We start from the raw sequence: 433,087 nt of genomic DNA on the forward strand, positions 1-433,087 counted from the left end.
TTCGACCGTCATTCTCTTTAGAATGAAACTGCCTTTCAGACGGTATGACTCACGTGTCTCCATCATGTATCTAAGGCGGGAAAATGAGGAAAAACAGGATTTTTTGGGTAAAAATATCCCTTTTTTCAACCCTTTGCCCCTCTGGATCCCCCCTGTTTTAACGCAGAAATCTGAAAAAAAATCTGGTAAATACTACTCGGTGGACTGAATGTTTGTGCAAAATTTCAATTTTCTACGTGCAAAAATAAGCCCACCAAAAAATCATGAACATAGGCTTCATAAGAGAAAAAATATATTTTAAAATTATGACGTCATCACCTCCTATGTCTAGACGCAGGAAGGTGTGAAACCATATGTAATGTCTTCTGCAATGTCTCTGGACTTGAAAAAAAAAACCGGACGAAAAACCTCAAATAGAAGAGTTATAACGCAATGTACCATGAAACACCTGTATGGTACAAATTGTACCATAGGATCCCTAAAGGGTTAAGCAGGGATGGGAAAAGCCGAGATTGTGATCCTGATGCTGAAAAGATAGCAAAAATCATCTTCACAGTATTTTTTTTTTTTCAACGAAGTGGCGATTCCTTTAAATGACAGATTGAACTATAATTTTAATTAGGGCGAGAACTATGGCCGGGGGTTAGAATCTTAGAATATCCCTAGTTACACCGCATCTCATCCTAGAATACATATTTTCCACTGTGGTAAAAGGAAGAATCCATTTATTCAAAATACCTAAAATTGCAGTTTTAGAAGAGCCAATTTCCAGAATTATCTGGGAAAGGGTCCTTCTATAAGCCTGAGTATATTTTAGAAAAGCATTTTTATAAGTTTTTTACCGATTACTTTTGAAATATTATCAGAGTAGATGACAAATAACCTTGATAGCACTCATTAATATATTTCTCAGTCAATAGCTCATTTTTTTTTAATAATCAGTTAAGTAGGAATAGAGGGAATATATCTCCTTTTTAATGAACTTTTTCCTAATTAAGGATTAATTAAGCCATATTTACTGGCCCGTATGGCCATATTTTGGTACTAAACGAAAGGGTTAACCCGGAATATAAGGATATTTTTGCATATTAATTAGGTAAAACTAGGTCATTTTAATATTTTTGCATATTAATTAGGTAAAACTAGATCATTTTAATGATATGCATGAAAACTAGAGCATTTTAAGTGGGCGTGGCATTTTGATATCATTTTTAATTGGAGCATAAATTTTTAATTATTCACAGCATGCTAATGTATGCAAATTTACCTGAATCGCGATTAATATTAATTTTTGTTAACCCTTTAACTATTTTATGGCTTACACTATGTCTGTTGCAAATTTATTTCTGATGTTGGATCTTATACCTATGCTTACTTTATTTACTTATTTTTGTTTGAGTACATTTGACATTTTATTTAATCACTGAATTTTTCTATGGATTTTAATATTATATAATAAACTGAGAAGTAAAATATTCCGTAATTATTCTTTATTTGACCGAAATATATTATATAAAAGGCTAAAAAGAACAGTACTACCATCTATTTTTAAAAGAAGGAAATATTTGCTTGTTAAAACTAGATGTTTTCATTTTATGTTGCGTAAAACTTACCGAAACCAAAGATTTTTGCCGTCGGAGAGTGAAAAGGTTGAGGATGACAGGCCCTCTTTCGGCGTTTTTTTGAATTACATGAAATCGTGAATGGGAACACTTTTTTGTGTGTGGACGAGAGGATAAAGGGTATGCCGACAACCTTGGAAAATAATGGAACCATGTTATTGATTGACACTTGTGCGGATATAGGGAGACCTTTAGAGGGGGGAACGGTGTTCTTAGAACTTAATGTAGCTTCATAAAGTCAGGTAGCATCAGGTCTACTTGACCGCTGAAGAACAGAAAGCTTATTTCTGCTTGTTTTGACAAATCCGTGAGAGAGAGGGAGTACACAGATTAAATTCCAAGTATTGGAACATATGTGACATGTATTTGATGAAAATAAATTCTTGTTTTATGATTTGGAACCGTGTAGCTGCGAAAGAATTTTGAAGAATTTGATTGTTTGACAATGAGGCGCGATAGGAACACACATTTTTATTTTTATTTTAAGACTCACTAGAGTTTTGATTGGAGAATGGAAAACACTTGCATTGTTTGAGAAACATTTTAGAAAATGCGAAGAATTTCTTTTACCTTTTTAGCGAGTCCTTGAAGAAATAATTGCGAATACCGTTTGACGTAAATCTCGTAATGTGTTATTTTTTAGTGTTGAATGGACATAGCAATTTGAAGTTATTTTGCTCATCTGGAGAAAGTGGATATTATCTTAGGTATTATTGGTAGGCAATATATTTTTAAGTAAAGTTTAACGGGAATTCCAACATTCAGGATTCCTGTTTTTTGTGTACTGTGAGAAAAGGCAGCTTAGGGACGCTGCATTTTTTACTGATATGAGACCCTTCCATTGAAGAAATATGACTTCTTTGATAAACTAAGGTTACACATTGCCTCTTTTACGATTTTTTTTTTTTTGTACGCATATGAGTCATAAAGAAATTTTACTCGTCCCTTTTGTTTTGGGAAACGTTCTCTCAAAGAAGAAAGAGAGAGAGAAGAGGTGGGAATAAAAAAAAGTTGGATAATAACTCACCTCAAGTTACCTTGGAAACGAAATAACGCATTGTGAATCACTTTCGGAAAAATGACTGGCGGGAATTAAGGTAGCTGTTGGACCCTGTTGTAAACCTTTGGATCATTAAGGGACGATTAGAAGAAAAGTTATATTTTAAGTATTGTTTGTTGTCCCTATTTTTTTCTCAGCTTTTTTAGTTGGAAGCATGTTTTATTGTTGCTCACTTTAAGGAAGAACAGGATTTTTTACCTTTTGCGCACCCACTTTTTTCTTTTTAGTGGGACTTTCATTTTTTTTTATTTTTTTGTATTGCATTATTAACTTGCCATGCCTTGTTTTGTCAAGAAAGGCAGGGGGTTGTGTTAAATTGATGTTTTGAAGTTGAGACTGGAACAAGTTGTATACTCCCTTTGTTTCTTTGAAGAACGGTATAGGATTTTTTTTCTTTACGTTTCCTTATATAAGATTGGATTGTGAAAGTCAGAAGATTATTTCTGTTTATGTGTGCGTGTGAAGTTGTGTTTCTGCTGTTTGTAAATACTTGTATTCCACGACTGAAGTTTGGACCAGTAAGGTAAGTAATTATTATTTTTATTAATTTAGTTAAGTTTCAATGTTAGGATATTGCAGAATTAAGATTCCACATTGACTTAAATATACTACGATTTAGATACAGTCTTTATGTATATGGAGAAAGGCGGATTGTTGAATATAGTATTTGAGGAGGGAAGAAATGATTATGGAACTGACCTGGGACCATCCCAACATTTGCGTAGTGTAAATACAAGAAGACTGAAATATTTTTTATAGTTTTGGTTGATTTTCGGGATTGGAATTTGTGACTGCTTACACTGAGAACTACAATAGAAATAATGTTGGAAAATATATTTAGCATAGCAGTTATTTGTATCAGTAAGAATTAATTTTTGACATCAAATAGACGGACGTTAAGAGTTGCGCAATACGTAAGATAGGCCTATATGAAACGTGGACCTATATTTACAAACTTATATTACATATCTTGAGATTTGAACTATTGTTGGGAATGCTGCTATGTTTGTGCACAATAAGTGTTATTTGATTTAATTTTAGTTTATCTTAACGTTTAGCAGCTAAGCTATATGAGACCTGGGCCTGTATTGTATTTATATATGAGGACCATAGCACATAGTATTTAGCTGATGTTGTGTTACTTAAAGAAACACCAGCTTTTTAGAATTGTTCCCTCAAAAGCCGCCACTGCTGGAAACTTTAGCTTGTTATACATAGGTCTAAAATTTTTTAGTGCTTACTCTTGAAACTAATTGGAGACAGGAGTAATGCCTCTTTTTTAGCAACAATATACGATTTACGAGAGGAAACAGAAGTGAAAATTTTAGATTTCTTATATTTGTAATTGAATTTTCAAAATCTGAGGGGAAGGTGTTTATTTATGTTTGTACATTTCTTGCCCTTACTTATATTGTTGAAAGCGAGAACATGCTATAGAATGTAATTCAGATAGAGTAATTTGGAACTGTGGAACTGTGTCAGATACTTTTTTTTTTTTTTTTTTTTTTTTTGGAGAATCACACTGTAAGAACACTATTATAACGGATACACATAGTATATTTTACTCGTGTCATCTGTAGTAAATGCTGATTGTTGTAGCGGTGTAGAAAATCGTTAAGCGTAATAGAGAAATTGAATTGTGGCCTGCTTTATATGAGAAGAATAATTGGAAAGAGAAAAGCGTAGTAGACATTATTGCGTGTCATTTGAAAATCAATCAAAAATGATATGCTTAAAAAATGTGATCCTACAATTAGGAACAGAACCAGGCTCCGGACTCCAAGACTCCAGGGACACCCCAGATATTTTTAATACTAACTAATCAAGTATTATAGGTTTTAGACAGATGGTATTTTTTTCCGCTTGTGGTATTACTATAGCTAAGTCCTTTTTACTAGCGATACTTTTGTTTGCGGTGGGGTGTTTGTATTTGGCATTTGCGTGTTACACTATATACATGCACTTAACTGTTAATAATGAATGTAATTATTGTAATCTCGGAGCATATTAAAATATTATAGTATAGTTTTGATATGCCTATGAAACAACAAAGAAAATTTACGCACTGGAATTATACGTAAGATTGGGGGGGGGGGCCTCAAAATGATAATCCGCCTACTTGTTTACAATGAATGAGACAAAGAGAGAAAACAGGAAGTCAGAAACTTATTGCTAATATCTGTAGTATTATTTTCCATTTTAATATGATTTGGTAGGATGTGAAATATTATATATATATATATATATATATATATATATATATATATATATATATATATATTTTAAAGTAATATGCCGTGAAAATGTATTTTAGGCTACGTACTGTATCAGCACAACGCTGCATTGCAAAGTTTTAATGTCATAATTTCGGGTTTTCTAAAAAATAATATTGTTTTCTATTATTACTGACTAAATTATTTAGATGCGGAACATTTTGTATAGCTTGGCTACATGATTTAGAAGAGATATTGAGGTTGGGATGAAAATTTGAATAATATCAACTAAAGCAATTTGTTAGAAATTTTTGTTGAGAGGGGGGTTCCTTCTTTGTTTTTTTGTATGGAGAGTAAAGGTAATGTATAACAGGAGTAGGAATTGTAGGATTATCTTACTTGTTTGGCAAGAAGAATATTGTGTTATTTGGATATTACACCGTCCTTCATTAAATCCTGAATAATAAATGTATTTCTTTTGAGACGATGATAGATTAGTCAAGCTAACTAAAACTGAATTTCTGTACATTTTTCTTTGGAAGATCGGGAGGAGAACGAATGGATAAAAGTTTTCTATTCTGTATAGTAACTAAGCTGAACTAATTAGAACAAGTATTAATACTATTATAGCTACGTTGCTATATTATGAAAGAAACATAGGAAGTTTGACTTGAAAAGTATTTACACTTTTGAGTGTATCAAAGGCAGGAGGACGGAGAAGAAGAGACGGATTTTATAAAGTAAAAATCAATTAAATTATTGTGTGCAAGTAGTGTACGTATATACTCCTTTAAGCAATGCTAAGGAGGGAAAAAATTCACGAGAAGAAAAAACGGACACTTGCTTGCAATGGAAATTAATTCAATATTGCATTTCGGGAGCTATTATTTGTTTGCGGTATACGTAAGCAGTAGCGTAGCCAGGATGTGTGTGTTTTGGGGGGCCCAAGTACTGTTATAGTTACATATAGTAACATTACAAACAAAAAATATATATAAACATAAAAATATATAAAAAATTACAATCGTCAAAGTACCAAAGTACGCTGTCGGACCTCTTTGGGGAGGCAGCCGGCCCCTCTGCCCTCCTTCCCTATCCCACTGCACGTAAGAGGTTTGGTAATTCCTCAGAGACCCGCGATAGTTTGCATTGAACTGAATTATTAAGTAATAGTTAGAGCAGGGAATTAACAGAGTTTTTACACATATGAGATGGAAATACGGGCTAGCGATATTTTGACGGAGGCCTGTATATTGGAAAGTAATTCATTTCTTTGATAAAGAGATGTATTGAACATGAAATAAGGATTGATTTTAAAAATGTAGGAATCCCAAATTAAAGATAGCAAGATCTAATTTAGTAATTGTCAGATTTATGCGTTCTTCTAGGGGGAGATACATGGTAATTACTGGATATAAGACAAATCTTTCAAATGTGGGTGTGGAGAATATAGGTGTATGGTGCGGGACAAATGTATGTAGAGATCAAAACGAAGAGATTTTTATTTTTAATTTAACTATTGACCTAGCGCCGCGAGAGGAAACGTATATTATTTAATGCACCATACATATTGTAAAATGTGGGTATGGAGAATAACAAATATATTTTTCACGAGCTTTGCTCTTTTTGCTGACTGCATCTAGATATTATTTATTGGTCTTCTTTTATTGGTTTACCTTATCCTCTTTTAGCATGGTAGTACATATTATTTTATTTTCGGGCGCCCATGAAGCTTTTATTGATTGCTAAAAATCTTAAGAAATTGTTTATGAATAACACACTTTATTGACTTACGGCCGAGAAATTTCTAATTAGCACCAGTCAAACGTTTGCTTGGCTTTTTTTCAGAAGTTTCTGTGACTGGTTGTTCATGATTAAAAAGTAGGATGCTATCAGTACTATGAATCTTTTTAAAGATTTTTTTCACTATATAGCGAGTTAAAAGTATGACGCGCTTTATACTTATTTTGACTGCTTTTGGTTTGTAATGGTAACCAGCCTAATCGCAATAGGTATTCTTAGTATAAAGAAAGAATACTAGATTTAGGGGCGAAAACACTATGGGGAGGGAGTTAACAAATGATATCCATGTTCGTATAGTACATAGAATGGTATAGCAGTTGTATCAATGATTCAGTTTGTGTTGCAACGAATTTTACGAAATGTGAGTATGGAGAAAATAAATTAGTTTGAATATAAGGAAATGTTACGAAATGTTGGATTCTTGTTTTAGTATAGCAACCAAATGAGAATTTGATGATAAGGACACATAAAATTAAGACACAAATGAAGAAGCATAACAAGGGAAATATATTTGTAATATCGATAAACGTAAAGAGGTGACGGTGACTTACACTAATTATTGAATATGTCAGAATAAGCATATGGCTGGTACGACATGGTATCCAACTATTGTTTTCTATGAATTTGAATTTTTCCTCTTGGTATTACATGTACCCTTTGTCTTACTTTGACATTACTATTTTTTGACTTCTAACTAAACTTTACCTAACTTATGTCCTGATTTGATGTACGTAATTGCTGTCCTTTCAACTAGGCTTTTAGATAGTTTATTTTTCCTTTTGTTTAAATTAGTAGTGTATGTTTAACTGATTTTTAACTTATTTTCCTAATTTAACATAACCTAATCAGCTTATCTTTACTTGTTGAGTAATATAATTCTCCTTCATTGTCGCACATGGTGATAAATATTTTCCTTATATGATTTCATGCCTATAAATCTTCATTTTCTGTTATCCACTATTGTTCCTGATTTTATTTCCAAACGCGAACTAAATTTAATTTATATTATTCCCGGTTTGCTTTTCATAGTAATTGATCCTCAACTGAAACATCACTTGACGCTGCTATACAACACTTATTTTTCTCACTTCCAACTCTGAACGAAAACTTAATTTAACGAATTTCCACTTGGATTTGTTAGTCATTGGTTGGTATCCAATACTGCTTGACGGTAATAAATATAAAATAATTTACATTTTCTAAGATTTAGGCTTTCCTAATGTAATTGACTTAACATATGTCGAATGACCTACTTTCTTCCTTTGTAATGCGCACCTTTTGCTTGCATGCCTAAGCAAAATTTCTCCCTCTCTGCTTGTTTTTATTTTCTGTTACTGTGTATCTAATTGCTTGAGTATCTATCTCTCTCTATCCCTCTTTTCTCTCTCTCCCTCTTTACATATATCTGTAGTTTGTATGTTGGCTTCCTTTCTGATTGTTTTTGAGTATCTCCTCTCTCTCTCTCTTCCTTTTTTCTCTTTCTCCCTCTTTACATATATCTGTAGTTTGTATGTCTTCCTTCCTGCTTGCTTTTACTTTCTGTTACTGTGTATCTGATTGTTTGAGTATCTGTATATCTCTCTCCTGCCTCTCTACTTGTTTTACTCTCTGTATGCATGTCTATTGACTATCGCTCTACTTCTTTTGAGTATCTGTAGTTGTCTCAGTGCACAGCTTTGCTTGCATGCCTAAACAAAATTTGCCCCCTCTTTGCCTGTTTGTACTTTCGCTATGTAATTCTACGTATTTGAGTATCTGCTTGCTTGAGTATCTATCTCTCTCCCTCTCTTCCTTTTTTCTCTTTCTCCCTCTTTACATATGGGGGCCGCGGTGGCTCAGTGGTAGAGCGTTCACCTCTGGTGCTTGGGGGTTCCGGGTTCGATCCCCGCCCCCGCCAAGTGAACTTTGTGGTGGACAAACACCGTGTGCGTGGGTTTTCTCGGGGTTCTCCCGTTTCCTCCCACTTTCTTTATTCCACCATTTCATTCATTACTCATCATCACCGTCTCCTTTAGCCTAACCGGCATAACCGTGGGACGTAAAACTCAAAGATTTCATTTCATTTTTTTCCCTCTTTACATATATCTGTAGTTTGTATGTCTTCCTTCCTGCTTGCTTTTACTTTCTGTTACTGTGTATCTGATTGCTTGAGTATGTGTATATCTCTCTCCTGCCTCTTTTCTCTTTCTCCCTCTTTACATATATCTGTAGTTTGTATGTCTTCCTTTCTGATTGTTTTGAGTCTCTCTCTCTCTCCCTGATTTGAGTATCTGTAGTTTGTATTTTGGCTTCCTTTCTGCTTGTTTTGAGTTTCTCTCTCTCTCTCTCTCTTCCTCTTTTCTCTCTCTCTCTCTCTCCCTCTTTACATATATCTGTAGTTTATATTTTGACTTCCTTTTCTACTTGTTTTGGGTATCTCTCTCTATCTCTCTCTTCCTCTTTTCTCTCTCTCTCTCTCTCTCTTTACACATATATATAGCTGTAGTTTGTATGTTATCTTCCTTTTCTACTTGTTTTGAGTCTCTCTCTCTCCTTGTTTTGAGTATCTGTATGTTTCTCTCTTTACGTATCCGCTATTTGTTTTCACTTTTATGTATGTATTTCTTTCTATAGAATGAAGAGTTTCACAGAAGTTGAGTTTCACAACTTCATTGAACCTTAAGCTACTACAATTTAATCTACCCTAATTTTGACACTTGGCCTTCTAAATAATCTTTATCTACATTTTCAGTTAACATTTCCTGATTCTCTTTTTTTTTTGTTAGTAGTATGCCTTTACATTGGTTTTCAAGATGCTCTAACTTATTTCTGTGCTTGGTATTATTAGTCTCTCGTCATTCGTAGTTCTTGGTAATTTTTTTGCTTGTTTTCCTTAGTGATCTCATGTTGAATTCTTTGATTCGTATTTGATGCTTTTGGTATGATCTAACCTAGATGACCTGAATAATTTATTTTGAATTAATTTAAGGTTTTGATAATAGTGTCCTTGATTGTACGTTTTATTCTTCTTAATGCAACTTATTACTTTTTAGTTGTGCTTGCTACCCAATATATTCTTTGTGCCTTTTTCTGCTTGTTTTTTCTTATAAATGCAACTAAGTAAAGTTTCTAGGCTTTGTTATTTGTTAATTAGCCAAATGAACCTCATACTTGATTTTTTTTGGAATGTTCTTATCCTGAACTAGTCTTAATCTATTTGAAAAGCTTTTTGCCCCTTATTTGCTATTCTATGTCTGTTATCAATCCTATTATTAGATACCTTTATCTCATATTAACTACTACTACTACTACTACTACTACTACTACTTGGCTGAATCCCTAACCAATTTACTACTGGTATTTCTTAACATGCATGAATGCTATTTTATTCTGTTCTTTAACCTAACCCAAGCTATTTCTTATCGCCTATTTTCTTTGTCAGGCTATCCTATGTCTTCTATGTTTCTATCTGTGCTTGTAACTTTTCTTGTTTTTTTTCTGTTTTTGTGTCTAACTCAAGTTTCTTTCTTAGGTTTTGTCATCTGTCTTTATGCATGCTTTTGTTTCTGTGTATAACTCAAGTTTTCTCCTTATGTCTTCCTTTCTAACTTCTCTCTTAGTATTCTTTGTACTCTAACTAAGTATTCGTAAAAATTTTATAATGGTTTCATTTAGGTCTCTCATTAGAACACTCGGAACTTACATAAAATTTCAATGACATCACCTGTGCCTACTGACATATACTCCGATTGCTTGGCTCCTCCCCTACTGTTTTCTGTTAGCTTCGTATTCTGTAATACTCCTATTTGAAACTATCATTGATATAAAACTACTAAAACAACTAGTTCATTCTAATCTCATCTTATATAAAAACCAAATGTAAGCTATGTTCTTATAACCACTTCAGAAATATATCTTTAGATCCAGTTAATAAAATGTTACTGATCACAGCATTCTTTCAATTTATATATACGCATTAGGCATATTGTATATTTCAACAATATCCACATGACAACATATTGTATACTAGTATATAAGATAGTGTATAGTATAAATATAGATATTATATACGTACGTAGTAAGGTATAAGATTATATACTATAATGTATACTACATAGATATTCTTAGTACTACATATGTTCTAACACATGTTATGTTATATTTTAGGTTACCCTTTGCAAAACTAGTATAACTGACCATCAGAAGTATTAGAGGAACAGGATATCTTTCTGCTACCAAAGGTATGTTTCTTATCATCTGAGCTTCCTATGGAAGCGAATTACTATTTACAAGTTCTCAAATGAAATTTGCTCTTTAAAATTTAAAAAAAAACGAGTTTGTGTAACAGACGAGAGAATAAAAGATACGACCCAATAAATAAATAAATAAATAAATAGAGTTTACGTAGTAAAACGAACTATCTAAAATTCCTATGAAAGCGAATTATTTACAAGTTCTCAAATGAAATTTGCTCTTTAAAATTTTAAAAAACGAGTTTGTGTAACAGACGAGAGAATAAAAGATACGATCCAATAAAAAAATAAGGAGATTTCACTGAAAACGATCCGTCAAAGTTATGAAAGGAACATTGAAAGACCAAGTAGAAATAATCAAACATATAAGAAAGAACATTGAAAGAACAAGTAGAAATAATCAAACATCTAAGAAAGAACATTGAAAGACCAAATAGAAATAATCAAACATCTAAGAAGGAACATTGAAAGAACAAGTAGAAATAGAAATAAAGGTTAGCTTAAGCTAGGTTAAGTTAGCTTCATTGAACATTTGAATATTCACAGTGTATCTGCTCTACGGAGTATGTGTTATTTGAAATAACACGCAAGAAAAATAAGACGAGTTTTCTTTGAAAACAATCCAATAAGTAAAGAGTTTAGGACAGAAAACGAACGAAGAAAAAAATCGTGAGCATGTTGCTGCAAGAGTATTATTGAAAATAATACGAAATAATAAAAATAAGAAACGAAAGAAAACAAGCAACAGTAGAAAACGAACCTGATAATAATACGCGAAAATGAAAGATAAGCGATTTATAAAAATGATTAGTAAAATAAATTACAAGTAATAAATTACAAGTGTTACTTAGTAATGTTTCTTTTGTTTCAGGGCAACGAATTGGAGATTGAAAACAACTACTAACTAGAAGTTGGAACGAAATTCAGAATTCCAAAGTATCAAAGTTCACAGAAGTAAAGTAAGTATCATTGACGACTTAATAAAGTTTCTGCTTAAGAAATTTTTTCACATGCAATATTTTTGTAACAAAGTTTGTAACATGCAGATTACTTTCAAATTATTTTTATTAGCGTCAGTTATTTTTAAGATCATGCATTTGTTTTGCGCAACGTAAACTTTGTAACATGATTCCATTTACAACATACAGTTTTTGTCATGAAATTTGTTTCGTGCTTGTATTTTTAATGTATAAATCTTTCTTTGAATTTATTTTTGTTTACAATATACATTTAAGTTTATTCAGCATACAGCTGTTAACAGCAGTTTAATTTTTTGTTCTGCTTTGAAATTTTGTCATCAATAACTTTCAGCATACAATTGTTAACAGCAGTTTAAATTTTTATTTCTGATTTGAAGTTTTGTCATGTTTAAATATTTTTCAACATGCATTCCTTTAAAAATTGTAGCATGCAACATAGTTAAATGATCGCATCATATACTTTCATTACATGCAAAGTAATTTTAAATATACAATTACAAGAAAAATATTTTCATTATATGTTACGTGTAAGTTAAACGCATACCAAAAATTTCGACAGCATGCATTTAATGTTTGAAATACTTTCATTACATACAAATTATCTTCCAAACATAAAGTTTAGTAATACAGATTTTCAAAATTTACATTCTGAAATATAATTTTCATGTAAAGTAATATTGTTTCTTTATTATTACAGCATTCACGTGTTTGATCAACTGAATTTACCACACTCGGGTAACACCATCTAAGAACATTTAGATAAGGTTTTTCCTGTTTGCCCAGCGGCGGTAAGTGTTCATACATATTTTTTGTCAAACTTTAAAAGTTGTTAATAAACAGAAAATATTTTGTTACATAGATGAATTAATAAAAAACATCAAGATTTTAACCTAATGAAAAAACAAATATAAAGAATATATAAAAGGTTTAAGTACACAAAATAACATAATTATGAAGAATTGAATTTTACAATTAACATAGTTTGATGAACGTGTGCAGAAAAATTTTTTCAAAGCATTTTTATTTTTCAAAGTTACACTTTTAATTTCGCAAATTGAATTTTTAAGTTTCCATTATGCATTTTGTTTTGAAAATGCATTTTCCCTTTTAACTTTTATTTTTAATTTTCAAAATTTGCATTTTCATTTTCGTGAATTGTATTTTTAATTTGAAAATTAGATTTTCATTTTACTAACTCACCTTTTTTAGTTTACATTTCTGCATTTTTAATTTTATGTTTTTGCATTTTGGTTTTAAAAATTGCATCTTCGTTTTTTAAACTTGTATTTTTTAATTTAGTATAATGTAAATACATTCTTTATACGTATAACAATTTCAAAGTATCGCCACAAGTAAATTAGAAATTTGTAAAGTTTAATACTACAAGACATTCTTAATTTTATCAGTTAGAATATAAATGGGTATCAAAGTAGAAGATAAAAAATATCATTAACAGTTACTTAATGAAAACTAACATTACAAGTTATTAACTTTTTTAGTAATAAATAAATCATGTATTACAAAATATATTAAAACAGAATTTAAAATTGTATCATAAAAACTACATTATCACAAAAATATTTAATGTGTGTTACCTTTGTTTGCTTATACATTTCATCTTCCTTTTTACAATTTTAATTGGTACGATTCCTATGGAAGCTCTGAACAATCTATGATTGTGAATATATTAAAAATTCTTTCAGAAACTCTGTTTATGTATTCTATCGTTTGTTACACAAACTTGTTCATAAAATGTTGGGATCCAATAAAATTATACAGCGTGATCCAATAAATATTTCACTTGCTTTGCAAATTCAGAACACTCTTTGAGTGTGAACTGACAAATAATTTCTTTTAAAGGAATTATATTTTTCTAAGCTTTTTATTTTGGTTTTAAGTTCATTTAATCTCTGCTATTTTTTCTATACTATTCCTATTAATTCTTTTTGTTATATTTTTTTTGTTATTTTCTTTAAGTGATTTGTAATAATTGACGATCTTGGTTCTATTTTCTTTTCTTTTATTTTTCTTTTTTCTCTTGTCTCTGTTTGGTAGTAATTCTTTTCTATGCTATTGATATTTTAACTAACTAGATAACTAACCTGATTTTATTTTCGTTCTTCTGTTTGTGTTTGGTAGTAATTCTTTTCTATGCTATTTATATTGTAACTAACTAGATAACTAACCTGATTTTATTTTCTTTCTTTCTTCTTTTGTTTGTGTTTACTACTATTTGTATTTTCTTTTTATATTTTAACTAACTAGATAACTAACTTAATTTTATTTTCGTTCTTCTGTTTGTGTTTGGTAGTAATTCTTTTCTATGCTATTTATATTGTAACTAACTAGATAACTAACCTGATTTTATTTTCTTTCTTTCTTCTGTTTCTGTTTGCTACTATTTGTATTTTCTTTTATATTGTAACTAACTAGATAACTAACCTGATTCTATTTTCTTTCTTTCTTCTGTTTGTGTTTGGTAGTAATTCTTTTCTATGCTATTTATGTTTTAACTAACTAGATAACTAACCTGATTTTATTTTCTTTCATTCTCTCGCTTGCTTTGAAAATTCAAAACACTCTTTGAGTGTGAACTGTTTAATAATTTGATGATATTTTTCTTTGTTATACTTTTGTTGTTAGTTATACGCTTGAAAAAAACTTTTATTTTGTGAAATTAATATTTGATTACCGTTTAACTTACAAATTATAATAATTATTAATTCAACATGTGATAAACACACAATTCTAATGGGTCTGGGTACGAGATTACAAACTGAATGCACCTGGGTGCGAGATTACGTTTTACGCCTATATAAAGCGTGCGAAATTGGCGCGGCCTCACTTTAGAAGAAGGACTGCTAGGGTGAAGACGTTCCTGTTTGTACGTTGTGTGCTGCAATTCCAAAACAGATAAATATTACAGGATTTTGTCATTTAGTGTTATCGGAAACTGTGAGTGGATAAACATTTAATCATCAATAAGCAGTGTTAGTATAGGATTGCTATTTTAGAAAATATCGGGAATCTTCGGCAATCTTCGGCAAACTTCGTGTTGAATTCTTGGAATTGGGTAGAATTCTTGGAATTTGTAATAACTAAGTCTATATAACGGCGGGAAAATTACGCGGCGGTCAGTATAGCAGAAGAATTTGTACGGTAAAGACGTCTCTGATTGCAGTCTCCGTGTTGTGATCAACAGTTTATTACGGGATATTGTATATTGTTTTGGCGGAAAGTAGTGAACGATTTACCGTTAAACTTTGAAGTATATCTTCGGTAAACACATTGCGGATCATATCATAAAATTCTAGTTACCAAACTTCAAGAAGAATTATCAGTAAGCTGATTTTCGAACACCTTGACAATCTTCGTGAAACTTCGTGTGGAATTCTTGGAATTTGTAATAGTCTGCATGTATATAAGAGAGGTCGAATTGCGCAGGCAGTCAATATTGAAGAATCAGCGAAACAGTGAAGACGTTTCTGGTTGTACGTTGCGTGGATCAATTAACTTGAAGAAAATTTTATTACATTAGATTATAAATTACATTTACTGGAAAGTAGTGGAGGATTTGCCGATAAACTTAGAAGAATTTCTACGGTAAAGTGCAAAAGTCACGGGAGCTATATCATTATAGTTATCGGGAAGTATTAGTGCAATTGCCGATAAACTTTCAACTGGATCGTCGGTAGACTATAAAAGTTACGAGATAATATCATTTACAAGAGGAATTATTAACTTTATCTTTGGAGTACAGTGTACTGAATATCAATATATAGTGTTAATCTAATATTATTTTACAAATATATTGGTGTAACTTTGGAAGATAGTATTTTATATATATTCTTATAGAGGAATATAATATTGTGGTTACAGATGGTGCGCATACAAAATCTTCATGAACTCAATGATATGTTGGCCATTCAGGACCGTTGTGGATATGACGCTCCAGATGCTACATATTATACATGGAAACGTGTAGTTGAAAAATATCATTCTATGGGGGTGCGTGTACGTAGTGTGCAATATGATCGACTGTTGCAAGCATTATTTAAGCACTACGGAATTGCTCAGCAACTTATTTTGGCGGGGTGTGAAACTGCTGCCGATATTACCGATCTTTATTGTACAGGCTTCTTTCGCGTGGGTGATATAAAAAATCAGGCTTGCGGAAAGCTCAAACAGTTGATTTCATCAGGTAAAACTACCGGCGTATCTGCGGAAATCGCTGGCGAGCTATTAGGTGAACCTGTGAACTTGGCTGGCCCGAGTTTTGATGAATCACCTATGACAATATATGGTACGGGTGTGTCAAAGTTTCAAGTTGTGAAGAGTGCATTCCGTAATTATGCGTACTTTGGAATTAAGGGAAAGGAAGTAAGCATTAAGTGTATGGGTAATAATGGAATCGAAGACCCGGAAAAACATGTACGAGATCTGTTTGATTTCGTATTGGCCCATACATTAAAGGATGTTGATCAGAACACCTTTGTAGGAATGACTATCGAGAGCACTGCCTCGAAGTTAAATAAGCCTATCTATTTGCCTTGGCGCAAAAAATCGCAATTGAACCCGGAGGCTCTCCTCTCCGTAGTAGAAAACACCCTCAACAGTAATGAGGAGTTCCTAATTGGAGGTGATGTTACGTTTAAGGTGCATAGTGTGCATCTCCGAAAGGGAAGAGGTAAAAGACGGAATCGAACCATTGTAAAATACGCACCACTGGGTGAATTTTTAGAAGATAAATTGGTTACTATGGAGAAGGATGTGTATTGTCTCCCAAAAAGTGTAATTCTTGGGATGGCAAGAGCTGATCGAAAACATAAGCAATTGTATAAGTTGAAAAAGAATCCTCAACGTTTATTAAGGAAAGCAATAAAATTATGCATAAAATTAGGAATTGAAGCTAGTGCCCAAAACGGATGTACTCTCGAAGACGTAAAGAAAATTCAAAACCACCTCACATCCAAGTACCAAATTATTGTCTTTGAAAGGAAGCTTAATAGTCGGGAGTTTCATGTGTTATATCCGGGTGTAAAGGGTGGAAAGCAAATATATATTTTATATGAGGACAAGCATTATCAACTCATTGGAAGCGTTCGTAAGCTTTTGGGAACAGAAGGTTTTTGCGTACATTGTTTGCAGGGGTATAATAACTCTGGTATTTATCACAAATGTGAATTCAAGTGCACGTATTGTGATAAGTATCATGAATTATCTACCTCTGACATTAAACGCGAATGTAGTGATTGCAATAGATTGTTTTCATCCGATGAGTGTTTCAGCAATCATAAAGATGTATCAAAACGTGGCAAGAGTGTATGTAACTTAGTCAAGGTTTGTAACGATTGTGGCGTATTGTTTGATTTAAGGCGTCGCAAATCTGAGCACAAGTGTGGTGAGCGGTTGTGTAAACCATGCAATATGCATGTAGATCGAAACCATACTTGTTATGTTCAGAATCAAAGCCTTACCCGGGTTGAAAAGTATTTGTATATAATATTCGACGTAGAGACTATGCTACTGGATATGAATGCTAATGGGGAACAAGAGCATGAGGTAAATCTTGTGTGTGCACAGGTAATTTGTCACTCGTGCAAGGATAACACATTGGATGAGTTATGTCAAACATGCGGGGATGAAAATGGAAATCGTGAGTTTTCTTTTAAAACTCTAGATGGGTTTGTTAAGTTTGTGCTAACACCTCGTCGAGAGTTTGAGAAGGTCATTGTGTTATCACATAATGGGAGTCGTTATGACATCCATTTTGTAGCTAAATATCTTATAGAGACCGAGCATGTTTCTGTAAATCTAACAATGACGGGGCAAAAGATTACTGAGTTGAAAGTCGGGAACGGTCATATTGTGTTTCGAGATAGTTATCTTTACATGGGAGTTAGGTTATCAAAACTCCCGAATACTTTAGGCTTGCGCGGTAATTTAAGGAAGGGATCTTTTCCATATTTATTTAATACACCCGCTAATCAAAATTACATAGGCAAAATTCCGGATCTTAAGTATTTTGATCCCGACAGTTTGTCCCCCGAAGAAAAAAGACAGTTAATCGCCTGGCACCAAGAACGTGCTGCAAGTGGCGAGGAGTATGATCTCCAAAAAGAGATGCTCGCGTACTGTCGTAATGACGTAAGAATTTTAGCTGAGGGTGTCATAAAATTCTCAGACCTGATCGAAGAGAAAACTGGCGGTATCCAGTGTTTCCTTTCTTCAAGCACAATAGCCAGTCTTGCTATGCATGTCTATTGTACCCTATATTTACCTAAAGATTCAATTGGTGTGATTCCACCTCTTGGATTTGATTATCGCGATCAGCAAAGTGTGAAAGCACTTCAATGGTTGCGGTATTTAAAGAAAACAAGAGGTACTGAAATTCAGTCTGCGGAAAATGGCACCGAAAGAAGATTTGGGAAATATAAGGTCGATGGATATGAACCATCTAGTAAGACTGTCTTTGAGTTCATGGGATGTTACTGGCACTCGTGTAAATCATGTTATCCTGAATTACGTCACGAACAACTTGACGAATCCTCGTCTCATCATGCAATTATGCAACAACGTTATGAGGCAACCATCATTAAATTAAATTACCTACGTAGCCGAGGACTTAATGTCATTGAAATGTGGGAATGCCAATGGGATGATCAGGTGAAGAAAGACAAGTCCATTCAAGAGTTCATTCGAACTCAATGTAGGGATATTGTCGATCATTTGATCCCCAAGCATGCATTTAATGGTGGTCGCACAGAATGTTTCAACGCGTTGTATGAATGCACTGATGAGGAAAGCATTCAATATCTGGATGTTACAAGTCTCTACCCGTGGGTAATGGCTCGTAAGCCGCTGCCAGTAGGTATGCCAAAAATACACAGGGGGCCAGACTTTCCAGACGTGGAAAGTATCCATGGGTTAGTCAAATGCACCATCATGCCTCCAAATGATTTGTATTTTCCGATTCTTCCATATGTGGGTGGCGGACGATTACTTTTCGGACTGTGCCAGACATGTATGGAGGAGGAAAATGTCAACAATTGCATGCACTGCGATAAGGACAGGAGTATTACTGGTACATTCTGCACCCCAGAACTTCACAAAGCAATACAAGCCGGATACAAAATACTGCAAATTATAGAAATTTGGGAATTTAACCTGGTTGGCGGCGAGGAGGATAATTCAAATAGTCTGTTTAAAGACTACGTGAATTCCTTCCTAAAAATGAAGCAAGAAGCATCAGGTTTTCCTGCTCACTGTCAAAGTAAAGGAGACCAGCAAAAATATATTGCAGACTATTATGCCCATGAAGGCATACAGTTAACAGAAGAAAACATTGAATCGAACACGGGATTGAGATATATTGCTAAGATATTCCTCAATTCGCTGTATGGAAAATGGGGTCAGAGAACAGACTTACCGCAGACAAAAATTGTTGACAATCCAGAAACATTTTTTACATACCTATTGTCGCCGCAATATGAAGTGCAAACTGTAACGCCCCTTGGTGACGAACACTTGATTGTCACATACAAGGACATCGAGAACGAAAACAAACCGTGGAAGTTCTCGAATGTCGTACTTGCCGCGTTTATTACATCATGGGCAAGGCTTCGGCTTCATGACCTATTGACGGCAGCAGGACCAAACAATGTTTTATATTGTGACACGGACAGCATTATGTATGTCCAAAGACGTGATGCTAAGCCCAAGCTTACAACCGGATCCTACTTGGGAGAGCTAACTAATAAAGTTCCAGAAGGGTGGGAAATTGACATGTTCATTGGCTTAGGGGCTAAAAATTACGCGTACCGTTTAAAAGAAATTGGGACGGGGAATTTTGATTATGTATATAAAATTAGGGGAATCACTTTGGACAGTAGAACGCGGGAAGAAATTAATTTTGAACATTTTTATGATTTAGTTCGCGATGACATTGAGAAAAAAGAGTTAAACTTCCCAGGGAGGATTGTGCGTAAAACTGGGTTTAGCATTGTATCACGACCTGAGACAAAAACTCACCGTAAAGTAAATAACAAGAGACAGCGTTTAAACCCTGACAGTATTACCGACTATCGTACTATCCCTTATGGTTATCGAAGCCAAAGTCCTGTCCTGTAATGCGTTGTGTGAGTGTGTGTGCGTTTGTATATAATTATTTATTTAGCACATGTAAATATTAGTGTGAATGGTATGAAAACATCTAGGGTAATCACACATTTTCGTTATCTCAACCTGGATATAGCATATAAATATTCTAAACTATAAGATTCCTTTTACGCTCGCAAGTACTGATCATCCCTATATCACCTACGCTGTACCGCACCCACTTTTGTAAACAATATAGTATTTTGCAAATAAGATTTTCACCTAATTTTTATATATTGCAAATAGATTTTCACGTATTATTCTGATATTAAAGTGTATATTGTAAATAGTGTTTTGTAAATATTGTAAATATGTAAATTGTAAATATGTAAATTGTAAATATGTAAATGAAAACATTAATATTGAAAATATAGAATTGAAAATATCAATATTGTAAATACGCAAATAAAAACAACAATTATAGGAAATATACAAATAAAAGTACCACCGTTGCAAATGCATAAAAAAACTACAATTAATGAAAAGTAATTCATGTAAATATATGTTTGAAAATATAAATAATGTAAAAATATACTAATGAAAAACTAAAATTATTGATTTTTTGTTGTTGAAAATTTCAATATTGTATTTAAACAATGAACAACACAATAAATAGTATCAATTTTAATAATGTGTTTTATTCCCATACATCCAATAATAGATATCATATCAATAAGTATGTGTATTCTATATAAGATAAAGGAAGAATACATATACTGCGTCATATCAAGTATTCAACGATCATACATATACGTTTTACATGCTTTAATAATACTTTATGTGACGCTCTTTCATTTTAATTAAGTATTATGCATATATGTTCATTAAACATCAAATAAGTATGTGTATTCAATATAAGATAAAGGAAGAATACATATACTATATCATATCAAATATTTGACAATAGTACATATACTTTTACCTCTTTTAATAATACTTAATGTGCTAGTCTTATAAATTTCTCTACAATAAATATTTCGGAATCGTAAATCCGGTTCCGGTATCACCGTTCTTCGTAAAGAATCGGAGCAGTTCGTTCAATGTGATTCTCCAAAGGATGTGGTGACGTCATCGGTAAGTAAATATTATATTTATTTATTTATACATGTATTATAGTATATAATACCCCGGTCAATAAAATAGTTAAAGGGTTAACAAAAATTAATATTAATCGCGATTCAGGTAAATTTGCATACATTAGCATGCTGTGAATAATTAAAAATTTATGCTCCAATTAAAAATGATATCAAAATGCCACGCCCACTTAAAATGCTCTAGTTTTCATGCATATCATTAAAATGATCTAGTTTTACCTAATTAATATGCAAAAATATTAAAATGACCTAGTTTTACCTAATTAATATGCAAAAATATCCTTATATTCCGGGTTAACCCTTTCGTTTAGTACCAAAATATGGCCATACGGGCCAGTAAATATGGCTTAATTAATCCTTAATTAGGAAAAAGTTCATTAAAAAGGAGATATATTCCCTCTATTCCTACTCAGTTATTCTCGTTCGAAGAACGTGAAATAAAAAGAGTGAAAATCAGTGTCACAAAGTATTTCCGAGAAAGCTCTAGAAAAAATGTCTCCCAGATAATAATACAATTATTCAAATACAAAACGTAGAACTAACTTCATTCTCTACGCTTCTTTTGTGATAAATTTCTAAAGTGACCATACAACGGAAATAATAATCATTTTAACGAAAATATCTTGAAAAAAAGAAAGAAGAAGAAAACGAAGCATGATCGATCCGAACGAAGAAGAAGTTGCAATTTTGCTTTTCCGTAGAAGAAGAAGAGGATTTGGTTTCGAGAGTTGAATGGATATTCCAAACTTCTTAAACACGTCTGGTCTTGTGGTTAGAAGTTAAACAAACAAAAACATGAGGTGTTGATGATAAATAATAACCATAATGATCATCCTAGCAACCTGTTGCGGAAAAATATAGCAGACAGATGATAGCTGAATTCTATATACAGTATATAAAGTTTGGTTGGTTTGGAAAACTAATATAGCATGTAGTTGTATTCTGTGGATCGGGAAGAAGGGAAATTAGTTGGTTATGGTTTCTTTGTAGAAGAAAGAAACAAATTCTTTTCCTTTAATTCATAGACTTTTTAATACCTCCCATTCTCATTCTCGAGTCCTGTGCAGTGTTGCCAACAACCTCTGAAGAAAATAGGCTACATGGCCTTCAGAAAAAAGCTTTTTGATGCAAAAAAAAAAAAGGCTAGATTTTGAACTGCTAAACTATAACCCATATTGTAGATTTTAAGCCCCTTTTTTGTATGTAGGATTATAAGTGAGTTATAGTAAAATTTGAAATGTTGAATTTTATTCGCTGAAGACTAACAAGCAACATACATGACTTTAAATTACAATAAACTCCATCAACAACTCATCTGATGTGTGAAAGTCAACAATCATATTATTAGTTGAATTAAAATAAGTCATCATCGATGATGCCCCAGCTGACCGAGGCACTGGAACTGGATGCACCATCGTTGGATTGTGGATTTGTTGTGTTTGTGTAAACTGCCATTGTCCCAATTTTCAGTAGTACTTCTTTCGGCAGGTCTAGCTCTTACAAACAGTTTTTATTTCTCCGCACACTCATATGAATCATCATGATTGTATTGATAGATTTCAAGCTAATTAGATATCCTATTTGTTTCTTTCAACAAACAAAAACAATCTATGTGGTTTGAAGAACCGAACAGTTTACTAAATTTGTATTAGAAAACTTTCATTCTCGAGATGATATGCGAAAACTAAAATAATTAAAAAGTAACAAACGAGGCTGTTACGGAAGCGACATTAAAATTCTTTCTGAATTGATAAGTATTGTTAAGTAGTTGTAAATCTGTAGGTGGGGAGAGAGAGAGAAGAAGAAGAATGAAAAACAAACGCCTGTTGCGTAATAAAACACCCTGGGCCTTATGCAGAGTCGTTTTGACGTGTGATTAGTGACATGCTAAAGAGTTCGACTAACATGTTTTCTGCAGTAGTCAGGCTTTTAGTATGACACTAATCATATGTCAAAACGGCGGCATATGTTTACAGAAATCAATACGATAATGTATAATGACAAATGAGCTAATTTTTAAAAATTACACTTTATTTTCGAAGCGGCTAATAAAAGAAGTCAAAACTGGCGAAAGAGTTTCATAAAAGAAGCTATATTTAATTCTATAAGCATTTCGTAGATTTGAATGGCTAAATGCCTCTCCAAATAGGCTCGATTTAGCCAAAAATAGGCTAAATTGGCATCACTGGTCCTGTGCTACATTCCCTCCTTTCTTCTTATTTATTTAGTTTCTTTTTCAAGCTTTCGTTTCTTCTTCGCCTTTTTTCAGCAAAACAACACAAAACTCAAGACTTTGTGGTTTCTTCGTTATTTCGATAAGTGTTTCAGATAGAGACTTCGCTCTATCTCCTCCATAGTTATTATCAGCACCACAAACACACTTGTAATTTTGTGCTGCGCCCACGTCGTTGCTATAGTATATAGAATAGTAAAGCAGGCAAAATTGTCTGTCTTGGGAGTGCTCGAAACAACTTAGCACGCCCTCTAAATGGTAATTTGTTGCATACCTTGATTGTTTTGAATCTTCTTCTGGTTCTGTGGAATGTAGTTTTCTATAGCTACTACTTCTTGTTCCTCGCAGCTTTCTTTGTTCGCTTTCTTTCTTTTTTTTTTTAAAAAAAAAAACTCTCATTCTTTCGAGTTTTATTCACCGCTTCTATAAAAATGTGGTTCAGAAACATTTTCGGCTTTGATAAAATATTACAGTAAGCCCATGGCTAATGCAATGAAGCAAAAAGTTAGTTTAAATGATTTGTAATATGATGATACAACTACACACACAGTGAATAGTATTTAGGTAAGAAGATCAAGCAAAATATAATTTCAAATCATATTGTTTAAAAATACACAAGAGCATAAATCTCGAAAGAGAAATGTAGTAGTTGATCAAATGGCAAATTTCCTGGCTTCAAAAAAGCTTCCATCCATATCCATAACCATTTCTATTCGAGAATGGTAAAACATGTTATCTATATTTTTACACGCAAGCAAATTTCAAGCTATAACGCCTGTATACAGTATATGTTGATATGGACAACAGTCCTTAACGTATGATAGCATTTTCTTCTATCGCAAGACTTGAACATTTCATTAGTTAACTATTGTGGCCAGACGTGTATAAACATGTTTATCTATGCAGTTCTGATAATACAAAATCAAGCCATTAGTGGTGGATGTATTTTCAATTACAATTAAAAATTGGAATTTTGTGAAAAATAAAAAAAAAGGTAAATGCAGAAAATCTTCGGAAAATACATCAGTTTAAATATATTTTATATTGAGTGTTATCAAACATTTAGTGAGCAAACTACGTTTTAATTAGTTTCAGAAATTCTAATATAACGAACTTACAATATATAGATGTTATGAATCTTATGAATTAAATTTAAATTTCTTTCAGTTCAGTGGTGAAAACTAACTAGGGACTTTATAATCAAGCCATTATCAATTTTTTCCGGGATATAGATGTCACTGTGACCAACTACTAATCATGCCTGTTCTGCTATACGGTTTGCGAAACATGATCGCTTACTCTGAGGGAAGAACATGGACTAAAAGTATTTGAGAACAAGATTCTGAGACGAATATTCGGAGCCAAGAGGAACGGGAATGGGGAATGGCGGAAACTTCATAACGTGGAACTACATAATTTATACTGTTTATCAAACATTGCTAGGAGCATCAAATCTAGGAGGCTCAGATGGGTAGATCATGTAGCCAGGATGGAAGAAAGTAGGAACGCTTTCAAAATCTTATCTGGAAGACCGATCGGAAAATGACCATTAGGAAGACCAAGGTGCAGATGGGAGAACAATATTAAGATGGATCTCGCAGAAATAGGAATACAAAGAAGAAACTGGATTCAGTTGGCTAAGGATAGAAATTAATGGAAAGCTTTGGTGAATGCGGCAATAAACTTCCGGGTTCCATAGGGTATAGATTTTGTTTTACAAATATACGTATCATGTTTTGCCATTTTCGTATATAATTCATATTATAAGGTAATTTTGTTTCTACTTCTAAGCTTTGGCATTAATATTACTTACTTCATAGAAGTTCATACCACGGGAATCAAGATTTTTCATACATTTTCCTCAATCATACCCAGAGATAGTCGGAATTGTAAGGAATTCCGACTGTTTTTTATTCTCTGCTCTCTATAACCAAAGAATTAACACGTTTAAGATATGATAGGCAATACTAACAAAATGTGAATAAAACCATAATATATGTATCGGGATTTATTTGCCCAAAGTATTGAATCTTATTTTAGACAATGCAATTTTATTTTCATTTAGATTAGAGCGATCTGAAGCTACTTAGGTAGATTTTAATAGTAAATATTAACACATTACATAATTTCAAACTTGCCACCGTTTCAACCACTAAGTATGTATTACTAAGATGATCTCATAACTAACTAACCCTATGACCTATGGAACCTGGAAGCTCAATGTCGCGTTCATAAAAGCTCTCCATTGACTTCTGTCTTTAACTAATTGGATCCAGTTTCTACCTATTTCTGCGAGATCCATCTTAATATTATACTCCCATCTACACTTAGGTCTTTCTAATGGACGTTTACCAATTGGGTTTCCAGTAAACACTCCGAAATCATTCGTACTTTCTTCCATCCTGGCTACATGACCTACCCACCTGAGCCTCCTAGATTTGATTACCCTAACAATGTTTGGTAAACGGTGTAAAATATGCAATTCCTAGTTATGAAGTTTCCGTCATTTCCCCATCCCTGATCCAATTGGATCCGAATATTCGGCTGAGGACTTTATTCTCAAATGCTCCCATAAGGTCGAAATAAGAATGGAAATGAATGAATTTTGGCGTGGATTACGTTTATGAATAAATTATTAAACTATAATAAAACTACTAATATTAGCTAACTTTGATACACCTAATTTACTTCTCAGAAATAACTATTATACTAAACAACTTGATTTCAATTCAATACGATCGAGATGGCTAAACAACAGATCCAACAGGAAACTGCTTTATTATGGACTGTTCGCTAATTGCGTATCGTATGACAATAACACTTTTACAAAGACAATGATATTGCTTCCATATATAAACAAATTCTTTCATAAAATAAAAATAAATTCATTATTTAAATTTATGTGCCTCTGTCTCTAATTTGATTATAACACATTAAAAACTAATAGATGGTTTCAAACTAAAAACTAAATCCAAACATAGCACTTCCATAAAAGCCTATAACCTGATTGTATGAGCCACTATTTTTCTTTTTTCTTTTTTTTTTTTTTTTAAATAGAATAAACTGATGACTCGGCATTTAAAGTATATGAGTGTGTGATGGTTATTGTGCAATATTTAAGTGTTGGCAGTTGTCAGGTAGTAATTTATGTTATAGTCTATAACATTTTTTTTCCTTTTCTACTAACAGTTATGAAGAAAAGATCAAGGGGCGGGATATATATATATATATATATATATATATATATATATATATAGGGAACATTAAAAACCGTGCCACTTTATTCTATATGCCACTTAGATAAAACAAGATCTCTTTCTTGAAACAAAGAAAATGAAGTAAATCTCAAAAGAAGTTCGAAGAGCGTAGAAGCCTGCAACAGAGAGGTGACGTACCTAACGAACCATGTCAGAGAGTGTAAATTCAACATGACGGCAAGTGGAGATTGACTGAAAAAGAAGTTTAAAATAAAAAAAAGTACATTTCAAAATGGCGGCATTGATGGAGCCTTTCATAATGCGGTCTTCAGATAATTACAAAGTGTCCATCTCGCAATGTGCAGGGGGGCTTTTGTAAAGTTAACTCTTCCAAAGAAAATAAAAGCAAAATAATAAATAAAAAAATAGTACAAAAAAAAGAGATTCCCCTGTACTAATTACAAACTTTACTTTAATTACCACTGTTGAAATGAAAGATGTAGTAAGTGCAGATGTTGTCACGAGCGCTGCCTACGGCATGTTCTCACCGGGCTTTTTATTATATTATTTTCTGCACTCTTTCATTCCGTATAAATTTTTACCTTGTTTGATTGTTTGCAGCATAAATCTGTGACTAGATGGCTCTCTAAAGATACTTTTTTTTTTTTAATTCTTATTTCCATATTTCAGAGTGCAATCACGATTCGATAAATAGTCCCCTCGTGGCTAAATAGTTAGCGGGTCAGAATTTTTGTCTTTCATTCAAAAGGTCCGAGTTAGATACTCTGGGATAGAGTTTATAAAAAGGGAGCAGGCACGTAGCCAGGATTTCGTAATGAGTTTGGCCCATGACATGAAATACTATCGCTAGCACACCGAGGGCTCGATCAATCTAAACTATTTTACTGGCAACGTATATTGGTTCTTTTAGTCAAGATTTCGTGATGGGGGGGGACGTGACATGAACTACTGTGGTTATCACACCAGGGCATTAATCAATCTAAACTATTTTACTGACATATATTTGTTTGTTAGGACAAGAAAATGAGGATATGTTAGTAGGTATTTTAGTAAGAAACTATGAAGAAATCTCGCGTAAAAGAATTTAAAAAGTATTGAAAAAGATTTTACAATATCTACGTTCCTTAATAGGTTCATTCAAATATAATAATTTTCCTTCCGTTATGATCTCAACTATTATAAATAGTACATATCCAATAATGTCTTCAAAATATTTTATAATAACAACATTCCGTTCTCTGTTGAATTAAATGTTAACAGAACTTTCTTTCCACGTAACTTGTCATTATTGTGTTTCCATATAAGAATAATATCCATTTTAACTTGACTCCTTCCCCCCCCCCCCCTCGTTTCCTTCACACAAAGCTCCACATAAGAAAGAGTAACCCAACACTTGCTGCAGCTTTTTATTCTTAATGCTGACTCTTCTTTTCCTCGTTGCTTTTTGCTTCATCCTTCGTTAATTTTTTCATTTCTGGTTTGGAAGGGGAGTCCGGCCCCCCCTTTTTTACGTGCCTGAAGGAGGTCGTCATTTAGGTGTTGAGTCTCATATATAAAAATCAGCATTTTTATTTTTTATCGCATCGCAGTTTGCTATGTAAAATTATGTAAATGCAATGCAAACGCAAAAGTTGTATCACAAAATGCGATGCATGCATCTGTGATCATGCCTGTTAGACTAAGGGAGACGGACGATTACGGCAAGTGAATGATGAAGATGGAAGAATTGGTGGAATGAGAAAGTGAAAGGAGACGGGAGTACTCTGAGAAAACCCACGGACACGATGTTGTCCACCAGAAAGGTACGGTGTCTCAGTGGGTAGAGTGTTCACCTCTAGTGCAAGAGGTCAGGGGTTAGATCCCACTTTGTGTTAGTACGTAATGGACAACTTCGTGTCCACGGGTGTTCTTGAGACTTCCTGCTTACTTCCATAAATTATCTCATAGTCGTTCTCTTTTGTTACTCATCCATCTCTTTAATTGAACAGAACATAAACATGGCATGTAAAACTAGTAAAATTCATTTCATTGCCACAATTCTTATAAACGAAAAATTAAACACTTGACATCAAAGTAACTTACACGCAATAAAACAAGGAACAAAGTTTGCAGTTAGCTCAGGTTGACTGGTCTGGCTTATATGATCACAAAACGCCAAGTGCAATTTAAAGTTACTTCCAGTGGCAAATCAGAGCACGGGGCGAGAGTATACAACGGCGCCCCTGTACGTATGAGTGAGGTCGCCAGACCAGCCGCGAAGCGCCACCGTAGTTGGCCTGAAGCCAAAGGAAATTTTCAAAAATAAACCCTGCTTTTCCTTGATTTTGAGCACTTTTTATTACTTTTTCCTTCATTATATATATATATATATATATATATATATATATATATATATATATATATATATATATATATATAAAAGAAAAAAGAATGTATATATATATATATATATATATATATATATATATATTCTTCCCGAATTTTGCGCTCCTTATTTCGGCGCCCGGAGCCGTCACCCCACTCGCCCCCTTCCTCACGGCACAGTACTGGTCACTTCCATTTATTTTAAAATTCTTCACAGCTTTTTTAAAAATTTTATTTGATCGCTGAGTTTGTGAGGACTTTTCACTTTGTTTTGTTTTGGGTAAACAAATGTTCAAAAGTGATCCAAAGTGCGTAACTGTTGTTTAAGTATTAATGTAATTTGTAGTATTTTAGTTAGACTAGTGTTTGGACTACTATGTTCTAGGGATGGCCGGATCCGGATCTGGCCGGATCCGGATCTCGGATCTGGATCCGGACCTCGAATCTCGGATCTGGGTCCGGATCTCGGATTTCGGATCTAGATCCGGATCTCGAATCTCGGATCTGGATCCGGATCTCGGATTTCGGATCTGGATCCGGATCTCGGATTTCGGATCTGGATCCGGATCTCGAATCTCGGATCTGGATCCGGATCTCGGATCTGGGTCCGGATCTCGGATCTGGATCCGGATCTCGGATTTCGGATCTAGATCCGGATCTCGGATCTGGGTTCGAAATTCGGATCTGCATCCGAAATCCGCATCTCAGATCTTGATTCTTATCCAAACCCACATTCCACCCAAATTGTGATAAACTTAAACATCAAAAATTCGCCGAAAGTAATTTCACGAAGTCCTGACAGTGAAGAAGAAAACAGAAAATTAAGACGAATATTGACAAGTCTATTTGTCTCCTTCATTCTACACTAAAGATCAAATGCTTGCCTTACTAAAAAATAATCTGATTTGACGCGGATGAGAGTTCGAATGTCGAATCTAGGTCCGCCCGGTTGCAGGACCGAGATGAAATACACACATATTTATATTTGAAACCGGAATACAAAACTCGAATATTTAAAATTCCTAAATACACCTATTTCATTGACAGTTAAGAAAACAAACAGTTAAGACAAGTATTGTCTAGTTTTTACGTATATTTATCTTGCTCAGTCTGCTCAAAATATCAAATGTATACCTTACAATTAGATTTAATAATGATTTAGTAAATCACAATATGAGCACCGAGAATAAACTATGAATTTTGGTGCCCCTTATCTAGATTTGAAATTTCGGATTCATACATAGAATCAGGCTGAAAGATAAATATTTGAGATCCGGACACCGAAACAAGTGCTAGTACCAAGATCGTAGCCGTTTTACCTTGGTAATGCGAGCGGAAGGCACTTGCACTAATTCCGCATGTACCGGTACTTTGGGGAACACGAGAAACTAAAAACAGATAAATATTCTTTTATTTAGGGGCAAGTCGCGCTTTAACATGACTTTTCATGAGTGTGGTGTTCAAATTGGAAAACTGTAATGGCGACTTGTTTGAAATAAATGTCTTTTCTTTTTTAGCAATAAAGTTAGGTACTTTCACATTGAATAAAAATTAGCAAAGCACATTTCATTGATTAGAGTGCTGGTTCTTATGGAAACTTTCATACTGAACCGAAGATTTCCTCATGTGGGTATCGGATTGCCACAATTCACCTTGCTGAAAGACGTGGTTTATTAGGAGGTCGGCCAAGATTCTTTTGGACTTAGCCTGTAGACTGCTTCTGGTCTCAATTATTCCCATATAACAAGACTAACCATATATAAAGTTGGTTCGAAATGATTTAAAAGTTTGCGTGTTACTTGCCACGGTGTTACTTGCCACTGTTGGAATTTCGTGTTACTTGCCATTTTTACCTTATCGCATATTTATCTGTCTATTACAGCGTGTCCGTTGCCACGCACCTGCATCTAGATTTGACTTTGAGGGGGTGGGAGTATTTTCCCAAGCAATTTTCAAAGCAAGGCAATCACCTGAAACACAAGAAACAAACCAAATTTCTGATTTAAGAAATAGGAACCTTGTTACATTTATGCGTGTCACAAAACTCTCACGAAATACAAGAAACAAAACAAGATTCTGATGAAAGGAGTATTCTTGCAAATCTACACAAACAATTGAAGTTCTTCAGTAATTCGAGCGCTCATTTTGCCGCCTGAAAGCATGGAAGAAACGCAATTATTTATATATTACATCACATTCGATTCATACTCCTAGGTGGTTTCAATAGGAACCTTGTCACTTGCGTGTCGCACGTCATAATGATTATGATTATAAACGTTAATTATTTACAAAATCCAACAGCATATCCCTTTTCTTCTTTATCAATTATTCCAACTTTTGTACGTAACTCAAACATCTGATACATTTTTTAAAATCACAGCCGCTTCTCAGATTCTCGAGAATTCGTTGTATTCTCTCGTCAAGCTTTATGGAAGATACTTAATCCTTCTCTTTTGCGGTATACCTTGCACTTGGTGTCTCGTAAAAGCATGGAAACTAAATTTAGCGTCTTCCCTCAGTACCTTTACCAAAGTAAGTATGTGCGGCGAACGTTTAGATATTGTAGCGTTCAGTTTGTGGTTCCATCCTTTCACTACGTTTTTGGTTCTCTGTCTCTCAGCACTGCAGTTCCAAGTACTTCGTTTAATGACAGGATTTTCTAGCCACTGTCCGACAAAATAATCATTAAACGCTTCAACCTTGGTCCCAGGTAGCCAGTCCTCCATAATAAGTAGCCAGCTATCATCAATATACTCTAGGGGTATTAGGGCCAATGCAGCACACATCCGGATATGTCGACGCACCTCCTCGTTTTAGTGTAGTCTTCTACAAGGTCAAGACTTTGCACTTTTCTCCATATCCTCTGGGCGAAGTGGAAGTTACAACCTGATATTTCAGCGTGTGGAAATGTAGCGTGAAGTACATTCATTGCTGCAGTTTCAAAATCTAATTTGCACACTTTTGGGTACTTCTCTCCAACCCAAACTTTAAGAAAAGAGAACAGTTGATTGTAGGTGACCTCCATTTTGTCTGGCAGCAAAGCATATAGAACAGGTACAACTGACGTAGTCTCACGTACGCTCCCGATGTCTGCATGTACCGTGTACAGCTGCGCAGTGTTTGGGGCAACTCTTAAAAGTTCCATCGAAAAACCACTGCTCATTGTTCCCCAGTGCTTCCCGGAGACTCTCGTATGTAAAACAAAGAATTCGTTACCAGTCTCCCAACTTGTCATACTGCAAAAACGAAGTGCCATCTTCAAACAGAAGAAAATCATCTGAAAAACACATGTTGCTTGGTGTAGGTGTGCCCTGACTAATACCCAAAGAGTCCCTTCTCGTTTTGTTTAGATTATCTTTTCTATTGCTGTACAAAGGAATTGCAGTTACCAGATCCAATCCCTGATTTATTGGTACAGCCATTTCCTCTTGGAAGATCATACACACAGGCGTTAGGATTTCTTCCCGTGCCCTCTTGCTAGGCGCTTTCGTATCTTGCAAGCCGCCACGTCCGGAATGCATGTGTGGTCATGCTGCACTGTAGCAATTTCACCTACTGTCCTTTGTCCATTTGCACATTTTTGTGTGCGTTGTGTACTAATTTTTATTTAATAATATATTTCACTTCTGATTACAGTGGTGTAGCGAGCCTCCCCTCCATCCCCCGCAAAGTAAAGAGAAGGGATCCTGGTTGTAAAGTCTATGGTTATGACGACAATGATAAAAAAAATACCTTTCGGCCAAGCCTACAGGCGGATTTAATCAAGTGTATCAAAGTATCAAATACCTTTAGTAACCATCAATAAGAAGTTCAAACGATCAAAAAGCAACTCAATAGACGCTGCCATAATTTTAAAAAAAACGAGCAATTAATATCAAGTTCTTCTGCTACTAAATTTGAACTTGTTTAAAATAGCCGAGAAAATGCGAACAATACTAAAACAGCCAATTTAATTGTCTAAAATAATCGAAGTATTCGGCAACTATACGTGCGATTCGCAGAGCATGTATATAAAATACAACCTGGCAAACTGGCGTCCAGGAGTTGAAAAAGGCCGGCATGCAAAAAGTGAAAGCCAGTGAACTGTACAAAGAGAAAACACACTAAAATAATATTATATATGCATACCCATGTTATCTATTCAATGTTCTTTCTCTGCAAGTCGTACTGAAATCCTTCGTGCAGTAAAAGGGGTTTGCCCTTTGACGTAGTTGAAAACTCCATTATGCTCACAAGAAATTAATCCACACTGGGTAACCACAAAACTAATGTTATATTTAAGCACAAACCTTAGCTTTTAGGCCTACCGCTCACTGGTGACAAAACCGTTGCGCAACTATCTTGTTGCTGTCGCCTACAGTCAGCAATTTCATTGCGACAAAACTTTTTTTTTTCTTTTTTTGCCACATTCTCGCTCACTGGCGATGGCAACAGAAAAGTTGCCGGGCATTTGATATCACAATTTGGCGGGATTGGACACAGTACGATGGACTTCGAAAAATGTGCTATTGTTTGTGCGCTAATGTTGAATTTAAGAAGGAAGAAAAGAAGAAAACAAGAAATACTGGGTACATTCTATATATGCAGTGAGAGATTGCTGAAGGAAAACGTTTACACGCTATGTTGTGATTTACGCAATTATCCCTCGAAGTTCTTTAGCTACTGTAGAATGAATGTGATTACCAGGGCCCGGATCTTGTTGACAAGTCAACTTTTTTCTGTTACGCATAGGACAAGGCAAGTTCAAATAAAACCGTTATCTATCAACTCTAGGTTCTAAAAATATAGTTTTTTAGGGTCAACTTTTGGTCACTTTTTGCCGTTTTGAAATTTCAGGTCATTTTTTAATATTTTAAGGTAACTTTTAGGTCACTTATGGTCTTTTTATTCTTTTTCTTCTACATAAGGAAATCTTTAAATGAACACGGTTTACGAATGTGGAAAAGACGAAGTTGAATAATCTCTTTCCTTGCTTCCTGACTATTGGGGTGGAAAAACTGCGTTCTTAACAAGCTAATGAAAACTAAGCTGTAGCTGGTTAACGAAAGGTGGAGGTTGGTAAGTGGCCAAACAAATAGTTTTGGGTTGTTGACCACAAAGGATGTCATCACGTGAATAACTAAAAATGGATTAGAAAGCGTACAAGGATTTTAAACATGTTTCTATCTATTATTTTCATGTAGTCTACACTTGCGAACTTTTATTGTTTAAGAGTGCTTCCTAGCTTTAACTCGGGAGTGAATTGACACTTTCATTACTTACAATGCCGCACAACGGACTGATCAATAGAAATAAATGATCAATGGACTGCAACTAAGTGAAACAATATTTTTTGAATATGAGTTAGAAATGTTAACTAAAAATCCAATGCATATTTAAAAATGTCAATGTTTAACGAAATAAACGTTTAAGAAAACGCAAGTTTTAAGGTCAATTTTTGTGGTTTTTAGGGTCATTTTACAGGAATTGTAGTGTCATTTTATAGGTCACTTTTTAGAAAATTTTAGGTCAACAACATCCGAGCTCTGGTGATTACCTTTGATGAACTGTTGTCTCTAGTAGCACCAGCAATAACAAAGATAAACACAAACTTCAGGCTAGCTGTACCACCTGAAGAAAGGCTAATAGTGACATTAAGGTAAGCATGTACTATGTGTGTATTAGAATGATTTACCTGTAATATAAGCGTTAATAATAATTAGACCGCCTAATGACATTGGTCCATTTAGTTGTACTGTGGTATCAGATTCAAAATCTAATAGGTTTCGGTGGTAAAGCGTTCACTTCTGGTGTATAGGATCCCTGGTTCGATCACAGCTCGTGCTAAGTGGGGTTTCTGGTGGACAAACACCGTGTGGATGGGTTTTCCCATTTCCTCCCACTTTCTTCATCTTGCCATTTCATTCATTCTCATCTCCGTCTCCTTTAGCCTACCCGGCATAACCGTGGAACAAAACTCCAAGGTTTCATTTCATTTTCATTTCAAAATTTAATGGACTCCTGTGTAAATACCTGTGTTATTTTTTCTTGGCTGGGAAGTTCATTCCAGTTTCTTACAATAGCGAAACACACTTTCACCCACAATTTCTTCTTTCAATTTATATCTGAATATTCTTGCAACCTTTTTTTTTTATATATATATATATAACTGGGTGTTTCTCTATTTCCTCAATTTTTCATTGTCTTTACCACTAATTAAAGACATACATGTATTAGCTTCCATTGCGAACACTTCTTTTCATACTCTACACACGGAGCGAACTGTTATGTGAAAAAAAAAACTTGTAGAAAACATCTATTTTTTATCTCACTGCTTGGATGTACCTCGGCAACATTTCTGTCGCCGTCGCCGCAGTGAGCGGACTCCCATAAGACTCAATGCATTTTTAGATGTGGCCCAACTGTTTCGTCGCCAAGCTGTTGCCTTAGGCCTACCACTCACTGGCAACATTTTGTCGGGCAAGTATCTTGTTGCTCTGGCTAAATGCAGTGAGTCTTATGAAAGTCCGCTCACTGAGACGACGGCGAGAGAAAAGTTGCCGAGGTATTGCTAAGCAGGGTGACAGCAGGGCGACAGCTCGGCGACGGAACAGTTGCGCAGCATCTAAAAATGCATTGAATCTTATGGGAGTTCGCTCACTGAGGCGACGGCAACAGAAAAGTTGCCGAGATATCTCCAAGTAGAAAGGTAAAAAATAAATGTTTTCTACAAGTTTTTTCACGTAACAATATGTTCCGTGTGTAGCGCGTGAAAAGAAGTGTTCGCAATGGAAACTAATACATTCTTTGATTAGTGACTATCGTGTCTTTAATTAGTGATAAAGACTATGAAAAATTAATTGAGGAAATAGAGAAACGCCCAGCATTAAAGAAGAAATATGTATAAAGAAGAAATTGTGGAAGGAAGTGTGTTTAGCTGTTATAAGAAACTAGAATGAGCTTACAACCCAAGATAAAACAACACAGGGAAATTATTCCTACCCCCTCAAGGTTAAATCTAGATGCAGGTGCGTGGCAACGGGCACGCTGCCATAGATAGATAAATATGCGATAAGGTAACCGTGGCAAGTAACACGAAATTCCAATAGTGGCAAGTAACACCGTGGCAAGTAACACGCAACGGATTTAAAATATCACTAATTACCTTAAGGGGATAATCGCGATTTAAATATTCGTAAATCAGAAGAGATGTAAAAGTTAAGCGTTAAAATAAATCCGATAATTCCTAATGCAACCTAATGATAGCAATAAAACTCCTTATGTAACATTTTCAAAGCTAAGATTAACAGTTTTGTTCCTGAAGAGGGTTTATGGCAACATAAAATATTATAAATTCAATTATCATAAGTAGTACCTCTGACAGCCCCGCATTTCACCATCACCCTTCATCCTGACAAGTGGGCAATTCACTTACCCACAATGACTTTCCAGGCATTTCAGTGACATCAATATTTCTGTTTGGGTTTGGGATCATGCTTCGGTGTACCTTGACTATCACCATCAGCAGCTATTAGAGAATCAGAACTTATTTCTGTATTAGACAATGTGGGTAACTATAGCTTTTCGTCTATAGAAGACAGAGAGCGTGCCTTCGGTGCCCGTGGTCATGGGTTCAATTCCCGGAGAGGCACTCAACAATTTCTATGTTGACCCAGCATCGTGAGGACAATTGGGGAGTTATCTTAAGTAAGAGGTAGCGGACTCCAGTCTAGAAAGCCGGCATTAGGGAATTCGGGTGTCGATGCGTTGACTACACATCCCCACTTTCAACGTAAGCCCGCTGGTAGGAACCAAAGGACTGTCGTGCCAAGAATTTAGTTTGTTTTAATTAACATAAATGCCTTCTTTATTATTAAATATTATCCAATATTTTCTTTTCAACTAGTTTGCGGAACTCAGATCTAGCTACTTGTTTTCTTTTTAATTCATGTTCATAGTTAGCACAACTAATCACTAAGGAAAAACAGTCTTTTCAATAAAATTCGCCTAGCGTCTTTATAGTGCGTCCAGTAAGAGAACGTCTCTGACAGCTCGCAGTGACATTGCCACTACTCGCGTGTCAAGGTTTTTTTCGGTGCAATTGTAGTGGCAATTTAATTAATGGTATAAGACAGAGTGATCGTGGTTGGTAACACTGGTATCAAAGTAGGGGCTGCAATGTCCCACCGCATGAGGTAAGGAACGTCAGAGACCATCTCTTGTTGGCCGTGCTATAGTAGCTCTAAGTTTAGTTATTTTTATTTTTATTTATTTTATTTTATTTTTTTTAAGTTGAAGGGCGGTTTATCATTTTCCCCTCGCTTTCCCTATTCTTTTTTCTAGTTTTACCCATGTTTCTTTGCACGGACATTGCGCCTATACGCACGTGCTTAGTGTGTTCGTTTACAAAGGCGGGCCATTTTCCTGCCACTATACAAAGTAAGAGTGCACTGTATCAAAGAAATATATCTATGACGAAGTCATAATTACTCAGTTTTTGCATCGTACATAGTTTCCTCATCCTTATTAATCTCTTCACCCCCGCTTCCTGAGTTCCAGTTCTAGTATTCTTTCTTGATGGGGAACTGATGTCTCATGTTGGCTTATTAACTATAACATCAGCAATAAAGAAAGTACGGTTTAATTTGCACTAATTTTAAAACATTACGTTAATTAAATAATAATAATAATACGGAGCCAGCTCAGGCTACTTGTTAGGATTCTTGCTTCGCAATTGGATAATACCGGGTTCGAATTCGGAGACCAGCCATCCTGACTGAGGATTTTCCAGGGTTGTTCCTCAGTTATACTGGGCAAATGCTAGGTTAGTACCTTGATCTAAGGCTCTGGAGACCTTCCTTTCACTCCTTTTCCAATGTTTTCATCTGCTGATTACTACAGTGTAAACTGACCTCTGAGGATGTATCTGGTAGCTTATAGTAAATAAACAATAACGACGTAATATATCTTCACTAAACGTGTGGGTTAATTTAACTACAGCCTTACAGTCCCAATAGATAGCTAAAGTTTTAATATCAATTTCCTGACTTTTATATACTATTTTCATATTGTTTCAGCTTTCAGTTTTCTCATGTATGTTCCCACCGAGAATTGAACCTGAGATCACATGAACAAATGCGAATATGTTAAATATTTTTGAACACTTTAATATACAAAACACAAAACGCTTCAATGATACGATGCATGGATATGTTTTGGTTACGTCCTGCAATGCATGATTAAAGAAGCCAGGAGGGTAAAGAAAAAATAACAGAAATCTCTTTTATATTTACTCCTTCAACAAACTCCCGACCTCAGAAGGGCAAGCCATAAGTCAGGTAATAATGTCATATCGCTCTCCTGAAATTCTCGTGTGTATGTTTAAAAATCTACTGTTGTTCCACGCCAACTAGTCTATATTTTTTGTTGTATATACCTTCGAAGTGAAAGATATTCATTATTACATTTGTTGGTGGTTGAACTCGTGAGTCAGAAACCACTATTAATAAAGAGTTTGTTTTGTCTACTATCCCTGCGATTAGAAGGGCCTTATCTAAAAGATATTTCATTTGTATATGAGAAAAGAAGAAAGTTTATTTTCTAAGAATAAAATAAATATTTTCAATGTGAAGCTAACATTAAGTTTCGAAGAGGAGCTAAACAGAAGAATTTGTTACCATTTACATCAGTTTTCAGACAGTTCACTATACTCTGAAATGGGAAGAAATCAAACTTGGAAGCATTTTACTAAAAAGACTTCGAGAGAAAGTGCAACATGTAAATATTGCAAGGTTAAAATAAAATAAAGAACAAAGGTAACACAAACGTGTTATGGAAACATTTAAAAGCACAGCAACCTACTATATCAGCGAATTCTAAAAATGTTTTAACGAATTTTAGATATTCAATTTTATCATCACAATTTTAGATGTAGGTTTGGATACGAATCAAGATCTGAGATTCGAATTTCGGATCCAGATCCGAGATCCGGATCTGAGATTCGGATCCGGCAAGATCCGGATCCGGATCTCACTGGATCCGGGATATCCGGATCCGAAAATTTTTGGCCATCCCTACTATGTTCTAGATATTTTCGCTTTCCGTTTAGCATTAGAGGTACTTTCCTTATAACTTTTAACAGTACTCTTCACGTTAAATTTTTAAAAATTATTTCAACCCTTTTTTTTTTTTTAGTTACAATGAAATGAAATGTTTGTTTAACATCCGGCGATTATGCTCTTTACGTTAAGGGAGACGGATAATTAAGGCAAGTGAATGATGATGGAAAAATTGGTGGAATGGGAATGTGGGAGGAAAGCGCTCTACAACTGAGTCACCGTGCCTCCCCACATACTATAAATTAAATGTTTCATTAATTATTGCTGCTATTTATTATGTGATTGCTCGCGTTTCTTTGTAGGTTAGTGTGGAATCAATACGAAAATACGGAATACAGGACGACGAACAAAGCAGAAGAGTAGTCTTATCAACAATAGCATCCTATCTATACACAGCAAAGATTTGTCTGGATGCCTCTGCTGTACTAGAACCTTTGTTGAACGCGTACAGAAGAAGACGTTCAAGGTGACCCTTCTTTTCAACTTGACATTCCATACTTCAGATTCTCATAAGGAAAACTTGATAAGAGCCAACACAGCCACAAGATAATGGTGTTACACATTACAGACAATATAGCTACAATTTGGTATAATCAACAGCTCTGCCATCAGCACCGGTGTCTGGCAAATGAATGGGACAAATTAGTGAATCAATTTAATAATATGACAGTTAGATTTAGAAAATTAAAGAACTAATCTTATCATCTACTGTCTAAGCTTATATTTCGTAAGTGGTCTTGCATGTGCCACAAGGATCTTTTTCTGTACTCGTATCACCGTGAACAAACAACGAATTTGAATTACGTATACCACTAAACATTCATTTTATGGCATAAAAGTTGTGTATACAGATGGTATCTTTGTTATCTATCAATTGTGCAACCAGGCTCCAGTAATATCCTGCGTAGTCCGTAGTGGATCTTCAGAATCCAAAAATGGATCCCAATGAACATTTTAGATTTTCGAAGAGGCACTACTCGCTGAACTTCAACTAAATGTGAAATCAAGAGATTTATTCTGCGATGAAGGAAAGGCAAAGTTGATTTCTTTGTTTTTCGGGGGAAAAAAGTGAAAATTCCATAACAAATTATGATCGTAAATGTATCGAATTTTGTTACCGATTTTTGATGTTGATAGTAATTTTATGATTTTGTCTACTAAACTATGATGTGATACCTCTTAAAATTCCTGATATCTAAACAGATTTCAGATTGAAATTGATATTTACTTTATTCATTTATTGAATGATTTTTTTAAAAAAATATTTTGTTTGATAGAAAAAGTTTGTATAAAGGAAAAGAGATCATGAATTTGTCTGATTTTATCCATTCATCTAATCAGTTTATTCTTTCAGGGGGGGAAGTATTTTTTTTTAAGAAGTTACTAGGAAAGAGGAACGGGTATTGCGTAGTAGAATGTTGCCGCTCTCTAATACGTCCTCTCATATGCACTAATGTGTACTCTGGAAGACACTCACACTCCACCAAAATCCACACACACACACACACACATACATACGTACATACAGACTAAACGAAAGAAGGTCGGGGCCAACGCACTGTTAACAGCGAAACGGTTGCCTTCCCATCCTACGAAGAACTTCGTTCATTGATGGGTTTTGTTGTTCAGTCAGCCCAAACAGACAGCGCGGGTTTTTCATTCAACACAGGTGGGAGATTCAAGATTCTTCCTTTCTTTCGTGGTCTTTCACGATTCGGCCGGCAGAGGGCTCTCCACTCAATGCTTACTCTTTGCAAATGAATACCCCATCCTAATATCTAATATCTTTGGTTTTCATTTCTTTTCACTGTGGATCTGAAGTTATCATCATGGACTAGTTAGATAGTTGCTACAAATTAAGAAACATTTATTTGTAATGGTTGGGGAGAGGACGGAAGGAGGGAGGTATTTACTTAATACGTAATTGGACAAAAGGCAGCAGAAATATCGTATTAGAATGATCTGTGGAAATTTTCTAATTTCACGTACTAAAGAAATATATTTTTTACAGGCACGTAGCCAAGGGGGGGGGGTCCAGAGCTCCGGACCCCGTTTCGAAACGAGAAATGAAAAAATAAGGAAGAATGAAACAAAAATAAACGAGAGAAAGAAGAATCAGCGTTAAAAATAAAAGGCCACATCAAACTTTTGATTAATCTTTCTTATGAGGGGATTACTTGCAATACATGGTGGCGAGGTGAGCGAGATATTCTGGAAAAGTCAGGGAATTTGAAATTTCTAGAAAAATTTACAGAATTTTTGCTACTAGTCAGGGAAATTTCAAGCTTTCGAAAACATAGTGCCGTTCTATAACAGCGTGGGAATTTTTCATCATAATTTTTCCCTTGTCGCTCTTTTTGCAGTATCAAACATGTTATTTCAGAAAAAGTTTTCTACTGCTCCTTTAACTTGTCATTTGGAACAGATTGTAGTTGAAATAATGAAAACAAAGAAGTTACGTGGAAAGAAAGTTCTGTTAACATTTGATTCAGCAGAGAAAGGAACGTAGATATTGTAAAATATTTTACAAGACATTATTGAATAAGTACTTTTTATAATGGTGAATATATACGTTTTATAATAGTTGAGGTCACAATGAAAGGAAAATTGTTATAGGCCTATTTGAATGAACATAGGAAGGAACGTAAATATTATGGAATCATTTTCAATACTTTTTAAAATCTTTTACTCGAGATTTCTTCATAGTTTGTCATTAAAATTTACTAACACATCCTCATTTTTTGTCCTAACAAACCAATATATTTTGCCAGTAAAGTAGTTTAGATTGATCGAGCTCCTGGGCCTTCAGTATTTCATGTCACGCCCCTCCCCCCGATTACGAAATTCTGGCTCAACGAACCAATATATGTTGCAGTACAATAATTTAGAATGATCGATCCCTGGTGTGATGACCACAGTATTTCATGTCATGGACCCTCTCCCCCCTCTTTCACGAAATCCTGGCTACGTGCCTGATTTTTTTGTATGGAGTTTACATGAAATATAGAAAATTTCCTACTCGTAGCTCAAAATAGAACCCAACAATAGTTTAGAAAGAATTTTAGAAGGAAAAGGACCAATTTTTAGCACATGGTGGAGCTGTTATATGTATATGATACAAAAACATGTTAGTCTGCAGTGTTGCCAAAAAGTTGACACAAAAAGCCGCTAAATGAGAGATGAAATTACTTCAATTTTGGGTAAAAGGTCGCAATGAATTTATTTATTTATTTATTCACTAAGTTTCATGCAGCACAAGGCCATGTGACTCAAACTGAATAACATCAACATTGAAAAAAAAAAAAAAAAAAACACACACACACACACACACACGTATATATATATATATATATATATATATATATATATATATATATATACGGTATATAAAATTAATTAAGTATACTGCCTTTCGGCAGGTCCTGGAACTGATGAGATTTCTCTTTTTTATTATTATTAAGAATTGAGGCTGGAAATGTTCCTTCCACTTTTCTCGATCTTTAGCTTCCTCTTTTAACTCCCAATATTTTCTCCTATCTTCCAAATCATTAATCAGCTGTATTCTTCCTGTTCCTCGCTTCCCTTCCATCTTTCCTTCTATAGCGGAGTGAAGAAGACAATTTCTTCGCAAGATATGTCCAATGCAATTGGTCTTCCTACGAAGGATGCTAGATAGAAATGTCCTCTTCTCTCCTATCTGTTTTAAAACATCTTCGTTTGTTGCTCTCTCTCTGTCCATTTTATTTTGTCCATTTTCCTCCAACACCACATTTCGAAGCTCTCTAAATATTTCCTCTCTAACCTCCTAATATCCAAATGTCCGAACCATACAGTTCAATTCTCCATTAATAGCACTTGTTCTTAAGTCCGATATGGAGCCTGCTAGTTAAGAGTGATCTTTTCTTGTTGAATGCTTCTTTAGCTATGATAATTCTTGACCTGATGTCTTTGGTGCAGTAAGCGCCACAGAAACTTCACCTCCACATTTACAATATGCTCATCAATTGATTTCTAAAGTTTCGTTCAGTATCAGCGGCGAAAATCTGTCTTCAACATTTGGGGAGGGGGGGGGGGAAGAAACGAGTAATTAATTGAAATGAAATCTTTTAGTTTATCGTCCCAAGATTATGCCCTTTAGGCTAAGGGAGGCAAATGATTAAGGCAAGTGAATGATGATGGAGGAATTGGTGGAATGAAATGTGGGAGGAAACGAGAGTTCTCTGAGAAATCCATCGAAAGGATGTTGTCCACCACAAACTTATTTGGTCGGGGATCAAACCTGGGATCCCTAGCACCAAAGGTAAGTGCTCTACCACTGAGCTACCTTGCCTCCCCACACTTATTAATTAAGTGCTATTTGCAAGCCTAAGTGCAACTTCACTCATTTAATATTAACTGCTTCCTGCTTGTAAATAAAAGACATAAAAATACAATGAATATTATTCCTTTTTTGCGATATAAACTGCGGCTTTCAGTGTTTTGTTTTTGACATAGTCAGGGTTATGGCTGCCCCCACTTTTTACCTTCAAGATTCGCCACTGTTTGAAAGGATTGTTTTGTGGATCCTTCCAAAATAAGGCAATATGTTATATGACTGAAATGTTGGATGAAAGAGGTAATATTAACAACGACAAGATATTGAAAACGACAGTGCACTCAAGACATACAAATGCTTCATCTTCAACCAAATACAGAAGGTTACAAAAGTGTCATTGGGTATTGTTGCGACTGTGCAAATGGATTGTAAAGAGTTGACTCTTGCTCTCATGTTTCAGCCATTATTTATTACCTTAGTTATGGAAGATATCCTGAGGTCGAGGATCCCAAAACCAGCACAAATTTTGAGCAAAATATTAGATTACGACATTTGTGGGTCATAATTGAAAACAGTGACAAGGACTGAAGTATGTACTGCAATGTTCCTTTCATCCTTACTTGTTTTACACATGGAAATATTTTGGATGAAATACCTTTTATTCAAATGTTTCAGTTTTCTACTACTTTACTTTTTATCCCCATCCCCCCTCTCAGGACCTGTGGGAGACACTACAACAAAAGTTGCATTACATTATGGTGTTGTTGGTGGTTATTCTCTTTCCATCTAAGGTTATTTCACTTTGATTGGACACTGTAGATATAGGTAACATGGATTTTTTTATATGAACACTCACACTGAAACTTCAGGCATCCTCAAATGGGATATTTACGGGGATCTAATGGCAATTGATTCATATGAAATAAACACCAATATCAACAGTTTCAGTTTCGCTCAAAATGGGGATGGGGACGTCACAGACTATCAAATGGGGCCTCAGTGAGTTTGGTGCTTTTCAGGTGTGATTTCTCATTCATTCACGTAGCAAATATGCTAAAGTTACATCAATAGCTGTTCGTTTTGAAACTGCCCCCTTTTAGGTGTGGTATGGTTGTTTTTTTTTTTTCTAATTTTGACCATGGAATACCCGTGATACAATTTTTTTAAAAAAAATATATGTGATTGTAGGGTTAAAGCACTATCTAAATTTTTTTTTTCATAAATGTGCTTGCAAACAATCATAAGTCAAAAGGGGCTCAAAATATTGAATAGAATTTTTTCAAGGAGGAAAATGGTCGGGGGGAGCTGTTAATTTTTTCAGACAAAGCCCTTGCGTACACCTATATATACATCCAAGTTTGAACAAAATCGTCATGCCATTCTTGAGAAATAAATTAATCCCACTTTTTCGATTTTGTGTCATTTCTCATGAGAGTTGAGGTTTGAAACGTATCTTGGGGGCTACCTATATACTACCCACTTGTCGACCCAAGATTCATCTGGGGCCATTTCACTATACTTATCCACCCACGCCTTTTAGACTTAATTATCGTTCATTATACATTTACTTAAACAACATTTTAAAACGACACTTTTCTGAGTTTCTTTAAAATAATTTATGATAATGCCAAATAAGAGAGATATTGCCCACTGACATAGGAGCTTCACGTTTTCATTAGTATATTAATATACATTTTTTTTAAAAAAATGATACTCAAACTAAGGAAGGACAATTGGCCCGTTGCCTTCCCCCAAATAACGCCCCTGATTTAAAATTAATTATACAAGTCAGTCTCAGGTTCGAGCTCCGCTTAGTGTATGTTTTTTTTATCACCATAAATCATTAATGCTATCTTACCTTTTACTCGGAGGCGCATTCACTAGGTCCGCCTTTCTGGACCCCCTGTACTATTACTTTTCTGAAAACAACAACAACAACAATTTAATTTTATCATGTTTCGTAAGAATATGGGTCTCAGTAATCAAAAATTACCTTTTTTTCGGCTGTAGAATAACACCCGTTCGATACTACATAAACATATTATTGGACCCCTCAAACTTTGGAATCATCTCAACAAAAATTTCTGGGTGCACACCTGCTTCCTCTACTGCATAGGCCACAACAGTGCGCGATAGATTTTAGAGATAAAATACTCTCTCTCTCTCTCTCTCTCGCTATAGCCCCCTCTTGACGCCAGGTATACACTGGATAAAATGGGCTTCAATCCTGCTTTACACTGGATAAAGGTGCAAACTATGGTTCAGTCCCTTCCATTGATCATATCCTGGATCCGCCACTATATATATCTAAATACGTCCCCCTCTAAATACGCCACTGTATATATATATATATATATATATATATATATATATATATATATATATATGTAGTATGAAGAATTACACTATATAAATGGAATATATAAAGATATGTCTATGTAATAAAGCTACTTTCTGAGAAGGACTGCAAGGGAAAAATAGTTACTTGCTTAAGAATAAATAAAATAAATAAATAAAGCATACACACTGCTCGTACGTAAAGTCCATTAGGACTACAGTTTTGTGAATGAAAGAAGGCAGACAAAAAGAAGAAAAGAAAAAGAAACTGTTAGTAATCGAAATAACAGATCGTCTGAGGAAGGGCGGATTTATAAAGCATGCCAGGTAACATGGCGGGACTTTTAATCGAAGTTGATGTTGAAGCCTTTAGCAGATAGCCTCATAAATCAAACGGCACAGGTGTGTGTGTATACTGTATATGTGTGTGTGAGAGTTAGTAATGCTGAGTTAGGTTGGGAGGTTTGGTAAGAATAAGTACCCTGGGGGAGAGATAGTGCCGTGACCCGCGACGTATCAAGAATATTCCGGCATTATTTTTTTCCCCTTTTCTTTCTTCCCGAAAGAACACTTGGCTCTGTTTAAAAGAAATTCCCAAAAAGAAACCGTACAGCGAATAAAAAACAAAAAAATATTTACGCTGTCAAGATGTTCGTTCATTCAAGAGATTGGAAAACCAAACCTCATGGTTTCTCCTTGTTCCCTCTCCTTGCTTCGATCTTGTTCATGGCGTGTTCACTGGGCGTGATTGTGTTCCACGATCGAGATATATGTTCAATTATATGTATCTCGCACCAAAAATACTTGTCCGGAATATTCTTCGGAGAGTTCAAGACACTTTATTACCAGGATCACTGCTATTTGTGTCAGCTTGTAATGTCCGGAAAATTAATTTTAAACGGATAATACTTCTGGGAAGCAAGAGGACGAGAAGACGCAAAATTTTCAGGTGGCGTAGATTTAAACGTGTTGCTTCTCAGACGTTTTCCAGTTGTCATCGAGTTCCAGGTAGAATAAATAAAAAACGGAGTTCCAGCGGCAGTTTTTGAACATTGTTGTTTTTTTGATAGATTATCCTATTGAACTTCACAACAATTATACGGAAGTAGATTTGCGAAGAACAATAAAGGATAAAATATTGGCGAACTATGTTTTCTTTATATTTTCTAACAAGGCTTGTGACAAGAATATTGAAACACATTTGGCCTTTACTTTCGATAGAACATTATAGTCATACATATACTAAATTAACCGCTACTTGCACTGTTTTCTTCTTTGTTTCCAAATACGCAGACGACATAATTATTTAGTAGCGAGGTTATATAAAGCTATTTATTCTTCAGATGAGAATAATTGCGAAATCCCTACGTAGCTAGTTATTCCTTACAAAAAAATATACCCCTGAATGTCCAATACATTGACAAATTTCGTATCGTGAGACGGTATTCCTTTGGTAACGATGTGATTCTGGTGAGAACTATTTGTTGACGACTCCAGGTCGTATGACGTTATGGTCAACAACGTAGTGTGTTTTATTCCACTTCTTCCGTTTTCTTCGACTTAATCTATTTCACTATTTCTTCCGTTACTATACGCTTGCATTCAGTGGCGTACACAAAGGAGGTTCGGGATTTTATGTGTGTGTGTACAAGAACCACGTTCCTCCTGAGAAATGAGATTGTGTGCTTGAAGCAATAAAATCTGCGTACGCTGTAATGCGCCGCTATTATATATCTGAATAGTAGCGTTATATGATAGTCTATATGAAAGATGGTGAGACTCATACCTGTCTGCATCAAATGATCTTAAAATTAAATCTGAAAACGAAATGAAAACGTTTTCGGAGCAAAATTAATAAACCAACTATTAAGAAGAAAAGTGTTTCAGTTAGTCAAATATAGAGAATATGTTTGTGATTTCGATTGCTACTATAGACTGGAAAATATGCATCTGTAAATAAGTAAAACCTCGCATCAAATGTCTTATGCTAAAACCCAACTGTATTTGCGTATGTATTCGTATTTTAAAAAATTCTAAATCAGATTAGGGTTGATATTTAGTATCTCCGCCAATTTTGCACATATAAGATCTCCAGTGTTACTTCCCAAAATATAGCTGAACGAGCGCCAGCGAGCGAAGGGGGTTAAAAGCCCCGCAGCTTTCTTTTTACCTTTATCACAATTTAGACAAGAAAAAAAAAAAAAGCACTCGGTTCTGGAGCCATGAAACTAGTTGAGGGAGAATATCAAGAAAAGGATTTCAGATTCTGCTTAATGAGGCATACGTAATGTGCATATGAATTAAACAATTGAGATTAGATCGATCTGTCACAATTATATCAATATTTTTGTCTACAATATGCAGTTTTCCAGAAAATAGTGAGCAATTATTAATTTATAATTTGATTATAAATATATTCAGCATTTAATTCTATTTTTTTAAGCAGCCCTCGACGGAAACTAATGTTAATAATATGATGAAATATGAATGATTTTAAGATAATAAATGTATCCTACGATTACTGAGTTATGAAGAATATTCGGAAATAATAATACGTAAGTGCAATATGTAATTTTATTAAAGGCTATTAAAGAGTTTTTAGAATTGATCTCGATTAAATGTCATATAAATATTTAAATGTTGATCTTCAGATATTAGTACTGCATAATCTAGTTGATATCTCACGTAATTTCACGTGTATCACGTAATTTCACGTAATCATCTCTGTATGTATGTTACCAGTGGTGCTATTCTAATATTTTAACAACCGGTTGTCAACAATTGTCGATCCATTGCTGGATGAAGGTATTTCCAATATTCCAATACGTTTGACAACCATCTATCTTGAAAATTTATTTCAGAGATATTGCACTGTTACATAATTTCGTCCCATCACTTTGTATTAGAATCCTGTGTGTTCGTCATTTGTCACTTGTGGTACCAAATAAAAAATCTGCTTTTGTATGGTTTGTTTCCTAAGGGAATTACACCTATATATCTACTTATTCATCTATCTATTCTTATCTCTCATATTATGTATATTTGGACGTACAGTCATGCCCAAAATGATTGTCGCATATCTATAACTGTCTTGTTATGACTGTTACTACGTGTATAATCGATAAATGTTTATTTGTGGTAAATTGCATAAGAAAAATTATAAATACGAAAAGTAGAATAGGTCAAACAAGACATTGCTAAACGGACAAGAAAGCTTTTTCGTTACATTGTTCTTATTTACTGCCCTTTTGACGTGAAATTTAGCACATACAGGTCTTTGCCGATTATACACATACTAACATTATAAGAAATACCAGTCGAAATCGTTATCAAATTATATTCTTACAACAACATATTTATAGACATGCGACAATCATTCTGGACATGACTGTAAGTTCATGATTGTTTATTAACAGAATGGCATTATTATTATTATTATTATTATTATTATTATTATTATTATTATTATTATTATTATTATTATTTAACTCATGCATACGCATCAGCCAGTTCTAAGTAATCTGGCGCTGTGAAAATAGAAAGGAAGAAGAAGATTCAGCACGCTAAGTGTGCTGCTTGCGTTTACAACGCGTTAATGAAAACAAGGCTTAATTGTCAAACTATTAACATATATAAAAAATAAATGAAATTGATTTTCAACGGTGTAATGGGTAAAGTGTAATAGTACACCACAATAATGGAACGGGTAGTATAGTGGGATTAGAGTTATAGTGTATTGCCTGTCACATGGAGACCATTACCCAAATGATCCATGACATTTCATTCAGATGTGACAGATAGTAAAATAAAAGAGATTGAATAAAAATAATAAGAAGAATGCATAATGTAATTAATTAATATTCAGAATAAAAGAAACAATTACACATAAGTCAAATGCACAAATATATTACGGTACTAAAAAAAGAAGCATACAATAACTACAAAAACATGCAAATTGCTAATAAATATTTTTGACTTGTCATATTATACCATACTTTAGTTATACTTTCTTTCTGAGTTTATACTTAATGTCCTGACGACAGCTACTCAGAGACTTCATGTCGAAGCTCTGAACGGAACGAAGTGAATCCGAAATGGTGGATTCCGAATGAATGATTCCAAAAGAATGTATGCTTGGTTTATAAAATCTGTCTTTTTATACTCGTAAATGTTCTTGTTTGTCACAACTAGTTGGCACTATATTTTTGAATCTTAGACCAGTCAAAAAATAGTTTCCTAATAAATATTATTGTTATGTATACAAATATAAAGGTTATTTTTGTTTTTCCGTTCAGTTTTGGAAAATCCGTGTATTTGTCCACCAGAACATCACCAGATATTGTGTTTTTAACTTTTCCTGCAAACAATTGTGAGATCACCGATGCACCTATCGAGGTCAGCTAGGTGTTACGCTATAGCTTGTTATGGGAAAGTTTATTTTCCAGTTCACACAACCTTGGCCTCAGGTTATTCTTATTTTTGGATGCTTTGACTATTTGCACTGAAAAATATTATTTTAATTGTCCATTTTGTTCTATATTAATAAAAAAAACTTTATGCACTAGTAAGTGATAATTCACTTATTATATGACACTATGGACTGAAATAAAAATATTAAGATTACATATTATTGTGAAATCGCTTAAATAAGTAAATCTGCTATTACATCGGATATTGCTACAATAACGCTGTGCAGCAACTACAGAAAGTTGATTTTAGCCGTACGACCAGGTCGAAGTGAAAACTGAACTTTAGCTAGCACAAAGACATATAAAACGTTTACCCTTCAGAAAGGACTTAAGTTTATGCTATCCCTTTCCTTGTTTTTATCTTCGTACTTCACAAGTATAATAACATTATTTAGATGCCAGAAACTGGCTATTTGTTTTACTATCTTCTCTCCAATAGCTATAGCCAACTCAGTTAGGTTGCTCCAATTACCATTGCTTTTAGGTTTTAGTATTTATGTTCAAAAAATAAAAAAAATAAATAAATAAATAACAACATGTTAGCTTGAAAGACATTCAAATCATTCTCCTGGAAACTAGAAATAAGTTGAGGAATGTTTGATTGTTGACGCCTTCTATTAATTACATCTAAAAAATACCTACATATTTTTGACAGTAGAAATATGACATGACATTTCCTAAACTTCCTACTTCTCGACCAAGATAACGGAAGAGTATGTTTGGGTTATAAAATGCATGTAGAGTCATTTCAGTTGTAAAGATTAATATAGTTGTCAAATCAAGTTATCCAGAGAAATATAATCCAGCTACACAAAAATTTGGTTCGCTGTTAACTTACTCTGCTCCACGAAACAGGATACGTACTTGTTCGGTTCTGTTGATCTGGAACATAAAATCTTTAACCTGTTAGTGAATGTAAATACCAGGCGATGTTTCTTTTCGGAATCAGATTTTTATTACCTAGATCACCAATTTCCATACCCAATGTTAAATTTAAATATAACAACACTATAGACACATAAAACTGTATAAATTCAACACTGACAAACATAACCTGCTTACTAGATATGTTAGTATACTAAGGACATAGGAAACCTGCTGTCTCATGCGTGAATTAAGATGGTGCGTAACCGATTTTTCAACAAATGGTTTGGAGGTAACAGGTACATGTGTAAGAAGGTGTGTAAAGAGCTGTAAAAAGGTGCAATAGCTTCAATTGATTGCCTTGCTCTGACATATCATTAACAAACTTCTTAATATTGGTTTCATTTGCCATATCCTTTTCGTAAGTAAGCCCCCTGGCCAGTTTTCGAAACTTTTGATGCTATTTTTAGCTCAGTAAAACAGAATTTATTACATCTTAACGCAAGTACATAGATCCTATGTTGCTTCATGGTATTCTAAGACTGAAAATCCTATGTTCGCACTGCTACTCGACCCAATTTACAAGAAAATGTCCCAGTCTCGACGTAGATCTGTCGAGACTTTAAAATTTCAGCATTTCCATGTTTACTGATGAAATAGGTGCCATTGTTAATATTATTAAAATTTAGTTTTCACATTATTATACAAAGCCTCCAAAACAAGAGGAAACCTCCAGAAGCGGTAGGCAGGCTGGCAGGTACGTAACATATATGTCTACACATGGACTACATACTATTTAAATTGGTCATAAATAGAGACCGGATGTTAGGCAAAATGCCTATTCTTTAATATTAAAGATATGATCAAAAATAACGTTTTAAAGTTTATATGGGGGGTTATAGTTTCGATTTAAGCCAATTTTATTTTGCCTATTTTGCCTATTTCGACATTTACTGCCTAAATAATTGCTTTAGTGCCTAATATTGCCTATTCTATGTCTTTTCTTCAAAATAAACCTTCATTGGGAAAATATATAATTTACGTAACATAATACACATATATTTACTTATATTATGTGTTTGTAAACACAAGCTCGTGGTACGTTACAATATATATATATATATACAGGATGAACTTCAAAGATGTTCACATACTTCAGGAGGTGATTCGTGACATGAAAAGAAGATAAAAGTCCTCTTGAATTTCACGAATCATCATCTGAAGTATGTGTGCACCTTTATGTCCCGTTCCAATTGTCAGGATTCGATTTCGATTCCAATTTGGCACCCCTGTCACTCGAACACGACGCAGAATTCGACAACATGCAACAGCACTTTTTGTCTTTTTTTCATGTCACGAATCACCTCCCAAAGTATGTGCACATCTTTCAGATTCACCCAATATGTGCAATGCATAACATGCCTCGTTTTTGTATATACAGTAAAAGAAGATATTATTTAACAAACAAGTATGTTTCTATATTCTTTGAACATTATCTATGACTTGAATCTATTTTTTAATGGTATTGAGTATTTATCTTCATTATTTCGAGTTACATTTTACTGCCTATTTTTTAAATTTTAAGTGCCTATTTTACTGCCTATTTTTTACATTTTAAGTGCCTATTTGCCTGCCTATTTTCCAGGTTTTTAGTGCCTAAACATCCGGTCTCTAGTCATAAATTTTCTATATATTTTATGTCCCATATGATTTAAGTGGTCTCATCTCTCTTTTATCAATTAAACAAATATGATTGGATCTTCACTAGAAAAAAATAAATGGCGAAAAAAATAAATGTTGGCACATTTCTCTGTCCCTTTTCGCTCATTAGCTGCCTGACTTCTCTGTCTGAAAAGGTGGCAACCCTAACAGAAAATCGAACTTTGGAAAACTTGCGAATAATCAATACTACAAATTCAAACACGTAACAGTGTTAAACCAATTCTTTGGAGTTTAACATTCGTTTTTCAGCATTAGAGATCATATAACACGGAATTTACTGCTTCAAATGGAGTCCAAACCACTACTCAGTTTCTATGCTTAGGAATTTAATGGGGCGGGGAGAGGGGCGAACCGGGGACCGTAAGTACAGAAAGTAGTTGCATTAATAACTGGATCTCAAAAGGGGTACAATAGTATTCGTGATGACATGATTTCTTCCAACTGTGACACACAGTGATATGCATATTCCTAACAGTGACAATGACTTCTTACAGTGACACAAGCTCCTACTATAATACACATAGATACTCCTACGAGTGATACTCGTACCCCCAACAGTGATACCTATTGCTAACAGTGAGACATATGCCTCTAACAGTAACGTATATTCTTAACAATACCACATAGGGTCTATATTCATAACAGTGACACTCCTAATAGTGACACAATGTCCCTAACAGTTAGTGTGCCTTCACACTACGATCTTGTGAGCAGCTCATGTGAACCAGTAGTGTGAAGGCATTGAATACTTCTGGGCTGCTCAAAAGATCGTGATATCAAAATGGCAGCCATGCCAGAGTCAGAAGAAGCTACAGCTTTAATCTTGGCGATAAATTGCAAGAAAAAAAGGAAAAGAAGATTACAATAATATGGATTCATCCTATAAATCGATCAGAAGATGAACGAAAATTTTTCAGTTACTTCAGGATGTGTATATCCTCGTTTGACGAACTATATAATAGTACAAAATGTGCATTTCATTAGAGTTACACCAAAATGACAAAATTTTCAACATCAAATATTTGTACACTTTTTTCATTCCAACTGACAAGTAAAGGGTCCAAATGGAGAAATCGAGTTGCATGATGAGACATAGTGGATAGAGGATATGTGTATGTGCAAAGTTGTGGCAGCTGAGCACCATAAGGGAAGGAGGGGGAGGGAGTCAAAGTTGGTGGGAGAATGGCTATGCTGTGTTATAGAAATACAACAAATAAACTGTTGAATCGTAAAAATAGCAAAAGATAGACAACACAAACGGTGGTAGTTTCACATATTGGCAAAAGAAGAATGGGCAGAGTAGATCACAAATCTCCGCCGCCATCTTGAAATCCGCTATTTTGAAACCTATGTTTTTTTTTGTTTTTTTTTAATGGAATGGTACCCATGCGACACATTCTTAAGACTGAGCTTTGATTAGGAATGCAATACTGCTGTTCATTTTGCCATATCGCTAACTGTTGAGGAATTATGGCCTGGTTTTCTCTTTGAGTACCATCGCAACACATGCTCACATCCCCTGTTTAACACTGATGTGTGCCACACGCCTCTTCCGTTCCTCATGCACAGGGAGCAATGTCTTTGGACGCACAGAAGCGATCTTGACGGGGTATACGATGGACTGAAGGTGCTCCCCCCGGGTAGAAATCGAGATCCGGAGAGCATGGTAGCAACTCCATCGGTCCCCGGCGCCCGTTCCACCTCCCAGGGAAATGTTCAGCATACGAGTATCAGTCTCCTAGGTTTTTCGTAAATAACTATAAAGGTGATCCTAAATCTTCCAAATAAGAACAGATAACGATCACTAAAGTTCATAATTGACTTTTGGAGATATGCTGGCACTAATTGATAATATATCACATGACTACCTTTCCATTTCAAACAATATCATAGATTTCAAAATGGCGGTAGAGGTTTGTGATCTACTCTGCCTATTCTTTTTGCAAATATGTGAATCTACCACCTATTGCATTGTCCATCTTTCACTATTTTTACGATTCAACAGTTTATTTTAAGTGTTTGTATAACTGCTCTTCTCCCATCAACTTTGACCCCCCTCTCCCTCCTTTTCTAATGGCGCTCAGCCGCTATAATTTTGCACATACAAATATTTTCACATTCTCTATCAGGCACACATTGTCTCATCACGCAATTCGATCCATCCACTTGGACCTTTTACTTGTGAGCTCACGTTCACGTGTCAAGGGCTCTCATAAGACTGCATGTTATTTTCTTCTCCGCTAGCAGTCCGCTCGAGCCAGCTACGGGCGGGGTGATCTTCATAGCAGCTTAGAACCGCTGCTCACTTGCACCCAAGCGCATGTGTGAAGGAGTACATTTAAAACAATGTAAAGCTAGCAACTGCATCTCACGCGAGCGGCTCACAGGATCCTAGTGTGAAAGCTGTCTTATACACATAGGTTAACAGTGACACTTTTCCTAATAGTGACACACATACTTCTAACAGTGATGCACTATTTATAATAACATAAATTTTGGAAATTCAATGAAGCAAAACTTCCACATCCCATCCTATGAAGTGTGGATGGAAGGACAGAATGTAGCGAATACTTTCTTACCAAATAGCTGTTAAACTCTTTCAAATACATACCGTATATTCTTAACTTATTAACATACACTTCAAGTTTGTCCACTATAGACAAGCATACGAGATAGCTAAAACCCGTATAAATAAGTGAACCGTAGCTTCCACGTAGATTTATAAGCGAGATAGCTATTTCACCGCCTTCCTGCATCCACGTTGCAAATCACCTCCCACCAGTAGTTCCGGTTTTACGCTATCGGGTGGGTTCTATTGGCACCTGGAACCAAGCATTAATTCGTTTGCAAGTGATCGACCCACCAGCCACGCTGTAGGTGTAGAAACATGTAATTAAGCGTTATTATAGATCACATCACCCTACACTTATTATGTCCACAGCTAACGAGATATGAACACTAGAGCGTAAACGAGATATGAACACTAACGAGATATGAACGCCTGATGAGGAGTTATGACCTAATTATTAAAGAATATTGCGTTCATTTGTTTTTCTTTCTTTGTTTTTAAAAATAATAAATAAGATCTCCGTCTTTTTCCTCATGTTTAATAATCTGTTTTTATATCAGTGGCGTAAGCAGCGGGAACTGGAAGGATTAAGCCCCTGTCCTTAGTATAGTGATACCGAAAATGGATTCTGCTTGTTTCTTTTGTCATCTTATTGTTTTCTTTACAATTTATTATTATTATTATTACTATTATTATTATTATTATTATTATTATTATTATTATTATTATTATTATTATTATTATTATTATTATTATTATTATTATTATTATTATTATTATTAAATATTCTGCCTTTCGGCAGGTTCTGGAACTAATGAGGATTTTTTTTTTTCAATTTTAGATTTGGACCTCGAAATGTTTCTTCCACTTTTCTCGATCTTTAGCTTCCTCTTTTAACTCCCAATATTTTCTCCTATCTTTCAAATCATCGATCACCTGTTCTTCTTCTTCCTATTCCGCGTTTCCCTTTCATCTTTCCTTCTATGGCGGTGTGAAGAAGACAATTTCTCCGCAAAATGTGTACAATCCAATTGGCCTTTCTACGAAGGATGGTGGCTAGATGTGTCCTCTTCTCTCCTATCCGTTTTAAAAAAATCTTCTTTTGTTGCTCTCTCTGTCCGTTTTATCTTCTCCATCTTCCTCCAACACCACATTTCGAAGTTCTCTAAATATTTCTTCTGTAACTTCCGTAATGTCCAAGTCTCTGAACCATACAGTCCAATGCTCCATATATAGCACTTGACCAACTTCTTCTTAAGTACAATATTGAGCCTGATAGTTAAGAGTGATCTTTTCTTGTTGAATGCTTCTTTAGCTATGACAATTCTGGACCTGATCTTTATGGTGCAGTAAGTGTCTCTAGTCAAAATTCTTCCCAGATACTTGAAATAATCGACCCCTTTAAGTTCTCTTTGTTCTACTCTGATCAGTAATGGCACTTTTCCACGGGATAATCTCATGACTTTCGACTTTTCGATGTCAATTTCCATTCCATGTAGTTTTCCAGTGTCAACTATTTTATCAATCATCTGCTGTAGTTCTCTTTCTGTTACTGGACAGGTTTGAGAAAAGCGTTCGGGTCTCATACTAAACGAAAGGAAAATCCCAACCTACACCTCCTCGCGGGAAAAAGCAGGCAACGTTTGTGGCGGCTAACGTAGGTGGGGACCGGCCAAGGATGTTATAAAATAGAAGATCTGCCCTGAACTCAATGAAACCAAAAAACAACCGAGCATCGTCTGAGCCGACACGTCTGATTGGCTACTCTCGTTTCCGCCATGATTGTTGGCTCGAAACGTTGCTATCTTAGTGGCGCGGAGTGGGCAGAGTAGGTGTGGCGAAGCTGTGACATATGGCTTGACGATTTTGTTGTATGGTCAGATCCTCTATTTTATAACATCCTTGGGACCGACTAACTCCCGGGATAAAGAGTCAGCTTCTATCAAGTGCCAACGGCCTTCTCGGAGGGCGGATGAGCGGGTGGAGGTCAGGGCACCTTCTTGTCCTAAGGAAGGGAATCTGCCCTAAAAGGCGGATGAACCAAAAAGGAGTCAACGGTATGGAGATGTGGAAAGAAAATGGGAATACTGCAACATTATCTTTTTTCCAAGAAGGGACGAAGGAGAAGAATAAATAAATATGATGACTCTTCCTGAGGTAAAAAAAAAAAAAAAAAAAACAATTTATAAGAAAAAACGTATTGCACAGTCATGATAAAAAAAAAAAAAAAAAAAAAACTTGCTTCCCTTGCTTTATCTTTAATCCTACATAAAATTTCAACTAATTACTTTCTCACCTTTTCCTTGTTAGCATATACGAGGGTAAGTCAAAATTTACCCGCAATTTTGACATAACTTTTCTTATATTGTTCATACTGCCTTTTGTCCTTTTTTTTTTATTATTGTTATGCTGTTGTGGTCATGCCATGAAAGTTCGATGCTAATTTCTTCATTTGCTTTACGTTTGTTGCAGATAGATCATGGCCGCTCCATTAGAAGTTTGCACCAAAGAGGAACAACGAGCAATGGTCCGGGTTTTGTGGTCGAAAAGTGTATCAGGGGACCGCAATCCAATCAAGGATTCTCTGCGTAATACGGGAACAGTGTCTTGCTGCAACAGTGTGTCTACAAATGAATTGAAAATTTCAAAAAATGATTGCACATCATTTTTGAGGCAGGAGGACCGAGGAACGAGGCAGACAACCATCAACGGCCACAAATAATGACAATATTGAGTGTGCACGCGACATTGTTCCATTAGACAGAGAAGTGACTATTGATGAAGTAGCACATTTTCTGGAAATTAGCCATGGTTCCTGATACACCTTCCGACCACAAAAGCGGATCATTGCTCGTTCTTCTTCTTTGGTGTAAACTTCTAATGGAGCGGCCATGATCTATCTGCAACAAAAGGAAGGCATAGGGAGGAATTAGTATCAAACTTTCATAGCATAATCATAACAGCATAATAATAAAATAAACGAGGACAGAGGTCTATATGAACAAAGTAAAAGAGTTATAGCTACACTGCGGACTTACCCTCGCACATCAAAATTTACTATTTGAGAGTGGAAATAGAAAACATTACGAAAGAAGGCAGATGTTTAAGTTTTTTTTTCTTGTTACATACTGTTCAGTTCCTGCTTACATGAATTGCTGGAGTGTGTGGGATCCCTGGTTCTTTTCCTCATAGGAGAACGAATATTTTCCGGCGTTGAATCGTCATAGGGGGCGAATAAGCAGCTACCCAGATTGTGGAATGGCGGGAGCCAACTAACTAAGTAAGTCTAACTCCATGGCCTATGGAATCCGAAGGTTCAATGCCGCGTTCACAAAGTTCTCCATTGACTTCTGCCCTTAGCCAACTGGACCCAGTTTCTACTTTGTATTTGTAACATATAATCCATAGATTTTATGGATTTTATGTCACTGGTTATTAAATATTTATTGAAAAGGTGTCTCTAGGAGTAATTTATATTATATTATTTTGTACCGAAAAAGCTTTTTCGTTTTTGCCTATTCTTTTGTTTTTGTTGGTTATGCCCTCTGGTGGGACGTACTAGCACGACGGATGAGCTATCTCTATAGGTGGCCATAGCTGTGCTGGAACGTCCGAGGGAGGAAGTGTAATGGTTGTTTCGCTACTATTATCATAATTTGTGATCGAGTTATTGTATCAAAAGTTATACTATATACATAATCTACGAGTGATATTCGAAGTATAATTCTGTTAAAGTTTAAAATTCGAATATAATCATGAAGTTTAAAGTGGAGTGCTGTAACCTCATGTCGGCTATTTGTTCTATTCGATAGCACGGATTGGCTTAATAAGGCAGCGAGGTACGTAAGTTTCATGCTTTTCCTTCCTTCATTATATTATTCTTGCATTTAAAGGGCCGTTTGCCATTTTGTTAGTTTTAGGCACTTTGCCTATAACTTTTTTCCCTTTTTTCTATATTGAATTAGATTCCTGCATTATTACCAATCGGCGTGACTAATTAGAACAAGTTAGCTGGTACTGAGGCAAATAGTTTACGTTGCTAATTGGATAATAGTCTAAGATTGAATCTATTGAAATTCTCTTTCCACTATTACGAAGACCATAATGAAATACTGATTGTTGAATTGTTAAATATATGTTGATTATTGGGTTCTTGAAAGTTTAAATATAGCTACTGTTTGAATTTCTAAAGGAGATCGGTTGTACGAGTATTATTTTATGAACTCAAATCCTCCTACTACTATTCAGAGATTTATTTTCATAGTATTGCTTGTTAGTAGCGATAATAGATTACGTATCCTTTCTATATTTCAGTGTGGAATTGCGAAACCACTAAAATTAATATCGGGGGAACCGATCGATGTGTTCTCCTCTCCCACCCATACGTACGCTAATTTTCGAATCTCAGGTTATATATAATTTAATTGAAAATACTAAGATACCGAAATTAGCGTAATATATGTATGGTTACACATTATTCCAGCACAACTATCCTTAATTTTCTGTATATGGAAGGGGTGGTAATCGTGCAATATCACTCGTAGATATACCAAAGAAAAAGTTCAGTATTGCATAATTTATGGTGTATAAGAATTTCAGTATTGCTCGCAATGAAAGAGTAAAGTATACGGGGTGTGAGATTGACACTAGAGGTCTCGGGTTCGATCCAAGTGTTGCTTTTGGATTTTCTCATTTGTAAAAGCTTATCCGTTGATATATTACATGGACTGTGCTATCCTTATTAAATCGGAGTTTATTTCCTTATTTGAACATAACATGAATCAGTCTAAAGACGAAAAAACTGGTGGTAAACAAAAACATATAATAGTGGACGACGAGATTAGTCTTATGAATGTCGCCGGACCTATTAGAGGTGACCGGAGTGTTCCTTTCTCCGATAGTGATAAGGACCTTGAACTAATTACCCAGAACACAGAGTCAATAACGTTAGAAGCCCCAATGGATTTGTCAAAACCAAAACTGTGTGAAATTGTTTATAAAAGTGGAAATGATAAGATGAGGCAAAGGATTTTAAATCCTGTAGTTATCAACCGTCATAGTGAATCGAGTATGCCACACCTGCAGGCCAAGGCACGCGACCTTCAAACAGGTTTTTCTTTATCTCACTCATTGCCTCGAGGCTATCAACCTACTGAACAATATAAAAACTTTTCTTTAGGGCATGGTTTTCAAAACAAATCTGTTGTTATTCCTTTTAAATCTGATAAACTAATGAACTCAATAGCCATAATACCTTTTGAACGAATGATTGCGAATTTGCCCTTTTGTGATGGACACAATGAAGTGTTATTATTCGAGTTGCTGCTAGGTTTATATCAAATTGTAAAGACAATGTTGTATTCTTTTGACATCGTATTAATTGCTTCACTTTCTAGAACAGGAGGCACTTTAAAACAAATTCTTTTAGAGTGCGTTACTAATAATTGTGAGTGGCATGGGGTTACAACTCGTATACGAGAAGCTTTAATTTCAGAAACCGGATTACGTGTAATAAAACAGCATTATTTAGAACGCTTGCAAGACAGGGATGAAAATATAATGGAATATTTTGATCACGTGTCTGACTGTTATTATATATTATTTGGTGAATATGATTCAATTCCCATATTGTATTACATATTGGGAGGTATGAATCCCCGATTGCGTTATGAACTTTTCCGGTATTCTGAACCAGGAAGTCTTGAGGAACTAAAAGATAGGTTACAAACTTATAATTTACAGCAACAATCAGTGTTAACTTATGAACGTAAGCTTCTAGAAATCCCTCGACAAGTGCGAATTAAGTGTCATCTTTGTCACGGAAACCATAAACTAGTAAATTGTCCCCATAGACTGCAACCTATTCACAATAAAGGTATTGGTCAAGAGAAAAGAACTTACAATAACATCAGTAATTTTAAGAAAGGAAGTGTACGGACATTTAATGATAAAATGGTGCATCGCCCCCTTGCAGTGTTTGTTAAAGCAATTATATATGAAAACCATGTTGAAGGTGCAATTGATACTTGTTCGACAGTTAGTTTGATTGACAATGCATTAGTAAAATTGTTGGAGAATAATAAACAAATAAAAAGGAAAAAAGAAAGTTTTGTTGGTTCGGGAATAGACGGGAGAACAGTGACTATTAATGAATCTGTGGAAATACCTATCCGGATTGACTCTGTTACTATGAATATCAAATTTTTGATTCGCCCTTTTTTGTCTCCAAAATTTATATTGGGTATTGATGCCGTTAAAGCTAATCATATGGTCATCGATACGGTGAACGACGTAGTGATATTGAAGGGTGGACAAGTGCGTACCCCTATATTTTATAAACGTTATATACCATCAAGTTCAAGCATTAATGAGTCTTCTAAGTCTTTTGTTAGTGGACCAGTCCAGCGGAACCGGAGGGGGAGGATTGAGTTGTTTTGGCCCACATCTAATCCGAAAAGGCGGCTCCAGAGGGAGGTCACTAATGGAATCCAGGGAGATGTAGGAAATTGTGGTGTGATGCTGAGAAAAGATGGTCCAGTGGTTCATGCCTTGGTTGATAGTACGAGTTCGGCGAGTCGGTCCCCGGTCGCAGGATCGAGCCAGCAGTCCAGTCTTCAGAGGATAGTAACTGAAGAGTCGTTTTCGTCTACTGATGGTACCCAGGCCTCCACAAAAGGAGAGCCACCTGCTGTAGATCCTCAATTGGATATTCCGGAGGGAGAGCTTCAACGTTATGTAGAGCAGTTATATGCTTTGTACTCCGATGTTTTTACTGAAAAGGTAGGCACAGTACATAACTATACTTTAGATATTCATGTAAGCGATGAATCACCAATACGGTTAAAACCTTATCCTTTGCCCCGCCAAGACCAGAAAGAGCTTGATAAAATTTTGGATAATTTATTAAAAGATAACATAATAGAAAAATCAACGAGCCCATGGGCATTTCCTGCCTTCTTGGTGGATAAAAAGACGGGAAATAAGAGACTTGTGATCGATTACTCTAAATTGAATAAAAGGTTAAATATTGTTTCTCAGCCTTCTCCCATTATGGAGGACGTTCTTTCGGCTTTGAGCAAAGGAAAAGTGTTTTCCGTGGTCGATATGTCTTCAGCGTATTCACAATTATTATTGTCAGAACGTTCCAAAAAATATACTTCTTTTGTAACTCATCGCGGTAGTTATATGTACCGAAAGTTACCTTTTGGATTAACAATGGGTAGTTATGCTTTAATGGAAGTACTTAATAAGTTATTGTATGAGTTGAAGGATGAAGGAATTGAATATTACTGTGATTATATAATTATTTTTAGTAAAAATGTAGAACAACATAAAGTCTTGCTAGAGAAGGTACTTACTATTTTCCGTAATAATGGGATTACAATATCACCAACTAAAAGTCTATTGTTTCAAACTAAGATAAATTATTTAGGATTTGTGATTTCAAATGGAAACTTGGAAATGGACCCTAAAAGAATTGATGTTATACGAAATTTACCCCCACCAAAAAATCGAAAAGCTTTAATATCTTTGGCAGCATTTCTCCAGTTTTATGGGAAGTTTGTTGAAGGATTTAATGAAATCATGTATCCTATACATAAGTTGCGCAGTATACGGACAAAATTTGCTTGGAAATCAGAGCAGCAGGCCGCTTTAGACAAAATAAAGGAGTTGTTTGAAACTCAGATTGTGTTAAAGTTACCAGAATTAGACCGGAAGTTCATAGTGCGGACGGATGCAAGCACCCGGGCCCTTAGCGGGGTCGTCGAACAAATGGATAGGTCCGGGAATATTAGGCCTGTGAGTTTCTATTCGCGAACTCTTAAGCCAGCGGACTTTCATAAGAGTGTGTATCATCTTGAGTTGCAGGCAGTGGTAGAAACTCTTGAACGATATAAATTGTATTTACGTAATCGATTTGATCTTTTGATAGATAACCAAGCATTGACGTACGCCTTGAGTAATGTAAGGCGGATGAAAAAGTATGGCAGCTTATTGTATAGGTTAGCATGCTTTAATTTTGATGTTAAACATTTGTCATCAGTCCAAAATATCGGTGCAGACTTGATTTCACGGATTTATGATCCTTTCAATTTTGATATTTATGATACCACTTTAGGTGAGGAAGAAATTAAGAAAAATTTGTTAAATATAAATTTCTGGAATAATCCCAATTCTTCTATTTCCATAAAGGAACATCAGTTGCGGGACCCTGAATGTTTACAGATTATTGAACAATTGCAGCAAGGTAAGGAAGTTAAATCGTTCAAATTAGTTAATGGGATTCTTTGCAAGAAAACCAAGGCTCATATTCGTCCGTTTAAAATATATGTTCCGAACGCTCTTAGGCCTATGATTATGGATTTGTACCATAATGACCCACTATTGGGGTCACACCTAGGGGTTTATAAATCAATCAATAGAATCGCCATGAGATACACGTGGGATCGGATTTTTACGGACGTTCATGATTATATTACTTCGTGTGAATTATGCCAACGCGCGAAAGCGAGTAATGTTACCCCGCGGGGAGAGTTAATCTCTGAAGTAAGCAAAATTATTAATTCCCATTGGGACATTGATACCCTAGGTCCTCTACCAAGAAGTAGGGCTGGGCGATACATATTGATAATCGTTGATAGATGCAGTAAATTTTTAATGTTAGAGCCTCTCAGGGAATTGAAAAGTTCTCTTGTTATTAGGATATTACGTAAGTTGATGAACCGACACGGTTATATACATATTCTTTCCCATGACAACGCGTCAATTTTTACATCACAAATTTTTCGTGATTTTCTTGCGGGATTGGGGATTAGAGATTGTCGGGTATCACATTATTTTCCAGCGGCAAATTCAGCGGAACGTCCGATAAGAGTAATCAAAGATATTTTGAAAACATATGTTCATGATAAACAGGAACATTGGGATAAGATGTTGGGAGAAATAGAATTCTCTTTGAATAATTCTATCCACGAGGAGACACGTGTTTCTCCCATGGAGATGAAATATAATTATAACGTCAATGATCCGTTAGACGTGAAATGGAGAATCGATATTTTATTTCAGAATAAACCAGATCGCGATACTTTGCAATGTGCTATTCAAAATATGGAGAGAGCGTGGCAACGTCGTAAACGGTTATATGACCAAAATAGGGTCCCCACTGATTACCAGGTGGGGCAGAAAGTTCTTTTAAAATCCCAACTGAAATCTTCATTGACAGATAAGATTAATAAAGGATTATCTATGAGATGGTCTGAACCGTTCGAGATCGTTAAGCTGTTGACGAACAACACATTACTCGTTCGGAATGTTGAAAATCCGAGAGATGTGAGAAGAACGCATGTGGCGTTAGTAAAGAGATTTCGTGAGAGGAGGTCTGTACCGTGAATTATTGGTACTGTACTGTTACCAATATAGAGAGAGACCTGTGAGTGATGATATGAGAGTAATATTGAAATTTTCAGCAAACTGTAAATAATTATATTTATATGTATGTAAATTGTTTTTGGTGTTTTCGTACTGTTTGTCTTTTTTCTATTTATGTAGGGTGGCCACCTGCTAATCTAGTCATGTTTGTTCGGCTTCTTGTTTTGTATTTCGTCTCCATTTGTTGTGAACGTAATGGGAACCCATGATTTTTTGGTATGCTTATGGATTGCCGGAAGGAGGATATGAAATGAAATTTGAAGGTCGGATACATGTATTTGTATTCATGTTATTTTCATCAGGTATTGTGTTATGTTATGAGAATCGGTTTGGAGATTATAACTACATCAGAATTTATTTTGCACTTAAAAAGAAATAATTATATATTGAAAGTAATTTTTTCCATAGGAATTGATATTATTTATTAACATATTATTTGGATGTTACGATTCTATTAAGTGTTTGGTTATAATGATAATTAATGTTTTCTGAAACTTTTGCAAATAGTTTTACTAATTGGATCCACGGTGAATTCAGATGGAAGTATGTGGATTGATATTTTTTCTCTTTTTCTAGACTTTTTCCCTGTATGAGTGATTTTGTATGGTTGATCTAGGGGGATTTTTTTTTAATTCTTAGTATGATTGTTTGGATGAGTGTTTGTTCTTTTCTTTCTTATACTAACATTTTTCTAATATCGTCCACAATATGTTCTTATCTGTAATTCTCTTTATTTCTCGATTCGCTCGCTTTCAAAAAAAATTTTTTTTGCTTGCGAGTGGGCCGGGGCGAGGGTGTAACATATAATCCATAGATTTTATGGATTTTATGTCACTGGTTATTAAATATTTATTGAAAAGGTGTCTCTAGGAGTAATTTATATTATATTATTTTGTACCGAAAAAGCTTTTTCGTTTTTGCCTATTCTTTTGTTTTTGTTGGTTATGCCCTCTGGTGGGACGTACTAGCACGACGGATGAGCTATCTCTATAGGTGGCCATAGCTGTGCTGGAACGTCCGAGGGAGGAAGTATAATGGTTGTTTCGCTACTATTATCATAATTTGTGATCGAGTTATTGTATCAAAAGTTATACTATATACATAATCTACGAGTGATATTCGAAGTATAATTCTGTTAAAGTTTAAAATTCGAATATAATCATGAAGTTTAAAGTGGAGTGCTGTAACCTCATGTCGGCTATTTGTTCTATTCGATAGCACAGATTGGCTTAATAAGGCAGCGAGGTACGTAAGTTTCATGCTTTTCCTTCCTTCATTATATTATTCTTGCATTTAAAGGGCCGTTTGCCATTTTGTTAGTTTTAGGCACTTTGCCTATAACTTTTTTCCCTTTTTTCTATATTGAATTAGATTCCTGCATTATTACCAATCGGCGTGACTAATTAGAACAAGTTAGCTGGTACTGAGGCAAATAGTTTACGTTGCTAATTGGATAATAGTCTAAGATTGAATCTATTGAAATTCTCTTTCCACTATTACGAAGACCATAATGAAATACTGATTGTTGAATTGTTAAATATATGTTGATTATTGGGTTCTTGAAAGTTTAAATATAGCTACTGTTTGAATTTCTAAAGGAGATCGGTTGTACGAGTATTATTTTATGAACTCAAATCCTCCTACTACTATTCAGAGATTTATTTTCATAGTATTGCTTGTTAGTAGCGATAATAGATTACGTATCCTTTCTATATTTCAGTGTGGAATTGCGAAACCACTAAAATTAATATCGGGGGAACCGATCGATGTGTTCTCCTCTCCCACCCATACGTACGCTAATTTTCGAATCTCAGGTTATATATAATTTAATTGAAAATACTAAGATACCGAAATTAGCGTAATATATGTATGGTTACATATTCCTATTTCTGCGAGATCCATCTTAATATTGCCCTCCCATCTGCGCCTAGGTCTTCCTAATGGTCGTTTTCCGATTGGACTTCCAGTTAAGACTTTGAAGCGTTGACCGGCCCACCTGAGAGTCCTAGCTTTGATGACCTTAACAATGTTTGGTAAACGTTATAAATTATGTAGTTCCTCGTTACGAAGCTTCCACTACAGTTTTGTATTCTCCATTCCCGTTCCTCCTGGACCCGAATATTCGTCTCAGGATTTTATTTCCGGAATACTTTCAGTCTGCGTTCTTCCCTCAGAGTAAGGGACAATGTTACGCAACCAAGCAGCACAACAGGCATGATGATCGTTTTACATATTTTAACTCCAGTCCAAAAAGCCAGAAATAATATCGCCTGGGAAAGGGGAACGATGTGCTAATCACATTCCGTCCAGCTGAAACTGTGCCATCTGGCTGGCTAGAAGTTTAGTACTTCTAATATATTTGTTTACTAATTTCGTATTTCAATACTAATACCAAGTAATACTAAAGAAAACACGAAAGAATATGACCTTTGTATTATGTTTTCCTGCATTGTGTACTATACTATGCTTTGTGTTGCGAGAACACTAACCGACTGCATGGTGCATACTTTAGCTCCTGACGCGTAGTTAGCGCAACCGCGTGATTCAAATCAATGGGAATGGTTGAAACTTTACAACGAGGAACTGCATACAATTTACCAAACATTGTTAATGTTATCTAGTCTAAGAGGATCAGGTGGCAGGTGGCCAGATCATGTAGCCAGAACGGAAGATTGTCGGAAAGCTTTCAAAGTTTTAACTGAAAGTCCAATCGAAAAACGTCCATTAGGAAGGCCTAGGTGCAAATCGGAGGACAATATTAAGATGAATTTCGCAGAAATAAGAATACAAAGTAGAAACTGGATCCAGTTAGCTAAGGACAAATCTATGAAGAGTTTTTGGAACGCAGCATTGAACCTCTGCGTTCCATAGCCCATAGAGTTAGTTAGTTAATAGTTGAAACATTGTTTTGAATTTGGCGTGTAAATATTTGGATAGGCTTAGCGGCTCCTGGTTATTCGTGGTGATGATTCTGGACACATATAATCGCTGTGCCGAAACATTACTACACATATGTTTTGTCTGGACCAAGGATGTAACTCAGGGGAGTCCATCCGACCCTGACTTTTGGCTTTGTCTCCCCTTCCCAACAAAAAATTCTGGATGCACGCTCGATAGTGTATGTGGAAGTTGTGGAAATGTCGCTTTCCCTAAGAACACAGAATAATGCAGTAATGTAAATAATGTAATAATCATTTAAGAATAACGCAGATTTTTTAGAGCAATACGTGAAAAATATCTTGCTCTAAATACAAAGTATAACAAAATACTTTGGATAGATTGGATAGATTAATAATTACCTGTACCTTGGGCAGAAAGTGCTCATACATGTGCACTATACTTAATAGAATGTTAATTTAATAATAACAAAAGAAGAATGTTTTTCAAGATATGTAAAATATTATTATGGGATAGTTGTGGCTATGTAAATGTTTTATGGATACCTAGTCAGCAAGTTTGTGTGCTTGACAGTTTGAAGGAAAATATATTATAAAGTATATCAGCTAATAAACCATTTTAGCAACGTTCATCGACGTTATCATTCTAATAGAAAAGGTGAGAATAATGGTATATAATTATTAAAGATAATTTTTACATGCAAACAAAATACTACCACTTAAGATTTATATATCTTACTAAGCCGAACCAGGTTGACGACTACCCTTGGTGAGTCGTTATAAAAATTTTGGTGCCTTCACACCGGGATTGTAAAAATTTTGGTTTACCTCACCCGGGATTTGTTGTAAATTCATATCCCGAAGCAGAGTAAGGTTGAATTTACTTTTGTCATAAAGTTAATGAATACAAATTTGACCATATTGAGAAGTGGTAGAATAATCATAAGGAAAATGGACACTGAAATAATGGAGAATGAATCCACCAATAGTGACAACGGTGAACCTAGTGTAACATCAAGAATGACATCGGAAGACCGAATCTTGCTAGTCTTACAGCGGCAATTGAGTCAGATGTCTACCGAATTAAAGCAGACGATAGAACAGAAGTCTGATGAATCCAACAAGCAATACGAAGAATTAAAGCAGACGATAGAACAGAAGTCTGATGAATCCAACAAGCAATACGAAGAATTAAAGCAGACGATAGAACAGAAGATGGAACAGAAGTCTGATGAAACGAAACAATTAATTATTCAGACGATGAGCGATATTACCTCGCAATTCGAGGAAAAGTTAAAAGGAATATCGGAGGAATGCCAGGGTAATCACAACCACCTGAGCCAAGAAATCAGTGATATAAAAAAGGATTTAGAAGTAACCGAATCTTCTGTTCAACAACAAAAGATCCAGGTCATCAATAATGCTAACAACATACGAGCAAATACGCAGTCGATAGCTACGTTACAGGAAGAAATTAGAATGCTACAGGTTAAGGACAACACATACCGTAATAACATGTGTAGTGATCGCTTGGAGTTTCCCCACTCACCAGAGATGAACTCGCCTTCGCCGGTGTCTGATGAGGATATTATATTGGAAGAAATACATCCGAAGAGTACAGATGGGCGAAACATAGATGGTGTAACGACACATCACGTCATGGATAGGAACTATCACCCAATAAGTACACGGAATGATAAAAGGAAGGTAAAATTAAGTGTTAAGATGAGTGAAATTCGAGCTATGAGCAAATTCAGTGGTAAGTGTAACGAGAATGCTACTTCTTTCTTAGAGAAATTCCAGGACGAATGCAATATTATGTGTATAGATAGATCACAATATATGAAATTAATTCCTCATATATTACTCCCACCTTGTTCATTATGGTTTAAAGCAGTACGTGATCACATCAATACATATGATGAATTCAAAGCGGCACTGATCGCAAATTATGAAAATGACTTTTTGCTTGCGAATAGAGATGCCACCATTAGAAATCAACATTTCAATCCTCGATTGCATAAATCTATTGTAGAGTTTGTTGTAAATACCTACAACGAATTAAAGGTCGTTAATCCATTGCAATCGGAATCGAGAATAATAGCATCGATTCGAAATTTGCTTCCATTTAAATTACAACAGATCTTATTTTCCACACAGTGTATGAGTTTCAACCATTTATTAATGCTTGTCCAATGCTATGAAACTCAATACCATGCCATGAATCAACAAGCAGGAATGGGTAAAAATAAGAATAATTCAGATCATTTGGTGCCTGTTCGGAATTTAAATATCCGAAGTGTGAATAATACAGAACATAACCTAAGCCGAGTAAATTCTAGCAGTCAAAACGAGCAAAATAGACAAAGTTATGTAGGGAATCCGCCTAACCTAATTAATCGTAGCAATTCATATGTTAGACCATATAATCAAAATAGGTTTAAAAATAGACGGAATGTATGGCGAAATTCCAGCAATACAGCGAACTACGTGGATAGACATAAGTGGAGATCAAGAGATGGCACTTCACATCCGGATCCAGGTATTGAAGTAATTCCTGTACAGAACAGTAATAGGGGACATAATAATGATTGTGCAGTACAATGTACTTTATTAAATCCATATGCAAGTATGAATGTAACCTGATTACCGTTAATGAAATTAAGTTAAATTCATATCAGTTATAGATTTTCATGAACATTTATTTTATTTTTATTCAATTTAATTCTCTTTAATTCTCATTAATCAATGATAATTCTCAAATGTTTTTAATATCTGTAAGAATTATAATTCGATTCATAAATGATTAAAAGCAAAGGTTATTTATATTAGATTGATTTGTGTAAAAAAACTTAACTGTCAAAGATTATGTTAAGAAGAAGATCTATTCTATAAAACTAAATATTCGACAACTATCTTGAATGAGATTCTTCTATGTTGTGATGCCTTATTAATCTAATGTTTATTTTAAAATATCACCTAAAATGATTATCATATAATGCGCCCTGACTATTTGTAACTCATGTTTGTCCCTTACGATTTTTGAATTCGCACCCTTCAACGATTAAATAAATGAGCGACGATATTTTTAATAAGAAAATATAATAATAATATAATGAATGTAATTAAAAATAAGTATTGATGAAGTGTAATATTTGTTATAAATATATATATATATATGAAATGTAATAAAGATATATATATGAGGTGCGATCAAAATGTGATGGACATATGCAATATAAAGAACATATGTAATGTAAGAGCACTATTGTAAACGGACCAGTGGTTCTTGAAGATAAAAGCTAAACTCGTTTATGACTTTTATATTCAGTCCCATCGTCGGGCGACATTTTTATATAACAAAATACTTTGGATAGATTGGATAGATTAATAATTACCTGTACCTTGGGCAGAAAGTGCTCATACATGTGCACTATACTTAATAGAATGTTAATTTAATAATAACAAAAGAAGAATGTTTTTCAAGATATGTAAAATATTATTATGGGATAGTTGTGGCTATGTAAATGTTTTATGGATACCTAGTCAGCAAGTTTGTGTGCTTGACAGTTTGAAGGAAAATATATTATAAAGTATATCAGCTAATAAACCATTTTAGCAACGTTCATCGACGTTATCATTCTAATAGAAAAGGTGAGAATAATGGTATATAATTATTAAAGATAATTTTTACATGCAAACAAAATACTACCACTTAAGATTTATATATCTTACTAAGCCGAACCAGGTTGACGACTACCCTTGGTGAGTCGTTATAAAAGCCACGCTACGCCGCTGAATATCTAAAATTTCATCTGAACGCTACATGAATCAGGTGTACAAAAGTTCATACTGAATTAGACAATGATTTGTCATTTTTTGTGATACGTTTGTGGAGAGGAAGCAGATTCTACTACAAAAAGGGGGAAAATGAGAGAAATAAAAAGAAATATTTAGAAAACAAACGAATGGCAATATAAAAACCCATGCACAATGATTAAACATGGTGTCATAGCAACTTAGACCACCTGAGATGATCACGCGAATTTCATTTTTTCCTTCTTTTTCTTTTAAAAAAGAACCCCTGAAAGAATTTTATTCAATGCGTGCGCTAAAAACAAGTTTTCCTGTTTCTTATGACATTTTCCAGCGAATCACAGGTGTTTTCACATAAAATATCTTCTCTCTCTCACACTCTTAGTTCGTTTCGTCTGGGAATATATGTATCTAAATTGCTCTCATATTTCTGTTACCTTCCCCCATTTTCTTTGACTCCAGTCTTCTGTTTTAGTGCGTGTTATATTATAGTGGCGGAACATTTCAAAAAGCGAGCACACACATACACACAAATGTTTTGTATCTTATATATATATTTTTTCTCCCTTTTTTATTTTGCTGTTTAACGGTCACGGTAAAACATAATATGAGCATTATAATGATGACAGGAACATTATCAAATTAAACAAAAGAAACAAAATAGCAATAACTTGTGTAGTAAAAATGTTTCACAAATCAGACGAAGGTCTGTTTGCTGGTGTCTTAGCATGTTCTGAGTATTTGCTGTTATACATTTAATGATTTCATCGTTTGAGGCTATCTTTTTTTTTTAACAATTTCTTTCTAACTTTCCTGTTCGTTTGTTTGTTTGTGCTAAATATTATATCGGGAATCAATTTTTCACTCATTTCCCCGTCATGGATTTATACAACATGTAGCGGTGTCACGTGTACATCCCGTGAAGGAGTTTGATTTATATGATGTGATATTTTCTTAATTGAAACCGGAAGTGGTGCTAGATTTCTATCAGTACCGGTTTTAGTATAGAGATAAGAGTATAGAAGCATTTACTTGATTGATGAAACAGTTTCTTGCTTTATAGTAAGGTTTTTGCTCTACAGTGATCAACGTTAAAACCTGAGGTTCACGGTGGCTTGGTGGTAGAGCGCTTCTATATTTATGCCGATTAAGCTCTACTAAAGTGAATCTGTACCCAGGAATGAAACTTCTCTACAAGAAATAATTCATACGAGTGCTTTGCTAATAAATGAAGCACACTTTATATGGATTTATATATGTTTTTGTAAACTAGGATATGACTTTTTTTTCTATTCTGGAGATTTTATAAACTTAAACAGATTTTCAATCAACGTAGACTACTTTAGTTTTATGATAATAAATATAATGTAATAGCTGGCTAATTAGTAAAAATTTAAAGAGCAGAAAGTGAACATAATGTGAACACTAAACATAAAATTAATGTACAATAATAAATAAGAGATTTTTAACAAACAAAAAAATTTGACGATGACACGTTACACAGAGTGCATAAAACCTCTGATTAAGGAGTGTATTTTCTTGTCTTTATCACCTTTAACAGTGCTATATAGGTGCACCGGACATGGAGTTCCTGTGTGCTAAAAATGTGTTTATTTGAATTACGTATTTATGTGAGAAATGTGAATATATTGCAAATGGTGGTCGACGCCATTTTCAAGAATGTTACTTGAAGCAGTGGCGTAACTACAATGGAGCAAGTGAAGAAATTGCTCCAGGGCGCACAGTAAACGGGCACAAGGGCGAAAAAATAAATACGGAAAACTGTTCCTTATGCAAAGACCCTTTGAAAACATTTGAAAAGGTGCGCGATGACTATTAGTAGTTAATTGGAGACAGTCGAAACCGAGGGCGGATCCAGGAATTTATGAGGGGGGCGCAGGTATGAAAAATAAACTTGAGACATTTTTCTATATCTGCTTCGCTAACTAAAAATGCGGACTGCAGTGTTTAATAATACGTATTTATCTCCGCTCTTCTGGAGACGGCATTTAGGAAAGCCATGTTATTCAACACGAGAGAATCCAGGATTACCATGAACTGGAAACACATCTATTATCTGCAATGAGTGGAGAGAAATTGTATAACTTTTTTCACCCACAGCCTTTGAAGAAGCGCTTCATTAGGGACTAATTTACTACTCATGGAGGGGCACGCGAGCCCCGTGCCCCCTTTCTGGATTCCCACTGGGCGATACCCGGACAATCGTCACTGCAATGTTTGTCTAGCTAGCTGCCTAGTGAAAGTTTTGCATAATGAGTCATTGCAATCAGTGGGCCTCGCCCTCTCCTGGGTTCCACCCCCACCCTGAAATGAAACGAAAGTTGGGCCTGTTTGAAACCTAGTTGGCACATAATACTATCCTGTACTCCCAACTTATATTAAAAATTAATAAGCAATGGTATCATTCTACCTTTAAAGTATTAAAGTAGCTGTTTGGATTAAGTACTGTGAACCGTTTTCAATTTAATTTCCTATACACATAATTCATATTAAATATGTAGTGATAACTTAGGAAAAAGATAAGTAAAATCTTTAGGTTTCTTAATAAAAATAACTTTATATACTGTTAGTATATATAACGCAGCAGCTGAAATGCTTGGGGCAGGGGGCGGGTATGAGTAAATCGATGATCGATCTATCTAGGGCGCAGTAAAACTAGTTACGCCATTGACTTGAAGAATAACACCCTCGGTGTTGAAAAGAGACTTTAGAAACCCAAATTAACCAAGTACAAACAAACAATGTACTAGAGAAGGATTTTATTTATGTATTTTGCTTGTTACAATTCAACTCCAATAAATCATTTTTTCTTTGAACTTTGTATAATTTAGAAAGTAATTTGACGTGTGAACTCAGCAGTGATGATGCTAGAGGTGGGTAAGAATGACGGGTACCTCCCCGGTGGCTACCACTGTCTCCCTCCTCTCCCCCTGATATATTGTGTTGCAATGTAGGACAAGTAATTTTAAAAATATCCTTTTTGATAGACAAAAATAACTGTTCCTTCAAAAATTTCTCTGTCTTTTTGTCATCCCCCAAAGAAAAATCAAAACTGGCGTCGTCACTGGTACTCAGACCTATGTGAATACGTAAATTGAACTACGAAAAGAAAACACTTACTGTCTTATTAGTAATAAACAATCTATAATTTAATACAATGCTCAATGAACTGTATCTATGAATAAAATATGTCTATATGAGTTTGAATTTACTATTTCATTACATATTGAAACTGTTTCATACGTATTCCACTGGGAAACATGATATTCCCAGATTGCAAGATATAACAGCCATTTCGACTTAAACATATGAGTGTATGTTTATATATAGGTGTGTTATGTATTCAGATAGCCTGAAGAAACCAAAGCAAGGGTCATAGGGCTGACGTATGGAGGTGAAGGAAGATAGATAAAAGAAGAAGAAGAAGAAGAAGAAGAAGAAGAAGAAAAGCACGGAAGAGCCATTGAATTGAAAAAAGCAGCTGGTTTTCGCCCGTGGGCTGTTGTGCTGATTAAAGAGCTCCTTTCTCCTTCTGCTCAATGTATTCTCTGACTGCCTTTTAGGCAAATATTAACCCTGTGATGAGGGGCCATGACCCCTCTTCTTCTATAAAAAGAAACTTAAAAAAAAAAGATTTCCCTGTGAATTTCACAGACGAAAAGAACTAAGTATGGAAAAATGAGCAAGGCAGCAAAGATATTCAGCGCCATCTAGAGAACAATTAATTTACATGTGCTTCTTTCTTTACAAAAAGTGTATAGCTCTTAAGAAAAAAGAAGAAAAAAAAACAATGTGTCTGCAGCAAGAACAAGCTAGCAGCATGCCTATGTAAGCTAATGAACGTTGTGATTCAAACTAGATGAGCGAGAATATCTCAGATATCCGACCAGTGTATATTAAGATAATTCTTTCAATCTTAGATACGCAACAACCTTAAACTTATAGTTTGGAGTAATGACTAAACACTGGTGTCTGGAGGGGTCGGATAAATCAAAATCAAAATTCTCTTTCCGACAAAAGTTACATATGCAAAGTAGTAAAGTTTCTTTAAATATATTTGACTAAAATCTGGGGGGACGCGTTATCCCGACCCACGGTAACGATGTCCATGGACTAAACCACAACAAGCAACCATAATATGAGTCGTCCAGTTTCTATAATTCTTCTCCATTTACAGAAAATCCCAGAAAACCGAGAAAAACTGTAGAATCGATGCGTTTTGTAGAACTGGAAATATTTGAAGACGTTTAAGTTTCTTTTATATGAACACACTGAAGTATTCCCAGTTCTACAAAACATGCAGATCCTACATTCATTTTTTGTCTAAGTTTTCTGGAATTTTCTGTAAATGGACAAGAGCCGTTTTGAAACTGGACGACTTATATCTAAGCGTGCAGATTTACTTTTGGCATATCACTCGAAATAGTCGTTAAAAAATTATAATTCTTTCACGAATTTCCTTCTTATTGTTCTCCAAAAGATTAGTGCTGGGCGACATGACATTATCCTATTTAGCATAGATAAAATTCAAGGGGGCCACCAGAAGTAATAATTGAAAAATTACAGTTCTTCAACGATTTGGGTATAAATACGGGGCCTTATGCAGAGTCGTTTTGACGTCTGATTAATGCCTTACTACGAATTTGACTAACGGATGGTTATCAAAAGTGTATTCAGAGTCAGTAATTAGGACGTAGTAGTTGACGAAGTTAATCACATGTGACTAATAAATCTTAAGCACAGGGTCATCTTTTAGCCATGGTTTAGCTTGTGCAACACACCAATTCGGATTTCGGATTTCATGTGTTTTCGTTTTTACAGACTACGCATGCGCACATCTACTTTTCCGTAGTTGCCACATTTATTTTTTTCACCCGATGCATTGGGGTATAATAGTTAATCGTACCCAAATCAACTTTCTAGTTGAACTCAAAGTAGACTCTTAATGCCAAAAGGTACATCTTGCTTAGTAAAGAGCTAATATATTTCTAACTAGTCTGTGACTAAACCTTGATTAACGAATTCTCTCTGAATACCGCCCACGGTGTTCAGATGTATGCCATAAAAACTATAGTGTAAAACACAAACCAACCTGTGCTAAGTAGCCACTAAAAACACGAATGCTAACTAACCGAGTCAGGGCAGGCCGAAGCTTGTTGCAATAGCGCAGGTTACATCCAGAGGGAGTATGCGCATCAGCTATGGTGAGTATAAGGGTAAGCGAGTGGAGTGAAGACAAGTACGTTTTGCCAATGATAGGAGCTTCAATTACAATTATCATGATTTCACACTAGTAAAGCTTCACTTGTAAACATAAATTACACTTCCGTATACTGCGTAGAAATACACGCCGGTAGAAAATAGTATCTAATACTGTCATCTTTCATACGTTCTTACTTATTTTAGTCATAGTAAAGCACTTGTAACGATTTTACACTAGTAACACTACACTTGTAAACGGAAATTACAGCTGTATTACTTTGTATTTATTTCTGTCGCTTGCTGAAATGTGTTCCTTTTAAATATGTCCTTTCGTACAAAGTATTGAACTTCACCTGTAAATGGAGCAAAATGTAGTGTGCCAAAACTACACAGCGCCGTAAATATGATTAATGTTTAGGAGAACAGCATGATCAGAATTAAAGAATTCGCTGGGGTGAAGCACAATAGTCCTGTATTAACTTCCAACAGAACAACATTTGTCTGCACATAGCACATATTGCTATAAATTACGTGCATCATATTAAGATACTTCACTGGCCAGCAAAATCTCTCGATCTATACCCGTTAGAACATGTGTGGAACCAGCTTGGACGTAAAATCCGCTCCAGTGAAAATACGGAGGATATTGAGGCCTAATTACCACAATCGTGGGAAAATTTATCTCAGGAGAGGATACAGTACCGGTATAACACCCTTCCCAACCGAATCTGTGATGACCCTAACCAGAGAGAGGGTGGGACTGAAATAAAAGTTACATAAACACGTGATAACAGCACTAATGCACTCGGTCACAGATAATTGCAATTCTAATCATTTACATATCCACCGACAGTATTGACGTCGACATCAAACTATTTCATCCAGATTGCTTAAATCTACTGTCAGTATGTGTAATAATAATAATAATAATAATAATAATAATAATAATAATAATAATAATAATAATAATAATAATAATAATAATAATAATAATAATAATAACAATCGATTTATAAGTTTATGTGTTCACAAAAAACTTCTGCATACCATTATAGTGGAGCATTCTTTTTACCAGGTTAGTTCTTGATGAAGCAACAGTTCTTACTCAATAATTGTTTTGCGTTTGTATGGTATTTGACGCCTCTTTGCTACAACATTTGTAATACAGTATTTGCAAAGTAGCCACAAGAAAGAGAGTAATTAAATATAAATTCTTGACTCCTTGTAAATCAGTTATAAATGTTATGGGCTGTATTTAGAGGATTCATTAATCAAACATTAGTCATGCGATTAGTTAGTCATATTCGATCGGTACTAAGGAGGGTGTACTTTTTGGCATTCAAAATCTGTTCGGACTTCAGCTAATAAGTTAATTTGGGTATGATTAACAAATAGAACCCCAATACTTCGCGTGAGAAAAATTTGGCAACTACGGAAATCTAGACGTGTTAATATGACAATTTGCAAGAAAATATAGTCTTGTATGTGAAACACCAAATTCGAAATGTTTTCTTTGTGGTGTGACATCACAACAACTTATAAATAATAACGAAATCAAATTATAATTAACGTATTCATTCCTGAGGGATGTATTTACAGGGGGAATATGTAGAAGTCAGTTAATATTAGCGACAATAGAAGAATTATGTTCTAATTAAGAGGGAAGATCATTTATCAATCAGTTAGTTGCATGTACCTCTCAGAAAGCTAGAAGTTTCCTACTTATCTCTCACTGTTCATTTTAAGGGACAGTCCTGTTATTGTACAGGACTCGTCTTAATAACTGCCTCATACTTAATTCACCCGATAAGTAGTGGCACATTTTTTCGTACTAAGAATTTGAAAATCTCGCGTTTTGTCGCATTTTCCAAATAAAGTCTCGCATTTTGTAGTTCTTGTGGAAAAGAATTCCCTGAAATTTTTACAGTTGTTCCTTTTATTCATACATCACTATAAAAATAAACCATTAATTACCTAAAAGCAAAATACACTGAATATTTTACTTGACAATGTCAATTTCGTTTATAGAAAATTATATTTTTCAGATCAAACTGTGAAAAATCAGTAACTGAACTTACTATGAATAGGAAAGGTTTACTGTCTTCTGAAAACACATAGGCACAACTTGCATTTAAGCATTAAATATGAACATGTTACATATTTCCACATTTTCCTCCTTCATTGTTTGTCATTTATCATCAGTCCATACTTGGAAAAAATCTCTCACAATTGGCATTGCTTGTTGGAAGCCACACATATGTAAGTGCATTTACAACAAACTTCAAACGAGCAATTCTTCGGAACTGCCCATCCAGCTGCGATGGTGATAGCTAATGGGCAACATGTTCCCTATAGTTATGTCCTAATCACTCAAAATGCACAGTTCATGCCACGTTTTACCGTTCCGTCAGCGGAAAACTAGCGTTTTTAAAGTAATGAAAACGTATTTTAAAATTTCGTGTTATATCGCGTATTGTTACAAATTTCGCGCAAAACTACCAAATTCTCGTTTTATCGCACAACGGAAACCAATGAAAATACACCAAGCGTTATATCATAAAACGTCAAGAAACTGAAAATTATTTAATTCTGACGCATTTCGTTTTATGGAGCATTGCGAAAAACTCTACCGATGAGGTGAAAAGGTAAGAAAGAAGGAAGCCATTTTTATATGTCTTTCTTTAATATTTCGAATAACACTACCAACTCTTCCGACAGTAGTAAGCTATTGTTAACCAAAAGTTTAAAAAGAAGAGTTACGACTGATATATCCAGAGAGAAGTATTTAGTAATCAAACATATACTTCCAAGTTCCATGTAGTTCCTAACACCAAGACAAGGCAAAATGTATAGACCAACCTGGGTGCAGAAATGCGTCGTTTTAGAGTCATAGGCTGCCGAAAACATGAAAAAAAAAAGAACTTTGAAGGTCCATAGCTCAAAAACTATGGAACCTACCGTAGTCGGGTCAAGACTTCACTTAGGATCTAGTATGTGCTCTATCCAAATATCCATGTTTCAGAATCTATAAAAATTGTTGTGGAAGTACCGCAGGATTCTGAAACTTGGATATTTGGTTAGGGCACATAGTAGTTCCTAAGTGAAGTCTTGACCCGATTACGGAAGGTCCCACAGTTTTTGAGCTATGGACCTTCAAAGTTCGTTTTTTCATGTTTTCGGTAGCCTATAACTCCGAAGGGAAGCACTTGTGCACCGAGGTTGGTCTATACTTTTTGTCTCATCTTGGTGTCAGGAATCACTTCCGAAATGTTGTCGGTGTTGCTTTGAAACACTGTATATAGTCTGCTAAATCTGAATTGTAATTGGTCAAGTGATGTTTCATTCATAATTTCATGGTTTATTTATGTCAGCAGCTCGGATTCCCCTTGATCGCTCTTCACGTCCCCTAGTTTGGGAACCATTGTCTTAGAACAATTAATAATCAATTAATAATGTATTGCAGACCATGACAAAATGGAACCATACTGAAGGATCATTTCCCATTTTGCTTACCCCGCTGATGCAACGGTTTACTGAATGTGTGTATGTCAGTAATATATTTTCTGAATTTTTGTTCTTGTTTTCTGTCCGTATGTGTATGTCAGTATGTCCTGTCTGTCCGTGTGTATGTCAGTAATATATTTTCTGAATTTTAGGCTATTAGGTCCTAAATCACCAACATTTGAAAGTAACTCTTTGAAATTGCATTTATTTTAAAAAGCAACCCGGTACCAATATGCGGTACCTTGTAGGATGGGCTTGATAACATAAAAGTTAAAGAAAATACATTCACAATTAAATCAATTATCGATCGATTCAGTTACATTATGACGATCCTGTTGTGCAGAGTCTAAAAAAGAATAAATCATACATTTCTTTTTGAGTGTACGATGAAACCTACACCGTGTTTCAAAAAAAGAATGACCTGATTTCTAACGGTAATAATTACAGAACATGGGACATGCCGGCAAGGAAATGAGTGTTGTTTGAATAGACGTGGCCTAGAGTTTGAGAAAATTGCCGTTAGATGTCAGTCAACGCGTCTTCTCAGTTTGCAATCAGAAGTAAGATGGCATCCGTTCAACAGAAGGCGTTTTGTGCTGCAGTTTGCAAAAACTGAGTCAGTGATTTCGGTACAGTGTGGTTTTCGTCGGCGTTTTGGCATTGATCTGCCTGCTACCAAAAGCACTCGTCGAGAGACTGGATGCTTGTGCAAAGATTACTACTGTAAACCCAGCTACATTGTGCAAAGTTTATGACGAATTTAGCTATCGTCTAGATCAGGGGTGTGCAACTTGGAACAGTGGGCGGGCCAATCACAGAGCACTAAATGGCGTCGCGGGCCTCACTGTAGGTATATCATTTTTACAACAATTGAATAGTATAGTATTAAATGATGGAACATGTTCATCGTAATTTACATCACAATAACACGAAACAACTGTTATACTGGTAACCAAAATATTTACTCACTAAAGAGAAGCAGAATAATGTATTTAGAACTTTGTCGGTACATCTAGCAATCCTTATACTGAGGGAAATTACACCCAAGTACCTGCGCTTGCCAAGTGCTTGTCTTCAGGGCGTTACCACGTTTCGCACTGTGTGATCGATGGAAAATTTGGAGTTCACTCTTAACAGGTTTTGTAAAAAAAGGAAAATTATAATAATTATTGTTCTCAATAACTGACCAGCGGCTGTTGCATACGGCTGGTCTAGATGTTCGTGCTGCTGGTGGTGGACATGTGGAGCATTTGTAATAGTATAGCTAAAACTTGAAGATTTTGTGAGTATTTTGCAATTTTCTCATCTTTGTAATATGTTTTTATCAATACATATGGACTTTTTAAAATCAAGTCATCTTTTTGAAACACTCTGTATTTGCGGACCGAATTCAGACCCGCGGGGCGTCATTTGGACATCCTTGTTTTGGAATATTTCAAAATAAATTTTAAAAGAATTTGTATTTATTAAAAAAAAAAAAAAACCTTTTATTATTAAGCATTACATAGTAATGTTGAACACATGTCACACAATGCACTGAAACCCCATATTTCTTCCTATTTGTCGACCTCTCCCAACGCTCAAGCATAGAGCGACGTACGCAAAAGCATCATCCATTGGATAGCGCTGTTTGGCGTTACTTTCCCCAAGAAAAAAACTATCCTCAAATTTTATGCTATTCACCGCCTTCTCCTCCTTCACCACCTTCACCCGCACCGACATCTTGGTACTGGATGTATTCGTCTATCGTATCATTTAAGGTCTTCTCAGCTTCTGTAAACTCTCCTTCTTCCAAACCTTCACCTACGTACCAGTGGACGAATGCCTTCCTCCTAAACATGGCTGAAAACTGCTCCGATATCCTCTTCAGACATTCTGTGATGGCTGTAGAATTACCAATAAATGTGGACGACATTTTCAGTCCTCGAGGTGGAATATCACACACGGCAGTTTTAATACTATTTGGAATCCATTCGGCAAAGTAACTACTGTTCTTGTCATGAACGTTCAACATTTGTTCTTCTACCTCCTTCATGGACATTCTTCCTCGGAAGATGGCAGCAGCTGTTAAATATTTACCATGCCGTGGATCGCAAGCAGCCATCATGTTTTTGGCATCAAACATTTGCTGAGTTAGTTCAGGAACTGTTGTAGCCCGGTATTGTTGACCGCCACGAGATGTCAAGGGTGCAAACCCTGTTATAAATACATGAAGACGTGGAAATGGTACGAGATTCACAGCCAACTTCCGAAGATCTGAGTTTAACTGACCTGGAAATCTCAGGCAAGTTGTGACACCTGATAAAACTGCAGATACTAAATGGTTTAAGTCACCTAACGTTGGTGTAGTTAACTTTAGGGTTCTAAAACATATGTCGTATAGAGCTTCATTATCAATGCAATACGTCATATCAGTGTTGTCGATAAGCTTAGAGAATGCTAATGTTGCATTGTACGGTTCTACTACTACATCCGATACTTTCGGAGAAGGAAGGACACTATACGTACAGACTATCCTGTCAGGGTACTCTTCTTTAATCTTGACCATTAACAAGGACCCCATTCCAGACCCTGATCCGCCTCCTAGAGAATGCGTTAGCTGAAATCCCTGAAGGCAATCACAGCTCTCAGTTTCCTTGCGAACGACGTCCATTACAGAATCAGCCAGCTCTGCACCTTCTGTGAGATGACCTTTAGCCCAGTTGTTTCCAGCACCACTCTGACCAAACACAAAATTATCTGGTCGAAAAATTTGACCAAAAGGTCCTGACCTAATAGAATCCATAGTTCCGGCTTCCAAGTCTACCATAATACCTCTAGGAACATATTTACCTCTTTGTGCTTCGTTATAATAAACGTTTATACGTTCCAGCTGCAAGTCAGAGTCGCCGTGGTAATAACCCGCGGGGTCAATTCCGTGTTCGTCAGACACTACTTCCCAAAATTTTCCACCAATCTGATTTCCACACTGACCACACTGAAGATGTAGTATCTCTCTCATCTTACGGTGTTACATTTACTTAACGATTGGCAGGCAATCTCAAGCAAAGTTTTAAATAATTAATTACAAAATATTCACCTTTATTCTCGTGCAAAATTTGAGGATCCCTCTTTTTTCTTTCTTTTAACCTTCTTCAACCAGCCTTTGCTGAAGCTACAGGATTATTGTCTTGGTAATAATTGTTTTCTTTTGTTTAAGTACAAATGAACATAAAACATTATTGATTGTTCAGATTGATCTTTCCTTGGAATTGTATTATGTTTTATGTATTTATTTTTTTTTAAGTATATTAAATCTTTATGATCTGGGTAATTACAATAGTTATGATCTGGATAATTACAGTTAGACTTATCTCAGGACGAACCAGGCCCGTATCCAGGGGTGGTCTAGGGGGACCGGGCCCCCCTAAATTTTTGCTGACCCCCTATAAAATTTTCACGGTAGGCTTGCAAATGAACTATAATATGGTGATTAACTATAATATTGTTGGATCGCCCCCCTAACTTCAGCCGCCCCCCCCCTAAATTTTTGGACTGGCTACCGGCCTGGGACGAACAATGATGCTACGCGTGAATTATCCAGATATAACTATTTTGCGAGTTGGCTCAAATCACGTCACAGATTCAAAGATTCAAACATGGTCTTTACATTTAATGCTATTAGTCGACGTTTATATACTGTCTCGAGAGTTACTAGAAGACATAGAATTACTCCCCGTCTCGTTTTTGTCGGGACAGCCCCAATTTCGGACAGAGTGTCTCGCGTCCCGACGTTATTCTATTCGGATTTTAACATGCTCCGACTTTCATACCTAACCCCTTACCGCATGCCGTGCCATATATGGCACATACCCCTTTTTCACTTTCGCTGTTTTGTGATTTATCAAAGGCATCAAATGACTGTTTTGTCTGCTGTGTGAGATATTCACGTGTATGAATAAGAGATTTTGGTGTCATCTGGCATGTTCTTTGTGAGTTGTAAGTGTGTCATATATGGCACTTACTTATTTCTCGTCGAAATTAAGTGAAAAATCTAAAATTCAAGTTTTAATTCATTTTTCAAGTTCCCATATGAGGATTTCCAATACCGATTATGTTTTTCGCTAAAAGAAAAAAGATCATACAGAAAAGGGGTTAATTATGAACTTAGTAAGTATTTTTATAATTGTTATTATTAGAATTTAGTTTCAATATTATTACATAAAGGCTTCAAAATTAGAAGAAATTTCATATCAGTGAAATATATATATATATAAACTTGTTACCTTATACATCGTATAATGTAACATGGCCCGGAAGTTTTGGGCAACCAGTATATATATGAATTTAATATTTATTAAAATTTTATTTTTAATATATAATTAATCAATGACTCGATTTGAAGTAGATCGCAAAATTTGCGTTAAGTTCCTTGAACTAATGATTTTAGTATATTTAGAGGGAAATATATGGTAATATTTTTACATTGAACAATTATTTGTATATTTAGCTAAAATATAATATTATTTTAAGAAATAAGGTAATATCTGGTCGTTTTTAATCCTTTCCAGTCAATTTTCAATCATATTTTTGGCTTAGGGGATCTTCAAAAGAATTCAAAATTTTTATTTCAAAAATCTTCTTTAAAATTTTACATTTGTAAAGTCAGCCATAGTAGCTTCTTGAAGCATCTCTTTGTTTAATCTAAATTATCTGTGATTGGATCTTCCGCAATCACAGGTGTGGTTGAGATTTTTCGGTTTCTTTGATCTTGAGAGATACACCTATCATCGTATAGTTACGTCACAATGAACCTCCAATTAGGGATCGTCTTCCCATTGTCTTTGTCTTTTACCAGAAGCGGTGTTAAGTGATGGACGTACGATTATCTCCGTCCATAAAAAACGTGGAAAATAGAAGTATTTAAAAGTAACAACACAAAATAATTGATACCTTTGATGTCTTTGGACAGTCTATGGATGCAGAGTGTGTTTGCTGTGCTCAATGGACGATGAAGTTAAAGTTGTGAGAGCAAATTCATACGTCAGGGTGTGAGTGGTTGACGTAAGCCATTGTGTTGGTGCAGCTGAGTCGCCAGGATTCGAAGCAGAATTCCAATATATTTTTAGAACACCGTGAAACTGCTCAGCCAGAGCAGTGGTGTAGGATATTTCTTCGAGAAAACCAAACCAGGACTGAGAAGGTAGGAGAGTAACTAGTATTCTATTTTTCCATGGAGGATATCAACAAATAAGTGTGTAAGGAGTAAAATTCAAGTTGTTGTTTTCGGCCGAACTAACCTGCTAAATTCCTATATCATCGGATTTCGTTATGGCTTATTCTTTTGGTGTTGTGATGCCTTATATAATGTGCTAAACGCTGCGTAGTTTTCCCTAAGTTATACAATATATAGACTTTAAGATGTGGCATAAACCACTCGTTCAATGGAGGGAATTGTTCTTTTGGAGTTTCAGTGTGGACGTTTGTTACCAACAGTCCATGAAATGTGTGTGCTTTCGAGTACATACATTTCACCCCAAAATCGTATTTTGAATATGTAATTTCGTATATTTTTTTTTGTTATTTATTATTTTTCCGTACTGCTATATCACAGAATTAAATCCATTCTCTGGTTTGTGCTTACCTTCACTTTAGTTTGAATACGATGAGACAAAATGTATACAAAGTTTCGGCTCACATTAATAACAAGGGTGTTAGTACAACTATTGGCAATGGGAGATGTTCGTCAGCAATGACACGTTCGTTCTGTATTTTGAATTCCTTTCACCAGAAACAGAAACTCGAATTTTAAGAACATATTTCAGGACTTTTTTTTTATTTTAACAATATACAAAATGAAAGCTGAATGGTAAACGTCCCATATGTCCTCGGTAAGAGGCGGTGTGTGTGTGCTATATTACGAACTTGTTGAATAAAAGTGATTTTTATATGTCTTAGGTTAAGTTAGTTAGATAGTTAGGCTAGGGACTTAGGTTAAGTATACTTTCTTTTCATGTGGATTTATTAAGCGTATGCATTGTCTCGATAGAAATGGTTTGTTGTGGGAATCAAAGTGGATAGGTCTGAGCTCATACAAGGGAGGTCACCCTATTAGTATAAATCCTCCGCGCTGGCCCCACTTGCACAACGGTATCTAAATAGAGAAAATACGAAGGAAAGAAAATAAAGTATGTAGCACACAGCCGTAATAAGTAGTACATGTGTAGTACAAGGCTTATGTGATTATTGTAGTAAATGTCCTTATTTTTAATTTTTTTTTAAACGACTAAACTAAACACATGTAGAACTTGTTCATGAGATGTGAAGAGAATATGTAATTCAATGATAACCTTATCCATTCAGCTATGTAAAGCATTCAATTCGTATTGAATAACCTTTGCGACTCTTGTTATCTGTTTCGTTTGGCTTGTTTCATATCTTACAGGAAGTTAGTGTAAATAAAGTATGCGAGTCGAAACAAAATCTTTCATTAACCAGTGCAGAGCTAACTACTGAAAACTATGTAGTAAATTAACTTTAGTAGTATTGTTAGTATTCAGAAAGTAGAGTTTTGAAAAGCAGTACGTGAATAATGTAACGAAAGTAAATTATAGCGTCTTGAAGACACACAGAATGGATTTCACTTAGTGTGACCGGGGTTGGAATCACAGACCTGCCAGGAAATTTCACTTCGTTAATAGGATCAACAAAATTCATTTTAGGCATTTAGTTTTCTTCGCAAAATTCCATCCCGTTGCGCGTTTTAGATTTGATTTGAGATTATTTTTTATATATATATTTTATCTGGGTTAGTAACTACAAACATTTAGATTTTCGAAGCACTCACCGTCAGTTTCACTCTTGGGTCAGTGTCTTGTTCTGTCGGATTGTGGTTTGTAACCTTATCTCGCGATGGGATGCAGGCTACAACCTGCGGATTGGGATACTGGACTGCGAGCGAGAATGAAGGAGGCTTAGAAATCTTCATATTTTGGGTCAACTTGAGTTCTATTTTCCGGAGATGATTGGTGTAGTGGATGGGTCAGTGAGTGTTGATAGCTTACCCGTCTGGGCCCGGTGGTTTCGCGTTCAGCAATCAGTGACACATTCACGCAATCATATCTTGAGGAAAGGGAACATCATACAGAAACACATCAGTATCAACATCATCATCATTTTTTTAATTTATTTTTATCTTTATTTTATTTTATTTATTTTTTTTTAGTAAAAACTATACAATTTCAATTATTTATGTATGGTAAATTGCTTCACTTTCCTTTTTCAATTAGATAAATATAATCCGCTCTTCGCTACAAATACATTTTACTATTAAGGATAAAAGTTCGCTTGGTATATGAACTTCTTCTTCTTCTTTTTTTATTGTCATTAGTTACAGGAAGAATCCCTATATTTTGCTTCGGAAAGATGGCAACCCTAAGAAGACATGAGTTAATATTTTCATCTCGTATATAATCCTTGTAAAATTACGTAGGGACCTAAAAATTAGAGTATGGGATCGTAGTACCAGGAAATGAGAGTTCTTTGCGAGATAATGTTCACTCTCTTTTCATGTTTCACAAATAAGTTTGCCGACTATACCAAGGATTGTGGCTGTCGATTCGGATAAGAAGTGAACGTGACGTCTCTAAAAATATATCAGATCCTAATGAAAGAGCTCTGAGTAGTATTGAAGTGACTTGAGCAAAGGCGCTCATCAGGGGGGTAAGGTGGGGCGCTCGCCCCCTCTAGAGAAAATTGTACTTCGGAAGATCGAAAACCCAATACCTTTTAAGAATAGTCACCGCAAAATTTGAGACTACATTTGAAATGTCGCTTATACTTGCCCCCCTTGGAAACCACAACATGGGCGTCCTTGGACTTGAGGAAACTTATGTTCCTTTGGTCTCTGGCTCAGCAGCAACTGTCCCTGGCCCAGATCAATGACTTAGAGGTATCTAGGACCATCCCCTAAATTTTGGCAGGGGTACCTTGGCTCACCCCGTAAATTTTAGAACCACTACCCTTAAATTTTAGAAATTGCAAAATTTAAATATGTGGTATGCTAGTATAGGATCGTGCTTTCTGAGCCTAAGTTCATAGATTCAATCTCCAATGGGTTCGCAAATTCAAGCCTTGGATAAGAGCTGAGGGGTGATCAAAGTTCCACTGTAAGCGATAGATTTTGTCTCATATAGCCCTGATATACAATTAAACTCTAGCCATTAACTTCAGCACTATATTTATTACTGTCCTGCTGAATCAGTGTTATTCAATACCACATACCAGACAATGCACTAGATCCGTAATTTCACTATAATAAATATTAGGATTACATGGACTGTTTGGATCTTTAGTGACCTATCTCCAAAAATAAAAAAAGTGAACTAATGTTTTCATTCACTTCTAAAGATGAGTACCTTTTCTTTTTTTAAAAAAAAAATGTAAACAGTAAATTATAAAATCATAAACTACATAGTTCTGGTTTTTATAGCCTCCATAACAGAAATATGAATTGTTCATGATATATAGGGTGTCTCAAAAGTCCCCTGACTTAGGGTAACTCTGTTATCAGTGTTACAACAAAATGCAAGAGGGAAAACTGTCCCCAAATATGATGTTTTTAATCTAAAGTCGATCTTTTTAATCGAACAAGCCGTTTGGGCTGTACACTCCTTTTGCGCCCAATGCGGGGGGGGGGAGTGTACTGTTTGAAATGGGGACTGGCCATCGACATGTTAATATGAAAGACAATAACTTCATCCACTTACGTTGTAGGTCCAGGTAAATGGCAACGTTGCATGTTCATTTAACGTTGGGCGCATGAAGAGTGTACAGCCCAAATGGCTTGTCCGACTTTAAAAATTCCTTCACTTTAGATTGAAAACATCATATTTGGAGGCGGTTTTTTTCTTGTATTTTGTTGTAACTCAGATAATAATAGAACTACCCTATGTGAGAGGACTTTTGAGACACCTGTATTGAACTTCAAACTTCACTCCTGGAAATGTCAATTTTGGAGCCAGGTCACTTGGTATGCAAGTGGTCCATATTTCAAACTACACGCCGTGTAGAGATAAAAAAAAAGGAGAAATTGTTTGATTTTTTAAAAAAGAAAAAGAAACATTAATATACGGGAGCAGGTCAAAACTCTCACACTCAGAAAATGTCAAAACGCCCACATAATCGGTTATAACTCCCACAAAAATGGACAAATCTCTCAAATGCACGAACGATCATAATCCCCACAGCCAAAACTCCCACACGGGTAAGCGGTCATAATCCCCAACGGTCATAACTCCTACACAAATGGATAAAACTCCCACACATAGCAACGGTCACAATGGAGAAACCTGCCACGCAAATGGACAAAACTCCCATACTCAAGAAATGTCAAAACGCCCACACAATTGGTCATAATTCCCACACAAATGGACAAATCTCCCAAATGCACGAACGATCAAAACTCCCTTGGACTTCTTTTTATTATTTTCAGCGTGTGAAACTTACAAGACGTGCAACCAATACATTTCAAAGTGTGGGATATTTGTCTGATTGTGTGGGAGTTCTGTCCATTTGTGTGGTGGTTGTGACAATTTCTGCGTGTGGGAGTTTTGTCCATTTATATGGGGATTGTGACCGTTGCTATGTGTGGGTGTTTTGTCCATTTGTGTGGGGGTTATGAACGATTATGTGGACGTTTTGACATTTCTTGACTGCGGGAGTTTTGGTTGTGAGAATTATGACCGATGGTGTGGGCATTTTGACATTTCTTGAGTGTAGGAGTTTTGACCGTTCGTGCATTTAGGAGATTTGTCCATTTGTGTGGGAATTATGACCGATCGTGTTGGCGTTTTGGCATTTCTTGAGTGTGGGAGTTTTGGCTGTGAGAGTTATGACAGATTGTGTGGCCGTTTTGACATTTCTTGACTGTGGTAGTTTTGGCTGTGAGAGTTATGACATTATGTGGGCGTTTTGACATTTCTTGAATGTGGGAATTTTGACCTAGACCCTAATATACACTTTGTTATAATTTTTAATCTTAAGTGCTGGTTGATAATTGTTTCTAACCAAATCTCAGGTTTAATTTGATTCTCTTTCTCTTTCCCTTCCATGACCTCTTATCCTATTTCGAAATTTCCAATCCAACGCTATAACAATCTAATTATTTTACACTGTTTCAAGGAAAAGTGGGTATCATTACTTATACGAGAGGAGGTTGTAAAACAACGAGAAATTTTAAACGTATCCTTCCTGGACAATCCCTGAACTGTGTGGAAAAAATAATGTTGGGAACTTACAATATTGTGTGTTTCTTTTACAAAATTATGTTTCCAAATATGTTGGCAACACGCTCTCTGAGTAAGTAAAATGACCAGAAAAAGAATAAAACATATTGAGGCTTATCAAGAGTCGTTTTGACTTATGATTAGCATTATACTAAAGGCCTCACTACTGCAGGAAACATATGTTAGTCGAACTTTTTAGTATGGCACTAATCACGCGTCAGAACGACTCTGCATAAAAGCCATTGAATCCCAACTTAACACTGTGTACTGTTCAAAGCACTTCAGATAAGTACTATATGATCACAGGGATTATTTGACCTTATTTCTCACGTGTATACCACTGGCGTCTCTGGCATGTAAAATTTGAGGGGGACATCAGAGAAAGTGATTTAAGTGGTACTACCTAACTCAACCTGTTTATTAACTTCGATTGCATTTGTTACCTTTCTGCTTACCTTCACGGACCCCCTAAGGTATATCAAGAACTTGATTACAATCGTTTCACAGCCTGAATATTATATTGCAAATAAATATAATAATTATTATTTATATGATATTCTGTCGTTAGTAAATAAATTAAATTAGAATAAAATATTGAATATTTTGTACATCAAAATATTGGGGGACGCGTCACCCTCGACCCCTCCGCCAGAGACACCTATGACATCACCTACCTTGCGCACAGCTTTGTCATGTCCAAATTTTCAGTCCATATACGAGGTACAGCAGTTTTTAAAATGCCTATCATATCTGCTAGCACGCGCACTTTCAGTCTACCGTCATCCAGTACCATTTCTTCACTATATTTGACATGGTTTCTTCATTTGGTTGACCACTGCGATGCTCCTATGGCCTCATTTAAACTCTGCCACCAATTCTTTTACTGTTGTAAACAAAGAAGCAGACTCTCCCAGAATAGAATCTAGCTCGGCTTTGATATTGATAGGACTGAGAGACGTTTCAAATGAAAGTATTACCGTATATCACATAAAAATGACCTTTGTTTTTTAACATGTTTATACATTCACTGAGAGCGTTCACTATTGATGGCTGCTAAACAAATACTGAAGAACGTAACGTCTTCAAACTTAAAACTTAAGCTTTATAAGGTCTGTACTTTCGACTATGGCAGACATGTATAAATTGGAACAGAGAGTGAGCCAACCACAGAGACTTACTAACGTTGAGGGCCGTACGAGACTACGTACATTTTCACTTATTGAATAGTCATATTCAATTAATAAAATCGCTCGTGGTACACTGATACACAGGAACATAAAAACTATTATAATGGCAACCAAAATATTTACTTACTAAGGAAAAGCATAAAAATCTGTTTATTTACTATTTTAGTGGAACACTTGACCAGTTTGTTAATGTCCGATGGAACACTCTACATTGGATGTTCCAACGCGGAGGATATTTTCAAGGTGGACATCAGTTATCCGAAGAAAAGCCTTCGGCTCAGTTTAAGAGATTATGTAAGAAATGCATTTTCAATAACGCGTCAGGCAGACCGGATTAAATTGCTGTGGGCCGGGCTGGCAGAAGGGCCGACTGTTGCACATCAGGCCCGTAGCCAGCCCAAAAAATGTAGAGGGGGCCCGGTAGAAGTTAGGGGGGGGGCGAGCCAAACATATTATAGTTTATCAAATAGTAACATCAGCAATTCATCATATCTGCTCTTGAATGCTTAAGTATTTTGCTTCAACTTAATTCTATGATCCCCGTCTACACACACACACACATTAAGTTAACATTCTGTAATCTACATAAAAAAAAAACGTGAATTTTATTAAATGGGTAATACTAACTACAGAATTAGAATTAAAATATAAATGTTTTAATAGTCCCATTGTAATATTAACATTAAGATCAAGAACGAGAGATGATCTACTGTGAAATAAGGAAATTCAACTTTACTTACGCTCTTGTTTAGGGTTAACTTGCGAAGTTGACTTTCCATTTTTATCAAAATTGTGAAAATTTACCTGGAAGAAATTGATAATTTGATTGTTTGTGTGCTTGATGACATGTTAATGAAGCGTAACTTATGTGTAATACCTTTTGATAACCGTTTATAAAGACGGGACTAATTCGCAAGTAGAGGAAACTACTTTTCTCTAGGTTCAGGACGGTTGGATTGTGGATTATTTTCGAGTAAACATGCCTGCAAGTGTACAGGGTCTTTGCGCTGGATGTGAATTGACAGTAGTAACATTTGTAAAACATGATGTTATAATGAGGTTAATCTTTTGAATATTCATGGCTTAATGAATGAAAGAACAAAGACCACCAACAATCGTTCACGAGTTTCTGCTTGAGATAGGAGAGCTCTACAAACCTAAGTAGGCTACGTACTAAGATAAGTGCGAAGTAGACATAACCTAACCTAAGTAACCTAGTAGTGCATTATCCCACCTTACTTCGGCTTCTCGCTTCGCTCGTTCTACCCTCTCAACTCCGCACTCCCCATTAACTAAACACAACCGTGCTCCGCGCGGCCCGTCAGTCTCCCCTTTAGGTTAATAATGGATTTCCATATGCAGTTGTGGTTCCTCCCCCGTACTCACAACCTCGAGGTAACGTAACAGAACATTACAATTACATTGCATTTTTTAAAAAAATATTTGTACTAAGTTCTTGTTTAAAATCTTAAATTAAACTCGTTTAATATAAATGAACCACCTGCACACTACACTGCAAGAAGATACATACCAAAACAGCTTAAAAAAAAAAAAAAAGATACTATATTGTTATTCAAAACTACACTGAAAAAAAAAACGTATGCGGCATACGTAATATCGTAGGTTACATTTGTAAATCCTGTAGTTTTTGGACAACGTACAGCAAGCGTATAACTGAAAACGCATGTTTTATAATACTTTCTGTATAAGTGTTCTATCTATACATACTTTCCGTATGAAACAAAATAGGCGATCAGGATCTTACATACGAATGGAGATATACAAGGTCCGTCGACCCTTCCGCGCTTTTACAGGTCCCTTCATAACTCCTGTTTCTGCGTAGCCACTTTCTCCAGCTGTAGTGTGACGTCACCGCGGTGAATATCGTGTGCTAAGCCTATGTTCCGCCGTAGCGATTTGTAGAGGAAAACAAATTTTTAAATGCAATAAAAATAAAGACTACATACAGATACAATATGTACTCACTATAGCATTGAGTAGCACTTGAAAAATAGCTTTGCATCCACTATCTTAAAGAACATTCCTCCTGCGGAGTTCCTGTGTTTTTCTATTCAAAAACCGAATTCTGAAGTATGTCTTAGCCTTGTCGAATAGTTTCAAGAGCGAATTGTCTTTCTTAGGACATAAAACGGTCGGCCAATCACATTCTTTTTCTTTTCTTCGATTCACAGTTTTTTTGAAATGTTCGAAATATAACTTTATACTATTTTATTGCTTCCATCCACCTGGAAGAAGGTGAAACGAGACCACCACATAGCCTCATATTGCCACCATTGAACTTCGAAAGAATCTTGAATCCTGAGACTTCAACTTTCGATATGATTTCGAAGAGTAATTTTTTACTTTTCATAGTTTTATCGAAATAATAATGTACTGGCTGTTTCCACACATCTATTAAGCCTCGAATCATTGCCACCTGACATTTCTGTGGGGTCCTAAAAATAAATAAACCTCTTGGTCATAGCATACGCCCCTATTAACATTCAATTCATCAAATATAAGCACCGAAAATTTTTCCACACTCTTTAAGTAGCGCCCTTGCTAAGTCAAAATTTTCAAAACTGGGGTAAGAATACCAGGAAAAGAAAACGGTAATTTTTGCATACAACTTCGAAATGTTGACACATTGGGTACGGGGATTCGAACTTGTAACCACAGATGATTGTATAATTTATCAATGAGGCGTGTTGTGTTAATGCACGAATGATATCTTAATCAATCCATCTTAGTTTTTTCTTGCCATTTATTAGCATGTTTACTTGGCCTAGTGTAAAACTTTTTCGTAATATATCATCACCCGGTTATTAACCACTTTATTGAAACGATCACAATATTATATTTTAGAACCGGCCTTTGAAATTAATTCTTTATTATATTTGCTTTCCAATTCTTTTAACTTCGTTTGTAAACATATTATTTTGGCTGTGTACACACTGTTAGACTTCAGTTTTTCGTTCTCTTTACGTAAAAAGAAGAGCTCTTCTTTTGGTTTATGCCCCTCACTCTCCACAGAACAAACGGAAAATAACATAAACAAAGAGTTATTTTTTGTTTCAGTCACAATAGTTATTTCATCTGACTGAACGCCAATGTCTGATTTGTTTTTTCTTTAAACACCTAACTTCCGTACATTTAATTCTTTCATTATTTACATCAACACGGTTCCGTATGGTAATGGTAAGTTTAGTGAAGGCACATCTTGTTTAAACTTTTTCTTGGGTACAATATTTAGAAGTTCACGTTTTAAATTATGTCCATAAGCTTCGAGAATAAAATGATCGGAATAGACGCTGGCGTTTTCAACTTTAAAGACGTCTTTCCGACAGCATTTCTTTTGCCAAACTTTCCGTAAAGGATCCGAGGGAAATACATGATAAATAACTTTGGAACCCGTAGTACTTCTACTATAATTGTGACAAGTACTTAGTGTACAATTCGACATGCTTATAGGCTAACACGAGCACTACAGTAATTAATGTTTTCTTAACACAGGAAAGCAAGAATCACTCACTTTCCTGCAAAAATCAAAGAAATAAGCAAGGGTGAATGACAAGGACCTTGAGCGAAAGCTGTTTCTGCTCCCGCTGTGACGTCACAATTTTACTGCATCTTCGGTTTTCAAAGAAGGGTAGTTATGACGCGACTTTAAGGGGATGTTATACCTTTTGCCACTGGTTTCTCAGTCCCCATAAGATAACATGTAAACTTTACTTCATGAATATCTAACGAAATATGGTACGTAACAACTTAAAATTTTTCATATGTATACAGAAAAGCAATAGAAATGAAATGATTGTTTCAATTTCACGCTTAATGACGTAGATCAAGAGTAATGAACTTTTTAAAGTAACATTGTAATGGACTATATATTGAAGGTTGTGTGTTCCAATGTGATCTTCGCGAACAGATTTCCTGCTGACAGGCAGGTATTTCCCTCCCCCTCTTAAGTCCTTTTCCAATGAGTGTGGTAGAACGCCGCAGGGTGCCACCCTCATCCCATTTCTTTCCTCCGTTTCTGCAGTGCGGATAGATTTTCTGTAAATGTTACAAAGAAAGAATATTTGCTTCCAAGACAATTTGAAATATTTGCTTCTTGCGGTTTCATGCTGTATGATGTATACTGCGAAAGCAAAGATCAGGTAGAGAACGCCAATTTCTTCATTACTAGTAACTCTAGTTAGATAATTATTGCTAACCACTAATTTCATATTAGTACGTTCCAACTCTTTGTAATAACACTGCCTCAACAGTAGAAAATAGGGGAGAGTATATACTTTGAAGAGAAGAATCAACAATTTGATACAGAACGTGGTTGAAATTTAGCTTTCCTTTGCAACACTAAGTTTGTATGAGACGTTTGCATGGATACAAACTACAGAATTCCCTCTAGTAACTGGGATTTTAAATTCGTGACAGGTAGTTACTTCTACTTTCTGGCAACATTAGCTATTCAACACATATTTTTCTGGATGTAATAAAAAAAATCAACTTTACTTCAAGCTAAATTCAACAGATTGAAACGATGGATTGAACCCGATGAACCAACTTTCCCGTGAATAAACATACATAGGTAACATTCTAAAAAATACAATAACCCTGTGTACCTGTATACTAAAAACTAGTTGACTTCCGATCTCGGTCGCCGAGAAGTCTTCAGGAGGCAAGGCCATTGTTCACGAGGATCTGGGTTTGAGTTCCGGAGAAGCAAGTATTTAGGCTCGAGCCAAAAATTGTTAAAAGTTATAGGGCGCCGGTCAAACATGTTCAAAACTGCTCGGCTCGGGTCTAGGGTTGTCAGTGGCTCGAGCGGCTTGGTTCATAGCTCATTCACTATCGAGCCGAACCAAGAAGTGAGCCAAGCCAACAGCTCACCCAACCGAGCCAACTCGAGCAATCGGCTCAGTTGAGCCGAGTGGAACCGAGGCGATGAACTCGTTTCAACGGAGCTGGCTCGAGCCGATGGCTCATCTCAGCTGAGTTGGTGACTCATCTGAGCCGAGTCGGTAGCTCATCCCAACCGAACAAGCTCGGGCCAAAAGCTCAATTGTACCAGTCGACGGCTCGTCTCAACCGAGATTGGGCCGAGCCAATGGCTCCTCTGAACCAAGCCGGCTCGAGTTGTTCACTCAGTTGAACCGAGTGCCGAGCCGATTGACATCACCACTCGGGTTGGGCTTCTGCTGAGCTCAAAAATTTGACCGTGCAGATCTCAGCTTTGATAGTAAGAGCTACAGTATATACTTATATTGATGCTCATGACACTTGAAGCTGTCTCGTTATAAAAAATTATTGTCGTCTCGTTATCGAGACGAGACGAGATTCGAGTAATGTTCCTTGTCGTGAGCAACACTAAAAGTATTCCACACTACTGCTTACATTTCTCATGGCTTTCGCTTTCCAGTCTAATCAGACCATTATTTCAAAACAAGTTAAAACGAGCTGAACGAGCGAGCCATTTATCAAACTCGACTCACTCGAAACTCGACGTCAAAAACAGTGACTCGGCTCGGAACTCCACTCGAGAAAATTACCTTTGACTCGACTCTAAACTTGACTCGAGTTTCGAGTCGAGTCGAGTTTTAGCTCGACTGGTGCTAAAATTATCCAAAATTATCCAAAGATCCAAAATTATTTTCCTATTGAATTTCATAGAATTTGTTTGTGTATGTTAAGCAAACAATTGATTTAAACCAATAAAATAATATAAATGGTTCAGAACCAGAGTGAACTCAATTGATTCATATCTTTATTCACTTCTTATATTTATATGCAAATTAAATTAGGTCGCTAAATTTTTGACTCTGTGAACTAACTTGGAGGAATAAAGTATATCTTCTGTACTTTGTACTGATTTCACTTGTGCAGTTTTTTTTTCTTCTTGTAAAGTGATTCTTAAAATATTCACAAGTACAGTATTACATGCAAGATCAGTACAATATATCTTTACCAGGTGTTCTCCGTGGATAAGTCTGTAGAACTGTCACTTTTGTAATCAGGCAGGGGTCCCACGTTTGAGCCCAGCTAGAGGACAATTTCTCTCCGATTCAAACCGAGTAATGGTTTGTAACCCACTTTAAACTGTAGGTCCCGTCCTTCATAACCCCCCTGTTACATAAGAACGGGCTAGAAAAAACTTATTTCTATCCATATGTAATCTAAATAAAGTAAAAGTTTTGTAGTCATGGCCCCTTCTTTAAAAAAAAAAATGAATAACTGCAACTTGAGGGTGCTAATTCGACTGATCTCGGTCTCTATCTTAAGAAGTGACCGCAAACCGGTCTAACTCGAGGTCAAAGGTCAATTAGCTGTTTTCGCTCAGAATCAAGACTTTCATTACAAAAATGTGTTTTATACTTCCCGCTTTATCCCAACTTAGGCTCTAGCCCAATCTATCTTATTCTCTTATCAATTTTAACTGTAACTGTGTGAACCAAATAACCTCTCAGATGTTTAAGATTTCTTATCCCTTATTACAAATCTAAAGTAGGTTTTATTCATGCAAATAATCTTATGTATTAGCTTCCCTAACTCACTCCTTTGTTCAGACACGCTACTCGGTTTGGCTTATTCAATCTTGAACAGTAATGAATGGGCAGACTAGTAAATAATTTGTGCTCTACTGGTAAATCATTTGTAAAACTAGTTTACATATGACCTCGAGTTTCACTTATTTTATTATTTAAAAAATAGAGGCCATGATTATCCACAAGATAAAGAAAACGGTTCAAAAACAAGTAGCAGTGCCACGTGTACATCACGCAATGGAGTTTGGTGTCTGTGGTACGATATTTTCACAATTAATATTGAAACTGTAAATTGTAGTAGATTTCTACCACTTCCGGTTTTAGTAGAGAGATTAGACTAGAGACGAAATATATTCTTGGAACGCCTAATTAATTGCAGAAAACCGCTTCTTATCTATTACAGTTTTTATTCTATAGCCTTCAAAGTTAAAATCGGAAGTAGTTGATTTCCACATCTTTTGGAAGACAGAATATAGTAGTTATTTTTAGAAAGCTGAATAGAAAACAAAAACCCGCTTCATTCTTATTCTATGGAGATCGCTATTGAAACCGAGCTTTCAATTGAAGATCACAAGAGGAGATGAAAGTACACTTGAGACGCTTGAGAGCTGCTCGATTGGAAGAAACCGTTTTCATCTATTTTTTTAACCGTTTTTGCTATATATAGATCAATATTTATTGAAAACAGAAATTATAGCTGATTTGAACCATTGTAGGTTGTAGTAGAGTTAATAATAGATATTAAATATATTCTTACGAAGCAGAAAACCGAATCTCACTAGATATTGCCGTTTTCGATCTATGGTAATCAAAGGTCAAACCAGAAATGATTTATTTAAATCACTTCCCGTTTGGGTAGGTGGTTTTAATGACAAATAAAATTCCTTACTCTTGACTATACTTTGACCAAATTTGGTGATGATCCATCAAGCAGTTCTTTAGTTTTTTCGTTTACTTTTTCTTTCTTTTTTTTCACACACGTGCACACACGGGTATGGAAAATATATAAAGGAGTAGGTAAACCAAATTCTAGTTATTCAAAAACCAAACAAGGAAAATTGGTTTTTGCCACCCCTGCATACAATTAGTCCATTCTAACCGCAGAAGCGTCGCACTGTCTGTTTTCTATGATAAATAATATAAAATGAAATGAAACCTATCCTTCCAGAAAACAAAAGATAGGTAAATAAGAAACATTTAGACTTTTCTTCGTTGTATAGTTTTGAGTGGCAGAGAGGTGAAAGCTACTGCTTGGAAGAAGAATCCATCCGTTTCAAGAAAGAAAAAAAAAAAAAAGATGTAGAAAAGCAATCGGAAACATATGTTCGATACTGAGGTTTCAAAGATCATTATCTTTGTTCTACCAAGTATTTTGTTGACACTTGAGTCACTCCAGTTTCCATCGAAAAGGCAAATTCAGGTAGTTGCCGTCTGGGGCGGGGAGTGGTGAGGGAAACTGCTCAAGGCGTAAATGATCATGAAAATGGAGGGATAGACATGAGTTTCGCTGTTCAAATTGCCAGAATGCATCCTTCCCCAGCATGTCTTCTTCAAAGAATGCCACCTGTAGTAATTTGTGAAGTATGAAAGTGGTCTTTTGATCCTTTACCTGCAATAGTGATCACCTCATTACGGAAGTAATTATTACAATTAATCTAAGTCATTAAGTTTAAAATTGAGATAACCACCTCCTTTGTATTGCTCTTTGGTATTCGTATAGAAAATTGCAAGTTTCTAAGTGCAGTATTTTGTAAGATATTTACGAATTAAAGTTTACATGTTACCTTATGGAGATTCTGAAGCCTCTGATGATGGGTAGACACCCCCTTAAAAGAGGAAAGGAACAGTAGGGTCGACGGACCTTGGGAGATATATATATAACATATAGCTGACGAGGGTTCCGGGTTCGATCCCAGCCCCGCCAAGTGGACTTTGTGGTGGACAAACACCGTGTGCGTGGGTTTTCTCGGGGTTCTCCCGTTTCCTCCCACTTTCTTCATTCCACTATTTCATTCATTACTCATCATCACCGTCTCCTTTCACCTAACCGGCATAACCGTGAGATGTAAAACTCAAAGATTTCATTTCATTTTTCATATAGCTGACGAAGGTAACATATTTGTATATATGTATGTATGTATGTAATATAAGGAACACTGTTAGACATAAGACATCCTGCAACGTCATGATGTAACACCTAAGGGCAGTGCCTATGTAGCACACGGATAACGTATAGTCCGTTCTGATTTTTGTAGTAAGCAAGAGGATTCCGTATATTTGTATATAAAATATACCACTGTCCAGAGAACGGATTTTTCTCAATGTAAGTAAAACGCTACACCCATCTAGAATCGAGTAAAAGCATCACTGCTTCTTTCATGTTGAATTACAACATTATTACGCGTACGCGACTAAGAAATAGTTCCAATTTACAACGTTTTTATATGAAAACTAGCTACTTCCACGGGATCCCCCACCCGAAGTTCAATACAAAACATGTTGCTACTTAATTTCTCCTCTAAATCTTTTTACTGGTCCTGGCTCCACAACCCGGAATTTAATCCTTAAACTTAAACGTTAAATATGTTCACTTGCTCAGTTACTCATCTAATTGGGTAATTTAGCTTAACTTTATTCTTCTACGAGAACAAACATATGAAAGTCTTTGCAACCATTACTTTTTCGGTGAATGTTCCACCACAGTTCTTGTTTTACATATCACACCACAATAATTTGAACCATACTAGAATCAATCGCCTTTAACGTAACTCGGAGCTCTTAATTCAATTCACAACTAATTGTTCCACACTTAATCTAAGGTTTGCTGTTGACGAGGATTTTGCAATGCATGTATGTACTACAACTACACAATAGAATAACAATAACCTACCGCCATTACTGCAATCGACAAAAGATAAACGCTTTGTTCCTGCTCCTGTTTTTATGATTTGGCTTGCAGCAAGCACTTCACACTTCGTCTCATACCCCCCCAGATTGCTTTTACAACTGTGGCATGAAATATTATGAACATGAACTTGCAACTAGGAAATGTACAGTTGTCATTATTGGCATTATACAGATGGGATAAAAATGAAAACAACAAAGAAGGATTATAAATTAGCGTTAAATCAAACAAAAAAATTATATAATATAGCAAAAATTGAGGCAGCGTCCAATAAATGTAAAGAGGCTTGGAAATTAATTAACGAGGTAGCTAAAGTTGGTAATAGGGATAGTATACCCATTTCCCCTGATGAACTTAACACATTCTTTATTAAATCGATTGAGGAAATACGTAAAAATACAAATGTAGATCTCCGACATAACTGAACCGCATTCTAATAAATGGGTGCAGAATAATTTAGTTTTTACCGGGGTAACAACCGCAGTAGTTTTAGATATTGTTAAAAGAATGAAGTCCTCGGATAGTGTTGATATTTATGATTTATCAACAACTCTAATTCAAAAAGTAATTGATTGCATTGTAAGTCCACTTACATATTGCATAAATAGATGTATAAATGAAGGTACTTTCCCTGACGTACTAAAGCTGTCTAGGGTTGTTCCAATTTATAAAAAGGGAGACAAACATTGTACAGCTAGCTATCGTCCTGTTTCGCTGGTCCCTATCTTTTCAAAAATTATCGAATACATTATAAAAATGCAGTTATGTGATCATCATGGAACAACTTCACAGTTTGGATTTAGGGCAGGAAAGTCCACGGTTGATGCTGTAGAGTCATTAGTAAGCAAGGTTTTAGGGGTTTTGCAAGGGCCACATTCTGTGACCTGAGCAAGGCTTTCGACTGTGTTGACCATAATCTATTATTAAATAAACTGGCGTATTATGGTGTAGGAAATACTGGTCTAAATTTATTCAGGACTTACCTTAAGGATCGTAGGCAAGTGGTATGTGTGGGAAGGGAAAAGTCACAAGTTGTACAGGTTGTATATGGTGTACCGCAAGGCTCAGTACTTGGGCCTTTGCTTTTTACTATAATGGTTAATGATTTACCAAATTGTATAACTAGTCACTCAATTTTATATGCAGATGACACAACATTTGTCAGTGTTAGCCACAACTTGGAAAAATTAGAAGAAATCACAGAAAGAACATTATCTGAAGCTGGATCGTAGTTTAAGACGAATGGTTTTTGCCTTAATGAAGGTAAAACGAAACATTTAAACTTCAGTTTAAGAGGTATGGCAACGGAGAACAATTTGGACAGTGTAAAATTTTTGGGCATTATTATTGATAACAAATTATCATGGGACTCTCATATTCAATATATTACAGGAAGACTTTCAAGAGTTATATATTTGATAAAAATTTTGAGGAATCAGGTACCACAAAACTATGTAAGATCCGCATATTTTGTGTTTTCTCAAAGTATCTTACTATATGGTATACTGTTATGGGGAAATGGTAGCCATGTGCAGGACGTACTGTTGTTACAAAAAAAAGTTGTGAGAATAATGATGAATGCAGAGAACACGTGTCATTGTAAACCATTATTCATAAGATTAAAAATAATGACGGTAATCAATTTATATATATACAATGTGTTGATGTACATAAGGGGCAAAACGTCAGAAATACACTATAGGTATGACATACACTCATACAACACTAGAAATAACAGACGTGTCAACGTACCATATTTAAGATTAACAAAATCACAAAATAGCTATGAAGCCATGAGTGTGAGGTTGTATAATAAATTACCTATAGAACTGACACAACTACCTATGGGTAGCTTCAAAAATAGATTATATTCTTGGTTAGTGAAAACACCATTTTATTCAATAGATGAGTTTTTTGAATACGATAATATTTAATTTTTGAAAGGTAATAATATTTAAGATATGTTATTGTGGTGAACTTTAGTACTTTAGCACTTATTGTAGATAATAAACAATCACTATTACTGTACATTATTGTAGTAAGTATTAATTTGACGTTGTCTATGGCTATGTAGCTGATTCGACAATAAAATTTATTATTATTATTATTATTATTATTATTATTATTATTATTATTATTATTATTATTATTATTATTCCTTCTTTTCGTAAAAAAAAAAAAAATGCTTCAATATGTATTGTGTCATTTCATATCGAGATTCGAGAAGACTGATAAACTTTACTTTAACTCCTTTAAAATATGTTTAGAAGTGTTCGTCAAATAGTTAAAATGGAAAAATTCTTGGTATAATCTCTTTTATATTGCATTTTATTCTTAGTGTTTACACATAGAATGAATCGAGATTTTTGCAAGCCTTCCATGAAAATTTTAGGGGGGCCAACAAAAATTTAGGGGGGCGGACCCCTGTTGCCCCCCGTGGATACGGACCTGTTGCAATAGCTGATCTACAGTAATGTTTTACCAAAAAAAAAAAAAAAATCTATACGTCAGGCCGAGTACTTTTGGGACTACTCACGTATCTTGTTAACCGTATTACCTATTGTCATAATGAAGAACATACTAAGGATATATTTTAATATCAGTTACGTCTTAATAAGCGGTAGCAGGGGCGAACCAAGGCAAAATTTTCACCCAGGCAAAGTGACTTTTGGCGTCCCCCCTAGTTCTAGCCTCTATTTTACATTTTATTACAGTGATTTTAATATTTTAAACCATTTTCGAAAAAGAAAAATTAATACTCAAATACCTGATATAGGTATATTTAGTACTTAAAATTATACACACGATATGGTATCCCCTAGTACTATGAAGCTCTCTTCTTCCATGGTAGAATGGAAAAAGATAATGTAATTGGAACTACTTTACAAGAATGTAAACCAAAAGAAAAAAAGAATCACTAGAAAACACGTTATAAAACTTATTTTTTGAGGCTCGTTTTGGTGCCCCGTGCAGTCGCTCGGGTTGCCCGGCCCTTGGTCCGACCCTGAGTGGCAGGGTTCTCGTATAGCATCAATTGTTAGGTTTACAAATTATTTCTTTTTCCTCCATTTGGACAATGTTTAACAGAAGGGGTCCAGTTATTTTTTCTAAAAAAAAAAAAAAAAAAAAAAAAAAAAATGTCGGTAGTCTCTCTTCACATTAGGTTAGTTTAGGTTTGTTCAGGTTAGTTTATGTCACTTTATGTTAGATTATATTAGCGTAGGGGTCCGGCATAAGTTACGAAAAAGTTATAGAATTTCGTTTATTTCTATTAATATCAGGTTAGTTTAGGTTAGTTTAAGTTAGGTTATGTTAGGTCAAAGTACTTGCATCTTCCATTTATCCCGTAAATTTTGTATTTTTTTAGGTACTTCTGGACCCCGTCTGCGAAACATTTAACCTCTATTTTTTTTTTTAACGAAAACTACGCGTAAATTCTACATTCATCTACATCATATTATTGAGATCAATAAAAATCCCTTAATTTGGAATATGTCTCACCTTTGGACAATTGCTCTTTTCATTATTATTATTATTAAATGCTAATATTATTTGAAGAACTGACATTAACGGAGGAAATACTGTTGAAACAAATAAGAATTTTAAATATCGTTTGACCTGTGTGGTTGATATACGTGTAAAGGCGACGCTACGTCTGAAATGAAATGTGAGAAGGCGGCTAGTCTCACAAAACATGAGGATTCACCTGTTTTTTCTCTGAATGAACGCCTTCGATGAGTTTTCCCTCAGGTAAATAACGTAACCGTACTAGTTTCAGAGAAATACCTGCTTCTTTCACTGGTCAACATTAAAATGTTGCCAACCCCTGTGAAATCGATTCATATGATAATTGTTTACATTTCTGAGAACATATATTTTTTGTATTCACATTAAGGATTACAATACAATATATAAATACATGGGTGCAGATTTGCTGTACGGATCAACATATTTGTAACAGAACAAATTTGAAATAATATTTTAATATACTAGTGAGTAAATAATCAAAATAGTTGTTTTCTTCCTGTGAGATGCATATATACGTAAAAATGCATTAATGAAAATCGAACCTGTTATGCACGGGTTCGCCCACAAGGTAGCTAGAAACTACCGTACACGAAGTGAAGTGAAGTGAAGTATCTGAACTTAATGTGATAACTCATGACGCACAAATATAGAAATGTAAGAGAGTTAAGCGATCCACATAATTGTGAAATTTACGTTAGTAACGTCTTATTACTTTGGAACACAAATATGCAAGCAATGACATGTCTGGATATTACCTATAACGATTTTAGTAACACACAAATAAATAATTCAACACATAAAGTAATTTTATGCCATATACAATGTTTTACGCTATCCGCGTTTATATGTATACCCACCTTCGCTACTCCCTACGGACTCATTCTGTCACTAATGCTGAGTCCTCCCTGCTGTACTCCTACCCTGACATTCGTGCTTTTTAGTGGCAACGTGTAGCACAAGTTGGTTAGTGTATTTTGCACAATAGCTCTTATTATTACGTGTATTGAAGCCCCACTAAAGTAAATCTGTATCCAGACCCTAGAAACGATTGTTTAAGATACAAAAAATCGATTTACCGAAAAAGAAGTGTGTGTATATATACAATGAATGTATATATGGATCCGTGTAATAAATCTGCACTAATAATTGTTCCACATATAAATAAATAAGAATTTCTTCCAGCAAAATGAAAACAGAATCATTATTCGTAATGAACGGTAACCTTATGGCACTACAAAAGTTCGTTATTTTTTGATTTTTCGAAAATTGCGCATGGGAATTTAACATTGAGCATTTCATTTTGTTCGTCTCATTGTGATCTATCAGCTAATACATAGCTAATACAGCTAATCAGTTAAATAAAAATCAAAATGTAAGAGTTAAGGGTAATTTTAGACTATATCTATTTAAGAAAAACTTCGTTTTGGAGTAAAAAAGAAAGTAAACTAAAACAAGGTACGGAGCACCGCACTAAACTTTCTGGCTCCCAGTTCATAAGTCATTTGATTACGTATGTTTTAACCAGTACCATGATCAAAATTACATAATAATACGTATTTTCCGAAAATTTGCACCAAAGACAACTGACCCAAAGAGTAAACTAGTTGTTTTTTTCTTTTTTGTATTGTAGGACTGTTTATGGAATGTGAACAAAATTAGGTAAGTTGTTTTAGGAGAAAATCGTCCAAAAATCCTCTCTCATTAGAGTAAATATTTAGATAGAAAGTGCTTTGAAACTAAGCGAACAAGCAGAAATGTAGATGTTAACGTGTAGGTCGAGTTTAGGAACACCAATTGAAATGATTGTTGAAAATTACATTTCTGTTCAACAATTTTCTTCTTGTCTTTCGAAAGATTTGCGCTTGGCGACATGACAAAGTCTCATTTAGCGTAGATATAATTGTTTTAAAATTCCAATTTTCTCACGATTTGCGTGTAAACAGCGTCCGAACATATGTCATAAAAATTGCAAAAGACACGAAACCAATCTTTGCTAGTTTGGACATAAAAAGCCGAATAATATCTTAAAATCAGAGTATGGCGAAGCTGTTGGGCTCGTATGGTAGGGTACGTTCAAAGCGAGCAGGCGCATCAGGGATGGTTCGTATGCACGTAAGCCAAACAATGTAAAAGCACGCGGGTTTCTGTAATGATACTAGTTTCTATGGCACTATAATTATTTTTACACTACTAACATTGCATTTGTAAACATAAAATACAGCTTTTGCACACTATGCAAAAATATTCTGCGGGCGTAAAATAATATCTAATATAGTCACGGGTGCCCAAAGGGGAGGACAGGGTGGGGCCCGAGCCCCACTAGCTCACGAAAATGTATTAAATTCCTTAAGATTTTCTTAATACAAATAAAAAAATATCAAACGTAATATAGCAACCAGGAATTAGAGCCCTCCCTAGAAAATTATCTTCGTGCGCCCATAAATACAATCACCTTTTATATGTATTCACTTATTTTAACTGTTGTAAAGCACAAGTAATTATTTTACACCAGTAATTCTACAGTTATAAACATAATATATAGTTGTATTACTTACTATTTAATTCTGCCTTCAGCAGAAATTTGCTCCTTATGAACATGCCTTTCCATACAAAGTGTTAAAAGTTACCTGTACATTTTGCAAGACTGTTGTGTACGTAAATTTGAACAGCACCGGGAAAAAAAATGGTTTTTAAACAGTGAATGAAGATAAAATAAAATACAAGCTTAACCTGGATTACTTGGGTCTGGGTGAAATGTTCGGAAGAGCTACTGACGAGTAAATTATTTTTGAAGGATATAGGTCTACATGACTTTACAAATTTACTTTCATTAAATCATAAGTGATCACGAACTCATTTATTTATCCATCATCTTTATTTGTAAAAATAATAGGTTCACCGGACAAGTGACGTACAAATGTGAAGTAGTGTTATGTTTTGAATAGTTTTATACATGTAATTGATCTGCGGAATAATAGTGACAGCAGTGATTACAGCTCTTTATATTGTCCATAATTATAAATTGTTATAAGTTAGTATTGAATTACTAATTTTCATTATAGTCTTTCTGTAATCTTTTGTAATGAAGTATATAGTCCGCCGCCATTTGTATTAGACAGTTCACAAACTTGTATTGAGTCTAAGAATGTATTATCACGTTATTTATATTGATTGCATTAAGTATTGACACGAACAAAATGTCGTATTGAGTGAATTACTAACAAATATGAAAATAATATTAAAATGAATTGATAATAAATTATTTGAATTAGTTTGTACCAAGGACGTTATAAATATAGGATCTGCGCATATGTATCTTCATCCTATTAAATCGGTGAAGGCAAAAAGCAACCGAGCATCTGCACATCTGATTGGCTACTCTCGTTTCTACTATCGTCTGATTGGCTACTTTCGCTTCCGCCATGATTGTTGGCTCAAAACATTGCGATCCTATTGGGCGGAGTGGGCAGAGTAGGGGTGGCGAAACTGTGACGTATGGCTTCAAGATTTTGTTGTAAGGGCAGATCCTGTATTTTATAAGATCCTTGGTTTTTACATTATTTACAGTGATTGTCATTTGTTATCAAGATATATTATATTCATATATTATTTACACTTTAGACATTTTTTGACGATTGTTGCACAGGAAGCGAATTTATGTATTGGGGTATGTTTAGTACAAGGGGTCCAAGAGTACGCAAAAAACACAAAATTTACAGGAGAAATGAGTGATGCAAGTACTTAGACGTAAGATAACGTAATCAAATCTAACCTAACCTAACAAACTAACGTAAGCTAACCTGAACTAACGTAATATTAGTAGAAATAAGCGAAATTCTATCTTTTTTTTTTTTTTTTTTTTTGGAAAATTATACGGGACTCCTACACTAATATAACATAAACTAAACTAATCTAACGTAACCTAAACTAGCCTAACCTAACTTACACTAACCAACTCTACCCTAAACTAACTGAATGTGAACAGAAATTACCAAAATAGTAACATTTTTTAGAGAAAAGAGCTGGACCCCTTCTGCTAAACATAGGCCTATGTATTTTTTAACCCGAGGAATTAGTTACAGAACTATAAAAACCTGTAAAGACCTAAAAAAAAAAAAAATGCACAATAATCCCGTTCACACTGATCACCCTGATGCACCACTCCTATATACCTAATTGAAATTCAAATCATTCTATCGAAACAAAAGTGATATCGGCGACACTAGAGTTGTAATAATGGCATCGTCTGCTACTGGCAGCAGCTAATTGTAATCACTGGCTAATTCTATCAGACTCACGCGCTCTAAATGATTTGATTCGTTCTTATTTTCAACAGTTCGTGCTACCCAACTGCTTTGGGTGGCGGCGCCACAATCTCCATTCACGTAATTTAGTTTCAGTGGGAAGAGCAGCTGAAACCTCATATACCAAATCCTTACTCTAGGGCTGTTCACATGAACGCCATCTCAAACCATCACAAAATCTTACAGAAAAATAATCAAATATAAACCTTGAATGATTTATTTTAATAACACTCATGAATATTAGTAGCGACCAAAGTAAGTGACAGTCTACAAACTTATTATACAATGTAAGTTTAATTTATTATGCTATGCAATATATAAGTAAATAATAAATTTACTGTACAGTTAATGGTATAGCTTCGATTGTATGAATGCTAAAAGTTTATCTTAACATTACTGGAAAGTTAACTTCTTTTCAACTTCTCTATTTTCATATTTTTCAAACCAGTTTTAAATAATGAAATTTAAAACGGTGAATTACCCAGGGGGGCTATGACACAAACTGCGTCATTGAAATATTTGTGGGGATTAAAGATCTATATAAATATGTTTGAGAGGGTGTAAAAATTAATCGAATTTTTTTTTCATGGAAGAACACCTAGGGATAGACAATTGGGGGTGTGTGTCATGGACATAAGGGGGGTGGACACCACTGAATTACCCATTATGAAATTTTAAAAGATAAAAGTGGCATATCATATTGTAGCGTTTTTAATTAAATATATATTTGTGAAACTAGGTAACTAGGTAAAAAGAATTACTTGACTCATTTTTAAGAAAATCATTCAAAAAGAATATCATGCTGAAAAAATAAATTACCCATTTTGAATTTTTTTCATGTGAATTACCCCCTATTAATGAAATTTTTATTTATGTAACGGATATTGAAAGAAAGAAAAACGACCCTCGTATTTGCTTGGACCCACGGAACCAACAGGTATTTAGGCTAGTCAGCAATATTTTACCAATTTTTTTTTATTATTTAAAAAGCGTAATTTCCAGTGATTTCCCGAATTTGTGAAAAAAAATCATTCCATAATTTGTAGACAATACACTTCCGCCTATATCATACTTTTTTTTAAAACTAGGTTACCATAACGGTCTAGTGATATATACAGGGCGGTGTAGACAGGACTTGTTTCTAGAGAAAAGTCATTACCTTTTCAGAGACAGAAAGCTTTTATATGCTAAAAGAAAACCAGAAGTCTTCCTTCAGAATTTGATGACGTACGACCAAGATCTGCAGATGGCTCTATCACAGTAAGAAGAAAGTTCGGGATGAGCGGCCCATTCTGTGCCCGGCAAGTATGAAGGTTGGAACTATCAATGCGCAGTAATAATGCTAGACATTGATAAGACTGGGTTAGCCTTTGACATCTGACCTTCTCCTTTCTTACGACAATACTACTGTCCCCTTCAGAGGAGAATACAAGTGCGGGGTGAGGAAGCGGGGAGCAGAGGGTATAGTTGTTGCCCTCTGAAAAGTTTTACGATAGTTTATTATTCTCCAAAAGCAAACTTTTTTTCAGAGTTGCCAGGTATATGGTGAATGCCATGTTTGTGTAGAAATCCAAAGAAATGTTCCCTTCTGATCATTTGGAGGGAGGAGATGCTATAAATCAAGCTTCAGTGACACCTGACACATAGCTAGCCAGCAGTTCAAGAGCAGAGAAATTCCGTCTTCCTGTTAGTTTTTAAAATGAAGGAGAAAAAAAGCGTTTGAAAAACATCAATGAATATATTGTATTTGAGATTAAATATGCTACTCATTTCGCTAGTTTAATTTATTAGAGTACAGGGAGAGTCTGGAGAGAGTGTTTGAAAAAATAAATACAAATTATTTGACACTTTTTTCAGTCTCGATACTTCCATAGTTTCGATACAATATTACGAGACCACATTCAGTGGCGGCAACGCAAACCATTTAGTCACCTTCGGTTAGGAGCGCGTTTCCCATCCATCGTACAGTTCCATCTTGCTCCCAGCAACTGCCACCTCTTCCGGAATTGAGGAAGGTCTCAGAAGAAGACACTTTGAAACTAATGACCAAGACAACCGTGCAAGGCACGTATTTTTCCAAAAGAATGTTTTAAACCTTGTAAAGCAGCATGATAAATGGTCGACGTCTTTGGTTCTTATGTAAAAGAATAAAGTAAGCCTTGTTCTGTATTTTCGAATGATATTATCTCTTGTATAAGCAGTTCTGTTCATAGCAGTCAGCAGAAACTTACTTTCCGATTTAACCTCGCATATAGTTTATTTTCTTTCTTTTTTTATTTTTGGTAATAGGATTGGAATCACATACTATTAGAGCAGTGTTGTCAAACGACGAAATGTTTCAAATTCAGTTGAAGTTGATATAACATCATGTTTTAACTGATACCTCAATTTTCTTAATTATTTTCACGGGTTGAAGTGGTTATTTTTTTAAAGTGTTTTTCTTTCATATTCTGTTATAAATATTCTCAATTAAGCATTAAGCATGCATGATAAACACATAACAGGCGATATCAGTTTGGGGAGAACAGGGAGTTTCGGGGGTCGAGCACAAGCCCCTGAATACATACAAAATAGCATAAAACTCAGTTTTATTTTTTTTTTAAAAAAAAAAAAAAAGAGAGAAATAGAAACTAATCGAATATAAAAAAATACAAGCAGAGAATTTTTCGATATAATTCCTGTTGGGCTGGTTGACAACACTGACTGTACGTAAGCTAGTCCGCAGTAGAGTCCGAAAGTGCTTATTTTATCATAGTACTTGTTTTAAAACAAGCTTGAGAAAAAGCAGGTGTGATCGCCGTCGGAAATCTAGCAACAGATCTACTATCACACCTCGTACTACGTAGCAATTACACATACTACGACTTAAAAGTTGAGCTTTTGTATCTTCCACCTAATTGGCGTCGTATCTACAGGCATTAAGGGGTCATTCTTTCATTCCTTATTTCCTCTGACTTTCTTTCCCATGCTTTTCTTTCTGTTACAAGGAAGGAACTCTTAAGCGTTTACATTTATGTATACACACTTAAATGGCCATAATTTATTTTTCGTTTTCAATCTTACGGAATGTAGTCTATGTCCTGAAAAAGAAAACGTCTCTCTTTGCCACTCCCACATAATAACAAAAGCATTTCATTTCAAGTTTTATCAGTTTCAACGATCTTTGTGGTAAAATAACATGCTGACCTCACATTTCAATTTAAAAAAAAAATATATAAAAAATTGGAGAAAGAGAAGAAGAAGAAGAAGAAGAAATGAATTATGTGCTTCATTGAACTTATTTAATTAATTCTGGAACATTTTTTCTTTTTTCCTTTTAGATTTAATAATTTTTGAGTATTAATATCACTTTTGTTTATACATACGCAAAGGCATATCAAAAAGTAAGGTGAATTTTCGATAACGAGAAGAGATAAATATCTGAAACTGTATCATGTTTTCGACACATGATATCACACTAACATTCGACATAGCAGCCATTACGCTTTAAATGCAACAGCACAATTACATAGCAGGCATATGCCTATCATGTTCTCTCAGGTACATGGGAATGTGTCCAGCATGTGATTTATGTACCTCTGAGAGAGAAATCACTTGGATGGCAAGTGATAGTCACAGTCTATATACCCCCCTAGGCACATGCCTGACATGTACCTGGGGAACGTGTATAGTATTTTCTAGGTATGTTCCCCATATCGTAAGCGTCAATGAACCCCAAAATTACTCCCCCAAAATCTGTTAAATGGCCTATATGCGTAATGTGTTTACATTAAGGTGAGTCCAAAAAACACTTTAAACAGGTTTTTTTTTAATGTACTCCAGGGTGGGCGCGAATCATCAACCTTTAGATTACTAACCTCGTGCTCTTCCGACTTGGCCACGGAGGTGATGAAGAGAACGTCGCTTGTAGTGGGATAAATTGTTGAGGTCTTTTGAATTTGACCGTTTAACAGCGATAACCCTTTGTGATCAGATAAAATATGCTTGCCATGTAATTTTATCCCGAGTAAAATGACGAGTGTCTATTTGCTTTCTTCCATATTCACTTACAAATGATCGGCGAAAGTTGCCATCTAATAAAGTTGATGTGTTTGTTGCTTACACAATCGCTTAGAAGAAGAAGGAACAAATGCACCAAATGTTGGAGATGAATTTAGAACAACTAAATGGTGCATGCCTAGCACATCTTGTGCTGTTAGGGTATCTGAAACAGTACGTACCTAAACGACAAATCTAGAACATGACAGGTGTATATCCCAAGTGACGTCATAAAAACAAATGACTGTTAGAGTGCAAAACTGAGCCAGGTATATAAATGCTATATTTGTGGTACATTGTTGCAAATATCAATTAGGTGTAACAAGTACCTAAAACTAGGTAGCTGAAGTACATACTTAGCACATGACTATCATATGTGCCAAGTGTCGGGTACCTAAAAAGTAGATGAGACATCTAAATGGCACATGCTTAGCACATCTTGTGCGGTCAGGGTCCATGTCTTTTCCGAAGAAATATTGCTCGTAGTTCCGTAACCACGTAACCATAGCTTGTTCTGCCTCTTCCAGTGTATCAAAACACCGCCGACGGAGGATTTCTTTAAGGGTTCAAACAAATGGGAGTCGGAAGGGTTCAATCAGGGCAATACGGAGGATGTTCAAGAGCTTCCAAGTTGAAACTCATGATGTGTATACGGATCCTTTGGGCTGCATGTAGTTGTGCGTTATCGTGCAGTAATCGTAAACCAAAAGGTCTTTTCAAAATTAGGGATGATAAAATGAATAGAAGAGTTGTAAGGAAAAATTTACTTATGTCATTAATATACACGGAAATTAACACGCTTCTCACACCAGAAAAATAGTATAGAGCGTACATGAGAGTGTTTATGCAATAAACAACAAAGCATCAAAAATTGTGACAAACAAAGGATAATTGTGAAGCAATTAAGATTACAAATGTAGAATAAGGTGAGAATGTAACGAATGTGTGTTACAGTGCTTCCGGTTATTTCATTCCACCTTTCATCATTTTAAATGGAATACAAATAAAATAGATGTTCAAAAAAGGGTCACTCCCAGATTCTATAGTAGAAAAGACAGACTGTATCTCCATAAATGAAGATTTCTCTTTTACTATGGCTTCAACATTTCTAAAGAAACCTCATGCAGAGATGGTGTTCCTTGAAAATAGATGGGCATGAATTACATTGTTCATTGCAATGTGTAAGCTTTTGTATAAAACACTACATACACTGCTCTGCCTCTAACCGGACACTACATATACCTTACTGTTAGATAGAACAGTTTTTAAACCAATGAAATAGTTTTACCATAACGCTGCAACAGAATATATTCGCAACCAAGCTAAAACTACAATCAACAAAATCTTTACAACCTCTTCAAACAAATGCTACCGAATGATCCCATGCAGAAGGATATTCCCTTATAATCCAAACGTCATCTCCCACGACAAGTTTTTGCCATCGGTAAACTTCAACGAAAATTTAAGTGTACAACCACAACGTAATGATAGACCTGGGTCTAAGTCTGTCTCTTCTACTGCAGCATCTTCTTTCTCCTTTCAGAAACCCTACAAATTCACCAAGTATATAGTAAAGAAGAAACTGAGCAAACAACAGAAAACTGAGAACGTCGGTAACAATGGTGACAATATCTCTTGCGGCTTTTGCGGTCAGTTGTTCTGCTTCATACTGTCAAAGGAAACTGGATAAATTGTCAACAATGCAAAACTTGTTTTCATGTAATACGTGTCGGAGCTTTTGGTAAGAAACAATTAATTATTTGTAGAAAATGTATCTAGACAAATGATTTTTCAAGTGATCAGACTAGCCCCGTCAATGATCAGAATTACCCCGAAGTTTTGGAAAATCTTGTAATGTGTAGTGTTTCAGTTTTTCCATCTTTAAATTATTAGAAATATATAGTTCTTAATTTTCCAATTTTATAGTCAAAAGAGTGGTGTTTCAGAATAATATGGCAGTTTTGGGGAGAAAAGTATGGTATACATATATATAGCTACAGGGTGCGGCACGTAAAACCGGCCCGTAAAGTGAACACATAAAATGAAATGTAATGTATTGAATATGATTAACTACAACACATAAATGAAATGTAATGTATTGAATATGACTACTCACCTTCACAGCAGCCTTCACAGCAGGTGCTGAAAGTGTCCTCTGCCCACTTCAACACACATGTGAGCACGATTGAGGAGATTCATATATACCCTTGTCAGTTCTTGTGTTGTAATGCTATTGGTGACATCCTGAATGGTGCTTTTTGCTGGCACAGAACGTCCTGGAAATTTCTCCCGAAACAAATTCTTTGTTTTCACAAAAGATCCAGTGAGAATGAACCCTTCAACAATGGCAACACGCTCGGGTATCGAATACGGCATTATCACACACTGATACTCACCCGGCTTAACACAACGAGGCCTTTTTCTCAACTGGTTTCGACAAGTTTCACTGGCTGCGGCTGCACGTGACTGCTGCAGGTCACGTAAGTCGATCCGACCTCGACACGCCATCTCTTGGTAGGAAGGTAGATTATTTAAGTGTTGCCAAAAACACAATATACCAGAATATTACGACGGGCCGGTTTTACGTGCCGCACCCTGTATATAGATAGATAGATATAGATATAGATATAGATATAAAAGGATTAGATATAGATATAGATATGATTTCTTTCAATCTTGTTACAATTTGCATAAACAAAGTATACGTATCATGTCTCACAGTATTCATATCACACAGCTTTATTTAGCTCTGTTTGTTCGTATTTAGCTCTACTTTCAGGTGTGATTCGGGTGAAAAAAAAAAGCAATCACCGACGGTTGGACTGCGGAATGGTTGTTGACAATATTTGTTTCATAGGCCCAAGCTAGAAGTAGTCGTTTAAGAGAAGGTGCCAACACTTATTTTCATCAGGGGAGTACAGTGGCGCAATGATAGAGTGGGGGTCCCTTATTCGATCCATGGCTAAGAAAGTTTGTGGTGGACAACATCGTGTCCGTGGTTTTCTCGGGTCCTCCCACTTTCTCATTTGACCAATTCTTCCAACATCATTCACTTGCCTTGATCATCCGTCTCTCTTAGCCTAACAGGCATAATTGTGGGACGTTAAATTGAAGGAAAGGTTTTTTTTTTTTTCACCATCCAGTGGTTCGGGTTATAGGTAATTGCTGAATAAGGAGTTCCAAATACATTAACTTTACGAGATTCCAAATTGGTTTGTGTATCTAAAAATTTTATAAATAGCGGTTCTCGCAAGAAAAAATGGCTATTAAGAGAAAATGATCGTTAATAAGGGTGATCGCTATTAGGGATGCGCACGAGACAAGATTTGAGGCTGTCTCGTCTCGAAAATGTGCTGTAAAAACGATGTCTCGACTCGAAAAATGCATATTTTTCTATTGGAAGAGCTGTGTCTCGACTCGAATTTTGTCAGGAAAATCCTGTCTCAACTCGTCTCGTGCGCATCCCTAATCGCTATAAGAGGTTTTGCTTTACTGTAATATTCTTTGTTTCTTTTGGTGATAAGGGGCCGCATTGGCTCAGTGGTAGATCGTTCACCACTGGTGCATGGGGTCCCTGGTTCAAACCCGGCTCGGGCCAGGTTGAGCTTTGTGGTGGACAAACACCGTGTGCGTGGGTTTTCTCGGGGTTCTCCCGTTTCCTTCCACTTTCTTCATTCCACCATTTCACTCATTTTTCATGATTACTGTCTCCGTTAGCCTAGCCGGCATAACCATGGGACGTAAAATTCAGTTTTTTTTTTTTTTTGGTGTAGAATTACATGCCGAACATTGTTATAGAAATTTTGTAACTGCGTTCAGTAGGCTATTACACAAGCTCGTACTTTTGACAAGTTTTAAGGCCGAAATTAAACCATGCATATAAACGGTTTTGTATTCAAACTGAAACTAAGATTAAAGAAAGAATTTATGACTGAAAATACTCTTACGCATGTCACTTGATATGAACTGAACGGCACACAATGGTCTCTTTTGTTACATCCGAATTGTAACTCCAGTTTGCAACAAACACAAAAGCGCAATTGAGATAAAACTGGTGGTCCGAAACAGCATACAACAACTGGGTATAATTGGTACCGGTTTCGTGTTTTCTCCCCTGCCCCCTCTTGGTCCTCAAACATGTTTATTACCCATGTGTGCACTTCTTACGATGGGTGTTCTTTACGTCAAATGAGGTACAAAGAGACTTCAGAACTTTATTTCTTTTCCTTTAAAAAAAAAAAAAAATCTTGTATAACATTGTATGAAAGATAATCTGTTGGAAACTAAAACTGGTTTTCGAAGGGAATGTAATGTTATATTTTTAATTTTTATGAATAGAGTCATTTTGAGCTCAAAAAAATAGATGGAAGAATTTTTCCTAGCTCCATATCCTTCTTATAAAGCAAAAACATATCCCTCTGTGAGTAATATTAATATGCACACTTCTAAGCATTTAAGAGATACTGGTTGCATAAACATCTAGGCGAAATATTGATATTTAAAATGCTTATTATAATATAAACACTCGACGCATGTTAGTCAATCACGCTAATTGCCAATAGTTCACAGTCAGGTTAAGAATCTTCATCCCGGCGAAATTAAAATACCGCTGATTTTACAGTAATTATGTGATATCTTCAAATAGATAAAAGATAATTGAAATATGGAACAAGAGGGCCCTAGACAATATTATTTTGCGTGAGGTACCGTTATCACAAGTCACCTAGCGGCTTTCCGTTTTCAGCTGTTTAGAAACGCGAAAATAAATGCCGATAATCAAAGTGGCTCGAAATCGAAAGCAGATAAGTAAGTCGTGATAACGGTATCTCATGTAAAATGATATTGTCTATGACGCTCTTGTTCCACATTTCGATTATCTTTTATCTATTTGAAGATATCACATAATTACTGTAAAATTAGCGGTATTTTAATTTTGCCGGGATGAAGACTCTTAACAGTTGTCGCTAAAAGCGCTGGGCTCGTGCTCGACACCAGATCTCGCTAGCGTGCAGACGATCCGAGGACTTGAAGCTTGAAGGAGAATAACTATTGCACTTTATTTACTAATTGATGTTTCCAGCGTGATGCAGTGTTAGGACACCTAACAATACGAGTTGAAACACAAATTATACTCCGCGTCACCCGAATTAGCGAATGGCGTCAGCCAATAAGCTCGAGGTGCGCTGTTATCAAACCATTAGTGACCAATCTAATCATTCATAATCATCCACAAATATGAAAAAAAAAATCAATTGAGGGGTAAATTTGGATAAGGGAGTAACTAGCAATTCTTCAATTTTTCAAGACAGCAAAAAAAAAAAAAAAAAAAAAAAAAAAAAAAAAAGCCCTTAACCAATTAACAAACGTATTCACACACTATTTTTGGAGACAGGCGTTCGCTACGGAGCAGAGATAATACTTTAACACCACTTAGACATATACGAACATGCTCAAACTTGCAGAAAATATGTATATCTCATTTTAACGGAAATAGGTCGATACGCCCTTATCCAAATTACCCCTTCAATTACGAATGTTTAGATTCGTTACTAATGGTTTGATAACAGCACACCTCGAGCTTATTGGCTGACGCCATATGCCAATTCAGGTGATGCGAAGTATAGAAGAAATTATCTTAGGCCCAGTGGCGTATTTACGATTTTGTTCGGGAGGGGCTTTGCTAACTTTCAGGGGGGGCTTTGCCTGAAAATGTGAAAATTCTGCAAGATATTTCATATACTTTACTATAGTAAGTAAGATTTCGGGGGGGAGCTTAAGCCCGGAAGCCCCCCTAAATACGCCACTGCTTAGGCCTATTTACACTACCTGAAATGACCGTTCTTCGAACGTGAAGAATAGGTTTATATGAAATATTTTAACGATTTATTTGAACAACTTTCTCCCTTACCTTTAGAGTCCTTACTTGAGTCGAAAAAAAATTTTGAAAACTCCAAGGTCGACCCAATTGCCAACTACATTCAAAAATTCATCTCAAAGGTGCAGAAAGTTTCCTTCTCTTGTCAAAAATTACTAAAAAGAGATTACACTACTTCCCTTATCATGCTGACTTCCTGGGTGACCAGCGCCGTCATTTAAGATTTTCCTTGGGAGAGGGGCGGCAAAACACTAGTTGTCAGTAGATTTTCAGTGTTTTTTTTTCATTGATATATTATTATCTTATGGATTAAAATGTATACAATGTCAAACTCAAGGAGAAAATTGTCCCTCCCTAGAACCCCAAATGATGCTCCTGTGGGTGACCTTCAACATACCCTATTTCTTCTTCTTCTTCTTCTTCTTCTTCTTCTTATTATTATTATTATTATTATTATTATTATTATTATTATTATTATTATTATTATTATTATTATTATTATTATTATTATTATTATTATTATTATTTGATTACACCTAGGGTATTGACAGGACAAATGTGAGATTTCTCAATACCTGTTTTTCCATAAGGGTTTCCTAGGTGTCTCCCTTAACGCTAGGAAAGATTTATAAACTTGAGCCTATTACTACATCGTGAAAATTAAATCTTGGTTATATAATTATAATTTTTAATAAATAAATTTAACTTGCGTAACATTGAAATTATAAGTAATGCAAAGTCATTTTGAGAAAAAAGCAAAGAGCATTTGAATGGACTTGAAGAAGAAATCTGTAAAATTACATCATTAAAATTGCAGTTCATCCTACGGGCAGAGTACCTCAAGGTTCTGTTTTGTCACCACTACTATACATCTTATAATTAGAGGAAAGGATACAAATATGGAATACCATTTATTAATTAAGTAAAACCATAACCAAAACTGAAAATGTCAACAAAATATACTTCAGAAGGTAAAGTAGAATGTTTACTACACCACTGAGTTGTTATAACCGTCACATGAATAAGATTAAGATAAATATTAATGATATATTGATAACATGCGATTTTTTCTGTTTAAGTAAATGGGTCTAAATATGGAATACTTGTAATAATTTATTTACAAAAGTCACAAATATAACAACATCCTCGTTCATATCCAAAACATTCTACATGGCACCATAATTCACACATAAGACACATCACCCATTTGCTCTCCATGAATATCTTGTGAGAATTTTCCACCACAAAAGAGACATTCTGCATCAGGACTATTGGGATACTTAATCGTCTGGCTGAGAAGTCTAAAGAAGAGTCTTCGAAATTGATATCACATTCTTTTGGTGAATTAGAAGAGCTATCTCTGTGTCGTTTTAAACGTTTGTGACTTCGTTCACGATATCTTGAGGTAGCTGTGAGTTCATTTGTACTTTCTTATCCTATACGTGCATTGTTTATTATCTGGGTTATCTGTTTGTTGTCTGTTGGGTTCCTTTTCTTCTGCTGCTCAAGAGCATTCTTATATGATGATGTCAAAACTGCAGCTGTTTCTATTTTTCTTTCCCTTAAGCCTAACTGCTTACTAGGATTTCGAACTGGTATTATTTCCTCAGGGCGAATCAGATTTTTAGTTTTAGATATCTTCTGCCATATTCTTCGCGTCAGTCTTCGTCCATCTTTTTTCCATTACCAATAAATATTCCACTAATTTTCATTAGCGGATTTTTCAACTCTGAAGGTAATACAATTTTGCGTCCAAGTATTGTTTTGACAGCTTCCTGAAGTATAACGTGCGGATTTTTATTTGTAAGCCTAAATAGAGTAGATCTGGAAACATAATATTATAATATTTGGCCTCTTTTAGGTATGCCATTTTCTTACTTCTGACCTGGAAGATGGCTGTTTGTCCATTTTTTCCGACGGCAGTCTTTCTTTCTGGATGAAGGTATGTCTGTATGATACAAAATAAAAGAAAATCGTGAGAGATACAGTTATGGAATACTATTCCACATTTATCACCCCATTGGTATTCCATATATGTATCCTCGCCACCTTGGAATGTCACATGTAGCAATGTACAAAACACTTCAACTCTTTTCTACTTTATACGAAAATGATCGTTGGCATTTGCCGAAATTCAGAAAGCAAAATGACAACAATTGAATTTAATTAAGAATAAAATTTACTCCACTGAAAATTTACCTACAGAAGACTCAGGAACCAGAAAAAACTATCATCAGCTGTATCACTCTGGTTCTTTCGTGTAACACTTTCTACTCAGGTGTGGCGTAATATCCGTAGCTCTATAACAGTCTGCATCTCTCACCCCTTCGCAGCAGCATTATATATCCGCTATAGGTCGGTATTCCATATTAGTAGTACTATTCCATATTTGTATCCTTTCCTCTATGTTGCTTATATGCCAATACCAGAACCACCAATTTATGCGCTTTAATTTGTTGATGATACGTCATATCTCGCTTAATGTTCTTCAATAGATAAAATAAACGCAGCATTGCAACCAGCAATTGATAAACTTGTCAGTTGGTGTCTCAAATGGAAACTTAAGTTAAAACACAAATGACGTTATTTGGACTTAAACACAAGTACTGCTTAACACGAAATCCGGAACGTTTACATCTTAAATTACTAGGCTCGCCAATACTATTACAAAATAGCGTGAAGTGCTTTGGTGTCATTTTAGACAAATAGCTCTATTGGGACGTCCACATTTCCCATTTACAAGCTAATATTCACCGTTGGATCAACTTGTTACGTAAGTTGAAAAGCACAAATTGAGGTTTTAACGCCAAACTCATTTTTTATGCATATAAAGTTTTTGTTCGTCTTGCTCTTAAACATGGAAACGTAGTCTGGTTATCAGCTCCAGAAAAGTGTTGTGACAAGTTACAGGTCTTGGCACGTCATGTCTTACGCCTTGCTTATTCATTGCCGTCACGCACTCCGACTCACGAGATCTACCGCCACTAGGCATGGGCGCGAGACCAAACGAGACGAGAACTGAAACAAGTCTCGTCTCGTCTCGCAAAATCAAAACCTGTTCTCGTCTCGCGTCTCGTCTCGTCTCGCAGATAGGCATGGGCGCGAGACCAAACGAGACGAGAACTGAAACAAGTCTCGTCTCGTCTCGCAAAATCAAAACCTGTTCTCGTCTCGTCTCGTCTCGCAGACCTAAGTTCTCGTCTCGCGTCTCGCAAAATTTTGGAAGTCTCGTCTCGCGGTCTCGCGCGAGACTTCTCGCGTTGGTCTCGCGGTCTCGCAAATCAATACTGCAATAATGTAGTCTTCATTCGACCCTTTTAAAATAATGTATACTCAAAGTTTACATAGTTTTGTTTCACAGTTGCATTGTTACACAATGCTTATCCACTCATTCCGATTCACAATGCTTGATTTTACACCCCACATTCCCGGTATTAAAAAATGCCAGTTTTCTGTAGTCTCTGTCTATGTAAAGTATGAATGAAATCGGCGTGTTACATTTGAGTAATTTTACTTGCAAGATAAAAGCTTTCAAATAACTTGGTAAGAACGGTAACTCAAATAGCCGTATTTATAGTAAACATGCAGCGTTAGTAATATATATTTCACAACTTAAATGCACTTTCATCTAAACGTTTTCTTAGCAATTAAGAGTTGAGAGATTAATCTTTAATAACTACAAGAAAGACTACAATGAGCTTAAATAAAAATTTATTATTATTATTATTATTATTATTATTATTATTATTATTATTATTATTATTATTATTATTATTATTATTATTATTCTGAAATAATATTTAAACTGTTTGCAATCTGAAACACTAGTTTTTTTCCTCAAAATCAAAACAAAACCATAAAAAAAGTAGTGGAGTACCGACAGCATTTTTCTCCCCCTCCCTTTCTGAGGAATAAAAGCTAAGCAGATATCAGTTCTGGTTTTGGTGAGAGGATCCGTCTTGCAGCCATAAATCCATTTATCCTAAATTTATGTTTACGGAAAGAAACAACTGCTTTATTTTGACTAAAAAATTTTCCTTCTTAAACAAGTCAATAGGCCCTTTTTCTGCCTTCATAAAACAAGTTACCGTAAGAAAACAATTTGGTGGGCAGGGGGAACAAATCTGTTCTAAACCCAGAGGCTTTACATCACATTGGAACTAAACACGGGTCTTTTTCCCTCATATATATATATATATATATATATATATATATATATATATATATATATATATATATATATATATATATATATATATATATATATATACACAATGAATTGAAAATAGGAAGAAGAAAGTCAGAGTGTCAGAGTGTCAGAGACAGACAGAAACAGAGAGAGAGAGAGAAGATATGATATCCTGACCGACGCCTCGAATTTCTGCACTGAAGGAAAAATCAAAGCGAGCCGTATATATTTGAACTAGGATATTTTTACCGAGGGTGCAATAACAGAAGACCGGAAACCGCAGCCGCGAATATGCAATGTTACCTAAGTTCATTGTTTCCGTCTACAAAATTTTCCGAAAAGACAGCTTCCAAATATGTCCTCAATAAAGAAATAAATAAAAAAAATGTATTGTACTGGTGTTTGCTATCCTGCTTTTATGATTTGTCAAGATGTTGTCTCAGGAGGAGGGTGGATACACAAGACAAAACATGTCGTTTTTCCCCCCTATTTGCCTCCCCCTCCTCAAGAACTTTATGACCAAAGATCTTGGCTCACGGCCCCAAAGAGAAAATAAAGAAAACAGTGTAGACAATGGAAGAATCTATTTTGTTACATTTTGGGAAAGTAGTGATAAAGAAAAACTATCACAATCTTTATTTCTTGAATCTTTTGTCATGAGGAAATCTCCTAAAATAACTAGATTTTGATTAACCTTGTTAACTTAAACCTATCTTGAAATCAGTAATTGTGACAACCTGACCAAACCATTTCAAGAAACAAGAACAGCTAACTAAGCAACTATCAGTGTTGCCGAAAAGTCACAACACTTACCCCGTTAACTAGATACTTTGAAACTACCAAAATAACAGTAAAACATAAAAAATCAATACAAATTTCATAATACAAAGGAGCATTGTATTTTTTTTTTTATTATTTCCACTAGTCGACATAATTTATAGTAAATGTTCAAATAAATGCTAGCCCAGAAGTTTAGAAATAAACTATTAGTTACTGACTTGCCTTCATCTGCGATTGTCTCTACGATTTCAGGTGATGATGTGTGGAAGGGATGTTTCGATGAGAACCATGCACTTCTAAGGTATCAATTTTGTAGAACATTAACATCTTTGGATAGTTCATAATTATGACAGCATTGTTCCTTACTGCAAAGTATAGCACGAACGCACAATATTGATTTACCTTTTCTGGACCTATTCTGTTCGAGGGTTGGGGACGAGCAAGTTCAAACAAATTTTCTTTAAATTTGGCTTCACTCGAAATAAAAATATTTTATATCCACTCGAGAACTCGGTTCAAAAAATCTCCAATTCGACTCGATATTTGCTCAGGTTTCGAGTAGTGTCGGGTCCAAAGGAGTTTAATTCTATAGTATTAGTAGTTTTTATATTAACTAGTGATGCTCACGAGATGCGACAAGAGGAAAAGTTAGTCTATCTTGAGATGTCGTTAATGTATTATCTCGAAACAAATGTGAACTGTTTCTTGAATATCACCAGTCCTGGTCACGAGGCGAGACAGATTTGATTTTGTCTCGCCAAGTCTCTATCTCTCGTCTCAAAAACAAGATTAAACAAAATAAAATACGGAAATTTAGTTGTTTGTTTAGGCAAATAGTAAACATTTTCAATTTCGGTATGACCAGGCCTGAATTCAATTCATTTTTGGTGTTTATTTAGCGTGGTAATGATACAAGAGGAGTTATATAAAGAATAAACACGCGAAATCAGTGGACAATTTACTGAAGATATTTTCAGCGAAACAATGTTGTTATTCTCCTTCTTTTGCGAAAACTTCATCCTCAACCATATAAGTGTCTACACGTTCAGCCGAATCTTTATCGAATTCATCGTCTGAATTCTTGTCAGCTTGTCAGAATTTCTCTCGAAACTGTTTTCGTATTGAAAACATGGATGATAAGTTCCGAAGGCTTTTGGCAACAACAGATCATTTCATTTCTTCTTTGGGCAAATCATTTCATAAGAAAATAAAGAATTTGTCATCTGAAGCTGTAAACCTTTTAATTATTTCCAACACGGAAGCTGACAAAAATTTAGACAACTCAAACGAAGGTGATGAAGGGAATAACTTCCATGGAGATTCGGCTGAACATGTAGACAATACCTATAGAGTTATTCCATGTGGAAACGACAAATTATGCCAAAATCTTCGTGCGGTCGCATTTGAGATTTGAGTGTTTGTCTGAACACTTATCAATATGTGATAGGAAGGAAAATGGAATGGTTTGTAATGCACGCCATTCATGTTGATGATACGGCCATAGTTGAATCTTAAGTTATGTTCATTTTCTTGGAGCTCTATCGAAAATGAAAAAAAATAAATAAATAAATAAATAAAATAAATAAATAAATAAATTGAAAATTGCACTATAGATATGTGGACAGTCCTTTTTTTTTTTTACCACGTAGTACTGACGCAAATACACATTTTGGGTTACGAAATATTTGGATCTTTTTAGTCCAAGTCGATGAATTAAACCAAAATTATATTTTCGGAAGAAATATTGAAAAATTTGTTGTCAAAAGGAACGTAATTTTGAGAGAATAATAAGCGAATTTTGAGAGAATAATTTTGAGAGAATTTTAAGAGAATCTGTACTTTCTAAAGAAAGGAAAATCATCTTTTGTGTTTCTAATTCCTATTAGTGCTAGTGGTATAAAGTATATAGTGCATAGAGAACAGATGCTGAGCTATGCCCCGGAAATGACTAAAACGCTCAAATTTGTGTTTCTGAGCCTCACTAAAGTATCTGTTTTCTTGTTGTCACTTTATATTGTTGTTGTTGCTCCAAAATTCAAAGAAGAAGAAGAAGAAGAAGAAAGAAAGAAAGAATAAAAGAAAGCAATACATATCAATCTCCAAAACAGATGTGACCATTACAGCCTTCTGAAGCTCCAACGCTACATCAAGATTGTTGTGTTGTCTGCATTCCAGGGTCTGAAACCGCTACAAACAAAATCAAATTTTGCAAGCAATTACAAACAATCGTAAACTAAGTCTACTAAAAGGAGTGAAAACAGAAAAACTCGACTCTCGTTTGTGATTGCATTCCTTTTTACACCCGGACTTTGTTTACAAGAATGTTTTTGTGGAATTTTACAGCTGCTAAGGAACGTGAAGCAGCAAGGAACGTGCAGCCACGTAAACACATGCTGGGACAGAAGTAAGTCGAAATACAAATTAAAATTTTCACCACTTGTGGAGGAAGCATATTTCTTGCTGGAATCAAAATATTGTTAGTATTCCACTGTGCCTTTTTGTTCCACACGGTTTAGAACTTTATATATATTTCTGGTTATTATCATTCACATAATCGACAGTCTTGCTCGATTTTTCGCTTTCAAGTGGGATGACTCTATATGGTTGAGGACTAAGCTTTCGAAAAATAAGGGGGAGAAGAACAATTGTTTAACTGAAAAATTAAAATGACTTCATTAAGTTATATTTTAATTAATAAATGACTGGTAGATTGACTCTGTCCTAGCTATTGAAGTAGACAAAGTATCTTTCCCTCTCGAATCTCAAACTTTTTCAGACGCAGTCCGCTATATGGATCCGCCATTTTGAATTTTTAAATTTGAATGTCAAATTAGTAAGTTTGTAATCAACAAAGTCAAATGCACCAATGTACAAAGTCCAGTTCGCCAATTTTACTTTTTCAAATTTGGTCCTCCATTTTTTTTATTTGATGTCAAATTGATAATTAACAAGATCAAAAACCTCATTATAGCAATTTTTTGTCCATTTTTACTGATTTTGAATTATGAGCACGTTTCAAGCATTTGATCCCTAGTTTATCGATCTCTGTGCGTCACCCTTTTGAACCGTCGCTCTCCTGGCTGTCGCTTTCTTTGTGCGTCGCCTTTTGACCCGTCGATCTCTTGGCTAACGCTCTCCTGGTAGTCGCTCTTTTGCCATCATTCTCTTTGCTGGCGCTCTACTGTCTGTACACCCATGTATATTACAATACTCGATCCTGACATTATTAACTATCTTCTCTTCAATATGTATGATGGTACTTGCAAAAGAATACCGTATCAATATCACAAATGTAAACTATGCGAGACCGCGAGAAGTCTCGCGAGACTTCTCGCGCGAGACTTGCTGAAGTCTCGTCTCGCGTTCTCGTCTCGCAAAAGATATCAGGTCTCATCTCGCGTTCTCGTCTCGCAAAATATTATAAGTCTCGTCTCGCGTTCTCGTCTCGTTTGCGAGACGAGACGAGACGAGACTTCTCGCGTTCTCGCGTCTCGCGCCCATGCCTAACCGCCACACAACAATAAAATCACCAATACTCTTACGTCATCTGTAAATTCTCCTTTATTGCTACATTCAACGCCTCATATCACACGCTTATCCGATTCTTCATGAGCTCTTACGTCAGACATCATCTTTATCACGTTATGCTTATTCACCAATAAATAATTTTCTCGCCATCCACGAACGTAATCAGGCCGCTGCTCTCTATTAGGGATGGCCAGAACCGGTTCCTCGTGGAACTGGTTTTCGGTTCTGAACGGATCCGGTTCTAGAAGATCAGGTTCCGGAACCGGTTTTTCGGGTCTAGGTCTGGAACCGGTTCTTCGGATCCAAGTCTGGAACCGGTTCCCAAGATCCGGTTCTGGAACTGGGTTTTCAGATCCACATCTGGAACCGGTTCCTAAGATCCGGTTCTGGAACCGGGTTTTCGGATCTAGGTCCGGAACCGGTTCTGAAAACCGGATCTCTGCCGGAACCGGAACTTTGTGGCCATCCCTACTCTCTATAACCCCGTCGTCATATTTATTATCGCCATCCCTTCATCCAGTGCATGTAACTTCATCAATGCACCCTTCTGTCGTTAACTAACACGCAGTACTGGATCTAGAAATTTCGGGCCCTCACGCAAGAAAATTTCAAAGGACCCCTTCTATATTCAATACTTTTTTTTTTAAATAGTGCATTTCAATTAAATATTCCTTGTGTTCTACTTGCTATGGAATAGAGATTTAAATACTTAATGTTTTACAAGAAATTCTTCCTCTTTGACTTTATCTTCCTAAACTCCCGTGTGGGATCTCTGTTTTCAATGGTGGAAGCCTCTCGTGGTTGATTGCCAACATTCCCAAGTCACTCATTCTCTCCTGTGTCATTCAACACCTTAAATAGCTCTTGATCGTCTTTAAGACTTGAGAATGACCTTTCAGGGGCAGGGGCGGCTTTAGGATTTAAATTTTGGGTAGGCCCGATCCCTCGCTTATGGATACAAATACACATTTGATTGATTAATGACAGGAGAAAATTACTTTTACAATAGTGGTTACTACTATTTGTAAATATACCATTAATATAAACAGTGGAAAATGTAATTACTCTTTATTGTATCTTTTAGCGTTTATATATTTTTCAAAATTTTTGGATAGGCCCGTACCTACCCAGCCTACCCGCTAAAACCGCCACTGCTCAGCGGAAGCCGTACTCACGAATAAAGTCGAAAATAAAGCAAGGCAATAGTACTCAAAACTTCAGGATAACTTGGGGCAATATTGTTAAACTCGATGTATAGTAATACCGCCAATTCAAGAACAGTGTTGATCTTTGAAATAAGGCTATTAAGTCCAGTGCAAAGGGAAATTAATTCCAATGGTAGCAACGGGCTAATGTCTTGCTTGTACTTCTTTTGTAGTTTTCAGTCAGTCTTAACTAAAAGTTCTTTGTCTGAAAGGTTCACAGGTACTTTCGGTAATATGATTGGAAATTCACCAAGAATTGTCTATAATGATGTAAAACAGCTCTCCATTGTACGCGATATTGTAAATTTTAACCCTGAATCAAGCCTCTGTGTCTGAAAACCGATGATCTACCAGTTCATCGATTTTCTTTCTTTCTTTTGGTTAGCTCTTTTCTGCGAAGACGGTTGACTTTCCGCTTCGCAGTAACAATTGTGGCCTCTTGTTTTATTTGATGGTGTTCTTCTCTCATTTTCTTCAGTTCCTCTAGGCTCTCTTCAAGAGTGCGTAAAACTTTCTCAACGTCAATTTGTTTACTTTGGGGAAGTTCCGATGCGATGTTCAGTTGTGAAAATATTTTTGAGTGCACCACAGTCAGAGACACAAAATCGAAGGAATCCAAGGCTTTCGCCAATCATTCTGCTTTTGATATCTCGTTAGCCTTCTTACTTGTCAGTGAAAGTTTTCCGAGAGTTTTCATTACATCAGCACGCCTAACTTGATAGCTACAATGGACTGATACCGTGAGGAATGAGCTGATTGGATTGAGCTTTTTCAAAATGGCATCTGATTCTCTTGTTAATGATGACATAATATCCCACCTATTTATACTTGGGGATATTCTCTCATCGTTCCGTCGTTGTCAGTTCTGATAGCTCATTACTTGGTTCAAGTAATTAAACTATTGTAAAAATAGGGGGCGCGGTGGCTGAGTGGTAGAGCGTTCACCTTCGGTGCTTGGGGTCTCTGGTTCGATCCCAGCTCGCGCAATGTGGACTTTGTGGTGGACAAACACCGTGATCGTAGGTTTTCTTGGGTTCTCCCGTTTCCTCCTACTTTCTTCATTCCACCATTTCACTCATCTCTCATCAATACCGCCTCCTTTAGCCTAACCGGCATAACCGTAGGACGTAAAACTTAAGGATTTCATTTCATTTCTTTTTATTGTGAAAATATCATTCTTTTTCAAGTGTTTTAAAGAGTAGTGTTTACAGGCTAGGTGCAGGGAGATCTTTAAAAGCCCTTGGGCCCCTTAGGGTCCGGGCCCCTCCGCACTGCGGTGTGTTGCGGTTTATAAACGGCATGACAAACATTTTGGCATTTGAAGGCGGCGCTGCAAGTTCCCTTTAAATGCTGCTAGCAAATGAGAGTCCAGCGGTATTGTCACGTTTATTTTATACACACCCACGTCTATCCTCTGCCACCTGATTGTGTTGTAGTTTGTCTGCTTAGCCATAGCCACTCCTCTTAGCACTCGGCAACATCGCGTCAAAGCTTGCGTTTTATTCGTTTAGCTGAAATGCCAAGATGTTTGTCACAGGCTTTAGATCCGGCACAGCTAACAGGGTTCCAAGTGTCTAAACCCGCTCTGAGTAGCCCTAAAGCAGAAGATTAACACCCTCGTCACAACTAACATCCCAAAAGCTTGGATCCCTCCCATCAGAAAAATTTGGGTGCATCCTGGGTTACACGCACAACATACTCTCCTTGGTACCTTATAAAGATGGTGCTAGGAATCAATAGCGTTAATTCAAGTAACTCTCCAAATTCCATGCTATGATCAGGAATTATACTTGAGACCCCACGCATTAATGAAACATGAAGGCCCTACAAACTATTTCGCTGTTAATTACAACATACGAGATAGATAGGTAACTATAGATACCTGATGACATTGAATATGCTTCTACAATCTTTCGATTTTGGCTAACATTTCTAAACATGAGAAGTATTAGTACCACCATCACTTCATTCTGGCACTGTTCGTCCAAGCAGTGGATCACATAGATTCCAAATGAGACGATTCGTATTCATCACCAAACGCCAATAAAGGAGACAAACCCGTCACTTCCAACAGAAGAACGTGCAGAATTGTTTAGGTGTTCCCTTTCTGACTTGAATACAACAAAGTGTGCTTAATCGTTACTTGAATAATTTCTGTCGTCGTGACCTCTGATCTAGACATGTGATCCATTTCTAGACACATTTTACAGTTCATCTTTATGGTATCAAGGTTAAAGTTTATTAACACAATTCTCCTTACTTTTTTTTTTTTTTCTTCCTTGGTCAAATCTTAACCAATTCATATGTCACCTGCTTGCTGAATAGTGACTGGCATACTAAAATCAATAAATTGCGTGTCGTTATTAGGTTTCCATAAGGTGGTGCTAATCATGACTACACCCATGGGTGGGTCCATTGGGTCCGGACCCTGCCCCGCAAAACTTCCTAATTCAACATACACTTGTACACTTTCTCAATAAAACTATAGATAGTTGTTTAACAGGGAAATAATTCATATAGCATGAAAATTTGATCTTACATTTCATTCGTACCCTTTCTCGTTCTATCATTTTTTTTTCTGAAAATATAGGTGGAAGTATTTTACAATTACTTATTGTCTTTTTCTGGTGCACAATAATATCTGTTCGATACTCCATAAACGTAGTAACTTGTAATATTGGACCTTCTCCCCAAAACTTGGACCCCCCCCCAACAACAACAAAAAAAAAATATATATATATATATATGGGTGTATGCCTTGTGCTAATCATGGGCGCCAATCATAAGGGCCAAGGGATCATGTTCCCTAAAGTTTCCTTGGGGACCCAAGATTTGGATATCATTGCTGGACATCTAATAACGGGCACCAAAATGTTATACAGAAATTGGTGCCGCTGGTGCTAATAGAAACCATTCCTTCCACTAAGGATATGCTCCAAACAAGTATTCATAGGCTTACATCCATTAATATTTGACCATTCAATCAGCATGTTCTTGTGCGTAAAATAACCATTCTTATGCTTATATCTATTAGTATGTGACCATTCCATTAACATGTTCTTGTGCTTTAAACAACTATTCATAGTCCTATATTCATTAATATGGACCATTCCATTAGCATGTTCTTGTGTAGTGAAGTGGGATAACAAATTGTTAACAGCCTTTAACAATTAGTTCAGTACTTTCTATAGTATTCTAATTAATAATGGGTTGGGTTGTTTCACCTTCCATTTTCAGCATCTAAGCTATATGAGAGGTGAACCTACAGATTCACGTGGGATCCGAACCCCATGAACTTCAACTGTGAATCGAACATGCATTCCTGTGCCTCCGATTAGCAGTTTAGGAACGCATTAGAGGTTTTGTTTACATGCCACGTTCGTCTCGAAAATTTAAATAATGTTTGAATATAACTAACTTTTTCTGTGGAGTAATTCAACTGGGGCTATGAAGTCATGCACATTATTTAAAGTTACATCAAAGATGTGTTATCAGTTCATAAAAAAATAATTTTGTTTGTAATCTAACGTCAAATTTCATCACCGAAATATCAAATGTATTGTATAAGCGATAATACCATGAAATATTTGAGTGGTATCCAGCGGTTTGGCATGGCATCTGTGTTAGTCGTTGTTAGAGGTATTAAGAAATATCAAATGACCTTGAAATATTTTTTTTTAATATTTTACTTTTACAAAGTTTTCAAGTACAAAATAGATTACAATTGTTTATGATAATTTATATCATATAAGAATGATAAAATATATTTTGGAAACAAAACATACATAAAATATATATATTAAATATAATGTACTGTATTCTACAAGAACAACAGTTGGTAACTTAAATATGGAAGATTTAATGTAAATAATAAAACACACAGAAAGAATACGTTGAATTATAATAGACGTATATCTATAAATGCATAAATATAACAATTTCTTTTTATAACATAAATAAACGTATATTTAGCCTCTTACTGACATATTATTTGTTAACCCATTCAGTAAATGAGAAATACCATAATATTTATTATTACAATCCACCATTAATTTACATTTTTTTAAACTACGATTATTAATTAAATGAATACTGATCCTCATATATTGCATAAACAGCTTATCCTCAAAGCAAGCCAGTTAAAAAATGTTTGTCGATTTTTTTTTTTTGGCTAATAGTTCATAAATAAAGCTAAATTACCAAATTCCTGTTCTAATTTGAAATTTTATTCTTACATTTGTACCATGAAATATTATTATAGTGCTTTCTAAGTTTTTAGTCCATTTTTTAATCAAAGTTTTTATACACTAATCGGACCACATTAATTTTATACACTAATCGAACCATATTAATTTTGTTTGATACTTAGAATTTACTGTTTCTCTGTTTTCATAATGAAATATAGTTTTAGAAGTGCAAGTACACTTATTCTTCTGTTTGACAGACCTCGGTTTAACGGATCTCAAAAAAAGAGGATAAAATCTGAAACAGCTCATTCAGTTTGAAATTCCTGGTTTTAAACCAAAAATGGTGAATTTACTGAGTTTATATTTACAGTGCACAGGTATTTACACTGTCTGATTGGGTAGTATACTTGATTAAAAATACAGTCTTGTTAAAAAAAAAAAACTGGCCATCCATTTCCCTGTGAAAAGCCAGTACTGTAACTCACAGTCGGTATTGAATCAAACAAATGTAAATATTCTGTGGCCAACCGAGATGTTTATTTAGAGCCAAAATGTTAGAATTTCTTATTTACGGTTGCCAGAATATGTTCTTATATATTTAGGATGTTTCTTTCGTATTTTTTAATGTGAATATGAGCCACTGCATACTTAGTATCGAAAGTTATGGACAATCGATAGTATTGGTTTACTGCTACCTACTGTTAGTCCGTTAAAACGAGGAATAAGTGTTACCTGCAATTAAAGTTCAACTTTGTTGCTCAAATTACTGGTGAATTCAGGTAAGAACTGAAGATCATTTTTTTACGAACTAAAACTCTCATTATATTTCCATAAATGTCATGGGTTCTACAAATTTTGGGTTAACATATAGCAAAAACAAACAAAAAAAATATTCCCAAGAAAAGACGTATACGTACTGATTGATAGGTGTTATTGAGCTGAACAAAAATGAAAAAACCTCATGCGTAGTTTTCGAGTAAATCGAATTCCGATGGAGCTAGAAAGTACTTCTCTGGTTGCCAACAATAATGAACAGATTCATTATTTATTTATTTATTTAGTGCATGTGTAAACAAAAAATGCACTGTTATGTAGCAAATTATATTTGCTATTGTTTCCGTTTTCCCCCTAGAAATGATGCCCTTACTTCTAACAGTATCACTTGTATTACTTGTAAGTTTAGGAGGAAATAAACATAAAACACAGTTTACTAATAATTTTATTTTATGTCATAATGTCAAAATAAATAATAAAAAAATAAACTAGTTTGAGGATGGTCATGTATGAAACCCAGCAATGTTTCGCAGAAAAATGAAGCAGCAAAAAAAAAAAAAAAAAAATAGTCAATTTTGAACATGGTACTAAACTAATTTTTAAACAAATAAAGAAATTATCCTACAAAATGTTAACAATGAGAATGGATATACAGTCAAATGATGACATAATTAATGTAGTAATCCATATTGCTATTATTGAAATTGGTTAAAACAATCTCGTAAGAACTTACGCCAAAATCTTTGCAAAACTTGAAGTAATATGTATCCATTGGATTAATCACGTCATTAACTTGTAGACAAGTTCAATATGAATATCTCTATTGCAACATTTTGTAGAAATTAACATTATTTTGTTATCAACAACAATAACAACAACTACTAAGTAGTTCACAATTAAGCTGCAATGCTAAAAATTGACACATGCTGATAATTTTTTCTGAAGCATTGCTGATTTGAGTCGTCTAGTTCCAAAATGGCTCTTCTCCATTTACAGCAAATCCCAGAAAACTTAGAAAAAAATGTATAATCTGCAAGTTTTTTTGTAAAACTAGGAATACTTCAGTGTGTTCATGTGAAAAACTAGAACATCCTCAAATATTTCCAGTTCTACAAAACGCATAGATCCTACAGTTTTTTTTCGGTTTTCTGGGATTTGTTATAAATGGACAAGAGCCATTTTCGAATTGGGCGACTCATTTATAAAATGACTACATTCGTTACATATAAAAATAATAAAATATACTATTTATGGATATTTTCGTTTTGTCTCAAAACTGTTTAGTTCTCTATTACATCTTTCTATTTTAATTTTCTTGTTCTAAAATCAATTCTATATATATATTCCTCATTTAAGATGAAATTAATATTATACACTGTAAAAATTTGAGTAAAATTACGAGGAATAATCCGGTAATTGTTCAGAAATTATATTTTTTATTAAATCACACAGGAACGTAGAAGAAGGAATGTAATTTTAATTGTATTTACAGCGTGCGTTTATTACCAGAAGTTATATCATATTATAATTTATTGAAGACTGGAAACATTTCCTCAAAATTGGATTATTGAAACAAATTATTATTTGAATTAAAATTTTGTTCCATTTTTAAAGTAATCACAACAATAAGCTGAGCAACAAAGGTTTGTTCTAAAACAATTATCATCCAGAAAACTTGTTTGTCTTAATTTAAGATTCGTTCAATGAAAGAGTAAGTTACCAATTACTTTATTGTTTTTTTAAAATGTACAACTATTTCTTTTTAAACTTTTAGTATGCAATGTGCTTAAAGATGGCTGCTTAGAATAATAATACTATTACAAATATTAAACAATCCCAGAATTCTAAAAACCTTATCATTTTACCCTATAAAAATCCCCCTGCGTCCATTTTATAACCTTTTACTCCCCGATATTTGCATTCATGCTACCGTTATCATTCACTCAAATACGTAATTAAATCTAATAAAAATGTATAAAAAGAGATTGTTATTTTCCAGGAAGGCAACTGTTATAATCAACAATTACGTTATTTGTAATAGCTTTAGAACAGCTTTAGTGTGTTATTTTAAATTAAATGGAAAACTATATTAACACAATCTGTAATACTATTTTCTAGAAATTCACAATAGTATATGTAGGAAGATTTTTTTAAAAAATCAAGACAATTATGTGTTACTTTTACCACAATATCGCTCGTTACCTAGAACGGTAAGAAGGTACTGTGAGTTTTTTAAATGTATTCTTTCAACTAGTTTAGTTAACTATATTTATTTTTTTTTAACACTTTCAACATATCAGAATGACTAACGCTTTCTCCATTGATTCCATCAGCAGAGAAATGTAATTTGACAAACTCAAGAAATATCAAAAATTAAATTTTGTAGAAATTATAAAAGATTTTCAGTTTATCATTTGGAATTTGCAATTTTCCCGGGTTATGGAGACCTAAGTATAAAACTTTGACATGTTTAGCATTTACTGCTAGCATTAACGATAACATGTAGAACGTTTTGATAAGAAATAAAAAAAAAAAGTTCTCAACATTGTTTCCAGTATACAGTACACAGTTGAAATGTCACTGTAATGATCACCTTGAGAAAAATCCGTTATCCGGACAGCGGTATATTGTACAAACATACGGAATCCTTATAGTTACTACAGAAATCGGTACGGAGCGTATGTTCTCTACATGCTATATGTACTGTTATTTTTCCCGCTTAGATGTTACAGCACGCCGTTGCAGGATGTCTTACATCTAACAGTCCTCCGTATATTGCATACGTATACGTATGTTATATACGTCAACTATATGTTACATACGTCCATCTGTATGTGAGATTCTGACCGCCTATATACAATTTTTTCGTTCATGTGAAAAGTACGCTTATTCGGAACACTTATACGGAAAGTACGCATAAAATATACATTTCCAGTTATACATTTGCTGTACGTTAAGTCCAAAAACTAGAGGATTTACAAATGTAACCTACGTTTTTACGTACGACACGGCATTGGGAATAATTGTAAAACTTTTAAATCACAAAGTGTCATTTGTGATAGATTGTTATTATGTGATCATTTCAATACACAAAGAGAGAAAATTGTGATTGGGTTTTCGAGAAGTTTACTGAACCGAACCTAAAGTTAAAATTTTGTACCAAGTACTGTATACCTTAGAATACAATTAAATCTCTGATGTTAATTCTATTAGATAAAATCATGTGTTTAGTTATGCAAAAAAAAAAAAAAAAAAAGACAAGTTATAATTAAGTTAATGAATTATGATTCAAGTTATTCCCCAATCACGTTTTAAAACCATCTTTGTGAATCATGGGTAAAATACGCGCATAAAAGATTGAGTAAAGAAGATTTGGAAATAGTCAATGTAGTAACTGGAGTAATTAATGAAATAATCATTAATATTATACGTTAGTACATATTATTAAATATTTTAAATATTTAAAATATTCCTTAAGTTTTTAACTTTAAGTAATCTATTCTTTAAATATTTTTTAAGTATTTAAAATATTCCTTAAGTTTTTAACTTTAAGTAATCTATTCTTTTAATCATTCAAAACTTGATAAAGTAATATTTTAGTTTTGTTTGTTATTATTGACTCTTTACTAATCATTGTAATATTTCATACCTTTTAAAATGAAAAAAAAATATATATATATATAGGTAATGTTCAAATGAAAGGACCTATCCGGTTGAAATTATATGAACAGACTTTGGGTTAGATGGCTAAAATTCAGCTCAAATGTAGCAGTGAGTATATAGATTATATATTCCCAAAGCAAATTGTCCTTTAAAAAATGGATGGAACATAGTAAAAACAACCGTGAAACATTGGAGTCAATGAAAAATCAATGAAAAAACTGAAGTCGTCCAAATATATCAAAAACTATAATAAAGAGATGGTTAATTGAAAGCTTATTCCAAAGACATACTGAAGAGCTTAAAAACGATATATTGCACGTCAGGTAAATATGGATAGAATATTGTCCAAAGTCGAGTTGTTTGAGTAAAATCAAAAATGATGATAAATTATATGCGTCGTCTTCGAATTACCCAGGGCGCCCCACGCGGATGTTATGTGCTTAAATAATATCTCACATCTGGATTTGGAATTTCCAGACTCGATTGAGAATGAAACGTGACTTTTGACCAGATCACGTGACAAAGTCTGGTCCTTATTGCAAATCGGGTAGGCCCTTTGATGAGCTCCCAATATTGATTGAAGTTATTTAAAGTTTTAAAAAAGTGACAGAATTATTAAAGTCAACAACCTTTTTTCTTCCATCAAGCAATACTGTAGACCAAAATATAGTGTTTTTCTCTTAATTTTATACTTCCTTATGAATAATGTAGAAGTTATTCACAGAAGAGAACCAAAATGGGAATAAAACATATACATATTATATTAAATACAACATCGTAACAATACAAGACTTGTGTAAATAAATGTTTGGATTAATTACCTTCCTGGAAAATACATAGTAGGAATATCTACAATTAAAGAATCATATTGGATCTATAAAGATTCTAGTAGCTATAGTACTAGGCACTATCCATTGTCTTTTTAAATAGTATTGTTTTCTAGTGAGGTAGACAGTGAAAAATGTTACATTATTGTACAAAACTGGTAACAATAATGACTGGAACTTTTCGTTATTGTGGTGAAATCATTTTTAAATATATTGGCAATTATCTAAGTATATTGCAACAAAATTTTGTCTGTTTTTACTACTTGTCAAAAATCCCAAATCACTCAATTGTGATGTAATTTTACCCGTTTGCCGTAATGTCCAGCTTGCCAATAATTCGTCGGCCAATAATAAATAAGTAGGCTCACACATTTCATTCCGAGTGTATGGAAGTGAAATTTCTTGTACAGTATACTTTGTAATAAATAAATATTTATATACATACTGATAACGAATGTTTTACATAATTTGAAATCTTGTATGGGTTAAGTTTAGAGTTGACCCTCTGTTTTTTTTTTAAATAAAAATTAGAACAATTTACAGGAGAAATGAAGTAAGAAATGATAATTTGGAGTTTTTATGTGATATTTAGGTGTGAAAGTTTGGGAGTAAATGGGTACTATTTGCAACATGCGAAAGGTTTCGATGATTCAGCAGCATGTTAGTCGTATAGGATATATTGATATTTCCGAATTGAGTTTTATAGAATTATGTAAGAATAATGTAAGAATCTAATTATGTAAGACTCTATTTAATTTTTATGAGAACCACGGATTACTGAATTTAAGTGATAATTGAAGCTTCTATGAGAACCGTTTCCAGTCACTGTTCTAATCTAATTGAACTCTTACCGGGTAACTTAACCTAACCTAATGTAAATTTTCTTAATGTCTTAACTGCTTTTGTGTAGGTGTGAAACTGGAGGGGAACCCCTAAACTAAAGCCCTTGTATGAAATAGATTCTTTATACTGTTAATTGTACTCCTCTAGATAAAGTTAGGTTAGGTTCGTTTCAATAGCTTGTGTCGGTAAAAATATATGGATTTTAGTATCTATCAGCATTCTAACTATGCATTAACAACGTCTTGTTGTACGGCTAAGAACAACTCTAAACACATAAGTGTACATTAAAACATTAAACTTGTATCTTAAAGAAAAAAGACAATGGACAGTCCCTAATAAAGACAAAAATGTCAGTAGGTTATTTTAACTTGAAAATACTTAGGTACCGGTAATCTAAACAATGAATAAATGGTTCTGAAGTTTTTTACTACCTAATCACTCCGTAACCCTACTACAATTTAAAATTTCGTCTCATTCATTGTACCTCTTGCTTTCCAAACTTCGAAACAAGAAACCATATTCGATTGTCACACACGCATACATTTTTTTCACCCTCTACCCTAGCCAACTGTTTTAAATTCGTCACAAGGAAGCGGGTGAGGTTAGATTTACACCGAAGTTGCATCACCCGAGTGCACCGTAATGTCACGTGGTATTGCCATGGAGGTCAAGGAGGAACTAAACGAACCCTGCAGGGCTTCTAACCCCCTTCGCTCGCTGACGCTCAGCAATGTTTCGTAACGTAAGTACACCACTTTTTATGCATTATATATTACGTATAAGGGCAAAAGGAGTATCATTTTTATCTTATTTTAAATGATAAAAGTGTTATGAAAATTGAAAAGTACTTTCCTTGGGCCAGGTTTGAACCCATGCCAAAAGCGATTTTTATGCCATGCCTGTGCGCCAGCATGCTCGGCTACGAGAACTGACAGCCGCTGGTGTTTGATTTGTGCGTGGCGAGAAATTGATAACTTCTACCAATCAGAACCGTGTATTTAGCTCCTATAGCTAGGATCAAGCGTGATTAAAAATATATGCGTCACACACAGAAGTTAAATATGACATATAAATGAAGAAATGCAAACTTAATTCTAACACAGAAAATACACTGTTAATCTGATATGACATAGGGTACATACGTATATACTTATATTTTGTTAAATAAATATGTATCTATAGATTGCACACATAATTCCCATTCTGTCACAAAAATTGTCCATCTATGTACACTTCAGTCATTTCGTCAATAAATTAAATTATTGCACAATAATTCGAAGATGTTCAACATTATCGTTAAGTGTGATTGGAAACGAAAGCTTCTATCGATAAGCCATATTTTTAAAATATTGTATTTTAACATAAATCGTTTCACATGTATTTTTTTTTTTTTTTTTTACATGTCGCTAATATATCTTTTACGTTCTTTTAGTCGTAGTTACAGGATAATCTAGATGAACCAAGTTTCTCAAATGTAAAGCTATAATGTCAACCATGTTGTTCAGAACAATATATTTTTCTAACTTAGTTAATGGACCGGAACAGTATTAAGAACTCCCATGAGACTATCGGCATAGATTTAACCCTCCAACACTGTCTTCCAATATGTAGAATCTATATGGGAAAACTGCCAATTCTAAACTTAAATCCCTGATAATGCTAAACTATTGTTACTGCCCTAAGAAGTAATTTCGTAATTTCGCGTAAAAAAAAAAAAAAAAAAAAAAGTTCTTTTAACTTATTGGTATGTTTAAAGTTACTCTTTTACCGTATGAACATCTTCTGTCTTATAATTCAGTATTGTCAAATTGTAATATGTTTTATTGTCTATATATTTCGAAGTCTTACACACATTAGAAACAACTTGTATATATACTGTACCGTATATTAAAAAATAACAAATGTCCTAAGTCAATGTACGTAACCGTATAAAAATAAGAAAAATGAACACATTTAAACCTCACTTGCACAAACACTCATCACTGTAATTTTGCCCTCTTAAAAAAATTAACTATTTTTTTTAAAAAAATATCTTCATAAGGCACTTTCAACTGTTTCTATTTCTTGTGTTTAAAGCTAACATTCGTTTTATCAACGCTTTTTTATTATTTAATGTACTCTGAAGTATGTGGAAATATAGCACCTTGTTGAATAAATATTCTATCTTCTTCATACTTTTGGCAACCTATTTGAACGTAACTTTGTTAATTGGCTATAATACTCGAACGGATTGCTAACATCTCCTTTAGAAGATGCCCGTTTGTTGAAGAATACCGGTCGAATTCCCGATGACAGCGTGTATTGTCGAGCAAGATTTTCCATGAGATGTGTATTAGGGCCTCGAGGGTTCCAATTCATCAATTCGTCCATTGATTTGTGTTTTGTCAGCTTCCATCTGTTGGGGCTTTCCAGTGGACGTTTAAGACCATAAGGTCTTCTAGAAGACCTTTGGATTGGTGGAACAGTGGGAGTAGTTGTCATCGGCGTTGTTTTATCAATGTTACTTTGTGTCTCTAGATTATCAACATTCGTTCTTTCGTCATCTTCGCGTTCATTGTCTTTTTGCCTCTCCGTTTCATCCTGAGGACCTGCGGAGGAAGACGAGTATGGTAGCGTGTTCTCTTTTACGTCATTCTTTGTCGCCGTGTTATCATTCGATTCTTCTTCCTCTAGTTCTTCTTCGTTATCTTGTACTTCTTCTTGTTCGGTTTCGTCAATGACAAGTCCCCTTCCTCCGCGTTCTTCGGGTCTCTTTGATCCTCGCCGTTGTTGTGTTGTTGGAATTTCGTTGCCTGTCACACCAGTTGATGGATCATTGTTGACTGGAATACCGTAAAATCTTTTGGAATTATTGGCACCGTACGTTTTCACCTTAGAATGGCCCTCAATGATCAGATACAAAGGACCTCTAATGGGCGATGTTGGCTGTTTGTAGTGCGAAAAGATTGGATCTGTTGTGAGAGACATTGACGTAGTTGTTGGGATGACAGTTGTTGTTGCTGTGCTAGTGGAAGTTGTGGGAGGAGGTGTTACTTGGGTGGGGCTTATGTGATGGGCTTGTTGAGGAGGAAACATCAAAGTAGTCCATTGATTATCAGATATAAAATTAGGAATCTTGTGCGGACGCAACTTCGATGATAAGCTTCCGAAAGGAGGTGGCTTTAATTCTACGCTAGCCACAATTTCAACATTAGGCGACGACGATGTTTTTGTCAATTCATTTGTAGAAAATGACGGAGCTGAGAATGGTTTTGCCTTCTTGTGTAGGGTATTGAAATCGAATCCCGCTGCTGTCCACATTGATGTTGTTGATGGTAATTCCGTAGTAGTTGTTGTTGAAAATAATTGGTATGTAGCTGTTTTGTTCTCGTTAACATCTGTTATACGTTGAATTGGGTTATCTGTTGTACCGTTCGATGGTACTAGCGTAGGGGGCAGTGGTGGTGGTATAAGTATAGTATACGGTGGACGTACAAGATCATTATTTAACATTGAGCCTCCCAGAGGGTCTTGCTTTGCTGATTGGATATTAGATGACGCAGCTGGTACAAGATCAGAGCCTATAGTCACCGGGTACAAAAATGGGTACGGCGGTGCATGTTGCGCCTGTTGTTGGGAGGGTTGTGGGTACTGGAATGGTCTTACAGAAAAGTGAGGAGGTCGCATGCTTCCTGGACGAGATGGGAATCGCTGAACATGATACGGAGGCCTACGAACCATATGATGGTGATGCTGTTGCTGTTGCTTAAATGGTGCAGATTGAGGTGATGGGGGGATATTGTTAGGATTAAATTTCGGTCCATCCACAAACGTCATAAAAGGATTGGTATCTCTTCGAGAATTTGCAGTATATGCCACTTGTTGGTAATAATTACTGCTGCTGCTTGATATGTCTTCAGGTGATCTTGATGGCGAAACAGATGTCGATTTCTGTTGTTGTGGTTGTTTATTTCTAGCACTAGTACTACCACTACTAAGTGACGCAGGAAGAGGGTTTCGTGACGTTGTTTCAATCCAGTAATGCACTCTATCGAGTACTGGAGGAACGTAGTCGTATGTGGGATCGTTTTTCAAAGGATCTCCTCGTCCCAGGGGTGTCCATTCGTTATATTCAACCCGTGGTGAGAAGAGTCCTCGATTCTGTCTCTCACTGGTGGCATCACCTGGAATTAAAAAGACAAATAACAATATAAATATAAGAAAAGACTAATGTTAAGGTTATTCTTACAAAGAAGCATTTTAAATTTTAAAAAATATATATATTCAGCAAAATTTGAAACCGAAAGTCCTAAACATCTTTGTCCGTCCATTCAAACATAATAATTCCATTGCTATTTATATTAAAAAAAATAAATAAACATGACGCTTATAATCCTTTAACTATGAAATATGTATGTGAAGAAAACTTCTAAGGATCTACATTTTTGTCATTTATGGAAAGAAAAAAGTTATTTTTCTATGAAATTAGAGTTCTTTCTATTTTCTAAAGGTACTTTCAAACATGTTCTTAAAGTTGGGATGAACGCACCATGTCATTCTGACTGATGTCAAACAGAAGTAATATGCCTCATGGAGAAGCCGCAAAGAAACTAGACGCAATGCATTATGAAAATAGGGTAAGTGAGGCAAGGTATGGTTAGATTAAAAAAAAAAAAAAAAAAGATTACATGAATTGACTCCCTTCCTTCTGCATACTTTCAATCCCAAACAATAGGAATAAATTTCAAGTCTCCAACACGACATACACTGGATATATCATTTAATCGGAAAAAGAGGGTGAGTAAATTTACTTCCTCATTCTTGTCCGATTTGTACCTCAAACAGTAGGTATGATTGGCAAGTTTCAGAGAGGATGTAACAAAAGTAGTCACTCACGAGATGAGAAAATTCCCGTCTTGCCTCGAAAACCAGACAACAGTCCAGACGAGAAATAAGTTATGAAACTTTCGAGACAAGATGAAAAACGTTAAAATTATCGTCTTATTTTCGAGACGAGTCTGGAAATTTCACGAGTTTCGTAAGCAAAACCGGTTTATCCGTGTTAGACCTCAAGCACTAAGGTTTAGTGTTATATGATTCATAGCAAGGGCGCCCATGTTGTGGTTTCCAAGGGGGTCAAGTATAAGCGACGTTTCAAAAATAGTTCCAAATTTTGCTGTAACATGTAAAAAAAATCTATTGGATTTTCTATATTCTGAAGTACAATTTTCTCTAGGAGGGGGGCCGAGCGCCCCACCTTGCCCCCTAATGGGCGCCCTTGTATTATAAAACTATAAATTGATAGAATGACTGTACGAACACAATGAAGAGTATTTATCAACGTTTAAAATACACTAGTTATTACACATTATACTCCAATAGTTAATACGATAGTGTTGTAAAGTGTTGTTATATCATACCCTTCATGGACCTTTTATGACGCGGGAGAATTCTAAAAATTTCTAGATAAAAGTAAAAATAAGAAAAAATCAGGGCCTCCTCCCTGGCCCGGATCATAGAGAGAAACGACTTGCTTTGATAGATAATTTCCTAAACACTATTGTTCAAAAGAAAGTTCAAAAGCATTGGTTATTAGTCACTACATAAGTGTTTCCCATGAGACAATAAATAAGGTTTCCTTGTCTGGAAATGTCTTTTTCAATAAATACTCATCTCGTCTCGATTGGATTGTTAAAAATAATTTTTCTCGTCTCAACCCAGATTTTTCTGGTTTCGTTTTCTAGATTTAGGTACAAAACTTACATCCTGATTAAAAAAAAAAAAAAATGATCTAGAAGTTGTCGAGAACCATTCCATGTCACGAGAGATCCACGAAAGGGTGATATATAACAACATTTACACCACATTTGTTATTGCAGTATATTTTGTAAGAAATGTTGATAAATGATCTTCATTGTCTTTGTAAAATCACTTTATCGTGAATAAAATGAATTGCGTTAGTACATTCACCGCCATTAAAATGCTCAAGGTGACTTAATCCCAACAAAATACGCCAACAGCTTTTTTTTTTTTTTTTAATTTAGGAAAGGAGGAGAAAGAGACCGCCATACAAGCGCAGTCGCATCTATCTAAGCTTTGAATCACGAGTGCACCCTAATTTTTAACATTAAACAACAGTTACTGTGTTTATGCACATTATTAACCACAGTAAATACACTAATACTACACTATTTAATTTAAATATATTAAATACAACAGTATATGAGTGCCCAAATCCAATACTCTTTGACGTGTATTTCGAAAACGGAACACCCTTCGAAAACAGGGTTGCCACTAAAATTACCGGCATTCCCTCAAAATTCCCCATGAAGTGTGAAGTATCTCTGCTTGGGCCCATCCATGGGAAGGGAATGTACTATGTCGGACAAAAGTGCATTAGCACCTGTATTTTGCATATCCTTACTGCATGCACTAATAAGCTTAATAGATACATTGTGCCAAAAACGAGAAACTGAAGTCAGTATTGATCATTTTATTGTATTTACCAGTAACTGTCATTTTTTTACAATTATTATCGAATCATAAATAAAAGTATGTTAATCCTTAGGTGACAATTTTGGATATACAAATGAAATTTACTCTTTTAACTTGTGCTTCAACTACAGGAAATTGATATATGAAGTTATTAGGAAGGAAGCAAGGGCGCCGATCCTGCCCCCCCCCCCCCAAAGCTCATGTGGGTACCCCTATTGTATTTATGAATATACAATATTTGTCATAATTTGAATTCAATTTGTCTTAAAATCCTCATATACAGAGCGTTCAAAAGTCTCTATACACCTGAATCGTCGCAAGTCAAAGTTTGGAGGCTCATGGGGGACATTTCCAACATTTGCTGTGAAAATGTGTGTTAAAATGTGTGTGTATATGCTACGCCCTGTACATAGTGCTTTTATGCCATAAAATATAATAAATTTTGAGTAAAATAACTTTCTCGTTGCTTTGAATATGAGACAATTCAGGTGTATAGAGACTTTTTGAACGCTCTGTATATACCTTATGCATGTGAATGGACCCCCCCCTTCCAAATTTACTGAGAAATCGGCGCCCTTGGAAGGAAGTTGGATGTTTAAGGAAAGTTATCATATGCAGCAGCTAGGGACGTGAAACTAAACAATACAACAAGAACATTGTACTGACGAAGTGCCTAAGAGTTATTTGCCAACAATCAATAGACGATTTTAATTTATCGCTATATTTATGGCACACAATATGACAAATTATACACTTCTGTTTCAATTGTTGAAAATTGTGTTTCACAATAAACTCTAATTGCTATCAAATTTCGTATGTTAAATATATGGAAAAACTGCCATATACATACATTGGCGTATTTAGGATTTTGTTTTGGTGGAGGCTATACACAACACGTGAACAAGCACTTATATTGTTCGTTTTGGGTGCCGAGAAATTTTAACAGAGTTCATTTTCCTTCCTAAACTAATATATTTCGGGGGGCTTAAGCCCGATAGCCCACCCCTAAATACGCCATTGTATATATATCGCTTAATGTATAATACAACGGAAATTTGTATTTGTAAAGCCCCCATTCCACGTAAATATGAGCCTAAGGACAGAAAATTGTTTTAAATATATTTTGCACGTTATTTCTATAGAAATGACCAGAAAGATTCAAAATTTACTATGCAGATCGATTTCTTGTTAAAAAGTTTTAGTTTCCGACTTTTTTAGCGATTGAAGTTCCATGCTGCACGAAGCCACCGAAGGAAGAATTTAGTAGCAATGTTGAACACCCTTGATTACCAAGTGATAAGCATTTGACTCAGTTGCACTGCGGTGTAGACAACCACGTACTGTACCGGTACATCTTTGGAACTAAAGATCAGGAGTTTTAAAGCTATAGGTATATTAAGTAGTCTACTATTTGATTACTTTTGGTACCAATGTAATTATGTAACACCCGTTACAGGTACAGATATGTTTTTTGCTATACAACTTGTACGAAAAGTCAGAAGTAGTCTATCTTTTGCAAAGGTAAAATTGAGCACATGGGCAATAGAACATGGAAGTAAATTTTTCTAATTTAATAGGCAAAGACTGTATAACGGATGTTACATTGCCAGTGTAATAGGTGTTACATGTGAATAGTTAGCTTGGTTTGACACTAGTATTTTATACACTTAGGCTAGCTCTAAGACTCTAAAAAGGGAATTTGAAGTTAGTAAAGTTATAGAGGTATATATATTATTGTCAGGCACGTAGCCAGGACTTCGTGAAGGGGGGGGGGGTCCGTCACATGAAATACTGTGGTCATGACACCAGGGGCTCGATCATTGTAAACTATTTTACTGGAACATATATTGGTTCGTTTAGCCAAGATTTCGTAAGGGGGGGGGGGGCATGAAATTCTGAATGCCCAGGACCTCGATCAATCTAAACTACTTTACTATCAACATATATTCGTTTGTTAGGACGATAAAATGAAGATAAGTTGGTAAGTATTTTAATAATAAACTATGATGAAATCTCGAGTAAAATAATAAAAAAAACATGCTGAAAAAGATATTACAATATTTACGTCCTTATCTGTTCATTCAAATATAACAATTTTCCTTTCATTATGACCTCAACTATTATAGAAAGTACATATTCACTATTATAAGAAAGTACATACTCAATAATGTCTTGTAAAATATTTTACAATATATGCGTTCCTTTCTCTGTTGAATCAATTGTTAACAGACCTTTCTTTCCACATAATTTTTTGTTTTTATTATTCCGTCAACTACTGTCTGTTCCAAATGACAGGTTAAAGGAGCAGTAGAAAATTGTTTTTGAAATAACATGTTTGATACTGCGAGGATGCGATAACGAAAAATTATGATAAAAATTGTCCACACTGTTACACAACGGTACTATACTTTCAGAAGCTTGAAATCTCCCTGATTAATAGAAGGAATTCTGAGAATTCCGTAACTTTTCTAGAAATTCTGAGAATTCCGTATTTTTTTTTTTTAAAGAAATTTCAAATTCCCTGACTATTCCAGGGTATCTCGCTTACCTCACCACCATGTATTGCAAGTATTAGAAATCTCCTCATAAGAAAGAGTAACCAAAAGCCTCCTGAACGGTTTTTTTTTTAAATTTTTAACGTGATCCTTTCTTTTCTCATTACATTTTGTTTCTTCCTTCCTTAATTTTTTCATTTCTGGTCTCAAAGGGGGGGGGGGTCCGGAACCCCCCCCTGGCTACGTGCCTGTTATTGTCCGAAATGACCCTTCATGTTCCGAACAAGAAAATGTGCTCGCCGCTACAAACATTTCATGAACCACCCCAGCGTACTAACGCATTAAATATATCGCCTATTAGGAGAATGTGCACAATATATAATAGTGTCCAAATGAAGTGCCCTACAATAGACATATTTGATATACATATAAAAAAAATACTTTGACTACATAGTTTAGCATGTAGAACAGGTATTATGTAATGTATTCATTTATGTATTCTACTGAACACTGTCAATGGATATAGACCCTATACCTGTTGTATTCAATATATAATAAATAAAAGAAAGAAACGAGAAAAACCCTACACTACAATGACGCAGGGGCGGATCGCCTCCCCCCCCAGAAAAGGAAACTTTCTTATTTTATATATATAAATAAAACCCATCCCAAAGTTTGGAGCCCTTAAAATTAACAGTATGACAACCCGACCCTTCCCCCAGAAGTCGGTCCTGGATCCGCCCTTGCAATGACGTGTATATAGACTCCGAAGATAAAATACACTCGAAAAATGAAGTTGTGATAAGCCTTTTGTGGAAAGATGTTTTTTGTTGGAATGTTAATGTCACTGAAGCATAAGAATTGACTTTTGTTGATGATCAGTATATGAACAAACCTATGTGTTTAATGCTGAGACTTCCTACATTCTTATGATTTATATGTTTATTATTATTATTATTATTTTTCATTTCCTACACTGTACTACATGTGTAATCTATTAACATTGTGATATTTTGTTCTTTACATAATATGTTCATTAAAAGTGAAGTTGGTTTAAGTTCATTCGCACTGTGTAACACCCGTTACAATTTGTGTAACACCCGTTACAGTATTGAACATTAAAAAAAAAGCCTTTTACACTTACGAAATTTATGTTTGCAATATTTACAGCATCATACTTTCAGAAAAGTATACACACAATTGAAAATAAATTTTGAGCTGGATGTTCGCAGAATTTGGCTTAACTTTACATGAATCTGAAAGTGTATGTTCAATTACTGTAACGTCCGTTACGCCACATTTTTTGTCATCACTGAGTTGTGGTGTCATGTATATGTAACGAATTTAGCGTTTACTAAAATATATAGACAAAGGATTATGTTTCGAGGCAGTTTGATATATCTTGACCCAGTAAGTACATTACTATAACAATTTTTATTTGTCCAAATGTAACACCTGTTACGATGGAATGGCCGAAAGGCATTGTTCAAGAATTTCGATGGATGTTTTATTCTGGATAACGAATTTTAAAGTGCCGGTCATAAAGGAGCTGGTAAAAAGTTTGTACCGGTCACTGGCCTTAATCAAAATCACAGTGATATTTCCGGGTTAGCTGGTGAAATACCGGCCAGTTGGCAACCATATTCGAAAATCCTGCAGAGGGGAACTGCCCCTGCCTTTGCCCTGCCCTCCGGACAGCCATTATGTATTCCAATTCACAACTACTTTCATGACTGCATTAAAATTTAGCTGATCTGAAGTGAAAACGTGAAAAAATTAAGTCAACGCTGGAGATTTTAAGAGTGAATCCTTAAATCGATTAACTAAGGGATACGTTAAGTCAGGCCCGTATCCACGGGGGGAGCTAGGGGGCCGGGCCCCCTAAACTTTGGCTGGCCCCCTAAAAGTTTCACGATAGGCTTGCAAATGAACTATAATATGGTGATTAAGTATAGTATGATTGGGTCGGCCCGCCCTAACTTCTACCGGGCCCCCCCTAAATTTTTGGGCTGGCTACGGGCCTGCGTTAAGTACTTTATAAAAGCTAATTAAAGATATAATCATTAATTCCAGATATAATCATTATTTTGACTTCATCAGTATGCACGCTATCCGTCAAATGAAACACAAACAAATATCATTCTTTCACAAATGGAAACTAAGAACATAGTACGTAAAATGCATTTGAACTGGAAGTGAACATTAAGCTTCTTAGCACAGTTCGGCTCACTTGTCGCAGGAGATAAAGTTTCAAAATCACCAAGCAAGTTTAAGTCGCGAAAGAGAGAAAAAGAAAGAAAGAAACATGCTGAAACAAAACAATGATAATAAGCAAAAGAAGAAACATTCAAAAGATTTTTTAAAAAAAATGATTGGTCCTTATTTCTCCTTGTAGGATGGGATTGTTTTTCGTTTCTTCCCACAGCGACATGTTAGAACAAGCGATCATTATCAACAAGACATTTCGAATTGATTGAACACCGAGTTACAACTAGAAGTTTCTTTTCCCTTCTAGTTTTCTTCTCAGATCGCTGCCAATGATATTTTTCTCTCTTAACAGATAATTGGCTTCCTTCAATCTTCTCGGAACAAAATTTGCCAGCAAATAAATTTAGCTACGTCATTCTCCCGATGTTATACTTATGATCACAAATGTATATTTTTTCCTTTCCTTTAGAGCTCGTTAGTTAGTATCATTTAGTTTTTATTTCAACTATTTGATTGTTAGTTTTTATTCTGTTTCGTTTGCACAAACGTAGTAGCAGCAAACAGTCACACGCAGCACTTTTAAATAACATGCTGTGTCGATATGACCAAGAAAGGACCACCCATAAATAAAAGATAAACATTCTTCATTTGTACGTGGAAAATGTACGTTTATTGGAAGAATGAATTGTGTGTTAAGGAGTGTGCTGTTTCAATAAAGTACAAATCGCATAGGAGAAGGTATTCTTTATCTTATGTTTAAAAGTGTGCTGTTTCAGTAAAGTATACATAAATCGCATACGAAAAGGTATTCTTTATCTTATGTTTTAATATGTTCTGTTTCAATAAAGTACAAATCATACAGGAGAAGGCATTCTTTATCTTATGTTTTAATGTGTGCTGTTTCAATCAAGTACAGTGAAACCTCTCTAGAGCGGACAGCCGTGGAGAATAAAAAATTGTCCGCTATAGAGAGGTGTCCGCCTTAGAGAGGTTTCAATATTTTCTTACGTAAATTAATAAACAAGGTAATATGCAATTAGAAAAAAGTATTTTTGCATGAATCACGTGTTTTATGAATATTACCAAAATGTTACTGTTCCTGCATTATTTTGCGTCATCCAATTCCCTATGTTCGAGGCACAACATGGGAATAAGATGTTATAGTTCTCTTCACTTTACACCTATCGCTACTTACTACGTTTTCGGTGTGTTGCTTTAATTTGTGAGTTAATTGCAGTCCAGTAATGACTTTTTTAAAGACAATATGCCTACCCGTGGTCAAAAATACCAAACTTGTCTTCTGCTTCGTTAGAGATTCCAGCGGGATAGTAGAATGATGTGTCATCCCTAACAGTGGGCAACTGTCAATCACTTTTGTTTCTGAAACATGTTGTGTGGGAGTGGAATGCAAGCAAAGGACATAAAAGTGTTGTGAAACAGGGTACCTTCCTCTGGGTTGCTAAAGAGACAGTTGAGGAGGCAAAATGTTGTCACACCTTCATGTTCTTCCTTGATGACATATGTATGAATTACTAAAAGTGTATTTTTACTGTACTTTTCAACTTGTTTCTAGAGAAAGTGTCCGTAATACGGAGGTAAATAATACCTATAAAATACAGAAAAGACTGTCCGTGTCCGTACTAGAGAGTGTCCGCTTTAGAGAGGTTTACCAATATGTTTTTTTCCTATTACAGTGTTTGGGGATTACAAAATATGTCCGTTATGGGAGGTGTCCGCTTTATAGAGGTGTCCGTTAGTAGAGGTTTCACTGTACAAATCACATAGAAGACGTTCTTTATCTTATGTTTTAATAGTGCTGTTTCAATAAAGTACAAATCATACAGGAGAAGGCATTCTTTATCTTATGTTTTAATGTGTGCTGTTTCAATAAAGTACAAATCATACAGGAGAAGGCATTCTTTATCTTATGTTTTAATGTGTGCTGTTTCAATAAAGTACAAGTCGCATAAGAGAAGGCGTTCTTGTTTTAATATGTGCTGTTTTAATCAAGTACAAATCACATAGAAGACGTTCTTTATCTAGTGTTTTAATATGTGCTGTTTCAATAAAGTACAAATCGCATAGGAGAAAGCGTGCTTTATCTTATGTTTTAACTAACTGTACAGTTATAATTAATTTGACTATTTCATTATGTACTGTATTTACTGCTTGGTAACACTGTGTGCTTGGATTATCTCCGATTTATCTCCCATTTACTCCCATTTTATTCATTCCACCAGTATCATCCATCTCATTATGACTGTCTCTCTTAGGTTCGGAGCATAATAAGGGGACGCTGATACATTTTTGAAAAAATATCGCTCCACGAACTAAGAGCTAAGTATATCACGAGATGAGGATATTCAATATTTAATATTTATGGGTAGAATTAGATGTTTAGAATACAGTGTTAGCAAATGAAACAAAAATGGATGTAATAAGTTTGTGTGATAATAATTTTAAGTGAAGAAGAGGAACTAATTCCAAGTGGAATTACATAATTGGTACGTAAGTTTGTATCATAGCGTCACGAGCAACATACGTAAACAATTCTTATGTTCTACTTTAGTTTGAATATTGTTATGGCAGCGCGTCACGACAACTTGGTGAGCAATAAAGGATGGAAAGGTAAAATTGAAGAAAGAAAAAAAAAAAAAAAAAAAGGTCCCGAAATGAAATAACGTTCAACGTTAGTAAATCAAATGCTGGATAATATGGTGCTTCCACACTGAGAAAAGAAAATTGTATGTTGCGTACGTAAAATCGTACCGGTATGTTACATTTGTAATTCATGTAGTTTTTGGACTTAACACACAGCAAACGTATAACTGAAAACGCATGTTTTATAATACTTTTCGTATAAGTGTTCCATCTGTATGTACTTTCCGTATGAAACAATATAGGATCAGGAATCTAGGATCTCATCAGGGTCTCACATAGAAATGGACGTATATAATATATACCTGACTAAGGTAACGTACATATATGTATGTAATATAAGGAAGACTGTTAGATATCAGACATCCTGCAACGAAATGATGTAACATCTAAGGACAGTTCCTATGTAGCATATGATAACGTATGCTCCGTATTGATTTCTGTAGTAAGCAAGAGAATTCCGATATTTGTACAACAGCGGGATAGGACAAAATCTCGCCAGGCCGAAACATCGCGGACTAAAATCTCGCCGGGCCAAAACCTCACGTGGACAAAACCTTGCCGCCCAAAATCTCGGGTGTCCAATACCTCGCCGCCCAAAACCCCGTGAGCCAAAATCTCACCTCGTCAAAACCTCGCTGTCTAAAACCTCGCGAACCAAAATTTCGCTTGGCCAAAAATTTGCGGAATGAAACCTTTCTTTAAAATTTACCAAATGAGTTTCCTAATATGCAATTCCATATTACAAATAATAATAATAATAATAATAATAATAATAATAATAATAATAATAATAATAATAATAATAATAATAATAATAATAATAATAATAATAATAATATACAAAACATGGGGGTTTTCTTGGGATATTCCCGTTTTTACTCGCTTTCTTCATTCCATCATTTCCTTCATCCTGATCATCTACGTCTCCTTTTACCTACAGGACATCATTGAGGGACGTAAAAACTCACATATTATTTGATACTTTCATAAATATTATTCGATTTTGTTAGAATTTCCTAAGGTCACCGTCAAAGTGAAATAGAAAAACATTCCAGGCTCAAACTCCTTCTATGTTGAAAATTTGATCGAGATCGGTCGGGTGGCACAAGAGGTATGATGTCACAAACATAGTAATTTTCATTTTTATATATACAGATTTCCAAAGCACGCGTTAGAATATTTTCTTGTCATTATTTTAATGCAGTTATATGTTATTACAAAATATATACATATAGCAATATATAGAGCATTCTACATCGAAGAAATCGTCGTGACGAGGTTTTATACTGACGACATTTCTTCCCAGACAAGATCACATCCCGCGTAGTTTAGACCAGGCGAGAATCTGTGTCCAGAGATCAGGACCGCGAAGTTTTGGCAGGCGAGATTTTGGGACGCGAGGTTTCGGCAAGGCGAGATTTTGGACCGCGAGGTTTTGGACAGGCGAGGTTTTGGCCCGGCGAGATTTTGACCCGCGAGGTTTTGGGCGGCGAGGTTTCGGCCCGGCGAGACTTTGGGCGGCGAGGTTTTGGCCAGGCGAGGTTTAGGTCTGCGAGGTTTTGTACCCAAACCATATACCGCTGTTCGGAGAACGGATTTTTTTTTTTTTTTTTTTAAGTGCAGTTACCTTTATAAATGTTCCATATTTGTTGTGTCTAAGAGTAGCTATCATTCGATGACGCGTAATGTATAAGGTTCCCAGGTTTTCAGACTAAAAAACTGGGACATGCTATAAAAATTTCCAGTAGTCATAGTTATGAACTTATTTTTTCTCTGAAATATCAGAATGATTTAGGTCAACACTCATCAAACGGAAGTGGCAGGATAGATTTTTCTACTAATTGAGAATCGATACTAACAAGGTCTTTAAAAACCGCGCGATTAATATTAAGATATGTTTTGAAGTAAAACACTGCAATTTGGAGTTCTGAACAGTTTTAGGGAAGTTATAGATTATGTAAATCCGGGACTATTTCGGCTAAACCGAAACGTGTAGAAGCCCCAGTAACGTACATAATATTTATTTTATATTCAGTTGTTATTTGAAATCAGATATTAATTGAACCTAGCTAAAATAACTATACTTTTGCAAAATTTCAATTGTCGAATAAGAACATCTAATGAACGCGATAGATGAGCACTATTTTCATGACCTTGCGTAATAGGGCCATTATATAATAAATTAAATCGCAAACAGGATATAACTCAACAGTAAATAACACCTACCAAACTTGAGTGAAATAAAATCTTTTGTTATGATTGTGCCCTCTCTTATGGTGTTAATAACCATTCCTAACATAGTACTGACCATGTGATTCTTTTGTGCACTGAGAAAAATCCGTTCTCCGGACAGCGGTACATAGTACAAATATACGGAATCCTCTTGCTCCTACAGAAATCAGTACGGAGCATACGTTATCCGTATGCTACATAGGCACTGCTCTTAGATGTTAAATCATGCCGTTGCAGGATGTCTGACATCTAACAGTTTTCCATATATCACATGCTTATACTTATGTTACCTTCGTCAGCTGTATGTTATATACGTCCATTTGTATGTGAGATCCTGGCTGCCTATATTGTTTCATACGGGAAGCACGTATAGATGAAACACATACGGAAAGTATTATAAAACATGCGTTTTCAGTTATACGTCTGCTGTACATTAAGTCCAAAAACTACAAAAATTATGCATGCAACCTACCTTTTTTTTTCTCAGTGTGAGAGGACACGGTTGCTCAATGGCAGGGCGCTTATCTCTGATGCACGGAGTCCTTGGTTTGATTCCAAGCCAAGTAAGTTTGTGGAAGATAAGACCGTATCCGTTGGATTTTCTCGAGGTACACCTTCCACATTCTCATTCCACCAATTCTTCCATCATCATTAATTTGCCTTAATTGTCATTTCCCTTAACCTAAAGGACATAGTCGTTGGACGTTAAATTAGAAGATTTCATTTCATTTTATTTCTATCTTTATAAATATTTCTTACAAAGTATAATTTTCCGTGCTTTGTTGCGTAGTCTGCGAGTGTCGAAGGTCTGATTCTGAGGTCCGGACTCCCCCCTCCCCAAAATCCCAACTCTTTTGTAAATTTATTGTAATTTTAAGGGTGATTTTACAAATGTTTAATATAATTTATCCTTATATATGAATTTGGGTCCCCTGAAAAACTTTGGACCCACCCCGAAATAAATTTCTGCGTACGTGCCTAGTAACCAGAATTTGTTCTATATACAGAAATAAGTAAGATATTCCCCATTTATGTTGATCGCTTGATCTTTCTCTAAGAAACTGGATCATTAAAGTAGGTTTAAAAAAAAAAAAACTTTCGACAGATGGTATAATACGTATATTGCCGTGTATGCCTTCGAGATTCTTACATCTTTCTACAGCCAAACATCAATCATTGTACTCATTTGCCTATAGCTGTTATCAATAATTTTGAGTTAAGCTTCTTCAACACTGGTAAATTCGACTCGGCTGTCGATAACCGTCAAATACAATGGTTTTGCATAATAACTGAAAGCAGCTATAGATCTGTTTCGCTTTTTTTTTTTTTTTTTTTTTTTTTAGTTCTCTGATTACCTAAATAAGATCAAAGGCACTAATATGATAGAATTGTGGCTACAGAAGGTTGATCGGTTTATATCCGATCGACGTGAGTCTTTGTTCAAAACTGTCTGGGTGTGTCATGTGGAAGCTCCGATCAGAATTGTTATTGGGAAGGGTACACCATGTATCTTTTCCACGCACGAATAGTGAAACATTATTGGTAAAACATTTAACCATAGTAGAGACCACCGCTTAAGATATCGGGACCAGATAATGGGTGTCATGCAGAAACATTCACCACTAAAAGTGTAAGCTAAGATGTTCCGTAGAATTCGTCGACTAGCAGGCCAGGAGAATCCAACTTCCCAACGTGACATGGTCCAGAGATTAAATCTGACACAATCCCATGCAACCACGCCATTTGTCAACGTATTAGCCTGCGGTGCATATTGCAATAACCTACATTTGGTTTATATTCGTAAACACCAACACGTGCTTTTCATAAATAAAACGACGAGATCTTCTATCATAATTACTACAAACAAGCAGACGAGAGGCATCCTCGTCGTCATGTGACAGAAGAGGAACACCAGAGCTACCGCTGTCCAGAAGAAGGTATGAAACACCATGGAACCTCTCCATCGAGATCAGTTTCGGCTGGTAAAATCCCTCTCTTAGCTTGCTTGGAGCTCTGAGAGTTCTAACGTAATTCAAGCCTCTTAGCTTGCCTGGAGCTCCGAGGTTTCTTATCCATTTAACTTGTTTGAAGGTCTGTAGGAACACAACTCCTCTCTTAGCTTGCCTTCTGAGAGTTCTAACTTAACCAAAGCCTTTTAGCTTTCCTGGAGCTCTGAAATCTACTGCACATTTAGCTTGCTTCGAGCTTTGTGAGAACTCCACCACTATCTTAGATTACCTGAAATCCTGAGAGAATTTTAAACGCAACCACCTAACTTGCCTGCTTTCCTGGAGCTCCACGAGACACCAACCTCTCTTAGCTTGCTTGGAGCTCTGAGAGTTCTAACGTAATTCAAGCCTCTTAGCTTGCCTGGAGCTCTGAGGTTTCTTATCCATTTAACTTGTTTGAAGGTCTGTAGGAACACAACTCCTCTCTTAGCTTGCCTTCTGAGAGTTCTAACTTAACCAAAGCCTTTTAGCTTTCCTGGAGCTCTAAAATCTACTGCACATTTAGCTTGCTTCGAGCTTTGTGAGAACTCCACCACTATCTTAGATTACCTGAAATCCTGAGAGAATTTTAAACGCAACCACCTAACTTGCCTGCTTTCCTGGAGCTCCACGAGACACCAACCTCTCTTAGCTTGCTTGGAGCTCTGAGAGTTCTAACGTAATTCAAGCCTCTTAGCTTGCCTGGAGCTCTGAGGTTTCTTATCCATTTAACTTGTTTGAAGGTCTGTAGGAACACAACTCCTCTCTTAGCTTGCCTTCTGAGAGTTCTAACTTAACCAAAGCCTTTTAGCTTTCCTGGAGCTCTAAAATCTCCTGCACATTTAGCTTGCTTCGAGCTTTGTGAGAACTCCACCACTATCTTAGATTACCTGAAATCCTGAGAGAATTCTAAACGCAACCACCTAACTTGCCTGCTTTCCTGGAGCTCCGCGAGACACCAACCTCTCTTTGCTTGCCTGGAGCACAGTATTCGTAAACCACCTCCAATTAGCTTGCCTAGAGCTCCGTGGCAATTCTTTCCTTGGCTTCCTGGGTCTTGGGGCACTTATTTGATTTTGATCTTAGTTGAATTTGAATGTAGCGTCCCTTTCAGAAGCGAGGCTATATGAGACATGGACCTACTGATTAACATGGAATCCAAACCACATGAGTTCCTGCCGGGAATCGAACCCTGATCTCCCACTCCAAAGGCCCGTATGCTAACAGCTTAGCCGACAAGGAGCTCCTAACTACATAGTGAGCTTTATATTGGTCTTAGAACCACACTTATAGTGAACCACACTTATATTGTGTTATAATGCAAATGGGAGGAATTTTATAACAAAAAGCTCGTGGGAGAAAACCAAATTCCGTGTACTATATTGCTCTATCTACCATCTTATCAGGGTAATTTTACAATATATAAGGGCAGGGTTCACCTCTTCCCCCGCCACATTGTTCATCGTAAGAATAATTGCCACAGAGAATACTTCTCATCTCAAGTTAGCAATATCTCGATTAGTTTGATGCACTTTTCCTTTCTTCCGTTTCCTGGGCCAGACTTTTCATTTCTTTAGCTTTTCTTCTCTAAATCTTGTATTATTTGGTCGTATATTTGAATCGTTGCCGCCTCTAGGTAATGATCCGGACGACCCAGAGGTAGCAGGCCCATGACCAAGCAGACACGGTGATGCGGAGTGACCCTGACAGATCTCATGACCCAGTCTGACCCAAAGTCACTCAATCTGATCCGGACAAACCCATGATTCGTAGTGACCCTGACAGATCTTATTACTCTTTCTCACACATGATCCGAAGTGACTCAATCTGATCCGTACAAGTCCATGATCCGGAGTGACCTTGTCAGATATCATGACCCAGTCTGACCCATAACCCAAAGTGACTCAATCTGATCCAGACAAACCCATGATCCACAGCGACCCAAATAGATCCATGACCCCGAGAGAACCAATGATCCTGTTGGACTCGAAAACAGAACGTCTTCATACACATGGAAATTATGTGTGAAGCTACTAATGCAATTTTCTAATAAACATGATTCCCTCCTCTCTTATTGTTTTTCACTTTTATTGTTAGCATTTGTGTATATGTCAAGCATTGCATTGAAATATAACTACAAGGTTTATAAGAAATAAAACGTGTAGAACCACAGAAAAGATAAGCTACACGTTTCTGTTATATAAAGAATTGTCAAAGTTTAATCGACCTGTAATACTTGTTGTTTATAATATACAAGATACTGCTGAGCCCAAATAGTATGTATTTAATTCTTTCTTATAAGCTATGTTCAAAAACTAAAGATGAATAAACACGAAGTTTTATTTGAAATATTCAAAACGTGGTATCTTGATTAAGGAATGAGACACCGAATCTCAAACAATTGAATGTTTGAGCTTGATGAGTGAATATCTTAATTAACTATAAAATTCTGCCGTAATGACGCAGAGATATTTCGGCTGCTTTTGGATCGATAGTTATGTTCGGGTCACAGCATCTGTCTGAGTCTGTCTGTCTGTCTCTCTCTCTCTCTCTCTCTCGCTCCAGTGGAAAATTCTGGATCACTGGGTCTATCTGAGCTACCGGATCTGTCTGGAATTCAACATCTGTCCGGATCAGACCGCGTATGAGACACGGATGACCCGGATAAAAATCGTGATATAAGTGATTCATGACACATTACATAATTGCATGCAATTCTGTTCATAATATGATTTCATGTCTTTGAGAGACACTTCGCGGAGTCAATATAGAAGACAGTTGTCACACTGGATGACGCCTACATTTATTCCATGCGTAATGGTAACATTCGGTCAGTTACGAATCGTGATACCTTTTATCGAAAGTGCCGAAGAAGTTTCCCGAAGGGAGTCATGATTTTTACTGGCTACGGTTACAAGGAAAGGTTAAAGATACGTAAGGTAAACTAAAACATGAAGGTGAATGCTGCCTACTTCCAGGAATCCATCGTTACCCAAATTTATCGGAAAGACTCACATCGTTTGTATGGAGCCAATAAAAACCAAGTGGATCCACATAGATCATACCATAGGATCATCCCTCCGGTTTTATCACGACACAAGCAGAAAAACTGAATTCGTTTTTCATCCTCCTAGGACTGAAATAGAATTCATATTCCTGTATTCGTTACAGTGGGAATTGTGATGTCGAGCAATAGTTCATAGTGCTGTTGGTTTTATAGAACATAGACGATAGTTGCTTCTCGGGTTCTCTTAGAATAAATACACTTTGCACATTGATCGGATGATAACACGGTTAATCTTTTGCATTTATAAAAGAGAAAAATAAAGTGAAAAGTAAAGCGTGGGACAAACTTGATGGCGTCTGGTCTAAGCGAATGAAACTAAGACTGTGACGCGACGCTGTCATGTTCTTTCGGGTATAAACTGACGTCAAAATGTACAAGGACTTAGCAACACCGCAGTCCTGTCATTCGCTAACAGCGTTAATAGGGTATTCGAAGCGCCACCTTCAAACACCATTAAGTTTCTCTCACGCTTTAGAAATAACTTGAAATATTAAATTGCAATTGTGTCAATAAATAGAGATAGGGAGCATAGGAATATTGTCTCACCAAATTTTCCGATTTATGTGGAAACAAAAGGATTTAGGATTTAGATTTCTGGGCTTTCGGCATTTATGGCCATTTAGCCATTCACGTATGAGGGATTGCGTCCCTCGGCGAGTATACTATCCGCGGAAAGGGAAGGAAAGAAGCGGCCTGGGACCTATATGTTAGGTACCACCCCGGCACCTATCTGATGTGAATGGGCAAAACCAGGAAAACCTTATTCAGAATGACTGGCCTGAGAAAGCTTACACTTTTTCGACCGAGTGCCCCCACAGGGAATCGAACCCTGGACCGGTCGCACCAAAGTTGGGAATAAAATAATTTGAGTTTTTGTATATTAAGTTCTTATGGAACACTAAAATTACAAAGGTCTGGGTCTACTATTAATACGAACTCCAAACTACAACTGAGGATTGATTTTGGCGCAGTTAGCGAAATCAATCCTCACACTTTGGGTCGTTCTCACCACACTATCTTCAGGAGAGCTAGATTACAGGACCACGCCACAACCTGGAATGGAAACAACAGAAATTGCTTTATTTTTATCCTGTCCCTCTCCCCTCTCGACTTGTTTAGTTAACTCCGCCCATGTTCATACTACTACTACTATCTGTTTACCCTCAAGTAAATCCACAACACATATACGAAGTACAAACATTAATTTTGTTGTGTAGTTAACTTAATTACCGAGGTTGTCTTGTAACGAAACAAGTTGCTTGTAAGTTTTACGGACTTCCTTGATAACTAACATATGCTTTGTAATATGTAGGCACTTTTCACACAGGAGATCAATTAATAGCATGGCCCTCAGAGGGAGTAATTAATGATAGACTTGTTTGCACCTCGGTTACCTTCCTTCGACGAACGCACACACGTTAGCAATCATCCTGCTTTTTAATCTTGCTCTCGAAGCCATTTGCCCAATCCTTTTCTCCATTAATTTCGCCATGATCTTTGGTAATCGATTAGAAGGTTATGGTCAATGAATTTGTAGAACAAAATAATTAACAAGGTTTACTTTTGTGTTATATATACATATACACTTTAGCATAATAACAGGTATTAAAAAATAATATAGAGAAACTAGTTAATGCTTCATAAATGTTTAACAAAATATTAAAAACTTGGGAAGAAACTACAACAGAAAATAATCCAATGAGCTGTTACACACTAGATTTTATTATTATGCAGTAGCGTAGCGTGGTATTCCGAAATGGGGATGCCAAAGTTAGTCACTTGTCTGATATAATGCAATACAATGCAATGCATGTTGAATGTGTATTTTCCTTAACAAGTGAAAAGATTCACTATGCAGCAAATGTTGTTTCGATGACTCATGTTTTAGAGCTTTCTTCATGAAATTACCCAAATCAGAAATACCGTTTGAACACCACTCCGACTCCTTTGCCCCAAACATAATGCAGACGCAACATAACATTTTATTCCCTACAGAACACCCAGAAAGCCAAGAAAACCTATCATCATACCACGAAGACTGAAATATTTGCGACTAATTGCTAGTTGTCGTTTTTATGAAAAGCTTTGGGGTAGGTCGTATCCCTTTCAGAGAGCAGCTGCTCGTAAGTCAACCGAGATATGGTAGTTGATAACAAAAAAATAAATTAAATTTATGTCTGGTACTGTTATCGTAGTCATCATTTGCTAAAAGTTAGTAAGGTACTATACCTTGTAGCAGCCGAACACTTTCCACAGCTTTGTCTCTTAGTTATAAATGTAATTTTCTTCATACTACAGTAAAAAAAAAAAATAAAACAAATATTCATTTCAAATCACAACGCAAAAAAAAAAAAAAAATTATACCGCCAATTTTTCTTGACCACCAACGATCAATGTTGCTAATCAAAAGCATAAATCTAGTACAGAACGCAAGGGCATAGCCAAGGAGAGGTGAGCCAATAATTTATCACAAGAAAGGAGTGTAAAGCCATGTTCATTAAACAACTTGCAGAAGCTTTATATTTAGCACGGCATAATTTGCAACCATCACATACTTTTACACAACACAAATAGAAGATTAACATGCTGAGTCTGCTCATTAAGGCCCGCAACCAGCCATTAAAGTTTAGGAGAGAGGCACAAATATGCTAGGGGGTCCAATCGTCACAATTCTGGATCTCTTTTATCAATAACTACTCTTAATAATTAGGAGGCCAAAACATTTAGGGGCCCAGGCACCCGTAATTGCACGCCTGGTGGGACATACAGTAGCAAATGCGTAGATTACGTTAGACGCCAATAAGCAATTGTCTCAGCTCCTTTTCTGCCACTAGCATTGTGACGAGAAAAACCGGCTCCACTTTTGTATAAATATTGTTTTCAATATAATTCCCTTTATTTCTTTCACGTGGCTAGCTTCTTTCTCCGCATACCATACTTCAATCTCGGTTTTTCTTTTTTAATGTAACCCCTAGAAATTTGTCATCTTGGGTCCGGACCTCAGGTGCCCGTTCGTGAATATGGGCCTGAGTGTTTATATCATTTGAAGATACAAATAGAAAGCACTTAAAGCAACTCTGGTGGCCTATTTCTGTGTATCTACTTCATTGTCAGATATCCAGATACGGAAGAGCACAAGTAAAGTTTGTGAGAGGCAGAGGGTGGCCTACCGGATCGGTGACCGTGATTCTACAGAATGCATTATTGTTATGCTTGTGTATGTGAGTCCTCTCAAAGAATATCTGGCTACATTCTGGGACATGATATGTGTTTATGATGTGGATTATTAGTTTGCCTTTAATTACTATTACAATTACGATGCATTTAATTACGATTAAAGCATAACTATTTTTATACTATCACTTACATAAGCGACATGCTTCATAATGGCGTTGAACTAACTATTTATGTTTTGTTCTATTTCCTTGACAGCGATCGTACGTTCTATACAGAAACCATAGCTTAGTTCAAAATATATAGAGTTGGCAATACTTGAGCATACGCCAGCTTATATCTAAAGCAGATGTTGGGTTGCAAAGGGATGGCGGGGAGTAGTTGGGCATGCGCATTCGACAGAAAGCAGACGAAAACAGCGATGCTTGCAGTAGGCCTGGATGCCCGAGGAACATAGCGTCCAACAAGAGGAAAGACAGAAAATGTGCATCTGAGTGATGCGCATGCGTAGGTTCCGCTTGCCAAAGTAAAGCGAGAGAGCGCATCCACAAGATTGCAGTGGAAATAATTGTGATAATTATAAGCAAACAATTTATAAATATAATGAAACACGTACTTTTTTCTTATTAACAGGGGATGCCGGGCATACAGGCGTTCCCTTACGCTACGCCGCTGTTATTATTATTATTATTATTATTATTATTATTATTATTATTATTATTATTATTATTATTACTATTATTATTATTATTATTATTATTATTATTATTATTATTATTATTATTATTATTATTATTATTATTATTATTGTTGTTGTTGTTAAACACGGATTATTTTCAATAAAATTTTACAAAACAAGTACAGTGAAACCTCCCTTAACGGACACCTCTATAATACGGACAGATTTTTTTGTCCCGGCAAAAATATATGTTCTCTTACGGAACAAAACCCTCCCTTTTACGGACACTCTCAGATACGGACGCGGACAGTCCTTTTTCCCAAACGTTTCAATAACCTCTTCATAACGGACAGGAATTGTTCTCGGTTCTGCGATATATTACAGTCTTTTCTCTATAAGTGTATCTCTCATGAGTGAATCATCAAACGAACAGCTGAACTTGCATTTTTTTTTCCCCGCAATAAACTGCTTTCTGGCGGAAATCCTAGAAAATTTTGAATAAGCAATAACACTCATGTAGGATTAGTCGTAAGGTCAGGAATTCTACGCTAAAGATCTTTCCTTCCCTAACAAATTTAATCCTTTTCGTCTGGACCTTGCATCTTTACCGACAGTTTCATAGATAACAAAACAAACATTGTTTGTGAGCAATGTTTCCTCTCTTACGTTTTCTGAAAAGAAACGTTTTTCTTTTACTCATGATACTGGAACAAGTGTGGGTTGGAGTTTTCCCGGCTTCCTTTTTCATTTTCTCTAAAAGGATATTCTTTGTGATTGAGCCTGGGTCAATAAACATATGCACCCCCAATAGCTTGCCTTTTCATCCATTCTGTCAACGAAGATGCCGGGCCAGTACACAAACGCACACTCACATCTTTCTTCTGGAATCGTACTGAGGATTTTTAGAGGACACTTGCTAATGAGTTTTATTACCGTTGTAGGAGAAAAAGCATGCCTTTTTCGTTACACATTGCCCAGCAATAATATGATTTAACATAAATAAATTTCACCTTCATACCTCCCAGTAATTCAAATGTGTACTAAATAAGAGTATTTTCATATTGAATTTTACGTATTTACGCTAATACAAAATGTATTTACTATATATTACAGCATACAATAACCGTTATGAGAAATTAAACTTCTGTAACCTCTCTATAACGGACACCTCTCAGTAACGGACAAAAGTTCATGTCCCATTGGTGTCCGCTATTGAGAGGTTTCACTGTATATTCCACATATTTATCAAATAACATAGTAAATCAATTATTTTACATGTTTACGTATAGATTAAGAATGCGGGGACACCATTTTACCTATATTCCATTCCATTTCAGCCTCCTGTAGGACGCCGTCATCATAGGCTCGAACGATAAGTTCTTGTAGCCTTCCATTGCTGTAGAAACCCTTCAATTGTTATGGAAACGCTTCATATATATATATATATATATATATATATATATATATATATACAGTACCTGTATATAAAAATAAAATTCATATTTCTTCGTGGAAATATCATAATCATATGGGATAAAGAAATATATCCTTATCCCTTTCATACTTTTCATTGTATATGCATGCCGACATCACGCTTGGAACAGGTAAAATTGAGGAGCGCTATACGAAATAATTACTCAAAAATTAAAACTCTTTCATTAATTACAGAGCTCTCGGTTTAGCCAGGACAGTTCTGAAGTATAGAGAGGTTTATATCAGTGTTGCCACAGTCCTGGCTCTGGAGTGGACTGTAAAATAGTACCAAATTGAAACAAAAAGGGCTGAATTCATTATTTTATACCAGTGTAATACATGGCTCTATAACATGAAACTAAAAGAGGGTATGTTCTAAAGCATCCCTCCTCCCCCCGTCTCCTGAGTCCAAATCAAGAAAGTGCTCTTTTAAAAATAACTTTCTAAAAACATCCAAATAGGAGGCCCCCGAACAACCGTGGAAGTAGATGAAACTTTTCTCGCACGAAGGGAGTATAACAAAGGCCGCAAATTAAAAGGAAAAACAGTTATCATTTTCGGTATGTATTGTAAGGAAACCAAATGCGCCTCTATTTCAAACTGGCCAATAAACCAAAACAGTATTATGGCCATATATGAAAAAAATATATAAAACAAGGAGCAAATCAATCATCTCCGAGTTCGTGTGTAAACAGTACGTTATAATGAAATATTAAAATCTAAATTATTGCATTTTAATCTCGCTTATTTCACGACCGAAGGAGGATATCTAATAACTATAAGAAGAATATTGTGCTACTTTTTATTTTCAAGATTTCAAGCTAAAATTTCCACCACACTGCTTTTTCTTCGTCTCCTTCATGTGCGGCGCGGATACGCCCATGTAGCGTGATTTGTTTCTTGACATAGTTTGAATTACGAATTATCCATATAAAATTCGTAGCGTTATGCAGTGTAATGCCGCAGAATGAATGTTCAACAGGGTTTTTTTTTTTTAAGAGTCCAACACACAGGATGAGTAACGTGAGATGTAAGAAAAATCTTACTGACACTTTTAAAAGTATTTATTAAATGGGGCTGAATTGTATAGAATTGTACCAACTTTTTCACAAAAGGGGCTGAAAATGCCAGCGTGGTACCAAGAGGCCAATGAGGGACAAAAAGGGCTGAATTTGGTACAATTGTACCAAGTGTGGCAACACTGGTTTATATCGTCTATCCGCCAGGCATTGTTCGGGACTCCAAGTGTTTCGGTTTTCCTTCAAAATATAAGTTACTACCATTCGCACGGTATTTTTTTTTTAAAATCAGTTTTTGTTTATTATTGATCGATAATTATCAACTGATACAAATAATCTGTTTTCTATTATTTACTTTCTTTAAGTGTTGACCAAGTGATTATTCTAATATTTCAGCAACAAGCAAGCGTATATCTGTTAAAAATATTGTAAATTTTGAAACAGTGTCCCAGTTTTTAGTGTAGAAATATGGGAGCCCTTCCAGACTTACACTGAGAAAAATCCGTTATCCGGACAGCGGTATGTTGTACAAATATATGGAATCCTTACGTTTAGTACGGAAATCTGTATGGAGCATACGTTATCCATATACTACATAACTACTGCCTTTTTCTCACTTAGATATTACATCATGTCGCTGCAGGATGTCTGACATCGAACAAACTTCCGTATATTACATATGTATATGTATATTATATACGTCAGCTATATATTTCATACATCCATCTGTATGTGAGATTCTGATCGTCCATGGACAGTTCTTTCTTTCATCATGAGTGACGTCATTGAACAAAGAACAACTGTCGTTTTCTTGCGAGTCGGTTTATGTATATCGTGTCAGGGTGTGGAGGTCGTAACACCCCTCATTTTATATCTTCTACCTTATACTTTTAATACTTTACTACGTAACACGATCTTATTAATTTATTATACGCTTCATATATTTACTAACTATCCAAAGATATTTGTTGCCTCGGGCATTAAATTGGTGAAGAAGAACAAGAAGAAGAAGAAGAGTCATTTACTGAACGAGATTTGTTTACAGGTAAAAAGAACAAAGGAAGGAAACAAGAGCCTGAGTAAGTACAATAGTTAAGTATAACATTACTTAAATATTACTTTAATTACCGATTACTTTAGTATAACTCGCTTTAAACTTAATAAATTACTAACATGTTAACGTGACTTCTGGTTGCAAATCTTCCTATTGTAACCCGTTAGTTAAGAAGAAAGGAATGGGCGAATCTGAATTTTTAGAATTCTTTGAACATTGGCGCGTATAAACTTTTTCTACATTTCAAGGTGCACAAAGTAAATGTTGTGTTTATTTATTTCTTTTTAGACGGTCCCTTCCTCGGAGGAGATTTACTATAACATAACACAGTAAATCTCATAACTTCATAACATGTTTGCTTAGAAACCGCTTTCAGCGCGAATAGCGACTTCGTGTAGTCTAAAAGACTGTTAGCCATTTTTGCTAGAATATTTTCACAAAAGCTTTTTTTTAACGTCCTGCGATTATCCACCAAGGTGATGATGAGATAGGTGATATTGGTTGCAAAAAGAAAGTGGGATGGAACGGGAGAATCTTAAAGAGTAATCACGCACACAGTGTTTGCCCACCATAAGCTCACTTGACAGTAGCTGGAATCGACCCATGGACCCTACGCGTCAGAGGTGAGAACTCTACCGAGTCCAAGATTTGTTTCGTGAAACACTGGGAAGAGAGAGAATCAATTTGTGAAAACAGGCGAGTAGCACAGAGAGTTAAAGCACCAAATGTGATGGGGCGGAAATTATTATCAGTCAACTTTACTTAGTTTTACTATGCATGCAAATTTGCTAGCTTATCTGACCTACTTTTAAGCGCGTAACATTCCAGTTTTGGACGTTTCAAATCTGAAAATATTATGTTGATAGGTTTTCGTCATAAATACTTTCAATATAGAAAAGTAATTCACGTGAAATATATTTACGACGTTAGAAGGTCCGTGGCATTATTCACAACTCATGGTTTATAAAAGGTATAAATAATACAATGTATATATGTACTGTATGCTGTACACTTATAACATGAATAAAGGTTTGCAATTTTATTAATAGAGGCCATGATGGGTTAGTGGTAGGGCGTTTACCTCTGGTGCATGGGGTCTTTGGTTCGATCCCAACTCGCGCAAAGTGAGCTTTGTGGTGGACAAATGTGTTCATGTTTTTTCTCGAAGATCTCCCGTTTCCACCCACTTTCTTCATTCCACCATTTCACTCATCTCTCATCATCACTGTCTCCTTTAGCCTAGCCAGCATAATCGTGGGATGTAAAACTTAGAGATTTCATTTAATTTCATTTTTGGAGTAGTGACTTCGACTTTATTCAGCGGGGGGGGGGGGGGGGCTCAGTGGTAGAGTGTTCACCTCCGGTGCTTGGGGACTCTGGTTCGATCTCAGCTCGCGCCGTGTGGACTTTGTGGTGGACAAACACCGTGCTCTTGGGTTTTCTCGTTGTTCTCCCGTTTCCTCCCACTTTCTTCATTTCACTCATTTCTCATTATTACCGTCTCCTTTAGCCTAACCGGCATATCCGTGGGGCGTTAAACTTAAAGATTTCATTTTATTCAGCGGAAAGTCAAAGTTTGGTTTGGAAAAAATCATCGAAATTTATTTTATTTCTTCGGAAAATTCGATTACGTCATTTTAGCGTTTTAGTTCTTCTAATGTCCTTTTAACACGCAACCACCGAGCTATGTCACTGCTTGTGAAGTATTGCTTAAATTGGAGCTTTTCTATGGGGCAACTGTAGTTGCTTCCTCTAAAACAGTCGCCGCCACCGTTAGCTTTGGAACAACTGTCTCGAACAACTCTTAGTACCCGGCACTCGTGAAGAAGCATTGTGTTAAATGGAAGGATTCGTACGGGGACACGGCAGTTGACGCCATCGTACCAATGTATCTTTTTTTCTTTAAAAAAAATCTTAGTTGGAGTACTGATCACAGGCGAAAAAAGCGGAATTTTTTATCACTTTATTTTACGTCACATACTGGTGTTCTCCGATGCCTCAAACCAACTATAGACTATTCCTATATTCCATGTATATTACAATGCAGTATCATCCCTGTGATGAACGCATAAGATACCAGGCTTACATTGTTGCCTTCTTCTTTATATTTATACCATCTTCCAAATTACGTTTATAATATTGATCCTTCTGTAACGTACAACGTGCCCATGGAAGCTAACTAGTCATCTATTAGGTTTTGTTTTATGCACATGAAGCATACATATTAATCATCCGATTTGCAGCCACCGTTAAAGCATTTCTGGATGTATGTTATTACTATTATTGAGTTGAGTTGATTTTGAGTTCAACGTCCCTTTCAGCAGCGAGACTATATGAGACGGGACCTACTGATTATCGTGGAATCCGAACCACATGAGCTCCCGGCAGGAATCGAATCCGGGTCTCTCACGCCAAAGGCGCGTACGCTAACCGCTTAACCACGAAGGAACTCATTATTATTATTATTATTATTATTATTATTATTATTATTATTATTATTATTATTATTATTATTATTATTCAACCACTAAAGGAAGAAGTAAAGGAGGAAAATATGTTGTTGACCAAACCAAACATACATCGATGGGATTCCTCGTGGCCAAGTAGTTAGAACTTCGCTGCCTATGCAGAGGACCAGGTTTGATTCTCGATGGTAGGTACTGTGGTTTGAAAAATGAAATGAAATGAATTGAAATGAAATCTTTCAGTTTAACGTCCCGTACTTATGTCCGCTAAGGTAAGGGAGACGATGAACAAAGCAAGTGAATGATGGATGGGAAGAATTGATGGAATGAGAATGTTGGAGGAAAAGGAGTACCCCGAGAAAACCCACGCACACGATGTTGCCCACCCCAAACTTACTTGGTCGAGGATCGAACAAGGGACCTCACGCCACAGAGACAAGCGATCTACCACTAAGCCACCGTGCTCTCTAATGTGGTTTGAATTAAAGCTACGGATCTACGTCTAATGTAGCCTCGGTGTTGTATCTTTCCATGTATATCTTGTGTACTGACAACCCAGTCCCACTACAGAAAAAATACGTGGGTATTGAAAGGTTTAAAAAAAAACAACAGAAAAAACAAATAATATATCAGTGTCTGCTATCAGTTGCTTGACGTAAAAAGCATTTTTTTTTATTTCCATTGCCCAATAGTAAAATTGCCCGTAGGGGTTACTAACTGGTGGATCTTTTTCATTGGTAGCATTAGCGGGCGGGTTGTCATTATGTTTGTATTACCCAGAATTCAGTAGCATAGAAGTGACTTAGCTTCGTCTTGGCTTGACATTTGATGTGCAAAATTAGTATAAGAAGGAGAGTGGAAGCGTTTTTGATCGTGGTCACTCACCTAGGATTTCAAGTAGGTTGGTTTTCCTGCACTAGAAGATCTACTATTTTACATTTCAATTAGTTTTGTTTTACTTTCACCTCAGTGCTGCGAGATTCCGTAAGCTCGTTTGTTTTTTTATTTACGTAAATGTATGAAGGTATGTTTGTAGAAGTAGCAGTTTGTGTAGACTATGTTAATCTTTCATTAAAAAAAAAAAAAAAAAAAAGTTTAATGGGTAATAGTATACATGAGAACCCCCTTATCTGCGTTTCTTCTGTGTTCTATTACCACTTCTACATGAAATATCATAAATTTTCTTCGTAGTGCAATAGTGAGAAGTATCCATGTGCGCAAGACATACGATATGCGTTAAACGCCCCCCCCCCCACACACACACATAGTCATAGATAAAGTATAAGGGCACTACACATGCAGATATAAAGTACAGGTACGTTCATTTTTATTTTCGTATCAGTCGATAAGTAAATAAAAGTCGCTTTGTTACCCCCTTTGTGAGTTCGTACATAATGAATAATCCCTAAAAGTATGAGCGTCCTGCTCCTTCGGGAACTGATGCAGCTTCATGTATACTATATCCGTTTAATGTCCCACGATTATGCACTGGGGCTGAGGGAGACTGATTATGAAATGAATGATTATGATGGAATAACGAAAGTGGGAGGAAACGAGAGAACTCGGAGGAAAAAAGGGGCATGGTGTTTGTTCATCACAAAGCACTTGGGAATAGTGTATTTATTCCGTTAAGCCCCAACAGCTTTTCAACTTTGACAGTAATTACGGGGAAGGTTCTAGAATGCTGGTCCGCACATATAAGTAACGAGAGTTGGTACCCAGGATGGTTACTTTCTTTATCAAAGCTCAATATTCGAATTCACATAGTAATGCCAAGTGAGCGATAGCGAGTCAAGATTAGTTAGTAGTAGCCAGGGTGATTATTTTATTACGATTCAGTGGTTCTATTAAAAAGGAAAAAAAACTGGCATAATTACGTATAAATATATTTTGGTTAGGTTTGCTTAATTTTCGTTCACTGGTAAGAGTGCACTTTGAGCAGAACAAGTGATTTTGGGTATCTTTTAGTTTCTCCCCCAATCCTGCAAATATAAGATCTCCAGTGTTACTAAGCAAAATATAACTAAGCGAGTGACAGCAAGCGAACGGGGTTACACACCCCGCAGGGCTTTGTTTAGTATTGGTTCCAATGTATGTTCTGTTTAAAGTGCATTTTTGCCCGTTCACTTACATAGTAGGTCTGGACCGACGGAGTTTATGGAACTTAACCTTGGAACAAGGATTGAACAGGGAGGAATCCCTGACGTCAGAAGTGACCACTCTACCACTGAGTCACCGTGGTCCGAGCTCTCATTTCATAACTTCTTGGATTAAGTCATTTGAAATCTTGGAGCATTTTGAAATTACTGAAAGGTGTATATAGGTTGCATAAAATATTTTTTCTTTACGTAAGTAATCGAAAAAAATGTCCTATGTTAGAGGAACGTATCTTCACATAGAGTAGTATAACACGGTCATGTCCGTAGCTAAGATGTAGGCCAGGGGGGAGGGCTTGAGAACCCTTTTCGACCATCTTCAGGCCTTCTTGAAACTTTTAGCTTATTGGTATGTATATATGAAAGTAAAGTGAGCTCAAATTAGCTTCCACAAAAATTAACTCATTCCCTTGTCTTAGTGGTTTGAAATACTAGAAATTAGTAATATAATTTTGAATAGTTAGTGATGTGCGATGGTTCTAGCTTATGACGAACTGGTTCCTTGAAATCTCTGGTTAGTTCATATTTGGTCTAGAAAACGTAATTTTCAAAATTAAAACATGTTTTCATCATTTTGGATACATAAATTTGGAATTTAGGTATACATTCCTCCCTTCCCATCTGCGTTAACTTGATATGGAGAGTTGGCGTGTTTGCGATTTGTATTTGTCTTCGCACTTGATTTGATTATTAAACCATAGTTGAAAGCCATGGGTATGCACGCAAGCCGCCACGAGAGTCTGCAACGGACATTAAAACAAATGCCTGACGTGGGTTCGAATGCCAGGCAGTTTTGATTTCACCTTTCACAGTGAGACTTGTAGGATTGGACTGGGTTCATATTCTGTGGCTGGTAAAAACTTAAAACAACTGAATTTTAACTTGGACAGATGCTATAGATGTTATGAGACAGAGTATGTTACATTCAGTTATTATCGATAAGTAATAGTAAAGATATAATGTGGTTACTAACAGCAACGTGAAGACCACATAGTAGTTGGTAACTGTATTTTCGTTGTTTTACGAGTGGTGGTTCACGGTATAACCAGATCTGATCAATCAACTACTTGTATTATTACATTTTATTACGTTACAAGCAGTGGCGGATCTAGCCCGGGGCATCCCCCCAGTTTTTACCTTCTAGAACACTCTGGTTACAAGCGGGACGTAAAACTGAAAGGTGTTTTACTTTGTTTCCATGTTTTTTCTTTATAGCTGTGCCCAACCTGGGCTAATGCGCCTGCCTGCATTCCCTAATGTCACGAAGATAATTGGGTCTAATTCTCTAGTTGGTATAGTTTAAGGGCACTGTCATAAAAATCGTTCCGTGATATTGGTGTGTACAGCTCACCATTTCAGATGAACTGCGTTAAATAGCATACTAATTATATACCCTGTTGGCATTTAGAATAATATTCCTTCTCAATTCTTTACACTAATTTGATTTCTACTTTACATTAAATATATTGTTACATTGTATTTTAGTAGTCTTCCCCGCTGGTCTAGTGATTTCCGTGTGGCCTTGGGGAACGTGGCCCCTCGTTCGATTCTCGGTGGGAGGGTGGAAACAAATTAAGTTACTTCCACAAACGCGTTTACTTCTATCAATCATCAGTCTCTTTTGGCCTAAGGTCGTAGCTGTGCGACATGAAAAAAGAAAACTAATTTTTAATTCCCTAGTTTGGCTTTTGTATAGGGCTACTTGCTGGAGATGAGAACTTCAACGGAACAGTAAGTTATAGAATTTATAACTAGTTTAATCAGTCGGAAATTATTCCGGTTCCTTGAGATTCATTCGGTTATTATTTTTTCTTCATAGTTTTGTTTCACTATTTCTAGAAGGAATTAGGTATTAACAAAGCAACTAATATGCAAAAACTCGCTATGCTAAGATTTGATTCACTTGAATTATTTCTCCTATTCCGTTTAATGTTTTGATCCCCAGTTGCGCACATTCTAGTGTTTTGTTTTTAGACCAGGCCCGCAACTAGAGGGGGGCTAGCGGGCAACTGGCCCCCTAAACTTTTCGTGGCCCCTCCAGACCTCAATACGGAAAACACAATTTAGATATTTGTAAGAGAAGTTTTGATGACTTACCCCCCCCCCCCCCATATATTCATGGTCCCTCCAAACATATTTGGCTGGTTTCGGGCCTGCTTGAGACTGTACGTTTACCTGCTGTACCCAGGTGGGAAGTGCAGTAACTCGAAGGGTTCAAATGAAGCTTCTTACGAGAGGGTGACTTTTCTAGATATACAATCAAAGCTATTTATATCTGATGCAATACGAGGGTTGCACTGAAAGTTTCGGGAAAATGATAGAACGCAAGAACATCAAAGTGCAATTTTTTTTTTTTTTTTTTTTTGTTTATGAAAGTATTCCCCCTGAGTAGCAGTGCATTTTTATGCAATAAAACCAAATCTTGAAAGAGGTATGCCACTCCGAGGTTGGTATCTGTGAAACCTGCAGTTTGTATGCCTCGATGGCTTCTTCTGGAGGTGCAAAAGCGCTTCTCACGCAACATGTTCTTTATTGTTGGGAACAAAACGAAATCACTGGGAACTAAATCAGGGAAATAAGCCGGATGTCATGACTTCGCTTTCCTGGTCCAGAAAATCACTTGTGGTAGCTGCTGTGTGCGAGCTGGTATAGTCGTGATGCAGAATGATACGGCGGTTGAACTGTTTGCTCACATTCAGTACTTCTGATAGGCATATGGTTGTGTACCATTCTGCATTGACTGTTCTGCGATTCTCCAGTGGGACAGTTGCGATATGCCCTGATTTATCAGAAATTTATGCAATCGTTTGTTTGGAGGCACAGTGTGCTTGAACAAGTTTGATTGGTTTAGGTTCTCGCGGAACACCCACACAGCTTTGTTTCCGGTTCTTACGTATAAATCCAAGTTTCATCACCTACTCCAATGTTAAACACCGAGATGATCCAGACTTGAACCGTTTCGTTATAACTTTGCACCACTTCACACGGGCGTCTTTTGTGCGCGACTTAAATTGTGTGGAATCCAACGAGTGCAAAGTTTTTTCACACGTAAATAATAGTGCAATATTATTTATATTTGGCTCATAACAATGCCTAAGATTTCCTGAATTTCGCGATAAGTCACATGCCGATCAGTGTTCATAATTTCACGAACAGCAGCAACGTTTTTTGGCACAATGACCTGCACAATCCCGATCAGTCAGGCTGAGCTGGCCACACGTGAATTCCTGAAACCACCTGTAAATTGTCTGAGATGGGGCTTCATCAGGAAAAGTAGCAGTTATCTGACGAACACATTGTTGCTGTGTTTACCCTTGCCGAATATCGTAATAAATCATAATACGAAAATGCTCTATCAGGTCAATTTTTGTTCAGGATCATCTCACTTCAAACTAGTACCCTGTAACGGCAAAGATTGAGAGTTGTATACGGTTTATCTTTAGAGTGAACAATATTAAATTACTTGGAGAGGGGAAATCTTCCTCATCCCTCTCCGTTCATTCGGATCTTGTGGAAGCTCATGTGATGCGTATTCCACGTTAAAGCTCTAGAACCAAGTCTCAGATAGCCTCGGACCTGAATTGGACGCTAAACTTACTACTAACAACGCTTGTGTAATGACTTGTGGTTTATTAATTGCGAAAGATTGGTAATGTAATGTAATTATAATGTACACTATATGTATTTTGTTAAATCATTTTTATCTTAATGTCCCAGCATTATGCACTTTAGACTAAAGGTGACGGATGATTAATGAAAGTGAGTGATTGTGAAAGTGATCGAAGCAGGGATCACGTGCAACGTCACATGTGCTACCCATTAGGTCATCTGGGAAGGTTGCGTTTTCTCTGTGATGACGCTAGTATAAATCATTCCCTTATATTTCATTTAAGGTTATGTTACGAGCATAGTTTTCTCTTTTTTATGCCACAAAGTAGTAGAAGAATTTTCTGAATTTATTTAGTTTAGCGTCCGTTCTAGCAGCGAGGCTATATGAAATATGGACCTACAGTTTTAACATGAAATCTGAATCACATTTGTTCCCACCAGAAAGCGAACCCCGATCTCCCTCGCCAACTTACCTTATATATTTACAGAATTGAGTTTTTAATATTTACGTATTTTAGTTTTAAAAGGCAGATTAAAAATATTTTTTTTGAATATTGAGATAATGGAGTATAAAGTATGTTTTGTAGGAGATCGTTGAAATGAAATCGTAATCAGTGACGCAATGCTAAAAATTTTTTAGTAGGTATACACTCCACCCTGAGTGTGAGATTCATTACGTCCCTGAATGTGAGGGATTACATCATCAAGATGCAACAATCTTGTGTATTTATTTACTTCGCGACTTTGAGATTTTTTTCTTTCAGTTTTTAATTTTGATTATTTTCGTTCCGAAATCTAATTAATTCGTCACCGTGTCCTATTCCCACAACCGATTACAAGTTTTGCTTACTTAAGGTAATGGTTCGCAACCTTCTTGACTAAACTCCAACGACATCACGATATATTTGTTTTTAGGTTAATTTCCGATAAGCCCAGTCTCATCAAACCAAGGTAGGCATACTAAGTAAACTAAACCAAACCAAACTTGAACTAACCTAACCTATCCGTAATTCATTGTCAGAAACACGGCACGGAGTTAACGGAATAAATGCATATTTTGTATTAATAATATAGACTATATTAGTGTAAGCCTATAAGTTTCTATAAAGTACCGACTATGTAGTACTAAAATCTTAAGTGTTGATGCTTCTGGAGGCGTTAACTGGTAATGTCTCCAAATAGATTTTAACTAAATGCTTCGTGATGTCTAAAGTTTCGGGACACACTGGTTAAAACCACTGACTTAACGAACTATGCCAATTAAGGAAGTTCACATGTGCAGTAGACTCATAAGTATCCGGCTCACGACTATTCGACTTCCGTACTATCCAGCCTAGTTTTCTTGTATCGTAATTGAGGAAGGCAAGGCGTTGCATTGGCAACATTGCCAAGGCATTGGAAGCAGGCGTTTGCTACGATCCTCCTACGTGTCATGTGCAAAATACAAGTTGTGACAGGAAAAGACCAGCGTTCTGCTCCTTGTTCATTGTTTCGTCAATGTGTAACGGACCTCAATACAGTACGCTTCAGTTATACCTGCTTATAACTGTACGGTACTGTATACGTCAATTGTTCTTGGGGTATGCTTCATGTAGACTGTACTCCGGCCTATTCGGCTTTTTTTGTTATCCGGCCTGCCCTTCCGCCACATTAGCCCGGATATTCTCGAGTCTACTGTATTCCGTTTGCAATATGTGTGTAGATGAAGCTGAGGGGAGGCATGCGAGATATGACTATAAAATTTTCTCAGCATAAATCACCACTTAATGTCTTAAATCTTACTAATTAGTAACCTCTCACTAAATAGTAGGTATGTTGGGATGAGGATTAGCTTAGTTACTCTTCGGTCATTGTAGGGAGCGAAGGCAGAAAATTAGCTCGTGGAGTTTGCGCCTACGGCGCAGGAGTGTGCACTTTCCGAAATCTTAATGGATGCGTCAAGTAATTTCATCGCTTCCACTCTCAACCTAATTGCATGGATATGAAATCCACATTTTTGGTTCTGAACAATACCTACGCTAGATAAAGCATAGGTCGGTGTATGTTTCACTTTTCATGTAACTAAGATTCTCTCTTATCTTTATTTGCTCTTTGAGTTTCCCTTTTCAACAACTTAATCATATATTCCGATCCTTTCTGATTATAATATTTATAAATCAAATGAAATACACCTATTTGTAAGTCCTATATCAGCTCATGACTTCGAAAACCAGCGAAAACAAATGAACAGTGAATATTGGTGGGTCGGTAAGGGAATATGAATTGCTAATTACATTAAGATTGTACATGATCTACAGTAAATCAGTGTCATTACTTTTTTTAGCACTACAATATACAGATGGTGATCAGAAAAATGGAAACACCTGAACGAAATTGCAACTTACCAGATTAATATGGTGTCGGGCCACCTTTCACCTTCAGAACAGCCTTGATGCGACGTGGGATGGAGGCAGAGGTCGTGAATGATAGCAAGTGGAATTTTACACCATTCCTCGTCGGCGGCGGCCAGTTCTGTGAGAGGAGATGGAGGTGGAAATCGTCGCCGGAGTCGTGTTTCAAAGACGGACCACAGATGTTCAATTATGTTGAGATCTGGGGATTGGGCGGGCCAGGGGAGGCGTTGAACTTCATCCCGATGTTCCTCAAACCACGCTGCAACAACTCCAGCTGTGTGAATGGGTGCATTATCATCCTGGAAGATGGCGTCATTGTCCGGGAACAACATCCGGACCATAGGATGCAAGTGGTCTCCTAAAATTGCGACATGATAGTTGGCAGTGATTCGTCCGCTAAGTGTGACCAGTGGCCCAATGAAAACCATGATATGGCGGCCCACAGCATCACCGAGCCGCCGCCATGTTTCACAGTTGGGCGGAGACACTCCAGATCATAAGCTTCTTTGGGCGTTCTCCACACACAAACACGGCCCATGGTTGGGAATAGGGTGAAGGATGACTCATCCGACTATATCACACGTTTGCAGTCCTCAACGGTCCAAGTTGCATAGTCACTGCACCATTTGCGACGTCCGAAAGCGTTGTGGTCCCCGATGAGCGGTTTGACCCGTGCAACACGACCCCGTAAGTTCATGTCATGTAATTCGCCGCGGACTGGGATTGTCGAAACAGGGTGGGGGAGGTGCTGATTGAGTTCCTCCGTCACTTGCTCCGCAGTCACAAGACAGTTCTGCGTGACAATGCGCTTTAATACCCGGCGTGACCTGTCACTCATGATTTTCTTCCGCCCACTGTTCCGCTTCCCCGATGTGGTTTTTCCGTGTTGTGTAGGCCGTTATCACCTTCGACACTGTCCCACGCGACACACCTAACACAGTAGCCACTGCCGTCACACTCGCTCCACATAACCGCGCACCAACAATTTGCCCTCTTTGAAAATCTGAGAGGTCTCCCATTTTACACTACCTCCGTCTGCTGCAGCCACTGGACACTGCTGTTCCACTGCGGCTGACGTGTTGCCAACTACAGGTGTTTCCATTTTTCTGATCACCATCTGTATATATATATATATATATATATATATATATATATATATATAATAAAATGGTTTCTACGTACACTGCAAAGTGATAAAAAATTACTCTTAACTATTTTAATGACGGTATCATACAAAATTTAAGATATAATATGCAAAATGTAACTAAATTTAACCTTGTGTGTGTAATTTACATTATTGCTATTTCTTTTACTTTTATGTTTAGCCTATATATAAAGATCTGTCCACTTCAGATGCATTATAATACAGTGCTAAATGTATGTAAAAAGGAAGAAAATACAATACCATGCTTCTTGCTTAACTTGCCCATTGTTGCGCCCTAAAGTGAAAATACACATGTTTTAATTCACGCTCAAATTCATTCCAACATAGCTATCTAATTTATAGTTAGCCAGGCTATTCGCCTGTCAAGTTTACCAATACCCTGTTTGAAAATAGAAATTTTCTTATACGAGTATTAAGGCGTTCGAAGACTGACAGAACTCGTTGGTGCGTGGTAAGAATGGCTCGATCCAGAGATTGTGTGCGTCAATGAAAAGTTGACCCACCACCCATCGTGACCCACTCTGATCAACCACTCACCAAAACCCATTGTCATCAACTCTGCCTCATAATCCACAGTCTCGTTTCCATAGACTTTACTAAGATTACACTTGTAATAAAATAAGCCTTTGAAATTCACTAATCGAAGTTTGAATTTCTACGAGTTTGTTTGGTCAATCGTTGAAGTATCGCTCTGTTACAATACCGATGGACCGGACCTTTATGATATAAAATTGTGAAGTGTTGGTCATACGGTGAATTTCAATTTATCATATACAATTATTTCTTTGTTGAATTAGATACTTTTCAGTGCAAAATAGAATGAAAGTTGTCTTAAATCAAGGTAAAGTAAACCAACGTAAAGGAAAATACGAAACAGAGTAAAATTTTCCATATAATTAAGCATGCCGTACAAATTTAAAATTTCCATGTAATTAAGCTTAAAGTAAAAAAATTGTCAAGTTTTCTCAATTTTATGGTTCGATTGCCTAGTGCTCTGAACGCTCAATATAATAAACATAAGCTTCAGCAATTAGTATAATAGAAAGCAATGGATATCGATTGCGGAGCGCTGCAGTTTTTGTTTTTCAATAGTTTCTCAATTTATTTCTCAACTAATATCGATCGTTTTCGATTATTTTTACATATCAACCCACTACGAATTTCCTACCTATAGTAGCCGATCCCCATTAAAAGAGAATTTCAATAGATGCTAGGACACGCTCTGTTTAATAGTTAATATACTGAATTTCAGCTCTCAGTAAGTTCAACGGCTCCTGAGATGTTCAATTTGTATATAATTCATATATTACAGGTGATTAAAAATATATTTAAATATTTATTCCAATAGTCAGCTCTTCTAAAATCGCACAGCTAGTCTCGAATGTCAAGTAGTAAGTCCTATTGCTATTATTACAATTACAAATATCAATATCCAAACGTGGCTGAAGTTCATTTTCACTTATACTTACCTCAGGTAATAAATAGAAACTAATGAAAAAGGAAGATAATGGTGGGTCACGGTGGGTGGTGGGTCACAGTGGGTCACGTCCTGATGACCCACGACCTACTAATCTACTCACAAATCTTCACCCACTTGACCGACGACTCACTGACCCACTCCACCTATGGCTCGATCCAGCCTCGTGTAAAGATGGCGTTTAATAGACCATTTCCGTTATTCAAAATGAACTGTAAATCACTGCGGATATGCATCTGAGGCTTTGGTACCTCACATAGCACTATCTACTGGTTTAACGGTTATTGCGCCCGCGTATGTACACTTGGTGACAGCTTTGATTCTCGCTGGTAGAGTATACATAAAATTGTGATTCGGGTTCTATCATTCCTAGGTTCAGGTCTCATATACCCTTGCTACTGAAGAAGATACTAAACTTTAAAAAGTGAAGTGTCCTTCTCAGAAGGACCAATTAGGTTTACTTCGAAACATCGAACCATATGACGTGTTTTTGACTTTACTATTGATAGAACTATTTTGTATAATATACAGGATGTATTAAAAGTTTACCATCCTTTTTAAAATCTATAAGGATATAATTTCATTGAATGTGGAATGGGCGATACACATTAAGTCCAGGGGAACACTTTTAGAAGTATGTCATGCGGACGGCCGCGGCCGCTATCTTGTTCCGCTATCCAGATTTCAAAAGTGTTATTATTAACAATAGGTGGATAATGTGATACTGTACATGACCATGAGTTAGAATTGTGTATGGATTGTCAAGTATGCAATCAAATTTCATATAACTGAATTTGGTGAAAAGTTATTGACAACTGAAAGATATGTTTACCTGTTCCACATGTCCACGCTGAGCAATTGCTGGGACACGAAGCAGAATATCGAGTAAAATTTGCGATACGTTGTTCCAGATGACAAAGATTGCAAATGTCTACAGCACAAACCATAGACTTAACATATCCCCAAAGGTAGAAATGAAGTGGCGTTAGGTCTGATAATTGGGCAGGCCATTCAACTGGCCTACGTTGATCAATTCATGTTCTAGGGAATTCAAGTAGCGAATCCAAGATGGCGATCGTCTGCATGATATACAGGGCGAGACATAAGGCGGTAACACCGCTGTAGCACACGAACGGTTGGCGTTCACACTTGGTTCATGGTATACGTTGTTCGGGTGGGTAATTGACCATATTGCATGACATTGTTGCCCTGGCGGCCATCTTGTAAGCCACCATCTTGGATCCAATTTTGGATTTTTAAATGGGAAGGGGGCATGTGGGGTATCATTTGATACGAGCTCGATCTCAGGAAAACAGTGGTGTAGTTTATTTTCACCTATCGTTCTTGAAGTTATTGCGTCACAAAGGGGGAAAATTTGGCATTACAACATGTGCTCTATGTGCTGTCCTTCTTGAGCAAGGCACTGCAAGACGCATCTGCCAATCCTTATTGACTCGCAACAGCATGTCCCGATCGACGGTTTCACAACATTACAGAAGGCGCTGCATCACATAGTGGATATCACGGATGGGTTCTTGATAAACCAGGTTCTTCAGATGGTCCCAAAGGAAGAAGTCTAGCGGCGCAAGATCTGGAGATCGTGGTGGCCGCTCTATCGGTTCCCGTCGCCCTATCCAATGTCCCGAAAATTGTCTATCGAGCAATTGGCGTGAACATAACGCATAGCGAGGTGTAGCCCCGTCTTGCTGGGAAAAGGAGGGGAAATCAATCCTCCTTCAAGAGAGCAGGGAAAACCTCATTCTCGGGCAGATCACGATATTTCTCACTAGTCAGGGTGTCGTGGATGAAGTACGGTCCAATAATGCGTCCCCCAGATTCCACATCACACCATAGCCATTTCCCCACCAATCTCTTTGCTGTCTTGGTGTCAATCTGGGTCACTCTAGTATCTATGCTTTTGTTCATTGACCTCTTCTTGAACGAAAAATAATGCATCACTGAAAAGAACACGTTGTGGGAACATGGGGTCCTCATCATACCTTTCTGTGGCCCATTCAGCAAACGGCATCAGTCTGTTCGGATCCCTCTGTTAACCGCTGCTGGAATTGTTGCTTGTATGGGTGCCACTTGTTCACACGCAGCAATCGTAGCACGGATCACTGATTCCTGTTATAGATGCCATACGACGATCCTTGTCGATCAGAGCCCGTCTCATGGAACTTAAACAACTTGAATACTGTTACGTATGAGATGTTCTCCCCTTTCGGTGGGATGCATTAAACTCAGCCACATTAACCCTGGCAGATCGTCCACAACTCTTCTCCACGGTCTCGATTCGTTCTGGAATTGTTAGCGACATCTTCCATCGCCTGGAACAACAGATAAAAATATGCTGTAATGCCAAATTGTCACCCTTTGTGACGCAATAACTTCTTAATCAATAACGGTAAGTGAAAATGGACTGCACCACTGTTTCGCTGAGATTGAGATCGTGCCAATACCCATGTCCCCTTTCCCATTTAAAAATCCAGTTGGATCCAAGATAGCGGCTTTCAAGATGGCCGCCAGGGCAACATGTCGTGCACTATGGTCCATTTCCCACACGAACAATACCATGAATCAAGTGTGAACGCCAAGTCGTTCCTGTGCTACAGGGGTGTTAAGACTTATGCCTCACCCTGTACTCTCAAGTATTTCACTGGGTCTAGAGTGTATCGCCCAACTCACATTCAATAAACCTTCATCCATGTAGGTTAGAGTGGTAGAGGGCTTCTGATACACCCTGTATATATTTTTAAAATGTACAGATGGATTTCTCTAATTCCACAGTTATACCCCTATCCCCCTATATATACTTTTACTGAACTCGTTATCTTATGACATATTTGATGTCACTATTACTGTAGTATAATGTAGTTCGTTTAAATTTACCATTTAATACAAGCAAATTCTGACTTACGGGATTTTCGATGCAACTTTGTCTGTAACTAATGAATTCTATTTTATTCAATTTAATATTTAATACAAATTCTTTTATCTTCATGATTAACTTAGTGGGTTTGTATTATACTGCAACTGATTATTATAATCCCATTATTGCTTGAGAAGAAAGAGATGGACAAATCTTCCTGTGGAGAAATCAAAGCTCTATTGGAAAGCTGGGGATTACAATCGTTACTTTCCACGTTTCAAGGTACGCAAATTAGATATTTTTTTTATTAATTACTATCATTATTTATTACTATTGTGTTTAAAATCAATCCCTAATCTCATGATTTTGTACACTATGAAAATTAGCACAGAATATTAAGAAACATAGCTATGTCATTTGGGTAAGGAATACCATTGTAGAATTAACTTCCTGCTGGTAAGACAGTCGGTGCAGAATAATAATACAGCTACTAATATAAAAGTTGTTCATACACCTTCGCACAAAATCGAATGTTATTACTTTCGAACATTGTACTGTACATGCGACAGTCCATTCCTCGGAGTTTTAGTACAGGACTTCCTTACCATCCTAGCTACGAAAGTGGGGAAATTCTGTATGAAATTCGTTTCGTATATTCTAGAAAACTGATAGCTACTTTTACCAGAATATTTGCCCGAGAATATTGTTTTTAATTATTTGCAGGGAGTTTGATATCCTGCGATTAGGATCGATGTTAAAGAATGAATGGTGAGATGGATAATAGGGGAATAATGAAGGGAGAGGAAACGGGAGTTACCTCAAGAAAAACAACGCAGCCTTTCTTTGATCACTATAAAGGCTTATTTATAATTCACTAGCTTATCTTACCTATTTAGTGGTAGTGCTTTTATCTCTGTTGCGAGTGATTCTGGTTCTATCCAACGTCACGAGTTTGTTGTGGACAATATTGTCCGTGGAGTTCCTCGAGGTTTTCATTAATCATTTGTGAACTTCAGCCTACATAGAATAGCAGTACGTAAAACAATTTTCTTTTTGTTTCCATGAAATTTCTCTGTAGTTATAAAATAAGTTCGTAGATCTGTATGCTGCTTACCTGCTTTCGTGCTCAGCCGCCTACACTTCGAACATGTGGACAAAGCAAGCCTAATTTGTAATTGGGATGGTTTTGGAGGGATGTGAAATAAGTAGTTCCATGATATGTGTGAATTTCATTAGTGTAGATAATTAGTAAATAGACTAGCAGTTACTCTAAGTAAATGTACTGTCCTGTGTATTAAGTTGTTTTGGGTGCCGCGGAGCTGTAGTAGAGCGCTCTCTGACGCTTGGATTCTTGGCTTGATCCCAGCTCACGTCAAGTGGGCTTTGTGTTGGACAAACATCATTTGAGTAGGTTTTCTCAGTTTCCTCCCACTTTCTTTTTCACTATTGCATTTGTTGTCAGCGTCAGTTTTCTTTAGCCTACCTGGTATAACTGTGAGACGTAAAACTGATAATCTTACGTTTTATTAGTCTCTTTTGTGAACTTACTCTTGTGAAGATATTCAACATTAATTAGTTATGGTGTTAATAAATGATAGTTTAAGCAGTCTGAAACCACAATGGTTCTTTGTGTTCTATTACTTTGAGTTTTGTTTCTTTATAACTTTGTTCCAGATGTCTCGAAGAAATATACAACTAACAAATCAGAAACGGCCAGAAAACTCTTTGCCCTGCTTTACATAATATATTTGTATTATTTCTTCTGCTCCCCTAAACATTTGATCTTCAGATAGCGCATACTTACAGTACGGCTGGTTTTGATTGGTATTGTAGAGTTAACACGCTTGTGTATAACTTCCTCGTCACCATACTATTAGTGCCCGCACCTTAGCTGTAGAAGACCTGAGTTCAATTGTCGGTGGAAAGTCTTATGGTTAGGATCTGACGTTAAGCAGTTAAGTTCGTCTCATATGCCGTCTGTGCTGAAAGGGATGCTAAACTGCAAACTAACCTATCTTGTGTAATGAGATTTTTTTATTGCAGTTGATTGACGTAATATTAATGTATGATACGTGTTTTCTGTGGTGGTGGCGTAAGCATAAACCACTCACGTACACCTCATTTGTCATTGCTTCAGAGCATTTTCAGTGCGCATGTGTAGCATGAGGGTTTTCCGGATTTATGTAGAGTATTGTGAGTTTTTGATTTTTGTTTAATTTTTAACGTGTAAATTAGAAGTAGAGATGGTACCTTATATATTTGTTTTAAAATTGTTGAAAGTGTGGTGTGAAGAATTTCAGGATTCCCATGTTACGTCATAGAGCGTTAGTTTCGTTTACTCCGACTTGGATTAACCTTTTTTTGCCTTTCCGCTTTTAATATTTGGCTATTTTCTTTCTGAAATAGAATGCATCATTGTATCCTATTAACATAAATGTTCATACATTTTACTTTAAGGACTACGCCAATGAAGTTAAACAATCAAATCGTTGCATGCAGACACCCTAATAAAAGTGATACGCTTTATATGAGTTCCGGGACAATTGTTGTGCACAAAACGCTGTATTCGTAGGAATAATGTCAAATACTGAGGAATTCGTAGGAATAATGTCAATATTCACTGAGCCACACCCCCCGTTCTGGTCTACTGGCCAGTGCGTTTCCCTTTAGTGTACGTGGGCAATGTAGAATCTATTTTTGTTGGGAAAGCAAATAATTTGATTTCACAATAATTCACTCCTTGATCATTCACTACTTTGACTTTACAATTAATCATCCGCCTCCTTTAGTCTAAAGAGCACAATCTTGGAACGTTATACCAAAAAAAAAAAAAAAAAAAAAAAAAAAAAAAAAAAAAAAAACTAATTTTCTGCTCACTGGTACCTTGCTTCCAGTTTTCTATTCGTCCTTTATATTGGTTATTTTTGTGATTAAATGAACAGGATTAATTTTGCTGCTTGTGAATATATTACTAAACATGTTCTGCGCTATTAACTTGTAGGTAATATCTAAAGATAAATTACAAATTGTTTTGAACTTGCAGGAAACAAACTGAATGTTCAAACAAGTGAAATAGCAATAACAGTATAGAAAGAAGGTTATATATATATATGTATATGTATATATATATATATATATATATATATATATATATATATATGTATATATATATATATATGTATATGTATATATGTATATATGTATATATATATATATATATGTATATGTATATATATATATGTATATATATATATATGTATATATATGTGTATATATATGCATGTAATATAAGATCTCGGGTGTTCTAAACATGGCGCCAACGGACCACAGATCACTCTCCTACAGATCAAAATAAAGCGAAAATGTTGTATGATGAAATGCCCTGCGGGGCCTCCTTCAGCCGCTATGGGGATCAAAATTTCACAATGTGGCAACGTCGCAGATTAACTTGGAGCCATTAGCATTACACTATGAATACAAGCAGTTGAATCGATTACTACACTAATAAGTGATACTAGTGTCAATATCGACTTTAGCTGCCATCTGGAAAGAATCGATATAACTATTTGATAGATTGGTAGATCCAGGGACGGATCCAGGACCGACTTCTGAGGGGGGCGGTGGATTGTCATACTGCTACTTTTAAGGGCTCCAAACTTTGGGATGATTTTTATTTATATATATAAAATAAGAAATTTTCCTCTTCTGGGGGGGCGATCGCCCCCTGGATCCGCCCCTGGATAGATCTAATTAGTTTTTGTTTATTTGCGACGTTGGCACATAGTGCAATGTGTGACTCCAGACGATAACTCCAAAAGTATACAAATATATATATATTGTGCTTTATTTTGACTTGTAGAATAATGCTCTGTGTTCCGTGGGCGCTATTTTTAGAACACCCGATATATATATATATATATATATATATATATATATATATATATATATATATATATATATATAATATAATATAATATAAAAGATAAATAGATGTGTGTGTGTGTGTGTACTTTAGTTTGTTTTGATTGTATGTATGACTAAATGTAAATTTAATTTCATTTTTTTAAATAGAAAATCTCGTCGATGTACCCGCTTTGCGGCTGTTAACAGAAAGTGATTTGAATCAGTTGATACCCCTTGTTGGATTGAGAGCTAAGTTTCGGGAGAAGTGGAAGGCGTGGGTTAACCCATCGAATGCTACTGATAACTCTTCGGTGGGAAGTGTATGTATTTTGAATAAGTGATTGAAAAACTTTAGCAATTTTACTTGAAAAGAGGACCTAACACTTTAAATAACATAATTTCTTAACAGCCATTTAGACTTAGTTTAAGCTTTCTCAAACTTTTGCACAGTGGAGCCATTCAAATAGTTTAACAACCGGATCTATGGTCAGTATACTAAGTTGACGTAATATTAGTACTATATAATTATAATTTCAATGATACTAACAATAGTAATTAGGATTAAATCTTATACCATCTTTAGATTTATATTTTGTATATTGTAAGGTGCGTTGCAAAATGACACGATCCGTAGAAGATATCGTCATATTATATGATCATAAAGGAAACTGAAAATGAGAGGTATAATAAGTGACACTGTTGTATTTGTTACACGAAAACAGGTATTGCAGGAATAGATACGTATAGACGACAGGGGGAAACGAAAATGAATAATAGCCCAAGAGAAATGTTGTAAAATGATACGAACGCAGACATGTTTAGCATATCACGTAGTTTGGTCGCTGCTACGGAACATAGAGGGCGTTGGACGAGAATGCGAGATGTTTAGCAAACGAGTGATAGAAGTTAAGGTAGTGAGTGCTACGACGAGGACGCTTGTGTGAGGTGGCGAGTAAGAAGCGTAATGGACCGTAACAAAGTATTGTCTGAGTGCGAAAAGGGGCAAATAGTGGCATATAAAGAAGGTATGTTAATGAAATTGCATGTCGAAGTGGACGGACTGCTTGTGTCGTGAACAATTTTCTTAAACTTGGGATGCGGTATGGAGTAAGGAACTCATCAGGAAGGCCGCATACACTAACTCCACAACAGGAAAGACAAGTTGTTTGAAAGCTAAGTTGTGGTGGAATATCTCTTACACAGTTGGCAAGAGACCCTAACATTCATGTACATAAATCTGCCCTATCAAGAGCTGTGAAATGCTGCAATCATCTCTGATATAAGAAACACAAGCGTCAGCCACGACCCACGGTGCATCACAAGGAGCGACTGCTGGTCTGGACCAAAACACATGTGACCTGGAAGCAGAATTGGCGTCGTGTCATCTTCAGTGACAAAAATAAATGTAATTTGGGTTGTTCCGATGGCTGACTGTACTACTGCGGAAGGAGGAACAAGTGTTCTCTAAGCGACAGTACGGATGAGTCTGTAATATGGGAGGATTTTGGTTATTATGGTACTACAAACTTCGCATATTCTAAAATTCTGACATCAACCACGTACCAAACAGTACTTGCAGACAATTTGTTGCCATTTGTCGCGCGAATTGCTGGTCCCGAGTGGATCTTCCAACAGGACAATGCTACTGCCCACGTTGCTGGAACCACCAGGGATTGGTTTCGTGAGAAAGACGTGATTGTCCTTGCTTGGCCTTCCAATTCCACAGACATAAAAGCGATGGATAACCTATGGGAAATGTGTCGCTCAGTATACGCCAACGGTACCCAGTACAACAGTGTTTGCGAATTGCAGGATGCCATCATCGCTGCATGAAATCAAATTGATGTAACGCTGCAGTAAACGCTGCTAGACAGCATGTTTGATCGGGTGTTCAAGATGGTGTTACGCAATTGCTCATAGAACTGGCATTTGTATTGCGTTCGTTTCATTTTGCTATAGTCATTATCGTATTTTGGCTGTTTTTTTCAGTTTGCCTAGCCGTGAAATGAGTGAACTATCTGTGTATATATATTCTCCTTGTCCATCTCTACATATCATGTATTCCATCCATGACATAAGTTTTCTAAAGTTACATAACATGTTTGCATCTTCTGCATAATTTTGCAACATACCTTACATTTGTATAATTTCCTTAAACGGCATCTAGATTTTTCATATACGTCATTTACACTTCGCTCTGGGTGGACAGTTATTAACATCCCTATTATCCACCATCAGTAGGATTGTCCACACCGCCATGCAAGACAATAAAAGAAAAATAAAGATAGTCATTTGACTGCTATTTTCATCAATGAAAGCCGTAGGAAATAGTTTTGTTCTGTTTTTCTGTGCACACTGACGATGTAACGACAGGAGCGCACGTGGTTCAGATTCCATGTTAAGATGTAGGTCCACATCTCATATAACCTCGCTGCTGAAAGAGACGCTAAACTGGAAACAAAATCAAATTAAACTAAACCATACAAATTAATGGATAAGTAATCAGAGGCGATAGGTAACTGGGGCAGTCACAGCAGCTTCCCGGATCTCAGAAATAAAGGGGGCGCGGTGGCTCAGTGGTAGAGCGTTCACCTCCGGTGCTTGAGGACCCTGGTTCGATCCCAGCTCGCGCCGTGTGGACTTTGTCGTGGACAAACATCGTGCTCGTGTGTTTTCTCGGGGTTCTATAGTTTCCTCCCAACTTCTTCATTCCACCATTTCACTCATCTCTCATCACAGTCTCCTTTAGTCTAGCCGGCATAATCGAGGGACGTAAAACTTAATTTCATTTCATTTTCGGAAATAAAGGGAAACTTTAATTCCAGACGACACTAAGAGGTTTCTCGTCTTGTTACTGGTCACAGCAGCTTCAGGCAGCGTATTGTGAACTGAGGCCCACATCTAAGGGTTTTGTATAGGTAATGTTAGGTTGCTTGTATGTTAAGATCAGAGTTGAAGTTGTGTGTACCTGAAGTATAATCAATAATAAATGAAATCTTTTCATTAACGTAGATCTGTTATTGAACATGGAAATGTTTAATTTCCTTAAGGTTTCTGTTCATTCCTATAATGATGGAGACTGCTTAGTGGATATATCTGATGCTGTTCTAAGAGCTACAGGAGCTAAAAGTGCAACAGACAACGACCTTGTAGAAAGACTACAAATTGAAGATACTTACGAAGCAGAAGGACATAACGAGGGTGTAAATAAAGCCCCCTCCAATTTAGATGGAAGTCAATCCCAGATATATGGAAATTGTTGGAAGCCTTTTGACCCTTTATATGTAAGTATCAATACCATCGATATTTCCCTTACTATTTTGCTTATTGTTGCTATATTTATCATAGTAAATAGGATTGGATAAACAAAAAATCTGTTACAAGTTTCAAAAGTAAATGGATATTGGGATACACATTTTAATTCATACTTTTACTAATGGTAATTAAATTCTTTATGCTTTTCATTTATATTATGTAAGTTTATGGTGTGTCCCTCCACATTCTTCACTCATATTATGTTCACTTTAGTTACATTATCCTATCAAAGGTTTGTCTTTGTATACTATTATTTACCCTCACTCTACACTTATAAATTACACTTACCAATGCCGAGCATTTAACTTTTATTTATTTTTTAAATGTACAGTTTTCATATCTAGGACATTTTCTGAGACTTGCTTCCTCCCTTCATATACATATTCTTGATATCTGGGGTTTGTTTCAGGTAACGTAATGAGTTTACAAGTGAATGTTACGACTCATAGTTCATTTCATTCATACTTCTCCCCAATGGCATCACTCAATTGGTGCAACATATGACCACGATCAGTAGAAAAATTGAGAGTAGCAACCATGTAACTTAGCAGTGCACCATCTTGCCATGTTCTGTCGTCTTAAAATACAGAAAAAACAGAGGAAGGATGTCAAGACATTCCTTCTGTGCAAATGTTGCTTCACCATTTGAAGGGAAAAAGACGATACATTGCTAAAAACAAAATAATAATAATAATAATAATAATAATAATAATAATAATAATAATAATAATAATAATAATAATAATAATAATAATAATAAGTGCTAGAAAGGTCTGTGGTCTTGAGATTAGGAAGGAACAGGACGACCTTCCTGTTCTCATACTGTATATGAAGAAATGAACATATTGTCTATTTAATCTCAAATACTTTGTTTCCTTAAGCACATCCAGTGAGTGCACACTGAAAATGTTTTCGGATCTTTTGTTTCAGGTCTTTAATGTTCTGAACGAAACACTTGATGGAAAGGCAATAATAAATTCATCAACACAAAACAATGGATTGTTGCGCGGAAGTCAACGAAAGAAGTAGGACGGCTTTTGATTAAGCACATCCTTTTTGAAAACCCATACAGAAAAATCCAGATGTTTGACTTCACAACCTTGGCAAAGCAAATTGTAGACCTATTTCCTAAGGAAGCTGCATCTCTTTATTATACAGCGTCGCTACCTGCAACACGATATCAGACGAAGAGAAATGCTAGCGGAATATTATACGAAGCTTACATTACACGGAGAAGGAAACTTCGGGAGTTAAAAGATCCCACCTCACCTCAGAGTTGTCCATCAAGGCGTTCTACGTCTTCGAATTTATCTTCAGTACTAACAGTAGAGGAAGAAAATGAAGGTATATAGATCTTACATTAACTAGCTTTCGTTTCATGCTAGTATGTAGTTTAGATAGTATGTAAAGTAATTTGTTACATGAAAGCAAGTATATAATGACAAATAATAATTAGTCCTGGAAAGGGCTCATACAGAGCTTGTAGTTTAAAAGGGCATGGGTTTTGGGTACTAGATTTACATATTAATACTCTTATTTTCTGTCAACGAATACATACTGAACGAAATGACTAAGCTATTATCTTCCCATGGTAACAAGACATTAGAAACGCGAACTTATTCTAAATGTTATTAAATTGCATGCAGTGAGTACTTAATGATATTACACCAATCATTAAAATATTAAAGAATAAATGACTTCCATGATAAATCATAGAACGTGCAAACCAGGTATAGTTGGAGCTTTTTGGTTTTATTTTAGTTTAGCGTACCGTTCAGCAGCGGGGCTATATGAGACTTGGACCTACAGTTTAAAGTAGGATCCGAACTTCCGCCAGAAATCGAACCCGGATTTCCCACGCCAGAGGCACGTACGCAAACTTCTTACCCACGGGTACTGTACAGTATTACTGGTTTTTATACCGTGAAGCCTACTCAGGTGAATTATTGCATAAACTACTTTTACTGGCGTATCTAAACTAATGATGTACGATCAAATTAGTTTTAAAACTTCGTATTATCTACAGGTGTAGGGAAATATGTTTTATTAAAATTCAGCTCTAATCAGTGATTGATAAACTTGTAATAGCAATGTCAGGTGGATTTGGCATCTAACTTTGCATGTCACTCTACCTGAAAATATGACTAGATATGGATCACTCGATCAATAAATAGTTACTGGATTTCGCTTTACACTTTTAACTAATCACTACTAATCAATTACAGGAAAAACAATATTTTTCGAAAGTAAGAAATGGTGTTTTTTTAGCATAACAGCACACAAAATAAACATTGTGTTAATGACTAAAATCATTTTTATAATTTAAATGGCAGGATTTAGAACGTAGTTAGTAGTATCGATTAGTTCTTCACTTGTGCTATAGGTTTTTCCCTGTTCAATGTTTAGAGGTACAACATAATATACCGCTGGGCTTTGCGGCATACCTGATAGAAAACATGTTAACTTCAGTACTTTTCTGTAAACTTGACATAACTGATATAAACGTCTGCTTAATTAGTAGTACTAAGATGTTTAATGAGGCTTTTCGGATGGTTGAGAGAATTCGTTGTTCAGCTCAGTTTTTGGCTGCAATCTTCAAAACAGAAATATTTTTTTTACGTTCCACAGTTGTCATAGGCTGAGAGAGACTGCACTAATAAGAATGAATGAAATGAAGTGAAGAAAGTGGCAGGAAGCTGGAGAACTCTTCAGTGTTTGTTCAACACAAAGCCCACTAGGCGCGAGCTTGGTTGAACTTGGGACTCACGCACAGAAGATGAATGCTCTACCCCTGAGCCACTGCGGCCTCTTCAGTTTTCGAGCTACAGTATACAGGGTGTTAACTGATACTTGCAATACTGGAAAGCAACTGGAAATTTATATCGATAACGAAAATACTGAAAATATATTGAAAATTGTGTAATATTGGAAAATTCCTCTTGAGACGCTTCAAGATGGCAGCCCCTTCATCTGGGTGTAGGTAGTGATAGAGATAACTGGTAACCTAATCAGAAACCTAGCTAGTTCGAGAAAGCAAATAGTTATTTTATATATAGTTACGTTCATGTAATATGTTTGCAGTATCAAGACAGTAGCACACCTAAATGTGAACATTAAACACGTTACTCTGATATTTGTAATTAGTTGGTCTTGACTGTTTCTGTACAAATGTAATGAGACTGTAAAAATATGTAATACGGTGAACTAGCTGAGAAAAGTTTGCTGTGAGGAGTGGAGGACCAACACACCAAAAAAGTGGATTGAAAGGCATTCTGAGTGAAAAAAAGTTCCAGAAAACTCTTCTGGTTGTTGTTTTAGTCCACTAGTTTGATTTTTCTATTAGCATACAGAAGACTGCTTGTGTAACATTTTACAGGCCATTCAATACCATAGCATACAGTCGTATGTGGCACTCACGTTGTTTTGGTTCACCATAGTTTTCTAAACATTTTTCGGTCAGAATACTGGAAATATTTGAAATACCAAAGTCAACTCCAGTAGACCGTACAGTTCCTTATCTCTATATTTTAGTCATTTATACTGTGTATTTTCTTTTCTAGATGAGCCGATTGTGGATGAAAAAGTTCAGTGGCTTCAGAACAGTATCGATCCATGGGCACTAGTTGAAATAAATTGGAACGACACAGTCCTCAATCGCATGCGGGAAGTCGAAGATGGTGCAGGAACTGTCGTGGACTATTTTAACAAATATCCTGCTCTAAAACAACCTCAAGGATTTCAATTAGTAAGTGTTGTACGTTTATATATGAGAAATTAATCAATATTGGGTGTCCTCAACTCTCAGCATTTAAGATGTTTATCAAAATACGATGATTATACGATTCTAAATTCTTCTAGAGCAGTGTTCAGCAACTAGTGTGTCGCGGCACACCAATGTGCCTTGTCAAGGTGAAAGCTGTCACGTAAACGTTTACCTATTGTAAGACATTATTGAACTCTTTATCCCTGTTTCTGCGTGCCGAGGGGGTGTCAAAGTTCTCAGGAGAACTGCAATCACCTAATCACCTAAAAGAAATCCACTTAGGAGAACTGCAACAAGGATGGTATTAGTACCTTTCTACATAGTCACTGTGCCTAGCGACACATTTTTGCCAGCGGTTCTGCACTTTCCGTAAGCCTGTTTTGTAAAAGTCTGCAGTTTGGCTTTGAAACCATAGTTCCTCAGAAATAACGTCTTTCCTACTGTCAAAATAACATTCTCTGAGTGGATGCTTCATTTGTGAGAAGAGAAAGGTCACTTTGGTGGGTCAACCTTTCATATCCTAATTCCACTGCCTTCATGGACACGAGCTGGTACATTGTCTGCCAACAGTAGAACCCCTTGTGTGGCCACTCCACGACGTATCTTCAATTCCTCTCGTGACTTAGTCAGGAGATGAGAATAATAGGTAATAGTTAGTTCCTGTCGTATGTAATCTTCGTGATGACCCCTTCAGTCTCAGAAAACTAAAAGCATCACTTTGGCGGCCGACTTCTGTGTTGTCTTTTTAAGGGTTGGAAGGAGGGGTGTTTCCATTGTTTGCTCATTTCCTTTGCTTGTGGATCATAAAGATAAACCTAGCGTTCGTCAGTTGTCATTAGTCTGCCTAGAAGGTCCTCTTCATCTCACAGCGATGCAACATTTCTTTGCAGCGTCGTCGCGATCCCTTCTGGAATGAGCAGTCGTGGCACTCATCGTATTGACACTTCCTGAAAATGCAGCTGGTTGTGAGTATTATTTCAGGTAGACCCATATCCATATCTATGCACACAGAACATTTTCAATGGTAATCCTCCTGTCTTCCATTATCTCAACTTTCTCTATCAAGGCGACATCATTCATGAAAGATTGTCTTCCAGATCTACAGACGTCCACAGTGGCCATTTGTAAGTTTGGAATTGGTTTCCACTTGGATCCTTTCATAGGATGGGGTTTCATCCTCAGACTTCTCTTCATGAATCTACTTTCGTGATTTCCCCTGCAGATGGAGGAATTTAATGACGCTTCATGCTTCAAGCTTGCCAATCATCGCACATTCAGAGGTTTATCTGGAAAAAGTTGTAACTAGTCCATGTTCATGGTTCACATACGTGGACCTAACTATAAAATGCATGTCCAAGGGGGGTTGTAGTTCGTCATTCTAGGTGATTGTACGAACTTGTTGATGCTTCCTCATATACTTGTACAGTATTTAATTTCCTGTAATTTTTTTTCGAAAGTTGTTGGATTAAAACAACTTGCATGACTGTAATACTATGTCTTTCGCAAAGTGTTCCGGAATTTAGTGATAAGGTAGTCAAATTATCACAGAGGCCAAGAACCCATTTACAATATCCGTAACGTTGCTAATGCTTCCTGCAAGGATATTATGAAAATAACCTCTCTCAGCTATTAGTGAAATTTGAAACATTCTTCTCTACTGAAATTACTTAGAGTTCATTTCCAATTCCATTGTATTTGTGAGAGTTGTAGTTTTAGACGTAGCCTGAAATTAAAGCGTCTAAAAAGGAGACTTCAACCATTCAATGAAGAAATGACTTGCATTAACAACTATTCCTCCACGAACCAGTGAAACAGACACAAATGTCACATTGGAGGTATAACTAGAATTATTTATTAACTTATTATAACAAAAGTATATTTATTTTATGTGTTCTGAAGTATAACTTCATACACACAGAACTAAAATCCATGTACTTGTGCCATAATATATTTTAATAAATTTTAATTGACATAAATAATTTATAAATGTGTGACTCAATTTGTTTAATAATAATAATAATAATAATAATCTTTAATAACGTGCTTAGAACTAAAATCAATAATACAACTCTTGGTCGTGTAATTCAATGATACGAATATAAACCTATAGAATACAATAAAACCATAAAACGATAGAAAATATTATGCTAATTACATATGAAATAAGTGAATTAAACCATAGTCAGTGCATTAAGTCATTGCAAATCAAGGTAAATAAAATAGTTTTAAGATGTTCAATGATTGTAATGCTTTACAGGTCTTGAGACTAAAACTTGTTTTGTTGCTAGGTTAGGTGGCTCAGTAGTACTTAACTCTCGTGCATGGGTTCTTAGTTTGATCCCCGGGTAAGTTTGTGGCTTACAACATTGCACCTGTGGGTGGATTTCTTACAGTATTAATTTCTTGCAAAATATTACCTTCAATCTCATATTGATTAACAATAATAAACAAAAATATTTGTGAAATAGCTGCAAAAATTAATCGTAAGACTGTCCAACTGGTACGTGTATGTATCGCTGTTGGTTGAACATATGTACTTTTTTTTTGCTCCATTGGTGTTTTAATGTTTACAATTTTCTTTTCAGCTGTTACACGATTTTTCGTACCTCTATCCAGAGAAGGACAACTGTTTCTTCAGTACTATAGTGGCAGTACGAGATAGAATAATCAATATCGCTGAAGAACGCATAAAGACTTCCAGGGATCCAGAATTAAAGCATCAAATTTCAAATTACATAGGACAAATTAGAGGTAATGCAAATTCAATTTTAATTTGAATTTTGAAGTATCTCTGAAAGTTGCGTTTCGAGCATAGACAATCATGTTACCTGGACCCACTCTGTCCTAACACTACATATTTCTAATACAGCTTAAGTGGGTCATATCACAAGTAGGTAGTATTTTGTATTTTTTATTTTTATTTATTTTTATTTATTTATTTTTGTTCAAAGGCTTCCATGAAAGGCTCCCTAAGCACGAAATATATTTGTTTCTGGGTACTTTACAAGAGTTTAAAAATTATTCCTCTCTTAGACAGAGTGGGTAAGGTACTGGTAGGCCCACAGCGGTATAAACTAGTTTTCCAACTAGACCAGTAACTATCATTCTTTGAAAAGGAATGAAGTTTCATCTTAAAACAAAATGCGAAAGTTATTATTCCTTATCATGTACACTTATCATGTTTCTGCTCCATATTTGTATGGCATTTGTTTAATCGTTCTGTTGTATTACGGAACTTATATTGAATTCGTTGTCACATTATTTCTATTCTAAGGAAGGCTTTGGATGCCAGATGAAATTTCGTTGATTGAAGCAGTACTGTTGATATTGGCTTCGACGTTATGCACCAAGGCTAAAGGAGACTGTGCTAGTGGTGGTGAACAAAATGGTAAAATTGTTTGAGAAGTCGAGAAAACCCACGCACACTGTTTGTTCACCACAAAGCCATTTGGCGAGAGCCTCTCCGTTGATCTAGTGACTAGTGTGTGCGTCTTTGATGCACGTGGCCTCGAGTTCAATTCCCAGTGAGAGCACACAAAAAAGTTTAGTTTAACATTCACTTTAGTTTACCGTCGTTCTGTCTTTTACCCTAATGAACATTACCGTGTAACATTAAACAAAAATGTAAATAAAACATATATGAAAACTTACGATCATGATCAGCAGAGTAGAAAATAAGGACAATTATATATATTTAGAAAGTACTAACTTGGATATTGAATGGATTTTAGAAGCTAAAACTAGGGATGACATATGTTCATAATGAGCTATTTAGCATGTGCTGAATTCGTAATGCAATCAAGAGACTGAGAACTGAAATTAAACAGAAAACTTAGTGAACCTTCACTTTTACAATAAAATAGCTTAGTTTCACATACATGTTCATAGACTAAGGAATATTGTCAAATAATACTAGGATTTAGTTCGACCTAAACAATACACTGGTATATATTTTGAAGCTAGTTGTTAATTAAGTGTTAAGATAACTCATTGGAACTCTTGGCTTGAAATCATTGAATAATAAAACCATATTAGTCATAGTAGGTAAAAAATAGAATGAGAAAATGTTTCGACATCCAACCATAATAGCGTGTAATTTTTCTTTACTATGACTGGTGTTATCAGTAAATATCAGCTGGTCGCTTATCTTCGTATTTCTGAAATTATTCTTCGCATCATTCAATAGTGATTTTATTTAATTCTTTCAATTAGTTCCCTCTTAGTTATCACCAATGTTTGTCAGTTACCGGTAACTGAAATACTCAGAAGTGTCGATTATAATTTAGCTCTAGTTTACTTTCACACTGAACGACCCGATTATAACTACTGTTGTTCTTTTCAGATCAAGATCCTGACTCAAGGAGTCTAGTGGCCCTTTTGTTAATTCCTTACATAATTGGAATTCCGCCCTGCAGACGGAAGAGAGGATTTACAACATGGAAACCATCGCGCTCAGAAATAAGAGATGGATTCATAACTCAAGTTGCATCAGGAGATGACGTACAGGTGTGCGTTGAATCCCGAAGGAACAAACTCCAACGTCTTGGACGGTCTTTCCAGCCCCTTGTGTTATTTGTTGGTGACAATCTTACGGAAGTGAAGGGAGTGTATGTTGTAGTGGATCACACATATTATTCCATGCACAGTGTAATCCAAGCTGTAGATGTTGCTTTCAAAATTTTTCAGTCCGTTGATGCTCAATACCCAGAAGAAGCATCAGATATTTGGCTCGTCATACAGAGAGGATTTTACAACATAGAAACAAAATTCTATCGTATAAATCAAGCAGTGAGGAACTTACTAGCGGATCTTTGCCTCTTAACTATTACATAAAATGTATACGTGTTACGGATGTGCGAAGAAATTCCCTGTAGTATCTAACTTAATAAAGCACATGAGAATTTACTGCAGGAAGTTAACTACTGGTACGAGGGATTTCCGTTGCGGCGAAAGAAGGTGCTTTCGCCTCTTTTCATCGGGAGTTACTCTTAAAAGACACTTAGTTAGTCCATTCAACATGTACTTCGTCCCCATCAGTCATTGATTCCCAATCAAACCTAAATATTGTACTTTCTGATACCCCTTCTACACCCACGCAAGATTTTGTTCATGAAATAACCAAAGAAAACGCTATAGCACAATTTGTATCATCACTGCATGCAATGCCACTTATTCCTCGTTCTACAATTCAGTTCATTGTGGAAAACTTGAATAATTTTTTACATGCCTCAAAAAAATTCTTGAAACCGAATTTTATAATATGGTTGGTAGAGATAATGTTCCAAGATACATTCAAGAATGCTTCGAAAAAGTGTTGTCATCACATGCTGCATGTGTAACGGATCTTCGTTCAGAATATAAAAGTCTTCAATTCTTTGAACGTTTGGAAACGTACATTGCTCCCATAGAAATTACAATTGGGCAACGTATGGAGTCCAAACGTTCAGGAGATGGTGTCGGTTTTGTATCTATACCTTGTACAATGCAGCTTATACCTATCAATGTTGTTCTTCAATTTTTTTTCAATTAATAGTCTTATTTGAAACCTTACAATATTTAAAGTATTTAGAAAATTATGCAATCTGTTTAGAAGTAAATTTTGCAGGCGAAAATTTGGAAAGATGTACTGAACACAAGTGAAGGAAATTACCTTCACCTTCCCATGATACTGTATTTCGACGATTTTGAGATTGGGAATCCTCTTGGTAGTCATGCTACTATTCATAAATTAGGTGCAATTTACTTGTCGTTGCCCTGTCTCCCCACTCACTACGCTTCCCTTTTGAATCACATTTTCCTTCTCGCATTGTTCCATTCATCTGACAGGAACAAATTTGGAAACAACATGGTTTTCCAAAAAATAATTGAAATACTCAATGAATTAAACCATACGGGTGTATCAGTGGCCACCGATGTTTTCAGCGGAGCTATTAAGTTTCATGTTGTGTGTTTATGTGGCGATAATTTAGCCTTAAATGGCATATTGGGTTTTGTGGAGAACTTTGTGGCAAATTATTACTGTAGAATCTGTACTTGTAGCAAACAGCAGATGCAAAGTATGTTGTATGAAGATAAAACGTCATTGAGGAGCATGGAAAATTATGAGCAACATTTACTCTTAAATGATACGTCGAGAACAGGTATCAAGGAGAAATGTGTTTTCCTTAATTTAAATGGATTTAAACTTTTTGATAATGTAGGAGTAGATATTTTACATGACTACTTAGAAGGTTGTTGTCGTTACGTAATGAATTTTGTTATTACTTATTTAGTTCAAGAGACGAAACTAGTTCCATTGAATATTGTACAAGCTCGATTGTTTAATTTTGATTACGGTCCGGATTCTTCGTCCAAACCTGTGAATGCATTAACAGTGGAAGGATCCAACTTGAAACTTAGAACGTCTGCTTCTGAAATGGTTACATTAGTTAGGTATTTTGGTTTACTTTTTGGCTATTATGTTCCAAGAAAAAATGAAGTGTGGAATTTGTATACAGCGTTACGTAGAATTTTGGATAGATTGTTAAATAAGAGGGTTTATAATGATACGTCTGAGCAACTGACATATTTAATAGCAGATCTTAATGAGACATATTGCAACCTTACTAAAAGTTCGCTAAAACCAAAATTCCATTTTCTTTTACACTATCCTAGTATGCTTCTTAAGTTTGGACCTTTGACCCAAGTGTGGACAATGAGATTTGAGGCCAAACATAAAATTTCTAAAATTGCTGCCAGGGCGTCTTCGAGCCGTGTGAACATATGCAAAACAATTGCAATGAAAAACCAACTAATATTGAACGACATGATTTTAAAAAATAAACCTGTGTGCTCTTTCATTTGTGGAAAAAAGCGAAAAGTGGGAACTATCATCACTAGTTTGCTGAAACAAAAGTTTTTTCTGACATCGAATCCTGTGATATATTCTGTAGCCTGGGTAAGAATTAAAGGTGTTAAATTAGATGTTTCTTCTGTTGTTACTGTTGATCTGTGCACTGAAAACTGTTTACCTATATTTGCCCAAATAACGGATATATGGGTTACTGACGATGAAAGAATATTTTTATTATGTTCTTTGTTCGAAACTAATGATTTTGACCTACACTTCTTTGCATATAAAGTTTCAAAAAAGAATGAATCTGTTTGGCTTCGTTATAGTGATCTGATGACGTACATACCAAACACATTTACAGTTATGTCCGATCATAGTCTCTATGTAACTGTTAGATCGCCTATAAACTAGTTTACATACCATAATGAACAAAACGAATAAAGTTACCGTTCATTTTTAAGTAACTAATAGGAACGATGGTACTTGGAATAGACCGCACTTAAGATGGAATCCAAAACACACGATATTAGGAAAACTATTGAAAAAAGAAATAACAAGGTAGTGAAACATATCTACTTGTAGAAGTTATAGGGCACATATGTAAGAAAAGTGGCTTACCTTGTCTGCATATTACTTTAGTTAAATATATTCTTCCTCTAGATATGTAGTCAGCACCATTTTTATTACGGTTACCGAATTCTTACTTTAACATCTATTAAGTTTTGCATTATTTAGAGAACAATTGCTGCAAATTATTCAGTGATTTAATTTAGTTTTTTGATTCCTTTTAATCATTGTTCCTGTATTTTCTGCCTATTAAAAAAAAACTTTGTTCACAGTACTGATTATTGTGGAAATAAACAATTTCTTTAATTTGTTCTTTACCTGGTTATCTTTTTTGTAAACTCTTTTGCAGGTATAATACTTGAATTTTAGGACAAGGATATTTGAAAATGTATTTTGGCTTGTGTAGTTTGTCAATGTCTAAGTTATTTTTGTTTTGTTGGCACCAGATGTGAATTATTTTCGAATTCCAGGTAGGGGCAATGTTCAGATCTAATTTTTGAAGTAATGTAAATGTCCCAAGGAAACGAGATTTTGTTAGATTCTTTGTAAAATTGGTAATAATCTTAACGGTAAAGTTGTGTAAACTGGAAAGATTTGTAACAAAATGTATAATACAATATAAATAAATAATAAAGAATTATCGTTTACTTTCTGAACAAATCAACATCCAGAATTATCCTTTATCCAAGTCATGGGAATGGGGTACTTTGCACATCGCTATACTTTGTATCAGGTGTTCCATGTTCGTTTCATAACTTTGTAACTTTTCTAGTGCTGCCATCATCGCAGGTCAGTAGGAGCGTTTAAGGATTTCTCATGCAGCCTGATGACTAACGTGCGTTCTGTTATGCATGGTACTTGGCATTAAACAAGTGCGAAAAACGACACGAAATGAGATACAATTGTCTGTCATAGGCAGTATCCACAACGAACAATGCTGAGTGTGCATGAGTTTTCTATTTATCATTTGGCTATTTATCATTTGGCTGAATTCAATGTTGCATTTACTGCTGAAATCTGTACTTTATTTCGTACTTTGAAGATGCAGTTTGATGTAAGTTTTAAATTCTTGCGTATATATGCTGTACACTTGTATCTTACACGTAACTTTAAGAATCATCACTCTTTAAGGATGTATGAGAAAGTTACTGTTCTCCATTAAAAGTGCAACACTAAGACGACATCGTTGGAAGTCCAAATTTACAGTGCGTGGAGCATGGAAGGTTACAGTTCATTAGTGTAAGTGCCACGAAGAAGTGCCAGTTATGTCATATAGTGACAGCAAGTGAAAACCAGTCAGTCATATTTAAATGGTAAGCGAAAGGTGGTGTGGCGTGAGTGATTACAGAGCGTAGGTATGGGATACTAGAATGGAGTTGATTATGAAGAGATTGGATATTTTCTTTCCAAAAGAATCCTGCTTCTGTATGCAGTATCACAATGGCCGCATTCACTTCTCTCGCCCGTGGCACTAAGCTGGACGACGCCTGTATTTTGCTTCGCCACGTTGAACAGGCGCACAGTGTTAAGGTGTGGGATGTCGTTATGTGCCTGTTTATGGCTCCTACGCATTGTCGGACATTGGACAAGTCAACGGAACATTAACAAGGTGTTGGATTCTATTGTAGTCCCTTTATTTCAGGTCCTGCCGGATATTTCATTTCTGCAGGAAACTCCCTACACTACCTCACTGGATATACTACACTTGCTCTGCTTTCTTGTTCAGCGCGATCCTCCCACCTCTCGCCGCTTAAACATGTCAGATCGATGATTCCATAATGTTTCTCATACCTGCAAACTTCTCGAGCTACAGTTGATGAGTTGTGGCATCGGATCGAAGATGCATGGCTTACCATACTACAAGAGAAACTATTCTCGATGCCTTGCCGTGTTGCAGCCGTTCTGGCTATCAATGTTGGGCTCCAGTTCTGCTCCGCTGTCACCACGTTGCCACACAGCGAATACAGCGGTAAATTTAAGCATATTCTACACTTACTATTAGGTATCGGAATGGGAACTTTGGCGCAGCTACCCTGTATCCTTCTTGGTGTTGCATTTTTAATGGCGAGTACTGTGTAGGAATCATGTGAGCGAATAAGTTTTAGGCTCTCATATTTTTAATTATATCTATATTTAAAAAAATAACTTATCTGTTAAAATGTACAGTGAAGTTTTCTGAAAAATTCTATTCAGGCCTCTTGTGGCAATAACTTCTGTATTTTGGAAGATACTATTATGGAAAAGAAGATATGGAAGTCGTCTCTATATAGTACAAGCAATGGATAACAGCAGCTTAATAAATGATTGTGCGTAAATCTTGTTTGAGTTTGAATATAGAATTGTACAGCGGGGGACACTTCTAAATGGTACACCTTAGCCGTAAATCTCCATATGGCTGTACCATTTAGAAGTATCCCCCGCTGTACATTGTTGTGAATTTTGCATTATTATTGAAGTGGTGCAACTAACTTACTGCAAAACGTATGATAATTTTTTACAGTAATATTGTCACATATTGATTTACTCTGTATGAAAACTAAAATAGTTTAACATGGTTAACCGCCTTTCTGCGAATATTTCTAAAATTAACGCTCGTCACTTTTCAACACTTGGCTTCGCAGTAGCTTTCCAACGAATTAGCAGGAAGTCCATACTTATAGGACACCCTGCAGGCAAATACATTTCTTTGGACAGTTTCACTGCTCCAAACTAAAATTTGAAAAGTGTAGTATTGTTAATTTTATTATTATTGGCACAAAGGAGATCAACCATATTTTAAGCTATTTTTGTTTTCATGCAGTGTGAAACAATATTTGACAACATTACAGTAAGAATGTATCATGCATTTTGCAGTATGTTGCAGCTCTTTAATAATGGTGCACTATACGCACAATCTAGATCCTAAAAATGTCCAATCCATATATTACAAGAAGGCAATACGTATGCGATACAGGTAAAATCCGTATATTTCATATAGACAACCAATTAGCTACATACATCCAATCCATACATAACATATGGCCAACCTGTACGCGACATAAGTATAATCTATATGCTGCATGCAAACAGTCTGTAAGCTACATATGAGCACTCTGTATGGTGCATACGGATAAGCTGTGTGCGACATAAGGAAAATCTGTATAATACATACGTACAATACGTATACTGTATCTAGTCATGCGTACGGGGCATAAGTACAATATAGATGCTGTCTCGGGGTTGAACGCAAGAAACATACGTATAATCTATATACTGCATACGTCCAATCCGTATATTACAAAAAGGCAATACGTATGCGACATACGTAAAATCCATATACTTCATACAAACAACCTATAAGCTACATACACCCAATCCATACATTACATATGGCCAACCTGTACGCGACGTACGTATCATTTATATGCTGCATGCAGACAGTCTGTAAGCTACATATGTGCACTCTGTATGGTGCATACGGATATTCTGTATGATGTATCTGGACAAGCTGTGTGCGACATAAGGAAAATCTGTATAATACATACGTATAATACGTATACTGTATCTAGTCGTACGTATGGGGCATAAGTACAATATAGATGCTGTCTCGGGGTTGAACGCAAGAAACATAGGTACACAGCGTATAATACATACTTCTTGAAATTATGCTTCGTCCTGAGAGTCAGTGTGTGTCATCATTGTTAACTAATATGCTGTATATGGTCCTGACGTCACAAAGCTAGATATCACCTCCGTATATACTTGTTACTGCAGATGACGTCACACGAATGACGTCATTGCACTTATGCAGACAGTACGTATAATACATACTTTTTCAGCTATACGTTTGCTGCAGGATGTTATATATGGTTGTACGTTAAGTCCAGAAACTACAGGAATTACGAATGTAACCTACGTTTTTAAGTATGCCACCTACATTTTTTTTTCTCAGTGTAGCGCCTGTCCATCAGCTGTGTCTACAATGCCGGCAAATCTATATACCAGTAAAGGGCATTTATTCCGAAGTTGGTCTCTGCCGTCCGCTGATTTTCGACAAAAAACGTAATATCAGCTACCAAAATATAATTATCACCAATTTCAAGGACAGCTTTAAAAGGGTATAATAGAGTAGGGTAGGTTAAAGTAGAGTAAGGTAGGGATAAGTAGAGTAGGGTAGGATCGGGTTAGCGTAGGCTTAGGGAAGCTTTGACCCATTTTGTTAAAATTAATACTGTAATTTCTCGTCTCTGCGTAAGAATACCAATGGAAAATGCAGAATACCTGTGCATCTGTAGCCATGTTCAGAATACAAATGCTCCTTACTTTCCCATAATCCAATCGTGCGATAACCTTGCGCGACGTAGTTCCTACCGCTTGCCAAATAGTTCCATGTTTATAATCTCCTCCCTGGCCCGGATCATAGAGAAACACGACTTGCTCTGATAGATAATTTCCTAAACACTATTCTGTCAAAAGAAAGTTCAAAAGCATTGGTTATTAATCACTACATAAATGTTCCCCATGAAACGATAAATAAGGTTTCCTTGTTTGGAAATTTCTTTTTGAATAAAAACTCATCTCGTCTCGATTGGATTCTTAAAATAATTTTTCTCGTCTCAACTCAGATTTTTCTTGTCTCGTTTTGTAGATTTATTTACAAAATTTGCATCCTGATTTTAAAAAATATCTAGAAGTTATCGAGAACCCTTCCATGCCACGAGAGATCCACGTTAAGGTGATATATAACAACATTTACACCACATTTGTTATTGCAGTATATTTTGTAATAAATGTTTATAAATGATCTTTATTGTGTTCGTAAAATGAATTGCGTTAGTACATTCACCGCCATTAAAATGCTCAAGGTTACTTAACCCCAACAAGGTTACTTATATATAAACACAATTTTCGCTCTCCTTACGTATTATTCAGAACACAAACGAGCAAATTATCTATTTCTTCCCTGTAAATTTTCAAAATTTTGATAGAAACGGACGACCAACTTTGGAACTTGACTCCAGTAAAGCGATTGCACCTGAGAAAAACACGTACCAACTTGAGGTAAGTGGTCATTACAAACTAACATTGCATAGCCCTATATCACGGTTCAGGGCAGGCGAAGCTGGAGGATTTTTTCTTTTAGGTTAACGTCCCACGATTATGTGAAATAAAGTGAAACCTTTCAGTTTTCATCCCATGATTATGCTATGTAGACTAAAGGAGATGGTGATGAAAAATGACTGAAATGGTAAAACAAAGAAAGTGGGAGGAAACAGAATACTAAGAAAACCCATGCGCATGGTGTTTGTCAGCCACAAACCCCACTTGGTGCGAGCGTGGCCTGGGACCTCACTTGCAGAGTTCTGCATCGGGGTGCGTCCGTAGGGAGTAGAAGAGTTAGTGTATAAAGAAATGTAAGTAGGAATAACACTCAACAACCTGTGCTAGGTGTTTAATGCAAGCAAATTTTGCATTAAAATTTCACAATAAGTAGGCCATCAATTGAACTTTTGAACGTTCTTTCTACTTATGTTCACAGATGAGTTACACGTTAATGTGAGTAGGGCTACCCCAAACATTATTCTTCCTTTCTGAATTAAGAGATTTTACCTGTAATAAATTTTTAGTTTAACGTCACACGATTATGCCCTTTAGGTTAAAGGGGCGGATGATTAATGAAAATGGAATTTTTTGTTCTCTCCGAGAATCGAACCCGGGACCATATACACCAAATACAGAGTGTAGGACAAAATTCAAGCGGGCAAAATCCAAGCGGACAAAATCCAAGCTAAATTCTGGTAAGGCGGACAAAATCCAAGCGGATAAAATCCAAGGAGCAGTATCATGTGCATAGCTGTGGTATGTGCCTGTGAACACCCTAATTAAACTGTATGTTTGTTTCTTTCTTCAATTTATTGAAATAATATTTCATTTGCATTTAAAGAACTGAAAATCCAATAAAATATGTAAGATTGACAGTCACTGCTAGGACATGCCCAGGTGAATCCAATTTAGGGTGATCAGAAATATTTTGACTAAAAAGAGTATACTCACATAAATTAACCAGAAAATGAAAGCACTGACTTGCTATATCAGAGATAACAAATAACAGCAAAGCAGCCGTCTTAAAAAGAGTACACTTAATTCTATTATATTTATTGAGAATTAAAGTAAAAATAAAATGAAAAAGATATAATTTAGATAAAAAAAAATACTTCTCTACCCTCAAAGTATTTACATCAGTTATACTTGACAAAATAACCAATAATATATACATTTTCATTTAGTTTGTCTAGATACATTTTCACATTTCGATTTTCTAAATAACACTTTTACATTATTTAATTCACACACATTATTACATTATTAAAAATACACACTACATATTTCACATTTTGATCATTTCTCACGAAAATTTGATTAGTATATCATAATTATTTGTTTCAAAATATACATAAAACACTACCAACAAACAAATCAAGACTTCTGTATAAGAATGGAATTAAAATACACCAATGATTGGTCTCACAATAATATGCTGAGTGTCTTAAATGTATGATACTGTACATAATAAAATTGAGAAGAAAATACTTTTACAATGTATTTGTACACACATAATATTTTTACATACTTTCATATGGATGTGTAAGTAATTAAAGCTCATCTGCACTCTTACTGTGACAATCTTACATGTTTTATTGGATTTTCAGTTCTTTAAAAGTAAATGAAATGTTATTTCAATAAATTGAAGAATATACAGATAAAACTTTAGAATGTATGACAATTGAAGAAAGAAACAAACATACAATTTAATTAGAGTGTTCACAGGCACATATCACAGCTGTGAGCATGATACTGTTCCTTGGATTTTATCCGCTTGGATTTTGTCCGTCTTGTCAGAATTTAGCTTGGATTTTGTCAGCGCCCCCCCCCCCCAAATACACACGTGGTAGTCACTAGACCAGCCGAAAGGACACAGTTTAATATTTTTTAAAAATGCAAACTTTTATGGAAATGAAGTGGGGAAAACAAGTTGATTAACTACGCCGTTATCTGGTAGATAATTTGAAAAGGTGTGTGCTTATTGTGATATTTTGTAGAATATATTTTCTTTTATTTTTATTAAAAAGAAAGAAAAATATAATATCTGGGTTACTACAGGGTGTCCCATTTAAAACACAAGTTGGAATCAGGTATAGGCTAACGGAATGAGGTATACGTATAAACGATACACTAATTTTTTAGCTTGTGACATGTAAAAGTAATCCAAAATCACCGACATTAGTGTCAAATTCATAGTTTTCGCGGTCGCTGAAATGAATGGTGATATTCCCACAGGCGTTGACTTGCTAATACAGCCCCCATGCAAAGAATGGGTATATTCAGCTAGTTGTTGATATTTCCGGCATACCGCTATTTGGAAATCTTTCTTGAAACAATGCTATCAAATTAGCACATGACTTTATTTTTTTTTATTTTTTATTTATTTTTTTTTTTTAATGTTCAACTATAAACACCTTCTCCTCTGTGGAGTACCGTATCTCATAGTAAGAAACAAACCTCTCACTACAACAACACGAAACACCACACCAAGTAAGACAATCAAGCAGTGTTTGTAGGTTTCCTGAAGAAAATTTCCTTCGACTGACACAAACATTTTCCTTCTCTCATCATCAAATTTTCCCTAGTTCGTTGTTCGTCCAGTTCCTATGCGACAAGTTATGTGATAAGAGTAATTTAGCTACATTAAAGGAAGCGCCGTTTGTTTTATTTATTTGGGTTTTGCTTTTTTCCTTCACTTATTTTTAACAAGGGATTGCGGTGGCTCAGTGGTAGAACGTTCACCTCTGGTGCGTGAGGTCCCTGGGTTCAATCCCAAATTGCACCAAGTGGACTTTGTGGTGGACAAACAGTATTCGTGGGTTTTCATGGGGTTCGTTCTGTAATTTCCTCCCACTTTGTTCATTCCACCATTGCATTCATTCCTCATTATCACCGTCTCGTTCAGCCTAGACGCATAAGCATGGAACTGAAAGATTTTTAACCAAAAAAATACACCCAGCCAACAATGTCGGACAATTATGCTACTTTGAACACAAACTCACACAAACTATTGCTATTGTATTGGTTAATTTCAGAAGAACAAAGAAAAATTAAAGAATTTACATTGGTTAATCAGTTAGCACCAGAATTTCTCTTAATTTTTCACGTTTTATCGAAAAATTCCCTTTTTGCTAAATGTAGCTACCAAATTTCCCTAGATTAGGGAACTTTCCCTCAAACTACGAACACTGCAATGGACTGCCCACTACCTGTTTACTCCTCCCTTTGCATATATTTAGCCTATTCTTACAGGGTTGCAGGGTGCATGTAAGTTACGCTATTTTTCCTACTTTTTCCAATGTTTTTATTTAGTGTTCTCAATGATTCCATGTGATAAACAGTACCTAACCACTGTTATATAGTTGATTTTTATTGATATATATAATTGATTGATATATATAATTGATTTTTGAGTTTAATGTCCCGTTCAGCAGCGAGGCTATATGAGACGTAGACCTACTGATTAAAGTGGAATCCGAACCACATGAGCTCCTGCCGGGAATCGAACCCGGGTCTACCACGCATATATATACTTGGAACTGAAGAATAGGGTTGTCACTTACGCAAAAGCCTGTGTAGAGGTCTATATCATTCATATTATCACCAACTGGGGAATATCCCATTTCTCATGCATCACGAACTGACGAATATCCCATTTTCCATGCATCACAAACTGGCGAATATCCCATTTCCCATGCATCACAAACTGGTGAATACTTCATTTTCCATGCATCACAAACTGACGAATATACCATTTCCATGCATCACTAACTGGCGAATATCCCATTTCCCATGCATCACAAACTGACGAATATCCATTTTCCATGCATCACAAACTGGCTAATATACCATTTCCCATGCATCACAAACTGACGAATATCCCATTTTCCATGCATCACAAACTGGCGAATACTTCATTTTCCATGCATCACAAACTGACGAATATACCATTTCCATGCATCACTAACTGGCGAATATCCCATTTCCCATGCATCACAAACTGACGAATATCCCATTTTCCATGCATCACAAACTGGCTAATATACCATTTCCCATGCATCACAAACTGACGAATATCCCATTTTCCATGCATCACAAACTGGCGAATACTTCATTTTCCATGCATCACAAACTGACGAATATACCATTTCCATGCATCACTAACTGGCGAATATCCCATTTCCCATGCATCACAAACTGACGAATATCCCATTTTCCATGCATCACAAACTGGCTAATATACCATTTCCCATGCATCACAAACTGACGAATATCCCATTTTCCATGCATCACAAACTGGCGAATACTTCATTTTCCATGCATCACAAACTGACGAATATACCATTTCCATGCATCACTAACTGGCGAATATCCCATTTCCCATGCATCACAAACTGACGAATATCCCATTTTCCATGCATCACAAACTGGCTAATATACCATTTCCCATGCATCACAAACTGACGAATATCCCATTTTCCATGCATCACAAACTGGCGAATACTTCATTTTCCATGCATCACAAACTGACGAATATACCATTTCCATGCATCACAAACTGGCGAATATCCCATTTCCCATGCATCACAAACTGACGAATATCCCATTTTCCATGCATCACAAACTGGCTAATATACCATTTCCCATGCATCACAAACTGACGAATATCCCATTTTCCATGCATCACAAACTGGCGAATACTTCATTTTCCATGCATCACAAACTGGCTAATATACCATTTCCATGCATCACAAACTGGCGAATATCCCATTTCCCATGCATCACAAACTGGCGAATACTTCATTTTCCATGCATCACAAACTGACGAATATACCATTTCCATGCATCACTAACTGGCGAATATCCCATTTCCCATGCATCACAAACTGACGAATATCCCATTTTCCATGCATCACAAACTGGCTAATATACCATTTCCCATGCATCACAAACTGACGAATATCCCATTTTCCATGCATCACAAACTGGCGAATACTTCATTTTCCATGCATCACAAACTGACGAATATACCATTTCCATGCATCACTAACTGGCGAATATCCCATTTCCCATGCATCACAAACTGACGAATATCCCATTTTCCATGCATCACAAACTGGCTAATATACCATTTCCCATGCATCACAAACTGACGAATATCCCATTTTCCATGCATCACAAACTGGCGAATACTTCATTTTCCATGCATCACAAACTGACGAATATACCATTTCCATGAATCACAAACTGGCGAATATCCCATTTCCCATGCATCACAAACTGACGAATATCCCATTTTCCATGCATCACAAACTGGCTAATATACCATTTCCCATGCATCACAAACTGACGAATATCCCATTTTCCATGCATCACAAACTGGCGAATACTTCATTTTCCATGCATCACTAACTGGCGAATATCCCATTTCCCATGCATCACAAACTGACGAATATCCCATTTTCCATGCACCACAAACTGGCTAATATACCATTTTCCATGCATCACAAACTGACGAATATCCCATTTTCCATGCATCACAAACTGGCGAATACTTCATTTTCCATGCATCACAAACTGACGAATATACCATTTCCATGCATCACTAACTGGCGAATATCCCATTTCCCATGCATCACAAACTGACGAATATCCCATTTTCCATGCATCACAAACTGGCTAATATACCATTTGCCATGCATCACAAACTGACGAATATCCCATTTCTCATGCATCACAAAATAGCGAATATCCCATTTCCCATGCATCACTAGCAGACAAATGTGCAAACGTTGACATACGTTGTTTTGTGTCGCTCTTTATATTTGTATTTTGTTCTGACAAAGTTCGAAGCTTCTGTTAAAATTGATTCGAGTTTATTTTTTTAGTTAGCAAGTAACGCAGAATTACAATTTTCAACATCATTTTCTCGAAATCAAGATTTTGCACGTTTACTGTTTCGTGATGCATAGGAAATGAGATATTCGTCAGTTCGTGATGCATGAGGAATGGGATGTTCGCCAGTTAGTGATTCATGTGAAATGGAACATTCACCAGTTCGTGATACATGTTAGATGGGATGTTCGCCAGTTAATGATTCATGTAAAATGGTACATTCGCCAGTTCGTGATACATGGGAAATGGGATGTTCGCCAGTTAATGATTCATGTGGAATGGGACATTCGCCAGTTCGTGATACATGTGAAATGGGATATTCGCCATTTCTTGGAAACATTGACGACGGTATATTACGTACACCTAAATACATGTAAAGTTTAAAAAGATAGAAGTAGTAGCGCTTCCTAATACTTCAATACAATAATAATGAAAGTCGGGACATTTTAAGGTTCCGACAGAGCCACGTCCGGACGCGGGACATTTTCTCCGAAATCGAAACGAGTAATAACCTTGTTTGATTCGATTCAGCCCTGGTTTCATGTGCTTTCTTCGGAAATATGTCAGTGCTTGAGAATCTTGGTACCAAAAACATCACTAATTCCATCGGAATCTGGTATCTGTTTTAAGCAACCAGAATTTCTTGCTAAGCTATCGTTTGCAATAACAATTAAGAAGATACAAGGTTAAACATTAGAAGTCATTCGACGAACAAAAATTACTTAAAATTACTAAATATACTTTATGTTTGCCCAACAAAGTGGAGGGGCAAAACTATTAAATAAATAAAACAATCATTTGTATAGCTCGTATTTATGCACAGACCGCAGGGGGTCAGGGCGGTAAATTTCCAGGGACGGCGTATTTTAAAAATTGAGATTGAAGTATAAGGGGGTAAGAGTTGTCCATGACAGAGAAATTTAAGGGTAATCTGTAGTCAACAATTGATACCAAAGAGCGACTGAGTTTTTCTCGTTACTAATTAACTGTACAGTAGAAACTCGATTAACTGTCACCCTCGGGACCGGGACCATGACGGTTAAGCGAATAGACGGATAACAGAAATATCGTTATAAACCTCTACAGTAAGTAGATTTAAAGGGTTCTGCAAGAAATAAATAACCTTATACAAGTGAATAATACAAGTTTATACTGTATTTAAATTACATACGTCAATTAAATTAATGACGCTGTAATTACGGCGTCAATTACGGCACATTTAAAGTACAGTACTGTCCGAAGCAGTGACGGATAACAGAGAGTGACGGTTAATCGAGTTTCTACTGTATTTGGAAACTTATTTACAACACTGTGTTGTATTTAGAAGTTTTAGTAATTTTGTGAAGGAATTTGATTTACCGAAATGTTTCCACATAATGAATCAAACAATTAGACGGACCCAAAATTTTTATTGGACCCAGGGGGCGTAAAATACCTATATACAGGTCTAGTATAGATAAAGGTAGAAATACGTGCTTACCAGTAGTTTCGTCTTGCTCAGCAGTAGTTTCGGTTCTCTCGTTGTCGCAACCAATACCAGAGAAAATTAGAAGCCAACAGGAAGTCAAAAGCAGCAAAATTTCTTCTTTCTTCATTTTTCACTCTTGCTCTTCACTTCCAGTTCTGTTAAAAAAAAAAAAAAAAAAAAAGCATGTTTATTTTATGCCATTATTCACATTTAGTTATCACTAATCCACATTACTCTTTAATTTGCATACGTAAAGGTGCGTGTGTGTGTGTGTATGCATTAAGAAGTTTGTGTACGTAAAGGAGTGTTTGTGCACGTAAAGGATGTGTGCGTAAAGGAATTTGTGAACGTAAAAGAGTTTTTGTGCGTAAAGAAATTTGTGTAGGTCTGCGTAAAGAAGTCTGTGTAACATGAAGAAGTGTTATGCGTAAATGAGTTTGTGTACATAAAAGGATCTTTTTGCGTAGTGTACGCAAAGGAGTGTATGTGTGTAATTTGTATACGTAAAAGAAAAAATGAAATGAAATATTTAAGTTTTACGTCCCACGGTTATGCCGGGTATGTATACGTAAAAGAGTGTGCGTAAAGGAATGTGTGTACGTAAAGAAATGTTTATGCGTTAATGAACCCTTTAAAGGTGAAATTTTTATTTTCTCAAATGATTACATATACAATTTCTAATTACGTATTCGTAGAGCGTAATTCGAAGGAATGGAAATTCGGAGACAAATATAAATATGTAACATTTTTAGAAGATTGAATTAATAACTCAGTCATGTAGGATTTTTAAAATTCATTACCAGTAAAAACCCAGCTGTCTCCCCATTCCCTTGATGATTCGCAATATTATGCTCTGTACATTTAACAACCCTACATACATTTTCAATATCCTACACACACACTTATGTATTAAAAAAGCCCAATTTATTACATCTAAAACTAATAAGAGAAATTTAATTTTTCCATAAAAGCGTTTTCTTTCATTCATTTTTATATTAAATATATATATAATTTTTTTATTATTAAAATATGGACATTATACACTTGCCCGGCAAGTTTCATTTGCAAAACTTGATTCCTTTTGCTCCAGATGGTATGTCAAAGCAGAACTTTTAAAGCTGAGTAGAGGAACTCTGTTTTTAGATAGATTTTTGTTTGCTGACAACCTACGATTTAATATAGCTACATTTAGAACTACTGGAGGATAGCTTACCACTGGCTAACGCAAGAGAAAGTTTCGGGGTTTTAACTTCCGGCAGTGTTGTCAGAACTGAAGATTAGAAAGTAGCGAGGTTGTGCTCCGAAAGTAGCGGATTTGGAAAAAATGAAATCTTTGAGTTTAACGTCCCACAATTATGTCTGTTAGGCTAAGGGAGACGATGATTAAAGCAAGTGAATGATGATGGAAGAATTGGTGGAATGAGAATGTGGGGGAAACGGGAGTATCCCGAGAAAAGCAATGGGCACGATGTTGTTCGCCACAAACTTACTTCGCCGGGGATCGAACCAAGGGCCCCATGCACCAGAGGTAAGCGCTCTACCATTGAACCATTATGCCGTCAATAGCAGATTTGTAACGCAAACAAAAACGTCAGATGCCTGGGTTGGCAATAGTCGGGCGGCGACTACAGCTCCAAATTTTTTTGCGGTATTGTGTTAGGACAAACGCCATATTACATCAGTTGCAGTAGAAGTGTAGTGTGCAATTAATTGGGCAGGCAGTGATAATATAAAATAGGCGACTTTTCTGATTTTCAATGAGACATGTTTACTTAAGTCAGTTTTGTGGGCTCTGAAATACACTGTACAACGTTTACAGTATGTTTATTCACTGTTATTCCTGACTTATTTAATTCAATTGCTAAATTCTTTATGTGAGAGCCATGAATTTAAAAAGATTTATTGTAAACTCCACTTACGCGTTATGTATATGAACAATTTTTGAACATAATTAAATTTTTGATGTTCAGATTTACACAGCTTCCCATAACTATTACGACTGGACATTAAATGAGCAACTCGGTCAGTGATATTGCAACTGCGCAAACTTAACAAAAGTCTAGTATTGTCAGATCTAGAGCTTAAAAAGCACTAAACCAAGAATTGAACTAGTATCGAACGTGTTAGTTTTAGTAAAAGTATTGTTCATTGATCATTGTGAATAAAATACTCAACGAACAAAACTCTTATTGTATTATATGATTCGTGATTTCATATATAAAAATTTTAAAATAACGTATTTTTAAGAGTTATAGGCTGTTGATAATTGAAAGTATCAAAAGAAGTAACGTATTGCCCAATTTGAAATTTTGATAGCGAAAGCACTTTTTTTAAAAAATCGCCCAATCTGGTAACACTATCCCCCTTGAGTAATAAGGTAACTGCAGGTATACACGCCAGTGCAGCCAAATACGCCAAGTGTTCAGTGCTGGGACGTTTCTGACGAAATCCGCTAGATTGCACCTCCAATAAGTGCCACGAGTTTGGACAAGTCGATTTGATTAATACTCCGGGAGATAGCGCTGAGACAGCCAACGCCGTGCAGTGTTGTTTGCTTCCCGAGTATTCCGTGGAAGGGCGTTATTATTTCAATAGGGGTAAAAATCCGCTATTAGTACCGTGCTAAATCAGAACATTGCCGATTGTTTACAGCAATGTACGCCTTATTTCGTGTCCTTCTAGGAACACTGTTTTGTAAGCGTAACTTCAGTATTTGTGATTCCATGGCTACTAAATCAACACCAAGCATGGTGCAGCTAAATACGCCAGGGCTTGTGCAGGACTGACTGCAAAAGACAAACATGTTTTCATTTGTCCCACATGTTCCATGTAATATCGGATATTTTTTTAACTTACAGTACTGTTTATCTTCTTAGGATTTAGGATTTCGATTTTTGGACTTTCGGCATTTAAGACCATTTAGCCCTTCACGATTTGAGGGATGAAGTCCCTCGGCGAGCACTCAATTGGGGGAAAGGGAAGGAAGAAAGGATTGGTGAAGGAAGGAAGCAGCCTGGGACCTATAAGTTAGGTACCATCCCGGTATTTGCCTAGTGAGAATGAGGAAAACCCAGGAAAACCTCATTCAGAGTGGCTGGCCTGAAAAAAAGTGTTACACTTTTTCGACCGAGTGACCCCACCGGGAATCGAATATGGACTAAAACTTTCAGTTTGGAACTCCATTTCAACTTGGGAGATTATCGTTTTTACATTTTATATATCTTCATCTAGAACTTTGGTTATTTTTTTTATTTATTTATTTATTTATTTATTTTTATTTTATTTTATTTTTTTTTTTTGGGTATCAGCCATGTTGTGTAGTAATATTTGAGTTTGTATAATATTCACGATGTAAGCAGTTGCAAGATTTATTACAGGTATCTAGTAGTATCCTAAACTTGGCGTAATTACCTGCACGTGTTGGTAAATACGCCACTTTTAACCCTTTTTCCTTTTACCTTGAGTACAAAACATAAGTGAATCGCATTATTGCCACATTTTTTTCTACACGCGGAAAACACTACTCTGCAATGCACATGTGTTGTTCTTTGTTTTTCTTGAAAACTAAGGCCTCAAAAAATCCAACACCTTTAACATGGTGTATTTACCTACACCTACCTTAGGCCTATATTATACAAAATTAAACATTTATCATACATACATATATACCGAAAACATTTCAATTAAATTTGTGTGCTTTTCACGTATAAGGAAATAGGGATATATCCGAAATTTGAGAACTACAAAGATCTTCGAAACAAATATTAATTACAATCACTTGAACGTAGGAGAACTCACTTCATTTTACCTTTCTCACATAAAATAATTCATAGTACCATACATTCAGAATATTTGTTATCAGAAATCAAACTTCACGTCCCACATAGAACAACGAGACCCCATAATGGCATATCCCATCTCTCAGCGCATAGGATTAATGCATTGGAGGTATTGCATGTCAGAAAAATGTGTTTATTGTATAATAAAATGTCACAAGAGTATCCAGAAATATAGGTCTTTAGTTATAAACAAAATTTTCATTCTAAATAAATTAGCTGTATATCGTGGTATGTGTATTTAATCGTATAAAATATATACTTGGCTATCATATTATTATTATGTTATTTTATATGTATTTTAAAGTGCATTACCATACAATGATGGAAAACTGTAATTAGGCATTTGCCTGTTGTTTTTCCCAAATAAATAAATACATAAAGATTTACAATTTGGCAACCAATAATGACAGAATATTGATGATGATTATGATGACAGTAAATACTTAACATGGATATAAAATCATGTGTTGTACATGATTTCTATGAATCTTCAACTTTCTAGAAACCGAAAAACCACGACATTTAAATTGTTGAAATGGGACACTGAAGTGGAACCATTCTTAGATCTAGGCTAATGGATAAAGTTCTAGATAACACAGTGAGCTACACAGCACCGCTGAACAATCACAAAGTAGAAAAATGGACGTTAATAACACTTCATTCAACGTACACAATATTCAGATAAACAGATTCTGATCATTCTAACAAAAGAGGGGGGGATACTCTGAGAAGAACAAAGAATACGAAAAGAAGGTTGTGTGTGTTTACTTGGAAAGAGAAGAAGAAGAAGAAGAATTAGTGAAGACAAAAGAAAGACATAGTCCGAATAAGTAGTTATTAATGCTCATCATAGAGGGCTCTGTCTTTTGTTGCAAAATGAGTGGAAAACTGTTGGAAGGGAGCTCAAACCTTTCTCCTCAAGTTCCTTCCAGTAGACAACAACCCAAAAGATTACCCACCGTGCACTTCTATAGAAGATAATTTATAGTGAAGATTAGATAAGCCTGTTTTCGTGCTCTCGTCGAATTAAAAAAAAAGTCTAACAAAGAATGGATTACAGGCAAAAAAAGAGAAAAAAGAAAATACTAAAAAAAAGAAAACAACAATGATGACGAAATAATAATAAAACCCGATGAAACAGATAAGAAGCAACATGAATGACCACAATTTGTAAAGACAAGTTTCAACAGATTGCTTATCTGTTTCAAGACCGCCATTGTAAAAAGAGAATAGTAGAAGCATTGCTTGACCAAAATGGACAACATCTGTCACTTGATTGCCATGATTAGGACGAAGATGTTTTGAATCAATTTTTCATTATCAAATTCATCCTCTTTTAGCGTGGGTTTTCCCCTTTCATTCTTTTATGTTTTTCCCTACTTTTGCGGTCTCCACGACTGGTAGCGAATCTGCTTTCCAACAAGTTTGTACGGAATGGAAAGAGCGAAGATGAATCAAGAAAAAGAAAGAAAATACTTCAACACGAACGAAAAAATAAGAGTCAAAATAGAAGTGATAATGAAATTCTGAGTTTCAGTTCCTTAATACAACATCGAGGTTATCAAGGAGACGGGACCTACTACTGGAAATGGCTCCAAACTTACTAGTAGAATTGGCTCTGGACTTACTATCAGAAATGGCTCCGGACCTACTGCTAAAAATTATTCCACTCTACTATTAGAAATGGCTCCGAACCTATTTATACTATTACAAATTCACCGAATCTACTATTAGAAATGTCACCAAACCTATTAGAAATGACTCCGGACCTACTATCAGAAATGACCAGATCTATCATTAGAAATGACTCCGAATCTACTGTTAGAAATAGCTCCGGCTCTATTATTAGAACTGGTTCCGAACCTACTATTCGAAATGACTCCAGACCTACTATTATTAATGACTCCAAACCTACTATTAGAAATGTCTCCGAACCTACTATTAGAAATGGCTCCGTGCCTACTATTATAAATGGCTCCGTGTCTACTATTAGAAATGGCTCCGGACCTCCTATTAGGAATGTCTCCAGACTTACTATTAGGAATGGGTCCAAACCTGCTATTAGAAATGGCTCTGAACCTACTATTAGAAATGGCTCCGGATCTACTATTAGAAATGGCTCTGAATCTACTATTAGAAATGGCTCCAGACTGACTATTAGAAATGGCTCCGGACTTGCTATTAGAAATGGCTCCGAATCTACTATTAGAAACGGCTTCGAACCTATTAGAAATAGCTCCAGACACTATTAGAAATAGCTCCGACCCTACTATTAGAAATGCCTCCGAATCATGACAAGGGTTTAGCTTCGATGCACTTGGTGGATGTAGAGATTATCACGCAAGATCAATCCTAACAGATCGGGAAATTCCCCATCAAACTATCTCGCATCCAAGAGAGATAGATTATAAGATCACGCCCGGGTCTAACAAAATAGAAAACGAAATAACAGAAGGCAATGGAAGTGGAACTGAAATTCTACAAAAGTATTCTATTACATTTCATGAAATACATTCAATATACAAGGTATTTTAGATAAAACGTCCAGTGTTTATAAATCACAAACGGTTGAAGATAGAAGGATGAAACAAAAAGATAAAAATGGGAAAATATCATAGGACACATCGACCAGAGCATTTTGTTTGTTCCACTTGACCACCTTTCATAGGATCCCGGGATAATCCGAAAATTTTAAATAGCAAAGTATGTAATATTTTATGGCATGATGACTTCAATGGAATAAGTAGGTAGTTCTCTTTCGGTACGTCTTAATCGCCGTTTTTTTTTTTTTTTTTTTTTTCCCTAAACGCAACCCCTGATGTGGTCTTGGCTGGAATGGAAGATCCAATGGAACATTTTTCTAAGTCAATGTAATGTATTTTCAATCAGCCGATTTTCTTGTATTCCTACAAATATCTAAGATCATTTGTTAACAAGCGTTAATATATATATACAGAACTCTTGAACTTGAAAGGTTTATTGTGTAAGCCATAGAAAAAGTTATAAAAATAATGAATAAGCACAATAGAGAATACGAATGCAATATGGAGTACGAGAAAGGATCAGAAACTAAGGTTACAAAACCAATATTTCTGGAGTTTCGTCTGTTATAGAAAATGAGGAGTGGATGGTAATTTTACTACATGGAGTTGGCAACTGTTCAGAGTTTCAGCCACCCGCCACCTATGGCGCTAGTGGTAGGTAAACACAAATGGCGACTCGTGTGGAAAACTGGTCTCGCGAAGAAGTCCGCTCAGTTATTCGATTTCTGTGGACGTAACATATAGCTGCGGCTGAAATTCACCGTCTGATAGTAGAGTTTTATGGAGACGCTGTATATCTCGTCACCATGTTGCAGAATGGTGTCGAAAGTTTGCGGCTGGTAGAGAAAACGTCACCAACGAGGAGCTCACTGGCCGACCCAGCACAACATCAACAGATTTGAACACAATTCGCGTGGAGGAGGTGATTCAGGACAACAGATGGATCACGTTACGCACCTTCCGCACTTGAAGGTGTACCTAGGAGGCCGTCGCTTCGATTAAGACGAGGAGGAGAAACACTTCGTGGCAACGTGACTGAACATGCAAGGACAGGACTTTTACCGGAAGGGAATCTTCAAACTTATCCCATAATACGATAAGTGCCTCAACCAATATGGAAACTATGTCGATAAATAACTATGGTTGTATGAAATAATACGAGGGAGGATCAAAAAGTAATGCCTTCCTCATTATATATATTTTTTTCTATTATAGCTACTGACTTATCTATGCATGACGTTATAGAGGTAGCATTCCTCCACTAATGTAGTTTTTTCTTTTTCAGATTGAGTTATTAGAACCATGGATCTGGAGCTAAAAGAAAGAGTAGTCATTGAATTTTTGGCGAAAGAAGGTTGTCCAACTAAGGAAATCCATATGCGCTTGAAGAATGTTTATGGGGATGCGGTGATGGACATTAGCAATGTACGGCGTTGGATGAAGAAGTTTAGCAACGGAGAAACGGAAATTACTGATAAACCAAGAAGCGGCCGGCCGACAACATCGATCACAGATACAAATCGAGAACGTGCTGAAGAATTGATTCGAGGAGACAGGCGCATTACAGTTCAGAGTGTTGGTGATGCATTGAACATCTCGTATGACTCTGCCCAAGGAATAATTGCTGACTTGGGATATCACAAAGTGAGTGTATGCTAAGTGGGTATCTAAGCAGTTGACTGTTGATAATCGGAGGAGGCGAGTGGACATTTGTCAAGAGCTCCTGGACGCATTTGCAGTTGAAAATCAATTCTTCAAAAATGTGGTCACTGGAGATGAGACGTGGGCATACCTGTATGACCCTGAGAGATCACTTTTATCTGTTTGCCTCTTTAAAAGAACGCCTACGTGGTCCGATTCAATGATTTGGATGAAGTTAAAATAGCTGTAAAATTGTGGGTCAAAAAGCAACCTCCTGAATTTTTCCAAAAAGGTTTTGACGCCTGAGTTCAAAGATGGAGTAAATGTGTTCAAATTCATGGAGACTATGTTGAACGGTAGGATTCTGTAGAGGACAGTTCAGGCTATCTCTGCAATAGCTTGTCTTTCCTATGTTCATTAATATATTTTTTGTGACACAGGAGGCATTACTTTTTGATCCCCTCTCGTATATATAACATTTTACTGCAGACTTTGTAACCTTACTTTCTGGTCACCCCTCGTATTACTGGAAACTATGTATATATTTTCACCGGCATACAGCCAAGTAGTATGAAATATCAGGTAATCGAAAAAGTACTGAGCCTTTTACTCAAAAGATAGCGTTAGTGTTCTAAATCCCAGGGTATATACGTCGCAGTCTGTCAGGTGTAACGTCACTTAACAGGCGGTTGTGAAGCTAGTGGATGTGCAATAATAGTTGGAATTCTTATTGTCAGACGCAAGGTAGAGACCTGCACGGGCCGAATTTTTCGGCCCGAGCCCAATCCAGCCTGAATGTACCTAGGCCCGGCCCAGCCCGGGCCCAAAAAATTTTTGGGAGATTTTTAGCCCGAGCCCGGCCCGGCCCGATAAGTTTTTTTTAATTCTTGGCCCAAGCCTGGCCCGGACCCGATAAATTTTAAAAGTTTCATTTTGTAACATTTTTCGCGGGCACACTTCTTCAACGTTTGCCTTTATTCTAATTATAGTTTAACGAAACGTTTAACGAATTATTAAAGAATTGCAATTAATCGGACCCAGCCCGGCCCGGCCCAAAGAAATAACAGAATAGGTCCGCTCAAGCCTGACCCGCGGGCCGGCCCGAGCCCGGCCCGTGCAGGTCTCTAACGCAAGGTTTTGTTTCGTAAGGATGAGTCAACATCCCACTAAACTCCGCTATATTTTACCATTTTATATCGATTAAGGTGCAAATGCTGAGAAGGCCTTACTTATTATGGTGAAGAAATTTGTGATGTTTATGGGTAAGATACGTTATCAATAGCAACAACAATAACAAACAAACAAACAAAAAAAAAGGTTCAATGGCTTTCGTTCTCGAAATTTGGATGTCCTAGATGCTCTCGCAGTGAACAACCAATCACAGCAAAAGTAGGCAAAAGTCGAGCAAGACTAGCATGTAAGGAGTCATGATATCAATGACCTAAATATCCATCATCAAACAATGTTAAATCATTTGGAGAAAACTAGGGAGAAAAAAATGGACGTTTTGGTGTCACATGATCGGACTAAAAAAACATTCATTCGATCGAACTTCTATCTGTGAATCACAACTGAAACGACGAGCCATTTCAGAAGTATTTAGTCACGAGTTAGGGATTGCATGAAACAAGATTTGAGGCTGTCTCGTCTCGAAAATGTGGATGTGAAAGTGATGCCTCGACTCGAAAAATTAAATTTCACTATTGGCAGAGCTGTGTCTCGCCTCGAATTTTGTCAGCAACATTCTGTCTCGTCTCGTCTCTTGTGAATCCCTATCAGGAATGATGAAAAGTGGATAACCTAAAACAAGAATAAGTGAGGAAGTTCCACAGTCTGTGGCAAAGCCATTGACGTCCATAAAGACTATAATAACACTATCCATGGCTTTGGATTGGATATTGTAACAACAGAAATACTGACCAAAAATTCAACACACACTGTATTTTAAACTATAATGTGTTAAAGAACTGGACAGGGAGCTTACCTATTAATGAATAGGTATGGAAGAGAATTTTGGATAGCATGGACAGGAAGATGGAATTGAAAGAAAAGAAGCTCTTATAAGGAACAAAAATGGCGGCACATGATTTCTTGGAAAATGGAAACGGGGACCTACAGGATTGGCTGAAGACTTCAGCCAATAGAATTAGACTTTTTCATAAGAATTATTATATATGTCTGTATCCTCATTTATGTTCTATTGTTTATATGTCTGATGAAAGATATGGTTGATATCCGAAACTGTAACATATTATAGTTCAAAACACAGTGTGTGTTACTTTTTTGTTACGATAAAGATGACGTTGTGTGTTAGGTGGGATTGGAAGACGATCATGTATTACAAGCTGTTGCCACCGGCAAGGGCGGCGATTTCTCCATAAATTGGGGGGGGGGGGCACTCAGACGCAGAGAGTATATATATGAGGATGTTAACGTAAGACAAATTGCATTCAAATTATGCCAAATATTGTATATTCATAAATACACTAGGGGGACCCACACGAGCTTTGGGGTGGCCCGGGCCCCCCGGCCCCCCAGGATCGTCGCCCTTGGCCACCGGGCAGAATGAGAGACTTTGATATATATATATATATATATACTATCGGGAATTAGCGGAAGTGCACCTATCAATGAAAAAGATACGGTCGGAACTGGTCAACAGAAAGTGTGTCATATACCACGCTGACAACGTCAAAACGCACACATTTTTAACAACACGTCAGAGATTACGAGGACTAGGGACAACTGACGAAGCGGTTACCAGGCGGCAGCACGTAGGACCAGAAGCGGATCCAGAGGGGGATCAGGGCGATCCCCCCAGAAGAGAAAAAATTCTTATTTTATATATATATATAAAAAACATCCCAAAGTTTGGATCCCTTAAAAGTAGCAGTATGAACCCCCCCCCCAATCAAAAGTGTAATGCATTCGGTTATATTTTGTTGGATTACATTAAGTTTTGTAAGATTGCGTTACATTGGGCATGCAGTATTACTTTAATACGGATCCATAGTATAAGTATTAGTAGTAGTAAAAGCAGGAGTAAGAGTAGTAATAATAGTAGTAGGAACGGGTTAGAAGCCCGGCAGGGGTTGGTTGGGTTCTGTTCTCGACATGAAATGGGCAAATTAAAGACTGCCCAATTTTTTTTCTGTACATTTTACAATTTATGGATCCGTATAGTAAAACAAGTGCGCCTCTCCGCGAAATAGTCCATCCGCCTCCACATACAGTGCCGCTAACATCAAAAACAATCAACAAATACAATAACTTTCTTAACTTTTATTATTCCCCTTACCTCCCTTGTACTCATTCTTTCTCACAAACTTAAATAAATTCTCCAATTGACCCGGTAAATTTCCTCGGTGATACGGCACTTACCCCAGAATTCTTCCGCCTCACGAGAAATCCACGAAGAGTATGACATAAGAACATGTAAACCACTTTTGTTATTGGATTGTACTGTGTAATGACTTGTGTATCTTTAAACATTGATAAAAGCTGATCATTGTGTTCGTACAATCACTTTAGCAATTTATAGTTACACTATGAATCATGTAACACAAGTGTTCCTTTCAGACATGTTTCTTTTGAGGGGAAAACAGTGTGCCCCATGGAGCTCTGAGAGTGTCCCCAGGAGGAGATAAAATTAATGGGATACGGACAAAATCTCGCGGCCGAAACCTCGCGGGACAAAATCTCGCCGGGCCAAAACCTCGCGTGGCCAAAACCTCGCCGCCCAAAACCTCGCGGGCCAAAATCTCGCGTGGCCAAAACCTCGCCGCCCAAAACCTCGCGGGACAAAATCTCGCCGGGCCGAAACCTCGCGTTGCCAAAACCTCGCCGCCCAAAATCTCGCCACCCAAAACATCGCGTGGCCAAAACCTCGCCGCGAATGAAACTTTTCTTTAAAATTTACCCAATGAATTTCTTAATATGCAATTCCACAATACAAATAATAATAATAATAATAATAATAATAATAATAATAATAATAATAATAATAATAATAATAATAATAATAATAATATACAAAACATCGTGTGCGTGGACTTTCTCGGGTTATTCCCGTTTCCTCCTACTTTCTTTATTCGATCATTTACTTCATCCTGGTCATCTACGTCTCCTTTAACCTACAGGACATAATCAAGGGACGTCGTAAAAACTCATATATTATTTCATACTTTCATAAATGTTATTAGATTTTTGTTAAAATTTTAAGTTTTTGGATGTTCCAAAGGTCACGAAACTAACCCCGTTAGTTGTCATTACTTTCCTTATGCAGTCTTTCTTTCCCTATAACCAGTTTAAAAACATCCTGTTGCCCTATCTTCACATTGAAATCCTCTAATACAGAAATAGAATTTTCATATGGTATCGCAGGACTTGGTCAAATACCCGTGATACTTCTGAAACAGCGTCTTTTATACCGTCATCCTTATCATCTGTTGGAACATTTACATTTTGGTCAAGCGAGATTTTGGGTATGGCGATATTTTGTGGCGCGAGGTTTTGGAAGACGAGGTTTTGGCAAGGCGAGGTTTTGGCCCGGCGAGATTTTGTCCCGCGAGGTTTTGGCCAGACGAGGTTTTGGCCCCGCGACGTTTTGGGCGGCGAGGTTTTGGCCAGGCGAGATTTTGTCCCGCGAGGTTTTGGGCGGCGAGGTTTTGCTCAGGCGAGGTTTCGGCTCGGCGAGATTTTGGGCCGCGAGGTTTTGGGAGGCGAGGTTTTGGCCAGGCGAGGTTGTCGCCGCGAGGTTTTGTACCCAAACCAAAATTAATACATACTAGAATGCAATGGAAGATAGCTAGTTTCAGAATACAATAAATGCATAATCATTTTATGCTACCTTACAAGTATTCTAAAGCTCTTGCTGAAGCTGTTTTTTTTTTTTTTTTTTTTTTTTTCATATTTAGAGATTAGGTGGTATTTTGTGTCTATAACTGCCAACCTTGAACAAATAAGTGACAATTAAAAGTCTATTGCGCGTACTTCAGAAAAAAACGTAAGACAAATAGCTGTAGGCTTTGTTAATGCGTAGTTTTAGAGTGCCCTCCGGTACATTTCTGAAAGAAGAAACACTGCGTAGAAGCAGTGTTTGACATGTAAAACTTGGGTGAATTAGTGTTGCTCATAAGACTCAAGAAATTTCTCATCTTGTCCAGATTTTCGTTTAGAAAACGATAGGAGAATTGTCATATTTTTTGTCGTCTCAAATTTGGGAATATATTTCTAATCTGAGTTCTCGTCTCATTTTCGAGAAAAGACAAGGAATTTATCTTCTGATGGATAACAATATTCAGTTTTGAAATTTTAATTTAACGTCCCACAGCAATGCCTTTTCACCTAAAGTAGAGGGATGATTAGCGAAAATGAATGATAATGAAAAATGGTGGAATGAGAAAGTAGGAGAAAATTGAGGAACCTGGGAAAAACCCACGAGCAAGATGGTGTCCATCACAAACTTACTTGTCCATGTAGTGAACCAGGGACACCACGTACCAGAAGTAAGCACTCTACCATTGATCCACCGTGCCCTCATACACTAAGAAAAGTATACAAAGAAAAAAGCAAGAAGGCTTTACACGAGAATTGAACCCGGATAGGCTCAATTATTGCAATTTTAAGTTCACACTAGAGTTATTCCAATTCCGGCAATACAAATACAAGATGTAAGCAGAGATCTCCCGGAAAACGTTAAGTATCACACATGTCCACATATGTACTAACAATAAAAAGAAAAAGAAAAAATGAAAAATGAAAGACAAGTAATAACTTATAAGAATTACTAGTCAGAACAGTGTATCATGAGTTGCAGGTTCCACGGCCTGAACCATTGATGCGTGTGAAAGACACAACAGACAAATTGGTATCCCGTCTTCCATCGCCAGTGGATAGATGGCTCTGTCAACAGTTGCATCAATGAATGAACCAACGAATAGATGAATGAAAGGCTATATCAGAAAAAAAAGAGAATCGTGAGGATTAAGAAAGAAAAAAAAAGTTTTCTGTTACCTAGTTAAGGACTTAATGTTAAAATCGCGTGAGAAACAACTGGGCTTTACTTCTGATAAATAATGACACCTTTCATGGAATCTTTTTCCGCCAATCCACTCACCAACAATGCAAGACATACCTTTTTTTCTCTTTAAAAAAAATGAAGCAATATGCCCTTCGGGCTATTTTCTTTCCCTTCTGGACAGGAGGCGGAGGAGTACAAGCGTTGAAAAGGATAAATACGGTATTTGATTGTAAGTTTATTAAGATTCCTAAATACTATACACAAAAGACATAGAAAAAATATTAGCAGTACTTGCTGGGATTTTATTAAAAGAAAGAGCATAAACTTGATTTATGCCTGCGATGTAAGCATAATTGGAAACACACTTCTTTCTCCATAATAAAATATGGAAAACAGATCCCAATTTTGAGGTTATTTTTCACGTGATCTCATGGACAAATATGTTTCAAAACAATTCTATTGGATTCAGCTTTCTCAAATGAGTACGACATGTGTAATTAGAAGTGAATCTACGCGTGGGCACTTGCATCATTGGCATAAATAATACTGCAGATTTCAAAGGGTCTTTTCTAGTAAGATAGTAAAATGGGGCCTTGATTCAAATTGAGTCGTTATTGACCCAAAATGTTAGTTTCGGCGACCCCTCATCTCTACCCCTTACCGAATTATCGTATCATACACGCTCAAAATTTAATATTTTTTGAAAAACTCTGATGGGGGTGGTCCAAATAATTTGAAAGTTTCACAGATTGTAGACACAATGTAGGTGTAAATATGAACACTTTTTTATAAGTATTTTCTTGTTTTTATTTTTTGCGTGTTCAAAATTTTTAAAAAATCGTAAAAAAAATTGGGGAGTGACGTCCGTGATTTTTTTGTTAACAATATTGTATTACCCTTAGGTACAACATTTTTTTAAGGTCTGAATATGATGGCAACATTGTCAAAAAATAAAACTGAATACAAACGTATTTTTTCAGTTTTTTTTAACCATTTTAGGACCCTAAAGGTGAAAACTTCGAAAATTTCTTTGCCAGAGTTCATGATTTTCCTTTCTCATTCGTCACTTATTTATTTAAAATAGCTCTAAAGTTGAAAATATTTCAATCAAGGAAGACAGCGACGAAGATTGAATGAATTGTCGCAAATTATATGGTGTTTCGCATTTGATTTGTTCTTATTTTAGAGAGTGTACCTTATTGATATGTATGTTAAAATAAATTAATATGTGTAGCAAATCAGTTTACTCAAACGGGCATATTTAAAATGAAAACGCATTGATATAGCTGTAATCCAAATATCGTTTTCTCCAGGCGCGTATCCACGGGGAGGCTAGGGTGAGTCGGGCCACCCCCTAAATTTTCACTGCCCCCCCTAAAATTTTCACGGTAGGCTTGCAAATGAACTATAATATGGTTGGGTCGGCCCCCCTTAACTTCTACCGCCCCTCTACATTTTTGGGCTGGCTACCAGTCTGGTTTTCTCTTAAATTAAATGTGTTTTCGTTTTTGTTTTTCAACTTTCAAACTTTTTGTACATTAAAACTTTTGAAGATATAAGATTCAATTGCATCCAAAATTGCGAATTGCAAGAAAACAACTGCAATTGTGTATCAAATATATTTCAATTTTTTTTTGGGGGGGGGGGGCTAAAAGAAACATAATAAATAATAGGCTGTAATAAATAACAGGCAAACTTGGGGAGGATTGCTAAACGAGGTTCGGTGCCCAAAAATATGCTACAAGAAGCGTTTAAAGTACTATTTTTAAATATTAAGTTTGATTCAAAGTTTTGACAGAGAGAGTCCTAAAATGGTCAAAAAACTATGAAAAAAAAAACAAGATTTTCTTCAGTTCTAATTATTTTGACAACGTTGGCATCACTTTCAGACTCTGAAAATATATATGTTACACCAAAGGATATTGAACAAAAAAAAATCAGCGACATACCTCATTCAAATTTTTTAATGATTTTTTAGATTGAGAACGGTGATTTTCTTTTTCAAAATTATATAGCCTAAAACCCTTAGGTGCAACATATATTTTTTTCAGTGTCTGAAAGTACTGGTAAAATTGTCAAAACAACTAAAACTTAAAAAAAAAATGTCTTCTCCTTGTCGAAAGTATGATTTGATACTTGGACGCATTCATAATTTGCAGTATTACAATCCTGGCGAATTTCCTTGTATTTAGTGTTCTCTACATTTACTTCTAAACCCATGTCTTTGATAGGGTTGAATAAAACTTCTGCATTTCTTTATATTATTCTCCTATCATCCCCTATTAAATTTACATCATCAGCATACCCCAGAACCTGGTGAACACCATTCAACTCTAGGCCCTGCTTACTATCTTTGATTTTCCTTATAGGGTACTCCAGAACAAAGATAAATAATAATGGCGACAACACATCTTGTTTTTAGGCCATTCTGAAAGCCTGTGGACAACTTTTTTCATTGAAATTGTAAAAGAAAAGTAATGTTCGCTTTAGAACGTTGGAAAACTAGAGTACAATAACAAACTGGACCTCAGTAGCACTTATAAGGGAAGAGAGGGAGATTATATATCGAAGTGGAAGATGGTTTATACACCAATCGAAAGCACTAATGTCACCTATTACGAAACTGTAATAAAAAATTTCCAATTGCATATACTGTGCGAGTTATATTAATATACAGGGTGTCTAGAAAATCCGTTGCCACCCCTAGAAATTGCAAATGATACGACAGATGCCTAGGCGGGATCCAACACAAAATTTGCAAATGGTGACGAGATCAACTAGCGTATCGTTGGAAAGCTGTTGGGAAATGAACGAAGACGAAACAAGTCTCTACTTTCTAAAATTACCATGTGCAAAATGGTAGCCGGTCAAAATGTCAGCAAAAACGTCATTGTAAAGTCTATGGCCACTCTCATAAACCTGAAATGGTGCGACAGATGTCAAAACAGGAAAACACGTGAGTCATCATTTGGAAAGTAGAATGATTGAAAGTAAAAATATTTTTCCCGGGGTCCTCCACAGTGTTCCAGGCGGGGACTCCCAACTGAAAACTTTCAAATTTCAAGGAGGGTGAAGTAGCATACTGTTTGAAAACTGTTGTTAAATGAAAGTAGATGGAAGAAGTCTGGACATTCTACGATAACTCTGTGCAAACATCTTACGTTTTAGTTATTTTTTCTGTAGTCGGGTGTTCGTTTGTTTTCACTTTAATTCGTGTACGGAACGTAAAGAAAGGAAATGCGCCTACTATGAGATTCTGCTCTTCGGGGCCCATTAATGTGTAAAGGAACAAAGAACGAAAGAAAGAAAAAGAAGAGATTCAAGAACAAAAAAAACGGAAAGGAAGGGAGATTATTATATTGAAGTGGAAGATGGCTTATACACTAATCGAAATCACTAACTATGCTCATTAAGAAACTATATTATTATTGGTTTGAATGCATGTACGGTGCGAGTCATATGCATGTTTAATTGTAAGTTTTCCCATTTTCACCGAATATTGTATCAGATAGCATAGGAAATGGTTTGAATAAAGTCTGAAACTGATTTTCTAGATATTTGTGTTTGACAAAAGTGCTACATCGTAGTTCATTTTACATGCACAGTGAATAATTACTTCCATACACATGTAGTTGTTTCATTCAACAACAGCTTTCAAACAATATTCTATTTAACCTCCCTTGAAATTTGAAAATTTTGAGTAGGACCCCGCCTGGGACACTGGAACAAATATTTTTACTTTCAATCATACTACAGTGAAACCTGCCTTTAGCGGAATCGAGCGGGACTTGCAAAAATTTCCGTTAAAGTCAGGTTTCCGCTTAGTGGAGGTAGACCTTTCCTTTCTTTCTTTTTTTTTAATACATGCTTATAAAGGGACATACTAAGAAAATATATTGCTGTACGTACATTGTTCGATTACAGTACTTCTTTCTTCTATAAATAAATACACACACACACACACAAACTAAAATGAATACAAAATATACTATGCACATGTTATCTTTATTTTTCTAATAGCCAAGCAGGGTTTTCTGTGTACATTGCTGCTTGACTTTCCGCATACACTTTAGTGTGAGAAATTATACTAAGTGAAGCAGATTCATTTTCCATAAGGTAAATTTTTGCAGTTCCCTTAAACTTCTGAGAGCATTTTGATATGTATTTATTCTACACTCTTCTTGGAACTCGGTATCGTATTCCTCTTCTTCCTCTATCTCGTTTTCTTCTTTCCGACATTCCTTATGATTCTTGATTAAGTTGCGGGGATTAAGGACAATTTGTGGGGGTGAATATGAGTTGTGGTTGGGGAAGGTCAACACTGTCCAGAAATATTTAACAAAAGAGCGACATTTTATCGCAAACAGTGTAATGTATATGTCTCACAGAATGTCTAAACATCTAAACGCTGTAGTTCGGAACTCAGAATTTTCCGTTAAATGTTTGTTTTTCTTTCCGTTGTCCGCGTAACACAGTTTCCGCTTAATGAAGGGACTTTTACACATTTTGTTCTCCAGAATTCATGGGACCGTGAAATATTTCCGTTTAAGACAGTTTTCCGTTTAATAAAGGGTCCGTTGAAGACAGGTTTTACTGTATTTTTGAAATGATGACTCACGTATTTTCCTGTTTTGACATCTGTCGCACCATTTCAGATTTATGAGGATGGTCATTGACTTTTCAATGGTAGTTTTGCTGACATTTTGACCGGGTACCATTTTGCACATGGTAATTTTAGAGAGTAGAGACTTGTTTCGTCTTCGTTCATTTCCCAACAGCTTTCCAACGGTACGCTACTTGATATCGTCACCATTTGCAAATTTTGAGTTGGACCCCGCATGGGACCCTGTGGGTGGCCCTGGGACAATTTTTGCTTTGATACATTGTAATTTTAAAATGATCAAACACGTCTTTTCCAGTTTTGGCATCTGTCGTATCGTTTGCGATTTCTAGGGGTGGCAACGGATTTTCTAGACACCCTGTATATTCATATAACACGCACAGTATATGCATTCGGAAAATTTTTATTACAGTTTCGTAATAGGTGACATTAGTGCTTTCGATTGGTGTATAAACTATCTTCCACTTCGATATATAATCTCCCTCTCTTCAATTGTTAGCTACAATACCAGTTAGGAAATATACTTGTACAATTTAGTTTCTGGGTTTTGTCATAAAAAATGTAGATTCGCTTCTTGGCTTGCCTTTTGCCAACCCCTGTTTGTTAATGACATTTATGGACTTAGTAGTTAAAAATCTTCCTATGGCCAGACTCAAAATCAACAGTTTAGACCAGCGTTTCCCAACCTTTTTCAACTTGCGGCACACTACAGGTGTAACTTGAATTCTCGCGGCACACCCATATATATATATATATATATATATATATATATATATATATATATATATATATATATATATATATATATATATAATTACTATTATTATTTGTAAATATAAAATACCATGGTATTTTAATGTGATTACTGATCTCCTTCTTACAGAGAAGAAAGCTCGATCACTGATTTTCCCCCGTGGTAAATCATTATGTTTATTTTTTATTCCAATTTTAAAATAGAAAAAAAAAAAACAATTGCAGTGAAATATAGGACTCGGGTTTTTAAAAATCCACTTTCTCTTTCGAAAACTGTATCTAACCTTTAACTAAAAGGGAAGATCGCTATATAACGAACAAATAAACAAATCTCCTATACTTTTAAAACACAAATGTAGGTAATGTGTATGCATGTTTGCTTTGTTGAATTTATTGAATATGTTAAAATTTCAAGTTACGAAATAGTCTGCAACAATAAAGAAGCAATAATGGTCATGACAATGATAAATACGTTTTTCAACATTAAAAATGCACAGAAAAGTAGTACAGTATGAAACTTAAAATTGTAGATTTATAGTAGAGGTTCATAGTAATGTGAAATACAAATATATATTTTCCCCTATGTCTTGCAATTTGGTTCCTATAGAATTAATAATTTGTTTCGATTTCCTCGCGGCACACCAGCGGCCCATTCGCGGCACACCAATGTGCCGCGGCACACCGGTTGGGAAACGCTGGTTTAGACAATCTCTAGAGCAGGGGCGGATCCAAGACGGACTTCCTGGGTTGCGTTGAGTTGTAATACCGCTACTTAAAGCTACTTTTAAGAGCTCCAAATTCTGGGATGGGTTTTATTTATATATAAAATAAGAAAGTTTCCCCTCCTGGATTCGCCCCTGCTCTAGAGGGAAAATGTTAGTACTCTCTTAAGAGTTTTCATCCCGGCGAAATTAAAATACCGCTAATTTTACAGTAATTATGTGATATCTTCAAATAGATAAAAAGATAATTGAAATATAGAACAAGAACGCCCTAGACAATATTATTTTGCGTGAGGTACCGTTATCACAAGTCACCTAGTGGCTTTCCGTTTTCAGCTCTTTAGAAACGCGAAAATAAATGCCGATTTTCAAAATGGCTCGAAATCGAAAGCAGATAAGTGAGTCATGATAACGGTTTCTTATGTAAAATAATATTGTCTAGGGCGCTCTTGTTCCACATTTCGATTATTTTTTATCTATTTGAAGATATCACATAATTATTGTAAAATTAGTGGTATTTTAATTTCGCCGGGATGAAGACTCTTAAGATCTAAACAAATACTGTGTAATTGTCATTATTTTTTCTCTATGCCATATTTTTCACCCATTATTTCTATCTCCTGACTATGTTGCAAGAGAAACTGAAGAAAAAACTTCGTGACCAAAAGGGGTGTTGCTGTGGCCAGACAATGCACCAGCTCATTCTGCCCATGCATCCATGATGGGATATGAAATATTGTACCGGACCTAGCACAAAGTGATTTCTTTCTCTTCCCAGAAATGAAGTATCCACTCAATAGAGGACGCCATTTTGGCAGTAGGGATGACATCGTTTCTGAGGTTGAACTGTAGTTTCAAAGCCAAACTGCAGACTTTTACAAAACAGAGACTTACGGAAACGTGAAGAACCGTTGGGAAAAATGTATCGCTAGGCACGGTGACTACATACCTTAGTCTAGTACCTTGGTGTCAGAGTTCTCCAGAGTTGATTTCTTCTACGTGATTGCACGAACTTCTTGATATCTCCTCGTATTGTAGTAAGTCACATAAAGAACTCTGCAAACATAACATATTTGTTAAAATTCTGCCAGTTTAGATGTTTTTTTTCGAAATTGAAACAATAATTTTAGTATGAGGCCTTCATGATTCATTACACTTCTTGTTTTGTGAAGACTAGAATTAATAAGTTTATCAACAAACATTCGTATAATATGGTTCATGAAACGCCTAATACGTACTAAAATTATTGCAAGTTCAATAAGAGAGTCTAAACTGACAGCATGTCAACAACCGTGCTTTATTTGCGGAGTTCTTTATGTGACTTGCTATAATATGTTTCATATGCATCTTATAGAGGTGTGTCGTTTAATGCTTCAACTTTATATCCATACGATATACTGGCTTTTATCAATTCTTCTACTTTTTATGAGTATCAATTCAGTGGCGGATCCAGCCCGGAGCCGGGGGTCCTAGGCTCTCTATTTGCTTGAGAGACAAAAATAATTAAAACTATTATTTATATATTTTTGAAAGTTTATAATAAACGTTGTCTTGTATTCTTTATTGGAAAATTTTGGAAGTATTAGATATAGCTTCAGTTGCAGCTTTTCTGCTATACAATGTGTAAAACAATGCTTGAGGTTCATAATGCCAACCTAGCCATAATATCCATTGGAAGAGAGTTAAGTTTAAAACTTCTGCAAGATCCATTAAAACTCATGATATACCTATCATAGTCTGGGTTCTGGCTCCCCCCCCCCGTTTTTAACCTTCTAGATCCGCCACTGACTATCATATTGGATAATAACTAACTAACTAACTCTATGGCCTATGGAACCCGGAGGTTCAGTGCCGCATTCACAAAAGCTCTCCACTGACTTCTATCCTTAGCCAATTGGGTCCAGTTTCTACTTTGTATTCCTATCTCTGCGAGATCCATCTTAATATTGTCCTCCCATCTGCGCCTAGGTCTTCCTAATGGTCGTTTTCCTATGGGTCTACCAGTCAAGACTTTGAAAGCGTTTCTACTTTCTTCCATTCTAGCTACATGACCTGCCCACCTAAGCCTCCTAGACTTGACGACCCTAACAATGTTGGGTAACCGTATAAACTATGTAGTTCCTCGTTATGAAGCTTCCGCCATTCCCCATTCTCGTTCCTCTTGGGTCCGAATATTCTTCTCAGGATCCTGTTCTCAAATACTTTCAGTCTATGTTCTTCCCTCAGAGTAAGCGACCATGTTTCACAACCATACAGAACAACAGGCATGATTATCGTTTTATATATTTTAAGCTTCAAATTCCTCGACAGAATTCGCGACGACAAGAGATTTTGAACCGAATAGTAACACGAATTCCCTGCTTTTAGTCGACATTTAATTTCATCGTGAATATTATTTTCGTCTGTTAATATTGATCCTAAATATTTGAAAGTATCCACTTTATCAAAAGTATTATTTAATATTTTAACGCCTCCACAATTTGCCGTATTACGGTCCCGACGCACTTCCATGTATTTAGTTTTCTCTGCATTTACTTCTAAACCCATGTCCATTCATATTGGATAATGGCTGATCTTTATCCTTCTTTAAATTTGTTCAGCATTTTGGTTAGCACAATACACAATATAAATCAATACTGAAACATGTATACAGCTCACAGATGACGAGAAGAACCCTAAAACAGGGATAGCGCGAAAAGCTCAACGACACGGTCAAGTCCATTTTCGGTTTTTGAGATGTGGTCTATACTTAGATGTCGTCTGCCACTCCGGGTAAAGTTATATGTGTGCTATTCCGTGGTGTCATTTGAAACCCCTGTGCGAAAAGTGGACGAGCCCATACCTACGTCACACTACTTCTGCTAGGGTTCTTCTCGTCATCTGTGAGCTGTACATTCATCTTAATTTTAGCTTCGGAAGACACAGTAGTTCAGTGGTACAGCGTTTATCTCTGATGTATAGGTTCACTGGTTCGATCCCCGGTCAAATAAGTTTGGGGTTGACAACACAGTGTTTATGAGTTTTCTCGGGGTATTCTCGTTACGTCCCACATTCGCATTCCACCGCAATTATTCCATTATCATTCACTTGCCTTAATCATCCGTCACCCTTAGCCTAAAGGGCATAATCGTGGGACGTTAAACTAAAAGATGTCATTTTTTCACCACAGTTCGGCAGAAAGAGGAGGAAACAGTGTTTTGTTTAGCATTAACCGATTCTAATCAAATTTAGAATATCATTAACAAAATTAGATTAGCTAAGTCTAACACTTCCTTTAATCACGAATACGGTTGGAACTACTAGTTTTCTGGTCTGCTTGTTTTATTTTTATTTTTATTTATTTATTTATTTATTTTTTTTTTTAATTTTCGATCGTTTTGGTTAATTTCCGCTGTTTGCCACACAATAAAATTGACTCCATAATTCAGGAACTGGCTTGGTGTTTTGCTCACCTGTTGATGGGGTCTGGAAGGAGCTGCTGATGCTATGAAATTAATTCCAAAGAGTTGTCTAATTCGCCTGCGGGGGTCGCGCTTCACAGAACATAACGGCGAGACTCACGTGACGAGCTCGGATCATGTATAGCAGTGTTGCAGTCTACTATATCGTTTCTCTATTATAATTCTATTCTTTTACGACTGCCACGACTTCTAAATAATAATAATCTCTAGGCTTGTTCAACTCGCTTCGATGGGATCAGCAAAACGAAACAAATTCTAAAACGTGTATTTACAAAAAAGACGATGAGATAACGAAATGAACATTAAAAAAATTAACAACTAAGACGAAGTAAAAAGAATAGAAAATATAATAGGCTAAAACGAAACAATGATAAATTAGAACAGAGTGCATGACCTAATAGCTGTCTCTTACAGCGGGAAATTTCGCATCTCGTACACGAGACAAGAGTCGGAACCAGAATTTTAAATTCGAGAAGAGACTAGGTGACTGGGATTCTTGGTTGGATCCCAGCTCGCGCCAAGTGAGCTTTGTGGCGGACAAACACCGTGTGCGTGGATTTTCTCGGGGTTCTCCCGTTTCCTCCCACTTTTTTAATTCCACCATTTCATTAATTTCTCAACATCAACGTCTCCTTTAGTCTAGCCGGCATAAACGTGGAACGTAAAACTGAAAAGATTTCACTTCATTTCGAGACGAGACTAGAAACATGATAATGCTTGTCTCGTATACGAGACGAGAAATTTCGCGAGTCTCCTATGCGACACTAGTTTACCCAAATCTTAGATCTCAAAAACTGTTTTAGAGTTCTCTGATGCATAGTATAAAAATCTATAAATCGATAAAGTGATTATATGAACATAATAAATCATTTTGTAACCTTTAAAGACACACAAGACATTACACAATATACTCCATTAATAAATATGATTTAATGTTGTTATATCACACCTTTCGTGGACCTCTCGTGACGCAGAGAGCGGTGGGTTATAATACTGCTACCTAGGGCTACTTTTAAGAGCTTCAAACTCTGGGATGGGTTTAATTTATATATAAAATTAAAAAACTTTCCTCTTCTGTGGGGGAAGCAATCGCCCCCCCCCCTGGTTCCGCCACTGGCAGAAGGATTCTGATAACTTCTAGATGAAATTAAGAAACAAAATCTGAGCATAAATTTTGTACATAAGCTTACAAAATGAAACTATAAATTTTCAGAGACGTAAAGGCAACACGAGAAAGAATCCTTCGGAAATCAACACGAGAAAAGAAAGCCTCTTTTGCGTGTGTATCGCTACTTACAAAGTTGGTGCAAATTGTATGGGATTTACAATCAGTATACATGCGCAGTAACAAGCCTCAACTTAAAATCAGAGGTGCAGAAGAGAAAAAGTTTGTAGGCTTTCTTATCTCGATAATGTATCGTGGTGGACAACATCGTGACCGTGAGTTTTCTTGGGGTACTCTCGTTTCCTTCCACATTCTCATTCTACCAATTATTTCATCATTCTTCACTTGCCTTAATCATCCGTCTCCCTTAGCCTAAAGGGCATAATCGTGTGAACTTAAACTGAAACTCTTCATTTCATTTCATTTCATTTTTTTTTTTTTTTTTTTTTTTTTTTTTTTTTTTTTAAGTTTGAACAATTCTGTCTTGTCTCTAAATCTCGTCACGAAAATTGTGTCTCATCTCGTACGCAATCCTAGTTTCAATACTCTTCTTCGTATTGAAATACCAATACATACTTGTTTGTACTGTACACATATATCGTGCCAACGTACCACACCTTAATGCCACACTTCTTGGTATGCACTCTGGGTTTGCGAATAGTGACTCACAACTTACCTCATTATTTTTTTAGCAGTGAACTCTTAACCTCAGACCTGTTCTCACCTATTAACCGACACACTTTTATGAACATATTAATCCAAACAATATCAATCAGCGATTCTACCCGCTGTTGGCAGCAGACAGTCTTATTCAAGGATTAGGATTTGGAATTAGATTTCTGGGCTTTCCTCATCTATGGCCATGTTAGCCCATCACTAGGATTAGGATTAGGAATTAGATTTCTGGGCTTTCGGCATCTATGGCCATGTTATCCCGTTACTAGGATTAGGATTAGGAATTAGATTTCTGGGCTTTCGGAATCTATGCCCATGTTATCCCGTTACTATGATTAGGATTAGGAATTAGATTCTGGGCTTTCGGCATCTATGGCCATGTTATCCCGTTACTAGGATTAGGATTAGGAATTAGATTTCTGGGCTTTCGGCATCTATGGCCATGTTATCCCGTTACTAGGATTAGGATTAGGAATTAGATTCTGGGCTTTCGGCATCTATGGCAATGTTAGCCTGTTATGCGGGATGACGTCTCTCGGCGATCACACTATCCGAGGAAAGGAAAAGGAAGCGGCCTGGGACCCATGTGTTAGGTACCATCCTGGCATTTTCCTCGTGTAATTGGGGAAAATCCAATAAATCCTCGCTCAGGATGACTAGTCTGAAAAAGCTTTTAGAATTTTTTTTGACCGAGTCCACCCACTGGGAATCGAACCTGGGGCCGCTGACATTAAAGGCGAGAGTGTTAGCGACTACACTACACGGGATCACTCAAGTCATATTCAAACGTAACTTAATATGATCAGGGGGATCCAGACGGAATCTTGAGGGTGGTGGTGAAAGATTCTCAGTTTCTTTTCTCGGAGTATTTTTGCAGCACTGGTGTCTATGCCGCTGGGAAGAGGGAGGAGACGAACAAATGTTCACCCCTTGGAGCCAATTACAAATATGATAAAAGATGTTAAGATAAATAGGAATAGGAGTTAAAGAAGGGAAAAATATATAAGGTTAATATAAATAAAGAGGTAATAAATAAATAAATAAATAAATAAATAAATAAATAAATAAATAAATAAAAGTAAATTGAGTATCGAATAATTCCACAAAATTATTATCCTTGAATGAAAAGATGTCCAAAGATGATATAGATCTCATTGGCTGAACAAAATAATATAGATGAGTGTACGACCTCATGCGTAGTTTTTGAGAAAATCAAGAAAAACGAATTTGTTTCTAAAACCCAAAAATTAACGTTATACGATAATCATGCAACTTAATAAGCTGAAAATAATTGAAATGAAATCTTTTGAGTTTAACGTCCCACAATTATGTCCTTTAGGCTAACGAGGGAACCTATCCAAGTGTAACTCTGACTTCGAGTCGAGACTATGGCCGTTGGATACCTTGTCCCTAAAGAACATAACATGAAAAGGGATACATCCTCGATCGCAACCGTTGAGGAAATATAAGCTTGAAAAGTTAGAAATTGAGCTCCATACTATACATTACAAAGTCAGATTCCGGGTCAGATTTTTCGGAAACGGTCGAATAAGGAAACTCAGCGAATACATATCAAATTAGTGTGGGGAGCACAGCACCTTTTGAATGAAAAATTTGTGTCTCCGGGGCACTAGCAGAATCCCAGGCGGGGTCCAACTTAAAATTTGCTAATTGAACCGAGGGTCAAGTAGCATATTGTATGAACGCTATTGTTAAATAAAAGAAGATAGGACAAATCTCAACTCTCTACAATAATCCTGTGCAAACGGGCAACTGGTCAAAATGTCAATAAAACCTACATCAGAAAATCTATGTCCACGCTTCTAAATCCGTTAAGTTGCGACAATAACAAAACAGAAAACACGTTTAAAAGTGCAAGGTATTGAAATAAAGCAAATTGCTGCAGTTTCTCTCACAGAGTCGCACAACGGACCTTATCCAAATATAAGTGTGACTTCGAATGACCAATGGACCATAGAATAACCATGACCATTGGATTTCGTGTTCTAGAAGAGAAAGGATACATTGTCAATCGAAATCGTCGTGGAGGGTGAGGTCAAAGGCAACGGTATATGTTTCACGCATCGGGACCCCAAATTCACAGATTGCACTGTGAAATTTCTAACGGGGGATTCGCTAAACGAGAAACATGATGGTAAAGACGAAAAGGAGTAACCTTGAAACTGTGAGGCAACTTGGAGAGGAGTGGGGTTGGAGAAAACTGGAATAATGGTGCAGAAATAAAATATATCGGAGGGTGCTTTTGAGAGAGCGACTCTGCAGTAATTTGTTTTACTTCAATACCTTGCACTTTCAAACGTGTTTTTCTGTTTTGTTATTGTCGCAAGTGAACGGATTTAGAAGCATGCCCATAGATTTTCTGATGTGGGTTGTATTGACATTTTGACCAGTTGCCTGTTTGCACAGGGTTATTGTAGAGAGTTGAGATTTGTTCTATCTTCTTTTATTTAACAATAGCTTTCATACAATATGCTACTTGACCCCCGTTTCCATTTGCAAATTTTGAGTTGGACCCCGCCTGGGACCCTGCTAGTGCCCCGGAGACAAATTTTTCATTCAAAAGGTGCTGTGCTCCCCACACTAATTTGATATGTATTCGCTGAGTTTCCTTACTCGACCGTTTCCGAAACATTTGACCCGGAATCTGACTTTGTAATGTATAGTATGGAGCTCAATTCCTAACATTTCAAGCTTATATTTCCTCAACGGTTGCGATCGAGGATGTATCCCTTTTCGTGTTATGTTCTTTTGGGACAAGGTATCCAACGGCCATAGTCTCGACTCAAAGTCAGAGTTACACTTCGATAGGTTCCCTCGTAAGAGAGACGGATGACAAAGGTAAGTAAATGGTGATTCAAGAATTTGTGGGAGGAAACAGGAGTAACCCAAGAACAATCCACGGATACGATGTTGTCCACCATAAATTTACTTGGACGGGAATCGAACCAGGAACTATTTTTATGCCCTGCTTAAGTACATTGTGTCTGATGGGAGAGTGTACACTGCGGCCGACGGAGACAGAAAAGTTGCCGAGGTGTCTCCAAGCAGGAAAACAGGTAAGAAACAGTTCAGAGACGAAATAGTTGTGCTACAGCTTTAAAATGCATGGAAGCAAATGGCAATCTGCTCACCGGCAACAAGAAACTGCTGAGAGCAGTGTTTCTTCCAGACATGTTTTTGGGACATTGCCCCCCCCCCCTCCCGAAGCTCTGAGAGTGCCCCCGGAGGAGACCAAAATTATACGTATATAATATAATAATAAACAGAACAGTACCATCAGTGCCCCGCCGAGAATACTGAGTGTGCCCCCCCCCCCCAGGAACATTGTTTCTGAAAGAAACACTGGCTGAGAACTAACTCTCTGTGCACTGAGTTTTTTTTTTTTTTTTTTTTTTTTTTAAAAAAAAGATCTGCGTAATGAAAACCAGCATATCTTAAATTAATGATGAAGGCAATGGAAAACCAATTAACGAAAGAGATAAACGTCCATCATTACATACAAAAATGTTTCGAAGAATATTCTGATGTAAGTTTAAAAAAGAAATTGTGAGAGGAATTGTGTTTCGCTATTGTAAGAAACTTTCCCAGCAAAAAAAGAAAAAGAAAGAAACAAAAATAAAAAAAAAGTAGGTACGTTCAGAGCTATAATTTGGAGAGGATAGTGGATAATTGACCTCCCCTGAATGTGGGAATTAATAAATTGTGTACTAATACACTACCCCTTCCCCCGGGCAAAATACGAAATGACGCTTCTGGGAACATAATTTGATATTTTCATATCACTGCGGTGCAATGACATTGCGCAATTTTTTTCTAAGGATTAGATTGTTGATCTCTGTAATCTATGACTTATTAACGAAGACCAGAAAGTGTTGAAATTGCGCAAATTTCCACAGCGACGTTGTCAATAACAGGATTCAGGAAATTGTGTGAAAGTTTGCACAGAAATAAAATGTATAAATGCCTTCCTTTGGGAGGCACACTTGTATTGCATTCTAATATTTACAAACCAATATACAGGGTGTTAATGAATTATACCGACAAACTGTAAGAGCTGATACCTCACATTAAAATAAGAGGAAAAATTCATATGGACCTATGGCGGAAAGTCCATAGTTTCAGAGCTAGGGCTGTCGAAAATTGCGAAAAAGGCAAATTTCAACAGGCCCTATTTCGAATTCCAGAAACTGTGGGTGGTGGTTCTTATCAGCGTAAAGGAAGCCACGCATACAGAATCCAAAAGTGCGTATGTCGTCAATTTTCAATAGGTGTACAGGGTATTTCCTATAGGGTGTTATACCCAGATATGCTCTCAATAGAGTTTTCAGATATACTCTGATTTCAAGGAGGGTCCAAATTAGGCAGGAGGTAAGCCTTGATAACACTGGACATGCAATGCTTCGGAGGGAAGTCGGAAGTGTTAAAATCCGACAGCTCCATGTTTTTTTTTTCTTTTGTGTGCGGAATAACGTGTGATAATATGTAATTCGTCACAGTAATTTCACTCTTGAGTACGAGAGACAGTGCTGCTGACGATCCTTAACACTTCCGACATATCGTGTCAAATTATTCCGTGTTCACTGCTATGAAAGCTTATCGTTTGCCTACTTTGGACCAATCATAAAGTCAGAGCATATCTCAAAATTCGGTTGATGGCATGTCTGGGTCACCCTGCATGGAATACTCTGTACACCCATTGAACATTAATAAAATATGCGTATGCGTAACTCCATTGAATATTTTTGGATTGCGTATGCGTGACTTCCTTTACGCTGATAAGGACCACCATCCACAGTTTGTCGAATTCAAAATAGTGCCCCTTGAAATTTGGCTTTTTCGCGATTTTGGACAACCTTAGCTCTGAAACTAACAAACTATACACTTTTCCCCACAGGTCCATATGAGCTTTTTCTCTTATTTAGATGTGAGGAATCACCTCTTACAGTTTGTCGGTATAGTTCATTAACACCCTGTATATATTGTATATCCCTGTGTATTTTGAATCCGTGGAATTTAAATCCTACAGCTTAAAAAATGTAATACGTGCCTTCTCAAGCTTTATCTGTGAATTTCTAAACTCATGTCAATGTATTTCCTCATGACGAACTCGTTCCTTTTAATCTCTGCTTGCATTTGGACCTTTGAAATTCCTTTTACTATCAATGTCATTTTCATGGCAGTTTCCATTTGGATCTCTAACAAAACAGAAATCACCAATTCCTTCCTGTTTTGCCTATTCCTGTTTCACCTATTAGCCTACCAGCAATATTTATCAATATTCCTACTTAATCACGATTGTAGGCAAAACAGGAATTACTGTTTCGCCTATAATCTTAATTAAGTAGGAATATTGATAAATATTGCTGGGAGGCTAGTAGGCGGAACAGGAATAGGCAAAACAGGAAGACATCAAATCACCGTATGAGCACCAGGGTTGACCATTGTAGTGTCTATGAAACCCTGGAAAATGTAAAACTGGCCAAAACTGGAAAATGTAAACAAATCCTTATCTCTGATTGGTCGAACGCCTGTCCACGATATTTAAAGAGAGCTTCTAGAAATTTGTTTATTTTATATAAGTTTGTTTTCCTTACTGTTTCTCAATAACTATTTTCTTGCAGTTTTAATCTTACGGGCAATTTTACAGTTAGATACAGAAAATTATCGACTGCGACATGTTCCCCCGTCCCCGCTCTCTAACGACGCCCGTGCACATATAATAGCGATAACTGAAAATACTGTTGCCATCCATTACTTTGTATATTTTTTCCCTAAAACAATTTGTATTTTGGTGGCTGCTTTTATTAGCCGAAATGCTTATGGTAGCGATGGCAACGTTGCACATTTTTTGCACAATTCCAAATTTTGTAGCCTGCTCATTAAGGTTTTATCTGTGTCAATAGATATGGGAGTGAAAGTTTGCGCAATTTCAGTGCACCTATATCACTGTCATATTACACCCTACTTTTTGCATTTATTGATTGTATGAAACAGCTAGAAGAAATACAAATAAAACTCTCATTTTTAATTTTCTTTCTTTCTTAAGGTGGATCACCACCCGGAAGTCAGTACATATTTTAGATTATTCCCTTAACTACTGCGCAATGAAATATTACATATTATAAATATCGTACTATAAGATAGAGTAATGTTTCAGCTACAGTACAAGATACTGATTGATTTTGTTGTGTCTCCTGATATCGAAAAATGAAACAAAAAAAGTTGATTCGTTTTACAATGAGGACACAAGATGGCACTTATTGTTAGATCTTACTAGAAGTGTTCCGTTTTATGAAATTTTGATTTGTGTGTGTAAAGTACTTTAAAGTAACGATCTTATTTCGAAATAGATACATTGTTTGACCGTGTCTCGTGTTATGTTTCATATTTTATTTAAATATTAATTTACATTTAAGGAAATAGATTTCGAGACGAAACTTGCGCAGAACGCCATAATGCGTTGTTGCCAAATTTGTACGTTTACTGTAATAGTCACAATAAGAAAATTTATGGATTCTAGCGTTGCAGTTCGAGAAGCGAGATTGCGGTAAGGGTCGAAAACTAATTTCTCTAGTAAGTATCCAAACAGAATTCCATGATTACTCCCTTTATTATCTGACATCAATAAACACTCGACACTATCTGGCAACGCCGCACTATTCAAGCAGCATTTAGTATAGCACCGAGAACACCTATGACTGCTTCAAAAAGTAAAGAGTACTCAGCAAGAACGAAGAAATCCTATTTTTATTAATTGCATTAATGCCATTCCTGTTTTATTAATTGCTAATTCGTACTTCATGTCTAATTGTAACTGGCGAAAGCAATTATTTATTTTTATTCCTAGTTTCTGTTAACGAAGTGTGTAAACGGACTTAAAATTAAAATGATTTGCGTAAACTCATGATATACTTATCATCGTTTGGGTTCTAGCTGGTCCCTCTAGAACAGTGGTTCTCAAACTTTCCGATAACGTGGACCCCTTGTGCATTCGGAAAGTGATCCGCGGACACCCTGCTCATTCGGAAAGTGATCCGCGGACCCCTTTGCAATGCTATCTCAAATTCCACATGGTATTAAAAACTATACTGATTAGAATTACCACTGACAAGAAAAAGATCAAGAAAAATATTGCAATAAGTAATTTATTCTAAAGATACATGATTGTTTCCTGGTGAACGAAATTTCAATTGAAAATACAATACCTTTCAAGACTGAAAAATCAATGTACTTTTTTAAAAAGGAAATTCACTTGATAAACAATGTTCTCAAATGTGGGGTCACTAATATGAGGAATGAAATTTTTTCTGTTTTTTCCATAATTTCACTGAAATACGGAATAAGTTTCGTCACTATTAATCTTAGGTCCGATTCCAAATTAAAACGATTTCGCTTTTCCATTCAGGCTTTAATACTGCAAAGAGCAGAAAAGGTCTGTTCACATAAGTATAGTAAAATCGCTCGAACCATCCCCAGGCGGCTACAAAGGAAGCGGAACACAATTGAAGGAAACCGCGTGTTTCTTTGTTACATGGGAGGGATAATTGAACATGTCTTTCCAGTTGAGGGTGGCCTGCCAGTTGACCTGCTGAAAAAGAAAGCGATGTTGCAATTTTCACCCTCTTGCTTACTGATTCTTCAGTAGTCTTCGCAGAAAGACAGATTTATCTACGTTTTTTCGTTACTTTTGTTTTCATTGCATCCTCCTCCTTCCGTCTCCTTTAGCTTGAAGGCCACATTTGAGGGACGTTAAAGTGAAATATTTCATTTAATTTGAATTCAATTTTGATATGTTGTAATGAAGAGAAAAAAGAAATCAATCATTAGTTTCATGATATGGACTTATATTACTCTTAAATATAGCATATTGTTAATATTATGTAACTTCCATAACGATAACGCTTTACGAACCAAACATGTTAAGTAGTTCGCCCCTGTCCTCGCCCCCCCCCCCCGCAAGGCAGTGCCGCAAAAGCCTGATGAGAAAAAAATACAATCTTTATTTGCCGCTCCCAGAAATCCGTCCTTGACCGCCCATGTCCATACTATTATACTGAATTCCTTTGATGATTGTTGAGTTTTATTATTATTATTATTATTATTATTATTATTATTATTATTATTATTATTATTATATAATGTATCCATCAATAATAAAAATTTAGCGATGGCAACAACGTATTACTTCGACACCGAACACGTGCCGTTTATGGCTTATTTGGAGTGTTATTTATGAGGGCGGTTAGGGCAAATTTTCCGCTCGAGTTCAAAGGAAGCCGGTTGGGGACCAATAGAACGTCTCGACTATAAGTGGTAGGGAAAGGCATCAAATGTTGCAATGCCTTTTTAGACAACTCTTCATACTCAGAGGGTAGAAATTTAGTAAAATAGGAAAATATTTAAAATTTACAAACATAAGTATAATTTCTAATTGCTTTCTTTTTAGTAACTGAGAAGAATACTTCTTGCCTAACAGCTGTGAGTTTCATTTTATTATAACACATTTCAATTTTTAGGCGTCGCGGACCTCCTGACTACGTCCCACGGACCCGCAGAGGTCCGCGAACCCTACTTTGAGAACCACTGCGCTAGAACAACGTTGTATAGTGTATATTTTTCGTTCGCAATCAGGGCAACAATGCTCGAGTATCTTGTAGAAAAAGAAAGAAATAATGTAAGCAATATCGGTCGATTCATCTGATATATATATATATATATATATATATATATATATATATATATATATATATATATATATATATATATATATATATATATATATATATGTTTGTACGTTGCTATAACCAGTACCGTGCCGTGAGGGGAGTGAGCGGAGAGACGGCCCCGGGCGCAAAATTCGGGAGACCAAAGGAAAAATTACATGGAATATATGTATGGGGGCGCCGTGGTATACTTTTGCCCCGGGCGCTGATTTTCCATGACACAGCACTGGCTATAGTGATGAAAACGGTTGTCAAAGAGATGTTATAATATAGTTGGGAGAATCGCCATGACAGTTAAAATTTAACTGTACGATTTTTGAACTGTGATATAAAATAGGTAACTTCTCATAAAATATAGTGATTTAGAAGTTGAGATTGGTGTATATTTCAGTGTAACTATCTATATATATAAAAGAGAACGCACAAATCCTTTGTTACCTCATCACGCTAATACGGCTGAACCAATTTCTTTTATTTTTGGGGGGTTATTAGGATTTGGACGCTAGATGGTTTTTATCATATCACTTTAATTTTTAATTACCAGTGTCTTGAGATAATTGACCATTCAAGTGTCCATAACGTACAAATTCTTTGTTAGTTCATCATAGGTAAAAATAAACGTATTTATATGCAACCCGCATGACCGTGTCACTCGGCGGGTTAACATAAATGGCAGGCGATATAATGTTAACATTTACTGCAATCTACTATGGTTTTTATCATATCACTTGAAAGCGAAAACTTCCGGGGTGACCGCAGCGAAGCGGGGCGGGTTAACATAAATGACAGGCGATATAATGTTAACATTTAATGCAATCTTCTATGGTTTTTATCATATCACTTGAAAGCGAAAAAGTAAAAATTATCTAAGTAACAAAGTTTATTGCGTTCCGGGGTGACCGCAGCGAAGCGGGGTGAACGCTGCTAGTTTCTCATATACGTAATAATTAACATACATGAACAACAAAATATACGAACTATGGCAATATATAATAAGTGGTTATACTCCTAGTTTTTACTTTCTAAATCCGCCACTGCCGCAGTCTCTCAAATTATTAGAAATTTATGACAAATTCTTAGAATTTACAGCAAATAGACGTAACGAAATATACGTTCTTGGCCATTGCTTGTTTAATATGAGATTGCAAAGTTATTGAACCAAAAGAAACATTTACATTACCTTGAATTAATCTCTTCGAGCTCAAAAAATTCTCATTCCCACATGCATACAAGCTGTAATGGATGAACTTACGTAAACTGAGATAAGCAACTGAACAAAACATGAACATTGAACCTTGAACTTATCTTCTTCTTTTTCTGTCTGGACATTTGAAACTTTTTTTTTTTTTTTTTTATGATCTCTTGTTCTTTCTGCCGTCTGAGAGAAGTAGTAAGTTTTTTGTTTTCCCGCCCTGGGGCATCATCCGCTTTGTCTGTCTACTGGCCTACCAATGAATCAAAATACCTCTTGTATCAGTCTCCGCTTCTATCGTATCTCCTCCAGTCCGGTTTGTGTACCTAACACAATCCGTCGTCCCTTTTTATTAACGTCTCGGTGGAATGTACAAGTCCGGAATTGTATGTAAAACGAATTGTACTTTGAAAAACCTATATCTTTGCTACACTCACCCCACTTTTTAAAAATTTTTAATATAATTTAAAGATAATTAAGAAATATAAAACAAACAACAAGTTATGTGTTCAGCAATGAACGAGTTCGGCTTTTATAGTGTGGTATTTTCTCAATTAATATAGAAACCGGAAGCAGGCCCGTATTTAGGTAAGTGCTATTCTGTGCTCAACCACAGGGCAGCAGAATTTAGGGGGCGGCAAAATTTTGGATTTTTTAAAAAGATTCAGAATAAAGTAATATTTAAAACTAGCAACTCGCAGAGTCCCGTGCAAGCGCGAGAAAATGTTAATGTATTTAATTCATTCTAATTACAGTAGTTACTAACTAGATGGCTTGTCTGATTACTTTTGAAAAGTCATCTTCTCTCAACCCCACCCCTAGGGGGTGATGATGAACTTGAACATCGTGTAAACTGATACCGTTAAACTCACCGACCTCGAAAACTATTAATTCAACACTAATATCTGTCGTTTCCGATTACTTTTAAAATCTCGCCCCCCTTCCTGGGAAGTGGAATATGACCTTGAAGTTGAATTGGATTAAAACTGTCACTATTCATTTCAGCGACTCCAAAAACTATGTCGTTTTCGGTTATTTTTTAAATGCCCCCATGTTAATCTTTAGGTGGTATGTTTGTAAAATCACGTCTTGTTTCCTTGTATGAGACATAAGTCCTTGTTTGAGACATAAGTACTTCTTGAGAATTTGTATCTTTCGGACGGACATACGGTAAATATATACGCTAAATATATACGAGATAGTATGAAAAAGTTCCTAGACTAGTTCTGTAACACGCCAACAGATGTCAGCGCATGGCTGCACGCATAGACAAAGGGCCTTCATAAGTCCTTCACACCGACCTTCATAAGTCAGTGTGCCAAAAGGTATCGTCATGTGTACATCGAGAGCTGTGCAGCTGATGCTATTCTGACCTCGTCGTGCATTACCAAATCTGCGATGTCATCATGGACGACAGCAAGTTAGAACAACGAGCGAACGTGAAATTATGTAGGCAAATTCTCCACAGAGATGCTTGATTAATTTATGAATATCGGTGCGCCCTGTAACTGTGCATGCAGCCTTGCGCTGCCATCTGTTGTTGTGTTACAGAACTAGTCTCGAAACTTTTGATACCACCTCGCATAAAGGAGTTTTGGTATATATATATATATATATATATATATATATATATATATATATATATATATATATATATATATATATATATATATATATATAAGAATAAACTTCTTTATGAATGAGATTATGCCCCCAAAGTGCTATTAAATATACTAATGTTTTCTTTTTTCTTTTCTGCTAGAAATCTCAGTGTGAGCGGTTTATGACGTTATGTGTTTGCACCTAAATTTCTGAACTAAACAGTACAAAAGGTTTAAAAACGAACAATTACTACATTAATTAGCATTTTGTGGATACGATCTGGCTCGCTTGTTAGAATTTTTATATTCTTCATTAAGTTATTGACTAAAATTTCAAAAAGAAGTTTGAGTAAGTTTAGCACAGAGTTTAGCGGTATTTCTTTATTCAGCCCCAAATAAACTTTGGAAAATTACTATGCGCTAAAAAAATATCCGAGATATCATATAACTATAAACGATGAGATATGGACAGAAATTATGTGTACAATCTAACTAATTCTATGGCCTATGGAAACTGAAGGTTCAATCCCACATTCACAACTCTCCATTGACTTCTGTCCTTAGCGAATTGGATCTAGTTTCCACTTTGTATTCCTATTTTTGCGAGATATATGTTAATATTGCCGTCCACTCTGCGTCTAGGTCTACCTAATGGTCTTTTTCCAATGGATTTGTTAAAATTTTTCGAAGTTTCGATTTTCTTCCGTTCTAACTACATGATCTGCCCACCTGAGCCTCCTAGACTTAACGACCCTAACATCATTAGGTAAAGGGTACAAGTTATGCAGTTTCTCCTTATGAAGTTTCCACGACTCGTCATTCCCGTCTCTCTATGGTCGGAATATTCGTCTCAGGTTTTTCTTTTCAATTAATATGGTTTGCATTCTTCCCTCAAAGTAAGCGACCATGTTTCGCAACCATAGAGTTCAACAGTCATAATTATCGTTTTATATGTGTACAATTAATTCAATTGAAGACTGCATACAACTACAAGACCTACAGCGAGTTCAAACATGGTGCGATGACAACAAATTAGTAATAAATGTGTCCAAGTGTAAGTCACTTTCTTTTACGAGAAAAAGAAATCCCATCACCTTTGACTATACACTGAAAGAAATTAAATTGTCTAAATCAAGTACTGTCAAAAATTTAGGCGTTATTTTTGATTCTGAACTAAATTTCAATTAACACATAGATATGATAACAAACAGCGCATATAGAAACTTATGTTTAATTTACAGAATAGGGCAAGACTTCTTCAGTGAGACGTTTCCATACTTTATTTTACATATGTTAGATCAAAATTAGAATATTGTTCTACTATATGGACCCCCAATAATAATAATAATAAAAAAAATACTCTCAAGAAATAGAAAACATCCAAACGAAATTCTTGAAAACGCTTACATACAAAAAAAAAAAAAAAAAAATATTATCCCAAATATTTTTCCTACAATGACCTAGTAAACAACTTTAATTCTCAAACTCTAGAAAAAAGAAGATGGATGTTGGACTTGCTATTCTTATATAAGTTATTAAATACAGTAATAAGATTGATTGTATGGAGTTGATCTCGAAAATATTATTGCGGATTCCCACTTGCAAAACCAGAGTAGAGAATACAGGGACATTTTATTGTGCGAAAGCCAGAAGCAATAGGCCTATATTATATATATTCCCTACTTGGAGGCTGGGTAAATTATACAATGATATTGTAAATAAGCTTGATAAAGTGGATGTAGGAGTCTTTCAGAAAACAGGTTCAGATCATATGTGAAACAAGAAATTTTCTGTAGAAATAATTAAGAAATTTATATATGTAACATTTACTGTATGTACACAACACTGTAATTGGGCATTAAGCCTGTTGTGTTGTATATTAAATAAATAAATAAATCGGTCTTAATAGAACGAGAACGACTGTTGGACTGATTTTATCAAATAAATCGATCTTAATAGAACGAGAACGACTGTTGGACTGATTTTATTAAATAAATCAATCTTAATAGAAGGAGAAAGATTGTTGGACTGATTTTATTAAATAAATCAATCTTAATAGAACGAGAACGATTGTTGGACTGATTTTGTTTTCTTCTAGGTTTATTATTCGCTTTATATTCTGTTTTAGGCTTATGAATTATGTCAGCTACTTTGGTTGAAGTGTCAATCAAACAGTTTACCATTAATTAGATCAGTCATTCTCCATCGAATCTCTGTAACGTCACCGCTTCCTGCTGCTATTCTCAGGAAAGCGCACAGAAAGAACAAAGAGCAGATAGAATGCCGTTGATCAAACCCAGTGGTAACAGGCAAATAAGAACATCAGTGGAGTTCCTCACATTTCTCTTCATAATCTTCAAATCATTCATAGGAAAATGAATCTTTGAGTTTTACGTCCCATGTTATGCCCTATTAGGCTAAAGGAGACGATAATTAAGGCAAATGAAGATGATGGAAAAATTGGTGGAATGAAAATGTGGAAGGAAATGAGCTGCCGAAGAAATTGATGGACACGATGTTGTCCACCACAAACTTATTTGTCCGGGAATCAAACAGGGACCCAACGCACCAAAGATAAGCGCTCTACCATTGAACCACCGCACTCCCAATCATTAATAGGGCTTAGTATTAAAAACATTTTGTAAAATGAACCACTGTTGTGTTAAGTAAATTATACTGGTCCGCGTAAAGTTTTCTTTCTCCATTGGCCCTTCTCCTAAAAGGTTTGTCCATCACTGGGCTAAGGTAAGGGAGATGAATACTAATGGAAATGGTTGCTTACGCAAGAATTAGTGGAATAAGAATAAGGGAGCAAACGCGAGAATCTGACACGATATTGTTCAGATCAAACTTACGCGCACTAGAGTCACACCGGGAACTACCAATAACGTTTTAGCATTTTAAGTTCGGCTTAACCTGGATTCTTCCTACTTCGTTGGCTTTAGTTCTATATTCTACGTAGCACAATCGGACAGGAACACAATCACACAAACTTCGAGGGCAGTTAAGTACATCCATGCTCTTCAATAGGAATCGATAGACTGCCTTGTGGCCTACAACCGAATGCCTCAGACTACTAGACTAAAGCCGTCAGCAACACTGATCCATGTTGGTCGTCAGCAGTAAGCTTTCTTCAAATAAATAAATAAAAGAATTTTAAAAAAAACATCTGAGAGGAGGCAAAATAAAATGTAAAGACACTGCACTGGGATATTATTTGCTAAAGGAGTAGTTGGCCATTCCCGCAGTGCCTTGCCTCTGCATCCCCCTTGAAGTATACGTGGAAGAAATACTGCCTTAGAGGCTGATTCGAATATGGGAAATAAGAGTTGATTTTGAGTTTAACGTCCCTTTCAGCAGCAAGGCTATATGAGACGGGACCTACTGATTATCCTGGAATCCGAACCACAAAAGCTCCCGACGAAAATCGAACCCGGGTCTCTTATGCCAATATGGGGAATAGAGTACGGTAAGTTTTAGCCGTTTCGGCCCTGACGGTAACATAAGTCTACATCATATTTTAAGACAATTATAATTACTCTGGAGGATTCAAAATGGCTGGGTTTTCATGTCAGTATTCTTTGAACTTGTCTAAATCACGCTATTTCTCTGGTGCCAGCCATTTTGAATCCTCCAGAGAAATTATATTAATCTTAAAGTTTGATGTACACATATGTTACCGTCAAGGCCGAAAGGGTTAGAGATGAACGGGCAACGCCTTTTTTAAGTGAAATGTTTCAACCTAATAACTAGGCGCTCGTGGAACGAGGATGGCGAGGTCACTCTGATAGATTCAAACCCCATTAAAATCATAGCAGCAGGTATGAATGTAGTTTTAAAAAATCGCATTTTCAGAAATGAAACACGTAAATATTAAAGATAATCAAGCAACTAATTCACAAGTTGTATCACAGAGCAAGACCTAGAGTACCTGTCCCTCAACTAAGTGAGCTCTTATACAAACATAGATGGCAATACAACGCAATAGATTGAGTAATGTATTGTGTCCTTTTCGCAAGTATTTTGGCTACTGGGCGCGAAATACCTTTCTCACTAAATGATACCAGATGTATCAGTATCGTCTCCAAATAATGACACAAATTTGTAGTGGTACGATACAATTTTTAGCGTGATGCTTTTATATTCCTTCCCTACTCTTCAATGTGACCCATGGGTGTTTGTATTTTGTGGAGGTAAGTGTGCGTCATCTGTTTACACTTATCCTTTTTAAGGTCACTGTAACGTATAAGATTTTAGATTTTAGAAAATTTTTCAGTAATTTGACCTCATGACCTTGAGAGTGACCTTAGATGGCTTGTTCGGTTATTAGATCTCGGCAGTAGCGTAGCCAGGATGTGTGTTTGGGGGGGGGGGCAAGTGCTGTTTCAGATACATATAGAAAAATTACAAACAAAAAAATATATAAACATAAAATTATATAAGAAATTACAAACATCAAAGTACCAAAGTACATTGTCGGACCTTTTTTTTGGGGGGGGGCCTCCGGGCCACCCCCTTCCCTACGCCACTGGATCTCGGTATTGACCTAAAGTACCTATATACCAAATTTGAGCCCCCTAGCTGTTATAGATAAAAAGTTATCTTGTTTACAGAGAAACATATTTCACCCCATTTGCGAATTTGTATAGCTCGTACCTCGCCATATAATTGCAACAATTGTAAAACTTGGGTAAAATGAGCAGGTGAAGCTTCAAATCTCCCCCTCCAGCGACGCTGGCATCAATGCTGGAAAACCTGGTGAGAAAAAAAAATGAAAATCTTTCACCGCGCTCCATCAGGAGCAAATCTTGGATCCGCCCTTGTTCAAAATGCCCAAAAGAGGGTTTGACTCCCTTGTGTACTGAACAATCCATATAATACTAAACCATGACAGGCAAAAAAATTGCAAACTGCTGTGAAATAAGCACAATTGAATTCCTTATATTCAAAGGTATGATGGAACATGGACTACAAATAAAAAAGAAATGTAAAAATGTATAATGTAATTAGTGTGTCAGTAGGTTTTCATACCCTAGGATATAGACAATTCGAACTAATGGAAACATATAACAGGAGAAATAATAATTTAAAAAAAGAAACAGATAATTATTTTACTCATGCATTTTTTTAAACTATTTTCTAAATATAAAACTTTTCGAATGCCAAGGACTCAGCAAACAGCCCCTCTTGCAACAATATGGATGCCCATGTGTAGAGATTTATGTATTAAGAGTGCATCTGAAGCACACGAATATATTAAAGGGTAGTATTCTGTGCGAGTATTCACAAAAATTGCGCTGCTTATAGCCACGCAAAACTTGCAGAAAAAATTATATCTGCTATGACTTATTATCGCAAATAAAACGTAGATTTTGTGTTGCGTAGACGCAAACCGTTACGGAATGTACCCGAAAATCCCAATACAAAATAGAATTTTAATGTAAAAATTATTATAATCAACTCTTCCGAAAGGAGGGAAATGAAAAGAAGTTGCAATAGACTCAAAACGAAAGCAAAGTATATCTGCGTGTCACAAAGCGTTAAGGAGAGCAGATCAAAATAAAATGAAGAAGAAGAAGAAGGAATTTGTTGTCTTGGGGCGGGAGATTTACATTCCAGCGGGCAGCGTCATCATGTTGCCATTAATACTATGATTTGGAAAAGTTTCTCCTACATTAAAACATACACATACTCTTCGCATGACGTCACTCTGCGAATCAAAACTAGTGTTTATGCACCTGTCATCACCAACAGTGATAAATTGATGCCTCATTCAACATTTGCTACTATTCGCTTTCTTTCACTTTTTTTAAAGCGTTTCTTTCCAAGATCAAAACGTGGATGCATAATTACTGACTAAAGTAAAGCCACTGTTTCCAATTCTTTCGTTTTACTTCTTTTTACGTAAATTATACAGTAAAACGTGTTACTTTGACCATTTTTTAAAAAACTTGGTCAAATATTACTTTGCAAGTTTGCCACTTTCAAGTTGGATGTTTTTTGTGAAACCAAGAGTGGCCAACTTAGATTTTACTGAACCAGAATAAAATATGAATCAGGATTTTTCAAAAATAGGACGTGTTGACTCTGTGAAGAATGTACCTCCCACAGCCACAAGGAACAATAACGGTTTAAGACATTACTATTATTGTTATTGTTAGGATCACGTCAGTCGATCATATAAGATTGTAACATTAGTAAATCCGTCCGTCCGTTACTCCACAAGGTAACTCTTGAACGAAAACTATTTTTTTGAATTCTGTTTTCTGCAATAAACGATTATCGTCCAAGTTCGTTAATAAAGTTAATCAATTAACATCTTAACAGGTAACGGTTGCTGTTCATATCCCGTTTATAATCCATAAAATTCCCTAGCTTCCATGCAATCTGCACAGTAGCAAACAAAGTTGGTTGCCTAGAATAAAAGGATAAATAGTTTTTCTTATTAGAATTATCTCGGCCAAATTTCTTAATGGAGTCAACCCGTTAATATCTTCACGGGTAACGGTGACTATTCATATCCCGTTTAAAATCAATAACATTCCCTACTTTTTATGCAACCTGCTCAACATCAAATAAATATTGGTTGCCTATAATACAAGGATAAGTAGCTTTTCTTATTGCAATTATCTCGACCGAGTTCATTAATGGAGTGAATCCGTTAATGTCTTCACGGGTAACGGTGGCTAATCATATCCCGTTTAAAATCCATAACATTCCCTAGCTTTTATGGAACCTGCACAGCAGCAAAGAAATGTTGGTTGCCTATAATAAAAGTATAAATAGCTTTTCTTATTAGAATTATCTCGGCCGAATTCCTTAATGGAGTCAACCCGTTAACATCTTCACGGGTAACGGTGGCTATTCATATCCCGTTTAAAATCCATAACATTCCCTAGCCTGTATGCAACCTACACAGTAGCAAAGAAATGTTGGTTGCCTATAATACAAGGATAAGTAGCTTTTCTTATTGAAATTGTCTCGGCCGAGTTCGTTAATGGAGTCAATCCGTTAACCACTGTTGCCAACTCTGAAGATTAAAAGGTAGCGAGGTTGTGATCTAAAAGTAGCGGATCTGAACTATTTGCAGCCCAAATACAAATACATGAATTATTTTGCACTTTGATTTCTGGATTGGCAACGGTCAATTTAGGAAAACGCATTTCTTTGTAAATCTAAATCTAAAGATTGATGCTAAGGTGTACTGTGGCTCAGTGGTAGAGAGCTTACTTGTAGTGAGTGGGGTTCCTGGTTCGATGTCCGTCCAAGAAAGTTTGTGGTTAACAACATCGTGTCCGTGTGTTTTGCTTCCGTTTTCTCCCACATTCTCACTCTGCCAATTCTTCCATCATCATTCGCCTCTCTTCGCATAAAAATGGCATAATCATGGGACGTTAAAACTAACATATTTCATTTCCATTTTCATAGAAATGGATGCTGTATGGGTACTATGCCATTCCGAATTGAACAAAATGAAAGGGGGCGCGGTGGCTCAGTGGTAGAGCGTTCACCTCCGGTGCTTGCGGTCCTTGGTTCGATCCCAGCTTGTGCCGTGTGGACTTTGTGGTGGACACACACCGTGCTCGTGGGTTTTCCCGGGGTTCTCCCGTTTCCTCCCACTTTCTTCATTCCACCATTTCATTCATTTCTCATCATCACCGTCTCGTTTAGCCTAACCGGCATAACCGTGGGACGTAAAACTTAAAGATTTCATTTCATTTTTTAAAACAAAATGAATTGCTTTATTACTAAAGTTGTGTGCGATTTATGCCCAATGCTATCTAAAAGTATTTCATCCTACCTAGATAAGAAATATGATTAATGTGATGTGAGTGTGATGTTCGATTGGTGTTTCAACTGTGAGGTCGAGTGAGGAAAGTTAGATAAACGTTGATATGAGCGTAAAATAATGTGAATGTGATATTCGATCGATATTGTGAGCGTGCTGTCGTACTGGGTAATATAAACATAAGGCTGAGTGAACATAACATTCGAAATATTTAATGATGTGAACGTGGTCTGAGGTTCGTGTTGATTTGAATGTGAGATCGAGTAAGAGTGGTGTCTGATTTTGTGAGTGTGATATCGAAACGGTGGTGTGAGACAATATTTTATTTATTTATTTATTTATTTATTTATGAACATAATTCCAGATACAGCTCAACGTCAGTTTACACTGAACTATCTAATAAATCTAAGAGATTATAACATAAGGCGGCAATAATAATAATAATAATAATAATAATAATAATAATAATAATAATAATAATAATAATAATAATAATAATAATAATAATAATAATAATAATATCTAAGTAATAACAAGATAGGTTGACAATAGATTACTAGAATTTACCCATTAAAATGGCGTCGTAGGGTACAGTTATATGCAGCTTCAGAATTTAAAAAATCTACGGGTGTATATGACATTTCATTGTATAACATACATAGAAAGCCTGTAGCTCAGATAGCGTTGAACTTCTAACAGTCTAGGTCGGACCGTATGAAAAAGATATGTGTTACTTGTCTGTGGGATGTGTGTTACATGTGTAATGGAATTCGGAAACACAATTCTGAACGTAGCGTTTCGGACTTAGAGTTGGCCCTGTATGAGTTTGTACAGATATTTGAGATCATTGATTTTATGTCGAGTGTCAGGTAGTTGAATACAGGGTGGCCCAAAAGTAGGTATGCAGTCCCATACTGATCAACTGATTGCTTTTCATATCATTTCTTATTGCTATCCATCAGGTAGACTTAGTTTCTTTATCATTATTGTTCTTAGGAGTCTTCATCCCGGCGAAATTAAAATACCGCTAACTTTACAGTAATTCTGTGATATCTTCAAATAGATAAAAGATAATCGAAACGTGGAACAAGAGCGCCCTAAGCAATATTATTTTACATAAGAAACCGTTATCACGACTCACTTATTTGCTTTCGATTTCGAGCCATTTTGAAAATCGGCATTTATTTTCGCGTTTCTAAACAGCTGAAAACGGAAAGCCACTAGGTGACTTGTGGTAACGGTACCTCACGCAAAATAATATTGTCTAGGGCGCTCTTGTTCCATATTTCAATTATCTTTTATCTATTTGAAGATATCACATAATTACAGTAAAATTAGCGGTATTTTAATTTCGCCGGGATGGAGACTTAATGTCTTTATACTTATGCTTAAGCTCGGAAAAGCCGAAGCAAATAAACCTATAAGCTAGAATGTTATACTTGATCAACGCAGGAGTGTGTACCTACTTTTGGACCACCCTGTATTTAATGTTCGTTAACAGTTCGTGTTTTGTCATCGCACGTATGTGAGGTATTCTGAAACGTACTATTGCTAGGAAAAAAAATTAGAACTGCGTTTAGACCGAATAGGTTTGTAGGAGCTACCATTGTCCAGATAGGTGAACAATATTCCAATTTAGGAGAAATTATTGCCTTGTAGAACGTATAGACAGGGACTTATGCAGGAATTTATTTCGAGGGCGTCCAAAGATTTTCAGAGAAGTCCAAATTCCATATGAGGATAAATTATACTAAAATTTGTAAAACTACTCCTAAAATTAGACTACATTTACAGAGAAGTCGGAATTTCGGGAGGGTCCGAAACCCCAGGACCCACTCCTTGATATAGAAATGATTGTATAAGTGTGAGCTTGAGTGAGCTTAGAGAAACGTTACAAGAGGAAGACGAAAATGGGGAATCTTGGTTGAAATCTGGAATTCTGGGAAACAGAGCTTCAAAATTTTTAAACAGAGAATATAAAGCCCAAATCACTGATACAAATTTCTAATTAGGCTTTTTGTGTACTTAAATGATTTATTAATTGTTATTCCGTGTCCTTGTACGGTATTAAGCTGGTTTATTGATTGTAATTTCAGTTTTCCTGTTAAGATGTCCAATAAATAAGGCATTTAATATGATTGATAACATCACAACTGAAACATCGTATATTGAGCGTAAAATTAAACTTCTAAATTAAATTTCATGCTATGAAGATGACATACACACAAATGAATATTATCTGTAAGTGCATATCTGTTGTTTTCAAATAAACATACCAGAGCTACTTAAGTCGTACCATTTTGTAGATTAAGTTAGAAAAAAGTTAAACAGTGTTAGATGTTAGATGTTTATTTTCCTATTATTATTACTATTATTATTACTTCTAAATATATAGTGTTTTCCAGTGTCGAGGCTATATCAGACGTAATCGTACGTTTTAAGCAGGAATCCAAATCACGTGCACTCCGACGGAGAATCGACTCAGGGTCTCTCGAACGAATTAGCTTGGAAGTAGTTCAACCACTTACTCTCTCTTAAGCCTAAATTATTATTTTTGTTATTATTTAGTATTATTCTGCTGGAATAGATTATTTATTGTGCTGTAATATTTTTTTGTTGTTCTGCTGGAATAGATTTTTTATTCTGCTGGAACATTTCTTATTCTGCTGGAAACGATTATTTAATCTGCTGGAATATTTTTATTCTGCTGGAATATTTATTTATTGTGCTAGAATAGATTATTAATTCTGCTGGGATAGATTATTTAATCTGTTGGAATACTTTTATTCTTCTGGAATAGATTTAATCTACAGGAATATTTTTATTCTGCTAGAATAGATTATTAATTCTGCTGGAATAGATTGTTTAATCTGCTTGAATATTTTTATTCTACTGGAATAGATTATTTAATCTGCTGGAATATTTTTTATTCTGCTGGAATAATTTATTTAATTTTATTCTGTTTGGATGGGTTTTTATTTATTTATTTATTACTATATATACATAAGTAAGTATCAGATTGTGGCTATTTCTAATTCATTTCTCCTAACAGTGACACCCAAACTCATTTACAGACACATAGTACTTGTAAATCATTTACATGCTTTGAAAAAAGCAGAACTGTACAGTTTGCCCAAAAACCTGGACTAACTGTAAGAAGCTGAATCTTTAGCTTTAATACTGAATTAGGCCTTTATAGTACATATTTTCATATATTTAATTTTTTTCAGCACAAGATATCAATAATAACCGGGTTATTTTAACTCTTAGAAAAGACGAGAACAAAAAATTCCATGGCTGAAGAAGAGAACATATAAATATTACTGCTTTTTTTAAGTTTGTAGAAACGGAAGCCGGTTTTTTCCGCATCAGTGGATTCTGCTGCGTCGGCCACCCAGGGTCCCGCCCAACACATGATAACGACGATTCTTATTAGCTCTTAACTGCCTTCTTTTTTCTTGATGCATTTTTTTTTTTTTTTTTTTTTTTGCTTTTTTAATCTTTTTTTCTTGCTATGGAGAATGAAAAATGAGAAAAAAACATTTCCTTTTGATTCAAGAGAAGAGAATTATTTGATACATTATATTGTTTTGAAGTGCTACAGTAAATATTACGAAACAGCTATTTTTTAATTTTTATTTTTAATTATAAACAGAGTTTCCTCTTGCCTTTATTTCAAAGACAATTTTAGAACATTTATTGTCTTTCTAATTTGCAATTTCTATTTATAGAATGTAGAATAGGCGGAACAGGTTTTTTGGGAACTTTATGTCTTATATTTGACTCTGAGTGTTTCCCTTGAAGGTTTCTTCCAGCATACTTCCGGAGATAGAAGTTCCCCCGGAAGTTATCAACCTTCCTTTCTAAGAGCTAAAATAAATTAAATTGGGATTACATACCACTCTTGGATTGCATTAAGATATATAAAATAGCAGGTAGCCCCAGTTCGCGTTTAGAGTTCTGATTGGCTCCCTGTCCGTGACGTCATATGGAGGGACTTTTGCCCGTCTTGAAACATTATACCAACTAGCGTAATTGCGTATGCAGTACTTCACTTGTTTTCTTGAACGATACCTCGCGATACACAAGGGTGTTATAAAATAGAGGATCTGCCCATAGGTATCTTCATCCTATTGACTGAATGAAGTCAAAAAGCAACCATCTTCATATGTAGACATATAGTGTCTGTCGTTTATTTTTATTTTTTTTATTTAAGTCATTGCTTCAGATTTATATTATACAATGGTTACATGCTGCACGTATGGGTATACAAATAGGAGTGAAAAGAAATTACCCGAAATAACCTCTCACAGATAAGAAAATCACCAATCATAGGATACGTATGGCTGTGACGTATGGCTTCACGATTTTGTAGTATGGATAGAACCTCTATTTTATAACAACCTTGGCGATACCTCAATGTGACGTCACCGTCCGCAAGAAGTATCCTGGGAAAAAGCTGAATTGAGGGTCCCCTGGGACGGCACATCCTTTAGCAAACGGGGTCCCAGTGCATCCTCCTTACATTTTGATTTTGCTTCGTCCTCAGTCAAAATATTCTGGAAGAAAGCCTAGAAGGAAAACGTTTGGGTGTTCACTTGTACAAAATAGTTTGAAGCAACTAAACTACAACGGAGGTAGCAAAGATGATTTCAGGGGTGACCTTGGGAGATTTATTTCCTACAGCCACGAAATCCTCCGAGAAATATTTCCTATCACGCTGTACGTGGATTACCAATATTTTTGCTATACTATTTTTACCCTCTGTGTAATGAAAGTTTTTCTCCACGGAGAAATCTGAAATCACCTTTGGTAGGGTCATCTGCAGGGCCGGTTCTACCATAAGTGCAACAAGTGCATTTGCACGGGGCAGCAAAATCTGTCATAACTATATTATTTAAAATAAATATTTGTTGATGGAAACAGACTTCACGATGATGGTAGTTAAATTTACTAAGCTGACCTTCCATTTGAATACTACATTCATAAATCATGTTTACGTCGCATTAGTTTAAGGTTGAATGGACAGCGCTAGAGCAGGAAATGGTCAAACAAATCCCAGCAAGAATTGCTTTATTGTTGTCAAATACAAGAACTCAATCCTCGAACAGTAGCGAACATCTGTTCCATTTAGTTAGTTATCATAGTTTCGATATAAAAAGTAGTCTTCTTTTTTGACACAAACAAGTTCCTTATCATTGAAGGTGGAAGCAAGCTTCTTTTTTCCTTTTTAATGTTTTTTAACAGAATTAGAAGGAAAATAAAGAAATAAAAGAGCTAGTTGCACTGGAATTGCAAATTGACATATTGAGATTGAACCTCGATATTGAAGGTGAGTTCGCTTTACTTTTCACTAACATAATAGGTTATTATTTAAAGAAAAAAATAGACACGAGATTGCATTTAGATCTTTCTGAATGCGAGTGCTATTTCCCTCCCCTTCGTTGTTCATGATGAGGTAGCATACTTAAACTCGTGGCTTTTTAAAGATTTGTTCTTCCTTGAGAAAGGAGGGTGGCAAATTATACTATTGCAGGGGATGGCAAATTGCCTAGGGCCGGCCCTGAGTACATCCCTTAGGATACAGTTCCTTCTCAGCCAATATCTCACCCAGTTTCTTTACCTCTTTTGAATTACATCCAATATTGTTATTTTGCCACCTACTATTCTCAGCACTTTCCCATTGGTTATCTGTTCAATCCAGTTTATTTTCTCAATACTTCTCTACATCCACAGTTCAAAAGCCTCCAATCTTCTTCATAACTTTTTTTTTCATGTTTCTTTCTCGTAAAGTGTAATAATCCACATGAAACATTTTATAGATATCTCTGTTAACTCTTTATTCAAAGAACCACAAACTATCCTTTTCTTCTTTTTAAATCCTATCCTTGGTCTTATATCACGACCTACTTAATTTCATCATTAACAATACAACCGTGGTATCTAGAACTAGTCACTTGTTTCACTTTGTTCTCTCCTACTTTTATGTTGACAGAAACAGGTTGATTCTTCATCCCGGCGAAATTAAAATACCGCTAATTTTACATTAATTATGTGATATCTTCAAATAGATAAAAGATAATCGAAATGTGGAACAAGAGCGCCCTAGACAATATTATTTCACATAAGAAACCGTTATCACGACTCACTTATCTGCTTTCGATTTCGAGCCATTTTGAAAATCGGCATTTATTTTCGCGTTTCTAAACAGCTGCAAACGGAAAGCCATTAGGTGACTTGTGATAACGGTACCTCACGCAAAATAATATTGTCTAGGGTGCTCTTGTTCCATATTTCAATTATCTTTTATTTATTTGAAGATATCACATAATTACTGTAAAATTAGTGGTATTTTAATTTCGCCGGAATGGTGGTTCCGTGGTAGAGCACTTACTTCTGATGTGTGGGATCCCTAGTTCGATTCCAGGCCAAGGAAGCTTGTGGCGAACAACATCGTGTTCGTGGGTTTTCTTTCGGGGTATTCCCGTTTCCTTCCACATTCTCATACCACCAAATCTCCCTTCTTCATTCACGAAGAGATGGTTTCTCTAAATTTAGTTTCCTCCTTCATAATTTTCCCTCCAACCAACTGCATCAATTCTTCAAAGTCGATTGGGGCGAGACAGTTAAAATTCCTGAACCACGTAATATCATCAATTTTAAGTATTTAGAGAAGACAGTTTCCAAATCGGGGGCTAGTACAAAAAAGTTGCCGCCCCACCAACGTTTGCGAATACACTTTTTTTGTTTGTTTCATTCAAAATAATTACGGTACAAGCCGCTATTCTTATCGTGGCTAAGTCATTTACAATCAAAAGTGCCCACTTTGGACTATCCCCACTCAAACTCACGCTCACAACACCGTCTCGACATCACACTCACATATTTTCGACCTCACGCTCCATCATTAAAATATCACACTCACTCGAATTCAGGCTCACATTTTTTTTTTTTTTCGACATCATGTTCACTCGATCTCAGACTCATGATATCCTTTCGACATCACGCACACTTGATCCCATGCTCACATCGTCAACCCGACATCATGCTCACAGCATCGTTTCGACATCACGCTCATGAGCACCGACCTCATGAGTTCGGGCACCTTTGCTTTATAACGTTTTCCGAGAGCGAAATTTAATATGGACGTCGCGACTTAAGAAGGGATTTTCCGCTCTACTAATCACTGGAGTTATCCTAAAAGTCGAGCGAGTTTTATCGCCTAGTGTGGACAGGCCATTAGAAGGAATGTTTTCACAGGTTTTGCGTCTTATTTTAGACGTGAATGTCCAAATCGTATCTTTTAAATGAAGAATCCAGAAACCTATTTATTCTACAATGACCATTTCCAAGTGGTCAATGTACGGTGTAGAAGAATGTTTCTAGAATAGACAAGAAGGAGAGGGAACGGATAAAAGAAAAAGGGTTGGCAGTGTTCTCTTACACATGGGTCCCTGTGTAGTATCCCTGAAAAACAATCGACGTTCTCAATGTTTCTTATTGACGCCAGTTTTCCTTCGTTTTACTTTTCCTCTCTCTCTCTCTCTTTTTACTAAAAAGAGGAGCAGAAAACTACGAGGATGATTCAGAAAGTAAAGCCTCCAAGCCAACTACCTGTCCAAGAGTACTGCAAAACTTTGAACTGTTAATCATTAATGCACTGATGTTTAAGCTATAGAATGTCACTTGTTTCGCCTTCCTATCTCTCCTCGTGCCAGAATAATGGAGCAATCCATGGCATTCAGTGGTGACGTCCGGTTGAAACAGCGAGCTGTCTTTGAATTTCTGAGTAGGTTGTGCGCCCAGGAACATTCATCGCCGGCGACGAGTCGTGGATACACCATTACGATCCGGAAACGAAGCGTCAGGCGATGGAGTACTCCCACACGTTCTCCCTTCGCCAAAATGTTTCAAGGTAGTACCATCTGCTGGTAAAGTGTTATTTCCTATAGTCCGGATCTTGCGCCCTACGACTTTTGGATCTTCCTCAAACTTAAGGCCAACGCTATAGTTGTGACGTGGACGTGAAAGCAGCAATTCGGCAATGGTGTCGCCAGCAGCCACCACAGTTCTTCGCCGACGGCATGAAAAACCTTGTTTCGCGTTGGCGCAAATGTGTTGCCCGTAATGTGGACTATGTTGGAAAATGATGCTGCCATTTGTATAATAGCTGACATTTCAAACTTTCCACTGATACGTGTATCAGTGCTATCTGACAAACACAAATAACGTTATTACCTTGGGGGCATTACTTTTTGAATCACCCTCGTATAATTCTGAGTCACAGAGCAATCAGTTAGAAATTACCATTCTAGAGTGTTCAGAACATGTCTTTTTTTTAAAAATAAAAATAAAAGTTTTATTTGCAAGAAACGCATGTTTTATGAACTAATTCTAGAATGTTATAAGCATTTAACGAAAACAATGCCCAAAGGTAAACATTTAGATTACGGTGAGTAGAACAAAATTACATGCGTAGTTTTAGAGGAAATCAACATCAAATTATTTTGTAAATCAAATATATAGTGCTGAACGAAAACCAACATCACCTTCTAAGATGAAATCTTTCAATTTAATGTCCCACGATAATGTCCATTAGGCTAAGGGAGATGGATGATTAAGGTAAGTGAATGATGATGGAAAGATTTGGTAGAATGAGAAAGTGGGAGAAAACGGCAGTACCCCGAGAAAACCCATGGACACGATATTGTCCACCGCAAACTTACTTGGTCACAGAATCAAACCAGGGACACCACGCATTAGAGGTAAGCCCTCTGCCACTGAACCACCATGCTCCCCAACTTATTACGGTAACGCTGACACTGAGGTATACCCAAGGGCGCCGATCCTGGGGAGCCGGGGGCCCGGTCCCCCAAAGCTGATGTGGGCCCCCTATTGTATTTATGAATATACAATATTTGGAATAATTTGAATGCAATTTGTCTTAAAATCCTCATATACACCTTCTGCATCTGAATGGGCCCCCCAAATTTACAGAGAAATCGGCGCCCTTGGGTATATCCTTGATTAAGTTCCTCATAACGACACTGGAAAGACGACGGTACATAGGTTATGAGATGTAACCCTAACTTGTCTTCAACATTAATTTCTATCAAATTAAAACATCATTCAAAGATAAGACATATATTACTTGATAGTTCACATCGAGCTCAACAAAATAACGGGATTAGTTCTGATGCGTAGTTTCCGAGAAATTACAAAAAACGAACTTTTATGGTACTAAAAAGGTATGTTGTACATTGTCAATAATAGCTGTTAGTTCTGCTGCAACAGATTGATTATAGCTTGTGGAGGGTCTCACCCACGTGGAGGGTCTGGCGAATACAGAACCCGCCTCCCCAAACTTCGTAGCTCAATATATATTTGTATCCATTCTTTTTAAAAAAAATTACTTGTTTAGCAGCGAAATAGTTCATGTACCCTGAAGATTTGATGTTACAGCCCATCTGTATTTCTTATTTTCTTACACAATAATCTAATGCTATCATTTCTTCTGAGAATGTAGATAGCATTGCTTACTAATTAGTAATTACTTATCTTCTTTTCAAATGTAGGATAATATCGGCTTAATACTAAATACTCGTAGTGTCCAGAGATGGTGTGGGTCAACGGCCCCGACTTTTCAAAATTTATGTGGGTGCTATCATTGGCGGGGCGTGTTAGCCTGTATGTTCTCAAGGAAGTCTCGATATTTGATTGATTCATTTTTAGTTAAACTTTTTTTTTGAACACTGTTATAATGGACTGTGCTGTGATAAAGTAGAATATATCGGTACTATAAGGGATAAGTTGGGGCTGGCCTAGCTCAGTCGGCAAGACTGACAAACTCAAGAGAAACGAGTTCAAACCGGGTCCAAACTAAAAATCTTGTGGGTGCACCGCACCCACAAGGTTATTTGTGTGGGTGTCGGAGCTCCGGGGCACACACGTAGTCGGCGCGCATGGTGTGGGTCAATGAAAACTTGACCTATGACCCATCACCGACTATGACACACTCTGACCCACCACCCATCAAAATCGATCGCCATCAACTTTGGCCCATGATCCACGCCCTCCTCTTCACTGACTAAAGAGTGTACACTTGTAATATAACAAGGTTGTAAAATTTTCTCACTAATCGGAGTATGAATTTCTACGGTCAATCGCTCAAGCCCACTCTGTCAGAGTTGGTCATGGTGGGTCGGTGTTTCAGAGTGGGTTGTAATGGCTCACATCCTATTGACTCACGACCCAATGACTCACTTACAAATTTTGACCCACTTGACCCATGACCCACTGTTCCACTCCATCTCTGGTAGTGTCTTGCAGTATTGGACCTCCCTAAACTTTGGACCCCTCCAAACAAAAACTCCTCGGTGCGCGCCTGATATAATGTATAGATAGAAAAATAAATCTGTTAAGTATAAGGTCTTGTACTAACAGGACACAGTGGGTTTGAAACACATACTCCTAACAGTTCTGAAAATATAAGTAGCAACACTTGGTAATGTTAATTTCATTTTCACTAATGTTCGCGTATCATTTCCCAAACTTGAAACCATGGATAAAAATTTATAGAGTAATCAAAATTTCGTAATATAGATAGTTCTAGATATATTATAGAATTCTATAATATCCACTATATATTATAAACATGATAAAAGAAATGCATAATCAGTGTACCCAAAGTAATAAATCATTATAACTACCTCCAGAATAACACAATTGAACAGAAACAGATACAATGTACGGAATATATACACTTAAAATGGCATTAAGAAGTAAGAATAACATATCGTTTGGAAGAAAGCATCTCAGGATGAAAGCTTCTGTAACGGAGCTGGCCATTACACATGGAATATTGTCTTTCTTCCCTGATAAACAATAACAAGAATTACTAAAAGTAAGAATTTTATGAAAAAGTAAGAAATTATGGCAAGTAAATGATGATGGAAGAATTGATGGAATGAGTATGTGGGAGGAAACTAGTATCCTGAGGAAACACATGAACAAAATGTTGTCCACCACATACTTACTTGGCAGGGAATCGAACCAAGGACCTCACCCACCAAGGATAAGCGCTTTACTACTGAGCCACCGTGATTATCGAACAGCATACATTTTCAGATTTCCAAAAAAAAAAAAATAGGTTTTACCGATTTTTTCGAAAACTACGCATGGCTATTAACTCTAACTCATATCATTTTGTGCAGATTATGTTTCATTTTTGGACATTTTTTCTTTCTTTCCGTTAAGAGTGGACTGGAGCTTTACGAGGATGTCGTGAAAAATTAGACAAATTTAACATGGGATTATTTTTTCAATTTTGCGTGATATCACGTCCTACACTGCTCATTTGGAGAAAATCGTAAAGTAAGTTTATACATTTAACCATATTATTCAAATTCATGAAGTATTCCTAAAGTATGTGTGTGTAATTTGCACAAAATTAGTAATATTTTTTTAAAATTTCCCATAAGGAAATCAAGATTTACCACTAAACTCCACTCCGCTTTTTAAAGATAGTAATGAGAATTAACAATTGAGGTGCATACCTTTATAATCTTTGATTCGTCTTTATTCAACCTATAATTTTATTATTTCTTATTAATTATTATCTACAGAGAAAATGCTAATTAAATTAAACAGTGCATATTCTCGTAGTAATTAATGTTTAAAAAGTTCAACATTTTCCCGTTAGGCGACTCTGTTCAAAACATGCAGACGGAGAAAGCAAGGTTGTTTCCCGTGACTGGGTAACCTCAGAGCTCAGGGCTATCTAATAATGCAGAATATTTAGTACTAACTGTGCAATGGTTTAATGAATTTGAGATTCTCCTTTGCCTTTAAATGCACCAGACAGTTAGGAATCTTAAGCTGCACTTGATTACAATCCAGAAAATACACTTGCTTTTTAGAAACTTACCTCATCAATCAGAATCTAAAAATAAAATCACATTTCTCCAGTATACCTCAGCAACTAAAATGATCGAAAAAAATAAGCTGTAAAGCTTTTAATCATCCATATCTCTTCACCTAAAAAGGCATAATCGTGGGGACGTTAAACTGAAAGTGTTGATTTTCATTTTTGCTCAATAATCATGCCACTTTATTAAGATGAAATTGATTCTGATCAATGGAATTATAAAGACGACAGTATACAGTGTGATTAACAGTGGCGGATCTTGAAGGTAAAAACTTGGGGTTAACTAGAATCCAGATTATTATAGGTATATCACGAATTTACTATAAACTTCCAAAAAAATATATAAATAATAGCTTAAATTATTTTTGTCACTCAAAATACTGTGAGGTGTAGGCCTCCGGAACTGGACTATACCCGCCACTGATGGTTAATGCGATATAGTCCAAAAATTGTGATTAACAATTTTAAATTTTGTTTGATTATAATGTTGTCCGAAAAATAAGACATCTAACAATCAATAAAGTACATCGAGATGAATAAAATTACATGAATGAAGGTGAATTATCATGCGTCCTTTTTGACAAAACCGATAGAAATAAAGTTTTATGCTTTTTAAAATGTTCGTTCGTTACAAATATAACGCATTTGATAGTTTCTGCTCTGCTAGCATAGATTTATTATTGAGTTGAGTTGATTTTGAGTTTAACGTCCCGTTCGGCAGCGAGGCTATATGAGATGTGGACCTACTAATTAACGTGGAATCCGAACCACATGAGCTCCCGCTCGGAATATATTATTATTATTATTATTATTATTATTATTATTATTATTATTATTATTATTATTATTATTATTATTATTATTATTGTTATTATTATTATTATTATTATTGTTTGTACACTGTGTAAGAAAAATATGAACCGTTAAGTAGCAGATTATATTTATTTTTTATTTCTCTAACAATTACACACATACTAATTGTAATAACAATGAAAATGAAACGGAAGAATCTATTTTTTTTTTTTTTTACATCCCACCATTCTGCCCTTCAGGATAAGTAATGAAGGTGAATGACAATGAGAGATGAGAGTGTGGTAGGAAACAGAACAACCTCGAGTAAACCCACGGGTCCTGATCTTGACCATCAGGAACTCACTTGGTCTGAGGTCAAATCAGGAAACCCCACGCGCCAAAATTGGCCACAATCGAATAGCTCAGTTGTAAAATGCTCATTTCTGTTGCGTGAGGTGGACCCTGGTTATATCTTCAAGTGGTCTTTGTGGTGGACAAACACCGTGTGCGTGAGTTTTCTCGGGGTTCTCCCGTTTCTTCCCACTTTCTTCGTCCCACCATTACCCTCATTTCTTATCACCACCCTCTCCTTTGACCTAGCCGGCATAACTGTGGGACGTAAAAGTTAAAAATTTCTTTTCATTTTTTCAACCAGAAAAATCAAAAAATTTTTTACCTTCCCGCCAATTCTTCCGGAGTCGAAAATCGAAAAACAGAACGACTTCATACTCGATTTGATCTGAAGAAGACCGATTTGTGTACGATGAAGATTAAAGATCGATCAATCGAAAAATTTAATCTCTTTAGCGATTCATTTCTATGCAAAAAGCTTATGAAAGGCACACACATAGACACACTTTATTATTATTATTATTATTATTATTATTATTATTATTATTATTATTATTATTATTAATAATAATAATAATAATAATAATAATAATAATAATAATAATAATAATAATAATAATAATAATAATAATAATAATATATGCAGATGTTCCCAGAGAGTCTGATATCCTCGGACGGAAGAAGGGAAAAAGATGACGTTCAAGAATAGCGCAGGCTAAACAAGCACTTAATAGGAAAAGAGGATTATTAACATCAAGAAATATGTCCTTGGACATTCGAAAACGATTTATTGAGACTCTGGTATGGAGCGTGGCGCTTTACGGATCAGAGACGTGGACATTGGGAAAAGCTGAAATATCAAAGCTGGAAGCATTTGAAATGTGGTGTTGGCGCAGAATACTACGCATATCATGGATCGAAGGAAAAAGGAATGAAGACGTACTAAAGGAAGCTAACGAAGGATGACAGATCATGAAGATAATAGGAAAAAGAAGAAACAGCATGCTTGGCCATCTTATTCGGCACTCCGGTTGGATCACCGTGTTGACATAGGGAAAGGTAGAAGGAAGACCAAGAAAAGGAATACCAAGGATAGAATATTTAAATGCAGTTGCGAAGAAGAAACCTTATCAAAGTATAAAATAGCTCTCCCAAGGAAGAGAAAGATTTTAAAATTTCCATGTTGCCCACCAATCTATGGCTGAGGTGAGGAAGAAGAAGATATACAAATGACATTACGCTCTTTAGAGTATTTAATAACGAGTATGATAATTACCTGTTGCAGAGAGATTTAGACGCAACTAATTATTGGTGCGAAAATAATTTATTAATGATCAACTCTGAAAGAACGAAATTGCCGACATTCACTAATTAAACTCAATATTTTGTCAGCAAATATAAAATTAATGGAGTAATAATAAACGAAGTGGAACAAATTAAAGATCTCGGTATTATATATGACAGATAATTGCAATTTGGTTATCATATAAATGATATAGTGCAATCAACGAGAAAAACAATGGACAGAGTTGTTTTGAAGCGTGATTAGTGCCATACTAAAGAATTCGACTAACATATGTTTTCTGCAGTAGTCAGGCCTTTAGTATGACGCTAACCATACGTCAAAAAGACTCTCCGTAAGGCGAAATGGGCCTTATGCAGAATCGTTCTGACGCGTGATTAGTGTAATACTAAAGAGTTCGACTAACATATGTTTCCTGCAGTAGTCAGGCCTTTAGTATGACGCTAATCATACGTCAAAAAGATTCTGCATAAGGCGGAATAAGTTTTATGTTTAATCAATGGCCTGATTTTATATATATGGTTGTTCTTATGTGTAAGACACATGTTAGATCCAAACTTGAATTTGGTTCAGTCGTTTGGAACAGTTTGTCTAATATAGTTACTTGTTAAAATCGAAGCTGTACAGAAATGTTTTATACGGCTATGTTATAAAATGAGAAACAGATTACTACTCACATGAGTATGAATATTAGTTAACTTTTTTGGGTACTTCAATCTGTATCGGAAAGAAGGAAATTTATTGATAAATATTTTATTCAATTGGTATTGGATAACAAATATAGTAGCCAGGGCCGGATTTAGGAGGGCTGCAAAGGTGCACGTGCACCCCCTTCGCTGTAAATATACACTACCTAAAGTGAGAAGCTGGCAGTGAGTTTAAGTCAATTTCCTGAAGGTTCAAGGAAAAGAATTCATCGAGAGCAGACACTTTGCATTTCCAAATGAATTCCTCATTCACATCACAGATGCCTAAAAGCATTTATATTAAAAAAAAAAAAAAAAAAAAAACTCAATTATAATTCAAATGTACTGGTAGTTATTGGTGCACACACATACCCCTCAGAGAATCCTCGATTCGGCCCTGATAGTAGCGATTATTGTTTGGAAAATATAGAATAAAAGTGGCGAGTTATAGTGTAAGAAGTCAATCGACACTGGCAGCACTAAATTCAAAACGCGAAATATTAGAAAGAGTGGCAATGTCTTACATTAATTTACAATGAACATATGTTGAGGATAAATAATAGTGCATTTTTTATTTTATTTTATTTTATTATTTTTTTATTTTTTTTTACAAAAATTATACTGTTCTAACTTTGTGAGAAGGGATCTAACTGCCAATATTTATTTTATTTTTATTATGTATCTTCAGAATATTTTCAGTTATAATCTTGTATTCAAAGATTCAATCTTTTATGTTGAAATCTGATAATAAGTGATCAGGACCTTTTGAATGCCGGATATGCAATTTTAGGCGAGATTGACTCATTCTTTCAAATGATAGTTAAATGAAGCTGTACTTTGCATAGTTTTGTAAATGGTATTTTATGAAATTGGCTCTTTTTTTAAAAAAAAAATTATTCTTACTTTATAAATCCATTAGAACCTTGGAATTTGTATATATTAACCTTCTGACAAGGGCTTTAATCTGCTCTAATATTCATTCAATGTATAGTTACAATGAATTTTCTGGTCTGTTTGAAATGATTACATAATGCTTTTAACACAGTGCTGCATTTTGGCCTATGAGCTGTTCATAGCACTTAAAATAGTGATTATTATTATTATTATTATTATTGTTATTATTATTATTATTATTATTATTATTATTATTATTATTATTATTAGTATTAGTATTAGTATTATTGATTCCCGTCTTGAGAAGCCCCATCAATGCGAAATTAAAATACCGCCAATTTTACAGTAATTATGTCGGTATCTTCAAATAGATAAAAGATAATCGAAATGTGGAACAAGAGCGCTCTAGACAATATCATTTTACATGAGGTACCGTTATCACAATTCACTTATCTGCTTTCGATTTCGAGCCATTTTGAAAATCGGCATTTATTTTCGCGTTTCTAAACAGCTGAAAACGGAAAGCCACTAGGTGACAGTGATAACGGTACCTCATGCTAAATAATATTGTCTAGCGCGCTCTTGTTCCACATTTCGATTATATTTTATCTATTTGAAGATATCACATAATTACTGTAAAATTAGCGATATTTTAATTTCGCAGTGATAAGACCTCTTAAACAAAACATGTTTTCCTATACGCCACTGCATCCGCTATAATCTTGAAAACACGTGTACTCGTATTCTTAAGAGCAACCTATATAAGCTGAAGTTAATTTTCACACAAACTTGAAAAAAAAAAATAAACTATAAAAATAAATGATAATTCTAGTGAATAATAAAAATAAATCTTCAAAACTTTATACTTAAAAATGGTTATAACTCCTCTGAGAAAAAGAAAAGTATATTTTTCTTTCTCTATAGTAAAGGCCATGGTCTTCCTTGACATAGTTTGACCAGTTTGTTCATAGATTCAAATGTTTGAAACATGTGGAAGTAATTAGTTCCTTGTTGAGAATTGTGAACAATTTTTTTTTTAAATATATATATTATTATTTTAAAATGTGGAGCAAATGTAAGTAAAATCCAACAACAGGGAAAAAATGGTAAAAATTGTGAGATGAAATTACGAAAATATTTTCAAACAAAACAAGAAGGAACAAGATTTAAAATCAAAACCAGAAAGAAAGAAAACAGGAGGAAATGTAATTTACAAACAAAGTAAAAGCATGTAATGATGATGTTTATTTTTCGTCTTTTTCTTATTTTGTTTATTTAAAAAAAAAAACAAAGAAAGAAATATGTTACATGTTTATCACGCGGAACATGCTTTCAGCATATAATAAAAGCATGCGGCTTGTTAATTTCTGTTAAGTTATTTAACAACATGCTTGTTATTTGTAAATCAACATATGTTTTCTCTCATGCTCTTTTCTCGTTTTCAGTTTTTATCCTCATAAACTGCAATATTTACTAGCAATTATGCTCTCCAATGCTTTGGTTTTCCCATTGTCATAAGAATACTTTTTGTCTAATAACTAAATACGTTGTAGAACTTTGGTTACATGTTTTTTCTTTCTTTCTGTACTGCTGCTGAAGTAAATTTAATTTATATATATAATGTTAAAAGTAAATATGTTATAATTATAATGTAATAATACGAGAGTGGCTTGAAAATTTCGTAGCCTGACCTACAAAATTAGACTGAGATACATTTACGCCACTTCTCTGGTAACGCTTCTATGCCACTTTTAAAAGAAACGATTCCTCGAGCCCTGCAAAATATCCCAGGCCAGGACTTTTCACCTCTGCATCCGAATAAAATCGCTGATCCGTAAAATACTTTTTCAGATTTCTAAACAAGTGAAGTCCGAGAGGGCTATATCAGGCGAATAGGACGAGTGCGGCAACAGTTCGAACCCACAGGAATGAATTTCATGTCATGATTGCAAGGGACGTGTGAACACGCGCATTGTTCTAGTCAAATAATGTGCACACAAATTTCCGTCATTTCTGCTAACTTGGAGTCATATAAACTCCTTCCCTGAAACAATAGAAAAATGTGACAGTAACTACCAACACAGTGACTACCAACGTAGCTAATGTATACAAACGTAAAATAATTGCTTCCTTCCTAGTCAGGCCACGAACTTTACAATCCTTCCTCCTATATAAGTACTATATCTTTTTTTTTTTTTTTTTTTTAGTGATCTGTAACCAAGTAGCTAGCACACGAACTTTTATGTATTTATGGTCATTGGTTTGACACCCAGTGAGAATATTTGTCACCAATACAAATCCAAATAATATCCCATTTCAAGCAATAGGCGGTGCTCTGAATCCCAGCGGGAAAGCCTTCAAATTTGAACACATTGTAGTGATTCTGACTTTACCCCCCCTTTTTTTTTCAAAAAAAGGTGATTTTTAGTCTAGAAAATTCGGAGATGCGAAATTGAGCATGGTTCTGTATCACACACAACATTTTCTGTACCAGGCTACGTATATACTGTATAGATCTGTTGCTTAGCCAAGACTAATGTCTACAGCCGCCAATAGACGGAAATCATGTGTGCCCTCTGTTGACCTGTGAAGAATATAGAAAATTATGTTTATACATTCTGAGTAACATTATCTACTCGTATATGAACACTACACAGTTCTATTTTTATGTGCGATCTAGATTTTAACTTCTGGTCGGAAATAAAGTAGAAAACATGTACGGAACCTATGGGGAACAGAATTAAGTACGTAGCAGCATCTAGAAAATCTACGATACTGAATCTATGGGAAAAAGAATTGAGTAAGTAGTAGTATACAGAAAGTCTGTACGGAATCTATGAGGAAAAGAATTGAGTAAGTAACAGTATCTAGAAAGTCTGTACGGAATATATGGGGAAAAGAATTGAGTAAGTAGCAGTATACAGAAAGTCTGTACGGAATCTATGAGGAAAAGAATTGAGTAAGTAACAGTATCTAGAAAGTCTGTACAGAACCTATTGGGAACAAAATTGAGTATGTAGCAGCATTTAGAAAATCTGTATGGAAGCTATGGGGAAAAGAATTGGGTACGTAGCAGAATTTAGAACATCTTTGTGGAATGTATGGGGAAAAGGACAGTACGTATTCGCATCTAGAAAATCTATACGAATCTATGCTGAAAAGAATTGAATACATAGCAGTATCTAGAAAATTTGTACGGAATTAATGGAGAAAAGAACTGATCATGTAGCAGCATCTAGAAAATCTGTACGGAATATATGGGGAAAAGAATTGAGTAAGTAGCAGTATACAGAAAGTCTGTACGGAATCTATGAGGAAAAGAATTGAGTAAGTAACAGTATCTAGAAAGTCTGTACGGAACCTATTGGAAACAGAATTGAGTATGTAGCAGCATTTAGAAAATCTGTATGGAATCTATGGGGAAAAGAATTGGATACGTAGCAGAATTTAGAACATCTTTATGGAATGTATGGGGAAAAGGACAGTACGTATTCGCATCTAGAAAATCTATACGAATCTATGCTGAAAAGAATTGAATACATAGCAGTATCTAGAAAACTTGTACGGAATTAATGGGAAAAAGAACTGATCATGTAGCAGCATCTAGAAGATCTGTACGGAATATATGGGGAAAAGTATTGAGTAAGTAGCAGTATACAGAAAGTCTGTACGGAATCTATGAGGAAAAGAATTGAGTAAGTAACAGTATCTAGAAAGTCTGTACGGAACCTATTGGGAACAGAATTGAGTATGTAGCAGCATTTAGAAAATCTGTATGGAATCTATGGGGAAAAGAATTGGGTACGTAGCAGAATTTAGAACATCTTTATGGAATGTATGGGGAAAAGGACAGTACGTATTCGCATCTAGAAAATCTATACGAATCTATGCTGAAAAGAATTGAATACATAGCAGTATCTAGAAAATTTGTACGGAATTAATGGAGAAAAGAACTGATCATGTAGCAGCATCTAGAAAATCTGTACGGAATATATGGGGAAAAGAATTGAGTAAGTAGCAGTATACAGAAAGTCTGTACGGAATCTATGAGGAAAAGAATTGAGTAAGTAACAGTATCTAGAAAGTCTGTACGGAACCTATTGGGAACAGAATTGAGTATGTAGCAGCATTTAGAAAATCTGTATGGAATCTATGGGGAAAAGAATTGGGTACGTAGCAGAATTTAGAACATCTTTGTGTAATGTATGGGGAAAAGGACAGTACGTATTCGCATCTAGAAAATCTATACGAATCTATGCTGAAAAGAATTGAATACATAGCAGTATCTAGAAAATTTCTACGGAATTAATGGGGAAAAGAACTGATCATGTAGCAGCATCTAGAAAATCTGTACGGAATATATGGGGAAAAGAATTGAGTAAGTAGTAGTATACAGAAAGTCTGTACGGAATCTATGAGGAAAAGAATTGAGTAAGTAACAGTATCTAGAAAGTCTGTACGGAACCTATTGGGAACAGAATTGAGTATGTAGCAGCATTTAGAAAATCTGTATGGAATCTATGGGGAAAAGAATTGGGTACGTAGCAGAATTTAGAACATCTTTATGGAATGTATGGGGAAAAGGACAGTACGTATTCGCATCTAGAAAATCTATACGAATCTATGCTGAAAAGAATTGAATACATAGCAGTATCTAGAAAATCTGTACGGAATTAATGGAGAAAAGAACTGATCATGTAGCAGCATCTAGAAAATCTGTACGGAATATATGGGGAAAAGAATTAAGTAAGTAGCAGTATACAGAAAGTCTGTACGGAATCTATGAGGAAAAGAATTGAGTACGTAACAGTATCTAGAAAATCTGTACGGAACCTATTGGGAACAGAATTGAGTATGTAGCAGCATTTAGAAAATCTGTGTGGAATCTATGGGGAAAAGAATTGGGTACGTAGCAGAATTTAGAACATCTTTATGGAATGTATGGGGAAAGGGACAGTACGTATTCGCATCTAGAAAATCTATACGAATCTATGCTGAAAAGAATTGAATACATAGCAGTATCTAGAAAATTTGTACGGAATTAATGGGGAAAAGAACTGATCATGTAGCAGCATCTAGAAAATCTGTACGGAATATATGGGGAAAAGAATTGAGTAAGTAGTAGTATCTAGAAAGTCTGTACGGAATCTATGGGGAAAAGAATTGAGTAAATAGCAGTATATAGAAAGTCTGTACAAAAACTATTTGGAAGAAATTGAGTACGTAACAGAATCTAGAAGATCTGTACGAAGCATACGTAAGGAGTATGTAAGCACTATGTAGCCTGATCTGGCTCTACGCCTTCCAATGCAATAAAGAAAATCTGCATAACCTACATATCTCCTTTAGTCAAAAGGGCATAAATGTAGGACATTGTTGTTATATAAAATAGCTTATCGATGTTTTTGTTACTCAATTATTCATTCTAGTGCACATTCATTAGCAGCCCTATATATTCAAAGTATGCTGAATAAATAATAAAAATACAACTTGGACAAAATTATTAAGCAAAAGTAAGAAGTCCAATCCATGTTAGACATTGTTTAGTACAATAGAGTCCCCAAAACCCGGCAGTTTCACAAACTCGGCCATCCTTCGCTCCATATTAGGTCGAGTTTTTGGTACTCTACTGTATTTTAAGAGTGATCAATGAATTCATTACTAATATAGTCTAAGATGGTGTAATGATCTTTAATGTCATTTTAGCGTCATGTGCTGGTCACACCAACCTAAATCCGGACCCATTTAGATTTCTTGTACCAAATTACTTCATATTCTGAATATGCATTTCAATATATATATATATATTATATATATATATATATATATATATATATATATATATATATATATATATATATATATATATATATATATATATATATATATATATATATATACGCACTCGTTTTTTTTTATTCATGTATTACGAGTAGGCTGTCACTGATGGCCTGTGGTCACATACGGCCTGTGCTTCCGCGTCGGCTGGTGGTCCTTTGCTTCACTCGTTCCCTCAGCCTCCTGAGAGAGGCGTAACGGAATCCCTAGCATTGCGTGATATGGCGGCACCTTTTATCATATCAAAGAAAACTCTTCCCCTACTGACAGACTCTGTTCGCAACTGGATGTAATTTTTGCTTTCTTCGCTTGCTATCCGATGGGATGAGCTACAATCATAGCTATGTATGTATATGTATGTGTGTGTGAAAAAATATGTAGCGTGTATTTCCCTTCCAGTTACTAAAATTTCCCCTTCTTGTCTTAAATGTTATATATCTATCCAATGAAAGAAGATTAATGAAAGAAATCATAAGGTAAGGCGGGGAAATTAAAACGTAGGAACTCCCCTCTAAAAAAATCATTTCTTTTTTACTCATAATAATTATCATCATTGTTATCATATTACATATTAAGTAGTATTACACACGAGACAAGAATAAGATTTTCTCGTTTCGTCTCAAATTTTGTACACTAATTGTCTCGTCTCGATTCTCGGAAACCTTTCGAGTCTTGTCTAATTTTGCAAATTCATGTATAACAATCTATGCAATGATTTTAGACTTCCAAACTATGTTAGGTATAAGTGTCGGATGTCTTATAGAACGATTATGTCTGTCCAGTGGCGTATTTAGAGGGGAGCTTTTGGGCTTACGCCCCCCTGAAATCTTTCTTACTATAGTAAAGTATGTGAAATATCTTGCAGAATTTTCACATTTTCAGGCAAAGCCTCCCCCACGAAAGTTAGCAAAGCCCCCCGAAACAAAATCGTAAATACGCCACTGTGTCTGTCCGTCTGTTTGTCTATGTCAACAGGCATCAGAGCAAAAATGATAAGAGATATTGAGAAAAGGTTTCCTGCAATTAATTATGCGTCCCAAGGATGAGTTCCGCCTTCATCATTAGCTGTCTATTCAAACCGGAATTGGTTCAAATTAGCCATTTCCGATTTCGAAGTTTATTGCCATAGATCAAAACGGTAACGGACAGCGTGATTTTTTTGTTTTGCAAATCATTCAGTGTCTCAAGGCAACGTAACGTGACCATCCCGAATACTCTACCAAAACCGGAAATAGTTTACATTTGCTACTACTTCCGGTTTCAGTACTGATTTTAATAGAGCAGAAATGGTGAGAGCCGTCGAGATACAGTTTTTTGCGAATGATTCAGCATTCCAAAAATGGGTTCCATCTTTCTCGTTAACTCTCTATTCAAACCGAAAGTGGTTGACATAATCCATTTCCGGTTTCATCATTTATCTCCATTGATAAAATGGTATTAGATAGCGAAATACGGTTTCTTGCAATTGATTTAACTGTCCAAGAATAGGTTCGTCCGGTTCGGCCTTCTCCGTTAATCATTTAACCATCAAACCGGAAGTGGTTTAAATTAACAATTTTCGGTTTCAACCCTTATTGCCATAGAACAAAAATGATAATAGATAGCGACAAGTGGTTTTTCTGTAATCGATTCAGGGTGTCAAGATAAACATACCCGGTCACAATCGGTAACACGCTACCAAAACCGGAAGTGGTTGTAATTTACTACTATTTTCGATTTCAATACTGATTTCCGTAGAACAAAAATGGTAAGAGATATTGAGATCCAGTATTCTTGCAATCCATTCACCTTCCCAACAATAGATTCTATCACCTACCGTAACCATCTATTAAAACTGGAAGTGGTTCGAATTAACAATTTCCAGTTTTAACCTTTATCACTATAGAACAAAAACGGTAAAGTATACAGAGTAATGGCTTTCTGATTTAGATTCAGCGTCCGAGGAAAAGGTTCTATCTTTGATCTTACATATTCATCTACTGCAGCTAGTAGTTATAGATGTACTACTTGGAGTGTGAGTATTGAATTTTCATAGTTCGGAACTATCGAAGATGATAGTTTACAATATGGTTTCAGAAAGGGCAAATCTACGGAAGATGCCTTAAATGTATTTGGGTATCAAGTTAAGGAAAGTAGCATGGAAAGAAAATATGCACTGGCCCTGTTTTTTGACATAGAGGGAGCGTTTGATAACTTATGGACGCCATCTCTCATTGAAAGGTTAATAGAGCTAAATGTATCACAATATTTAGTAAACATAGTTAGGGATTACTTCTTGAATAGACAGATCATCATCCATGAAAACCTGGGAAATATCAAAGTTACTGCACAAAAGGGATGTCCGCAAGGCTCGATCTTAGGACCATTGATGTGGGATTTGGAATTCCAGACGTGTTTAGAAAGACTAAACCAATTAGAGGAAACTGAACGAGTAATTGCTTTTACTGATGATTTGGCTGTAATAATCTCAGCAAACTCTAGAATAGAATTGGAAAGAAAATTAGCACGAATTATAAACGAATTACTTGATTGGTGTGGAAAGTCTAAGCTAAAAATCTCTGAGAGGAAAACGAAATACATGATTTTTGGAAGTAAATTATTAAGAGGACCAATAATTAAAATAGGCAACAGTAAGATCGAGAGGGTATCAGTATTTAAATATTTAGGGATTATGATAGACGATAAACTGAATTTTGGAGAGGTTATGTTACTCAAAAGAGTCATAATGTAACTAATAAACTCATTTCATTGGCTCAAACAAATTATAGGCTACCGAGAAAATTAATTAAGACTTATCAGGAGGTAATCCTAAGCGCGTCGATGAACTATGCTTCCAGCGTATGGGCACATCGATTATTAGAGAATAGCTCTTTAAAAGCAAAATAAATCGCCCACAAAGAAACCTTTTAATTCGGCTCGGTGGTGCCTTCAGCACGACACCGCACAGCGCATTGTGTATTTTGATGGGTTTCAAACCAATGTATTTAACAGTAATCCAGAGAGCGGCAACATATTGGTATAAAAAAGGAAATTTAAATAAGACGAAAGAACTTTTAGGGACCAAAGCACAAAAACTCGATAAATAGAAAGACAAATTCAACAAAAATGAATACAGGACTGGCAAGTAGATAAAACATCAAGAAGATTATTCACGTTTATTCCAGACGTTGGAACGCGACTCAAATGGAATTATTTCAATCCCAACAAAGGACTAATTCATTTCCTAACAGGACATGGTCCCTTTCCAACCCATCTTTATAGAATAAACAAAAAAGAACATGATAGCTGTGAATGTGGAGAACAAGGGAACCTGAACACAGTGTTCTGTGGTGCCCGTTACTGGAGGAGTACTTGTGAATTCGTGACCCAATTAGACAGAAAGATATTAAAGCTATCTTGGAAGATGAAGATGAAGAGGATTATAGAATCCTGGCACATGTAGTAGAGGAATACTCAGAACTATGCAGAAAAATATTTTACAGAGAAAACACAAACTAAATGGACATAAAATATGGAAAATAGAATCAATGAGGATTCCTCCCTCCTGGACCGAAGAAAACTTCAGGATGCGTTGGATCTCCGCGCCCCCAGGAAGGAGGTTGAGTGATGGTGTGTGAGTGCCTAGAGCATTCTCGGTCTTTGACTGGTAAGGAATTCCGGATGCTCTGGGAGCGTATGTGTGATGCGATGGTGACGGAATGAGTGTTAAATCTAGAGCCGTGGGAATAAATATACACTAATATGTAATAGAAACAATCATATAAAATAATATCCCAAATTGTGACATGAAGACTCGGAAATACAGCATCATCTCGAAGCCGCTTCGCGATTCGGTTACGATAGCGTGCGACTTTCGGTCCGTGTGTACGCGGCGGCGGGACACAACTGACCAGGGCCCGCACTAAGTGCTCCGAGTGGGTCCTGGGCCTCATATCGATACTCACGGTCCGTTTCTGATGTGTAGGATGAACCGAGATCAATGAATAATACAGCTACATTAACAAATAGAGCCATAATCAATTTTTTTAAAAAATCAGTGAACCAACTTTATCGATATGACACTTAAATGCATTATAGAAAAGTGGTGTGTTAGTGAAGTGATGTGTAGTGTAGTGTAGTGTTTAATGAAGTGATGTGTATATAGTGATTATTAACCACACAGGGGAAACCGTGGCACAGGAGAGGAAAGCACATACAGGTGAAAATCATTTAGGTGAGAAACCAAGATTAGGAAGAGAATCAAGCAGTAAGCAGACACCGAAATTATCAGAATGGGATAACAGGAAATTTTTCGTTATTTAATAAACTCTTAAAATCAATAAGACGAAAATAGAAAATGTAGGTTTTGGAAATATTAAACAATTGTCAATTTACTATATATGACAATTTAGTAGTAGCTAGATAGCAATCAAATTTGTTACATAATACGATAATAAAATTAGGTAGGAATTAGATAGTAATTTAATTCTTTTTTAGTTAGTTAATATTGATTAGATAGCTCAAGTCCTTTTGTTTTTCTTTTCGTTTTTTTTTTTTTTTTTTTGTTTTTGACATTTTGTTTTGTTTTGTTTGTTTGTTCATTGTTGTTGGATGTTGAGTGTCGTGGTCTCGTTCTTCCCACCCTTTCCTTGTTCCCTCTCTTCTTTCCAATTATTGCGAATAAAGGATGATGAAAAAGGCTAAAGAAAAATAAAACGTGATGATGATAGCCCGTTTCGGTTAAAGTCTTCAGATGCCGAAACTGAAGAGGCGGATCTGAGTATTAAAAGTTCGGAAGTCTATCGTAGTTTCACACTGTGAAACAAAATTCACTTGTTTTCTTAATATTATGTAGAGATAGAATTCTTCCGTGACACGAGAGCCAAAGAAGTGATATAACAACATTTAAGTCATAATTATTTAAACGGTTAGCGTACGTGCCTTTCATATGGAAGCCCCGGGTTCGATTCCCGGTGGGAGCTCATGTGGTTCGGATTCCACGTTAATCAGTAGGCCCACGTCTCATATAGCCTCGCTGCTGAACGGGACGTTAAACTCAAAATCAATTCAGCTCATAATAATTATTGGAGTATATTGTGTAATAACTTAATCAAGTCTTACCATTATGTTTATATAATCACTTGGGTCAATTAATAGATTTTATACTATGATTTATGTAGCACTAAAGCAGTGTTCGATATCTAACACTTGGGTAAACTGGTGAAGTGTTTTGTCTGGAAAGATCATGCTTCTAGTCTTGTCTCGAAATTAAAAAGATACTTCTCACCTCTATTCTCGTTCATTTCTCGTTCATAGTGACAACGCTAATATTCTGTAATCATTGACAGGTGATTCGTCCCAAATTAAGAATCCGCCATTCATATGACGCGAGTGCAGTGACTCTATAGCCTATGGAACCCGGAGGTTCAATACCGCGTTCATAAAAGATCTCCATTGACATCCGTCCTTAACTAACTCAACACAGTTTCTACTTTGTACCACGATTTGTGCGAGATTTATCTTAAAATTATCCTCCCATCTGCGCCTACGTCTTCCTATAATGGACATTATCTGCTTGAATTTCCGATAAATACTTTGAAAGCGTTCGACGCGTGTGATCAACGCTAGTTCATTACTTGCATGTTGCTCAGAAAGAAGCACGCTCCTGCGGGTTTGAAATTCTTCCCCAGCCTCTGTACTATCCTGATTTGGTACCACCTGACTTTCATATTCCTAACCATAAAGTCATTTTTGAAGAGAAAGCATTTCAAAGTCTATGAGATGTTTGCAAGTCATTGCATCTTCAACACTTGTACGGACTTTTAAAAAACAAGGTATCCACAAGTTCATAAAGCGGCGTGAAAAGTGTATGACCATTGGAGGTTCCTATGTAGAGAAGGACTTATTCCTGTACCAAATTTCGTTTATATCAGTCAATGTTAAGTGTGTCAGGGGAAAGTCTTTAATGAACACTCCCACATAAGCTCACACTCCATTGATTGTGCCCGATGCTTTAATATCTGTCGATAGATGAACATAGACTTCTTATGGTTATGCATAGCATAGTTCGGAAGTAAATAATCTTTTTCTTCTATTTATAACCTGCAAAACATACTTAAATTTTCATGTTTCAATTTATCAGAAGCACCAAAATACTAGATCAACAGATGTCTCATTTCACTGTAAAGTGTAATTAAATCCGTTCTTTGTCTCAAAAAAAACGGAGACATTTATCAATTTAGTGTTATTCACAAAATGAAATTGGATCAAAACAGTGAATACAGCTTTATGATCATAATAATGATAAATGCTAGCTCTATATTAAAATTTTCAACGCCAAAGTTGAATTATGGAAGAAAAAGTTTATTTTCCTAGAAATAACTTGGAGGATTCAAGGCTATCGAGATACTAAAAATTTCTCAGGACAAGGAAACACGTACGTTTGAAGACAAGAGCTCCTCCGTGGCTAAACGGTTAGCGTACGCGTCTTTGGCGTGGGAGGCCCGGGTTCGATTCCCGGCGGGAGCTCATGTGGTTCGGATTCCACGTTAATCAGTAGGTCCACGTCTCATATAGCCTCGTTGCTGAAAAGGGACGTTAAACTCAAACTCAACTCAACCCACTTGAAGACAAAAGTACTAATAAGGCAAAGTTCAAGTTACTGGAGAGGTACTAAAATTAGGATATATATCCAATCTAACAAGATTTTTCATAAGAATATATTCAATATACTACGAAATGTTTCCGTTTAACGTTCCACGTTCCCCTTTAGACTAAGAGAGACACATGATTAAGGCAAGTGAATGGTAATGGAAGAATCAATGGAAAGAGAGTGTGAGAGTACCCCGAGAGAACCCACGGTCACGATGTTGTCCACCACAAACTCACTTGGCCAGGAATTGATTCAAGTACTCCACACAGCAGAGGTAAGCGCTCTGCCATTAAGCTACCGTGCCCCATTATTGGTTAGTAAACCGATTTTTTTTTAAAGAAATACAGTTTGTTACACGTTTTTAATGTGAAGTCCTAGCTACCATCTTGATAACACTAACTAATTCTCTAGTGTAATCTTATGGTTTTCGTCTTTCAATGATCCAGCCTACCTTATTTTGGAATATGTTCGTCCAAATCAAAATTATGCCTTCAGTTTCAAAGAGAGTCAATATTGTTACTTATACGAATAGTTGAAGGAATTTTTAAACATGTCCTTCTCTGGAGGATTTATAAACTATGTGGAAAAAGTAATGATGCAAAGTTTAGCTTTATGTGTAAGTTTTCCGCCCCTGCAGAGGCTGTTTTGAGCGTGACCGTTGGGTTGCATACTACCAAGGGATAATTCCTCTTCAATAACTTCCTATAGCAGTAATAGACAAAAAAGTAAAATTCTTTAGGCGGGACAACATAATTTATTAAAAACGACAAATTACAAATATTTTGAAATATTAATTCCTAGTAGTGGTTGAAATATTTCATTGTATTGTTCAAATTGGAACCCACGGTTACTTAGACGTTAAATTAGAAATGTTCCTCTGCCAGCTCGTTTCTAATTCAATTGTTTCAACGTAACTGTATTCCCCTTTTCATTCGTAGGAATTTTAGGAATTTTCAGGCAGTCACATCTGGCGCGAGGGTCTTGTTCGTCCATCACTGCCTTATAGGATTACGAGAGGGGCCATCGATTTCTAACTTTTGACTCTCTACATATCACCCCGCGTAGCGTAGTCACTAATGCTCTGGTCTTTGGTGCAAGCGGTCCCGGGTTCGATTCCCAGTTGGAACATTCATTCGAAAAAGTGGAAAAGCTTTTCCAGACTAGTCATCCCGAGCGAGGTTTTCCTGAGTTTTCCTCATTCACACTAGACAAATGCCGGGATGGTACCTAACATTCAGGTCCCGGCCGCTTCCTTCTTTCCTGAATCCTTTCTTCCCTTTTCTTTCCTCAGATAGTGTGATTGCCAAAGGACGTCATCCCTCATACGCATCGGACTAACATGGCTACAGACGCCGAAACCCGAGAAATTTAATTCCTAATCGCTCTCTACATCCTATCAAAAATTGATTGAGATTCATCAAATAGGTCTTCAGATTATTGTCTCTCGGACGGATAGAGTAATAATATAAAGAAATTTTAATTTATAAACCAACTCCTTAAAAATGGACAGTGACGTATTTAGGATTTTGTTTCGGGGGGGAAGGGGCTATGCACAACACGGGGAAGCAGGAGGACGATTGCCCACCTGGGTTTGAGAATTAAATCTATTTAAATCGATTGTCTACTAATATACTAAGAAAAAAACGTGAAACTCATATGTCGCTGGAGGACCTCATTCCCCTCAGGCAAATCTGAAATGACGCTCCTGCAAACAAACGTTGAATATTTGTTATCTCATTTCAACTTAACTGATTTCAATTTAGAAAAAAGAAAATGGATATATTCAGTTTTATTTGTGCACGTTTTTACCTGAAAGAAAATGTTCAGACAAGTTAAAGCTGAAATATGCTGATTGCAGTTGTAATGGAAAGAATTGCATACTGGTGATATAATACACACACAAATTTAGTAGTGAATCTAACCTTTTATTCTATTCATAGAAGAAAAAGGAAGCATTCTCTTGACCTACCTAATTTCCCGGGCTACTTATCCCCCCGCCTCTTGATTTTCTTTCATTCAAACATTTACCTTTCTTTATAACTAAACGATGTTAATGCTCCTTTGCTATGATAACAAAAGTTCCGTTATGTTGATATCCATGCAAGTTGGTGTGGAACACCAGTTTCGCTTATCAGCTCCTCTTAGTTTTGGTGTTACTGATGACGGCCGACTTGAATCACAACTAACAACGGTCGAAAGTACGATAGGAGAAACGAAAGAAAGTAACATCTATGAAAAGAAACAAGAGTAGAATGGACGAAAGGAAGAAAAAAAGAACGCAGTTCTTACATGGAATGAAATTTGACAAATACAATATTATTTCTGAACAAGCAGCATAAGAAAATGGAAAGTCAATGAAATTCTTAGAAATGGTAAGAAGGATTATTGCTGTACGTGAAATGCAAAAAACTAACCAATTTATTTTTCCGGGGGCCGCAGTGGCTCAGTGGTAAAGCGTTCATCTCTGGTGCATTGGGACTCTGGTTCGATCCCAGCTACGCGCCAAGTGAACTTTGTGATGGACAATCACCGTGTGCGTGGGTTTCCTCGGGGTTCTCTCGTTTCCTCCCACTTTCTTTACTCCACCATTTCATTCACCGTCTCCTTTAGCCCAGCCGGCATAAGCGTGAGACGTAAGAATCAAAAATTTCATTTTTTTAATTTTCTGGGGGGTTGAGCCCGATAGCCTCCCCCTAAATACGCCACTGAAAATGGAGGATCTTTGTCTTTAGTTATATTATAAAAGGGTAGTTTGTAACCAAAGAAAGAAAACTGGGATTTTCTTTCAGAATCATAAAGCACGAAGAAACTGCGAAGTAACCTCTTTGAAAAAATCATAGGAAAAATAAAAGAACTGTGCCTCCAAGTAAAACACCTGAAGTTTTCGCAGATGAGCACAGGAGTTAAGTTATATAGTGGTCGTCGTGGGTAAAAGTCCACTTTTTTATTTTTATTTTTATTTTTTTCCAAACATACAGTTTATAATATATGAAATTGCTGTACGAGAAATGGGATATGGTGGACTCACGGCACACCAACACAACATGACATGCTGAGCGAATTTGTAGATACAACTAATAATGTTTACACCTGCTATGCTGTCTGCTTACAATGGGTGGAAAAATAAATAAATACCAGGTCGCACACACACACATATATATATATAAACGTATTCACAACTTTTTAAGTCAGTTTTCCCAGACGGTAACGGCCCACATTTGGAAGAAAGTGTAAACACATGAAGTCAATAAAGAAAGAAGCAAAATGTAAGCATACAAAGCAAGATGAAAAAGGAAAAAGAAAAAGAAAAATCGCCTCTGACATTGCACACAAGAAAAACCAATACTTTTGTGGACATTTCCTGGAAATTTATCTTTTTTAATTTTTTTATGGTTCCAAGCAGCAAGGGCATCTCTCACAGTTGTATTTGTAAGGTGATTGGTGGCCTAGAGCTTTTGGATAAAACGAGCGTTCCGAAATGTTGAACACGGTGATAATTAGGCTTAAACCAGGCCACAGACGCTGGAGGTAAGAACTACCAGACAGCCTGGCGCTGTTCTCAGTGTTGCCAATCATGTAAGTTAAATTCGTTTTAAAGATCGTTACCTAAACATCACGCAAAGAGAAATTTTTGTTTGAAGGAAATAGCAAATTATTCATTAACATCCTCTTTTAAAATCAGGAAGTACAATCGAAGCAATACAAAATGGCACCTTGCTATCAAACAATTTCTACCATTTTCAAAAGATTCATCCATGCATAGTATTCACGAGACGAGACAAAACAAGAAATAAATTTCTCTTTCGTCTCCTCTCTTAAACTTTGTAAGTCTCGTTCCGTAGATTCGCGTCTTGTCTCATAGATTCTCTAAAGAATTATTTATTGTCTCGTCTTGTAGATTCTCTAATGAATTCTTTCTTGTATCGTCTCGTAGATTCTCTGAAAACATCTTTCTCGTCTCGTCTCTTAGATTTCCTAAAGAGTTATTTCTCGTCTCGTCTCATAGATTCTGTAAAGAATTTTTTCTCGTTGTGTCTCATCTCGAAGGCACTCTGAAGAATTTTTTCTCGTCTCATCTTGTAGATTGTCTGAAGAATTCTTTCTCGTCTCGTTTCGTAGGTTCTCTGAAGAATTATTCCTTGTCTCGTAGATTTTCTGAAGAATTCTTTCTTGTATCGTCTCGTAGATTCTCTGAAGAATTCTTTTATGTGTCGTCTCGTAGATTCTCTAAAGATTTTTCTCATCTCGTCTCGTAGATTCTCTAAAGAATTATTTGTCGTCTCAATTCTTGGCAACTTTTTCTCGTCTTATCTAGTTCCTAATTTCTTGTAGACGTTCTCAGAGTTCTTTAACGTCACGAGAAGTTCACGAAGGGTGTGACCTAACAACATTCAAACTATACGTATTATTGAGATATATTGTGTAATGGCTTAATGTATCATAAAACGTTGTTTATAAATGTTCTTTAATTGTATTTGCATCCCCTTTATCAATATTTAGTTTTATAGTACTGGTATGAATCATATAATGCTAAAACAGTGTTTGAGAGTTCAGACTTGGATTAACTACTGTTGCCCAGAAGACTCGAGAAATTTGTCATCTTGTCTCAAAAACAAAACAAAATATCTGTCTTGTTTCTCATATTATTATTATTATTATTATTATTATTATTATTATTATTATTATTATTATTATTATTATTATTATTATTATTATTATTATTATTAAATGTTCTGCTTTTTGGCTTTTTTTTTAAAGAGTTGGGTCTAAAAATGTTTCTTCCACGTTTCTCTATCTCCAGTCTCCTCTTTTAACTCCTAATATTTTCTTCTATTTTTTAAATCATCAATCAGTTCTGTTCTTCTTATTATTATTCCTTGCTTTCTTTCCATCTTTCCTTCTATGGATAATATGAAGAAGACAATTTCTTCGCAAGATGTGTCCAATCAAATTGACCTGCCTACGAAGGTTGTTGGCTAGAAGTGTCCTCTTCTATCCTATCCGTTTTAAAGCATCGTTTGTTGTTCTCTCTGTTTATTTTATCTTCTTTCCTGTTTTCCTGCAACACCACATTTCGAATATTTCTAACAATATTGTAAAAGTTTAATGCAAGGCGGGAATTATCCGGTCTGCAGGTCGCCATTAGCAATCAAATATCTTAATTCGGTGGTAAACATTTGGTCTTCTGTTTCTTAGCCAAATGCTAAAAGACGACCAAACTTTCTGATCTGTCTACAGGATTCAGACCTGAAATTTCGTGTGTAATTTTAATGCATTATTTCGTTTACTCAGGAGAAGTTACGTTTCTACAGCTTTCATGGTCGCTACAGTGTCCACAGGTCAAGGTTGTATTTACGGATAGGCCAACAGGACCCAGGAGAGCAAATCTCGGATCAGTTCTTTTTCTATACTCCAGTTCTGGACACTGCAGAAATTCGAAGTAACTTCGGATGAGGGGGGAGAGCATTTTCTAATGAACTAACTAACTAACTAACTCTATGGTCTATGGAACCCGGAGGTTCAATGCCGCGTTCACAAAAGCTCTCCACTGACTTCTATCCTTAGCTAACTGCATCCAGTTTCTACTCTGTATTCCAATCTCTGCGAGATCCATCTTAATATTGTCCTCCCATCTGCGCCTAGGTCTTCCTAATGGTCATTTTTCGATTGGTCTTCCAGTTAAGACTTTGATAGCGTTTCTACTTTCTTCCGTTCTAGCTACATGACCTGCCCACCTAAGCCTCCTAGACTTGACGACCCTAACAATGTTGGGTAAACCGTATAAATTATGTAGTTCCTCGTTATGAAGCTTGCGCCATTCCCCATTCCCGTTTCTCTTGGGTCCGAATATTCGTCTCAGGATCTTGTTCTCAAATACTTTCAGTTTATGTTCTTTCTAATGACCTGTAGGAATTGTTAAAATGTTAAATACAGCCATGCCATGAATACTATACCAAATGTATAATGGTATTTTATATTTTCAAATATGATGTCTGCACGGAAAAACGTCTATAAGAAAGAGTAGTCTAACTCAATGTTTACTTTTGAATTAAGTACTTCTGAGTTGTAGGAAAATGAACTTCCGTTTAGTGAGATACTTAGTGAGATGTTAGCATTGTCTTTTGTTACGTATAGAAAAAGGCGAGAGAGAGAGAGAGAGAGAGAGAGAGAGAGAGAGAATGGAACAAAGAACAAAGACGAGAATGAACCAAGGAATTAAAACGTAAAGAAAAACATTAAAGCAGAGTTTATATTTTCAGTGTTGCCAGGTTAAACTTTGGTCGGAACGGTAAGAAATGCAAGGAAGAAAAGAAAGAAAGAAAAAAGAAAGAAAGAAAGAAAAGCAGAAACAGAGCAAAGAAAGCTGTTTTCACCAAAATAGTGAGAAAATAAAATCATTCAAAAAGTACGATAAGTGTTGTTTTTTTACTTGGAAAGCTCGTGTGGAGTGTAAAAGATTCTATGATATTCTTCGGCCAAACCTCTAAATGGGGATAAACACAATTTTAAATTAATAATAATAATAATAATAATAATAATAATAATAATAATAATAATAATAATAATAATAATAATAATAATAATAATAATAATAATATGTTGCTAGGCAGCAAAAGCCAGATGTTTATTACACAGCCAGAGGTGCGTCCAGTCAGCAGGTACATAACACACGCAACCATACATATACAACAAAGCATTAGAATACATTTGACAGCAGGCAAATCATACCAGTAACACAAGCTGCACATGCAGTCGTTATCGTTAATAATAATAATAATAATAATAATAATAATAATAATAATAATAACATACGAAAAACTTTTTAAACGATTACATTATGGAACAAAATATCACATATAAATAAAAACTCATAAATAAATAACATGAGAACATGCAGTATCCGATAATGCAAAAAAAAAAAAAAAAATGGAAGAGGAAAAAGTTGAAAAGAAAAAAGAGAAAAGAAGAGAGATTGTTAAAACTAAGAGTTAACAACACTTACAAGGAAACACTCTCAAATGGCACAACACTAAATTAAATAAGTAACATTAAAGATTCTTTAAAAAACTTAATAAGTACTGAACGAACATTAACAAATTTAGTTTTGGAAAATATGTAGAACAGAATAAAATTTATTTGTAGTATCAGTAGTTTTATAAATGGAAGATTTCAGAGTAAAAGCTTTAGACACAAAAGGAACAACATTTCTAGCGTTACGGTAAGGAGTTCTTATGGAAACTAAACCATATAAAAGGAACTTCCATGAAGTATATTATGACAAAATTTAAGATCAAAACTATATCGTCTATCGACTAAAGACCAGTGGCGTCGCGTGACAATTTTTCGGCAGTTCACAGCTGTTAGAAAATTCTATAATTTTTCAGTATTCTAAATAAGAAAAACGATAAATATCAATGAAAATAACTATATATATATATATATATATATATATATATATATATATATATATATATATATATATATATATATATATATATATATATATATATATATATATATATATATATATATAAGAATTACCCATTCATAAACAAATGCTCCATGTCATTCGTATATGAAATCACTTATGGTATTCTTCTGGGCAATCAACTTCTCAGTAACTCTTCTGGAGTTTAGTTTTTACATCTTTTCTCTGTTGATATTATAGCTAATGCACTGAGACTATTTTGAGCTACGGCACTCCTTTAAATGCTTTTGTATTCTTTAATATGACAAAAACAACTTTCAGTTTCTGAAGTCAACATCGGATTATTTTCTACAATTTTCATTAATTTTGCTGTATGCCATTCTCTTTCTACCTAGGTACAGCCTCACCTATTTCACAATATACTAAATAGAATCTCCATTTACAGTCCAAACGTCTGCTAACTTGTATATTTGAATTGCCAGGTATACTTTTTTTGTGTATGTGTGAACTGTTAACAGTATACAAGAAACATGCAATGTACCTAATTATTATGATAGTTGCAGAGAGGCTTTTATGACGAACGCTTTGTCCATGCACTTATGCATTGTAAAAGTTCAAAACTGACTTCATTGACTTCATGACTGCTTATTTTGTATTTAAGTTCTCTGTTAGAGGATAGGCTATATAAGACGAGATTTACAGTTTAAAAAGGAGATTACTGTAATGTGTTTGATGCTCTCTCACCTGGAATTGAACCCAGCGCTTTGCCACCAAAGACATACACTAGTTACTATAGAAATGAGGAGGACAGGACACTTCAAGAAGTCAATCAAACCACGAGAAACACCAGAGCTACTAGAATCTTCGGACTCTTAATGGAGACATACAACATATTCAAACACCTCAAAATCTGATGCAATCAATCAAAAGTGAACGAATGTGACTTCCTTTTGTACAAGATCATTATGAGCCTTCATAGAAATGATCATGCGAACGAATAGTGATATAATGTTTTCCGTACTTACCAGGCGCGAACCCAGAAAATTTTGTTGGATGAATCCAAAGTTTGGGATAGGGGTCCAATACTATATCAGGGTGTCTACTAAAATTCCGAAATGATATTTTGTGACATTTTCGTGACCTTTTCTTTACCAAATCATAAAATTTCCTAATATTTTCAAGAGCGAAATTGGGTGCGAATTAGACCGAATTTTCATCCATGCGATAGAAACATACTTTACTTGCGATTTGGTAAGCCACATCTAAAGCCGACCATAGACATTTTTGGTGGTGAACTTTGACGTTTTATAGAACAAAATTTTCCAATCTGTACTTACATTTGAACAGTTAAAAAAAATCGTGACCCAAAAGCTAAATTTCGTGACTTTTTCGTGACTTTCATGACCATTTTCTGATTTCGTGACTTTTTCGTGACATTCGTGACTTTCGTGACCGATAGACACCCTGTATATGACACTTCACCTATGTACGATTGATCCGATGTAATTCTACACCCGAGAAACGATATGTAATTGTTAAGTTCTGCCATTTACAGTATATTCTAAGGGAAAATATAGAATTAGATTATTTTAAGAAAAGAATGATAAATTGTAACATCAAACCTTTAGACTACATTAGTCATTTCTCAACTAAACAATTGTAGTTTTATTATGAAAGTGTACAAATGTATGTCGCGTTAAGAAGTTTTGAGGGGAGGGTCCGACCCCGGTGGATTCTCCGTGTGGGTGCGTCCTTTGTGTTCACACTAGTTAAATTCAACATACTTTTAATATGTTTATTACAGTTCTCAAACTTCTTTACTTTTTTCAATCAGATGTCCCAAATTTATTACATAATTCAGGTCCACTGCTAAGACGCGACAAAAGCAAAATAATGATAATTTCATTTTATAATCTGTCAGCCATTTATTGTTTTAAATAAACTTTGAAATTTCGACACAGTATAGTTTCGACCTCACGATGATAGCTAACTTTGGTCGACTATGTTCTAACTTCTTTCTAAACTTTCACAATTTATCAGCGCACTTAAAGGTATAGAGTAGTTTGCAATTGCTCAACAGCATCCTCTACAAAATAGGGTAGTAATAAGATTTTTTCATACAAGAAATCATGCGAAAAATGCTTCCGTACCGAACAAGCCTTAGATTCACCAGTACTGAGGAAGTATTTTAAGAAAACCTGATATTACAAACCTATCGAGGAAGTAGAAATGAAACGACAATATAATAATATTCTAAATATTATTAAATATCTTAAGAAACAACAAACAGCGCACGATATTTGGTGGATCACGTGCTCTTGCGAACCACATAAGGCGACGCCATTGCTAAGGACAAAAGATAGAGTTCATTCGATATCCAAGAGAAACTCATATCTTTGAAATCTTTTAACTTCCATCGTAACAAGGCTAGTAAATTATTCTGAAACAGATACAATAGTATTTACAAAATATTTAGTATTTCATTGTTCCAAGTCACTGTAATGTATTCCAAATGAGAACGCACATTACACATGTAGAGAAGTTTGCAAGTATTAATACTTGAAAATTTACGGTATTATTATTATTATTATTATTATTATTATTATATTATTATTATTATTATTATTATTATTAATAATAATAATAATAATAATAATAATAATAATAATAATAATAATAATAATAATAATAATAATATGATCAAGAATTTTACGATGAGGAACTAGTGATTTACAGACGATTTTTTAAAACACATTAGAACAAAAAATCATAAAAAGAAAGAGCTGGAGAATTAAAATGAAACTAAGTAAAGCATATTTGTCGTTCCACGAACTGCATCTCGTTTAGCTATCGCCTGCTAATAAATCAACTGATTAGAACTTTTTAATAACAAGAACAATTAGCATAGCACGAGAGCTCTAGTTAAGCCTTCCTATTAACTTACGCGTGCAAATTATTTAAGCAAAAAGAAAAGTTCTTTTTTTTTATTTTATTACTCCTTTGGTAAAATGTCTCAATATTTAGAAACAGGTCAGTGGTAGTTTTATTCACTGAACATTTTTTTTTATCTAGTGTTAGTTGACCATATATTAAAACTAATTAACTAAGATATCTCAAATAACCTTGTCGACGCATTTATTTTTCATAAACTTGTACGGCAATCTAATTCTTTCTTTCAATATATGTATATATAAACAAGAATTTTAGAAACCTAAAAGAAATGGATCAAAGGATTACAATCTTGGCCAATAATTAGTTTTCTGGATTAGAGGCCATAAAAGTTTTGAACGGCTCCTAAATCCAGTTTTCGTATTTTCTAGGGTCAAGGGCCAAAACATTTTTGAACAGCCCCTAAATCGAGTTTCCGTATTTTCTAGGGAATAAGCACATCATACTAAGTTAAACCGATGCGATAGTTTGGTTTTGGCTACAGTATATGTAGTTCTCCAGATATAAGGCCTACAAGAATTTTTTTTTTTATTGAAATACCGGTATACTTTACCTTTTGATCCAAAAAGAATATATATATATATATTTTTTTTTTAATACACTAGCCATATCTTAGAATTTGTTAGCTTTCTGTCCTTGGCATCTGTGAGCTTTCAGTGATTATATATATATTATTATACTTATTTTCAAGATATTTTGTTAAACTCTACATAATTAGGGAGTTTCACAAGACAAGACGCGCATTGTGGAATTCGAGAGGAGATGGTTTGTAAAACGTCTTTTCCGATCTTGGATGTTTCGAAAAAGTTCAGTCTCGTTTCTAAAATTTCTAAAATTCTACGTGTAATTTCGAAGAATCACGAAGTGTTCACTCCGAGTGCTATCTGCCTTGGAACCAATACCACCATTTATTTATTCCTTTGAAAGGGAAAAAGTAGTGTTGCCAGTAAGACGAGACGAAATACAAGACGTGACAGCACTTTTTCAGGACATCATTTTCAGACGAGACAACCTCAAATCTCGTTTCGTGGGTAATAATTGGATAGAGAATACCTAATCTTACTTAGATCGTCATCAACGCCAATAAAATCGTCATTGAATTGGAAACCAATTCTTTTAGAGTGAGAAAAATGTAGATAAACTATTTCACTAAACAATATTTTCTAAGTACTAGATAACTACCTACATAAATTTTAAGATTTTTTTTGTTATTATTATTACTTTCGCAATATTTTGAAAAATGTGGAAAAGTAGGTGCGCAACTGATGAGCATCAAAACATCAAAATTTCAGAAGGCATAAAAAATATTGTTGGTCACTAAGTCTGACAGAGTCCAGAAAGGGAGAAGAATACTGTCTCATCAACTGTCCCTGTTGTCCAATTGTCAGGTGCCTCCGTCACAACTTGTGCGACTTGCTGAGTGTTGATCATAGTGTTGTAAATTTTCCCATATTTCAAAATTTTTATTAAGTATTTGACCTCGTATTATTTTTGTATCGTTTCATCTTATTTACACCCGGATCTTCAAGTCTCGCCTATTCAAAATTCGCCTAACAGCTATGCAAACGTCAATTAAAGTGATGACAAAGTTTATTTTCTTATTAGGTGAAAGTTGATTTTCTTTTAAAACTTGGTTTAGTTCGCATATGTTGGTAATCCTGCACCTCATTAATAGTTAACGTTTCCTCTTGAAACTATTTTCGCGCTCTTATTAAATAGCCAGTATGTAGGGGAAAATTTTTGACAAACTCAGCAAAAACTGTGGCGTAATGAAACTTGCAGGATAGTTTCCTTTCATAAAGTATAGTAATATTCTAAAAGGAAGTTTCCGAACAACCCTCTTGAGCTTCATCCAATATGGCTGCCATATTCAATATGGCTGCAACCATCAATAAAACAATGATGTTTCCCTTGACTTACTTTAGGTTTAATTCTACGATCTTGGAACTTATAACAAAATATTTTGTAAATAAAATTTCCTTCGCTTGGTATGTAATTCATCTCTGTAAGCCTGGTAAATATAAAATTACAAATGATAGCGTAGGTTTGTATCGCTTAAACTTGTACCTGTGTTTCTTTCAAGTGTATTTTTCTGATTTCCTTGTTTTTTCTTTCTTTCTTTTTCTTTTTCTTTTTTCTTTTTGTACTCCTGGGGTTATTAGACGAATCTTGAATATAGAAATGAAACGAAATCTTTAAGTTGTACGTCCCACGGTTATTCCGGTTAGGCTAAAGGACACGGTGATGATGAGAGATGAATGAAATGGTGGAATGAAGAAAGTGGGAGGAAACGGGAGAACCCCGAGAAAACCGTCGAGCACGGTGTTTGTCCACCACAAAGTGCTTACAAATCGAACCGATCGCCCCCTGGATCCGCCATTGTTTAGACTGTGATATGAACCACGAATAATAATAATAAAAACAATAATCCTAAAATATAATATTGGTCTTACATATTGTGTTAAGAAGATACTTCTGAAGATTCATTGAGAAGTGGTTACATCACAGCGATTAACAATGTACTAACATGCTGAGGAGGAACTTTATTGCTTTTCTGCGCACAAAACTGTGGTTTTCTAATTTATGTACTCTACTGTATAACCACAATCATAATAATGAAACTTTTAATACTGAATGGAAGTCCGTTATTGCTTACTTATATGTTGTACTCTATCATATGTACAACATGTGCATTTGCACGGGGCGGTATCGTTGGGTGGCAAAATCTGTCATAACTATATTACGTATTTTAAAATATTTCTTGTTGGAAACAGATTTCATGATGACGGTAGTTAAATTTACTAAGCTGACCTTCAATTTGAATACTACATTCATAAATCATGTTTAGGTTGCATTAACTTAAGGTCACACAGACGGTGCTAAAGCAAATGGTCAAAAAAAATCCCAGCATGAATTGCTTGAATGTTGTCAAATACAGGATCTCAATTCTCGAACAGTAGCGAACACCTGTTCCATTTAGTTAATTATCACAGTTTTGATATAAAAACTAGTCTTGTCTTCGTCACAAATAAGTTCATTATCATTGAAGGTGGAAAGTAATATTTTTTTTTATTTTTTTTAACAGATGTAGAAGGAAAATCGAGAAATAAAGATAAAAGAGCTAGTTGCATTGGAATTGTAAACTGATACATTGAGATTGAAGCTCGATATTAAATTCTATAAAATGGATTACCATCTTTCTTCTGCAGGTGTGTATGCTTTATCTTTCACTAATATAATATATTATTATATAAAGAAAAACACATAACGAGATTATATTTGCAGATTTTAGGCCTTCTGAGTGTAAGTGCACTTCCTTCCCCTTAGTTGTTCATGATACGGTATCATACTGTGTTCTTTCTATAGAAAGGAGAGGGCGGAAAAAGAGGCCATCGCACGGGGCTGCAAATTGCCTAGGGCCGGCCTTGCGTACTTACTCCTTACATTTCAATACATAATGTTCATATTCTATTTTTTTTCAGCATAAAAAAATAGTACGTGTGTGGAAAACACTTTCTACATTTCAAACATTCTACGTTGCTGGCATTTTAGACTACTTGTTTAATATCAACTAATTAAAAAAATCATTTAATCATTTAATAAAGTCATTCAGAAAGAAGAAGGTAAGTGAACTTCTGTATGTACAAATATAATACGTATAGTCAGTGGCGTATTTTTTTGTTTCGGGGGGGAGGCTATGCAGAACATGTGATTAAGCACTTTTATTTTTGTTTCCTTTTGGGTGCCGACAAATTTTAATGAAGTTTTCCATATAACAAATTTATTTCCGGGGTGGGGCTTGAGCCCGATAGCCATCCCCTAAATACGCCACTGCGTATAGTTGTGTGTCATATCACCTACTAAGAAAATAAATTGTACTTTTCTTAACAATAATTATTGTTATTAAAGAATATTATGTTTCCTTCTTACCATTAAAACTTACAGTAGGATGAATAGAATACTATAATTATCTCATTCGAAACGCGTTTTCCTCAAAAAATTACAAATAAAATACCACATATAGATTCTTTCTTTTCTTTGAAAAAGTAGCATAACAGATGAAGCTTTGTATAATAATTATTTTGTTCTTTACATTTTCAAATTAGAAGAAGAAGAAGAAGAGAAACAATGCTGTGGTTAAGTCGTGGTAGTATGCTATAGTGTCGGAGGTCTTCCGTGCATTGTTTCGTCCAAATTGCATGAGTAAGCTTGTGTCTAATTGCTTTTGTAGAAGCCAATTTGCGGTCGTCGGGGTTTGTCTTCCATGATTAGATTGGACTTCTTAGGTTGTTTTCCCAAGTTGGAAACAAGAGAAGTTCTTCGCATTGTTCCCCACTTAAAAAAAAAAAAAAAAAAAAAAAAAAAAAAAAGTTTTGCATTTAACAACTTTTTTTTTTTTTTTTCTTAACTTGAAACAGAATGGTTTACCTACCTACATACCATTCCTACCTCGCGATTTTGCTCCTTTAGTTCTGGTTGTGGCGTTCAGGTGCAAGGGTTATACGCTATCATTCCAATACGATGGAAACAAAAACAAGAAATATGCGGATTCCACTATCACCACCTTATGGCATATATACCCATTTTCTTTAGGCATGCCACAAAGAACAAAAATCGTTCGGTGAGTAAAACGAATCAGCAAATAAGATACAAAAAAATCTAATTTCAATATCTAAGTAGCCTATATTATTATTATTATTATTATTATTATTATTATTATTATTATTATTATTATTATTATTATTATTATTATTATTATTCAAAAATTATGCTTGATTGCTACTTGAAAAATATAGGGACAAGAGTGCCGATTTATAGTGTAAAAATCAATCGACATTGGTAACACTAAATTCAAAACGCGAAATATTGACAAGAGTGGCAATGTCTTTATAAGAATTTAAAATGAACATCATCAAAACTGTATAAAGAATGGCATACCTCAAGGATCTCCTTTGGGGCTCCTTCTTTTTCCTTATTTATTAATGATCTGCCTGAAAAAATAAATATTCAAATGTCCTGTTATATACCGATGATTTAAAATTATTTATAGTAAATAATGAGTATAATAACTATTTACTCAAAAAATTGAATATTGTTAGTACAGGGTGTGAAAACAACTTATTAAAAATAAATTGTGAGGAAAAATTTACCAGGGGAATCAAACTTTTTGGATTTCAGGCTCCCCTCAACTACCAAAGTCTAAACGTTCCCCCCTGTCCAAAATGACATGTGTCCCTAAAAGAAAGACTATCAATACGATAAAATATGTTTCATTTATTAATCACTAATGGGAATATATCATTAACACAGGTGATCTACATTTCACACACTGACTACATCTTTTAATCTTATTAGCCGGTGTTAATAATTTTGAATTGTGGTAAGACAGATATTTATGTTAAAATTGAAAAATACGAGCGGAGAGGGAATTTAAATAATTAAAAACGGCATATTTCAATGTTGAATAAAGTCAATGGGGTGTATGACCTTGTTTGGGTCACACAGTTTATTAAATCTCGGCACATATTTTGAAATGGCAAGACGCAAGACGGCTTCTACTAATGAAAATAAAACAAATAAGACTATTTGTGAATGACAGTTGTACTTACAAAAGATTAAAACTCATGAATCGTTCCAAAAATAATAACAGAAAATTAAGAGAAAGAAAATTTCAGCTCTCATGGCGTCGCGCGAATTTCCAGAGACATTTAAGAAGGCAGAGATAAAGTAGAAGACATCTTCTACAGAGATAAAGTAGAAGATCCTTATTGGCCATCTAACAAACATTATACAGGTTTAAGCCAAAGATGAAAGTGTCATCCCTGATCATATGTGGAAGAGAGGTGATACAAAGACTTAGTCCACTGCAGACTTAAGTAAGCGTGTAGCATAATATATATGTTCCTTTGTAGGATCTTTTTTTAAAAAAATCTTCGCGCCTTTCCTGACAGCCTTCGGCGCCTCCCCAGGGCGGCACGCAGCACAATTTGAAAACCCCTGAAATATACAGTGCGGGGAATCGAAGCCGTGACCAAAGGAAATGCACATATTACGACATCAGGGGCTACAATAATGTTCAAAAATTGTAATAAATTAATAAAAACCTTTATTATTTCAATAATTTTGTATCTTACATAATATGTCTAAAGATGTTTTAGAGTATATGATCATTCGAAACGTTTTTATTATTTTTTTTTTCAAAGAAATCTTGCTCTACCTTGCACATGTAACGAGCGGTTACATGCGTCATTTAGCAAAAAATTAAAACCCGCACGGCAACGCGGACGTGTTCTTTGCTGCTGGCGAGATAATGATGGAAGGTATGCGCGAAAAGGAAGATATGCGAAAAACACGAACTAACCTATGCTAGGTGCTCACTACAAGGCAGAACTGTATCAAATCATCATACTAATGAACTACAATTTTCAGCGCGTTTCTGTGTCCTTCAGACGATTTACATGTTTGGCACCTACGTAAATAAGTTCCTTAAATACAACTCTTTTTTTTACGAATTAACAGATTTTATTTTTATTTTTTTTTAAAAAAAAACAGCTTCTGTATTCTTAATCTGCACCTAGATAATTGCAAAACGAAAATCCGATTTTTAGTAAACGTCACATATGTTTTCCTTAAAACTTAAGAAGAATAATCTGTATTGAGATGGTGTCAGCTTTGCCACCTTTCCTTAAGAAAAAATCGTGACAGAACAATCAGTGTTGGAGAACTCTTCCCCACCCCCCACCCCGGAGACGACTACACGTATGGCGAGTCGTTGAAAACAACGTAAAGAATCAGATGAATAACAGGGACATGAGTGAATGCGGTATCTTATTATTATTATTATTATTATTATTATTATTATTATTATTATTATTATTATTATTATTATTATTATTATTATTATTATTATCATTAATTTTCCCACCCATCACTACTTATAAGTAATAGCACTAGGTATAATGTATATGCAACAAATTCAAACCAAAACAACTGTAATTTATTTAATATAAACACAAAGTTTAGAGAGAAAACTATATAGATTTTATTATCACAAATGAGTGCATAATATTGTTAAGGAATTAAGTATTACTAAAATCAAGTCATTCTTTGGCTATCATCATACAAAGTCTTTTTCCCAGTAAAACATAATTAACTTTGAAAATCGATAAATTGGGACAATGTACGTCCTGACGAGTGGTCGGGACGCAGGACAAGTAAGTCAGAAATTGGTACAATCCCGACAGAATCGCGATGGTTGGCAACTCTGGTTAGGGTTGAAATCGATCAAAAAATAATTCAATCCTAATAATAATAATAATAATAATGATAATAATAATAATAATAATAATAATAATAATAATAATAATAATAATAATAATAATAATAATAATAAATTCTATGCTACACCAATAAAATTTCAATAGTTCTAGGAACAGCATTAATAATGAGTCTTCATTGAATGCTTTAAACTGTTCCAGGAATATTGAGTACTAATAAAAGAATATCTCTAGAATAATGCCGTAGTAATATATAGTGCCGTATGGATAACATAAAAACTAAATTTAGAATACAAAGATTTAAAAATAGTTTAGGTCATAAAAAATAAGTAGGTAAAATTTACTTTGCACTAAATAAAGATAAAACTACTTCCTTTAGAAAATAAACTATCATTATTGAAACTCAACCAAAGTTTTCAAGAGTGGCAGATAAAAATATATACATATACTGCAATATTTAATTGTTAGCTGTCTATGATGCATTTTAAAACCCATCTTCTTCTTCTTTTTTTAAAAAAATTAAACCCGCACTAAAACTTTTACGACTCACAGAAGCGAAGAAGAAGAAGAAGAAGACTGAACGATGTACTATGCAATTTTTGTTTCCTTTTTCAAAATACATTGATCGCATCTTCTTGCTCGAATATACTATAAGATGGGCCCAATTTAGCCTCTTTACATAACCTCTTCCCTGAACATGCAACTAGACACGAAAAATAAAACTAGCGATTCTCTTTGTTTTGTTTTACTTTAAAAAAAACGTAAAAGAAGAAAACAATTGACTATCTGTATGATGCAAGTGATGATTGGCAACTAAAGACAACGTGTTCAGCCATTTTTTTAAAGTTTTTTTTCTTTAATCCATTCAGGTGCTTTTCCGTAAGCCATAAAGATTTTCTTCGCTTTGCTGTTCGCTTACACTGTTCGAAATAAAAACTAAACAAAACAAAAGCAACGTGATTCTGCACTTCCTTGCAAAGCAAGCGTTTCGAGTTGTAAAGAAAGAAAAAAAAAAGTATTTTTTTAATACGATCTTGACCGACTTCTATCACAAGTAAAGAAAAGTATATAAATATCAGGAAAGTAGCAACCACTTAAAACCATGTTGCACAAAACGAGCTTGCCTGGAAGTAAATGTTGCCAACTTCATTCGTAATAGTTTATTGCAAGACTTTTTTTTTGAATGTTCTTTGTTTTTGTTTGATCAAATTTTGTCATACATTTTAAACATTTTCCCACAATTCAATTTATTGTAAATATTCATGACTGCTTACTACGGATGATAATATAATCAATAATCAATTAGAATTTAGACTTTACAGTCATTATCATAAGTAAGGGGGTCCTCTTTCCTCAATGACATCTGATTGTTCTTCCCGAATACAGGTTCCAGCCCACTTACTATTAACTAAGGTTTCCAATCTTTTTTCACTGGCTACACAGTTTATAGAATGTTCACAACATCCTGAGATACTTATTAGATTTTTACTTTACTATAAATTATAATATTATACAAATAATAATAGTAATATAAATTATAATAAGATTATAAGTTTCTACATATTATAATCTAAGAATCGGCAAATGGAGTTCAGCATAGATTCTGACGTTGACTGGTAAAATCTGCCTCAAAATTTATTTAACTTATTATTACTTCATCCTAAAATGAAAAATGTCATATGGATGTAATTAAATTTACATTGAAATTGCACCATCCGGTCGTGACGTAATGTCACGTGGTAATTAGTCCACTTTGCACACACAACTTTATTGATTTATAACAAAAGTGATTTACTTATGTCACAAAATATAGCTGAGCAAGCGTCAGCAAGCGAAGGAGGTTTGAAGCCCCGCAGGGTTCGTTTTATTCCATCTTCACCCCCATGACAATACCACGTGACATTACATCACACTCGAGTGATGCAACTTCGATTTAAATTTAACTTCACCTGTGCCATATAATCTAGAACAGTCCTTCCCGACTAACAGTCCGCGGACTCCTAGGAGTCCATGGAATTAATCTATGAGATCTTTGGCATTACCTACATTTCATAATTTATAAAGGACATTAATAATGACATGGGCTTTCTGCATGTATGTAGTGTATGATGTACGCTTATAAGTAAAGTTTAGTAAATTACTTGTTAATACTGCTACCTGCTCCTCAACTATTATTACTGACGCATTTAGCAACATTTAAGGTGTAAGATGCGTATCTTGCCTTAAAAATGAAAGGGAGTCCGTAACTTTGAAGTAACTGGGAACTATTAATCTAGACGCATTGCCCCTCCAGCAGACAAAAGGTCTGCCCCCTCAGGAGACAATTCCTAACTCCGCCCATGTTTATAGGCCGTCTGAATGCGGTTTTAAATTTTAAAATCTCGTAGTATACTACATGAAGCTGCGCGACACATCAGTATGTCACGATACACCGGTTGGGAAAATCTATCCTAAAGTGTATATACAATTATTACTCCAGTATAACGTAAATAGGATGGCCAGTTACTTTCCTCTGTGGTTCAGAAAGGTTAATGGTAAATCCACCCCCCCCCCAAAAAAAAAATATTAAAACTGGCATTGTCACTGCTGAATCCATAAAAAGAAAATATTACTCCTTATCTTTTATCGCTATTGCCCCATAGGAAGGGACACAACCAATCTTAATCCGGAAGTAATCAAATCTGTCACTTGTTTGAAATAGATCGATAACCGTAGAGATGGCAACTATTCCTCGGACTCTGAATATAAACAAAAGGAAAAAAGACGCTTCTCGCTATATTTTACCACTTAGATTCTACAGCAGTGGTGACCAAATGGCGGCCCGCGAGTATGTTTTCTCTGGCCCGCGAATCACCATGAGTTTTTTTTTTTTTTAACTGCACCGAGGATAAGTGTAGCTGGCCATCATAATTATTTGTGTTGATATTGCGTTATGAGAATTAATATTGAATCCGGAAGTGTAGTACCTTCTTCCACTTCTGGCTTAAATATAGGAATAAGATCGTATCTCCATTCCGATTACAGTAACTCTGAGATCTTAATGACGACGTTGTGATGCCATCACTTTAGTCAATCTAGCTGTTTTTGAACTATTGAGGACACATACATAGACAACTATACATTTCTTGGTCTTATACGAGAGTCGTTTCAAAAGTAATGCACTTTATTTCTTACCGGTTTATTTATGGTTCTCAATAATCACATCTCAACGTTTCCCAGATCTGCTACTCCTCGCACTACTTTCGTTTAATTCTCTGACGACTTAGGTAACCACTGAAGAAAGTCCTTTTTCAATTATGAAATCCGAGATTTTTTTCAGTTTGGGCAAGAAATCGAAGTCTGGGGACTCTTATCTTGACTGTACAGTGAGCATGGTAGCACATTTCATTTGTATTTTGTTTGCGAATAGCCTTCAATCTGTTTCAGGTACGGGCTTATTGTATTATTGCGCGAAATGAACGAATGGTTTTAAAGGAACTCAGATCTGATTTGGCGCATTTTTTGGTTGGACGGTTGAATTGGTGTTTAGCGTCCCTTTCAGAGCCGGGGCTAAGTGATTTGTGGACCTACAAAACATCTAAATTACAACAGCTCCCACAAGTATGGGAAAGCTTTTCTTATGGAAACTTATGAAGAAGTCATACTTACATTATGTAATTTCTATCTTATTACTACAGTTAATACTTGCATAATGAGTTCCTCAGGCACAATTATATTTATTTATTTATTTATTTTTGTAAAGTAATAAATTTTGCCCCTACAAGTTCCACTTCTGTGCTAGGTTATTCTGAATCTGCAATGATTTATCTACGATACTCTTTATTCGGTGGGGGCACAGTGGCTCAGTGGGGGACCGCTTGCCACTGGAGCATGAGGTCCCTCGTTCCATCCTTGGCCAAGTAAGTTTGTGGTGGACAACATCGTGTTCGAGGGTTTTCTCGGGATATTCCCGTTTCCTCCAACATTGGCATTCCACCATTTTTTCATCATCATTTATTTGTCTTTATCATCGTCTTCTTTAGTCTAGAAGGCATAATCGTGAGCCGTTAAACTCAAAAATGTCAATTTTTCTTTATTCTGACTTTGTCCTTTCAAAAACAAACAAACAAAATAGTTTGTGACGCTGATGGAACTAATGTAGGGTGACCAACCGTCCCGTAAAAACGGGATTGTCCCGTTTTTTCACTACCTTTCCCGGTGTCCCGAAAAATTCTCCCGGGACGCGAAAAGGTCCCGTATTTACGTACATTGGGTTGAAAAAAACCTTTCGAATCGCTAAAATTTCCTAATGTATATTATTATTTCCTAAGCTATGTGATTATATTGGAATATGTCTAATTACTGAGCAACGTCATTATGACATTTGGGGTATTGGATGTGATGGTTCCATTGATTTTCCTCTTAGGCCTCCCCACTCCGCAGACGACAGTGCAAGGGGCTGAAAGTCTTATGAAAAACAAATGTAACCTGTTTTTACTCTCTGTTTCGTACGGTGGAAGATTGAGGCGCTGTCATCAGAACAGTACACCCCGTGATTTGACTAACTATAAGTATATAGTTTGACTAACTATATAGTAAGATGTAACACCCTACGAAAGGGGAACAAAGGTACAGAACTGTGAAAGTAAAAAGAAAACTATAATAGTTGTAAGTGGAATAAATAATGTTTAAAAGTAAGAAAATGCAAATAAAATAAGTTGGAATCCGATGCTATGAGTAATTATAAATCCTGTCGGCGACAGATTTGAGCGCTCATATATATTTTTAGTACTGTTTTCAAATATTTCATTTTTTGTTGGCTGCTGATATTTACTTGTTATCTAATTAATTCCACAACCTTTTCAATAGTTTTTAAAACGAAAAAGTGTACATTTGCCCATTTTAGTGAGAGATACAAAAAAAAAAAAAAAAAAAAAAAAAAAGAGAGAGAACGAAGAGGCTAAAAATATATATTTAGGGGAGCAACCTATCCAGAAATAAAAGATGTCCCGTTTTTTCTAGTTGACGATTTGGTCACCCTAAACTAATGCCTACCCATCAACGTGTGTAGAAGCTAAACTGTTCTGTTTTCTTTTTTAAATTTATCATGATTACAGATATCTTCGATTAAGTAAAAGCGGTTGGCAACATTGCATCACAATAAATCAAAACAGTTGACAATCTCCGTTCTGCGAAGAGTATTTCAGAATAAGATTTAGTGTTGTTATTGAAGGGTTCCCAACAGAGATCTCATCAAGTGATTATTTCGTTGTATGTGCGTGCATTGAGAAGGAGTGATTTGTAATCCATGACTGGTGCATCGGACACTAATGAAACTTCGCATGGCGGGCTATTTTGGGCAGTATTAGAAGGCGGCACTCGGCCGCACAAAAGATTTCTTTTTCTCAAGAAAGAAATAAATGCTACAAGTAAAATGACAAATGGTTGTATATTATCATAATAATATTTGTGGGGATTTATTGCTATGTTGGACAACAAAGATATCGGGGATTGCAATTTCCTTTGGTTTAATAGTGTGTGCATTTAAAACTTCCTGACCTGGTTGCCCTATTTGTGATACCAGTATTTACGCTTGCAACTCTTGATCCACAAACGAGAAGATATAAGCTCTTTGGTCTTTACCTTAATCAGCAGGGTGTGGTACGGTAGTGATTCTGGAATCACAAATGCCTTTAGGTAAAAATAGCGCGGAGGAGAGGGGGAATCAGGGCAGTTTAGTGATCAATTCTAGCACGAAGGGTCATAAAGTTGATCCTAGGTCATACGAATTCGTAGTGAATATTCTCGAGGATCTTCTGATTCCTCTCTTCCTCTTCATCCAATCAGATTCTTTATTCATTCTCTTTATTACCTCCCCCCTCTTTTAACTTACAAAACATATGCATAAGACAAAACCAAGCCCGTAGCTAGAGAATGAGGGTGGCAAGGCAGATAATTTCCCTGCGACCAGTTGCAAGCAAAAAAGGAAAAAAAAAAGTTTTGATTGGTTGTAGGGTGCAATAAAGAACCCAACTTAAATTGTTTCGGAATTTCCAATCTCGCAAGGGAAGGCAACATGTTCCTTTTCTGATTTTTTTTTTTTTTTTTTTTAATTTTATTCTTTTTCAATTGATCATTTTGTTTACGTGAAGGTTTCTGTTCTTATTGATTTGATAATTATTCCTTGCATCGCTGAAGGCGGAATGAATCCAGTCACTTCTTATTTTCAGAAACCCAAAGTGTTTTGTTGGAACCAGGATTTTCATTGTTTTTGTGCTGATATGAGTGCTTTAGTAGGCCCTATTTCCATTTTTCTATTCACAAAAGTTTCAAAGAGCAACGCATTTGCAAGTTTAGCTTTTTTTCCGGAGGGAAGGGCGGGAAGAAGACTCTCCATATAAGTAGAATTTTACATTTTTAATTACTATATTACATATTTATACAGGGTGTTTCAAACCAACATTGACAACGTTTGGGAGGTGATTCCTGACATCAAGATAAGACAGAAAATATAGGCCATCCTGGGTGCACAAATCCTTTCTTTCGGAGTTATAGCCTGCCGAAAACATGAAAAAATGAACTTTAAACGTTCATAGCTCCAAAACTATGGGACCTGGAATCTGGTCGCAGGCCTTTAGGCGTCTTCTACGGTATTATATCAATGTCCTTTCAACGCACTTTTCATCCTCGAAAATATGAGGAAGTCACAACGAGATAGTTTAAATCTATATGGTGACTGGGGAAACGTGGTTATGCCTTTTCCGGTTAAAATATCCCTAGCACCTAGCTTTCAAATGCTTAGTTACAAATGTTTAGCTACAATTTCATGAACTTACGTTTTCGGAATTCCTAACCTCCTGTAATCATGCGGACATTTGAATACTGATCAGTCTATAATAAACCACACACACAATTAACATTAACGACCGTAACCGTCGTTGACGGGTTCCTGGACCGTTCCTCACCGTGGATGTTTGATTGGATATCTATAAAGGCTTTGTGTCATTTGAACACTCGCGATCGGCACAATGCATCATTGTCATATGCTATCTTGATCATGTGAAATGTCTTGGTAGGGAACTTTCTCAGGTTAACGCAAAAGTTCACCGCGTATTACTGTTCAACGTTCGCTCCACTGTTGCTGTAACGCAGCGACGAACGACGAAGCAAGGGCAACTTCTCGAACCTGTGCACTAGAGGTCTGCAAGGGCCGGCCAGAACTTTTAACCTGGCCCAGCCCGTGAATTTATAATGTCAGGCCCGACCCGAGTCCGAAATATGTTTTAGCATTTAAGGCCAAACCCGGCCCGAGCTCGTAAGATAATCAAATGAGTCCGAATTACAGAAACTTAATAATAAACGCAAAATTGTATTTCTATTTACAGCAATTAGTGGTTTATTTTTGCATTTATGTTTTAAACGTTCTCCAGAAAGAACAGTGCAATAAACATCGTTTACAAATTTATGACGTGAGCCCTGCCCGGGCCCGAAGTGATATGTGCTTTGTAGCCTCGAGTCCGGCCGGCGGGGCGGGTCGGGTCGGGCTTAAGCCTGCGGGCTCTGCCCGAGCCTGTGCAGACCTCAACTGTGCACTTGCTTCGACTGTTAGTATCCTACTGAGCTCTGTTGCGTCGTAAAGCTGTAAGTTTGCCTGCTTTTCCGCGTCACCAGTTTTGTGATCAATTGCACGTGTACGCAACGCCATAACTTTTCTGCTTACTTTCAGGACATACCTTCTATTACTAGGTTGAATGGGATGTCTTCTAATCTGCACTTATCTGTCGATTGAATATCTATTAATTTTGAGGCACTCACATTTTTACATTCTGACATCTACGTACGCAGTTCAATACCCATATACAGTAGCGTACGCAGGAATTTATTTCGGGTGGGGTTGTCCAAACTCAATATGAGGGTATTTTATATTAAAATTCCTAAAATTACCCCTAAAATTAGACTAAATTTACACAAAAGTCGAAATTTCAGGGGGGTCCGGACCTCCAGGACCCACCACCTGCATAGATACGTCTCTGCCCATATGTATCTTTCGTCTTTTTCGTACAATGTTATCGTTTGAGGTACAGAATTGTAAGTCTTTATTTGCCAGTATAATAAATTATTCATTTTGGTAATTATGAATGAAACTTTGAATACAATTATAAACATAATACTCGTAATAAGAGACGAATAATTATTTAGAAATAAATGACTCAAATAAGTTATTTATTTCTAATGCAATCACTTAAGATGATACGGTATTACACCTTCATGTCTTGTCATCCAATGTTAATAAATGGAACAGCATAGAGAAAACGTAAGTGCAAATTTCCTCATGACATTCGAGTGGCATCTTTCTTTCTGGGGCTACGGTGGCTCAGTGGTAGAGCGTTCACCTCTGGTGCATGGGGTCCCGGGTTCAAACCCTGCTCCCGCCAATTGAAACTTTGTGGTGGACAAACACCGTGTGCGTGGGTTTTCTCGGGGTTCTCCCGTTTCCTCCCACTTTCTTCATTCCACCATTTCATTCATTTCTCATCATCACCGTCTCCTTTAGCCTAACCGGCATAATCGTGGGACGTAAAACTCAAAGATTTCATTTCATCTTTCTTTGTTTTCTATCGATAGAGTGAAGTTTAAGCCGAACCGTATTACTGCAAATTATGGATACTTAATAAAACAGCAAGAAATGCCTTCGACAACGTGGATACTTTTAAACATCTAGGATCAACATTAACAGACAAAACCATATCCACGAAGAACCTAGATGTCAATTAAAAGCAGGAAATTCGTGTTATTATTCGATTTGAGTTGATTTTCAGTATAGCTTCCCTTTCAGCAGCAAGGCTATATGAGACATGGATCAACAGTTTAACGTGAGATTCTAACCACATGAGCTACCACCGGAAATCGAAGCCGGGTCTCCAACGCCAAAGGCGCGCACGCTAACCGTTTAGTCAAGAGGAGGCTCGTGTTATTGTTCGATAAATGACAGTTGCGACCAGCGACAATTGCGGTTTTGTGAAAAGCTAAGACAATTACAATCCCTCTATTTCAAAGGTAATTTCAAAGTTGCGGTGTCAAATTTAGGATTAATATTTTATATCAAGGCTAAAAACTAGTCGAGGACTATTGAGTGAGAAAGCATAAGGCTCGTTTCCCATAGACCATGTCCCCAGCAAATAATTCAGTTATTATATACAGGGTGGTCCAAAACTAGGTATACACCCCTACATTGATCAACTATAACATTCTAGCTTACAGGTTTATTTGCTTCGGCTGTTCCGAGCTTAAGATATAAGAAAAAAGGCATTAAGAACAAATAATAAAGAAACTAACTCTACCTGACAAGAAATGATATAAAAAGCAATGAGTTCATCACTACGGGACTGTATACCTACTTTTGGGCCACCATGTATATTACAGTATGTCCTGAGTTAATACGAAAAGCCACATTATTTTTTGTAAAGGTCAAACAGAGGCCCGAAAATTGAGTTTGGGATTAACATTATCTTCTGTGAGAAAAATACAAAATTAGGCATAACTTTTTATTAAAATCACGATGCTTGGGTTTTTGTTATATGTTTCAATAATATTTAAGTAGTGTGACAAATATCTTGGCATCTCAGCTAAACGAATAAAACACAATCTCTGACGCGACGTTGCCGAGTGCTAAGGGGTGTGGCTATGGCTAAGCAGACGAACTACAGCGCGATCAGGTGGCAGAGGATAGACATGGATGTGTACAAAATAAACGTGGCAATACCGCTGGCCTCTCATTTGCTAGCAGCATTTAAAGGGAACTTGGAGCGCCGCTTTCAAACGCCAAGATGTTTGTCGCGCCGTGTAGTAAGACTCGTCTTGGGGAAATGTACGATTGGCGAGCTATGGTCAATCAAAGTTGGACCAAATTGATATTTTAAATATAAAAGCCTAATAAGATGTCGCTTATCACATAAAACAGGTAGTCGAGTTTTTCGTATTACCTCAAGTAGTACTTTAGCATATACAAGTTTCACTGGACATAGCCTATGGGAAGTGAGCTTCATCCTTACATAAAGGTATATGTCACAGTGATAAATAGCTAAGAGGATTACGAGAGCATATTTGTTGTGTTTTGCTTACAAAACCGAACGATTGAATCAAAAAATAGGAAGAATATATACAGACTGATGAGAGGATCGAGAAAATCATCCAGAAATATGAAGTTACTGATGGCTCCAGAAAATGCCTCAGAGTCTTGGTTCATGTATAGAAGCTGACCACCCAGGGGTGCCCGAAGAAAATTTTCTAGAGGGAGCCCCATCTCCTAGGTCTGCCATTTCTCCTATTTAATATACGTGGCCCATTTATATTGCGTATATATTTTCTTGTGTCAGGTGGCCCGGACCCCACCCTGTCCTCCCCTCTGGGCGCATATGCTGACACCTCATTGCACATAAATAGATATACTAACATTATTAGATAAGCAAGTGTGGTAATTAAAAGAAGACGAATTATATTTGAACATTGCTTTTTAACGCGTCAAAATACTTGCGTATTCGCTCTAGGTTCCGAATATTTACTAGTCCCAAGCCTTGACTTTTGAGAGAAATTGGTACTTTATCATTAATGTTGCTGTGATTATATAATAACAATAATATTTTTTCATAAATTATGAGATTTCAATAATTAATATTTTGACGTTTCCAGTTGATTGCAATTGTCTCTAGAGCCTCTAGACCAAGATAGATTGCCTCCTTGATGATCGCAATGGTCGCAGATCGCAACTGTCACCTATTCTTCAGTCTAAGATCTTTTGTCTTTCGGGCATTCTTCAAAGAGTCTCAAACTCAAAAAATATGTAAAACTATAATTATGTATTTCGTTCAATATGGTTGCGAAACATGGTCGCTTACTTTGAGGGAAGAACGCAGACAGAAAGTACTTGAAAATGAAACCCTACGGCGAATATTCGAACCGAAGAAAGACGGGAATGGGGAATATCGGAAATTCCATAACGAGGAACTGCATAATTTACACCGTTTACCTAACATTGCTAAGGTTTAAGTCTAGGAGATTCAGATGGGGACTTCATGTAGCCAGGATGGAAGAAACTAAGAACGTTGTTAAAACTCTAACAGAAAACCCAATCGAAAAGTGGCGATTAAGAAGACCTAGGCGCAGATAGGAGGACAATATTAAGATGGATCTCGCAGAAATAGGAATACAGAGTAGAAATTGCATCTAGTTGACTACGGACTGAAATCAGGGGCGGGGGGCTTTTATGAATGGCGCATTATATCATAGAGGTTCTCTAGGCCTTAGAGTTAGCTAGTAGTTATATTGAACATTCCTTACTGAATATATGGTTAATGGAAAAGTTTTATCCTTATGAAATTTCGATTAGACGAAATTTCATCCTATGAAGTTTCGGTCGGCTACATTTTGGCCAGTGACAAGAAGTTTTGGGCGGCGAAGTTTTACTTCTTTTTTTTTCACTGTCACAGCAGACTTACATTTAATAAATTCCAATCCCGATAAATAAATCCACCACCAATTCTAATCCACCGTAAGTTTAAATTACTTGGATCGAGAGAATACAGAAAGCCGTAAAAATTTAATTCTAACTAAAAATAAATTTATAGATTTTGATAAATAACAAGAAATGACATACTCTGTCTTTAACTTTGTGAATATAGTATTTTGGGAACTGACAGCTAATATTGATGTGAAATCTTTAGCTTAAATTCTCACGATTATTTCCTGTATTGGTAAAATGATAAAGTGGGAGAACACGGAAGAGCACCCCAAAATTCAAGCTCATGTGGTTCGGATTCCATGTTAATCAATAGATCCCGTCTCATGTAGCCTTGCTGCTGAAAGGGACATTAAACTCGAAATCGACTCAATTCCTATTAAAATAAAAGATTGGACATAAGTTGTCCGAAGCCTCGAACTATACGACAAGGGGAAAGATATCTGTGAAATCCCATACTTGAAGTACAAATCTGTGAAATCCTAAGAAACATATCAGTTAATTTCTTCATATAGAAAGAATATCATAAGTATATTAACTGTATACGATTAATGAACATAAAAAAAAAGTCATTAACTTAGTCAATTCGTGGTTTCTGAAGCAATGAAAAATTAGTGCCCTTTATAATTAACACAATTACTAAGGCACGAAAGAATAATCACAGTAAAATAAGTTCATTAAAAAACAATTCAGTGTTTCTGTGTTGATAAGGTCGGAGAAACCACATCATTATCGGCTTTTAGAGGGAAATTTACCTCTGTTCATAGAAAGGACCATTAAAAACGAAAAATGGGCTATAATTGTTCCATATTCACAAACACAAACGCACACACACAAAGAGACCGAGTTCTACGAGGGACCAAGGGCGCCGGGCCTCCCAAAGCTCATATGGCCCCCTATTGCATTTATGAATATACAATACTTGACATAATTTGAATGCAATTTGTCTTAAAATCCTCATGTATATATACCTTCTGCATCTAAATCCCCCCCCCCCCCAAATTTACAGAGAAATCGGCGACCTTGCGAGGGGGTCCACCGGGTATGAACCCCCTCAAAACTTCCTAACTCAACATACATTTGTACATTTTCTCAATAAAACTGTCATTGTTTAACAGGGAAATGATTGATGAAGCATGAAAATTCGATTTTACACTTTATCTGTACTCTTTCTCTTATAGGGTTGCCGTGGCTCAGTGGTAGAGCGTTCACCTCTGGTGCATGGGGTACCGACTTCAAACCCTGCTCCCACCAATGGAACTTTGTGGTGGACAAACACCGTATGTGTGGGTTTCCTCGAAGTTCTCCCGTTTCCTCCCACTTTCTTCATTCCACTATTTCATTCATTTTTCATCATCATCGTCTCCTTTAGCCTAGCCGCATAAACATGGGACGTAAAACTCAAAAATTTCTTTCTCTTATAAAAACGAAGAATGTTATAAATAGAGGATCTGCCCATATGTCTCTTCATCCTATTAAATCGATGAAGCCAAAAAGCAACCGAGTGCACCTCTGATTGGCTACTCTCGTTTTTACCATGATTGTTGGCTCAAAACATTGCGATCCTATTGGGCAGAGTAGGGGTGGCGAAACTGTGACGTATGGCTTCAAGATTTTGTTGTAAGGGCAGATCCTGTATTTTATAAGATCCTTGATCTCTCGTTCTACCTTTTTCTTCTGAAAATATATACCTGGAAGTATTTTTCGGGTGCAGAAAAATATTCATTCAGTCTACATAGATGTGGTGGCTTGGAGTATTGGAGTCCCCCCTCAAAAACTTGGGCCTCTCCTAACACAATTTCTGGGTGCGTGCCTGGTTCCTGCCCAGTGATAATTGGATCCACATAGAGAGTGGCTGGAGTTGGGACATTCGGAAAAGCATTACCTCCAGACACAACATGAAAAGGCCAAAGCAAGTACCAGATTCACACTGCTTTTCCTTCCATTCCTTTGGCCTTAGATTTCAATGAAGTAGTAGCTGCTATTCCTTGCTTGAACATCCACAACATCCATTTATGTCCCACATACCCATGCTTAACGACCCGCTCGGGAGAGTAATACTCCAGGAAGTACGTTTTTCCGCGCGCTACTCTAGCCAGCTGTTTTACGCGCTATCCTAGCCAGTTGTTTTAAGTTCGTCACAAAATTTATATCATGAAGTACAAGGGGAACAAAACGAGCCCTATACCACGGAGTACAAGGGCATAAGTAGGGGGTCTACTACAACTACTTATCTGCACAAAAATAAATAAATCACTTTTTTAAGTATTATTTTCAAATTATTTTAATTTAATATTATAAAAATGTAAAAAAAAAACTTTCCTCGGGCCGGGTTTGAACTCGCGCCAAAAGAGACCATTATTACTAGCATATAGCGCTAGCCCACTCTGCCACGAAGGCCGACAGCAGCATGTGTTTGATTTCTGCTATTTTAATGCAACGTGGCAAGAAGTGGATAACGCCAACCAATCAGAACTGTGTTTCTCGTTTCTACTTGCGGGAGCATTACTCTCCCGAGCTAGTCCTCATGCTTACCTGACTGGACATTATGTGGACATCGAATGGATGTCAGGTGCTACGGAAATTAGATGAAGATTGTTTGAAGCATGGCCACAGTCAACTGTACCAGTGGTGGCACGATCACAAATAAAATCAAACTTTCCCTACAAATTATTTGAAATACTGTTCCAAAATACCTATTTATCTATTTATCTTCTATATAAATCAAGATGAAGGTGACTACGTTTGTGACTTAATAACTCTTGAACCACCCGACCGATCTTAACCAAGTTTTCAACACAGATGAGGTTCGGGCCTGGGATGATTTTTATCATTTAACTTGATACATCTTAGGTACATCTTAGGAAAGGTGGATATATATATATCATTGAGCTAAACGAAGTGACATGGGGCATTGGGGCATCCGAATACTCATACGTAGCCTCCAGAAAAACTATTTGTTATAAATTCATAGTCGAACCCTATCGTATCACATGGAGTAAGAATTTTACCTTGCAATGAGCTTTCTTCGAATAGCAGCAAACTTGAATGGAAGAAATGGAGGAGCACTTGGCCCTCCGGCATTGCATATTATTCAAAACCGCGTACACTGAGAAAAATCTGTTATCTGGACAGCCGTACAAATGTACGGTGTCCATATGTTTACTACAGAAATCAGTACGGAGCATACGTTATCCATATACTACATAAATACTGCCCTTTTTCGCATTTAGATGTTACATCATGTCGTTGAAGGATGTCTGACATCTAACGGTCTCTCATCTATTACATACGTATACGTTATGTTACATACTTTGATCTGTATGTGAGATCCTGACCACCTGTCAGGCCCGTAGCTAGCCCAAAAATGAAGGGGGGGGGCGGTGGAAGTTAGGGAGGCCCGATCCAACCATATTATAGTTCATCATCATATTATAGTTCATTTGCAAGCCTATACCGTGAAAATTTTATGTGGGGCTATAGCCTCCCTAGCTCCCTAGCCTCCATACCGGCCTGCCACCTACTGAAAGTACGTTTATTCCGAACACTTATACGGAAAGTACGTACAAAATGTACGTTTTCAGTTATACGTTTGTTGTACGTTAAGTCCAAAACCTACAGGATTTACGCATGTAACCTACGTTTTACGTACACCACATACGAGTATTTCTCAGTGTAATAGAAAGTATACCTGTATTCAGTGATGTATTTAAGGGTGCTTCCGGGATTAAGCTCTCTGAAATTTTATTTACTATTTTAAAGTAAAAGAAATATCTTCCAGAATTTTCATATTTCCAGGAATAAAGTTAGCAAAGCCCCTGCCGAAAGAAAATCGTAAATACGCCACTGTTTGTATTGATATTTGTGATCAAGTTTCTACTTGCATACAATTATGCATGTAATGCAGTCTATACCCTATTTGATAAGGTTTTAAAACGAAACACAATAGTAATCAATGCTGGCAACAGTGCGTAGAAAGTAACGGAAGAAAGTTCCTTTCATTTGTTACATTACAATGATTTCACACTCATCAATACATTTAATATTCTAACTTCCTTTTCTTCTTCTTCTTCTTCTTCTTCTGGAAAGAAATAAAATTAGAGGAGGGAATTTTCTTAAAATAATAATTACAGCATTCACTCACAAAGGAAGAAAGCGAGTAATGATTGTAATAACACGCTGTTTAAGAGATTCTTTTTTTCCCTTTTTTCTTGGCGGCAGTGCGTGTGCCTTCTATTTTGAATAATTAAAAGTGCATGTAACAAATTATCAGTCGTTGACATGTATAATTATTTTTAAGGTGTTAATTATCATTCTTGCGAATATTCTGACCATGTCTTTCGTATATTTACTTTTGCCTTCTCTTTACATAGAGTAAAAGTAGATCCTTCACGTTATATTTTGCTTTACTTGATTTGTTTCTTTTTAGACTTCCATCCTATAACAATGATCAAATTAGAACAGCATAGCACACCGGCAGTGGCGTATTTACGATTTTCTTTCGGGAGGGGCTTTGCTAACTTTCGGGAAGGGGGCTTTGCCTGAAAATGTGAAAATTCTGCTAGATATTTCATATACTTTACTATAGTAAGATTTCGGGGGGCTTAAGCCCGGAAGCCCCCCTAAATACGCCACTGCACACCGGTAATAAATTAAGATTACAAAAGTCATACCGACTGTAAAACAGTTTTAAAAATAAGTTCTATTATAACGATATCTTTTAGATTAATGTCCCGTGATTATCTTTGAAGATTCAGGGAGTCAGTGATAATTATATTGAATGAGGAAAGTGGGAGGAAACGGGACAAATCCAAGAAAACTACTCATACAGTATTTATCAATCGTATTGCCTACTTGACGAAAGCTGAGATCGAACCAGAAACCCCACGCACTAGATGTGAGCGCTGAACCTCTAAGCCACCAAAGTCCCACTACTGTATTGAAATATATATATAAGGTAGGTCCATGCATTCACCATATCGGTAGTAATTTATTTCCAACTGAATTATGTAATGGATAAGTATGGAAAGACCTTAGGTGGACATATATGTGGGAAGTATGGAAAGTATTTACTATGTTATGGATAAGCATTGGAAGTCTTTAGATGGATATGTATGGGAAATACGGATAACTATGAACTATGTTCTGGATTATTATGGAAAGTATAGATATGTATGAACTGTGTTCATGGATGAGTATGGTTAGCCTTTAGATGAATGTGTGAGAAGTATGAATAAGTATGAACTATGTTATTGATACGTATGGTAAGTCTTTGGATGGATATTATGGGAAATATGAATGAGTATTAACTGTTATGGATAAGTATGGGAAGTCTTTGGGTGGACATGTATGGGAAGTATGCATTAGTATGAACTATGTTCTGGATGATTATGGGGAGTATAGATATGTATGAATTATGTTCTGGATAAGTGTGGTAAGTTTTGGATGGATATATGTGGAAAGTATGAATAAGTATTTACTATGTTATGGATAAGTATGGGAAGTCTTTGGATGGACATGTATGGGAATTATAGGTAAGTATGAACAATCTTATGTATAAATATGTTAAGTTTTTGGATGAATATGCGTGAGAAGTATGAATAAGTATGAACTATGTCGTGGATAAGTATGAGAAGTCTTTGGATGGATATGTATGGGAAATATGGATAAGTATGAACTATGTTATGGATACGTATGGTAAGTCTTTGGATGGATATTATGGGAAATATGAATGAGTATTAACTATGTTATGGATAAGTAAGTCTCTGGCTGGATATGTATGAAAAGTATGGATAAATATGAAGTGTGTTATGGATAAATAAGTCTTTGGATGGGTATTGTGGAAAATATGAATAAAAATAAACTATGTTATGAAAAAATATGGTAAACCTTTGGATAGATACGTATGGGAAGTATGAACAAGTATGGACTACGTTGTGGGTATCTATGCGATGGAAAAGAATGGTCCGAATCTCTCTGACGGTTCGTTCATCTGTTTATCAACAGCTATTAGAGCAAAATGTTAAAAAAAAAAAAAAAATAGCGAGAAATGTTTTTTTGGTCACGATTATCCCTTTGTTGTACTAGTTCCGGTTTTAGCACTGGATCCCCGAATCCTAGCTTCACAATATGAAAGTGAACTTACTTGTTGAGTTTGAAACTGAAATTATATCTTCTAGTTTTACGTTCCATGGTTATGTCCTGCAGGATAGGGATGCGCACGAGTCGAGTCGAGACAGAATTTTCCTGACAAAATTCGAGTCGAGACAGGTATTCCAATAGAGAAATATAAATTTTTCGAGCCGAGACATCGCTTTTACAGCACATTTTCGAGACGAGACAGAAAACCGCTCCTTTGCTACATATTAGCAGCTTTACTCTATAGTGATCAATGTTAAAATCATAAGTAGTCGATATCTACCCAGGCGCACACCTTTTTTTTTTTTTTTTTTTTTTTTTTTTTGAGGAGTGCAAGCTTTGGGTGGAGATCAATACTACAAACCACAATATTTATGTAATATTGAACAGGTATTATTCTGAACCCGAAGAGACAATAAGCAATTGTAAAAAAATATTTCCACCTATATTTTCAGAAAAAAAATGATAGATTGTTTCTTTTTTTAAATAAGAGAGTCAAAATAAGTGTAAGATCAATTTTTCATGCTCCTTCAATCATTTGCCTGTTTAAAATAGTTTTATTGAGAAATTATACAAGTATATGTTGAGTTAGGAGTTTTGGGTGAAATCCGGACTCGATAGACCTCCATGGGTGCACCCCTCTCTATACCAGTTAAATAAGAAGTTAAGATAGAAGATAGTACTAATCCCTCTCCCCCCAAAAAACACCAAGGGCGCTGACTCCTCTGTAATTTGGGGGGGCTTCAGATTTGTATTTGGTTGCAGAAGGCATATATGAGGATTTTAACACAAATTGAATTCAAATTATGCCAAATATTGTATATATTGTATAGCTATATTGTATATATATATATATATATATCGGATATTCAAAAATACAATACGGGGGCCCACATGAGCTTTGGGGGCCGGGTCCCCCTGGCCCCCAGAATTGGCGCCCTTGCTTCTATCGTTTTGGATTTCTGTAAATCAATATTGAAACGGGAACTCTATGTTTTCTATGTCTTTTAGTTTTAGTAGAAAGTTAAGGATGAAGACGAAATGCAGTCTTGAGACGTTAATCGAATGCAGGAAACCGGTTCTCACTATCCATTAACGTTTTTACACTCTCGCCTTTGGTGCGAGCGGTCCTGTTTTCGATTCCCAGTGGGGACACTCGGTCGAAAAAGTGTAAAAGCTTTTTCAGGCCGCCATTCTGAATGAGGTTTTCCTGGGTTTTCTTCTTTCACACCAGGCAAATGCCGGGATGGTATCTAACATATAGGTCTCACACCGGTTCCTTCCTTGCCTAATCCTCTCTTCCTTCCCCTTCCGCGGTTAGTGTGATCGCCGAGGGACCTCATCGCTCATGCGTAGCGGGTTACTATGGCCATAGATGCCGAAAGCTCAAAAATCTAATTCCTAATTCTAGTCCTAGTGAAGGGTTAACATGGTCATAGATGCCGAAAGCCCAGAAATCTAATTACTAATCCTAATCCTACTGACGGGTTAACACGGTCATAGATGCCGAAATCCCAGAAATCTAATTCCTAATCCTAATTCTACTGACGGGCTAACATGACCATAGGCGCCAAAAGCCCAGAAATCTAATTCCTAATCCTAATCCTAGTGATGGGCTAACATGGCCATAGATGCCGAAACCCCAGAAATCTAATTCCTAATCCTAATTCTACTGACGGGCTAACATGACCATAGGCGCCAAAAGCCCAGAAATCTAATTCCTAATCCTAATCCTAGTGATGGGCTAACATGGCCATAGATGCCGAAAGCCTAGAAATCTAATTCCTAATCCTAGTGACGGGCTAACATGGTCATAGATGCCGTAAGCCCAGAAATCTAATTCCTAATCCTAATCCTAGTGAAGGGGTAACATGGTCATAGATGCCGAAAGCCCAGAAATCTAATTCCTAATCCTAATCCTACTGACGGGTTAACACGGTCATAGATGCCGAAATCCCAGAAATCTAATTCCTAATCCTAATTCTACTGACGGGCTAACATGACCATAGGCGCCAAAAGCCCAGAAATCTAATTCCTAATCCTAATCCTAGTGATGGGCTAACATGGCCATAGATGCCGAAACCCCAGAAATCTAATTCCTAATCCTAATTCTACTGACGGGCTAACATGACCATAGGCGCCAAAAGCCCAGAAATCTAATTCCTAATCCTAATCCTAGTGATGGGCTAACATGGCCATAGATGCCGAAAGCCTAGAAATCTAATTCCTAATCCTAGTGACGGGCTAACATGGTCATAGATGCCGTAAGCCCAGAAATCTAATTCCTAATCCTAATCCTAGTGAAGGGGTAACATGGTCATAGATGCCGAAAGCCCAGAAATCTAATTCCTAATCCTAATCCTAGTGAAGGAGTAACATGGTCATAGATGCCGAAAGCCCAGAAATGAAATTCCTAATCCTAATCCTAGTGAAGAGGTAACATGGCCATAGATACCGAAAACCCGGAAATCTAATTCCTAATCATAATCCTAGTGACGGGCTAACATGGCCATAGATGCCGAAAGCCCAGAAATCAAATTCCTAATTCTAGTAATAGTGAAGGGCTAACATGGTCATAGATGCCGAAAGCCCAGAAATCTAATTACTAATCCTAATCCTAGTGACGGGCTAACATGGCCATAGATGCCGAAAGCCCAGAAATCTAATTCCTAATCCTAATCGTAGTGACGGGCTAACATGGCCATAGATGCCGAAAGCCCAGAAATCTAATTCCGAATCCTAATCCTAGTGAAAGGCTAACATGGCCATAGATGCCGAAGGCCTAGAAATCTAATTCCTAATCCTAATCCTAGTGACGGGATAACATGGTCATAGATGCCGAAAGCCCAGAAATCTAATTCCTAATCCTAATCCTAGTGACGGACTAACATGACCATAGATGCCGAAAGCCTAAAAATCTAATTCCTAATCCTAATCCTAGTGACGGGCTAACATGGCCATAGATGCCGAAAGCCCAGAAATCAAATTCCTAATCCTAATCCTAGTGAAGGGGTAACATGGTCATAGATGCCGAAAGCCCAGAAATATATTCCTAATCCTAATCCTAGTGACGGGCTAACATGGCCATAGATGCCGAAAGCCCAGAAATCAAATTCCTAATTCTAGTAATAGTGAAGGGCTAACATGGTCATAGATGCCGAAAGCCCAGAAATCTAATTCCTAATCCTAATCCTAGTGACGTGCTAACATACCCATAGATGCCCGAAAGCCCAGAAATATAATTCCTAATCCTAATCCTAGGGACGGGCTAACATGACCATAGACGCCGAAAGCCTAAACATCTAATTCCTAATCCTAGTGACGGGCTAACATGGCCATAGATGCCGAAAGCCCAGAAATCTAATTCCTAATCCTAATCCTAGTGACGGAATAACATGGCTATAGATGCCCGAAAGCCCAGAAATATAATTCCTAATCCTAATCCTAGGGACGGGCTAACATGACCATAGACGCCGAAAGCCTAAACATCTAATTCCTAATCCTAGTGACGGGCTAACATGGCCATAGATGCCGAAAGCCCAGAAATCTAATTCCTAATCCTAATCCTAGTGACGGAATAACATGGCTATAGATGCCGAAAGCCCAGAAATTCAATTCCTAATCCTAATCCTAGTGACGGACTAACATGACCATAGATGCCGAAAGCCCAGAAATCTAATTAGTAATCCTAATCCTAGTGACGGGCTAACATGGTCATAGATACCGAAAGCCCAGAAATCAAATTCCTAATCCTAATCCTAGTGACGGATTAACATGGTCATAGATGCCGAAAGCCCAGTAATCAAATTCCTAATCCTAATTCTAGTGAAGGGGTAGCATGGTCATAGATGCCGAAAGCCCAAAAATCTAATTCCTAATCCTAGTCCTGATGATGGGCTAACATGGCCATAGATGCCGAAAGCCCAAAAATCTAATTTCTAATCCTAATCCTATTGCCGTGTTTTCCTCAATAGTGAACATGAATAAAATCAGAATGTTTGATTTCTATTCTACCACTTTCAATTTGGAAACTACCTCCATGAATGAACTAGATTCTCTAATTTTTGACTTTCTACATTCTGGCCAAAATTTATGGTGCTCCGTCGTAGTTCTTAAGATTTCTTTCTCTCCCGGACGGACAAAGACAGCCTAAATATTAAAGAAGTTTTTGTAAGCGAAACTCTTTAAAAAAAAAAAATAACTAGATTATGCTGCAATTCTCTGAAATATTGCTATCTCTTAAGATGTAGCCGTATTTTTTATGAACTGCAGGCATATTGTTTTAAACGGTAATGCTGATAATAAACGCATTAATAAAATCAAGTAATGGTAATAATAATAATAAATATGATGAAAAAATAAAGCAACAGTAGGTACAGTAATTTTTTTTTAAAAAAATAATTGATTTTAACGATAGTAAAGAAAAGTAACCGTTTCAATAAGAGATTTCAACGCTCGAATCAAAGGTATCTCCTGGTAGTTAGAAAAATGGAACCCAAATTGATAAGTTTTCCTTTTAGTGGAAGACATAAAACATAGGACATCAAATGAAAGAGCAACTCAAACAGTTTTGTATGCACGCATGCGCATGCACTGTTTCCTCTATTCGCCGTTAGAAAGCGCTAGTGGCAAATATGGCGTCTAGTGAGCAGAAAGATTTTTGTGTTTTACATTTTGCAAAGACTGAACCTGTAGTTACAGTGCAGTCGTCTGTGTGGAGAATTTTAAAGAGACACTTATAACTACGTTCTTATCGTTTGTAGTTGCTACAGGCTCTACAGGCTACAAATTATGCTTTACGTGCCAACTTTGCAAATGAAATGTTTCTGCATGACGATAAAGATTTTCTGGATCGTGTCGTCTTCAATGATGAATCGACATCTCACCTAAGTGGCGATGTAAACACTCATAATGTTCGCATCTGGGGGGTCAGCAAATCCTCATGGGATGGTACAGTTGCAACGAGACTCCCCTAAATTGAATATGTTTTGTGTCATATCCCGGCGGAAAGTTTAATGGCCTTTCTCGCCTATCGACTCGATTGTGTCATGTGACGAATGATGCTCACATTGAACACTTGTAGGAGAAAGTGTTTGAGTTGCTCTTTCATTTGATGTATTTGATGTATTTCTTTGTATTATTTATAATTGTATGTTAAATGTAATAAATGTTACAAAGCCTTAAAACCCCTAAATTCATTTTAAAACATCCTTTATGTATTTTCTTTTTCAATTGTCTCTAGGAAATTTAAATTTAAATACTTCGAACTGAAACAAGAATCTCAATTAATGAATATTTGGATATTTATAATATTAATAATAAAGTACAGAAGAAAACCAAGTGAACTGCTTTCTTTCCAGGACTTACTTTATAAAATTCATTACCTTCTCAATAAAATATTCATGATAGCTTTCAATTAATAAAAAGATATTCAGCACCAACATAAAATTACGGGATTTTTAGTTAATACTGTCTTACACGCTGCTTGGTTAATACTGCCTTACACACTGGAATTTTAGTTAATAAGCACACTGGTATTAACATATATGCTCAATTAAAAAAGAAAATGCTTCCAACAAGGAGGACAAGAGTAGAGTAGTCCTTAAAACATTCTGACAACTGAAAGTGGTTCCCTCTTGAAAAAAAAAAAAAAAAAAAAAAAACTTTGAGAAACGTTTCTCTACGGAATTAAAATTAAAACTACTTAGGTAAGAGTGGTATATTTTTATCACTTGCAGTTTGAATAGAATATTTTCTTGGAAGCCGCTAACTGCAGTATTGTTCATGATGTTACAAAATGTGAATTCACAGCCAATTTCTTTGGCCCACAATTATACATAGCTATCGCTGTACAGACAAATACGTAGCAGTTCAGCATAGGAAAACTTCTACCGGCTATAGACACCCTGTTCATTAGGCATAGATAACTTCCATCACTTGGTTTTCCAGATCGAAGTAATCTGGTTCTTAATTCGACTGTCTCACCAATTAGCTCTCAATGTAATTCAGCATCATTCAATTTTGGGCTTCCAGTGAGAGTCGAATTGGAATTGCAATCTCCAGATCATTGTTTTACGTCCCACGTTTATGCCGGCTAGGATAAAGGAGATGGTATTAATGAGAAACGAATGCAATGATGGAATGAAGAAAGTTGTAGGAAAAGGGAGAACCCCGAAAAACCCACGTACACGGTGTTTATCCACCTCAAAACAGGCCGGTAGCCAACCCCGAAAAGTGTAGAGGGAGGCCCGATAGAAGTTAGGGGGACCGATCCAACCATATTATATTGTAGTTCATATGCAAGCTTACCGTGAAAATTTTAGAGGGCCCTTAAAAATTTAGGGGAGCCTTGACCCCTAGACCCCCCTTGAATACGGCCTGCCTCAAAGTCCACTTGGCGCGAGCTGGGATCCTGATCATTCATAATAGCCAGTTGGGTATACTGTGGGGACACTTTATACTTGATAATGAACGCAGACATATATATACGATCCCACTTTGAAGAATTAAGTTATGAGTATAGATTGGCAAACAAGTACTTCAGTTTTAGTACTCTGAGGTTTAACACACAGAAAATAATAATAGTAATTTGTTCCCTATATGTCAGAATTTGATGTTTGAAGGCTACCTCCTTTCAACATCACCTATCAGCGTTTACATTGAATTTACTATGATGTAAAATAGTATTAATATATTATTAGTAGTAAAATACTATTAGTATTAAAGTATTAAGACAATTACATAATGATATAAGCAAATGGGATTCAGGTCTGCACCTGAAGATGTAAAACATGAATTGCAGTTATAAAATACAGTGATTTACGTTTTGATGAGGTTATGTTATCCTGTTTTAAAAAGACGAAATTACAATATGTGCCTTCGTAGTGAATATGTTATCAGATAATCTAGAACTTGGTAACCAGTGGCAGAATACCACCTTATGTAAATACCACCTTATGTGTCAATTTATAAGTCATTCTCATCCATATAGAAAATTTCAACTTTTTCTCCTCAAATGAATTATACACACCTTTCCATTTTCCAAATCCTGATGTATTTAGTGGGTTTGATGATTACTTTCGAAAGTAAGATATTTATTGAGGAAAATAACATTGGATAACGATCGTGTCAGTACTAATTAATACTTCTTTTTTTTAAAAAAAAAAAAAAAAACTTGGTGTTCCTCAGGGAAGAATCTTTATATCTCTCCAAACTTGTTACACTCCGCTTTGATGCTCATATGTGATTACATATATATGTACACTTGTTAATACTATGTATGAACATACTGTATACACTATATACCTACTGGTACTGCTCAAGAAACCAGTCGCTGTTTATTGTTTTTTTTTCTTCTTGTGTATGTACTCTACTCGCCAGATCATTAGCAGTTTCTTTTCTCTCGGATGTTGAGGTTTTTGCCTCAAAAACTATCCTGTCCTCCACTTCCAACTGCCAGCCAATAACATCTTTCAAAAAAGAGACCTTCCAGTAATAGACATAACGGTATGTTGTCTGGCATATATCCTTTCTATTTTTCCATATCTATGTTTATAATATGGAAATTTTTAAAAAGGTATTACAATTATCATTATGACAAATTATGTATTCGTCTTCCTATTCGAATCATATTCCCTTACATTTAAACTGATGTTAGAATACTTGAGGAAAAGATGTCAAGAATATGAGAAAAATAAACGTTAGAAAGACATTATTATTATTATTATTATTATTATTATTATTATTATTATTATTATTATTATTATTATTATTATTACGAAGTAGTTGGTATTAAATATAGGAGTAAGAGAGGAGAAAATAGAACAGGTGATTAGTTTTCGGTAGCTAGAGCTTTTCTGTTTCAAGTGTGACCTCGTAAAATATGTGAAACATACTTCGAGTCCAACACCGCCGCCCTCTTCCGGAGGAAACCCTCCTTTTGCTTTAGGGAAAGAAGTTAATGACCTCGGCTGTGTTTCCAATTTCTCATTCAGTCGTGTGGTCTAGCCGAGTGAAAAATTGTACACTACTTATAATAGCTAACAAGACAGTGTACAGCGAAGTCCGTGAAATAATTCATTGTGGCAACGTTTCCGCATCCAACTATTGAAACATCTTGGCCACATCAACTTGTCCCTCCTCTTTCGAGGGAAGTACGGGAAAACACACATCGACAACAGCGCCGGCAGAGGCACACTTGAAATAGAGAGGAAATGAATAGCGAATGTGAAATAAAATTGAGCAGTGACACCACAGGAAGGACTTTGCCACCGCCCGCTGGAGTCACTCCTCTCACTAGCGGGCGGTGGACTTAGCTTTATCGCGATGTACACTCATGTCCAAAATTATTGTTGCATATCTATAACTGTCTTCTTGTAAGAATATAATTTGATAACGATCTTGCAGGGTACTATACTATGATACTATGATACTATGTGTATAATCCGGAAATGTATATTTGTGGTAAATTTCATAGGAAAAGAATTATACATACGAAAATTATAATGATTAAAATAAAATGTTGCTAAATGGACAAGAAAAGTTTGTTTTCTTTTTATTGTGCTTATTTACTGCTCTTTTGACATCAAATTTTCCACATAGATGTCTTTGTTGATTATACACATGCTAACATTATAAGAAATACCGGGCGAATTCGTTATCAAATTATATTCCAGAACAACATATTTGCAGACATGCGACAATAATTTTGGACATGAGTGTACATACCATAAAGATTGAAGTTTGACTTTTTTAACAATTCAACAATGGAAGTTCCTTTTCCGCCATCTGGCCATCAACATTTCTTCACATTTCTTCCTGCCCATCACTCCTCACATAAAAACAACTGTGATGTACCAGAGTTCGTAGTTTGGGGGAAATTTCCATAAGCTAGGAAAATTTCGGAGGTAAATTTACCACAAAGGGATTTCTTTCGATAAAACGTTGAAATCCAGGAAAATTCTAATGCTGACTGATTGACCAAAATAAATTCTTAATTTTAATTTGTTCTTCAGAAATAAAGCAAGTATAATATTAGTAATGTGGGTATATTTGTTCAAAGTAAGGGCCGCGGTAGCTCAGTGGTAGAGCGCTTACCTCCAAGGGCGCCTATTTCTCTGTAAATTTTGGGGGGGGGTCCATTCAGATGCAGAAGGTATATATACGGTATATATGATTTTAAGACAAATTACACTCAAATTATGCCAAATATTGTACACTCATAAATACAATAGGGAGGCCCACATGAGCTTTGGGGGGCCTGGGCCCCCTCGCCCCCCAGGATCGGCGCCCTTGCTTACCTCTGATGCCTGAGGTCCTTGGTTCAATCCCAGCTCGAACAAAGTGAGCTTTCTACTGTACAAACACCGTGTGTGTGCGTTTTCTTGGAGTTCTCCCGTTTCCTCCCACTTTTTTCATACCATTATTTCATTCATTTCTTATAATCACTGTCTTCTTTAGCCTAGCTGGCATAATCATGGGACGTAAAACTTAAAGATTTCACTTCAAAGTAGCATAATTTGCACCCCTTGTTGAATGGGTGTATTTTTTTTTTGTTTGTTTGTTTGTTTGTTTTAAGAAATGTGGAGGAAGAAGTTAAACATAGAAACAAAAAACAAATGTAGTTGACACTACCTTCAATAAAGCTAAATTAATCTTATCACATCAATTCCTATGACAGAAGTTGACACTCAACAATCTAGGGAATTTTTTTTTTTTTAAAAAGGAAAATTTTGTGTCAGTCGAGGGAAGATTTTCTTAAGGAAAGCTACGAACACTGTGATGTACTTGAGAGAAATCTGGAGAAGGCAGCACAAATTAAAAATTCACTGTCTGCAGTGTTCTCTTAACAACATATTTTTAAAATATTTCGATTGGTTTCATTTTCGAAAGAAATCATTGTAATCGCTGTGCTATGCCATTGGACTTACATATCGGGGGCTGTAATGGCTCAGTGGTAGTGCGTTCATCTCTGGTGTCTGAGGTGCCTAGTTCGATCCCCGCTTGCTCGCGGCAAGTGAACTTTGTGGTGGACAAACATCGTGTGTGGGGATGTTTTCAGGGGGTTCTCCCGTTTCCTCCCACTTTCATCATTCCACCGTTCCATTCCTTCCTCATCATCACCGTCTTCTTTGGCGTAATCGTGGGACGTAAAACTGAATGATTTCATTTATGCAGTTATTATTTGATTATTTGTTCTTGTTTTCGCATATATTTTACATTAAGCTCTTCATAGATGAGTGATGACACCCCTCTGCAAGCACACTATTAGGGGAAAAGGGAAGGAATAAAAGGGGTAGGGAAGGAAGAAAGCGACCTGGATGTTAGGCACCATGCCGGCATTTGATTGGTGTAAATTAGGAAAAAACCTCTCTGAGGATAGCTGACCTGAAGAAGCTATTGCACCTTTTCGACCAAGTGTCCTCACTGGGAATCGAACCCGGGACCTAGGGAATCATATATGTAACACCTATGGAATCGTGTCAACAAAACTCAAGCTGAATATTACCTGAATATAATCCATTTCGATTGAAAACCAATTACGCTAAGTAAAATACAATAAAAATCAGTTGAGAATTCTCCAAGAGTATTGCTAGAATGAACTTAAAAAGAATTATTTTTCTTGTTAGTTTTTACAGGCTTTATACCAATTGTTCTATGTGCTTTATTATTATAACTCATTAAACAATTCTAGTAATATATCTATCAATTTATAATTTCCTTGAGTATTAAATTTTTTCCACATGTTTTGTTTAAGAGTTCTGTTAAAACGTTCTACGATATGTTCTTTTGCGAAGACGCGTGCTCAAAATGAAGGACTCAAAATTGAAAAATTCGCAAAATATCATCTCTATACGACTTACGGTTCCCAAGATATGGCTCCTTAAATCTCCCGAAATCGGGACACTTTTGGCCAATATCTCGGGAACGGTAAGAGTGACGAGAAAAATTCCATCACATTCTCAGAGAGTTTTTGACGTTCTATCGAATGGAGGGCTCACAATCAGTATTTTTTCCAGACATGTTTTTTGGAGGGCAGTGCCTCCCAAGAGCTCTGAGAGTGCCCCACAGGAGGAGACGAAAATAATACGTCTATAATATAATAATAAATAGAATAGTACCAGCAGTGCGCCCCTAGAATAATAAGTGTCCCCCCGCCCTCCGAAACATTGTTTCCGAAAGAAGCATTGCTCACAATTGAAAAATTCCTAAGTTCCAGACACAGACATAGAGAATTCAGTAACGAACTTCTTTTAAAACGAACTTTTTTTAAAAAAAAATTCGTTGATCATGCCATCTAAAATTACGAAATTATTGGATAAAATACTTCTCAGTACTCAGATGTCTACCAAGAAATCTGTCAAGTAGTTAATATCATATTTGTGAAACAATTTCAGAGCACATCGCTCATTTATATTTCGCGAGATTCACATCGCTCATTCATTGTTATATCATAAGAAATAAAACTGTTGAGAACATAAAGTGAAAGGAGGTATCATAAAGGTTCCTGAGAAAAAAATAAACTCCATCGAAGAAATTAACAGGAAATCATATTAAAGACTTCAGCTTTTATAGAAATTTGAAAGCAAAGACAAATCCATTGAAATAACATTTTGCTCTGACTGTTTCTGTTCGACAAGGGTAATCACACGTTAATATATGACATCAATAACTAATAAGAATGAACACAAGAATTCTTGTCTGGTCAGGAAATAAGCAATTTTACTCACTATCTATATATATAAAAAAAAAGAAGAATAAAAATGAAAATAAAATAAAATAAAATAAAAAATAAAATATATCTGTATCTGTGAAAATCTCTAGTAATAATTATCTCTAGAAATAGCTATAATTTTTCACTAGTTAAGGAATCTTCCAATTCATTTCCTTTTAAAAAAGGAACAGAAAACTTTAAAAAAAGGTGACTAGTTTTCGATCCTGGGTATAGTATTGTAAGTGGGGATATAAAGTGCGAACGTGAAATAAAAGCAAGGATGGAAATGACGGAAGAAGCCTTTAGGAAGAAGAAAAGGGTATCTTAAATAAAGAGTTGAAGAAAAGACTTATAAAATGCTTCGTGTGGAGTATTGCACTGTATGGACAGAAACACGAACATTACGCAAAAATAATAATAATAATAAAAAAGACTGGAAACTTTCGAAATGTGAGTACGGAGAAAAATGAAGACTTTTAGTTGAGTCGAGCAGAAAACCATCTTTGTTCTATGGCGATCAAAGTTAAAACCGGAAATGGTTAAATTCTACCTCTTCCGGTTTGAAAAGAAGCTTAGCGGATGAGATGCACTGAGAAAAATCCGTTATCGGGACAGCGGTATATTGTACAGCCAGAAACAAAATTAAGTATAGGTTGGAGCTATCATTTCTTATAGGACCGACTTATTTAATATTGTTTTTATTGTATAAAATATAAGGAATTCATATGTTTACTACGGAAATCTGTATGGAGCATACGTTATCCATATGCTACATATGTTCTGCTCTTTTCCCGCTCTCATCATGCAGTTGCAGGATGTCTGACATCTAACAGTCTTCCTTATATTACATACGTATACGTATGTTACATACGTCTGTTATATACGTCCATGTGTATGTAAGATCCTGGTTCCTATATACAGTTCCTTCTTTCGTACGGAGAGTATGTGTATACAGTGTAACGGTCCAGGATTATCTAAAATGTAACGTATATAGGAACCACCATTTAAAATATAACGATTATAACCTATTATTTTTCACGTTACATTCCAGCCCACAGTCCGTGTAATTTTTAGTTACATCAACACAGTCAAAATACATTAAATGAGACACGACAATTTGTATCACTATTACCTTTATTCTCCAAAATCCATTAATTATACTTTTCTTTTTTCGGTTGTCATAGCAACGTTTAAATAAACAACTACCTAATGTTACGGTAACTAAGAGTATCGATCATACATATATATTCAACATATATCTTCAGCTACTACTAATAAGATTAAATCCAAGGATGTTATAAATAGAGGATCTGCCCTTACAACAAAATCTTAAAGCCATACGTCACAGTTTCGTCACACCGACTCTGCCCACTCCGCCCAATAGGATCGCAATGTTTTGAGCCAACAATTATGGCGGAAACGAAAGTAGCCAATCAGACGATGGTAGAAACGAGAGTAGCCAATAAAACGTGCCGATGTTCGGTTGCTTTTTGGCTTCACCGATTTAATAGGATGAAGATACATATGGGCAGATCCTCTATTTATAACATCCCAGATTAAATCTTATTTCTTTATATTTAGCAAGGATGTTATAAAATAGAGGATCTGCCCATATGTACCTTCATCCTATTAAATCAATGAAGCCAAAAAAACAACCGAGCATCGGCACGTATGATTGGCTACTCTCGTTTCCGTCATCGTCCGATTGGCTATTTTCGTTTCCCCCATGATTGTTGGCTCAAAACATTGCGATCTTATTGGGTGGAGTGGGCAAAGTAGGGGTGGCGAAAGTGTGACGTATGGCTTCAAGATTTTGTTGTAAGGGCAGATCCTCTATTTTATAAGGTCCTTGATATTTAGAACCAACCACATCTAAATTCTTTTCTTCTTCTTCTTCTTCTTTACGACAGATTGTGTACTTTTAAGCACCGTTGCCCAAAACCAAGATATAAAAATAGAAGAAACTACAAAATAGATATACAATATCGTTGTAACAGAAGGTACTATAAAACATACGGTTTCAGTTATATGCTTGCTGCAGAATGCTACATACGGTTTGCACGTTAAGAGACCATATCACTGCGAAATTAAAATACCGCTAATTTTACAGTACTTATGTGATATCTTAAAATAGATAAAAGATAATCGAAATGTGAAACAAGAACGTTCTAGACAATATTATTTTGCATGAGGTACCGTTATTACGAGTCACCTAGTAGTTTCCCCATTTGCATCCCTTTAGAAACGCGAAAATAAATTACGATTTTCAAAACGGCTGGAATTCGAAAGCAGGTAAGTGAGCCGTGATAACGGTATCTCATGTAAAATGATATTGTCTAGGGCGCTCTTGTTCCACATTTCGATTATCTTTTATCTATTTGAAGATATCACATAATTACTGTAAAATTAGCGATATTTTAATTTTGCCGTGATAGGGTCCAAAAACTACAGGATTTAAGCATGAAACCTACGTTTTTACGTGCGCCACATACGTTCTTTTTTTTTTTTTTTTTTTTTTTTTTTTTTTTTTTTTTTTTAGTGTGAAACCTATCGTTGAACTCTGAATCGATACTTGATATCTCTTACCGTTTTCGCTTTCATACCTGTCTACAGACAGACGGACTCAAGGACGGACATAATTGTTCTACTAGGCTTCCAACACTTATGCATAGCATATTTTGGAAGTCAGAAATAAAATTGTCCATTGTCCCAATATTCAGCTGTCAGTGGCAGGTCACTTGTTCATATTGAAATCCTTTCATGTTCCATGGTCCTCATTTAACATCTTCAACTTAACGTAGCAGTTACCCGTTCTGAAGCTATCTATTAACTGTAATCTTCTTCGTCTTTATTTTTTCCACCTTTCACCTGCCCTTATTTGTTTCTTTTTTCTCTTTCCAATCACATCCAATATTGTTCCTTTCGTGTCTTCTATTTTTTCTGTTTTCTCCTTTGCTTTTCTGCTCCATCCACCTGATCGTCTATCCTCTTCTGCACACGCATAGTTCAAAATGCCTCTAGTCTTCTTTCGCTTTGCCGTGTGTGCTGGTTGACAATTTTGAATTGATCTTTTGCTCCTAGGTTAAAGTACATCTTGTTTTTGCCCACAAAGTACAATACTCTACATGAGACATTTTATGATGCGTTCTCCTCATTTTTTTAAAATTTAAAGACTCATAAAATATACTTCTTTTCCTCCTAAATGTTTCTTTCACCGTCGCTATCCTCGCTTTAATGTCACGTTTGCACTTCGTATCTTCACTATTCACTTCATAACTACCTGGTATACTGCTCATCTGATCTATTTTCTCTTCTTCTCATTCCAAATGTCTACAGGGTGGCCCAAAAGTAGATATACACCCCTGCATTAATCAAGTATAACATTCTAGTTTATGGATTTATTTGCTTCGACTGTTCCGGGCTTAAGTTATAAGTAAAAAGACGTTAAGAACAAATAATAAAGAAACTAGCTCTACCTGTTTTATAACAATAAGAAATGATATAAAATACAGGACGGGACTGTATACCTACTTTTGGGCCACCCTGTATATTTGAAATATACATCTTCCTTCTAAGTATCATTCCTTTTGATGTTCTAAAGTTTATTTCCATTCCACATTCTTCATAGCTTCATCTCAAGTTTTCTAACATTCTACTTGTGGTAATTTTAGATTTAAATTCCATAAATAAACTATGGATTAAGTAATATAATAAACCTACGAAGCATCACAGAAATCTACAATTGGTTCGAATGTGTAAAGGATATGATACCATACCACAGAAATTATTGTCTTTAAATTTCAGTATGTCATTTCAAACCTACTGTCAATTATTGCGACAGAATGTTCTATAATTTTTCTATAAAGTATACAGGTACTAACATCTTTATTGATAACAGTATCATTAACGGGAAAATGTTTGTCCAAAGATGAGAAATACATATTTAGGTTCGTAGGTAGAGAGTGGCCCCCTTGTCACCACCTTCAACTCCCAATGGAACGTTCAGTTGGTTCCTGGTATATATAGGGTGTTTCAAAACAACGCCGACAACATTTGGGAGGTAATTCCTGACAGCAAGATAAGACAAAAAGTATAGACCAACCTGGGTGCACAAATGCTTCCTTTCGGAGTTATAGGCTGCCGAAAACATAAAAAAAAATTAAATGTCTATAGCTCCAAAACTATGGAACTATATGTAGTCGGGTCAAGACTTCACTTAGGAACTAATAGTGCACTATCCAAAAATACACGTTCAGAGTCCTCCAGTGCTTCCGTAACAATTTTTATAGAGGGAGTTTTTATACGGGCATAAAATTTGAAGTACTCACCAACTAACTTCATAAAAGTTGTTGCGGAAGTACCACAGGATTCTGAAACATTGTATTTGGATAGCGCACATATTAGTTCATAAGTGAAGTCTTCACCCGACTACGGTAGGTCCCATAGTTTTGGAACTATGGACCTTGGAAGTTCATATTTTCAGGTTTCCGGCAGCCTATAACTCCGAAAGGAAGCATTTGTGCATCCAGGTTGGTCTATACTTTTTGATTTATCTTGCTGTCTGGAATCACCTCCTAAACGTTTTGAAACACCCTGTATATGTATAAGGTAAACTCTACTCAGTCCCTCTGAAAACGATTTTGCCTCCCCCCTCTTGTCTGAGTGTTCTAACAACGGACCTGCATATATTTATCGGTAGACCTTCTTGGCGTGAACAAGATAATATGAAAGAGTGTATATCCTTATGTGTAGTTTTTGAGAAAATCCAGATAAACTGATGTTTTCGTACACTTAAAATTTTATGTTTTATATGATAACCATGCCATATACAAAGATCAAACTGGTACTAAAGTGTACTAAAGTGTATACTAAACAAATCGTTCATTAGTAACACTAGTAAAGATGAATACACAATTTTAGGAAAATTCCTAACGGTAGTCAGTGGATGGAAAATTAATCGTAAAACTTGTCCCAATCAGACAAAGGAACAGAGAAGACAACTTAAATTACGGGATCGTATTTTAAGACTCTCCGACGAAGAATTATGAATATCTTATCAGTTATTTTATTATATACTGTATGAGACAGAATTAGACACTAGGAAACCGAATATTTAAAAGTGTCCTTTTATGAATTTGGACAAGTAAACAGCGAATCACGGAAGCGAGGGTTGGAAAAATTCAAAATAATATCTTTTATGTAAGTTAAAGTAGAACTATCATACATTGGATTTTGAGAATCTTCCTGCTCTTGAAGTGAATGACGCCATTAATGCTCCTCACAGAGGACTTAGTCTTCAGGTACAAAGAGACTTCCGATTGACAGTAAAAAAAGAAAACATTTATTAAATAATAAAATGGGTTTTATTCATAGTAGTAATGAAAAGTAATATTGTGTGGTCACATTAAATAGGTTTAACATTCTATTTTTTAAAGAAATGTTAATTGAAAGTACTAAGATTTTTTTAAAAAAAAGTTTTATCTATAAAACGTTCAATGTTTCGTTCTCAGATAACCATAATAGAGAAGAAAATTTTCCTAAGTTATAGTTCGGATAGAAGTGGGAATTTAATAATAATAATAATAATAATAATAATAATAATAATAATAATAATAATAATAATAATAATAATAATAATAATAATAATAATAATAATAATAATTAGAGAGTGGATTTTAAGGTGCAGCACCTTTTCTAAAAATGCAGTTGTCATAATAACCAAAGTTCAAAATATGTATTTCGGGGCATAAAACGAACTGAAATGAACGCACTTTGTTGCACCTTTTTCGTCAATGATGCACCTTTTTCGTTAATGATGCACCTTTTTTGCAAGATTAATAAAATTTTCCTTTTTTTTTTTTTTTTTACTTCTTTTAACTTTCAGCACCTTTAATGCCAGTTTATTCTATCATTCTTTTAATGGACGGAACAATATGTTTTATTTTCAATCTGGTTTACACATAATATTCCATGAATTTAGACTCAATCTTGACGGATTTGCTAGGGACAAATTTGAACTAAATTTGCAAAACAATCCGGACGTAGAAACCTTTGCAACGTCAACTGAATTTCCTTTCCAGATTTCAAACACTGTTTTAGTTTTACATGATCCATAGTATAAAAACTATAAATTGATATAGGGTTTTATGATTATGCTTTATAAGTTGTTATATAGTAGGAGGATATGAAGGACAGAATCCCTTTAGTTTAGACCAAGAAACGAGAGATATCACGAGTCTTATGGACAACATTAGTTCACTCAAGTCTCAGTCTCAGATAATAACAGATTGTCTCAATTAACGAACCCGTTCGAGATCATTGCAATAAGAAAAGCTACTTATCCTTGTATTATAGGCAACCAACAGTTCTTTGCTACTGTACAGGTTGCATAGAAGCTAGGTAATGTTATAGATTTTAAACGAGATATGGATAGCCACCGTTACCCGTGAAGATATTAACGGATTGACTCCATTAACGAACTCGGCCGAGATATTTGCAAAAAGAAATGCTACTTATCCTTGTCTTATATGCAACCAACAATTCTTTGCTAGTGTGCAGGTTTCATACAAGCTAACGAATGTTATGGATTTTAAACAAGATATGGATAGCCACCGTTACCGTGAACATATTAATGGAATGACTCCATTAACGAACTCGGCAGAGATAATTACAAAAAGATACATATCCTTGTATTATAGACAACCAACATGTCTTTGCTACTGTGCAGGTTGCATAGAAGCTAGGGAATGTTATGGATTTTAAACTAGATATAGATATTCACTGTTACGCGTGAAGATATTAACGGATTGATTCCATTAACGAACTCGGCATTGCTAATGGCAATAAGAAAAGCTACTTATCCTTGTGTTATAGGCAACTAACATTTCTTTGCTACTGTGCAGGTTGCATAGAAGCTAGGGAATACTATGAATTTCAAACAAGACAAGGATAACCACCGTTACTGGTAAAGGTATTTAACGGATTTACCGAATTAATGAACTCTTCCGAGATAATTTCTCTAGTTATCTATCGTTAAAACTCGAACTGAAAAATTTGCTTTCGTTCGAGCTATGGTGTGGAGTAACGGACATACGACCGTACTAATATTACAATCTTATAAGACTCGAATGATGGTAGTATACTACGATGTTAGAATAATTCTTACACAGAAACGAAACAATTAGACCTAAGGAGAAACGTTGTGAATGAACACTTCAATTTACATCAAATGAGCAATGGTAGAAAATTTACAATGATGATGGCCGTTCCATGCATGTTAATTAAGCTTTGAAGAAAGAAAAAAAGGAAAATTATTAAATCATATCAACATGAAATTAAGGTAAAGTGTCTTACTATGATGAACTTTAGTACAAGTGCCCACATGTATATGGATGTCATGACGCAAAACTATTCATTGAAACTTTAGGGAAGCTAACGGAACACAATCAATTTAGCAGCTACGAAAATATATTTAAATAATAATAATTTATAGAACCACACTTAATCGAGGCCGCTCCATAAGAAGGGGACGATGAAAGGTCACTGGAAGATCAGAACGACTGAGAGGGTGTAAAATTATATATTGCTTTTGTGCAGAAATGTATTACAAGGGCGTCATCCACCTTTGGGGAGTGGACATCCATCATTTTCGGCTTCTCCGAAACCAACATCGTCAAGCAATCGACTACTTCAAAGATGGATTGGAATTGGATTCAAAGATGTCAAATGTCAGTTTAGAAACCTCGAAATAACGAAGCGAATATGTTCTGATAAGAGATTCTCCAACTAAGACCCGACTGGTCGGTCATAGCGAGCTCGATTTCACGTTCCTAAATTAACGAAAACATAATCAAACTTATGATTTCAGCAATTTTCTCTGTTGGTCAGATTGTTCAAAAATTAATAACATAAGATACAAGACTGAATACTATTTTGAACATAACTGTACATCTATTCGACTGCATAGAATATGACTAGGCTTAGCATTTTTTTTAAAATGATAGCCTATACAAATATCAAAATGTGCACTTTGTAAAGAGAGGAAGCGGAAATATGAAAAACTTCAAACATACATCAGAAAGAAAGAAAAAAAGGACTAGTTTGTTAGTCTGTAAATAACGAGGCAATAATACAAGATCAAATGAAAGATTGATTTGGATGAGGGAAGGGATGCGCCCACGGGGGAAGGGGTCCACTGGGTCCAAACCACCCAAATTTCGTAACTTGACTAAAGATTGTACACTTTTCTTAACAGAACTATACTTATTTAACAGAGAAATGATTGATGTAGGGTAAAGATTTGATTTTACACTTCATCTGTACTCTTTCTTATGAAAATTATCTACTTCTATGATTTTTTGGATCAAAAGATTCAATATATTTCAGGCAAGAATTTCCTTTTACGCCTTATATCTAGAGAACTTCATATAGTGTAGCCAAACACGAACTATCACTTAACTCAGGATGGTGTGCCTATTCCGTAGAAAATACGAAACTTCGATTAGGGGCCGTTCAAAAATTTTGTGGGCCCTGATCCAAATGGATCAAAAGATCCAATATATGTCAATCAAAAATTTTCTTGTACACCTTATATCTGGAGAACTGCATATAGTGTAGGCAAACCGAAACTTCGAAAATACCGAAAATACCGAAAATACGAAACTTCGATTAGGGGCCGTTCAAAAATTTTGTGGCTCCTGATCCAAAAACTAATTATTGGCCAAAATCCCAATCTTTTTACCCATTTTTTGGGATCATTCCTAAAATTCTTTGCCAAGATAACAATTTTTTATCTTTTTTTTATGATTCCTCACAATTTCTTATTGACTTTTCGGGTGCAGAATAAGACATATTCAATATTACATAGATAAACGTATTGTACTCTCCAAAAACACTTTGGACACCTCTCAGCAAAAATTTCTGGGTGTGCGCCCGGATAAGGGCTTATTGTACCATACTCTTTAGTATGTGATGTATTAGGTGGGTGACTATGTTTGGAAGTCAACTCATATGTACACATGATGCTTATCAAAGCAATGTATTTTGTATACTGTACAATAAGTGTAAGCCAAGTTTATGTGCATACAAACTAAGTATCACAACAAAAGATGTAAAAGATCAGATGAAACCAAATAATAATAACAACAATAATAAAACTTCTTGTGTAAAAGTTCAAATTTGTTACAATATGAGCCCTTATCTAAGTCAAACGTTCAAATGTTTCCTGTGTGTCTCTTGAAGGTAGAAACATGGACATCACATTTAAAAAAGGACAAACATAACCCGAGACTTTTGCAATGTAGATATGGAGAAGAAATGAAAATTAGCTGGGTCAAACGAAAAGCCACTAAAGAAGTTCTAAGAATAATAAAGGAGAAAAATAATATTGAAGTTAGTTAGAAAGATTTCTTCTACTACTACTAGTACTAGTACTACTACTACTACAACTATTACTACTACTACTACTACTACTACTACTACTACTACTACTAATAATAATAATAATAATAATAATAATAATAATAATAATAATAATAATAATAATAATAATAATAGCACGTAGGAGATAACCTCAATGGAAAGTATTTTAAACAAATACAATTTTCTGAGTTCTTGTTTACGCGAAGTACAATGGGCTTCTGGAAATTCCCTCACCCTAAAATCGTCCCCCAATGTAGTTATGTGTAACAAAGCCTCCCACTCACCCTCCGATCGCTATATTGAGTTCATGTTAAGTAAATTATATGTTTGTATTACCTGAAGCCAGAAGTCCTCATATACCAAACTTTGTATCCAACGGTTCAAGACAAACATGATTTATAAGTAAAATTTTCCATATAAAGATACAGTAATAGGTCTTCATAGCGACTAGTTATAGTATCAGAATATACACATCTTTGTCGTGAAAGACTCCGGGTTTGATATTTACGTCTTAAAAGGGAATATAAACTCTAAACTAAACAATGGAATGAGACATTTTTCGCAACCCTTACACCACATACTATTGACTAGTTTCAGGATGCCAAAGTGTGATAACTATACTATTGACTAGTTTCAGGATGCCAAAGTGTGATAACTATACTATTGACTAGTTTCAGGATGCCAAAGTGTGATAACTATACTATTGACTAGTTTCAGGATGCCAAAGTGTGATAACTATACTATTGACTAGTTTCAGGATGCCAAAGTGTGATAACTATACTATTGACTAGTTTCAGGATGCCAAAGTGTGATAACTATACTATTGACTAGTTTCAGGATGCCAAAGTGTGATAACTATACTATTGACTAGTTTCAGGATGCCAAAGTGTGATAACTATACTATTGACTAGTTTCAGGATGCCAAAGTGTGATAACTATTGACTAGTTTCAGGATGCCAAAGTGTGATAACCAAAGTGTGATAACCAAAGTGTGATAACCAAAGTGTGATAACTATTGACTAGTTTCAGGATGCCAAAGTGTGATAACTATTGACTAGTTTCAGGATGCCAAAGTGTGATAACCAAAGTGTGATAACCAAAGTGTGATAACCAAAGTGTGATAACCAAAGTGTGATAACTATTGACTAGTTTCAGGATGCCAAAGTGTGATAACTATTGACTAGTTTCAGGATGCCAAAGTGTGATAACCAAAGTGTGATAACCAAAGTGTGATAACCAAAGTGTGATAACTATTGACTAGTTTCAGGATGCCAAAGTGTGATAACTATTGACTAGTTTCAGGATGCCAAAGTGTGATAACCAAAGTGTGATAACCAAAGTGTGATAACCAAAGTGTGATAACCAAAGTGTGATAACTATTGACTAGTTTCAGGATGCCAAAGTGTGATAACTATTGACTAGTTTCAGGATGCCAAAGTGTGATAACCAAAGTGTGATAACCAAAGTGTGATAACCAAAGTGTGATAACCAAAGTGTGATAACTATTGACTAGTTTCAGGATGCCAAAGTGTGATAACTATACTATTGACTAGTTTCAGGATGCCAAAGTGTGATAACAGAATACATTCTAAAATCTTTTTTGGATCAAAAGGCCCAATATATTTCAACTAAAAATTTTCTTCTAGGTCTTATATCTGGAGGACTACACATAGTGTAGCCGAACGTAAACTATTACTTAACTCAGTATGATGTGCTTATTCCGTAAAAAATACGAAAACTCGATTTAGGGACCGTTCAAAAATTTTGTGGCCCTTGATCTAATTGGCCCAAAAGATCCAATACTTTTCAATCAACAATTTTTTTTTTGTATATTTTATATCTGGAGAACTACAAATAGTGTAGCCGAACGCAAACTATCACTTAACTCAGTATGATGTGCTTATTCCGTAAAAAAATACGAAAACTCGATTTAGGGGCCGCTCAAAAATTTTGTGCCCACTGATACAAAAACTAATTATTGGCCAAGATTGCAATCTTTTGGTCCTTTTTTTTCTCTAAAATTCTTGTTTGAAGACTTTGCTGAAATATGGAGCTATATATAGCCAGGGGTAAAAGTGAGAGAGAACACGAGCGTACCTCGTCCACCTACTTCAAAAAATATCTATGCGTAACCCCACTTTCAAGTAAAATTCCAATGGGCAAAGATAGGCACGGGGGCGGCGTGACGTAAAGCGTCCCCTTACCTTTTCAGATCCACTTTTACCCCTGCATATAGTACATTCATACATATGTCTCCGTTGGAGTTTTATCATCATCATCATCATTAATAATAATAATAATAATAATAATAATAATAATAATAATAATAATAATAATAATAATAATAATGCGTTTAGAAACTGAATCTTTAACTGCTACACAACATAAACCGGAAATGGTTCTTAGTTAATCTTACACCTCTAACCATGACCTAACACAAGCGCTTCTTCCAGCCATACTTCCGGGTAGTCTTCGCTCCCCGGAGGAGATAAACTTTTCGCCCCCATACCCCCTGAATGTAAAATTAATTATATTGCGATTACATACTACTGTTGTACAGGGTACTTTAAGTCCTTTAACAACTAATGCATCTAGCTTACATTTTGATTTTGCCTCCCCTGAGATTTAAAAAAAAAATCGAAGCAATGGCATACGCAGAATTTCATCGGGTAGAGGTTTATGGAATTAATCTAATACACTTTTAGGACAAGCATGATTTTTGTATAGGCTATATATATATATATATATATATATATATATATATATATATATATATATATTAATATAGTTAAATGCTAATTTTGCCAAAACATTTTGCTCCATAGGAGTTAAACCCAGAAAACCCCCTTTGCGTACGCCCCTGTATGGAAGAAAGAAAGCCTATTCATTAACATTCTCAATGTAAACTCTTGGCCAGGATACTATTATTCTGTGAATACCATAAAATTTAGCGGTCGATATATATATATATATATATATATATATATATATATATATATATATATATATATATATATATATATATATATTATACGACTATATTGCTATAGGTAAGCTATGCGTAAAACTAGACATTGTCTAGTATCTACCCATAAAGATAATACTTGGAACTTAATACATACACTTTAAATTTCCTTCTCATGTTCAGAAAGAAACAAAGCGATGCCATTAGTGAGAGATAACATAAAAATCAATGTAGGTAAAAACGAAGAAAGCTATTAACATTACCTTAAGAATGTTATATCCTCCTGTTTATTGAAGCAGCTGCACCAATTTAAAAACTCTCCTTCCTGATTTTCACTTTAACACAATATCTTCGAAAAAACAAAATGGGTAGCGGCTGTTAACAAAATAACACTTGGAACACCAAGTCACATTAGCACAATCAACTGTGTCTTCAGTTATCAACGCATCCGCATTCGGTACAAGAAAATTAATTGCATGTAGCTGCCTTTTGTTCAACAGTAAATTTAGGGCACTTGCAGCAAGGAAAAAACAACGGAAAAATAGTTTGAATATTAACGCAATATTTTTGTTATGTTCTTCCGAAAAGAATGAAACGAAATATTGTCACTGTCACTGTTATTTTATGACAATTCGCTTATTAATTCTTCTTCTTCTTCCGCTGAAGCAAAAAACAACATCCATGTTTTATTTTTTATTATTAATTCAAGACTTAAAACGTCGATTTTTTTTTTGGTTAAAATATTCACATGTGAACAAAGAGAGTTAAGAAATTAATATTCACAACTTATTTTCTATTGGTTAATTTTATATTATCACTTTTTGTTTAACGGTAACAAAAACGAATCGCTTACCGAATTCAGGTTTCGTAGATTTATCAGTTCGACAGAGAAGATACTGATAAGACTGTATTGTGGGCGATATGTATTGCAGACTGGGTGGACTTTCCAACTATTTGGAACAAGTTCTTTACGACAGAATTGTTAATAAATTACGCAATTAATTTAAACTAATAATAAATAAGAACATAAGAAAATATAAAATGGTGGTTATTAAAAGTACAGGTACAAGAAATGAAAATTTTGTTGAAGATTTCCTTTTTTAAAAAAAGAAAAGAAAAAAGAGAAAAAATAGATACGGTAGTCAATGAAAAACGCTATTTGCCGCGGCAGCAAGCGAATAAGTCGCGGACGCACATCACAGTATATAATAAACAACAAACACCGCTTTAACAACGAGAACAACCGAGTCAGTCGCCAGTCCCGACTATATCTGAGCTGACCCACTGCTTTCAAATGGGGGTCACCAGTCGCGGAGGAGAGAGAGAGAGAGAGATTTTCCAGACTTGCCCCCTCCTTTTCTCCCTTCCCCTCCTACCTGGTTGGTACCGTCTTCCCCTATAGTCCAATGCTCCGCCTTAGACAACCTTACGTCATTCTCACGTCATACGAAAATTTACTCCTTTTTCTGCTGTCTTTTGTTAAATTTCTTGATAAAATTAAACAGGCATAGTGTATAGACTAACTCGCATACACACACATACGTATGTCTTCAAAACATATGCATGTAGTATATAAAATGTATAAAGAGACGCACGCACACCAGTTACATTCAGTATTCAGATGTACGTACACACGCTCGGCCACTTTGTATTAAACATACATGTTTAAAAAAAAAGTCGACTCAAGTGCGTGTTTGTGAAGATAATATAATCATTAGGCTCGTGTGTGAAAAATTTTTGCACAACATTAACAAGGTGTTAACAACTGTACTTCTTATATTGTTATTAGTAGTATTAGTATTGCGTATTTCTTTTCTTTTTTTTTTTTTTTTGTTTGTCGTGCGTGTAATTAGTAATATGAAAAAGGGAAATATTTTATTCTAATATGATAATTTTTAATTTTTCTTATGTAAGAACGTTTTTGCTACTGAAAACCTGAAAAACCACAATATTCTCAAGAGAATTACTGAAGACTTGCTTTAATCAAAGTGCAGAGCCGTAGCTAGAGATTTCAGTGCCCGGGGCGAAGTAGAATCCGACGCCCCTATACTCACTTTAACAGTTTTTCCTTCCCTTTTTTATACCTTCCTATACATATAAGAGAAGCAGATTTTGTTGTTATGATACGCTGAATTTTTATCAAGCTGCTTGGACAGACTATTGCAACAGCCAATAGCGATCATTATTTATTGTTACGAATAAGATTGCTTTCAAGAGGCTTATTTTGTACTTTTTGTTAAACTTGACGAAACTACCTTTGGTTGGTATACAGATCCACTTAGAGAAGAGTAATGGACATTTACAACGTTTCATACTATTGATAAGAAATGGAATTTCAATACATTAGAAAGTAGGTGTTAAAATGTTCGAAATTGGTAACAGCATCAGTTTCCACGCCGAAAACGTATTTCAAACTCTAAACTTCTCTGACTTTGAAAACACTCCTGTGTACACTATGAGTCATTACTCGGCACTTTGTATATCACATCTTCAGTAACAAATCAAATGTAATTCTTTTCTTTAATTAATAAGAAAAGACTTAATGTAACTCTTATTGAAACGTTTGGGTTGCGAGCGGAGTGAGCAAAAAATATTTCAATGTAAATCTATTTCTTTGCAAACCGTCAACAATATTGATTTAATAGGGCTCCAATACTTCTACGGCGCGCCGAGTCATTTACTCTTTTTTATTTTTTTTTATTTCTTCTCGCTCGTTCGGCGCCCTCTTGTTATCAGCGCCCGCGGCGACGGCCCCGCTTGCCCTTCTGTAGCTACGGGTCATCAAAACACTCGAGCGCTTGTCCTAGTTAGGATGGTCAAGAAGAGGGAATTTTGAAAAAATTACAGTGTTCTTATTTAAGACAGAAGATACGAACGAACTGGACTAATTATTGAGAAATAGTGATGCCAACGAGACGGACGAGACGAGAAATAAGGTTTTCTCGTCTCGCCTTGTCTGGTAAATTTATGTACACTAGGGATGCGCACGAGACAAGATTTGTGGCTGTCTCGTCTCGAAAATGTGCTGTAAAAGTGATGTCTCGACTCGAAAAATGTGTATTTTTCTATTGGAAGAGCCGTGTCTCGACTCGAATTTTGTCAGGAAAATCCTGTCTCGACTCGTCTCGTGCGCATCCCTAATGTACACAATATGTGCCCTGATTGGTTACTTAATTTCATCTAGAAGTTATCACAATTCTTCCGCGTCACAGGAGGTCTATGAAGAGTGTTTTATAACAAAATGTAAATCATATTTCTTGTTGGAGTATCTTGTATAAGGATTTTCATATCTTTAAACGTTGATAAATGCTCTTTATTGTGTTCCCATAATCACTTTATCAATCTATAGTTTTTATACTATGAATCATTTACTACAATTATCGTCTTGTCTCGAATTTAAAAACTTACTTCTTGTCTTGACTCTCGTCTGTGAGCGACAATGTTGAGAAATATCCCTATTATCAACATGCTCCCAAAGGTATTTCTCGCTTTTGTAGTACGACTAACCCTCTAGATCAGCGCTTCTCAAACTGTGGTCTGCGGACCAGAATGGTTCTTGAGGTCTATCATTGTAGTCCTCTTATGCTCCAGAAAATACAGAAAAAAATAAAACTGAAGTGAATTTTGTATCACATACACTATAAAAAAGAATCTGAAATATAATTTAATACAGTTTTAAAAAATGAAATCTTTAAGTTTTACGTCCCACGGTTATGCCGGTCATGCTAAAGGAGACGGTGATGAAGAGAAATGAACGAAATGGTGAAATGAAAAAATGTGAGGAAACGGGAGAACCCCGAGAAAACCCACGCAAACGGTGTTTGTCCACCACAAAATCCACTTGGCGCGAGTTGGGCTCGAACCAAAGACCCCCATGCACCACAGGTGAACGCTCTACCACAAAGCCACCGCGGCCCCAAGTTGAATAAAGTAAACAATGGAAATTCTAATAAATTATGTAAGATGTATTGTTATAAAATATTTAGTAAAAATATTAACTAGAAAATAATGAATTTTTAGAGAAAGTCATGTCAATTATAACAAAGGAGAATTTTACAGAAAATTGTATTTGAATTAACCTCAAAACATTTACATTTTCAAAAGAGAATCTTATGTGTATTAATGAGAAACTTTTTTTTCTTTTTTAGAGAAAAGTACTACGTAAAGTAACGAGAAAATAACGGAAAATTTTAGAGAAAATCGTATGAAAATTAACCAAAAAATTATAATAATAATAAAACTTTTAGATCAAATAACATATGAATGAACCAGAAATTACCCAATTTTGGGCCTTGGTAATACTAGGGAACAGAATTTCCACATATAGTAGAGAATGCCAAACAATCTCTCAAGTGAAAATACATGAAAATTATTATTATTTTTCTACCCAGCATTCGTATATCTTGAACTAAATACAAGATTAGTCTAAAATATGTCGTGCATTATACCAAAACAAACGCTACAGAAAATACACACAAATTAAAGTTATTGGCCTTCAAAATAATGCCATCTGCTACAACACACTTTGGACAATGTTCATAAAGCTTCTGGGAACCGTCAGCAAAGGTCTCTTGAAGAATCAATCACAGTCAATGTTCTTGGTTAATGACTTGTATATACATAAACCGTGCGGCTTTCATGGCTTTCTTCATTTGGGGAAACAGAAAGATCTGCTAGACCAGAGATGTACGGTGGATATTCAAGAACAGGTACGCCGCACTGAGTCAAGAATTCGTGCTAACGGATTACACACAGTGCGTAGTCGTGAGCACTATGCAGCCCTAACAAATATGCCAGATACGTTGCAGCAACATTTTTCAAAATTTTCTCGAAGAAAAAGAAGTTCACGGTTTCAACCTCAGGAACGAATTCCTTGTGTAGATGATACCATCATTGACAGGGAAGGTGATCAACATTGTCTTAACATTGGACTTTCACAGATGACTCTTGGATCGCGAGGAAAGCGTAAACACCATTCCAACGTTCAAGTCTGAATGTCCGCTTGAATTATGGATGAAACTGACACCATCAAGTGACGGTGGTTAGAATCCTCTTCACACATGGTTATAAAATCTCAAGCGGTTTTCATCCGTTTTGGTTTACGCTCGTGTATGTCAGCTTATGCAGCACAAACGGGGAACAGATCTGCTTACAGACATTTTCGCCGAAGACGGCGCGCACCACGTCCTTCCTAATGTACAATTCTTCTACAGCAACCGTTGAATCAGTAACTGGCCTCGTGATAGCAGGTGTCGCACTCGACAAATCATACCTAAGATTCAGCTTATCGGCGATTGGTCATAACGTGGCTCAATCAATCGGCCTATCGGCGTTGGTCAATCGTTTCTTTCCCATCACGAAAACATTTCATCGTCGGGTAAATACATATTTGCTCCTGTCTCGTATACTTGCACTAACATTTCACGCGTCTCTGCTTCCCTAAGTTGTAGAAGGACTTCATGTTAACTCGTTGCTCCACTGCACTGTGACTATCTTTCGCACTGACTACGTTCCACTCAGTGGCGTAACTAAAGGCTTGGGGGGCCTCACCGCAGACAACGTGGAGTGAGACCCCTTTTCCACGTCCCATTTCACGATTTTGGGGCTCCTGATGGCTTGAGGTTCCCCTGCAATGCGGGGTCTGGGGGGCCCTTATTTACGCCCCTGGTTCGACTCCCTCTCACAGACATAGAAAAACCTTCTACAACGTAGAATGGAATCTAGTATTCGAAGCACTGTACTACTGAAACGTTGACTAGACGCATTTGTGTGTAATCTATGAAAGTGAACGGCAAGGGCTTCGATTGAGACATGAACTCCTAGTCTCATAATCTAACGAAAAACTTGAACTCCTAGTAGGGATCGAAATCAGACTTTCCCTCGTGAAACGCATAATTCTAATCATATAGTCAGGGACAAAGGTGTCCAAACTCATGAGGTCGGCGCTCATCACGAGTTCGGAACTGACGCTCACTTGACCTCAACCTCACGAAGTTAGCGTGAGGTTGAGTGAGCGTGAGGTCAGGCTAGTTATGTGAGCGTGAGGTCAGACTGGTGGTGTGAGCGTGAGGTCAGACCGGTGAGGTGAGCGTGAGGTCAGACTGGTAGTGTGTGCGTGAGGTCCAAATGAGTTTGTGACCGTGAGGTCGAGTGAGATTAGATCAAAGTGGTCACCTCTGGTCAGGTAATTTAAGTGAAGCCTAAAGAGTTAAGAGCCATCAATGTATTGTTGCATACCCCAACATCTTCCTTCAATGTAAACTTAAAACTTTCATTGTCAATACTTTAGCTACTTGATTTCTAACCTCTCTACCTCAATACTTACTTAGATGTGGTGTTAGTTAACTTCCTTTCGCGTCAATCAATTAATTACAATAAAATGTTATCAAATCTAAACCAAATTTTGGTGAGCAAGTGGCCCATTGTCTAGGAAATCATCATCACCATCATCATAGGTATTCTGCCATTATTGACAGATCACTTGCTGCAACTGAGAAACTTCCATGCTTCACAGTCTTTCGCTAACCTCTTCGTCATCACGTACGATTTTTCTGCTTTGATATAGTCCATTAATTGTAGTCTCCTTCACCCTTTCCCTCTCTTTCCTGCCACCATATCCTCTAGCAAGTCCCTCATGATACAGTTCCTTCTTAGCCAATGTCCCAACCAGTTTCTCTTCCTCTTCTTAATAATATCTAAAATTGTTCTTTTCTCCCCGACTACTTCTAACACCCTTCCATTCGTTTTCCGCTCGACCCAGCAAATTCATCCCATTCTTCTCCATGGGGGCGGGGTGGCTCAGTGATAGAGCGTTCACCTCCGGTGCTTTGGATCCCTGGTTCGATCCCAGCTCGCGCTGTGTGGACTTTGTGGTGGACAAACACCGTGCTCGTGGGTTTTCTCGGGGTTCTCCCGTTTCCTCCCACTTTCTTCATTCCACCATTTCACTCATCTCTCATCATCACCGTTTCCTTTAGTCTAACCGGAGCTCCTCCGTAGCTAAGCGGTTAGCGTACGCGCCTTTGGCGCGGGAGACCCGGGTTTGATTCCCGGCGGGAGCTCATGTGGTTCGGAATCCACGTTAATCAGTAGGTCCACGTCTCATATAGCCTCGCTGCTGAACGGGACGATAAACTCAAAATCAACTCAACTCAACTCCTTTAATCTAACCTGCATAAGAGTAGGACGAAAAAGATTTCATTTCATTATCATTCTTCTCCATACCCACATTTCGAAATCTTCCAGTTGTTTTTCGGCACTTTTGCGTAATGTTCATGTTCCTACTCTATCCAGTGCAATATCTCACATGAATAAATTTATGACTCTTTTTCTCAACTCTTTATTCAAGGCCTTACAAGACTGATTTTTCTTCCTCCTAAAGGCTTCTTTCGCCATTGCTGTCCTTGCTATTCTAGGAAATAAAGATCGCTTATATTCGGTGGCTGAGCTTGGCTAAGCTCGGCTTTTATGTGGTGTTTTATTTCTCAGTAACTACTGGCCGGAGTTAAACGAAATTTGGAGGGCAAGTAACCATGGGCTCCCGAAGAGGGGGCAGAGTGGCACTCGGCTTCTCCCCTATCTCACGAAAAGAACTTAAATTTCTTAAGATTTTCTTAATACAAATAGAAAATACCAAACGTAGTATAGTAACGAGGGAGATGGCCTCCTTAGAAAATTTTCTTCGGGCGCCCATGCAAGCCGTCTAAGGAATAAAGATCACTGTATTTGGTAGCCATGCTTGGCTAGGGATATACTCCGCTTGGTTTGTACGTGATATTTATTTACCCTTTCTATAGCTGTTAGTATTTAAATGGTTATAAGGCGTAACAGAGGCTGTGTTCGACAGTATCGCGCGCTGGGAGCTTTCGAGTTGGATTCATCAAACATCTTTACCCTTCTTTCTTTCATTGACTTGATTTTTCTAATTCCAACAGTAAGGTGAGAAATCAAGGGTGGCCAGATGTGTTTTTAGCCGGACAGTCCGACTTTTGGAGGTCTTGTCCCGTGTCCGACTTAGTAGTCGAGCCGGACGCCCATTTGTCCTGCTTTCCTGTTGACTCATTATAAATGTTTAACTTTCTGCTGGCTCCAATCTCAGACATTTCAGAATTTGCAAATTATCTAAATTGCTAACTGTAGTCTTTACTACCTGCAGTAGATTGACTAACGAAATCGTGCCAGGCTTTGAGTAGTTACTTTCGGTCACTTGGGGAAGAACAATGTTCAACTGTATTATGGAACTTTTGGGTAGTACGAAAGTAACAAAAGTGAAATACCTGAAATTTACTGCTTTTCCTTAAGTCATGCTCTTGAATGGTTTTCTCCTGTCATCGAAACTCTCGAAAGTAATAGTTGTACTGTTACAACACTTTATTTGATGTTGAAAGATCTAGATAATAAGCTTACAAATGCACCAAATAAATTCTTTGGATATGTTGTTTATTCTAAGATGAAACTGTTAGTTTCTTGTTATAAAACAAAGTGTGAATCTGATTTTCTGAATTTTTATAAACGGGCTCGTCAATACGTTTGCGAGCGATATGATTTCAGTGAAAAAAATTTTTGTAAGAGACTGTCGTTGCTTTCGCTTGGAAATCCCGAGTGTTCTTTTGAAGATTTTGTTAGTTCTGTTGAGGCGTTTAATATTAAATCCATTGACATGGATGTACTTTACGAAGAATTCAAGGTGTTTCAAGAAGTAGCAGCCTCAGATATGTTTAAGAGGCCTTATCCTGCGAAATTAAAATACCGCTAATTTTACAGTAATTCTGAGATGTCTTCAAATAGATAAAAGATAATCGAAATGTGAAACAAGAGCGCCCTAGACAATATTATTTTACATGATGTACCGTTACCACGAGTCACCTAGTAGCTTTCCGTTTGCAGCCATTTAGAAACGCGAAAATAAATGCCAGGTTTCTAAATGGCTTGAAATCGAAAATAGATAAGTGAGTGGTGATAACGGTATTTCAAGTAAAATAGTATTGTTTAGGGAGGTCTTGTTCCACTTTTTGATTATCTTTTATCTATTTGAAGATATCACAGAATTACTGTAAAATTAGCGGTATTTTCATTTTACTGTGATGACGCCTCTTAAGACAGGGATGCAAATAGCCACTCGCCCACTTGCCAGGGGTGAGTGGTTCATCGGTGCGGGCGAGTATTTAATATCATACTGAAGGTAAGTAAATGATTTCTATTGTGGGATGTGGGTTAGTAATTTTTTTCTTGGGCGAGTAAAATTTTGTTGCTTGTTTGCATCCCTGGTTTAAGAACTGTACAACTGTTGAAGGAAGGTATTTGAAATTTTTCGAACTTGCGAAAACATCAAGCAAAAAAGATTTTGAGAATTTGAAGAAAATCGGTTCATATATTCTTTCCATACAAAGTAGTAATGCTTACTACAAAAGTGATGAATGCTGCTTGGACGAAACAACGCAACCGACTTAATACCTCCACAGTTAAGTCCGAACTTCAAGTTTGTTTTAACTTTGAAGGAAATGATGAGAATGGAACGTGCAGTGACATATTTAAATAATTCTTCACTTAAGACTTACTATCAGTGTAATATTTGGGGAAAATAAAAATGAGAGTTAGCAACACTTGACGTACAAAAGTTGCTCCATCGCTGCCTATCCTATTATATTGACAAGAGAGGTTAGATGATGCATTAGATCTGGAAGTTCCATGCATCACATACGAGCGGGACCTTTGTTATAACGCCACATACGGTTTCAATAATAGCTCCTGAATTTGCATAATATTGCTCCCCCTCCTCTTGCTTACAATGCCAAGCAACAAATGAATATTATTCGTTCTTTATAAGAACCACAACAAGACAACTTCCCTGGGATGTAATTGTAAACGCCATGGGAGCGATAGAAACTGGCCATTTCTCTTATTATTATTAGTATTTCTTGCTGTGACTACAAAAAAGGGCCGCGGGTCAAAGGAGTGCACAACCATCACGCGAAAAGGAGAATCGGTTCTGTTTGGTCTTCAACCATTGGTGGACGTCACATATTTCATTTTCTTGACTCGTCCGTAATGCTAATGGAATTATGAAATGTTTCTCTGCCTTGCCTTTTCGTTCAACGCACTGGATGCATAGAGATTGGTTAATTTTCCGCTCTGGACCATTCATCAATATACAAGGACTGCTAAGGCCATATAATGCAAAATTTGAGTATTAGCCATTTGCCCCGTTATCTCCACACGTTTCATACTTCCAGCTCTTTTCTTCTTAACAGATACCAATAATTCCAGATGAAATGCAACAGAAAAGGGATGTTCGTCTTTATAGACATTCAAAATATCGCTGCGCACTAGGACAGAAATCCTTGTGGCACGATTAAGAGTCTTCATCCCGGCGAAATTAAAATACCGCTAATTTTACAGTAATTATGTGATATCTTCAAATAGATCAAAGATAATCGAAATGTGGAACAAGAGCGCCCTAGACAATATAATTTTACATAAGAAACCGTTATCACGACTCACTTATCTGCTTTCGATTTCGAGCCGTTTTGAAAATCGGCATTTATTTTCGCGTTTCTAAACAGCTGAAAACGGAAAGCCACTAGGTGACTTGGGATAACGGTACCTTACGCAAAATAATATTGTCTAGGGCGCTCTTGTTCCATATTTCAATTATCTTTTATCTATTTGAAGATGTCACATAATTACTGTAAAATTAGCGGTATTTTAATTTCGCTGGGATGAAGACTCTTAAGTCAGTGTCGTATGTTGGTTTGATGGCTTCGGCTACCGCTAATCTTTATAACATCTGTACATTATTATTATTATTATTATTATTATTATTATTATTATTATTATTATTATTATTATTATTATTATTATTATTATTATTATTATTATTATTATTATTATTATTATTGGAGTTTAGATTCAACATTATTATACAGTCTTGAAAATAAGAGAAAACCTTACAACATATTTTCCTTTTATCAAATAGATAAATATGATTTGCTCTTCATTAGAAAGATTTATCTTATTAGTTACTATTGTATATTTCAACCTTCATTTGTTGCATGAAGTATCTGTACATTTTGCTTGGAATAAGTTGTAACCCTACTCACCAGAGTAAATGGAAGTAATAAAGAACGCTGAAATGGGCGATTAGCCAACAAAGGAGCCTCAGTCTGTAAGAGCCTTCGCAACATAACGCAAATAATACAACAGGTAATTATAACAGCTATGACGACTATCACAACATATTGTTAAAACAAAATTTGCTTGCGTTGACGCAATCTGCTATGGAAAAAGGCTCAAGATGTCCGAGACAATTCCCAGCGGCCCCCAAAATGCTCTGTCATTACTCGTATACCTTCCCTTTACCCTTCGCGCACACCAAAGAAACCAATTACTCTAGATACAGCTGGTGTTACCTGGCACAGCCAGTTCGTACACTGTAGTTGGAGGTGAAGCGAAGGAGATGCGCTGACTACAGGGTTCTTGCTGCAGTAGAGTAGCTAGAGAAGTGATTTCTGCAACGTTGCTATATCGAAGATCTCTTAAGGAAGCGAGACACACTGCGTGCAAAGAAGCTAGTGGGTGCTCCTAAATACATAAAGTTCTCACAAACGTGTACCATTGAAAGAAGATACCAAAGTATAAAATTATCAATATAAATTAGTTTTTATTATAATGAATTTATTTTGTAATAGTGTATGGCTACCACCGGTAGGATCGGTAGCCCACAAAATACGCCACTAGATTAAGTCAGTGCGTCTATTTACCGATAGGTATCAGAGAAAAAAAACTGTACTAAACAGCGAAAAACAGGTTTCTGATATGGACTGAGTATCCCATGAATAAGTTCTATGTTCTTCCTTAACTCTCAATTGAAACCGGAAGTGATAGAAATTAACCATTTCTAGTTTCAGTTTTGATCACTATAGAGCGAAAACAGTGATAGATAGCGAGAAACGCTTTTCTGATATGGCGTCAGCATCCCAAGAATAAGTTCTATCTTCACGCTTATCTTCGTACTAAAACCGGAAGTGGTAGAATTCTACTGTCACTTCCGGTTTCGATATTGATCTCCGTATAGCAAAAACGATAAGACACAGAGAGCGAGAAATGGCTTTATGATATTGGTTCAGTATTCCAAGATAAAAGATTTTATTTCCATCCTCATGATTCTATTCAAACCGGAAGTGGTGGAAATATGCGAGGTGTGTTCAAAAAGAAACCGGATTTTGAAATAACTGGCAATACAACGTTCCCAAACGTTTATTTCATTTTCGAAAAGTATCCTGGAACGCTTTTTCTGGGATGGTGTGCAGGTCTATTGTTACTTTGTCCTGAATCTTTTCTATGGTTTAAAAACGACATCCTTTCAAAATGATTTTACATTTGGGGAAACAAGAAAAAGACTGGTAGGGTTAGGTCCGGAGAATATGGTGGAGGGAACACAACAGGAGTCTGATGATTTGCCAGATAACTGCGGATGAGGAGCGAAGTATGAGTAGGCGAATGGACACGGTTCGCTCTCCTAGTCTGGTTTCCCGCAATTCAGTCCTCTTCTTACACACAACGTTCCTCAACAGCGCTAAAAATAACCTGGTAAAATTGTTTACCACCTGACCACGTGATACAAATTCATGGACAATGCCTTTCCAATAAAAAGAATACAAACTACAAATGACAAATTGTAATTTCATCCTCCACATGTACAATGCTCCGCACTATTGTGCTAATGTTGTGACTTTATTTTGGGGTGACCACGGTATTGAACTTATGCCACACCCATCCTACTCACCAGATTTATCCCTAAATGATTTCTGGTTGTTGCCAAACCTTCTTCGTGAATTCCATTTTGCCAGTAGATCATTTCTGAGAAGTGCTATTCTCCAGTATCTGAAATATATATCCCCAAAGATGACTACACCACATGCTACACAAAATTGACGGAGAGGTGGGAACTGTATTAATAAAGAGGGAGAGTTTGTTGAGGAAACACATAGATTTGCTCCTTGTATATCCTTGCTTTTGGAAACTAGAATGACACGATACGTACTTTTGGTGTGCACCTCTTACAACCAAGGGCGTCCATCAGGGGGGGGGCAAGGTGGGGCGCTCGCCCCCCCTAGAGAAAATTATACTTCGGAAGATCGAAAACCCAATAGAATTTTTAGAATAGTTACAGCAAAATTTGAAACTATATTTGAAATATCGGTTATGCTTGCCCCCCCCCCTCTGGAAACCACAACATGGGCGCCCTTGCTTACAACACTTGAATTATTATTTTGTTGTTTTCATGTTTCCAGTGTTCTTAGCGATTTGTTTAATAGCATAATTCCGTCTCATGCGTATGTAAGAGGAAAAAAAGAATCGTTTAGCAGGAAAGGTAATGAATGTGCAAATAGGAATATAATCTTATTGTGATGTAGGGTTGCCAACTTTTGAACATGGAAATACCGGACACCCTCCTGGAGTATGTAAACTCTTAAGGTTGTGACATGATCGCTCGTCAAAAATGTTAACAACTTCAAACTGGTTCCTTCACATAAAATTCAGAAATTTTAAGTTCCAATTTAATAATAACTATAGTTACTTTTAAAGCATTTATTGAGCTTACTTCCAGTTTTGGTTGAGTCGGCACATGTAATTTTTGTAGTCTACCATCAACAGGTACGTACGCAGGAATTTATTTCGGGAGGGGTCTAAAGCGTTTCGGGGGGAGGGTCCAAATACAATTTGAGGCTAAATTATATGAAAATTTCTAAAATTGCCCCTAAAAGTAGACTACATTTACAAAAAAGTCGGGATTTCGGGGGGGGGGTCCGGATCCCCAGGATCCGCCCCTTGCGTACGCCTCTGACCATCAACAATTCATCGTATTTAAAAACAGAAAAGCAAATATAATTTTATATATATATATATATATATATATATATATATATATATATATATATATATATATATATATATATATATATATATATATATATATATATATATATATATATATATATATATACTTGAAAAATGTCTTGCTTTGCTGGGGCTGGATTTGGATTCGAATGCATTATTTATTTGGAAGCAGTGCTAGTTTCGCTCTTGAAAATGTACTTTTGTTGTTTTGATAAGTCCAGTAAAATTTCCTGTCTTCAATTCTTCAGCAAATTCCGCACACAACAGGTCGATATCAAAGCAAATTGCAAACGATAGCATCACTGATACGAAACAACAAATTCGTTGCGGAATGGAATTGCGCTATGGCCGTGATCAGCCGGTTGTCAAATGTGATTCATTTTAGAATCCAGATTCAACTAATTCTACTTTCCACGGGGTTTAAAAAAAAAAATCTGAATAGAACAGAAAATAGAACTAGTAAGAGAAAAAAAATTACCGGACATTTAACGTCTGGTTTTGAGGTCGTACCGGAAATCGGACAAGGAGGTCTAAAACCGAGCTGTTCGGTAAAATACCGGACAGTTGGCAACCCTATTGCAACGGGTTGGCAACATTGCTGCTTTCTGTGGTTCCCAGGATTGTATAAGAAGCAGGTTGAAGACCAGATATAACAATGTAAATATTATAATGTAATTAAATATTTTAATATATAACAATGTATATTCAATAAGGAATATTGATTTAAAAAACAACAGAAAAGTTACTTAATATAACGTCAATGGAGAATGTTGCAACTGTTACGAAGTAGAATAAAATACATAATATTTCATAAATAAACCAATTAAGTCTACACAGCATAAATCCATCACGAAATGCAATATCACTTTTTAAAATCTTGCTTTTAGAACAAAGAAGTGCTCTTGAACCTAACTCACAGCAACTTCATTCAACAGATTAACGCTAAAAGCCAGATCGTTCATTAAGTTTTTAGCAAAACAATGAAAGTAAAAATGTTACGAGAGAATTGTACGACATCTGTTAATCGAGCCGTGAAGTTCATATTTTGTATTAACTTGCTTTTATTTCCCTCGAACCATTTTTACTTTCCCTGTTTCTTCCTCATATATTCTTTTCAAAAGCAATTATTCAAATTGGTTCAAACAATGCTTAGAATATATAGATTTTTCTTATTCTGGCTTTCTTTGTACTGTGTAATGTATAAAATACTGTATAATATTGTTTTTATGTGTGTCATTGAACTCAAATAAATAGAACCGGTTCCGAATTTACACAGTGACATAACTAAGGGGAGCAAACGGGGTTTGTACAAACGGGGGCGCCGTATTTGGAGGTGGGCTCAAAACTGGGCAAATGTTTATTTTAACTATAAGGCAAGGAAAGGAGTTTTAGCAAACTAAAGATCATTTAAAAAATTATCTCAGAATCTCAACAGCACAACAACGACTCACCAACCATAGAATCACATCCTTAGAGCACAAGTTAGCTTCAAAGCTATTTTTTGAGGACATTCTAAAAACCATTGCAGCCAAAAGAGCACGCAAAGATCAAGGTGACCAGAATTTTCACTTGCGAAAACGGGACGCATACGAATCGGCTACGGAAGTGGGGGGGGGGTATCTGACTTTCAGATTTCATTTTGGGACTGAGCAATGTTCTCAATTTACAAAATGCACAAGTAAGAGTGATAACACACCGATTCTAACTTTACGTGTACCACACAACAAATAATGGTTCCCGATTGCAAGTTCTACCCAACATTTCTTTTAACTAGTTGAACACTCAGAATTCCCACTCAAGTCCCACTTGAACCACGAACACTCAATTCCTATTTGAAAATTCAGAAGTTCTAGACACGGCTGAGCCTTGGCAACGAGTGTTGGTACGGAAGAGAGTAGAATTTGCATTGACGATTTATATTTTAAATAATAATTACGGGACACCTAGGTCATTTTTACTTAAAAACGGGACATTTAGGCGTCCCGTTCGAGAATCAGAAAAAACGGGACAACGGTTGGGAAAAAAGGGACTGTCCCGGCTAAAACGGGACGTCTGGTCACCTTGCGAAAAGTTAAATTTTAATTCCAGCTTTTTAGGTTTTCATTTAACTCACATCGATTTAAGAGATTCGTAAAATGCCGAGTATAAAACTCGAAACAACAGCTTGACTGTTTATCAGAATTAAACAGTTTGTGTTCTGTTTTAAAGCAACAGACTATTGATCAATTCTTCAGATATGCACCTCCCGATATAATTCCAAAAACATTGTAATTTCCAGTTATTATGATAAGACTATAAGAATATGTCCAATATGCTACTTTCAGATTATTTGACAATCAAATACTAATTAGTTTGGAGTTTTATTTTGTACTAAAAGTTAAGTTATGTACTGCAATTTTGAAAGCAAGCTTTACCACTTGAAGGAAATATGGAATAGGGGAATGACTGTATGATACCAATATCAGGCGTAGTCGGGGAGCGTTTTGGTTCTGTTGGTCAGGGAAGGGCGGTGAGTTCTTGACCCGGACAACAAATAGCCTAGTTGCGTTGCTGAATTTACATATAAGCTAAGAGTCAACCCCGTGCAATGGCATCATTTGCCCCCTTTCTCCAGAAAGAACAAATCTTAAAAGCCACGATTTTAAGTATGTTACCCCAGCATGAACAACGAAGGGGAGGGAAAGTGCACTCGCACTCGGAAAGACTTAAACACTACGAATACAATCTCATTGTGTGTTTTTTTCTTTAAATAACAGTGTATTATATGAAAGAGAAAGTAAACACATCTGCAGAAGAAAAATGATAATCCCTTTCATAGAATTCAATATCGAGCTTCAGTCTCAATATGTCAGTTTGCAATTTCAGTGCAACTAATCCTTTTATTATCTTTATTTCTCGATTTTCCTTCTACATCTGTTAAATTAAAAAAAAAAGAATTGTTTCAACCTTAAATGGTAAGGAACTTGTTTGTGACAAAGACAAGACTAGTTTTCATATCAAAACTGTGATAACTAACTAAATGGAACAGGTGTTCGCTACTGTTCGAGAATTGAGTTCTTGTAATTGACAACAATCAAGCACTTCATGTTGGAATTTGTTTGGTCCATGTGGCCTTAAACTAATGACCTAAACATGATATATGAATGTAATATTCAAATAGAAGGTCAGCTTCGTATATTTAACTATCACTATCATGAAGTCTGTTTCCAACAAGGAATATTTATTTTAAACCATATAATTATGACAAATTTTGAAATGCACTTGTTTCACATATGGTAGTGCCGGCTCTGCTTAGAGCCATTCTTTCCCTCTCGGAGGTCCCAAAAAATGTAAAGAAAAAAACCGGATGTACATTTCTAAAATATAAGATAAATGCAATTAATGTTACAATAAAATCTACCCAGTCTTACAGCAACAGTGTTTTATAATCTGTAAACTCCTATAATGTAAATCATTGGGGCCCCTCTTGCTAGCCTTGTTTCCTCATCTCTGTATATGGCTGGTTCCAGTGAATAAACGGTAAGTCCAGAAAAGTAAATTTTACAGAAGAGCAGTTTAAAATTAAATTTTGCAACAGTTACAATGGTAATTTTGACATAACAACATGCTGTAACTTCCTCAATTTTATGAATTTGCCTTAGCCGCTTCTACACAATGTAGAACTCACCAAAAGAAGCTTATACCTGTAAAATCTCAATTTTCAAAAATAAGTTGACTTAGCCGGTTATCACTGGAACCAGCATATATATATATATATATATATATATATATATATATATATATATATATATATATATATATATATATATATATCAGATATCAGTTTAAAGTCCCACGTTTATGTCCTTCAGGCTATAATTATGGCCTAAAGGTATTAATGTCAGAAGGCAGCTGGTAGATCCTGGCTCCTTAAGGGTCTTCACTACTGCGAAATTAAACTACCGCTAATTTTAGAGGCTTTCTGTAATATCTTCAAAACAAATAAAAAATATTCGAAAATCAGAAACATAGTGAACTAGACAATATTATTTAGTATGTGATACCTTTACCACAATTCACCTGTCTGCTTTTGGTATGCCGCTATTTTCAGAACGCGCAAAAAAATGCTGAATCTATCTACAGTTGCAAATCGAAAGCAGACAGATGAGTTGTGAAAACGGTATCACATGCAAAATAGTACTGTCTAGTTTACTACGTTTCTGCTTTTCGAATATTCTTATTTGTTTTGAAGATATTACAGAAAAACTCTAAAATTAGCGGTAGTTTAATTTCGCTGTAGTGAAAATTCTTAAAAGCTGTTTGATCAGAAGTTTAGTATCAAACATGTCTCCAATACGTTACATTAGCTTAGGTTGACTCCGAACTGCAAGAACAGAACTTTTTTTTTTTTTCGAAAACATCAACTGAATAACTTCTGGTTCCAAAGCTATTCTCGTTGGTCTAGTGGCACGCTTTTCATGGTCCCGGGTTCAATTCCCGTTGGGAGATCCTTAAAATTTGAACGCATTACAATTGTTTTTAAGTTCCACCCAGAGCCAGCTCTATCATATGAGGAACACGTGCATATGTACTGGACGACAAGTTTCGAGGAGCGGCAAAATCTGTCATAACTACAGTACATTATTTAAAATAATTATTTTTTGTTGGAAACAGACTTCATGATGATGGTCAAACAAATCACCATGAATTGCTGAATTGTTGTCAAATACAAGAACTCAATTCTCGAACAGTAGCGAATATCTGTTCCATTTAGTTAGTTATCACAGTTTTGATATGAAGGCTAGTCTAGTCTTTGTCACAAACAAATTCCTTATCATTAAAGGTGGGAACTATTTCTTTTAGCTTTTTTAACAGATGCAGAAGGCAAATCAAGAAATAAAGATAAAAGATTTAGTTGCGCTGGAATTGCAAACTTATATATTGAGATTGAAGCTCGATATTGAATTCTATAAAAAGGAGTAGGCTACCATTTTTCCTCTGCAGGTGTGTTTGCTATACTTTTCACTATCATAATAGATTATTATTTAAATTTTTAAAAAAAACAGATACAACTAGATTGTATTTGCAGTGTTTAGGCCCAGGAGCGTCATTTCAGATTTTACTTAGGGGGGTGGCAAGACCCCATGATATAAGTAAAATTTCGCGTTTTTCAGTGACTTTCTACTACTGTATTGATAAAAATCTATATAAATCTGAAACGCAGGGGGGCAATTGCCCCTCCCTGCCCCCCTAAATGACGCCCCTGTTCAGGCCTTTCTGAGTGCAAGAGCACTTTTCCTCTTTTTCGTTGTTCATAATAGGGTAGCATACTTAAAATCGTGGTATTTAAGATTTGTTCTTTCTGGCGAAAGAGATTGCAAATGATGCTATTGCACGGGGTGGCAAACTGCCTAGTGCCCGCCGCGGTTCCACCAGTGTTTCTTTCAGAAACAATGTTTCGTGACGGCACACTTAGTATTCCGGGTGGCACTTCTGGTACTATTCTATTTATTATTATCTTATAGACTATTATAGACGTGTCATTTTGGCCTCCTTCGGGGCGCACTCTCAGAGCTCCGGGGGCAGAGCCTCCCAAAAACATGTCTGGAAGAAACACTGGGTTCCACCTTAAATTGTGGATCTGCATCTCATAGCCTCGGCGCTGAAATGAGTCGCTGAACTTCAACAAGCAAACCGTAAATAAATAATAACTGAACATCTTTTCCTACCACATTTAGAAAATTGTTTGGTGCCTCTTAACGTGGAATCCGAAGGACATAAGCTCTCACTGGGACTCGAGTCCAGGTATCTCCCGTTGAAAGCACTATGGGTAACAATCTAGCCACGACGGAGCTCTATAATATTTCAGAACCAAAATTCTAAATACGTAGTTCTCAAATAAATTGTGATAAAATACTATGGAATGAAATATTACACTGATTCGAAATATTACACTCACTTCTTTCCATGTATGTATTTGCCACATTGTCCAGCAAGTCATTCTACCAATGTGTTCACAGATCATATTACGTTTCTTTTTTTTTAAAAAAAAAATGCAAGAAAGAAAGAAAAATAAAGCAGAAATGGGTTTTGGGCCAGTAACCTGAATGAATATATTTTTCAATGTTGATTCTTTGCTACCACACGCTTCTCTCTGTATTTACCAGCTGGGCCCGGTTCAACTCAAGCGTTACGTACAATGCTCACTGACAAAATAAAACAACTTCAAGTCACAAATAACTTGTACAGAAGAGAAAGAGAGAGAGAGAGAGAGAAATAACAAAATAAAAAGTAGTGGGGGAAGAAAAAGAAAAGATAAATACAAGAATCTGAGTAGTTCAATAGAAAATATACTTTGAAGGAACGTGACACCAAGAAACAAAATATAAGCTTTGGGGTTTCAATGTCATTTACAGGACAATTACTTATCTGTACATTGTTCAAAAGCTGACACATCAAAGAACTCAAAACATAAAGTAGGGAATTGTCTTTCTTTTTAAAATTCAAACTGGAAACGATTTTTATCCAGTTTAATTTTCTTTTTAAAAGGAAACAAAAATAAGAAATATTTACATCGTTTGTAATTTCTATAACCACGTGTTGACCTTTATCGTTTGTAATTTCTATAGGCACGTGTGGACCTTTTCTTTAGAATAGAGTCACACTAAGAGAACGTTTTAGTTACTATAATTGACAATTTTCGAAAAATTCCTTGATTTCTTTTAAAAAGTCTACCAAAACTCCTTTATATATTTATCCTGTCTCTTCATATGTCCGTCCAAACTCCCTTATACATTTACCCTGTCTCTTCATATGTCCGTTCAAACTCCTTTATACATTTATCCTGTCTGTTCATATGTCCGTTCAAACTCCTTTATACATTTACTCTATCTGTTCATATGTCCGTCCAAACTCCTTTATATGTAAACCCTAAACCATGTCTGTCCATGTGTCCGTCCAAACCCCTTTATATATAAACCCTATCTGTTCATGTGTCCGTCCAAACTCCTTTGTATATAAACCCTGTCTGTCCACGTGTCCGTCCAAACTTTTTTATATATAAACCCTGTCTGTTCATGTGTCCGTCCAAACTCCTTTGTATATAAACCCTGTCTGTTCATGTGTCCGTCCAAACTCCTTTGTATATAAACCCTGTCTGTTCATGTGTCCGTCCAAACTCCTTTATATATATAAAACCCTGTTTGTCCATGTGTCCGTCCATGTGAATGACAAGTCTGTGGCGATCGCTTTTCTCCACACACTTCTGATGCCATCTGAGCCAAGTAAGTTGATTTTTGTCTCACCTGACCAGATGACACTATCCCAAAATTCCTGACTTTTATTCAGATGCCTGTTAGCAAACTCACGTCTAAGAGCACGATTTTTTTTTTTTTTTTTGCTAACATATGCCCTTTTTCTTATTCTTCTACCATGGTAGCCGTTTCCCTATAGCATTCTACGGATTGTCCGTTTGGACACTACTTTCTCATGCAGTCTTTCTATTGCTGGACGAAGTTGTGGTACACTAATTTTAGGATTTCATTTCATTTCATTCACATGATTAGTTCATCTCTTCATTTAATTTTTCTGGCATCCCGTGAGGTAAATTTCTGTTTAAGCCGTTGTATTTAAATTTGTTAGCAATATACTGAATAGTTGAATGGTGTTTGTTCACAATTTTTTAGTGTTTCTAAGTGACTTACCTTTTAAGTCAAGGTTTAAAATCACTCACTTCAAATCACTACTTAATTCCTTTCGACGCCCCATTTTCTTCAAAGCAGATTCACAGCGCAAATGACCGTACACTCTCGTCTTTTGTAACGCACTCTGTGCCTCTAGAGTGCGACTACATACGTAGCAAGCTCAGACACACCAAGAAAAGGTGACCCTTGTACAAACAAGTATGTTACACGAGAAAAAGTAGCTTTTTGTTCTTTTCACTATTTTTAAGGGTATGCATATTACATTTGGTTCGTGGTTTTCATATGTTGGTGCATTTGATGTTTCCTTACAACAAGCTAAAACAAAGCTAGTACATAAAGTTCACTCTTTGCCGGTTACAGAGCAATTTCTCCGGTATGTTCACACTGTACGAGCAAGTGTGTTCGGGAGTTACATTAATCTGCAGACAAGGCATATCTCCAAACGATTATTTGCGTGTATACTGTATATATCAAGAGATTAACGCGCGTATTGACGCTTATAAAATTAAATTCAGATGAAATATAAAAAACTTTATTTATTGGGTTACAAACAAATGTAATTCAAAACCAGCTGAGAATGTTCCAAGAGCATTGTCAGAACGAATTTAAAAAGAATTATTTTTTCTTATTAACTTCTAGAGGTTTAAAACCAATTGTTCTATGTACTTTATTATTATACTCATTAAACAATTCTTGTAATATAGCTATCTATTTATAATTTCCTTGAGTACTAAATTTTGTCCACATGTTTTGTTTAAGAGTTCTGTTAAAACGTTCTACGATATGTTGTTTTAGGAAGACACATGCTCAAAATGGAGGGCTCAAAATTGAAAAATTAGCAAAATATCATCTTTCTATGACTTACGATTCCCTAGATATGACTCCTTAAATCTCCCGAAATCCGAACTCGTTTTTGGGCTAATATCTAGGGAAAGGTGGCCAGTTGGACAATGGCCACCGGTTACTATTTCATACTAAAATGTTCACCATCCTCTTAGGTATTGATCAACATCAATATGATCTCTCTATGATTTATGGTTCCCGAGATGGTTCCTTAAATCTCCCGAAATCGGAACATTTTAGTAAACATTTCGGGAACGGTAAGAGTGATGTGAAAAATTCCATCACTTCTTTAGATAGCTTTTGATGCTTTATTGAATGGAGGGATCAAAATTGAAAAATTCGCAAATAACAGATAGACACACACAGGCATAGAGAATTCAGTAACGAGCTTTCTTAGATTCGTTGACTAGAAAAAATGGAAGAATTTGACTGCGATGAAAAGGAAACACTGTGATATATGAAAAAAAAAATTTAAAAAAATAAAAAAAACGTTGTACTAATATTAACTACACGGAACAGAACAAAAGATCCAAACAATAACATTGTTGTTGTTGTTATAGTGTGGTTAAGCAATTTCTTGTGTTTGTGTCCCTTGACCTTGGGTCAAAGCTGGCATGACCCTATAGGAAGGAGACATTACTAGCTAAGGGGCTTCGGCACAGCACTCACTGTTTCTGTTCACCATCCATAATTGCACTGAGCCAAAACCGGTTCCTTGTTCTGTGTGCAGGTCAATCCATGCAAACTGTAGCAATATCTTTCTACGCGTAATGAAAGAGCAAGGGAAATAACTTTTTTTTTTTTTTTTTTTTTTTAATCTTTCTACCTAGTTGCAAGTTTATAACTTGACGAGTTGTTTGACCAAATTATTACCCCGGGTGAATTGTTCCAATAATAATGCTCTATGTAGAGGTAAGTATGTAGTCTTTGGATAAGTGATAAAAATTTGGTAGCAACACTTTTTTTCTTTCATTCATTTATTTTATTTCTTCCCAAACAAGTTGAGGAAAACACAAACCCATCTTCAGGCCATTACCTACGAATAAAGTTTATAATTATTGTAATATTATAACTTGTATATATCTTGTTAACACATTAATTATTTCTTCTTGTTTCTATGTCTAATTAAACTTATACTAATTTTTTTGTGATTTCACAATTAAAATATTATTTCCAATTGATATTTTTAAATAATAATAATAATAATAATAATAATAATAATAATAATAATAATAATTTTTGTGCCATGAACAGCCTAACGGCAAAACCACAGCATCTTATCAAACAAAAATAAACACATATTGCATACCATGTAACCTACCTACTGAACCAATAAAATATAATGATAAAATAAAATAGTATCGGATTAATAATTCCTTGCCAAACTAATACAAAATACTTTTAATCTCAAAATAGTTACATTGTTTAAAAAAATACTAAAAATAATATTTGTCCAACTCTTAAATTCATGCTCCTGTACTGATAAAAATAAATTAAGCTAAATTAAAAGAATTGGTCATTCTTAAAATTTCAGATTTTGGATTCAAAGGAACTAATGTTGATCTATTTCTCGTATTATACATTGGTACTCTTATACTGTACCTATACTATGCAAGCAATATTCACTGTGGTATCTATTGTCTAGTATTTTCTGAATAAAATCTCTTTCAATAAGTGTTCTCCTGTCACTTATTGCCTTCAATTCCCAAAATTGATTCCAGTATTCATAACTACGTGAATAGTAATCTCTATTCATTTTATTGGATAGTAGCCTAATAAAATATTTTTGAACTGACTCAATTTTGTTTGCCAATGTTATACCTATACTATTCCAAATAACTACACCAAACTCTAGTCTTGGTCTTGCAAGCATCTTGTGTAAATATATATAAGAACTGGCATTTTTAAACTCAGGTCATTGAAAATAAACGCTATTTTTCTTCTCGTCCCTTGGATTATATCATTAATATGATAGGTAAGCTAAATTTCATATTTCTGTCAAACACTATACCCAAATCTTTAATCTGTTCGGCTTTATTCAATGTCACTCCATTAACTACATATTTGTTTACGTAGTATTGGGTTTTGTCAGTACATGATATAGAGGGTCGTTCAACTCAATCCGGGACTTCTTTCTTTTCACGTTTAAATGGACACCTAGGCTGGAGGTTTTGTATGCAATAGAAACTGGCACCTGTGTCCTGTTACTGGTAGACGACGCTCACTTCCCGCCTTTCTGGATAGACCGTTATTCAACATGGCGGACAACAGTGTGAACGTCTACGTGCAACAGAGTGTTGTAATGAAGTTTTTACGTAACTATGTAATTCATAACTTGCCGTATTTTATTTTCCACAAACCACTTTAAACAACTGAAATTAACTCGAAGCTAAACTTTAACATCATGGAAGTTATAAGATATGCTGGAAGTGATCCCCTTGCACTTGAAGACACAGTTGCACACGTTTCTGCATTACTGATTAACAATCATATCAGTCAGCACTTAGCACATCACAACATGGCACTGCATAGTTACTTTAACAACACCCGATATAAGACCAAATCTTTAAAGTACATCAATTATTTCTCTCCTAGAGCAACCACACAGAAATGTCTGTCGAGTAACGAAGTTTGGGGAAGGGGTTCAGGACTCAATGGACTATCCCTGACCCTAGCTGTACCAGGAGAAGAAGGGGTATGGGAAGACAAAATTCTCTAGTTTACACTAAATAAAACATTCTAAGTCAATTTAAAGTTGCTAGAGTATTTTCTAAATATAGATTCCCTTCAATATTTTCTGGTATCAGGCTTAAACTTAACCTACCAATGATATTGTAACTTTATTTATTTTTTTAAAATAAATATACTATTAGCTTACAGTAAACGTATAAGACAATATTTATACATTTTTATTATAAAATATCAAAATATAACATATAGTGAAAAAAGTTGCTGTATTATTAACATGATATATACAAACACGTTATAAACAAGCACACGTTATAGCTGTTATAAACAAGCACATGGATTTTCATGATAACGCCGCTAATCCCCATATGTCTACCGGCTTAATGATCGCAAATCATATAACTTTTAAAAACAAATGAATGGACATTCCAATTATTATTTTCGCCATGGTTTTAAACAAGATCTCGCAAGAATATCAAAAGTGAATGGCATTAACTTTGCGATTTTTTTTTAAAAGCAGGAAACATTGTATGCAAAACATGCATCAATGCTTGTCATGTAGAAAGAGTTAATTGCTTGTGTTCTTTTGTATCTCTGTATCTTAACATTTTAGTGTTTTGTGGTTCTTGTGGTACGTACAGTACGTACACCTGCAAAATACAAGATAAGCCTTATCTTAGAATTTTACTCAGTAAGAACAACTTTGCGTTTTTTTCTTTCTTTCCCAACATTCCAATGTTTACACCTGCAATTATTTTCTTATTGTAGGGTTTCCATCTTCTGAAAGTTCAAATATTTCTATCTTGTGAAAAAAATAAGAAATAAATAATAATAATAGAGCATGGTTGATCAGTGGTAAAGCGTTCATCACTGGTGTTAGGGGTCTCTGATTCGATCCAAGGATATGAACAAATGTTGTGAACGACATCGTGTCCGTAACTTTTCTCGTTGTTTTGCCATTCCCTCTTTTATTTACCAATTATTCACCTTTATTAATAATTAATCTCCTTCAGCCTAAAATGGTACAACAGTGGAACCTTATACCAGATATTATTATTATTATTATTAGGCCCTATTATTATTATTATTATTATTATTATTATTATTATTATTATTATTATTATTATTATTATTATTATTATTATTAATGCTCTATCCACATTAGCCTACCGTATCATGTGACAGGCTCGTATCCAGGGGGTCTAGAGGGGGCCGCCCCCCTAAATTTTTACTAGCCCCCTCTAAAATTTTCACAGTAGGTTTGCAAATGAAGTATAATATGATGATAAACTATAATATTTTTTGATCGGGACCCCCCTAACATTCACCGGGTCCCCCTACATTTGCGGGCTGGCTACGGGCCTGTCATGTGAGATCGCCAATGTTGAGAACTTGGATAAAGGACCATTGGGGGAATAACTAAACGATATTGATAGTACGGCGCTCATACAGGGTCGCGAGGATAATTGAGGAGCTGCTTAAATGAAAGAGATAACGGTCAAGAAAACAAAGAGATCATCGTCGTATTTCAAATCACCGTTTGGTTGGTTTAATCCTGCCATTTCCAACTGACCGACGTATAACGAAGGAGCGGTCCTTTTAAGCACTGAGAAACGGCAATGAGAAATACGAAAGCAGAAAAGGGAAGGAAAAGGGCGGGGATAGGCGAATGGAATGAGCAAGAAGTGGCGGTCTATGAGGGATAGCGTCTCTCGGCGATCAAACTGCTCGGAGAATAGGGGTGGAAGAAAGGAATGAGAAAGGAAGGAAGCGACCTGTGACCAGTATTTAAGGTACCATTCTGGAATTTGCCTGGTGGAAATGAGAGAAACCAAGGAAATATCTCGTTCACAGTGGGGCACAACATGGGGGGTGTAAGCGGTGCTCCCTTTTGAACACTGAAATGCCAACCTCACTTCCTCGTAGTGCACCCTGGAAACTGCATTCGTTGCAATGCAGGCTAACGAGGCTCTGGCGACTGGTCACTCCAGGATAATCAGTCGGCGTCGGGAAGTGGCGCTCCCATCGCCCAGTTCTGAGGAACTGCAATCAGCCACTGGTCCTCCAGGTTGGGGGTTGGGTAGGGCTGATCACCCTGCCTGTAGAACTCGTCTATCGATAGTAGTAACGTGCCCGGCTGGATTTTTGGATTTCTTATCACTGCTCTGTCCTGGATATGACTCTGGATTGTTTGGATGGTGCTCGAACCTGGGATCATGAGACGGCGGAGTGAAACGTGTGCGCACATAGCGGGACCGGATGGAGTGATGCCCTGAAAGGGAACGCTGGGAGTATGCGACACAGGAATCTCCAATGGAACATGGATCTCTCCCTTAACACGGTGGGACGTGGGTCTTCTCAAGAGTGCCCATCAGTCGGCGGTGCAAGTGGCCCTGGCCTCTTGTCAAACATGACTTGGGGTGACGGCTTAGCTTGCTGACAAGGGTCATGCAGGTAGGACCTGCCAGCCTCGTTGGCTGCTATGGAACTTGAGAAAAGCTAATTACGCTAGTTCGATTCTATGGCTGGGTAGCCAACTTGAAAAGCGCTAATGTTACTTACACCTTTATTCCTAGCTGACGTTAGGGGAAAGGAAGAAAAGAAAAAAAAATTGGGTCGCCGATATTATTCCTTTCTTAAGATACAATTATAGACCAGTGAGCACAACGCTATTTAATTCCAGATTCTTGCACACTAATGGCATCGTCGGTACGGAGAAAGAGGAAGATATTGAAAATATCATTAACATTAGTGATCATGGACAGCTAGATTCAATTGTCAGAAAAAAATCATATGTATTCAGTCGTTAAAGATTCCAGAAAACTTCTAGCGCCAACACAACTAAAAGATAAGTAACAACAATATTTAAACGTTATCCTTAGTAACAGTAGAAAAGTTGTTTACATTCCTCGACCAAATAATAGGACATAATCTTCGGTAGGCTGCATCACGGCAAGTGAAGGAAAATTACCAATTACATTACTGTTTACAAAACATCTCACCGCAGAGGGAGTAAGCATGTGGCTGTGTCGACTAACCTTCCTCTCTAAACACATAATGTTTCCACTACTTCCCGCAACCAACCAAGAGGGCATTTCCCTCGACATAACTTACAATTTAACAGCGGCGGTAATAATAATACATACTGCAGAAACATTATAGGAAGTACAAGACCAACCAGTAAATTAGACTCTACCCCTGACACCATCACATCAAAGTGTGAGTAATATCGCAATGCCCACCGTCTTCGACGCGTCCTACTGAACTAGTAAGTAGCATTATAGCTAGAGATATGACATGAAGACAACTCGAGGATTTACATGGATTTTTGTTGTGTGGCAACTTAATACTTAGATTATGATATATATATATATATATATATATATATATATATATATATATATATATATTGTAATGACCAATACGGAGTGCCCGCTACTGGAGGAACATAAGCTAGATGGTAGTTTATACATCTACGCAACTCGAGAAATGATTCCATTCAAAGCAAGAGAGAAACGGTGTTGATATCAGACTACCCCGTCGGCGTATGATTCGACTTACTGGATAGACTCACTTTCGTTTACTCAAACATGTTACGGACAAGTTTTACTTGAAACGATATTGTAAACATTGTAGAATCGATATACATATAGTATGTAAGTTCACTAAGTAACGAACAATGGATAAATATATATATTGTTTTTGCTTTATAAAACGATTTGAGGCAATAGAATAAACACACGACAGTGATAATACAACACTGAATATTATAGACATAAACAACTTGGACGAATTATATGAACGGCGGACAATTCTTTAGTTCCAGGACGACATTACTCCTTCTGTAGATTGAGGTAGAAGAAAATAGTGAAACAGAGTTACCTGAAACGGAGACCAAAGCTCACCCAACCTTTTGACGCTTACTAGCAGACAATACCGGCACCCCAAGCCAGTTCCAAGGGCTCAGTTCGGGCAGCATCTTCGGGCGGCAACCGGTTCCAACGACTTCTCAGGCATCTCACCACGTAGTAGCCGTAATCATAACCACAGGCGCAGATTGACCAAATGGTGACCTTCCTTTCGGTTAACAGCAACCAAGTATACTTCATGAACTCTCTCACCAGATGAATGGGATTTCACTGTATAAGTTGCTGGAACACTTACACTCACAACAACAACCACAGATGGAGATTTCACTGAATGATACACTCAGGTCCCACAGAAGCAGGCAGAATCAGCCGGCAAGTAACAAGGGATGGAGTCCCAAATTAAGGAGAGGCGGTGGACGGAGAATTGCTACTTCAAGAGGAGGAGGCCATACACAAGATCGAACTTGATCCAAGGGACAGTTCTTGGTGGGACTATCGGACTTTCATTTACAACGCAGCAAACGATTAACAAGTATCAAGCCAATCCCAGTAGTATCCGGAACGAGCACAAGCTGAATGTTCGTAGGTAAGTTATTATAGTTCACTTCACGTACACTGAATCTATTGTCACTACTCGGTCGTAGCATCTTTTATTAAAGGGTTTGCAATAGAAAACAATCACTTACTGCACGACACGCAGTAATTCAGGTCCAAAGACAGAACGAAAAACTAAGCCTCCATTCTCACCCCCACCATGTTTGTTCAGTGCAAAGAGCTGAGACAAAGGGAGCACGCTTCTGCATCCCGCACGCTCTCTGATTGGTCGCTCCTTACTACGCATCAGAGCGTAATACCGAAACGACAACTTTAATATTAGAATATATATAACTAAATAAAAATAGAATTTACATAAATCAATGTTTATATATGTACGTTTATAATAAATCCCTACGTTTAACCGAAACACAAAATTTTAAATTATTTCAAACAGTCGCGCTATCTACCGAGACTGAGAGACATCCGCTTAACGCAAGCCATAGACATACAAGGAAAGTAGCATATTTCAACTACACATGCTAGTCCAATTGTCGACCATCTTGAATCCTTCATGAGGGTCGAGAATTGAGAAAATATAAAAGAAAATAACACTAACTAAGAGCTGATTAAACATCTCTACGAATAATCTTTTTGAGAAAATGTAACGCTCAAAGAAGAACGTTACAAACTCAGACGGAGAAGTGGACAAAATTTTGGGATTAATTTGATTATGGCTTTGCATCACCCTGCTTCGTCCGCAGCTCCTGACAAAAGCAAAGTAGAAGAGAATAAAACCATCCCTTGTTATCTGATAATTAAAGATAAAAGTGCAGAGACAGCTGGTTCTTTAGTAAAGCTCTCGCCGTTTGTTTTGTATAGCCAACTCTGTCATATCGCCACGGACTCATTATCGGATGGCCATATTAAGAAATTAGTAATGGCACTTAATTTGTCCATACTGTTAGTGACAAACAGTCGCGGCTGCTGCTGAAATGTGAATCTATCGGCACCGTTCCTGTCCTGCTTGAACCTCATAACCAGCTCAATTCCAGCAAGGGTGTGATTACCTGCCGCGAATTGCAAGATCTACCTGTTGATGAAATCTGTGCAGAGCTCCGCGACTCCCATGTTACAGAAGTCCAACGGATCCACGTTAAGAAGAATGGGCAACTAGAGGCGACACATTCATATATCGTCACGTTCGACCTGCCCACCTTACCTCTTGCTTTGAAGGTAAGCTACCTCCAGTTGAAAGTCAGACCGTACATTCCTTTGCCGCTCCGATGCTTCAACTGTCAACGCTTTGGCCATTCTGCGCCTTCTTGTATTGGGACGGCCACTTGTGGAAACTGTGGTGGCCCTTCACATGGTCCTGCTCCATGCACGATGGATCCGAAATGTGTCAACTGTACTGGTGCCCATCCTGCTTTACGGCCTCTTGTTATTTCTGAAGCATAAGGCTTGCTATCCTATTAAGCTGTAGCTCACCTTCGCTGTATTAACTCACAATAATCCAATGCACAGATTAACACCCTTTACGGTAATATCAGCAAATTGAAGCAATCCATTTGACATTACATTACTCCATCTTTTCTTAGTGAATGTGTCAAGATTAATAGGATGAGATTTGGTAGTGCACTAAAAGCTCTCTCGAACAAGTCAACAATATATCTCTAGTGATCGAACTAGAAATAAATTACTACCGTTTTACTTGTATACGCAGACCTGTGTTAAGTATACTTCAACATAGTAGAGCTTACATCTTATTGTAATTTCTTCTTACAGTTGGTATGATTTCTGGCATCTTAATTTATTACGGTATGCCGTACTGGCCCAATTTGATTATTGTATATCCTTGCTTATGTAATGACTGCTGCAAAGAGGCATTTTAATGTGCGTTGCTTGTTAACCTGTAGGTTCTATTTTTTTGATTGATTTGGAGTTTAGCGCCCCGTTCAGAACTGGGTACATGAGAGATGGATCTACAGCTTAACGTGGGATCCGAACCATATAAGCTTCAACCGAGAATCGAACCCGGGTCTCTCGTGCGAAGGTGCATACCCTAACCATTTTATTTTATATGTTCTCTGCTAACAAAATTTCAAACCTGTCTCCACTTCAAAATATCTTGTATAAGTTTTATTTATTTTGCTGTTATCACTAGCCTACTTAAGGACTACAAAGTACTTTTTCTCTACAGCAAGATGATGTAGCAGTTAAAATTCCAGCCAAGTGATAAGGATGGCCACACAGTGGATGATTTTATTTGTTTATACATATTTTTTGACATTTACTAGCACCTATGGCCTTAAGCCCGTCACATATAAGGACTGACGTCTCTCGGAGAGCATACACTTCTGGGAAGGGGGAAGGCAGAAAGGAATGGGAAGGGAAGGAAGCGGCCTGGAATATGTATGTTAGATATCATCCCGGCATTTGCCTGGTAAAAGTGAGATAAACCGAAGAAAAGTCTCACTCAGAATGCCTGAAGAAGCCGTTACACTTTTTCGATCGAGTGTCCCCATCGAACACACAGTGTATGAAATAGTATATCTTGTTTCGCAACACTTTCAATCAACAGTTTTGTTGCAGCGTTTTATGAGACCTGATTCTTGATTATTTAATGGAAGATGAAGACATCTGGGACATTCTCCATCTGAAATGTTGCAAAATAATATTTATTGTTTATTGTATGGGCAGCATATATTCAACTACGGGATCTTTCTTATCCTATTTTTTCTTTTTTTTTTACTACTTCCATCGAGACTTAATCTCACTTATCAAGAATTTGTGGTTCAAACTCCCCTTCACAAACGGAAATAATGAAACTTGTTGAATTAAACGCTTGAAACAGTATTACTGAAAATTTCACAAGTAGCAATTACGAAATAGATGATTAGGATATTTAACCTATACTCCTAGTGATGCACACGAGTCAAGACATGTCTCGAATCTCGACTCGACTCGACTCGAATTCGAGCGAGATTCGAGGTGAGACACTTTGTAAAATTCGAGTCGAGTCGAGACTGCTCGTAAAAACCTCCACTCGACTTGGATGTCTCGAAAATCTTTCTATATTTTTTTAATATTATTTTGAAGAAAGTATTCACTCAGAGACAGCCTTGAAACCAATTCCAGCATTTATTACTTTATAAAGGTACAGAACGCATAAATTTAATAGTTAATCTTTCGAGATCAAGATTTAATTTTCAGCTCAATTAAGTTAATTAAAATGTTAACACCATGACATCGGCAACTACGACTAAAATGAACACGTGACCATCACCACTGGACGTTGGTGCAGTGGCAGAGCGTAGCATTGTCTGATGAATCTCGATACCTTCTTCATCATGACGATGGGAGGGTGCGAATCCGTCGTGTGTCATGGCAATAGCTCCTTGACACCTGTATTGCATGATGGAGACAAACTGGCGGCGGCTTAATTATATCCTGGGGAACATTCACGTTTGCATCCATGTGTCTAGTGAAGCTTGAGCAAGGCACCATCACGGCCAAGGTGTAACGCACACTGCTTGCAGACTACGTAAACCCCTTCATGACGACCATGTTTCCCAACAGTAGTGGCAGTTTTTGACAAGATAATGCAGCATATCACAAGGCCAGGAGTGTGATGGAGTGGTTCGAGAAACACAGGGGCGAGTTCCAAGTGATGTGCTGTCCCCCAACTCACCGGATCTGAACCCAATCGAACACAGATGGGATGTGATTGAACGTGATGTCAGAGCAATCGCCTCCTCCCCGGAATTTACGGAAATTAGGTGACCTGTGTATGCATATGTGGTGCCAACTCTCTCCAGCGACCTACCAAGGATCATTGCGCCCATTCCAAGACGCGTCGCCGTTGTTATCCGTGCCAAAGGTGGATATATTGACAATTAGGTAGGTAGTCATAATGTTCTGGCTGATGTGTGCGTATATTTTAACTCGTACATTTTGTTTCGACTCGAATTTCAAGACGTCTCGACTCGAATTCGAGTCGAGTCAAGACAGAAACTGTCGAGTCCAGACATGAGTGAAGACAGAAACATATTTTCGAGTCGAGACGTTTTCTCGAGACGAGTATAGACAGGATTAAATCTTTACTCGACTCGACTTGTGCGCATCCCTATATACACAATTACGATAATAGAGATGCAACAACTATGATCTTTTAATTGAAATGTATGACGAGTAAACAAAGCGACATATTGAACTCATACACATGCTATTTATCCTTGTGTGTGTGTGCTATTGTGTGCAGAAAGTAGTATTGGCGAGGACACGAGACAACGCGACCTCGTCCAGTAGAAATAAGTAAACCTTTTTGAATACGAAACTGAATACTGACGATACTTCACAAGAGGAGAGAGACCGAAATCTCATTCACATGAACAACACTAGAAAAATCCCGAAGTTTACGTAGTGATCGAGGGGAATTCTCTCGTAACTATATACTTAGCGTACTCATCTTCGGTACGAGAGATTTGGGATCGAGTTCTGGTGGAAGCTTATCTGGTTTGGATTCCATGTTAAGATGTAGGTCCACGTCTTAAATAGCCTCGGTGCTGAACAAGAGACTAAACTCCAAATGAACCCACTAACCAACCAATTGAAGTCAGACTTGGGAGCGCCTTTCCCTGTCAAAATTGAGATATAGTGGCTCAATGATAGAGTTCTCACCTCTGATTTTAAAGTCATAGATTCGATTCCAGTCTATGCCAAGAAGTTTGTGTTGAACAATATCGTGTCCGTTGGGTTCTAAGGGTTTCTAAGGGGCCATCAGTTTCATTCATTATATTCATTTTGTTCACCCTTCGTCCGTTTCCTTTACCTTTCAGGACATAATCGTGTTAAAAAAATTTTCATTTCACAGTATTAGATCAATAATTGAGTCTTGAATTTCCAAAATCAATCTTCACTATTCACACCTAATTACTTGTGAGTAGATCATGACTATTTAGATATCTAAATTAATTTACCCTGGCACTTGTAAACTACTGTGTATAAATTATTTTTTCTTGTTTTCGTCAAAGAGAAAATTCAAATATTGTTTTTCTTCCCTGTCTGAAAGCACTAAGCTTAGTCTCGAAAAGAAGATTGCTTTTCAGCAGACACTAGATTTGTTTGACGAGAATAACTTGTTCACAGACCTCACGTGAAAGCAGCAAGTATCACGGAGAAGTTAACTCACGTGAACAGGGTTGGAAATATTTTTCCCTTTTACCCGGCTGACTTACTTCTTTCACGATGGAAGTACCAGTAGTAGTAGAAGTAGGGGGAGAAGGAGGAGGGGGAAGCAGGAGGAGGAAAAGTGTTATGAAGGATTTATGAAAGTTTAATGAAAAGTTTTATGAAAAAAAATTAAAAAGCTTTTCTTGGACCGGGTTTGAACTCACGCCAAAAGCGATTTTTGTTACCAGCCTACAGCGCTAGCGCGCACGGCCACAAGGTCCGCCAGTAACAATCGTCTGATTTTTGTTATATACCTAGGTATAGGCTACGTGGCAAGATACGGATAACGCCAACCAATCAGAACCGTGTATTTAATTACTACTTCTGGGAGTGCTCTCCCGAGCTAGTCCTCAACAACCCAGTCCGAGGTAACTGTTAACTATGTTAATAAAATTCACTTTAAACGGTTCAGATATTTTTCGTTATGATAGACAATGTATTTTATTTATATACTATGTAGATATAGATTAATAGTATTGTTACTGTTTTGTTATTTATTTATTTCAGTTATTTATTGATATAAAAATGAGGTGTTATGTTTAATGTTTAACAATACCTAGCATTTTCTATGTTATCCACAGTCAAGTAGCGAATTTTGTGTGTAATCAGTGGCGGATCTAGGCCAGGTCCAGGGAACCTAGGCCCCCAGTTTTTTCAGTGAAAATAATTTTAGCTATCATTTATATATTTTTGAAAGTTTATATATACCTATCATAGTCTAGGTAGTGGTTGCCCCCCGTTTTTACCTTCTACATCCGCCACTGTGCGTAATATGTATATTACATTGAATTTAATGGGTCACATTAGTAGTAAATTAGCAGTAAAAGCATGAATACTAAACATTGTTAAGTTTCAGTTCTCAAGAGATTTTCTTTCAACTTACAAAGCACTTGCACCTAATTTTTGCATGTCTAGAATTTAACATTTTTCCCATACACTTTTCTTAACGTTCAAGTCCTTTAGGCTAAAGGAGACGGATGGTTAATGAAAGTAAATTATAGTTAAAGTAAAATTTTAATTAATTCTTAACGGGAATCGAACACGAGACTACAAGAGCTAAACACGCACGGGATGGCCACTAGACAAGCAGAAACCATATAAGTTTTACTAACAGCATCATGCAAATTCGCCGTGTGTATAACGACGTTTAGTCGTCTCCAGGTCTCTTCCCGTCATACCGGGACACGAGTGTGATTGCTTCCAGGTCACGAAATTTGTAACCAGTTATCACTGCTTCCAAATACCAGTATTATAATAGGGTCTGTTCTAACTCTAAAGGGTAAGAACTGACTGTTGTCAGATACTTTTTCTAAAAACGGAGTTCGATTCTCGATAGAAGCCTATGGTTTCGGATGCCATGTTAAGCTGTAAGTCTATGTCTCATATAGCCTTGCTGCAGAATTGGACGCTAAAATCAAATCAACTACTACAACTAATAACAGACATTCCAGAAAGAGCTCTGCAGACCATTTTCTTCATAATAAACATTTTTTCGTTTCAAACAGGACAAACATAAATGTATAATAACAAGCATTCTGTTAAAATCTTCCAAAGTATTCAGAAACCTAAGAAAACAAAAAAAAAGAAAGAAACAAAAAAAGATTTGATGTATGAACTTCTACCAAACATAAGTTCTAGCAAGCAAAGTGGGCTATTTTTAGCATTATTCAATTTGATCTGTTGCTACATTTGCTAATGAAAAGTTGACGTTACATGTTCTCCCTGAAATATACGCAAAGGAGAAAATGTCTTTTGATCAAAGATCCGGCTTTAGATTAGTTGATTTATATAAAAAGATCGGGAAGCAGGAATTCTTTCAATGAGCCACTATCGCTAGTGAGTTTGTAATGACAATATTATAACCATGAGATTCAAACTTGTGTTGCGTTCTTCAAGGTTTAAAGTTCTTAACATATTTCAGATTCTATCGAGAATCAAATTCAAGGTGTATATTTCAAGGTGAAGTGCCCATATCTGTTCAAGAAACTTGTATTTCAGAATCTACTGGCAATATTATCACTAACTTCAAATTCCCTGCATTTCATTGCAGTTTATTTTATTATAAATCATTGCTTAGTTCTATTATAAAATTATTCATAATATTTGTAATATTATCTTCGACATTTTTAAGTATATATATAAGTATTCATTTCTTTATATAACGAAATGTAATGCCATAGGGACAGGGGAACTATAATCTCTGTTTTGTTAAGGACTAAAAGATGAGAATTTTATATATAAACGAAAAAACAAAATTAGTGATATTTAGTTCCAGAAACAGGGATGACGGAAGTCAATGAGCTGATCAAACAGAAAACAGCTGAAATGTATTTCCTTGACCATAGCTAATTATGGACTACAATTGAAGAGAATTCAATTTATTTTTGAGCTGTTAACTTATTCATGGTTTTTATTAACAGCCAAATCTAGAACAGTTTTACGCTTGTAAAATTCTACTTCATGTTTTCGCTTGACAAGAAATAAATAAATAAATTCTTGCAGAATATCGCATCACACCTTAAACAGTAACCATATGTTTGTTTCTACTGGAATCCTACCTGATCGATGAAAAATAAAAATAAAAAAAAATGTAGGGGGACAAAGATTCGAACACAGGTCGCGGGAACAGGAGCTATGCACCGATCCAAAGGTAGGGAATAAGATGCGCAACACATCTACGCTATAAATATATGGCTATAACCGTAAGCTTCATGCAGAGAAAGAACTTTTTTTCCTTTTATGAAATTCTACATTTCTATAGTGTCTTGTGTGATCTGAAAAGAGATAGATCATGCAGTTATCGATTTGGTTAGGGACTGAGCTTTAAAAACTTTTAAAACATTTAATTAAATCGGAATGTGGTAGCAAGGAATGTGTACCGATTTCATTCTCGTAGTAAGGGGCAAAAGATAGTATCCCGCGGAAAACATGCATTTTCTTATGTGCCAGAGAATACATCACTTGGTAGCAGGGGCGTAGCCAGCATTTGATTTCAGGGGAACGCTGGCTAAACGTTCATATGGCAGTGTTCGGGGTTCCACCCCAGGAAAAAGTTTGCATAAAACCACAACCTTAGGCCTTATGTTAACATTTACAAATGTCGGGGGTTCCAGACCTCCTGGCTACGCCATTGCTTGGTAGCATCGATTGTTCCTGATCATAATCAGTCTGTTCACTTCCACATTCAGCCATAATTTTATTCTTCCAAGCCAAAACGAATGCATTCGTTCTACGCATTTGGCACTCTTAAAAGTAAAATTATGGTATAATTAAACGTGTGATTTTGCCATTTGAAGGTAAATTTATGTCCCCTAATCCCCAAAACAAATCTTATGGGCGCAATCTGCTCCCTAAGCCCCGCGTGCGTGCTTTCCCCTGTTCCAAATAGAAAATTTAGTTTGGGTATTTTCTGCAAAACTATTCGCGAGATAGAGAATTTCATACTCAGCACTTCTGTTTACTTGGTACGAAATTCATAGAAATTGGAAGTAATTGTTTTATGTAAGTAGAATTATGCAAAACAGCCATGAATAAATGTTTTGTGTTGCTAAAAGTGTATGAAAACTGTTAGGGAATTTTCTAGAGATGTGGAAAATATTCTTCCGAGGTTGGGACAACAGTAATTAATTTAGTGCCAGGGAAAGAAAAACTAGAGACGGGGAATTTCCATAGCTTTACCCTTAAAATAAATCACTGGTCGTAACGAACGCTTTGTGTCTGACGTATGACTGTCTATCGTTCTGTGTGGCTCCGTGGATGAGTGAGCAAAGGCGTTGCTTGGTAAGCGTGAGGTTTAAGGATCGAATCCGGTCCAGAGAAGTTAAAATCTTTTCATTCTTTGTTCCCCATATGTTAAGATGTTTCTCTCCCTCCGTAATCATCTGATGCTCTCAACTGAGTTCTGCACTTGAATTCAACAATTGATAGTAGCATGCTCTCAGGTTCGGGTGAGCTTTTACATGTCTACTTACAAAATCAAAATTTGCGACAAAATATGAATGCTATCCGATCATTTTGTCTCCAATTCTAAATTTGCACATGTGAGTGTATTTCTCCTTCATCATATTTGCATCCCCCGTTCTCCTATGTTGTCAGCTATGACATAACATGGCTTGGGAGCAAAATTTCAGATCATAAAAGCGCTATACCAATGGGCCTACCCTCCTGAAGTGGCAGAATATTTATTCAGGTTCTGCAAAGTCGTTTCAGATCAAAGGACTGAAAGAGTGTTCATTCCAACAGAAACAGGATTGAACTTTTAATTTTTTGTTGCCCTTTATCTTTACGAATAAGACATATATCAATTAATGTGTTTGTCATAAGAACTACACGTCTGAGATTAATCTCATTTTTGAAGAAATGATGCTGTAGGCGGTAGTGGGAGTTTCGCCCAAGTGTAGGTGAATTTTCAGTGCCTGGCGATTTTGCCACCCGCCTTCCTTTAAAGCTAATTCGGTTGCAATACTTCCCAGCAAATGCTTTGGACTCAACTGGTGGAGCACTCTTGCCGTAAATCTCCATATGACTGTACCCTCCAGAAGTGTCCTTACTGTACACAATCGCTTAGAAATAGAAGCAACAAATGCATCAATTGTGGGAGATGAATATTATTTAGAACACCTAAATGGCGAATGCTTAACACCTTGTGCTGTTAGGGTATCTGAAACAATATGTTCCTAAAGGACGTACCTAGAACATGACAGATATATGTCCCAAGTGATGACAAAAAAGCAAATGACTGTTATGGGGCGTTTACACTTAGGATTTAGTTGAATTGACGTCACTTTCAACTTAATCGACCGTGTAAACGGGACTTCAACTTAATCGCTTGTTGATCGAAGGCGACTAATCGACTGGCAACTGAATTAAAAGATGTTCTATTTTCTGTGGTTGAAATAATTGAACACATCCATCAATCTGATTCGGCCTAGTTGCTTCGATTTAGTGGCAAATGCAGCGAGTCGATTTAGTCGTGCGACTAAATCGACTAAGTGTAAACGCCCCATTAGAGTGCGAAACTCGGCCAGGTACATAAATGATATATTTGTGGTACATAATTGCAAATATCGATTAGGTATAACAAGTACCTAAAACTGTAGGTAGCTGAAGTACATACTTAGCTCATGAATATTATATGTGCCGAGTGTCGGGTACCTAAAAAGTAGCTGGGACACCAAAATGGCATATGCCTAACACATCTTGTGCTGTTTAGGGTTTGATTCCCGGTGATATCTCACGTGGTTCGAGTCCACGTTAAGCGATAGGTCTATGTCTCACATAGACCCACTGGTGAAAAGGGACACTAACTCAAATGAAAATCCAAAAAAGATTATAGCAATCTAAAACGCAAAATTTTGTTTGCGTTGACGCAAAACTTTACGGAAAAAGGTATAAGGTATAAATCCAGGAAAATCAGGAAGGGTGGCAACTCTGAGTTTATGTACTGTACAGATTTAGTGCTTGCGTTGGAGGAAATGCTTGCCATACTGTTTAGGAAGTTTAGGGAGTCGTACCTCTGCCCTCTTGGCAAATACACAGCTTTTTTTGTCTTTGATTACTGGAGCAGTTACGTCTTTAACAGCCCACGCATCACAAGTGAAAACTGGTTTTAACCCTCTTTCAGTTCTGAGATAAACGCGCGAAAAGGTGTGGTCCCATTAGATGTCTATCATGATGTACAAAATGTTCTGTTATGTTTGGTTAATTTCTTTTTGTTTTTTAATGTTGTTGTTGTTAAAGCCCCCTTGTAGTCATTTTCTCTTCAGCGGCAACAAGCGTTCAGGAAGATGGGAATTAAAAGAGATGACATGAACTATTTTCGAAGATTTTTTTTTTTTTTTTTTTTTTTTTGTATCAAAGAACTTTGTTGAACTGTAAAAATCTACAAATTGAACAGTCGTTAATCAACTCTGAATAAATGTGGGGAGGAACTTACATTTGAGGCACTAAATTAACTTATATGAATACGAATGCCGCATAGGGTATGCTCAAAAATGCGAAATAAAAGTTAATTATTGCGTAGAGACAGAAAGACGTTTTCTCTTGTACACCTTCTACAAAACATAGTCACTTGTAAAGTAGTTGCTTTGAGTGCAAATTCCAGAATTGTTTCTTTACTTACCAGTAAGCTCTCAATTCTCTTAACCAGTGTTTGGCAAACTTTTTAGGTGAAAACGGAAGAAAATAGAAAAAGAGTTTAGTCGGGCCAATATACTTTATTAAAAACAACAATGGACTCTCCTACATTTCAGTGTTGAATCCAGGCATGTTCAAGGGGGGCTGATCCCCCTAGAATATATATGGAGCCCCCTGGAATATCTACACATGCATGGAAATATTCGCTTTTTTTTTTCGGAAATAAAAGAGTCTTAAAAGAAAAGATTTTTGTTTTTTTTAAAGAAAATTACTTTCTTCTTTTACCGAACTTAGTTGTTCTAATTAACAAACCGTGTTTTCGTATAAAGTCGAAGTTAAATAAAAACCTGGGAATTAGATACAGACGCACAAAAACGCTTTACAATGTTAGTTAGGGAGAAAACGGCAATATGTTGGTATTATTGCAACCGACCATATATATATATATATATATATATATATATATATATATATATATATATATATATATATATATATATATATATATATATATATATATATATATATATATATATATATATATATATATATATATATATATATATATAATGTGAGGTGGAGCACTATTGTAAGAACTTGGTAAACAAAATTAAAAACAGCCCCCGAACAAGGTTCCAATTTGCCTTCATCCTCCTGACTGATTCATTCTTCACATATGTATTGCGTAGGTTTCGAGACTACTGTTTCAGAAGTATTCTTGCACTGTTGGGAGCAAGGGAGGAATCGAGGAATAGAAGGCAAAAAGTCGAAGAAAAAGAGAGTCTCTCACATGGAGATGTAATATGAGGGCTTTCCTCACTGGTTTTTAAAGTAAGGTTTCTGTATTTTGTATTCTTTTATGCATTCTGGCATTCGCCTGGTGGAATAAAGGGAACTCTGGAAAAATGGCCTTGCCGGACCAAATCCAGAAGTTTTTTATTAATGTACCCCTTAAATTGTTGACCCCCCTTGTACGAAAGTCTGAATTCAACACTGAATTGGACGGTTTGTTGAGCAACTTCTGGGGTGTAAAGTTTCCCTGAAGTATATCTGGAAGAAATTAAAGTGAAATCTTTGAGTTTTACGTCCGCGGTTATGCCGGCGAGGTTAAGAGAGACGGTGAGAAATGAATGAAATGAAGAAAGTGGGAGGAAACGGTAGATCCCCCAGGAAAACCCACGCACACGGTGTTTGTCCACCACAAGGTTCACTTGGCGGGAGCAGGGTTTGAACCAGGGACCCCATGCACTAGAGATGAACGCTCTAACACTGAGCTACCACGGCCCTCAAGTATATCTGGAAGAAACATTGCTTATTCCATAACAGTTCGCAATTTTTCGATGAAGTAATGCCATATTCAAAGGTGTATTTGTGTATTGAGTTACTTTATAAATACATTTCGGGGGAAAGGGCGCGATTTTTATCGTTACCCTACTTCATAAAATTTTGATTTTGGAACATCGCACTTTCGTTGGCAACCGAAGTGGCAAAACCGTTTGACTCACTCATTTAAAGCAACAATGCACTAACCGCACGACCTACCCTAATGAAGTTGGTAAAAGACAATGAGAAAGACCAAAGTAAACAATCGAGAATGACCGTTCTGTCAAGTGTCGCCAACAGTGACTATTTAAGACACAATACAAGGCGCCATTCACTTCGTGTATTGACAATACTGAAAAAGTGCAAACGAATAGTTTGTAGGACAAGAAACTTTTTTTTTTCTTTCTTCATTGTAAAATCTTTGGTTGCTATTTGACCTCATTGGTAAAATTTACAATATTTCTTTTCATTTTTTTATTTCTTGTGTAGGTGCATGGCAACACATATGTTACAAATAGAAGAGGGAACAATTACAGTGGGTGGGAAAACACTGCCGTATTCGTCAAAACTGTTAAGCCACGTCACTTAGGATCAGAACAATACGTAAATCAAGCAGAGTTTTTGTGTTCCTTTCTTCGGAGCATGTGTTAAACATGAGGTTGAATGTTGCCAACTCCTGGTGATTTAACGTTGAATCTTCCAAAGCACTTCAAAGTTAGTATTGAAGGAGTTCGGAGCAAGACGGAGTCAGGGTATAGAGTCTTTTCTCGAGCTCCAGTTTTATTACACTTTTTTGTTTAATACCAGTGCTGTCTTTTACTTTCTTTTTGTCTGTTGGCTTCCATATTTCTAGTGTGTGAATATCCCTGGTGTCCATACTTTTCTACAATGGTTTTACCATATGACAATTTCGATTAACACGTTCGAATTCGGGTTTCCAACCATTTTGGTCATGCTGTGTCATGGCCACGTTTTTACCTACTGCAAACAATTTTCAAGTTTAATAGAATTTACTCATCTTCTATCAATTTTTCAGTGTAATATAGGACTTGGTTGCTAAGGCTGCCTCATACTGTTTATAACCTCATATTTATTGCTCTCAAAGCGACAAAAAAATAAGGTTTTATAATATCGTCTCCTGAATTTTGTAGAAATCTCGTATCGTATTGTTTTTCAGGTACAAAATATATGCCCTGATTTTCTCTTCATTTAATCTAGAATGTCATGTAGGTACAAGTTGGAACAGAGGGCGTACCAATCACAAAGGAGTTACTGGTGTCGAGGGCCGTACGAGATAATGTATAACATTTCCACAATACTTGAAAAACCATATTGAATTGAGAAATTTGTTCATCGTACAATAACATCACAAGAATAGAAAAAAACTGCTATAACAGTAACCAAAATATTTACTTATAAAGAAACGTTCTAAAAATCTATTTATTTGATATTTTAGTAGGAAATTTGATGCTTTATGTTTTGAACTAGTCTTTCAATGTTCGGTTTCCAACGCAGGTATTTTTAAGGTGAAATTAGTTATCGATGAAAAATATCACCTCACGTTAAGGTGGTGCTTAAATAGTGTGATGTTGCCAGATAGTGTGGAATGTTTACTGATGCCAGATAATGAAGAAAGTAATGATGGAATTCTGCTTGGATACTTACTAGATAAATTAGTTTTCGACCCTTACCGCAATTCCGCTTCTCGAACTATAACGCTAAAATCCAAGAATTTTGTTATTGTGACTACTACAGTAAACGTACAAATTTGGCAACAACGCATCATGGCGTTCCGCGCAAGTTTTGTCTCAAAATCTATTTCCTTAAATGTAAATTAATATTTAAATAAAATGTGAAAGATAACACGAAAAACGGTCAATCAATATATCTATTTCGTAATAAAATCGTTACTTTAAAATACTTTACATATATAAATAAACATTTCGTAAAACTGAGCACTTCTATTATGATCTAGCAGTAAGTGACATCTTGTGTGCTCATTGTAAAACGAATCAAACATTTTCTTTTATTTGTTACATTTTTCGATATCAGGAGACACAACCAAATGAATCAGTGTCCTGTGTTGTATCTGAAACATTACTCTATCTTATAGTGCAATATTTATAATATGTAACGTTTCATTGCGCAGTAGTTAAGGCAATGAGCTAAAATATGTACTGACTTCCGGGTGGTGATCCACCTTAAGAGGTTACGTAAAAATTATACCTAGGTATTTCCAGTAACGGATCAGGTGGCCGGATCAAAGAGTTCAGTTGGTCCAACTATTGTACATGGTTGATTTAGAAGTTACCAAAATCCTTCCGCGTCACGAGGGGTCAATGCAAAGTGTGATATAACAACTTTCAACCACATTTATTATTGTAGTATATTGTATTATAACTTGCGTATATTTAAACGTTGATAAATGTTCTCCATTATGTTCATACAATCTCTTTATCAATTTATAGTTTTTACACTTTGAATCCTATAACACTAAAACAGTGTTTGAGATCTAAGACTTCGGTGAACTAGTGTTGCTCACCACGAGACTAGAGAAATCTCGTGATCTTATCTCGTCTCGAATTCATAAACTTACTTTCACCGACGTTTTCGACATGAGAATCGAGACAAGAAAAAATGCATAGTCTCGTGGGGAACTACTTATAGCACTCCTACTTTGTGATTGGCTCGGGAAACCCGGGTTTGATTCCAGACAGGAGTTTAAGTGGTTCGAATCTCACGTTAAACTATAGATCTTCGTCTCATGTAGCGTTACTGTTGAAAGGAATGCTAGAAACAAATCCAAATTCTGCTATAATTTAACGCTACTTTGGGTATTCAATATCTCAAGGATCCGAACGAAGATCCACTAACTGCAGAGTCCATTCGGTGATGGTACGCACACAGTTTACAGTTTCAGGATGCCTCTGTAAGGGTAAATCAACTAGTCGACCAACATTGACTCTAAACCGAAGATTTAAAAGCCGATGGATCAGTCGTGGTGGCAATGATGATCAGTAATTCCTGTCATAGCCTTTACACTCTCCGGACCTAATCTCATGCGATTTTTTATGTGAGGTTGTGTGAAAGATACAGTGTTTACGCCTTCTCTACTAACAAACTTAACAGAACTGAAAGCTCGTAACAACAATGATTTCCAACGGATTGTTAGGATATTTCCTAGGGTGGTATACATAGAGCACTTGTAATATGCCACTTTTTTTTGAGTTTTTTAATATGTCTGTAAAGTTTTGTGACAATATGTCAAATAAAATAGCTACAATGAGTTTATGAAATCTGGTCAATCATTTGTAATAATCATGCATTTCTCTTTATACTCACAAGTCAGTAACAACAATATATCTAAGGTGAGAACCTTATAACATTCCGTGGTACTTAATACAGTGAAACCTGTCTTTAGCGGAATCAAGCGGGACTTGCAAAAATTTCCGTTAAAGTCAGTTTTCCGCTTAGTGGAGGTAGACCTTTCCTTAAAAAAAAAAAAAAAAAAAAAAAAAAAAAACATGCTTATAAAGGGGCATACTGAGAAAATATATTGTTGTACGTACATTGTTCGATTACAGTACTTCTTTCTTGTACGAATAAATACACGAAAAATTAAAATGAATACAAAATATACTATGCACACGTTTTCTTTATTTCTCTAATAGCCAAGCAGGGTTTTCTGTGTACATTGCTGCTTGGCTGCTTGACTTTCCGCATACACTTTAACCTGAGACATTACACTAAGTGAATCAGAATCATTTTTCCGTAAGACAAATTTTTGCAGTTCCTTTAAACTTCTGAGAGCATCTTGGTATGTATTTATTCTACACTCTTCTTCGAATTCGGTATCGTATTCCTCTTCTTCCGCTATCTCGTTTTCTTCTTTCCGACATTCCGTATGATTCTTGATTAAGTTGCGGAGATTAAGGACAGTTTTTGGGGGTGAATATGAGTAGTGGTTGGGGAAGGTCAACACTGTCCAGAAATATTTAACAAAAGAACGAACATTTTATCGCAGACAGTGTAATGTATATGTCTCACAAAATGTCTAAACATCTTCTAAACGCTGTAGTCCGGAACTCAGAATTTTCCGTTAAATGTTTATTTTTCTTTCCGTTGTCCGCGTAACACGGTTTCCGCTTAATGAAGGGACTTTTTACACGTTTTGTTCTCCAAAATTCATGGGACCGTGAAATATTACCGTTTAAGGCAGTTTTCCGTTCAATAAAGGGTCCGTTGAAGACAGGTTTTACTGTACAATGTAATGAGACTATAGTAGCACCGATATAAGGAGGCAAGGTAGGCAAATCTGCATCCTGATTTCGTTCACCTTCCCGATTTGTTAAGTAATTAATAGGTATTACATTAATTTTAATTCTTCATTTTGCACCACGATTATCGGTTTTGTACTCTTCCGCTCGATGTAAAATTATTTTCCTGATGACAATAAAATAAATAAAACAAATATCAATTTATAATCGAATTTTATTGTTACTATGAAAAGTCAAAATTCCCGTTACAAGAATTAAAAAACAGTAATTCACTTTATGAGAATATCTGTGTACTAATGCCATAATTAATCAGTTCCTTTACATGTATTACTTTTAACCCTTAAAGAACGGCAGTCAGTCTTTCCTCAGAGACGGAAATACATGGACATGCTGAAAGACATCTATGCCTATAAATTGGATATTGAATGAGTTATTTGACAAATCAAAACCGCAAATGAAACTTATGAACCACACTCGTGTATTCGTCCACATGTTATGTTTATGTATCATATCCATATTGAACTGAAACGATTGGATATGTGTTTGTATGCCTCGCCCGATTAGAAAGAATCAAAATCTAATTTGCAACTTATTTCTTCGTTCCAGCTCCTTAATTTTTTTAAAAAATTTACGTGTACCAATTAGAACCAGAGGAAAACCCACATAGCAAAAAAAAAAAAAAAAAAAAAAAACAGAGTCCTAGATCATCCATGTGACGTTCCATGTTTTGTAATTAAATGTTTCGTGGACATCCTGTTGAAGTTCAGGTGTCCGCTTATGTTCTGAGAATGGAAGCTGTATACAGACAAAATCTCGCTTGGCCAAAAACTCGTGGACCCAAATCTCATTGCACCTGGTCGAAATCTCGTCAGAATAAAAACTTACCGTAACAACATATATAAATTTCAGGGCCAAAAATAATACAGTTGGACCTCGATAACAAATTCCTTGATAACTCGATTAAAAAAAAAAACATTCCTTTGAACTCTCCATAACACTCAATGTTAAACTATAACATCTGTAAATCGAATGTTTAAAAATTACAACCTCAATAAATCGAATTTTAAGAGTTTCAGAATCATAATTTAAGAACCTCTGTAGCTCGAACTTTCGTACCTGCGAACCTTTACGAGTCGAAGTTTACCTCTATAAGTCAAATTTATCTTGATGTGACCTCAACAACTCGATTCTCTATGTTTTTACGTAGCGGTCAATGTTGCTAGTCCTGTCATTGTTGCTAATGTGTACTTAATTGTGTTGTACTCATGTCTAGTATTTTATTTTTACTACTGATCTTATTTAATTTAAGAAACTTTCACAACTTCGAGTTCTAGGGATTGAATGAATATAACTTTATGACGACTCACCGAAGGTAGTCGTCAACCTGGTTCGTCGAGATGTAATATACAAATATTGAGTGGTAGTATTTGTTTGCCTGTAAAAATTATCGTTAATAATTATAAAACATTATTCTCACCTTTTCTATGAGAATGATAATGTCGATGAACGTTGCTAAAAATGGTTTATTAGCTGATATACTTATAATATCTTTTCCTTCAAACTGTCAAGCACACAAACTTGCTGACTAGGTATCCATAAACTTTTTCATAATAACAACTATCCCATAATAATAATATTTTACATATATTAAAAACATTCTTCTTTTGTTATTATTAACTTAACATTCTATTAAGTATAGTGCACATGTATGAGCACTTTCTGCCCAAGGTACAGGTAATTATTAATCTATCCAAAGTATTTCGTTATATAAAATGTCGCCCGACAATGGGACTGAATATAAAAGTCATGAGTGAGCTTGGCTTTTATCTTCAAGAACCACTGGTCCGTTTACAATAGTATTATTACATTACATAGGTTCTTTATATCTTGATCACACCTCGTATATATCTTCATTACATATCATAAATATAGATACATTTATAACAAATCTTTCACTTCATTAATACTTATCTTTTATTACATTAATTATATTTATTTCATTATCATTCATTACATTATATTATTATTATATTTTCTTATTAAAAATATCGTCGCTCATTTATTTAATGCTTGAAGGGTGCGAAGTCAAAATCGTAAGAAACAAACATGAGTTACCATTATCCAGGGCGCATTATATAATAATCATTTTAGGTGATATTTTAAAATAAACATTAGATTAATAAGGCATCACAACATAGAAGAATCTCATTCAAGATAGTTGTCGAATATTTAGTTTTATAGAATAGATCTTCTTCTTAACATAATCTTTGACAGTTAAGTTTTTTTACACAAATCAATTTAATATAAATAACCTTTGCTTTTAATCATTTATGAATCGAATTATAATTCTTACATATATTAAAAACATTTGAGAATTATCATTGATTAATGAGAATTAAAGAGAATTAAATTGAATAAAAATAAAATAAATGTTCATGAAAATCTATAACTGATATGAATTTAACTTAATTTCATTAACGGTAATCAGGTTACATTCATACTTGCATATGAATTTAATAAAGTACATTGTACTGCACAATCATGATTAGGTTCTACACTATTTTGTACATGAATTGCATCACGATTCAGATTTTGTTGCAAAGTGTCATCTCTTGACCTTCCATTACGTCTGTCCACGTAGTTCGCTGTATTGCTGGAATTTCGCCATACATTCCGTCTATTTTTAAACCTATTTTGATTATATGGTCTAAAATATGGATTGCTACGGTTAATTAGGTTAGGCGGATTTCCTACATAACTTTGTCTATTTTGCTCGTTTTGATTACTAGAATATACTCGGCTTTGGTTATGTTCCGTATTATTCACACTTCGGATATTTAAATTCCGAATAGGCACAAAATGATCTGAATTATTCTTATTTTTACCCATTCCTGCTTGTTGATTCATAGCATGGTATTGAGTTTCATAGCATTGGACAAGCATTAATAAATGGTTGAAACTCATACACTATGTGGAAAATAAGATCTGTTGTAACTTAAATGGAAGCAAATTTCGAATTGATGCTATTATTCTCGATTCCGATTGCAATGGATTAACGACCTTTAATTCGTTGTATGTATTTACAACAAATTCTACAATAAATTTATGCAATCGAGGATTGAAGTGTTGATTTCTAATGGTGGCATCTCTATTTGCCAGCAAAAAGTCATTTTCATAATTCGCGATCAATGCCGCTTTGAATTCCTCATATGTGCTGATGTGATCACGTACTGCTTTAAACCATAGTGAACAAGGTGGGAGTAATACATGAGGGATTAATTTCATATATTGTGATCTATCTATACACATAATATTGCATTCATCCTGGAATTTCTCTAAGAAAGAAGTAGCATTCTCGTTACACTTACCACTGAATTTGCTCATAGCTCGAATTTCACTCATCTTAACACTTAATTTTACCTTCCTTTTATCATTCCGTGTACTTATTGGGTGATAGTTCTTATCCATAACATGATGTGTCGTTACACCATCTATGTTTCGTCCATCTGTACCATTCGGATGACTTTCTTCTAGAATGATATCCTCATCAGATACTGGCGAAGGTGGGTTCATCTCTGGCGAGTGTGGAAACTCCAAGCGACCATCACACGAGTTATTGTAGTATGTACGATCCTTAACCTGTAGCATTCGAATTTCTTCCTGTAACGTAGCTAACAATTGCGTGTTTGTACGTATGTTGTTAGCATTACTGATGACTTGGATCTTTTGTTGTTGAACAGAAGATTCGGTTACTTCTAAATCCTTTTTTATATTACTAATTTCTTGGCTCAGGTGGTTGTGATTACTCTGGCATTGCTCCGATATTCCTTTTAATTTTTCCTCGAACTGCGAGGTGATATCGCTCATCGTCTGGATAATTAATTGTTTTGTTTCATCCGACTTCTGTTCCATTCGTTTGCTTAATTCCTCGTATTGTTTGTTAGATTCATCAGACTTTTGTTCTATTCGTCTACTTAATTCTTCAGAGTTATGCTTCATCGTCTGCTTTAACTCAGTAGACATCTGCATCAATTGCTGCTGTAATACTAGCAAGATTCGATCTTCTGATGATGTCATTTCTGATGCATTATGTTCACCATTGTCACTATTATGGGGTTCCTTTTCCATTGTTTCAGTGTCCATTTTTCTTATAATTGTTCTACCACTTCGTAATATGGTCAAATTTGTATTCATTAACTATATGACAAAAAGAAAATTCAACCTTACTCTGCTTCGGGATGTGAATTTGCGGTATGGTCCCGGGTGAGGTAAACCAAAATTTTTAGCTACTCCCGGTGTGAAGGCACCAAAATTTTTACGACGACTCACCGAAGGTAGTCGTCAACCTGGTTCGTCGAGATGTAATATACAAATATTGAGTGGTAGTATTTGTTTGCCTGTAAAAATTATCGTTAATAATTATAAAACATTATTCTCACCTTTTCTATGAGAATGATAATGTCGATGAACGTTGCTAAAAATGGTTTATTAGCTGATATACTTATAATATCTTTTCCTTCAAACTGTCAAGCACACAAACTTGCTGACTAGGTATCCATAAACTTTTTCATAATAACAACTATCCCATAATAATAATATTTTACATATATTAAAAACATTCTTCTTTTGTTATTATTAACTTAACATTCTATTAAGTATAGTGCACATGTATGAGCACTTTCTGCCCAAGGTACAGGTAATTATTAATCTATCCAAAGTATTTCGTTATAACTTAAGAGTTATATAGGTTATATAATCAATTTTAATGAGGAACGCGGAACCTCGATATCTCGAATTTTTGTTGTACCGCCTTGATAACTTGAACCGTGATTACTGGAAAAACTCGATAACTCGAATTTTTATCTCTTCCCTTCAGCTTCGAGATATCGATATCTTACTACTACTAATAATAATATAAAGAAGAAAAGGAGAAAGACAAGAAACGGGATTATAAATGCTTACTTTAGACACTAGATTACAAAAAAAAAAAAAAAATCAAACACTGGTAGATCCACGGGGAGGGTGCAACCGAACTCCCTCCCCCTAAAGTTACCTTTTTATAGGTCTAAATATAAACTATTGCACTACTTTTTTCTGATTTTGATGTAAAACTCTGTATTTCAAGTCTACATTAATCGTCCGGGAGGCGATCCGTCGCCTTGCAAACGAGCCTTCTGGATCCGTAATATGACCCCAAATTAGAAAGTGTTTATCGAGTCTTTTTTAGTTAAATTATTTGGTGAGCCTGATCTACGAGTCCTACCCGAGTTTCAAATTATTCCAATAATCTAGTATCTCACGATCCCTTAAGTTAAGATGATGAAACTTTGTATGTAACCTCCTTATTAAAATATAAACGGAAACGTGTATCATCGTTTACAAGAATTACGTTTTTAAGTGAGGAGCGAGACAATATCTATATTTTTTATCGGTTCCTACTCAAGAAACGAAAGCAAATTTCTTCCCATAGCAGCAAAATCGGTTGGCCCTCCGTTGGCAAAATGGTGGCAATTCTACATACTAATGTTGGCACAACGTCAGGTTTGGCCACTTTGGCAACCATTTCCAAAACAAAAGAGCGGTTCACTGTCATTTAGCCAACGCTAAAGTAACGCCTTTCTTTGTTGGGAAAGCAGTCAATTCTAGTATCGTTGCACGAAGATCGGCAGAATAGTTGGTTGGCCAATCATACATTTAGCCAAAGTTGGGCCAACTAAGTTTTTTTTCCTCTATCGGCTCGCACCGACTATTACGTACCCACCGTTTTGACGAAATTCCACTCAATTCCCAACGGTAGGACAACCAATCTTGCTACTAGGGTCGTGATCATAGTATAACGGGAATATGGCTGATCCATTTGAAAAAACTTTTGAATATAATACCTACCTCGAACTCGTTTTCTTTTTATCATGTCACTTTGATTTAATAAGTATCCTAAGGAGGGAGAGGGAGTTCAAAATCTCTTCCAAAAAACAAAGTGTCGAATGAACTCCTTAGTTCGGGAAGATGAAATACGAATTTAATAGCTATTAAACGAACATGTATTCCAGCGTTTTCAAAAATTCAACTTTTTAAGAGGGGGAAGCTTCTGTTTTGTTTTTTTTTCCACATTCAAATCTATGTTGTATATCTCATTATTACGGGGAAACGTCCTCCGTACTGAACTAGGATGTATTTTTAAAATTACAGTATTTTCTATGCTATATAAGTTTGAATTGAGAACAGTTGGTTGAAACCTCCGTTATGAAAACATTGCAAAATGTTGAGCCAGGGAGGAAAAAAAAAAAAAAAAAAAGGTGTCTGTGTGCACGTCTGAGACTGTCCATGAAACAGAGGGTAATAATAAATAATAAAGGTATCCCAATAAAGAACCAAAGTTTCGAAATATCCGCCATTTATGTTCTAATATATTGGCAGCACTAAAACATTACACGATTTTCACTTGTTGTCTTTCTGGCTAGAGTTACGAAGCGCAAATAGCGCATATGATAGTCATCTGTTTTCTGTAAGGAATGGAACGCTTTACGATGGAACAGCGGGATGTCATAGTGAAAACGTATTTAAAATGTGGTGGATGTTATGCAAAAACTGTTCGCAAGCTCCGTGGAATGTTGGTCAACGTAATGCACCGAATAAGTCGACGGTAATAGGACTGATTGCTAAATTTGAGAAAACCTATTCGTTTTTGGACATTAAACTCTTGGAAGGGAGGGGGAGGGTTCTCGTGTTAGTCGCGTTGCGTTCTTTACGGAACATGCTTTCTATACAGTACAGTTTTGCCGGGACAAAAAAAAAAACTGTCCGTATTTTTTGGGTGTCCGTTAATGGAGTTTTTTTTTTCAGATAAACACAGTCATTTTACTCTGAAACATGTAACAACAGTTAAAAGGAAACATGTAACAACAGTAATGCAAAAGGTAATTGAATATCAAGAAAAACATTCCATATCTACAGCGATATTTTGAATATTCTACACTGAAGAAATCGCTATGGCAAGATTTCGTCCCGCGAGATTTTGGACGGCGAAGTTTAGACCAAGCGAGTGTGTGACTAAGCGAGATTTTGGATGCTAGTGTTCTGGCCAGGCGAGATTTTCTTCTGAGAGGTTTTATAGCCAATCCTCCTTGTGGACATTTTTGGGCTCTTTGTGAGGTAATTACGACTTTTGGACTATGACAGATATATGTAATTGAAATCCGAAGGAAATCCCACGGATATATTTATAATGTCCTCAAAAGAGTCTGCTGCGAATCTGAATGTAGCCTGTAAGACGTCCCTGGACATATGTTATATGGGATCTGACTTAATGACTCCGCCAAACCATGCAGAAAAAAAAAATCTATAATGTATTTTGAGTAGAACATTCAAAGAATTAAAATGATAAACGGCTTCAACATATATGTTGAAAGGAGTTGGCAACCCTAGTGAATTGTGGGTGTGTAAAAAAAACGACAAAGGAAAACAGAACTAACCAGTAGAAGATTTTGATGAATGACATCAACCTTTAAACGTTAGGTGAAAATTTGTGCAACTTAACAAGACCTATATATCTTTTACCTGAACATCATTTACTATATACATATACAATATGCGAACTATTCTGTAAATTGACAACTGGGCGACTTTTTCTCTTCTTTTTTCAACAAAATATGGCATGTTTATACACATCTGTCTAACAGTACTTAATAGCCTTATTACGTTTAAATTGGGTGATAAAATATTGTTATAAAGTAGTTTTTTTTCTTTCTTTTCTACACATAATCAAGGTATTCTAACCTGAAAGTAGTTATAATAGTTATAATAAGCAAACTTATTTCCATTTTGACATTTACGACATATTTTTCCTTTCTTTATATGAGATATATTAGTGTAATTAATCACACTATAATTTTAGTTTCTTCGTTACTTTGAGTATTTCTCACAATATGTATTATTTTGTCGTGCATCTGTTCCTAAGGATCAATTGTTATTCCGGGTAGAATTTCTGTGCAGTAGCAAAGAAGAAGTTGTGATCGAGCAATTACGTCAGTCATTCAAGTTAGATCTGTGTTGATCTATATTCAGCGAACAAAAGAGTGACCATGACATACTTTTCTCAGAATTATCCATGACTTTTAGCTATTAAATGTAAGCAATTATTTCTTGTACTAAACTAAATGGAACGAGCTACTAGTTGATATGCATGGATACCCCACTTTTAATTTTATATGGGGTTCACCATTCCGTATCGGTCTTCCCAAAATTTGCGAACTCAAACGCAACGCAAACTACACGGTTTTAAGAACTTTTGATGGAGAGTCTGTGAAAATATTTACGGAAGATAGTTCATTCAAAAACGGAAAAGTTTGCGTTACTGACGACGTATAGCAAAACTGGTAATATTGAATATCGCAAAATAAAATGTAAAGTTTGTGTTGCGTTAACACAGACTGATAGTATGGAATAAGGCCACACGTCATAGAGTGAAACTCAAAAAGGGTTGTACCTAGTAGAGAATCCTCTTATCTCTACCATGCAACCGAGTAAAACAATTTGACATGTAGAGATCGCATTATAGTGCATTCCACTATTTTGTTGTCTTGAAATTGATTTGAGTTGGTATGGATGAATTAAGAAATTGTCACTTCCGCTGTCAACTAAAGTACAAGATTCAAATGTCCGGTTCCAAACAATATGTCTTCTAGGTAGAGAAAGCACATGCCGATGAATCTTTCATTATATTTTCATGTACCGTAGATGTTTCCTTGTCTTCCTTATCTTAGATTAATTTATCTTTAAAACTTATTGTTTCAGAAATTTAAGCGAAAATTACAATTCTCTCTCTAATTTCACTATTTATAAGTCAACGCAAAAACATAATCATTGTAAGTTCAATATGTACTGCATTCTGTGAAACCCACTATAAATAAATGATGCCAGAAATACGTCGCGTTTAACACGACTATTAACATTTTGAGAGCACTTTTCTATGTCATATAGGTAGATCAATATGGCTGCTCATGAACTTCGACCAATGGTGTCTGTTACGTTGCGAAAGGAAAGCAAATTCGAGAGTCATACAAAGCGATATTGGTCTGCCATGCATTAAAAAGTATTCTCAGTAAACACAGAATGTGATTTAACAGACAAAGATGGCGAAATGCGTACTTTAGTGATTTCAATACATCAAATTCTTATGCTCTTCTCTGAAAGCGCAACAGAGACAAACCCTGAATGCGCTTAAACTGATTGTCAAGTCATAGTTATCATTCGGTGAAAAGTCAACTTTCTTCCCAAATTCCAGATGCCCAAATCATCTCGTAATATATTTTAAAATTATTATTATTTATTGTTGCATTATTATTATTATTATTATTTGAACATATGCATATAAAATTCTGCATCACTGTTACACCTATAAATACAAATTTGCTCCCTTACACTTTATACAGCTCGTTAAAATTTACTACTCACTATGTACCTAACATAATGACCATTAATATTTTTTAAAGCACGAAACAAATTACGATTTTGTCTCGCACGCTTTGGCCTAGTTTTGGGCTGAAAACAAAAATCGAAAGTGTTACACATACCTTCCGAAAGGAAGAAGATAAAAGAAATAATCTTAGGATTTAGAGCTATCTTCCTGTGAATACGGAACTATTTTCTTTAGTGTTACACCTAGTTAGATTTCTTAAGTGGCCATTATGTAGGTTCAAGTCTTACACCATCGTGTTATATTTGTTGACTTTGGCAACAAAATCACGGACTTCCTTCTTCTCCTACTCAACACCAAAATCTGCCTCGTGGACAACAGAAGAAGATAAAGAAGAAATTGCGTGCTTGAAAAAGAAAAACTGACAGACGCGCCGCGAAATGACATATGAGTAGATAGTTGATGGGTGGGTAAACATAACAAAGCTATATCAAGTCTCCTACAAAGAAAGTAAACAGTCTTAAGAGGACAACTAATGAAGCCGCTAGAACAGTTACAGTATCTTAAAGAACATTAAAGAATTGTCTTCGCTTAACGTATTGTATCTTACTAATGATATATTGACAACTACAGATGTACGTAACACGGACTAATTGCACGGACTAACCCATGGTTAGACCAATTGCACTTATTTTCTAGTTTTCCCCAACATAACATTATGTCACTTCTCATAGAAATTATGGAAGCAGGCCCTTTTCCTTGCGAATCAAAAGAGTAGATAGTGAAATAGAAATTGGAAGCTATAGTAAAAGAATAGATTGAGAATTAACATTAAAAATACTACATGTATAGGAACTGAGTCATTAAGCAGATCAGGGCCGTAACTTGTATGGGGCAGAGGGAAACTTCCCCTCCATCTAAGGATGTCGGATAATGCGATCCAGATTTCTTTCATTTAAGAAATTTCTCGTCTCGTCCCGAAAACGAGATGAGACAAGAAACATTACCAATTTCGTCTCATATTCGAAACGAGAAATTTTACGGTGAGCAACAGTAGTTCACCGAAGTCTTAGATCTCGGACAATGTTTTACTATTAACATGACTCATAGCAGGACCGTAGCCAGCCCAAAAATGTAGGGGGGGGGGGGCGATCAAACCATATTATAGTTCATTTGCAAGCCTAACGTGAAAATTTTAGGGAGGCAGCAAAAATTTAGGGGGGCGTCCCCCTAGACCTCCGTGGATACGGACCTGATTCATAGTATAAAAACTATAAGTTAATAAAGTGTTGGTGCGATTGTAGTGAGTAGCATTTATCAACGTTTATAAGATATACAAGTCATTACACAATATACTGCAATCAGTGACGTATTTAGGGGGGGCTTCCCGGCTTAACCCCCCCGAAATCTTACTTACTATAGTAAAGTATATGAAATAACTTGCAGAATTTTCACATTTTCAGGCAAAGCCCCCCCTGAAAGTTAGCAAATCCCCCCGAAACAAAATCGTAAATACGCCAATGACTGCAATAATAAACATGGCTTAAATGTTGTTATATTACACCTTTTGTGGACGTGTCATGCCGAGGAAAAATTATGATAATTTCCAGATGAAATTAAGAAAAAAATCAGGGCAAAAAAATGTACATGAATTTACAAATCGAGACGATTCGAGACTGCGTTCTTTTTTTATTTTTTTTTCGTCCATTCTACTCTTCTGTTTCTTTTTCTTAGTTATTACTTTCTTTCGATTCTCCTATCATACTTTCGACCGTTGTTAGTTGTGATTCAAGTCGCCGTCGTCAGTAACACCAAAACTAAGGAAGTACTGTTTTAAAAAATGTAAAGTTATTAAATTAGTTGTGAATAATTATGTAAAAACAAAATGTGTGTTGTTTAATAAAATTAATAATATTAATATCCTTCTATCAGTGGTGTATTTACGATTTTGTTTCGGGAGGGGCTTTGGTAACTTTCGGGGGGGGGGGGAGCTTTGCCTGAAAATGTGAAAATTCTGCAAGATATTTCATATACTTTACTATAGTAAGTAATATTTCGGGGGGGGGGGCTTAAGCCGGAAGCCTTCCCTAAATACGCCACATCCTTCTATTGTTCATAACTGTTTTATTATTTGATTATTTCATTCAAATTTCGCTTTTCCTTTAAATTACTTACATTTCTTTTTCTTATTGTGGGATCTGTATTTAATTTTAAACGATAGGTTCAGTGGCGTAACTAAAGGATTGGAGGCCCTCCCGCAGACAGCGTGGAGTGAGGCTCCTTCTCTACGTCTCACTTCCCGATTTGGGATCCCGTGATGGCTTGGGTTCCGCCGCAATGCGGGGTCTGCGGGGCCCTTATTTACACCCCTGTATAGGTTACTTATTTTTCTAAAATGTGCCGCCATCAAATTTCATATATCCCCCCGCGCATTTCCTTCTTGTTAATTTAGGTATTATGTTACCTTTCAGTTATTTCTGCCTCCCCCCCCCCCCAATCTTACTCAATTTTTTCATTCCTCATATCTGAAAATGTCATTATACAAAAGTTAAAGGAAGGAAGATGAACTTTTAAAAAAATTGTCGGCACCCAAAAGGAAAAATAGAAGTGTTTCTTCACGTGTTGTGCATAGTTTCCATCGAAACAAAATCATAAATACGCCATTGTTGCATAGTATGTAAAGGCTGTTATACGTTACAGTTAAAAATACGTGAAATACAACTGAATTTTTTCTTTTATCGATTTTCGGTCTGTTTATGTGATTCAGCAGAAACGGTTTGAGACAACACGATCAAAAATTCTGTCCCAAGCGTTGATTGTGAGCGGCTGCTTGTCTTGTCAGTATGAGGTCAAATAGTTTTTAATGGTGGCCAAAAAATGTCCCTCCAACAAGAGACAGAAGCAACCTGTTTGTTGGAAGCATTGTTATGCGGTTAATGCAATCACTTATTATTCAAGGTCATTTCTCCGTGTCGGCCTTGATTTCTCCCCTTATTACGTGATTAAGGTATGCCACACATCGTCTTTATATGTATCGTCTCTCTCTCCCAAAGAGTCTGGTAATTGTCCAGCAGCAGTGAGACTTCTTGCATAACCAATAACTTAACAGTGGGTGAGAATAAAACATACCTGAACAATGTACCTGATACATGACTGATAACTTTGGAATGTGTACCAGACATTCTAGACACAAGCTTAGTATATTAAATGGTGAATAACCTTTTGAACACAAAACTTACAATTCTTATAGGACTTTTAGCCTGAAACTTATTAAAATTAAAAAATAAATAAATGAGTAAATAAATATAAGACTGTTAAAAGCTGGAAAAGGTTGAAATTCTTTGATGCGCGGAAAATATCAAGAACAATTTAGAAACAATTGAATAATGAAATATACAGGGTGTTTCAAAACAACACCAACAACGTTTGGAAGGTGATTCCTGACGCAGAAATAAGGCAAAAAGTATAGACCAACTTGGGTGCACAAATGCTTCCTTTTGGAGTTATAGGCTGCCGAAAACATGAAAAATGAACTTTAAAGGTCCATAGCTCCCTTCAAAGGTCCATAGAGATAGTTGGTAAGTACTTCAAATTATATGCGCGTAGCCAAACTGCCTCTACAAAAATTGTTGCGTAAGTACCTTAGGATTCTGAAACATGGATTTCTGAATAGGGCACATATTAGTTCCTGAGTGAAGTCTTGACCTGACTACGCTAGGTCCCATAGTTTTGGAGCTATGGACCTCTGAAGTTCATTTTTTTTATGTTTCCGGCAGCCCATAACTCCAAAAGGAAGCATTTGTGCACCCAGATTGGTCTATACTTTTTGTCTTATCATGGCGTCAGGAATCACCTCCCAAATGTCGTCGGTGTTGTTTTGAAACACCCTGTATATCGACAGAATCTGAAACAGTTGAAATAATCAAAAATCTTCCCATTGACTTCTATTTTCGATTTGTAATCGCATCGTAGAAGTGACAACATCCCCTAGTGTGGTGTTAGGAAGAGGATAAGGATTAAGTGAAAATTTCCCACTTTACGCTTATAATACATATTTACATTTAACTACAAACATCCACATACACCAACAAATATTCTACACACTTTCATTTTATTTTTTCATTTTTACCAAATTTTACACCCTAACCATCTGGGTAACTGGCCTTCTTTATCCCGCTGGAACTTGACAATTATAGATCCTTACTGTGACGATTCTTTCAATTACATGATTTTGGCATTTTATATGCTCAACTATGACTCTGCAGAAATATAATTTATTTTCTTTCAATTACTCTAATATACAATTCAGACATTACACGACTAGTAAATTGGCAAATGGCGTCGTTCACTATTTGTAAAAATTTTTATTCATTCTATTATATAAATATTTCAATTTCAATATTAGTAATTTACTAAAACCACATTTTTAGCATACTTGACCTAATGGCTGATGCACCTAATTTATAAACACCGATAATCACCGGCCTGCGAAATAAAACTTTTTCTCCGACAAAAGCTTGAAGAGGTGATTTAATCTAATTTAGGTGTGCTGATTTCAAACATCGAAACCGTTTTTGCCTATCACGTACGGTTATTTTTTTCTATTTGCAATCGAAATGTTTTATATTGTAATTTCGATAGAAAACACCATAATAGAGAATATGTGTAATTTGAATGGGACATTATCAAATTGCAACGAATATACAAAACACTACTTTATGTACCAGGCTCATTTCTAAAAGGTATAGATCTTACCACAGGAACACTATATTTTTGCCTATCACACAGCGGCGTAGCGTAAGGGAACGCCTGTATGCCCGGCATCCCCTGTTAATAAGAAAAAATACGTATTTCATTATATTTATAAATTGTTTGCTTATAATTATCACAATTATTTCCACTGCAATCTTCTGGATGCGCTCTCTCGCTTTACTTTGACAAGCGGAACCTACGCATGCGCATCACTCACATGCACATTTTCTGTCTTTCCTCTTGTTTTATGCTATGTTCCTCGGGCATCCAGGCCTACTGCAAGCATCGGGGTTTTCGTCTGCTTTCTGTCGAATGCGCATGCCCAACTACTTCTTTCCGTACTCCCCGTCATCCCTTTGCAACCCAACATTTGCTTTAGATATAAGCTGGCGTATGCTCAAGTACTGCCAACTCTATATATTTTGAACTAAGCTATGGTTGCTGTATAGAACGTACGAGCGCTGTCAAGGAAATAGAACAAAACATAAATAGTTCAACGCCATTATGAAGCATGTCGCTTATGTAAGTGATAGTATAAAAATAGTCATGCTTTAATCGTAATTAAATGCATCGTAATTGTAATCGTAATTAAAGGCAAACTAATAATCTACATCATAAACACATATCATGTCCCAGGATGTAGCCAGATAGTCTTTGAGAGGACTCACATACACAAGCATAACTATAATGCATTCTGTAGAATCACGGTCACCGATCTGGTAGGCCACCCTCTGCCCTTCACAAAGTTTACTTTGGCTCTTCCCTATCTGGATATCTGACAATGAAGTAGATACACAGAAATAGGCCCCCAGAGTTGCTTTAAGTGTTTTCTATTTGTATCTTCAAATGATATACACACTCAGGCCCATATTCACGAACGGGCACCTGAGGTCCGGACCCAAGATGACAAATTTCTAGGGGTGACATAAGAAAGAAAAAAAAAGCAAGATTGAAGTATGGTATGCGGAGAAAGAAGTTGCCCACGAGAGAGAAATAAAGGGAATTATACTGAAAACAATATTTATACAAAAGTGGAGCCGGTTTTTCTCGTCACAATGCTAGTGGCAGAAAAGGAGCTGAGACAATTGCTTATTGGCGTCTAACGTAATCTACGCATTTGCTACTGTATGCCCCACCAGGCGTGCAATTAGGTGAGCCTGGCCCCCTAAATGTTTTGGTCTCCTAATTATTAAGAGTAGTTATTGATAAAAGAGATCCAGAACTGTGACGATTGGACCCCCTAGCATATTTGTGCCTCTCTCCTAAACTTTAATGGCTGGTTGCGGGCCTTAATGAGCAGACTCAGCCTGTTAATCTTCTATTTGTGTTGTGTAATCGTATGGGATGGTTGCAAATTATGCCGTGCTAAATATAAAGCTTCTGCAAGTTGTTTAATGAACATGGCTTTACAATCATTTCTTGTGATAAATTATTGGCTCACCTCACCCTTGCGTTCTGTACTAGATTTATGCTTCTGATTAGCAACATTGATCGTTGGTGGTCAAGAAAAATTGGCGGTATAAAGTTTCTTTTGTGTTGTGATTGCATTTATAACTAAGAGACAAAGCTGTGGAAAGTGTTCGGCTGCTACAAGGTATAGTACCTTACTAACTTTTAGCAAATGACGACTACGATAACAGTACCAGACACAAATTTAATTGATTTTTTGTTAACAACTACCATATCTCGGTTGACTTACGAGCAGCGATGCTCTCTGAAAGGGATACGACCTACCCAAAGCTTTCCATAAAAACGACAACTAGCAATCAGTCGCGAATATTTCAGTCTTCGTGGTATGATGATAGGTTTTTTTGGCTTTCTGGGTGTTCTGTAGGGAATAAAATGTTATGTTTGGGGCAAAGGAGTCGGAGTGGTGTTCAAACGGTATTTCTGATTTGGGTGATTTCATGAAGAAAGCTATAAAACATGAGTCATCGAAACAACATTTGCTGCATAGTGAATCTTTTCACTTGTTAAGGAGAATACACATTGAACATGTATTGCATTGTATTGTATTATATCAGACAAGTGACTAACTTTAGCATCCCCGTTTCGGAATACCACGCTACGCTACTGCTACCACATACTGTTTGCTACTATATGAAATCATTTTTTTTTCATACTGTTTTAATTTCAACAGAAAGTTCACCATAATAGACAATATCTGCAATGTTAATAGAACATAATCAAACTGTAACAAATATACAAAAAGCACTATTTAATGTAACATGTTCATTGCTAGAGTGTATGAATCTCACTACAAGAACATTATTTTTTTGCTGCGCTTTGATGTGAATGAATGCTCTGTTGATTTGCGTTTATGTTCCTGAGTAGAGTTATCTTGCACTAGACACCAACAGTAATCTCACATCATGGAGATGTCTCATCGCCCCTGATATCTTCATTCCATTTCTTTTATGTCTCGATGGAACCGCTCACCATGTTCCTCGCCGAATGCTCCTAAATTTGCAAGAAAATAGTCCAGATGACTGTACAGGAAATGTAATTTTAAACTCATGTGACAACCTAATTTCTGTAAGTTGGATAGCATGGTTTCGACAATCTGTTGGTAGTTGTCATCTTTAATATTACCCAGGAATTTGCTGCAAACATCCTTGAATAATTCCCGTTCCAGAAGCTGTGTTTCATTCGTCGTCGTAATAAATGTAGGATCCTTTATAAGTTTCCGAATTTGGGGGTCGTCAAAAACTCCTTCCTTATTTTTGGCATCTGACAGTCCTAGAAATTTCTGATAGAGATACCGAAAGCATGGATTACTTCTATCCAAACTCTTAACGTACTGCTTCATAATTCCCAATTTTAGATGTAAAGGAGGCAATAACACATTTTGAGGATTAATTAATGACGATTTACAATGTTTTTTGCTCCTGGCACGTACTATTTCCTCTTAGGCCACTCATAAACTAACTAGTGTCTGTCTATCCTTGTCCCGAGAATGCCACTCACGCAGAGAACACGGGGACTTTGTATAACCTGTTTCCTATTTCAATATGATACCATACACTTTTAAATCACAGTACAGTAACCATCCGTGTTCATTGTATTTCAGTTTCTGCAAAACCATAGATAAATTGTGATAGTTTTCACGAAGAGATGTTGAATGGGCGACTGCTGATGAAGCTTGTTTATTCCCATTGTGCAGAAGAACACCTTTGAGACTTCTTTTATTTGAATCAATAAATAGATGCTATTGCTTTACTTGCTAGACTATTCCAAGACGAAGAATCAAGGCAGGGATATCACAGCAAAACACAAGTTCTTGAACAAAAAACTGCCTGAATTCTTCCTCCTGATTTCCGTAACAATATGAATTTGTTCCAGGAAGTAAAAGATTTCTCTCTTTTAATCTTGATCCTGAAAGTTCACTCTTTCCGTTGGTGAGGCCTAGGAACACACCAAATCATTTAAGTCACACTGATTATAAAGATGTGGAGTTTTATCTTCAACATCCGGTATAAAAGGTAATATCATCACCATCCTCCGCACTTCAAGATGACGAAGACACATTCTCTGGTAACTGTATTGGTGGTTTTCGGACAGGAATATCGGGTCCATGTGGTGCGGGGGTTATCGCTGATGGAAGACTCGGATTCACATTGTGCTCTTTGTTTTTCGTATTGAAACCTGGCACTTTGCATACACACGGTCGTCAACATGAATTCTTTGTTCCCGCCAAATCATTGGGATTCCAAATGGCATTGATGGCAACAATCTTTGTACCATTGCCGCAGATTTCTACACACTTTTTTTTTTTTAAACACAAAACACGAGGTGCGAAACTCTTGTCATGATCACCTAACTTCATGTTAAAATATGCCAAGTACGAGTTTTTTATACATGGCATAATATTTCACTTCTGGACTTTAATTGTATATTTTTCTAATGGTCACATATATAACAGAAAGAGTTTGAATTGTTCACACATTTTCACCTCCAAACATCATTGCCACTTGTCATTTTTAACATAGCCTCACTCAAGGGTAGACTTCAAGTGCACGTTGTAATTTGTAGACAAAGGCGTGATACACGTTCCCTTGACCTTGTCTGGCACTGCACATGCGTGAAATATAACTGTTATATTTGTTGTTCAGGTGTTACTTGATAATTACCTAATTCCCTCCAAAACAGAGGACATACAACATTTTATCTCAGACATGTCCATACCTGCATTCCATACACCCAATCCAAACCTTATTTACAAAAACGAAGCTCCATTAGCATGAACATGAGAAGGAATTGTGACAAATCTGTACGTGATACGAAACAACTGGTATTATTTTTTACATAAGGACACTAAATCTAATGTATATCACATAAAATTACTTTTGCCGGAAAATCATCGCAGGCTAGTGTAACGGTGAAGGAGATAAGACAAGACTTTCATTTTCTAAATAACAGAAGGGGGATCAGCGTCAAGCTCTCACTTTCTCAATTTTAATTATTTTCATCAGTTTTACTTTTTAGACAAATATAACTGTTTTATACAGTCATTAAGATAGCAAAAAATAACAATGTCCGGCGTGCATATTTTTTAAATCACGCTGGACCCTAGCCATAGGAGCTAAGTACACGGTAAGTTATCTATTTCTCGCCACGTAGCGAACATATAGCAGAAATCAAACGTCTACTGCTGTCGGTCCTCGTAGTCGAGCATACTAGCACAACCGACTAGTTACGATAATCGGTTTTGGTATGGATTCAAACCCGGCCCAACAAAGTTTTTTGCTTGTTTTTTAAATTATTTTCGTAAAACTTTTATCATTAACCCTTTGGGGATAGTATGGTATATTTTGTACCATACGCATTTTTCATGGTACATTGCGTTATTTCTCTTCTATTTGAGCTTTTTCGTCCGGTTTTTTTTTTTTTTTTTTTTCAAGTCCAGAGACATTGTAGAAGACATTACGTATGGTTTCAGACCGTCCTGGGTCCAGACATAGGAGGTGATGACGTCATAATTTTGAAATAGAAATTTTCCCTTATGAAGCCTATGTTCAATATTTTTTGGCGGGCTTATTTTTCCACATAGAAGATTGAAATTTTGCACAAACATTCAGTCCACCGAGTAGTATTTACCAGATTTTTTGTTCCGATGTCAGTGTTAAAACAGGGGGGGGGGACCAGAGGGGCAAAGGGTTAAAAAAAGGGATATTTTTACCCCCAAAATCCCGTTTTTCAGGATTTCCCCCCCTCACATACATGATGGGGATACGTGAGTCATACCGTATGAAATGCAGTTCCATTCTGAAGAGAATGACGGTCGAATCATTATCCTAGGGTAATTAGGGACGTCTCAGGGATTTTTTGAAAAATATACTTCTATATAGGGAAAAATGGACATGATGGGTATATTTTTTTGGCGGGCTTACTTTTGCACCTAGAAGATTGAAATTGTGTACAAACATTCAGCCTACCTAGTAGTATTTATCAGATTTTTTTCAGATCTCTCCATTAAAACTGGGGGGTCCAGAGGGGGAAAAACTGAAAAAAGGGATTTTTAGACGCAAAAAATCCCGTTTTTCAGGATTTTCCCGCCTCACATACATGATGGAGACACGTGAGTCATACCGTCTGAAAGGCAGTTCCATTCTGAAGAGAATGTCGATCGAATCATTATTCTAGGGTAATTAGGGACATCTCAGTGAATTTTTTCAAAATATACTTCTGTATAGGGTAACATGGGGAAATTTCTGAATTTCTTTCTGGCGGGCTTATTTTTGCACCTAGAAGATTGAAATTGTGCACAAACATTCAGTCCACCGAGTAGTATTTAACAGATTTTTTTCGGATTTCTGCGTTAAAACAGGGGGGGTCCAGAGGGGCTAAAAGTTTTTAAAAAAGGGAAATTTAGACCAAAAAATCCCTTTTTTCTGCAATTTCCCGCCTTAGATACATGATGGAGACATGTGAATGGTACCGCCTGAAAGGCAGTTCTATTCAGAAGAGAATATGGGCGACACATGACCCTAGGGTAATTAGGGATGTCTCAGGAATTTTTTTCCCTGAGATCATAGTGTTTTGTGGTAATTTGGGGCATCGTGGGAATTTTTGATAAAATTTCTCCCGCCCTTAATATTCAAGATAGAAACTTGAAATTTGGCACACACATTCAGTATACCAAGCGACTGCAAGAGAACCAAAACCTCACCCGGGGTCAATGTTGCCACAGTCCTATCTCTGAAGTGGGCTGAAAAATAGTACCAAATTGAAACAAAAAGGGCTGAATTCATTATTTTATACCAGTGTAATACATGGCTCTATAATAACAAGAAACTAAAAGAGGTGAAGTTCTAGAACACTCCCACCCTTCTTTCAAGACTGCAAATCAAGAAAGTACTCTTTTTAAAAATACTTTTTTAAAAAACATCCAAATAGGAAGAACCCGAACAACGTTGGAAGTAGATGAAACTTTTGTTGCGCATAGGAAGGATAACAGAGGCCGCAGATTAAAAGAGAAAACAGTTATCATCTTCGGTACGTATTGTAACGAAACCAAACGCGTCTCTATTTTAATGTGACCAATAAACCAAAACGGTATTATATATATATATATATATATATATATATATATATATATATATATATATATATATATATATATATATATATATATAACTAGAAACAAATTAATAATCTCCGAGTTCGAGTGTAAACAGTAGCCTACATTATAATAAAATATTAAATATAAATTATTGCTCCTTATTCTCGCTCATTTCACGACCGAAGAAGGATATAAGGTAAGTAAACTGACATTTCTATAAAGATGTAAAACCGGTCCAGGGACCTAGAAGCTTCCCTGAAAAACATCAAAAGAAAGATGTAGAGAAAGTCTTACTGACACTTTTGAACATGTGACAAGTATTTGTTAAATGGTGCTGAATTGGGCAGAATTGTACCAAATTTTTCACAAAAGGGGCTGAAAATGCCAGCGTGGTACCAACGGGACGACGAATGACAAAAAGGGCTGAATTTGGTACAATTGTACCAAGTGTGGCAACAGCCCGGGGTGGTAGAGAGGTTTGATAAGGTGTTAGTACAAATGGGGAGGAGAGGGGGAAGATGGGTTGTAGGGAGAAAGGCGATAAATGTTTTACAGAAGTAGTTATTAAAAAGGTCGGGTCTCTGACCATCACTAGCTTCAAAATTCTCGTCATGAACTGTTACTGGTATGCCGGGAGATTTCGATCGAGATTTAATTACAGTCCAAAATAGTTTAGGGTTGCTAACAGTAAAATCACCAATTGAGTCCATGTATTCAAAGTACTTACGTCGCTGTACCTTTTTCGTAAAGCTTCTAATTTTAGCGAATTGTTTGTATGTGTAGTCACTCGGATGTGACTTCCATAGATTCCAGGTAACCTTTTTGTTTTTAAGAAGATCACGCAGCTCATTGTCGAACCAGACCGGAAACTTCTTCGATTTTGATGTTTTTACAGGGACACAATCCTTTTTAGTTGAGTGGACAACAGATGTGAATAGGTACACCGCCTCGTCGACAGATCCTGCCTCCAACAAACACCAAGGAAAGAGTTCAATAGCCCGACAGATGTCACCCAAGGGGCTTTTTTCCAAAGAAGTTGTGACCTACTTTTGCAGGTAATATCTTGCAGAATTTTCACATTTTCAGGCAAAGCCCCCTCGAAACAAAATCGTAAATACGCCACTGATAGTGCAATACATTGTATATGGCATAAAAACACTTACCTAACGTATTACAATGTACATTTGTACGTTACTAAGGATGTTATAGGTAATATCCCGATATGATTTCATTGCTTGCACATTTATGTTCCAAAATAACAATTCACAAATATCTGGATCCCTTAATTCCCGGACACTTTTATGGTTGCGTGTCATGGGTTAGCGCACTGACTTCAGATACTTCACTTCACTTTGTATACTGTGGTTAATGGCTACATTGTGGACGAATCTGTCACGTTCGTTCGATTATTCTGGACACGTCAATATTGCAGTTAAAATCACTTGAAAGAAACAGTGACAGTGGCCCGTGTTCGATTCCTGGTGGGAGTTTATGTGATTTGGATTCCACGTCTCATATTGCCTCATTGATGAACGAGATGGTATTCTAACCAATGAACCAAACACATAAGTATAAATATACGTGAATATGGATCGGAAAACTTTTTTTCATTGAAAACATTATCCAATATCATTGGCGCCCCACGTTCCTTTTTCCTCATAGTCCAAATCACTGTTTTACCTGAAGAATAAAACTATTATTTATTTATTTATTTGTTTTTCAAGTGCAATTTTAAATCTATTACTAAAGCTTTAACCGTAACAAATTCCTGTTTCATTTAGCTTTTCCGATTCCAGGTACCGTACTGAGTTGTCTGGATAACAAACAAAGTAAGAGTAGCCTGTTGCGTTGTGTTATTATTATTATTATTATTATTATTATTATTATTATTATTATTATTATTATTATTATTATTATTATTATTATTAATACTACTACTACTACTACTACTACTACTAATAATAATAATAATAATAATAATAATAATAATAATAATAATAATAATAATAAAATTATGTAATCTTACGATGATTATAAAATAATCATAAACTCTGCCCATTCTCACCTCGTAAACGTTTGGAAGTGCTGTATCTTCATGCATTTAAGTTAACCCTCCTTCACACACATATTGTTACAATCCTAAGATTTAAGAAAATTAAAATTCTTTCCAAGTTAATAGTATATGAAAGATTACACGAGAGGAGTTACAAGATCCCCATCGACCTGACTGTACGTGTATATTCCTTACATCCATCAAGCTTATCAATTGTAAACTTACGTAAATCTGGTCATGTTTACTATACCTGCACCCATGTGAAATAAAAGTCGTTTCGTGTTAAGAAATCTCTAAGGTTATTCTAATAAGGATGTGTGCAAGAAATAATAGACATTTTGTGTCAATACTCCATATTGTCGTATAATATTTATCTAATTCTACTTTATAAGTAGGCTAAACATCTAATACATGGTTTTCGAACTCCGAAAGTGAATTGAAGAACATTTGTGTGACCTTATGCGTGTTATTTAGTTCCTCCTAAACTATCAAGTATCCATTGTCATGTACTAAGTTGACTCAATTATTCAATGAATAGTTCACCTGCCTTGGATTCTCGATCTTCCTTTGTATGATTGTCACATACGCAACGCATCCTTACGCACACACGCATGCAACTCCCCCTTCCTGTGTACAAAACGAAAGAAAAACAAGGGTACATATTGGAGACAAATAATTATCGCTTCCTGTCAGGTAGTCTTGGAATGCGGCTGCCAGAGGATGAAAACTAGGGATTTGGTACAGCACATACGGTCTAAGTACACGGTTCACTAAGATTGGAGATTAGAAACGCATTAATTCTTCTCAGAGAAGGATAATACAAAAGTTTTGCTAATTTGTTTCTGTAGAATAAAAGTAGGCATAGAGGACAAAGCAAGGTGCTTACAAAAAATATAGATTTATTACTATCAAATAACTTACAATATATAATTTAATTAGACCAATATTGGAATAGATATGGGTACCCACAGACGAGTTTTAGGATACAATTTATTTGAGGATACATAATATTTCATTGAAAGTGGTACAATGAAATCTCTAAATAACGGCCACCAATGAAACATGATTATTTGCCTGTCAATGAGAAGTGTATAGAGAGATCACGCACATTTAGGCTATTCACAGCTCAGGTGGTAATTATACGAGGACTATTTTTAAGTAAGGTCCGATACTTTTGGTTGTTTCCTCTGTACACATTAAGCTTTTTTTTTTTTTTACATAGTTATCATATTTATTTAAACATTTATCTTAACGTTAGACAAGTTTTTGTATTTATCGAGATCATTTCGTTTTTTTTTTTTTAACTGTATATAGCACGATACGAGGTTTTTCCTGCCAGCCAACCTTGAGAAAGATTTTCCTGGGTTTTTCTCATTCACACCAGACAAATGCTGGGATTGTACCTAACATACATATCCCAGGCCGCTTCCTTCTTTATCTTTCCTCGGATAGTGTGATCGCCGAGTGACGTCATCCCTCATATGTTACGGGTTAACATGGGCATAGGTGCAAAAAGGCCAAAAATCTAACTCCTAAGCCTAAGCCAAGGTACTGAGATTTTTTTTTATGTAAGAGTCAGAAGATTTCTTACTACTGACCTGAAATTTAAATTTCGACCCTGCCATGGATCTAGTTTTCTGCATCACCCTCTATAAATAGCAATATTACAGACCAGTGACGTAACTAGGGAGGCAAACGGGGCTTGTGCCCCGGGCGCCGGATTGGGAGGGCGCAAAACTGGGCAAATATTTCGGGGAGAGTTTTGGTTTGGTTGGTCAGAGGGGGCTGCTAAGGCGAGTTCTTGCCCAGGGCAACAACTAGCGTATTTACATCGCTGTTACAGATGCAACTTGTAAATAATAAAATAAAAAAAAGTTGAAAGTAAAAACGAGGGAATCAAAGTTCATTTACCCTTACCTGCTCAACATTAACCGTGTTATAATATTTCTCTTTCCCGCTCTAAAGAATTACAAAGAGAAATTATTCTTATCAGGAAAGGATAATCCATGGAGTGTATTATATTTATAATGTTTATAGTACAAATACGAGCACTGATACGAGAACATCAAACATTACATCTTTTCCCTTTCAGTAAAAAGGAAACGAAAGACAGTTCTTATCAACACACAGAAAAAGCTTTCGAGTTGTTGTGTAATGCAATCAGATGTAAAAGGACGCTTCCCTTGAATACGTGAATACTTTCTCTGATAGGTTGCGGCGGTTATTATGAATTCAATATTACACACGATGAGTAAGTGAAAGATTATTTATTATTGTATAGAACGTAATTATTCATTATTTTCAAATTTAAGTTATTTGCATTGAAAAACATAAACATAAAATAGGGTCTCCAGCAAGAAACTGCATGATTTATACCTTTTACCAAACCAACTCTAGGAGGCTCAAGTGGGCAGCTCATGTAGCCAAAATGAAAGAAAGAAGGAACGCTTTCAAAATCTTAACTGAAGGACCAATCGGAAAATGACCATTAGAAAGACGTAGGCGTAGATTAGAGGACAATATTAAGATGGATCTCTCAGAAATAGGAATACAAAGTAGAAACTGAATCCAGTTGGCTAAGGACAGAAGTCAATGGAGAGCTTTTGTGAACGCGGCATTGAACTTTCGGGTTCCATAGACCATAGAGTTAGATTAGTTAGGGTTTCCAATTATGAGCTGGTCCATTCCGGGACAAGAATTTGACGATAGGCCTACACATTCTCATTTTATCTGGAAGGGATAAAAGAAACTAACAAACAAACAAACAAACAATGAATTACAAAGCTACATTTCTAAACATTACATAAGTAGTTTTATTTCTATGGATATGTTTGTAACTCCCAGGTCTGTAATTTGTATTTTTACAGCATAATTGCATAAGACATACGCATACATTTACGAAAAATTAAATTTCGCTAAAGAACATTATCATCATCACGAACACAAAAGAAGCTTTTAGGAGGAAGAAAATGTTATTTTGTGGGACCTTGAATAAAGAGTTGAGAAAAAGACTTATAAAATGCTTCGTGTGTAGTATTGTGCTGTATGGGACAGAAACATGGATATTACGCAAAAATGATGAAAAAAGGCTGAAAGCTTTCGGAATGTGGGTATGGAGAAGAATGGAGAATTAGCTGCATCAAGCAGAAAAGAAGTGAGAGGGTGTCAGAATTGGTGGGAGGGAAAAGAACAATTTTATATATTATTGAGAAAAGAAAGAGAAACTGGTTGGCGCATTGGCTAAGAAGGAACTGTATCATTAGGGACGTGCTAGAGTGTATGGTGGCAGGAAAGAGAGGGAGAGGGTGAAGGAGACTACAATTAATGGACGATATCAAAACAGAAAAATCATACGTGAAGACGAAAAAGTTAGCGGAAGACCGTGGAGCATGGAAGCTTCTCAGTTGCGGCAAGTGACCTGCCAATAACGACAGATTACCTTTGATGATGATGATGATGATGATGATGATAACTTGATGCTAGGGGGATCAGTTATCATCTCATCTGACTTTTAAACCTACAATTTTTCCTGATCTGCGAGTGTGATAAACATTGTGACTGAGGTAATTGCAAACTTATACTTTATTTACTTGTTTATTTTCGGAACTATCGTAGCGTATATTCATTATTCAAGAGACGGACAATTGAATTTCAGGATATTAACCGTCGCAGTGAACAAACAAACAAACAAACAAAAATCCTTTGGGAGAAGACATAGAATTCCTGGTTAATTCCGTTCAAACAGGGATAAGTTAAGCATTTTAATTTGTATGGAGAATTATTTCTGTATTTTCATTAAAATTAAATGTAATTTTAATTATGTGTTTTTGTTGACTTTTTCAAGTCTAATTAAATATTTTTTTAAAAAATGAATTTGCAGTACATATACAGGGTGTTTGAAAACACCACCGACAACGTTTGGGAGGTGATTCGTGACACCAAGATAAGACAAAAAGAATAGACCGACCTGGGTGCACACGTGCTTCCTTTCGGTGTTACAGGCTGCCGAAAACATGAAAAAATGAACTTTAAACGTCCATAGCTCCAATACTAATGACCTATCGTAAGCGGGTCACTACTTCACTTAGGAACTAATATGTGTGCTATTCAAAAGTACGTGTTTCACAATCTTAAGTTACTAACGCAACAATTTTTACAAAGGAAGTTTGGCTACAGGGATATAATTTGAAGTGCTCACCAGCTACCTCTATAAAAATTGTTATGGAAGTACAGCAGGATTCGGGAACATGGATATTTGAATAGGGTACATACTAGTTTCTAAGTGAAGTCTTGACCAGACTATGGTAGGTCTCATAGTATTGGAGCTATGAACCTTTAATGTTCATTTTGTTGTTTTCGGCAGCCTGTAACACCGAAAGCAAGCATTTGTAGACCCAGGTTGGTCTATATTTTTTTCTCTTATCTTGGTGTCATGAATCACCTCCGAAATGTTGTCGGTGATGTTTTAAAACACCCTGTATATTTTATATTACCTTTACTAGGTTTGATTATTAAATATTAGTATTATAAAGCATAAAATTTAATTTCCACAATAACGTAGATCTAAATTGATTTGAAGAAGGAATCAAGAAAATCAAACGATTAAATGAAATGAAGTCTTTTAGTTTAACGTCCCACGATTACCGGTATACCCTTTAGGCTAAAGGAGACGACGATTAAAGCAAGTGAATCATAAAAAGAAGAATTTCCGAAATGAGAATGTGGGAGGAAAAGGGATTGATTGATTGATTGATTTTTGAGTTTTACGTCCCGTTCAGCAGCGAGGCTATATGAGACGTGGACCTACTGATTAACGTGGAATCCGAACCACATGAGCTCAGAGGAAAGGGGAGTGTCCCGAAAAACCCAGGAACACGATGTTGTTCACCACAAACTTACTTAGCCGGGATCGAACCAGGGACCCCACACACCACAGATAAGCGCTCTACCACTGAGCCACCATGAAGTCCTGTAAACAAAACAATAATATTGCATATAAATCAAAGGACTGGAAAAACAATAGTTAAATAGATTGGAATTTACCATCTGTTTTAGCACCAAGACTATATGAACCTGGGTAGAAACCAAACTCCATGAACTCCCACCGGGAATCGAACCCAGGCCGAAGATGCTTATGCTAGTCATATAGCCAGGAGAGAGTTCCTTTAAAAAAATAAAGTCACATATTATATTCAATACTGTTTAGTGTGAAATTAGAACGAACTTAACGCTACGAGCCATGTCATTCAAAACTTCACAATATAATATGCTACGTTAAAGTTTCCTGACGTCTCTGTTCGCCAAGGATAATTCTCGGAATTTCTAACACGTTCCGGTAATTCTCCAGCGTTCATACAATTTTAATGCATGGTTTACCTGACTTTTAATTTATATTTCCATACATTTGCATATTTCCAACTGCTTCAGGGTGTGTTCGGGAAGATCAGTAAGAACGATCTTAGTGTAGACAAAAATATAAAAAACAGAAGCAAAAAACTCTTCGCACTAGAATGTTTCAATATAGAATGTTCACATCCTTCAATATATATAATTATTAAACTGCTTGCTGAAGTACCTATTCTTCGCATGGGTCAGATAAAATATCTATGTAAACAAACTAAACAAAGAAAGAAAAATACATGTCATTTTCTACCACTTTTACATATCCCGGAAACGCCCGCTGACACCCCATGCTTCGAATTTGAAAAAAAAAAAAGAAACGCCTCTGGTCCCCAGTCGTATTTTGAAGTCAGCAACTGTAGGAGTATCACCATTCATCTCAGCGACCGCGAAACCTATGCATTTGACACTTCTATCGGTCATTTTGGATTATTATTACATGTCTCGGTATTCCCCAAGGTGACTCCCGGCTCGCAGCCGAACGGGTTGAATTTGGAAGTTAATGCGAATCTGAGTTTCGCTATTGATCTCAGCGACCGCGAAAACTATGAATTCAACACTAATATCGATCATTTTCTACTACTTTTGCATGTCCCGGTAAACGCTTCCCCACCCCTACCCTGAGACCCACTGGTTCAAATTTTAAAAAGAAAGTCTTCGTCTTGGTCTGGGACCTGGACCAAGGTACCCATGAACAAAATTTAGTAACTCTAGATCCACTCGTCTGATCTCCAGGCCGCACACGGACAGACATAGAAACAAACTATTTATATTAGATAGATTTAAGATTAAGGATATCTCTAATCGGTACTTCACCCATTAATTACATGTTAAACATGCGCGTCGACTACGTGGTAGTGATGTCAACCGGCTCGGCTAGGCTCGGTTAAACTCAGCCAACAGCTCGAGCCGGCTCGATTGGAATGAGCAACCGGCTCGGTTCGGCTCAGCTTAAGTGAGCCATCGGCTCGAGCCGACTTGTTTGCAATAAGCCATCGGGTCGGTTCGGCTCAGGTGAGCCATTGGCTCGAGCCGGCTCGGCTCGGTTCGGTTCGACTCAGGTGAGCCATTGGCTCGAGCCGGCTCGGCTCGGTTCGGCCCAACTGAACCGAGGGCTCGAGCCGGCTCAGTTGGGTGAGTTGTGGGCTTGGCTTACTTCTCGGTTCGGCTCGGTGGTGACTGAGCCGTGAGCCGAGCCACTCGAGCCGTTGACAACTACTACGTGGGTGCTCCGGGGCTCCAGCACTCACACAAATAATCTTGTGGGTGCGGCGCACCCACAGGATATTTAGTTTGGACTCGGTTTTGAACTTGTTTCTCTTGCGTTTAAGTCAGCTGTCTTACCGACTGAGCTAGGGCAGCACCAACTTATCCTTATAGTACCGGTATATTTTACTTTATGACAGCGTAATCCTTTATGACAGCGTTCATAAAAGATTTTAACTAAAAATAAATCAATCAAATATAGACTTCCGTGAAAACATATAGGCTAACACGTCCCGCCATTGATATGCATCCATATAAATTTTGGAAAGTCGGCGCCGTTGATGTGAAATATATATTAATTACGTATGAATTACTCTAATTAATTTGCAAACGTTCTGGTGGACGAACACCGTGTGCGTAGTTTTTCTCGGGATTTTCTCGTTCTCTTTTGTCGCCTCCTTTAGCAAAACCTTAAATAACACTACTGTCGACGAGGTATATAAACAGTGTCTGCCCATTTGACCGAAACCCGTTTCGCTGACTAGTCTAGAAGCAAAATCCATCGCGAAATTGAGAAATGATAGAAATTTATTTAGTAGATATTTATTCGTATTAATAAAAAGTAAGGCTTACCAGAGTAGCAAAATGTGATACAACCCATTCTCCCAATGCTTTTCAGAATTAGAAAATATTTTTGATTTGCACGTACAAAACTCGAACCACTGTCACTTTGAATACTGATACATTTTCTCTCTCTTGGTATGAGTCTTTTCAAATCTGCCAAACAAAAGAACAAAGTTGCATATGTCTTTGTAAGAACCTTTGACCTAGCTGATCTTTCACACACAAAAAAGAAAAAAAAAAACACTTTGTAATAAGCGCCCACGTAAAAAAAAAAAAAAAAAAAAAGTTCTCGTTTCCGTTATTCTTTGTAATTGATTCATTAATATGTTCTATTATTAAGTATTCTGCCTTTCGGCAGGTCCTGGAACTAATGAGATTTTTTTTTTTTCAATTTTAGATTTGGACCTGGAAATGCTTCATCCACTTTTGTCGATCTTCAGCTTCCTCTTTTAACTCCCAATATTTTCTCCTATCTTTCAAATCATCGATCAACTGTGTTCTTCTTCTTCCTATTCCTCACTTCCCTTCCATCTTTCCTTCTATGGCGGTGTGAAGAAGACAATTTCTTCGCAAGATGTGTCCAATCCAATTGGCCTTTCTACGAAAGATGGTGGGTAGAAGTGTCCTCTTCTCTCCTATCCGTTTTAAAACATTTCGTTTGTTGCTCTCTCTGTCCATTTTATCTTCTCCATCTTCCTCCAACACCACATTTTGAAGCTCTCCAAATATTTCTGTATCGAACTTTGAGTTTGCTCGTGCGTAAGTGGTTAGCACACGCGCCTTAGGCGTAGGAGATCCGGGTTCGATTCCCGTCGGGAGATCAGGTAGTTCGGATCCCATCTTAAGCGGTAGGTGCACGACTCATATAACCTCACTGCTGAAAGGGACGCAAAATATAAAATGAAATGAAATAAACTTTAGCTTGTGGCATGCCATACAATTATGATTGCTGCTTTGAAAACTGATTTTCCAAGTGGTTTTTAATACGTCATTCGAAGCGATCCTCTACGAAGATGAGTTCCGGCGTGTAATGACGTAGTTCTAATTATGATCATACTTGATGATGAGTTTGGTAACATGTTTGTCTTGAGGAAATATTATTTGATGCTTGAAATCCGTCCATGTTCTCTTTGCACACTCAATCTTCCACAAACTCGTAAAAACCTTGACCATTGACGAATGGATAGAATTCCTTGATTTCACTTGTATTGAGAATTTCTTTGTTGTTTCGTATGGCCAAGATTTACTGATGATAAATTTCTTCTTGTATTATTCTTATACACGATAATCATGCCTGTTGTTCTGTATGGTTGCGAAACATGGTCGCTTACTCTGAGGGAAGAACATAGGCTGAAAGTATTTGAGAACAGGATCCTGAGAAGAATATTCGGACCCAAGAGGAACGAGAATGGGGAATGGCAGAAACTTCATAACGAGGAACTACATAGTTTATACGGTTTACCCAACATTGTTAGGGTCGTCAAGTCTAGGAGGCTTAGGTGGGCAGGTCATGTAGCTAGAATGGAAGAAAGTAGAAACGCTTTCAAAGTCTTGACTGGTAGACCCATAGGAAAACGACCATTAGGAAGACCTAGACGCAGATGGGAGGATAATATTAAGATGGATCTCGCAGAGATAGGAATACAAAGTAGAAACTGGATCCAATTAGCTAAGGATAGAAGTCAGTGGAGAGCTTTTGTGAACGCGGTACTGAACCTCTGGGTTCCATAGGCCATAGAGTTAGTTAGTTAGTTAGTTATTATTCTTATACACTTCTGAGTGGAAATATGTCTAGCTTCTTCGCTAAGGTTGCTTGTTATCCTTGCCTTTGGATTTTTTAGGTTATGAATGAATCGTAAACAATATACTATAACACTTTTTTTTTTTTTTTTTTACTGTAATACCTTTCCATATATTATGCATCATGACGCTCTTCCATCTACCTTTTTCTCTCTTCTTGGATCTACTTCGCTTCTAATATCTTAGATTTTATCTTGGTCATGACGTTTGCAGAAATCTTGAATCAGGGGCCACTCTGGCTTCCCTAACAGCACAAGATGTGCTAGGCATAGTGTTGCCACGAGACGAGACGAGACGAGACTTTAGGCTGTCTCGTCTCGTCTCGTGTAAAGCGTGTCTCGTCTCGAAAAAATGTGCTCGTCCCGTCTCGAGAGGTTCTGTCCCGTCTCGTCTCGTTTTGTCTCGTCTTGTCTCGTAAAAAATATAGCAGCATACCATGGGAACGAAAGTAAAATGTAGCAGACTGCACCATGCTAATCAAGATACAACTAAGTTACAAGTATTGCCCAGAACACACAAGACAAGAAATGTCACGGTAGCTACACCGTGAAGCCTGGCTGTGGTGTATGTGGTAGTCGGTTCGATCTCGGTTAGTGCTATGTGAGCTTTGTGGTGGACAAACGTCGAATGTGTGTGGGGGCCGCGGTAGGTCAGTGGTAGAGCGTTCACCTCTGGTGCTTGGAGTCTCGGGTTCGATCCCAGCCCCCACCAATTGAACTTTGTGGTGGACAAACACCATGTGCGTGGGTTTTCTCGGGGTTCTCCCGTTTCCTCCCACTTTCTTCATTCCACCATTTCATTCATTATTCATCATCACCGTCTGCTTTAGCCTAACCGGCATAACCGTGGGACGTAAAACTCAAAGATTTCATTTCATTTCATTTCATTTTTCGTATGTGTGTGTTTTCTCGAAGTTGTCTAGTATCCTACCACTTTCTTCATTCCACTAATTTTCCCATCAACATCCATTCGGGGTGGGCCAAAGTTGCCTAAAGGTCTTAAAAATAAATTCAAATAAGCTCATGAGGCAACGAAAAATAGTTTACAAGATAATATATCTCTGCAGTTAGTTGTCTGAGGCTTCTCGATCCTGCTTTTTTTTTTTTTTTTTTTTAACATTCTGAAACATTGTAATTTGTTTCACTAGTTTCAATACACGAATACAGTAAATTTGCTCTTAGGTACGTCGAAGATGAAGACACTAATGTCAAATAATGTTTACACGACAAGCAAAGTTCGATGTAAAGGTGTCACCATCCCCGACATTATCGTATACTACACTGGTATACAAAATTTTGCTTATTATTATTTCTTGATGAATTTTTATGTATTTTGACCCCCTGAACACGAATCTGGCACTTATTTTTATGTAGTGTCAATATTTTCAATGATATAAGCATGTTTTATTTTTCTCCTATACTGATTTATGCAGAGTAATTTGCGTCCTTTTCCTTTGATACTCGCTAGGTGGTATCGCATTTGTTATTAAAAATAATTGTTCGGAGTACGAAACAGAGAATATAGATTCTAAAGATACATAGCAGAATTGTAAATTGATTAAATAGAGTTATTCAAGTGTGAAGCTGATTTTGGAGAAAACAAAATATAAGGAACATCAATGGGAAGTGTGTGGGGATTTCAAAATTATTGGTTTTCTTCTTGGGTTGCAAAGTGGTTATACTAAATATTCCTGCTTTCTATGTCTGTGGGACAGTCGGACAACTAACCAGCGTTATGATCAAACCACGTGGCCTGAAAGAAGGGAGCTTATTCCAGGAACACATAATGTGATAAATAAAGCATTAGTGCTCAGGGAGAAGATTCTCATGCCAACATTACATATTAACCTGGGATTGGCAAAACAATTTGTGAAAGCTCTGGGTCGCAATTCACCTGCCCTATAATGTATCAAACAAATGTTTCCAGCTTTATCAGAGGCAAAAGTTCTAGCTGGTATTTTCACAGGACCTCAGATTCATGTCATGCTTAATAGTGGTCCACTTAAACAAAAAATGACGGAGTTGGAAAGAAACGCTTGGGGGGGCCTTTCATAAATTGGTGACGGGATTTCTTGTGCAGAACCGAAGTGAAACGTTTGAACACCAAGTTAAGACACTCATTGATCAATATCGAGCATTGGGATGTAGAATGTCTTTAAAATTACATATGCTACATTCGTACATGGATTTCTTTAGGGAGAATTAAGGAGATGTTAGCGAAGAGCAGGGGAACGTTTCCATAAGGGCATTGAGGTAATGGAAAGCAGATACCAAGAAAGGTGGGACTGTGCAATGATGGGTGATTATATTTGGGGGTTAGTCCATGACGAAGTAAACGTTTCCCACAAAAGAAAAAGAACCACTAACTTTCACTTTTGACTACGGAATTCCAGTACTTGATGAACACTTTCTTCCAATCTCAGTACTTTTGTATATAATTTTTATAAGAAATGTAATATTCATATATTTTAGTATTTATGTATTGTTATGTAGATTTTTGTTACCCAGAAAGTTGATGTCCAAAATGTGTTATGTTTGTAATTCCATGTTCCTATAAGACACAATTGTATAATATATTACTGTTTGAGTAAAATCTAATATGCTTATAGCACTACAAATTTTGACATTACGGGAAAGTAACTGTCATACTCGTGTTCAGCGGGTGCAAATCATTAAGAAACCAATGAAAAATCAACAGAAGCACGACTACAATGTTTGTGTTATGCTTGTAATTCAATGTTCCTATAAGACACAATTGTATAATATATTACTGTTTGAGTAAAATCTAATATGCTTATAGCATTACAAATTTTGACATGAAAGTAACTGTCATACTCGTGTTCAGCGGGTGCAAATCATTAAGAAACCAATGAAAAATCAACAGAAGCACTACTACAATGTTTGTGTTATGCTTGTAGTTCAATGTTCTCGTAATATACAATTGTATAATATGTTACTGTTTTAATAAAATCTGATATGCTTATATTATCACAAATTTTGACATTACGGGAAAATAACTGCCATACTCGTGTTCAGCGGGTGCAAATCATTAAGAAACCGACGAAAGACCAACATAAGCACAACCTTGATCAAAATTTGTATACCAGTGCAGCCCACTTGCTTTATAGTGTCTGTATATATATATATATATATATATATATATATATATATATATATATATATATATATATATATATATATATAGAGAGAGAGAGAGAGAGAGAGAGAGAGAGAGAGATGGAAAAATATATAGATAAATAGAGAGATAGATATATGTGTACACTTTGATTTCATATATTCCAGCCTTTAGGTTTCACAGTGTTAACCCATAACAATCCAAAAACTACTTTCCATTTTAGCATATTTAGATTTATTGCAATTATTTTTTTTAAAAAAAAGCTCGGAACCAAATAATTTTATTGAGTAATGGAAAGTATTTGATTGAAATGTTATATGTTACTGCACAGTAAGCTCTACTTAAAGTGCCATAGTAATGGTAGCTGAAAGACACATCAGACCAAAGAATGCTTGAGGCCAGTCTTCACCTCCATGGTACAAATCTGTTCCCATAACCGCGGGGTGTGTGCCACTATATGGTGGTTGCCCCGTTTGTGTAACAAAGACATGACAGTACACCCAGATTAGCTAGTGGTCTAAAAAAGAAGTTGATTTTTGGGTGGCCATTTTGGATTAAAGTTTCTTATATTGTCGTGATGTATTCGCAATCATACAACGTACATCTTCATACCAAGCCGAGCGGTCTGCGGCGATAGACCATCGGCTTGAAGTCCCCGGGTTGAGTCCCGGAAGGGTCATGTGTATGGATTTTAACAGCATTTGTTTTTTCGTATTGTGTCAGGGGGCGAAATCGTACGGGATAAAAGGATTTCAGTCTGAAAAAATTGGAGAGAATATCCTCCCCAGGATACTTTCATGGGAGTAAGAAATTAGTAAAAATATAGGATATACATTTTATGGCAGGTTTTAAAATGTGGTTTGGGTATCCTATTTCTTTTCTGTTAATTATGTTCTTCAATGTTCGAATTTTGATCTTTCTCATGATATTTTCTGCTTTCAATGGAGTCCCATGAATATTATACCAAATGTTCTTTACACTCTGTAAGAAACCATTTCTGAAGATAATTTAGGTCCTAATGAATATTATTCACTAGGAAAGGGAAGTATTCCCCTCCTCTGAACATGGAAGCAGAGGGCAATTTCGCAGAGGTCAGATCAAACATTTCCGCGTAACAAAACGAAGGTCCCCCTATAAAACCTCTTTACCTAAAGTATTATAAGTATCATAAATTTGCCGAAAGCAACCAATTTGAAGGGTTCGTCGATAATATCTGTGCTTTTTTTTTTTTTTTTTTGTCCTTCGACCGCCTTGCAAACAAAGAGGTGAATTTTACAACATGACTGCTGTATAATAAGCGAGCGATTGCTAAAATGGTAAAAGTGTGTTTTTATGTGTATATATATATATATATATGTGTGTGTGAGAGAGAGAGAGAGAGAGAGAGAGAGAGAGAGAGAGAGAGAAGACAAAATTTTAGTTGCAAAATGACATACTTCAATTACCGTTTTCGGTTCATATAGCAAAAAGAATACCACCACCAGAGAATAAAGACAAGTGTAGTGTGTTCTGTTCTCTTCCGCCATCTCAGCCAGAACTTTCAACTACAGCCTGTAATGAGTGTAGACCTTATCCAGTTTTCAAATTGAATAGATGGTGGTGGTAGTTCGGTTTCTTGACCTTGTAAGAATCTTCCCTGTCTTTGATTTTGTTTGTCACCATTCCAGCCAGAAATGAAAAAAATGAGAATTCCTCAGTTTACAGCAAGGGGAATTGGGGACAAGACATTAAGTGCGTTTGCACACGACAACGATAATATCGGTGGTCCTACCGATAATGTCGGCGGTGAAATCGACTTCAATGTTTTCAAATCGTAGCTTGCACACGCCACCGATATTATCGGCCGTTCCTCCGACACGCAGATGCTGTAGGCCAAGCCCCCGATACTGTCGGCGGTACCGCCGACACCGATTTTGTCGGGGGCAATGTTTTCTTATGATTGGATGCACACGCCACCGATAATGTCGGCCGGCCAGCGGGTTAGATGAAGAGAGTGGCAAGGCGCTGTGTATTTTTGTTTTTTTCTTTTCTTTGGAATTTTGTTGTTTCCATTTTTTCTATTACAATTGTATATTATTATTATTATTATTATCTTGTCCTATAAACAACTTTGGAACAGCTTATTATATTTTTACAGTCTCTGTTTTGGAGTAGCTAATTCCCTTTATTAAATAAATATAAAATGTGGGAAGTCTGAAGAGTACTGATTTCCCTCTAAATAGTTATCAAATAGAATATAGGAAATTTACATAACCAATTTCCGTTGATTATTTTCTACTCCCTTTTTTTTCTTTCTCTCTCTCTCTCTTTGATTGTATCTTTTTAAATCTACTAATGCATTTAAGTTTTATTATATTCTGGAAATTAATTCAAGCGTAAGTTTCAAAGTTTGATACTCTGTGAACATAAGCATATGGAAAAATCCTGATTATTATTACTTTCTTTTATTTACATCAGAATTGTGTGCACACAATTTTCCCGGTCTCACTCGATAAGCAATGATTGAATAGAATATTTATTGACAAGTAGAATTATTATTATTATTATTATTTTGAAACGAACCTTGGATAATCAAACGTTCTTTTCAAATGCTCCCGAGAACAAGTGACTCATTTGGCATTCTCTTGATTGTGATCTCAAAAACAGGGATGTGACTCCACGCTTTACTTGTCGCACATCTTTACTCTAACTTCCAACGCTACCCCCATTTTTTAAAAAGAATTTGTGGAATGGCAAATGGAAACAAAGACCAGAGCTATGTATGCAAGTTTTCCCTCTCCCCTTTGTACCGGGATCGACCACCTGATAGAGTTCTCCAGTTTAGCTATAGTGAGTGGGTGAAAAGGTTGTGTATTCTTGTGTTCTTACCTTTCTAGTTTTGCTTACAATTTTAGAGATGGCAAAAATTTTTCCGTATGATATTTTAACCCTTATCGAACTTGTGGAATGCAGACCTTGCATATGGGATAAGACAACAGACTCTTTTAAGGACAAAATTGAAAAGCAAAAAGCATGGCGAGAAGTTGGTCCCAGGTCAGTGGAGGGTCGGAGTGGGACCCAGGTCAGTGGAGGCATGGTGGGTGGAGAGTCGCGTGGGTTACAGTGGGTCATGGGTCAAATTTTCATTGATCTACACCATCTCTGACTTCCACCTATATTTAAAAAAAAAAAGTAGAACCAGATGGTTTTTATTAAAAAAGGAATACAGATGAAGTGTAGGATCAAATTTTCATCCTAGATCAATCACTTCCCTGTTAAACAAGTATAGTTTTATTGAGAAAGTATACAAATATATGTTGAGTTAGAAAGTTTAGGGTGGTCCGGATCCGATGTACCCCCGTAAGTACGTCCCTTCTTAAGACCTAACCTACTATGCTAGACCCTTTCGAAATATCTCTTTCTTTTTTGGGGTTGGGTTATTTATTAATTAAACTCGGTTAATCAAGGGAAAATTATTGTAGAGAGATTATTTCAAGAGCAGTTTGTTGCAAGATGAGGGAAATACGAGTATGCTCAATGTGGATTTTAAACGGGTGGTAAGTTTTGTCACAATGTTAGACTTTCGAAAAACGCTATAAATTAATACTAACATAATATTATTATTGTCGTTAATGACCAGCAGGGACTTCTCCCCCAAACTTCTGGCAAGAAAAAGAGGGAGCTAAAACGTCAGGAATGTTTCGTGACTTAATGAGTAGAATGTGATCGAATACTTTAAAAAAAAAAAAAAAATCAAAATCCATTCACGCGGATCCCTGGATCACTTTTAATTAGTTTTTTTTTTTTTTTTTTTTTTGCTTGGAGGGTAACATAAGAGCTGCCTGGCGTCCCTTATTCCGATCTCCAATTTGTTCTGTATAACAGGTCCTAAATATTGCGCGAATTACGACACTCTTCCATTTATGATTGAGGAGGTACTTTTCTTTCACCTGAGTCAGAAACACTATTCTAAAATAAATAAAAATTTAGCAAAAAGAAAAACATATACAATAAATTCAGAACTATAAACAAAAAGCAAATATCTTTTACAATGTGAGGCCCGACTCGAGTACGAAATATGTCTTAGCATTTAGGCCCAAGCTCGTGTGAAAATCAAGTGAGCCCGAAATAAGCCCGAATTACAGAAACTTAATAATTATTGCAAAGTTATGTTTTTATTTACAGCAATTAGAGGTTTAATTTTGCAGTTGTGCTTTAGAAGTTCTCCAGAACATTTGACTTCACTTTACACCTGCAAAGATTTCACTCTACACCCACTGGACTCAGGGGCGGATCCGGGGGGGGGGGCGATCGGTGCGATCGCCCCCCCCCCAGTAAGGGGAAACTTTCTTATTTTATATATAAACAAAAAAACTAATCCCAGAGTTTGGAACTCTTAAAAGTGGGTCTAAATAGCAGCATTACAACCCACTGCCCCCCCCCATAAGTCCGTCCTGGATCCGCCCCTGACTGGACTGGATACAGGATTTCCGCCAGGATTTCAAAATCAGAAGAGTGTTCAAAAATTTAAGGGGGTGTTTGTGCTTGACTTTTAGAAAACTTATAGACCTTTCTCGTATTATCCTAAAATTCTGCAATAGCACAAAAAATGACACCTTTCCACTGCAATCCTAATTTCAACAAAGTAGAAAATGTTGCATTGACCTTCATTTCGTGTTTTGTATCAAAAGATCCAATATATTTCAGCCAAAAAAAAAAAATTGTAGGCTTTATATCTGGAGAACTACATATAGT

At 36.1% G+C, this 433,087-nt stretch overlaps 3 protein-coding genes, 1 long non-coding RNA gene and 1 pseudogene across 10 annotated transcripts; 3 read left to right on the top strand and 2 right to left on the bottom strand.

Moving 5' to 3' along the window:
- Window positions 1-2,524: 2,524 nt before the first annotated feature.
- LOC145685747 (uncharacterized) lies at window positions 2,525-20,656 on the top strand. The gene is made up of 5 exons (XM_081758246.1): window positions 2,525-3,205; window positions 10,845-10,918; window positions 11,802-11,889; window positions 12,608-12,698; window positions 15,790-20,656. The coding sequence occupies exon 5, from the start codon at window positions 15,790-15,792 to the stop codon at window positions 20,038-20,040; it is 4,251 nt and encodes a 1,416-aa protein (XP_081614372.1). The 5' UTR covers window positions 2,525-3,205; window positions 10,845-10,918; window positions 11,802-11,889; window positions 12,608-12,698; the 3' UTR covers window positions 20,041-20,656.
- Window positions 20,657-81,687: 61,031 nt separating this feature from the next.
- On the bottom strand, window positions 81,688-83,380 carry LOC145685748 (tubulin beta-4 chain pseudogene; annotated as a pseudogene).
- A 1,881-nt stretch (window positions 83,381-85,261) lies between these two features.
- Window positions 85,262-139,503, top strand: LOC145685752 (uncharacterized). Its single transcript, XR_014131481.1, has 3 exons — window positions 85,262-85,400; window positions 114,534-114,731; window positions 139,426-139,503. It is a non-coding gene; the product is annotated as an uncharacterized LOC145685752 (long non-coding RNA).
- Window positions 132,340-348,170, bottom strand: LOC145685751 (uncharacterized). Its single transcript, XM_081758253.1, has 3 exons — window positions 347,185-348,170; window positions 214,360-214,502; window positions 132,340-143,024 (listed from the first exon to the last, which is right to left on the bottom strand). Exons 2-3 carry the CDS (start codon window positions 214,472-214,474, stop codon window positions 141,031-141,033), a joined length of 2,109 nt encoding a protein of 702 aa, XP_081614379.1. The 5' UTR covers window positions 214,475-214,502; window positions 347,185-348,170; the 3' UTR covers window positions 132,340-141,030.
- On the top strand, window positions 170,594-199,671 carry LOC145685749 (uncharacterized). 7 transcript variants are annotated; one of them, XM_081758247.1, is made up of 6 exons: window positions 170,594-170,747; window positions 187,594-187,745; window positions 191,671-192,084; window positions 194,301-194,485; window positions 197,089-197,254; window positions 198,846-199,671. In XM_081758247.1, the coding sequence occupies exons 3-6, from the start codon at window positions 191,823-191,825 to the stop codon at window positions 199,334-199,336; spliced, it is 1,104 nt and encodes a 367-aa protein (XP_081614373.1). In that variant the 5' UTR covers window positions 170,594-170,747; window positions 187,594-187,745; window positions 191,671-191,822; the 3' UTR covers window positions 199,337-199,671. The 7 variants fall into 7 exon arrangements, 6 of the variants coding, with proteins under 6 accessions (XP_081614373.1, XP_081614377.1, XP_081614376.1 ...); XR_014131480.1 differs by lacking the exons at window positions 191,671-192,084; window positions 198,846-199,671 and adding exons at window positions 183,666-183,804; window positions 190,476-190,709 and having other exon boundaries at window positions 170,598-170,747; window positions 197,089-197,157; XM_081758249.1 differs by lacking the exon at window positions 170,594-170,747 and adding an exon at window positions 171,043-171,165.
- Window positions 348,171-433,087: the final 84,917 nt, after the last annotated feature.

Source organism: Thermobia domestica, chromosome 5 (genome assembly GCF_964235325.1).
Source record: "Thermobia domestica chromosome 5, izTheDome1.hap1.1, whole genome shotgun sequence".
In the NCBI taxonomy this organism is placed as follows: domain Eukaryota; kingdom Metazoa; phylum Arthropoda; class Insecta; order Zygentoma; family Lepismatidae; genus Thermobia; species Thermobia domestica.

Coding starts and splice junctions, on each gene's coding strand:
- LOC145685747 (XM_081758246.1), top strand. CDS start 15,790: ATGGTGCGCATACAAAATCTTCATGAACTCAATGATATGTTGGCCATT.
- LOC145685749 (XM_081758247.1), top strand. CDS start 191,823: ATGTTTGACTTCACAACCTTGGCAAAGCAAATTGTAGACCTATTTCCT. Junction 192,085..194,300: donor AGTAGAGGAAGAAAATGAAG/GTATATAGATCT, acceptor TTTCTTTTCTAG/ATGAGCCGATTGTGGATGAA. Junction 197,255..198,845: donor TTACATAGGACAAATTAGAG/GTAATGCAAATT, acceptor TGTTCTTTTCAG/ATCAAGATCCTGACTCAAGG.
- LOC145685751 (XM_081758253.1), bottom strand. CDS start 214,474: ATGAAGAAAGAAGAAATTTTGCTGCTTTTGACTTCCTGTTGGCTTCTA. Junction 143,025..214,359: donor TGAGCAAGACGAAACTACTG/GTAAGCACGTAT, acceptor TTTTAATTCCAG/GTGATGCCACCAGTGAGAGA.